Here is a 566,066-nt window from a genome sequence, read left to right on the forward strand (position 1 = left end):
TTTGTGAGTGTTTGGAATCCAGCATGAACTACCCAGTACCTGACATGCACTGGGCTCAACTGACAGTCATTGGATGGACATATGGATGGATGGATGGATGGATGGATGGATGGATGGATGGATCGATGGGAGGATGAATGGATGAGAGGACAGATGGATGGATGGGAGGATGGATGGATGGATGGATGAATGGATGATCTGAAAACCTAGTGAGGAAAACAGGGACAAGATATGTGCTAGAGCAGTGGTGGCAAACCTATGGCACGTGTGCGCAGAGGGCTGTTTGTTACCATTGAAAGCTCTAAAAGGTTCACCATCACTGTATCAGAGGAAGAACAGGTTGGAGGGAGAGCAGAAGGCATATAAAAATAACAGTCAATAACCTTACTGGAACTTCTGGGAGTTCTAAAGAAGAGGCAGGGCCTACAATGAGGGAATTTCATCGCTGTTTATCTGTCAATGAGAAAATCCACTTGCCAGCTGCTGGCTGACTTAGTTTCAGGGTTCATTTCCAACTTGTCATCTATTTTACAAACTGACTTGAGGAGAAACACAGCATAGCCCACAGCTGCTGGGAACTGCAAAAGCAGGGTGGGGTTTTGTGCCAAGAGGACTCCTTCCACATGGCAGGTAACAGCTAGAGAGGGAGTCCAGCCCAGGTTCATGCCACATCACAGAGTGCTTCAGTAGGCACCATTTTGGAAAGGGGTTAAATCTGGAATTCAGAACAATTAAAAAGCAATGTCATTTCAGGGCTCCCAGAGATGTCCTCCCCGCAGAGAGAGCCAGCCACAGGAGACAGCATGGAGAGGGGGTGTGGTAGAAAGAGATCCCCTAAGAAGTTTAAGCTCAGGCCAGGAAAAACCTGTGTCCTTCCCCATGTGGTGAGAAGCCAGGCCTGGCTTGAGCTGCACTCAGAAATAGCTGGGTCTGAAAGTACCTGCTGGCATTAAGTACTTGAACCTTTTGCCTCCATCTAGGACAGACCCGAGGTCAGGCTGTCATCTTCCCTGTCCACTAACTTGAGCCAGAACACGTCTTGGTGTGAACATTGTGTCCAGGGCACACAGAGAGGCCTCTGGAAAAAGAGCTCCCCTCAAAAACCCACCGGCCAAAAGGCCAGGCAGAAAAAACCATGACTTGCTGGACTCTTAAAACTGCAGATCCTGGAAGGAGATTACTCATTCAAAAACATACAGAATTTTTTTTTTTGCTTTGAACTTGTTTTTTTTTAATTTCTCTTTTTTTCTCTCTCTCTTTCCTCTTTCTTCTCTGGTTTATTGGGGCTTGGGGAATCTTCCTTTGTTCTTTTTTTTTTTTCTTACTCCTTTTCCTTTCTTCCCCCCTCTTAATTTTTCTATTTTTATTCTCCATATTATTTTTGCATTTTTCTTCTATATCTCATTGGCTTTTTCTGTTACTTTTATCTAATTCTATAAACACCCTTCTATTCTTAATAGGATCCTGTCTCACTTTTCTCAATTCATCTCTCATTGTTTAATTTTTCAAATTTTTCTTCTGACATTCTCCCATTCCCAACCCGATATCTTTGAACCACCAGAGGTATATGCGTGACTGCCCCTTCAGGGGACTTGTACTACTGGTGGTATAAACAGATCTGATCACTTTTATTGGTCTTTTTACCAATAAAATTAATAAAAAGCTGCCCAATGGGACAGTCATGCATGTACCACCAGTGGTTCAAGCCACCCAGCATGAATAACCATTAAGGTTTATTAATCTTTAGATAGTTAAATCTGTGTTACTATTATTGACACACAAGCTTACATATCACATGGTTTCTCTTACATGAGAAGCCCAAAATATAAATAAAGAGCAAAATAAAAGATAAATAGGGCATGGAGATAGATCTTTTGTATATGGGAAATAGACCAATAGGTAGAATGGGGTGAGGAGACAGGAAATAGATTTTTTAAAAGGAATTAAGATGCATTATGTACATGGGCCAACTCACCATGAGGAATGTGGTCATTGCTATTACAAACATGTACTAAAAACAAAAAAAGACTTGAGTTTAGCCTCCAGCTACCTACAATCCATCTCTCCTAATGCCTCAAATTCTCTCTTGAGCTCTTCTTTACAATTCAACCCCTGAAATACTCCCAATTCCAAATACTCTGACCTGCTGCCTCTATAAGTCATCAAAAAACCTCAGAGGTTTTCTCTGATCACATCTGAAAATGGAACAAAAATCCCACATAATGCATCAGCCAAAGAACTTGAGTCAGGATCTAGAAAATGTGCCCTTGGCCATTTCCTATACTTACTTGCTGCTTTATCTGTAATAAAATCTAATTTAAGCTTATAAAATTATGTACTTATGGATAAGGATTAAGTAAAATATTAATTTAAAAATGTGTCGGGAATGTGGAGGGGCCAGGGATTTAGCTCAGTGGTGCTGCGCCTGCCTTGCAAGCACAAGGTCCTGAGTTGGATCAGCTGTACCGAAAAAAAAAAATGTGGAGCTGGGGAGGGAAGAAAAGAGGACTTAAGAAGAATTAAGATATGTTACATATATGTACAAACTCCCTGTGATGAATGTAACCATTATGTATGGCACCACATGTACCAACAAAAATAAATTTTTTAAAAAATAATGTGGAGATATGGTGTCCTGCTTTCCCTGAAGAATATGCATTTCTCTTATGGACAATGTAAATCATAATGTGTGTTGTCCTTTTTTTAGTGGGAAAAATAAAAAATCAAAATCATGGCTCAAACAGACTAAAATAATACTACAGATATTTTTCAAACATTAGATTACAAACAGTAATATCTAGTGACAAATAAATAAATACAACGAAGTGTAGAGGTACAATAGATGTTCACCCAATTTACCATTTAGGACAAAAATAAATGCGGATAAGAGATTCCACCTGAGTCTTGCTAGATGTATATTTGAAAGGCAGAAGGACCACGCATGGTGGCACACACCTGGAATCCCAGTACTCAGGAGGCTGAGGCAGGAGGAGCACTGTGAGTTTGAGGCCAGCCTGGGCTACTTAGAGAGATCCTGTTTCAAAAACCAGTAACAAAGGAAAAAGTAAGAAAGAGGAAAAAGAAAGACAAAAAGCAAGAAGGATAAACAGGAACAGGAGATAAAAACAGCTTGGCTTATGTCAGGAGATTACAAGTAGCTCAAGAGCTGTGGAACGAACATAGAGATGTCAGAAAGCTAGAGATGGAAAAAGGCCAAAAGAATGGGACTTTCTACCAAGCTGAAAAGCTCGGCCATCCCCAAGGCAAAATGCAGAGATGCAGGTCACAAAGCCCGCAGGTGGTCACTTCATTCTGTGCAGCTAGAAAGGATTACCAGAAGCACAGATGCACCTTCCATCCACACTCCCACCACGCAGCAAGGTAAATGCCTGTTGGCTCAGAGAAAATTTTAGACTAGTAATTCCCCAGTTCATTGAATATTTGAAGATTTCAACTTGTCCACTCATCTCTCGAATTATACCCAAATATATCCTGTGGCTCCACGGCAAGATGCCAAGTCACAGTGCATGCTGGCTCCCTCTAAAGCAGGGCTGAGCCACACCCGGGCCATCTGAGCAACTGCCCACGGAACCACGTGACGCTCCGGCTACGGCTGCAACCTCCTTGAGAACTAGCTTGTCACAGGTCGTAAGAAGCAGAGAGCCTTATTCTAACCCCTAATTCTCACTGAGAAGGAAAAGTTTTTTAAAAACAGGCACTAGGGCTGGGGATTTAGCTCAGTGGCGCCGCCACCTGCCTAGCAAGTGCAAGGTCCTGAGTTTGATCCACGGTACCAAAGAAAAAAAACAAAAACAAAAAACATGCACTCGGTAACGTGTCGGTAGAACTGGGAATTCATGTTTGCAGCACATGATTATATCCATCGTGTGAAGTTGGTACATGTACTTAACACATCTCATTTTTACGTCCCCTTCCCCTCCCTTGCTCCATCTGGTCTACTTCAGAACTGGGAATTCTTTGCTCCTGGTAGAATGTAATAGTGATCTAGAGGTTTTAACAAAGTATAGTTAAAATTTTAAACTCTGCTCCCATCCTTCTGTCTGTAATTTTTTTTTGGTCTCTCTGTAGCCTTGAACTTGCGGTGATCCTCCTGCCTCAGCCTTCTCAGCACTGAGATTACAGGTGTGCACCACCACACCCGACAGTTCCTTTAAATCTCAACACTCCTGCAAGCCATTTGCAAAATAAGCACATATGCGGCTCAGTGTCCATTTCTGAAACAAGCAATGACTTAGCTGAGCTAAAAGACAAGATGACAGTAAAAGGCTAGTCTCACATCACAACCCAATGCTGCCCTCTAGTAGCTCGAGAGAAACAGCACTCATCCAGCTGGTTTCAGGGCTTCTGCTTTAGCATAAATAGGATTTTCTGTGGACAATGCTACCAGAAAGGAGGGAGCACAAGAACTCACCATGGATAGACTGCAACAGTTCATGTGAATGGAGAATGTTACGATGCTAGGGCAAGTAAGCCCAACCATTACCTACTGGGCTCCTAGCTCCTTTAGCAACAGACCTGGAAGGGCCTGAAGATCAGGACGACCCTCTTCCCACCTCTGTCCAATACACACAGGTGGGACCTATGAGCTCACAGAGTTAAGCCATTTCTGTCACTGGAAAAACTCCCTCCTCCAGCCACTTCTCTCTTCCGGTTTTTGTAGGAAGTGGGTTGAAGGCTGTTAGATCTATTTAATATTTACAGCCCTCCAACCCTTTTAATACTTAAGTACATAACAGTGTCCATTCTTCCTAGGAAATATAGGAACTAGTCTATAGCAAATTATTTTATGGTTAAACAATTATGGAACCAATTGTCAATCTCAGAATTCAAATTAAATAGAACATTTAATGTATAACTGATATTGTGTAACAGGAAAAGGTCTAAAAGAGCAGGGGAATTGGGAGGGGTAGGGGAAGGGAAAAAAGGGAAAGGAAAATATATGAGAAGATGAAAAAAATGTAAACAAGGTCTTTGCAAACAGGGAAGGGTGGAGGGGGTGAAGGGAGGGGAAGGGAAGGGGAAAAAAAGTAAGAACCAGGAGACACGTAATGGTACAAGATCCCAATGATGAATTTAACTGTATTTTATACCTAAAATGTACCAATAAAGTTAACGGGGAAAAAATAAATAATAAAAAAATAATGCATTAAGAAGATAGAAAAAAAAAAAATAGAACATTTAAGTTGGCTTAATGAACATTTCCAAGAAGGGAATGGTTAATAGTAGGACAAGAATGCCAGGTTTTTTATATCCGTCTTTCTCAAGTAACAACGAAAATGATCTGAATAATCACGAGTCTTCATTTTTTTTCCATTGTTTATTGGTACATTTTAGGTATAAAATAGTTACATTTGTCTTTGGGATCTTGTACCTTTACATGATGTATCTTAGTTCTTATTTTTTCCCCATTCCCCTGCCCACCCTTCCCTATTTACAGACTTTGTTTCCATCTTTTCCTTTTCTCGTATTTTTCCTTTCCCTTCTTTCCTTTCCCCCACCCCTCCCACTTCCCCTGCCCCTGTAGATCTTTTCTTCCTATTTCACATTATCAATTACACCATTTGAACCTTATTTACACTTTTAGTTTTTCACACCAGAAAAACTATTCTGCATTTGCAGGGGAGTCTTTTCATTTGTGATCAACTTTCCAGACAACCTGAAATCTCAAACTCATTCAGTGAGGCCTCCCAGCTCTTACATGAAGCCTCAACCTTCACAGCACTTGAGTGTCAGCTGAGGCCTAAGGTAGAGATCTATGCCGGAAAGGGGGAAAAGTAATCAGCTACCTAGGAAGTGTAAGAATACCTGCCTACATCATTTTTGGCTATAGGCAAACGTTTCCAATTTCTCACCTTTAGTCTTAAGCATCCAAAAGAGAAACATATCTGTAATCCCAGCTACTCAATGGGGCTGAGGCATGAGGATCTCAAGTTTGAGGTCAGCCTGGACAACTTAGCAAGACTTTGTCTCAAAAAATTAAAATTGGGGCTGAGTGGTAAGAGCACCCCTTCAGTGCCATAAAAAAAGAAAACAAAGAAAAGCATTCAGATTGGAGTGTGAGTGCGTGTGTGCACGCGTGTGCATGTGTGTGTGTGCGCACGTGTGTAGGCAGTGGGGAAAGAATCACATACACTTATTTTTCAAACAAAAGCTACCATGTGTTTATTGACAGTGCTATTAACTTAAGCACAGCTGGCTCCACAAATCGTTATCCACACATCATCACACACTCCAGAGAGTTTCGGAGAAGAAATACTAGGAGGACAGTCTTCCTCTGTAGTTCAACTGGATCTGAGGAAAAACCAGAAGAAATTATGCATCTGATTTATTTATGGCCCCTGGTGATCAAGCATACATGCTGGTATTGTAGTTTTGAGAGCTGCACTGTTTTCCCCTCCAGGCTATAGCACTGCTCACAATTTCTCTATTTTGAAAAATTCTTTTCCCTAATTAAATCTATCAGCACTCCTTAACATTCACGAATCTAAGAGAAGACCAAACAGTCAACTCTGATGAACAGACCAACTGCCAAGGTCAGCCTCAGAACCACCACCACATAAGGGCAAAGACTGAGCCAGAGAAGGGAAGCGCACCCTACAGTTCAAATACTGAGCAGCAAAACTAATAACCAGCCATTAACTAGCTCTGTGATACAGGGCAAACCACTTCATAATCTCCCAGGAAACACATACACAGTAAGAGGGTTTAAATTCATACAAGCTATGGCTCTATCTAGGGACACCTATCTCTCTGTTAAGCCTATTCTCTTTTGTGAATTAAACATGTTCAGCAATTACAATTTGGTTCACAATCACTGACTGCAATATCAGAGATCTGACCTCAGGAGGAGAAAATCAGATCGCTATGATCTGGAGTAAGAAATCTTCAGGGAAGGCTCAAGCCCAGCTATAGAGCTCCTGATCTACTTTCATCCCACTTCCCGAAATGAAGCAGCAGCAATCTAGGAGCAGAAAAACCAATGACAAGGGTATGACCTTAAAGCCTGTAGAATTTATAAAAAAGGATTTTCTTACTTTACATAATCCCTTTAGAAGTCTGAGTAATGGTGCAACCTAAAAAGCAAAAAACAGCTTTGTAATCACCCACAGTATAGTCAATCAGATCACGAAATGGCACTCAGAAGACTGGGGTGGGGGAGTGCGATCACAATCATTCTCAGCAGACAGATTCAGATTCCCCAGTCTGACATTCTGGAGGACCCTAAGCCTCAGATTGCAGATAAAAATCATTAAGCTTGCGCCAAAGCATCAAATTGGAGGCTATGAAATACCTGATCAGCCACACACACCCCCATAGATGTGCTGTTAACCCAATTCACTAATATACCTACAAACAGTCTCATTCTAGAGAGCTACGCTCCAGTGAAAAATCTAATGGCTTCTGGGGCTTACTTGAAGAAAAGAAATTTCAGTTCTTAAAAGCCTGGAAGAGAATTTCTAAGTGCAGTAAGAATCTGCATCTTTTTAGACTCTCCGCTGAAATAGAATGTTCACTTCAAAACTGATCTGAAACAAGATCATGGAATTATCCTGCTAGAACTCATCTTCTTTTCAAAGTAAATCCAACTTTAATCCCCACTGTTTGCTCTACTCTCTTCTCACTACATTCTCAAAACCAATTTACACTTCTCCTTTTTTCACCCTGTAGGCTTTCCCTAAAATATTCAAACATAAACACAGGTCCTATGTAGCACCCACAACCAATACAAGGAGCAAGGAAAGGGGATTGTGACAAGGTTCTTCAGTTCTCCCTGAAGATCACCCTGTCACCTCTATCCTCTAACAATGAAGCAATTAAGGTTAGTTTGCTCCTGTTTTATAGCCAAGAATGTTGGGTGCAGAAAAGAAACTTGAACAGGGCACATAACTTCTGGATACCTTTGTGAGTAACATCCTTATTTATAGCTTACACCTACAGAGAAAGAACATCTAACTTTTTAAAATCACTAAATCTAGTGGAGTCAACAGTAAATTGCCAAATCAGCAAAGGTTAATCTAAACATATAGCACCAAGAAAATGGCAATATTACTAAAGTGGCTACTTTCCCTCAATTTGACATTCTCCAACTGCAGTTTACTGGGAAAAAATAATATTTACATAAACGATACACACACATTTTCATTCTTCAGGTGAACTTCTCTGCGACATTTTATAGCAGGAAAGATGCATAAAATTAATAATGAGGATGAGCCAGGCTGAACATTCTACAACTACAGAATCAATAAGTGGTATATATAACTGCAGAGTTGGGAATATACAGTACCTCTTCACATTTTCAAAAAAAGTATATTAGGTAACTCTGACTTTTAAACATAAATAATACCCACCTATACATCAGGGCCTTGCCCTTCTCATTACCCAAAGCAAAGTAGCCACCTCTGGGAGAAAAATCCATGGAATGGACATGAGAAATATTCTTCTTTTTCACAACTGGAAAGTTAGAAAATACTGTACAGGATGGAAGATGAACCTGCAGGAGATAATAAAAAGCCTTACATTATAAAAACTTGGAATTCATCTTCCTTAAATTTTAATTTTCATTCTAGCCTTTGCTGGTACAAAAAAAATCATTTTGATTATAGTGTACAGTAAAGTACTGTTCTCTTAATACAGCAAAGCTGCCCAGAATTAAAATTTTATCTTCATGTGCTATTAACTGAGCAGGTAAGGAAGGGGGACAAGTAAGTGTTAATGAGGCGTCTAGGTTGGTACCTGGAGATTCTGATACTTGCTGACCAAACAAAGGAACAAATAAACCAAACTGAAAAGTCAGTGGTGGGAGCCATCACTGCTCCGGCTCACTGACCACAGCAAAGAGTATGAAAATCTACCTGGTATCTTCAACATGAGGACGAGTCTTCTTGTTTGTTTTTTTTCAGACAGGGTCTTGCTAACTTGCCTCGGGTGGCCTCAAATTTAGGATCCTCCTGCCTGAAGACTAATTTTATGTAACTGAAGCCTAAGTAAAATAGTACATCTTCCGATATCATAAAATTTCCTCTTTATACATTCATTTTCAACTATGTGATTAAAAACTTTGTCTTCTGCCATTTCTCTTCAAAGAAGCCTTAACCATGAAAACTTGACTGATCAAGTAAAACTTGATTTAGGGCCAAACGCTCACCTAAGCACAAGGAACAGCATGGTCCCTTCCTCAGCCTGCTTCTGGGGAAAATGGACCCAGGTCCAAGACAGGTAAGGTAAGTCCTTACCTACTTACTGTGTGGACGGGGGCTGGGGTGCAGCTCAGTGCTACGGCACTCGCCTAGCATGTACAAGGGCCTGGGTTCGGTCCCCGATACTGGGAGGAAAGAAAAGTGTGAGTAAAACCCAGGTGTGGAAGCAGTCACCATAGCTAGGCTGAGAAGGTAAAAACTCTTTCCAGCATTCTCTGGCTCTTAAAATACACATAGCACCTTCTCATTCAAATGTTTCATTACCTTTCAGCTACTTATCATGGCAGTCTGCCATTCTCCACCCTTTCAGATGCAACTTTACAGCATGCAATGGAGGTGGTTTACAAAGACAGGTAATGGGTAAAACCCACTGATACACACATCTGTCTATTCAGCAGACTTTAGTCAGTCACGTACTAGACTCAACTCCCCCTGACACAGATCTACTGGTCACACTGTCAAGAAAGTAGTTTACGTGGGGCCAGGGATTTAGCTCAGTGATTTCGCCGCCTGCTGCGAAAGTGCAAGGACCCCAGAGTTTGATCCCTGGTACCCCCCCGCAAAAAAAAGAAAGGGGTTTACAGAGAATCTCTCAGCCATGCTGAATTATTCTCAACTTTGCCAGAGGCAGGTTCTGTCTGCAACGGCAAGGCAGAGAAATGGTCCTAACCCAGTCCATCTGAGGAGGCAGCAGTGCCACAACATGATCTTAACTTTTTCCCAATACTGGGGATTGAACCCAGAGGCTTCTGTACTGAAATATATCTCCAACCCGTTGTTACTTTTTTATTCTAAGACAGGCTCTCACCACATGTGAATGACTTCTTAGACATAATTCACACTAAACCACCATTTTAATTCCCAACCTAAAAAGGGAAAAACAGCCTCCTAATTTAGATTCATATAACTTTATAATCTCATCAACTGCTTTTTACAAATAAAGTACAAAAATTAAGAGCACAATATACACAGAAATTTTTAAGTCTTTCTGTCAAAAGTAGCTGTATATTTTTGGTAGCTAAATAAACAAATCAGGGCACCAGAAACACTGTGGTAAACACATAACTTATAAAGTCATTGATGTATATAAGTGGTGTCCCCTTAGATGAGGTGGCCTTGTGCAACAAATAACCTATACAACCACACACAGCAGCCATGCACTCACAGGTCAGACGAGTGTGTCCCTTCTAACAGGATTAGCACCAAGTGACCAACTACTCGATTTTCAATGTTACTGCCTTTATTGACTTGGAGTATGGGGTCCGGTATTTCATAATGTACTCCCAAGAGACCCCATAGTATCTACTTGCAAAGCTCCCCAGGGAACGCTCTCTCTGCTTTAGTGCCTCTGCCCTCAGACTGATGAGCACTTGGTCGGAACTCTTGTAGGTCAGAACTTCTTTTCTGAACTCTTTACAGCCTTTGTATTAAAAGTTAAATTGAACTATTAAGAAAGAGTCCCATAAGGACTCAAATTCATTAACTCAGAAAGTTCCCTCTATTTCTAACAACATTTCCGTCATGACAGTAAAGGATCCATATATCAAAATCCAACAAGTAAAAGCTCATTCATCTTTAATTTATTGGATAAGATGTTCCACAACTGTCTACCATTTCCAAGATTGTAGATGTGATAATAATTTGACTTCTGGGTGTCCTACTGGTGCAGTGGCTTGGATTTATAGTCACTCCCTTGTGCTGGGGTAACAAAACTGTTTGGATCCTTATAAGCAATTGTATTTAATGATACCAACACTGTTTTACTGAGACATTCTGAAGCTGCTATGCTTGGCTTCTTTCCATTAGATATTATGCTTGACTACCATTTTAAAAATGTGATTTGGCTGTTACTAATGAATTCCTTGTGTGATTTTGCCACAATAAAAAAACATAAAGGGTATCATGATTACTGAAGCAAACTAGGCAGAACCGCTATGCATCTTGCAGAATATATTATGTCAACAGGAGATGGATTCCATGGTTTTCTAAAGCAATTTACTACCATTAAAGTGATACAAGGTTAATATATACTAGCACACCACCACTCCCATTTGAGAAGCAGAGATTTTAAAGCTGCCCTGAATTAGAACCTTTTCATTTATCAAATGATTCATTGAACAGAAAGGCAACAAAATGTAAACGCTGTAGTTTTCAAACTTTTTCCAGAATGACCCTTTCTCTATAAAATCATATAGAGAATCCCAATATGTGCCACAAGTAACAGTGACATGGCTTCACATAACCCAGGCAGGAGCTCAGCCTCCTCTGTGCCCGACCTGCCACATAAAGCCCTATGCAGCAATGCCAGGAAGATAACAGAGTCTAGAATCACAATTATGCCTTTTACTAACTGGTGACTTTGGGCAAGTTAATCTTCTGAAGGTCTTATCTGAATCAAAATTTTTTGAAGAATTCTTTAGAAATCTGTGTAGACTACACACTACAAGTTCATCCTAGATGAAGTAAACAAGGCTTTCTGTTGAGTTTTTGTGAATCAATGTGGCAGTATACACATAATAACAGAATAATACAATACTGTTGTTCAAAGTTCTACACCATCTATATACCTGGCACCTACAGAAAATAATTGTTAAATGAAGAAACTGGTTCTGACTGAGGACACTTCAGAGAGCTGGGGTGACATTTAAGCTGCACTCTGAGGTTGGGCAGAAGAGAGTTCACGCAGGCCTGAGGCCTTGCTTGCAAGGGTAGCCTCTGGATGGCATCTGGGAACTGAGCCAGTAAGCCATCCTCTACATAGCTATGAGAGGGCCCCTAAAGGAGAGGGTGGCTCACCGGGGCTGAACCATCTGTACAAGCAACAGGACACGTGCTGAACACCTGTCTACTTCCGGGAGTCTAGAATTCTGGTAGATGGTAGGTAGAGAGTACCTAATGAACAACCAATGAAAATCTTGGGCACTGAGTCTCTAAATGAGCTTCCTTGGTAGAAAACACTTGATGTTGCTATCACACTTCATTGCTGGATGAATTAAATGTATCCTATGAGACTCTGCTAGGAGAAGAACCCTGGAAGGTCATGTCTGCACTCCTCAAGATGTTATTCCATGCGCCTTTCCCTTTGCTGGTTTTGCTTTACATCCTTTTGCTACAAATCTTAGCCATGAACATGACCATAAACCTTGTGTATTTCTAGCAAATCACCAAATGAGGGAGTTCCTGAGGACTCCTGACACACGTATTCACAGTACTATCTAGCTATTTTAACTGCAATATTTTTACATAACTTACTTTCAAAACCTAAGAATTGCCTCTACTCCATGAAAACAACAAGTCCTTAAAAAGTAAGGAAAGAAATCTGGGAATTGAGTCTTCGACTTAAATATGTCCCTTACCAAAAAACAAACAAACAAACAAACAAACAAACAAACATTGTTCCACCACATCCAAAAGCTATAATACTAATAATTTCTACAAGAGAAAACTGAGTAAGTCACTCTTTTCCCATTATCATTTCATGCTGTTAAAATTTAAAATTCTCAATGATAAAAGCAAAGAGTAAAAAAAGTATTACCAATCTGACTGCTTCTTTCATTGTTTCTGAAGCAATTGCCAATATTTCTGTAGTAGGATTGAAGGCCAGAGATGTAACACCAGTAACCAAGTTCATTATAGCTTTTATTGGCTTTGGGTTTGTTTCTTGGAGACAAGAATCTTGATTGTATATATTTACCACTCCACAACCAGAACTGCAATGAGAAAAGGGTATAAAATGACTTTAAAACCAGTAAAAGGGCTTTCAGAATCTAAGTAAATATAGATTTCATCCCACAAACTGGTATTTGCAGAACTCACATGTTACAAAGAGCCCAGGCTCACAGTGTTCACAGCAAGACAAAAGTTAGACCAGTCTATCAGTTCCACTTCAGTCTCGCTGAGCTCTGTCTAGCTAGAAAATCCAAGAAAGCACAGAAGCTCCATTACTCATTCCTTTAAACAATGCCTACCAAATGTCCACTCTCCTGAGTGCTTGGCGCGCAAAGGTGAACAAGACCAGGACCACTACTCAGTGCTCACGAACTAATATGCTACTGTGCAGAAGATAACTACCCTTCCCCCATGGGTAACTCCTTTCTTTCTGCATTCGATACCACTGTGAGAACCTGCCAAACAGTGTGACCAACAGCAGGAGAGACAGGCGCCTTACTTCACTTTCACTAGAATATTAAAGACAAGGGTATAGAAGTGACCATCCGTGTTAAGTTTACTTGAACGTTCACCAGCAATAAATATTTTTTAAAAGTAAATCTTGGGGTGGGGGATTTACCTCAGTGGTTCCAGCATCTGCCTCGCAAGTGCAAGGTCCCGAGTTCAATCCCTGGTATCAAAAAAAAAGTAAATTCCTTTTTTTGGGTACCAGGGATCGAACTCAGGTCCTCAGCTTGCGAGGCAGGCGCCAGAACCACTGAGCTAAATCCCCGGCCAAAAAGAAGTAAATTCTAATGACCAACTGTGAGCGTATCATTAACAGAATCATCCTAGGCAAGAATGCAAAAGGAATGTTTTTGGACTCAATGATCAGCCCTTCTAATGTTACAGGTATTAAGAACAAGGTACTTATAATTCACAGATTCTTTGGGAGGGGGGTGTTTAGTGGGGACTGAATCCAGGGCCTTCACAATGAACTACATTTCCAGCCTTTTAAAAAAATATATCTATTTAGAGCCGGGGATTTAGCTCAGTGGTTCCGCCGCCTGCCTCGCAAGAGCAAGGTCCTGAGTTTGATCCCTGGTACCAAAAAAATATTTATTTAATTTTGAGAAGAAGTACTGCTAAGTCCCTAAATTTCCCAAGCTGGGGTTGAACTTGTGATCCTCCTGCCTCAGCCTCTGAGAGTATCAGATTACACATGTGTGCCCCGCCCCCCGCCCCCACCATGTATGGCTCACAGATTCTTAATTCAAATGGGTCTTAGTCCATTCCTGGTGCTGTAACAAAATATCTGAGACTGGGTATTTATACATAATAGAAATTTCTTTCTCACAGCCTTGGAGACAGGAAAGCCCCAGATCAAGGCGCAGGCAGGTTCAGGCGTGGTGAGGATGGTTCTGTTCCCAAGATGGCACCTTAGGGCTGCGTCCTCCTTTGGCAGGAGGAACTGAACCCACTTCCCCTCAAACCTTTTACAGGGGACCTAATTCCATCCGTGAGGGTTCTGCCCTCATAAATGAATCACTTCTCAAAGAGGCAGAAAGGCACGTAGGACACAAACTGGCACAGTAGCAAGCTCCTGTAGTCCCAGCTATTCCAGTGGCTGAGACAGGAGAATCGCCTAAAGCCAGGAGTCTGAGGAACGGCCTGGGCAACACAGCAAAACCCTCTGTTGCTGACCAGAGATCCGTGTGTGCAGCAGTGCCCACAACTAGCGCATGGCCTGAGAGACGGCTGTGCAGGTGGTGTCCTAGCCTACAATTCCTAGCTCAATGGTCAACGTTTTAAGAATGAGCAAACCAAGGTAAAAACATATCATCGAATAAAACAGGTTTTGCTTGCATTATAAAACTTATGGCCAAAAAAACAAAACAAAACAAAACACAACTTATGCCCAGAAAGATTCTCTAGATGAAGTAAAACGAAACCCAATCAGAGCACTAAAATTAAAGGACTATTAATTTCAGAATCTAAATCACAGGGAACTTCATACTTCTCTATAGCCCTGAATTACTCAGTATGCTTTTAAAATAAAATAAAAATTTGTGGAGGGTAGTAGTGAGGAAAGAACACAGAACTGGGAAGCAGATGGCCAGAGTTCCAGATCCAGCTCTGCCAACTACCAGCTTCATAACTAACAGCCAATAAGCAAAACCTTAAATAACCTAACTCTTAGACCTGGGTTTCCAAAGACAGTACATCTATCCAACACAAACCTCTACGGTGACAAAAATGCCCTCCATCTGTACTGTCCAATATGGAGCCATTAGACACACGTGCCTATCAAGCACTTAAAACATGGGCAGTGTCACTAAGAAACTAAATTTTTTAGCTTAATTTAAGTACACATGTGTGGCTAGTAACTGCTGTGATGGTAGACTCACTAAAACACCATCCAGAAATTAAAAAGATATACAACAAATGTATCCCTACCAGGAAAAGAACATCACGATGAGAATAAACTAATACTGAAAATATCCTACATACAGGGCAAAGATGAAAAAGAAACTTGTTTATTCACTTCAGGTTACAGAAAACTAGCTGCTACATTCTCCAACTCCAAAGAAGCTGCTGAAACCACAAAATTCAAGCAAAGTTTTAAGCTAAGAACTTAAAAGCCAGATTTAAGTGGGAAAAAATAGCAATGGAAGGTACATCTAGAGATTTTAAAAGATAAAAGGTAAAGCTCTATAAAAGCTGAAGCACGAATGGCTGAAGCTGCCTTCCCAATGGGCTTATACCAACAGCACAAAACGATTTATAACAAGATAACCTAGACTATAAACTTGTTCCACTTCTAAGACTTGCCTTAATTTACAAACTCTTAGTAACTGCATCATTTATAAATTTAAAAACAAACACACAGAAGCATGCCTTAAAGGGCTCTAAGGACAGCAGTTAAGAGCTCAGGCTTTAGAACCAGATTATCTGGGTTGGAATCTTGGCTCTGCTTCCTCACCTATAAATTGGAGAGAATAATACCTAGATCATAGACTATGAAATGAGAAGTTTAAAAGCAATTAAAACAGTCCATGGCCCAGGTGTGGTGCCACACTCCATAATTCCAGCACTTGGGAAGCTGAGGCAGGAGGATTGGCATGAGTTCTGGGCTACATAACAAGAACTTGTCTCAAAAAGATAAAAAAATTGGCCTGGGGATTTAGCCCAGTGGTTCTGCTGTCTGCCTTGCAGCCTCAAGGTCCCAAATTCGATCCCCAATACAATAAATAAAAAAAATTTAAAAATAAATACATAAATAAATTTAAACAGTGCTTGATACACAGTAAGTGATGAGTAAGGTATTTGCTACTGGTATTATAAATCCTTTCTACTAAAGATGCTCAGAGCAGTTTGAAACTATATGGATTCCATAGTAAAAGACAACCTGTGTATTTTTTTTTTTTGTACCAGGGATCAAACTCGGGTCCTTGCGCTTGCGCAGCAGGCGGTGAAACCACTGAGCTAAATCCCCGGCCCAACCTATGTATTTTTAAAATCTACTGAAGACTAGTCAACAAATTTCTAACCACTTGAAAAATTTTCATGAGGAAATAAGCAGGGACCAGGATTTAGCTCAGCGGTTCTGCCGCCTGCCCCAAAAGTGCAAGGTGCCGAGTTTGATCCCCAGTACCAAAAAAAAAATGACGATGCAAACTAACAGAATTCTCTAAAATGTGCTTAGTTTCCTGATTTTCCTATAAATAGAAAAAACATCTATAAATAGATGTAAATAGAAAACTATAAAACTATAAATAGAAAAACATCCACTCTACAGCAGAGCACAGAATGAGGAGAGTTGACAGACACTGACAGGTTTGGAGATCAAGGAGCTCAACGCAGGCAGCAGAGGCCAGGATGGAGGTTTCCACACCAGCACTGGGAGCACAGAACGTCAGGCGCCACTGGTGCAGCCTCCCTGCTCTCCACCCTGGCTGCTCCAGCTCCAGCAACTCTCCCCACCTACCTGCAAGCATCCCAATCTCCTCTGACAAGGGTCCAGCCTTTCTGTATAGGTTTAACAACAAAACTCTAACCACGGTCTTAGGGTAGGCACATCAGAATTCAATTATGCTGAAGGGCAATTAAAACTGAATGAGTTTAAACTGCTAATATTAAGTTTCTTTCCTGTTTGGGCCCTTCAAATGGGATTGATAAAACACAAGAGCAGGCAAGGACCAGAGAAGACACCAGGTGCGCGGACTTCACAAATGTGAAAGGTAATTATGTGCAGTTGTCCTTGCTCCACACAGAGGCAGGAGCAGTCTGTGACACTAAACAACAGTCTTCACTTTAACATGTTCTGTCCGATCATGATACAAACGGGTCTAATCACTTTTATCGGTCTTTACACCAATAAAATAAATAAAGAGCCACCTGATGGGACAGTTAGTTATGCACGTACCACAGTGGTCCAAGCCGTCCGGCAGTGAGACGTACCACGAGTTACAGCCCCGTCAGGAATGTGTTAAAGGAGCTTTATTCCCAGATCTGCTAACCATGAATTGCTGCTACAGCACACACTTCTCTGGCCAAGTGCTCGTCTTGTGCTGAGACACACTGCCCTGCAGTTTAGGCAAAAGGCGACCACGGGTAACAAGGCCAGGGAAGGGCCCTTCATCAGGGCTCTTGGACACCAAGTTATCTGTAACTATCCTACTGCCTGAGGTGCAGCCACATGATGCTGACCTGGTCTCTAAGTTCCATAGCCTCATTTTACTTGCCTTTCCTCTCAGGACCCAAAGCAGTTGCTAACCAATTTCCAAATGATGGCGAGGATATTTACGAGCACCTTCCTCCATTTTAACTTTGAAGGAATGAACACAGAGTAGAGAATGTGCAATGTCTCTGGACAGTAAGACCAACTTGACTTCCCACCCTAAGGAAGAGTCTACTGAAATCTCTACAGCTCAATCGGTCTAAGAAACTCATTTAAAAAAAAAAAAACTTCAAGTTATGGAATTATACATGCTAACGAGTGGCTTGGTAAATTAATTTGGAACTACTGCTAAGTATCCAGGGCTTCCTTCTCCCTCCCTGCATTTTTGAATCAAGCAGGAGAATAAAGCCATCCTTTCCCCAGTGTAAAAACCATTTTTTCTAGTAATAAATACAAGAACATGGGCCTTAGGTAAAATTTTTTAAGTTCCTACAATATCACAAATGGTACTGACAAAAAAAATTTTGGTTTATACCACCTCGCCAGACAAAAAACTACCATAAGTATCTTTTAAGACTTAAAACCAAAGTTGACTTATTCTCTTCTTCTACCTCCTCATTAATGGAAAGAAGCTGAAAGTAGGAAAACTTGATGTGATCAAATGGACATTTCAAATATAGGAAAATATGCAATGATTTAAAGTAGTGCGATATTAAGCACTGCATCAAGAAAATATAAAGCAGAGGCTGGGGATTTAGCTCAGTGGTTCCGCCACCTGCCTCACAAGCGCAAGGTCCCGAGGTTCAATCCCCAGCACCAAAAATAAAATAAAATAAAATATAAAGCACAAGGCTCTCCTGATTTATTGATTTCATACTACCAAGTAATCTGTAAACAACAACTCTTGCACCATCTGGAATATTCAATTCCTGGACATGTTTGTGATTCAGGCTTCACAAACCTCTCTTTACTCACCCACACGCCACATACTGTCCATTCCTTGATGTAGCAATGCTTAATCCACGTAAACTGCCTTCATCAACAAATCTATTAAGGCACTTCCTAGAGTTCACGTCCCAAACATAAACTTCCCCATCCCCTGAATGAAAGAGCCAAAGGAGGGTTAGGTTAGTTTTGCTTTAAACATGAAATGCAAGTGAAATGACCATTCTTAGTCCCCCTTTAATAGCATAAATAGTTACTATAATCTTTCTGGTTCTAGAACACTGGATAAAATGTCTTGTACAGACTCATGTACATAGAAGGTGCATCTGTCAGTCATCATCAGGTTTAGACTGAAAGAAATCAGAAAGCCTTAGTCTGAGTTGAGCTTTTAGAAAAAGCTTCTATAGTCTACTCATAAATGACCAAAGTAAAAATGCGAAAGGAAAAAAGCCATCTATCAACAGCCCTAAGAGTACCTAATACGTAAGGCCAGGTGACTCCGACACCAAGTTTTTGATAATAAAGAATGAACTGATCCAAATCACAAAGAATTTATAATTTAATTAACACACATACAGTTTCTACTGCTGAGCCATTTCAATAATAACAAATGCTAAACATGACCAAGAAATAATTTAGAGGTAGAATTATGTGGACAAGAGAAAAGAAGATATTAAATATGAGGAGACAACATTTATTTCCCCGACAGACTGGCCATCTGATCACCAAAGTCACTCCTTACTCCTTCCTCTCTCCTACAGCACTCAGCACCGACGATCACCATTCCCCACACTACTGCCCAAGTCCAGAATGACCCTATGTCACCCCTTCCTTTCCTGCGGACTGTTCCACGGACCACCCTTCCCCATGTAGTCCCATTCTCCCAGTGAGAACTCAATGAATTTCACTGTTTCAACCATTTCCTTGAAAAAAACTTCCTAGGCTAGAGTGAGAGTGCAAGTCGTGTTAGTCAGCCTTTCACTATTACTAGTCAGGAAATGAGAAAGCAAATGGCAACAAAATGAATCAAAGGCTACATCTGGTACGTCACAATGTGTTCAGCCACCTCCTCTTGAGGAACATCTGGACTGTTTCCAGTTTTTTGCTATTACTAATAAAAGTGCTATAAACACTCAAAAATACGTAATTAACTTTAAAAATAAAACCAAACCTGATATTCTTAATAATATAAGAGAAGTGACAGGCCATTTTTGGTTAAATCTGAAACACACCCACACATCCAAAGTGTCTCTCATATAATTCACTTACCAGAATAGGTGTATATTTTCTTGCTATCCGAAGTGAATGTGGATGCTGAAACCCTTCCATTAATCTTCATGCTTCCAATCAGCTCTTTGGTCTAGAAGAGTCAATGATTAGGTGGCATGGGAAGAACCACACTGTGTAGAATCAAAACAATCTGGTGCTTTACAGTCCACCACCTACTTGACTCTATTGCTCTCTGCTCCAAAGTCTCCCACACCTGCCCACAACTTCTCCCCAAGTCCCAGTAAGCGCCTCTCCTTGAGATGCAGGACTAAGGACAACTCAGTTAAGGGTCAGGATTGTCCCACACTTGGTCTAACTGGAGAAGGACAAAGAACAACTAATAAGTCACCTTCATTGACAGCAAATGAGAATAGCCAGCAATGCCGTTGATAAGCAAGAAGGACCCATCTGGGGAGAGTTCAAAGCTCCTCACTATTCTTTCTTTCAAACCTAGGAAAGGACATGAATCAATTAAAAAGGCTTCATATGGTTTTCAATAGAGCTACATTCTAACAACTGAGCCACTCACCTTCTAAATGTTTGAATACCGCAATTTAAAGGCCCAGCCTGAGACTCAGCAAACCTGATCTCAGGCACCAAACATAAGGCCAGCGGCGTAGTCAGTGTGCAGGCCCTGGATCCAACTCCCAGGACCAGAAACAAAGGGAGGGAGGGAGGGAGTGAGCACAGCAACTCTTTATCCCTTGCTGGTCAGCATTCACCATGGTCACTGCAGGCCAGAGATCCAGCACTCCAAACAGTAAACACATCAACAAATTTCCCAAATTGCATGCCACTGATCAACTAAAGGGTAAGTTATACAAGTTCAGGGCTGGGGATTTAGCTCAATGGTTCTGCCGCCTGCCTCGCAAGCACAAGGTCCAGAGTTCGATCCCTGGTACCAAAAAAAAAAAAAAAAGTTATACAAATTCATTACCAGAAGGGAAATGCACTGCCACTTGAGACAGCCATTAAAAAAAAAAAAGTAAGCTGTTGGTTTGCCATTTACTTCTATTATATAGAAATATAATGTTTAGGGCCGGGGATTTAGCTCAGTGGTTTTGCTGCTTGCTGTGCAAGCGCAAGGACCCGAGTTCGATCCCCAGTACTAAACAAAAGAAATATAATATTTAACTTTGTGTGTCAAAAAAATTCAACATGTGCTCATCTCAATGTACTCAAGAACTGACTAGTAGCTAGGCGTGGTGGCATATGCCTGTAATCCCAGAACTTGGGAGGCTAAGGAAAGAGGACCGCTGTGAGTTTGAGGCCAGCCTGGGCTATACAGTGAGCTCAAGGCTGGCCCAAACTACATAGCAAAACCCTGTCTCAAAAAACAAAAACAAACAAAAATCAAAGAACTGATTAGTTTCCAAAGATGGTATTCACATAACCAAGTCACACACAGGGATATGTCTCTTTTTCCATGCCTGAAAGGTTCACACTGATTATATCGGAACACTCAGAGAGCTAAGTTACTCACTAAAAAGTTGCCTAATGGAAAGGAGACATAAGAATGGGTAGAACTTTTTTTTTGGTACCAAGGATCAAACTTGGGACCTTGAACTTGCGGGGCAGGGGGCAGCACCACTGAGGTAAATCCCCAGCCCAAGAATGGGGAGAAATTAAACCAGCCACATCCCTGGAATTCCAGCACTCAGGAGGCTGAGGCAGGAAGATTGCCACAAGTTTGAGGCCAGCCAGCCCGGGCTACACAGTGAGCTAATGGCCAGCCTGAATTATATAGCAACAGCCCGTTTTTTAAAAAAGAATGGATACAACTGGCTGTCTCTAGGAAAAGGGTGAAGGTGGCCAGTCAGATGGAGCAGATCAGCCTTTTCACTACCCACCATTTGTACATAAGGCATTTTTGTACAGTGTAAATGTACTGCCTCGTCAAAAAAAATTTTTTAATTTAGGTTGCTAAGTGAAAATATTGACTAGACAAAAAGGTTTTAGAAAAATGTAACTGCCTTGTCCCCACCAGGAAAACGCTGGTTAAGGCTTCTATAGACCATCTCTAATCCCAGATTGTGGAAACCTGACCGGTTAGTAGAATACACCATTTGCACCAGTTCTGCACTCTTCACACACTGTTTACATCAGTTCAGCATTTCTTCATTTTTCCATTTATGACAACCAAGAGTTTACATACATATCAGGCTTGCATGTCCTAACTAGCCAGCAATTTCCCCCTTAGTCTAATGTCCTCAATTAACATCTATTATTAACATTATCACCAAGCTGTGCACCAAAGAAACAGAAGGGAAACATCAGGAAGGAAAGATGAATGCCAAGTCTCAACATCAACTGGTGACCTGATCACGATGCCTGCCACCAGGCTGACCCAGGGTAAAGACAACCAACTATCTTAGCCAACGCCTCAGGTACTTCCTCTCCAGAAGGGACGCAAGACAAAGAAAGACCAAAGTTCATTCCCTTTTTGCTTCTGAGACAGGGTCTAGCTGTATAGTTCAGGCTGGCTTTGAACTCCCAGCGATCCTCCCACTTCAGCTTCCCTCCTACCTCAGCATCCTGAGTGCTGGGATTACAGGTATGTGCCACCACACTCGGCCAAATCCATTCCTTTTGATTAGTCAAAAATGTAAAAATACTAACTACTACATACTGTTGTGTATTTCAACATGAGATGGTTTACAGCCTTGCAATAAAATGTGGTCCACAGAGCAGCAGCATGTCGTAGGAGCCGGTGGATGCGCAAAGTCAGACATGCTTCTGACCTACAGGATGTTAATTAGCACCAGGGACACCCCACTCCCCTGACAGCTAATTCATAAGCACATTAACTTCTGGGAAGCCCTGGCTTGAACCACAGTTAGATAAACCAAGAACTTACTTGGAAAAGATCATGAGAGATGTCAGAGAACACAGGAAAGGGAAGACTGAAAATGCTGCAGATAAATACCATAAATGCTTCTCAAGCTGGCCTCCGTCACACTCACGCACTAGCAGGAATATGGCTAGAGCCTGCTACAGTACTCTTGTCCTTTTACAGTCACACACCTGCAGTTTAACAAGGAGCCCACCAGTGAGCTGTGGCCTGCGCCAAGATTCACATTAACCCAGCCAGCCTCATTCCAATGGCTTTGGTCCCCCAAAGAACCATAAAGTGTCACTGTATTTTGTGTAACATGGGTAGGGAAACACAGGGAAGGGATAGAAAAGGTAGAGGATAAATAAATCTTCACCTGATAGAAAAGAGACCTTTCTTTAAAATATATTAAATTCCTCCAAAAGTAGTGCTTTATTTCTTTCAAGTATAAGTTAAAGTTTATTATAAGAACACCAGAATTAAAAAGTATCTATTAGAGAGGAGAAACAATCAATCCAAGCAGGTGGAACTCAGGTCTTCTAGCTCCCTGACTCATCCCCTTTCTGCTGCCTCAACTGCTAGTGTTATAGCTAAGTATCTGCATAACTGTTTCTTGGAACTAAGAGAGTATGTGCAAATATATGATCTTTCCATAAGCACGCAATAAGAAAATTCACTGCTTCATTCAAACATATTTCATTTGCCGGGGATTTAGCTCAGTGGTGCTGTACCTGCCTTGCAACCACAAGGTCCTGCATTTGATCCCCAGTACATAAAAAAAAACAACACATTTCATTCAACACAATCACATCTTCTGAATGCTGTAACTAAGAATCCTCAGTGGGGGGGGATCCTCTGGGGTGAAAAAAGTGCTTATAAGCATGGTTACATGAACCAGTGGTGGCAAACCTATGGCACGTGTGCCACACAGGGCGCTGTCTGTTATCAATGAAAGCTCTAAAAGGTTCAGTGTTACTGACATGAACTCAGGCTGGGGGGGGACAGGGAATGACGGACATGTGTTCAATGGAAATCTTACCTCTCACTTGATGCACAGGAATTAACTTCCCAGCTAGCATATCATAGACGTAAAGAACCTTGCTGTGAGTGCTCGTAGCTAAAACCTGTTCTCCATTAACACTAAAACAAGCCTTAAAGATTGGAAACCTTTCCAAATAGATGCTCTGGATTTTAGGATTTGTTTTGCCATCAACCTATAAGAAGTACAAATGGTTTCTTTCAGTCATTTCCATGAGCCCTTATTCTGGCAGTAAACATGTTTCACTCCAAGTGTTTATCTAAAAATGCATACCTGAAACAGTGAAAAGGCATTATCTAAGCCAGCAACCATCACAACCTGGGCACAGGGATGGAACTGGACTGATGAGATCTGAGCAGTGGTCGGTCGCTCAGCATTGGCATGCTGGCAGTTCTTCATCTATGGAAAACAGAGTTGGAAGCCGATCAGTTTAAATGGATCCACATCATTCAGAGCATTAAGAAAAACTATGTAAAAACATACAGACACACAAAAAAATTATGGACGCTAACAGAAGAACTGGAATGGTAACTACCCAAGAGTATAGCTCTGGCAGCAGCTAGCAAGTCCCTTTACAACACTAGAATCCATCTTTAAGATCTTGCAAATGAAGGGACTAAAGCATTAAGGTCCTTTCTAGGTCTACAAGGCTAAATTTACTAAGCATTCTTAGGGCACCAGAATACTTATTTCCCTAAGTGCCATCCAGGTGGGTTAGGAGACTCACATCTGGGAGAATCCTACTCCTCCTCTAGGGTCTCTTCATTGACAGCCAAGTACAAGAGGCACTGTGTAGCTGTCCCCACACCTGTAAGGATGGCACAAGTTGCTTACAGTCTCCCAGGCACATCGCTGCTAGTTTAAAGTGATGACGACATCATGTATACTTGGAATATTTTCAGTTATTTCTTTTGTTTTTATAGGTTTTCCACCTACATTAAACTAGCAAATAAGCATTATATGTATGTTTTCTTTGAAACTATTGAAATTAAATTTTTATGTGGACCACATTTTCAATGCAGGTGAATTTACCCTACGAGGCACTGAAAGAAATGTCCTCAGGAGAGGGCAGGAAGGACGGAGACAATCACTGTCTCCTAATAATTTACCATAATAGTTCTCCTGCCCCATCAAAATACACATGCCATTTTATAGCAGAGGAAGAGATCTGTTACCTTGATAAGTATTTAAGGGAAGCAGTGTGCTGGGCAGGCACTTGGTTACCACAATGAACCAGCTAGACACAGTGATGAGTTAGAAAGCAGACAGTACAGCTCACTTTAGATAAAGTCCTTTCTAAGGTGCCTTTTGAACAAGAAATAATGAGCTAGCCACTACCAGTGCTTGAAGGACAGACACGCAGAAGAGCAAGGGCAGTGGTTCAGAGGCAAGCAAGGACCCAGCATGTTCAAGAAAAAGAAAGCCTGCATAGCCTGAGCAGGGAAGAGAAAAGAAGTCTGAGATGAAGCAGAGGATGTGGGTAGAAGGCAGCTCATCAAAAACACTGCAGACTACGATACAAATTCAAAAGATTTTAAAAAGTAATGAAAAGTGACCTGGCCAGGGGTGGTAGAGCACAACTGTAATCCCACACTCGGGAGGCTGAGGCAGGAGGATTGCTGTGAGTTCAAGGCCAGCCTGGGCTACATAGTGAGACCCTGTCTCAAAAAGAAAGAAAAGAAAGAAAGAAAAGAAAGGAAGGAAGGAAGGAAGGAAGGAAGGAAGGAAGGAAGGAAAGAAAGAAAGAAAGAAAGAAAGAAAGAAAGAAAGAAAGAAAGAAAGAAAGAAAGAAAGAAAGAGAAAAGTGACCTGACCTGCTATTTTATTTCTAAAATCTCTCTTTGGCCACTGATCACAGAGCCACTACCACAGGCCAGGGAGAAATGACGAGCGCACCGGCAAGGCTGCTGCCAATGGCAGTGAAACCCAGTGATAGTCCTGGAATGAACACCTCTCCGTTATTTTCCCAAAAGGTAAGAGAAACACAGGCACTTAACTAAGGCAAAATAATAGCGAGCACATTTAACCCCACACAAATCAGGAAATCTATGTATCTGTAACTGGGAAGCAGACTGGACTCAAGGTAAGTAACTGGATAGATCTCAACCCCACTGATTCTCACCTTCAAGATTCCTCGTGGAAGAGAAGCTGATGTGGACAGGAAATTCCCAGTCCTTTGCAACAAATCATCTTCATCCTCTTCACTTTCATCTAAGTCAAACAAACCCACAGGCTGATCTTTAGAATCAAGGAAATAGGCCTTTACCTACCCCAAACTTCCAAAATTTCAATGTCAAATCTCCTCCCAGCCACCCAACCTTTGGTGAAAGCAAAACAACAAAATATATTTTAAATATATTTAAAAGGAAGATGACATGGCAATTGCGTAAAGTTAAAAATCAAAGCTTAACTCTGGAAAGAAAGACGAACACACACACACGGTTGGTGACTAATGATGAAGTAAAATAAAATTCAAATAAAGCCAGCCATTTCATTTAAAAAGAACTAATTCTGGGGCTGGGGATTTAGCTCAGCGGTGCCACCACCTGCCTCGCAATTGAAAGGTCCCAAGTTCGATCCCCAGTACCAAAAAAATAAAAAATAAAAAGCCAATTCATAATTATTGCAAAATTACCAATAGGGTGGACAAAGATATCTAGCTTAACACACATGACAAAGAACTAGAACTTCAGCTGACTGAAAGAGCAGTGTCGGCAAACTATATATCAAGACTTCAAAGAGCTGAAAGGGCTGCTTTTCCCCTGGACATGACAGATGATTCCCGTAGGAGCAGCTCAGAAGCTGAGCAGCCTTTGTAGGACACTTGTGGGACTATGAAGGCAAGATCCAGCACTATAAAGCTACCTAGGTTTCTCAAGGGGTCAGGTTAAGCCACCAGGCTTTGGACTGAGACTCCAAAATGCTACAGGTAGGATTAAAGATAAAATAAATTATAAGATAATCTTCCAAAAACTGAAACCCAGCTCTGAATTTCACAATTTCTCATTGGGATAAGACACTCTGGAATTTCTAGTTCCCCTGCCCAGCACCCTACCCGAACAAACAAACCATCACCCTAGATACAATTAATCCATATTACTTTTCATATACAATGTCCAGCACTGCATGAAACAGAAAAAGACAAATACTGATGAAATAAATTAACTGAAACCCAAAAGGAAAAACAAACAATCCCTACAGGAGTAGTGGAATTATATCAGATACAGACTTTAAGAACACCATTTATTATGTGAAAGAATAATTAAACACAAGATTCAGAACTGAGCCAAAGAAGCAGAATACTAAAAGGAGAACCAAATGTACACTCTAAAAACTGAAAAAATATAGTAATTAAAATGTAGCCCCCAGTGCATGATTTTAACAATATATCAAAATTAGGTGGAGAATCGGTGATCTAGAAAATGGAACAGAAAAAAAATATCTAAAGTATAGAAAAAAAAGAACAGAAAACACAAAATACAGTGAAAACATTTAACAAACATGTAAATTGGTATGCTAGAAAGAAAGGAAGACTAAAACAGAAACAATATTTAACAAGATAAAAGCAAAAATTAACAAAGATGCCAAGTCACACTGAAAAGCACCACCAATCTTAAGAATGCAAAGCAAGCCAGAGACTAGAGGGGTGAGGCCAGGGGATCAATTAAAACAACATTAACAACAAAAGAATCCACACTGCTCATCTGTGGAGGTGTACCATGCCAGTTCTGTGGTTCTGTTTAAAAGAGAACACTCCCCTCTACAAGAAACACAATGAAGAATTAACGGATAGAAACTCATTGAAGACCACTGTGAGGCTGGGTTCTCATCCTCATTCTGCCAATCAGTGTACTCTGGGCAAGTCACTTCATCTCTCTAAAGCACTCTCATCTGTAAATTTGAAGATATAGCTGGGCATGGTGGCACACACCTATAATCCCAGCAACGGGAGGGAGGCTGAGACAGGAGGATCATTCCAAGTTCGAGGCCAGCCTGAACTACACGTTGAGTTCAAGGCCAGCCTTAACTCCGTAACGAGACCCCGTCCCAAACTCTCATACACAGACAAAAAATGAAGCTACAGACTAGCATATCCCAGGTGGTAGCAGACTCATGAACTGTTGACTTAGCCATTTCCTTTTTCTTCTGGGCACAAAGCCAGCCTACACTTCCCAGCATCACCTGTAGTTAATGTGGGCTCATGATTGAGCTCTTTCCAATAAGATGGAGGCCAAAGTATCATAAACCACTTGCAGGTGAGGCCAATAGCAACCTCCTGTGGGTAAGGCCCTCTTCTCCTATCATCCAACTGATGCCAACATCTTGGGCAACTTTGGAAGACAACCCAAGGATCCCTGAAGTAAAGCATCACCTTCCCACCAGCCCAGCTTACATGAATAAGAAAATAGCCAGGGGCCTGGGATTTAGCTCAGTGGTTCCAGGGCGCCTGACTCACAACCGCAAGGTCCCGAGTTTGATCCCCAGTACCAAAAAACTAATTAATAATAATAATGAAAATAAAATAACTTCTACATGATTAAGCCCCTGGAGCTAGGGCAGTTTTCTGTGTCAACAGGACCTTAACTGTAATTACATGGATCTAAAATGTGGGGTTCTGGGCCGGGGATTTAGCTCAGTGGTGCTGCTGCCTGCTTCACAAGCACAAGGTCCTGAGTTCGATCCCCAGTACCAAAAATAAATAAATAAATAAATGAAATGTAGGGTTCTATAAACACAGCATTCTAAAATGAGTAACTTATACTTCACACAAGACGGCAGACTGGTGACTTAAGCTCTAAAAGCTACTCGAGGGCTGAGGTAAGAGGACAGAAAGTTTGAGGCCATGTCAAAAAAACCATTTTTAACAACAGAAATAATAAAAAAAAATTTAATTTAGAAAAAAAGGAATAAAAATGATATAATTTTGTGCATGAAATAAGAGTTCACGAAGTACAACTTTTCACTTCAAGTGTAATGTTGGTGCTCAAAAAATTTCAGAATCTGGAGCATTTCACATGTTGGATTGATTAGGTACGCTCAATTGGTATTAAATAAGCCATTCATTATTTAAAAGCTTCCCTCAGAGAAATGGTAAACTGAAAAACATTTTTTAAAAATTTGAAACACTAAGTCGTCAGGAGCCTAAGAAAACAAAGAACAAGCAAAGGGACGTATTTACTAACTTAAACATTCGCACCACCGACACTCACCATCTGAAGATGTTTTCCGCTTACTCGTCTCTGCCCAGGCAGGCACTCCCCCCATGGCATGCTGGAATCTGAGCAAAAACATTTTAAGAAGTTGTGATAAGCACTGTATGTTCACAGAGCTTGATACATTTAAAAACAGGTTAGAGCACTCTTCAGAGTATGAACAGAAATGTCTTCCAGAGAAGTTAGTACCGTTCCAAACAGAAGCTGCCTTGACTCACATGGACTAATGCCAAACAGCCCATACTAGAAACTTCCATGCACCTCTGCCACCTGCCCTAGCCTCAGACCAGGACACCTGGGTACATGTCTGTTAGTTTACACCTAGGACCATGGCTGTCTTATTTGCGCACATTAACGCATCTGAGAAGTTAGGACTAAATAAAGTCTCTATGGTTATAATCCAATGCCATAATACACACAATACATAATAGAACACCTATGGAAAAAAAACAACCAGGTTGGTAAGAATATACAGAACTTCATTCACCATGTATCATGTGAATAAAATGGGAGCATTTTACTCTGGAAAAAGTAAATTTTAAAACAAACACCATAGGTGAGTACAGTGGTGCTGGTAATCCCAACTACTTGGGAGGCTAAGGCAGGAGGAGTACAAGTTCAAAGCCAGACTGAGCAACTCAGCAAGACCTTCTTTCAAAACAAAGAGGGCCGAGGATGTAGCTCAGTGATAAGAGCACTTGCCTAGGGCCAGGGATTTAGCTCAGTGGTTGCTCAGCCTGCTGCACAAGCACTAGGACCCAGTTTGATAAACGGTAGCAAAAAAAAGAGCACTTGCTTAGCAGGCACAAGGCCTAGGTTTGAGCCTCAGTACCACCAAGAGGGAGGGGGTGGAGCATATGTGTTCTAAAGGACTGGTAGCTGGAAGAGGACAAAGAGCTATTGTAAATTTTTAACATAGAAGTGCAAACTGGCCTACCAAACTAAGCCATTAGCCATACACAACCAGAAAACTGGACAAAATATGTGAAACAATTATTCTCAAAAATTAGACAACGGCCAGCACAGGACTATAATCCTTGAGACAAAAGAAATGAACATGCACCCTATCACCATCAGGAACTTTCCCTGACAGCATTTCTAAAGCCCTGACACAAAACCAAGAAAAAGAACAGACATACAAGAAGGTACACTGTAGAGAAGGGAGAGAAAGAGCTCCAGAAACCTGCAGAAAAACAGATGACAAATCTGCTGAACGTTTAGCTAGACATCCTGGGATGAGACTCCATGAGGTCAGGAAAAGAACTATGAGAGGAACTGTGAGACTCACAGTGCCAAAGCCCCAACATTTGAGTTCCAACCAGTAGAAAGGAAAAGTCCTTACTGAACAGTCAGGGCAACCAGCTGAGGCCCCAGAACGCTCAAAACTTAGCAGAGGAGCTAAATCAACCTAAAGTACTACACTACAGACCTGCTATTAGTCTTTAAAGGATCAAACTGATTCAAGTCAACTGACTGCCAAGACAAAACACCAGGAGCAGTACTGCCCAGAATTAGATCAAATTACTAGACATGCATAAAAGCAGAAAAACATGAACTTGTAACAGAAAAAAAAGTCAGTAATAGCAGAAATTACAAACATGACAGACAGATTAGCACAAAAGAACTTTATGTAACTAACAAGTCGATCTAAGTACTTAAAGATAGTGTGGACATAATAAATGGGGAAACAAACTAAAACAAAAAGGTTTCAAGGTGAAAAGATCCTCTAAAGCTGAAAATTACACCTGAAATAAAAAATTCACCAAATAGTTTTAACTGATATACCAACTTTATATTTTATGATTTCATTTATATAACATTTTGTAAAAGGCAAACCTCCAAGGACAGGACATAGATTATTGGTTGTTAGAGACTAAAAGGGGTAGAAAGAGGAAAGGTGACTACAGAAGGGGTATACTACACTTTTAGAAGTACAGTAACAGCAATGCTCTATATCTTGTCTCCCTATCTTGATTATGGTGCTGACGATATATATGTAACATTAACAGTATGACACTTAAAAGGTGGATTTCACTGTGTATAAATTATCCTTCAGTAAACCCACTTAAAATAAAATGTAGAATCCATGAGGCCCTGAATTCAATTCTCAACACAAAAAAAAAAAAAAAAGGAAAAAAGGATAGTGATATGAATCTCTACAAACGTAGAAAATGTAAAAATGTACAAAAACTCGAGCCAGGATTTGGCTCAGTGGTGCCACCGCCTGCCACACAACCCCAAGGCCCTGAGCTCGATTCCCGGTACCAAAAAAAGAAAAAAGAAAAACTTAAACATTTTAAAATTTTTTTTTTAGTTTAAATTGGAAATGTAAACATAAAAATCATTCTTTTAAAGCAGGCATATGTTTTCTCAATCTATTCAAATTTTAAAGAGGTCAAAAGGCCAGCCTGGGTATATATACATAGTGAGTTCAAGGCCAGCCTGAACTACACAGGGAGACCCTGTCTCAAAAAACAAACAAAACGGGCTGGGGATTTAGCTCAGTGGTTCTGCTGCCTGCCTCGAAAGCCCAAGAACCCAAGTTCCATCTCCATACCAAAAACAAACAAACAAAGAAAACAAAATAATGTAAAAGTAATCAGATTGGAGATGGAGAAAATGGGAAGTGAATGATTAATGCATTAGGACCTTCTTTTGGGGTGATGAAAATGTTTTGGAAAAATTGAAGAGGTCACTGCACAACACTGTGAATGTACTAAATGCTCCTAAATTGTAACACTTTAAAATTGTTAAAATTTTCTGGGCACGGTGGCCTACCCCTATAATCCCAGCACTCAGGAGTTCAAGGCCAGCCTGGGCTACATAGTGAGCTCAAGGTCACCCTGAACCCCACAGTGAGACCCTGACTCAAAAACCAGAAAAAAAATAAATGAAATTGTTAAGTTTACATGAATTCCATCTCAAAAAGTCAAAATTTTAGCATATGGGACATTCTTTAAGACCATAGGCCTAAACACCACTGCTGAGGGAAAAAAACTAGAAGATGGGTATACTCGACTAAATGAGATTTAAGAGATACAATGTCCAAATACCAGAAATGACCCTTATGAGAACTAGTGAAAGTAATACTGACTAGCCACTAGCTATTAACTTACTCAGATGATGACACTGTGAGTGTGAAAGAAAAACCTTACTAATCTTAAGCGATGCACACTGAGAAACCCAGGGGCACAGGGTCACATTCCCCGCGCCTTATTTCAATAGACTGGAAAACACACAGAACCCAAATGCAGAAACAAAGTATGGCAGAATGTTTAAAAAACAACAAAAATACTGAACCCAAGTGTGGCAGGTATTTTAATTGAAAACACTCATGTTATAAAATTGTATTAAAAAATGACATACTAGGGCCCAGGGATTTAGCTCAGTGGTTCCGCTGCCTGCCTTGCAAGCACAAGGGCCCGAGTTCGATCCCCAGTACCAAAAATAATGACACACTATATATAATATTGTTACTTTACACAATCACAATATTACTATCTTTGGGTATATTATTAATTATATTTGAGTGGCATCTCAAGGATTTTTTTCAAATTTTCTTTGCATTTGCTATATCCCTGCTCCCCAGCCACTGTAGCCATGTAGTCACTGTGTCGAATAGCAATGTGCCTGCTACTGGGTTAGAAATGGGACCACCCAAGAAGCTGCCACAGACAAATATGGGGCAAACCCAGGTCCACTGCTGGGAATGCACCTACCAGCCACTCACGGGAACAAGGACACTTACTCTTCTTTAAGTCTCTCCTGAAGCTTCTCTTTTGAAAGCTTACTTTCGCTGGCATTTTTCATCAGATCTTTCCGAAACCGGTTGTTTTTCATGTCAACCCTGTAAATTACAAAACAACATATACTGATTTTTTTTTTTTTAAATACTGAACGATCTTTAGGGTCATCATAAATCGGTGCTGCCTTTAGTATTCTGACAAAGCATTACCGTAATAATATAGGTCAAGACTTGTAAGACATGGTACATCACAACTGCATAATCTCCATCCTTCCTGCTGTGGAGTTTATGCTTTGGAGAGCTAATATGTCAGAAAACTCACCATGACTTACCCAGACGTGTACACTTTATGCCATTCTTCAAAATAAATCCCAGGTAATTCAAAGAATTAAATATAAAAAGAGCAAACCTGAAAATGCTATTTAAGAAAAATAAAGGTAAACACTTATGTTTCAGATAAAGGACATTTTACTGTTAACATTAAAAATGAAGGGGAGGGCTGGGGATTTAGCTCAGTGGTTCCACCGCCTGCCTCACAAGCACAAGGTCTCAAGTTTGATCCCCAGTACCAAGAAACAACAACAAAAAAACAAAAACAAAAAAAATGACATACGAGGGCCGGGAATTTAGCTCAGTGGTTCTACCACCTGCCTCACAAGCACCAGTTTGTGAGTTTGATCCCCGGTACCAAAATAAAAAAGGAGAGCCGGGGATTTAGTTCAGTGGCACTGTGGTTGCCTGGCAAGTGCAAGGTCCTGAGTTCGATCCCCAGTACCAAAAATAAAAAGCAAGAAAAGTCACAGTTTTAACTAAAATTTAAAACTATGCACAGAAAGCTGGGGAAATTTTGTATTAAATATGACATACATGGGCTGGGGATTTAGCTCAGTGGTTCCGGTGCCTGCCTCACAAGCGCAAGGTCCCAAGTTCAATCCCCGGTACCAAAAAAAAAAAAATATATATATATGACATACAACAGTCTGAAATTTTTAACATGCAAAAAACTTGACATACTAAGAAACGGTCTCCAATAAACAGAGACTTAACAGAGAAGACTTATAAGAAATACCAAGTACTAATAATATTTTCTCATTTCCCACCATTAAACTCACATAAACAAATGAATGAATGTATCTAAGAACAGACCACATCACCTCTCAAGGGCACAGGAAATTGGTAGATGCAGTCTGGCAATATTTATCAAGAGCCTCACAATTAGCGGTGCTCTAAATAATTCTCTCAAAGGATTAATTTGAAAAGCAAAACAAAAAAACTTATTCAGAAAGATGTTCATCTCAATATTAATTTATTATAAAAAATGAATCTTATAATAGCTACATAAATTACGGTTGATTCATACAACAGGCTACAACAGCTATTTAAAACTTTTGGTTTTTTTCAAGTGAGAAGAAATGGTTGCAATATAACTTTACATAAAATGGTCAAACCATTAAGTATGAAGAACATTCTCGTCTATGAAAGAACATTATACATGCTGGCTTTCTTTGTAAAGACTACTCAGTTTCAGACACTGTACGGAAAATTCCCAGCCTTCTGGTACATTTGCTACCATAGTTTTTGCTCCCTCTTCAAAAAAAAAAACAACCAGGTACATGCCAAACATGTCCAGGGTCACTCTGACAGTGGCCAACTAAGGAAGCAAGCTGGGGTCACCGCTCAGCTGGCCACACAGCCCACACTGCAGACAGGGAGCACAGCATGCCAAGGCCAAATAGAGGTCTCCCTTGGCGGAGCGATTATGAATAACCTTCCCTTTTCCATACTTCCAGAAATCCTGATCATCACATGATTACATATTTGTAGCGAGAATAATTTTAAAACCTGCAAAATTATTTTTAAAATATCCACAAGAATTCTGAAAGTTAGGCAACTTACATTTCCTCATCCTCATCTTCCTCATCCACCCAAACCGGCTTCTTTTGAGGGGAAAAATTATCTTTTGCTTCATTTTCCACTTCTGAGTCATCTGAGTCTTCATGTAACTGAACCTACAGAAAACAAACTACCTTCGAACCCTTGAGTTTTTCCCGATATCCCGGTGGCAGACTCCCTGTCTTGCAGCTAGAGGATGCTTATAGGATGATTATTTTTCTTTTTTTGCCCTCTGATGAAATAATGGGATGGAATGCTACCACAGCAAAATGCTGGAAGCAGGGGCAGCAAATGAGAGCAGAGAGCCATACTGCCAGGCGGACAGGAGAGGGAAGAGCAGTCAAGAAGAGAAAGTCAATGCCCGGAAAGGAAAAGACCGTAATGAAAGCTAAGCTGAGCGATGACGAGAGGGGCAGGAGAAATGCCGAGCTACTGGATCCAGGTACACTAGAGTCCAAGAGAACACTTGAAAATCATGTAATTCCTGTCTCAGATACCTCTTCTCCATTTTCAACCGTTCTTGCCCCCGATCTAAATTTTACACTAGCAAACCTAATTCAGACCGCAAAAATCTCCTCCAGGGCCGGGGATTTAGCTGTGGTTCCAGCGCCTGCCTCGCAAGCGCAAGGTCCCAAGTTCGATCCCCGGTACCAAAAAAAAAAAAAAATCTCCTCCAAATGATCCTGCCCATTTCTCATCCCACAAGACAGCAATGGCCCAAGATTCCTACTTGCACTACTACTGAGAAAGATCCAAAGCTCAAGCCCAGCCTGGACAACTTAGTTTCAAAATAAGGAAAATAAGAAACAAGGCTGGGGATGTAGCTCAGTGCGAGGCCCTGGGACCATTCCCCAATAGAGCAAACAAGAGGGTTTGGCAATCACCAGATTCTCGATAAATAAGCGCTGATTTAGCTAACACTGGCAGTCATTCTCAGGGAAGCTTTCCTTGGCCACCCTATCTAAACTTCACAGGCCTCCTCTACACACATTTAATTTCCCTTTCCCAAATGGTTTCTCCTTTCTTTTCAGCCCTTTTCATCAACACATTTAATTTTAGTTATCTCCTTTGCTTTCTGTCACTAATAGTGTGTTGCTTCAAGAGGACAGTTTCGTCTGCTGCTACGTCCCTTCCAGTGCCTAAAACAATGCCTAGGCATTCCTATCCTGGACGAAAACCAGTCCCAGAAAGGAGTAAGAGCACAAAACTTATAATCACGCAGGGTTTGCAGTTGCCAGGAAGTGTCTGGCTTGCAAACACCTGCAAACTGTTACACAGAGGCATTCATGATCATTCTCAAAAGCTGGCTTGCGTCGCGATCACGCGGGGAGATTGTTAAAACGCAGACTCCACAGCATTAAAGAAAGGGAGCCCTGGAATTACGAGACGGTATTGCGCAGGTGATCCAACGACCTGGCCGACACCGGGCAGAGAGAGCATAGAAGAGCCAAGGGCCTGCAGAGCTCAAGACCTGAGTTTGTGGAGCAAAGTGAGCTGAGCGCCCACTGGATCCGCTGCCCCTCTGGGGCGGAGAAAGCTCGGTCTCCGCCCTCGCAGCGAACTCGGGTCGGGCGCTGAGGTGGGTGCGCGCGGCCCCTCGACGCCCGCGCGTTCGGGGCTCCCGCCCACCTGGGCGCTCGCCGCCGCAGGTCGCCCAGGCTCCGCCCCCGCAGCCTCGCCGCCCACCGCGGGCCCCGCCCGAGCGCGCCCGGCCCGCGCCGAGGCCTCCCTCACCCGCGCGACCCGCAGCCGCTGCAGCAGCGCGTCCTCGTCGGCCTCGACGTCGCCGAAGACCAGCTCCTCCAGACACCGCTCCACGGCCGGTTTGTCCTCCTCCAGCGTCAGGCGGTGCCGCTGCCGGAGCCGTGTCTCCTCCTCTGCCGTCGCCGCCGCCACTGCGAGCGCAGCGGCCACCGCGTTCGGCCGGGCCGGTGGTATCCGCTGGGATGAAGGGGCAGCTTCTCGGGGCGGCCTGCCCGTCCCCGCTCTGGACCTCCGGTCCGGCTTCATTTGGGTCTTCAAGCCCGGTCTCGCACCAGCTCTCCGGTCCGGTTTCGTTCGGCTCCTCCGTTTGGGCGGCATCGTTGGGCTTGAGAAGAAACGCAGGCGCTCACGTGGAGCCCCACTACGCATGCGCCTGGGTGTCTCCCTCCCAGCCGCCGCCGTAGCCGAGGCCTCGAGGGGCCGGAAGGAGCCTGCGCAGCTTCTGGCCACGTGACCAATACTCACGCCCTACGTCACTCCCACTCCCCCGCCGGCCCCTCCCCGTGTGGGAGTTCCTTTGGGAGGGCCAATCTTCCGGGTGTAGGGGGCTGAGGCGTGACTGGAGTGGAAAATTTTCCCAACACAACCTCGCAGCCGCAACACATCCAAAAAGAGCGCAAGAAAGCCAGACTACGGACAGGGGTGACTGAAGGGAGACTTACACTCTTTCTTCCGACTTTTTACCCACTCAGCTTACCTCGAGCCCCAGTTATTTTTTTCCTCCCTTCGTCTTGGTACGGTCCGTAGCGTACGAGCTGCAGAGGGTCCCACGCTGGAAGACAGAGAGGAGGGTAAGTAGGGAAGTGGGCCAATCGGGGCGCGGGTCACGGCGCAGGCGCGCTGGGGAGGGAGGGCTATGCTAATGTTGTTGATATCCTGGGGCCACCTGAGTTAAAGGGGGGAAATCCGGGGGCTGCCGCAGCTGCCACCGGTCTGAGCCCAGCCGGGGGCGCCTATAGTCGCCGCAGTCCCGGGGAGAGGCGCCTGCCCCCCTCTCAGGGAGGGGGCGCTGCGGGCTCGGGTAGCACGGACATCCCCTACCCATGAGGCCCTGATGGAAAACACAAAGGATCTGGTGAGACCCGAGCGCGGCAGCCGCTTTGTGTGCCAGGCGTTGGGGGGGAATTCCTGCAGCTCCCTAACCCCGCTCCTGGGCCTGCTTCTCCATCCCACGCCCCCTCCACCTCCGGAACCCCCTCCCCCTATCGGCCGTTTAACGATTCAGGGGTTCCCCTCCCCCCACTCCTCAGCCCCGAACTCGTTAGGGTCTCTCACAACCCCCCTTCCACTCTGTGAGGGGAGGGGAAAAAAACGGAGCAGAAAGTTTTTCTCGGTGTCCCCCCACCCCAGCTCTGGCTAAGGAGAAAGGCTGGATCCCAGACTTTTTTTTAGCCGCCCAGGGTGGGAAAGTGGAGTCACTTCCTTGGGGGTGGGGATAGGGAGTGGGTAGAATTGGGGTGCTTTGCAGGGCAAGCTGCCCGTCGGTCGAGGGGCCAGCGCCGCGAGGTATTTTGCACGTGGAGGTGGAAATATTGAAAGGGGGCGGGGTGGGCACGTGTGGGAGGGAGGGTGGGAGTGGTGTTTGGGAAGCAGCCTCCTCGGCGCTGCTTGCAAAGGGCTTCCACGACCACTGCCTTCTTTGTTGTAAAATAAAAATCCTAACGTTTCAGAGTCGGAAGAAACATTAGAGGTCACCCACCCCACGCAGCCGTCCCCTCTGCAGCCTCTGACAAGTGGTAGGTAGTTTGGCCTTCTTAAAACCCCTCGGAACCCTGATCGCTCCCCACTGCTCAGGAAAGCCCCTTCGGTTTTTCAGTAGTTTGGGTGGTTGCTTGCTTTCCCTTATTAGACCCGCAGTCTCATTCACGTCCTGGTTAGTTGCTCCTTTTTTACTTCTCAAATTTTTCTCTCACATCCTCCTCACCCACCCACTGCTCATTGGCCTATATTTTGTGTGCCAGGAAAGAGCAGCAGGAAAGGGGCGGGGGGGGGGGGTTGAAAGATCGTGAAGGCCTGCCAAAACCTTTGCTGGGTCAGTTTTAGATGTGCCGGAGACCTGTCTAAAGATGCTTGGGACATCCTACTGGAAACTAGGGAATTGCAAACTGAGGTTTTCGTGGCTGTCTTCTATTAGTGCACCTCTTTGCAATTAGAAATTTCAGCAGCATCCCTGTAGTTCTATCACCAAAGCATGTTTGCTTGTTGCCTAAATCAGTGTCCCTAAGGATGCTTAAAATTGCCTCCTGGGGCTGTACTGAAGCTGTTAGAAGCCTCACCTGGTAGAGGGACAGTCAAAACTCCTACTCCCCATCATTTCAACTTGTGTTCCTCCAAGATTCCTCTTCCCTTCAAGGGCCTTTTTTCATTAAAGCTTTTATTTTTTTAACACTTTTTTTGAGAGTTGAAATTTACGCAACACTTTAATATCTGCTTAGGGTTTGCAATATTTTTAGTGCTTCCTTTTGGGGGGGTGGTACCGGGGATCCAACTCTGGACCTTGCACTTGCAAGGCAGACGCTGGAACCACTAAGCTACATCCCTGGCCCAATGCTTCCTGTTTTAATATGCACCAGTATTTATTGCTTGGTAATTCAGTTTCAAGTTCGAACTGTTACTCAATGTTTTTCCAACGTGCTCCTTCATTTAGTGAGCTGTGCTGCCTGCGATAGTTTCCTTGGCACAAGAATCTTGGGGGCACAGATTCTCCTCTTCCTAATATGGTGAAGTGGGAGTACAGACATAATGTAGAAGTAACGCAGCTGGTCCGAAAGCCAGTGAATAAATTGTACCTTAAACTCTCAACCTCCTGTTTAGAATGTTGGACCACAGACCTTTTTTTCTCCTCCCTCCTATGACTTAGAGACTGTTGCTTTGCTCATGTGTGCTTAGGCTGTTATTTTTCATTTGTTTACCTCAACACCAGAGAGTGTTTACAAAGAATAACTGTCTTTTTCTGTACCACCTCCTTTGAATAACAAGTAGCGTCTATTTATGTAGAACCCCATATTCCAGGCTTGTGGATACCTTGCAAATTATGGCAAAATCTGTCTTGAATAAGTATCTGTTCATAGTGTCCTATATTGGAGTCTGTTTTTATTTATGTAAATTTTGACGTGTAATATTTTCCCCAAATCTAGTCACTAGAATTGAACATGGAATTGAATACTAGATTGTGAAAAAATTAAGTTATATAATTGTGTATTTAAAGGTTTAATTATATTTGAGTTCCAAGTTTTCCTGCTTGCTTTAAGCATGAATTGTCATGATATAAGTTGACTGACTTTGGAAAGATCCAAATTATAAACATACTAGACAGGAACAACTGGTTTTATTATTAAAGAAGACACTTCTTTATTTTTTATGGCCGGTAACGAGTTGACCTTATTACCTAATTCTTCCTTGATGTTTGGATGCTGCCTCTAGTCTCTTCATTATTTTGGAAATTAAAATGAAACAATATTTTAAATTGTTTCAAAACATATTAGTCAAGCAGAGGTAAGATCATAGTTTCTTAGTGAAAACAACATATTAAAGCCATAAACATTAAACTATTGAAAGCCAGGAGTGCTCAGCGATCTGAGTGGCCACATTCAACAGTTGGAAGAGTCACTCTTCTTTGGGCTCATACTTCTCACTTCATCTTGAAATGTTTGTTAGATAAGATTTTTAACCTTTCACACTTGTTCAGAGTAAGACCATATATGTCGTAAGCCTCACTATTTCAAAGCTGAGGGAGAGAAAAATCAAACGTAGAGTACAAGAGAAAGGACTTCAGGATATTCTTAACTGTCCAGGACAGTATTGGATTTTATATAAAAATTAGATTGTTTTTAAAGGATTTTTTTCCCCTATGAACTTAGAATTTCTGTCCTTGGTGTGCTGGGATCTTCAAGAAAAGATGAAAAGGCAGTAATTGCATGTGAACAGAGCCTGCCTGTGGGGTAGACGGAAGCGACACAATAACAATGGCATTGGCGGACAAGGTTGGATGGGCAATTCTGCCACTGACTACACCGTAGCATTTCGAGACAGGATCCCGTCCCTTGGTTTTCTCATCATAATTGAAGGGTTGATCTCAAATTAATCAGTGTTGTCCAATATAACATCTGCAATGGTAGAAATATCCTGTATTTGTGCTATCCACTGTGGTAGCCCCTAGCCACACATGGCTGTTGAACACTTAAAATATAGTGGACTAGAAAAGTAAAATTTTTTATTGTCTTTTTGTTTTGTATTTTTTTGGTACCAGGGAATGAACTTGGGACCTTGCACTTGCAAGGCAGGCGGTGGAACTGCTGAGCTAAATCCCCAGCCCTTATTGTTGTGTTTTAATCAGTGTCAATTTAAATGTCACATGTCTGTCTAATGGACATGCAAGTATAGAACAGTGTTTTCCAAACTTAGCTTATCCCTGGGCCCACCTTTCAGGGCTCCTGTTAAAAGAGTGCACCCCTCTCCTGGATTTGGTCATTCACTAGTAAAAGTCTGGGAGTCTCTTTAATGTGTGCCCCAGAAAATAACACGTTGGTTAGGGTAGCCCTACTTGAGGAAGTTTCTAAGCTCCCTTCTAGATCTCTCATTAGTGTCTATAAGTTAAAATTTAGTGTAGTAGAAGTGAGCATTGGAAAAGTTGGCAAACTAGTTAGGCTCTGGCTCTGCCACTTCCTGACCTATGATCTTAGACAAGTTGCCTAATCTCTCAGCTTCATTTTCCTTACCCGAAATACAGGGTGAGAACCAGCCCTGCCTCCTCCTGAGGTATCTATCGGTAAACCTGCACTCAGATGGAAGCTGTTGAATAAATGATAATTACAATGTTAAGACATCTTTCCAGAATCCCTTTTTCTCATTTTTCACTGTAATATCTAATAACTACTCCTAATAAAACTGGTCTTATGTAGTACTATTTGTTCAGTTATTTGACCACAGTTTGCAGTCAAGTTGCAGGGTGAGCCTATTAAGTCTTAATACTTTTTGTGTTTCTATTGCTTAGCATGATGATTTGTATATATTGCTTAATAAATATTGGTTAAATCTTCCCTTACTTTTAGACTTCAGAGCTTTCATTTGCTAGTTGCAGATTATTTTGTGTACCAGAGAAATACCCATCCCTCGTGTGTATGATTGCAATTGAATTGTAAACATATATGTACTATAAGTGATCGTGGAACAAATTCTACAACCAGAATCATGGAAAGAATTAATTTCATGAGTCAGGCACTACTCTTCGTGTTTAACTCAGTTTTAATCAATATTCTAGTTATTATTATTCAATGAATATGTATTGTTAGAGCATCCAGCTCCAAATATAAATGTGTGTGTGTGTGTGTGTGTGTGTGTTTGTGTGTTTGTGTTTGCTGGCAATACTGAAGATAGAACTCAGAGGCTCGCTCATGGTAGACAAGCACTCTAAAACTAAACTATATCCCCAGTGTGTTCATCTTTTTAAAAATACTTGGAGGATACTAGGGATGTAGTTCACTGGTAGCACATTTGTCTAGTGCCTGTGAGGTCCTGAGTTCAAATCCCAGTAGTGAAAAAAGAATCCCAAGAGCATGTCATCATTTTATATCAATGTATTTAGAGAATGTAGCAAGTCAGAATGACACAATAGTGTATTCAACTTACATTCTGTATATTAATGTTAATAAGTGATCTTATTTGATTTTTCAAACCATAATTGTATGACACCCCCAATTTGTGTATGATTTCTATAATTTGGGTCTGAAAACTGACTCAGGCTAAGGGCTTACCTCAGTAGTAGAGCATGTGCTTAGCATGCACGAGGACCTGGGTTCAATCTCCAGCAGCAAAAAAAAAAAAAACGAGTAAAAGGTCATTATTATCAACTTTTTTTGTTTAATCTGGCTCCCGTAATAGTGATCTTAAAGACTCTAGGCCACTGTGTGTTTCATAATTTTGACATGATCATCTTATTTTTAATTAGCTTTTCAGGTTCATATTAAAGGAGTCCTAACTTTCTTCTGAAGAACTGAAAGTCCATTCATGTGAACTATTTTATTTTATCATACATCCTTCCTGTGTGGTAAGTGGTGTTTTCTTTATTTAGAAGAAAAGGATACTGAGACTCAGGTAATTGTTGCATCCAGAGTCATAACAGGGGTGGAAGCAGAAGTTAGTCCCCAATATGTTGACATTTGGATTTATCACTAGCCCAGCTGTGCTTTTCATCCTGGAAGTGGAGTGAGAAGCCAGAGAGAGCTGAATAGCGTCCTACCTCCTTATTCCAGGTGTCAGAGAGAATCTGTTAATTCTTACTTTGCACTTTGATCACATGCACATAAGATTCAGATACATGGTTTGAGAAGACACATTAGTTTGCAGCGTCTTGCTCTGTCCTGCCTAGGACCCGACTCACTTGTCCAGCTTATCCACGCGTTGTGCCCGTTGTTCCTTACCAGCCCTCTGGGTTGGCAGATTGACTCTCAGGCATCGAGGTACTTGTGTTCAAACACCCTTACATAGCCTTAAGACTGCATCAGTCACCTCACTTCGTCGCAACAGAGAGGCCTTGTAGCATCACAGAAGGGTGAGTACAGTAGGATAAGAGTCTGTGAGAGATAGCTTTTTGTACAGTATATTAAAATTCTATCGGTGTTAATCCCTTACTGTTTATCATAGGTATGGGTAATAGAAAAAAACAGCTTCACGTATATTCTTTGATTTCAGGCATCCACAGGGAGATTTGGAACATCTCCCTTACAAAAAAGCAAGACACTATATGTATTCACAGAAAACTATGTGTAAGAATATTCATGGCAGTTAAAACTGAATGGAGTAAGAATTAGGTGGTACATTGAAGTGGTATATTCAGCAGTAAAAGGCCGTGAACTGTTTATACATGCTATGATACCGTGAATGAATCTCAAATACAGTATGCAAAGTGAAAGAAATCAAACACGAAAATTTTCATACATCTTTTTCCATGTGTATATGATCTTAAAGACAAGTTGAGCATCTCTAATCTGAAATTCCAAGATCTGAAATGCTCCACCATTTAAAACTCTTTGAGCACAAACCTGAGGCCCCCAAGTGGAAAATTCCACACCTGACGCCATGTGATGAGCCAGTAAAAATACAAGTGCACTAAAAATATTCTATAAAGTGACTTTCATGACTAAGGTAGAAGTGAAACCTAGATGTGTTTTGTGCTTAGACTTTGGGTCCCATCTCCAAGAAATGTCAAAATATATATATGTTAGATATATATGTGTAAATACTCCAAAATCTGAAACACAGTTCCACGCCTTACACAAGAGGCGTGCTCACCTGTATCCCATGATCCAGCAGTTGCAGTTTTGGGAATACATTCAGAAGAACTGAGGCGTAATCTTCTGGTGTAAAGCATCGGAGATGAGAGAAACGCACCCTAGACGCACAAAAACTGGTGGGTGAGGCACTGGGAGAAGGGGAAGGAGTGAGCAGGAAGTACGTGAAGGAACTTTTCAGTGTCGAGAAGTCCTGTCTCTTGATAAACACTAAAGAGTGTGCCTCAGTTTTAAGCAGCTTAACTGGTGTAAAAGGGAAATGGCAGCAGATTGCAGAGTTCCTGAGAAGAATGACAATGAAAATCTAGGGCCAAGGATTTAGCTCAGTGGTACTGCGCCTGCTTCATAAGCGCAAGGTCCTGAGTTCGATCCCCAGTACCAAAAAAGAAAGAAAATCTACATCACACTGTATGGAATACATTTAAAGCAGTAAGCAGAGGAAAACTCACAGCCCTAAACACCTGTATCAGTGAAAATAAATTCCTACACTTGATCTTAGCCAAAAGGCCAAGAAGCAATGAAAATAAATTCTTACCTCAGAAATGAAAATAAAGCCAAGGGCTGGGGATTTAGCTCAGTGGTTTTGCCGCCTGCTGCGAAAGCACAAGGACCAGAATTCGATCCCCAGTACCAAAAAAAAAAGCCAAAAATGAACACTGAAAAAGAAATAAAGGTAAAAGTAGAACTGGGCATAATGGCACACACCTGTAATCCCAACGCCTGGGAATCTGAGGCAGGAAGATTGCTGTGAGTTCGAGCCCAGCCTGGACAGTGAGACTCTGTCTCAAAAAAAAAAAAAAAAAATTTCAAAAACAAGAAAAAAAAAGGCCGGGGATTTAGCTCAGTGGTCCTGCCGCCTGCCTCACAAGCTCAAGTCCTGAGTTTGATCCCTGGTACCAAAAAAAAAATTGTAAAAGTAGAAATTAATAACAAAAACTATATACCTGATTGATGAATCAATCCTGGATCTTTGGGAGAAAATTCACAAGATAAACTACTAGTTAATTTAACCAAGCCGGGAAAAAAAAAACAATATAAGACCAAGGGGAATTCTGCTTGAAAGAGTAGATATTCCCACACTGCATAAATAGTAACATGAAAAAAAATTGTAGTTATTTTTGTAAAACAGGAATAATGATTTCTAAACCTGACAGAGCTCAAAGAAATGAAAATTACAGTTAAACAGAACTTAATGTCATTGCAAAACCCTAAATATTGTGCAATCTCATGCCATGTTAAGGAAATGCGCCTTAATAAAGTGAGGTTTATACTAAGGATGCAAGGGTGATTCCGTATTTGGAAATTTATATAATTTATCATATTAATAGATAAAGAAAGATTATAGGTCCTTAAAAAATGAGACAAAATTAAAACTGAGAAAACAGGAGTAGATGGTTATATTGACATCATTTTACTTTAGCGAGTGCCCTAACCCTAAGCCATCATCTGTCTCCGCCCCTGAGCTCCCTATCCAGCCCAAGCTAGCATCCTCTCAATAGAAACAACAGGCACAAAGTGGGATCCCTTTGAGCCCATACAGATAGAAAAGCAAAAACAATTACAGGCATAGTGGAAAAAGAAATAAAATTTGCTTTGTTGGTAACGTGATTATCTGAAAAGTTTAATCCCAAAACTATCTCAAAATGAGTGAGGCCAGGTGTGGTGCACTAATCCTAGTTCTGAGAGGCTGAGACAGGATCGCCATGAGTTCAAGGTCAGCCTGAGTTAGTGAACTAAGTTTCCAGAAACAGTAGTTGAGATAGGACATAAAATGATTTGTATGTACATTTTAAAAAGCCAGTTGATACAACAGAAGAGGAAATCACAGTTACAATAGGAACAACAACAACAAAGTAATTTTCATGGCTAAGGTTTCCCTTTTAACAAGAACTGCTTAAAAACCCGCCAGCATTCTGGGAGGCTGAGGCAGGGGGATCTAAAGTTCCAGCTCAGGCATATGAGTGAGATCTTGTCTCAGAATTTTAAAAGACTAGAGCTGTAGCTTGATGTGGAGGTTCTTGATTCAATCCCCAGTACAGGAAAAAAAAATGTAAAAACCTAGGAGAGGGCTGGGAATTTAGCTCAGTGGCGCCACATCTGCCTCGAAAGTGCAAGGTCCTGAGTTCTATCCCCAGTACCTGGGAAAAAAAAACCCTAAGAGAAGCGAATGTAAATATTCTTGAAAGACACAGGTAAAGGGAACAGATGGAAAGACAGCGGTTGTTCTTGATTGACATTTCAACATCAAATTGTCATTTCTTTATAAATTTAATGAAATCTCAGTTTTAAAAAATAGAGCTGATTTTTTTAATATAAAACTGAACTAATTGCTGGGCGTGGTGGCACAAGCCTGTAATTCCAGCACTTGGGAGGATGAGGCAGGAGGATTGCCATGAGATGCAGGCCAGCCTGGTCTACATAGTGAGTTCAAGGCCAGCCTGAACTACGTGAGACCCTGTCTCAAAAAACCAAAAATTTAATTTTAGAGTATGAGAGAAGAAATTAAATGACTCTTCTTATACCGGTATTACAGTGGCATTTAATTTATAGTTAATGGCATTAAAAATACAGTCTTGTAGTAACTAAAAAAAAAAAATTTTTTTTTTTGTCTTTTGAGACAGGGTCTAGCTATGTAGTTTAGGCTGGCCTCAAACTCACAGCAATCCTCCTGCCTTACCCTCCTGAGTGCTGGGATTACAGGCATGGGCCACCACACTCAGCTAAAATTTCTAATTTGTTATTTTTTTAAAACTAATGAAAATTTACTTGGAAAAATAAGCAGAAACATCAAAGCATTAAAAGATCTTTGAAGTGACTCTAAGCTTAGCAGATATCAAAATACACTCAAAAGCCTCTATAATTGTAAAAAGGAATTGACATGACTAAACAAAGCAGTAAAATACAGCCGTGCATCTCATAGCAAGGTGAGGCTTTTTCTTTAGATTTGCTTTGGTTCTTTGCTTGTGTAGAGCTAGGAATTGAACCCAGAGCTTCACACATGCTAGGCATCCACTCTACCACTGAGCTACACCCCAGTCGTGTGGCAGTGTTTTAATCAGGTGGACCACATATACAGCAGTGGTACCAGATTATAATGGTGCTGAAAAATTCATGCTGTCTGCTGACAGTTGTAGCCATCAGTGTGGCAGCACAACATATTGCATATCTACCACTTGACAATAAATGACTGTGATTGCCTTGTATGTTTACCTTTGAGCTGGGGATGTAGCTCAGTGGTAGAGGACTTGCACAGCATATGTGAGGCCCTGAGTTCAATCCCCAGTACAATATGTTTACTTTTATTCATTGTTTTAGTGTGCACCCTGGCAGCTTACTGTGAAGTAGTATGCTATGTTGCTGCTACTGCAGCAGCAGCCTCGAACATCTTGTGTTCACTGTGTCTCAATCATACTATATTCTTGTGTACTTGATTTAGTCTCATATTGTTTTGCTCATCATGGCCCCTACCATCCACTGCTAATAAGAGTGAATGACCTGGAAATTAAAGCTCATTAAAGACTACAAAGGTGGAAAATGAGTGATGGTTACTGCTCACCAGTCGAACATGTCCCATTCCACCATAGCCAGAGCTTGAAGAATGAAAACAAAGCTGTTAAAGGATCTGCTTCATTGACGGCAACAAGACTGAACTTTGAGAAGGGCCATTACCAGGTGTGGAGAAACTTGGAGTGACCTGGATTAAAGCCCAGCCCCAGAAGCATAGCCCCTCTTCACATACCACAGTCACAGCCAAAGCCGTGTTTGTGCTGTTGAAAGAAAACACTTGATCTGACCACACTGTTGAATTGACTGCCACTTCTGAGTGGTTTAAACAATTGAAGAATGATTATGCACTGCATAATATGAGAGAATAGTGAGTCTCTAAGTGCTGGTGTGAAGGCAGCTGAAGAACTTTTGGAAACTCTACATAAGCTGATGGTGGAGAAAATTTACTTCCAAAAGGGAATCTGGCAGAACGGTGGGCAATACCATATAGCCTGGGTGTGTGGTAAGCTGTGCCATCTGGGTTAGTATAAGTACACTGTACTATTTAACCTATGGCAAGACCATCTTAATGTGGTAGTTCTCAGGATGTGTCTGTCATTGAGACATGAGTGTGGTCTAAAGTTCATACTTAAACTGGTATTCCAAATCAGAGGTTAAAACAAACATTTTAATAAAGGATAGTGCAACAACAACTAGGTAGCCATTGGGGAGAAAAGTACTATTCAATCCACTCCCCTTTTTTTGGTACCGGGGATCAAAGTCGGAACTCGGGACCTTTTGCTTGTGAGGCAGGCGGCAGAACCACTGAGCTAAATCCCCAGCCCTATGTTCAGTCAATCCATTCTTAATGCCATTCATAGGAAAATATTCCAAGTGGGTCAGGATAATAAAACCAAACTCCCAAGTACCAGAAGAAAATGTGGGTGAAATTTTCTCTACCATGATTTAGGGGAAATTTTCCTGACTCGCAGTTGAAATACAATAGAAGAAAGTACTCGCAGCTTATGAATAAACTTTAGTGATAAAGTGTGCTTAGAGTATAAAAAGCCCTGGGTTAGCTCCCCACCACCAAAACAAAATAACTTTTGCTACATAAAAAATTTGAATTGCATCCCCAAAACTTAAATGAACAAAATCAAAAGTTACCACATACACATAAGGGGTAAATTTAGGATAAATTCCTAAATACAAAGATCAATGGTGGGAGGGGTGATATAAACTAAAAAACCCTAAAGAAAAGGGGTCAGGGATAATTACACACCAAAAAAATTTTTTAAGCTGAAAATAAAACTGCATTCCATTGCACACCCAGATCTTGGGCTTTTAATACCAGCTCCCAACTAAAAAAAGATAGAGTGCCTTGGGGAAATTAATTTCAGGGCTAAAACAGTATAAAATGAGCCTGAAATATATTAATATGCCCGAATGTCAGGTAGTACCCCAAAATGGATGAGAACCTGTGAAGAGGACAGGGGAACCAGTCTAGGGAAAAATGGGGCCATGTGAGATAACTTGAACCTCAAAATAATTGAAGGACAGTGATGAATTAAATCAGTGGGGAGGGGATTCTTCTCACAGAAAATGAATATAATATGGGTAGATAAAGGAGTGATGGGAGGTTTTCTTGCTGACAAGGAAAATGCTGGAGTTAGGAAAGTGTGTGGTACCCATGTCCTGTTCAACTTGGTGAGAGGTATTACATGCTAAATTAGGGTAGGGGGATATCAGTGGGAACATTAACAAGACTGAGTTACAAGGGGAAAAAATGGTAAGTATACAGTGGGCACTACTAGCCCTTGACAATGATTGAAACTAACATCACCCGTGAGGTGTAGGTGGGCACCCCGTGCCCCTGGATACAGGAAGCTGAGGACACTTAAGCATCACTTAGGCAGCTTTGTGGGATACATAACCTGAAAAGAGTCTTCCAAATTGCAGAAAACTAAAAATACCATATAGAATCATGGGCTGGAAAGATGAAATGCCCTGCAGGTGTGTTTGGGTCAGTGGCAATGTGGATGGTTGGTAAACTAGAAAAGAGTATATTAATGTTAAATTCCCCAAAAATAGTAACTACACTGTAGTTATAATAATGTTTTGGGGGGGACTTGTTTTGTCTTTTTGTACTGGGGGTCAAACTCAGGACCCAGTGCCAGGATGGTGCAGCAACACTGAGCTAAATACCCAGCCCTTTTGACAGTGTTTTGATTCTTAGGAAATCCATGCAGCTTACACTCAGATGGTTCAGAAAAACTGTAGATTTACAGAGAATAAAGTTAATGGGGCAAAATGTCAATAATTCATGAATCTGAATACACACTTTATTGTACTGCTCATCCAACATTCCTGAAAGCTTGGCATTGTTTCCAAATACAAAACTTAAAAAGAGTACACACACACAAAAAAAGACTGCACAAAAATTCAAGCATTGGAGAATACACATACTCTTGCTAGATTCTGGAGAAAAAAGCCCTGTCAATATTACTGGTGCAAATGGAGCTGGTCTTCGGAAGTGAATCTGGTAATATCTAGCAAAAATACATACCCACATTTCCTTTTATCCAGCAGTCCTCCCAATAATGCATCCTGGAGGGATATTTCTCACAGGTGTAAAAGTGCTAAGCATAAGTTTACTGCAACAGATTTATAATTGCAAGGCCTTGGAAACTAGATGTCCTCATGGCAATGGAGTGACTTCATTCTAAAAGGACAGAGGACTATAGTATGTGACATTTTGTATAAGAAAAGAGGGCCGAGGGCCAGGAATTTAGCTCAGTGGTTCTAGCACCTGCCTCGCAAGCTTAAGGTCCCAAGTTGGATCCCAGTACCAAAAAAAATTTTTTTAAAAAGGCCCAAGTGTGGTGACAACTTAGGACTCTGTCATAATAAAAAGGGCTAGGAATGAACTTCAGTGCTCCCTGGACTTCAATCCCCAGGACTAAAGAAAATGAAAAATGAGAAAGAAAGGAAAATAAAACATATATACATATTTCCAAGTGAACACACACCAACCAATAAAATTATTTGTCCAGCTACAGGGTAGATGGTAAGGCAGAGAAGGAAATTACTCCCGTTAGACCTATATATTTTTGGGAGCATGATAATCTTGCAGATAGTCCAAAGAATGAAATTAATGCAGTAAGAATGGTGGAGGTGACTTAAAAACTGAAACCAAAACCCAGCTGATTTTAAATACCAATAATGTGACATTAGAGGAGGCAGAAATAACCCAGATAGTGCCTGAACTCTGACACACAATCTGGGCGATCCAGAACAGATTGCTCTTAACAGTATGCGTAATGTGTAAACAGATTGTATCCAGGCTTGGTGGCACATAGCACTGTGGGAGGCTGAGGCAAGGAGATTACCAGTTTGAGCTCAGCCTGAGGAACCATTGAGAAACCCTGTCTCAAAATTTTTTATTTGGGAGTGCAGGAGGGTGTGTGCTAAGGACATAGCTCAGTGCAAAAGCCGCAAGTTCAATCCCCAGTACAGGAAAAAATATTTTAAGAATTGAGCAAATGAATATGTTGATTTTTGTTGAGGGACAGCATACTTCCTTTGGAAAAAGGTGAATATGGGGTGTGGAGAGTCAATAAAATCAGTGGAAGGGCAGGGGATTTAGCTCAGTGGCACCACACATTCCTCTCAAGTACAAGGTCCTGAGTTCGATCCCCAGTACCCAAAATAAATCAATGGAAATGGATTGGACATACAAGTGAGAATCCATGGTTTTCTAAAATGTATGTGTATACATTCTTCTGTCCACTGAGGGGTCCACAAAGAGACTCCAGTGGCAATGAACAGACAGCTCTGATGCTTTCATTTCTAATATTCCCCGATAAAAGAATCCTAGGCTGGGCCGGAGATTTAGCTCAGTGGTTCCATCGAAAGCACAAGGTCCTGAGTTCGAAACCTGATAGCCAAAAAAAAAAACCTAGGCTATTGGGGAAATTATTTGATTCCAGGGCCAAGACAGATGATTTTAGAATAAATCTGGAATGTCTTTTTATGCCAGAAAGTAATGGAACTGCTAAAAATAAATTGAGGGGGTGCACACCCGTAATCCAGCACTGGGGAGGTTGCGACAGAAGGGTTCCTGTGAGTTTGAGGCCAGCCTGTACTGCAGGGCAAGACCCTGCTCAAAAACACTAAAATAGTAATTTTTAAAAGGGAGATGTCTTTACACCTGAGCTGGCTTACAAGGGCTTCCACTCCCCCATCCTGGGACAGTTTGGGCCCCCCATGAGCAAATAGCCACAGTGGGCAGGCAAAAAGGAGAAAAGGCTCGCAGGAGAATGCTGAGGTTAGAAAAAGACGCAGTTAAAGATTGTGCAAGAATCGTCCTGGATCCTGAATCTGGAGTGAACTTTTGATGGTTAGAATATTTGCGTGTTTTTTTAAGTTTTTCCTCATAGCGCATTAACAGAAAGAAAGTACTGTATGTGCCGTGGAGAAAGCGGACCGAACCTTACCAAGCCATGGGCAACAGATGGACAGATGGCCCTTGCGCCTCTGAGTCTGCTAACATCAGTTACAGAAAGGATGTGCAGCCTCGATCCAGTGAGGAAACTGCAGATAAATTCACTACAAAAAAATTTTCATTTTTGAAAGAAGTAGAAATCTGTGGAAGAGGATTTTCTTAGGGCAAGGAGGGAGGAGCATGGCTTTCATTACTGAAGCGTGGGCTACATAGAGTCACTTTGAGGAATGCCTCGTGGGAAAGGCCACCTGAACCCTACCATCCAGCTAACAGCGGCAGCCCGTCACTCACAGAAGGCGTCCTCAGTGACACAGCTGCCAGTGGATACCTGTGGTTTCTCCCAGAGACAAGCCCAGCCCATCATGAGAAGCCAGGAGAGGTGCTCAGCAAGAGACTCATCTGCTGAGAGATGGTCACCACCGAGGGAGCTTGTGGCAGCTTACATGATGACACCGTGTGACTACTAACGTGGGGTCTTGGAACATTCAGTAAAAATGAAGGAAATTTGAATAATGTGCAAACTTTAGCTAACAGCAATGTTTATTGCTCCATTGTAGCAAATGCACTGTTCGTGATACAGTAGATGAAACAAGTTTAAGTCCCCTTTTTTCTGTTGTTAAGGGAAGGGACTGCATTCTTGTTTTGTTTTGTTTTTGGTACCGGTGATCAGTGATCAAACTGGGGTCCTTGCGCTTCCAAGGCAGGAGGCGGAACCACTGAGCTAAATCCCTGGCCCTTGCATTCTTTTTTTTTTTCTTCCTTCCATTCTTAAAAGATGTCAAACATTAAGGAAGACAAAGTTGCCAGGTGTGGTGGTACATCCCTATAATCCCCTGTAAATCCAACTGAGGCAGGACTGAAAGTTCAAGCCCAGCCTGAGCAATTTAGCGAGATCCTGGCTCAGGACTCATGATGCAGCTCAGTGCAGAGGCCCTGGATTCAATCCCAAGGACCATAAAAGAAATACAAAGGTGGGGAGAGAAAGGCAGGCGCAACATTTCCTTCCAGATTAAAACTGAGAGACATGATAAATATGTGATCCTGGACTGGAGAAAAATTCATAAAAGATAATAGTCATTTGACAGAAGTAGAGTGTGAGTAGTAGGTTACATGAAAGTGTTAGGTTTATGTTAAATTTCTTTGTGATAGCTGAGCTGTGATTATGCAAGAGGATGTCATTGGGAAAGGCACACTGAAGTATGAAGCAATATTTCCCAGCTGGGGTAGTTCTGTCTCCAGAGGACATTTGGCACTGCCTGGAGATACATTTGGTTGTCACTTCTTGAAGATGGGGGAGTATTACCTCTTGTTTTTTGAGACAAAGTCTCACTGTAGCCCAGGCTGGCCTTGAACCCGCTATGTAGTCCAAGTGACTGTGATCCTCCTGCCTCGGCCTTCTGTGTGCTGGGATAACAGGCATGTGCCACCACACCTCGGGGAGTATTATCTTGGAATCCAACCACGAGTCCTCTGCATCAAAACATTTCAGTATTGCCAAGTTTGAAAATCTCTGTGCTGGGCTTTTAATGCTAAATTAGAGGCAAAAGAACTGGAAGCATGTAGCTATTCTATTTGCCATTTTTATCTCCAAATGTTATATTCAAATTGATCAAAAGCCTTGCTTTTTTTTTTTTTTTTGGTACCGGGCATCAAACTCGGGTCCTTGGCTTGCACAGCAGGCAGAGAAACCACTTGAGCTAAATCCCCAGCCTTGCCTTGCTGTTTTTTAATCTCATTGGAAAACAAGGAATCCTCATTTCACACTTAACATTCTGTTGTCTTATATTTGTGTGGTGTAAGTGTCTTGTGCTCACACACAACAGATAGTGTGTGTTATAAAGCAGAATGTGTGTTCCTGCTCCTCAGCCAATGTTTACTGTTTCCTCTGGGACAGCTCTTCCAGGAGCTAACAATTGCCACTTATTTTGGTGTGGCCAGTACTGGAAGTGTCTTTTACCGTGTCTTCAAATGCTCCAGCAAAACATCCAACACGAGCATGCTCATGTCTCCAGAGCCGACATCCAGGCATCCTCCTGCAGGATCCTTTCCTTTGGAGCCCTGCTCTCCAGGTGTAATCCTGGGTCAGCCCTTTCTCACTGACTTAGAAATTCCCTTTACCCCATCCTTTGTGGGATCATTTCATTCCCAATCAACCATCTTCCCCTTTCTGGTTACAACAAACATGAGGACTCAGTTTTTTGAGTCTTGGCATGTCTGAAAATATTCTGCCATTACAGTTGGCTGATCATTTAACCAGGTATTTTTTGAAACAAGCTTAGTGAACCCAAGCACGGTGGTGCACGCCTGTAATCTCAGCTACTCAGGAGGCCAAGGCAGAAGGATTGATCGCAAGTTCAGTTAGTTTGAGCAGTTCAGTGAGACTTTGTCTCAAAACTAAAAGGCCTAGCAGGGGATTTAGCTCAGTGGTTTCGCCACCTGCTGTGCAAGCACAAGGACCTGAGTTCAATCCTAGGTACCAAAAAACAAAACAAAACAAATAAAAGGCCTAGGATGTTGCTCTGTGCTCCCAGGGTTTAGTGACCAGTACTCTGTGTGTGTGCGTGCGTGCGTGCGTGTGTGTGTGTGTGTGTAGAAAACTGACAAATTTATTTAAAATGTATTTAATTATTTAAAATGTACAATTTGATGATTTGATTGGGGGTTACTTTTTGAGACAGGGTCTCACTTTATAGTAGAACAAAAAATAAGCTTGGGGGCCAGCTGTGGTCGCGCATGCCTGTAATCCCAGCACTCCAGAGGCTGAGGCAGGAGGATCACTGTGAGTTTGAGGCCAGCCTGGGCTACATAGGGATACTCTTGTCTCAGTCTCAAAAAAAGTCACTGAACATTTATTAATCTTTACATTCTGCCTTTTATTATCTGTTTTCCTGTTTTTCTTTCTTGTGTTTTAGATGTTCTTTTTTTTTTTTTTTAAATTCATTAAGTTTATTGGTACATTTTAGGTATACAATATGACATCATTGGGAATTTGTGCCTTTACATGATATATCTTGGTTCTTATTTTTTGAGTGTTCTTTTAACATTTATTTTCCACTTCTCTAATTATTTCTAGCCACGCAGAATATATTGACCTTTATTTTTGGTACCAGGAAGGGAATTGAAATATTGACCTTTTTTACTACTGTTGGCGTTTTTGTTGGTTTTTTTGGTACCAGGGATCGAATTCAGGACCTTGTGCTTGCAAAGCAGGCGCCAGAACCACTGAGCTAAATCCCCGGCCCCTTTGGCCTTATTTTGACAGTACTAAGTATTTACCACAAGACCTCCTCCCCAGACCTTTTTTTTTTTTCGAGACCCATCATCCTACCTCAGCCTCCCAGATGACAAGTATGCTCCACCACTCCCAGTTTCATTTGTAAACTTCATGTCATGTATGGTAATTTGATATTGTTTCTGGTAGTTCTAGTCCTGAAGTACTTAGCATTCCTGATTTGTGCTAACACTTGCTCAACATGGATTGCTTGTGCGATTTGTGGTTGATAGTGAACTTACTGATAAACTCTGTGGGAATGCTGAAAGGTTTGCATTGATTGTTTCTAGGATTTCCAGTTTCTCCTCTTGGTGTCAAGGGGCACTAGTAGCCTGCAGCCACTTTAACCCCTTGCCTTGGAGGTTCCTGACCATAGCAGGGAGAGTAAATTGCAACCTCAGACTTACTCTTTGGGGTAGGCCTATGATTACAGAATCCCAGTGAAGCCTCTCCGTCCTGACTGAGCACAGAAAAGACATCATCAGGGGCTGGCAGTGTAGCTCAGTGGTAGAGCACTTACACAGCATGCATGAGGCCCTGGGTTCATCCCCAGCACCAGACAAAAGTTAAGTTGTGGCCCCAAATGGTGGCACAGACCTGTAATCCCTTCACTTAGGCTGAGGCAGGAGGATCTCCCTAAGTTCAAGACCACCCTGGACTACACAGGGAGACACTGTCTCAAAACAAACACATAAGGAAAGACTCCTCTGTTGGCGCTCTTTGCATGCAGTCAGGGTTTTTCTCAGCACCCTCTCATTGGAGTCACAGCCTCCCTCAGGGTTAGGTCTGCTGACAGACTTCCCAACTAAGTTCCTCCATAGCAAATAAATAGTAAGTTTTACATAGGATAGATCATTTCATACAGCTCACTGTTACTCTGTCCTAATGTGAGAAAGGGTGTTTGAGAAGAGCATACCCTATGTGGAATACAGCTTCCTAACAAGTGTGGCATGGACAGTGATGAGTGAATCGGGATACTTCTCTCTGTGCTACTTGTGACAGGGCTCAGCAGGGGTGCACCCGAGGGGCTTCTTCCCCTTGTGAAATACAGATGAGCTCCTCCATGTGTGTTTATATCTAGATGTCCCCCAGAGCCTCGTACCCTCAAAGGTGGGGCTTTTGGAAGGTCATTGGATCATGGAGGCTTATAGCTGACTTGCTGTTAGGAGATGGGAATCTGGTCAGAAGAGGCGGGTAGTTGAGTATGTTCCCTGGAAGGGTTTATCTCCCTCCCCAGCTCCCCGCTTCTCTCTCTGCTTCCTGTCCACCCTGCTGAGCAGCTCTCCTCTGTCATGCCCCTGTGCCTTGGACCAACTGTGGACCAAAGCAGCCAAAATAAAACCTCTCCTCATTTAAGTTGCAGAAATTGGATATTTTGCCCCTGCAACAAGAAAAGTGATGAAGACAAGAGTTTAGAACCAGAGAAAGAAGTGGGTTGTTCCCAGGACTGTGTCTGACCATGTGATACAGAAGACTTTGGAACTGGTTTCTGGGAGACATTTGAAAAGGTTTAAAGATGCCAGCCCGAGAAGCAGTCCAAGAATGCTGTGAGCAGAGCTTGATGGGAGAGCCTGGTCAGAGTTTAGAAAACCAGAATGCTGATAAAAAGGCAGACAGTAAAGAATAAGCTCAGGAAGTTTCATTTGGGAGGATTCCTTGGCAGTTGGACTTCAGACCATGTGTATTATACTGGTAGAAAATTTGTCTGCATTTTGCTCATGTCTTAAGACTTTGAGGGAGACCAAGGTATTAAGGGCAGCAGACTAATCTGTGGAAGAAATTTCAAGGCACTCCAACATTCAGCCTGTGGCATGGTTACTGTTGGGGGCTTTTATTTAGCAAGCTTTATACTAAAAAGCAAAAACAAACACCACAGCTAATTTAAAAAGTTTTGAGTTTGCCCAGAAAGGAAGCTCTAGTAAAGTTGGGGCCTGCAAATACGGAACAAAGGAGAGCTTGGTTGTTGGAAAGATCAGCTTTAAAACAAAGCAAAAAAATGACTTGAGGGTATCACAGGAACCAGCAAAACCCCACTCTTCCACAGGCTCAAGAGTTGCAAGCAAAAGTGAAAGACTTTGCTTTGAGAAGAGAGACGCTGGGCACCCTGCTGTAGAAGGGCCACCTAGGGAATTCCTCAGGATTTAGTTCACAGTGGGCAGGCACTGAGAGGCCTGTGCAGCCCCAACTCAAGGGGACCTGGCTACTGTTCCAGCTGGCAGCAGCCCTTGGCATCATCCACATGGTACTGGTTTTACTGGCATGAAGAATGCAAGGGTTGTGGGGTCAGGGAGGCATCCACCCGAATTTCAGAAGAGGGCCTGGGAGGCCAGGCAGTGAGTGTGCCCCTCAGAGGGCAGTGTGTGAAGCTGTGAGTGTGAAGCCCAAAAGTACAATGGAGACTCCAGGAAGCTGAAGAAGCCAGGAGTGTGGACCAGCTGGGGAAGGCCCAGGGAAGTGAGCAGAGCCGGGCCAAGACAGGCCATGCCGTGGGGGCAGGGCCACCAAAGCCTTGTGGAGTTCACACGTGGTCACCACAGCTTGCCCCAGGACCTGGACATGGAGCTACAGGATCTAACGTTTGCCCTGCTGGGTTTTGGTCTTGCTTTGGTCCCATTCCTTTCTATTCTCTTCTTCCTTCCTCCCTTTTAGGATGGGAATTCGTACCCTGTGCCATGTGTGTCAGCAGTGTTTTCCGTTCCTTTTGTTTTTTTTTTATAGGAGTTTGCCTGAAGTCTCAGAGGAGACTTTGGACTTGGACTTTTCAGCAGTGTTGGAACTGTTAGGACTTTGGCGAGTCTTAGAGACGGACTAAATCCATTTTGCATAAAGAGATAGGTACAAGTCTTTGGGGGCCAGGGACAGAATGTTACAATTTATATCTAGATGTCCCCCCAAAGCCTCATGTACTCCAAAGGGGGCCTTTTAGAAGAAGGCGATTGGACTAAGGGACGGGTAGCTGCCCTGCTATTAGGAGGTCGGGCCTGGTCTCAAGAGGTGGCGGCTGGGTGTGTGGCCTGGCGGGGTTTATGTCCTCCCCAACTCCCTGACTTGGAGCAGCCAGCTGAAGCCTCTACAAACTGGGAGCCAAAATAAACCCCTCCTTTAAGTTGTGGGTGTGAGTATTTGTGTCTCAGCCCCCAGAAAATGACTTGAGAGGTGTAGGAAAGGCCAGAGAGCTTTTCTCTAGAACATTAGACCTTCAAGATAATTTGGAAAAGATTGCATACCCTGTACTCTTCCTTAATAATCACAATATTCATAAACATATTTAAGATCCCAAAAGACCTTAAAGAAGGAAAATTTCCTGACTCTATTTGACCAGATTTTTTTTTTTTTTTTTTAACATTAGCAGTCTATAATTATCAAAACCAACAGCTGGGTGTGGTGGCCCAGGCCTGTAATCTCAAGAGGCAGAGGCAGGAGGATTGTCACAAGTTCGAGGCCAGCCTGGGCTACTAGTGAGTTCAGGGCCAGCCTGAGCACAAAGCGAGACCTTGTCTCAAAAAAACAAAACAAAACAAAAAATGTTTGATTATTGATCCCCTGAACTCTGAAGATTCTTCTCTCTTAAAGTACACACTTAAGGGTCAGTAAACCTGCAGTAACTGCTACCTGAGCTGACTGTGTAATAAACAGTTTAGCCTATATGAAAACTATGCTTCTGTTGTAAAAGTTGCCTCTGCGTGGAGGTGTGCTTTTTTGATTCATTTTGTTTTAAGAATCTAAAAGTGCCTAGCTAGGGTTTATGAAGTATGTAGACCAGGCTCTGTGAGGAAGAATTCAAAATATCCCCCCAGTGCCCCAGGCAACAAATTCTTTCCTGAACTGTCCTTCGGGGCTCCTGCCCATCTGACCTCAGCCTCTGGTGCCGCCTCTCTCTCCTCTTTCCCTTGTCTCCGGCACTCTCCACACTGGCCTCTCCATAGCCAAGTTCATGCCACCCTGGAAGCCTGTGTCTTGCTCTTCTGTCTCCAGTATTCCAGCCCCAGATAGTCCCACAGCGGCCTTTCGCCCTCAGGGTCTCACTGAGGCAGTTCCTTAGCGAGAGTCTCAGCTGACAGTCCAGCTTACTCTGCTGTCACCTGGCCTTGTTGGTGTCCTCCTGCTTGTCCCCCACAACCTCTGTCTTCCCCTTGGTTCCTGTGAGACGCACAAGTACCGGATAAATTGTTGAATAATGAGTAAAAGAAGAAACTCATAACTTGCTCAGGTCACACATAATTAGTGGCAGAGCACACTTGGCCTTACTTGTGAAGAATGGCGGCTCTGTCGGAATTCTTTTGATGGCACTGTGCCCTTGTCCAGCTGAGGGTTATACCATTCTCGTCAGTGCAGGATGGTAGAGCTTTTTCTTTGCCATTGTCTTCAGAGTCTTCTTTATTCTTTTTAAATCTGATGGTAGCAACTTCTGATGCTTGGAAGATACATTTCATTTAGGGAAATTATCCAGAACCCAAGTCTGGGGCTGGGGATGTACCTGAGTGGTAGAGCCCTTGCCTAGCGGGTACAAGGTCCTGAGTTCCTCACCACCAGAAAAAAGACCATATCTGCTAAATTGATCTGGGTGATCAAGCAAGGGAAGTCTATTGGGGGAAAGGGAAGTCATTCTTTTTTTTTTGGTACCGGGGATTGAACTCGGGTCCTTGTGCTTCCGAGGCAAACAAACGGCGGAACCACTGAGCTAAATCCCCATCCCTAGGGAAGTAATTCTAAAGTGACCCCAAACAATAGGCTTTTCTCTTTAAAATTGGGCCTAGAGGCAGGTGTGGTGCTTCTGAGGCTGGAGGATTGAAGTGAGTTCAAGGCCAGCCTGAACTACACATAGTGAGACCCTGTCTCCAAAAAAAACTGGGTCCGAAAGCATGTTCTAAAAGAAGAGTATTAAAAACAGGTTGGAGCCAAGCGTGCTAGTGCACACCTGTAGTCCCGGCATTTGGGAGGCTGAGGCAGGAGGATCACTGCAAGTTTGTGGCCAGCCTGAGCAATATAACGAGATCCTGTCTCCCAAAAAAAAAAAAGTGAGATTTTGGGTTAGGGGGTACTGGGGATTGAAGCACCCCTCACTCATTCTAGGCAACTGTGCTCCCACTGAGATACAGCCCCAATCCTTTGTGTTTGAGACAGGGTCTTGCTAAACTGCCTGGCTTGGCTTTGAACTTTGGATCTTCCTGCCTCAGCCTTCTGAGTAGTTGAGATTACAGGCGTGCACCACTTGTGTCCAGCCTGAGATCCTTTTTATAGAGCAGAGATGCAGTCAGAGATAAAATTTGAGTTGTGTGATGGTCTTGTGACACATCCAGCAGTCTTCCCATTCTCAATGTTACTAGCCTTACTAGCTAACGTCATCCCTAATGGATCTGTGTCTCCTCTCTTAGCAGTCATGTTCATGTTTAGCTTTTGATACAAAGTAATATTATCCTTTCTCAGGGCTAGACTTTGATTTGTCAGAACCAGTGCTGCGGTCTTTGCGGGGCGTGCTGAGCACTGTGTCATGCCTCACCGTTTCCTTCCCTGTTTTAAGACAGAACATTCTTCACGATCTGAGAGGAGGAGAAGAGACGTGTTCGGGATGTTCGACGGCTATGATAGCTGCAGTGAGGACACGAGTAGCAGCTCCAGCTCTGAAGAGAGTGAAGAAGAAGTTGCCCCTTTACCCTCCAGCCTCCCGATCATCAAGAACAATGGACAGGTGTACACATACCCAGATGGCAAGTCTGGCATGGGTGAGTTGCCCACTTGGCCTGGGGATGGCTTTCCCTTTGAAGGAGGGCTTTCCTTCATTTCTTCCATCGTTTCCCTGCCTTGGAATTGGCAAAGGCTGTCTGACAAGACAGAGCCTGCAACTTCCCAGGTCCAGATAAGATCACTGTGGCTTCAATTTGCCTACTTCCTCCTAGTGGGAGTAAGTAGGACAAAATAAAAAGCAAAGGCCATTGAGAAACGTAAGGCAGGCATAAATTCAGTAGGTTAACTCCTCATAGAGGGCTGGGGATTTAGCTCAGTGGCACCGCACCTGCCTCACAAGCACAAGGTCCTGAATTCGATCCCTGGTATCCAAAAAAATCTCATAGAGCTGAAATGTTCAGCACGTGTCTTTTTCTTCTGTGATACTTCCTTAGAGGAAGTTTCCTATTTAATACTTGCAGTGATAAGGTATCTCTAGGTCAGAAATCACTTCCTTTTTTTAGTATCTTTAATTGCTAGAATATCCTTTATATTAAAGCAGTCAATATCCTGTCTCTCTCTCTCTCCCCCTCTCCCTCCCCCTCCTTCCTGGGGATCTAATTCAGGACCTTGGGCTTGGCGCCACTGAGCTAAATCCTCCAGCCCTCTTGCTTCTCTAACTTTTGGGCTGAGAATCTGATTTTCATTAGTGTCAGGTGCAACTATGTAGGAAAAGTATTTTGTGGTTTGTTTTGGTAGTGCTGAGGCTCACACCTAAGGCCTCAGGCAGGTTAGGCAGGTTCTCTACCCCTCAGCTCAGGTCCTTTTTTTACTTTATTTTGAGACAGGGCCTCGCTAAGTTGTCCAGCCTGTCCTTGAATTTTCGATCCTACTGCCCCAGCCTCCTGAAAAGCTGAAATTACAGATGCACACCACCGTACCCCAGCTTTTCTTTTGGTCTCAGTGTTGCTTTGAGGGGAGAGGAGTGCCCTAGAGGTGGAGCACCTTTTTTTAGGTATATGTTTATAGTACTTAGTGTTGTTTTTAGAGCTATTCTGGGGACTGACAGTAGGGCCAAGTGGTAGAGCAATTGCCTAGTGTGTGTGGGCCCAGAGTTTGATCCTGGGCTCTACAAAAATAGATAAATAATAGTGTGTTCAGAATTGGCTTTGTCAAGGTGACTTTTTTTTTCTTTTTAGTTTTTTGAGACAGGGTCTCACTATGTAGTTCAGACTACCTTGAACTCATGGCAGTCCTCCTGCCTCAGCCTCCTGAGTGCTGGGACTACAGGCATGTGCCACCATGCCCTGCTGACAATTTTTTTTAAAAAGTAAAGCTATAGAGAATAATTCTTTTTGTTTTCCTTCTGGGTACCAGGGATCGAACTCAGGACCTTGCCCTTGCCAGGCAGTTGTGGCACCACTGAGCTATGTAGATCCAATAGAGAATAATAATTCTAATCTTGTAATGGTGACCTCTCTCCATGCCTGGTGTAGCCGTAGTGTCAGGATTTAGTTCCTTGGTATCCCAGCTGTTCTCTTCTGGGAGTATCCAATTCTATTGGGAGTAGGGTGACACCTCCCCCTGATTGCCTGCACTGTCCTGGTTCTATCACGGAAAGTCCCACACCCCAAAACATCTCAGGCACAGAGCTGCTCAGCTAATGTGTGAGGGCGAAGAGAGTTCAGTCTTTGCTGCCTTTATTCAGGCCACCAAAATTACATTAGCTTTTTTGAAAGTAATGCTGAATTTCAAGCAACTGATTGTTTTAAAAATTCTTAACACATAAGCTAAGCCAGTTTATTCTAGTCTTTTGCTTTTGCAGTTGCTTTCTTAAACCCAAAGATAGAGGATATTTTTTTTTTGGTACTGGGGATCGAACTTGGGCCCTTGTCCTTGCGCAGCAGGTGGCAAAAGCACTGAGCTAAATCCCCGGCCCTAAAGATAGAGGATTTTAAATCTCTCTTTGAAACCTTTTCCTTACTAACTTTTGGTCAGATTTTTTATTGTAAATTCTGTCATCTGATGTTTCTGCTGTCATCTAGTCTTCCAGTTGCATCTACTCTGTTGATGCATATTCTTGCCGCAGTTTAATGATACCAGTTTGGCAACCTAATCAGAAGAGGAAAAAAGGTTTGTTCATTTATTTTTTTTGGTACCAGGGATCAAACTCGGGACCTTCCGCTTTCAAGGCAGGCAGCAGCACCACTGAGCTAAATCCCCAGCCCAAAAGAAGGTTTATTGATGCTTGTGTGTGCTGCCATCTGCTTAGGTGCTGGACGTTCAGAGAATGAACGGCACTCAGGAAGGTCCCCTGATGCAACCGGCAACCTCGTTAAGAGGATTCCTGACAAGATTCCTTGTCCCTCTGGGTTCACAGCTTCTATAGCTGCATAATCATGACCCTTTTTTTTTTTTGGAATACCTCTTCAAGGATAAGATCCTGTTTTTAGGGGGCAGAGAAATGGAAAAAGTATTTTTTCTTTTTTTGTGATTAAACATACAGCGAGGATATATTTCCAGGTTTAAAGTTCTTGAGCATAGAAAATATAATTAGGTCCTGTCACTTAAGCCTGGTTCTGAGTTTCTAGGTCTGGTTCTGGGGTGCAGACAGCTCAAGCAGAAGTGTGTCCTGCTACAGAGCAGATGGGTACAGGCGCTGCTTTCCCACAGAGTCACGTCCTGGGTGCATGCTGCCTGGAGAAGGCCTCATTGAGGCTACGGGCCCAAGGTCATCCTGTGCTAGCCTTACACCTTCAGGCTAGTGAGGGGCTTCCTGCTGCCCTGTGGCTGGAGCTCCTGTTGGACCCGGGAAGATGGAGCCAGGGCGTGTGGTACTTCCCACTGGGGTTGGGTCTGCTTCCAGGGTTTGGGACCCCCATCCACCTGGTGGAGGCATGGCTTGTGAGCCTGGACTCTGCCGGTGAGCAGGCGGAGTATCTTCGCCATGGCAGTGGGCTAGGCCGCAGAGGAGGACTGTGGGGGCTCTGGGAGCCACAGGGCACGGTAGGTGGGGAAGCTGAGGAAGCAAGGGTAGGAGTCCTGGTGCACGAGTGTAGATGTACAGCTGTGCATCATCAGACGTGTGTGCAGTTGGCTCCTGCATATTCCTGCTGATGCCCTTCCATACTCGGGAGTCCAGGCTCACCTCTTTGGGGAGAGAGTGGACACATAGTCCTCATAGATGAGTCGTGCCTTCTCATCCACCACGTGCCGGTTGGCTTCTGCCTTCAGCTCCTCCCAGGCCAGCCAGCAGAGCATGTTCTCCTTGCTGTACTCCGTGCACAGGAATGCCCGGAACACGCTGTGGCCCGCAGGGCTGTGCATCACCTTGTGGAAGGACTACACCCAGCTCTGTGCCTCCTCAGGGCTTGGTGGGGCACTCTTGGTACTGGGACAAGGGTGTCCCATCTGGCTTTACCCCATTCTCCAACATGTGAGCACGCTGAGGCCAGACTCTCCAAGCTTCCCAGCTGGAGGGGCTGCGGCTTGCTCTCAAAGGAGGCCCGCCAGGCTCATTGCCACTCTTGGTTCCAGGAGCAGCTGCAACAGCACAGACAGCAAGGGCTGTGGTTGGGGGCTGCCGGGAGGCTGTGTCATGGCTGGTCATTGAGGGGGCCCTGTGTGCTGCCTCTCAGCCTCATCGGGGTGGGTATGGGTGGGTGGCAGGGGCTGCCCAGGCTCTGTGGTGCCAGCCCCGGGACACTCACCACGGCTTGGGAGGCCTTTATTGGGGGGCTCCTCTCACTCCCCAGCCCCGCATGATCCTCAGGCTGGGAGAGGCCTGACAGAGGCCAGATAGGCAGCAAGTGTGATCTCTGGGGACAGAGACTCCCTGGAGAGTGGCTGCTGTTCTCCTTCACAGAAGAAAAAGAACGTCCTGGAGTCCGGGCTCCGCGCAGTGTGCAAGTGCCTCTGCAGCACTTCCACAAAGCCAGGGCGTCACGACCCTTTAACAGTCTGTTCTAGAATCACTATAAGGACCCCTTCAGTCATTTCTCACGTTAGTAATGTAGCCAGCATTCATCTCTCATCCTCTGGCGTTTTTACCTTCTTTCCATGACTTCCGGTGGATGCCTAAGTGCTGATTATACTGCCGGTCCCTCCCATTTTACTTTTTATGAGGAGGCGTTGGCCCAGTTGTCTGCTGTGTTTGACTTTCTACTTCCCTTTCCCTAGCGGCAGTCACTTGAGGCCTTGGGAACTGAAGTCTGTCTAACTCCGCCTCTCAGGTTATCCCTTATATCATGGTCGTCAGGAGTCCTACGGTCTCCTCCCTTCACCGGTTAACAGCAGAGCACTTACCTCAGACGTGGAATCTGTCCTGTCCTTCAGGTCAGGTCCCTGGAACAGGACTTGAATTTTTCAAATTCAAATTTCCTTAGAATTTTTCCAAGTGTTGGCTCTTTATAAGTTTCAATCAGTGGGGATTTTGCCCAGTGGCATCTCGCCTGCCTGGCAAGTGCAAGGTCCTGAGTTGGATCTCCGGTACCAAAAAAAAAACAATTACCTTAAAAAAAAATTTGAATCTCTGCAGTATTTTACAGGCTTTCACTGCAGTTTGTATTAATCTTCAGTTGTGTTGTACTTCTCATCTTATTTATTATCTTTTTAGTTTTAGGAGACGATCATTTTGGTTTTTTTAAATTAATTTCATTGGTACATTTTAGATATTTGTTTACTATCTCTTGAGAATCTGTAATTTGTAATGTGTGTGGAGATGCCTCACACATGTGTAAGCGCTAAGAACATTAGCTGGATCTGACTGACATCCGTGTGTCCCCTGACCCTTTCTAATGCCTTTCAGGCCTCAGGCCGTGTCACCAGGGTATAACACTGGCCTTCTAACTTTGTGTAGGCTTCTGTGTCGTTTGTGTAAGAGACAGAAGAAATTTTCAAGGCAAAGTTTTAAATAAAAACCTCTAGAGACTTAAAAAAGTTATTAAAATGTTAGCTAAAATTTGATTTTATTATATGACCATAATTCCAAAATGTCTTTATTTTGTCAATTAGCCACCTGCGAGATGTGTGGGATGGTCGGTGTGCGAGATGCCTTTTACTCTAAAACAAAACGTTTCTGCAGTGTCTCGTGTTCACGAAGTTACTCGTCTAACTCCAAGAAGGCAAGCATTTTGGCCAGACTTCAGGTAACGGTACAGAAACCTTCTTGTTGTTTATATCTGTCATTTCGAGGCTGTCACCACTTATCTGTCATCTGATTGTGATTCGCTGCACTCCACCCCTGCCCAACTGGCCCATTACCTTTTTGTGTCTCACATTTTTAGGAACTGTGTGAGCTCCAAAGTTTTACAAAATTGAGTAACTCTTTTAAATGGACAAAGCGTGCTATCCAAAGTAAACTATGAGTTTTGTAAGTGAAATAAAAATACTACCATTTCTAAATAAGTAGAAACAAATTTTTGTTTCTTTTGAGTTAGTATCAAGGTAGAGTCTTCCAGCATTTGAGGGGAAATGATTTCTTTCTGGTTTTATTTTCCCATTACCTTTACTTGATGCTTTTTCTTTTTCCTTTTTTCATGGTGCTGGTGGTGGTGGTGGTGGTAGTGTTGGGGACTGACTGACCCGGGGCCTTGTGAATGCTAGATTTGCACAGCTTTGGACTTTTGAGGACGACCCACTTGATACCTTGACCAAATGTCCTTGATTAATCCACATAACCTTTTTGAAAACATTCATGGAATAAGAAGAAAAATCACTTTTTTTTTTTTGGATACAGTCTCGCTATGTAGTTCAGGCTGACTTCAGATTCACTATGTAGCCAGGGCTGGCCTTAAACTCGCAGTGATCCTCCTGCCTCGCCTCCCCAGTACTGGGATTACAGGCATACGCCACCACGCCTGGCTGAAAATCACCTTTTTTTTTTTTTTTTTAACATGTACGTCAGTGCCTAGAAAATGATTGGAGTCTTGACTGTTTGACTAAGTTGTTGTTATACCATATAAACAACTTTTTAAAGGCATTACATAACTGAATTTTGTAATCTCTTTTATTGGATGGTCACGTTTTTCTTTTTTAACTTGTGATCGTCTCAAAGCATTGAAAGGGTTGTTTAAATCCCCCACATGAAGGAAATACATCACTTAGATGTATTTCTATATTTCAGATAGACAGTACCTAAAGATCCTGAGCAGTGGTCTGTACCCAAATGGATGGCAGTTTGTCACACTGAGTTTGGCCATGGTCATTTTGTCATTGATCTTTTGCATTAGCACTAAAGGTATAAACCTCAGTCACTTGCTCTTTGAACATAAATTATCTTCTCTTACCATATAAATAGCAATGCTTGGCAACCTGCATGAGTGAATAACCACTGGTTCTATCCACTGTAAGAAGAAATTGAGTATCCACCAAGCCTATGTTTTAACATTTTATGGGATAATTTTTATTAACATATTAATTTGCATTTTGCTGTTTTAGTCTGTGCCAGCTCTGCTACCCGTATTAGATATCTGTGTTGTAGCAGAACGCCAGAAAAATTTTCTCATGTTAAAATTCCTTGTATGTTTCCTCTGCTTCAATAATTTTCTAAACCCTCAATGTTTACTTAAGCAGAATGAGTAGTATGCAGTCATGTTAAAGTGCTGTGATGGGGGGATGAAAAAGAATCCTATTTACTTAACTCTTCTTGTTTCAGGGTAAGCCTCCAACAAAGAAAGCGAAAGTTCTTCAGAAACAACCTTTAGTTGCTAAACTAGCTGCCTACGCTCAGTATCAAGCTACCTTACAAAATCAAGCAAAGACGAAAGCAGGTAATATTGATGAATGGAACAGAAGTGAAATATTTAATATTCCTTTTTTTGGCGGGGGGTACTGGGATTGAACTCAGGACCTTGTTCTTTCGAGGCAGGCACCCAAACCACTGAGCTGAATCCCTGACCCTGTGAAATATTTAATACTGATTGATCTAGTTTCAAGTAAAGACATTTGAAATTGGCTGTTTCTATGCCCCATTAGCACATGATAGGCTTCCTGGTGGTGCTTAGTAAATTGTTCCAGAGGAGAGAGGGCCACTGCGTAGTAATTTTTTCAATTTTTTTTTTGTTTGGTACTGGGGATCGAACTCAGACCTTGTGCTTGCGAGGCAGGCAGTGGCACCACCAAGCTAAATCCCGGCCCAATTTAATTTTTTTAATATACTGGTTCTCTGTGCAGTGCAGTCCAGAGAGCTTTGTGGGCAAAGAAATAGGACATTGAGCAGACTTTAAAGGGACTGGGAAGAAGAAAAAGGGATTGCAGGCCAGGGATTTAGCTCAGTGGTTTCGCCGCCTGCTGTGAAACTGCAAGGACCCAAGTTCGATCCCCGGTACCAAAAAAAAAGCGGGGTGGGGATTGCTTCTAATAGAAGATTCTTTTAGATCCTTTTTTTTCCTTCCAGTACTAGAGATTGAACCAGGGACCTTCTACTCCTGAGCTACATCCCCAGCTTACTTGTTTCTTTTCCTTTTCCTTTTTTTTTTTGGAGGGGCCGGGGATAGAGTCTCACAGTGTAGTTCAGGCTGGCCTTGAACTCACTATGTAGCCCAGGCTGGCCTCAAACTTCCAGCAATCCTCCTGCCTCAGCCCTCCCAGTGCTGGGATTATAGGCGTGTGCCACCATACCCGGCATGTTTGTCTGTTTGTTTCAATACAGGGTCTTGCGAGCCTCAAACTTGGGGCCTCCTGTGTCAGCTTCCTGTATGGCAATGTCACATCCAGCTAGAAGTTTCTTAATAGAAGAATAAAGGCAAGGAAATAAATAGAATGTAAGGCAATGATGCAGGAAGATTGCTTGAGACCACCAGGAGTTTGAGACCAGCCTGGGAAAAATAGTGAGACCCCATCTCAAAAACAAGAGCCAAGGATTTAGTTCAGTGTCACCGTGCCTGCCTCACAGGCACAAGGTCCTGAGATCGATCCCTGGTACCAAAAAAAAAAACCAAACAAAACCAAAACTGTAGTAAAGGCACCAAGTGGTAGATTTTGGGTAGGTAACTGCTGAGGGGCACAGTAAGAGCTGAGTGGGTTTTAAAACACAAAACAGCCAAGCCGTGTTAGTTGCCCTGGGTGTGTCTCTGAACGGCTTCCTGCGGCTGGAGAGCATGCACCTCACCTCCCAGAGTGTGATGCATATGGAAGACTCCAGAGACGGCAGTTTGCAGACACAGCTTGAGCAGCCCTAGTCAGAAAATGTAAAATCCAAAATACTCTGAAACTTGTGGAGCACCAGTAAGCTCTAAGCAGTGTCTCAAAATCCAGCCAGCTACAGCCCAGCTATGGCATTCTGAGACATAACTCCATTTTGGCCTTTGGTCACAACTGAGACCTCAAGGATCTGGTGATGCTGTGATGCTCCAGGACAAGAAACATCCTGGGAGGAACAAACATCTACTCAGTTCCTCCTTGTTCTTGGGTTGTTACATCTTTTTTACGCAGGATGTACTGAACTCTCTGCATGTCATTTGTTATATTTGTTTCTCCCGATGTACTGAATACTGAATAAAAGGTTTGGTAAGATGAGGGCTTTCGTCTTTGCTGCCCAGAGCAGCACTGAGCAGACCACCCCCCCCAAAAAAAAAAAAATCCAGCCAGCTGTGGTGTTGCCCACTTGTATATCCCTGTCTTGGAAAAAAAACAAACAGAAAAATCCAAAAAATTCTGAAATCTGAAACACTTGTGGTCTCAGGTATTTCAGAAAAGAGATTCTTGACCTGTATGGTATCAGCTAAAAGCTCAAGTTATTTAGTGAAATTCTTCTGTCTTTAAAGCAAAAAGGAAAACTTTAAAAAGGTGTAGATTAGGGACTGGTGATTTAGCTCGGTGGTTCTGCCACCTGCCTCAAAAGCGCAAGGTCCCGAGTTCGATCCCCAGCACCAAAAAAAAAAAAAAAGAGTAGATTAATTCCATTTTCTTTCATATTTTAATAATAGCAGCCTTCTTATAAAAACATTTGAAAATTATATCTGAATTTATTTTGTTTCAGCAGTCTCCATGGAAGGGTTCAGCTGGGGTAACTACATCAATAGCAATAGCTTTCTAGCAGCTCCAGTTACCTGTTTTAAACATGTGAGTATGGAATTCCTTACCTGATTTTGAAATGTTCAGTCATTGTTTAAATCTGAAGGTACCATAACACCTAAGTATCTTATCCTTAAAATGAAAATGCTCCTTTTATTAACTATTATATCTATTAAGAACTAAAAATAACTTCTGTAAATTTTATAAGTACAGTCTTCCTATAAAGGAATCATGATTTGAGGGCTGGGGAGTAGCTTGGGGTAGAGATCTTTGGGCTCATTTCTAACACTGAAAGGGTTGGGGGAGCTGCTATTTGAAATTACTTTCAAACAGGGCAAAGTACTAGTCTCGTCCAGTGTTCATATTAAGTCAAAGCGTATGATCAGTGGGTTCTGTGTACATCCAAAATAGTTGCATATGGACAATTGCATCTGGCTCAGCCTAATGGTAGAAACTATCTGCTGTGTAAGTTGCCTAAATCTTTGTGATTTGACCAGGTGATTCAGAAAAGGCGGGATTTTTGAGTTTGGTTTTTGTCTCCAAATGTAAAAACCTCAAAAACAAGAAGGAACTATCAGTCATGTAGTATTGTGAGCTGAATAAAAACTCTTCAGAATGTTTTCTTTTCAGAGGCTCTGACGTAGTTGAGAATTATGTCAGAGTACCCTGTGACAAGTTCTTTCCTTTTGGTTATCCGTAATTCATTCTGCTCAGTATTTGTAATTTGATTAGAAGTTTAATTTATATTTAAGATTTTCTCTGCTACTTTCCATGGCTAAAAAGATGAGAATTTAGCAAATGATGAAATTTTGTTTACCCTTAACTTCTTGTTGATTTAGGACTTACCTTATATACTATGGAGTGAACAGAGCGGCTTGGTTTCCTGCTGTGGAAATCCTGATAGAATTTACACACACTCAGAGCCAGGAAAGGGTCTTGATCAAAATCAAGTAGACTCATTCAGTGGCAGAATCATAAATTCAAGCCTAGCTCATTTACATGCTGGCTTTTTTCTTGAAAGTACAAACATTAAGCCCTGAGTCAGTGACATGTTGACTATCTAAAACAGTTTTAAGCAGAATCTTAAGACTAATCTCAATGTAAAGTAGGTGATTTATGTTGCTCTAGTATTGATAATGATGTCACATTTATGAAATACATTACTTATATGTCACCAGCAGCTTTTTTTTTTCTTCCATCGGTACTGTGGATCAAACTCAGGACCTTGCACTTGCAAGGCAGGCACAGTGCCGCTGAGCTAAATCCCCATCCCAACCAGCAGCTTTAAAGACAACTACAAAGCAAATCTTTAACTCTTCTTTTGAGGGCTGGGCATGGTGGAGCACACCTGTAATCCCAGCACTCAGTAGGCTCGGGCAGAAGGATTAGCACAGGTTTTGAGACCAACCTGGACTACATAGCAAGAACCTGTCTCCAAAAACAAAAAAGAAACACTTTTTTTGGAATATTGCCTTGTAGTACTAAGAATCTGAGAATTAGAGTGAGTTCTCAGTTATAACTATTTATCTCAGATTCCTGCAACATTGTCTGTTATCTCCTTTTGAATGGCCGTCATCTCTCTTTAGATCATCTTTTCATGTTTTAATACCATGAACCAGATCAGGCCATTTTTATATAAGTAATCGGGATATTTTTTAAATAGCATTTCAAAGTCCCAGAAGCATATTTTGTTTCCTGTCCATGCCTTTGAGCATATTAAAGTTATATTAAAGTTCTGCAATGTAGAGTTTCTAAAAACCTATTAGAATAAAGTTCATTGTTTTTCACATTGCTTTTTAAGATTAGAACGTGCTATGGCAGAGCAGGGAATTCCGTCCCCAGAAACAGGAAGGCTTGGCATGGAGCTGGGTCCTGGCAGGAGTCCTGGCTCCTCCCAGCACAGTGAGGGGCAGGAAGAGAGCGCACACTCAGCTCTGTCCTTTACTGTTTCCACAGTTAGAAGAGCAGGTTCCACTGGCAAAGGACCGGAAGGATAATTACTAAACTGAGAGCTATGGTTATTTTTTAGAGGGGAATGAGGGAGTGGGGCTGGAGGTGGCAGTCATAGAAACACGTAATGTTTTGCTTTTTTACAAACAAGATTCATGTACTTTGTACTTAAAAATTAAGTTTCAAATTTCAAAAAGCTGAGTACCTTCTCATCCAGAAGACAGCAGCTGACCTTACTCATAATGATGGCATGGTGCTGGCCCCTTCTCAAAAGCCAGGCACCTGTCTGGCAGTGCATGGACCCCGTGCATTCCTATTCCCCCACCTTCTTATCAAATAGGAAAAAGTGCGTATTTGTAACTCCACAGGAGAGCGTAGTACAAAGAGTTTGTTCTGCTCGCTTCATTGGCGCCTTCACTGAAGCCATGCAGACCACATGCTAAGTCAGTGTTGACCTCCGGAGCCAACTCTTCCTCATTGCCCATCAGTGGCACTGGCTCAGGAAACCCGCGAGCCGGTGGGAGCTGGAGCCCCTGCCTTACAGCCACATTGTCTTCTATGACCTGCGCTGCGAACACTGCACGGCCAGTAGGGCCCCCTTGCTGTGGACTCTGTGCCTGCCTTGTCAACTGCATGAGCCCAGGTTAGAGCCTCGCCCTGCTCTTAGGACATTTTTTTTTTTTTTTTGGTACCAGGGATCAAACTCAGGACCTTGTGCTTGCATGGCAGGCGCCAGAACCACTGAGCTAAATCCCCGGCCCCTAGGAGATTCTTTTTAAATGTGATTTTTTTTAAAAAAAAAGGGGGGCCCAGGGATCTAGCTCAGTGGTTTCACCACCTGCTGCACGAGCTCAAGGATCCAAGTTCAATCTCCGGCACCAAAAAATAAATAAATAAAATAAAAATTAAGAACCAGTCATGGTGGCACATGCCTGTGATCCTAGCACTCAGGAGGCTGAGGCAGGAGAATCACTGTGAGTTTGAGGCCAGCCTGAACTATATAGTGAGACCTTGCCTCAAAAACAAATGTAACATAGAAGCAGAGCTGTCTGAAGAAATGGAAATTGATGTGAGGGCAGAATCAGAGTCCTGCCTGCCTGGTGGTTAAGCCAGCCTCTCCTAGAGTAGGGTCCCAAATAAATAGTTTCTTTTCCAACACTTGGATATTATTACAGTCAGTACTAAAATTATAAAGTGTAGAACTCTACTGTCATGTGTGTTTAAACTTCTGGGGATAGAGATTGTGTACAGTTGATCATAAGACTCATCTCAGATAATTGCTGTAACTGTACTGTGATTACTAAGTGCAGCAGTGATTTTTTTATAATAAACAATGGAAATCGAATTCCTGTTGCTTAATGTGTCACTTTGAAGTCTGTGTATTAGGACTGCCATGTACAGCAATGCTTCAGTTCAGAACGCTTCAGGTTTCAAACAATTGGGCTCGCAAACAGAAGCATTTGGCAAACTTGTGCTTTCATTCTCGAACTCTGAATCCGGTAACAAATACGACAACGGCCATCTTCCCCACACAGACACGAACACAGCCATCTTCCCCAGAATCATGGAACGAATTAAGTTTGTGAACCAAAGTATCACTGTATCTCATTCATTTTCATCTAGGGGTAGTTTTTCAGACCTTTTATTTAAGCCTCAGAATTCCCTTTTCCCTAATAAAATCTGACTCAGACCTCAGAACATAGCCAGGGTAAAAGGTCAAGAGGAAACGCAGCAACTGGCCTGGCAGGGAGTGGAGTGCCGCCAGAAGTTTGTCCCTGAGCCTGGCCACCTCAGTGGGAAACCACTGAATGCAGTAATGCCACTTCTAATTAATCCTGGAGTATGTGGTTACAGAGCTGAGAGACATCTTTAAAATCATCTAGTTTACCCAGTCCATCTCTTTTAAATGAAAACATTCTTGTTATTTTTTTGAGTAGCACGTTTATAATCTTCAACTTTGGGCTTTAACTTGCTTTTGTCTTTTTTCCAAATTAAGCTTTCTATGAAGTCCCTAATAGCAGTATCCATATCCATAAGCTATGGAGAGAAATATCCAAAATATTATACAGTACAATCTGCCATTTAGGGGCACGATGTATGTTCATGAAATTCAGATTATCAGATTATTATTTTCTGTTATTAGTTTATTACAAGAGAACTTCCAGGGCTGGGGATTTAGCTCAGTGGTTTTGTCGCCTGCTGCACAAGTGCAAGGACTCGAGTTTGATCCCCGGTACCCAAAAAAAAAAAAAAAGAAAAGAAAACTTCTGGTTGATTAATGTGAATTAAGAATATTTAGCTTTAAAGCATCTTAATTTTTTCAACTTTATAAGACTGCAGTCTTTAAATTGGAGCATCCCTACTTCCCATTGTTCACCTTACAAAAGTAAGTAAAAATAGTTTTTTCCTAGGTAGGAAGCGTGGCCCAGAATGTGCTAATATCAGATGTACATGAAGCCATAGAAAAGCTAAAATTAAAAAAAAAAAAAGAAAAGCTAAAATTATATTCCTCCAGTTATATATTTACAAAGTTAGGATTTCTTCTCTTTGGTACCTCAACTATATACTTTCATGGTTTATTGATACTGTCATTGCTAATCAAAATGTAAATCACTTTATACTCTCCTTTGAAAGTAGTTGTAGTTTTGTGCAAAAGAAAGCCCTTTGTACATGTGGATACTATGGATTTCAAGCTCAGTCGTACTTTTCCAGTTTGTTTCCGCAGATACACCTGGTATCACGTTGCATTCTAATTTTCTCTCTTGTACAGAACCTAAATGTCAACTTTTTGAAGGAATAAAGTTATCATATTTGTAACATGTCATAAAATTGTAGGTTTAAGGACAGAAAAATAAAAGCTCTTTCACTTGTATGTATGCAGTAGCTTTATAGTAAAACTCAGGCCACGCATGATGGTACAGACCCTATAACCCTTGCACTAGGGAGGCTGAGACAGGAGCAATGCAGAATGCAGGTTTGAGGTCAGCCTGTGCTGTATAGCATGGTGGAGCCCAGTCTGGACTACATAGTAAGACTCTGTTTTAAAATACATATTTTTTAAGGACTGGGGATTTAGCTCAGTGGTTCCGCCGCCTGCCTCACAAGCTCAAGGTCCCAAGTTTGATCCCCAATACCAAAAAACCTTCCAAAATACATATTTTTTATGCTTATATATGCATTTTTTTAAGTTCATGTCCCTTTTCTCAGCTACATATTAGTAAAGTTACTTTCTGGGTTTGGTTTGGTTTGGGTTTTTTTTTCCTAAACTTGCACACACAGGACTCTATTGACAATTGAAAATTAATACTTTATCTCTTATAACTAAAGGTAGAATCTTTGGTGTATCATCCTAGATCACATTACTTCTTTCTCATCTCCATTCAAAAGCTGAATTTGCTTCTGGCACCTGTCAGGGCTCTATCCGAAATTACCGGTTGGTGCCATGAAGGAGAATCTGTGGCAGAGTATTGGGCCTGCGTGTGATGTAAATCACATTTTAAAGAGAGCCTAATAAATTTTTTTTTTTTTTTTGGCAAGAAGAAAGCAAGGCTAAATGTGAATTACTGTCATAATTTTGGTCTATTTCCCACAGTGTTTTTTTTTCCTTTGGGGATCTCCTAATGCATAAATAATATTGCTTTAACACAGTTTTTCTTTTTTTTTTTTTTAACACGGTTTTTCTTAATTTTGGATTATTTTAAGCCTTCAAGTTAGTGGTCTCTGGTTCCTGTGTAATGTATGCCTGTCATTTCCTCAATCCTTAATCTTCCACCCTGAACATTCCGTTTTCCTTCTCTACTCCCCTTGCACTGCCCATCTCCATACCACCACCCTAAAATAAAGGCTCTGGTATCAGATCAGAAGGTGAGTGGACTTTCTGGAGAGGGTGGGAGAAGTTTTTTCTTCATGTTTCTGTTTTGGGCCAAATGCAGTAAGTAGTATGTAGGAATTCTCTTTTTTTTTTTTTTTTTTTTTTTTTTTTGGCCAAATACTAATTCTTCGTTCTCTGCTAGATGCACTTCAGTAACCACATGTCTGTTCATTTTAAGTTATTTTAAAGGTGGCTTTTGTACATTTGCCATACTGTGGAAGTGGATTCCTTCTTGATGACCTGTTGCGCTACTTCAGGTCTGACCTCTTGTAGTCTCTTAACATGAAAGATTGTGTGTGGCTACCAAAAGATCTAGGCCAGCATCTCTGTGGAGGCAAGTTTTCGTTTCTGCCCTAAAGATCATGTGTGTCCTCTGAGAGCCTGAACCCTGTACTGGCCATCAGGGCTGTTGGACTGTCTGGGGGTGTCCTGAAGTGCAGAAGAATGAGACTTCCTGCCCAGTTCTTTTCTGAGACATGGAGTGGAGGTTGTCATACTTTGTGTTGGGGACCCCGCAGCATTTGGATTTGGCTGTGTCCTGCAGGACCTGATGACAGCTTACCTTGCAGGGAAGGAGCGTCGCTCCCAGATAGCTCTCACGAGAGGCCCTGGAGCAGGAAGTGGTGGAGCAGATCTTCCTTGTTTGGGAGGAGCCTGAGGTGGACCTCGCGTCCTGAGTCTGGAAGGTAAATTTGTTGTTACCTGTAAATGCTGGTTCTGCTAGTTCATGCTGTGCCAATCCAGACTTGCAGAGGTGTCCCTCCTGCCAGCACGAGAAGACAGATGACTTGGATGAAGATGGCTGTCAAGCCCTGGGTCATTTAGTCTTCCACACTTACGAGTTTTCGTTTGAAACAAAAGGGCAGATATACCTATGACATCACCTAATTTCAACACGTTGAGCACATACTATGCCATGACTGTGGTGCTCTTTCTTGTTGATGTTTGTGTTTCATTTTTTTTGTAGAGTGAACCATATGGATTGGTTTAAGAGGGCCTAGCAGAACCACAACCTTACAGGCAAGAACAAATGTCACTTTCTGCTACTTTCTCCTATACCAATCCAGACTGTAGGGACCAAAACATAAGATCTCCCACCCACTAGAGTGAACATTACCTTTATTTTTTGAGTATATTGACACTTTGTTTTCTTTAATAAAATGTGGCTGAAAGTTATTTTCTCCAAACAAATGTTACAGTTTTAATAATTTTAAAAAAGTTAATACAACAGATTGTCATACCCAGCTCAAAAGGGAATCTTGTCTACCACATTCAGGTAGCCATGTGCCAACCTAACCTGCAGCTGATCAGCATAACCATGACTCTTTCTTTTTGGATGAAAAAGAAACCCAGTTCACATATTTGGCAGTCAAGCAAAGAGGAGTGAATATCCTACCTCAATTTGATGCATGCATTTAACTGCATCTGTCTGTTCTAATTGCTTCCCCTCACAGGAGCGAATAGTCTCGGTGTTAATGCGTGGTAGCTTAGTCTGTGTCACCTGTCTTCCTTCCAGCCTTTCCTTTTCTGATCATATCTGCTGGCAATAGGGATGGCCCTACAGTCTAGAATGATGTAGGGGGAGAGAGCAGAACCTGAAGGGTCCAGTACTTTAATTTGAAAGGAAAAGCAATCACAATGAATTTTTTCCCCCAGCTCAAGGTGATAGCACAGGTTCCTTCCCAGAATCTCAAATAGCTGGGCCAGGGCGTGTCTCCCAGTACTTGCGGTGTGTTCACTGTTGTCCACTCAAAGCAGCAGTCGTTAATTGACTCTGTCTCTGGTTTTTAGGCTTGTCCTAGTTCAGTATTATTTGACAGTCTCTTCCTTTCCTTCAGAAACTATAAACCATTGAAAGGAGAAGTGTTGAATGTTATTTGAGGCCAGTCCTCCTGTGGGTTAGCATCTGTGAAGTATGAGGGGCCTTCAGTGGGAAACCCAGAGTCCAAATTGATTAGTTCTTTGCTTGTCTTAGAGCTTTGAGGCTATTTTATTTTTTTCCGATTTACTCATATGATCAGGTCTTTTGCAACCTCACTTAATCCTTTTATGTCCAAGGTTCTAAATTATTTTTGAGAAGAGCTAATTATCCAGGGCCATAAAGAGCTTTACAGAATTTATGTAAATTCCTGAGTTCACTCATTTGATTTCATTTACCATTGTATAAACTCTCATGACTTGCCTTGCGGTTTAAGGACTAAAATGCGATAGAAATGGTAATTTGGAAATGTATATTTTGGGAAAATCCCTTCACAATGCTCATTTAGTTGGTTTCTGAGTCTCCATCTTAATCATTTGTTGTAGAAGCCTGTGATCACCAATTCTAACATTGTAAGTTTTCTCTTAGAAGGATTCCTGCACAGGAAATTTTTTAAATGATCAATAATTTAACAATTTACTATCGTGCTCATCTCCAAAAGACTGTTAGCTACACTTTTTTAATTATTCAGTGCTTTTCCCTCATGTATATCCTAATAGACTATATTCTATGAATTCCACTTAAACTGAAAACATGGATGGCCAGGGCCAGGGATGTGGCTCAGTGACACCGCGCCTCCCTGGCAAGCGTGAGGTCCTGAGTTCGATCCCCGGTACCAAAAAAATAAAATATAGATGGCCCAGTTTTATTTCTCCTGTTCATATTGTTGGAAACTACTCTGCTGATTAGAATTATTTTTCTTTCTGCTCTTTGGCCAGATCTTTTAAAATGAAGAGTTAGGTTAAATGAATTCATTCAGTACACACTAAAAATAAATTTCTCAAGGCAGCTTGATCTTGTGAAGTCTGTCAGGTTTGTAATTCAGCTTTTAGAAAGATTGCTCAAGTGTTGTATCAGAACTGTTGGATTTTGATGTCAAAATAGACCTGTTTAATATATGTGAATTCTTTTTTCAGCTTGAGTTTGATCCTAACATTTCTTTTTTTAAATAAAATATTGTGCAATGGGGAAAATAAGTTTCCTACTTTCATTGATAATGATAATGCTTAATTTTAAATGACGTGTTTTAGGCTATATGTTAATAAGACAGTAATTCAGTCATTTTTATATGACAGGCACCAATGGGGACCTGCTGGGGTGACATCTCAGAGCATGTGAGAGTGGAAGTTCCCAACACAGACTGCAGCCTGCCTACCAAGGTCTTCTGGATTGCTGGGATTATAAAGTTAGCAGGTGAGGCATGCACTGTAATGTACTAGAAAATGCCAGTGATACATAAAAACTTTTGTGAAAAGGTATGTTTGTAAATTTTGCAAGTATTAGCAAATAAATGAAATGATACAGAGTAGGAGTTGGAAATTTTTTCCTGTAAAAAAGAAATATTTTCAGTTGTGTAGGGTGTATGGTACACCGTTCGTATCTTTCCCATGGTAACATGCAAGCAGCCCATAGCAGTGCGTAAGTAAATGGGCATGAATATGTTCCAGGTGAATTGTATTTATGGGCACTGAAACATGAATTTCATGTAATTTTTGTATCTTCTGGAGGATTCTTCCTTGTATTTTTTTCAACCATTTATAAATGTAGAAACTATTTTTAGATCCTGGGCTGTTAAAAAAGAAAGAAAATCGGGCAGTGGGCCATAAGTGGTTTGCCAAGCACTGTTATATAGAGAAATACTTCAAAGAAAAACTGAATTACTAAAAAAAGAAATGAAGAACTGGGGATTTAGCTCAGCAGCTCTGTGCTTGCCTCGAAAGCCCGAGGTCCTGAGTCTGAGCCCCAGTATGGGGGCGGGGGGTGAAGTCAACGATACAAAATTAAAGAAATACCGATGATTTAATATATCTTGGGTTCCTTCTCTTCATTTCCATGACCTCCACTATTCCCAGCCCTTGTGACTTTTCTTGCTCACGAAGTAAAAGAATTAGGGCCCTCCTGTGTTACACACTGTGGGCAAGCGTAGAGGTGTAAGACTTGCCGTGAAAGCAGGGTACCGAGCACAAGCACAGCATCCCTGCCTGTTGAGCAGCGCACGTGCACTGCGGTGCTGTGCTACCTAGCAGAGGGGCAGCCCCTCGAGGACAGAGGCCTACTGTGTAGTGCAGGGGTCTCGCTCGTTCTGCTGCCTAATCTCCAGCCTCTGCTGCATAATGCTCTACTGTAGATTGTTATTAGACTTACCTAAAGATAGCCTTTGCCTTTTCTTTTTGTGTTTTTATATTGGGCAGTGCTGGTGATGCTAAGCAGGTGCTCTACCACTGAGCTGCATCTTCAGCCCCTAAAAATAGTAATTCCACTTTTCTGCTCAAGCTGCAGCGTGTCCCTAGCCTATGGCTAATACTGTTCATTGCTCCCCCACGTAAGTGGTCTGTTCTAATGAAACTAGTGTGTGCTTCTCTCTCCCTCTCCTTCCCCTTCCGTCATGCAGTGTTTTTTGTCACCTCAGTGGCTTCCATCAAGAGTGTTCCAAGCTCCACTCTTCGTCATATTACCCAGTCGTATTAACCAGTGTAATCCAACCTTTCGCTGGAAACATTTCCCTGTCTATATGAGTGTACTTTAAATGGTTCTATTATTTTCTACACTGTAATCTAAACAATGTTTTTGTTTCTGTCACAGATGTTGAGTCAGTGCATTTAGATCAGTTAGCCCAATTTAATATCCAAGAATGATTTCTGACTTAACCTCTCTGACCTTACATTTCCGTTTTGTCTAATTTGACCTTATGTGGTCTTTAAGTCCTTGTGCCTTAAAGGAGGTGAGCCTTAAATGTGTTAATCATAAACTAGAGTTCCAGCCTGTAATCCCCCCCGATACTGTCCTCAGGAGGCTGAGGAGGAGGAGTGTAAATCTGAGTCCAGCCTGGGCAGCTTAGTGGGACCCTGTCTCAAGAAGGGCTGGGGTTGTAGCTCAGTGCTAGAGCGCTTGCCTCCTGTATATGAGCTCCTGGATGAATCCCCGGAGTTTAAAATAAGTAAATAAGTAAAAGTTCACCTAGTACTTTACAATCTTAAACATTAGTTCTGTGAATTACTAAATTTTGTCACTTAAGTTTAATGTTATAAATTTTCGTCACAGGTACTGGTGCATAAAAATGCTAGCTGAACTTGCCAGAAATATAAGTGTATTGGGGGCCGGGGATTTAGTGCAGTGGTTCCACTGCCTTCCTCGCAAACCCGAGGACCTGGGTTCGATTCCCGGTACCACAAAAAAAATAAAAAATTAAAAAAAATAAGTGTATTGGTCCTTTCTTATTCATAAAGGCCTTAAAGCCCTGACCTGTTTAGTACAAAGTTTATAATTAAAATCAGAGAGTATACTTAGCATTTTTTTTTCCAGACCACAAGGCTTCCTGTTTGCCCATGATGTAGTTTTTGAGTGACTACACAAACTTTTGTTTTTATTGAACTTTCAACTTAAATTTTCAAATCATATTTCCAAATAAAAGAAAAACTTAGACTTTTTTTTTTAACAGTACTTGAACTTGAATCCAGACCTCATGCCTGAGGCTTGCACTCTACCATGGGCCACATGCCTGGCACTTCTTACTTTTTATTCTTTTTTTTTTTTTTTCTTACTTTTTATTCTGAGACAGGGTCTCACTAAGTTAGGCTGACCTCAAACTTGAAATCCTCCTGCTCTAGCCTTCTGAGTAGGTGGGTTACAGGCACTCATCACATGCTGACTAAATTGGAATTGGGGGTGGAGGCTGTGTCTTGAGACAAGATATAGTCCGGTATAGTCCAGGCTGACGTCAAATTTAAGATCATCCTGCCTCAGCCTCCTGAGTGCTGAGATTAGAGGCATGCACCACCATTCCTGACTTTAAATTAGATTCTGGAAGTAGCCACATCCAGACTATCCAAAGTAACTGCCTATCTAATCAGCTGGATGAGGCAATTTCTTTGAAATATACTTCAACTGGATTTTTGTGACATGACAGGGTTTTATAATTTATTAAAAGCTGTTGTATTTTTTAGAATTATTTGTCGCTACTGGGGATCGAACCCAGGGCCTTTGCACTGAACTACATCCCAGCCATTTTTTGGTGTGCTTTCTTTTTTAATTTTGAGTCAGGTTATCCCTCAATTGCCCAAGCTGGGCTTGAACTTGAAACAATCCTTCCTTGGCTCCCTGGAGTGCAGGGATTATTGGTTTTCATCACCACACCCAGCCGGAGCTGTCTTCTAATAAAGCTATCCCACCTGTTTTCACTGAGGGGGCTTTTTTTCCTGAAACCTGAAGAAGTATGGGTAAAATTGAAATGCATTCAGAGGAGGAAGCCTCGAAAACAGTTGAACTAATTGCGTGGAGCAAGTGGGTCCCAAAGCTTGGTCCAGACGGTAGGGACAGCATCACCCCAGGACTCTTGTCTGTGCACACGGCGCTGGCTTCCATCCCCAGCACTGCAAGCAAAGGGAAACTCGCCAGGTAGCTGCCAAATCTGAGTCTCTGGAATTGGCCCAGCTCTCTTTCTGTTAACAAAGCCAACAACTGCTTCTGTTGCAGATGTGCGCTAAAGCTTGATAACTATTACTAGATGCAGATGCTGTGCTGTTTTTGGAGTTTTCTTACTATGTAGTGATCGCTTTGTTGGTTCCAGGTTACAACGCTCTCTTAAGATATGAAGGATTTGAAAATGACTCTGGTCTGGACTTCTGGTGCAATATATGTGGTTCGGATATCCATCCAGTTGGGTGGTGTGCAGCCAGTGGGAAACCTCTTGTTCCTCCTAGAAGTAAGTGCTTGGTTTATCCTGTGATTGCCAATGTACCTGTTGTAATGCTATTTCACACATAGTCACCTTAAAGTAATAGAGAAATTAAAAGTACCTTTTGTGCCCGCAGGCCATATACTTTTTTTTTTTTTAAAAACAACGGAAGCAGTTCTTCATTCTTCTAAAATGTAACTGATTATTTCTTTTGTTTTAGCTATTCAGCATAAATATACAAACTGGAAAGCTTTTCTAGTAAAAAGACTTACTGGTGCCAAAACACTTCCTCCTGACTTCTCACAAAAGGTAAAAAGGGGATCTTAACACGGGACTGAAAGAGTAACTTAGAAGATACTTAGAGTTATTTCAATTTCATGAACTGGATGATCTATGTTAAATATTAAGTGTCATTGGTATCTTTAGCACTCAGTATTAAAATTGCTTATCATACCGCTTTGGTCGTGTGTTCTGAATAGGTTTTGTCTGCTTCTGTTTCAGGTTTCAGAGAGTATGCAGTATCCTTTCAAGCCTTGCATGAGAGTAGAAGTGGTTGACAAGAGACATCTGTGTCGAACACGAGTAGCAGTGGTGGAAAGTGTCATCGGAGGGAGATTGAGACTGGTGTATGAAGAGAGCGAAGACAGGACAGACGACTTCTGGTGCCATATGCATAGCCCCTTAATCCACCACATTGGCTGGTCTCGAAGCATAGGCCATCGATTCAAAAGATCTGGTAAGTACCTGTCAAAAGAACTCCTGGGCGAAGGAGCACAGAGGCCGAATTACACTACTTGTTTATTTTTCTTTGCAAGACAGCATGGACCAAATACAGCATCCTAGGACTAGGAATGTAGCTCACTGTAGACCATTTGCCTAGCACGTGCAAGACCCTGGTTTTGACCCCCTACTCCGAGCACTTTGGGGCAAAAACAGCATCCTAGTTGTTTGGGCTGCTTATTCTACCTTAATTAATGAAGGGTTCACACCATCTTAGTGTCCTAGCTAATTGCTTTGTATTCCTTCCACTTACTCTCAATTAAAAAATAATACACTTTGCTCCACAGAGCCTTGGGTTCAGTCCCCAGTGCCACAAAAATAATACATGTGTAATGATTATTATATCGTACTTTTTTTGTTGTTGTTGGTACCAGGGATCGAACTCGGGTCCTTGCGCTTGTGAGGCAGGCGCTGGAACCACTGAGCTAAATCTCTGGCCCTATTATAACATACTTTTGATCACAATTATTTTCTTCCTCTTTCTTATCCAGCCCATTTGAAAGATGTCAAGATAGTCTTTCTCTTTCAATTCAGTTTTAATCAAAGTGGCAAGATTAATTGTGGGTTCCAGACACATCTAAACACGTGTCTGAAGTTGTAATTCCCTGGTTACATGAGTATCAGCATTCTGCTTGGCTGAACTGTGTCTAGCATATGCATGTGTATCCCAAGGAAAGAAATGACTGTTAAAGCACACGATTCACCAGGGCTGGAAGGCATGTCCTTGGCCATAGAGTGTTGCATGCCTCTGCCTCGTGAGTGTGTAACCTTCAACGAGACGTGGTTTTTGGTCTTCTCACAAATGCTGACAGATTAGTATGTAACTTTTCCTTGTAGATATTACAAAGAAACAGGATGGACATTTTGATACACCACCACATTTATTTGCTAAGGTAAGAAGTTTTTATAAGAACCTTCATTTGTAAGTTAGGTTTGAAAGAAGGTTGTGGGTTGTTTTCTAAAATTACAGAAATGGCAGTTACATATGTACTTTTACTAGGCCTTATAATTTATAGGTGTCACAGATCTCTGTTATAATTATTTGTAAATTCTGTTTGTCTGGACTCTCTTTATTTCCTAATGGAAATTTGAGTTATAGTATTAGGTAGGAGAAGGCATCTGATAAACCATTTCAAATTGGTGATATTTTCATTATTAAGATGACAATGCTTATAACAGCATATGTGCTTTCATATAATTTTCTAGGTAAAAGAAGTAGACCAGAGTGGAGAATGGTTCAAGGAAAGAATGAAATTGGAGGCTATAGACCCATTAAATCTTTCCACAATATGTGTCGCGACCATTAGAAAGGTAAGATGATAGGTTTTTTGTTTTTTTTTTTAAGATACTACGTTTTAAGCTGGGCATGGTGGTGCAGCCCTGTAATCACAGCATTCAGGAGGCTGAGGCAGAAGGACTCCTGTCTCAAAAACCAAAACAAAAAATAGATTTTAAAATACAGAAATAGGGCCGGGGATTTAGCTAGGTGGTTCTGCCGGCTGCCTCGCAAGCGCGGCTGCCTCGCAAGCGCAAGGTCCCTAGTTCGATCCCCGGTACCAAAAACAAACCATGACAAAAGAAATAAAATACAGAAATAACAATTATAGGAACTGGTTTCAAGCTGATAGAAGAAAGAGGTCCCATCATATTCCATTTGAAATTTCAAAATGAATTTGAATTCTATTGTCAGATCTTTGTGTGCGTGCTTGTCTTTGTTGAGACAGGGTCTTGCTAGGTAGTTTAGGCTGGCCTTGAACTCACTGTGTAGCCCAGTTTGACCTTGAACTCCCAAATACTCTTGCCTCAGCCTCCCAAGTGCTGGGATTACAGGCAGAAACTACCACACCCACCTTCAGATCTTGTTTTTTTATTGCTTGTTGTCAGAATAGTCATCTTGAGTCTATTCCCCGTACTTACAGAAGTATATCCTAAATTAGAGAAAGAATGTTGATTTAAGTTCCTTACTGGTCTGAACAATACCACAGAATTGTAACAAGACCAAGTTTATCCTCACTTTTCTGTGTTTGCTTTTTATGAATTTTCTTCTTCTTGGTAGTACTTTGTCTTCTCTCTTTTCCCTCTCATATAACTGTTCTTATGAAAGCATCTAGAAGAGGACTTCTCAATTCCCTGTAAGAATCAAGATCTCCTGGCTAACTTAAAAACATAGAGGTGAAGCCACGCATGGTGGCACACTCCTGTAATCCCAGCAGTTGGGAGGCTGAGGCAGGAGGGTCTCCCAGAGTGGGAAGCCAGCCTGGGCTACACAGTGAGTTCAAGGCCACCCTGAACTACATATCGAGATCCTGTCTCAAAAAAACAACAAGAAAGGGAAGAAGGGAAAGGAAAAATTATGAGAAAAGAAAAAAATGGAAACAAAATCTATGTAAATAGGGAAGGGTGGAGGGGGTAAAGGGTGCATGGGGAATGGGGGAAAAAATAAGAACCGAGATACATCACGTACAGGTACAAGCACCCAAGGATAAATGTAAACGTATTGTATACCTAAAATGTACCAATAAAAGAATAAATTTAAAAAACAACAATAACAAAAAGAAAAAATTTAAAAGATCACAAGGTCAGATGAAGGCTCCCAAGAGGGTTGGAGCCGGGGTGAGGGACGGAGCTGAGCAGGAGAGGAGAGCACTTGCCAGCATGCATAGGCCCCGGGCTGTGTGACCCGGCACAGAAAGTACAGGGAATAATAGGGGCGCGGATGTGAGGAAGGTCCGGGAGAGAATGTGAGAGAGTAGAGTTGTTAACAGTCATCAGATCCCGCAAGGAGGGGAAGTTTGGGGGCTCTGTGTACAGGAAGGCCCACTGGGTCAGGACACTGGTGAGTATGGCGGGCTGGGTAGGCACAGAAGCGGCTGGCAAGGAGTCCCGTGGTCCCTGGGCGCGGCACATGCAGAGTTCATTGAGCGGTACTTGTGCCTTCTCTGTACGTTTGGATCTTTCTTTGTGCTTTTCCTGTGCTGAGGATAAAATATGTTTAATGTTAATGGAGATTGGGGACCAGAGAGTGACTTCTTTGGAACAAGGTCTTGGTGGTAATAGAGAAGATGGAGAAGTTTGTCTTGTTAAAAATGCGGGGGGGGGGGGGGCAGGGATTTAGCTCAGTGGTTTTGCCCCCTGCTGCGCAAGCGCAAGGACCCAAGTTCGATCCCTGGTACCAAAAAAAAAAAATGCAGAGGGGAGGTAGCCGGGCATGATGCCACCTACCTGCAGTCTCAGCACTGGGAAACTAGGGGGGCTGAGGCAAGAGGATCTCAGTGAGTTTGAGGCCAGCCCGGACTACAAAGTAAAACTCTGTCTGAAAAAAACAAGACAGGTGAGGCAAGCTACTTGTTACAACATGAGTCATGCATAGAAAAATGGAGTACAGGGTCCCTTCTGTGGGCTAGAGCATAAGAAAGCTCAAGCTGGAGCTTGAAGAAAGTGGAGAATGTTTGGAAAATTCCTGTATGTGATAAATGAAGAGAAAGGAAGAAGCTGGACCCGGTGGCTCAGACCTGTGTAATACCAGTACCCCAGAAGGCTGAGGCAGGAGGATTGAAGTTTGGCCCAGCCTGGGCAACTTAGCAAGACCCTGTCTCAAAACAAAAAATGAGCTGGGCTTGGAGCTCAGTGCTAAGGCCCTGCTTTCGGTCCTCAGCACCACCGGGGGGGAAACCCTTGATAGTAGCCTGTTAACCTATAAAAGAACAGCAGCTTCAGGGTGGGGGATTTAGCTCAGCAGTTCCGCCTCCTGCCTTGCAAGCGGAAGGACCAGAGTTTGATCCCCAGTACCAAAAAAAAAAAGAATATCAGCTTCATAATACAAGGATACACTGTAGTTCACATAGATTTTTTATTGTAACTTCTATTACTTAACATGACTGAGTAAAAAGCTTTTTTATTCTGAGGAGATCTTTGGCAATGGTGTCTAATCCTCGCACTCGGGATTCTCTTCCTTTCAAAGGTGCTGGCTGATGGATACCTGATGATCGGGATCGATGGCTCGGAAGCAGCAGACGGATCTGACTGGTTCTGTTACCACGCAACCTCCCCTTCCATTTTCCCCGTTGGTTTCTGTGAAATTAACATGATCGAACTTACCCCGCCCAGAGGTAGCGCATCCAGTGACCAACGCAAACCTTTGCTTTGCACGCGCTGGCTGCTTGCTTTGGGCACGGTGCTCGGTTTCCTTGCCATGTAGGTGGACTGTGGCAGGCGTGAGTGAGTGAGTGTGTGTGTGGGGGGGGGTAAACACATGGGTTCACACAGAGCTGAGGTTTGCACTAAAGCATTAGTTTAGTTCTGATACATTAGGTGAGCTTTCCTTTGAGCATCTGCACACATTACAGTGTGGATCCCTGTTCTGGAGATCTCCACATGCTGAGGCACATGGGAGCATTTTTTAAATGGATACTTAGCCTTTGAAGAAATGAGGTTTTCCTCTGTACCACGCGGTGGTTTAAAAAGATGAATGTCTTTAAGAACTCACGATTTATCCGGGCATGGTGGTGCATGCCTGAAATCCCAGCACTTTGGAACCTGAGCCAGGAAGATTCCCCTCTAGTTTGAGGCCACCCTGGGCTATATAGTGAGTTCAAGGACAGAATGAACTACACAGTGACACCCAGTAAAAAAAAAAACAAAATAGAGGGCTGGGGATTTAGTTCAGTGGTTCCGCCGCCTGCCTCGCAAGCCAAGTGCAGTGTCCCGAGTTTGATCCCTGGTACCAAAACACAACAACAAAAAAACCTTGGGTCAGGATGTAGCTCAGCGCCGTGACGCCTGCCTGGCAAGCGTGAGGCCCTGAGATCGATTCCCAGTACCAGAAAAAAGAATTCTCATGACTTAACTAGTGATTTTTTTGGTTTTGTTTTGTTTTTTTGGTACCAGGGATCGAACTCAGGACCTTGCACTTGCGAGGCAGGCAGTGGAACCACTGAGCTAAATCTCCGGCCCTAACTAGTGATTTTTTTAATTTCAGTATCTGACCCTTGAGGGGTTTTTTTTGTAAGATGAGGAGGAAAGTAAAAACAAAGGTTAATAAAAATATTTGCTCAGCTACTTTTCTTTCTTTGAAAAAAAGGAAAATATCTCTATAGAGTACCAGACTATTCCAAAGCTTAGGACTGAAAGAACAAAAATCTGAGGTTTCTGTGTAGCTCATGATAGTGCAGCCCCTGCCCCGCAAAAAAAAAAAACAAAGCAGGAGTCTCTCCTTCCTGTGGCTCTTGCACTAGGTAAGTAGGACACTCTCGTGTCCTAAAGGGAGGACGCCTGCACTGCAGGGAGGGCTGGCTCACTGCGCACCCAGCGTTAGGGCGTGACTTAGAGGTCCGTCCTAGCACCTGAGGCCCAAGATCTCGTGTGTTGAGTTTCTTTACCTGCATGTTAATACTGGCCAATTTTGAATGAACTGCTCCTTAAACCAGTTGTGTTTTTCAGGTTACACAAAACTTCCTTTTAAATGGTTTGACTACCTCAGGGAATCTGGCTCCATTGCAGCACCAGTAAAACTGTTTAATAAGGTAAATTTACCTGGCAGCCTCGTAATGACAACAGTCAGTCCTTGTCGATGAAGATGCCTTTGCTGTATTAGAATTTCTTAGTGAAGATGAGTATGAATGCTTCCTTAGGATGATAAACTATGAATATCTACTTGGGGAAAGAAGCTTCTTTCTAAAGTGTTTCATTTTTAATCTGAGTGAAGTAGAAATGAATACCCTTCCTAACTAGCTCTTAAAGACTTCACCCCCATGATTTGTGCACATAAAGAATTCCTGTAGTTTTGGTGTCTGTAGTCTTGCCTGTCCTCTGTTCTGCACACTACTGATCCTTCCCTGTTTTGTGTCAGGATGTTCCAAATCACGGATTTCGTGTAGGAATGAAATTAGAAGCAGTAGACCTCATGGAGCCACGTTTAATATGTGTAGCCACGGTAACGCGAATTATTCATCGTCTCTTGAGGATCCATTTTGATGGATGGGAAGAAGAGTATGATCAGTGGGTAGACTGTGAGTCCCCTGACCTCTATCCTGTCGGGTGGTGTCAGTTAACTGGATACCAGCTGCAGCCTCCAGCATCACAGTGTAAGTTGGTGCACAGAAAAGGTGTCCTTTTGTAAAAATCTGCAATTCTAGCTGGCTGTGGTGGTGCACACTTGTAATCCTAGCACTTAGGAGGCTGAGGCAGGAGGATCACTGTGAGCTTAAGGCCAGCCTGGGCTACGTAGTGAGTTCAGGGCCAGCCTGAACTACGTAGCAAGACCCGGTCTTAGAAAACAAATCAGCAGTTCTCCAGAGGCCTGATCTCACACAAATCATCTTATGAGCTCACCAGACAAGAAGATACCTGTGTCTGGTTCCAGGTAAGATGTAAGGAATCAGGATCAGACCGTGTGTACCATGGCTATGTGAACTCACTGGTCAGTTACAGAGTGACTTGTAGAAATAAGTCACCCCAAATTCCGCTGTTCTAGTGAGTTTAAAAGTATAGTTTATAAGCCCCCCCGCCAAAAAAAAGTACCAAATACTCATTTTGTGTGCATAAGGCCCTGGGTTCAGTCCTGAGCACCACAAAGATAAAAGTTACAGATTAAAGTTGTATCGGTGTACTGTATAGTGAGTGCCATTGAACAGTAGAATTTGTGTGATGTAATGGTCGTAGTTTTGCAAGAACAAATAGGCCCTTATTTTCAGAGTATCACATACTTTCATGAGCATAGTGGCCTTCACAAAGATAGTTCATCTGAGTTATAGCTAGAATTCTAAGGAATTGCCTGGTGCCAATTTTTCCCTTTTGTTTTTTCAGCATCAAGAGAAAGCCAATCAGCTTCATCAAAGCAGAAGAAAAAGGCTAAGTCCCAGCAATACAAAGGACATAAGAAAAGTGGGTCACCATGTGGTGTTTACATACATTTTCTCATTGTTAACCAGCTGGGGCCATGCTTTTCTTGTACAGAAAGTTACGGCCCTCGTGAGAACTGATGATTGTGCAGTATGTATTATGCTTAAAGGTGCAGTATGCTGTAAAAGGCAAAGCTTCCCAGTAGCAAGAAACACTTACCTGACCAGAGAAATGAATACCATGGTATTCAAAGCATACGTGGTCAAGAAGACAGCCTAAGAATGATTCTTCAAATAATCCGTAAACCTGTTAAAAGCTAACCTTTTTAAACTTTTTTTTAAAAGACATTTGATGATTATAATAGACCTGGATCCTAATAAATCCATCTTTCTTCCAAAGTACAACTTTTCTATAACAATGGTTGGAAGAAATCCAAGTTGATGGCTAACAAAGCAGATTTTTCTAAATGTGCTTTCTATGACATACTTTACCTTACCCTAAATTTTTTTTTTTTTGGTACCAGGGATCAAACTGCGCTTGTGCAGCAGGCAGCGAAACCACTGAGCTAAATCCCCGGCCCCAACTTATCCTAAATTCTTGTTGGCATTAATAGCCACAGTGTTATATGAAAAACACTGATAATTACATTTATTTTTAAATCTTTTTTTTTTTTTCTGATACCATAGCAAGCCACAGATTTTTCTCTCTGTCATAGAATATTTCACTTTAAGATGTTTATTTTTATTCAAAGATTTTTTTTTTTTTATAAGTGAAAAGTACCTGAGGATTAATACTGACAGACTTTTCTAGCCAATTTGCCATGGGGTTGCTTTGTTTTTTGTTTTTTGAGACAAGGTCCCGCTATGTAGCCCAGGCTGGCTTCTAACTCGAAGTGACCCTCCTGCCTCAGCCTCCTGAGTGCTGGGATCTCAGGCCTGCGCCACTACGCCCTGCAGTTTGCTGTGTTTTTAAATAAGTGCTGATCTGTCTTGTTAACCAAGAGACTAAAACAGCATGAAGAATCTGGCATACTCTGCGCTTGCCCTTCTGGCTACAGTCAATTGAAATTTTTTAAGTGAGAAACTGAAACATTTCTAGCACTGGCTGCAGCATGCATCACAAACAGAAGCCTCCCATGTGAGCCTCACTCACCCTATAGCAGGGCTTAGGCCCTTGCTGGCTCCCCAGGCTGAGCCTCCCACATGCAGAGAGCGCTTTGCCCACAGGTACTGCTCAGGGCTCAGGTACTCAGGGAAGAGAACTGGTGGGAGCACTGCAGCACAGGCACCTCAGGGGCTTCCCACCACACCTAGATAATTAGGAAGAAGTTACCCAGGAATTCAGTGGCTGAGGGTTAACCACAGCAGGTGTGCTGGCAGGCTGAGTTAGCCTGTCTCGTGGAGCACACCTGGAATCCCAGCACTCAGGAGGCTGAGGTAGGAGGATCATCATGAGTTCGAGGCCAGTCTGAACTGCTGAGCAAGACCCTGTCTACAAAAAAAAAAAAAAGACTTGCGATTTCCGAATTTTATTCAGACACAAAATTAAGAATGGTTTTCATTTACTTGGTGGTTTATAAAGAGTACTTCTTCCTAATTTATGGGCATTGTTTTCCCAATTCACATGTTTTCCTTTGTGTAACTTTTGAGGGGTTTGTTTCTGGCTTATGGGGTTTAAATTTTTTGAATTATGGGTTAGGAACAGGGAAGAAATGTGTAATTAATGAAGTAATAATACAAGTACCTCAATTTTTCGTGATATTTATCATTACCAGATTTGTGGATTTTTCCAGGAAAATTAATTTAACTATACAAGGAACACATTCTGAGCTGTGACATTTGGATAGCTCTTCATATTATGACATCTCTAGCACTTTTGGATGGTTCTTCAAACAAAAAAAGGAAAAAAAATACAGGCCCACAATCTCATATTAGAAACCCTTGGGGCCAGATATATGTGGGAATTTACAGTTTTTTGGATGTTTTGGTTTGGTTTTGTTTTTGGTACCGAGGATCAAACTCGGGACCTTGCGCTTCCGAGGCAGGCACCAGAACCACTGAGCTAAATCCCTGGCCCTGGTTTGGTTTTTTGAAACAGGGTCTTGTTATGTAGCCCAGCCTGGCCTTGAACTTGTGATCCTCCTGCCTCAGCCTCCCAAGTGCTGGGACAATAGGCATGCACCACTACACCTAGCTTGGATTTACTGCACAACACCTTGCAGACTGGAGCATTTTCTTGTGCATAACTATATTATAAATACTTGCGTGGGCCAAGTGCCACTCGTCTCTGTAATCCCAGTTGTTCAGGAGGCTGAGGCAGGAAGGAATGCAAGTTCAAGCCCAGCTTAGCTAACATATCAAGACCCTGTCCAAAAATAGGGGCAAGGCCTGCGGTTGTAGTGAGTGGTAAACCCAGGCCTACCAGGCACAGAGCTCTGGATTCAACCTCCAGCACTGCAAAAAAGAAAAAAGGGGACGTAGTAAAGATTATAGTGTATTGCCAAATGAACATGGTTTTGTTGCCAAAATCTTAACACTTACTGATGTTGGAATTAAAGGTAAGAAATTACACTGCTAGAGCCAGCCGTGCAGGTGCACACCTGTGATCCCAGCATTCTGGGAGGCTGAGGCAGAATGACTACAAGGTCCAGCCCAGCCTGGGCAGTTTAGCAGTCAGAGACCTTGTCTCAAAAGCTGGGGATGTAACTCAATGGGAAGGCCCTGGGCTCAATTCCAGGTACCACAAAAGAAAAAAGAATGAAAGGAAAAGAAATGGTGTTGTTGTATTAAGAAGCAATTTTCACTGTAAAAGAACTATATGCTCCTTAATCTTTTTTTTATATTACCCAACAGTTTATTAGAAACTTCTCCCACAAGAGAAAAAACTTGGGGTTTAGAAACGTAAGACGTCCATTGCAGGCAAGCATTTATTGGTAGCAGTTGGGCTACAAAATCTTGTTTGTCTTTGGAGTTTGCTGGTGGATGATCGTGTCCTGGCTCTGTTGTTTCCTCTTAGAGCTCTTTGGTGTTTTGGTACTTAAAATCTTTCCCCAGTTCTTCACTAGTGCTTGCTTGTTAGAGACAGAGCTGATGGGCTTTATGGTTCTAGCTTATGGATAACAAGCCGTGCTTTAAAAGGATAAATGTTGAAAATAAGAGTAATTTCCTGCCTAGAGGATTGAGTAGCCCATCCAGTTTCAAAACCTCTTTTCCTCACAGTGTATGTAGTAATTCCAGAGCAGGAAAAGCAGCATTAATTTCTGTCTTGAATTTCCCCGTTTTCAGGGCTCCTGTGAGATTTCTCCTTGCCCTTTGACCTCCAAGTATGTAGCGCACTAGAAAATGTCTTGGCCTCCAGGTCACATTTCTGTCCACTGTCTAGCTTAGCTGTACCCTTCAGTGACACTTTTGTGAAGCATAATTCTGATGGCTCTGACCTGGGTCATTGTATCCTGTGAAGGAAAACAGGCCTGATTTACAGTCAGACAGAGATGGAAATGTCCTCCCGCTTTCTGCCTGACCCATGCACTTTACTTGGCGGCTCAGTGTCTGCAAACTTCTGGGTGTATTTTTGGTTGGTGAAGTCATTTGAGTCCTGGAAGGCTTATGTTTGCTTATGAAACTAACCAAAGGGTATAATAAGTTTGTTTCAGAAGAAATGAAGAATTGGCAGACAGAAAGCCATAAAGTTTGAATTTTAGACATGCTTTTCAGAATAAGTATACCATTCACTAACAGCGAGCACACTGCATATTACTCAGCTTTACAGTGTTTTTCTACTGCCTGCCTCCCAGGTAATACAAGGCCCGGGTGGGGCTGCTGAGGTCAGGCAGTGAGGTGCCACCCCCCACACACACACCCGGCCTGCTGTGGAGTGGGGCACAGCCTGGCATGCGTGAGGCCCTGCCCGGCCCCAGCTCCACAAACAAAAAAATCCTCTCTCTCTCTCCCTCCCTCCCTTTGGTTTTGCTTTGGTTTTGGTTTTTCACCCTTAAGCTAATATTTTCTTGAAAGAAATTGGCCAGATGTTCTCTACCCTGGTGCTTTCTTGTTCATTTCGCCTTATTTTGTGTAAGATGCATTTGGGAGTCAGGACCAGGATTATGAGGCACTGAGGAAGTAGAACCTCCCGCCACTCTCCCTCCACACACACAGACACATGCACACCCACCCCAGTTCCCAGCAGCACGACCTTGTGTAGTGGGTTCTCTCTGCGGGGCCCTGTGCACCCCTGCTTCCTTATTATGCAATGCACTTTTCCTGCCACCACGCGAGTCAAAGCTTACTTCAGTCTGACTTGATGTTTAGAGAGGAAGATGCCAGTTGGGAAGAAGCCTGTCAGTTTGTCGAGCCTGCCCATGACAGGTGGGGTGCGGAGGAGCTTCTCTGGGGACGAAGAGTTGACTCCTCCATACCGAGCCCTGCCGGCACAGACAGCCCCAGAGGCCTTCCCGCCTCCCAGCACTAGCCGAGAGTTCAGGCCCAGCCTCAAAACAGGTAACGAGTCGCCCGGCACCGCAGGTACTGCACAGGGTCCATGCTGGGCAGGGTGGCGGGCACAGGGCGCACTCTGCTGTGACAGATGCCGACTCATTCTATTTCTCCTCCTTCTCTTCCTAAATTCATTCTCACTGGGCCTCGGTAGTCATTTCACTGAGACAGGTCATCAGGGGAGCAGTTGATGGAGTTGCACGGGGCAGCTTGCAGTATTTCATGATTCATTCAAATTCCTGACCATTGTGCATCGCAGTTTGGCGCAGCCTTACAGGGACAGCTGTGTGGAGGCCTTGGTCCCCGGATCAGACCCTGACCAGAGGCTTGGTTCCTGACATTGCTCAGTGTCCCACACGCAGCCAGGGTGTGGTGTCAGCTCTGTGTTCATATAGGTTTTGGTGGTAACATTTACCATGATTGTAGCTGAATAATCCAGGTGGAGAAGGACAATATCTGGATAATCTTGGTGTTGAATTTAGGTGACTTATTTCTATATTTTGCACACTTTCGTGTTTGTATATATATAGTGATGCATGATATAAACGACATTTAATTGGTTAGGCCAGGGCAGAAGGTTTTTACCCTTTGTGTGTGGCGTTACCTTTTTCTGAGGGGTCAGAAAAGCTTCCCATCCCTATGCCGACCATTGGGCCTGGGTCCAGATCACAGAGCTGCAAAGCCAAAGTTGTATCTGCCGGGCATGTCTGCTTCCTTGTCCCAGCTGCTGATTTTAAACTACATTGTGTCATCTGGCCAGCATTCTTTAAAATGTCTTCTGTATGTTGAAAATCTAGAGGGAACTTCGTGCCTAGCTGTTTCCTTCTCTGCTGTTTGCTAATATTTTGTCACCTGAAGTTACTGACCTCTTTTTTGGGGGGGCGGCGTTTTCAGAGGACATATTCTTTAGCTTTTGACATCTGTCACAGTGTGTTAGGGCCATCTGGCTCCTTCCCGCTCTGTTTTTCTGATGTCCTTATATCCAGAGGAAATCACAGTGTTTGTTTTACATGACAAACTGCTTGGGACTGGGATTACCAAGTTACCTGCCTTTTAGTGGAAAACCCTCAAAGTCTAACTGAAGAGCATTCTAGCTTCTGGTTTCTGTTTAATTTTTTTCATCCGGGTATTTATGAAGCAGTCATCTTTCACCTTTTTAAGTATGGATACTATGAGTTCTGAATGTTTGAACTTTTGTTGGATTTTGGAAGTGCATTTTTGTTAAACATTAATTTCGGAGGCGTGTATCGTGCTTTGTGAGAGGTTCTGATTCATGTGAAGCAGAACTTGATTTCAGAGGTTGGCAGAACCCCCGAGAACCCACAGCGCCTCCTTGCGGGACTTGCTTCTCTCAGGTCCTGTCGCGTCCCCTGCTGGATGGAATGAGGTGGGATTTCACGCTGGTGAAACCACCCAGGGACCGCTTTGCCACCTGAAGGATCTGAAAGCTACAGTGCTGGGGTTTAGCTGTTCTTCATTATTAATGGACTGTGTAGTTGGGAAAATGTCGTTTCGGTTAGTTTATCTCCTGAAGTGTTAGTGCTTAGTGTCATTAAGTGACTTCCTTTTTAGGACAGAGCTCAGAAAATGCCTTTGTGTAGAGAGGGAGCTGCAGCCAGAGGCTCTGTTGTGTTTCATCCATCATTCACAGAGGATGAGGCCTGGGGAGAAAGGGTTGGTGGGAACATCCTGGACAAGCCTTATCTCAGAGTCCATGGGAACACTGAAACTGCATGAAAACATTGCACATCTGAGTGAATGTTTCACCTGTATCTTGAGCGATCTTTCAAGCACATCATTTCCATATTTTAACATGGTTAGAAGCCTAGTCCAGAAGTGTGTCGTCAGCGATAAATGCACAAAGCTTCAGGGTGTGCCTTAGAAACTCGGCCTCTCTCTCTGCTAAGACCCCGTTTGAATGGCACATGCTTGACTGGAAGCAGAGTGATTCCCATTCATTGAGCCATCTGATCATCCTAACGGGACACGGTTCAACCAACCTTTTATTGTGGGTACTGCACCTTTAATGAAACAGGGGCTTTGTTTCCATGTGTTTATTGTAGTGCTGGCGTTAAAATGATCTTAATGCTTAATGCATGTTGTCTAGATTAGAAGGATAACTTATACATTTGATACTGTTCACTGTAACAGCATTGTTAACTATATTAATTTTTTTTGTTTTCGTTTTTGGTACTGGGGATCGAACTCGGGTCCTTGCACTTGTAAGGCAGGTGGCAGAACCACTGAGCTAAATCCCCTATGTTAATTTTTTTTTTTAAACTGCACAATTTTGCTTTACCTTTCAACAGTCTGATTAGTTTTTTGTTTTACTGTTTTTATATATGGAGTATATTTGCTTTTCTGTCTTTGCACTGTTAAATTTTCCTCTGCCAATGCCCAAACTGGTAGCACAATAAGATGAAATTGTCCTTTCTCAAGAGATTATCATAATATGAGAGAAGACAGACGATGTTTTTTTTAAAGTAATCTGTTGGGCTAGGGAATAGCTTAGTGGTAGAGCTCTTGCCTGACATAGCCAAGACCCCGGATTTGATCCCTAGCACCACCAAGAAAGAAAAAGCGAGAAATGAGGCATTTTTCTGTGACTACTGTTGGGTTTTAAAAGTTGTAATCACTAATTATTGTTCCACATAGTGCTATTACTTTTTGAAAAACTTAAATACCTACTACCCAGGTACAATTTGAGTCCTAATTCACCTCGGAAATAATTTTTTTTTTTTCAGTGTGGACAGATCCCAATTTATGTCCCACATGGTCTTCTTAGCCCGTTCCAGGTCCCCTGACAGATGCCAGAAAGCCCAGAGAGTACCGAACTGTACACACAGATACCACTTTCCTCCTCCACATATATACCCACGTTCAAATTTGATTTATACATTGAGCGCATTAAGAGATTTTTTTAAAAAATAAAAGAGAGGGCCGGGGATTTAGCTCAGTGGTGCCGCTGCCTGCCTTGCAAGCGCAAGGTCCCGAGTTCAATCCCCGGTACCAAAAATAAAAATAAAAGAGATGAGCAAAAAAAAGCCAGGCATGGGGGTGTATACTTGGGCTTGGGGGTAGGAGGACACCAAGAGTTCAAGGAAATCCTGAACTACGTCATGAGTTCAAGGCCAGCCTGGAGTACACAGCCAGACCCTGTCTCAAAAAAAAAAAGAGATTAATGACAAAAAATACTTCCAATTTCGATCCCTGGTACCAAAAAAAAAAAAAAAAATACTTTCAACTACAATTGATCGCAGAAAACTGAAAGTGGAGCCAGTAACCAGGGAGGACTAGAGTTTTTGTTGTTGTGGTTCGTTGGTTTGTGTGTTTGTTTTTGGTACCAGGGGTCGAACTCAGGTCCTTGCGCTTGTGAGGCAGGCAAGGACTAGAGTTTTTAATGGAAAATACATAATAAAAACAAAAAAGTTTACCTTTTGTTTGGAGCCAGATGCCCGCAGGGAGGCAGGCTGCGCTCCTTCAGGAGTGCTTTTCAGATTTGTGTCAGATCTCTCCTTTGAAATAGTCACTCAGACTTTAAAAGAAAACCAGACTGTAGCACTTCCCCCTCCCCTCCAACTCTGGACCTTGCACTTTCGAGGCAGGGGATGGAACCACTGAGCTAAATCCTGGGCCCTGTAGCTCAGTGTAGAGCGCTTTTCTGCCAGGCAGAAGTCCTGGTTCCTGTCTCCAGCACACAGATCCTTGAAGCAGCGGAGGCCGGAGGCCGGAGGCCGGAGGCCGAAGCGCAGTTCAGCAAGCTGTGTAAAGCTCGGGGGAGGCTTGGCTCTGCTCCCTGGGGCTAGGTGGCCCTGGGTGCAGGAACACAGAAGGTCACCTCTCTTGCTCTGTATAGATCTGAAGCTTCACCAGCTCAGCTGTGGTTGGACACTGACTTTAAGAAATCTGAACACACGTTGGTGGCTGTTGACATTAGGCCAATACCTGGGTGAGATCATTTTCATTAAAAGAAGAGAATAGGGAGTACCTTTTGAGGGAGAAGCCCTATGCTCAGGCCTGGAGCAGGGCCGGCTGAGGGCGCTGAGGAGTCAGGCTGTGGGGAACCCCAAGTTGAAAGGGGATAAAAATCTCAGGCATGGCCTAAGATCACTTTGGGGCCTGGCAAAATGAAACTTTTTTTAAAAAAAATTTTTCAGATAGGGTCTCACTGTATAGTTCAGGCTGGCCCCTGCCTACACCTCCTAAACAGCTGGGCTGATCTTTGCTCCCAGAGTCCTGGCCAGCACGACCCCTGTTCCCAGGATGCAGCCCTTCGGAAGCAGTTCTACGCAGAACAGAGACGCTGAAGTGAAGGGCTGCTGGGCTGTGGGCTCGTGTAGGCAGTGAGCGCTGCTGTCAGCGATCTCACAGGGAAAGTGAGCAACTTTGGTTTTGTAGAGAGGTTTTGTGTTTTGGTTGTTTTCTGGTTTGGGGGTTTTTGTGTTTGCTGTGGTACTAGGAATTGAACCCAGGATCTTGCATATGCTGGTCAAGTGCTCTACCTACCACTAAGCTACATCTGCGGCCCTTGCACTGATGATTTTCACATTTCCATTGTCAGTACATTTTTATTTGAACTAGAGTAACTTCCCAAGTTCCCCATAATTTTAGTTCCACTATGGGACTTTATTTAATGTCAGGGGTTTTTTGTTGTTGTTGCTTTTTTGTTTTATTTTGTTTTTGAGACAAGGTCTCGCTAGGTAGTTCAGGCTGGTCTTGAACTCACTGTGTATTCCAGGCTGGCCTCAAACTCTTGGTAGTCCTCCCGCCTCAGCCTCCCAAATTCTGGGATTACAGGTGTGCACCACCGCACCCGGCTGTCAGTTTTATTTTTATAAATTTATATGTGTATAATTTATATTACCAATGCTGTTTTATATGATTTATAATGTTACACCTGATATGAGGCTCATATCCTTGTTTCTTCAGGGAGTCTTTACTGTCTGGGCTGGGGTGTGGTTCAGTGGTCCTAGGGTATTTTCCTTCCTTGAGTGAGACCCTGGGTTCACTCCCTACCTGTGTAAAATCAATGAAGGTGTTCTTTGGGAATAAAGTTATATTATTAAAGTCATATTTACTGTTGTTACTTATTAAGCACTGTACTTTGGAAGCATGCAGGAATATGTCATTCTTTCTATAGACATTGACATAAAAGTGAATGCTTAATCATAAGAAAAATTGTAATGAATATAGTCGAGTTAGTGAGCACCATTATGAGAAGATTCTGTTGAAGGCATCCACTGTGCAGTGTCCCATATGTCATGTTGTTCCTTTGCAGAGCCTTCCTTCATGGTCAGTGTATTTGAAAATTAAAGTGAGCTCTGGAGTTACAGCGCAGGGGCAGAGCACTTGCCCAGCTTGCATGAGGCCCTGGGTTCAGTCTTCAGCACCACAAAAAGAAAAAAATTGAGCGCTTATACTTCTGGAGTTTTTTTGTTTTGTTTTTTGCAGTCAAACCCCAGGCCTCGGCGCATTTGCAGAAGCCACCCCTGAGCTTCCTCCCAGCTTCCCAGGGTTAATTTTAAGAGTGAGAGAGAACTTGGAGAGGTCTTACTAACTGTGAGGCCGTGTGGGTGTGCAGAGGCTTGGTAACCGCGGTGCATCTCTCTCTTTCTCTCTCTCTCTCTCTCTCTCTCTCTCTCACAGTGACCACGTTGCAGCTGAAGGAGGAGCTGCTGGATGGGGAGGATTATAACTTCCTCCAGGGAGCGTCTGATCAGGAAAGCAATGGCTCTGCCAACTTCTACATCAAACAAGAGCCCTGAGCCGGCTCAGAAACTGAGGGCGGGAGGGGAAGAATTTTACACAGAACTGATTTATAATCGATCCAGCTGTACAGCGGGCTATTCTACTGGGACATTTTGCTAAACAGAAAATTTCAGTTCCGGATTTTTCAGGTGGGTGGGGAAACTATTTTAGTCGGGGGGGTAGGGGAAATTTTTCAATTTATAAAGATGGACAATTTTTGTGTTGTATTTGAAGCTTTTGAAAGAATTTTGTAATATTTTCCAAGTTTGGATTTATGTGCATTGTTAACAAGAACTGAAATTCTAACTTTTTGGTAAGATTAAAGTTTAGGTAGCAGGATTGAAGGAAATGATTTAAGGAGGATGTAATTGTAAATGCAAATGAACTGTCATACAAATGAACCTTTTTGGTACCTGTTGGGAGACTTTTGGATTTTAGAAGTTAGGCCAGTCACATCTCCGGCTTCCTCTGCTGCAGAAATATGCAACTGAGGCCCTTGCGGAGGGCCCGGCTCCACACAGACCACGGAAGGGCATTCGCTCTGCTCGCTGGCGTTTCACTGCAGCCCATTTTAAATGTTTGTACAGAAATGTTTTTCATTCTGTGAAAATTTATTTGGAGTTCTGTATGAAACTGGAAGAACTCTGGATACTTTATATGTTCTCTTTTCAGTCAGAAATGATCCTAACACTAAAGTGTTAAACTGGAATGGTTGGCAAGATATACAGGATCTCAATCTCCATGTTGCGGGGTTGGGAACATGCAATATTGTCCTAAGTTTATTTTATTTTCCTTGCTAAAATACAATAGCCCCCGGAAGGGATTCTGATCAGTTCTCAGCCATTTCGTCCCATCCCATGAGATAGAAACTGGGTACAACCACACCCCAAAACAGATGTTTTGTGTCACCAAGAGAATCAAAGTCAGTTACTCAGAGCCAAACAACTTCAGATTACAAAATCATTCCAGCTCCACTTCTAGCTGTCCTGGATTTGTTAGAAAACTAAATTGAAAGAGGACTTAATTTTCTGAAAAATTCCACATACAGAGTATGAATTGTCTTTAACTGTCACCAGAATCTCTTTTTAACAGTAATAATTGATTTGGACCATTCCAAACATTCCCTATTTTAAAATTCACATGGCTTCCTTCAAAAATAGGATCCAAGGGTAAATTGGTGAAAGGTTTGCTCTCTGTCTTCTAGCTGTCTACCGCGCTGTGACTGAGAGCTCTAGCGTTTACCAGTGAGGTTCATAACTAAACTCTCAGGAATTCACTCATCTGTTGTAGAAGTGCTTCTGGGTCTTAGCCTGGCCTCCTCCGTTTGCTAACTGTGGCCATCTCTGGAATATAGGCAGGGCAGACTAGGAATTAATCAAAATGATTAACCTTGACAGTCCTTCCGCCTATGGAATGCTTTAAACACTAGAAAGCCCCAGGAGAACATTTTAGGTAAGATTTTTGTTTGAATTTTAAAATGCATAGAACGTTAAAAACCAGCAATTTATTTTCTAAAATACTGCTCTACTTTTGGGAATAATAGCATTGGTAATACGCACAGGTTTACCTCATTCTATGCAAGAGGGGTTCATAACATAAGGTTTTGTAGCAGCTACTGGAAGTAAATCGTGTTACTTTATAGTGTAAGAATGTATGGAATCGCATGTCACCATTTCTTAACACTGACTCTTTTCGAGGGCAGAAATGCAGATCCCATCAACGCAAGTTGATTCTCTGTCAAATATATGTGACTTCAGCTGTAAAATTACTGGATATTTATCTTCAACAACATTGCTGAGAGGGACCTACTGTAAATGTGACGTCCTCGCGCTTCCCAGATCTTTAGGCCGAGAAGGTTCCAGGCAGAGGGGCAGCGGTCTTTCTTAGGCTCCACGGATCACACCTAGCTCCCCGCTCCCCCGCTTCTGGGCGCAGCCGGCCAGTGAGCACTGTGTTCTACCTGCACCTTGGGGATCGGGGCTCTCAGGGGAACCCCATAAGCCAGGAGGGCTGGGATTTGGAGCCAGCCAGCCCTGGTAATTAGCTCTGTGAAATGCTCATTTGTAGCCGTGTTTCATAAGCTTCCAGTTCCACAGCAAAGCCAGGCTCCGAGCGAGCAAGTGAGAGTGATCCGACCCACCTGCTCCAGCAAGTTCGCTTGCTCGGCCCCTGACCCTGGCTGGCAGGCTGCTGAGGAGGACCCTGCCGGCCCCTCTGCCCACAACCTCGAGCGGAAGTGAAGGCGGCCCTGCCCAGGGCTCTGTCTTAGCCATAACTCCGACCTACAGCTCTGTAGCCCCTTCCTCTCTTACGGTTCAAAACGTACTGCTGACCTTGGGTTTGTTTTTTGTTATTTGTTTTCCTGTTAGGATTACTTGGGGACTTTGGTAGTTTAAACTCTCTAACCTTTTCCTTGCTGTGTATGAGGATAAAGCTAAAGCTGTTATCAACTTCTTATTCTACGGATACTAACACGGGTTTTCAGTGTTTGTTTTATTAATTTTGCGTGATGTGAATACCCTTTCCCATCAATATTTGTATTATGGTGCTATATATTTGGTAATGATCCTTTAATATTGGGAAGGGATTTTAAAAATACTGTGATTAAACTGGGTTTCTTCCTTTGATTTTCATATTTTAAATAAAGCCACAGTCATTTATACAAAGGATTAGTATCTGTCCCTGGGCATATCTTTTGAGGACAGAGGTCAAAGTAAACTGCATAAGGTTTTTACATCATTTCTGTATGTATTTGATATATAGATAATATCTGTACAAATTTAATCTTTTATTTTCTGGTAACGTGATCATTGAGAAAGTGTTTGAAACTTTCTCATGAAGTGTATATAATGGCGTGAAAAATTCCTTCAGAGAAATTTATGTTCCTTTCATTTTTACCAAATTGCAAATTTTCAGCATGGATGTGAAAAGCATTAAAATTATAACTTTGTGTACAAGATGAAAATAATTCACTAAATTTGCCCTTTTTTACACAAAATAAAATGAAAGTTAAGCCGTATGTGAGCAGTTCTCTGATGTTGGGCAGGAGGGTTCAGTGTGAGGTGGAGGTGCAGCTCCCTGCTGGCTGGGGAGGCTCAGACTCATGGATGTGTAGCGTCGCAGCATGCCTCATACTGTGTGTACATGAAAACAATTAACCTGGTCAGGCCCGGTGGCTCATGCCTGTAATTCCAGCACTCTGGAGGCTGAGGCACGAGGATCACCTTGAGTTTGACCAGCCGGGGCTGCATAGCGAGACCCTGTCCAAAAAAAAAAACCATCCGTTTGTCACTGTTTTCAAAAGGCAGACTCCAAAAGATAATGCTACAAAAGCATTTTTACAACTGCCAGTAAAGCAAAATTAACTTCAAAAACTGAGTATTTCCTTTGTATTAGTGATTGAACCCAGGGTCTTCAAACTGAGCCATCCCCAGCCCTTTTGCTTTTGAGACAGGTCTTGATAAATTGCCCAGTCTGGGCAATTTGGGATTCTCTTGGCCTCCTAGAGAAATTACAGAAACACACCACCACACCCAACTTAGAATGTGAATCTTCCCCTTCTCGCCTCAAGCCCAGGCAACAAGCTTAGTAAATCACCCCAGGGTCTGACCAGGATGTAGGGTTGCAGAAACACTTTTGGAACAACCTGGCCTGGGGAACTGGGTCAGTTGCTTTCATCTTGAGTCACAGTTGGGCGCTACCCTGGCTCCAGGGGTCCTCCATGTTGGCTCAGGGAGCCCACCCAGACTGCACAGCACAGGTGCAAATCCGGACGGGCCTCCCCCCGGGTTTCCAGACCTTCCTCACAGAAGGAAACAGTAACCATGCCGCTGGCCAGGGCCATGTTCTCCCACAGCCGGGCTCTGAGGGATCCAGGCCAAGAGGCCAGGGGCACCAGCTGCTCGGCATCAAGGAACCACAGGATGCCGCCGGTCCCAAGGCTTTATTGGGAAACGGGCTTCAGAAAAGAAGGGTCCCTGTGACCCTCCCCAGTCAGCTGAGCGAAACTCAGAGCTCTTCCCACTGCTACTCATAGATCCAGTTGTGAGCACAGGACTTGTAGTCGACCAGCTCTTCCGGCTTAAACCACAGGCTGATCTCCTTCTCAGCGCTTTTTACTGAATCACTGCCATGAATGATGTTCCTAAGAAAGAGAACAGTTACTGGTTACTGTGTTTCACAGTGCAAAAGTCACTGCAGAGGCTGAGATGGGAGATCCCAAGTTCAGGGCTGGCCTGGCCTACATAGAGATCCTGTCTCCAAAACAAGTATATTTCATGGGCACAACACAGAACAGCCGCTCCGGATGTTTCCAGCTAAATTACCACCTGAAGCAGCAGACTAATTACATTCCCCAAAGTTTGTTTTGGTTTTTGTTTTTTGAGACAGGGTCTCATTATACAGTTCGGGCTGGCCTTGAACTCATTATGTATTCCAGACTGGCCTCGATCTCTCCTTGATCCTCCATACTCCTGCCTCAGCCTCCCCAGTGCTAGGATCACAGGCATGCACCACCACACCCAGCTGGTTTTGGTTTTTTGAGACAAGATCTGAGTGTAGCTCAGGCTGGCCTTGAACTCAGTGATCCTCCTGCCTCAGCCTCCCTAGTGGTAGGATTATAGGAATGTGCCAACATGCCCAGCATTATTTTATTTTAAAACCAACTGTAACACTATAAATACGCTAGGCCCAATGGTATACAAGTGTAGTCCCAGCTACTCTGTAGTCCGAGCTATTCAGGAGCTTGAGGCAGGATGACTGCTGGCAGCCAGGTGCTTGACACCAGTCAAAAAAGAAAAACAAACTGTTAAAAAGATCCCCTGGGGCTGAGGATGCAGAACTTTTCCCAGGCCCTGAATTCAATCCCCAACACCCAAGAAAAATAGAAGGAATAAAGGTCCCTTGGTTCAACTATATTATGCTTCTAAGTTTCCCCCTCAAAACGTGCTTATATCCCAAGGTGTCCAAATCTCAAATCTTGAAAAATGAGCAGAGTGAGCAAAACCCTAAGTAGCATTGCTATTACTTCATTTCTTATAACACTGATTTGCTGAACCCAACCATGACATAACATGCTTGTATTTTTTTTTTTTTTTGAGGCAAGATCTCAAGAAGTTGCCCAGGCTGGCCTTCAACTTGGGATGCTCCTGCCTCGGCCTCCCAAGTAGCTGGGAATACAAGTATGCACTGCCATGCCAGGCTTGGAATTTTAACCTAGGGAAGTAGCTATTATGATAGCATTTATCTAATGATAATTACCACTTTATTCTGCTGCCTGCCTCGAAAGTGCAAGGACCTAAATTCAATCCCTGATACAAAAAAAAAAACACTTAGATTTTTCTAAAACTGAGATATGCCCCCAAATGTTTGCTTTCTGCTCCTTCTAAGTGGAGGTGCAGTCGTTAGTGTCTCTGGACCCACCTGCCGACTTGGATGCAGAAGTCCCCTCGGATGGTGCCCGGCTTGGAGTCGGCGGGGTTGGTCTCGCCCAGCATCACTCGGCCGGTCTTCACCACATTCAGCCCCTCCCAGACCTGAACAGCAGGGGACAGGAAGCGCTGCAGATATGTGGCTTGGGATCATTAGGGACCACACTGATCCCAACAGCACTCATCACTCAGTGACAGCCCAGTCAAGTGACCCAGGCAGAATGGTGGGGCCAACAAGAAAAATTCCATTTCTGACACAGTGGTGCACCCCTGTGATCCCAGCATTCATGAGGCTGACGCAGGAGGACCACCATGAGTTCAAGGCCACCCTGAAATCCATTCCAAATGCGGCATACAGAGAAGCCTGGGGGGCGGGGGCGGGGGCGGGGGCGGGGGCGGGGACGACTTTGCATCTAGCTCAGGCAGATAAGACTGCAACAGGCCATGGGATACAGAAGGGAGAAGGGCCGGGGATTTAGCTCAGTGGTTCCGCTGCCTGCCTTGCAAGCACAAGGTCGAGAGTTCAATCCCCGGTACCAAAAAAAAAAAAAACCAAGGAAGGGAGAAGAGTTCCCTCTATTACACACTCTACACCCCTTCACTCCCAACGGGACATTGACACCATCCAAAGATGCAGGATTACAGGGCTTTGGCTTCATTTATTAGCCTAAAAAAGGTTTTTTTCATTTGTTTTTTTTGAGGAAAGGTCTCACTTTTTGTAGTGCAGGCTGGCCTCGAGCTAGCTCACTGTGTAGCTCAGGCTGGCCTCAGCCTCCCAAGTGCTGTGATTATGGGTGTGTGCCACCACGCCCAGCTTTTTCTTTACTTTTCTGAGGGGCGGACAGTACTAGGGATGGAACGCAGGACCTTGGGCTTGTGAGACCCGGACATCCCACTGAGCTAAATCCCCGCGTTTTTTTGTTTTTTTTTTGAGACCTCCCTAGGCAGTTCAAACTGCCCTTGAACTCGCTATGTAACCGGCTGATCCTCCTGCCGCAGCCGCCTAAGTGCTGGGATTCCAGGAATGTGCCACCACACCTGGCATACCTAAACCAATTTTTATTGAGCAAAGTTTTAAAAAGTGTTTCTCTAAGTCTAGGAAAACGAGATCAAAACGCCTGTCGAACAGAATAAATTAAGCCTTTCCTGTAGGCGGTAAGACTAGTCTAGCAAGGTTTACCTTAACACGTCCTTGTTTTCTCAACTATGATTCCCACTCACCCACCCGGGCTCCCATTTAACTGAATAACTCACTCAGTAAGCCCCATTTGTAAACCAAAGAACTGAACAGCTGGGGGAAAGGGGGTAGTTAGACAAGACAGGGCGGGGCCGAGCCAATTCCGGGGACCCCGGCTCCCGACGGCGGCACTCACCATGGCGACCACGGGCCCCGAGTGCATGTACTGCACCAGGCCGGGGAAGAAGGGACGCTCCTTCAGGTCGGCGTAGTGCTGTTTTAGGTGCTCCTCGGAGGCCTGCGGGAGGATGCGTCAGGGCACCGCCGCGGGGAAGGTTCTCCGGAGACCAGGGTCCGTATTCTCGACCCACCTCCCCGAGGTGTGCCTCTAACCCTCCCATCCGAACCCTCAAAGTGTCGCCCTTGTGATGTCCCTGACGTTGGGCTCGTGAGCTACCAGGTGGCCTGAGGACGCGGGCCCGGGGAGCCGCATGGAACTAGGTGCGACTGGACAGGCAGCGCGATCGCAGCACCCTGCGGCCGCTCTTACTCCACGGAGAGCCTCGGATAATCCCGCGCGAACAATCCCGCCGCGAACGAGCCGGTTAAAGCTGCAGCACTTACTTATCCCTTAAGTGTCGGGATTCAGATCGGGGCCTCAAATTACAAGTGGGAGATACAGCTACTACCCTATGCCAGAGGAGGGACACGCTGCTAAACTTCGGGCACCCGGAAGTCCGGCTCCACGCCGCGGGTGCTGCACCCCGGCTCGGTCCCCGGGGGCCCGACCTCCCGGCCTCGGGGTCGCGCCCGCGCCCACGGGGACGACGACTCCTGAAGGAGACGCAGGGCGCGCGCCGTGTTACCCGCATGAACTTCATGGCCACCAGGCGGAAGCCCTTCTGCTCGAACCGCTTGATGATGTCGCCCACCAGGCCGCGCTGCACGCCGTCGGGCTTGATGGCGATGAAGGTGCGTTCGAGGTTGGCCATGGTCCTGCAGAGAGCCGCGGTCAGAGCGCGCGGCCGCCGGGACACAGACCCGCCGGGGTGGCCGGGCCTGGGGAGGCCACGTGGACCCCCGCCGCCGCCCTGCTGAGTCCCCCGGCCCGGAGGGGGCGCTGCAGGGGCCCAGTGATCGGGGACCGGGGAGTCGGTGACCCGAGGACCCCGGGTTCGAGGAGGGCACCCCGAGCCTTACCAGGAGGTGATGGCTGCTGAACAGAGCTACGCGGCGGAGACGACACAGAGCGACCACAGCACCCGGGCACCAGCGGAGGAGGAGGGGCGCGGGACGGCCACACCCCGGGGAGGGGACCCGCCTCCCAACCCAGGGCGACCAGCCCCGTCCCCGCCCAGCGGCCTGCGGCGCGCGCCTCGCGAATCTCAGGAAGTTGTCTGTGTCCCCACCCAGGCGTCCCTGCTCCGCCTGTGCCTCTCCCAACCTCCTGCGACCCCCCACGCCAGATCTTGCTGCGGTGCTTGAGGTCTTTGCCCCGGGTCGGCGCCCTGTGGCTTCCCCTCCGGCCCAGCACCTCTAGTCCTTGTCCCCACCCCTGGGACTCGGCCCCCACCTCCGCCGCTTGAGCGCCGGGCAAGTCCCAAACCGTCCCCGTCCACACTGGCGGCCTCGATCTCGTCCCCACTCCAGCACGTCTTCCGCCTGCCCCCTGTCCGTCCTCGGTCTCAGGATGGCCTGAAACTCCTTAGCGAGGCAAGCTGCTGGCTCCCGCCTGACCCCACCCAGGGACAGGGATCCCTACTGCCACCAGTTCCAGAGACACCCCAGGCAAGACCAGGCTCTCTGAGGTCGGGCCCGGCCGCTGGCAGGCTGTCCCTACCTCCTGTCAGCCTGGCTCCCCCTGCTTGTGTCCCTGTGTCCCGGGTGACCTGCCCGCTCTGTAACCCAGCCAGCGGCAGGCTCCAGCGCCGGCTGACCGTGAACGTCTCCGGCTTGGGTACTGCTGTAGAGGTTGCTGCCTGAACACTGGAAGAATCAGGCCGAGGCCAGCGTGGGGGGAGTCCTAGCATCCCAGCAATCTAGGAGGAACCCAGCCTGAGGTACTTAGCAACTTAGCAGACCTTGTCTCTAAATAAAAAGAGCTCAGGGCCCAGGGATTTAGTTCAGTGGTTCCAGCGCCTGCCTGGAAAGGGCAAGGTCCCAAGTTCAAGCCCCATTACCAAAAAATAATAATAATAATAAAAGCTCAGTATGAAGGCCCTACTACTTCACTTGAGCCAAAATTAAACCTTCCTGTAACCCAGGCCAGACCTGGGCGGGCCCTCTTTTCTCTTCTCTCCCTGCTCCTGTCTCCTTTCTAGGAGCTGCAACGCCCAGTAGCTCTCCAGGACAGCTCTCCAGGACCCCGGCAGGTCCTGCCTCCAGCAATGTGGTGCTGTGGTGGGAACCTCAGCCACCTCTCACCTAGGACAGTGCAGTGCCCCGCCTCTGTTCCCAGGACTCAGACATCCGGAATAGGTGGGACCACCAAGCAGACAGCACAGGCTCTGCAGCACCTGCTACATTCCAGAACCTCTAGTCCAGAGCATTGACCCAGGACACACTGCCAACGTCACCTGCCCCATCTGGGGACTGCAGCCTCTGACCTCACTCAGTCTGAAGCACGTGGGATTTGGTTTTTTTCTTTCAATACCAGGGATCGAACCCAGGGCCTTTGCACTGAGATACATCCTCAGCCATTTAAGACAGGGTCTTGTTAAGTGGCTAAATTAACCAGACTGGGCTGGAACCTCAATTCTGGGAGTTCAGGTGTGTGCCAGCATACGTAGCACACTTTTTCTTACTTTTTTTGCAGGGGAAGGGGTTGAGACACTCTCACTCTGCAGTTCAGACTGACCCTGAACTCACTATGTAGCCCAAGTTGGCCTCAAACTAGCAGCAATCCTCCTGCCTCAGCCTCCTGAGTGCTAGGATTACAGGCGTGCACCACCACACTGGGCCTCCCTCACTTTTTCTCCATGTACAACTCCTGGGCACAAGGTTTTCCCCAGGCCCAAGGTCTCCTAGATAGCATCGCCTTTTCCTGCTTCCCATTAGCTCAGTGCAGCCATGTGACTCCATCCTGGTTGGCGGGATGTGAGAGGAAGTGAAGGATGTCAATTCAGAGCTTTTGTGTTTGGTTTGGTTTTCTGAGTCAGGGTCTTGCTACGTGGACCAGGCTGGCCTTGAACCCACCCACCATGCCTGGCACCTACTGACCAGCTTGGGTTTTAAACAAAGAAGTAAACCTCTATCATGTCTCTCTTAAAGCAACTAAATCAAATCAATGTCCTAACAAATCAAAGCTAATGAGGGTTTCTCCCACTTCATTTGAGGCCATCAGAAGGGGCCAAGCCTACGGTCCACACGGCTTTTCTGATTTTTGGAGTAGTTCTTCTTTTTTTTGGTACCGGGGATCAAACTCGGGTCCTTGAGGTTGTGCAGCAGGCAGCGAAACCACTGAGCTAAATCCCTAGCCCTGGAGTAGTTACTTCTTATGCTCTCCCATCTCTTCCCAAGACCTTCTCAGGAAAAGGATGGAAGCTGCACAATGGAGCACACCTGTAATCCCAGCACTCAGGAGGCTGAGGCAGGAGGACTGCTGTGAGTTCCAGGCCAGCCTGGACTCCAAAATGAGTTCAAAGACAGCTTGAGCTGCATACCAAAACCCTGCATCAAAAAACAGAAAGAAAGAAAAAGAAAAGGATGAGTATCTTTCATTTCTGAGGAACCCTCTACACTGTGTAGAGTCCTGACAACCTAGCAGAGCCGCCATAGATGTTTGTCCCGGGCTCCGTGGCAGGAGGGTAAAATGCAGGGGTGGGGAGAGGGGCTGCGTGCCAGACTCGGCTGATCCTCGTGGAGATGACAGCTTGCCCTTCACTCCACTGGGGGACGTGACACTGGGGCAGGAGTGGCGCACACACAGCTCAGGCTGCCCTCTGGGTGGCAGGGACGCGCTGAGGCGGCTGGGTCTGCTGGTCTGGTCTTTGCCCGGCCCTCGGTCACTCGTAGATCCAGTCCTGGGCGCAGCTCCTGTAGTCCACCAGCTCCTCTGGCTGGAACCACAGGCCGATCTCCTTCTGTGCGCTCTCCACCGAGTCACTGCCGTGGATGATGTTCCTAGGTGGGGACAGAGAGAGGAGGCGTGTGGGGAGCTGCGTACCCAGGCGGGAAGAAAGACCAGCCCTCCGGCTACACTCGCACAGGGGCAGCCTCAGGGAAGACCCTGCCCGGGGCCTGTGCTCTCAAAAGCAGCACAGGACAGGGACGGTGGCCCCGCAGACACCGCCAGCCACAGAAGGAGGAAGATGGGAGCTCGGATCTCACACATCTGCACTTGCTGTCGGGTTCTCCAGCCCCGCACAAACCCAGATTCTGCAGCAGTGAATGGGCCTTGGGAAAGGGCAGCAGCACCCATGCCCACCTGCCGACTTGGATGCAGAAGTCCCCGCGGATGGTGCCCGGCTTGGAGTCGGCAGGGTTGGTCTCGCCCAGCATCACGCGGCCCGTCTTCACCACGTTCAGCCCCTCCCAGACCTCAGGGACAAGAGACATGTCAAGGGGAGAACCCCGGCGGACACCCAACCACTGTGCACTTAAGGACAGGAAGACAAAGAAGCGCCACGAGTCACACCCACGGAACCAATGCTCATGAGCATCCCTGTCCAGCCCAGGGTCTTGGGGCTCCAGGCTCAACCTGAGCCCTGACATCTTTCCCACCCCGAGCTTCGGCCACCTCCCCCTTCCTACACTTCACAAACCAAGCGCCTCCTGCCCCAGGTCTTTTGCACAGGCCGCTTTCTTGCTCAGGACTGCTCCTCGCTGTGATTTTTATACACGGCCGGCTTCCTGACATTCAGATCTAACCCGGAGAGTCACACCCGTGACCCTTGATCTAATGTGGCCCCCACACCACACTGGGTCACTAACCCTCAGCTGACAGATATAGCAGTTCTTCCACTGTCTGCCTGGCCTTGCCCTCTTCCAAGTGGTACGGGCAAGATCTGGGGCTGTAGCTCCGTGGGATAGATCTTGCCTAGCACATATAAAGCCCTGGGTTCAATCCCCAGGACTAAGAAAGAATTTTGGGCTGGGGATGCAGCTCAGTGTTGAAGCACTTGCCTAGCACCTGGGGTCCTGGGTTCCATCCCAGCATCAGAAAAATAAATTATTTTTCTGAGACATGACCTCGCTATGTAACCCAGGCTGGCCTCGAACCTGTGATTCTCCTGCCTCAGCATCCCTCAGAACAGCCATGACAGGCTCAAATGTACCCTTCCTTCGGAGGGTCAGAGAGCTGCCTCACCCTCCGACAGTCCAACCTGCCAACTTCTCTCCTCTGCTGAAATCAGCACCGGGCATGCGATGCAGGACCCCAGCCCTCTCTTCCCTGTTCCCGACGGCGGCACTCACCATGGCAACCATGGGCCCCGAGTGCATGTACTGCACCAGGCCGGGGAAGAAGGGACGCTCCTTCAGGTCGACGTAGTGCTCCTTGAGCAGGTCCTCTGAGGCCTGTCCACAGAATGAGAATGAAAACCAGCCAGCCATTTTTCCAGCCCATCCGGCCACTGATGTCTCTTCCGGTTCTGAGAGACAGGGTCTTGCTATGTAGCCCAGGCTGGCCTCAAACTCACACCGATCCTCCTGCCTCAGCCTCCTGAGTGCTGCGATCACAGGCGTGTGCCACCATGCCCAGCACACCCTGCTACTTCAGTGGTGAGCCCCCAGCTCCCTGGTGTGCTCTAACCAGCAGATCCCTGCCCCACACGGAGCGGGCAGGGAGAGGCACTCAAGTGCTTTTGCAGTTTTGAGCTAATTTCCTCCTCTTGGCCTTGAATGAGCAGAAAAACTCAACTACCTCTCTCATCTGGTAAGGATACTTCTGAGACTACTTCCACAAGTTTTCCATTTGATTTATTTTTGGAGGGTTTGGGGTTTTTTTTTGAGATAGGGTCCCAGTATGTAGCCCAGGATGGCTTGGAAATTGTGGCAATCCTCCTGCCTCAGCCTCCTCTGGAGGGCTGGGATCACAGGTTATCAGTTGGCAACAGTCTTCCCTTGTGAGTAGGAAGGGCCAGAGGGAGCTGTGCAATTTTACTCTGGCAAATGGTGCCCAACCAATGCAGCATTCAGTAGCAAAGTGCCCAGGGCCCTCACCCAGAGTTCTTCACATGAAGCCGTCAATCATGTGCTGAAGAATCGGTCGCACTGCAGGGCTGCTGCACACATGGAAGTTAGGCAGAGAGCACAGAATCTGCTTAGTCTTGGCTCCACCTGGCTCTCTTCTCTTTGCAGAGACAGCCATGGTTCCTGGGGTCTGGCAGGGCCCCGGAGTCCCCAGTCATCATGGCGACGATGCACCATGGAGCCGATCCATCCTCCGGGGACACAGGGACACAGGGACACGGAGATCAGCCGCCTCCAGCACAGCCAGGCGTTCTACCGTTCAGCTGCTGTTGGTCACCACTCGCCAAAGTGTCATCGCTCTGTGCTGGGAACCCAACCTCGCCCTGTCCCTGTCTACTACATGGAGGACTTGCTCAGTGAATCTCAGAACAACTTCAACTGGCCTTCCCTTTTTTTAGTTTTAATTTTTTATGAGTATATGATCGCCATACATAATATTACATTCATCTTAGGGAACTGGCACAAATGCATCACGTCTTTATCATTTTTTACTTCCCATCTCCATGAGGTCTACCTCCCAGTTTCCTATCATCTTTATTTTGCACTTTTTTTGAGGGGAGGGGTGGTTTTAAGACATTCTTTTCTGTGTAGTCCAGGCTGCCCTTGAATTCACTATGTAGCCCAGGCTGGCTTTGAACTCATGGCCGCCATCCTACCTCAGCCTCCCCAGTGCTGGGATCACAGCCATGTGCCATCACACCCAGCTTTTTCGCTCTTTAAGTTACTTATACGTTGATTTTCTTGTATAAAAGAAACCATTCTATATCTACCCTTCTGTGTCTGATTTATCTGGCTCACCATCACTGTCTCAAGATGCACCCTGACCTTCCCTACAAGAGATTCTTTCAATTCTGTTAATCGCTTCCATTATCTTCACAGTCTACAAAACAGACCGTGGAGGGTGCGGGCCTCACAATTTCCCTCGCTTGCCACCCCGCCGGCAACCTTTAGAGTCATGGCTGCCTCCCCACGGTCCGTTCTTGACCAAACCCACTTCCCTGACAGGAAAGTCAGTGTAAAGCAAAGGGATGCCTGCACTTTGGGGTCGAAGAGGCCAAAATCCCATGTGCCTTTCAGCCTGTGTGTGCTTTACTTCACCCCTCCAAGCCTCAGTTTCCCCACACTAACAAAGAACAGGAATGAGCTCCTCTCAGGGTTTCCGTGAGGGGTGGAGGAGAAAACGTGTGCCCAGCTTGCGGGAAATGCCTAAGCAACACCTGTTCCTCTCATTGCACCTCCAAAATCCAAGGAATATGTAAACCCACTGTTCGTCCAGCACCTGCCTGGCTTGTCGTTCCGCCAACTCTGCTCTCAGCATTAACCACTCTTTTTTTCTTCTGTTTTTTTGAGACAAGGGTCTTTTTTATGTACTGCAAACATGTAGTAGTAGAAATAAAAATGAAATCCCCAGTACCAAAAAAAAAAAAAAGAAATAAAAATGACAAAACAAAACAAAAAAAAAAAACACAAAGACAAAGGTTAACAAAAATTCAACTCCTTTAACATCACAGGAAATAAGTTGCAAATTAAACTAAATTGAAAGTGCAGTCCAGTGAATGTAATCATGATGTACTCCAAATATGTACTAATAAAAGTAAAAAAATGGAGCTGGAGGGCCAGGGATTTAGCTCAGTGGTTCCGCTGCCTGCCTCACAAGCCCAAGGTCGAGTTTGATCACCAGTACCAAAAAAAAAATTGTTTTTTAATAAATAAAGTGCAGTATAAGGGGCCAAAGTTGATCTCTTTAATGGGAAAAAAATATCACTCCCTCCCCAAGTTATCTGACTTGGAAATGTGAATAATCATCTCCTGGTTGTTGTTTTTTTTTTTAGGGTTTTTTTTTTTTTGGTACCAGGGATCGAACTCAGGTCATTGCGCTTGCGCAGCAGGCAGTGAAACCACTGAGCTAAATCCCCGGCCCCATCTCCTGGTTTTTTGCTGGGTTTTTTTTTCTTTCTTGGATTTGTCTGAAGAAGGCTCCTGGCCAATTCATCCTTTGCATTTATTGAAATGCTGCTGTGCAGGTGTCTTGCAGATTTGCCCAGAGAGCTGTCCCAAAAGCAAAACCAGTTTCCCCCACCAAAGTCCCAAGGAGGCCTGATCTATCCTGGACACTAAGCAGCAGTAACTGATAATGCAGATTTTCTTTCTGGAAAAAAAAACCTCCCTCAAGGGAAGGCCAGGGTTCTAAAATGATCTGCTCTGGAAGCTAAAGATCAGGATCTCTAATGCTTTCAGAGCTGAGTCGGAAACTGCAGTTGGAGTTCTACACTGCGGAGAGAAAAGACCATTTTCAAAGCCCCAAATAACTTGTTTGTTCCAGAATTAAGCTAAGACACTAGGCCACTGGGGGTCCAGGTTTCAAGACATTTGCCCTACTGTGGAAGAGTCTAAAAAGGGAAGAGAGGGGGCAAACACAGAAATTAATCTACAGTGATCCCCTATACCATGAAGGAATCACAATGGTAAGAGTCACTTACCTGCATAAGTTTCAAAGCAACAAGGCGGAATCCCTTCTGCTCAAAGCGCTTGATGATGTCTCCTACAAGTCCCCGCTGGACGCCATCAGGCTTGATGGCGATGAAGGTCCGCTCACTGTTGGCCATGGTCCTGGGGACAGGAAGGCAAGGGATGAAATAGCACTGGATTCCTGCCTACACCATTATCCTTCCCAAGCGGATTACTCCATAAAGCTGGTTTCAAGCTATCACACCTAACCCAAGTCTCTTTCATAATACACAGTTCCTTCCAGTCATCTCATATGGCAACTAATACCCCAGGTGAGGAAGGATCCAAAAGCAGAGACTATTCCTATCCCAATTGATGTAATGAGCTTCTATTAAGCACCCACTGTATACCCTATACTGTCACAAAAGGAAGTTTAGAATAAGGAACCATCTCTGGGGGCTGGGGATTTAGCTCAGTGGTTCTGGCGCCTGCCTCGCAAGCGTAAGGTCCCAAGTTCGATCCCCAGTACCAAAAAAAGAAAAAGAAAAAAAAAAAATAGGAACCATCTTTCTCAGTAATAACTCAGGCTGGTGAATACTGCACCGATGTGCTTTTAGTAACATGGAAGTGACATCTGGCACAAGATGGCATGAAACACAGCTTGCCCTACTGTCACAGCCATGACAGCAGAACAGGAAGGGGTTTTAGAGACTGTGTCACCATAACCTCTTTCATTCTGCAAAGGACCCAGGACCAGAGCACCAGAACGGAAGCCAAAATCCAGATTTCCAAACCATATGCTATTCAGGCTACACCTTAAGATGTACATAGGGCCGGGGATTTAGCACAGTGGTTCCACCGCCTGCCTTGCAAGCAGAAGGACCCAAGTTCAATCCCGGTACCCAAAAAAAAAAAAAAAAAAAAAAGATGTACTGAATATCGTGAAAAGCCTATTAACAGTGGGCCGTGACAGCTGCAGCCTCTATCAGTAAGGGCGGATCTCACTGGGTAAAAGCACCCCGGGAAGCCCCCACTGGGCATTCCTTTCACTAAGAGAACTTGCCCACCACAGTCTCAACTGAGAAGAGGCCGCCTCACCTTGAAAGATAATCCCTAAAGAGATAGCAGCAGCACCTCCGGGCTCTTCCTTCCTGACCTCTTAAAACAGCACCTGAGTTAACACCGCAGTGCAATTTTCTGTCCGTGCAGGGTCCATGACCCCTGTACCTGTCGCGGGCACCGGGCCACAGGGCCTGGCCTCCAACCAGAGAAAAAGGCTACGTGATCGTTACTCCACTCTTGCAAGAAAAAGAGACAAAGCCCAAGACAACCTGAGAGAACTTCAGAAGGAGCTGGGGCCAAGCATGGATTCCCCAGAATCAAATGGGGCTGAAGTGACAGACATTGTCCCTATAAATGCCCTCCACCCAGACCCCTGCCACCTGCACCCATCATTCATTCACCGAACACCCCCGGAGCATCAGCGCTCGGCCCAGCGGCGCCCTGGAAGGAGAAGCAGGCGCAGCCCCCGCCGATGGGGAACCGCGGCCGGAACAAAGGCGAGCACGCGGCGCGCGTGACAGGTCGGGGTCCACAGACGGCCCCCGGCCACCTCTCAGAGCGGAACGCACCTCCTCACCTTCCCTCTCCCACTTCCCGAACCCCTCTCTTTTTCTTTTCTTCTCAGGACCCCGAAGCCTTCTGACCCCTCCAGCTGCTTGGGCTTTAAACTCCAGCTGCACCGGAAACGCGATGCACCCCACGTGGTTTCCAGCGTCTGCACACTCGGAACGCTTCTGCACAGCTCCGCTGTAGGAGAGCCCTTTTTACAGAACACCGCTCGGCCAAGCGTCCTCCTGTGAGTGGGACCCCATTCTGGAAAGCAACTTCCGGTGTTTAACTTCCGGGAGCTAGTTTTTACCTGCTCGCGTCTGGCAGCCATCTCTTCTTTTTCCCCTGTCCTTAAGGGCCCTGACTCATTTCCGGAACTGGCTTCCCAAGAGATGGCGCTCACACTTTGCATAAACTTGAAACAAGCGCCTGACCTAGAAATAAAACTGGCTCTGGGTTCACGTTTATTCATTCTATTCTGCCAATCAAGCAATAAATAATTTACTGGGGACCTCTTATGTATGTGCCAGGCGCTACTGCAGGCCCTGGGGACGAGGCAGCATGCTCGCTAGGAGCTGCTGGCTGGGTAGAGGGTGAGGACGAGCAGGAGGCGAGGATGCAAATTAACACGGAATTGGCGCTGTTATGTCAGCGCTAGGAGAGGAGATGTGGGGAATGAGGTGGGTATGGGACTCTCAGAGGATTTGATAGTGGAATAGACCTGCAGGAAGTGAGGGGAAAACGTGGTGATTATCTGAAAGCCGAGAATACACTGCGGGAGGAAACACGTTTGGAGCCAGGCATGGTTGTGCCCACCTGTAATCCCAGTTTGGGAGGCTGAGGCAGGAGGATCTCAAATTTCAGTACATGGCCAGCCTGGGCTAAGTAGGGAGACATTGTCCTTCCTAAAAAAGAGACAGAGAAGGGCTGGGGATTTAGCTCAGTGGCGATGTGCCTGCCTCACAAACACAAGGTCCTGAGTTCGATCCTCGGTACAAAAACAGAGACAGAGAACATACAGATGACAAACACATGTAGATGTGCTCAACATCATTAACTGTTAGGGAAATGCAAATTGAAATCACAATAACATAGCACTACATACCTATCAGAATGCTAAATTAAAGCATGCCTGTAGTCCCAGCATTCAGGAGGCTGAGGCAGGAGAATCACCTAGTTTGAGGCCAGCTTGGACTACATAGCGAGACCCTGTCTCAAAAAAGAAACAGAAGGGAGGACCGGGCATTTAGCTCAGTGGCACCGTGCCTGCCTGGCAAGCACAAGATCCTGAGTTCAATCCCCGGTACCAAAAAAAACAAAACCAGAAAATAGTAATAATACCAAATGCTGTCATAAGATAAACTGGATCCACATTACTGTGGGAATGTAAAATTATACACCCATTCTGAAAAAGTTTGACAATTTCTTACAGAACAAAACATGTGCTTACCATATGACCCAGCAGTAGTACTCTTGGACATTTATTCCAAAGCAATAAGAACTTCTGTTCACACACACAAAAAAACCTCTGCATAAACGTTCATGGCACCTTTATGTGCAATAGCCAAAGCCTAGGGACAACACAAATGCCTCAGCATGGAACACTCTGCCGTAGAACATTACTCAACAAGAAAAGAACAACCGACCAACCGACACATGCAACGCCTTGGATAGATTTCAAAGGAATTATACTGATTGAAAAAAAGCTACGACTTGTCCCTGTGGTCCCAGCTACTCAGGAGGCTGAGGCAGGAGGACCGCCTGAGAAAGGAGTTCAAGGCCAACTTGAGCCACATAGGGAGACCCTGTCCTAAAAAACTTGCAAAACACTTAATATTATTTCACTTATATAACATGTGTGTTGCTAGGGATCAATCCCAGGGCTTCACCCATGCTAAGTGTGTACTCCACCCCTGAGCTACACCTCCTAGATAACATTCTTTTTTTTTTTTTTTTGAATAGGGTCTCACCTTATAGCCCATGTGGCCTTGAACTCACAGGGATCCTCCTGCCTCAGCCTCCTCAGGGCTGGGATCACCGGCATGCACCACCATGCCTGGCTAGATAACATTCCTGAAATAACAAAATGGTTTGTTTGGGTTTTTTTTGTTACCAGGCATAAAACTCGGGTCCTTGCGCTTGCGCAGCAGGTGGCGAAACCATTGAGCTAAATCCCCGGCCCTGAAATAACAAAATCTTATAGCTAGAGAATAGATTAATCCTTTCCAGGAGTTATAGGCAGGGGAGGGGACCTATATGCACCCACAGAGGGGTGTCACAAGGAAGTCTCATGGTGATGGTTCTATATCTTGATTGAAGTAGCAATTACATGAAGGTACATATAGATAAATTTGTAGTGGCACACCCCTGTATCCCAGCTACTCAGGAGGCTGAGGCAGGAGGATCTAAAGTTCCAAACCATCCAGGTGTGGTAGCTCAAACCTGTAATTCCAGTATAGTATGACAGAGTTATTTACTTGGGAAGCTGAGGCAGGAGGATCACTATAAATTCAAGGCCAACCTGGTCTACACAGTGAATTCAAGACCAGCCTCAACTACATAGTGAGATCCTGTCTCAAAAAACAAAAAGAAAAGAAAAAGAAAATTCAAAGCTAGGCAATTTAGTGAAATCTTGTCTCAAAATACATTTTTTTGGGCCAGGGATTTAGCTCAGTGGTTCTGCTGCCTGCCTCACAAGCAAAAGGTCCCAAGTTTGATCCCTGGTACCAAAAAAAAAAGGGGGGAGCTGGGGGCATAATGGTATAGTGCTTGCCTAGCATAAGCCATGGGTTCAACCCCCAGCAACTCCCCAAAACTGCATGAAACTATAAATACACAATACGAGTCAGAGAATGTAAGACTGTGACGTCGGACCACCACGCCTGGCCAGCAGAGGTGTCTTCAGAGCTTGTTTAGTGGTTCCAGTCCTCTGTACCAGTGCTTCTCACACCACCACGAAAACTAGCTGGAGATCTGTTAGAGGCAGGTTTTCTTTCGCTGGCCACCAGGAAACAGGAAGGCCCCTCTCTTCCTAGAAGCCGTCCTGATTATAGGGTCCCAGCCTCACCTTGCTTTCCCATCCCTACACTCCAGTCCAGGCTTCCACGGGCAAGTGTTTCTCCAATGCAAATCAGAACGCTGTAAGAGCCAGCCGTGGTGGCCCATGCCTGCTGTCCTAGCACTTAGGAGGCTGAGACAGGAGGATTGCTGTGAGTTCAAGGCCACCCTCAACCACAAAGCAAGACCCTGTCTCAGAAGAAAAAAAGAAAGGGGGCCAGGGATTTAGCTCAGTGGTTTTGCCTCCTGCTGCACAAGTGCAAGGACCCAAGTTCAATCCCCTGTACCAAAAAAAGAAAAAGAAAAAAGAAAAATAACTCCAGCCTGCTGGGTGTCAGATGCCCCGAGTTCCTGTCCCCCAATATCAAAGAATGAATTCCAAGGGACAAAGAAGGTCAAGAGGAGGAAAGCTCCGGAGAGACTGGTGGGGTCTGGAGTGAGTGGCCGGGAGGTTTCCACTATATCCCTAGAACTTTTATTTTTTTATTTTTTTATTATTATTATTATTTTCCTGTGGGAGCCAGGGAGGCAGAAAGCTCTGGGGGACCTGCATTATCTCCTGACCAGGGAAAGGGACTGCTGAGGGACTCAGTCTGATGTGACAGCACATGAGCTGGGTACTACTTAATCTTTTTTCACACACGGAGCAACTGAGGCATAGGGAGCTTTAAAAATTGCACCCCCAGGCTGGGGATTTAGCTTGGTGTTTCCGCCGCCTGCCTCGCAAGCGCAAGGTCCCGAGTTCGATCCCTGATACCAAAAATAATAATAATAATAATTGCACCCCTTGTTTTGTTTGTTTCTTCTTTTGAGACACCGGTCTCCCTATGTCACCCAGGCTGGCCCAGAATATCCAGTCCTCCTGGCTCAGCCTCCTGAGTAGCTGGGATCATAGATGTGTGCCACTGCGCCGGGCTTCAGAGCTCAGCCACCACATTGTACCACAGGCGGCGAGGTCGTCAGAAATCATACTTTCCTGGCAGAATGAGACCTTGACAGTCATGACACAACTCAAACAACAGCAATCATCTTTTCTCTTTCTACTCAACTGTATTGCATTCCTTGGGCGCCCTGTGTTTTCTGCTCTTATTTATGAATGATGATTCTAATACTATCGATGATTTCTCCATAAGGGCCTTGACCATCTCTCCCGCTTCCTGAGCCGGGAGGATCACCATGAGTTCCAGGCCAGCCTGAACAACATCACTTCCCCCCCACTGTGCCCCTGGGAGCCTGGTTCTTCCAGACACTTGGTTGTGCCGCCTCGGCACAAAGTCTAAGCCACCAGCACAGGGCAGAGAGGGCTGCAGGCATCACGCAGTTGTTCTCAAATGGTCCACTCGGCCTGGAGGTGACAATCACTTCTCCTCCCAGCCCAAAGACCAAAAGTAGTGGGACGGCCCTGCCTCAGTCCTTGGGAGTCAGGTCTAGAGGGAGCACGTGAGCTCTTCAAGCTGGAAATGTCTTTGCCTCTTTCTCTCTCTCTTTTTTTTAAGAACATGATAATTTTTATTTGCTTTGGTAGCTGTTAGACTTCAGAACATCATGATAAGACAGCATTCGGTTGAATTATGGGGAAGGTCCTTCTCTAAGAGAGCTGAATTATTTACAGTAGTTGCTTTTTTCAGTAAATGGAATAAATGAGCATTTAGTGAGTGAGCACCCAGAGGGACTCCCTGCCCCTTCTGTCATCTTTGGTAGGACTTGTTCACTCACTGTCCCTTCTATTTTAATTGTGCATTTGCTTCCCTTACTTTTTTCTTTGCAAATCTTAAGAGAAAGTGGCAGTGATTATAATTCGTTCTATGTTCCTGAGATGAGTGTTGTAAAAATTGTCATCTCTCTAAAGGACCTTTTAAAATGAAGGTTACAGGAATATACTGCAGATCAAGGGTCTAGATACGGCCTCTTAGCAGGTCAGGTGTGTCTGTTCCTGTCTTTTTTCAAATATATGTATATTTTTTCATTAAGTTTATTGGTACATTTTAGGTATAAAATAGTTACATTCCTCTTTGGGATCTTGTACCTTTACATGATGCATCTTAGTTCTTAATTTTTCCCCGTTCCCCTGCCCTCCCTTCACCCCCTCCACCCTTCTCTATTTACAGAGACTTTGTTTCCATTTTTTCCTTTTCTCATATTTTTTCTTTTCCCTTCTTTCCCTGCCCCTACCCTTCCCACTTCCCCAACTCCTTTAGACCTTTTCTTCCTATTTCACATTGTCAATTATACCATTTGAACCTTATTTACACTTTCAGTTTCTCACACCTAGAGAAACTACTCAGGATTTACATGTGTGTCCTATTTATTTCACTTAAAGAGTATGGCCTCAATGTGCATCCATTTAGCTATAAATGTCTCTAGTTTCTCATTCTTTATGGCTGAGTAGTACTCCATTTTATTAAAAAAAAAACCATCCTTTTTATCCAGTCTCCAGTTGATGGGCAATTGGGCTGTTTCCAAGTTTCACCTATTAGAAACTGTGCCGCTATAAACATGGGTGCACATATATCGCTGTGGTATGATTCTTTTAATTCTTTGGGGAAGATCCCCAGCAGGGGAATAGCTGGGTCAAATGGGACCTCTAGTCCTAGTTCTTTGAGGTATCTCCATACTGATTTCCACAGTGGTTGCACCAGTCTGCACTCCCACCAACAATGGAGAAGGGTTCCTTTCTCCCCACATCCCTGCCAGAATTTGTTATTGGTTGATTTCTTGATAGCAGTCGTTCTTTCTGGGGTGAGGTGGAATCACAGTGTTGTTTTCATCTGCATCCCTCGAATGACCAGTGATGTTGAACATTTTTTCACATGTTTATTTGCTGCTTTTACTTCTTTGTGTGAGAAATGTCTGTTCATTTCAGATGGCCATTTTTGAACTGGGTCTTTCTATTTGGGGGGGTCTGATTTTTTTGAGTTCTTTATATATTCTAGACAGTAGACCTTTGAGGAACAGCTGATAAAAATTTTTTCCCACATTGTAGGTTGTCTCCTAGCTCTTTTGGTGGTTTCTCTTGCAGTTCAGAAGCTTCTTAATAAGATGAGATCCCAGTTGTTGATTCTTTGTGCTAGTTCCTGTGCTACTGAAGATTTGTTCATAAAATCTTTTCCTATGCCAATGTCTTCAAGAGGTCTACGTAAGTTTTCTTCCACCAAGTTTAGTGTTTCTGTTTTAATACTTAGATCTTTAATTCATTTCAATTTTAGTTTAGTGCTTGGTGAAAGATAGGGGTCTAGTTTTAATTTTTGGCAAGTTGAAATCCAGTTTTTCCAACACCATTTATTAAATAGGCTATCTTTCCTCCAGTGAGGATGGTTGGCTCCTTTCTCAAAGATGAGGTAGCTGAGTATGTCTGGAGTTGTTTCTGTATCTTCTAATCTATTCCACTGATCCTCAGGTCTGTTTCTTTGCCAGTGCCATGCTGGGTTTCGGGTTTTTTTTTTTAAATTTAAAACATTTTTTCTCAACTTTTTAATATGAAAACTTTTAAATCTGTATAAAATTTGCATGAATAGGAAAATAAATGTCCACATATACTTCATCTAGATTCATCAGTTACTAACACTTTACACAGTGGTTCTCTCTCTCCCCATATATAATCTTTATATATGTATGTATATACACACATATACTCTGTTCATTAAAAATGTATATATACAGGGCTAGGGATTTAGCTCAGTGGTTCTGCCACCTGCCTCGCAAGCGCAAGGACCCGAGTTTGATCCCTGGTACCAAAAAAAAAAAAATGTAAATATACACTTAGGTTTTGTTGAACAATTTAAAAATTGGTTGTAGGTATCACTACATTTTACCTCAGGAGCAGTTCTCCCATACAAACACAGCATGATTATCACAGCCTTACAGTATTGCTAGCCAATATACAGCCATATTTATATTTCTTCCATCATCTCAGTCATATCCTCTATAGCTCTTTGTTTTTTGCAGTAGTGGGGATTGAACTGGCGGCCTTCACACTGAGCTATATCCCTAGCCCCTTATTTTTATTTTTAAATTTTAAGACAAAGTCTTGCTAAGTTGCCCAAGCTAGGCTCAAACTTGGCCATTTGCCTGTCTCAGCCTCCCAAAGTGCTGGGATTTCAGGCATACACACTGCACCAGGCCTACGGTTGGTGTTGTTTTTAAAATCCAGGATCCAACCAGGAACTGTGAATTGCATCTGATTGCCACTCCTTAGTCCTTTTCATCTAAAATTTCCAAACTATATCTTTGAAGAGTCCAGGCTAGTTGTTTAGCAGAATTGCCTAATGTGAATTTGTGTTTGTCTATATTCCTCATGACTAGATTCAGACTGAACTTTTACTTTGGAGGGGAGGTGGCAAGATGCCATTTGGACAATGCTGTGGGTGGCCCTTCCTTTCAATGCGCCTATTTCAGATTTGAGGAAGTGCTGGGCCTTCAGGATGCCTCAAGCCTGGGTGTGGTGGGGGCAGGGAGGGGGGGCAGGTGTTCATCTCTGTACCGGAGCCTTAGCTCCCCAAATCTGGGCAGTGCGGAAGGCCCAGGGAGCAGGAAGCTTCGGTCTGTGCACAGTTCACTGCCGGGGGCGGCTGCAGCCTTCGGGGACTCTTGCTGGGCATGAGGGGCAGAGTAAGAACTTCTCCTTCATCCCAGGTGGCCAGCCAGCTCCTCAGCCAAAGGTCACTGTTGCTGCGCCCACTTTCTGTGGGTGCCCCGGGGAGGTGGAGGGGCGTCAAGGGGCGGGAAAGGTCATCCTGCAAACTCTCCAGCCATTCCCGCTGCTCCTTCTCGCCGGGGCAGGTGAGGCCGAATCTCCGATGCGGGGCCACGATGGTGAGGCTGGCTTTCCAGCGACTTCCTCGGATGCGCTTGGGCAGCTCTCCAAGTACTTCGCATCCTTAGCTCCTTGCTCCCAGGAAAAACCTGGCCCTGCTCGAAGGCATCCAGGGGGTTCTTATAATAGAGCAGCCTCTGGTCCTGGGGATCAAGGCAAACCACCTTTTCTTGAAAGCGTCTCTCTGCTTTGAACCAGTCTTCTCCAAGAAGCCTTGTTTGAGGTAGTTCCTGGTGATGAGGGCCACGAGCTCTGCCTCTGGGAGGTCAGGAAAGGCCATTTTTAGGTATTGCAGACGGGCTGCTCGGAGGGCGTTGAACCAGTCCAGGATCTCATCCCGCTCTCCTGGTACAGGAACAGGTTCCGAGGGTGGCTCTCTCTCCCGTAGGAGATCTGCACCCCATGGGGTACACTATCGTCTCCGTCTTGAAAGCGGCATTCAAGTCCTTGATACTGATGACAGCTTTGGGCTTTTACCTTGCTCTTTGGTGTAGTACCTAAGGAGCCCTTCTTTCACCAGCAGACGAACCTCCTCCTCAGGTACTGTGCCGTTGTCCCTGCCCCAGTTCCACCGGATTCCTTCTCGGTTACCTGGCCGGGAGAGCGGTTTCCCATCAGCCATAAACTCCTGTCTCTCATACTTAGCTGGAATCCATTGCTGCTTTAAGACCGAGCAGTCACTGGCCTGGAGGATGTAGTAGAAGGCTGGGACTCTGGCTTTGAACTTGGCCTTCACACGGAGGTTTCCATTGTGAATCATAAACTCCACAATGCTGTCTTCCCAGATGTCAAGCCGCATGGATTTGACTTTGCTGATCTCGGGGAAGTTGCCGTGGACGCCGGAGCAGCGCAGACAGATGAAGATTCCCAGGTTGTAAGAGGCCCAGTCAGGATCCTGCGCCTGCAGTCGGCGCAGCGTGCGTTGCCGGCGTGCAGCGGCTCCAGCAGCTGCTTCTTGGTGTGCTCTCCATCGCCCGTGGCCAGCCCTCTGCCTCCCCGCCTTGGCTGCCCAGGACCAGCTCTGCCCCCACAGCCCTCACCATGCTGTTTTTATCACAGTAGCTTTGTAGTATAGTTTCAAGTTGAGGATTGTGATACCTCTTGTCATTTCTCTGTTGCCTAGAATTGCTTTTGCTATTCTAGGTCTCTTCTGGTTCCAAATGAATTTTTGGATTGTTTTCTCTAGTTCTGTGAAATATTCTGTTGGGATTTCAATCGGGATTGCATTGAATCTGTTCACAATTTTTTTGTTGTTGTTGTTACTGGTGATTGAACTCGGGTCCTTCCACTTGCACAGCAGGCAACGAAACCACTGAGCTAAATCCCCAGCCCTGCATTGAATCTGTATAGTAGTTTTGGAAGTATGGCCATTTTCACTATGTTGGTTCTTCATACCCAGGTGCAAGGGATGTCTTTCCATTTTCTTATATCCTCTTCCACCTCTTTTTTTCAGAGTGCTATAGTTTTCAGTGTAGAGGTCTTTTGTCTTCTTGGTTAAATTGATCCCTAGATATTTCTTTTTTTTGGATGATATTGTGAAAGGAATTGTTTCCTTAATTTCTCGCTCAGTGAGTCTGTTATTTGTGTATGAGAAGGCTAAGGATTTTTGAGTGTTGACCTTGTATCCAGCTACTCTACTGAATCTGTCAATTAAGTCTAGAAGTCTTTTGGCAGAATTTTTTGGGTCTTCTATGTAGAGTATCATATCGTCAGCAAATAGTGACAGTTTAACTTCTTCCTTTCTTATCTTTATTCCTTTTATTTCTTTCTCTTTTCTAATTGCTGTGACTGACGTTTCCAGAACTATGTTGAACAGGAGTGGTGATAGTGGACATCCTTGTCTTGTTCCTGATTTTAGTGTGAAGGTTTTCAGTTTTTGACCATTTAGTATGATGTTGGCTGTTGGTTTTTCTTGGTTTTTTTGGTACCAGGGATCGAACTCGGGTCCTTGCATTTGTGAGGCAGGCAGCGAAACCACTGAGCTAAATTCCCCACCCAGTTGTTGGTTTTTCATAGCTAGCCTTTATTAGCTTGAGATAAAGACCTTCTATTCCAATTTTCTGTAGCGTTTTTATCATGAATGGGTGTTAGATTTTGTTGAATGCTTTTTCTGCACCTATTGACATGATTATATGGTTTTTGTCCTTGACTCTGTTAATATAGTGTATTACATTTACTGATTTATGGATGTTGAACCATCCTTGCACCCCTGGGATGAATCCCACTTGGTCAGGGTGCCTCTTTCTCTTAATACTTCACACACTCACTGCAGCCCTTTCTTTTCCAGGACTGGTCACAAGCCATCCTCTTGTACCTTGGACTTCAGCCTCCCACCTCTAAAAGCACTCACAAGAGCTTACCAAGTTCTGTTCTTTGGTGTTTCCCCTCCCACCACAGGGCAGACTGCTTCTCTAACCTGCCAACCTCACCAAGGCACTTGCTAACCTCTCCCCCACCTAAACATGCAACAGGCGCTCCCCGGGAAGACCCTCTGCACCTTCTGTAACTGGGGTTAAAAGGAGGAGCCTCTTTCTCTGGAAAGGGGTGATGAAAGGAGAAGACAGAGGAAGCACTGAAGGGGTAAAGGCAGGTTGAACAAAGCCTCTGGAAGCCAGGCACAGCAGCCCTTCCTGCTCCACTCTCTTCCCCAGCATGGAGTGACACAAGGCAGGTGCAAAGACCTCTGGGAAAGGCACTGAGGGATCCCTGGGAGAAAGAGGTCTTCCTCCCACAGCTTGTGATTGAACCAACATTAATGTCATGCTTTTCTTTTTAATTAAACACACTGTAAAATCAGCCTCATCAAAGACAAAATTGCCAGGTTTAATGGTCCATGCCTGTAATGCCAGCACTCAGAAGGCTGAGGCAGAAAGACCATGAGTAAGAGGACAGCCTGCACTACCTAGGGAGACCGTGTCTCAAAATAAAAAGGGTTGAAGATGTAGCTCAGTACAAGGTCCTGGGCTCAATCACAGTTACACACACACACACACACACACACACACACAATTTTTTTTCTTTTTGAGACAGGGTTTCATTATGTAGTTCCAGCTGGCCTGGAACTCACTATATAGCCCAGGCTGGCCTCGAACTCATGGCGATCCTCCTGCCTCAGCCTCCTGAGCACTAAGATTACAGGTGTGCAGCACCACACCTAGCAAAAAAATTCTTATTTTGAGATCAATATACTTCTTCATAGCTTTGATTATAATCTCTTCAGCAGCTTCTCTTCCATGGGGTAATCATGTCCAGTTACTTTAGACTTTCAGACTTTCTCCTCATGTCAAAGCTTTTAGTCGCCTCTTCAGCCAGGCCACTTTCCTCAGAACATGGCCTTGCAAGGTTAATGGGACAAAAGTCCACTGCATCAGCTTTAAGAAGAAAATGCTTTTCCTACTCTTAAAAAAAAAAAAGAAGAAAATGCTGAGGGCCGGGGAATCAACTCGGTGGCACTGTGCCTGCCTCACAAGAGCAAGATCCTGAGTTCAATCCCTGGTACGGCAAAAATAAATAAATAAATAAATAAATAAGTAAGTAAAATAAATAGAAAATGCTGAGGCAGGAAGATCAAAAGTTCAAGTTCAGCCTTGGCAACTTAGGGAGATCTTGTTAAAGATGAAAAACAGAGAGCTGGGGATTTAGCTCAGTGATGCTGCCCCTGCCTCGAAAGCTCAAGGTTCTGAGTTCGATACCTGGTACCAAAAAAAAAAAAGATGAAAGAAAGAAAAGCTGAGGATGTAGCTCAGTGCAAGGTCCTGCATTAATCTGCGGTACTGCAAAAAAGAAGGAGGGGAGAAGGAGGAGAGGGAGAGCAGGAGGGCAAGAAGGTAGAGGAAGGAGAAAGAGAAAGAGGAGGACGACAAGAGGAAGAAGAAGAAAAAGGAGGGGGAGAAGAAGGGGAAGAATAAGTACAGGAAGAAGAAGGAGGAGAGCAGGAAGAAGAGGAGCAGGAGGAGAAGGAGGAGGAGAAAGAGGAGAAGGGAGAGGAAGAATGATCCTTCTGAGAAACTGGAGACCCTGCCTCAGATGTGCTGGGTGTGGCTTTGAGACAATGACTTGGGATAAGAAGGATGCTCATAGGACCCAGGCCTGGTGGTGGTGCACACATGTAATCCCAGCCCTCAGGAGGCTGAGGCAGGAGGATGCAGAATTCCAGGCCAGCCAGGGCTACAGAGCAAGTTTTCACCGAGCAGCAGAGAATACATCCCTTTGGGTCTAGGTTTCTGCTAATTTGATAATGAACAACGAAATAGTCTCCCTTCTGTGTCATCTTTCCATGGCTGTGACAAAGCACTTGAGGAAATCAGCGAGGGGGAGGGAAGCTTTATTTTGGCTCCTGGCTCAGAGGCCTTGTCCGTGTGTCACAGGCCCGTTGTGGTGGGCCTGCAGTGAGGCAGAGTGTCACGATGGGGAGGAAGTTGTGCAGGGAGGGATGAGGAAGCGAAGTAAAGCGAGGACAGGCCTGGGCCAGAAGGTGCCCTGTCAGGGCCACCACACTCCTGGGCCTGCTTCCTCCTCTAGGTGCTGTGAGCACATGGAGGCACAAGGTCCTGATGAGGCAGAGCTGACGGTGCCAGTCACTTCCCACAAATCCCACTCAGAGCACCGGTGTGAATGCTGGGACTGCACTTCTACACCTGAGCCTTAGGTGGCTATTCTGGGCCCAACATCTTATGTGCAAAATGAACACCACACTGGACTGGAATGTCAGCTGGGACCAACGCTGCCTATTGATCAGATGTGATTATTTAACTACTTCTTCTTCTCCTTCTCCTTCTTTTTTTGAGGCTGTCCTCAGACTCTCAGCAATCCTCCTGCCTCAGCCTCCCGAGGCCTGGGATTACAGGTGAGCACCAACACGCCAGGCTTGTTATTTGGCTTGTGATTTAGGAATGTGAAGCAGTGAGTCGGACTGGGGCACTGTGAGCTCACAGGTGACCTCAGCTGTACAGTGAGGGCCTGGGGTTCCCCTCCTCGCTGGCTAAAGGGCTTCCCGATGTGGACGTCGCTGGTCCCCAGGAAGGGACAAGGACAAAGCCAATACAGAGCTTGAAGCAGGCAGCCTCCCCACTGCCGCTTGGAGCACACATGCTAAACTGAAATAATAAACGAGAATTCGTCCCTCGGGTCTGATGTGTGAGGCTTCTGGCTGGTAACATAACGGGTCCTATGCTTAGGTTTTCAACTGGCTCTGTCACCCCTGCTAAAAATAAGCCGCTGGAGGAGAGGAGCTGAGTCATTTTCATACATGGTTACATGGGGACCACAGTGAGGAAAGCCTGGCCTTGTTTTAAAGTAGCCTTTCTGCCAGGCGTGGCGGCGCGGGCCTGTCATCCCAGCAAGTGGGAGGCTGAGGCACAGGATCACCACGAGTTCCAGGCCACCCTGGGCGGCCATGTAGCGAGACTGTCTCAAACAAACAACAACAAAAAGGCAGTCTCTGTAATGCTTTTGGGGATTCTTTCTTACTTCCTGGACTCTCTGTTTTCTACTCCCCACCCTTGGGGCTATCATCCTCATTCCGTTTCCATTTCACAGCCTCTCCCTCTTTAGACCTGCCTCCTTGTAATGGAAGAACAGTTGGGGGAAGAAAACACTTAAATTCTTTTTTTTTTTTTTTTGTACCGGAGATCGAACTCGAGTCCTTGCACTTGGCAGCAAGCAGCGAAACCACTGAGCTAAATCCCCGGCCTTAAATTCTTTTTTTGAGGGGGAGGGGAATTTTTTTTTCCCGTTGTTCCAGTACCAGGGATCGAACTCAGGACCCTGTGCTTTCGAGGCAGGCACAGCATCACTGAGCTAAATCCCCGGCACCGTTTTGTGTTTTTGAGATGCAGTCTCCCTATATCACCCAGCCTGGCCTCAAACTCCTGGTCTCTGAGATCGTCCCACATCAGCCTCCCAAGTGGCGGGGACTACAGGCACAGCTGCCACACCGGGACGCCTACGTTCTTTCTGACCCTAGCCCCTCCCCATCTGCCTTCCTGAGAAAGTGACCGAAATTCTATTATTAGCTCAGGTTTCTGTTCCTTACCCAATAAAATTCCTATCCCTTTAGGGAGACTGATTTCAAATAGCTATTTGTAGAAAACAGTGGGCTAAACAAAATACAAAGGTAAATAGTGGGTCACGTGTTTCATAATTTTTCCTAGGAGTATTATAAACCAGCAATACTGACTACATTCGTACATTAGTGACTTTGAATGGCTTGTCCAGCCACTGTCTTTCTTTTGAGAGCCAGTTCAGAAGTATCTCAAATCAAGTGTCCAAGAAGCTGGGTGTGGGGTGCACACCTATAATCCCAACACATGGGAGGCTGAGGCAGGAGGATCGCCTTGAGTTCAAGGCCGGCCTAAAGACATAAAGAGACCCTGTCTCGAAAAGCCAAAGAATAAACAAACAATCCTCCTCCAAAGAAAACTGGTCCAAGAGAAATTCATTATTTTATATAAAAGAGCTGCTTTCCTTCCTGAATTAGCTACGTTAAGTAGTGGTTCCACCATTTACTCATTGACCGAAGCCAGGAATTTGTGAGTTCCTCTCAGTCAACTTCTAAAAATAGCAAATGGGAAAGCCCTGGGCCCAATTCCAGTGCAGCAAAAAGAAAAGAAAAAAAATTAACTGGGATATTGACGTTCGGATGGAGGAAGAACGTTGGGATGGAGGAAGAATGTATGGGATTTCGGCCTTATTTTTCTGGCTAGAAGATCGGTAGCATGAGGTGGGTGTGGCAAGGAGAACAGGAATGAGGAAAATAAAACTGTTACAGATATGTAACAATCACAGGCTTTGTCCAACCGAGAGAGAGGAAGCATGCTGGACAACGAAAATAATGCTGAGGGCTGGGGATTTAGCTCAATGGTTCCACCACCTGCTTCCAAAGTGCAAGGTCCTGAGTTCGATCCCCGGTACAAAAAAAAAAAAAAAAAAAGAAAGAAAGAGAGAAAGCAAGCAAGCAGAGAGCCAGGTGTGGTGGCACATACCAGTAATTCCCATACTCTAGAGGGGCTGGGGCAGAAGAACTGCGAATTCCAGCCCAGCAATTCAGCAAGAATTTGCCTCACAATAAAAAATACAATATTAGCTACAGATGGTGGCAGATACCTATAATCCCAGCACCCAGGAGGCAGAGGCAGGAGTATCGCCTTGAGTTTGAGGCCAAACCGAACTACATAGTGACTCACTGTCTCAAAAAACAAAAACCAAACAAAACCAAATTGAGAACCCTACCATCTTATTGAGGCCTCCACCCCACACAAACTCAGAAAACATGCACCTTCTTGCCCGGAGGTGGGGTGTGGCTTTCCGGGTGTGGAATGGGAACCCAGAGGTGGGTGGGCAGTGGTGGCTTGGGCAGGGAAGGCCACCTGGAGGAACCCCTCACACCCACACCCCAGCTGCCTCTCACGCAGTGGCAGAGGGAGCCTTGCTGGGAGAAGGATTCTCACTTCCCGTAGCCCAAGACTTCAACTTTTTTTAAATTTCCCTTTTTAGGGCCGGGGATTTAGCTCAGCGGTTCCACCCCCTGCCTCCCAAGCGCAGAGTCCTGAGTTTGAGCCCTGGTACCAAAATAAAAAATAAATTTCCCTTTTTTATTTTGGTGTTGGGGGTGCAATACAGGGCCCCATGGCTGTTGCAAACTTCAACTTTGTGGGCCAGCTGGACATTCAGAGACCAGGAGAGCAAGGAAATAGAGACAGAAGCATGCTGGTCAGGACTTGGAGCTAAAGGCCTCACGCATCCTATCCACTGTGATCAGGTGGTGGAAGCCATGCTGCTCCCCATATTCTCGAGGAGGAAGAGCACCAGAGGGGCTTGGAAAGGCTCGGGCTTATTATTGTGCGTTGTTGGGATCAAATCCAGGGCCTCACTTATACTTAGCAGATTTTTTTGTTGGTTTGTTTTTCCAGACGGGGGTCTCACTATGTAGTTCAGGCTAGCCTTGAACTATGTAGCCCAGGCTGGTTTTGAATTTGCTGAGATCCTCCTGGTTCAGCCTCTTGAGTGCTGGGATTAGAGGTGTGGGCCACCACACCTGGCTCTCAGCATTATCTAAAAGAGGCTCCTCATGATCTAAAGGGGGTGTTTCAATCATCACTTTGCACCCAGTTTTCCTTTGAACTATGTGTATTTGCTCAGAAATTAGGTTACCTTTATTTATTTTTTGGAGACAGGGTCTCACTATGTACTTCAGGCTGGCCTTGAACCCACAGTTATCCTCCTGCCTCAGCTTCCTACCACCTTAGGTTTAGACTAAAGAAATCAATTATATTTTATCTGCTTAGCTGAATCATGACGTGGTTTAACCTGCAAATCTAGCCTAGATGATGTTCCTCTTGGCAGATCCTCCAGGAGGCCTTCATCTCAAGCCCTCCTGACAGAGCAGGCTGTTGGTTTTCTTCACCACCTCTGATCTTTGCAGGTGCACTTTCGCTCTGCAGACCCACTTATACTCTGCAACCCTTCCTAGACTGCTTGCCTGGTGGGCGAGCACAGTGCTTGATTCATCTTGACCTTGGTTCTAGCATATGACTTGTTCTTAACAGGGCATCAAGCAGCTGGGTGTGGTGGCACATGCCTGTCATCTCAGCACTTGGGAGGCCGAGGCAGGAGGATCAAAAGTTTAAAACCATGGCATGGCAAGACTCATAAAAAAATAAAAACAAAAGGCATCAAATGTTGGCTGAATTGCACCAAATTCTTAAAGAACTGAGGAGTGATGTTTTGGGTCACTGCTATCTTTCCCCCAAATCACATACACAAACTAACTGGCATTTAGAAAAATTACATGTTTTCTTCTCCCCTCCATTCCTTTTCAAGTATGACTGTTAATAAGTGTGGGAAAGGGCTGGGGATTTAGCTCAGTGGTGCCGCTGCCTGCCTCACAAGTGCAAGGTCCTGAGTTCAATCCCCAGTACCAAAAAAAAAAGTGTGGCAAAATTAATTTGCTAACTAGAATGGACTTGCAATGTCGTCGCCAATGAAGTCTATTTAAAGACTGTTTGGGGGGCTAGGGAAGCTCAATGGTACTGCGATTGTTTAGCAGGTGCAAGGCCTGGGCTGGCTCCCCAGCACTGAAAAGAAAACAGCAGCACCAAAAAGGCTTTCAAAGGAAAAAATCAAGGACTCAGAATAACCCTCTGGCACCCTTCAGGATCCTGGAATCGAGGGGTATACAGGAATACTATACAACAAGACAGGCCCTTGCCTTGGCTCCATGGGTTTTTTTCCCCCACCCAAAATGTTTTGTTCCAGAAATGTAACAGTTTGTGCAACTGGGCAAGTGCTCCTGCTCAATGTATCAAAATGTTTTGTGACTGAACTGTGTGACCTTTCAGGAATGTTAAGCTCCGCCCCCTCACAGGAATGTTCTTTAACCCCACCCCACCCCCGCCTTTAGTGAGCATGCTCACCTACCCTGTAGATCCTTACATAAGGAGGCTCTCATTTCTGGTAGGGAGCTCAGACTATTCAGTATGAACTCTTTTGAGCTTGCTGGCTTACTAAAGTTTTTTCTCCACCTTTTCAAGTGACCATCGGATTCTCGAGTCTTCAGATTTTGATAGCCGTGACCCAGAGCTGTAACACTTAGCTGTAACACTCAGCTGTGCCTCAGAGATGTAACGCTGGGCAGTACCACTTGGCTATGGCACTGAGCTGCTCTACTTTGCCCAACAGTGGGACTCTACGATGGAGACACGAACCACTTGTCTTCACAGGACCTATCATCTTCTCTTCTGTCTCTCTCCCTTCCTTCCTTCATTTTGAAACAGTCTCACTACGTAGCCCAGACTGGCCTTGAACTTCCAGTGGTCCTCCTGCCTTAGGCTCCCAGTTCCTCTGTTCTTTTCGTCTTTCAGCGATTCTCTCTCCCCAGGTTAAGGAAGCCTTCCTGTGTGAAACCAGAAAACAGATACAACTATAATGGTTCCAGAAGGCTGAGGAACAACAGGACCAATCATTTCGGCCTCTCAGTGATTACAGTTATTGTGTTTAGGAAGAGGGTCCGCCCTTCCTGCCCTGGACGCCTCCTGCCTGCTGCACCATCACTGCCTTCCCTATTTCTGCAAGGCCAAGGGATCTCTTGAAATGGAATTTCCTTCCCCTTAGGAATAAAAAATAAACACTTGGAAGTCCACAGTGTGACCTGTTTTTCCACAACTCTTAGTCTGTCAGGATAACCTCAGTCCTGGTGGCTCAGAGACGGGAACTGGGTACCTATCTGGCCAGATGAGTAGAGGAGGTGTCTCACCATCTACTTAACTAGGAACTGACCAGCCGGATCAGTCTTTGGGCCCCATCTGCTCTGTAATACTCCCACCTGCAGATGAGAATCAGGATTGAGTGCCAGGAAGCCTTTACAGACTCTGACAACCTCCCTCTGTATGTAGACAAGGGAACTAAGGCTCATGGTCCTTTTTTGCAGTGGTTGCACCTGGTAGGTAAATGTAACCACTTACAATTTTTGTTTCTGGCCTAAATTGTTCAAAATGACCAGTTCAACCTAGAATACAAGCTTCTCAATTTTTTTTTTTTGAGACAAGGTCTTGCTATGTAGTCCTTGAACTCACTCTGATCCTCCTGCCTCAGCCTCCCATCTGCTGGGATCACCAGTGTGGGTCATCACGCCCGGCTACAAACTTCTCGATTTAAAGATCATTTTCTTTCTACTCTATCACATGGAGTTATGTGCTTCCCTTTAAAGTTATTATACCCATAAGCTTTATTTTTAATAGCTCTATTGCTATGTAACTCACATACCACACAATTCATGAATACAAAGTGTAACATATAGTAACTTTCAGTGTATTGACTGAGTCATGTATTTACTTCCATCAGTTTAGAACATTTTCATTAGCCCCCCAAACAACCCCAAACCCAGTAGCAACCACTTTGTTTTTGTTGTACTGAGGATTGAGCCCAGGGCCTCCCATTGAGCTGCCTTCCAGCCCTTTTCTATTATTTTGAGATAGGGTCTCCGTACATCACTTAACTTGTCCAGGCTGGGCTCAAATTTGTAATCCTCCTGCCTCAGACTACCAGATGCTGGGATTACAGGTGTGCAGCACCATGTCTGGGAAAAATCACTTCTGAAATAGGACAGGGACCTCATGCAGACAAAAGACAGGGATTTGTGGGCCTTAATCCATACCTGTTACCTATTAAAAGGGTCAAAGTTTTTCCTTTCTTGTACCGGGGATCGAAGTCAGGACCTTGCACTTGTGAAGCAGGTATTGTGCCACTGTTACCTATTAAAAGGGAAACCGTGTCTTTCCCCCATCCTTCCCTGGTAAGAGTATGGAATGTACCCCCCTTTATTCTCCTACTCTTACTGCAAGGACTAAGTGTGCTCTAACAGTTGGGTGGCTGCCATGGCTTCTCCAAAGGTGCAAACTGCTGCCACTAATACATATCCTGCCCAGGAAGGAAAGCCCCTACAACACAAGGAAGAAGTCTTGCAACAAAAAAATCCTACTTATGAGTCAATGGAAAATTACGACTCTAGCAGGCTCTGGTGGCACAGGCTTGTAATCCTAGTGCTCTGGAGGCTAAGGCAGGAGGATCTCCATGAGTTTTAGGCCAGCCTGGGCTACGCAGTGAGTTAAAGTCTGAATTACATAAGGGAGACTTTGTCTCAAATCACCCCCCCCCCCCAATTCTGGTGATCCTTTTAAAAGCTAGCCTCATTCTTCTGATTCTTTTTTTTTTTTTTTTTTTTTGGTGCTGGGGATTGAACTTGGGACCTTGCCCTTGTGAGGCAGGCAGGGGCACTGAGCGAAATCCCCCGCCCCCAATTCTTCTGATGGGCCAGCCAGTCTGATCTGTCAGACCCGTTCCCCCTTCAGCATTTCTTGTCAGGCGAAGCCCCTTCCTGTTTTCTCTTTTGTCGCAAAGCTTTTGCCTATAATTTGTGCTGTTGCTTCAGTTTTAATTTCCATCATCACTAAAGCAAGTTCTCACATGCTTCCTGTATCATTTCCATTTCCCCTTGTGCCTCCTAAACCCAGGCAACCACCAATTCACTTAGCGTCTTGATAGATCTGGCTCTTCTGCACATTTCATGTCCAGGGTCCTTCAAGACTCTTTCACTGAGCATAGTATTTCCAAGGCTCATTCACATGGTAGCACGTACTTTTTCGGCTGAATAATTTCTTTGTATGCACATACCACATTCTGTTTATCCCTTCAGTGGTTCATGGATATTTAGCTTAATTTAATTATTATTACTATTTTTTGCAGTGCTGGGGACTGAACCCAGGGTCTCATGCACGCTAACCAAGTGCTCTACCACTGAGATATACCCCAGCCTGAGTTTTAAACTGTGACCTCTGATAGCTACCAGAGGCTTAAAGTCAAGACATAAATATATTTTTTACACTTTTCAATGTTGAATTATACCTAAACAAGCATACTTATTATGAAGACTTAATCTGGGCCAGGGATTTAGCTCGGTGGTTTCGTCGCCTGCTGCGCAAGCACAAGGACCCGAGTTTGATCCCTGGTACCAAAAAAAAAAAAAAAAAAAGACTTAATTGTAACCTCATACTTGAAAATCAACTTTTGTTCCCTCTAAATTTCCTGATGTGTATGAAAATATTGTGCAAATACAAAGTAAAGCACTGCCTTAAGTTTTCTTGCTTTTGTGACTGCCAAGAAAGTAGGAGCCTGAGTGACAGCACTCAGAAAAAGAAGATATTCAGAGCCAGGATCCCCCTGGACCACTGGGACTTGAACCTAGGGCCTTGTGTGCTAGGTAAGCACCCTATCACTGAGCTATGTTCCCAGTCCTTTTTAATTTTTATTCTGAAGCAGAGTCTTACTACGTTGCTAAATTGCCCAGGCTGGGCTTGAACTTCCGATGCTCCTGCAAAAGCCTCCCAGAGTATGTGATTACAGACAGGCACGCGCATGTGCCATTACAAGGAAGATAAGAATTTTTCCATCTTTCAAATGTGTTTATGAAGACATTTGAGGCTCCCACCCAACCAGCTGGCTGGCATTCCTGTAACCCAGACACACAAAGCAGCGGTGATTCGAGGTGAGGGTGACACAGGTGCAGTCCTTTCCACTCTCTGACTTATTTTCATCCTAGTCTTTCTGAGTTTATAGGCTGGCTCTCGCCCGACCTCCATACTCCTTTTGTTGGTTTCCACGTGGGCCAAGGGTGGGAAACTCTGGGGGACTGGTTCAACCCACAAACCCACCTGGACTGGGAACTGAACCCAGAGAGCGCTGAAGTACATCCCTAGCCCCTTTTATTTTGAGACAGGGTCTTGCTAAATTGCCCAGGCTGGGTTCAAACCTGCCTTTATTCTGGCTCAGGCTTGGGGTAGCTGGAATTATAGGAGTATGTCTTCACCCTGGCCCAGTTCCCGCTTTTGTTTTTGAAACAGGGTCTGGCTAGCTATGGAGCCCAAGCTTCATACTCCAACTCCTGGAGATACCCCGCCTCTGCCTCCCAAGTGCTGGAATGACAGGTGTGCCACTTCTGGCTCCCAGTTCATGCTTGAAAAGACAGAACCTGAACTTGTAAACACCCAGTTGAGCGTATTTATGATCCCAAGGGTGACCAATTCACTAGCTCCTTGTTTATTTAAAATCCTGCCTTCTAAGATGAGTCGGGGCCAGCTAACTCCTGAGTCACCTGTGGCAGAGCAAAGGGGCTTCTGGGAGTGTCCTCAGCCCCATTTTCGGATTCTACAGGAGAGCTCTGGGAAGTGATCCTTGACTCAGCTCATCTTGGGCTTGGGTGTTGTGTCATTCCACACACGTGACGCTCTGCCTGGCAGCGGCGACCTCACAAATCATGGGATTTATTCACCCGACTGACTCCACCCCCTTCCTCTACTATTCAACCTCCTACTTACCCGCTCCACCTTCCTCAAGATCAAGGGAGAGGGTGGTGGCTGGAGACTGGGAATTCCTCTCCCAAGCTGGCCGGGAGCAGGAAAAACTCAGCGTTTGAGGAAATTCAAGATATGGCGTTACAGATCTTCCCTTCTCCAGAATGCTTTGCACTTCCGGCTTTAGGCAATCCTTAGTCCTCCTAACCCAGAATGGTACCATTCTACTTGAGACCACCTTTCACTCGGGCAGACCCTCTCCCCGTTATGGGTGTTTCCCCTCCCTTGCTGTTTTCCATCTTTCTGTAAGGCCCGAATCAGTCTTTTTCCAGTGCTAACTGCGTGACCTTCAGTCAACCACAACTTTTCTGGGCCTGGTTTCTTTGTCCGAGAATCAAGGGCCTACTACACCACGCCTACTGTGACGATTAAACAAGAAAGAGCTTTGCGAGCTGTAAAAAAAAAAAAAAAAAAATTAAGATTGGCTACGTTAGTCCTGGACAGCTAGTCCCTCTTCCAGAACCACTCCCTCTCCTTCCGGGATCGTCCACCAAACCCAGCGTCGGGGTGACACTTCTCTCCACCCTCAGCGCGAAGCTTTTCCCCTTTGCGTCGCGCGAGTCGCGCGGCGCCGGATGTCGACGTCACAGCCTCCCCCCGCCGGCGCTGGCTGGCGCATAGCCTTGCCCCCGGCCGCGCCCGGCCTCCCGCGGGGCCCCGCCCCCCGGGCCTAGGCGGTGCTCGCCCCGCCCCGCGGGTGACGCGTAGCGCGCGCGGCCCGGCCGCCCCGGCAGTTGGTGCAGCGGCGCTTGGGGTGAGTGCGCTCACCCCACCCCTCCCCTCCTTCAGTCCCGGCCCCCGCCCCGCCGGGCCCAGCCCCAGCCCCAGCCCCAGTCCCAGTCTCCGCCGCGGCCCCGGCCGGTCCCGAGCGGCCCGTGCCACCCCTCCGCCGGCGACGCCCCGGGCCGCCCGCCACCATGGAGCTGGAGGATGGTGTGGTGTACCAGGAGGAGCCCGGCGGCTCCGGGGCCGTGATGTCAGAGCGGGTGTCCGGCCTGGCCGGCTCCATCTACCGCGAGTTCGAGCGGCTCATTGGGCGCTACGACGAGGAGGTGGTCAAGGAACTGATGCCACTCGTGGTGGCTGTGCTGGAGAACCTGGACTCGGTGTTCGCGCAGGACCAGGAGCACCAGGTGGAGCTTGAGCTGCTGCGGGACGACAACGAGCAGCTCATCACCCAGTACGAACGGGAGAAGGCGCTGCGCAAGCACGCCGAGGAGGTGAGGCCGGCGGCGACGCGGGGTCGCGGCCCGGTCGGGCCTCGGGGAGCGCGGGCCCAGGCTGGGTTACCCCCACCCGGCCTGAGCCCAGAGACACGGGGAGCCCGGCCTGGAGCAAGGGCGAGGTGGGAGGCGAGGCCCGGGCAGGAGGCGACAGCCTGGCAGGAGGGCACCTGGGGCCTGCCGAGGGCGGGGACTCGGGGTGTCTGGTTGCTCCTTGTTGTTGAGGGAAGTTTCCGACCGCGGGAGGATAGGCGGGCGGCTGCTCAAACTTTTACCGCTGGGGAGGGGGCACTTGGTCCTGGACGTAGAACTTCTGCCGGTCCCAGTACTGTACCTTCGCAGGGGGTTGCTGCCGCTTTGGGAAGTTAGACATCTCCCTCTTTCGGTCAGTTTCTTCTTGACGTTGGCATCCCGTCGAGGAGGTCTTAAATGTCCTGTGTGCCTTGCTTAGCTCTTCAACGCTCAGCGGGTGTACATCGAGGCTCCGTAGACAGACTGGGCATGCTGTTATTTTATTGGCACCCCACACCGAGGCATAACTCCAAGTCAGGTGGTAACCTTGGACAGTTCCCTTCCCAAACCCTCGGTTTGGCAAGAGGACTGGGGGCGGGGTTGAGGAGGTGTGGGTGACAGTCTCCACATTTCTCCCGTCCCAGTCTGCGTCTCAGAGTGCAGCTCGGAGGTGCACTGGGCCGGCTGTTTACTCCAACACCCGAGCAGTGACCTCGGCGCTCTCACCTGCAATCTGTGAACCTTTCAGAGCCCCGAGGTGTGAGTGATAGGTCCTTGGTTTCTCCAGAGAGTCCGAGACTTTAGTTTTCAGGCTGAGATGGCATTGATGGTGTACAACTGATCTAAGGCAGGCGAAGAAGTGTCCCGTTTGTCTTTGATTCCTGGGGTCTAGCACACCTGGCTAGGTTTGAAGGAGGCTGAATACTTTCGAAGCAATCGCGTTTTAGTTTTCAAAAAATACTTAAAAAGTTTTCAGGATGCGAGCTCTCTTTAGCAGCTCATTTCCTAACATTAAATGATAACACCATTTAAACTTCTTGTTTTGTCACATGTAGTATTCCTTTGCACCCAGTTAAAGTGTTCTTTTTAAGCTTGATTATAGAAACGATTTTTAGTTCTGACTTTGGGATCCAGTGGTATCAAAGGAATGCCCTTGAATTTGCCAAACAAAATTGACTATTTCAAGAATATTTCCAAATATATAGGGCCGGAAGGGTCGAAAAAACAAATGAAGCCTGGAACACAATTTCCATTAGTTTATTAGCGCTGTTTATAGAACAGGGCGAGAGCTATTTCTGAGATGGCTGCTTGTTCTCCCGGGTACAGGCCCTTGTGTGGATGGACACGGGAGAGAGCAGACCCAGTGGAGACTGTCGCCTCTGGCAAAAGAAAGCCTCCCTCCACCTTTAAACTCCTGTCAGCCGTGTAAACATGGGCAGAATGCCAGGGTCACACGTGCCAAAGAAACCATCTGCCACAGGTTGCAGAATCAGAAAGCAAAACTAACTGCTGGACTCTGAGTTTTGTATACTTTCTTTTTTTTCAAAATTAATTTCTTAGGGCCGGGGATTTAGCTCAGTGGCACTGCGCCTGTCTTGCAAGTTCAGGATCCTGAGTTTGATTCCTGGTAGTGGAAAAAAATTAAAAAGTAAATGCTTTTGGGGTCGAGATTTAGCCCAGTGGTTCTGTCCTCAAAAGGGCAAGGTTTGATCCCTGGTACCTAAATAAATAAATAAATAAATAAATGCTTTTTTAAAAAAGCAGATTATCCAGTGACTTTCTTTGTAGTTGTTGATTTTTCAGCCACATCTGTGAAACCTTTGGGCGGGGGTCATGACATGAGAATTGGGAACATTGATGAGATGCTAGAGGAACTAACTCTCAGATCCCAACCATAAAACCGCTTCATTCTCAGTCTTCATGCGAGATCATGAACCAAGTTTAGCCTGCACCCAGCAATTCAGTCTTTTAATTCAATATGCAGAGTGAGTTCTGTTTAATTTTCTGTGTTTTGTGCCTTTAACATAGAGACTGGAAGTCTGCTATTATAGCCAAAATGCCTCAGGGTGCTTATAGCAGAAGTAATTGAAGGCATGGGAATCACAAGTACAGAGTAAACTGAGCACCTTTGTGGAAATCCAGGGGGTATATAAATGGTGAGGATGTCACAGAAGTCTGTTAGGCACTATAATCTCTTGTGCACAGGAACTGTCAGTAAGGAGTCAGAAGTATAATCTTTATTATAATGATAGGACTTAATTTGAATACACTGTTTTTCTTTTATTTTGAGTTTTCATATGGAGTTAGTGTGCTGGTTTTCTTTCTTTTTCTTTTTTTTTTGTTACCAGCAATCAAACTCAGGACCTCCCCAGGTGAGTGCTGTGGCGCTGAGCTACATCCGTGGCCCTAGTGTGCTGTTTTGGTGATACTTAAAAATATTCTTGGAGGGGCCGGGGATTTAGCTCAGTGGCACCGCACCTGCCTCACAAGCGGAAGGTCCTGAGTTTGATTCCCACTACCAAAAAAAAAAAATTCTTGGGGCTGGGCATGGTGCCACATACCTGTAATCCTAGCACTCAGGAGGCTGTGGCAGGAGGATTCCCTGAATTCAAGGCCAGTTTGAACTTCATAGCAAGACCTTGTTTTTATTTTTTAAATTTTATTTTCTTTTTTTTCTGAAGCAAGGTCTCACTGTAGTTCAGGCTGGCCTTGAACTTACGACAATCCTCTGGCCTCAGCCTCCTGAGCGCTGGGACTACAGGCATGTGCTACCATGCCAGGCCAAGATTTTTTTTTTTAAAAAAAGGTCTTTCTGGGCATGGTAGCGCACGCCTGTAGTACTGTGGTCAGGAGGCTGAGGCCAGAGGATTGCTTCGAGTTTGAGGCCAGCCTGAACTACATAGTGGGCATGTAGCTCAGTGGTAAAGTGCTAGTCTGGCCTTTGAGAAAGAAGCTCTGGGTTTCATCCTCAGTACCTAAAACAAAACAGTGGCAAACCACCTAAAGGAAGGCTGATTTTTAGACAGATTTGGACGGTTTCAAATGCTGATCAAGAAGCTCGTCAAAAAAAAAAAAAAATGGTCATCTCTCCACCGCTCCCCTCTCAGGGCTCCCTGCCACCTGCCTTTGCCTGGGCTGTTCCCTCACTCCAGATTTTTTTTCCTCAGGTTCACCTGGCCAGCCCTATCTTCACTTTCTGCTCAGTTCAAACTGCTCTTTTTCAGCAAGGCCTTTGGTTTCTTCTATATACAGTAAGCCCTGTGAATCTACTGAGTAATTTGTTTTCAAATTCGTGATTTTTTAAAAAAATAAAAATTTGTATACAAAAGGATCTGAAGAAGGCAGGTATGGTAATGTACATCTGTGATCCCAGGAGATGGAGGCAGGAGGATTCCAACTTTGAAGTTAGCCTCAGCAACTTAGCAAGACTCTGTCTCAAAATAAAAATTTTACAAAGGGGGCCGGGGATTTACTTCAGTGGTTCCCCCGCCTGCCTCAAAAGTGCAAGGTCCTGAGTTTGTTACCACAACTTTTTAATTTTATTTTATTTTTGGGGGGGTACCAGGGATTGAACTCGGGTCCTTGTGGTTGCACAGTAGGCGGTGAAACCACTGAGCTAAATCCCCGGCCCCTGAGGTCCCATGTTTGATCCCCAGTACCAAAAAATTTTTTCTTTTACAAAGGGCTCTAGGGCTGGGCATAGTGGCACACGTATGTAAACTCAAGATTTGGGAGGCTGAGGCAGGAGGATTGCTGTGAGTTTGAGGTCAGCCTGCACTACACAGTGAGATCTTATCTCAAAAAACCATAAATAAATAAAGAAACACAAAGCGCTCTGGTGATGCAGCTTACTGACATAGCGCTTGTCTAGCATGTTCAAGAGCCTGGTTCAATTCCCAGTGTCCCCCAAAATAAAAATGATCTAGAGAGAGGTGCTATTCTTTTTTTTTTTTTTTTGGTACTGGGGATCGAACTCAGGACCTTTTGCTTGCAAGGCAGGCGCTGGGACAACTGAGCTAAATCTCTGGCCCAGAGAGGTGCTATTCTTGTCTTTTTCTTTTTTTTGGTACCAGGGATGGAACTTGGGTCCTTGTGCTTGCACAGCAGGTGGTGAAACCACTGAGCTAAATCCCCGGCCCCAACCCGCTATTCTTGAGTATGTTAGTTTTTCTTAATTTTTTTTGTGCTAGTTCTGATTCTTTTAAAATAGGCATGATTTGCTTTAATTAAAAAAAAAAAGAGAATTACTGCCTCACAAGTGCAAGGTCCTGAGTTTGATTCCTGGTATCAAAAAAAAAAACAACAAGGAATTGATCCCCTAGCATTGAAAAAAAAAAAAAAAAAGAAAGAAAAGAAGCTGTGAAAAGTTGGGCCCCTGAGTTTAAGAACCTTTCCTGTAGGAATTTAGCTGCAGGAGATCCTGGGGGTCCTTGCAGGTGTGCAGTTCTTTTCTGTGACTTGCTTTAAAAATACAGAGGTGAGAGAAACTACTGAGAATTTTCCAATTCATTTTTCTCTTAACGATCAACACTTAAATCAGTAACAATTGTTTTATATGAAGCCATTAATGCACTTGTTTTTGGAAGTGTCCGATTAGGAGTTTATTTTGTAGGTTAGCACAATTACCTGTTACTTAAATTAGGAATGGTGACTGTTCTTCAGATGTTGAGCCATGATTCTGTCAGCCCAGGCCCCAAGGAATGAGACTTTGCTGTTCTGCAGACTAGGTGTCGCCCAAGTGGAGCAGCGTGAAGGGTGGTTCAGGGCCTGGCATGGGTGACCTGGCGTCGCCAAAGAATGCGTTGCTGCTCCCAGGTATGTTGACATTTGGCATCTTGTGAGTGTTTTGCTTTTTGTTGAGACAGGATCTTGCTGTGTCTATAGTCCAGGCTGGTATTGGACTCTAGCTCCAGCTGGTTTCAAACTGGCGATATCCTCCTCCCTCAGCCTCCTGAGCGCTGGCGTTGTAGGTGTGCAGCATCTTGCCCAGTGACATTTTATGTGTTTGAGTATACATGTTGCTCCTAAAGATTTCAGACTGGTTTATAATGAAGCCCCTGTCTAGTGCTGGTTCAGTGGCAATGAAATCAGTATCTTTTTTTTTTTGATATCAGGGATCGAACTCAGGACCTTGTGCTTTCAAGGCAGGCAGTGGCAACACTGAGCTAAATCCCCGGCCCAGAAACCAGTATCTTTTGATATCTTCAGCTGGCCACAGGTCTTGGTCCCAGAGTGACTCAGGTTCTGATTTGGCTCCTCTAGTTACTCTGGTAGAGAAAGGGTCAGCTGTGTTTTGGAATGTTACTAGATCTTAATTACTCATTTAAAGCTAAGTTTTATTTTTATTTATCTATCTATCTATCTATCTATCTATCTGTCTATCTATTTATTTATTTTTTGGTACTGGGGATTGAACCGGGACCTTGTGCTTGTGAAGCAGACAGCGGGACCACTGAGCTAAATCCCTGGCCCCTTATTTTTGGTTTTTTGAGACAGGGTCTTGCTATGTAGTTGAGGCTGTCCTTGAACCCTACTGTGTAGCCCAGGCTGGCCTCAAACTTGTAGCAATCCTCCTGCCTCAGCCTCCCGAGTGCTAGGATTACAGACATGTGTTACCACCCCCAGGAAAGCTAAGTTTTAGAATGCTCAGGATACTTTCTAATGCTTCATTAATCTGTATATTACCTAAGTTATTTTGTGGATTAAACCAGTACATTTAAAGACATGCTTCAAAGCTAGACATGGTGGTGCACACCTGTAATTCCAGCATTTGGGAGGTTGAGGCAGAAGGATGGTGAGTTCAAGGCCAGCCTGGGGTACATTTTTACTGTACTTAGTTAAAACCACAGCACAATACCAAATTGGGCATGATACCTAATTGGATCAGGTGCCTCTAATCAGAGGGTAAAATAATAGAGTGGGGACACATTTCACTATATTGTTGGAATGTAGCTGTTGGGTGGCGAAGCTTTTCGAGCTTTGAGTGATACAAATAGCCTGCTGCGGCCCACGTGCCATAGGTTCGCCACCGCTACTGTAGGGTCAGTCTTCATTTCTGTGCTTGACACTAGGAGATTCCCACCTCCTGGCACCCTCAATTTACCTTTGACTGCAGGCTAAATACTTAGTCATAAGGTTCAAAGGAGAACTGGTTTAGAGCCTCACCAAATGTGTTCTTTCGTTCTGCTGACTAATAGCTGAGTTATTTTCAAAACACCTCTTTTTTTGCTGTGCTCAGCACTCATAATGAATACAGTTGTCACCTAAATGATTAGATTGAGATCAGAAGTATGCAACATAAACCCAGTTTAATAATATATCTAATATGTGTATCTAAGGAGCTGATATTTAGGAATGTGTGTATACATTCTATTTTACACTAAAAGATTTTTGGGTTTTTTTTGTTTAAATTATTTTATTGGTACATATTAGGTATACAATACATTTACATTTATCATTGGGTGCTTGTACCTGTACATGATGTATCTTGGTTCTTATTTTTTTCTCCATTCCCTGTGCTCCCTTCACCCCCTCCGCCCTTCCCTATTTACAAAGACTTTGACTCCATTTTTCCCTTTTCTCATATTTTTTCTTTACCTTCTCTCCTTTCCTCTACCCCTCACTTTGCCTACTCCTTTAGACCTTTTCTTCCTATTTCAAATTATCAATTATTTGTTTTAATCATTTTAATCCTTATTTACACTTTCAGTTTCTCACACTAGAGAAAGTATTCGGGATTTACACATGTGTGTCTTATTTATTTCACTTAAGAGTATGGCCTCAATATGCATCCATTTAGCTATAAATGTCTCTAGTTTCTTGTTCTTTATGGCTGAGGAGTACTCCATTTTATAAAAAAACCAGATCTTCTCTATCCAGTCTCTAGTTGCTGGGCATTTGGGCTGCTTCCAAGATTTAGCTATTACAAACTGTACCGCTATAAACATGGGTGCACATATATCTCTGTGGTATGATTCTTTTAATTCTTTGGGGAAGATACCCAGCAGGGTAACAGCTGGGTCAAATGACCTCTAGTCCTAGTTCTTTGAGGTATCTCCATACTGATTTCCACAGTGGTTGCACCAGTCTGCACTCCCACCAACAATGGAGAAGGGTTCCTTTCTCTCCACACCTCCATCAACATTTGTTATTGGTTGATTTCTTGATAGCAGTCGTTCTTTCTGGGGTGAGGTGGAATCTCAGTGTTGTTTTCATCTACATCTCTCGAATGACCAGTGAAGTTGAATATTTTTTCATATGTTTATTTGCTGCTTTTACTTCTTTGTGTGAGAAATTCTGTTCATTTCGGATGCCCATTTTTGAACTGGGTCTTTGAATTTGGGAGGTCTGATTTTTTTCAGTTCTTTATATATTCTAGATAGTAGTCCTTTGTCTGAGGTACAGCTGCTAAATTTTTTTCCCACATTGTAGGTTGTCTGTTAGCTGTGTTGGTGGTTTCTCTTGCATTGCAGAAGCTTTTTAATAAGATGAGATCTCAGTTTTTGATTCTTTGTGCTAGTTCCTGTGCTACTGAGGTTTCGTTCATAAAGTCTTTTCCTATGCCAATATCTTCAGGAGTTCTACCTAACTTATCTTCCAGAAAGTTTAGTGTTTCTGTCTTAATATTTAGATCTTTTATTCACTTCGATCTTAGTTTAGTGCCTGGTGATAGATATGGGTCTAGTTTTAATCTTTGGACTAAAAGGTTTTTGGCAGTGATATTTATCTATTGGTTCGAATGCAGCAGTTTTTTTCCTTAGGGATTTCATTGCTTAGTAGTTTGACATAATAGGCACGCCCAAAATGTTTGAATTGAACTGAGGAGTTTACCTATTAGTCCGTTTGTGTGGAGGATTGGATTTTTTTTGAATTTTTTTTTAATTTTTTGGTACCAGGATCAAACTTGGGTCCTTGTGCTTGTGCAGCAGGTGGCGAAACCACCAAGCTAAATCCCCGGCCCAAGTTTTTTGAATTTTTGCATGAAATTCATACATGTTACCTAGAAAAATTCAAGGAACAGGAATTTGAAGAGAAAAAAATTCTATTATGTTCCGTTGTTATGGGATTTCCAAAAGTGGAACACTAGGCGTGAAGAGTTAATATGGTAGAGAAGTTTTTTTGTTTTTTGTTTGTTTTTCTTTTCTGGTACCAGGGACCAAACTCAGGATCTTGTGCTCCCAAGGCAGGCATGGCACCACTGAGCTAAATCCCTGGCCCTTGGTAGGGAAGTTTTTAAGTTGAGGCTATGGCATGATTATTATCAGGAATTTGAAAATACCTATTTTTGCCAGGTGTGGTGGCACAGACCTGTAATCGCATTACTTGAGAGGTTGAAGCAGAAGGATCAGTCTGAGTTGGAGGGTAGTTTGGGGTGCATACTGAGTTCAAGGCCACCCTGAACTACATAGCAAGACCCTGTCTCATAAAATTAAGTAAACAAACAAAAAACTAGGGGTTTTTTTTGTGGGTTTTGTTTTTCTTTGTTTGGTTTTTGGTGTTTTGGAGACAAAGTCTCACTATATAGTTCAGGCTGGCCTTAAACTCACTATGCAGCCCAGGTTGCCCTTGAACTCACAGTGATCCTCCTGCCTCAGCCTCCTGAGTAATGGGATTATAGGTGTGCACCACACCAGCTTGTTATTTTGCTTTGAGACAGGATTTCACTGAGTTGCCCAGGCTGGTTTTGAACTTGTGATCCTCCTGCCTCAGCCTTTCAGAGAGCTGGGATTACAAACGCAAGTGTGTGCCACCGTGCCCAGCTTCCTGCTTGCTTGCTTGCTTCCCTCCTTCCCTCCCTCCCTCCCTCCCTCCCTTCTTTCTTTTCTTTTCTTTTCTTTTCTTTTCTTTTCTTTTCTTTTCTTTTCTTTCTCTCTCTCTCTCTCTTTCTTTCTTTCTTTCTTTCTTATTTTTTCCTGCTTTTGATTAGGAAAATTTCCAAACATATAGAGCAATTAAAAGCATATCATCTCTTTAGCTAGTGCCTGGATTTAGTGGGGTTTTATTTCTGTCTGTGTATGCGGTGTGTGGGTGTGGATGTGCACACACACTTACGCACTGTTCTAGGCTCTGGGGAAGTGGCCTCGAGCAAAACAGTGAGGGTAGTTTGGGCTTGCCTGGAGTTCATCTCGTAAATAAAGCATGGACAGAACAGCAACAGCAGATTGTGAGGGGCACTGTGTGGAGAACAAGTGGTGTTGGGATGAAGAGCACAGAATCGCTTCAGGAGGAGCAGACAGGTTTATAAAAGTAAGCTGCCCTTCCAGCAAATAAGAATAACTACTTAGATCCCAAACCCCTCTTTACTGTAGAAAATTTAGAAAAGTACATATCTCTCATAAGTGCATTTCTTCTATCCTCAGGATTTAAAAATTTTTCTCCCGGAGACAGAAGCAAGGGCCTGCACAGGCTGGGCAGGTGCCCTCCTGCTGAGTCATACCCTCACATTCTGAGCCCAGCCTGTGGAGCCCTGGCCGCCCTCCCTCTGTACAGGGTCCTGCAGTCTGTGTCACCACGCCTGGTTCCTCCTGCTGCCTGACTTCTCAGCTGTGTTGAACTCTTGGTCTACTCCTCCCATTGAGAAACAGGGTTGCTATTTGTTTATTTGGTTTTAGGGGCTTTTTGCAGTGCTGAGGACCAAACCTAGGGCCTCCCACCCCACGTTCCATTGAGAAACAGTCTGCTGGGCGATGTGACTATGAAATGGGCCTTCCTTTTGCCTGTCTGACCGCTGTGGGACTCCCCTCCTGCAGGTTAATGCTGGCTTCCTCGGCGCTCTGACTGAGCAGGTAGGTGGGATGGAGTCCCTCGCTGTGCCGGGACTGGGCCCTCTCCCTCCTGGAGCCCCTGTGCTCTCTCAGGAACTTGGGATTCTCATTACATTGCCTGTTGGGCAACAGTGTCACGAGCTCTCCAAAACTGAGCTTAGCTCCCAAGTTGGCTTCCCTGTCCCCGTGAAGGAACTGCCATCTCCCTGGCCGGAAACTGTACCATCCCCTTCACTGCCATTGCTTCTCTTTTTTCCTTTCTTTCTTCTTCCCTCCCTCCTCCTGTTGTCCAGGCTGGTCTTGGGGTCCTGAGCTCAAGCGGGGCCTCCAAAGTAGTTGGGTGTGCACCATCACACCCTGCTGGTCCACTTCCATCTGGGAAGCAGCTCCCGAATCTCTTCCTTTCTTTCCAGATCTGTCTCTGCCACTTGGTGCAGACCACTGAAGCTGTCACCCTGAATGCCAACTCCACGAAGCTGGAACCTGTGTCATTCACCGCTGTAGCCCGGTGCCTGTCACACAGGAAGTGAGAGTGACTTTAGGGATACATAACTGATTTTTGTTTCTAATATCACCAACCTCTAAGCTGCCTATTTCTCCCAAATGGAAATCTGATCAGATAATTTCCATACCTGAAAACTCTGTGGTTCTGTCTAAAATTCTTATTTTTTTGGTTTGTTTTTTGAAACAGGGTCTCCCTGTGTAGTTCAGGCTGGGTTTAAACTCAATGGGATCCTCCTGCCTCAGCCTCTCAAGTACTGGGATCAAAGGTGTGTACTGCCACACCTGGCTGTCTAAAGTTCTTGAAGTGACCTAAGGCCTTGGGATCTAGCTTTCCCCTGTCACTCTCCTGTTTCTTTGTTTTGGTGCCGGGATCGAACTGAGGTCCTTGTGCTTGCAAGGGAGGCACTGGAACCACTGAGCTAAATCCCCGGCCCTACTCTCCTGTTTCTTTGTGAGCCACACTGAATACTTTCAGTTTGTTTTGCCAAAGAGGTTCTCTCTGGGCCTTCATAAAAGCTGTCTCTTTGCTTAGCACTCTCTTTCTCACTGACTGCCTAATTGTATTCATCTTTTAAGTTTCAATTCTGGGATGCCTTTTATGAACACCCAAGTTTGGATCCTCCCACAGCACGCTGCCATTTCCCTTTCCTGTTTTTTTTCCCCCTGTGCCAGAGCTCGAACCTGGGGCCTTGCATGTTAGGCAAGAAGCCTGCCGCAGTGCTACTTCCCCAGACTTTTTTATTTTGTATTTTGAGACTGGGTCTCATTAAGTCGCCCAGGCTGATCCACCTTCCTTGGCCCCCTAAGAAACCTGCATATATTGCTTGTTCTTAGCATTTTCTATATTGTATCAAGTTAACCTATTGCTATTATTCCCCCACCAAAATGCTAGGATGCAGTTGGTACTTGCTAGATATCTGTTGGTTGGATGGATAAATACCCTAAAGGTCAAATTTCTAAGCCTAACCATTTAAAAAGTTCTCTTTGTGCATTCAGTTAGTGCCCTTACTCTTGCTGCCAAGTTATGCTAAAACCTCCAAAAAGTTCTTCAGTCAGGGCTTTGACCTTTTTTATTTTTTAATTTTTGCTTTAATGGGAATTGAACCAGCTCCTTCTCACTGAGCTACATCCCCAACCTTTTATTTATTTATTTTTGAGACAGAGTCTTGCTTTATAGTGCAGGCTGACCTTGAACTCACCATGTGACCCAGCCTGGCCTTGAACTCACGTGATCCTCCTGCCTCAGCTTCCCGAGTTCTGGGATCAGAGGTGTGCGCCACCACACTTGGCTCCCAGCCTTTTTTGAGACAGGTTCTCAGCAAGTTGCTAAGTTGCCCAGGCTGGACTTGAATTTGCAATCCTCCTGCCTCAGTTTACCAGAGTACTGGGATTACAGACACGCACCACCACACTTTTGACTTTGGAACATGCAGAAAAATTAAGACCTCTCCCGAGTATAGTTATTTCAGACACTTTACCTACATTGTCCTATGTATAGTAATACTGTAGAAATATTTCTTTCTTTCTTTCTTTCTTTTTGGTACCGAGATCCAACTTGGGACCTTGTGGTTGCAAGGCAGGCAGAGGAACCACTGAGCTAAATCCCTGGCCCATTTATATACATTTTAAAAATTGCAATATTTAGGTCATTAAAACTACTGTCAGAAGTATTTTTGAAGTCCAGGTGTGATGGCACATGCCTATATTTGGAAAGGTTGGCCTAGGTAATTCTTAAAATCCTGGTTCTGTTCATTTCTAGCTATGTATGTTTGGTTTGTTTGTTTGCTTGTTTACAGAGTTTGGCTATGAAGACCTTGAACTGACAGTGTAGCCCAGTGTATTCTTGAACTCGTGGCAAACTTCCTGCCTCAGCCTTCTGAGGGCTGGGATCACAGGTGTGTGCCACCATTCCCGGCTCATTTCTAGCTATGTAGTCATGGGCAAGCACAGTGATTCTGATTATCTTAAACTTAATAGTGGCTCTGTTCTTTTTTTTTTTTTTGGTGCTGGGGATGAAACTCGGGTCCTTGTGCTTGCGCGGCAGGTGGTGAAACCACTGAGCTAAATCCCCGGTGCTTTTTTTTTTTTTAGCCACAAATACTTGTGTCTGAGTTACTGATTGAGAAGTAAATAAGTTGAGTGTGGGTAGATTTCCCACACAAATAAAGATTAAGTTCTAAAACATAATTTTAACCAGTTGTTTAATATCTTCAGACTTTTTAGTTTTTTTGAGATGGGATCTTACTATGTTACCCAGCCTAGTCTCAAATTGCTGGGCACAAATGACCCTGCAGCCTGTTCCTCTTGAGCTGGGATTATAGACATGTGCCACCACCTTTGGCTTGGGGATGTTTCTGATTAGGATTCAGCAGTTACCCTACAGGAGTGATGGCGAACCTTTTAGAGTTTTCAGTTCCACTTGATTTTAGCCAAAAGGCCGAGAAGCGATGAGAGTTTTCAGTTGATACAGACAGCTCACTGAGGCACACATGCCATGGGTTCACCACCACTGCCCTATAGTAACATATAAGATTGTTAAACTTTTATTTCTGTTGATTTTTTTTTTTTTGGTACCAGGGATTGAACTCGGGTCCTTGCACTTGCGCAGCAGGTGGCGAAACCACTGAGCTAAATCTCTGGCTCAAACTTTTATTTCTGAAGAAAACATTTATTCTGAAGGAAAGTGTGCATTAAAATCTATATTGGCTAAATGCCTCTGTTAGACTGTTATGTATAAGGCAGACTTCTTTTGTTTTTTCCCTTCGGTACTATGGATTACACCCAGGGCCTTGTGCGCAAAGGGCCAGGGCTCCACTAGTGAGCTATATCCCAACCCCAAATTTCTAATTTTAATAATGAAATCCTTGCTGGGCATGGTGGCACACACCTGTAATTTCAGCACTCTGGAGGCTGAGGCAGGAGAATCATAGTTCCAGGCCAGACTGAACTACCTAGTGAGATCTTGTCTCAAAAAACCAGAAACCACCTCCTGCCAAATGAAATCTTTAATTTGAATTTTCTTTCAGTTACCTGTTAATACTCATTAAAAAATATTTATTGTTATGGCTACCTATTCAAAATCACTTACCTTAAAAATTAAATAGGTTGCACAAAGGTAGAATCAGGCTGGACTTTTGTAAAATCAGCAGTGTAAGTTTTTGAGAAGACGATCGTATGTATGCTACACTTGGAGAACAGACTCCTGGCCCCTGTGTGATGCAATCTGGGAAGCTTCGGACAGCAGCGACCAGTCATTAGTGGCTTTGGCTTTAACCCCAACAGATACTTTTATGTTGGGATGGGAATTCAGTCAGTAATCTGCTCAGATTTAATGATCCCTGGCCTAAGCAGAGAGCCAGGAATTAAAATTTCTGAACAGGTAAAATTAATGCCTCAAACTCTGCCCATCACAGTTTGTAATCTTGGCTCATTGAAGAAACATTTAAAGACCCAGTATTTCTTTAACCTCATTTACAATAAAATAGTTCCTTAGCTCATAACAGGTTTTGTTTTGAGACAGGATCTTGCTGTATAATTCAGGCTGGGGTTGAACTCACTGTGTAGCCCAGGCTGGCCTCAAACTCAAGGCGATCCTGCCTCAGCCTCCCAAGTGCTGGGATAATAGGCCTGTGCCATTGTGCCCAGCTCTCAGCGGGTCATAAATGGTAAACTAAGGAGGGCATCCATTAAAGGACTTGTACATAATGGGTGCAAATGTCTCCGAAGCAGGATACAGAAAACTATAAAATGTAATATAGTGCGGTGGCTACAAATGCGTGGTCAGATTGCCTTAGTTATATTCTGGTTCTCTTCTAGGGGCGAGTTTCTTATTGCTCTCTGTCAGTGGGGGTAGGAACAGTAATGACCTCATAGGGTTGACTCAGTTACATTCCTAGACTTTTTTGTATATTATTTTGAGGCAGACCCTTGCTAAGTTGTCCAAGCTGGTCCTGAACTTCTGATCCCCTGCCGTGGCCTCCTGAGTAACTGAACTTACAAGCATGAGCCACTGTGGTTGGTTTAACATTTTCTGATTTTTTTGAATAATAGGAGAATATTTCCATAACCACAGAATATTGAAATAAAACCATAGTGCTAGGCTTTTGTTGTTTGTTTTATGAGACAAAGTCTCACTATGTAGTCCAGGCTGGGTTGGAACTCACGGCCATCCTGCCTCAGCCTCCAGACTGCTGGGTTTACAGGCGTGCATGCTGCACCCAGCCACGATGCCAAGCTTTAAGATGTGAAAATGTAAGATATTGGTCAGATATTTACTGAGGCACAAAACTAACAACATCAGGTACAACATTGCTTGACAACATAGCAAACTTCACAGCACTACAGCTTTTCAGGCTTTGTCCATATTGTTTTGGGAGCTTAACATTTTTTTTTTCTTAAGTGCTGTGCTATTTGCAAATACTTTTGTATTTTCTGTATTTACATTTTGGACCTGTCTATGTTGATACATACTTATACATCTAGGGTTTTTTGGTAGTGCTGGGGCTCAAACCCTGGGCTGTGTTCATGCTAGACAAATGCTCTACCACTGAGCTCCATCTAGTTCTTTGCTTTTGATTGCTCTATGTTGCATTATTTTAAAACACCACTATTCATCGATCCGTTTGAGTAATGCAGTATCACACGTTTACTACAAACATTGCTGCAGAATCATCTGGTGCACGTGTAAGAGCCCCTCAGAAGTTCATGCTTTAGAAACAGGGATCCATCTTGCAGAATATATATTTGTACACTTCACTAGATGTGGCCCCTTTGCTTGTTAAAGAAGTATGGTGATTTATAGCCCATCAGTAGCATATTACTGTTCTTATTTCCCCATATCTTTGCCAAGACATGGCACTATCAGATGTTTTAATTTCTGTTGCCAATCTGATGTGCATGAAACCACTTCTTGTTTTAATTGTCTTTTCACAGATGTTTAATGTGGTTGAGCATGTGTTCTTACATTTACAGATAATTTTACTTTTCTGTGAAATTTTTTTTTCAATACTGGGCTTTTGCACTGGGGTACATAGCTGCCCCTTAAAAAGAATTTATTTTTCCCCAGCCCCCCCCAAATTTTTTTTTGAGACAGGATCTCACTAAATTGCTTAGGCTGGAATGGAATTTGTGATCCTCCTCCCTCTACTAACATTGCAGAGTGTTGGGATTACAGGCATGTGCCACCATCCCCAGCTGCCTATTCAATTTTATATACCAATAACTGATAATAATCTATGGCTATAAGATAGATCTGAATTATACTTTAGATGGCTGTATTGTATTCCATTATAAGATCATCTGTTTGGTGGCAAGTACTGGAGAATGATAAAAGAGAGTCTAGAGATTTACCATCCAAGTGCAATGGACAGACCTTCTTATATCCTGATTGTAAAAGTATTTATGAGACAGTCAGCAAAATCTGAATAGTGATGGAATATTCCCTATGAGTTCATTACTGGTTGGGAAATGGCACATCCTAATTCAGTTACTCAGCATTTATTAGCTAAGTTTTCTTGTAAAGGAGAACTTCCCTGATCAGCTAGCTGTCCAGTTACCCTGGGGTATAGTTAATATCAGAAAGAGGAGGGGTGGGGACTTAGCTCAGTGGTGCTGCCACCTGCCTCGCAAGCACAAGGTCCTGAGTTTGATCCCCAGTACCAAAAAAAAAAAAAAAAAGAGGAGTACTTCTTCACACTTTAGTCATTTCCAAGAGCTCATCCTTGCGCTTACCTCTCTCCCCTCTCTTTAGAAATAAGGCACTCTTCTGGTTTCATGGAGCAGTGACTTTTCTTTGGTCTCTGGATACATTAATTACAGTTTTCATTTGTTTCTAGCTTTCTCTGTTCCTTGGAGGCCCGTATCTCCCCGGACAGTTTTGGTCTCTGTCATGTTGTAGCTTCACGTATCTGTCACCCAGTAATTAATTATCCCCGAGTGTTTTAGAAGGGAGGCAGCAGAGAAGGGAGGACCCCACAGGCTCCAGTGCCTGCCCATTCACTGACTTGAGGACCCAGGTCCCGATGGCCGTGGTGCTGTCCACATCTTGGGGTGCCACCATCTGGGGGCTGCCCCACCCTGGGGTGGTGGGGACTCCTGGCTGTCACTGGCTCTGATCCCACACCAGCTCCCCTGCCACCCACTCTGAGTCCCCTTGTCCGAGTGTCCCTCAGACGGCCACCATGATTTGCTTGTCCGCTGTCTGCGCTGGACATTGGTCTTCCTGTTTTGAATTGTACAGATAACTTGTCACTGAGTAACCTGTGTGTGCTCCTTTGTTTACTTGCTTTTTAATAACAGGAGATTACAGAGTTTTCCTATGGTAACTTAAATGCCACTAACAATCTATTCTAACTTCTCTTTTGATTTACAGAGCCATCTAAATATTAAAGATTAAGTTAGCTTAACAAACTTCCATATACTCAACTGCAAAAGCTTTGTTTTCTTTTTTTCCTATAGTGCTGGGGCTTGAAGCCAGGGCCCCATGTATGCTAGGCAAATGCTATACCACTCAGCGGCATCCCCAGCTCCTTTTATGTTTTAAATTTTATTTATTTATTTATCTATTTGGTACTGGAGATCGAACTCAGGACCTTGAGCTTGCGAGGCAGGTGTGGTGCCACAGAGCTAAATCCCCGGCAGCTCTTTTTATTTCTATTTATTTATTTATTTATTCATTTTTGGTACTGGGTATCAAACTCGGGAACTTGTGCTTGTGAGGCAGGCGGCGGAACCACTGAGCTAAATCCCCAGCCCAGCTCTTTTTATTTTGAGACAGTTTCCTGTGAAATTGCCCAGGCGGGCTTCAATCTTGTGGCCCTCCTGCCTCATCCTCCTGAGTAGCTGGGATGACAGATGTGTGCCGCCACATCCAGCAGTCTGAACAGTTTCATTTTGTTTCTTGAGACAGGATCTCATTATGTCGCTCAGGCTTGCCTTGAACTTGCAATCTCCTTGCCGAAGCGCCTGAGTGTTGGGATTGCAGGTGTGCTCACCACACTGGCCTTCAACAGTCTTCACGTCAAGCTAACATTGTCTCTTGGGCACCTCTCTCTTACCCTCACTATGTCCAGTCCTCTTTTTTCTCTCCTCTGCTCTCCTCCCCCCTCCTCATTCCATTCCCCTTTCTTCCTTCCGGTACTGGGGGTTGAACCCAGGGCCTTCTCACTGAGCTCCATCCCCAGAGAATTTTGTAGTTTTTATTTTGAGACAGGGTTTCACTTAGTCTCTAATTTGCCCAGCCTGAGCTGGAAAGGAACCTCCTGCCTCAGCCTCCCCAAGTGCAGGGATTGTATGCTGCACCACCACACCTGGCTTCTACCACACTTGTAAAGTGGACTGGTCAGTTTGGATGCCCTAGAGGCTGTGTGCTGAAGTCCCGGCCCGACCGATATCACTGTCTGGAGGTGTTTGTAACTGAGGCAATGGGGCCTGGCTGGAGGAGGTAGACTGTGGGGGTGAGCCTGTGAAGGGAACACTGGGGTCCTTTCTTTCTCTCTCTGCCTCCTGTTGGCAGAGCCGCTGTGCTGCACCATGTTCTTGTCTCACTGTGGGCCCAGAAACAACAGGGAGGCCTCAGAACTGTGAGCCAAAGCAGAGCTTTCCTCTTTGAGGTGGTTTTTCCAGATATTTTGTTACAGCAGTGGAAAGCTGACTACCATGAGACTATAGATGATATATCCACCTATCTCTTGGATTGTTTTGGTTTTTTTTTTATTGATTTTTTTTTTTGGTACTGGGGATCGAACTCGGGAACTTGTGCTTGTGAGGGCAGGCACCAGAACCACTGAGCTAAATCTCCAGCCCAGCTATATCCCCAGCCCAGAACTATTTTAGCTGGATTTTTTTTTTTGGTGGGGGTGCCGGGGATTGAACTCGGATCCTTCCGCTTGCGCAGCAGGCGGCGGAACCACTGAGCCAAATCCTCAGCCTTTTTTTTTTTTTTTTTTTGAGACAGAGTCTCAACATGTAGTTCAGGCCAGCCTTGAACACACTGTGTATCCCAGGCTGGTGATCCTCCTGCCTCAGCCTCCCAAGTGCTGGGATTATAGGCATGTGCCACTATGCCCAGCTATCTCTGGAATTTTTTTTTTTTTTTTTTTTGGTACCAGGGATCGAACTCCTGTCCTTGTGCTTGCAGGGCAGGCAGCGGAACCACTGAGCTAAATCCCCGGCCTTATCTCTGGAATTTAAAAAAAATAACTGCCACACCGTTATCACACCTGGAACTCGTAAATAATCATTCCATATCATGTTTACTATGTATTTGATCACATTTTCTACTTGTCTCATAAATGTAGTTTTTTGATTTTTGGTTTTTGGGGGGTTTTTTTTTGGTATCGGGGATTGAACTCGGGTCCTTGTGCTTGCACAGCAGGCGGTGAAACCACTGAGCTAAATCCCCGGCCTTCATAAATGTAGTTTTATAGGTGGTTGTTTCAGTCAGGATCCAAACAAGATGGTCCACACTTATACATGTGATTTAGCATGGCTTTTATGTTTCCTTAGTGTGTAATCTTTCTCCTTTCCTTTTCCCCCTTTGACATTAATTTTTGAAGAAAGTCATTTTCTTCATTTTTTTTTTTTTTTTTTTTTTGGTACTGGGGATCGAACTCGGGACCTTGCACTTGTGAGGCAGGCGGCAGAAGCCCTGAGCTAAATCCCGAGCCTGAAAGTCAATCATTTATGATAGAAAATTTTCTACATTTTGGATTAGGTGGAATATCCTTTGTGTGTTTAATATGGTCTTCAGTCCTCTCATTTCATAAAAGAGACTATGTAGAAAACAATTAGGTTTAACTAAGTTTAACATAATTATGCAGTACAATGGAACTATTTCTTTTTTTTTTTTTGGTACCGGGGATCGAACTTGGGTCCTTGCACTTGCGCAGCAGGCAGCGAAAGCACTGAGCTAAATCCCTGGCCCCAGTGAAACTATTTCATTTCCCCACACCCTGCCAAATGAATGGGGCATATCTTGGCAGATGCTAGGCAGTAAATCAGCCTTTTATTTGGTGAGACTGTTTTTGACAAGTGCTGTATTCACAGTACCATGTGTGTTTATTCTAAAGAGCCAGTGTCTAATTTTCCTAACCTTTGGGAGCTTGCCTTTTCAAAGTACTCGTTGGTTTTTCTCCAGAACATCAGGGCAAAACAGTCCCTATAAGCCATCTGTGGACTTGCAAGTATTTTTGCTTCATGACAAAGCTTGTGTTTTGTTTTTTTTTGGTACTGGGGATCAAACTTGGGACCTTGTGCTTGCGAGGCAGGCAGCGGAACCACTGAGCTAAATCCCCGGCCCAAAGCTTGTGTTTTTGATACTAACATAGTTTTGTATTGTCCACTGGAGTTGATTTTTTTTTTCTTTGAGCAGTTTCTAGTTACTCCCAAGAGAGCTCTTTCTGAAGTTACGTCAGTGTCATTGCTGGCCTATTAGCGATTGAGGATGGAAGAGGTGTGCAGTAGAGATGTATTTATCGTACATGCTGAAAAACCCATTCACAGGCTTGTCCTCCCTGACCCCCTTTAAAAAGAGTGCGCGTGCATGCTTGCTTGTGTGTATGTACAAGACAGACAGAGACAGAGAGAAAGGGAAGGGGATGGAGGTGTGCTGTGTACCGGTGTGCCTGAGGGATCTGGCACACTCTTAATGCTGGGCCAGTCCAGAATTGCAGTGGGTAAGATGGGTTTGTAATTGGAAACACTGTTGCCCTGCTGCTGTGCTTTGGTTATTCTAGAAACCCTGTCCCAGTTGTTGTACTGTTTGCTAAGGGTAGTAGAGGGGGACTAACTTCCTAGTCCTGCTGCTGGAAAGAAATTAAGTCACATTAGATAGTTACGAATGTCCATGCACATCTTATGATCATTCATGTCTTTATTTTTTCCTTTTTCTTCAAAATGTCCTGGCTGAGGTAGTTTCCAAACCCCGATACACTTTGCATAAAAATACTGTTTTATCCAAATTATAGCAATAAAAGGAAACCATCAAGTTATCCTGGGAGCTCTTTGTTGTAAAAACCCTTAAAATACCTTTCCTCTCTGGAGCTCACCGCACATGTCTGCCCATCCCAGCTGTTGTTTGTAGCTGTTGGTTCCCCGCAGTCGCCTTCGATCTTGGTGCAGACTCTCCAGTTCCCGTCCCTCCACCCCAGCAGTTCCCTGTATCCTCATTGCATGGAACTTTTCAAGGTGTGCGGCATTCAGTGTCCTTAGTGCAACCCAGCATCTTGAGGTCCTGTGCGATTCCATCCTTGCCTACATTCCAGCTGTGTCTCAGGCGACCCCTTCCCTGGCCTCTGAGCATGGCCGTTCTGGACTTGGCATTTTCTTTTTCTTTCGGTACTGGGGATCAAACTCAGGACCTTGCGATTTTGAGCCAGGCGCAGTGCCACTGAGCTAAATCCCCAGTCCTGGACTTGGCGTTTTCTTGTTTGCTTGATGTGCTGTGCATCTTTCAGTCTCACTTTACATATCTTAGGGAGTCTTTCACATCATTAATCCCCATCATATTCTCTTTGCAATCTTGTATTATTTCATTTCAGCACATTCACATTTATAGTTTGGGTATTTTGTTTGACTTGAATGATGAGACTTTAAAAAGCTACATCTCATATTCAGAGTTTGAAATGTTAACCTCTCAGAAAGTATTGGAGAATCACGTCACATGTAAATCCGAGACTGAGCTGTACACCAGCTTTATGCTGTTATCCCATGTTTGTGTCACTTAGATAGTGACAAATACAGACCATTCCTTCTTAGCATTAACGTCAAAATAGGTGACTGTTGAATTACATAAGATCTTTGGAAAGTCATCTTTTGTTTTTGGTTTTTTTCCTCTTTTCGGTACTGAGAGTTAAATCTAAGGTCACCTTGCTGAGCTACCTCCTCAGCCCTTTCTTTTCTTTTCTTTTCTTTTTTGGTACCAGCAATCAAACTCAGAACCTTGCACTTTTGAGGCAGGTGCAGTGCCACTGAGCTAAATCCCCAGCCCTCGAATCCATTTTTTTTTGGTACTGGGGATTGAACTCGGGTCCTTGCGCTTGTGCAGCAGGTGGTGAAACCACTGAGCTAAATCCCCGGCCCCTCGAATCCATTTTTTAGTTTAGTTTTTTTTTTTTTTGAGACAGGGTCTTGCTGTGTAGGGTCTTGAATTCACTATGTAGCCCAGGCTGGCCTCCAACTCATGGTGATCCTCCTGCCTCAGGCTCCTGAGTGCTGGGATTATAGTCATGTGCCATCAGGTCTGGCTAAATCAATTTTTAAAATAACACACAAACAGCTGGGTGTGGTGGTACATGCCTCTGATACCAACACTCTGGGAAGCTGAGGCAGGAAGATTGTGAGTTTGAGTCCAGTCTGGGGAATTTAGTGAAACTCTTTGAACCCCTTCCTCCCAAACCAAAAAAAAAAAAAAAATAGAAAGGGCTGGGGATGTAGCCCAGTACAAAGGCCCTGGGTACAATGCCTAGTATCACAATGCAAACAAAAACAACCATGCAGCTACCCATATTTAATATTTGTTCTCTTCTGCTATGGCTGGAACATAGGAACTTGTAACTTCTACAGTCCCAGCACGTTAAAATATTTAAAACAATAAGGACTCAAGTTGTGTATTGAAAGGGTAGATAGAGGAATGAAATCTCACTTCCTCTTTATTCCCTCTCTAAATCAGAGGAGAGTCACATTTTTCTTTGCTTATGGTTTACCCTTCTCAAACTTTCAAACCACATTGTAGTTCCTTGGGCATACCATGGTATTTGTTCCCTCTTGTGTGCTGTTACCTCTTCTTAAAGTGTCTTCACCCTACTTCAAGTAAACTTTTTCTTTTAGAGTCAACCGAAGTAGCTTTTCTTTTTCAAAGCAGGTTTAGTCCCTTGTTCTATGGTTCTACTATAGCATTTAACACGTTGTATTAACAATATAGAACATACTGTATTGTTAACACTGTTTAACTGCCTATTCTGTACCATCAGTATCTGGTAAATGACCTGTGCTCCTATTTTTTTGCTATCTCAGTTTGTGTGTTAAGTTGAAATCATAGATGTTAAAGCCGTCTTAGTTACTTTTCTCATTGCTGAGACAAAATACCCAACACCCAGAGTTTAAAGGAGGAAAGATGTATTTCAGCTCACAGTTTGTAGAGGTTTCAGTCCATAGTCGCTGGGTCCAAGACAGGGCAGCCCGGCAGAGTGGCATGGCAGAGGAGAAATAGTCCATGCCAAGGAGGCAAGGAGGCAGGAGGCAGCAAAGCAGCAAGCAGCAGCAGCAGCAGCAAACCTGCCCTCTTCCTGTTCCTTTATATTCCATCTAGGCTATAAGCCTATTGATTGGTGCCACCCACACCCAAGGTGGGGCTTCCATTATCCATATTCAGAACTATGCTAAACTTACTTAATTATCATACAGCCTTAATCCCAGCGTCACACACTCTGAGTCCAGCCACCTCCAAAAAGCTCCACCTCTGAGTGCACAAGGCTTTGGGGGATATCTAGATACAAGCCATAACAAAAACCAACATGTTTCTTCAAAGTGAGTTAAGAAAACTTTAGGCCCAGGGTTGAAGCTCATGGTAGAGCACTTGGCTGGCATGCTCAAGGCCTTGGCTTAATCCCCAGTGCCGCAACAAAACAGGGGCAACTGTGTTTGCCGGCAGCAAAGCTCATGACGAAGTTTGGCAGTACTCACATGTACTCCTAGCATGCTCAGGATCTTGGAGCACAGAAGAGAAGCAGAAAGTCCTGTTGGGGAGCTTTCTTTTTAGTGTAACCAGAGCCACCAATTGCTTATTTTGTTGGTACTGTCAAGGGATTAGGTCAGTGGTCCCCAACCTTTTTGGCACCAGGTACTGGCCTCGAACTCACAGTGATCCTCCTGCCTCTTGAGTGCTGGGATTACAGATATGCCACCATGCCCAGCATAAAAACAAGCATTGTTGTTTTGTTGTCAATATCAGGACGACTCAGCCCGGATTGTATACACAGTGACGCACTAATCCTCGAACTAATCCTCTCTAACCGTGTGGGCTGTTATTTCGTCATTTCGTCCAGGTATGGCGCTGGCTCAAAGAGGAACACATGTCCCAGCCTTTGAACTGCAGCTTCTTTTACAAGTTCACAACAAATGTCCTTAGCAGCAGGCCGGATCAACTGTTCACCAAAAGTAAATGGCACTTCTTAGCTTTAGCAGTGAGGTTAGCTGCTAAGAATACCGCTGTCAGTGCAGACACATTTGATAGCGTGGTGGTCTTCAGTGATTGCTTTACTTTTTTTCTTTTAAAATCTTCAACAGGCTTGTCTTTTAATGCTGGGTACTTAGTTTCCATGTGGCGAAATAATTTTGGTTTCATGAGTGTTGGTTAGCCAGTTGCCCCATATTAAACAAAGCAGTCTCTGAGAATGTGAATTACCTGTTGCAGCGAACCCATAATTTAGGAAGGACTCTTGATATTTTCTTTTTAAACGCAGCTTTCTTTTTGTTGGCAGTCTTAGACTCTTGTGCTACCTCCTCATTTGGTCTTCCTCACTTTTCAGAGAAGCCCTGCAGTGACGTTTGTTTTTACTCATTTTGGCTAGGATTAGCTGGTGAGCTAACCAAAGCTGTGACGGACAAACATGGGGTGAGGGAAGGAGGTGCAGACAGAAGTGGTAAATAAAGTAATAGGCCACGTGTGGACTAAACTAAATGTTGGATTGTGACCTACAGCCTGCCTCCAGCTGCACTGGTCCAGTCAGAGTGCATCGGCTCCCATGCCTCTGCTGGGCAGGGTCCTGCTGTACATCTGCAAGCGCGTGATGTTTTATGGTCCCTGTGCAGTCGACCTCTGAATCTGTCTGCAGCCGCTCCCATCTCTCGAGTCTCCCCTCACTGCACCACTGCATGTGTAGGTTAAGTTGTCCTCAGGGGCCAGGGATTTAGCTCAGTGGTTTCGCCTCCTGCTGCGCAAACGCAAGGACCCGAGTTCGAGCCCCAGCACCAAAAAAAAAAAAAAAGTTCTCAGGCATGCAGCCTGGACCCCTTGCACATGCAGCTCACAGCAGGGTCGGTGAGAATCTGATGCCCGCTGATCTGGCACCAGGTGGAGCTCGGGGTGAAGCCAGCGATGGGAGCAGCTGGAGAGATGGAGGAAGCTTCACTTGCTCGGCTGCCCACGGCTCCCGCCTGCTGTGCCACCCAGTTCCTACCAGGCCCAGGAACGCCTAGGCTAGAGAGTGAAAAAAGAAATAGTTCTCATCGCCCCCTTATCCCCCACCTCCAGCTCCCGTCTGGGGAAGACAGGGATCCTTTCATCAGGGATGGAAAGCACCTTCTGCCAAGAGCTGTTTTGGCATCCAGTTGCATTTCATTACGTCTCCTCTATTTCTAGTCCATGTTCCTTTTCTTAATTTTGTATATCAGTGTTTCTTACTTTCACATTGCCATAGAGAGCGCACCGTTTTTGAATTTTTTTCTTACAGTTGTCCCTAAGCACCTATGGGGAAATTGGATCCCGGCCCCTTACAGTGAGCAGAATGGGAGGGTGTTTGGGTCCCTGCTATGCAGTGGTATAGTACTGATATTCCCAGTCACTATCCTCCCCAATCCACGAAATAATCTCTAGATTCCCTGCATTAACTAATACTTACAGTGCTATGTAAAGAGTTGTGCTAGGACAGAAAGCAGTTGCAACAGAGCAACAAGCTTGAGCAATAGAAAAGCAAACAATAGGAAGCAAATGCACATGAAGTGGGTAGAAGGAAAGAACAGAGAATGAATGAAAAGAAGTCCCCCAAATAAAAACAATCACATTAAATACAAAAAAAGAGTTGTGCTGTATTGTTTAGGAAATAATGACAAAGAAAAAGTCTGCCCATGTTTAGTGCAGGCAGTTTATTTTCTTCCTAACTACTTTCAACTTGCAGTGCCTGACTCCATGAATGTTGAGCCCCTGGATACAGGCGCTGACTGTACTTACCAGTGCTTTTGGAGTTTTTTAGTGCTGAGGTTTGAATCCGGAGCCTTTCACCCAGTTTTTTGTTTTTTTTTGGTACAGACCATGCGCTTGCAATTTTGAGACAAGGTATCATGAAGTTGCTCTGGTTGGGCTTAAACTTGGGATCTTCCTGCTTCACTGTGGCAGGGCACTGGGTGGGATTCCAAGTGTGCGCCACCATGATCTGTTTTTATTTTTTTTAAATACATGTTTGCAGTACATAATATTTACATTTTTTGTGGGGACTTGGTACATGTACATAATACCTGAGGAGTTCAACCCTCAAAACTGGAAAAATAATTTCTATATATGAGAAAAAGCATTTTTTTTTCTTTTAAGAGCTTAAAGATGCACTGAAATTGAATATATAGTTTTGTGTTTTATATATTTCTTTTCCTGGGAAAAGGATCAGTTGTCTTAATAGTCTCAGAGAAATTCATGATTCCAAAAAGTTTAAAATCTACTTGGAACAAGGAAGGAGAAAAAAATTCACCCTGCTGAGAGATGGCATTCCTTTGTAGTCTCTAAGTTTATCTGTTTTAATTTGCTTGAAGAAATGCCAGAGAGTATGTATTTACCTTGGGATATTTTCATTATTGCTGATCTTTTCCTGTGCAGGGAAACTGTAGAAACAAGAGATTTCTGTTTGGAAATATATAGTTCAGGTGATCCAAGACCTATGGCGTCATGTTTGTGGTTATTGTTGTGTCCCCTCTCGCCCCATGTTTAAAGTGATATCATTAGTTGTTATAATATGTGAAAAATTCAGCAGCTTGAATTGTCACCGCAGGTCTGAGTGGGCATGTAGGCACTTGTGGGTTATTCGCGCTCTTCTGAAGCTAGACAGGATTGCTATGAAGCACAGCGACGTGCAGCTGTGTCCATTCTGCTATTTCCTCTATCAGCCAGGAAGGGGTTCTGAATGAGCAAAGTGGTGGGAACGTTTGTTTAGAGCTTTTGTTTGTTTTTGTGGTGCTGGGGCTACAAGCCCTGAACCACTGAGCTGCGTCCTCAGCCCCAGATGTTTTTAAAGAGTGGCTTGAGCATCTGCTACCCAGTCTTTAAAACAGCGTTGTATCCATGGCACAAAAGGGACTTAAAACAGTGAAAATTTCCCAGACACAGCGCTTAGTTTGCCAAGGGAGCATCCCTTTCAAAGCAGGCCAAAAAAACAATTACATTTTCTTATTTATTCTTAGTTTTTGTTTATAGACTCAGACAGAAATGTTGAAATAACTTAGACCTCCTAGTCGCTGCTCTTCTGCTGAATGAATCCCACGCCATCTGCCTGGTTTGGTTGTAGCCAGTGAACACTGGGAGGCGCAGTGGGTCCTGGTGCCTGGCAGATACTAAGTAGTTAGTAGATGTTTTCTGAATGAATGATTTATCAGTTTTTGACTTACTTTCACTATAGCCTGTACTCCTACGTAAAGTCATCTGTAGACTAAGGTTCTGGAACAAGAAAGTTCCCTAGAAGCCTCAAAAGATGGAATGTCCTGACAGGAAAGTCTAGGGCAGTGGTGCTAAGCCTGGAGTTTGGGGAAGGATTTAAGGGGTCATTGAACCTATTGAAGAAAATAGATAGTCTGGGGTAGGCAGAAGAATTTTTTACGGAGAAAACGTACTTTATAGATCCATCAGCTTTTTTGTTGTTTTGAGACAGGGTCTGGCTTTGTATTCCAGGCTGGCCTTAAACTCACTATGTAGCCCAGGCTGGTCTCCAAATCACAGCAATCCTCCTGCCTCAGCCTCCCGAGTGCTGGGATTGCAGGCGTGCACACCCGGCAAGATTCATCAACTTTCCAAATGGATCTGTGGACCCCCAGATGACGAAGAACCATGGCTTCAGTGGTTACAGATTTGAAGCTTCAACAATCAAGAAAACAGTGGATCAAATGGCTCTGGAGGGAAAGTAGTTGACTTTATTAGGATGCTTTTACCTGTGATAGAAACAAGTTCAAACAAGCTTATGTTAAAAAGGAAATTATTGGTTTAGGTAATTGGAAAAAATTAGATAGATTTTTCTTTCTCTTGCTCTTTGTTTCCCTCTAGGTTGTCTATTCTCAGGCCTATTCTTTATCTTGGAAAAAAGATACCAGTCTGCAGCATAAGGCTGTCAGTGTCCATGTTAGTGTCGGAGTGTGCATTCTGCTGCTGTTACAGAGTATCTGAGGCTGGCGTTCTGAGGGTTGGGAAGCCCAGATAGAGCACCTCCCCTCCAGCTTCAGCTCGGAGAGGAAGGGAGAGTGGTTTTGTAGGAGAGAACACTAGGGGCTGCCCTACTTGTTAACAGCCTGTATTTGCATTAACTAATTCAGCCCTGCAGGAGGGAGAGAACCCACCTGTACAGGAAGGCTTTAATCTGTTAAAACAGCCTAATCACTTCCTAAAAGCCCCCCACCTTCAGCACCATTACCTTGGGAATCGAGTTTCTGCATGAATTTGGGCAGAGACCGACCACATCCGAGCTGTCACAGGTAGCACAATGTTTTCTTAGTAACTGGCAGATGTCCCAGAAAGGCTCTGACCAGTTTTGTCTCCCCCAGGGAGAGTCAGCAGCAGTCAGGTTACATGGACTGCATAGAATTAGCATGCAATCGGGAGAGGAATTTTCCCAAAGGAAGGCAATGTGTGCAGACCAAAACCATGTCCTCCGCAGTGACTGAAAAGCGAGGACAGATAAAGTAGGTAATGGACAGAAAATTACACATTAAAACCAGGGTTCTCGGGAGGCTGAGACAGGAGGATAGCTGTGAGTTCAAGGCTAGCCTGGACTACATAGCAAGATCCTGTCTCAAAAGAAATAAAAGGAATCTTGAAAGTTGCCTAGAACGTTCCCATTTTACTGGGTATTGGCTTTGTATTGGGCTAATGTAAACCTTTTACTGGTATCAGTCGTAACCTTTCTGTGACCCAGGATTAGCATGTAAGATGTACAGAAGCCCAAGACAGAGACTGACGAGAACGTGGGGTGTGTACTGGTTGTGAGCAGCGGCGAGGCTGACGGCCCCAGTGGGACTGTGTGTGAGAGCCTGCTGTGTGCTGTCTGGGTGCTTTCCTCTGGGAACTCAGCAGAGTGGGATAGAAACTCCTGCCCTCATGGAGCCCACATTCTAGTGAGAACACCGTACTGAGACATTACTCCACCACGTGGGTGCTGGCTGGGGTGCACGTCTTGAAGAAAAGCGGGGAGGGAGATAGGGAAGGGCTCACTGAGAAGGAGCTGAGGAGGGAGCGGGATGTGGGGGGTCGGAGGAGGAGGAGTCCAAGTGCAGTAGCAGGAGCCAGCAGAGAGGCTTGCAGTACTGACAGAAACAAGGTCAGCTCAGAGCCAGGGAGGAGGGCAGAGGAGGTAAAGGGGAAGGCAGGGAAGATGCAGGGGTCGTGGGAGCAGACAGCGTGGGCCTGGGAGGCCTGGGGAGAGGGCTGTGGAAGCAGTGAGGCTGGCCAAGGGTCTTTAGCAGAGCAGGAAGCAGTCTTGGTTAAGTGCATGATACAGGAGCTACAGCAATAATCTAGGCAACACAGATGAAGGAGTGGCTGAGCTGAGAAAGGTGTGCTGGGGGACTGGGTATGAGGCATTCCTGAAGGCTCAAAGCTGATTCAGGAGTCCTAGGCCTGAACAGCCAACCGCAGTAATCAAGCGAGCCAGAGAGGTCCGGGGAGGAGGTTTCCACGCGCTCAGCGTAAGGGGCAGACGGAGTGGCCTGGTGGGCTGGTGGACATGCAGATGTGAATTCAGGTCTGGGCTACTGACAGGAATTTTGGAAGTTACCAGCATAGAGTTAGTATTTAAAGCCATGAGAATGGATGAGATCCTCAAGGAATAAGAGTAAACAAGGAAGAAAAGATTTGTCTAAGGACTGAGCACACCAGCGGGCAGTTGGAAAGAGGAGGCACCAGGAAAGAGGGTCAAGGAGGGCAGCTGGTGACAAGGAAAACAAGGGGAAATCCTGGGAGAGAAGAGGTGCTGGGGGAGGTGATCCTGTCCTGTCTGGTGCAGCCGATCTGCTGGGACAGGGACTTCTGTGTGAGGATTGCCTTTAGCCGTGGTCTCTGTGGTGACGAGAGTTTGAGAAGCTTAGACTTGGCTGGTGATGTTCCTAGGCCGTTCCCTTTTCTTAGGCATTTAAACCCCATGGTTCAAGTCCATCTCCAAGACTGCTTAGTGCCAATTTTAATTTTTAAAAAAATTTTTTGAGCCAGGGTCTCCGTTTGTAGCTCAGGCTGGCCCTGAGCTCACTATGTAGCCCAGGCTGGCCTGCATCAGCCTCCTGAATGCTGGGATTACAGGCATGCACCACCACTCCTGGCTCTGCTTATTGCCAATTTAACTTATTTACTTAATTGTGCTAGGGATCAAACCTGGGGCCTCACACATGCTACAACAAGTGCTCTGCCACTGAGCTACAGCCCCCTCCCCCAGACTGCTTAGTAGTCAAATAATTATTTAGAGTATATTGAAATATTCTACCCTTGATCTTAGCCAAAAGGCCGAGAAGCAATGTTGATTATTCTATCACTCTTTTCTTTGCTGTTGTACATGTTACAAATTAAAAATTATGTTTTGAAGTCAAGATGAATATGGAGGTATAATAAAGGATTACGTATATGTACTAGGATATATGTATTTCCTTTGGAGTACCTGTTTCGTGAAGGAAAAGCATCTTACTAAACAAATTATTTTTGAAGTATTTTTGCTTCTGTATTTGGAGTGTTTAAAACAATTTTTAAAAGAAACTAAAAATCAGCCTAACTTGGTGTGGTGTTGCATGCCTGTAATCCCAGCACTCAGAAGGCTGAGGCAGGAGGATCAAGGAGAGTTCAAGGCCAGCCTGAACTACAGAGCAAGACCCTGTCTCAAATAAATGCATAAATAAATAAAAATTTAAAAAATAAAGTAAAAATTGGAAAACTCTTAATTAAAAAACCCTACATTCATGTATTTGATATGTCTCTTAAGTCATTACTGCCAAGATGTTATTGTTGATGAACACATGACTTGAAAATACAAAGAATGATTTCATAGCTGAGCCTGGTGGCGGTGCAGGTCTGTAATCCCAGCACTCCTTGGGTGCAGTGTTGGGAAGGGATCCAGATGTACGCTGAGCTACATCCTCACCCAAAAGGTTTCACTTCTCTGATGAAAATGTATATTGTGCTTCTTTATTAGAAATTCATTGAATTTGAAGACTCTCAAGAACAGGAAAAAAAGGATTTACAGACCCGAGTGGAATCTCTAGAATCTCAAACAAGACAACTTGAACTCAAAGCAAAAAACTATGCTGACCAGAGTAAGTAAGATTTCCTCCCCTCGTACGTCCTGGCAAAGAGCGGGAGTGCAGTGGCCCGGCCTGACTGATAGGGCTGCACATGCACGGTTGGAATTGTTGTCCCAGACTGGAGTGGGAGACCTAGGTACTGGGCGTTTCACCCCACAAGTACTCGGGGGTGCGAAGTGGCTGAGTCACAGATGCTCACGTCTTCAGTTCACCCCCACAGCTGATTAGGTGCAGTAGCTGCCGTGCAGGTGTGTGCGTGTGGATTGCTTCAAATTTGGATCAAGTACACAAAGTTCCATTGTTTCTGCCTTGCTTTGAAATTTAAAAATGTTGAAGGAATTCGAGCTTTGAAGTATGTATACGAAATGACTGAAGTCCCTTTTTTGTTCCCTTCTAATGGAAAAGTAAGAGCATTTAGAGGAACAGAAGTTTACTTTTCAGTTTTGTTTCATTTTTAATATAATTTCATGTTATTCTTTTTTTTTTTTTTTTTTGGTACCGGGCATCAAACTCAGGACCTTGTGCTTTCAAGTCAGGCAACAGAACCACTGAGCTAAATCTCTGGCCCTATTCTTGACTTTCAAAATAATTGTTTCAAACCTCAAAGATGATTTCCCCCTTTTGGCTAATGAAGATGGACCAGATAAAGTCACAATTAGAAAAACAGTGAGACACTTGATGACTTGTTTTCACATCTGACACAGGAAGGCAGAGCATCCTCCACTCTTCCTTCCTAGCTGTGAACTTTTGCAGTGCAGGGGAGCAAGAGGTGGCCAGCGGGGACTCCCCAGTCCTCTGCCAAGGCTGCACAGCGATCCCTGCTGTTAAGGGGCTGCCGTTCACCACAGGCTTGGGCTGTGTGGGTGCTCAGTGCACCCCCAGAACCGGAGAGGCTTAGCAGAGCTAACGGGAATCCACAGGAGCCTCGAGCTTTGGCATCCTAGCACCCTAAGAGCTCCTGCAGTTGTTACACAGTGCTGAAGAGCAGATGATGTTTGGTGACAGAGAAACCAAATAAGCCATGTGTCATGTCTTCGTGTTTTTAGTCTTGGAGTTACCTAGAGTCCTTTCCCTTTTCTTGGTTAGCACTGAATACGCCAAGTGACTTTATGACCCTGTTGCAGGCTCTACTCTGGAAATTGGAGGGCTGGGAAGTTCGTGCCAGGCTCCACAGTGCACACATGTTGTAGCCCTGGAGTCACATTATTCCGGGTGCCCTCATCTAGAGAAGAAGTTTGGTGGTAATTACAAGGTTTTAATATTTTAAGATTTGAGCATTTCTCTATTTAAGGAAGAAAATTTAAGGCTGGGCATGGTGGCATGCACCTATAATCCTAGGGCTTGAGAGGCTGAGGCAAGAGGATTTCTGGGAGTTCAAGGCCAGCCTGGGCTCCATAGGTAGACCCTGTCTCAAAAAACCAAAAAAGGGCCCGGGATTTAGCTCAGTGCTTCTGCCTCCTGCCTCAGGACAGGGTCCTGAGTTTGATCTCTGGTACCAAAAAAACAGAAAGAAAGAAAAAATGTAGCTATTGAAGATAATGTTTTGATCCAGATTTGATTGTGCTTTCATATCATGATTCTTTGGTATTTTAGAACCAAGCACTAAAGGCACGGTTGGCAGAACTAACCTTCTTTTCATTATTTTAACATGTTAGAGTTTTTTCCTTGATTTCTAAGATATCAAGATTTTAGTAGAAAATTTTAACTTGGAATGGAATGGCTAGAGTAAAATGAGTAAAATTACATTAAGTAATCTGCTTCTGTGATAGGAAAGATATTGGAGGAAGAATTATCTCATGCTTGAAATTACATTTTTGAAGTCAATATAATAAAATTAGTTTTTATATTTAAAGGAGATACTGCTGCTTTTTTTTCCCCACAAAAGTAACTAAATGGAGTAAACTGCTAATTTTTTCTTAAGCGCATTAGCCATTTTATAACCAGAATTTAAAAATCTGCTTCTGTGCTAGTGAATGGTAGAGCACTTCCCTAGCCCTGGATTCAATCCCCAGCACTGGAGGGCAAAGAAACAAAAACAAGTGTAAACAAAACAGAGTAATTTCTTTTTTCTTTTTCTTTTTTCTTTTTTTTTGTGGTACCAGGGATTGAAATAATTTCTTAATAAAGTCATGACTTCAGAAGAATATTGAGTGTCTCAAAATTTGTCTTCTTAGTGTTCTAGATTTGTTTTTCAGTCCAGTGGATCAGATCCAGCATTTTTGGAATTCTCATGTTCAGTGGTATCATTCTCTCATTTCCCTCTCTGAAAGTATTGGTCATTATATCTTCATTTTAATTCAAAGACTTTTCTCCCCCAGTACTGAGGATCAAACCCAGGGAGCACTGAGCTACATACCTGACCTTTTAAAATTATACTTTGAGACAGGGTCTTGTATTGTTGCCCAGGCTGACCTGGATCCCGTGGTGTCTCCCTGCCTCAGTCTCCCAAGGAGCTGGGATTACAGGCATGTGCCACTGTGCCCAGCTCCATTTGCCTTTGATTAGAAAAATTTCCAAACATATAAAAAACGAGAAGTACATTTATCATCTGTGTGCCCACCGTCTAGATTTAGCATTTCTCTGTCTGTATGAGGGTGTGTGGGCGTGGATGCACTGTTCTTGGCTCTGGAGTTGCAGCCATGGGCAGATGGATGAGGGCAGTTGTGACTGATGTGCTTAGGACACACATCCTTTTTCTGTTTTCTCTCTCTCTCTTTTTTTTTTTTTTTGGTACCGGGGATCAAACTCAGGACCTCGTGCTGTGGTGCCACAGAGCTAAATTCCTGGTGCACATCCTTTTTAAAACATAGCCACGGGCCAGGGATTTAACTCAGTGGTTTCACCACCTGCTGCGCAAGCGCAAGGACCAGAGTTCGATTCCCGATACCAAAAGAATTTTAAAAAATAAATAAATAAAACATAGCCACGATCGGAGTCCAAGTTCTGCTCCAAAGACCACTTCCTATGTCAAAAGGGGAAATTTGGGTTTGTAATTATTTACTGTCTGAGGAGCAAGAAAAAGTAAAGAAATGGGAACTAATTAAAGGACACACTTCAGGTTTTTGATTGTGTAGAATTTATCAGGTTGTGGTATGATTTAACAAATTGAAAAACTGAGTCTATAAAAATTACATTACAATTTTGTGGTAATGTTTGATTTTTGAGATTTCTGGTGGCTCTATTTTAAAAAATTGAACTAACATGAAAATTGGGGGCAGCTTTTTGGCACCAGGGATCCAACTGGGGACCTTGAGCTTGCAAGGCAGGTGGCGGCACCACTGAGCTAAATCCCTGGCCCGAAATAGTTTTTATTTTTCCAACATGAATAAAGCTTTTTAAAGCATGCTGTATAGTGTTTCCTATCATGGAGTAACAGTAACCCTCTTGATAATTAAGATCTTGTGAACCTTAAAGATATGATGTGAAAAATGAAATAAGGTTTGATTTGAGAAAGTTTAGTTTGGTACTTTTCTTTTTTGGGGGGGGTTACTGGGGATTGAACTCGGGGACCTTCCGCTTGCGAGGCAGGCAGTGGAACCACTGAGCTAAATCCCCAGCCCCCTGTTTGGTACTTTTCAGGTAATCAATTCTGCCATTCATAATATGACAGTGACGTCAGGAAATATTTTTGTATTCATTGTTTCTATCATATATTCACTATTTTTCTATTGCAAGCCAAATGTTTTTTGTGGGGGTTTTTTTGTACAGGGGTGGGGATCAAACTCAGGACCTTATACTTGTGAGGCAGGCACAGCGCCACTGAGCTAAATCCCCAGCCCCAAGCCAAATGTTATCTTAAGTGAGTTGGTAAATGTAGTCATTATAATATAGTTAAAAATATCAAGAGAAAGGGAAGGTTAGGGAGGAGGGAAAGGGGATTGAAAATGTTAATGTACTAACTCCCCAAAATGATTGTAAATGTCACATGTTGCAAATATGTACCAGTAAAAGAAAAAGGCAGATCCATTGAGAGGAAAAAAATATCCACTGTGCCTGGCCCAGTGGTGCACATCCATAGACCCCAGCCACTCAGAAGACTGAGGAGGAAGAATTATGAGTTGAAGGCCAGCCTGAGCAATCTAGGAAGACCCTACCTCAAGATATAAAATAAAAAGGGCTGGGGACATAGCTTAGTGGTGGCGCACCTCTGGGTTTGATCCCCAGCACTAAGAAACAAAACCAAACCTTCCTGGGGCCAGGGATTTAGCTCAGTGGTTTTTGACACCTGCCTGGCGAGCACAAGGTCCCGAGTTCAATACCCGGTACCAAAAAAAAAAAAGCTAACCAAACCTTCCTGCTGTAAGATGTCTGGCATTTCCCAGTGGTTGTGGTACAGAGAAGTAGGCTGTGGACTTTTGGTCAAAGAAATCATAGTTTTGTTGGGGAGAAGGAAAGGAGGAAGTTATGTGGGTTTTTTTCTCTCATATGTGTCATGTTTTTACATCATTGCAGTTAGAGTATATTTTTTTTGGTACTGGGGATCGAACTCGGGACCTTGTGCTTGCGAAGCAGGCGCCGGAACCACTGAGCTAAATCCCCGGCCCCAGTTAGAGTATATTTATAATTTTGTGCTTACCCTTAAATGCATCATGAGGCTTTTCCTGATTGCATAATCATTATTGTCTTTTTAATGTTTGCATATATTGAGCATCTGAAGTTATCCCATCTATTAGCAATTCCTGTTTTTCTTGGGGAACTGTGCTTTCTTCTTTTCTCTGAAGAGAATTATGTATTGACCATTTAATTTTTATTTTGGGTACCCAGAAACAGGCCAAACTTTGGAACAGCTTGTTTGGATCTTACCTGGTTATGCATAATTAAATTCTTCTCCTCCTAGATCCAAGCATGTATAATGGTCTTAAAAGTTGCCTCAAATCCTTACGGGATGAAAGGAATCAGGATAAAAATGAATGTTTAAAAAAAAAAGGGGAGGGCCGGGGATTTAGCTCAGTGGTTCTACCGCCTGCCTCACAAGCACAAGGTCCCAAGTTCGATCCCTGGTACCAAAAAAAGGGGGGGAGGATTTATGCTCCCCACCTCACAAACATAAGGTCCCGAGTTCGATCCTAGGTACCAAAAAAAAAAAAAAAAATCCCAGAAACTTTCCCTTTTGGTTGGTTGGACATTTTTCTCTAGTGTAGTGAATCATATTGCAATAAATATTTTTTTTTCTATAGGTTTTCCCCTGTTGATAATTTTCTTAGAATACATTTAAGGAAGTTGATGAAGGAATAGGAACATTTTAATGGTTCTTGTTATAATGTTAGGCCATTTCTACCTTTAACTGAATAAAATTCCATTTTATTTACCATATTTTAAGACTTTGAATCATGATTGATAACTTATTAGGACCCAGAGCAGACACAAACATTTATTATTCTCTTCTCTCTTAGGAAACTGTGATTGGCATCCTGCTCCTTGAGTTTATAGATCACTTTTCCCATAAGTACACATCCTGGAGAGGAAGATGGGATGAGTTAGAGGGCAGTGATTTTAAGCTAAAACTCTTCTGTGATTCTGCCTTTCTTTCCTTTGAATGAGAATCCATTTTTTTTTTTAACTGAATGGAAGAAGATTGACAGCGGCAGACAGATATCTCTGAAATCTCTCCCCTGCTTCCCCATGTAAACTCATTTGCCTTTTTAGTTTGATATAAAGGTCTTAGTCTAGTAAAATACCTTGACGCTGTCACCTTAAATGTTATTGTTAGAAAGAAAACTCTTCTTGTTTCTTGGTTAGAAGAATAATAAACACTCCACTAGCAAGAAAGTGTAGGCAGGTAGATGTAAATAATCATTACCGTCATTTTGTATTTTAGCAGAATACATGTCTCCAAACGGACCTTAAAATTTGATAAATCATAAATTTTTACAACACCAAAGAAAAATAAGCCATTTGAAAGTTACTAAATATAGTTTTATACCACAGTCAGTATTTGAGAAGATCTAAGTACTTTGCCATTGTTTTTCAACCACTTAAAAGAATACCTTCAGGTCCATAGAAGCTTTTATCAGTCCCTTGATTGTAATTTGCAGTGTTAATGTTCTAGATCTGTAATAGGTTGTCTTTCCATTTTAATTTTCTCAATAGTCAATCCCTTCTACATAATTCTTTCTGTGGTAAAAACCGATTACTGATGATTTGTGGTTTTGTTGAAAGCAATTTTTTAATAAGTCAACTCTAGAAGCTTCAGATTTATATGTTCTGGTTTTAAAAAAATGACAGGTGGAATTATGTAAAAGGTTATGTTTAGTCCATTAGTTCTTTGCAGTGTTAGGAATATCTGTGTAGTTAATAACTTCGTATAAGGGCTGTTGGGTTTTTTTAGAGCCTGTGTTTGAGAAGAAAATCAGGCATAACAGTTTATACAAACAATAGCATTTCATTACATGTGCTTTATTAGGCTGTTTTATGTGGTCTGCTCTGTTTTGTTTTCTTATCTCTAGGCTCTTCCACTGTTTTAGTCTAGGGCCATCTTTTGAGAACCTTAAAGTTGTAATTTATAAGTAATATCTAGAATTACTTGTACCATAGAAAATTAATTCTATGAGTAAGGGTTAAAAGATTTCTGGTGGTTTAGATTAGAGAATGGGGGGGTTGATGAATTTATTGATTTCTCCTTCACACACATAAAAGGCTGGATAAGGAAAATGCCAAGCTATTTTTCTATAATCTGGGTAGACTGAATTAGAGGAAATGAATTTGTTGGTCTTGTTGGCTATGAGGAAGTACTTCTTGGCCAGGCGGAGTACTGCTGGGGTGGAGCATGGCCTCTCTCCGCCTAGGGACTTTAGGTGGAGTAGTCCGCTCTCTGTTGTGGACAGATGGCTTCAGTGACATCTTCAAGACGCTGACCATGTCAGATTGCTGAAAGTCCCTGCCACTAGGGTTCTTTGAAGTTGTCCTGCACTGTTTTAAGGACATGATCATTGATTTATGAGAGGTTTAAAATATTTATAATTTCACATTGTGTTATTGATGAGAAACATGTAATATCTGTCTGAAAATCTTTTGAAGTTCAGAGATACAGTAAAGGACTTAGTGGGCAGAAGTGAGATTTTTATTTTTGTCTTGATGTGGTTGTCTGAGCCCTTGTTTGCTCTGAAGCCAGCATTTGCTTCTTGCTTAGCTTTGGGGACTTTTGTTCGAGATTTCTTTTTTTTTTGGTATCGGGGATCGAACTTGGGTCCTTGTGCTTGTGCAGCAAGCAGCGAAACCACTGAGCTAAATCCCTGGCCATTCGAGATTTCTGAAAGACCAAGGTCAGTCTTCTAGGGTCCAGTCACTGGATACCTGCCTTCCATGTACAGTACCAAGTATCATTCCTTTCGAGAAGGCAATGCTAAGTTGGACATGGCGTTCTAGCAGGTCTGTTTCTCTTTCTTCCCCCCGTAGGCCTATCAGCAGTCTGATGGGGCAGAAGACAACAGAGCTGGAAGGTGTTCCAAACTTGGCAAAGCCCATCAGGCTGAGGAGGTAAGCTCTGATTGTGAGCCGGCAGAGCAGGTGGCTCTTCCTGCCTTAATCACATCCGCTTGCTCTTTGGAAAGATGGATAGAAAGAGCATTCAAAAGAAGGCTAAATTGTCTCCATTAGCTAATTTAAGGGGGAAATTTTGAACCCCCCCCCCCTTTTTTTGGTACCAGGGATCGAACTTGGGTCCTTGCGCTTGCGAGGTGGGCAGCGGAACTCTTTTTTACTTTGAGATGCTATGATTTGGTTTCTTTTTTCTTTTCTTTTTTCTCCTCAGAAAACCAGCAGATTGGTTAGCCATTGTTTTGGGCTTGGTAGGCTAAGCAGAATCTTGTTTATTTCCAGTCAGTGTCAGGTGGCGGCTGGTTCTCATGAGTAAAATGACAAGATTTGGGGATCCCCAGTCACTTTGACATTTGGGGTTACATGGGAAATATCAAATGAGAGAGGACTTAGTATGTTTCGGGTGGAATGGAGGCCTCAGCTGACAGTGGGACTTGCGGCTCTAGGGGATGTCTGCAGTCTGGCCCGGGTGGGCTGCTGTCTCCAGCTGCCCCGTCCCTTCTTTCCTTTGCTGGTTCCTTAGTGACTCTCAGAACTCTCCAGGTGGCTCTTCCCATGCTAAAGGTACTTGTCCGAGTGTTTATATCATCCCATGTGACTTAGGCCTTGAGTAAACTGAGTTTATTAGATACTGGATCTTGGTGTACTGTGTTACTATATTTTCAGAGGAAGAATAACTTTCTGAATTTGTTGTATATCATCTTGGTGATATACAACAATGCTAAATATTACCTCATTTAGAATGTGTATATATAATACATGACTTATGTGTTATGTGATCAGTTATAGGATCATATTAGATGACTTTACATGATTTGTACCTAAAAGGGCAGTAGTAATATTTAGATCACAGTACAAGTAAAGAAAACATCAACTACAGAAAGTCATTAAGTTTCTGTATAGATACTTAGGGGTTTTGGGGGGAGAGAATAATTACCAGAATAGTATTCAGAAATTCATTCAGAATAACAAAGATGAAAATTGTCCTTTTTGGTTTTCTTTTTCTTTTTTATTATGTGTTTTACTTTGTGGTCCTGGGGATTGAACCCAGAGAGTGCTGATCTGGGCTACATCCCCATCCGTTTTGCTTTTTTGTTCTTTCTTTTGAGACAGGGTCTTGCCAAGTTGTTTAGTTGCCCGGGCTGGGCTTGAATTTACCATCCTCCTGCCTCAGCTTCCCTCAGTTCTGGGGTCACAAGTGTGTGCCACTACGCCTGGCTCCCCTGCCTTATTTATTTATTGGTACTGGGGATTGAACCAGTACCTTCTCACTGAGCTATGACCCTAGCTTTTTTTTTTTTTTTTGTACAGGGGATCGAACTCAGGACCTTGCACTTGCGAGGCTGGCAGCGGCACCACTGAGCTAAATCCCTGGCCTAACCCTAGCCTTTTTTATTGTTAAATTTTGAGACAGGGTCTCACTAAATTGCTAAGTGGCCCAGGCTGACCTCAAACTCATAGTCTTCCTGCCTCAGCCTCCTAAGTATCTGGGATGGTAGGCATGTGTCACTATGCTTGGCCACATAAACTTTTGTTTTTTGGTACCGGGGATTGAACTCTGGACCTTGAGCTTGCGAGGCAGGCGCCAGAACCACTGAGCCAAACCCCTGGCCCCCTATATAAACTTCTTAAAGCATATTGGGGTGACAAAACTTTGGTGACTTGGAGTGCTTTTTATGCTGTGGGACTTTTAATGTGTGTTTATAAGCTAACTCCGGTTGCTACAGCTGAATCACAGAAATTGTGTATAGTCATGCTCTGGCTAACTGTGTCTCAGTACAGACGGCCTGCATAGCTGCCAGCACACTCGTGGGATTATATCACGGTGACATCTAGGTGACATCCTAGCTGTCCTAGTTTGTGTAAGTGCAGTTCGTGGCGTCCAGACAATGATGAAATCGGGTGTCAGGGTTTTCTGACAATGTTCCCCATCGTTATGCTACATGGGGACTCACACTGTCCTTTGCTTGTGTGGTTTTAGAAGTGGGTGTTCCTGACAAGTGGTAGAGTCTTCAGCAACAGCACTTTCCATTGATAGTTCCGGGTTCATCGGACTCATTTGCATGAGGCTGGAGGAATAGGAGAGGGAAGGGGGGGACTGCGCAGTGGACATCATCTTTATACTTCATAACCACAGGGACAGGAGTTGATGGAGTCGCCTTGTGTCCCAGATCGGGGAGGCCGCTTTGGGTAGCAGCTGGCCGGCCTTTGCCTCAGCTGACAGCCTTAGTAGGCGGTAGTTTGCTCAAGTATCGAGGTAAGGGAGCAAATGTACTTAGAGCTTCGCAGCCATCTGTGTATATGCTTTCTACTGTGAACTGCGTAAGAAGGGGAAGAAGAAATTGTAATTCAAATACAGCATATATCATTTGTGCTCATGTAATCTGATTTTTAAATCATTTCCTCTGACTTGATTTTATCATTACTTTAAAAACTCTTCACTGCATATTCATGAATTTATTCAACATTTACTAAATGTTGGGGTTCTCTTATATTTGACTTTCTTATTTTGTGTTTGTTTTTGTTTTGGGGGTTTTTTGAGCCTAGGGTCTTGCTCTGAGGCTGAGCCACATCCCCAGTCCAGAAAGCCTTGGCTCAGTAGAGGTGAATGGAATAATGACTGCTGGGGGGAGATATTCCTTGGGCTTCCCCTTGGTATCCTGGCCTCTTAGTTCCTAGTTTATAAATGGGTATGTAGGTAACTTAATGTTTGAACCATCTCTACAAGGCTGTGTTTCCCTGCTAGTAGATCATGTTTTATTAATGTTTTTTGGGTTTTTTGGTACTGGGGATTGAACTCGGGACCTTGGGCTTGCAAGGCAGGCACTGGAACCACTGAGCCAAATCCCCAGCCCCATACATAGACTTTTAAGCAAGAGAGAATTAGCCTGCTTTTAGTTATTTTACACTGAGCTACATAATCAGCCTTCCCTTCTCCCTGCCTTTTTTTGGCTGTACCAAGAATTGAATTCAGGGCTTTCTCACTGAGCTACATACCCAGCTTTCTTTTATTCTTAAGTTTTTAAAAATTTCGACAGGGTCTCGCTAAGATGCCCAGGCTGAGCTTGAACTTGGAATCCTCCTGCTTCATCCTCCGAGAATGCTGGATTACAGATGGATACTATCATATGCAGATTGCTTTTATTTTAGATGATAAAAATTTGAATATTTTAGAGCTAGGGATGTAGGTCAGTGGTAGAGCACTTGGCCTAGCACGTATGAAGCCCTGGGTTCAATCCCCGGTACCTCAGGAGAAAAAAGTATTTTGTAGGTCATTATAGTGTAACATACAAATATATTTACAAGGACTGGGGTTGTAGGTCAGTGGTTCCATGCCTGTCTGGCAAGCGCAAGGTTTTGAGTTTGATCCCCAGTATGTGTGTGGGGGTGCTCTACCTACAAAGAACTTTGGATAGCATGGAGGACATTGAGTAAAACAAAATATATTTACGTAAAAAGCCGAGACAGGGATCGTTTAAGTGGACATCTGATTTATTTTGCATCAAAAACAGTGAAAAATAGACATCACCTGTTAGCAGACACATTTCCATTATACTGCAGAACTAGTTGAAAATGTCTTAAAATACAGCTTTTTGGGGTTAAGAAAATTAGCTTTTGTGCTTAGAAGAAATGTTGAGTGTTTAAGGGCTATAAAATTTCAAGACTTATGAAAATAACAGGGGAGCCGGGGATTTACCTCAGTGGTTTTGCTGCCTACTGCACAAGCTCAAGGACCCAAGTTTGATCCCTGGTACATAAAAAAAGGAAAATAACAGGGGTAAACAGTGATAATACATACAAGGAAATATTATTCAGTGCTAAAAAGAAATTATCAGAAGACATAGAGTAACTTCAAATGCTTATGACAAGTGAAAGAAGCCAGTCCGAAAAGTCTGCACTATATGATTCTAGCATTATGACATTCTGGAAAAAGCAAAACTATGAAGACTATTAAAAAAAAGTGAGTGATTCCCAGGGGTTGGCATAGGTAAGAAGGGATGAATAGGCAGAGCACAGAATTTGAGTGGGCGAGTTTGAGACAGGGTCTCGCTAGGTAGCCCAGGCTGGCCTCAAATTCATGGTGATCCTCCTGCCTCAGCCTTACAAGTGCTGGAATTCCAGTCACTTGGCACCACACCTGGCATCACATAGCATTTTTGAGGCAGTGAACCTGCTTGGTATAATACTCTGACCATGGATGTGTGTGCATTGTACACATGTCAAAACCTGGAGCGTGTCCATGTTCAGAGTGAACATTCATGTCAGCATATGTGTGGGTCACGGCGTGCCGAGCAGATTCATTGATGGCAGCAGATGCCCCCCTCACTGCGGATGTCAGTAGTGGGGAGAGTGTGCTGGGGGTGGTGCATGAGGATTCTCTTCTTTTGCTCCATTTCCCTGTGAGCCTAAAACTGTTCCAGATATAAGGTTATCTAAAAAATACACAGACAGCGTGAGGCACATGTTGTCTGTGACCCCATTGAGTTTGCACGGAGCAAACTACTATGGTGTGAGCTGCCTCACAGGCAAACGTGGCAAGAATGGAGGTGCATGCAGGTGACAGCCAGCGAGGAACCAGGTCTGCCCATTCAGCAGGCCACAGGGACTGCGTCTTCAGTCACCTCACACAGCGGGGCATTCCCTTCCCGGACTGCACCAGCACATGAGCGCTCCATCTTAGTCAACACCTGGGTGCTTGCGCCCTCACAAGAGCCTGAATTTGGGGACCTAAGTGAGGGCTGCAGACCCCTCACTCATAGGACCGGAGAGAGCAGATGTGTGTTGTTCTTAGTCACTGATGCGGTAGCTTGTTAAGCCGGGATAGGTGCTGGTACAGTCCTTACTTGGAACTTAGAACAAACATTAATGGAAAAGCTGATGAAATCCAAACACACCCTGAAGTTCAGTTACTAGCACTTTGCAAAACAACAACAGCAAAAAAGAGCACATGAGACATCTTTAATGAATGTACTTTATTTGAAAGACATGTGTCCATGTGTGCTCTCCCAGGTTCTTCACAGATATTAACTCAGTCTTCATATCAACTCCAATACACTGTTTTTACTCAGATAAGGAAACCAAGGCCCACAAAGGTTAATTAACTCAAGGTCATGTGACAAGGAAGCAGCAAAGCCACTGCCCTGGATTCCATCCTAAGACTTTCAAAATTCACTTAACCTCCTAATGACAGATCTTGGGGTAGTTCCAGTTTGGGGACTATTATGAGATGTGTATAAGATCTATTTTCTTTTCTTTTTAATTTTTTGATACAGGGTCTTGCTGTGTAGTTCAGACTGGCCTTAAACTCACTATGTAGCCCAGGCTGGCCTCAAACTCATGGGGATCCTCTCGTCTCAGCCTTCTGAGTACTAGGATTGCAGGCATGCACCACCACACCCAGCAAGATGTATTTTCAGGCCTGGGTTGTAGCTCAGTGTGCTGCGCCTGCCTCACAGTGCAAGTTCCTGAGTTTGATTCCCAGTACTGGAAAAAAGAAAGTCCATTTTCATAACTGGGCAAGTGTCTGTGTGATAAATAAGAAGAGTAATATTGCAGAAAGGAAATACATGTTGCTGATTTAGTAGAAACCACCAACATTACTTCCCAAAGAGGACCTATGTATTCTCCCATGCCTACTTTTTTTTCTTCTTGTTTATATTTCATCCGTTTGGTAACTTGCTATTTCCCTATGGATTCTCAAGTCAAAACAGAACAACTTGTTGGAAGTGGCTCCGGTTAGCCTGCTTAAACCCTATGCTGATACTGAGCTCCTGGCCGTTGTTGGGGAGCATGTCTAGTGATAGGTGTTGAAGCCACCTGCCGGTCTCAGTGGATGAACAAACACTGTGTTTGGACTGGGGGTGGGGGTGGGGGCGCAGATAAGTGAAAGTTCATCAGCCACTAACTCCAGGGGCTAACCACTGTCCCAGCTACCATTGCTTGAGTTTTTGGTATCTTTGGATTTTGTATCCTTTTGTTTCTGCTTTTTTCTCACAACATGCTTGTGATACTCGTCCATGACGTGTGAGGAAATAGCTTCCTCACTCTGGTGTAGTATTGCAGTACCTGAACATTCATCCATTCTTCTCTTGGACAACTGGAGTTTTCCCCTAGGTTTTGGTAGTTAGGGATAGTGCTTCTTTGAACATTGTTTTAAAGGCCTTTAGGTGGATTCATAAATGTATTTCCTAGAGGTCAAATTACTTTGTCATAGGGCTGGCAAACATTCAGCTTTATTGTCTTGCCAAACAGTTTTTAAACTGAGCGTAGCAATTCATACTCCCACTCACAGTATGTGGAAGTTCCACTTGTTTCTTGTCATTTTTTTGTTTGTTTGTTTTTGTTTCTCATCAGTACTCAGTATTTTGTACAGTGGATCCTCCAGTTATGACCGGCCTGACATATGAACAACTTGGGTTGTGACTGGAATTTTAGTTTTAACTTATGACCAAAGTTTTTAGTTATGACCCGAATGCCAGCTACTTGTGCTTCCAGATGGTCTCAAATACAGATTTAACCCTTAAAGAGTTCTGGAAGGAACATTACAACATCCTTTCCTGTGTGGGGTTATTTGAGAAATCCTGGGCCAGTGTCTCTCTAAGGACACACTGAGATCTGCCTGTGTACGGGAGAGAGACTTTGAAGGCTGTGTAGAGGAGCCTGAGCCTTCAGTTGACCAACGTGAGTAACAACCAGCCCTCGGGAACGAGTTGAGTTCATAAGTCAGGGTCCATTGTAGTTCTTATTGTAGTCAGTCTGATAGGTATGTACTTATGTTCTATTTTGGTTTTAATGTTTTACTCTGTTTTTCATTTCTTTAACAAAATACCAGAGGCAGGCTAACTTTATAAAGAAACAAGGTTTATTTAGGTCACAGTTCTGGAATTCCCAGTCCAAGACTGGGCCGAGTGTGGGGAGTTGGTTGGCTCTCTGGTGAAGGTCTAATGACAGAAGGCATCATTACAATGGCGGGGCGCACGTGGGAGGAGGAGAGCCCACCTCAAAGCAGAGCCAGAGAGGTGTCTGGGGTTCGAGTTGTCTTACGACAGCTTTGTCTCACAGGCCCACCTTGCTCCCTTCCCAGGGCAGCGCCTCTGTGATCCATGGACTGCTCGCTGATCCCCACCTCCCAGGGTTCCGCACACCCTCCCACACCAGCATCCTGGGGACTGAGGCTTCCAGCACAGGGACCTGGGGGACAGACTGCACTTAACCCAGGGCCATCTGCATCTCCCATGGTTCGGAGTTGAGATGTATTTTTGTTTGGCAGTCTGATGTCTTCCTTTCCAAGGTCTGTGTCCTATTATTTCTATATGAGCAGAGGAGTTTGTGTTTGAAGCTTACCTCCTCCCCTCAGTGAAATCTTAAGGTAAATGTCAATATACAAAAAAGATTAAAGGGACCATTCATTCTTTCTTCTTTTTTCTTTTTATGGTACTGGAGATTGCACCCAGGGCTTTTACACTGAGCTACATCCCTAGTCCCTTTTATTTTTTACTTTGAGATAGAGTCTTGCTAACACCAAGTTGTCCAGGCTGGGCTCGAGCTAGGTGATCCTCCTGCCTCAGCTTCCCAGACACTGTATGGCTGAAAGGAGTCTCTTGAGAGGCACTTTGGCGTGATAATTAAGAACACCAGTTCTGGAGCCAGACTCCTCCGTTAGGAAGGAGTCACCTTCTTGACTTGGGAAGAATGAACCTTGGTTTGCCTGTACCCTCCCTGTCTCTGAAATGAGAGTAACAACGCCGTTCTCATCATGCCATCATCAGCAGGTGTGATGCACAGTGCGTGCGGCTGCTGTGAGCTGCGGGATGTCAGCGTGAGTCTGAAATTGAGGTTTATGCATGACAGTTGGATATCATTTTAGCTTCAGCATCCAATTTTTTTATCTCATTGGTACATTATCAAGAAAATGCTGATTCACAAGGATGAGTAATTGAAAATCAATGGCTGTCCAGTAATCTCAGGATGACCTTATACTTCTAGATAAGTTTCACTGACAAGAAGTAGTAGAACATGTTTGTTTAATTTGCGTGGCTCTCTTCTTTTTCTTGAAGTAGCCCCCCACGTCACTGCGGTGTGTTAGCTCCTTACTTCAGCCTCAGGGTGACAGGGCAGGATGTGCTGGTCCTCTACTGTGCCTTTATTCACTGGTGCAAATTTAACGAGCCAAGGCTCCTGGGCTTGAATTAGAAACGAATTAAAACAAAAGCAGTTACAATTTTCCTGATCAACGTCGCATTTCCGAGCTATTCAGACAGACTGTGTCGGGTGAAGGCGCACAAACCCTGAGTTTAGCGGGCCGCCTGTGTGCGGCCGGCGCGTGGACAGCACAGGGACGTGTCTGTTACGCGGTGGCCCTGACACACTCACAGGCAGCCTGGCGTGCTGGCCGCTCCCGGCCCTGACCTGCTCCAGTGTCCCCACGGCCTGCAGCAGGACCTCCCCGGGCCGCGCAGGCTTTGTGCTCCGCCAGCGGTGGCACTGCCTGGAACACGCTGCTCACCGTGCGCCTTGCCTGGCATTGGTTCGCGGCCCCGCTTGGACGCCCCCTCCTCTCTGAGTCATCCTTTGCTCTCAGCCACCGTCTCCTGTGAAAGCTGTGCTGCCCCGCAGTGTCTCAGGCGGAAGCCAGCCCTGTGTTTGAGTATCAGACAGTTGTTGTATTCTATAAGCGCTGCTCCACAAGCAGCCAGCAGAGAGAGCTAAAGAGAAGAAGATGAGTCCTGCAGTCCAGCAGCTGAGATGCAGGAAAGGGCGCACAGTTGCACCTGCAGCCTGCCGGTCCAGAAAAGAGCTCAACCGGAGCTAGAAGGGCTTGGGTCAGACCCAGGTTAATATTCATGAGAAGTGATTTGCGTGTTTGAAGCGGGTAATTCTTCATTATGTTAAAAACCTTTTAGAAGGATGACGTGGTAAATGTAAACGTTAGAAAACCAATCTGATGGTCAGGTTTTTGTTTTTTGTTTTGTTTTTCTCCTGTTTCCCCTCCTTCGAAAGACTTAAGGATGATGAAATGAGGTCACCACTTTGTGCAGAGTTTCATTTGGAGCACGGAGTCTTAAAGTTGCTAAGGGTGATGGATAATCCATTTTAAGTTTTAAAGACAGACATTTTCAAGCAAGTTTCTCATATTTGGTTTTGATTAAGTGTATGTATCTTAATTTCAGTTAGCAGACTTGAAGAAAGAGAAGCAGAACTGAAGAAGGAATATAATGCATTACATCAAAGACACACCGAGGTGGGTTTCTGGGTTGTTCTTACCGTGCTGATACCGAGACAGAAATGGACCTTGGAAAGTATGTCTTAATTTTTCTTTGAAAATTAGAATAATTTTGGGCAATTATTTCCAGAAGACATTAAATGACACATGGTATTTACCTAGTTACCAAATGTTAACTTTTTAAATTATGGAATTAACTTTTTCATATATTGAATTGGTATGCCACAGAATAATTTAGTTACTTAAGGTATTTCCAGTGCTTATTTCCTTAGCTGGCTATGTGTGCACGTAGTAAAAAGATTACATGATGTTGAGCTGGGGATTTAGTTCAGTGGTTCCGCCGCCTGCCTAGAAAGCACAAGGTCCTGAGTTCGATTCCTGGTACAAAAAAAAAAAGGATTACATGATGCTGAGGTGAGAGAATTGATTTGTTTTGTGCTGCCGAAGCAAGCACTGTTTTGTTACCAATTTGGAAATGATGCATTGGTAAATTATTGGTAGGGATCTCTCCAGTTAGAATCCACTATAAAGAACTTGTTTACATTAAATTTGTAACAACATAAACGTTATAATGTATTAAATGACAGTGATTCTAAAATGCATTTTGTGCATGAGGTTACAGTATTCTAAAGGAGTAGTTTCATCACATAATCTCTCCAGAGCAATCAGAAAATGTACTTGAGGGTCTTCTAACCTTCTTTTCGTCCCTTTCATATGTTGTGTCTGTTTCTTTTACTCCCCCACCCCCTGTACTGGAATTGAACTCAGGACCTTGCACTTGCCAGGCAGGAGCGGCCGCTGAGCTACATCCCCAGCCCATTGCATTTGTTTCTGTCTTGTTAGTATGCAGATTGTTTTTGTGTGTCATGATCAGTCTGAGGTTCACATACCTAAATAAATAGAATTTTCATAGACTCATACAGTATTTGTTACATGAAAAATTTCTCTCTCTACTACTGTCTTTGTGTGGCTCTAGGTGGCACTACTCTTTGTCTGCCTCTTATTGGTGCTGGGGATTGAGCCCAGGGCCTTACACATGCTAAGCACAAGTTCTACCACTGAGCCACACCCTCAGCCCTGGTTCCAGCTGTTTGTTCACATTTTCCCTTCATAAGTTTGTGATCTCTTGTCTTCCTCCAGTAGAGACCTGTGCTGTTGCTCTTTCGGAGATAAATCCCCACTGTGCTTGGTTTCATTTGCCTTGGAGTTGTGTTGTTAGCACTTTCTTGGGAGGGGCTGGAGTCTCTTCCTGTTAGCCCTACAGGTAAAGTTTGATTCTTACTATCTTGGCTTTATAGCCACACCTGAAATGGGAAATGTCACAGAACTGATATCCAGTAATAAATAGAAGGAAAAGATCACCCACAAGGGCTGGGACCATAGAGCTCTGGGAAGACAGGAGCAAGTTATACTGCACATGTGACCTCCGTGTATAAAACCTCCACATTTTAATAATATGATATTTTCTAGATATTAAGACTAGTTTTTAAAAATTAGGGGTTTTTTTTGAGACAAGGTCTCACTTTGTACCCCAGGCTGGCCTAGAACTCGTGAAGATCCTCCTGCCTCAGCCTACTGAATGCTAAGCTTATAGGCATGCACTACCATGCCTGGCTAAAAATTAGTTATTAAAAGCCTATTGTTAATTCCTCTTAATGCTGTTTATTTCAGGGCCCTATACATAGTGTTTGCTTGTAGTGCTCACTAATGATGATAATTATATTTGGAGGAATCCTATAAAGTCCTAAGTAGCTGATAGTGATGAGTAATGCTTTTGATTTTTTAATGAAGTTCTAACCTTTGTAATGATTCAAGATTATTAAATTATGATGTTAAATTGTATGTTTTTAAAAAATTGTAGTATGTTTAAAGTACATGCTTTCTTGAATGATCAAGTATGAAGTGAAATTTCATATTTTCCCCATATCTGTTTCTTAAATGTGAAGACATATTCCTATGAAAAAAAATGAAATTAACTTCAAACGAAAAGGTAGAATAATTTTTATATTTCTTTTTTCTTTTTTTGGTACTCGGTATCAACTCGGGACCTTGCACTTACGAGGCAGGTGATGGAACCACTGAGCTACATCCCCGGCCCTAATTTTTGTATATATATTTTTGGTACCGGGGATCAAACTCAGGTCCTTCCGCTTGTGAGGCAGGCGGTGGAACCACTGAGCTAAATCCCTGGCCCTAATTTTTGTATTTCTATACCATCAGGAAAGAGCAGTCCAGAAGACAGAAAGATCTCTGGTAAGGCCTCATACCTGAGTCCGAGTGGGGCTGTCGGTCGCCAGGGCGGCCTCACCCGCTGCCCAGCTCTTCCCAGACCACCCGGACCGACCCCCTGTGGCTGCCCAGGGCTCCTTCCATTTTTCCCCTCGGAAGAGGCTCTGTCACTTAGGTCCGGCCTTGCGGAGGTGTTGGGGTGTGTCTCGCAGGGGCCTCTGGTCGGGATGAGAATGTCTCCTTGTGCCCTGGAAGTAAGTGCCTTTGAGGGCGCTTTAGAGGCGGTACCTCCAGAGACGGTGTCGTCCCAGGCACAGATAGTTATTCCAATAGTACTTTTGCCAAATATGTTATCAGTTGCTCCAGGGAAACCTACTGTGGCCCTTTTTGTACCGTGAATAATTTTCCTCTGCTCAGAGTTCCATGCACATTGCTGAATTTACTTAAGAGAAGCCTCGTCTTACAGAGGCCACAGAGGAGAACAAAGGGCACAGCTTGCGAAACCGTGGGGCTACATGTGCAGTCCTCAGTCACCTCGAGGTGACACCGTGCTGTCCTGCGGGGCTTAGTGCGGAGCCTTCAGTGCATCCGCATTTTGCCTTCTGACCTAAGTGTCACCCTGGCCCCATTTCTCTGATGAAGTGTTCAGGACTGGTGTGATCTGCCCCGAGCCCCACGCTAGTCAGGAACTGCACTCAAAGCCAGCTCTGACTGCTGCACTGCCTGAGCTTCCAGTGCAGCGTTTAGGTCTCCGGGGCTAAATGCATAGACATTTTACTGTGCCTCTGCTTTACGGCATCGCAGTGACTCTTAAGATGAGTGGCTTTAGGGGCCGGGGATTTAGCTCAGTGGTTCTGCTGCCTGTCTCACAAGCACAAGGTCCCGAGTTCGATCCCTAGTACCTAAAATAAAATAAAATAAAAAAAAAAAAAAAAAAAAAAAGATGAGTGGCTTTATGGATGTGTACATTGAATTTTGCCTGAGACTCCAAGTTAACATGATTAAGGGCATGTACCACTTGTCTCCAAGCTTTACCGCTGCCATGCTCTGCGCTCTTAGCCAGTGCTGAGTCAGCCCCTGCCGTGACACAGATGTCTTCAGAAGGGGACTTAGGGTCTGGATTTTCCAGACTGTGTGCTTGGGATTTTCCCCCTCCCTGTGCCCCCATACTCAGGCCCTAGGCGAGTGCATGCTGGCGAGTGCTCTGCTGCTGAGCTACTGCCCCTATCCCTTTTTATTTTGAGATTGGATCTTGCTCAGGTGCCCAGGCTCCCTTGAACTCATGACTCTCCTGCCTCAGCTTCCTTGGGAATCTTCTTCGTGACTGTAACTGTTAGTTGCCGGCTCACTCCTGAATATATGTGAATTAATTTGCATGCCGGAGAAAACTGAGAATTGGAGTTCTGAGGCCAAGAAGGATGACACTGGCGGCCCCAAGTGGGTAGCTTCTGCCCACTTACCCTCTCCTGCCTGGTACGAGCAGGCCTGCCCCAGCCCCTCTCTAATGCTAGGCCTGAGCCTAGCATTTCAATGTTTTGTACAGTTTACACTTTTTCTACTTTTCTTGAGCATTCGTGGACTATAGTGTGGATTATTGTGTTTCAGACGTTGGGAAATGCTTTCAGGCGTGGGCTTTTCTGGTGGGTGGAGGCAGAGACAATGAGCGCATTGCTGGCCGCAGATGGCCCGAAAGGGCAGAGGCAGTGCGGGCTGTGGTGCTCGGTGCTCAGCCCCTAAAGCCGGCTCCTCTGCACCTGAGGTGGAGTTGAGCTGTGACTCTGACATCGTGAGGGGTAAATGAGCGCAGCTGGTGCTCCAACGTGGTAGCTGCCTTCTGTTGCTACTCCTCTGCCATGTGCTGCTGTAGTTGGGTGTGCAGTTCCGTTTTTGGGATCCTCTTGGAACCTCAGAGTAAACATACCTGCCTTACTTGATCAGTCATTTTTTTGTTTTTGTTTTTCTTTTTTTTGGTTTTTGAGACAGGATTTTGCTATGTAGTTCAGGCTGACCTTGAACTAGCAGCGATCCTCCTGCTTCAGCCTCTCACCACCATGCCTGCCTTGATCAGTCATTATTTGAAGGTGGTTTACAATTCAACATTTTCTAAATTTTAAATCTTTATCAAGCATTTAAGATAATAGAGAACCTAGAATGAGCTATTTGGAAGAGAACTGATTCTGTGTTTTGCATTTTGTTTTTCTTTATTAAATAAATTAATTCCTAGAAAATCAATCTGGGAAAGGTTCAGTTCATTCCCATGAAATGTTTAAAGAAACAGATTCTTCATTTAAACAAATCAGTTTTATATGATACTGTCCAGTACGTAAGAAGTTTTATTTACTATTTCTAAAATCTTTTGAAAGTTTAAATTGACATCCGTTAGACCCAATGATAACTTTGTTATATTAGGCTGTTTAATGTTTTTCCGCTAAAATTTCTTCCTGATACAAGAAGAATATAATTCACTATTGCTGACACAAAGACCAAAATTGTGATTTTTTTTTCTGAAAATGGTAGTAAAGAGAAAAATCTATAAATTTACAATAAAAAGTTAAAGGTTAAAAAATGTGAGCCAGGCACGGTGGCACACACTTTAATCCCAACACTCTAGAGGCTGAAGCAGGAGGATCCCCTTCAGTGGGAGGCCACCATGGGCTACATAATAAATTCAAGACCAGCCTGGACTGCATATGAGAGGCTGTCTCAAAACAAAACAAAACTTGCATCTGCCTGGCAAGTGCAAAGTCCTGAGTTTGATCCCTGGTACTGCAAAAAAGAGAGAGAAAGAAAAAAACCCAAAACATTTAAAAATGCTTTCACATACTATATTTATATGATTTTATGTCCTTTTTTCTTTGCTGATAACATTTCTTGTGTAGACTAGTCTTAATTGGGTAATATTCTAATTGATTTGATTTGACAGATTACTTGTTTTATTTCACGCATGAGAGTTAATTAGTTTAATAATAACACTTTAAAATTAACTTACATTTCTTAATTTTTGTACATGCCAGTAGGATTTTCACAACAAAAGCATGCTGTTTAAAGTAAAATTTAAAAATTTGTTTACAATTTTGTCTCTTTGAATAGTTTTTTAGTATGCTACATTGCATTTTTAGTTATATTGAGATATAAATACATCTTAATAGAGCTAATGCTAGATAGCTTCCAGAGCTGTTCTGTGCTGCAGTGTTAAGATTCAAGTAGTATTTCCAAGGAAAACATCAGCTTTTCTTGCCTTTTACTATTTCCTCACTGTAAAATACTAACATACCATTTCTTATTTTTTAAAATTCGTTTTTTTGTTATAGCATGTTAGCATCCCTACTGAAGGCTTTTTGATTTTGGTTGAAATTTCTTTGTGTGTGTTAATTCCAGATTTAGCATCCTCAAAAATGAAAATTTAGATGATCAAGAATAGGGCCTAAGAATTTTTTTTTTTTTTTTTTTGGTACTGGGGATCGAACTCTGATCCTTGTGCTTTGCGAGGCAGGCAGTGGAAACACTGAGCTAAATCCCTGGCCCAGGCCTTAGAATTTATTTTATTTTTTTTTTTATTCTCTCAGTTTGTATTTTTATTGGTACATTTTAGGTATACAATGCATTTACATTTCTCATTGGGAATTTGTACCTTTACATGATGCATCTTGGTTCTTATTTTTTTTTCCCCCATTAGGCCTTAGAATTTCTTAACTGTTTATCTATTTGATAGTCTTAAAGTTTTCACTTCTATGCTCAATGTCTCTGTCATTGTTCCTAATCTAAGATTCAAACAGTATTTTTAAAATTTGTATTAGTTTGTTACTATTGTTCTTATAAATGATTACACTGTGATACCAGTAAATTCATAAAGAAAAAATATTTTAACATTCCTTCAATTAAATCTGCAGAAACAATTAGTCAACATCTTGGTGTTAATTAAATTAACAGTGATCTTTGTTAATCTCTTAAAATGGAAAAGACCAACACATAAGAAAGGATATGGTTTCTTCTCAAGTTTCACATTAATTTTGTTTCCCATTTTAATGAATAGATTTCTCAGGTAGCATCTATTATTTCTAATTAGTGGTCTTTTATTACCTCTTCCCAACGTCAATATGCTAACTTCAGTGTCAATATTATTTCATTTAGCAGTATTACATATTATTAAAAAAGCTTTTGCCACGCTAAACAAGCTATTGGCTACTCTTACGGACAGTAGCATATGAAACGTAAGCATTTCTGTATTCCTTTGCCATTCAGATTTTTTATTCATTAATCTTTTACATGGAATTGGGTAAGCTGATAAATAAGAAAATAATACAGAAGTGTCTCCTGTGCAATAATATTGTGTTTTGTTCCAGGTATTAGTCTTAATTTTTTTTTCTGTCTTAAAATAGATGATCCATAATTATATGGAACACTTAGAGAGAACGAAACTTCACCAGCTGTCAGGGAATGACCAACTAGAGTCCACGGCTCACAGTAGGATTAGGTAAGCTTTGTTATACGTTTTGCCTTGAGAAAAAACGAGATAATCTGTTTTGTTGCTGTTTTTCTGTTCTTTAATCCTGGAATAATAGCCTGATTCTAAAAGCTCTCCACTGTGGTTGGAATGCTATAGGAGGAAATAGCATGGAAAAATAGAAGCAGCCTTCACTGTTGAAAAGCTAAATCCTGAGAGCTATGCTGTATAAGCAGAATCTTCAGGTATTTCGACCTTTAAAAAAAGAACTGATGGAGATTAGACTGGGTTTGGAATTTTCTAATTTGTGAGAATGCTGAGAATTTGTCATAGCTCCTGTATAATTGGACCTTTCTGAAAGGGTTGGCCAGCCACCCGTTTGATGTAGGAGTGTGAATAAATTATGCAGCTCCGGCCGCAGCCAATGGACTGGGCCGGGACCTGGGGCGGCGCGGGAGGCTGTTCAGAGGCCGGCGGCGCTGGCAGAACCGCGAGGAGCAGGAGCAGCGCGGTGCGGGTGGTTGGCGGAGCGGGGTGACGTCACCACCGAGCCGCTGCGGGATGGAGTGGAAAGCTGCTGCCGATGGCATTGTTTTTGGGCAGCCGCTGAATGATAGCTCCTCACTACAAAGATCCCCCCTTGGCCCCGGTGTAGGCCTCCTGGAACGGGCGTTTCATCATGCCAGCGCAGCGCCATGAGTCCTGGATGCATGCTGCTGTTTGTGTTTGGCTTTGTTGGCGGGGCGGTGGTCATTAATTCTGCCATCCTAGTATCTCTCTCTGTTTTGCTGCTTGTGCACTTTTCTATTTCTACCGGGGTGCCGGCTCTGACGCAGAACCTACCGAGGATACTCAGGTACTCCGGTCATTCTTGGAAGCCCGTGCTTGCTGGTTTTTCTTACAGTTTTAGCTTCCTCGGTCTGCTTTGTAACCATTTCTGTTGCAGCTTGAAACAATGGAAAATGGCCTGAAGCTAGGATGTCTATTTGTATTTACCCTAATTTATAGGCCACCACTTAGGAATCCTGCTTTGTGTTTGGAAACTACCCATCAAGGAGAAGGACTTTTCTTAGCATAGTTACCCCCAGGTACAAGGTCAGTGTGGTCTTGTTCTAAGCCGGAGGTTGAAGGAGTAAAGGGAGAGCAGGAGGAGAGGCTGGGGCCAAGTTCATACAGCCCGGGTTTAGCTTCCGAGCGCTTTGGAGCTCTAGAAAGCTGTGGTGCCGGGTCTTGCAAACGAGCAGTCCCAGGCCATAGGTTTCTTTTGTTCCAGTTTTCCTTGACTGGTGGAAGAAGTTTATCATTTTTATAATTTTTTTCATTTTTATAATTTTTAATAACAGCTCATGGGAATTGACAATTTTTTAAGTATTTTCCTCCTTAAAGTTATTTTAAAGTAAAAGGATTTAAACTTTTTAGGGCTAGGACTGTGTTACCCCAGTATTTACACTTGGAAGTTGTGAAAGCTTTACAAAGCCTATTCACTATTGTTGTGTCAGATGTCGCCCATTCTTTGCTTTGTAGTCCTGGGTGACAGATGTCCATGCCTGCTTGTGGGGGTGGTCACTGACCGCCAGCCTTCCTACTGCCCCTCTGCTGCAGCCCCAAGAGCATCCTCTACTCGCAGAGGCTGGAGGTTTGAGGTCTTTTGTTTTCTAATCATCAAAATAGCTGAGTTGAATTCTAACTGTGGACTTAGACAAGTTAAGAATTAGAGTACTTCCCTCAGTGTATTCTTTTTTATTCATAGGCCAGTTTAGATTCAATTTTAATATAAGGCCCAGAAATTAAATTTCATCTGTGGTCTAAAAATTAATGCTTGGTCATGTATTTTCTTTGCTGATTTCTAAAAAACAGAACAATCTGGTAACTGATTTATATGGATGCCTGTACGTGTCTCGGAGTATCTAGGTTTTGAGGAGATTACAAACACCTGGACTCAAGAATCCGTCAAACATCAAAATCCGACAATGCGAGGGACTGGCCTGGGCTCCGGTGCATCCAAGAAGGCTGTGTGGAGTGGGGAGAGGCTTGGGGCTACACGGCCTGGGTGCAAGGGCTCTGTCCCACACTTTTACCTTTGGCACCTCACTTTTCCTTCTCTGAGGCTCCTTCCCTCATGGTTGGCTTTAAAAATTGAGAGAGATAGGGCAAGGACCCGAGTTTGATCCCCGGTACCAAAAAAAAAAATTGAGAGAGATTATTATTTTGTGTTAAATAACAGCCACAAGATGGGTGGGACATTAATTTCACAGTCACTAATAATATGTGTTGCATTTTTAGCAGAACTGTTAAAACTGCATTTATTTTATTGTTAAAATACCTTATGCTTAAACTTTAAAAATTGCATGACACGAAAGTTTCTTAGTTTGATTGAATAAACATAGTAGTCTTCACTGTTAAGATTAAATTGTTGAAACGTTGATAGTTCCAAGGGAAGCAGCAGGGTCTTTGGAATTGATGGACCCGGGTTCTATCTTTGGCTCTACCAGTCACTGTCACCAAGTCTCTGGGCATCACTTTGCTGCTCTAAAGCTGGAAAAGTCACCCCATTTCCTGTGGAGGGTTAGATGAGATAGGTCAGTGAGTTGTGTGGCTCAGAACCTGTCACATGGTGAATGTTCAACAAATGCAATCTTTTTATTGTCCTTTATCTTAGTTGTATTAAATGTGAGTATAGCCAAAAAGCTCCTTTTTTTTTTTTTTTGCGGTACCAGGGATCGAACTCAGGACCTTGCACTTACAAGGCAGGCGGCGGAACCACTGAGCTAAATCTCTGGCCCCAAAAAGCTCTTTTAAAAACGTGTTTGGAAAATTATTTAATCATATAAACTAACATTTAAATAATGAAGTAAAAAACATATGTGGAACTAAAGGAATTTAACAAAGGTGTACCTAGGATTCTGCTGATGATAGCTTTGTTTCTGTTGGATAGTGATGTTACTAAGCAATGATAGCAAGTGTTTCAATCTAGGCGTTAAAGTACCACTTGATGTTTTTCCATAGGTGTCCCTCCTTTGCTCCCTTTCCTCCAGATCCTGCAGGAGCATTTGATAGAGTACTAAGCATGGGAACCCACAGAGCCAGGGTTTCTTCTCAAAAGTACAATTCTAGTGAACTTGCATACTCACGTGTCTCCCAACTCTTACATAATTTATCAGTAAGAGCAGAGTAGAATACTACTCTGTCCAGAGTCAGAGCAGTGTAGCCCCGGGTAGCCTTGAGCCTCCTGACAGAGCTGCTGGTCTGTGAGAGCCGCTTTTCTAGAGAGCGATTTCTGAATGACTGAAAGAAGCAAAGGGAAGAGGTGGGGATTCTATTTGTCAGCTGGGTTGTAGATTTAGAAGGACAGTAAAAGTTGGAGTTGAAGACTCTTTCCCCCAGCAGTTTTAAACTTTTTCCGTATTTGATATGTGTGAATATGAATGTGTTGGGATTAGAATAGGAAGAGGATTCTGACGGCTGGCTTGGGTTTTGATTTCTTGCAGCAGTCAGTGTGACAGATTCATAGGAGTCTGTTCTCTTCTCCCCTCACTGCACTTCAGGGTAGTGAGCTTTTCAGTAGACTGAGTCTGATTCAACTCCCAGTCACTTTTTACTTAAGGCAGTTAAGGTATGTTAAAGAAATAAAGGTGATCTTATAGTAGCTCTTAAGCTGTAGCATTTTCTGTTCCCAAAATATGTTCCCCCAAATTGGGTGTTAAACTTTATCAGATTGATGTAATCAACAGCTTTTTGTACTGGCAATTATAGATATAAGAAAAAAATTGAAGCTGGGAGTAGTAGCACACCCATGTGATCCCAGCACACTGGGAGGCTGAAGCAGAAGGATCACACGTTTGAGCCTGGCCTGGGCAACTCAGCAGTTTAGCAAAAACCCTGGATGAAAATAAAAAAAAAAAAAATAAGGATACAGCTCTGTGTGAAGGCCCTGGGGTCGAGCCCTAGTATAGGGGTGGAGTGTCTAGCTACCAACAACTGTACGATTATTTAATGAAAGACATACTTTAACATACGGGTCAGTTATTCTCAAAAAAGAACTTTTTAAAAAAAAGGGCAAGTTCTCTGTCACAGGGAAATGTGCACGTGGACAGCATGCACTGTGTTAGTCACAAAGGAAACAGTAGATGCCCCTTGGTCCTTGACTCAAGGAAAAGTTGTTGCTGACTGCTGATTGGGAAGAAGAGATGTAAATGGAACAGCTCATTGTTTTGGGGGGGTTTTTTTTTTTTTGGTACCAGGGATCGAACTCGGGTCCTTGTGCTTGCAAGCCAGGCAGCGGAACCACTGAGCTAAATCCCCAGGCCGGAACAGTTCATTGTTGTCATTTGTTGTTCTGGCAGCTTTTAGTTGCAAGCTTAGTTTTTCTATTAAAATTTAATCTCTTACTGTGCTGGCTGCCTGTGTTTGACTTTTTCTCCTAAATCAAACAGGAAAAAGTATTACAAATGTGAAGAAGTGGTAGGGGGAATTCCTATTTTAAAGGTTTATTTTCTTGTGCATACAACTTTGATAAAATGCATTTTCTCAGCTCCCTTGTGTCCCTTACTCTAAGAAGACATTCTGACAGTTTTACTCCTCCTTTTTGATAGGAATGGAAGGCACATAAAAGGATAGGTTTCAACAGTGACTTAAGTTTCTTGGTCTAAAAATGTACTTACAGAATAAGACTCATTTAGCACACTTTTTTCCTTGCTTTTATCTATAACCCCATTGTTTCTGCTCTAACTTTCTCTTTCTCAGTAGAGGTAGGAATTCAGGGGCCGCTAAACCTATAGTGTCTTGTTTCTTTCCCAGTTTCCACATTTTTTAGTTAATGACCCATGATGACCTGTTAGTAGGCTTGTTCCCACTTTCTAAAGTGCTTTCATTTGGAATCTTCTGTTCATCAACAAAAGATGTGGTTTTTTTGGTTTGTTTTTTGGGTTTTTTTGGTACCGGGGATCAAACTCGGGTCCTTGCGCTTGCACAGCAGGCGGCAAAACCAAAAAAATGTGTTTTTTGTTGAAATTCTATCATTAAAAGTATAACTCTTGTTCTTTGAAATTTCCCACAGAACATTGGAAAATCAGCAGTTTTTTAATGGAGTCTCTTGGGCCCCTTGTTTGGGAAAAATACTAACAATGGCTTTCTCATGTGTACAGTGCCTGAAAGGAATTCATGTAGTGGTCTGTAGAAAAATAGAATTATTCTACTTTAGGATAAAAATCTTTTGGGTAGCATTTAATCAGTAGCCTTGATTCAGATAATGTATTGGTTTTTTTCTAGGCAGAAAAGGTGTACCCTCAGAGGCACCAGGAAACATCCGGGGATTAACGAGAGGGCCTGGGAAGCGGGAGGGGGGCTTGGACTCACTGACCCAATCACGGGCCACTGGGCAGCGCTGCTCTGAGAGCAGACTACACCACTGGCTGCTGCCTGGCACAAAACTTAGCAGTAACTTGTACGGTTTCCCAAACAGTTTGGACACTTTGGTTAATCTCCTAGAGATGACTTAAACTTCAGAGATTCTATCCTCTTTTCTGGTTTGTCTGCATGTTCAGATGGGCAGTGTCATTGAAAGTGATGACCCCAAAGCAGTGATAGCCCAGGCTTATCACTCGAGGTCAGGACAAATAAAAATAAATGCTTGTTTACTGTTTTCTCCCCTCTTCTAATAGAAAAGAGCGCCCTATAACATTAGGGATTTTCCCATTGCCTGCTGGAGATGGGCTGCTCACTCCGGACACTCAGAAGGGTGGCGAGACCCCAGGCTCCGAGCAGTGGAAATTCCAGGATCTGAGCCAGCCTCGCTCGCACACTAGCCTGAAGGTGAGCCGCCCTGCCGCCCTGCCGGTGCTGTCACATCCTGGACAGGCTTCTCATCTCTGCAGAAGTCCCTCACCGCAGAGTGCAGTGAGATGTAATCATTCCTAAACGTGGTGTCTTAAAATTAAATAAGCTCTTCCCCGAATGACAAAGCTAGTTTCTGTTTGATTTAGCTGTATAAGATGAACTTAGGCTGGAGTGACTAGTAAACTTAATTATGATTTTTAGAATTGAAAATCTCTGTCACCTGAACTCCCTGGTTAACTGTTGGAAACTTCACACTTCACAATTTAGGGTTTCACGTCAAAAACAAAACAAAGCACTGTTTTTTATGTCAAAACTACTTTATGAAGCAATACACAAAAGTGCATTGTGGGGGCTGGGGATTTAGCTTGGTGGTTCCGGTGCCTGCCTTGGAAGCGCAAGGTCCTGAGTTTGATCCCGGGTACCAAAAAAAAAAAAAACGTGCATTGTGTTTAATCAAAAAGGCCTGGTGTTAATTTATTATGGATTATGTCCAGAACTTGTCATCAAATAAACGATATATGTATTGGACTACATAGCCTACCTAGGCTTGGTGGCCAGGCCTGTGGTCCCAGCTGCCTGGGAGGCAAAGTCTAGGAGGATTTCGTGAGCCCACAAACTCCAGACCAGCCTGGCAACGCAGCAAGACTCCATCTCAGGAGAAAGTGGAGGCTAATAGTGGAGATATACTAATAATTAACTTAAAATTGTTTTTTTGTACCTGGGATTAAACTCTGGACCTTGCACTTGTGAGGCAGGCAGCAGTAAAATTTTGTCTTTAAAGTTAGCCAAGTGTACTGACATGTGCCTGTAGTCCCAAGTAGTAGGGAGGCTGAGACAGGAGGATCACTTGAGCCCAGCCTAGACAACATAGTGAGACAACTTCTCAAAAAACACACAAAAATACGGCCGGGGATTTAGCTCAGTGGTTTCGGTGCCTGCTGTGCAAGCGCAAGGACCCAAGTTCAATCCCCGGTACCAAAAAAAGGAAAAAACACACAAAAATGTATAATTATGTTCTCCGTCTTATAGAATACTTATAAAGGAAGTATTGGTTATTTTAAAAGCTTTGTTATAAAGTCTACTGTATCATAAACAGGCTATTTGTATATAAAGGAATTATTTGTATCTTATCTCCTTTTCATGCCTTATTTTTCTCCACAATCCTTACGGTACTCTAAGTGCTTAAAGATAGCTTTATTGTCTTCTAAAATATGAAGTCATTTACATATTTACTTGTTTGTTTCTCTGCACTAAGAACATAAATTCTCTGCTGTATCCCTAGCACTTAGGAGAGTGTATAGCAATTTACAGGTGCTCAGAACATATTTGTTTGTTTTTGCAGTAATGGGGCTTAAGCCGTGGAGCCCTGAGCTACATCCCGAGTCCTTTTTATTTTTATTTATTTATTTATTTTTTTGGTACCTTGCTCTTGTGCAGCAGGTGGCGAAACCATTGAGCTAAATCCCCGGCCCCTCCTTTTTATGTTTTTTGAGACAGATTCTCACTAAATTGCCCGCAGTGGACTTGAACTTGGTTTTTTTTGCTTTTTTTTTTTTTTTTGGTACGGGGGATCGAACTCCAGTCCTTGCACTTGTGGGGCAGGCGGCAGCACCACTGAGCTAAATCCCTGGCCTGGACTTGAACTTGTGAGTGATCGCCTGCCTCAGCCTCCTGAGTAGCTAGCTGGGATTACAGGCATGCACCACCTCGGCTTACTAAAAACATGCTTTTAAATGAATTATTTCCTTTAGATGTTAGACTCTTTTGAGATAATATGAATGGTCTTTCAGTTCCAGACGCTAGAGATTTTCAGAATCATTCTATTGACCTTTGAAATATGCTCAAAACAATAAGCCCTCATTAAATATTCGATGGCTTTTCTCTCACTGAAAAATGTTTTTGTTTCTTGTTTTCCGGCCCTGGGGATTGAACCCAGGGCATTTTGTGTGCTAGGCAAGTGCTCTTCACTGAGCTCAACCCCAGCCTCAGAGCCTCCCTGCTTCTCTTCCCTTTGAACTTGACTTGTTTGAAGTCAGGCTCGCTCCTCAGTGAAGGCTCTAGGAGACACCCACATTCTTCACGCCTACAGCCACACCAGCTTTTTTAGCCTGCCTGTAGGTTTAATAGATTTCCCAAAATATCCACCTCTGTTGGCCTATGTGCTGTGTCCCCTTTCTCGAAACAAAATTAAGTAGGAGGGATACTTTCAGTACATCAAAAATGAATTACCATATGGCAGCTATAGTTTGTATTACCCAAAAGTGCACTTTCATAGATGATTATTATACTACTTTTGTTATTTAATCCAGTGACATGCTCTGACAGAAATTTACCGGCAAGCTATATCTTTAAGAGGTGATTAGTATGGACTTAGCATAGTAGCTTTTCGTGTCCTCCGTGGAGATGGTAAGGCCAGTGTTCCCCAGGAAGATTCTAAACCAATCCCATCTTGCTTTTCAAGGTCTGGACGCAGAGCCACTTTCTGAGATAAAGCCCCAACAGACAACGATTTTCAGGAACCAGGTGGTACATTGCAAAATGGCACAAGTCTGATGTGTAAAATGTGCCTCTCCTTAGGACCTATTTTATTATTCACCTAAGGCCTTCTAATTAACCAGACGCCCTTCTCTAACTTTCCCAAGGGCTGGAAGTCAAGGGTTGGGTTAATTCATGGGCCATGTCGCAGGCGTATCACACACCCTCTCATCTTGTCTCACAAGTCACAGAGTGGACTACATTATCTCTTTTTAAAATCTCCTACATGGGCGGGGGATTTAGCTCAGTGGTTTTGCTGCCTGCCCTGGAAGTGCAAGGACCCGAGTTCGATCCTTGAACTCCTCGGTACCAAAAAAAAAAATCTCCTACAGCTCAGATGATCCTAGTAGTCTGGGAGCCTGAGGCAGGAGGGTGGCAAGTTTGAGCCCACCCTGGGCATTTGAATGATGTGGCAAAAAAGGAGGTTTAAAAAGGTGGTTGAGAGGGGCTGGGGATTTAGCTCAGTGGTTCTGCCACTTGGTTCTTGCAAGCCCAAGGACCCGAGTTTGATCCCTGGTACCAAAAAAAAATAAAATTAAATTAAAATTTTTAAAAAAAAAAAAAAAAAAAAAGGAGGTTGAGGGAAGCCTGGGCACAAAGCCAGTGCAAAGGCTCTGGATTCCAGTCCCAGCACTGCAGCCAAAAAAAAAGAGAGAAAGACAAAAATTGGAAAAGAATTATAATTAACATTAATTTTATGAGCACTGTTTTCTTGTAGTGTAAAGTTAAGGTAAAAAATACCCTGTCAGAAAAACCATATGATGCATTATAACCAGGGAACAGAGAACAATAGAAATTTTTTGGCGAAAAAAAAAAGCAGTAAAGGGAGATTTGCCAGGTTATTGGCCTTCTTTGTTTCTTTTCTTTTTTTTTTTTTTTTTTGTACCAAGGATCGAACTCGGGACCTTGTGCTTGTGAGGCAGGCAGCTGCACCACTGAGCTAAATCCCTGACCCAAGCCTTCTTTGTTTCTGTATTGAAATCTTCCCACTGTGAGAAACTGTAGTGAGTAGGGTTATAAATAACTGGATTTTCTAGGAACGATGGGCCTAGACAACTGTGCAGTTCTTAAAGAGCAGTTTGTACAGATTTCCTTTTTTCCCTAGTGTATGTGTGCGATGTGCAGTGACTGCATTCACCTTGGGGAGCTGGTACACGTGCATACGTTGTGGTCTTTTGTACTCCCCTCCCCCAGCCTGCACGCTGTATTTCTTGATTTATCGCATTGTTGTGAGGTGGATCAACAAGTAAACAAATGAAATAATGGAATTGCAAGTATTTATAAGCGCTATTAAGAAAGAGAGGTAAGGGCCGGGGATTTAGCTCAGTGGTTATGCCGCCTGCCTTGCAAGTGCAAGGACCCGAGTTCGATCCCTGGTACCAAAAAAAAAAAAAAAAAGAAAATGAGGTAAGCTGGAGGTGCTTAGTAGGGAAAGGTGCTTCCCTCAGGGAAGTGGGAATGTGCAGGTGACCCATGGTCTGCAGGAGGACGGAGACAAAGGCCAGGGGACAGCTGCAGGGCCCCGAGGTGGTGGCCAGTCACTGCATGATTGGGAAGCTGTCGCTTCTCTCCATCTTGCGCCTCTCAGACTTGTCATTCGTGTCTATTGCACCAACATACCTTTAGTCAAAATCGACAAATACATTTTCTTTCTAACACTGGTGAAAAATCCTCAGTTCTTGCTGTGTCTTTCAGTAGCATTTGACACATTTGAATAGATGCCGATTCTCTTTTTTTTTTTGTACCAGGGATCGAACTGTAGTCCTTGAGCTTCCGGGGCAGGGGGCGGCACCACTGAGCTAACCCTAGATTCCAATTCTTAAAGTGTTTCCTTCACACCCTACCTGTCATGCTCTATGTGATTTTTCCCTGCCTCTTTCCCTTGCTGGTTTCTCTTCTACTTTGGGTCCTCTAAACATTGGAGTGAGCCAGGGCTTCACTCTCAGCCCTTCTCTACATCCAGGTCTGTAAATGGCACCTACACATTAATGGTCACAGGTCCCAGTCTCCAGCCTGACCCTTGCCCTGAACGCTATAGCTCTGCATCCTGTCGCTTTTCTTGAACGCATACAGGTTTTACCCTGTGCTGGGTTACTAAGGCCAGGCTGAACAGCACAGCTTAGTTGAAGCCTCACCTGGCACTTGATTGATGATCCTCAAATTCTTTTTCTTTGGTACGGGGGATTGAACTCAGGACTTTGTGCTTGTGAGGCAGGCGGCGGCACCACCGAGCTAAATCCCCGGCCCTGATCCTCAAATTCTTTAGAGATCAATCCAAGGCAGAAAGAAGAAGCATTTTATTTTGCATCATTAACAGAATTTTTTTTAAGCTGGAGGTTTTTCTAGTAAAGTTGGTAAAAGAAACCAAATGACCAAAGTTGTTCTGCTAAAAAATGTGCCATAAACACATAGGGGCGTGGGACTGAGCAATAATAGTAAGGGAAGCTTTTTATCTCACTGAATTTTATTCATGAACAAGCTGCAAATCAAGAAGGAATTAGAGTACAAAAGACCAAGTTTAATGAAGACAATTCTAAAGGAGTAGTACAGGAACTTGTCCTACCAGATAGTAAAAATTCAGTACAAAACGCAGTGGTACAGTACGCATTATCTTCCTGTCCTCTTTGCTTTCTGCACAGTTCACCTACTTGGGAACATTTTAAAGAGTTCTGTAACAACGCCACGTTTCGAAGCTCTGTAGCAGGACTGCCATGCTGCCTTGTTGGCAGTTGGGTGTGTGGAGCCAGCGGTGTGCGCTGCACTCTTCCGGGGATGTGCTCAGCATGCTGAGGCCTGAGGCCCACAGAGCACCTTCCTGTGGGAAGGACTTTCCGTCGTCTTCCTGTGGGCTTCTGTTCTCAGATTCTTCCTGTGGCTCTAGTTTTCACTGGCTTGAATCTCTTAGAGTATTTGAGTCCTATTCCTCTTTACTGTCTGTTATCAAAGATTCCTATTATAGAATGGTGAATTTTACAACGGTTTTTTATTTTTTTAAAAAAGCCTTTTGTTTTCAAGTAATTTTAAACTTAGAGAAAAGTTGCAAGAAGAGCACAAAGTTCTCATATACCTTTCTTCCAGCTTCCCCAAATGCTAACTGCAGAGCAGTTCTCACAACTGAGGGATTAACATTGGCATTGCACTGTTAGTTAATGTACAGGCTTGAGTTTGGATCTCACCAGTTTCCAGTAGGGTCCTTTTTCTGTTCCAGGATCCTTGTGGGCTCTTATGTTACATTTACCCATCTTGACCTCTCCTCTCAGTCCCCTCCAATATGTGACTGTTCTGTCCTGCCATCTTTCATGACCTTGAAGAGTACTAGTTAATTATTTTGTACAGTATCTCTTCAGTTAACCTCTGATGATTTCTCACAATTAGATTGGGGCTGTATTTTCTTCCTAGTACTGAGGATTGAACCCAGGGCCCTCACATTGAGCTACATCTCCAGCTCTTTTTTTATTTTTTATTTTAAGATGGAGTCTCACTAGGTTACTAAATTGCCCAGGCTGGGCTCAGACTTGCAGTCTTTGTGTCTCAGCCTTGAAGAGTGCTGATATTACAGCTGTGCACCCTGTCCAGCTGAGGTCCTGGGGTTTTTTTGTTGTTGTTGTTTTTCTTTTGGCAAGAATACCACAGAAAGGGCTGCAGATTTAGCTCAGTGGCACCTCAAACTTTCATCTGCTGATCTTAGCATCCTTCAGTGAATCTTCCCTACCACAATTATTACTATAATTTTGCTAGTGGATATTTTCTATTTTCTTCATCCATCTACATTTGTTAAGAACAGTTCTATGAGGAATAACTCCTTTTCCTTTTTTCCCTCCCCTCCTCTTCTTCCAGTTTGGAGTCAGTGGATCTGTATTTTATTCTGGGGGCTCTCCAGTTCTGTCGTTTGGTTTTTCAAATCATTGCAGCTGTGAACATCGGGGCTCTATTAGATTGGCTCCTGTATGCTTTCTTCGCATCTGGTCCTCTGCTTTCCCACAGCCCAGTGAGCTGCTCCATGCCCTGGTGTCCTCCCCGCCCCACCTGTGCAAAATCAGCTGCTGCCCAGGGTTCCTGTGCTTTCCCTGGAGGGCTGGGCTCTGTTTGGGAGCCAGGTCCGGGCACTCTGTGCTTATTTATTCTTGGAATGTGATCGCTTCAGGCCCCTTCTTTATATCGCTGATGTTGTTTATGCTCATATTACCTCCTTTTGGGCTTTCTTTAATCTTTCTTTTGTTTTTGAGACACAGCCTTGCTCTGTAGCATAGCTGGCCTTCAACCTGCAGCAGTCTTCCTAACCTTAGCCTCCTGAGTAGGTTTTTGTGTTAATATTTAAAGAAGGCAAAATAAAAATAGAATCTTAAGAAAAAATGGATTATGTATTATAATATTTTATGTTATGTTTGTGACAGTGATAACAGGTTATATAATTCTACAATCTCAATTTTTGTTTATAAACTTTTTTCTTATATAAATTCTCCTTTGATAATTTCAAGGACCACCTATAGATGATCCTTACAGTTTGAAGAGGAAAAAAAATAAAGACCTAGTCCTTTCAATCCTTTTCCATTTTCTCCCTTTTTAAACTTTTGCTTGGGAAAGGAAAATGGAATTGGTTATTTGTTAGTGCATGTTTATAAGTGAGATTTTTCCTGCGTATTTATTGTATTTATATTAACCAAGATACTTGCATATGTTGAGAACTTGTAAAAATCTAGACAACACTGTTCAAAAATAGTAATGTTTATGTCTTGTATTTTGAGTGGTGCCTTCTTTTGAGGTAATGCACATGGACATTTATTAAATGCTTAGAGTTGATTTTTAGATAAGCTTTTTTTTTTTTGGTACCGGGGATCGAACTCAGGGCCTTGTGCTTTACGAGGCAGGCGGCAGAACCACTGAGCTAAATCCCCGGCCAAGATGAGCTTTTAACATAAAATCTTGTCTTAAGTATTTACTGTTGGAGAAAAATTATCTTGCTTTTTAATAGTCAAAAATACTGGGCTGGCTGGGCATGGTGGCTCATGCCTATAATCCCAGGACTTGGGAGGCTGAGGCAGGAGGATCTCCTGAGCCCAGACTCAGGAATTTGAGTTTGAGTGTGAGTTTGAGGCCAGCCTGAGCTACATAGTGAGTTCAAAGCCATCCTGGACTACATAGTGAGACCCTATCTCAAAAAAAAAAGGGAAGACTTGGGCTGTGAGTGTAGCTAGCTGAGTGGTGGGTGCAGTGCTTGCCAGGCCTGTATGGGCCTCAGTGTGGCCTCCAGCATCACAGAGAGAAAACTGATTGATCCTTTGACCCAGTGCCCTGGACCAGAAATGTTGCAGTGCTCAGGGCCCAAGTATTTTACAAAACAGAGTTAAAAGTTTCTTCTAAACAGTTTTATTAATTCAACTGCACAGTTTTAAATAATACTGAAAAAGATAGTGAAAATAGTTAAAAATGATGAGAATCCAGAATAAAAGCTCAGCTACACACACAGTAATTGCTCTCAGGCCTGGCACACGTGCCGTCACCAGGTAACTGAGGGGTGGATGTGCTAACTGGCTTGATGTGGTTGTCATTTCCACAGCGCACACATTTGTGTGAACATCGAATTGCGTACCTTAGCTGTACGCCACTCTCATTTCTCCATACATGTAGAGAAATGTCTAATAAGGGAGAGGTAAGGCTATTGTGTCTTGCCGGTCTGTGGGGTTTTCTTGAGGGGATTGACTGAGCTATGAGCTGTATTTTGAAAAGATTTTGATGAATTTCCAGACCAAGAGTATTTAAAACCAGCCAGGTGTGCTGGTGCACACCTGTAATCCCAGCACCCTGGAGGCTGAGGCAGGAGGATCACCACACGTTCAAGGCCAGCCTGGACTACATAGTAAGACCTTGTCTCAAAAACCAAATGAAAACAAAAACTAAATAAGGAAAAAAATCAGTATTTGAAAGTTAGGGTCACTTTGTGATAAAAATCTTTTTGTCTCATAGAGGCAAAGTATACAGATAGAAATAAAGACTATAAACAAATAGATTGGGCCAGGGATTTAGCTCAGTGGTTCCAGCGCCTGCCTCGAAAGCGCAAGGTCCCGAGTTCGATCTCCAGTACCAAAACAAACAAACAAATAGATCTTTCTGTGGAAAAAGACTTGAATCTCAGCTACCCTTGGATCATTGTTACCTGTTTCAGAAATGATGAAGGGAGAACAGAAAGTGTGGGGAACATTTTCCAGTGCGCTCCAACGTTTACTATGTTAAATATCCAAAGTGAGCTGCATGAATCTCTGGAAGATTTTGTAGCGTTGTAGGAGTAGCAGAAAGGGCCTTACATGAGCTGCTGTGTGAAAATGTGAGGTGGGACACTGGTCCAGGCGGTGGCTTCTAGTATAGAACGTTGCCTTGCAGTGTGGCTTAACTGGAGCCCTAGCAGAGGAAGCCTTTAAATCAGAGCCAAACCAGACACACGAAGCCTCGTGGTGAGCACAGTACACAGCAGACAGATCTTGTAGCCTGAGGGACAAGGCACAGGCCAGAGACAAGTACGTGAGCACCAGGTAAATGCGTCATTTCTCTCCCCAGGTCAGCAGTAGCCCCGAACCTCTGAAGGCTATAAAACAGGAGGTGAGAAATGGTATTTCAAAACATTGTGCAAAGGTAAACCAAAAGTTGCTCTTCTCACGACTTCTCGTGGGTGGTCAGTTTGGACGACAGTTTGGACTGAAATACAAGGGAAAACCTTGCCTGTGATTGGTGCCAGGATTTACTGTACTCTGTGATGTAGCTCTCCTTCAAGTAAGCATTTCCATATAAACGAGAGAAACAAGTAAATCCTGTAGAACCCAGCCTCATTTTATTTGTCCAGCTCTAGATAAGAAAATTGGTGTGGGGCTTGGGATTTAGCTCAGTGCTTTCGCCGCCTGCTGCGCAAGCACAAGGACCAGAGTTCAATCCCCGGTACCCAAAACAAAAAAAAAAAGAAAGAAAACTGGTGTGTTGTATGGCGATTCTTTCCTGGGGTAGAATGTATCTAAATTGTGTGTATCCTGGACAGGGCTCAGTGTGTCCTTTCACCTTGGGCTGTTTCCACAGGTGGTGGTGGTGGTGCTTGTTATTTATTTATTTTTGAGGCAAGGTCTTGCTGTGTAATCCAGGCTGGCCTTGAACTCCCTTTGTAGCCCAAGCTGGCCCAGAACTCATGGCGATCCTCCTGCCTCAGCCTCCTGAGTGCTGGGATGACGGGCGTGTGCCATGCCCGCCTTGTTTGAAGTCTGGTAGATTTCTTCATCTCTAGTCTTGAGCACCATTTTGTTTCATTCAGCAAGCAGCTGCTAGAGCCTGCTCCACGACAGACTTGATGTGCATGTACTGGTGGCAGGGATAAGACTTCCTCCTACCCAGGGTTCTGTGGCCTTCAGCACTGAGAGGGACACAGTGTCCTCTTTTTCCAGGAATAGCCTCAGGGTTGGGACACCCGCACCTTTCTTAATAATCTTGAATTCTTTTGAACCTGCAGCCCTGTTGCCATCTAGATTCATCTTATTCCCCGAGGGTGTCTAGAGTTGTGGCTCGAAGTGTTTCTTTCTGTACGTGCCTGGTCTGGAGTCCTGTGCTGTGGAAACTCCTTGGGGAGAGAGTGCGTTGGCCCCAGAGCTTGGGACTCGTAGGCCAGAGTTGTGAATCAAGAGGTTAAGAAGCACTGACTCAGAGATTTTTAGGGGAGAAAGCAATGTGGACATGAAATGTTAAGGTGATGTGTGTTACAGCACTAGCTCCTGCATAGAGCTGCTTGCTTGTAATTTTGTCTTTACCTTCATACACCGTACACAGTTTTCAAATCTAAAGGCAAGCAAACTTAGCAGAGTCCCTTACTGCCCTATTTAGCTTACTGCACGTGAAATCTGGATTAGGAAAACACTGCATGGGAACATATACTGTTAGTTGTCCCTAACAGAATACTTTATTTTATTTATTTATTTTTTTTGGTGCTGGGGATCGAACTTGGGTCCTTGAACTTGCGAGGCAGGCGGCGGAACCACTGAGCTAAATTCCCAGCCCCTAGAATACTTTATTTTTTATAACAGTGAACATCTGTTTAGAAAAATCTCATCTTTGTCTGGAAAAATAATCTTCTTAAATATTCTCAATTATTTACAAATAATCTAAAGAGATTATTTATTGGTAATCAGTGAGTATTGTGTGTTTTTTTATTTTTTTGGTACCAAGGATCAAACTTGGGTCCTTGTGCTTGTGCAGCAGGCAGTGAAACCACTAAGCTAAATCCCCGACTTGTGTGTTTTTTTAAATAGCATTTTCTCCAGGCAAGTTTCTTTTTCTTTTTTTTTTTTTTCCGGTACTAGGAATTGAACCCCAGGCCTTGCACATGCTAAACATGCACTCTACCACTGACGTACACTACACTCACACCCCCTAACTCAGTTTGGAAGTGGTTTAGAATAGATTGCTCAGTTCAAATGCTCCCTTTAATTTTTATTTGCAGGATGAACTTTCTGATGTTAGCCAAGGTGGATCGAAAGCTACTACTCCCGCATCAACAGCGAATTCCGACGTGGCAGCAATTCCCCCCGATACTCCCCTAAAGGAAGAGAGTGATGGGTTGGCAAAGGGCACAGACTCCCCAGCTAAGTTAGAGCTGAGCAAGCACATTGAAGTGCAGGTCGCCCAGGAGACTAGGAATGTGTCCACAGGTGAGTGCTAGCGCTCACTTACTAGCTCCGGACTCATAAACCCAGTGTCATGGGTGTGAGAAATAAGTCTGAGGTGTATCGCCTGCCTTAGATGCATAAAATAGGTACATAATGCGTTGTGTTCAGTGATGAGCAAGCTTAAAAGTATAATGATTTAACCTATTTGAAAAATTTGTGGGGCTGGAAGGTTAGAGAATTTATAAGGCAGGAAGACGATCCTTCTCTGTCCCCCACTTTAGTGTTTGTTAGTCTGTATTTATTTTCTCTATATTCTGCCCCGGAAGTAGGAATGAAAGAGTACCATGGATAGACTGCCGTGTGTGTCTGAGAAATACAAATGAAGACTTTTTCTAAGTTACTAGAAACTTACCTAGTTTTTGATATTGACTGTTAACTGGGCATACTACACTGTCTAACCCTGTTTCCTAGAACATACTCTGACATCTTTTAAATACTCATATAGCCCTAAAAGCAGCAGGATTTTCCTATTAGGGTACTGTAATAGGTGTATTATTTAGCTCACCATGTCCTCCTTTCAGGCTCTGCTGAAAATGAAGACAAGTCAGAAGTTCAAGCAATCATCGAATCCACTCCTGAACTGGATATGGACAAAGACCTCAGTGGATTCAAAGGTTCAAGGTATTGGAATGTTCGGGTGTGACATCTTCTCTTTCCTTTTCCCACTCCCATAAGTGTTCTGTTTTCTGGTCTTTGATTAGCCAAGATCCATTCATTCATTTTGCTGAGGAAATATCAGTATAATATTCCAATTTCTGTTCTTGAACCTGGACGTTATGCATGGTTTCAGCTGTTTGTGAAATGTTACCCTGGTGGTGTTGGGGGACTGTGGAAAGATGGTGTTTTAGTCCTTGGCGCTGCTCTAACAATACCCAGACTGGGTAATTCATGAAGAGCGAGGGAGACGGGAGTGTGGCGCCCTCGAGTGGCAGAGGCCGGGCTCACCCTGCGCCCCGCGCCCTGTGCCCCATGCCCTTCATCCTGCACTGTGGAGGCCGCTTTGTCCAGGGCTTGTCCCACTCAGCGGGGAGGGCACTCGTGGCATCTCGTGGTGCTGATGCCTTGGCAACCCCCAGGGTTGGAGGGGACACATTGGAGCCATAGGAGATGTGGGAAGGACAGCCAAGGGGTATCCCCTGCTTCCTGGAACTTGAGGAATCAAGAGGATTGAGAGAAGTAACAAGTCTGAACAGCTTGATTCCTTCCCCACGAGGACCAAGAGAATATACAGTGCTTCTCCCTCAGAGCTGTAAGGGTCTCGTTATTAAGAGGAGTCTCATTTCAGTACCGTTTTCCATGGCAAGGCTGTTTAGTGAGAGGAGGGGAGTGGTCAGGTAGTGTCTTTTTTATTTTTGGTCCCAGGGATCGAACTCGGGTCCTTCCACTTGCGAGGCAGGCGGCGAAACCACTGAGCTAAGTTCCCAGCCCCTGGTCAGGTAGCATCTTAATCAAGGTTATGTGAAATACGGTGATGTTCAGAAAGGTCTGATACTTTACTTTCCAAAAGTAAGAAGGGAGAAAAGCTATTATTTTCTTCAAATTTCTTCCACAAATTTTATCTTTTAACTTGTTCATAACAGCCGTAAGAATACATGCCATTTAATAACCTGGGCTAAACATTGTGCAGTATGTCATAGTTGTTGAAAACATGGGCCCTAGTAAGGGCCTGGTGGCACACGCCTATAATCCCAGTTACCTGGGTGGCTGTGGCAGGAGCATCACAAGTTTGAGGCCATTCTAGGTAACTGAGTTGAGACTCTGTCTCAAAAAAAATGTTCTGTTTTGTTTTTTTAAGAGGACTAGGGGTGTAGCTCAGTGGTAGAGCACTTGCTCCACAGTAAGAGTTCGTGGGTGTGAGTTTTGCCTGGATTTCTTACGATACCTTAGGCAATTGTGAGGATTAAATGAGTCAGTGTGCTTGTAACCATTGGCAACGTGCCTTGTTCAATAAACGTTAACAAACATGGTATTCATCATCGCTATGTTATAGAACTTGATTATAACAGCAACCCATGAGGTGGGTGTCTTCATCCTCTCTTTACAGATAAGAGGTTCCGAAAAGTATAGTAAGGTCATCATCCAGCTGGCAAAGGGAGGAGCTTGTAAAAAGTGGAATTTGCTCATTACTCATCCTGTCCTAAGCCCAGGAGATAAAGCTGCTTGTTAATGGTTTGTGTGGACTTTGGTCATTTTGAACCTCTTTTTAAAAACAAATACATTCTTACTAAGCTGTCTGCAGCTGTAGTCAAGTGATAATGAAAATCAGAAGGTGAAAGTATTGCCTTGGTCCTCCGGCCCTGGCTCCCAGTCCCAGGCGTGGCCGTCACTTCTTCCTCCCTCTGGTGCCTCTGCTGTGCCTGCTGCTTTCCCTCCTTTGCTCCGCTGAGATTTGAGAAAGTGAAACCCCAGCACTCAGGCTCTCCTGTGTGCGGAGTCGGCCTCATCCCCCCCCGCCCCCCCCCGTGGGGGTGTGGGGAGCTGCTCGGCCTCCTGCTTCCTGAGGGCAACGGAGGAGCCCGGCGGGACACGGCTGTGGGGTTGGCGTCGCCTTCTTTCATCCTCACAGTCTAATTAGACTGCAGTTCGTGTTAAACTGGCTTCCACTGGATGTTTTTCTGACTGTGTAATAGTAACCACAAGTTAGCCACAGAACACAATACAGTGACATTTCCTTTCATGACTTGCTTAATGAAGTCTGGGGTGGCTGGATGGTTTCCTTTCCTGGTTCTGTGTGAACCTGTTGCTAATGAAGCGGAAGGGTGCTCCCCACTTGCTGAGCGTCCACGTCCTCAGCACCCCAGACCAAGCCCCGTTGTTTCCAGAGCTGGTCCCCCAGCTTCTGTCTCATCTGCATCTCTAGTGGAGCCCTGGGCACTCTCTGCCTCTGGCCTCTGGTTTCCTGGATCCCACGTCACCCGCTTGCTGATTGTGCCCCCCTCCCTTGCCAGCACCAGTGACTTTGAGGAGGGAAACTTGGTATGAGGGCCTTATTTGTGGACGTGCTCACCACTTTGGCCAGGTGCAGCATCCTCTGCTGCAAACCTTTCCTCTCAGACTTGTGAAGAGACTGCCCTGCAGTCCTATGGAGCTGGGGCAGCATTTGGGTTCTTGCTTCTTGGTATACATTCTCTGGGGGTTTTCAGGCTCTTTTCGGATCCTTGTTTGTTTAATTCGTGCAGTCAGCTTGTGTAGGGTCTTCAGTATCTTCTTATAGGAAGTATTTTCATTTGAAAATCTGTCTCCTTCCTCTTAGAAATTCTCTTTCTCCTTTTATTTTTGTTCCTTGCTCTTGTTGTGGGACATCTTTTAGATAGATATCAATACATTGGACCGACCCGCATTCGTTCCCCTCCTTTTCAGTCTCTTCTATTTTTGTTCTGATTAAGTAGGGGTGTGTATATGTGGTACCAGGGATTGAACCCAGGGCCTTTGTACTGAACTTACATCTCCAGCCCTTTTCTTATTTTTTATTTTGAGACAATTGCTAAATTGCCCAGGCTGCATTTAAACTCATAGTCCTGGGCCATGGATGTCACTCAGGGGTTACAGCACTGATTTCCGGTACCAAAAAAAAATTAGTCATAAACTCAGTCCTCCTGCCTCGGCCTCCCAGAGTGCTGGGGATTGTAAGTCTGCACCACCAGTCCTGGCTATAGGTTCTTTTATCCTTTTCTTGGATGTTCTTATATTTATTCTTTGTTTTGTTTTTTTTTTTTGAGACAGGGTCTCATTGTGTAGCCCAGACTGGGTTTGAACTCAGAGCAATCCTCCTGCTTCAGCTTCCCAAGTGCTGGGATTACAGGTGTGAGCTGCCATGCCCTTCGAGTGCTGCTTTTTGTATCATTTTGCTTCGCTTCTGTGGGTGCAGCATTTATTCCTTAAAAAGTTGGTTTGATTCTATGCTGCTGCTGCCTACATTTCTTTTGTCTTAGTGCCTCCCTCACATTCTTTTGGTTTGGGTATTTCTTTTTTCACTCAAGCTTTTAAACGTCTGGTGCTCTGTGACTGCTTCGCATATCCTTAGGTGAGTCTCGCTGGGTCTCCAGCTTCCCGCCTGTAGCATTAAGTGTAGCCTCTCAGGGCCGGGTTAGCTCAGTGGTAGAACATTTCCCAGCAGCCCTGGGTTCATCCGCATCTGGGCCTGGTGAGCATGGCTTCCACCCTGAGGACCATGCTGGAGCAGCAGGGCTCAGGGTCTTGGCGGGTCACATCACAGCCTCTCTACAGTTGCTGACGCCTTCACGCCCTTTGTCTTTCATGAGTTCTGGCAGTGTATCAACCTCCTTAAGCCTTAGGTTTCAGCTTTCTTTGGTTTGTTAACTCAGTTTCTACTGTTTGTCCATGTTTCCCACCTTACAGAATTTTGTCCACATTTTATTTGCTTTTTAAATTTTTTATTTATTTATTATTTTTGAGAGGGGCTCACTAAGTCACTAAGTTGTTCAGGCTGGACTCAAGCTTGTTGTCCTCCTGACTCAGCCTCCCAGAGTGCTGGGATTTCAGGTGTACACCACCACACCTGGCTCCCTTTTAATTTCTTAACTATAATCTCAGGTTTCTGAATTATTACGTATAAATGACAATGTTCAGTCCACCATGTTTAACTGGAAATCCTGTAGAGGTTTTATGTTGTTGTTTTGGTTTAGTTTTCTGAGACAAGGTCTCACTCTACAGTTCAGGCTGGCCTTGAACTCTGCTGTGGCGATTCTGCTGCCTCAGCCTCCCAAATGCTGGAATTGCAGGTGTATGCCGCCACACCAGGCCTTCTACTTGGCTATTTTAACCATAAAGTTGAAATTTTGATTTTATGTGTATATGCATAACTTATTTCATTGGTCCTATATTACTAATCACTTAAGTCATTTCAACTTTTTGCCACTATAAAAATGCTTCCTGGCCATCTTTGCACAAGTAGTTGTCTTCTTACGACACAGTTTCTGTGGGATAGTTTTGGTCATAGAGTTTTGGGTCAGTTTTAATAGATAATGTCAAATTACTCTTAAGAGAAAAAAAGCCTTGCTAGTTTATTCTGGACAACATGTAACATGGCAACTAAGATCACGAATTCGGAAGCCAGAGTGCCTGGGTCTGAATCCTACCTCTTTCACTCAGTTGCTGAACCATCTTGGCAAGTTCCTTAGCCTCCCGGTTTCATTACTGATGGAACTGGGGCAGCAGCATGTGGAGCAGACGTGAGATGGAGCAAGTGATCTGTGGGAAGCACTCGGACAGTGCTGGCTCGGAGCGGAGGCACCGCTGTCCCGCCTGTGTGCTGGGCTCTGGACGGCTCTCAGAGAAAGCACCTGTCTTTGCTTTATCACCTGTCTCTGGGATTTCATGGGAATTTCTTAAGAAACCTTTTGAATTCTTTTTCATTTTGTACAGTAAATGTAAATGATAGGTAAGAAATCTATATGTTGCTTAGCCCATTATATTAAACACACTGTCAAAAACGACTTTGTCGGGGCTGGGGATTTAGCTCAATGGTTCCACTCCTGCCTCGCAAGTGGAAGGACCCGAGTTCGATCCCTGGTACCAAAAAAACTTGACTGTCTCACAACTCATTTCTAATAATACTAATACCTTTCTTTCTGTATGATGTATTTTAATTATTAACAAAGCACTTACGCTCAGTGTAATTTTGAATAATTTCTCCCTATTTCACAATATCTGTTACACATTTTGGTCCTTATAGGTTGGCAGTTGAAAATATATTCTTTTAAGATCGTGATATACAGGCCAGAGATTTAGCTCAGTGGTACTCCACCTGGCTCACAAGTGCAAGGTCCTGAGTTCGATCCCCAGTACCAAAACAAAAAGATCATGATATACAGTGTATTTATCATTGAGATTCTCTTTTTTTTTGGTACCAGGGATTGAACTCGGGACCTTGTACTTGCGAGGCAGGTGGCAGAATCACTGGGCTAAATCCCTGGCCCTCATTGAGATTCTTTTTGTTATGAAAAATTACTTTTTCATAGAACTGTTTGTATATTTTCTTTATTAATATCTACTTGTATTACATTAAAATAAAAATTTTAAAAGAGTCTTTGTAACTGGTTGACTTGCTTTTGTTGTTTTTGTGTATAGCACTCCCACCAAAGGCATAGAGAACAAAGCTTTCGATCGCAACACGGAGTCTCTCTTTGAAGAGCTGTCTTCCGCCGGCTCTGGCCTTATTGGAGACGTGGATGAAGGTGCAGATTTACTAGGTATGGTGGCCCATCTGGAGAAGGATCACACCGTTTAAAACCAGATTTCTCTAATGATCTATTTGGAGGTGCCTTTACAGTGTCTCCGTGCCTAGCGGTACAGGAGTTTTTCACTTTTTGGAAATTACTGAGAACATGTTCTTTGAGAATACAGAAGGTTTAGGTGAGAGCATCCTCTCGTGGATAGGCCTAAAACTGAATGGCATTTAAATTTGTGTTTTGAATTCATATAACACAGTTCACTGAGCTGCTGTATTCCGGGAACGTATATTACACAGAAGGGGCAAAGTGATGTGCGTGTGCATGTGTGTGTGCAGGTATGTGAGTATAGAGAGCTAGTTCCTGGCTTCACTAAATCTCAGTGAATTTCTGCAGACCTTAAAAGCACTTGTAGCACTTGATTCTTCTGAGCTTTCGCAGTGTTGTATCTCAGCCCATGCAGTCATTTTAGAGTGGGGCTGGGAGTGACGGCGAGCCCCTGCTTCAGTCCTCAGTTGCTCCCTCCTCCATGTGTGTTGGTGAGCAGGTAGCTTGAAAACTACATGACTGCATTTGGTTCTTCCTGATTTAGCTGGTGACTTTTGCCAGACAGCTTACCCTCCCGGCCATAGTCTCTGAGTGTAAATGAAAGACTGTGGATTGTGGGCCAAGTCCCGCTGACCTTTGTGTGCTGGAAAGTACAGGCAGGGCCCCCCCGCGTGCGCCCCCCCCCCCCCCCCCCCCCGCTTTTGCCCGACAGCTTTCCGGGCTGAGTAGTTTGCAGTAGTGGTCACATGGCCCACAAAGCCGCAGATATTTACTGGGTGGCCTTTCCGGGAAAGGTCCCTGCCCCTGCTCCAGGTGACCCCTAGGGCCCCGTGAATTTGCTTTGGTGGGCCTTCTTCATAGTTTAAGGCTTTATAAAAAGTGAAAACTGTACACAATTTAAACATTTGTTCCTTTGGAATTAATATTGAGCTACAAAAAATGCTGTGTCTGTAATTATAACAGAGCACACTGTTCTCAGAGTACTGTTGTCAGTTCTTGTAAATACAGAATGTAGTGATGTTGCCTGCATTGATTTGCATAAATTTATTGACTGTGATTTATGTTCTTGACATTGTGAAGTATTTCTTTAAAAAACCACAAATTGGAGTTTGATCCCTGGTACCAAAAAAAAACCACCTCAACTTGGCTCAGTGGCACCACACCTGCCTCACAAGCACAAGGCCCTAATTTCAATCCCCAGTACCAAAAAAACAAAAACCCCCACAAATCTGGCCAGACGTGGTGTCACAAACCTGTGATCCCAGCACTCAGGAGGCTGAGGCAGGAGGATTGCTATAAGTTCCAGGCCAGAGTGGGCCACATAGTGAGGGCAAGGCCAGCCTGCACTGCATAGTGAGACCCTGTCTCAAAAAACCAAAGAAAAGGAGAAGCTAACTCAGACTCATCAGCCATGGTGGTGCATACCTGTAATCCTCACACTGTGAGAGGCTGAGGCGGGAAGATTCCAAGTTCCAGCCCAGCCTAGGCAACTGTCAACTTAGTGAGACCCACCCCCCATCTCAAAAGGGCTTGGGGAGCCGGAAGTGGTGGCACACGCCTGTGATCCCAGCACTTGGGAGGCAGAAACAGGAGGATTGCCATGAGTTCGAGGCCAGCTTGGGCTACAAAGTGAGTTCAGGGCCAGCCTGAACACAAAGTGAGACCTTGTCTCAAAAAAAAAAAGGCTTGGGGATACAGCTCAGTTAGGAGGTACTGTGTTCAGTCTCCAGTACAAAAAAGACTCAATGACAGAATTGAAGGGCAGATACAAAAAATGTTAGAATAATTTAAATTTTTAAAAATTCATATTCAGATTTATATGCAATGAAATGTACTGGTTTGGTTTTTTTTTTTTTTGGTACCACTTTTTGAGTTTTGAGAAATGCAGAGTTGTGCAGCTACCCCTGGAATCAATGTACTTCACCCTCCAAAATTCCTTCCTGGTACCTCTTTGTATTAACTAAGATGAAGTACTTTTAGGCTGGTGGTACCCCAGTATTTTTTTCTGTAAAGAATTAAGCAAAGTAAAAATACTTGTGATCTTTTAGTAAGATTTAGTATTGGTATTTTAAAAGTCAGAAAATCAAACATAATACATGGATTAAATTCAAAATCCTGATTCTTTGGCTTCCTTCACACGATGGAGGTAAGAGGCAGACTGTGGGCTCCTGTCTCTCACTTTGCAGACATTAATACTGTATGCATCTCAGCAACACTCCAGGTTAGGCTTTTTAAAAACGGGCACACAGTCCACTTCTGTAACTCAGCATTCATTTCCTGCTTACTCTACTCTGTCACTATAAAACTCTCGCTCCAGGGTTAAATGTTTTAATCGTTGTTCACCAGCTCAGTACCTAGAGGACTCTTTCCTGGCTTTAATAATTTAATCGAGGTGACCCCAGCAGTTAGTCCTTTATCTTGATCAGGTCCCACCTGGTGACTTCCTTATTCTCCCCAGCCTCTTCTCCGGTTTCAGCCAGTTGCTGCCAGGCTGGAACCTAGAACCTGTACATTTTACATCTGTACATCAGCTCTTGAGATTTTTTTTTCCCTCAATCCACTTATGTATTTTTGCTTCATTATCTCTACTAACTTCTTCTCCTTATCACTTAACATATTTAGGTCTCTGCTATATAAAATAAAATAACACCGGACTTCTGTGGCCCTGTAACCTCTCTGCGTCCGTCCCCTGTTGCTGCAGTCCGGGGTGGTTTCCGTCCTGTGGTGGGCACTGGTTCATGTGCTTGTGATTCTTGGGAAGGCAGAGCGCCCAGCCTCACCTAAAGTGCCCAGTGACCCAGCGGGGCTGCAGGTCCCCTTGGGCTCACGCTGCTGCGGTGTGGCGGCCTCCTCAGTCCTCACCTTACCCGAAACAGCCTCTTGCTTGCCATGTCGTGGTCGTCTCTTGGGACTTCTCAAAAGCAGTTGTCTTCCAAACTGCCCTTGTTGGCTTCCTTTGTCGCCTCTGCAGATGGCACTTCCTCCGCCGAGTACCCCTGCCAGGCCTGCTTCTTCGCTTGGGAAATTGTATTTGCTCTGTTTCTTGATTTTTATGCTTAATTTTAGTTCTTACCTCTATTGTGGCTCTTTTTCTAGAGTCCCAGACTATTATTTCCAAACTTCTCACTAACCCCCCTTCCCAGATGGTTTTTGTAAGGCTCTGCTTCTGAAGCCCACGAGCTGGCCCCAGGCTTGTTTGTGCTCTCCTTGGCTTGTGTTTGTGTTTGTATTCACCCTTCTCTCCTTTGCCTCTGTGATAGGTCCTGAGGGTATGCTGCCTGGTCCCCTAGCACAGCTTAAGGTGTCCCCTGAGATTACGCCGCTCTTCAGACTTTCTGTAACTCTGTGACGCGTCATGCACCTCATTCAGTGTGGTGGCTCAGTGAAGGGGGTTGTGAAGTGGTTCTTACAGTTTGGCTTCATCTCTGTGACTCTTCACCTTTCAAGATTAAAAATCATCCACAGGGGAATTGTTAAGAAAGCAGTATAGCCTTGGAGAAATGTATACAGCTCCACAAATCAGTGTGGCTTTTCTCCGGGGTTGGCCAGTGCTCTGAATCCAGCATGGACCTAGCTCGAGAAACAATACTAAAATCCAAATGGGATTCTACGGTTTAAAAACCTGCCAGGCAGGGTTTTTTTCCCTTGATTTTAGTAGGTAAAGTTTCCAAACATATTAGACCTTTTTTTAGACTGGCCTTGAACTCACTATGTAGCCCAGGCTGGCCCCAGACTCATGGTGATCCTCCTGCCTCAGCCTCCTGAGTGCAGGGATTATAGGCATGCGCCACCACTCCCAGCATATGCTTAAGTCTTGACTAGAGATGACACCGCTTCAAATTATATTTTTCTCATAGTTACAATGATTTACTTTTTACTGATGCATTTCAAAATGAAAATTTTGGATAATCCTCTTATATCTTAAGTTACAATCTCTTAAGCAATCTTCATTGACAGTATGTAAATTTAATGTAAACTTTAGAAACTGTTATAGGATGTGTTCTCACTAGTACATAGTTCAGTTTTTTCTTGTTTATACAGTGTTATTCACACTTTATTGTGTTTAGTTAATGGTTTCTCTACATTGTTTTGATTTCTTTGTCTCCTTACTCTCTCATTTTAAAATAAATGAGTTTAGCTCTTGCTTTCTGAAAACTATCTAATTGAGATTCTCATTCATTTTTCTCTTGGGCTGCTTCCCCAGGGGAATATTCTGGTGTGTATGCTTTTAAGTACATTCGTGTTACTGCCTTACGCTAGGTGTTCTTGGCTGCTATTCTCATTTTATGCTTTCTCGTCATTTTTTTCTGCTACATGATTTTTTGCCCTGCATACATTTTTCAGCTTTTATGCTTACCTAAATGCTTGAGAGTTTATAGTAATCCCGCCTATTATGTGAACTTTTTTCAACCAGGCTGAACTTTCTTCCATCTCTATAGCTTCATTGCAGCATTGACAGTAGTGTTTAAAGCAAATGTCTTGGCAAAAATCATTTTAGAGTTGGAATTTGGAAACTTGTTTAGTTTTTTCCTCCCAATTTGTAGTGAATACATAGATAGTTAAATAAGCTACTACTTCTGATATTTGAGACATTTGTTATATATACAAAATATCAATCCATATGTTAGCATTGAATTTTTAGCATTCCTAGCTTGGTTGTCTTTGTCTTAGTAATTTAAAAATCATTTAGAATATTACCTTTTTAAAATAAAGGATGTTAACTCCTTTGCCTTAAGTAGTTTTCTTTAGAAATATTTTCCTGAATTACAAGTATTACTTTTTCCCTTTCTATGTCATTTTCCAACATTAGTTCATAATTTCTTGGGATGAGTGAGGGCCGTTTTGTTTTTGTTTTTGCTTTTTAAAAAAATATTCTCTAGGGCTGGAGATTTAGCTCAGTGGTTTCGCCGCCTGCTGCGCAAGCACAAGGACCCGAGTTCAATCCCCAGTACAAAAAATAAAAAATCTCTAATATGTTACTTCATTTTTTATGAGAAGCAAATTAAACAACTTTATTCTCCCAAAAGATGACTATCTCGGATCTTGCATTGAGTGGTCTATATGCCTTAGAGCATGCATTAAAATACTAAACACAGCTGGCATGGTGGTATACATCTGTAATCCCAGCACTCTGGGAGGATGAGGCAGGAGAATCCCAAATTCATTCCTAGCCCAGGCAGTTTAGTGACTTAGCAACACCCTGTCTCAAAATAAAAAATAACAAGGGCTGGGGATATAACTCAGTGCCAAGGCTTTGGGTTCAATCTCCAGTACAGTACTGCCTAATAATAACAATAATAATGTCTATGAAGTGACAACTGAATGTTATCATTTCATAGGTAGTACTTGTAGGAAACTTTGTATTACTGATTTGGGGTTTTCAATCTGATTATATTCAATTGTCTTACGAGAATGAATTGATAAAGTATTTTTTAGCCATATCTGAGAATATCCTCATGAATGAAGGAAATCATCTTTATTTCTGTCTTTTGTACATCATTATGCATTAAGTCATAACATTGTGATTCCAGATGTTTTTCATATCATGCGTAGAACTTTATAGATTAATGATCTATTTTCATGCTGTTTCTTACATAAAACATTTCTTGTTCTTTGTTTCTGCTTTACATGGAATGCATGGGCTTTAAGACCATAATTTCTTTGGTAAGGTTTCATCTGCCTTGGGGTTCTGTCTTTCTTTAGCTTTGTCTCTGCCTGTTCTTTATGAATGAGATCTAATATTTGAGCAGAAGCTACAGTGTCAGATGTAATTTGGAAACAATTTCTGATCCTTACTAATGCAATGTTTTCCTCCCTAGATAATGGTACTTGTTAGGATATTTGACAGAAAAGTTTTCATCCTTTTGAAGTTTTATGTGTGGAAACAAATAAAGACTGACAGGTGTAATGAATTGGTTTTTAAAAAAGAGAGCTAGGTGTGGTAATGCACACTTGCAGACTCAGCTAGTTGGGAGGCTGAGGCAGGAGGATTGCAAGTTCAAGTCTAACTTGGTCAACTTAGCAAGACCCTGTCTCAAAATAAAAAGGGGGCCAGGATGTAGTGAGTGTGCACCCCACCCTGCCTGGGAAGCCCAAGGTCCTGAGTTCAATCACCAGTACCGGGAAAAATAATTAATTAATTAATTAATTAAAAAAAATAAAAAAGAGCTGAGGACATAGCTCAGTGAGAGGCCCTGGGATTATCACCACTACTGAGAAGAAGAAAAAAGTTGGCCAATAAAATCTTTAGTTTTGTTTTATGATGAATAATTATAATTTTATATTCTATACAAGTAGATATGTCAAATGAAGTTAGAGACAAAATAAGATTACTGAGAGGACAGAAAATAATAAAAATATGACTATAGCTTGGATATAATTTTTGATAAATTATTTTCATATTTATCATTTTTCTTTTGATAGGAATGGGTCGTGAAGTTGAGAATCTTATACTAGAAAACACACAACTTTTGGAAACCAAGTAAGTATAAAATAATAACAAGGAACAAATGATTTTTGTCAACCAAGTCCACAGCACTTCATCAGCGTACTGTTCTCAGTACAGATTGTGCAACCGTAGGCCTTCCTGTGTGTCGGGGTGTAGTCAGATAGAACAGGGCCTTTGTCATGTGGAAGAGTGCTCATCCCTATGTCAGATGAGTGTGGAAGGAGTGTGTCCACACAGAACATCAGTCACCACGCCTCATGCCCACCGGGGCCAGAGGAACTGCGTTTCAGCTTTTTCTTCAGTTTCTTTCTAGTTTAGATGATTTCCACATTGATTATTAAATATAACTTCAGACTTTCTTGATTAGGTAATATCTCTTCAGAACTGACAACAATAGTAGCCCTAGAAAGGTCTTTTCCTTTCTTGCATGAAGAACTCTGACCCCTCAGATAGTTCCTCCCAGAGCACATATCCTGTCTCCCCCACCAGCCCCAGCAGTTCACCTTCCCAGGCTCCGGGGTTTGGACAGGAGGAAGACGTGTAAATGTCTCTTCACTGGGAAAGATTGCTTGTTTTTAAGTGCACTCTGACTTATTCTGACTTATGTCTGTTGGTGGTCTGTCTTGTTTTATCCATTCTCCCTAAGTGGGAAGAGTGCAAACTTAGATGACCGATTTGTGTCCTTCCCACCTTTATCTACAAAGGTCACAGGTAGAATGTCTTGAAGTAGCCAGTTCTTCAGCTTTGTAATCAAGCAGTTACTTTAGCCTACAAAGGAATGAGCCGAAGGAGGGAAAGAATGTTTGTAAGATGCACTTGGCTATGTGTTTCTCAGAAACGCTTTGAATGTAGTGAAGAATGACCTGATAGCCAAAGTGGATGAGCTGACGTGTGAGAAGGATGTGCTGCAAGGGGAGCTGGAGGCCGTGAAACAAGCCAAGCAGAAGCTGGAGGAGAAGAACAGAGAATTGGAAGAGGAACTCAGGAAGTAAGTTTGGCTGTATGGCTCTAACCAGGCTGACTTTGCCAGGGTGCCGCAAAGGGTTCGGGATGTGACCTTGAGACAGGCCTTCGGGAAAGGCCGGGGCTGCTGGGAAGGAACAGATGCCTGGCCGTGTCCAGTCTGCCACACAAATGTCACCATTGTTTGTGTCTCCTTGATGTAAAAAGAGAACTGTTTGTATTCTTTTCCTTAAGACCTGTCTTTTTGTTTTTGTAAGGACTGCTGTGATAATGTTTTTCCAAACTGGGGGCAGCTTTGTACACTTTTGACAAAAAGAAAGACGCTTCTTTAGTGGTAGTTAAATTGTTCGCCTACCCTTTCATTATTTGAAACGTTGAGCTCAATTCAAGTAACATGTTTTGTTTTATTTCCCACTAGAGCTCGTGCCGAAGCTGAAGATGCAAGGCAAAAAGCAAAAGATGATGATGATGTAGGTTTGCAGTTTTAATGTTTGTTCTTACCGTGTCTTGCTATCTCAGGAAAACCTTACTAATTAAACTTTGGATATACGAGTAGTGCTGTGGAGATTTAGCAGTTAGAAGACAGGGCTGTGGGTGTTCACAGGGCAGATGCCCACGTGTTTTCCTCTGCAGCTCTATGTCCAAGTTCAAGGACCAACAAGACACTTGGGGATGGTTTTTTGGGGTTTTTTTCCCCCATTAAGTTTATTGGTACATTTTCGGTATAAAATACAGTTACATTCATCACTGGGATCTTGTACCATTACATGAGCATCTTGGTTCTTATTTTTTCCCCTTCCCCTGCCCTCCCTTCACCCCCTCCACCCTTCCCTATTTGCAAAGACTTTGTTTCCATTTTTTTCCTTTTCTCATATTTTTCCTTTCCCTTTTTTCCTTTCCCCTACCCCTCCCACTTCCCCTGCACCTTTAGACCTTTTCTTCCTGTTACACGCTATCAATTATGCCTTTTTTAAATTACAATACCAAGATCTAGGAGACATTACCACAGATTTTACAGAATTTAAAAGGATATAGAAAGCATATTTCAAAAATCTGTTTTGAAATAAATTTGACAACTTCTAAGAAGTACCTTGGAAGACAAATTAATGAAACTAACTCTGGAGGAAATATAAAATTTGAATAGCACCTATTAAAGAAAGTATACTCCTAGCTTGAAAACCTACCTATATGACAACAGCAGGCTGATAAATTATATCAAACAATTCAAGCAGAAAAAAGAAGGAACACTTCTGCCCTCATTTTAGGAACTCAACATTGTGCTAATCCTAAAACTGGATAAAGATAATAGAAGAAAAAAGTATGAACATAGATAGAAATTTGTTTAACAAAACAAACTATTAGAAGTCAAATCTGGCAGTATGTAGAAAGTGGTTTTGTTATAGGGATGGCAGTGTTAGTTCAACATTGGAAGATCCATGGGGATGGTTGTTGATAATGGTTATTTTGTCTTAAATCTTGAGTTAGGAATATGAAAGCTGAATAATTAAAATTGTTCAGTAGTATTTAACATAGGAGGATGAAATCCCGAACTTTAGTTCTAGCAAGTTAGCCCCTCTTGCCTTTGTACATAAATGTGAAGAATAAACGTCAGTGCCCCTGTAATTTTCTTTATAGCTAGAGTATGTTCTTACCATTCTTATAGCCAGTGCATTCACATCAGAGGTCAGACTCATGATATGTGGATGTCTTGGACAGAATGGTCATTTGGTGCCCTTTCAGGTGCTTTGAGATTTTAATACATGATTTGATACATACAGAAGATATGTGTAACGTGTAAGAGCTATGAACCATGATGAGTTCATACTGTAAATCTACCACCTGGTTTTAGGGGTTGGGAAGGCTCTCTGGGATCGAACCCAGGGCCTCTACCATTGAGCTGCGTTTGAGACAGGGTCTCCCTGAGTCATCTAGGCCAGGCTCAGACTTGCAGTGCTCCTGACACGCATGCACACCCATGCACACACACTCCCTCTGAAGAGCACTTGGCTTGTTTTTGTGTTCCCTGCTCTATGTAGTCTTGCAGATTGCTCTTTTTACTCAGCAGCATGATTTTCGGGTTCCCCAGTAGCATAGTACAGTGCAGTGGTTCATCCCTAGTGCCCCATTATAGGAATAGTCTCCACTTTGTCCATTGCCTCTTACTGATGGTTGAGGTGACTCGCAGCTTTTTTACTGCCACAATACTGTTGCTGAGATTTTAGTATAAATGCAGCCGTAGAAGCAAGTTTTTCCAGGGTACGAATCTAGTAGTGGGGCTGGTGTGCTGCAGAATTCAGGTCTTCTGTTATTTGTTAACTTCTATACTTTTATTTAAAGTAAAGGCCAGGTTCTGTTGGAGGAGCAGAAAGGAGGAGGGCTGCTCCGGACAAAGCAGGTCCTTTCTCACTGTCCATCCTTCTTGCCAGCCTTTTTTTTTTTCTTTTAAGGCAGGGTCTCTCAGGCTGGGGATTTAGCTCAGTGGTTCCGCCGCCTGGCTCACAAGCGCAAAGGCCCGAGTTCAATCCCCGGTACGGGAGGGGGGGGGACTGGGAGGGGGGATAGGGTCTCTCTTAAGCTGCTGAATTGCCCAGGCTGAGCTCAACCTTGGAATCTTCCTGTCTCAGCCTCCTAGAGTGCTGGGATTAGAGGAATGTGCCACCACACCCGATTAAGGCCATTTTTCTTTAAGCTGTCTTTTAGGTTAGAAATTAAGGCCTGTTTAAAAATGTAAAGGCTTGCCTTGAGTCTGAGATTAACTCCAAAACAGACCTAAGCCCCTGTTTGATCTGTCCTCTTGCTATAGAGTGATATCCCCACAGCCCAGAGGAAGCGGTTCACGCGAGTGGAGATGGCCCGTGTTCTCATGGAGAGGAACCAGTACAAAGAGAGATTGATGGAGCTCCAGGAAGCTGTTCGATGGACAGAGATGATTCGGTTCGTATGAGGAGTCACTGGTGCTTTCCTGCTGCCGTTTCACGGGTTTATATGTACAGTTCCCTGGTTCAGAAAGGCGCCTGTGCCATTCCTGTGTTTACTGGGAAGACTGTAAAGTAACAGTTGAGAGGGGCCTCTTCAGTGCTCCACTGAGGAAGGCTAGGAAAGAATGATTAAGAGCCTGGGTTAGAAACAGCATCTTTCAGACCTCTGTGCAGTCTTGGACGATGCTCCCACAGCCTGTAAAGGCAGTTGTCCTTACTTGGGAGTGGTGATTATTTTTCAAAAGAATATAGAAATTAATGCCATTCTCAGTGTCAGGAAATGATGGAAATTTCCTATGCAACACAGGGAGAAAAATCATTTTTACTTAGATCTTCCTGTGCGGTATGCTTGATTTTCTGCCTCCTTCTACTCAATGCAAAACACACCTTCCACAGGCATCTTTCAGTCAGCTGGATCTTTCTCATGGTACTGGGGATTGATCCAAGGGCATTGTGCCACTGAGCCAGATCCATAGCCTTTTCATTCTTTCTTTTCTTTAGTTTTGAGACAGGATTATCACTGAGCTGCCCAGATAGGATTTGAACTTGCAGTTCTCCTGCCTCAGTCTCCTTCAGTGCTGGGATTGTAGGTGTGTCCAACCATGCCCAGCTGTTTTTTATTTTTTAATTAATATACAGTAATCGTACATATTAATGGGGTTTGGTGTGATTTTTTTTTTCAATACACGCATACGACATGCCCTGGCTGAATCAGCCTCCCTTTATTACCCCCTTCCCAGGAAACTGATGATCTCTATATAATTTTCATATTTCTGTAGGAAAGAGAGAGAACATGTGTGTTTGTCTGTCCTCAGATCTTTTGGGTGGGGGGGCCCCCGGGATCAAACTCTCAACCTTGTGTTTGCAAGGCAGGCGCAGTGCCACTGAGCTAAATCCCCCACCCTGTCCTTGGATCTTAAACCATACCTAATCCTGCCATCTGGTCACATTCTCAGTCACAGTGTTCCTTCCTTTAAATTTCAAAAGAGCTCATGAAAAGTTTGTAAATTCATGGTCCACCAATTGACTATATTTTTGAGTTTGGATTGTCAAATCAGATTTACTAAAATAGCATATATTGATAAATTTTTTGAGGCTTATCAGATATTTTCTATTTTTTTGGTACTGGGGATCGAACTTGGGACCTTGCGCTTTCAAGGCAGGCAGTGGAACTGCTGAGCTAAATCCCTGGCCCATTATCAAATATTCTCTAACCTCCACCTTTTACTTCCTTATAATTACATCATTCAATTTGTATACATCCTTTACTAATGTATGAGAATGAAGTATTTTATAATTTGCCAGCACCCTAATTGCTATAGTTACTGAAGATGAAAGAGAAGAGTTCTGATCTTTATTTATTTGACAAAGATACTAACTCAAGAAGTGTGTTCTTAACTGCTGCTTTGAGGATATTAAATAATTACTTTAGGATATTAAATAATGAATAAGTACTTTATATACCGAAGGCAGATAGCGGGGCTCCACCTCTCATTGCTGTTTTTAACTCTTAACAGCAACTTTTAACTTGTTCATTGAATTAAAAGATGTTTCAAATTCAGTCTTTAAACACAGAAAAGACATGAACAGTGAGCTGTGAGGGCATGGCAGAATCCTTAGTGCCTTACTGAACCCATTCTTGTGTTTTGGGCCAGGGATTTAGCTCAGTGGTTCCGGCACCTGCCTCGCAAGCGCAAGGTCCCGAGTTTGATCCCTGGTACCAAAAAAAAACCAACACACACATTCTCGTGTTTTATTTTCTGAAGTTCAGTTGAAGTCCCAGTCAGTCCAGTTTATCCTCTGCCCTTGGCCATCTTTGGTCTTTTACTTGTTATACTCCTGCTTCAGCCTCCCAAGTAGCTGGGATTACCAGCACACACGCATCCACCACCATTCCTGGAGCACTAAAAATTTTTTTAATATTGTTGGGTGTGGTGGCCCATGACTATAATCTCAGCTGGGCATGGGATGCCAGGCGTGGTGGCGCAGGCTTGTAATACCAGCACTTGGGAGGCTGTCACAGGAGGATCGCTGCAAGTTTGAGGCTAGCCTGAGCTACATAGTGAGTTCAAGGACAGCCTGAACTACACAAGGAGACCCTGTCTCAAAAAAACCCCCAAAAAATAAAAAAAAACCACCCTGGGCGGGCAAGGGATTTAGCTCAGTGGTTGCCTGCCTTGCAAGTGCAAGGTCCTGAGCTTGATCCCTGGTACCGAAAAATAAAAAACAACAACCACCCTGGGAAACCTAGCAAGGATCTCTTCTCTTTTAAAAAAATGAAATGGAAAATTTTTAGATATTAACATGGAGTCATGCTGACTTTCTGTCCAACAGGGATGCTGATCTTCCATGAGTAAACTGAGCTCTTTGAGGGAAGGGTGGTATTTTATTTATCTTAGCGGTATTGGCTGTAGCAGACCAGCTGACCTACATTCATGAAGGTAGCTACTTGCTGAATTTATTAGCACCTCCCTGCATCCCGTGAACTCTGGGTCCTTTGTTCTTCAGACAGAAAGCTGAACACCGAGCTGATAGCTCTGTTCTTTCCTCAATGCAGGGCATCACGAGAAAACCCAGCCATGCAGGAAAAAAAAAGGTCAAGCATCTGGCAATTGTAAGTACTTGGAGGACCTTAACACTTTGAGGCAAGACACAGTCAGTTTTTAAAAACTGAGAGTAAATAGCTAAACTGAAATTTTTCTTTGTCATATATAGTATGCCAGCTCGGTAAGCCTGTTCTTGAAGCATAAAAAATGTCCTGTCGTAAGCTGCATCGTGTTGGCTATGCGTTTGGAATCCTCTCCTAAATTAAAATAAGGGGGATTACTTAGAACGTTGGTCGTTACCTGGATCCCCATTAAATAAGTTACTGACTCATCGGTTGGGTGTTGGTAAAGAACTTGACGAAGTACAGATGAGAAATCTAGCATGTATGAGGTTGGATTAGTATGTGTACACAGTGAAGAATTATGCTTGTGCCGGAAGTTCTGTATATTTACAGTGCTGAGAACTTACCTTTTTCAGGTGCACCTGCTATTTAATGAAAGCAACAATTTTTGTTAAAAAACATGGACAGGAAAGTAACTTCACTTGCGCTTGCCGAGAAAGTGTGGAGGACGTCCGTGGGCTCTGCCACCCCAGTGTACTCAGCACCGGGCTGGGGCAGCCCTGGCCTGCTGCTTGCACTTGCTCTCTTTCTTGCATGGCACCAGCGGAAGCTGCTAAGGGGCCGACTGGTTTGGGCTGTTCAGTAGGAGTTGTTTCCGGTACTCATCACCACAATTGCTAAGTAAAGGACAGGCACCCAGCTTCCAGCCTTTCCTTTCCTGATGTCAGTGTCAGAGTGTGGCTGGGAGTTGCTGCTCAGGCTCCAGTGTGTAATACAAAGCTGTTTCTGCCAGGTTCTGACTGACTGCTTGCAAAAGCATGTGGAATTTTCACGGGAAATAATGGGTTGTTTTCACAGTGCATGTGATAGACGCACACACTTTTTTCTTTTTAGTTTCAGCAGACTTTTCAGCTCTTCGAGCAGCACGACAAAGAAGCCCGAGCCGCCTGTTAATCTGAAGTACAATGCACCCACCTCTCATGTGACCCCATCTGTCAAGAAAAGAAGCAGCACCTTATCACAGCTCCCTGGGGACAAGTCCAAAGCCTTCGATTTCCTCAGTGAAGAGTGAGTATGTGCAGACAATGGTCAGGATACGCACACGTGGACAGACTAACTGTGTGTAGGGTCCCAGTTTCTCTGCCTGAGAAATGAGTGTAACCCATCTCAAAGGTGTTGGGTCGCACCATGTCTGTGAAGTGCCTGATGCGTGGGTAGGTTTAACTGCTGGTCTACACAGCAAGTCACCTCACAAAAATTTAAATGGCCAAAAGAAAAAGAAAATATTTTCAGAATTACTTCAGTATGCTAAGTCAATTTGCATTTTTATCTTTTGCAACAAGTTAGTGGAATTTAAACTTGAACCTGTATTATCTTCCTAAGCAGATACTGATTTACTGACCTTTTAGTCACTTCTAGCACATTCCTGGCATTAGCAAATTCTCAGTAAATATTTGTTGAATGAACAAAAAGTGGAGAGCCAACATGGGAGACATTTTGCCTTTCATACTTATAAACCTGGTAGGCGTTGGATGGAGAGTTCAGCATACTACGACATGGTGGTTACTAACCTGTTAGTGCTTCACTGCACAAACACAGACCAGCTTAACACCTGTGTGTGTGTGTGTGTGTGTGTGTGTGTGTGCGCGTGCGCGTGCGTGCGTGCCTGTCTGTGTTTGCTGCTGGTGGTGCTGGGATTGAACCCTGGGCCTCTAGGGTGCACACCAGGAAGTATAACAATTTTTATAGAGCAGTTGTAGTCTGAATAAACAAATTTGGAATCAAGTATTTTTTGTGGCTTTTCTTTGTTATTTTAGCAAGAGAAGGGAGATGCAGCTTTTGTTATATTCACTTAACTGAAAAAGGAAATCTCTTTTCCCATTAGAACTGAAGCTAGTTTAGCCTCACGCAGAGAGCAGAAGAGAGAGCAGTACCGGCAGGTAAAGGCGCATGTGCAGAAGGAGGATGGTCGAGTGCAGGCGTTTGGCTGGAGTCTGCCCCAGAAGTACAAACAGGTAACAACGTGCAAATGTGCCGAGTGAGAGGGATGTGCGTGGGTGTGAAGAATTTGAAATACATACCCCAACCTGCTTGTTCAAGCTGCATGCATGTGGCCCACATGTGGGAAGCACTGAGGCCGGTGGCTTCCACGCCGTTCCTAGAGTGCATGTGAAACGCTTCAGGGATCTGGGACCCAAGGGAGGGAGGGGCCTCTGGGGCACCCGAGCTTGTGAGACTTGACATTCCCTGTTCTGCCTTAATCAGAAGATCTCTGCTTTAATGTTTGCAGGTTTTATTTTTTAAAAAACAAACAGTACAAAAAGCCATTGGCATAGAGCATTTGAAACAGTTCACTAAAGCTTAGTTCAGGTCTTCAGGAACTTACCCATCTCCTCCATATCCCACATCTCTAAATATGCAGCACATTTGTGTACAAACCTGCACACACGTGTGTGAGTCCGTGCCTCTCTTCTGAGCCCCGCTCCTATCCTGTTTATTTGCTCTAATAGCTACTTGATTGTTTACTTTCAAATAAAAATAACAAAATCAAACAATTTGATTTCATGGAGCAAACATACAAGAGTAGTGCTTGGCTGTGTCTCAGTGGTTCTGAAGGAAGTTCGCTTTCAGTGAGTATTTCCAATTTTGTGTGTCTCCTTCATTATTAGGTGACCAATGGCCAAGGGGAAAATAAGATGAAAAATTTACCTGTGCCAGTATATCTCCGACCTCTTGATGAAAAGGATGCATCCATGAAGGTGAGCTCCTTGTGAAGCTAAGGAGACAGATAGGCCTCAAACTCTGGGGAGATTTTTTTTTTCTTCCCTAAAACCAAAAAGGTTTAAGAAAAGATGAAAAATTCTAAACATTTTTAGCGAGAAAGTGAAATAACAATGCCTTTTCTCCCCTACCTGAGAAGCTGTGGTGTGCAGTTGGAGTTAATTTATCCGGTGGGAAGACCAGGGACGGCGGGTCTGTTGTTGGAGCAAGTGTGTTTTACAAGGATGTTGCCGGTTTGGATATGGAAGGCAGTAAACAGAGGAGTGCATCTCAGAGCAGCTTAGATAAGTTAGACCAGGAACTTAAGGTAAGCACGCACACTAACACTGGATCTCTTCCTTTCTCAGCATTTACTTCTGGGCCCAAGTTCTAATGGAAGTCACTAGGCCCTTGCTTATTCTCCCCAACTACCCTTTTAAAATCAGTGTTATTGAGGTATAATTGACCTGCAATCAAGTATACACTTGAAATGGCTGTAGTTCAGAGAATCTTGCCATGTGTGCACTCCCAGGTAACAGCTGGGATGTAGCACGTCATCACTGGTGTGCTGTAACCACTACTTTTTAATCTAGCAGTCAGTACTGAGGAGTCATATTTTTAGTTCTCCAAATAATCTAAATTTGAAATAGTGTTGCTGTGGATATTTGTACACACACGTGATTTCAACCACTCTTTTTCCTCCCTTTGCCTATGCAGGAACAGCAGAAGGAGTTAAAAACTCATGAAGAATTATCCAGTCAGGTGTGGATCTGCACCAGCACTCACTCGGCAACAAAAGTGATCATCATCGATGCCATCCAGCCGGGCAACATCCTAGACAGCTTCACCGTGTGCAACTCGCACGTCCTGTGCATCGCCAGTGTCCCAGGTAAGAGGGAGCCAGGGTGCCAGCCCTCCGCCTGCCCCGCCGAGCAGGGAGGGTTTGGCGCTGGAGATGCACTTCGCACCTTGTTCTCATGCGGAGTGTATGTTCTAATTGAGAAAGAGTGGAGATAAAGTATTCTCACATAGTGAAAAACAGTATGAAGAAAATAAAATGTTAATTTGAGAAGATAACTGGGAGGCAGAACAGAGCTGCTTAGATTGATTAATAAAACAAGGTCTTCAAAAGTGCTGAGTCAAATAGCTGATATTTAAAACCTAGTTTAAAAATCAAAGGGGATTGTGGTATCTGCATGTAATGGGATATTATTCAGCCATTAAAAGGGATGAAGTTTGTCACGGGGTGTGTGCGCATGTGCGTGGTGAGAACACTCCATATGAGATCTGTACTATTTGATGTGTGTAACACACCATTGTTGACTGGAGGTAAAAGTTGTGGTGCCTACTGTAACATGGATGAGCCTTCCAAACGTTACACTCAGTAGAAGAAAAACAGACAAAAAGGGATAAGGAGATGTCTAGACTGGACAGCTTCATAGAGAAGGAGGTCAGAGGTCAGCAGGGTTGCGGTAAGAGGGAGGAGAAGTTAGTGTTCAGTGGATGCTGATTTCTATGTGGGGGTGGAAAAGTTTAGGGACAGAGGTGATGGCCGCGCACTGAGAATGTAATGCCACTGATTTACACACTTCAGAGTGGTACATTTTATGTTATATATAAAAATTTTAATACATATATATATGGGGTTCTTTTAGAGGGGGTACTGGGGATCAAACTCAGGACCTTGTGCTGGCGCTGCAGAGCTAAATCCCCAGCCTTTTAATAGAAATTTTAATGTGACATGAATAAAATTTTTTTCTACACTGAAGTTTATATTATATAGGCTTAGTTTTAAAATGCTTTACTAATATATGTATCTTAGGGCATTGTATGTATTTTAAATGATTAACTTTTTTTCTTTTTCTTTCCAGTTTTGTTTCTTTTTTGTGGTACTTAGGGTGTTTGCACTGAGTGACAGCACCTTTTAAAAGTGTTTATTTTGAGACGATGTCTTGCTAAGTCACTAAGTTGCCTATAGCTGGGCTCAAACTTTGATCTTCCTGCCTCAGCCTCCCAGAGTGCTGGAGTTACAGGTGCTCGCCACCCTGCCCAGCTTAGGCTAGTTAGCTTAACAGTAGTGGGTAAAAGGCCATATTTCAAGAATAATTTTTTTTTTTTGGACCGGGAATCAAACTCTCAGGACTTCAAGCTTGCCAGGCAGGGGCTGTACCGCTGAGCTATATCCCCAGCTCAAGTAGTAATCTTGTTAATTAAAAAAATATTTTCTGGGCTGGAGATTTAGTTCAGTGGTTCCGGCGCCTGCCTCACAAGCAGAAGGTCCTGAGTTCAATCTCCAGTACCAAAAAAAAAAAAAAGATTAAAAAAATTTTCTTCTGACTTGATATCAGATATAGTTATTAGACTATTTTTTAAATTTTATTAAATGCATACTTAAATTGACGCTTGGGCTGGGCTTCAGAGTAGTCCTAAGGAGCCTCATTTCATTCATGCTCATTTCATTCATACACTGCTCATCATCTACTCTTAGACTGTTTTTAACTTCATGCGGCTATGGAGGAACTTGTTAAAGACAGAGGTGCCCTCTGACATTTTTGGTTTTTTGTTTGCAATTCCATTAATATTATTTTTCCTTTTAAGTTACTGTCCCATTTTGTAGAGATTTGCTTAAGTACCTCCTCTAGCTGCTTTAATTATAATAACAAAGCTACATGTAGAAAGTTACTTCACTTTTTCTTCCTCCCCCTCCTCCCCCTCCCCCCCCCTCCTCCTTTTTTTTTTTTGTGGTACTAGGATTGATCCTAGGGGTTCTCTATTACTGAGCTACACCCCTAGCCCATTTGCTTTTGTTTGGAGACAGGGTCTTGCTAAGTTGTCTGGGGTGCCCTTGAACTTGTGATCCTCCTGCCTCAGCCTCCCAAGTTGCTGGGACTGCAAGCCTCCACCATCGTACCTGGCTCTTAATCTTGAAAGAAAATTTATCTCATTTTTCAGGAGCCCGGGAAACAGACTACCCTGCAGGAGAGGAACTTTCAGAATCTGGTCAGGTGGACAAGGCATCCTTGTGCGGAAGCGTGACGAGCAACAGCTCAGCAGAGACAGACAGCCTGCTGGGAGGCATCACAGTGGTTGGCTGCTCCACAGAGGGTGCGACAGGCGCTGCTGCTTCCCCTAGTACCAACGGTGCTTCCCCAGTGACAGACAGGCCCCCAGGTACCTGCACCCTTGCCTGCTCTCTGTGTGGAGTGCCAGCCCCGGGCGCCTCGGTGTGGACTTGCTGATCTCCAGTAGCAAGGAGGAGAGCACTGGGTGGAAGACGCTGTAGTGACCGATCAGGAAGTTGAGCTCGCGGGGTCACGACGCAGCGGGAAGAGGGGTCGCCGGGTATGCGCCACAACTGGGGTTTGTGTGGGGAAAGTATTCACACTCTGGTTATTTTATGTATCTTACAGAAATAGAAGCGGAAAATAGTGAGGTTGACGAAAATGTCCCAACCGCTGAGGAAGCAACAGAAGCCACCGAAGGCAATGCAGGGTCTGCAGAAGATGCCGTGGACGTCTCCCAGCCTGGCGTGTACACCGAGCACGTCTTCACTGACCCTTTGGGGGTTCAGATTCCCGAAGACCTGTCCCCGGTCTGTCAGTCGAGGTATATGTCCTAGGGTGCTGACTCGGGAGGGTAAGCCAAGGGCACCAATAGAGCCAGAATTAGCTCAAGGAGCCAGAATGTGCCCACTAACTGTTGTCACTGTTGAGGGCTGAGATGTGTCACTGCCTGTCCTTGCTGTGTCTTCATCTCTCCCCTCCTGCTCCTTCGCTCTGATGCTTTTCTTCCTCCCTTCTTCTAGCAATAAAAAATAATAATAAAATAGACCATCTGTCTGGTCATTTTCTTCTCGTACAGTTTTTTTAAAAAATAATGCTGTTTGGGCCGGGGATTTAGCTCAGTGGTTCTGGCGCCTGCTGTGCTAGTGCAAGGTCCTGAGTTCAATCCCTGGTACCCAGTAAATAAATAAATAAATAAATAAATAAATATTTAAGCATTTAACATTGGCTTTTCTGGGATTTTAGTATTAGATTTTTTGTGTGTTTCAGGTTTTTTTGGTAGTTATAAACTTATGTAGAAATATTCAGTCCCTGAAAACCATTCTGATTGATATCCTCTGAAGTTTCTTCCTGTGCCCACCTTTGCAGTAGTGACTCAGATGTGTATAAAGATCCCATATCATCAGTGCTGCCGAATGAACAAGACCTGGTGAGAGAGGAAGCCCAGAAGATGAGCAGTCTGCTGCCGACCATGTGGCTGGGTGCTCAGAATGGCTGGTAGGTGCCACACTCATCATCTGACAGCATCTGCAGCCCCTGTGTGCACGTGTGCATGTGTATGCAAGAGCAGGGGGTAGGTACAAGTGAGAAACACAAAAATGTGTATTATACAAAGAAATGTAGATGCGCACAAAATTTGAAGTTTTGTTGCAACACTTCATAAACTGAACTTGTATTGTTCTCAGCAGTAAACTGTATTTCTTTTTGGTCATAGAAAGTTCTCTTTCTATGGTATTCTTAGAAGGGATGAATAAGATTTTAAAATCTGCCGGAGTTTTAGCTCGGTGGTTCCGCCGCCTGCCTCACAAGTGCAAGGTCCCGAGTTCGATCCCCGGTACCAAAAAAGAAAAAAGAGAGAAAGATTTTAAAATCTGAGTGATTTAGAGACAGGGGATCCTGAACAGCACCAAGACAGAACATTGGTGTGTAGAAGGTTAATGTAGACTGGGATGCTGGCAGGAAGAACCCAGGATTAAGCCAAAGTGTTCGGCTGCAAGAAGGCCGGATCCAGGGCATAGCTTTTCAGGAGAGTGGTGGGGAGAGGAGAGAGTGACAGGAGCTGCAGGGCTATGTGCACGGCGCATGTTCCTCTGCCTGACTGGCCTTGGCTTCATCCCCAGCCTGTATGTGCACTCATCCGTGGCCCAGTGGAGGAAGTGTCTCCATTCCATCAAACTCAAAGACTCCATCCTCAGCATTGTGTAAGTGCTCTCTCTTCAGTTCTTTATTCCGAAACTGTGGATTGTGATATATATTAGATTTTAAGACTTTAGGTTTAGATTTTAAACCCAATGTGTATCTCATGACTAAATCAGTACCCAGGTTTGGTGTGTTTTTTCAACCCTTTCTTTTGAGAAGTTGAGTGAGAATGAAATTTTGTAATAGTAAAATAGAAAAGTAGAAGAGGAGATTTGCCAGCGTGATGCCTCACCGTACTGTGAGTTCTTCAGTACTTCAGGGAGTGAGCCGATACCTGTTAATTTATATCTGTTTTAGAATATTCTCTAGTGGCCAGGGTGTCTGCCGGGGACTCAGGTGCTAGTCCTGCTCTACATGCAGATGGGCAAAGACCTGACTGGGGCTCCGGGTCCACAGAGCTACACTGGGTGCACTCAGGGTGTCTGTGCTGGGAGGGGCGTCTGCCGCCTGTGGGGAGAGGAGGGCTTGGCGGGGGCACAGCTGAGACCCCTCGCACACGCTTCGCTTGGGTCGCCTGACATTTCTCAGCGATCCCATCCCAGTCAGAAGGCGCTTGTCCCGCCATTTGGTGTGAGCTCCTCCTCCAACCACTGGCCCCGAGGGGCTCTCTGGATGCCTCTGTCCCCGCACGTGGGTCCTGAAATCCCTCTCCGGTCTGCAGGCATGTGAAGGGGATCGTGTTAGTGGCCCTGGCTGACGGCACACTCGCCATCTTTCACAGAGGAGTTGGTGAGTGACTAAACAGGTGACACCTGCACCTGCACCTGCACCTGCACGAGTGCTCACTTGATGAGGCGTTTCTACAGGTTGGCTTGTTATGTCTTAAAGAAATGGTGCTTAGCAGGAGAAAGAAAACAGATTTGAACTGAATATTGGCAGCGTATGACATAGTAAATGTGAGAGTGGAGAGGTAACAGTATTGTGTACCATGGGAAGTGTGTTTACCACAGTGACCAAGTAGTTAACGTTCTCTGGTACTTTATATACTGTCTTTTTATTTGGTACCGGGAATCGGACCTAGGACCTCGCACTTGCCAGGCAGGTACCATGCCACTGAGCTGCATCCATCCCCGGCCCCTACAGTGTCTTATGGAGCCATTTGTTTTGCATTCATATATTTAATCAATTAGAAAAAAGTGATGAGGATATTTTTTTCCTAGTCTCCTGTGTCTTAAAAATAATTTACATCTATTTATATTTATAAAGGTTTCTTTGTGTTTGGTTTGGTTTTTTGAGGCAGGTGTCCCTGTATAGTTCATTCAAGCTGACCTTGAACTCATTATGTAGCCCAGGCTGGCCTTGAACTCTCAGCCTCCCGAGTGTTGGGGCTACAGCCGTGCGCCACCACATCCAGCTACATCTCGTTTTTAAATTCCCCTTTAAAACCATTGTTTCTTGCCTGAGGCAGGAGGATCATGAATTCCACTCCAGCCTGGGCTACATGTTGAGTTCAAGGGCAGACTGAGCTAGATAGAGAGACCCTGTCTCAAAAAACTAAACAAAATAAAAATATTTGTTTCTACCATCGAAGGTGGAGGGATGGTGGTATCAGAAAACCTGCCTTAACTGGATTAAATTAAGGAAATTGAGTACATATCACTGTATAACTTCCTACTACATGTATCAGCCAAAAATGATAGTTCATTTCCTACCCACTAGTTCCGTAGATGAGGGAAATATTGGGAAGACATAGTAAACTGAATTTGGATTTTAGCAAGGCATTTCCGAAACTCTTATCCTTCTGGGCTTACAGATAGGATGTGGATGAATCTTAGATGCCATTTGTATCGATAGATGCTAGAGGTTGCTGGTTAATGATGCTGCATCATTAAAGAGAGAAAAGACTGTTTTATTTTGTTCAGGCCTTTACAGGGTTTCCTGTATTTAATCTTTCCCGTAACTTACAAGGAATGCTCCACATTTTATAGATGGGAAACTGAAGCACAGGGCATTTTAGTCACCTATTTAGGGCCCCTCAGCTACTAAAGAGCTAGAAAAAATAAACTGTTTAGATAAACCAAATTCAAAATTTTATTAACGGAACAGGACAGAATACATTCTTTGACTGAGGATCAGTGTGAAGCCCTGGATTTGGGTTCAGGAGAGCGGGCGGGGAGACAAGTCTAGAAACAACTCCCTAGGGTGGAGGAACTTGAATACAACGAGTTCCTTAGCGTTTGGCCTCAGGAATAAAGCGCCCAGAGCAGACAGTGAGGATCCTGCGCCACGCAGCCAAGTGTGGTGTGGCGGAGTCAGGGTGAGCACCTGCAGGCTGCAGGCCCGGAACTCACGCCGAGGCCACTGGTGTTGAGAGGAAAAGCCAGAGCTGTGACAGAGACTTCAGGACTATTTATTCTTCTTTGCACTGTGATTCTACTTGAGCATCATGTCAGAGCTCAAAATAGTTTGGACTTCAGATTAAGGACTCTCAAACCATATGCCCCATTCCTAAAGGGTTAGCAGAGTCCCTCAGCTTCTGCCCAAGAAAAAGACCCAAACCGTGAGATGTTGCTGCCAGAGTAGTTTTACGTCCTTTTTCTGGGAAGCTGTGCAGTGCTAGGGTGGATCCCAGCACCTCCCGCCTTCTAGGCAAGTACTCAGCCCTGAGCTCTAGCCCTGGCCTAAGTCCATTCTAGTTCTAAAACTGTCACTGAACAGGTAGCTTGTTGTGATTTGTCACACCTCTGAGTGGGGAGCACGTTTTAAGGAGGCCCAGGGTCCTGGGTGGCGGGTTGGCCCAGATGAGCTTCGAGATGGCTTCCAGCCGTGCGCTGGTGGCATTTCTCCATCTCTGCAGATGGAGGTGGCTGGTCCTGCCTGTGAGGGCCTCAGCAGGCACTAACCGAGACCTCTTTCCGGTACAGATGGGCAGTGGGACCTGTCCAACTATCACCTCCTAGACCTGGGGCGGCCCCACCACTCCATCCGATGCATGACCGTGGTGCACGACAAAGTCTGGTGTGGCTACCGGAACAAGATCTATGTGGTTCAGCCCAAGGCCATGAAAATAGAGGCAAGTCGGCCGGCAATTCTTGTACTTACAGAGACTAAGACGACTCCAAGTGCCTTCTGTTTCTTTAGAAATTATTTTCTGGATCTGTGTTGTAGGGCACTTCCGAGATTTTTTCAGATGTCGTGGCTTTCTGTGTTATTCCAGCTCCCTGCTACTTTTACTATGAGGGTGGGAAGTTTTTGTTTTTTCTTTCTGTTTTGAAGGAAGGAGGATTCACACATGAATGTACATATGTATCTATACTGTAGATGTATATGTGTTTTATTTGAATACTTGTTTTTGTTTTCTTTTTCCTGAGGTACTGAGGATTGAACCCAGGGCCTTATGCATGCCAAGCAAACACCCAACCACTGAGCTGCATTGCCAGCCCTTTTTAAAACTTTCAGCCAGTTGTGGTGGCACACCCTGTAGTCCCAGTACTTGCGAGGCTGACACAGGAGAATCACAGCAAGCTTGAGGCCAGCCTGAGCTACATAGTGACTAAAAGACCACAAAATAGAATAGAAAAATAAAATTTTAAGATAAAGTCTCACTAAGTTGCCCCAGCTGGCCTCAAACTTGTGATCCTCCAGCCTCAACCTCTCAAATAGCTGAGATTACAGGCGTGCACAACATGCCTGGTGAATCCATCCTCGCTGTGCTTAGTTAGATCAGGATTGCTTGGGAGGAATGTTCTCGAGTCTCCCGCCCCACTTCGTGCCCATCTAGGCAGACCCACATGTCTGTCACAAACTGGGAAGTAACCTTGCAGTGGGAATTTGTTTAAAAACAAAACCACAGTATTGCTTTCTTAAAGTCTTGCTGCACTATATATATTTATTGTAATTGTGTAAGTAAATAATTTGCAGCAGGAGATTTTAAGGTAGAATTTCTCCTCTCCAGCCCCAAATCCCATTTCCTTCTTTGGAGGTCCCAAGTTAGCCATGTCTGTTTCTTGTACAGTAGCAAGGGCTCCTTTCTGTGTAGCTGGAAGCAGACTTTGTTTCTGGCTTTGCAGGGACCCAGAGTCCAAGTGCGGGTGTCCGGGGAAGCACTGTTCACGGGGTGACGCTGCTGTCCCAGGTGATGTCCGCACAGAGCCCAGGCCTGCAAACCAGGCTCCTTGTTCTTCATTTCACTTCCTAGGATGAAGCACATTGTATCTAAAAGAGGAGTCAGATTAAGTACATAATGTTTGGGCTTCTTTTAGTGAATAGTCTGTTAGATTGTGCAGATTAACAGCTTGTTTTGGTTTGTTTTGAGACAGGGTCTTGCCATGTGGTTCAGGCTGGCCTTGAGCTCACGGTGATCCAGTGCTGGGGTCACAGGCATGCCCCACCACACCCTGCTGAATTGGCAATTTTTTTTTTTTTTTGGTACTGCGGTTTGAACTCAGGACCTTGTGCCTGCACGGCAGGCACCGGAACCACTGAACTAAATCCCCGGCCCTGAATTAGCAATTTTTAAAAAGTTCTTTCCTGTGTAACAAAAGTGCCTTTGGGATGGGATGGTCTCCCCTAGAAATCCTTTGATGCGCACCCCCGGAAGGAGAGCCAGGTGCGGCAGCTGGCCTGGGTGGGCGACGGTGTGTGGGTCTCCATCCGCCTGGACTCCACGCTGCGTCTCTATCACGCGCACACTTACCAGCATCTGCAAGATGTGGACATCGAGCCTTATGTCAGCAAAATGTTAGGTGAGCTCCGCACCGCTTTCTCTGGCAGCCAAGGAGAACTTGTATTTTTAATGACTTTGTGTATGTGGGGGGCGGTGCTGGGCAAGAACGGTCCCGCGGCCCCTCTGCATTCGTAGGTGCTTGGAGTGGCCCAGGTAAGGCCGCCTCAGGAGTGGGAGCTTCCCATGAGTATCCAGCAGGTGCTGCAGTCTACCTTGCAGTCCTGGACCAACACTTGGGTGGGAATACTTTTGACCTCTCTCATTCATATCTTGCCCATTGCCAGGAACTCTGTCAAGTCCACAATCACCTTAAACCAGTGACTTATTTATTTCCCCCCGCCATCCCCAAGGCCAGTTCACTGCCCCTCCAACCATGCACTTCCTAACTGCTCCCCCTATTTGCACCTCAGCTTGCTCTGCAGGGTGACCCATGTACGGAAGTCCACTTCCCCTCTAGCCTTTCGGTGAGGTGACATCTGTCCCATGACTGGGGACCTCAGGTGTGGGGACCACTCTCCTCTACCACTGACCCATGGCTCAGTCAGTCCCTCCCAGGCCAGGACCGCATGTGCTGTCCTCCACCTAGCAGGTCTTGGGTCTTTGCCGTAGCTTCCAGGACCTGGGCATGTGCCCTATCAAGGAGAGGCCTGCGTTTGGGCTTTTCCCTCCCTGCATTTGGGCTGCACTGGTATGATGAGATTCTTGCTGACTGCCCTGCGGAGGGCAGGGGCCGCCTCTCTCTTGTTTACTGCTATACTTTTAGCATCTAATCCAGGGCTGTTGTACTGTTAGGGCTATTGTAAGGGTTTCTTTCATGAAGAAAAGTTGAACCAGATCATTGGGGGGGTTTTTTTGTGGTACTGGGACTTGGACCCAAGGATTACTGAGTTACATCCCCAGCCCTTTTTATTTTTTTATTTTGGGACAAGGTCTTACCAAATTTCTAGGTTGGCCTCCTCACACTGCTGAGGAGCTGCGTTTACAGATGTGTGTCGCCATGTCAGGCCCTACCAGTGCTTTTTAACCTTTTAGGGTCATTGCCCTGGTGAACCTGACCATAGCTGTGAACCTCTCCCAGGCTCAGGCGGGAGGAAGCTGAGCTGAGCTGTGTGGGAGGCTGAGAGTCCCAGTGTAGACCAGCGGGGAGTTAAGGCTCCTCCTATGCTGATTTTGGGTTCAGCCTACAGTTCTCATAAGCAGAACCGTAAGGGACTGGTGCTGTTTGTCTAACATGTATTGTCTGTTTAATCATTTTTTCCTCTTAGATCTCTAAAAATAAGATCAATTATAAAAATTCTCTTGAGATACAGAAATATATTAATTCTCCCTATTTTTATTTGATATCCAAATATTTCTAAACAGCCTTAGAGCCTAAATATATAAACAAGGACAAAAGCTTAAGTTTTGTTAGCAAGGCTTCTTTTATCCATGTAAAGAAATTTAAGACAAATCAGAAGTTTTTCAGCTTATACAGCCAGAGGACATTTGATTTTCCAATCTAATAAACTTTTATTATCGGGTATTTTTTGTTTTGGTTGTTTTTACAGACCCTTAATTAAACCATGTGTTGTATTTCCTGAGGTACTTTATTTTCTGTGAGCTTTCCTTCTGGCTGGTAATGTAATGCTGGCCACTTTCCGAACTAGTTTTCTGTTAACCCTGACTTGTCAGATAGATGCTAATAAAGCCAAGTAAGAGTTTGCCTGGTTGTGCACCTTCAGCAAACATCTGTGCGTCTCCAGTCGCAGTTTAATCTTGTATTAATGCAGCTACTCTGAGGGGTTTGACGTTGAAAACACTGTCTGCTCTAGTTTCTCAATGAATCGTCCTCTTCTCCCCCCTTACAGGCACTGGGAAACTGGGCTTCTCTTTCGTGAGGATCACAGCTCTTATGGTGTCCTGCAATCGGTTATGGGTGGGGACAGGAAATGGTGTCATTATCTCCATCCCACTGACAGAAAGTAAGTATACTTTCCGATCACTGTCACAGGACAGACAGGATCGCAGGAAGTAGTCATGTCCAGGATTCAGGGAGAAGCAGTTGTTTAGATGTTGGCAAATCTGCGGTAACTCAAAAAATCAGCTGATCTTTCATTCTTCATGAAATTTATAAACCAAAGAATAAGTTAGCCTGTGTTAGGTCCAATGTTCATAATTAAGTTTTTCATTGTAAGGGACTCTTTTTCTCAATTTAGGAATCATAGTCCTGATTCATCATTAAAATACAGGTCGAAATACATTTTTCTTTAACTTTATTATTATACCAATATCTGTAAATACTACTTGCCATTCACCATAGTTTCTTTGGTTTTTGTTTGTTTTTTGTGGTACCAGGGATCAAACTCAGGACCTTGCTCTTGTGAGGCAGGCAAGGTGCCACTGAGCTAAATCCCCACTTTTGCTTTTGTAGTACTGGAGGTTTGAACCCAGGGCCTCGCACTGAGCTACACCAGCATTCCCAAGCCCCTTTTTGAGACAGGGTCTTTTTAAGTTGCCCAGGCAGGCCTAGAAGCGGTGCTCTTCCTGCCCCGGCCTCCCAGGTAGCTGGGATGACGTGTGTGTCACCATGCTGGGGCCTATCGTAGATTTTTATATTCCCCTGGAATGTAGTTTAAGATATCCCATTTGTCCTGTTGTGGAGGTTTAAAAAGAACACATGGGAGAAGTTTCTCAGGAGGTCAGCAAACTTTTCCTTGTCCTGGAGATAAGCTGCCTAATTTGTGTTTAAAAATGTGATTTTTTAGTTTTGTGAACAGAATGTTCCTTGTATGTTTCTCCATTACATTGATCACTCATTAAGTAAATGTTTTTGTGTTGCAAAATTCATGGGCAGGGAATGGTTTGAAAAAAAGGTACCCTACGTCCATAATATATAAAACACAGACCTCAGAATCGCTCTACCTTTTTTCAGAGAAAGGGGTCTAGAAGATGTATCTGGAGCCTTAAGAACCCACATTCCTAATTCCAGCTATCTTTTCTGCAATTTCCTACAAGCCTCTGCGTTTAGCCAGGTGTGGTGGTGCCTGCCTGTGATCCCAGCACTTGGGAGGCAGAGGCAGGAGGGTCACGGCAAGTTCAAGGCCAGCCGGGGGTACATAGTGAGACCCTGGCTCACAAAACCAAAAAAAGAGTCTACATGTGTAGACTTCTTAACTCCTAGGAGATTCCAGGGTCCCTGGATTTCATTACAATTCTTTATCATAGAACTGCATTTTGGCCTAGATATGTAAACAGGATTTCTTTTGAAAATATACACTCATATATAAAGAAAAAGCAAAGGGAAAAATGTAAGCAGATAGGAAATGCTTCAGTCAAGTTCTTAAGATTTTGATTCAGATTCATGAAAATGGCTTTAAAATTAAACCCAAAGGGCCTGAGATTTAGCTCAGCAGTTCCAAAGCCTGCCTCACAGGTGCAAGGACCCAAGTTCGATCCCTGGTACCAAAAAATAAAAAAAATTAAGTCCAAATCGCCTTAAACCAAACAGTCCTCTGGAGCCAGGCTGTCTGGAGGCTTAGCAGGGACTTCGGGGACTCAGGCTGAGGCCGCTGTGGGTGCGCATCTCTCCAGGGCCAGGCAGGGGCCAGGTGGAGACACTGGTGTGCACGCCCAGTCACGTCTCCTTCCTCCTCTCTCACTTCAGCTGTAATCCTCCACCAGGGACGTTTACTGGGGCTGAGGGGTAAGTGCAGATCCTGGCCACGTAAGGCTATCCCCTCTAGAACCCCCCCGAATGTTCCTCGGTGTCACCCACTCGCAATCACTGCATCGCAGCCGGTTGTTTTGTTTTTAACGTTTGTTCCACGGCCACCAGCCGCTCAGCAGCTTAGTCTATTTATCATCTTCTGTTGCAGCTGAACTCACTTTCAGACCTGTTTTCCTGCCAATAAAAAACCTGACGCGTCTCTTACACTGTCATTAATCTACATCATGTCCTCGCGTCACAGTCTGTTCCTCTCCCTCACTTCCCATGGAACGGGGATGTTTGTGAGTCTGGCCACCCTCCGTCACAGCAGACATCAGCCCGGGTGACGAGGGCCACTCCATCCTGCACGCCTCTCCGCCCCCTTCAGGGGGAGACAAAGTCAGAAGATCAGCTACAAAGAAAATAGACCTGTGGTTAACTCAAATGATTTCTAAAAAGTAATAGTTATGCTAGACTGGCAAAACCCCCTGCTCCATTTCCTAAGGTCCTTAAAATAACGAGCATGCTGTCTCTCCAGCTTTGCCTTGAACTGGCGTCGCTGCCCTTGTTTGACCTCAACTGGCTGTAGCTTTTAGATAACATCATAAGGATTAACCAGTCACCTCCTGCATCGTGACCATCTTCTAGGGGAAAACATTCGGTCTTTGATTTTTCTGTTGCAGCAAATAAAACCTCAGGAGCACCAGGAAATCGCCCTGGAAGTGTGATCCGCGTCTATGGTGATGAGAACAGCGATAAAGTGACCCCAGGGACGTTTATTCCCTACTGCTCGATGGCGCACGCACAGCTCTGCTTCCATGGGCACCGCGATGCTGTGAAGTTCTTCGTGGCAGTCCCGGGTGGGTGCGAGCACTGTCGGGACGGCCCGGTCACGGAGCCTCTGGAGCTCCTTCTGCCTCCGCGGCTTCTGGCCCTGCTCTCAATGTGCAGTCCTGGGAGTGAGATGACTTCCGGAGGCTTAGGAGGCGTGGCGGGGTGTTGCGGCCACCTCGGTGAAGGCAGTTTGCAATGTGTCCCCCACTCCCAGAAGCGAGTGCTTAGATTTTTGGGTAACACTTGGAGGCACAGCAGCCAGCGTGCTCACGCAGAAAATCCCTGCCGAAGACCCCGTGTCATCCAGACAGACGGGGGGGGGGGGGGGGGGGCAGGGAGGAGAGCAGTGTGCGCTTGCGCGCTGCCGGGCTCGGGGCCCTCTGTCCCCGCCACGCACCCAGAGCAGCCTCTTAGCCTCTGGGCTGACCCCTCACTGCCTGAGGGCACCATTCGTGACTGCTCTGCCCGCCTCCTGGGGTTGTAATGACTTCCAGTGAAAATTTATGGGCCGGGGATTTAGCTCAGTAGTTCCAGCGCCTGCCTCGCAAGCACAAGGTCCCGAGTTTGGTCCCTGGTACCAAAAACAAAACTTTCTATCCACCAAGGATACCAAAGCGATGGCGCAGACCGTCTGTAAGCAGGACCTGTTCTTTGAAAAAAAAATTTTTTCCCCTCAAGAGGCAAGTTTAAGTTAGACGAAGGTCAACTCTGTCTTGCACAGTAACCGTGTGACATAGAAACGAGTGTTTAACCGTCGCGTTCTTCTTCCCAAGGCTGCACCACGGTCAGTGACTAAATGTGCGCAGGATGGGGCAGCTGTGTGGACCCCTAGCAATTGCTCAGCTGTTCTTCACTTGGTCTTCACTTGACCGAGACAGCGTGTACCCAGTTACTCACTGACCTACCTGGCTCCGGAAATCCCACTTGCACATTGTGGGTACTGGGACAGTCATTTCCTTAGGGCTTTTCTGATAAGTTTCTCTTGCACAGTATATTTATACATGCAAATCGATTTATTTAGCTGTGGTATTCTCGTGTCTGGGTAAATACACTATGTTTTGTTCATTCTTCTGTTGATGGACCTCTAGGTTTCTACCCCCTTTTTTTCACTGTTAAACCCAGCACTCAGGGGCCTGAGGCAGGAAGATCACAGATTTGAGCCTGTCTAAGAAAAACCCCAAAACAACCCCACCATGATGGATGGTGGACTTCCTGTGTGCGTACACACACGTGGTAGTCATTGAACCCAGGGCCTTTGCACTGAGCTACACCCGTAGCCCTTTATTTATTTTCAGACAGGGCCTCACTAAGTTGCCTGGGCTGGCCTCAAACTTGCCACATCCCAGCCTCGGCCTCCCAGAGTGCTGAGATTACAACCATGCACCACTGTGCCCTGCAGAGATGGGCCTTCTTAGGCATATGTTTGACTTTTCTGTTGAGTATTAAACTATAGTAGAATTGGCAACATTGTTAAGCTTGGTATATCGCACCATAGTACTCTGTCCTGCTAGCTCCTGGAGGCCTGGTCTGTGTGATGGACCAAGGAATAGAAGTTTCTGGCAAAAGTCCTACAGTCTGAACTTTCTAGGAGGGCGCCTTGCAATTTATTCATTTGTTCATGTGTGATTATTTAAATTTTCTCTTTACCGTTTAATGCTCAAGGATTTGATCTTGGAACTGAACTTTGAGAAAAAAAAAAAGAACTCAACTTTGGAAAAAAAATGGTACATTTAGCAGTAATTTTATTTTCATGCCCTAAAAAAAAAGATGTACTTTCTTAAACTATCTAAGAGGAAAGCCATGGAGCCTCACATGGTATAATCTATGTACTTGGGAGACTGAAGCAGGAGGACGAGTTCTAGGCCAGCCTGGGCAACTTAGAAAGACCCTGTTTTACAGTAAAAGTTTAAAAAGGACTTGGGGGGCAAAAAAAAAAAAAAAGGACTTGGGGGGGGTGGTTAGCTCAGTGGCTCTGCCGCCTGATCGCAAGCACAAGGCCCCGAGTTGGATCCCTGGTACCAAAAAAAGGGCTGGGGATGCAGCTCAGTGGTAGAGTGCTTGCCTTGGCATGCTCAAGGCCCCGGGTTGGATCCCTAGTACTCAGACACAGGCGCGCGCGCGCGGGCACAGGTAGGGAGAGCCACAAGAAGACCGTGCATTTGAAGTCATTTTAAATATTGATTACAAATATGTAGACTTAGGGCTGAAGGTGAAGGCTGTCTCACTTCCTCTCAGGAGAGAGCTCTCCACTGCCCCCACAGTGGGAGGCAAGGCAGGCGCTGAGACCCACCCTGCCATGCACGTGTCTCACACTGGACTTTGGATTTATTCCTGCTCAGTGAGTACAGGAATAAATTGTTTAAGATTTCCAGATTGGGCTCTTACAACCTTCGTGTCATTTTTTTCTTATACAGAGCATCTCCAGTACTTTGGTGATACTTCTGAATGTATTAACCTTTTTAACTCCTCTAGAATATATTAACCTTTTTAAGTCTCTGGAAAAAAAAATGCAGAAAAAAAGTCTCCCCCAGCCCCCATCAGTAATAATATTCACTTCTGTTCCCTATAAAACAGGTCAAGTCATTAGCCCACAGAGTGGCAGTGGTAGTACAGATCTAACCAGTGACAAAGCAGGGCCCTCTGCCCAGGAGCCCGGCAACCAGGCACCCTTGAAGTCTATGTTGGTCATCAGCGGAGGAGAGGGCTACATCGACTTCCGGATGGGTAAGTCGTCCTTCCGGAGCTGGGTGAACAAGAAACCACTCTGATAAAGCCTTCTACGTTCTCTTTACTTGGGAAAGCGTCTGTATGTCTGTGTACACATTTCTCTCCACACAAACTATATTTGTTTGAAGTAGCATTAGAAATAGCAGGGAGTAGGGCCAGGGATTTAGCTCTGTGGTTCCGCCGCCTGCTTTGCAATCGCAAGGACCTGAGTTCCATCCCTGGTACCCCCAAAAAAGAAAGAAATAGCAGGAAATGGTCATTTGTTGAGATTTGAAAAGCTTAAAATTTGGAGTCAGAGGCTTTAGCAAACCAACTCCCCAGAACCTCAGTTTTCTGGCCTGCAAAATGAAATACAAATACTTCATAAAGTATAATTTGTATCAAAATTGATTTCCTGTGTTCATTTTCTCACCTTACAAACATTATAGTCTGCTTTGTGCCTGTCAGCCTTAAATTTGAGATTCGGAAGCAAATCCCAGGAAGCCTCCCCAGCAGATCACACAGCTTACAGAGCTAGGGCGAGGGCAGTCCGCTCTTCCCAGGCGGGCATCAGGAGGGAAGGCCGGGGAGGCCGGGGAGCGGCGGCCGAGGTGTTGCTGCAGCACTGAGTGTGGTCAGTGCAGGACTGGAGCGTGGCCAGGAATTGGTTTTCCACAAAACCACCCTGAAGTGGTGTGGGGGTGCAGTGGAGTGTGGGTTTCTAGTCTAGGGAGGGAGGAACAGCCTGTGACTAGAGAGAGGGAGGTGAGTTAGGCGGCCCTGGACAAGAAGAGCAGCCTTGGGAAGTGGTAACTGATTAATGGGAAAGAGCAGTTGTTTGCCTGGGGGTAAGGGACAGACACAGGTGGTCTGGAGGGAGGGAGGGAACTCTGAACTGTAAAGTGCTCTGCAAATATAAATCTATTTGCTATAAACATATGCATTAGCCTGAAAATCTCTGTGGCACACGCCTGTGATCCCAGCACTTGGGAGGCTGAGGCAGGAGGATCACTGGGTGTGAGGCCAGCCTGAATGACATAGTGAGACCCTGTCTCAAAAACAAAAAAATGAAAAAGTTCCCATGCATAAGTATTAAATGGCATTAGAGAGTATAATGCTGTACATTGAGACACATTCAGGTTTGAGATGTGACTTGTGGAAGAATAGAGGGTAGAGGGGCCGGGGATGTAGCTCAGTGGTGCCACTGCCTGCCCTACAAGTGCAAGGTCCTGAATTCGATCCCCAGTACCAAATAAAAAAAAAGAATAGAGGGTAAGCAGGGTGTGGCAGTGCACACCTGTAATCCCAGCACCCAGGTAGACCAAGGCAGGAAGATGCCATGAGTTCGAAGTCAGCCTGAACTACACAGTGAGACCCTGTCTCAAAAAAAACAGAGTAGAGGGTAAAATTCGGGGTCTGTGAGTAGTGGTACACATTCCCCAGCGTGGAGTCCAAGAGGTCCCGACACAGTCCTGGGAGTGGGAGACATCAGGAATTGCTTCTAATGGTGTCCGAAGGAAAGGAGTAATTTCAGAGCTTCAGTTAAGTCCTCATTGCTGCCGAATTCTTTGTAGAAAGGAACTGCAGTGGGTGATTCTGGCTTGTAGGGTGGCCCCAGAACCATTCTGAGGAATTTGTTAGTTAAATCTGTGTGGTTTTTCCACTTCCACTGAATTCCTTCCATTGCAGGTCCTGGAAATAGCATAAAAATTGCTTAACTAGATTTGGCAATATCTCTAGTTATCCAGGCTGAAAAATAAACTTGTCTTTAAACATAGGGTAATTTTTATAGTAAATATGCTTTTTTAAAAAATTAAATTTGATCTTGTTTTATTTCATTTCCTTTTTCATTTCCTCTTAATATTTTAACAAAGAGATTGATCCCTACAATTCCATATTTTTAATGGTTTAATTTAAATTCTAGAATGTAGAGACCCCAGAAAACAATTTTTTTTTATATAAATAGAATCTTCAAAGCAACTCAAAAAGCAAAGGTCATCAACCTCTTGTCTCGGCCAGTCAGTCGTTACCGTCGGAATCTTGTTTCTTTTTTTTTTTTTGTGGTACCGGGTATTGAACTCGGGTCCTTGCACTTGCGCAGCAGGCAGCGAAACCACTGAGCTAAATCCCCGGCCCTGGTCGGAATCTTAAAATTCGAGAGCCAGCCCAGGCCTGGTGCCCTGTGCTGCACAGCCTAAGCAAAGCCTGGGCTTGGTCCCAGCACTGCCTGAAAAAGGGAAAACATTAAAGAGCAAAACTTTTTATTTTTTTACATTCCAGCCACACAGTTATGTTGCAGGTTTAGGTCAGAAACTGACTTTGTCCTGAGTGCGCTTCTCTGTGGTTTGGTGCTGTATGAAAGCATCAGCGCCTTTTTTTGGTCCAGCTAAAGTTCAGGTGAAGCACGTTACAGAATTGCAGTGGGTCGCTAGGGTATCTTTGTTCCTTGCTGTTCATGGCTGTAAGCTTCTGCTGAAGACGTCACCAGCCGAGCGGGACTGACCTGCACTCATCACAGCTCCTGCCATCCTCCCTGGCCTCTTCCGACTGGGGCTCCCCCATCACTTGCCCTGCACTGAGGCTCCTGGGGAGGATGCCGGGTAGCAGGTGAGGAGACTGGTCCCTCAGGGAGACAGAACCGTTGCTGCATCAGTTGAGGAGAACCCAGCTCTGTTGCTGCTGACCTTGAGCTCTGGGTGTGAGCCACATGCGCCTGCCTGGGTCTTCGCTCCCGGGCCTAAGCATGACGGGAGCAAGAGCAGGGGTCTGTTCTGGATGAGCACAGAATGGGATCGCGTTGCCTTCTTAGCTTCCCGTTTTCTGTTACCATCAAATCCAGATGCACCACAGTGACTCCCACCACAGTGACTCCCGGTGCATACAGTAAGCTGGCTTTTATAGATGTAGAGAAAAATGCATTGGCCTTGGAGAAGCCAGGCAGCGACCCGGGTGGAAGCGGGTAAGGGCTTCAGCCAGTGTCCTCCTCCTGGGCTCTGTCATCTGTCAGCTTGCTCAAGTGTCATTCACAGACGTCTGGGCCCTGGCTCTCTATCTCTGTCCTCAGCCTCACTCGAGTCTCCTTGTTCCTCGCTAGGTGATGAAGGTGGAGAATCAGAACTTCTCGGAGAGGACCTTCCACTGGAGCCTTCTGTCACCAAAGCGGAAAGGAGCCACTTGATCGTGTGGCAAGTGATGTATGGCAGCGAGTGAGCCTGGAAACAGCTGGAATGGACACCGTCTCTTCTGCATGGTTTCTTTTACCTTTCTCTCTTTATTTAATGCTCTTTTTGTGACATAAGTTTCACCACATAAGGTGTGAGCATTTTTTCCTGTTAACTTTATATTACAAAACCTGTCCTGCCATTCAGTATGGAGGAGCTAGCTGTCCTGCCACACCAGTGTTATAGGCAATGTCAGTATATTACGAACAAACCAGAGAACGTTGATTTTCTGCAAACTGGTGGGTTACAGGAAAGCAACCCGATGTGCTTGCCCGGCCACAGTCTCGTGTCACTCACTCACTGGATGGGTCACTTTTTAGCTGTCACTAATAATGGAATTGATGGGAAACATTGATAAATGAAACTGTGCCATTCAGTACAATAGCAAGAGTTTTCCCCAGTGTATTATAAAATTGACACACACTAATAGCAGATGGGTCATCAGGATTTATCTAACTGTCCCAAGAGGGCTAAAAACTAACTGTAAATTAACTTCACTTTCAAATCTGACAAATCTTGTTTATATGGTATATAAAACTTTGTTTTCATCAGATTTTAGGGGGGTTTTATATTAAAGAAATTAAGACTACACTATTTAAATAAAAATTTCCTGTTTCTGTTTTATTAGAGCTGTAAAGTTTATAAGGCCTGCTTCTCTGAATATTATTCTTTTTTTTTATAACTAGTTGCACTCATTTCCATACTGACATGTTTGAGAGGCTTATTATTTATAAAGCTTAGAAGAGATCTGGAGAGACTTAGAAGACGCTTCGGCATTGGGAAGAGTTTTATAAAGGAATCGTGTTTTGTATACCGTGTACCAGAGGACGGTGGTGGTTGGTTCATTTTTGGCTTTCTTTCATGTAAAAATGCACCTGTTTGCCAAATGTTCCTGGGCCGCGCATGGCTGCCAGTGATAGCAACAGCGACACCATGGTGGGGATGAAGTCGGAGTCCAGCCTGACTGAGGAGCGGGGACAGGAAGTTCTCTTCTGTACAAAACTAACACACAGCTCACACTTGGTCCTCCAGATGTAAATAACTCACTTCACATTCACTCCCTTTTAGGCTTAAAATGCCACCAAATGGACAAACTGAAGGAGAAGGTGACGGCCAAGATGCTGCAAATAAGCCAAGGCTGGCATTGCGTCTCTTCACGCACAATGTCCTCTTCACACAGATTTGAGTCTGGGTTTAACTGATTCTCCTGTTCAGTAAGTTTTTGGGGTTTTTTTTTGGTACCGGGGATCGAACTCGGGACCTTGTGCTTGCAAGGCAGGCGGCAGAACCACTGAGCTAAATCCCCGGCCCTTGTTCAGTAAGTTTTAAAAAATCATGATGCTGTAGTTTTAACCCTCTCATACTTCCTGAAATGTGTGCTGTACCATTTCTTATCCGATACTCAAAGCAAAGCTAAGTATAACTTTGTGTGCTATTTTAAAAATATAAACCTGTAGGAAAAAGGTCCTCCTAGTCATTGGAAGGGGTGTCCAAGAAAAGATCACAAACACAGGTCTCTGCTGTCTAAGCATTCGTAAATGCCAGGGATTTCATTTTTTCTGAACTATTCTATAAAAACATCTGTAAAGTGGATACTGTGACTTTTACGCGTATACGTACTAAGGCTGGAGTATAAACTACATGGATTTAATAAGCCAGGGAGGCCTCAGATCCATTTGGCCACATGCGTCTATAAGCACATTAGGTACACAGCAAAATTGTGGCTGCTGTATATTTTAGAAGAAAACCTTTCACAAAAGCTATGTTTGGAAGATAATGTTTTCCTTAAACCTAGTCACTTTTCTTCACGGCACAAAACTTAGGCCACTTTTCCATAGCTTAATTGCTATGATTTTATTTAAAGTTAGAGCCCTTTTTGGCAATACTTTAAAAAAGCATTATTAAACATTTGTTGGAAATGTATCCATTCATAAGGAGACGCCAAAGTGTTTATTTATTTTTTTTTTTGGTACCAGGGATCAAACTCTGGTCCTTGCGTTGGCGCAGCAGGTGCCAAAACCATTGAGCTAAATCCCCAGCCGTGTTTGGAAATTTTAATCCCAAGAAGTCAGCATCCCTGAGCCATGCCCTGGCCGCCGTGGCCCAAGCCCTTTGCACGCTCATGTGCCCGTGTGGAACTTAGGGAGCCAGCGCTTGAGGATGCAGTGTGGACACCTTACGGTGGTTGTGCTTGCTCCCTGTGCCCGCGCCGGCCCTGCCTGGGGGAGTAAGGTGTGTGTCCTACCTAAACAGGCCAGACTACCTGCAGTCCTGTTCATCTGGCACCCAAGTGGACAGCCTGCCTGTATAGTCTGTCTGGAAGCTTTGCACTTAGGTTAAGTTTTTTTCCAGCCGCTTCCCTCCCTCTTTCCCCTGGTAACAGGCTCGTGTCCCTGCAGCGTTCACTTTGGTCAAGGTGGTGACCTTTGGGAAAGATGGCACAGTGTCAGCTCCTCACAAGCAGCTGGTCTAAACTGCCCGTAGCCACCGTGTCGGGCCAGAGAGAGGCTTGCACATCTCAGCTTGCTCTCCCCGTGAAGGCCCTGTTGGAAAAAACCAGGATGCTGACCTTTAGCCTTGCTCCAGGCTGTGAAGTTAGCTGTGTCCTGCCTTTGCTGATCTACACAAATGGTGTCTGTGCCACAGCCTGATAGTTACTGGCAGATGTGGGTTAGTGTCTGCGTGCAGCAAAGGGAGAGTGTTGTTTAGGAACTCAGTTGAGGGTTTTTTCTCTAACCCATGTGGAGCTAAATTGCTAAAATAGGAATGAATATCTTAAAAGCTGCAGCTTTTTGAGAGTGTAAAACATTTTTAGCACAAAACATGCAACACGACGTTTAAGAAAGATGGAATGTGTTCACATAGACAAGGTTAAAATACATTCTCTGGGTTGCATCAGTGTTCATCTCCTGTAAGGTCTCCACATGTGGGAAGGGACTGACACAGGCTGCTGCAGTAACCAAACAGCAAAACAAGCATCTCACTGTGGCGCTGGCCTCAAGAGTGAGGGTCTTGGTGGCCCCCAGGACCTGAGTTACGACTGCTACCAAAGCACCGAACCGGGCTTCGGTCTTCTTAATGGATCATGTTGGAAAAGGGACACATACGGGTCCCACTTTGCTCACGTGGGAAGAGGGGGAGAGAAAAAAATGTGGAAATCATACATGCTTTTCTAACAGGGTTATGCTATTCTGTAACACTAAATGTCTTTTTCTTTCTCTTCAAAGTTTAGTAATTTGTCCTACATTTCTCAATATTCAAACATATTTTAACCGTTACGTTCTAAATGTGTTTTTGTGCTAGGCATCTTACCCAGACTGTACTCGCCTCTGCAGTTGGGCTCTAGAGTGCCCCACTTGCTGTCTCCCAGAGGCTGAGACTTCATTTCTGTGAGCAGAAAGCTCATTTAGCAATGTAGTTATTTCAGTATTTATTTCTATTATGGAATCCATGGGGTTCGGAATGTAACTTTGTACATGAAATATATATAAATATGTATATGAAACATGCACGAGGTTCTGTGTGTTTTGTTTTTACCTCTCCCAGTCTTCCCTGTGCACCCCAAGTCATCCTCATTCCGAGGGGCGCTGCCCAGCGGCACCTGCTGTGGGATGTGGTGGGGAATGAGGACCTGGGTGTGCAGCTTTTGGGGGGGACTGGGGAGAATCCGCAGCTGAGTCACTCAGGGCAGGGAACTAAGTGTGCTCGTAAGACAGATCACCGGGCAGACAGAGCCCCTCCTCGGCTTCTGGAGACCCTACCCTGCCTGGCCCTGGTGCCCTGGGGCCTAATCAGCCACTGCTTTGGAAACCAGCTGACATCTCAGCACCCCGCTTCCTCCACTCCTGCCCCGTTATAATTTGCGTGGGGACAGGCAGCAGGCGCAGCCTTAATCTCCTTTTTGATTCACGGATCTAAGTTGACGTTTGGGATACTTTCAATGTGCTGCTCCAGTAAAAGCTTAAAAGGAGTATTTCATCTCCCTCAGCTGTATTCATTTGCCAAGGTTGTTGTCTCGCGGCTTTTCATGGCAAAGAGCTATAACCTTTTCATCGTTTCATGTCATTTTCAAGTCAGTCATCTAAGGGTTTTCCCAAGTCCTTTGCCCATAAATCCGCCAGGTGATCTGCAGAGACCCTTTGGAGAGTGTCGCTGCCCTTGGGTGATCCAGAGGCCTGGATGAGAAAGCGCCCCTGGGGTCTGCACTCAGGAGCTGTGTTCGAGTCTTGGGACAGCTATTCCCTCCCTTATGACCCTTAGGAGTTACTGAACTCTTCCGATTTCTTCCTGAGGGGCGAGGACACCCCAGGCGTCCAGGTGCTGGCCTGTGAGGTCACAGGTGAGGCACCACCTGCCTTCGAGGCCTCAGAGGCTCAAGAGGTGAGGATGAGTCAGACTCTTGGGGAGGGGAGGCTCTCAGCACAGCCTTGGACGGCAAAGGGGATGGGGCCTGTACTTGTGGGGCTCAGTGACAACTCAGTGGGGTGCAGTGTCCTTACTTCCTGTCTGGCCTTGAGTCTGTCACACCTCTATTGCCCAGCCTCTCTAGTGCCACAGGAAGGGGTGAAAATTCAACCCAGGAAGCCACATCTAAGTGTTAATTTCATTCCCACGCCTGCACACGGAGGGGCACACAGAAGCATGAAAGTAGTGGTAAATTTGAAATGTTTATATGTTTTTAAATTTAATATTCTTAGATGCCATCAAAATATTTTATATCTGCTGATAATGCTTTATGACGAACTCAGTCACTGCATATATATAAGTAGAAACAAAGAACTAAATATCTTAACATCAGATGAGTAACAGGGCATGGAGTGGTCATTGCTTTCTACATTATATAATAGTTTAGCATGCCAGGCGAGTGCCATATGCCCGTAATCCCAGTACTCAGAAGGCTGAGGCAGGAGGATCTTGCATTCAAGGCCAGTTGGGCTGCATAACAAGAGCCTGTCTCAAAACAAAACAAAGCTTAGCGTTACTCTTCAGAAGCAAGAATGCGAAATTCATATTGGGATTTTTGCAGGACATGGCAGGTGCAGAGGCACCCAGAAAGAATGGAGTCATCTGGGCCAGGGATTAGCTCAATGGTTCTGCTTCCTGCCTCACAAGTGCAAGGACCCGAGTTTGATCCCTGGTACCAAAAAAAACAAGAATGGAGTCATCTTTCAAAAACTTGAATTTCTTACCGAGCAGTATTATAACAAAGATCTCCTATTCACAGGGCTGTTAGAAAGAGCAAATGACATCATAAAAAGCTTTACTCAACAGTTAACAAATATTCACACCTTTCCCCACTGATATTTCCCAATACCCTTACTGCTCCTTGCCCTCTGACTTGGTTTTGGTTTTTTTTTGGTACCGGGGATCGAACTCAGGACCTTGGCGTGCTTGGAAGGCGCAGCGCCACTGAGCGACATCCCCAGCCCTCCCTCTGACTTTGGCTGGTCCTGGGTTCGTCTTTTCTTTTTTTTTTTGGTAGCAGGGATCGAACTCGGGACCTTGCACTTGCGAGGCAGGCGACGGAACCACTGAGCTAAATCCTCAGCCCTGGCTCGTGTTTTCTGAGTTCCAAATCCAGGAGTGAGTTCTCAGCGGCTGCCTTGGGCTGCATTTGGCCCGCTCTGCCCCAGTGGAAGGAAGCAGGTTTCCTGCAGGAAGCCGCCTGCACTTCCGTGCCGCAGCGCTGACCGGGTGTGCCTGAGGACGCAGGGCAGTGCAGTGCTGCACCTCCCGCCTCCCGGGGCGTCGCAGCCCTGTCCTCCTGGAGGGGCCTGGACAGGAGCGGAAACCCAGGGACCGGCTCGGTGGGCGCCCGGCGAGGCCTATGTCCGCAGGCTCACCCGGCCCTTTCTGCGCGTCGCCTGTACCGCTGGCACCAACGCACTGCTTTGATCCGAAGGACTCAGTGCGCGGGAGGCGCAGTCGGGAAGAGACACTGTCAGGCGCTCTGGGTCCCGGTCCTCCTCGGCCTTTTCCTTCCTGAACCAGGGAAGGGGTCTCCGAAAGCCCACTTTGGGGTGGCATCAGGACCTAGGACCGCTGGGGTCGCCGAGGTGAAGGGCTGAGGGACGCGGCGAGGCTCCCGTCTCCCCGGTGCCGCCCCCTCCCGGGTGCCAGGGGAACCGCGGCCGGCGCAGCCCCTGCGCTGCGCCTTTAGGACGCAAGGTGGCGCCATGCGAGTGTTCGCCTTCCGAGCGCCGCTGCCCAGGCGCTGCGGGCCCCCTTCCCGCCCCTGGTGCCCGCGGGGCCATCAACCCCGGCACGGGCGTCCTGGCCAGCCGAGGAGGGTGTCGCCTGGGAGGTCAGCTGTGCAAATGGTGAATTATTCCCTCTACCGACAAGCGTGGCCGGCGGCGGGGCTGGACCAGAAGCAGTGAGCTCCGGCCCCAGTGGCCTCCAGCCCCGCCCTCCTCGCCCCTCCCCTCCCTGCCCCCCAGGCTCCCGGGGCCGGGAACGCCGAGGCCGAAGCCCAGGTGCGGGGCCGAGGTGAGCAGGCCAGAGAAGCCCGGGCCGGGGAGAGAGCGGGTTGTGCGGCGCGGCCGGGTGCCCTCCGGGCGCCGGCTGCAGAAGGCGCTGCCGGCCGGGCCGAGGAAACGGCGGGGTCGCTCAGCGCTGCTGGGACCCAGGCCGCGGGGAGGGAGTTACATAACTCGCAGGGCCGTCAGCGGTTATTTGCTGGGTTTTATGACCGCGGTTGGGAGGCCAGAGGATTAGGGCGGGAGCCGGGCCTGGGAGCGACCCCGAGGCCCTGTCCCCGCCCCGATGGCCGTGGCCCCGCCCCAGAGGAGAAGGCAGCGACTTTTGGGGAACAGTTTTTTGGAGAGCAGACACCTGACCCCCACAGCTGCAGAGGCGCTCCCGGCACCCCCAGGGCCCGCCTGCCACCCCTGGGAAGAAATCCTCTCCTGCCCCGCGGTCTGGAAGGCTTGGGGCCGGCATGTTTGCTCACACCTGTAATCCCAGCACTTTGGGAGGCTGAAGCAGGAGAATCACAAGTTCCAGGCCAGCCCGGGGAATTTACCAAGACTCTCTCTCAAAAGAAAAAAAGGCCTGGGGTTGTAGCTTAGTACAGAGGACCTGGGTCTAATCCCCAGTGCCAAAATGAATAAATCAAAATAACACAAGTGAGGGGCAGGGGTGAGAGCCCCAGGCTGCGGAGGAGAGGTGTTGTGTGCCTGCTCTCAGCTGGGAGGGTTGAGAAGTTGGGCTGGGGCTAGGGCCAAAAACTTTGAGATCCTTTCAGAAAATCCTCGCGTGGCTGTCGGAACTGGTGCCCGCTCCCCTCTGCCGGTGGCCTTGCAGAAGGGAGGTCCCAGGGTGCCCGCCCAGGTGACAGGAGAGTCCCGGGCCCGCCTCTCAGCCTGGGCCCTGCTGTCCTCCCTCCGGGCTGGCGGCGCCTTTGCCGCGTGCTCTGTGCCGCGCATTGGGCTCGCCCCACCTGCCGCCTTCCGTGAAGACGGAAGCTGCTTCTGGACATTGCTAAACGACCCCCGGGGGCGAACGTGTCCCTGTTTGAGAAACCTCCATGAACACTCCCAGAACGTTTGGCCATGACCGAGATCGTGGGAGGTGACAGCCCTGCTGAGAGCCGTGCAAACGCTGCGTCTGAACGACCCCCTCGCCCGCAGTGACCCTGGGGCCCGGGAAGAGCCCCAGACCTCGTACACTGCCCACCGATGAGACCCGGCAGCAGACAGGCCCCGAAGACTCGCAGCGCACCCTGATGCAGCTGCCCTTTCCAAACAGAAGGGGGAGATGCAGGCGACTCTCATACTGATTATGCCCAAGGCAGGCTGTGAAGAGTCAACCCCACAACTGGCTTGTTTAGAGAACCAAGTCCGGCTGAAGCCTACGTCCTGGGGTCAGGGTAACTCACACCCAAACTCCGTTCCCACAACTAAAACCTGACTAGAAGGACAGTGCTCTAATTGCAACCATATATTTTGTCTCTTCTGTTCCTAATTCAAGAATGCTTTGTCTTGTCCTTTCCGAGCCTTGTTTACATTAATTTCCATAGAAACTGCACATAGCTTGCCTTTACCCCAATTGATGGCCAATAAAAGTCAGCGCCTGGGACTGGCCAGAACCTCTGTCAGCTGCACCCGTATTGGTGGTCCTGGCTCCCCGCTTTCTCTCTCTCAGTTCTGTCTCTCAGTGCATTTATTTCTCGGGCCTGTGCCGTATACTGGGTAGGGTACTGGAACCTAACTGCAGGGGTCTCCAGTACCTGTGTGAGGAACCTTGGCTTAGATGACAGGTGCCCGAGGACTCGGGAATGGACCGGTGTTGGAGCCTGGACCATCCGATTCCAGAGCCTGTCACCAGCTGTTTCTGAGGCTGGCTCTTCGGGGAGCAGTCTGCTATGAGAGCCCAATGATGGCGCACTGACTGTCTTTCCAGAGAGGCCCCAGCGTTTTTTGTTTTGTTTTGTTTTGAGATGGAGTCTCACTGTGTACCCCAGGCTGGCCTGGAATTCCCTGAGATCCTCCTGCCACAGCCTCCCAGGTGCTGGGATGACAGGAGTGTGCCCTGCCTGGGCCATGGCTGAGCGACCCTGACTGGCCCGGGGACCTGGCCCAGGAATGCAGAGGGGCTCTTGGTCTGGGTCTGGACCGTGATGGCAGTGGCCGGACCACCGAGACCCCAGCGATCTCCCGGAACTGGCTCTGCAGCTCACTGTGAACACACCTGGCACTCAACAGCGCCTCTGAGCTCTCAGGCAGGCTCTCGGGGCCTCAGTTTCCCTGTTGTAAAATAGAGGGGTTGGACTGGATGATCGCTAATGAGTCAGCCACTGAGCACTTCCTGTGTCATAATGTCTTTTGTTGTTTATTTTTGGTTTTTGAGACAGGGTCTTGCTGTGTAGGTCAGGCTGGTTCAAACTCAGTGATCCTCCTTCCTCAGCCTCCCAAGTACTGGAATTACAGGCATGCAACGATGCCCGGCTGTGATAAGGTCTTTCTGTACGCCCTAATATTTAATTGTATCGTCACTCGGAGGTTATTATCCTCATTTTACAGCGGAGGCAGCTGAGACCCAGGGCGCTGAATCACTTGCCCAAAGCCACACGGCCAGTAGGTGGCGCGGGCGGGTCACACGCCCAGGCCTGGCCCTGCCAAAGATTCCAGTAGCCCGGCAGGAGGCGCAGGGCGGGGCGGGACGGTGGGCGCCCCGGAGAGGCGGGAATGGTGGCAGCTGGCCCGGTGGGGAGGGCTCAGAGATGACACGGAGCTTTGCAGCCCGGGGCCCGGCGGGTGGCGGCGCTATGAATAGACACAGGCGTCTGCAGCAGGGGTTCGGAGACCAGGTCACCCTCAGACGCGCTGCCCTGGGCAGGCCAACCGGGAGACACCGGGCCGAGGCCTCGCCGAGTTCCTCGAGGAAGATCAAGATTTAAAATGCGTCGGTGTCTCTACCAAAGCCCCAAGCCGGTGGCTGCTGACATCTCGGGGCTGCAACTTCAAGTCTCACACTGACCGCTAGGGTCTCTGTCCCTGGGGTGCACCTGGAAGGGCCAGTGGGGGTACAGTGAGCCTGGGGACCGGGCTGCCCCCCGGAGAGACAGGTGTCGTCGTCGTCCTCCCTCTCCCTCTCCCCCCCCCCCCGCCTCCTCCTGGACGCGGTATCCACGGCACCTGGCCCTCGACCTGGCGGCAGAGGCGGGGGAGCCCAGTTTCCCGGCCGCGTCTCCGTGACATTTGCGTCAGCAGCTCTGCCCTTTGACCCCTGGTTCCCAGGAGGGGAGGCAGAGGCCGGGGGACTCGTCATTTGCAGTTCCCTGCGAACGGCAGTTTATTGGGGTTTGGCCTGGCTTCTGCCTCCCACACCTGGCTTTATGGCCGGGAGTGGCCCTGCAGTCGGCCGGGGGAAGTCACGCTTATAAAAGTGTCGGGCTCCCGGGGAGCTGTCCCTGCCCGGGCCCTGCGCCAGCGCCAGCGCCAGCAATGCTCTGGCTGCTCGGGCTTGTCGGGACATGTCTCCAGCCGCCAGGCCAGGCCAGGGCGGCGCGGGGTCCCCAGGAGCCCCTGTCCCCGCGTGCGAGGCCACCGGCCAGCCCCGCCCACCGTGTACGGCCGGGACCCTGGGGCTGCGTTGGAGGGAACATTTCCTCCCGGCCCTGTCAGAGGGAGCTCCCCAAGCATTTCTGGGAATCCCCAGCGCAGTGTTCTTTTCCTGGGGAGGCTTCTCTCTGGGGCCCAAGTCTGGGCCTCTCAGACACCCGCCCTCAGTTAAATACCACTGCCCACTCCCCAGCCGCACCCTGCTGGGAGACTTTCCAATCACCAGTGTTTCCAAAATCAGTTTAGGTGACACAGTCACTAGCTTTTTATTTTGCTGAATTAAGGACATTAAAGGAAAATGTTAACTGGGTGGGGTGGTGCACATCTGGGATCCCAGCACTCTGGAGGCTGAGGCACGAGGATCTCCTCAAGTTCAAGGCCGGCCTGGACAACATTTTGAGACCCTTCTTAAAAGGAGCTGTTAGGGCTAGGGATTTAGCTCAGTGGTTTCCCCACCTGCTGTGCAAGCGCAAGGAACAGAGTTCGATCCCCGGTACCAAAAAGAAAAAGGAGCTGTCAGAGGAAAGGGGCGAGCCTGGTGGTCTCTCAGATTGAGCACAGCTGGCTTTGGGAAAACCTCCCTCTATGTCCCTTATTTTTCTAATTTTGCCTCAAGCAGAGGAGAGGAGGTGGGAGCCAGCATGGGTGCCCAGTTCTTGGTGAGATTCCTGTTCTTCAAACTGCTGGTCGGGACCCAGTGCCCAGGGCTTTGCTCTGGGGACCCATCCCCCTTCCTGTCCCGTCTCCCGGCTCCGGCTCCTGTGCTGGCACCTGCCCTGGCCCTGTGCCAGCCTCCAGGGAAGCCACACGGCGGGAGGCGGCTGTCCCGGCTGGGGGATCTCAGCCTCCCCCCTCCGAGAGCTTCAGTTTCGTGCTCCATAAAATGGGTATATGAGCTGCTCATCACAGGGCTGGGTGGGGATCAGACAGAGGCGAGGCGACTGTGAACGTCCGCTTGTGAACTCCGAGGCCCAGGCAGGGCCGCCTATTGTCATCATTATGGGAAACTAGTAAACAGGCCAGCCTCAGTGCTGAGCTCAGCTTCTGGGTACAACACCCAGTCTGCCACCTGGGGGCCCCCAACCCCACAGAGGAGCAGCTGGCTGATCTCAGGGCTCAGGGAGGGCTGGTGGGGCCCAGGCTTGAGCTGTAGCTGTACAGGAGGCAGAGTTGCACACTGAACAAAAGGCATCCATTTATTGTGGTGGCCTGCTACATGGTTTTTGATGCTGATTGCCCCCCAAATTGTATAGCAGTGTGTGAAGGGCTCCCCAAGGAGGAGCCCGTTTGGGGTGGGATTCAGGGAAGGCCCAGTGCCTGGGCATCAAGGGGTTCACAGAGCAGCCTTTTTAGGGACTACCTGGTTTCTGCCGTGTTGCTGTGGAACGGAATGAGGGACATGTTGGCCCGAACCCCATCCAGCTCCACCACTCCAGTGTGCCTCAGTTTCCGAATCTGTAAACAGGAACAGGGTCCTGCCTTCCCAGGGCTTCAAGGAATTGGGAGGGTACAAGGGGCCTCAAGGGGTACATCCCCACCTGAGCCGAGCTGGCCAGCCCTGAGCAGCGGCCCATGAGGGGCAGAGCCCGCACCCTCCCGACCCCTGCTGACACCCGCTTGGCAGGGAGGTTGGCTTTTCCTTCCAGAGGCCAGGTTCATTCACTGGTCAGGCAGGGACAGCCGGTGACACGGGGAGGGACCCTGCGCACACCCTAGACACACACGGGTGCACACACAGGCCCGCGCGCTCCCTACACACACACACAAGTGTGCGTGTGGCCTCACACAGCAGAGCCAGCCCTGGGTGGAGAGCTCCCTGGGCCACAGTGCCTTCCCTGCTGCTCATTTGTGGAAACTGATCCCCAAGCAGCTCCACCCCCGCCACACACTGCGCCCGGATCCCGGCCCACACAGCACCTAGCCTGGCCCTGCCTGCCTCAGTCTCCCTCCTGGGTCTCATATCCAACCTTCTGTCAAACACCCCAACTCGGGGGGAGGGCGCCCCACCACTGCAGACGGTGCCTGGCACTCAGTCAGTGCCAACAAAGCGTGCTGCAGGGGGCTGGTACCCCAGCGCGGACACCTCCACAAGCCCACCCCAGATCAGCGTCGGAGTCCAGCAGGGCCTGGTGGAGGATGCCCGTCATCCAGGCACCCAGGAGGCTGAGGCAGGAGGATCACCAGAGTTCAAGGCCAGCCAGGGCTATTTAGCAAGACCTTGTCTCAAAACACAAAGAGAAGTTCGGGGTCCACTGGGAAAGGGCACCCATGGGGGCTCCAGTCACTCTCTTGGGAGAAATGAGGTGGCTGCCGGAGAACACAGGGCCTGTGGTGTGTCAGGGATCGCCTACCTGTGTCCAGCCACCACTGCCACCCCCATCCCCTGGGGAGCACAACCCCTGCGGGCCAGGGATCCCTGGGTCATAACCTGCCACCCAGAACCGACCAGAACCTGGGCAACCCGGGCAGGAGGGGCCAAGGGTGGAGGGAGAGAAGGGACCGGGCACTGAAGGTCAGGAGGTAACGGGACCCGCGGTTAGGTTATAAATAAGTCCCGGCAGCGGGTGATGCTGGACCTGCGCCCTGCGGGCCTGGGAGCCCAGGGGCAGCGCCAAGGCCTCTGGGGCAGTGCAAGGTCAGAGCAGCCAGGTTTCCTGGCTCTCGGCTGTGGGGGTGGGGGGTGGCCGGACCCAGGCCCCCAGCCTCATCCCGAGCTGTCCCCAACACCAGTGGGACACAGCTGACGGCAGGAAGACACCTCTCTCCACCTGCTGAAAGAGGGGCGGCCTTAGTCAGCTCCGGAGCACACTTATTTTTAAAACTTGTTGCTGTGAGTGGGCACGCCTGTCATCCCAGCACTCGGGAGGCTGAGGCAGGGCGGTCACAGTAGTTCCAGTCAGCCTGGGCTACAAAGTGAGACCCTTTCTCAAACCAACAAAAGACAAACGTACAAAGACCTCTCAGTGGTTGGAGTTCCGCCCACGGGCTGAGCCCGCAGTGTAGGGATCAGGCACTCGGTGAGCACCCTGCGTGGTCACCCCAGCCCACAGGCCCGGCCCCTGCCCTGCGCACAGCTCAGTCCTGGCTTCCAGCCTGTGCACCCGGCCTGGCCCGTCGCAGCCTGGGAAGTGCTGCTTTTTACTCAACATTTTACCGAGAATGATTTTTCTTTCCCTTTTAGGGGCGGGACGTGTTTTGACTCAGGGTCTGGCTAATGTAGTCCAGGCTGGCCTTGAACTTTTCCGATCCTCCCGCTTTAGCCTCCCAAGTCCTGGGACTACAGGTGTGCACTACCATGGGTGATTAAAGAATGATTTTTCAAAGTTAGTTTTTGTTCTAAAAAATGATAAACATACATTTTTTTAAAATATAGAAATATAGGGGCCGGGGATTTAGCTCAGTGGTTCCAGAGCCTGCCTTGCAAGCGCAAGGTCCCGAGTTTGATCCCTGGTACCAAAAAAAAAAAAAATATATATATATATATATATATATATATATATATATATGGAGAGAGAGAGAGAGAGAGAGAGAGAGAAATATAAAAAAGGAAGAAAAACCACCCACTATTATTGTTTAGCATTAACCTTTCAAGCAATCAGCAATGTTTCCTAAGAGGCTCAGACCCGGAGCCCCACAGAGGAGAGATGGTCCTCACTTATTGTTGGGCCAAGTGCTAACTAACTCTGTATCCCCAGCAGGGGTGGCACCAGGGGCTGGCGACACCGAGTGAGCATACAAAGGCCTGGTCTTTGACTTTTGGCTGGGGAAAGCTGTGCTGGAGGCTGGCACAGTGAGTACAAAAGCCCTGGAGCAGCCGTGCCAAGGGTCTAGGCACAATGGGGAAGCCAGCGCAGGAGGGCTGTGATCTGGGGTTTGTCTGTGATCATGCTGGCTGCTCGGGGACTGACAGAGGAGGCTCCTGTCTCCTCCTGTCCCTGCCCCTCCCCTCCTCCTCCATCCCGTCTAGCGACTGACTTCAGGGCAGACCCATGCTGGGCCCCAGGGCCCCGGGCTTCTCAGAGTGTCTGTGTCCTGGTCCCGGATGTGCTGACACCACAGCGAGTGGCGCCAAGACAGCTGTGGAGCGGTCACCGCACCAGGCCGCCCGGTCCCGACAGCCTCCTCCCGGCCTGCTGCTGAGGTCTGCCCTGGCCAGGCAGGGCCCCTCCCCTCCTTGGCCACTTCCGGCTCTGCCCTTCTGACTGCCCCTGGGGGGGCGGTGGGTGTCCCCAGCTTCCGGGGTGCACACTGCGAGCCCCGGAAGCTCCAAACCTGCCACTCGGCCCAGCCAGGCCAACCGCGGCCTCCTGCAGTGAGTGGGCATCGCACCTTTAGCACCGCTCAGCTCTGCCTTGACCACGCCCTCCCCAGCCCTCCCACCCCTGCTCTGCGACAGGCAGCTGCCCTTGCCCTTCTTTCTATTCCCAGCATGGCAGCCGGAGGTGTCACCCTCTGCTTCGCCTGTCAATCTAAGGAAGAGTCGCCACCTGCCCCTCCCCACCTCTCTGCTGCTCAGTTGCTCCTCCTTCCTTGGTTTCTGCCTCAGGGCCTTTGCACCACTCTTCCTGCTTCCTGAATCCCCTCCCCCAACACTTCCATGGTGGGCTCCTCTTCCTCTCATACATTTCACTAACCACACCGAGGAGCACTCCTTAGGCACCGCATTAAAGATGAAAGATCACACCTGGCACCCAGCTGGTGGCTTCTAATCCACTCTCCAATAAAAGGACACCGCTCCAGGAGGAAAAGGCTGATTGTAGGATGGGGCAGGAAATGCAGACAAGAGCCCTGAGAGAGCCACACTGACGGGAACAGGTTAAGGGGACCCAGGAGCCAACAGGAAGAGCTGCCAGTGGCCAGAAGCCGGGACTACTGAGCAACAGAATAAATATTATGGGATTATAACTCAAATGCAAAACAAATATGCACAAGACCATTATAAATATAGGAGCAAATGAACTAACACATGGAAGAGACAGGGCTCCCACTCAGAAGAATCCCAAATGATGGATACAATTCTTTGTTGTTGTTGTTTTGTTTCACACAGGGTCTCCCTACGTAGCCCAGGCGGGCCCTGAACTCCACACTGATCCTCCTGCTTCAGCCTCCCGAGTGCTGGGATCACAGGTGTGCACCACTAGACTCGGAAGTTGGTGCAGATTTTAAAGAGGGGGAGCATAGTGACTTCCCTCCAAACCCTGCAGTTGGGGAAGGGGGCAGAGAGGGGCCACTCCACATCAGCCAGGCAGTCAAGGTCAACGTCAAGGTCAGCACCAGTCACACTGCTGGTGTGGACCCCAAGAGTGCTCAAAATGCCACTTCAGCCAGACGTGATGGCCTATCCTGTAATCCCAGCACTCGGGAGGCTGAGACAGGAGGATCCCAAGTTAATGTCTTAGCAAAACCCTATCTCAAAGTAAAAGAAAAAGGTCAGGGAATGGAGCTCAGTGTGAAGGCTCTGAGCTCAATCCTCAATCCCACAAAAAACTTTTTTTTTTTTAATTTAAAAATGCCATCCTTCCCCACCTGCCCTATCCCTGTCCTGACTTACCCTATTCTCTGGTCCCCATTTGGCGACCTCCTGTTTTGTTTTTTACCTGTTAAAGCTCTAGACTCTAAGGTTCCTAAAGTGTCTCTTTCATGCGTGTCCCCAGGGCCTCGAACAATCTGACACAGCGCTCAATACATATTTGTTGAATGATAAATTTCCAGATAGTCACTGTTAGTTTTTCCACTTTTTTTTTTCCCCCTCTGCCTAAATACATTTACTCCTGTTTAAAAATAAACACAAGATTAGAAGGTCCGGCCTGTCTGTCCTCACTCAATAGCTCCTGGTCGCTTGTCCTCCTCCGGCCCTGACACCCGTTTCTGGACCCCGCGGGTGCCTGCGGGCCTCGCGAGTGGGTGCAAAGGGAGAGCCCCGGCTGCCCCGATCTTCCACGCTGACGTCTGGCAGAGGGGTGGCTCTGTGCCCGGGCCAGGCCGAGCCCATCTGTCCTCTGACACCAGGGCTGTGGGCACCGGATCCCGCCCGGGCAGAGGCGGCTGCGCCAGAACCCAGGGATTAAGCAGCTTTCACAATCCCCGCGCGCAGGCGCAGTAGGGACACAGCGCCTGCGTCCTGGCACACGGTGCTCCGGGGAGCTGGGCTCTGTCCGGGTGCCGAAGCGCTGGCCTGGGGGTACCCAGGGTGCCGGGGGGGGGGGGGACACTGTGGAGGGCGAGGCGGGAGCAAGGGTGACCCTGCTGGCCCTCCGAGGCCATCTGCTTCCGGATCCCGCCACCGGCGCTCCTTCGGGACCCTGGAAGACGCCTGCCCCGCAAGGCCTCACTTCTCTGGGGCGCGCTGGGGTGTCTGGGTCCGTGCGCTGAGGAGCTATGCGCATGCTCACTCGGCACCTGCGTGCTTGCCCCGAGAGCACAGGCTGGGGTGTGAGCGCGTTGCGTGTGCACGCGGGCACGTGTGCCCCGGGTCAGGCTGTGAGGACAGAGACTGACCTTGGCGCACACCTGTTGCCCACCCGCCCCCGCCCCACGCTGCCGGCGCAGGTGAGCGGCCTCCCACACCTACACTTCCTCCTCCTGGTCTCGTTTTCCAGATGGTGCTTGTGGCTTCCCTTCCCCCTCCGTGCTTGGGTCCTGGTGGTCCCCAACCCCCCGTCCCCTGAGATGCCCTGACAAGTGCCTTTTTCCCCAACGCCCCCTCCCCCTTTTTTTGGTACCGGGGATCGAACTCGGGACCTTCCGCTTGCGAGGCCGGCGGCAGAAACACTGAGCTAAATCCCCGCCCCCACCCCATATTTTGATACACGGTCTTGCTAGATAGTCCAGGCTGGCCTTGAACTCACTATGTAGTCTCCAATGCTCCACAATCCTCCTGCTTCAGCCTTCCCAGTGCTAGGCTTACAGGGACGGACCGCCACGCCAGGCTTTCCACTTTATAGATTTTTTTAATAGATTTTTTTAAAAAGCAAACACAAATGGAACCATCTCTATTTCTGAGCTTTTCTAGAGAAATTTAGCAGTGGGATCCACATCAACACATCTTGATCTCCCCCGTGTTTAAAATCGTCTACATGGCCCGTCACGGTGCTGAAGTCCCCCATCTAATCCCTCCCCTGTCCCAGACCTGCTGTTTCCAACTTTTTCTACCCCTGAATGCAGGAAGCTACAATGAACATCTCTCAGCAGATCTCTGGGGAGGTGGTGGGGACGCGGGCATCGGGGCCAAGAGGGAGGCTGGGGACCAAGGGGAGCCCCAGGTGGCGCCCCATCCCCACGGCTACTGAGCGGGGAGGCACCAAGAAAAGTCGGTGTATGGTACGCTCAAGCAGGGCCGAAGCCCAGGATTCGGACTCCGTCGCCCCCGGAGACACGGCCTGCGTATTTTTGGTTGCGTAAGCAACGGAATTAGAAATCAGGACAGCGGCCAAGACCTCGAGATCTATGGTGGGTGGGTGGGCGGGGCCAGCGGAACAGATGGGGACCAGGCAAGTTTTGGGGTTCTTCCGGCGGGCAGCGAGGAGAGCAGCTCAGCGGCCCCCAGGTAACCAGTTAGCCAAGTGTAGAGCCTAGGCCCACTGCACAAGGCAGAGGCAGGATTTGAACTTGGATGGGCCACCGAGGATTCTCCACTTCATTTCATGGGAATAAAGTGTCCCACCCACAGTTCGTGGAGAGGAGGATCACGTCCTAAAGAAGCCCCTTGCAAGAGCGCAGGCAGTAATAGCCACATGTGGAGGCACACACCTGTGATCCCAGCACTTGGGAGGCTGAGGCAGGAGGACTGCAAGTACCCACCCAGCCTGGGCAATTTATCAGGACCTGTTCCAAAAGAAAATGAAAGGGGGCTGGGGCTGTAGCTCAGTGAGAAAGGCCTGGGTTCAATCCCCAGGAGCACAGATAAATAAGTAAATAAATATAAAAAGGAAAATTAAAACTCCCAAGTCCACCTCCCCAGTGAGTTCGCTCCCTCTGTGTCTGGGATGGCCAGGGAAGGGGATTGGAAGACGGGTTGCTGGGGCCCCTGAGCTGGGACAGGGGTCGCCTTTGGGGGGGCAGCAGGAGGGAGGGAAGGTGACGGGGTGTCCTGCTGTGCCCCCCACACTCCAGTAGGTACACTTGAACTCCTGTCCTCAGCACGTGGCACTTGTGCCTGAGTGGGGAAAAGCCCCAAAGATATGGAGCCTGGGGATCCAGGCTTGTGGGCAGGGCTGGACTTCACTTCTGGCTCCTTTCAGGTTTTTTGTTTTGTTTTGTTTTGTTTTTTGGTACCGAGGACTGAACTCGGAACCTTGTGCCTGCGAGGCAGACGATGGAACCACTGAGCTAAATCCCCGGCCCCACTTGTTTGTTTTTGAGACAGGGTCTCTCTATGTAGCCCAGGCTGGCCTTGAACTTGCACAGTGATCCTCCTGCCTCAGCCTCCCAAGAGCTGGGATCACAGGTGTGGGCACCAAGCCCGGCATGGCTCCTTTCAGAAAGCCAGCGGGAGCTGCAGAGGAGCCTGGAGATAGAGTGGCAGGGGCAATTGGAAGGTTCCTGTGTGTTTCTAGGTGCTCGGGGACGAGTGGAGGGGTGATTCCATGTCTGTCCATCGTGTTTTAGCAGATGCTGACAGAATCCTTGGTGCTCTTACTGAAAGGTGGGTCCCTGTCACCTCCCCTGGAGTCTGGGCTGGCCTCAGTGACTCACTTGTCACTGTGGGATGTAGCCGGAGTGACTGCTGGGAGGCTGGGGACCTCCCTTGGTGCCCCCATTTGGCCCACATCAGACCCCAAGAGAGAATAGCCAGCCTGAGACCTTCACAAACCGCAGGTCCCCAGAGCCTCGAGCAAAATAAAATGGTACTTCTAAGCCAATAAACGATGGGATGATTGGTCACATAGTCATAGAATCTGAAAAGGGGCTTAAGGAGCCAGGTTTGGCGGTGCACGCCTGGAGCCCCAGCACTCTAGGAGGCTGAGGCAGGAGGATGGAAAGTTCGAGGCCAGCCTGGACAACTTAGCAGCATAGTAAAACCCTGTCTCAAAATAAAAAATGTTAAAAGGGCGGGGGGGGCGCTGGGTGGCCAGGGATGTAGCTCAGTGGTTCCGCCACCGGCTTCACAAGCACAAGGTCCTGAGTTCGATCCTCGGTACCAAAAAAAAAAGGGCTGGGCATGGATGTAGCTCAATGTGAAGGCCCCAGATTCAATCCCCAGCACCTCAAAAAAAAGGGGTGACTGTATTCCAGGGCACGCAGGATATGGTAATGAACATATCAGCATGGTGTCCATCCCCATTAACTAGGGGTGTCACAGAGAACCCGGACACAAGGCAGGTAATTAGGTAACAGGGAGGGTGCAGTGAGGGAGTCATGTGTGGGAATGTGGGGCTCAGCAGGGCAGGGCGGGGTCAGGACAGGTCTCATGGGGCAGGTGACACTGGACCGGCTCTGAAAGATAAAGGGATGACAGGTACAGGGGTCAGGGAGGAAGGACTGAGATTCCGGGCAGGAGGACAGGGGACAGCAGGGGTCGAGGCCAGATCCGGGTCCTGGGTTTCTTTTTTTTTTTTTTTTTTTTAACCACACTGTAGCAAATCTTTTATTACAATAATGCAACCTCTTTGGAACGTCCCAAACAGACCAGACTCCATCCCTGCCATACTACAGGGCAGCGCAGGGTTCACTAAGGAACCCAGGAAGGAGAGGGTTCAGTATCAGGCTGCAGGGATGGCATCACGTGATCAAATCACATGGTGGCTGGGCAGAGCAGAGACGTCATTTCCCATGTCATCCAATGTGCGCCTCACATCTCGGCGTCTCAATGGAGAACAGTTTCTATTCCATATGTTAAGTGCAAGAAGTTGACAGAGGTAAAATCCAGTGAAAATACATCAACTTCAATTCAACTCAGTGAAAAAAAAGGAAAATTAAATTAGTTGTTTTTCAGGGAGAGAAGGAAAGGAAGGCATGGGGATGAGTCAAAACTAGGCCAGGGCTGGTGGCTAGAGTGCCAGCTGTCACACCACACCTTAAAATAAAGCCGCTTTTGTGGATTTTGCCTCTTTTGGTATTGTAAACACGTGCTGTTTACTATCACCCAAATTTGAAACTTTTTTTTTTTTTTTTTGCAAACAAAACAAAACTTAGGGCCGGGGATTTAGCTCAGTGCTGCTGTCACCTGCCTCACAAGTGCAAGGTCCCAAGTTTGATCCCCGAAACCAAAAAAAGACCCCAAAAACCAAAAAATGAAAACTTGAAGTCTTTCAGGCAAATATTCCTAAGGAAAGAAGTCATTTGTTGTAAAATTGCGAGGAAACCCAGGCAAGACCCCACTTCAGATTGGTCAGCATGAACCTGAGCGCTCTTGTCCACTGCTCCTCGGAGTTGAACTGGGTTTTGATGGAATAGGAGCCCGTGCTGCCGCCGGGGTCCTCGATCTTGCCTTTCTCCACGTCCATCCTGTATGGAAGGCAAAACCGCGTCTCGCCCTTCTCCACCTCCTCTTTGAGCTGCTGCACACAGTCCAGGAAAGCCACTATGGCATGGTCGAATTTGTTGTCCCAGAAAAACCGCAGCCCCCCAGAACAGTACAAAGGCAGCTCCTTGGATTTGTCTGCCAGGGACTCCAGGTATGAATGGTTTCCATAGGGAACAAGTCGATACCTCTGAAACTTCAGACCCATCTTATTGGCCAGGACGCGCAGCGGCAGCACTGTCTGGCCCCACGTGGCATTGATCTCGTTCCACTCCACAGGGACGCTGGGCAGGCGCCCCAGCCTGAAGTTGTTGATGGTGCCAAACTGCCCGCTGTGCCAGATGTGGAAGGTGGCATTGAAGACGTTGGTCTTCTTCAGCTTGTCCAGCTGCATCTGCACATAGCACATCTGGTTCTCTACAATCTTCAGCTCATCGTCCAGCTCCAGCTGCTGCCGTTTGAATTCACTATATTCCCTCTGGTACTGGGCTTCCTCCTGGTCCAGCCACTCAGCCTTGGCCTGCACCGTCTCCAGGTTCTCGGCCACCACATGTCGGTTCTTTTCCACCTCCTCCAGCTCCTGGATCAGCCACTCCTCCTCCAGGGCGAGCTCCCTCAGCTCCCTCTGCAGCAGCTCGCCGTCATCCTCATTCATTTGCTCCAGGATCTCCAAACAGCGCTTGTAGTTCTGACACTCGTTCTCGGTGACATTGAGCTGCTTGTCCAGCTGGTCCAGGAGTGTATCTGTGCACTCCTCACACAGTGGGCGGTCCACATCTGTCTGCCCCGACCTGATGTCGAAAAGGTCCCCAGTGACCTTCAGTCTGCGGCTGAGGTTCTCCATGGTGCCGCCGTCAGACGCCTCCCCGAGGAGTGTGAAGCTGTTGGCGCTCTCTGTGGACAGCATCCTGCCTGGGAGGATGAACTGGCGGGAGACGCCATCCTGGCGGGTTTCCCACAAATGGCTCCTCCCCTGAGTTAGCCTCTTCTTCCTGGGTCTCTCCTGGTTTAGCCTGGGCTGTGGTAAGTAATGGAGCTGTGAGCTCCTGGATGGTGACATGCTCCAGGATCTTGAAGCTGGTGTCCAGTTTCACAGGCTGGCTGCAGCGCTGGCACACGAAGCTCACCTGCATGGTGCTGCTGGACACCTTGGACCCTTCCATCCCTCAGGACCCAGGTCCAATCTATCGTGGGGGCGCTGCGGCCTCGGGTCCACCCCGGAGTGAGGCGTCCAGGTCAGCCATCGCCCAAGGCTGGGTTTCTTTCTTGGGTGACTGGCCCAGTGCTTGCTTCTGCAGCTTAGAGGAGAGCATTGGGATTGAACCCAGGACTTTGCCCGAGCCCCAGCCCCAGCCTTTAGTTATTTTAATTTTGAGATAAATTCTCACTAAGTTGCTTAGTTGTCCAGCCTGGACTCGAACTGGGGACCTTCCTGCCCCAGCCTCCCAGAATGCTGGCATCACGGGCGAGCACCGCCACGCCCAGCTCGGCTGGGTGTTTTGCAGCGTGGTGGCAGGAGACACGCAGCAGACACGCCCAATGTGGTCACTGAATGTCGCACGGGTGTTGGCTGAGTTCATCCGGACAGATGAGGTGGCCATGTGCGTGGGACAGGCAGGGGCGGGTTTGCTGCTGAAATTGGCCAGAGAGGCAGAGGCAGAAGCCAGCTGTGATACCAAGGACCTGGTGATCCCGGCCTAGAGTCCCAGGGGTACGTCCCTGCAGAGAGGCCACGGGGAGACACTGGAGGAAAACCCAGAAATCCGGAGCCTGTCGGAGCTGGAAGGAGAAACACTCATTCAGGGGTTACGGCGAGCCCAGCAGTGTGCATGCGTGTCATTCAGCTTCACCCTTAGGCCAGGGACTCGGAATTATTCACTCAGCACCTTCCATGTGCCGGGTACTGAGTGGGTGCTGGGTATGAGCTGGTAGACAAAACAAACACTACCCTTGCTTTGGTGGAGTTTAGGGTCTGTGGATTGATTCTCATTTTCCAAAGGCTCAGAGAGGTTAAGTAACTGGCCCTAGGTCACACAGCAGGGAGGATTTCCAGGGCTCGGGAGCATGGCCAGTGGCCGAGGACAGCAGGGTGGCTGGCCCAGGCTTGAGGGCAGAGGCTCCCTGGTCCAAGGGCCCAGGGCCGGAGAGCTTGGCCGCCATTGGACAGAAGAGCGCATCTCAAAGATGCATCTTGAGCCTAGGGCTGAGGTGTTGGGGGATGAGCAGGGCTGGGGACCAGCTTGAGTGCCTCCTCTTCATAGCAATAATTTTTTCTCGCTCTCATCTGGGACCCATGGACACTGTACTAAGTTCTCACTAAGTTGCTTAGTTGTCCAGACTGGGCTACTTGGGATTCTCCTGCCTCAGCCTCCTGTTTCTAGTGCATCCTCCAGGTGAGGAGACTGGAACTGAGCATCTTGGACCTGCGTTTGTGGCTCCAGCCGAGTGCAGATTCGCGTCCCCTGGGAGCTTCAAGCCCTGGCTGCGTGCAGACAACGACAGGGACTCCTGGGGCAGAGCCTGGCAGCCTTTCCCAAGACCCCTCGGGTGACCCCAGGTCGCAGGGTCCCGCCGGTGTCTCGCGCAGCTGTCGGAAATGTGGGATCTCGGACCACCCTAGCCTGTGAGTCAGGGTCTCCGGGCCCTGCGGGGGACCCTGGTTTGCAAACATTGGGTGCCACCCGGAAGTAGAGGCCCAGCTGGTCCCCGCCAGGATCTCTAGGTGGCTGGAAATAACCAGAGCAACAAGACATCCATTTAGGGACACTTTTTGAAAAAAAATTAATAAAAGTCCTACTCTGATTTATTAATTACCAAAGTTAGATACTGCAAGTTGGGTTATTCTTCCTTTTCTGGTATGAAATTTCCTCACCTGGATTTCGGAGATGTCAGATGTCCTCTCGCCTCCCTTGCTCTCTTTGTGGTTTTTTTAGACAGGGTCTGGCTATGTAGTCCAGGCTGGCCTCAAACTCATGGAGCTCCTCCTGCCTCAGCCTCCGGAGTGCTGGCATTGCAGACATGAGCTACCGAGCCCGGCCCTGCTGCTGTTCTCACTGGTGTTAAATTTAGCCACGTTGCCCGACTGCTCCCCGCGGGGTGGCCAGCTGGCCGGGGATTATGGGTTATTAAGTCTCATCCAGCCGAGGCTGGTTGTCCTCACTTAAAAACCTCACAGACGCCTGGCGACACACAGGGAAGTAAGTGGACGAGGCGCAGCACGGCGATCCTTTTATTACAGCTCTGTTCTGCTCCCTTGATTGCCTTATCCACCCTTGATTTACCGAGAGATTTTTATTTTTTAGCGGAAGGAAAAAAAAATGCAGGCACCTTCTGTGTATCCATCCGCCAGAAGATGGCTTCCTGGTGTAGGAATGTGCGTCTCAGAGCCGTGTTCCTCTCCCGAAAGCAGAGAGGGTTTCCTGGGAATGACTCTGGACGAAGCTTGGGGAATTCCGTGTCGCTCCGTCCTTGGGCCTTGCTGACCTTTCGGGCTCTCGGGTTCTTTTCCTGGGTGCTGACGTCCCGGGTCATGATCGAAAATAAACTGAGTTTGCCATGGAGCTGCCTGATCATTGTTTAGGTTCTCTTTTTCTCTTCAATCTGTACACTATCTTCTTTTGGTTTTTAAAAAAATGTGTATACACACACACACACACACACACACGCACGCTCTTTGTTTTAGAAACACCTTTTTCATAATCTAGTATTTCTTTTGACAAAAGTAAATAAATAAAGTTTACAAGGGGAACCGAATCCCACTGTCCACAATAAAACCTTCTAGGTTTCAGATGTTCATCAAAGATGTGACCTTTGGAGTCTGCCATAAAGTAGTCCGCCATAAAGTAGTCCGCCATAAAGTAGTCCGCCATAAAGTAGTCCCCGTTCTTTTATTTTGTATTTATTTATTTGGTTATTTATTTTGATGTGGTACCGGAGATTGAACCCAGTGCCTCTGCACTGACAGGGTCTTGCTAAGTTGCCCAGGCTGGGCTTGAATTCCCAACCCTCCTGCCTCAGCCTCCTGAAGTGCTGGGTTTACAGGCAGGTGCCACTGTCTCCAGCTTCAGCAGTGTTGACTGGGTCCCACCTATGCCCCCGGGGGGCCACCCTGGGGACTTGAGGTAGATATGTTTTCCCTAGAGGCTCCAGCAAGTGCTCAGCCAGGCGCTTATGTCCGTAGTCCCAGCACAGGGAGGCTGAGGCAGGAGGATCACCGTGAGTTCAAGACCAGCCTGGGCTACGTAGTGAGCTCCTGTCTCAAAAAAACAAAGACAAACAAGAAAAGAAGGGTTCGGGCCTCCAAAATGAGTGGGAAGTTTGGAAACCAAAGCCAAGCTATTTAAGTCACCCACAGTGCCACCCCGTAGAGGTGATGGTTGTTAGTCAAGCATAGTGGCCCACTCCTGTGAGCTCCTCCTGTGAGAAGCTGAGGCAGGAGGATCACAAGTTTGAGGCCACTGTGGATACGTTCTCAGAATGAAAAAAGGGGCTGGCCCATGCCAACCAGGTACAAGACCCTGAGTTCCATGCCATCGTTCTATCGACTGAGTTCTTTTATTGAGTTCAATCCCAAAGTCAACATGACCTCCTTCTAGGTCGTACCCTTTGCTGGGCGAGGAGGTCAGGGTATTTATTGTCTGATTTCTGTAAATTCTTCTTCTCTATCATCTTCGGCCGTTTGGGGCCTCTGCTTTTCCTTCCTAGTACACAGCACAGACATCAGGAAACCCTTGAGCCCCACAGGCAGAGGTGGGCAATGCTTGGGCAGAGCTGGCTGGTGTTCAGTGCCCAGGGCCACTCACCGAGCCGCTGTTCCCGGCATCCCTGGCCCTCACCTGCGTCACTGTTCCCCAACCTCCCCGAGGGCCCCACGGATGGGGAGGAGGGGCCAGCGCGGGGCTGCCTGTCTGTCCTTGGCCAGGGTCCTGCTCCCCTGGAACGAGCCCGACCGGCAGGCAGAACTGACCCGGGCCAAGGCCAGTGTTTCTCTTCCAAGACGGAAGTGGGGGTTGTGCCCTGTGCTGGGGCCACCTTCCCACCTCGGGAGGGACTGGGGACGCTGTCCTCCACTCAGGGACAGAGGAGGGCATGGCTGGAGGGCAGCAAGGCTGGGCCAGGCCCCAGTGCTTCTCAGTCCCCTCCTAGGCCTGGGAGCTCCAGGGGGGCTCCACACAGAGCTGGCCCGGTCCAAAGGTTCTTCAGGGTTCTTCCTGAAAACCAGTGGCAGGAGGAGGAAGTTCACGATGCCAGGGTGTGGGCCTCAGTTCGGGCCTCGGGCTCTGGGCTGAATCCAGGCTGTGCCTGTCCCAGTGGGTGCACCGTGGCCAGCAGGGGCTTCAGCCCTCCGAGTGTGGGCATCTCCCACAGTTACGGGGGCATGAAACAGACGGCAGAGCCCCACTGTTTTCTGATCCCATCCTCACTCAGGCAAACGGGCCGGACCCTCCAGGCGTACAGACATCCCCGTCCCTGACTGCACACTGATGACCCAAGACCCAGGCCCAGGCGCCTCAGGCTGCACCGAGGTTGGCAAGGGGCTGTGCCACCCAGAGGTCCTGAGCGGGGGTCTCCTCTGCCCCTCACAGCCCTGGCCGGCAGCCCCGGGGGCCCGCCTGGCCCATGTTGAGGCTGCCGGTTGCCAGGATTCGATGTGGGTTTGTCTGCCTTCCCCAGCCCATGCCAACCCGCCCAGCAGGCCCCACTGCCTTGGCGACGCATCACAGAGTCCACACAAAGGGAGGCTGCACTGCCTGCTGGGAGGCTGGTGCTGCCTGGTGTCTCCATGGCAACGCTGACATCACGGGGCCGGCTGCAGTAGGGCCCCAGGGGAGGCTCCCAGTGTTCTGGGGAGGAGGCCGGGTGGGTGGGCCTGCCTGCCCTGGGTCTGGGGGGGTCCTGACCCTGCCTGTCCCCACCTTGCCCGGGGCCCGTCTGAGACGCTGTCTCCTGACCCATAACAGAGAGGGCAGTCTTCACCCGGGACTGACTGTGATCATGGATAAGATACAGGGAGGGCTGTCGTGAAGACCATTCTGGTGACTTCCAGGGAAAGGCAGGGGCGGCCTGCACCCCTGGACTGCCTGGGCCCGTGATGTGAGCTCTAGCAGGGGGCTTGGGATTTGGGGAGGGGAAGGCACAGTTACGGGGAGGAGTGGGGAGACTTTAGGGGCTGTAAGTGGCTCAGAGCTTTTTGGCTCCCTGGGGAGCGTCCCTCCTGGGATGGCTGCCTCCCTCTCCTCATTGCAGGGAGGTGGGTGACCCATCTGCCCCTGACCTGGGTCACCTCCCTCATCTCAGGAGGCTTTGCATCCCTACTGTCCCCGGCCTCTGGGAAGACCAGGGTGCCTCGGGGCCCCTTGCCAGGCTGGGAGAGGCTGATTGCCCGGCGCCTGGGCCTTTGCCCCTCTTGGCCACAAAACCACTGCTCCCATAGCCTCCTGCTCTGCTGGCCCACGCCGCACCATTGTTTGGCTTCAAACCGGTTCTGGAAGGGTGGTTCGTCCAGTGTCCTAGGGTGGCAGAGTCACCCATCAGGTGTCCCAGAGGAGGCGGGCACCTGGGGACAGGAGGGCCAGAAGGCACAGTGGGGAAGAAGTCCCTTCTGAGACGGAGTCAGGCAGAGCTGGTGTCCCCAGAGACGCTCGAGGAGCCGCGGGCACCTCCCAAGGCCGCTGACCTGCTAGAGGACTGCAGCCTGGGCATGGGGACCGGCCACACCCTTCCCCTTTGCCCCCATCCCACTCCTCAGGAGACAGAGGCGTCCTTCCACCCCTGCCCTCACGAGGGCCCCGGGGTCTGAGGCCCGGCAGTGCTCACCCATTAGGTCACTGTCCCTTTGAAAGACCGATGCAGAGAGTACCAATCAGCGACATGAGGCACAAGGGCTTCTGTCCCTGCCCCTCTCTGGCCAGGTGCCTCTGCTCTGACCAGAAGCCCTACCCACCCCGGGCAACTCAGGGAGACCATGAAAACATTTTATAAAGCCCTCAGAGTGGTGGCCCTCACCTGTCATCCTAGCACTCTGGAGGCTGAGGCGGGAGGATCACTGGGAGTTGGAGGCCAGCCTGAATTGCATACTGAGACCCTGAATCCAAAAAATTAAAAAATAAAATTAAAAAAGCGTTGGGGATGTAGCTCAGGATGAATACATAGTACTGAAAAAGAAAGGAAGGAAGGAAGGAGGGAAGGAAGGAAGGAAGAAAGGAAGGAAGGAAGGAAGGAAAGAAAGAAGGAAGGAAGAAGCCTTACTCTCAAAGTGGCTGTTGCCACTTCCAGAAAAGCCCTTCCACATAAGTCCTTAGCCCCCAAAAGCCCACCACTGGCACTGAACTGTGGGACCCAGGGGCCGTTTCCCCAGAGGACAGGTCAGTCCTGGGGTGAAAGCCTGGGAGCCCCCGTTCAATGTCCTGGACACCCTGGCCAGTGACCCGGGACCAGGCCTGGTGTCTGTGTACCCAGAGGCTGGGGTGGGGCAGGCGCGAGCCCGTGGGACCACAAAACAGAGGAGCAGTCCGGGGGTCCTGGGGCCCTAGGAGCCCAGCTGAGGCCCCCCCATGCCCACCCACTGTTCCTCTTTCCTGGACTCAGTGACTTGGGGTGGCCTCACCCTCTGCCTCAGTTGTTCCCTCCGTAAAATGGGCACAGAGCTCTCCGGTAAGAAACCTCCCACTGAAAGGCCTGGGTGGCTGGGACCTCTGGCAGTAGCCCTGCCTCTCGCCCTGCTCTGACTCCTAGGGAGGGGAAGGACGTGGAATAAAGCAAAGTGGATCCCGGCCTTCGAGCCTGGGACTGAGAGTCTCCCTCTCTCCTCTGGCATGGCTGGCCCTTGGCTCCCCGTGGCTTTGGTACAAACAGCAAGGACAAGTTACCATTTAACTAGAGCTGGAGCCTGGCCAAGCTCTCCAGCCAGTGGCAAACCTGCAGGACCAGTTCGCAGGGATGAAAGGGCTCCTGGAGAGGTGGGGAGGGAGGGGAGGGCCAGGGCTGGGGCTCAGGGGAGAACACAGATGGTCAAGGGGTGAGCGGCAGGGTCCCCCCACCGCAACTGAGCCAGATGAGCCCCAGAAACCCAGGGGCACTGGGGCGCCAGGCTGGGAGGTCAGATTCGGCACCCAGACCCCTGGACTGAGCGCTGGAAGTGCAGGAGGGGCCTTGGGGATTGACGAGTGTGGGGAGAAGGGGAAGTTACAGTTTACCACTCTTTGAAAAAAAATTCTGTGCCTAAAGTGAGATCAGATTATATTCATTTGTCCTTCTTTTCTTTTTCTTTTTTGAGACAAAATCTCACTACGAAGCCCAGGCTGGTCTGGAACTCTCAGTGATTCTCCCACCTCAGCCTCCTGAATGCTAAGATGACAGGTGAGTACCACCACACCCAGGAGTGTTCCTTTCTTCTTGTCCAATAACAGTCTCCCTTCCTGTCATCCCTTTAGATGCCACATATTAGGGAGAACACACCACCCCTGTCCTGTGTCTGCCTTATTTTGCTCACTGTGATCTCCAGATTCATCCATTTGTCTGCAAATGACAAATTTCATTCTTTTTTATGGCTGAGTAATACTCCATTGTGTATATATACTTTTTTTTTTTTTTTTTTTTTTTGGTACCAGGGATTGAACTCGGGTCCTTGCGCTTGCGCAGCAGGCAGCAAAACCACTGAGCTAAATCCCCGGCCCAATATACCATTTTTTATTTATTTATTTATTTATTTATTTTGGTACCGGGGATCAAACTCAGGTCCTTGTGCTTGCGAGGCAGGCGGCGGAACCACTGAGCTAAATCCCCGGCCCAGTATACCATTTTTTATCCATTCATTGGTTGATGGGCACCGGCTGGTTCCACATCTTGGCTCTTGTGAACTGTGCTGAGTAAATGGCATATAGGTGGCCCTCTGTTGCTGACTTTATATACCAGGGAGTGGCACAACTGCATCAAATGTGGCTCTGTTTTCAGCTTTCTCAGGAACCTCCACACTGATTCCACAGTCCTTGTCCTACCTTACATTCCCACCAGCAATGTCGAAGGGCTCCTTTTCCCCTGAACCCTCACTAGCACTTGGTTTTTGTGTTCTGGATGACAGTCATTTTAACGGGTACGACAGATTCTCAATGTTGTGGTTTTTTGGGTTTTGGAGACAGGGTCTCCCACGTAACCCAGGCCGGCCTTGAACTCACGGTGATCCTCCTGCCTCAGTCTCGAAAGTGCTGGGGTTCCAGGTGTGTCACACCGAGCCTTATTGAAAAACAAATATAAAAATATCTCATTAATCTTTGTGTAGATTCTATGTTGAAACTGTTCTAGATATATTAGGTTAAGCAAAATCTGTTTCTTTTCTTTCTTTTTTTTTTTTTGAGACAGAGTCTTGCTGTGTAGTTCAGGCTGGCCTTGAACTTACTATGTAGCCCAGGTTAGCTTTGAATTTATGATGATCCTCCTGCCTCAGTCTCCTGAGTCCTGGGATTACAGGTGTGTGCCGCTACACCTGGCTTAGCAAAAAGCAAAATCTATTTCTAAAATTAATTTTACTTGTTTGTTTTTTTACTTCTAAAAAAATGTAGCTGCTAGAAATGTCTCCACTCTCTATGCGGCTTGTTGTAGATTTCTGTTGGACATGGGCTCTGCGTAGATCTGCACTGGACAGCCAAAGTTGAAGCAGGTACACCACACCACAGAGGCCGGACGGGCACAGGCCCCAGGAGCCCTGGGCTGGCCGTGGGGGCCTCGTTTTGCTCAGGAGGCCAATGTGCTTTCCCACCTCCGGTCAGGGGTCCACTCTCTGGTCCTCCAGACACACCTGGACCCCTTCTCTGTGCCAGGAGAGGGGTCATAACATGGGGGTGCGTACGGGAGCTGGGCTCTTCCAACCACTTACTACCTGCCCAGGGCTGGGAGGGTGACATTTGCTCACTGGAAACCTCCGCTATCTCCCTGCACAGCTGGGAGTTGTCAGCCTGCAGCTGGGGAGGGGACCACCCCGCTTATCTGAGAGGGAGAAAATGCCAAGCGCTTCAGTGTAGGCGGCAGGTAGCGACCCTTCCTCCCCCCACGCAGAACACAGAATCCAGGGTGTGACTATTTCCGAGCTTGCAATGTATGGGGGCCAAAAATGAAAACAATAAAACAGCGTCCCCTACAACCAGGCGTGTGTATGAGCACGGAGGTGGCACCAAACTGATACGATTGCACGTAGTAACACGCTTAACTGATGCGAAAACCCCCAAATTGTTGGAAGATCAGTACCTAATTCATCTTTCGACATTGGCTTTTGCAAATCCAGAGGTGGAGGGGGCGGGAAGCTCCCAGTCCCTCTGAAATCTGGCCTCGGGCGATAACTGCATTGCACAAAACACTTCCCCACCTCTGCCTCCTAACTGAGAAAAAGTGGTCAACAGTGAAAGACTCCAGAAACCCACAGATTTCGAAGTACGAGCGCCCGCGCTGAGAGTTCGCTGTTTTAATCAAATAAAACCCACAACAAAGTTAATCTGACACATAGTTAATGAGATAATCATTGTTGCACTTCATGGGAATTAGGCATTAATGGGAAGCAGTTTTTATAAATGGTGGTAATTATATTGTTGCCTTTCCTCTGCCAAAATGGAGAAGTTTTTTCTTCTCCTCACGTGACTTCCCTTGAGCGTGCCGTGCCGTCCGTCTCCAGGACGAAATTTCTTGTGGTTTTTGAGTCATTTCTTCACGGTCGCAGCCCCACCCGCCCCTGCCCAGACCACAGACAATGAGCACCTAGGATGTGGCAGGGTGTGAACAAAACCCGGCTGCAGCCTCGCCCTGTGCCCGCTGGGCTCTGTGCTGGACCTGCTACTCTCTCTGCTCTCTGGGGACCCCCATGGGGGGCAGTGGGGACATCAGGCCCTGGGCTTGTCCAGGGTGACCTTGGCTGTGTGGCTAGGAAGGGGGATCCCGGCAGCATAGACCTGAAGCTGCAGGGACCAGAGTCTGAGCTGCAGAGTCCCTCTCTGCTGGTGTCACCCAGACGGCCACTGAGCCCTCCGAGCCCCACCAACCTCATGCAGGCAGTGGGGAAGACCCCAGTGTTCCTTGAGGCTGGAGCCAGCAGTGTTTGTGCAGGCCAGGGGCGGGGCACAGGTGCTGTGGCAGGAGGGGGAGCGCAGCCCTGGGGTGGTCCAGCTCCCGGACTGGTCCAGGTTTCCAGGGCAGAGAGAACCTCAAAGCCTGAGAGCCCCCCCGGGCCTCTCGGGTCACAAGGGTCACCCCGAGGCCCAGCCATGGCTGCCCAGCCGTGGGGAGTCGGCCAGCAGGAACCCCTCGAAACGCAGAGGGGGTTGCTCAGAGGCTGCAAATGTGTCCAAGACAAACTCCTGCCAACTGTAGCCCAGTGCCCCAGGTCTGGCCTCTCCGCCGTCAACAGCCAGGCACAGGGAGGCTGCGTGCAAAGGAACTGTGTGTCCCTGTGGCCGGGTGCCAGCAGGGAGCTCTCTGGAGGCTCAGGACAGACTTCGAACTCCCATGACAGCCTCTGACATGGCAGGCGCTGTCCAAGAGCCACCTGGGAGCCTGCTTAGGACCAGAGCGGGTTTGTGCTCAGCCTCTGTGTCAGACAGGGAGCCCTGGGCCCAAGCAGCTTCTCAGAGGCCTCTAGGTGCGCCACCATTGTGGCTGCAGACAGCGCTGAGATCCAGAGTCCCAGGTTGTAAGCTGGGCGTGGTGGGGCACACCTATGGTCCCAGCACACTGGGAGGCTGAGGCAGGAGGAGCTCGAGTATGAGGACATCTTGGGCAACTGTCTCAAAAACTAAAGAGTTGAGGACAGTGTCCATTACAAAGGCCCTGGGTTCAATCCCCATTACTGAGAAAAAAAGAGTCACAGGCCTAATCAGCTACCTTTGGGGTTGAGCTCCCAGTCTGCCTCTTTCCAGCGGCGAGGCAGCCAGGGTGAGCTACTCATGTTCTGGGAGCCCAGTTTGCTCATCTGTGAAATGGGGCCACTGCTGGGCCTGCTGCGAAGCCAGGGGCGCCTGCTGAACAACACAGTGACTCAGACACCAGCCTGTCAATGCCAGCCATCCTCAGCCACAGTATAAAGATAGTGCTGATTCCGTCCAGAAATACCTGCTGGCCATCGGAGGCAGGCTGTGCTGGGGCAGGGAGCCCCGGGGGAGAGAGGTGACTCAGGCAAGCCCCGCCCTGCCGGAGCCCATGCACAGGAGCAGCCCTGAGCCGGGACTGCAGAGAGCCGGGCCAGGAGGTGGCCAGGTGCTGGGGAAGGCTACCAGGAGGAGGCAGCATTGGAGCTAGCCTGGGCGGAGGCCAAGAGGGGATCGGGTACAGCGGCAGAGGTGACAAGTGTGCGAGCTTGGGGCACACGGAAGCCCCATGTGGCTGCAGGGCAGTATCCCACGGGACAGCAAGGAGGAGACACCTGCCAGGTCTGCCTCGCTGTGTGACCTTGAGCCAAGCACCCTGGTCTTTGAGTCTGTTTTCTCTTCTCCACCCTGAAGAGCTTCTGTTACCCGCTCTCTTCCCTCTCCCATCATCCCTCCCTCAACATTCCACGCCTTTGCCTGAAAAATTCATAGAAAGATTTTGTTTATTTGTTTATTTTTGAGACAGGGTCTCAGCTATGTAGCCCGAGCTGGCCTCGAACTCATGGTGATCCTCCTGCCTCAGCCTTACAGGCGCACACCACCACTCTCTCGCAGAAGGTTTTGCCCAAGGCTTTGAACCAGTGCAGGGGACGAGAAAAAAAGCCCCTCTGGCTCCAATGCAGTAGGCTGCTGGGCCCAGGATGGCTGTGAGACCTGGCTGAAGGTGGAGGGGGGACCCCAGAGCCCTGGTGAACAGGTGTCCCAGGGGCTGAGGGGACGGAGGAGCGGGTGATCGATTCCCTGGCCCAGACACACAGCCTGGGTATCAGTGGCAGGAGCAAGGCTGGGAGCCCAGACACGGGCACCCCTCCCTAGGGTCGGTCTGAACAGGTGGTGGTGCCAGGGGGTCGAGGGGACCAGATCTCCTCTGAACCTTTAGTTTGCGCTCATGCGCCCTCGCCCAGGCACCTGCTGTCTTCACCAGCCTCTGCTTCCTCTGCGGTCCTACCTCTGAATTCCGGTGTTCACCAAGGGCTGGGCAGGCAGCGGCGGGCAATGGGAAGTGGGGACGGGTCTTCCGGCCAGGCCCAGGGAGGCGGGGACTGATGATTGAGCGATGTGTTAGCCAATGGAACACGGGCAGGCCTACTAACCCAGAAACACAAGAGTCCGCCCTTTCTTGGCCCTGCCCCTACAAGGGGTCTTTTTTTTTTTTAACAATACATTTATTGGTACATTTTAGATATATATAATGGCTTGGGGTTTTGGGTGGGGGGTTGTGTTTTTTTTTTTTTGGTACTGGGGATCAAACTCGGGACCTTGCGCTTTCGACGCAGGCGGTGGAACCACTGAGCTAAGTCCTCGGCTCTTCTCTCTTTTTCTTTCCCACTCCTCCCTCCCTTGTTCCTCTCCTCGTTTGAACATTTTTCCATGACTGTTGTACATTTTAGCCCTCATTTCCATTTTCGGTTTCTCACACCAGAGAAACAATGCGGTAAGTAAACGTGTTTGATTTATTTCACTTGAGTATGGTCTCAAGGTCCATCCATTTAGCCATAAATGTCTCAGCTCATCCTTCTTTATGGCAGAGTAGTACAGTACTGTATTTTTAAAAACACCCACATCTTTATCCATTCGTAGGTTGATGGGCTATTGGGCTGTTTCCAAGATTTAGCTATTGCAAATTGTGCCGCTATAAACATGGGTGTGCATATATCACTGTGGTATGATTCTTTTATTCTTTCCGGAAGATACCAAGAAGAGGTATAGCTGGGTCAAATGGAACCTCTTGTTTTAGTTCTTTGAAGAATCTCCACATTGATTTCCACAGTGGTTGCACCAGTCTGCACTCCCACCAACAACGGTGAAGGTTTCCTTTCTGCCCACAGCCCCACCACCATTTATTATTGGTTGATTTCTTGATAGCGGCCATTCTTTCTGGAGTGAGGTTGGAATCTCAGCGTTATTTTCATCTGCATCTCTCGAATGACCAGTGATGTTGAACATTTTTCATATATTTATTTCCTGTTTCTAATTCATCTGAGAAGTGTCTTTTCATTTCAGATGCCCATTTTTGGATTGGGTCTTTAAATTTGAGGGGTCTGATTTTTTAAGTTCTTTATATATTCTAGATAGTAGTGGGCCGGGGATTTAGCTTAGTGGTTCTGCCACCTGCCTTGCAAGCGCAAGGACCCGAGTTCGATCCCCAGTACTAAAAAAAAAAAAGAAAGAAAATAGATAGTAGTCCTTTGAGGAACAGCTGGCAAAACAGCTGGGTTGTCTCTTCACTCTGTTGATGATTTCTCTCTCTGTGCAAAAGCTTTTTAATAAGATGAGATCCCAGTTGTTGATTCTTTGTGACATTTCCTGTGCAATTGAGATTTTGTCATAAACTCTTTGCCTACACCAATGTCTTCGAGAGTTCTGCCTATTCCATCTTCCAGCAGATTTAGTGTTTCTGTTTTAATATTTAGATCTTTGATTCATTTCAGTTTTTTTTGTTTTTAAACCGGGGATCAAACTTGGAACCTTGTGCTTGTGAGGCAGGAGGCAGAACCACTGAGCTAAATCTCCAGCTTTCAATTTTAATTTAGTGTATGGTAAGAGATATGGGTCTAGTTTTAATCTTCGGCAAGTGGAAACTCAGATATTCCAGCACCATTTTTAAAGAGGCTACCTTTCTTCCAGTGAGGGTGTTTGGCTTCTTTGTCAAAGATGAGGTGGCTGAGTATGTCTGGAGTTGTTTCTGCATCTTCTAGACTGTTCCATTGATCCTCAGATCTGTTTCTTTGACAGTACCATGTTGTTTTTATCACAGTAGCTTTGTAGCATAGTTTCAAGTTGGGGATTGTGATACCCCCCTGCCTTGTCTTTATTGCCTAGAATTGCCTTTGCTATTCTAGGTCTCTTCTCGTTCCAAGTGAATTTTAGGATTGTTTTTTCTAATTCCCACAGCTTCCTGGTCCTTGATGCAGACCAGAAAAAAGGAAGAGGAGGAAGAGAAGGAGGAGGAAGAGGAAGAAGAGAAGGAAGAAGAGGAAGAAGAGATGGAAGAAGGGGAAAGGAGATCTGGAGCTGTCTCTTTAAATCTTTCTAGAAGTCCAACAGAAATAGAACATTTATCTGTGTGAAGGCTACACAGGCTTAACTAAAAATGTCAAGTTTCTTTGCTGGAATTTTAACAGGGAACATGATAAGTGTACATTTATTCAGTAATGATCAATTCCGGGTTCTCTTTTGTATGAGATGAAATGGTGACATGCTGCTCAGAAGCTCTGCTTGGTTTTGTTTCATACAAAATCACCTCTTGAAGTTATAATTGCTGGATGAATGTTATCTGATTGTCCTAAACTCTTGCTCTTCTCTCTGTGTTGTGTGCCCTGGGGAGAGGCTACAAAGATGGGATAATAAAAAAGTAAAATGTTTGCTTTAAAAAAAATTTTTTTTTTAATTTTTTTTTTTAGATAGGGTCATGGTGGCTCATGCCTGTAATCCCAACACTCAGGAGCCTGAGGCAGGAGGATTGCTGTGACTTCAAGGCTAGGCTGGGCTACATAGCAAAACCCTGTCCCCAAACAAAACAGGCCAAGGATTTAACTCAGTGGCACCACACCTGCCTTGCAAGTGCAAGGTCCTGAGTTTGATGCCTGGTACCAAAACAAAACAAAACAAAAAAAGGAAGGATTAGAGGTGTGGGCCACCACACCTGTATCTGTATTTTACAGATGAGAAAACTGAGATCAAGGGGTCTGATCAGCTCAAGGTCATGCAGTGAGGTCAAGGTCATCTGGCGGCAGGGACCGGACCCCAGGCTTCTTGGTGTCCTGGGTGTGGAGCAGGTAGGGAGGAGAAAGAGGTGACTCTTTAACTCACTCTGTCTCTGCAGGTCGGGGCCACCGGCTGCCCGGGAGACAGGAGAGGGGACCCCTGGGAACGGACAGCTGTGTGTGGGAGAGAGCAGGTGGCAGAGCAGGTGCAGGTGACAGCAGGGACCAGGAGGATGGGATGGCACAGAGAGGAGCTGGCGCCCCTGCGGCCCTGAGATTCTGTAGGGCCCTAGACCCTGGCCAGGCTGGGTGCCTGGGAACCGGACTCCAAAGGGCCCTGAGTGGCAGAAACAGGAGGGTCTGAAGGGGACACGGGGACCAAATTCCTGGCGCCCAGGCCCTTGAAGAAGAGCCCTGGACTGAGTTCAAATCCTATGCTCAGGTCTGCTCCTGGCCGCTCTGAGGCTGCGGAGCAGAGCTCTCCGGACTGGGGCAGGGCTGGGGCAGGGCCCTCACTGTGTCCACCCTGGGGTCACAGTGCAGGCCGGTGCCTCCCACCCCGGCTGCTGGCTGGACTCGACTTGGGCACTGGCTGGCCCCTCTGGTCCTGCCCCAGGGATGGGCCCAGGCCTTCTGGTTCAGCCAGAAATTCCAGCCCTGGTGGGAGCCAGCTTGGTGGTGACTGGGTGTCTCGCTCCCCTGGCCCCTCCTGTGACCTCTGGAAGGGCGGGGCCTACAGTCACCACCGAGGAGATGAGCTAGGCAACCCACGCAGGCCTTGGGATGGGATTGTGTTTTAAACCAGCTTCACTGAGGTCTAATTTATGCCTAATAAAATGTCCTTGTTTTAGGTGCTGCTGTTCAGTGCATTGATCTTGCATATGCTGCGTGCCCACCTGGCCATACATCGGGAGAACATTTCCCTGAGAGTCCCTTGTGCCTGCCCAGCCCCTCACTTCCTCCCTGGCTCCAGGCCGGTCAGATTTGCCTGCTTCATGAGTTTCACAGCGGAGTTTATTCTCTTGCACCTGAGGGGTTTTTTGCTTGTTTGTTTGTTTGTTTGTTTGCTGTACTGAGGATTGAATTTAGGGCCTTCACACTGAGCTGCATCCCCATCCTTTTTTTATACTTGTACATTTTGAGAACAGGTCTTACTAAATTGCTAAGTTGCCAGGCTCAAACTTGGCTCAAACTAAAGCTAGGCTCAAACTTGCAATCCCCCTGCCTCAGCCTCCCAGAGTGCTGGGGTCACAGGTGTGCACCAACGCACCTGGTTTGACTTTTTACTCAGCATAAGGATTTTGAGATTTATCCCTGTCATTGGATCTATCATGGATCTATCCTTTTCACTGCAGAGTAATATTCCACAGTGTAGACTCACATTGCCACGATCTCTGTATCTCATAGTTTGTTTATCCATTCATTTGCCTTTGGAATGTTTGGCCCCTTCCAGATTATGGCTGCCATGAGCAATTCACCCTTGAACATGGGTATAGGAATCCTTGTGTGGACATGTGCTTTCACCTCTCTTGTGTTAGTAACTGGAAGGAGTGTGGGGGATGCTGGCCATATGGTAAGTGTATGTTCACTCCTCAAGAAACTGCCAGCCTGAATGGTGGGGCACACCTGTCGTCCCAGCATTTGGGAGGCTGAGGCAGGAGGATCACCACAAGTCTGAGACCTGCCTGGGCTCCATCGTGAGGACATTAGTGACAGTCAGCCTTGCTCCTGCAGTCACAGCACAGCAGGTGCCCGGGAAGCAGGCGGAGGGGTCTCTGGGCCTCCTGAGAAACACCCCGCCCCCCACTGCCACCCCCTAATGCTCTGACCTTTGCCAGCCCCAGACCCCACATCCCAGGCACATGGCCCCTCAGGGTGAGCAGCAAGTTCCTCTGGGGTCTGGGGTGATTGTCCCATGTCCTGGCTGGTCCTTGTCAGTTATCCGGCTCTAAACTCCAGGCTCTGCCACCCGGGCCTGGCCCTGTGGCATAGGGTCCCGTCCAGCCCGGCAGGTCTCTAGTTCCGGGATGGGCACCCCAGGGCTGTGCCTGGGACCCCGGCGTGGGTGTGGCCTCCAAAGGGGCAGTGCCTGGTCCATGCCAACATCTATGTGCACCCAGCCGAGGAGCCTGCGAGGGGTGACAGGATGACCGAAGGAAGCAGGGCCTCCAAGGCCGGTGAGGTATGGGGTCCATGGGCCTGGCCCCTGCATGGCGGATCGGCCTGTTTCCTCCTCCACTTCGGTGCAGTCCACCCTGGTGATGTCCCCCCATTCACACCGGTCCTTGTGGGTCATGGGGCCTTGCACATTCTTCTTTATGTCTTTTTTCTTTTCTTTTTTTCTCTGTCTTAGAACAAGGTCTCACTATGTACCCCAGGCTGGCCTCAAGTCACAGCGATCCTCCCAACTCAGCCTCCCGAGCGCTGGCATGACAGGTGTGTGCCGCTACGCCCCGGCTTCAATTCTACTTCCTTAGGGGCGGGGATTTAGCTCAGTGGTTCCGGCGCCTGTCTTGCAAGCACAAGGTCCCAAGTTCAATCCCCGGTACCAAAAAACAAAACAAAACAATTCTACTTCCTTAAAACACTTCTCCATCCAGTGCCTTCTTGGGGGCTGTGTATTTCTGGCCTGACTTCCTGTCCTTACTCTCCCCTGCCTGTCCCTCACCCCCATTACTGAATAATAAAACACGAATCTCTGCTCCTCTTCCATTTCTCACCAAAACAAAACTTAGTTCTGAAGTTTAGCCCCCTGGGATTTGCCCATCTGCCGCCCCCTTTCCTGCTGCATCCCCCACGGGCTCTGAGAGCTGCCACTCAGAATGTAATGCTGCCCCTCTGCGCCCGTTTCCACCTCTGAGTCCTGCGTGTCCTGTCTCTACTGCAGAGACCATTGTCCCAACAAAGCCCAGGAGCTCCTACCTGGCCTGTAGGCCCCAGCTAAACTGTCCCCTCCTCTGTGACTCCTGTGAGCTTGGCTAGCCATGGAACACCCCTCTCTAGCTGGACATTTTGTGCACCTCTACCATCCCAATGCTCAGGAAGGCTGGCTGAGGCAGGCGGATCCCACATCTGAGCCCAGACTGGGCAACTTTGCAAGACCCTGTCTCAATATTAAAAATAAAAAGGGCTGAGGATGTAGCTCAGTGCTAAGGTCCTGGGTTCAATCTGTAGTACTGGAAAAAAAAATCTCCTCTTAGATTTCTGTTTTCCTTTCCTTTCTGCTGTTGCCACTGAATGCCTGAGTCAGGGTCATTTACGTAGAGAGAAGGTCATTTTTCCACTGGAGCCTGGGAAGTCCAAGGTTGGCAGCTGTGCCTTGAGAGACCCTGGCTCCTGCTTCAACCCATGGCAGGGAGCAGAGGGGTGAGTGGGTGCTGCCAGAGAGATCTGAGGGGGCTCTGTCCCTGAGCACCGACCCACACCTGGCTAAAACCTGGGCACAGTGACCATGACAGCTGTGGAGCCTCAGGCGGGTTACTCACCCTCTCTGTTTGCTCATCTGTGAAGGTGCCATGAGCACAGTTCCTGCCTGAGGGTTGTGGGCCAGAAGCCTCGCATCGAAGGTAAAGCAGGCTGGCACGTGTTAAGCCCATGGTAAATATCAGCTGCTGTCACTGAGGTGACCAGTCCACCCTCTGTGAATGTTTCATGGATGAATGAGAACTACAGACCTGAACAAGGTCGTTTTCCACCCGTACCATCTGCCTGGTCTCCAAGATCAGTAGAAGATATTTGACTGATCCCAGGCAGGTGTCACAAGCCTGTCATTCCAGCACTTAGGAGGCTGAGGCAGGAGGGTCACTGTACATTCGAGGACAGCCTGGGCTACATAGTAAGACCCTGTCTCCAAAATCCAAAGCAAACAAGATAAAATAAAGATGTTTGGCTGAGGAAAGATGATCCGGGAACGTTTATCACACTTGCGAGATGAAGGAAGGAAAAAGATTTATTGTTAGTCCCCTTTGAGAAGAAATGAATGTGTGATTACTTCATTACTAATTTATGAAGAGAAATCAGTTCCTGTATCCAGAAACTTAAAGACAGTGGAATCTCAATCATTTCTTCAGCGAATGATCTTGCTTTTCACCAGAGTTCAAATTGTGTTGTTTGCTCTTGTGGGCTGCTGTAATTCCTGAGTCTTGCCGAGCTGTAACAGGGAAATGATTCCCAACTCACGCTGCTGTTGTGAGGCTGAGCATCTGTACCCTGGAAAGCATTGTGGTAACTGGTGTGCACAAACTTAGCATCTGAATTTGAAATTAATATAGGAGTAACATTGAGCAGCTACATTTCTCCCTGCTACATTCCAGACAGCAAAAAATCAAACCAGTTCTTTCAACTGAGTATGTATTATGAGCCAAACATTTTGTGAATGGCTGAGGAAAAAAAAGTTAAAAGCACAACCACTTGTCAGCTTTTGCCAGGGCTGTAATCTGAGATACTCAGGAGGCTGAAGCAAGAGGATCCTGAGTTTGATGTCAGCCTGGATTAGCAAGATCCTATCTCCAAATAAAAAAATTAAAAAGTCTGGGGCTGGGCTGGGGATTTAGCTCAGTGGTTTCGCTGCCTGCTGTGCAAGCACAAGGACCAGAATTCGATCCTCGGTACCAAAAAAAAAAACCAAAAAAAAAAGAGGCTGGGGCTGTAGCCCAGTGTAGAGGCCCTGACTTCCATCCCCAGTATAATCAAACAAACAACAACAACAACAACAAAAACTCAAAACAATCAAACAAAAATCTGGGAAATAAAAGAAGCAGAAAAAGATTTTGTTTAAAGAATCAACTCAAGAACTTTGGATGAAGAATTGGAAATGCCAAGGTGAGGGTGAGATTTTGGGGTGCAGTTAAGAGCACTCCATGGAGTTCAGGTAGGAGAAAGGACCTCTTATTTAGGGGGAGCCAGGATATGCTAAGTGAATGTAACCCTCAATGATGAGGGGTGAGCTAGTTATGGGGGTGCATATGCCTGTAATCCCAGCACTTTGGGGAGGCTGAGGCAGGAGGATCATAAATTCAAGCCCAGCCTGGGCAATTTGACAACTAAGCAAGATTCTATCTCACAATAAAAAATAAAATTAAATTAAAAGGGCTGGGGATGTGACTCAGTGCGAAGGCTCTGGGTTCAATTCCCAGTTCCCCCAAAGAGAAGGGAGGTGCTTTGTAGAGGACGCAGAGCCCACGATCAATCTCAATCGGGCGCAGACTTTCAGTAGGGGAAAGGCGGCAGGGAAGAGGGTGTAACCGAGCCTGGGGAGGGAGAATCGTGGCCTATTGTTAGAAACTTGATAAACAAATGGAAAGCGTTCATCTTGGGGGTGTGGGCCTGAAATAAACTCCAGGACAGCCTAATGACCCGTCAGGGGCCTCTGGGAGTGAGTCACCGCGCGCTGCGAGGACCGGAGGACCCGGCACAGCTTCCTGGCCGCGCCTCAGCAGGAGGCGCTGCCAGCCGGGCTGTGCTGCGCAGATAACCGGCCCGCGCCTCATCCGTCACGCGGGGTCCCCTCCGCTGTGCCTCAGGCTTGCATAATGAGGCACCGGAGGAGGTGACGTCCTCCCCGCCTCCTGCAGGGCTCCATGTGGGCGGAGCCACCAGCCTCTGCAGCCTTGGTTTCCTTGACTTCAGAGAGGTGGTGACTAGCGGGCGTGGTGGCACATGTCTGTCATCCCAGCACTCTGGGAGGCTGAGGCAGGAGGACTGCAAGTTGCACCCCAACCTGGACCATGTAGAGACTTGGAGAGACACTGTCTCAAAAGGAAAAATAAAAAGGGCTGGAGATGTAGCTCGGCGCAGAGGCCCTGGGTTCAACCGTAGGACTGGAAAAAAGACTGGCAACCCAGCGGAGGGTGTGCTCCAGACACTGTATGAAGGCCACCGGGTGGAGATATTGGGTGGATTGAACCAAGAAGGGGAGGTACTGTCACCCCCAACCCAGGAGGAGAGGGGGGAGGCGGGGGGAGCTCAAAGCCCCACACTCCACTGTGCGTCTGGACTTGAACCCCAGAGGTTGGCTCCAGGGTCTGCTGGGCTTTTGTTCATGGGAATCACACCCAGGACCCCCTGAGCAATCCCCAGCCCAGAGCACGGGCCTCCAGCCACTGCCCTGTGCCTGCTACACTGGTGACTGCTTTACAAACAGGACCAGGCCATTGCTCTGTGGTGACCAAGTTTCCAGGGCATCCGTTGCTGCTTCTGAGCCACAGCTGTGACTGTCAGGGCATAGCTCAGGAGCAGGCGGTGGTGAGCGCATCACTGTGAGCTGCCTCCCGTGTCACTTGTCACCACCCGTGCATTTGAGGAGCACAGACTTCAGCAGTAAGTGATCCCTCGATCACAGGCTCAAAAGCTTGAACCTGGGATTTGAACTTGAGATTCATCTGCTTCCCAAAGCTCCAGCCCAGGGCTTCTCAGACTTCAAGGAGAGCCCCAGGATTGTGGGAGATCTGAGCGAGCTCTAGAGCCTGGGTTCAAAGCCTGTTTGGTCCCTTGCTGGCTGGGTGATCTCGGGCTAGAAATCACCTCTTTGGGCTTTGGTTTACTCATTTGTAAAATGGAGATGACAGTCAGGCGTACGGGCACAGGACTATAATCCCAGCACTTGGGAGGCTAAGGCAGGAGGATCGCTGACAGTTTGAGGCACCAACCAATACACTTGTAGCCTGGATGGAATAAAAAGGGAAAGATGCTGGTCATAGTGCTGCATGCCTGTCATCCTAGCACTGCCGAGAGTTCGAGGCCAGCCTGGGCTACATAGTGAGTTCAAGGCCAGCCTGGACTACATAGTGAGACCCTGTCTCAAAAAAAAAAAAGACAGAAAGAAAGGAAGGAAGGAAGAAAGAAGAGGGAAAGCAGAAGGAAAGCCTTTGCCTCCTGCCTACCCTGCCATGGACTGTTTCTCCTCTGTGATGCCCCTCTGCCATGCCATCCTGCCTTGGAACCAGCAACTATGGACTGAAACCTCTACAAACTGTGAGCTGAAATAAATCTTTCCTCCTTTAACTTGCCAGTGTTCAGTATTTTGTCTCAGAAACAAGAAAGTAATTAAGACAGAGACCCTGTCTCAACATAAAAGGAGCTGGCAGTGATGTTTGCCTCGGTGGGGACACACAGTTGACACAAATGGCTCCCAGGGGCCATAAAACAACAACTCCTGCCTTGAGGCAGAGCACGGGTTCAATTCAAGGTTTTGCAGGTTTGCCTGGTGCAGGGAAGGCAGCAGGGCACCTCACTGGCACAGGGACTGGCATGGGGGCTGGAAATGGCTGGCCAGGGCTGCCCCTCCTGGTCACACACAGGATCAGAGGGTCCCGTGCCATCACAAGCTGACCAGGCCATCCACAGAGGACCCAGAAGGGGTGTGGCAGCGGAAAGGAGACATAGCCATGGCCAGGTGTTTGGATGCAGGGCTCTGCTTTCTGGGGACCAGAGGGAGATCATGGGGCCTAGGGCACTGGCATTAGGGAGCCACTCAAGGACGGGGTTGGGGGCCAATTATAAGCCTCCGAGACATGAAATGGGGCTAGGATTATGGGGAAAGAATGAGGCCCTTCCCTCAGAATTTAACCAAGGGCCCCAAGATTCAATAATCAGAATAAATAAACTGGATGTGATAATGCACGCCTATGATCCTGGCACTCTGAAAGGCTGAGGCAGGAGGATCGCAAGTTCAAGCCCATCGTGGACAACTGAGCAATTTAATGAGATCCTGTCTCAACAAAACAAAACCAAAAGCAGCTGAAAAACAAACCAAAAAAAGCATTAAAAGGCAATTTTTAATGCAACATTTTAACATCAAAGTTAGTGCAAAAAACCCATGATAAACAAAATGGCAAAATTTCAATAAAGAAGTATTATAATTTTTCTTCTCATCCAAGGCTGTAATAGGCTTAGCTGGTCACTGGAGCCAATACCCAGGACACATTTCAGTGGCGCTAATTGTGGGCTTGCTAGCTATTTATTTATTTATTTATTTATGTATGTATTTTTGGTACCAGAGATCGAACTCAGGTCCTTGAGCTTGCGAGGCAAGCAGCGGAACCATTGAGCTAAATACCCGGCCCAAGCTATTTATTTATTTATTTATTTATTTATTTATTTATGGTACCAGGGATTGAACTCAGGTCCTTGTGCTTGCGTAGCAGGCGGTGAAACCACTGAGCTAAATCCCCGGCCCTATGCTATTTATTTATTGAGCCAGGGTTGGGCTATGTAGCCCAGGCTGGCCTGTAACTCATGGCTGTCTTCCTGGTTCAGCCTCCAGAGTGCTGAGATTCCAGGTGTGGAATCTGGGTGGCTCGGGAAATGCATTTTTGTCAAAGGTTATCAGAAGTCATACTGTCAGTGGCAGGTGGCACCAGGGACATTAAGCCGCAATGGCCATGTGAGAGCTACTCATCTCAGGATATGACCCGTGGACAGCCTGGGACAGGTGGAGCAGGGTCAGCTGCCCACAGCAGGCAGAGTGGAGTGGGTGGGAGGTCTGTCCGGAGGAGGTGATGAGAGAAAGGCTCAGGGCAGAGCTGGGTGTAGCTCACGAGCTGGCAGACCAGGGTGGGGGATTTCGAAGCTGGGGTTAGGGGCCCAGAGGCTGGACTTCAGTTGCTGGCAGAAGTAAAGAGACTGAGATTTGATGCTTTATTAATATTTCCCCCAGAAATCTGGATATTGCCAACCTTTTAATTTAGCCGAGAGAGGCAATTCAAACAGCACAAACCCACCAGGCATGGCAATGCACCCCTATAATCCCAGCACTCGGGAGGCTGAGGCATGAGGATCCCTGAGAGTTTGTAGCCAGCCTGGGCTACATAATGAGTTCAAGGACAGCCCGAACTACATAGTCTCAAAAAACACAAACAGAGAGAATGCTATAAAGACTGGGCCGAGCCGGGGATTTAGCTCTGTGGTTCGGCTGCCTGCCCCAGTACAAAAAAAACAAAAAAAGACTGGGCCGAACTGGTTCTCCTCCTCTTTGGTGGTTTGGCCCTTCTGGGTCATCCAGCTTGGGAAGAGAAAAGTACCCCCCTGGGCATGCTGTGAGGCCCACTTGGTCAGACCAGACTCAGGAGGGAAGGTCAGCCCCTCAGCCTCCTTGTTTTCAGAGGTGCCCCCTTACCCCTGTACTGGGGATTGAACCCAGGCCCTTTGCACTGAGCTATCCCAGCCCTTTTTATGTTTTAATTTTAGAGAGGGTCTTGCTAGTTGTTCCGTTGTCCAGGCTGGGCTCAAACTTGTAATCCTACTGCCTCAGCCTTCCAGAGTGCTGGGATTACAGGTTGTCATTAGAGGTGTAACTCTTTGGTCTCCCTCGATCTGCTGGGGTTCTGTCCCCCATGCTGCTCCCACATCTGCTCCCAAACCAGTGAGTTCTCCTCCCTGGTGACACAAGGCTGCCCTGTGTGTGTGGCCATCCTTCCTTTACTGATCTTTGTTTTGCTACTGCAAGAAACTGGCCTTGAACTTACTGGGCTGAAGCCTAAGGTTGCTTAAGCGAAAGGGAACAAGAAAGGGAAAAACAAAGAATCACAAAACTCTCTCCAAAAAATCATTTTTAATGAATTGATTTAGAGCCCGTGATGAAATTTCCCCTAATCAGAGTGCAGACACAGATGGTGGGAGAGCTCTCAGGCCCGTGGTCGGCTCAGAGGTCTGAAAACCCTGTGGGTCAGCTGGGCTTGGAGACCATGCCTGGAATCCCAGCTCTCTGAGAGGAGAGGCAGGATGACCTCAAGTTAGAGCCCAGCCTGGGCAACCTGAGCCCTTAACAAGACCCTGTCTCAAAATTAAAAGTAAAAATGGTCTGGGGATGTAGCTCAGTGCAAAAGCCCTACGTTCAGTCCCCAGTACTTCAGAAAAAAAAAAGAAACAAAGAAAGGAGGGCTGGGGATGTAGCTCAGTGGTACCTCGACTGCCTGGCAAGTGCAAGATCCCGAGTTTGATTCCCAGTATAAAAAAAAAGAAAGAAAAAGAAAACTTGGGCTACTAAATGCCCTCAGTGCAGCATTCCTTGGGTGGCCACTAAGCCTATGGGCATCAGGACTGCGCCCGGTCCCCAGGGTGAGGCTTTCAAACTTGCTGCTTTCAGTGGCAGAATTGTTTCTGCCTTTCTGGTCAAGGTGAGAGGAGGTGGGACGAATTCTGACTCCGGAGTCCAGAGGTCTGAGCATAGTCTTGGCTGCACCTCTGATGGGGCAAATTCCCTAATTTATCTGAGTAAGATTTTCCTGAGTCAGTCTGTAAGGTTCAATGAGTCTACATACGTTTATTTAGTTGTAATTATAAATCTAGAACCAGGCATGGTGGCGCATGCCTGTAGTCCAAGCACTCTGGGAGGCTGAGGCAGGGAGGATTGATTCCAAGTTGGACCCCAGCCTTGGCAACTTAGTGACTTAGCAAAACTCTGCCTCAAAATAAAAAATAAAAAGGGGCCATGGGTGTAGCTCAGTGTGAAGGCCCTGGATTTAATCCCCAGTGCCTCAAAAGCAAATAGTTGAATGCATATTCACTGTGAAAAAGAGAAGACGGTGGAGAAATACAAAATCTTCCTCACGGCCACTGTCCCCTCTGGATATCACCAGTCAGGCGAGTGGCTGTGTGACAGGAACCTGTCGCCAGGTACGCAGGGTCCCCAGCTCCCAGGTACATTCCATCTGGCTATCTGGCTATTTGTCTATCTATCATCTAGTTTTAGATGTACTCACCTTTTCCTCAGAGATAAAGAAAAAGCAGGGCCGGGGATTTAGCTCAGTGGTTCCAGCGCCTGTCTTGCAAGCACAAGGTCCTGAGTTCGATCCCCAGCACCAAAAAAAAAAAAAAAGAAAAAGCATGGAGCTGGCTCCATTAGACCTGAGAACCAATTCTACAAAACTGCACTAAGCTCTGCCAACGTGCTGGTAGATTCAATTATGCTGGGGTGGGAGAAACTGGCAAATCCTCTGGGCCTAGTGGCACACGCCTGTCATCCCTGCACTCGGGAAGCTGAGGCAGGAGGATCCCTGGGAGTTCAAGGCCAGCCTGGACTATGTAATGAGACCCTGTCTCAAAACAAACAAACGACACAAAACAACAACAAAAATCATCAACATCCCCCCTAAAAAAACCCAGGAGGAGGACAGCGGGCCCTGTGACTCACTCCCAGGGAGCCCGGAACAACTGTGCAGTCTGGGGTACAGTAGGGCCCCTCCCTGCACCTTCCCCAACTCCTGGTCCCCAGTGCTGGGGACAGATAGCAACTAGAGTTAGTGACCAGTCAGGATTCGAGGTCTTTTTCCTCCCTAGATGAGGAAGGGATGGGACAGATCAGATTCAGGTGAGGCTGAGCAGATTGATAACGCAGAGACTTTGAGGAGACTCTGAAGCACATCTAATTTTCTTAGCCAAACAAAATAATCCCAAACCCCAAAATATGACTGGAGGAAAACAAGAAAATAAGCAAAGGTTACCAACAGGATAAAATGTTGGTTCATGCCTGAGAGTTAGGCGTTAGATATGGCAGGTACGTAAATGTGAAAGGTCAGATGGATTCAGCTGGAATTGGACTCTCCTGAAGTCATCACATTGCTCTGAATGTTTCTGTTTTCTTCGCTAGACTATAAGGGGCCATAAATGACTCATCTTTGGGTGCCAGGCGCCTTCCCTGGGGTTTACACAGGGCCAGTACTCAGGGGAAGCTGAGTTCAGAATCCCAAATCTGATCCCAAAGAGTGGGATGGGAAATAGGAACCAATAAGTACCATTGTTTTTGTTTCTGTTTTTGCTTTTTTGAAGTACTGGGAATGAACCCAGGGCCTTCACACTAAGCTATATCCTTAGCCCCTTTTTTTTCACTTTTTGTTTGTTTTTGGAGACAGGGTCTTGCCATGTAATCCAGGCTGGCCTTGAACTCACTATGCACTACAGGCTGGCCTCAAATTCATGGAGATCATCCTGCCTCAGCCTCCCAAATGCTGGGATTACAGTTATGCACCATCACATCAGGCAAAGGTATTGGATTTTATGAGATACTTTTTTTCTGTGCATCAGTTGGATTGATCCCCCTAACCCCTTTGCTTTATTAATATAGTGAATTGCATTAGCAGAAATCTTCTGTTAAATCCTCCGGGCCTGGTGGCACACACCTGGAATCCTAGCACCCCAGAGGCTGGGGTAGGAGGATCACTGGGAGTTCAAGGGCAGCCTGGGCTACATAGTGAGACTTTGTCTCAAAATACAAACACACAAGAAAGATGTTTTTAAGGAACAAATATTCCTCTGATTATTGTCTCATCTGCATTCCAGAGTATTTAGTAATTACTGCCCACATTGGCATTGCCCTGAACCAATGTTTAGTTTTGACATCCTGCTTAACTACATATGATATGTAATTTCACTTTCACTTTCCTCTTCAGCATAAGAGCTTTTTTTTGGTACTGGGGATCAAACTCAGGACCTTGTGTGTGCAAGGCAGGCACCGGAACCACTGAGCTAAATCCCCGGCCCCTATATTAGCTAAATCTTTAATTTTTTTTTTTTTTTTTTGGTACTGAGGACAAATCTTTACTTTTAGTCAAATAAATCAGTGCTCCATCCCCACTCCTTCAGTTAATTCTTTCCTGTTCTTGCCATTCTTAAATCTTGTTAACTCTTGCAATTCCTGTGTTGATCAACATCCGAGTTTCTTGCAGCTATTCTAGGTCATTTAATTCTTTCATTTTTTTCTGTGTGTGCTAATGGGATTGAGCCAAGGGTATTTGGACATTCTTCTCAACTGGCCCTGGAATGGCATTTAAATCACCTATGTAGTGCCCTGTAGTCCCAGCACTCAGGATGCAGAGGCAGGAGGATCCCTGTGAGTTCAAGGCCAGCTTGGACTACAAAGTGGGTTCAAGGTCAAGCTTTTAAAATTTCTTTTTGAATTTGTTTCTCCATTTTGAGACAGGGTCTCACTAATTTCCCTGGCTCTCAACATCTTCCCATAGGTCAGAGGCAAAATTCCAAATTCCCTAGCACGAGGCCTTTGGTCACCCGGCTCCCAGCCCCTGCCCACGTCCTCCGCTCTGAACCCCACCTGCCAGCCTGGCCTGCTCACCCAATCACAGAGGCTGGGCTCTGTGTGGCCGTGGCTGGGCTGGAGGTGTCACTCAGCAGCAGAGCTCTTACCTTTCATGCATAAGGCCCTGGATTCAATACCCAGAGCCACAAAGAAAGTAGAAGACTCTCTGGATGAGATGGAGAAGCAGTTTGCAGGTAGAAATGACAGCTAGGGACACCGTGCCAGACAGAAGAGAGCTGTACTGATACTTCCAGGGTTTTCTTGGTTGAACCGGAACTTGAATGTCTGCTGTTGCTAAGAAGGAAGAGGGTAATCATTGCTTCTATTTATTACTCCAGGGACCATCCTGGCTAACATCTGCAGAGCAGGACTGCAGTACAGATGCTCCCATTCCAAGTTCTTATGCTGCCCTGGAGCTGAGTGAGTGAGGGTAGTCCCTGCTGGAAGAGCTCAGGTTGACACAATGCCACGCAATCTTAGAAGTCACAGGGGACAGCTGAAGTAGTCACCAGTAAACACCCTGAAATGTGCTAGAAAGGTGGAGGATCATTAGTGCTGTTTTGTTTTGGCCTTTGTAAGAAACACAATTCATTGGCAGGCCTGGTGGTGCACACCTGTGATCCCAGCACACGGGAGGCTGAGGCAGGAGGATCGCATGTCTGAGTAATTTAGTGACTCATCGAGTGGGGAAAAGGGGGGATGTAGCTCACTGGAAAGGTCTTGGCTTTGACTCTCCACCCCAAAAGAAAAGACAAATGTTTTATGTCAGGGGAAATCAGGAATAATGTAATGTTAAGTGAACCGCAGGAGACAGAATCAGCTATGTGATGGAAACTCATTCAGAAAGAAATGGAGTGGGACACTTACCATGGATATCACTGTGTGATGACATCAAAGATGATTGCTATTTCCTTCTTTATTCCTATGTGTTCCAAATTTTCTATAATGAGTATATCTAGGTTCTATCATCAGAAAGAAGCCCCAATATTTTATACTAGAAGAAACGTATTTTCTTCTAGTATAAAAATCAACTTCAGGTTTCCTGAAAACCTGTTAATTGGTGCTTTTGCTGGGAAGAGTGTCTGGTGTGAGCCACAGAATGAGGAAAGCGGTTTAAAAAGTGAGCCAGATCTAGGCAGCTGCTACCATTGGTCAAAGCACCTATCTTTGATTAGTTGCATTTTTCATGGTTAGAAAAAGGCTGCTGAAGCTCTTGCCATCCCAGCATTTGTGCCCTCCCATCCCGGGTGCCAGACACCAGCACCAAGGAGCCTGAGGACCTGCCCTGCCCAACCCAGGACTGCCCGGGCACAGGTGGCTGTTTAAGGCTAAACTGGAACGAAGAGCATCACTTGGCCGCACCGGCTGCATTTCAAGTGCTTGGTTATCACGAGGTGCTGCGGGATTGGCAGCACGCCCAGGCACGTTTCCATCTTTGGGACAGGTTCTGGTACACAGGTCTGTTCCAGAGGATTCTGTGCTTGTTCTTGTTGTTTGAGACGGAGTCTCGCTATGAAGCCCAGGCTGGCCTCAAACTTGAGGCCATCCTCCTGCCTCAGCCTCCTGAGTGCTGAGATCACAGGTGTGCGCCACCATGGGCAGCCTCCTCATAGCCTCCTTGATCAGGAACACAAGACAAAGTGGACAGGGCTTGGGAAATGCGTGAGCTTGCTGCAGCGTCTGCCGCAATCAGTGTGTGTATATATAAGTACATTCTATTTTAGTAGGCTGAGCTGCATAATAACATATGTAGCCCATGCTTTAAATGTATTTAAAGTACTCTAATAACATTTGCTCACACGGAACTTTAAATAAATGTTCTTTGTGCTTAGAATGTCGTGAACAGTGTACTGGCTCCTAGAATCTAGGCTAGAATCCCCTGCTGAAATCAAATTCCTCATCTTTTGGCAAATGCAAAACAATTTCAAGATATGGTTTGGCTGGGTGCGGTGGTGCACACCACTCAGGAGGCTGAGGCAGGAGGACCAATGTGAGTTGCAGGCCAGCTTGGGCTACATAATGAGTTCTAAGGTCAGCCTGAACTACATAGTGAGACTCTGTCTCAAAAAAGAAAATAATCAAAGATTCGCTTTGGACTTTGGTTCTTTATGGGGTTTTTTTTTTGGTACTGGGGATTGAACTCGGGACCTTGCACTTGCGAGGCTGGCAGCAGAACCACTGAGCTAAATCCCCAGCCCTGGTTCTTCATGTTAACAGGGAGCAAGTGAGTTACAGGTAGCCCTTTTCCTTCTGGCCCAAGCTGTGTCTTTGAACGACTTGCTGAAAGGTAAATGGGTTTGTTCAACACTATCTGGTTATCTTTTCATTACCAAAGTCTGCCTGGTGGTCTGTCCTGGGGAGTCAGGCCTCCCCTATACCCTTGGGTAGAAGCCCTAGGAAACTGCACTGAGGTTCCTTGGTCACTCGTGCAGGCCTTCCCTTGAGAAATGCTAGGAAAGAATGGTTTCCTGGGCTTTTAATAGCTTGGTGATTAGTTTATACTTCTTAAAATCAAAGATGCATATGCTATAGTTTGTGTAGCATGGCTGTCTAAAAAGAAATGCACAGCGATAACATATTTGCATGTTGCTGCCTTCTTTTTTGGGGGGGGGTCGGTCAGGGTTTCACTGTGTAGCCCAGGCTGGTCTTGAACTCACTATGGACCCTAGGCTGGCCTCTTCTAACTTGCAGTGATCCTCCTGCCTCAGCCTCCCGAGTGCTGGGACCACAAGTGTGAGCCACCACGCTTTGCCTGTTGCCTTATTTTCAAATAAAGGTAAAAGGTCAATTCTCTAGAAATGAAATGAACCTTAGTAAAGTACACAGCATGTGACATTCTCCTGTAATCCCAGCTTAGTTTACAAGGAAATAGAATAAGAATTAGAAGATTTAGGACTAATCTCGCTCTGAACTCAAAATTGTGCAAGTGTGAGGTAATAATTCAGCACACTTTTAGGAATCCTACTTTACAATGACACTGGAAGTTGTTCGTTACCAATAACCCTTATCTTCCTGTCCGGCCCCCTCTAGTGTTGCTGTGAGAGGCAAGGCTATCTCCTGCTGCCTCCTGAGTGCTGGGATGATAGGCTGCCACACCAGATGTCATCAAATTTTATTTTATTTATTTATTTACTTATTTATTTTGAGACTAGGTCTTGCTCTGTTCTGTAATTCAGGCTGGCCTTGAACTCACTATGGAGCCCAGGCTGGCCTTGAACACCGGGCAATCCTCCTGCTTCAGCCTCTTGAGTGCTGGGCTCCCAGGCCTGCGCCACCACACCCAGCATGTCATCAAATTTTACATGTGGATTTTTTTTTAAATGAAAGGGATATTACAGCTAGGCATGGTGGCGCATGCCTGTAATCCCAACACTTAGGAGGCTGAGGCAGAAGGATCACTGTGAATTCGAGGCCAGCCTGGGTTACATGTTGAGTTCAAGGCCAGGTGGAATTACAAAGCATGACCCTGTCTCAAAAAAAAGGGGGGGGATATATTACAGATGATCTAACTCATTTTTTTTTTTATAAAAAGAAAACTAAAAGTTGCTAGAAACTGAGATGAAACTCAGATCTCCTGACACACACACTTCGGTACTTTTTCCGGCCTGTCCCAGGGCCGCAGTGTGAGCATGTGCACCCCTGCGCTCGCTCGTGCATGTGGATATGCGTGGGCGCGCATGTGTGTTTATATTGGGCTCAGCACCCTCTTAAGTCCCTCAGCTGAGTAGCAAAAACTCATACATTTTTGACATCTAGATTTCTGACTTAGAAATTCAATGTACTGTTACGGATATTTAATTAGCATCTACCACATAAACTGTGCCATATTTTATTCCTGGGATTACAGATCGGAGAACATTCAGAAAAGCCAATTCGTGCCTTTCTTTAGAGAATTCTTTAAAAGTACAGATAAGGTTGACAGAATTATGATTCATCTATTTTTAGTTAAGACATTTTCATCTCAGTCAAGTCTAATATGCTCCCCTAATTATAGTGATATATTTTCTAAATTACAAATCCAGACACATGGATCAACACATGGCCCTGTAAGTCTGTGTGTTTGGTACAGAAACATTATTTGGCTAATGGAAAGAAATTATGCTTCGGGGCACACGAAAAATGTAGCGTTTCTCTTGCTAAGCCATTCCCAAAATATCGTACCTAGTTTCTTGCCATTTCTGCGCTTAATTAATTATAAAATTTAAAATAATTCATGTTTATTACAAATAGAATGTTCATTATAGAACACCAAAACCTCAGTACAAATAATTTATAAAATATTTCGATGCAAATGAAGGGATCTTTTCATTTAAAATGCTCATATTTTCACAATTCAATCCTACTTTCTGTCTGCAACTAAAAAAAAAAAAAGAGAAACCCAAGTACTAAAAATAAACCGGAATTTAAAGTCACTGAGTAAAACTCCTATGTTCTTTAAAAAAAAAAAGACTGCCCGAGCATTACGAATCTGTACAATAAACACGAAATCGGTCACTTGACCATGCCCACCCTCAGCCCCTCCACGGATCCATGCCCCCTACCCTCTCCCACACTTTTTTAGAAATATCCTTTCTGAATGTAGTTTTCTTTAGCAGGGAAGGCGACAGGGCCCGGGTCTCAGGACTCGAGACTCGGTCGGGGCAAGGAGGCGACCTCCTGATTTTGCGTCCTCGGGGCTGAGGCGAGATCTACAAGGCCTGCCCTGACCCCGACCCCCACCGCGCGCTGAGCTGCAGTCGAAGCAGCTCGGGGCAGGTTAAGTACCAGGCCTCCGCGTCAGGAGGGGAGGCGGCGCCCAGCCGGTGTTTTTCCAGGAAGCGCTCCTGGAGAGCCGAGGACCGGGACGGGGAAGGGGAGGCCTGCGACGGCCACTCCATTCATCGCCCCGCCCCGGACTTCTCCCCTGTTGCCAGCCCAAAGTTTGACGTCCGTCTCCAGGATACCAGGCAACCAATCCCGTGGCCGCCAGGGGACTGGCGCGACCAATCAGACGCCGTTGCTACCTGTGAGTAATATTTTTAGCCGTAACCGACGCCCGATTCCACTCCCACTGTAGCTCCGGGTGTTTGCGTCGCAGGTTGGGGGAAAGGCACAGAGTTACCCGTCCCCTCGGAGTCCCTCCTTTCCCCACTCCCCAGGTACCCGCACGTCGCGCAGCCCCGAATTCTCTTACACCCGCACCCCAGGAAGGCTCTGTGTCACAGAGAGCCCTGAAATGCAAGCACGCAGGCCTCTGGAGACGCGCGCGCGCATGTGCCATCGCGTCATCGAGGCCCGAGCTGCGACTTGTGAATACAATGTGATGCTTCGGTCTCCGAGCTGCCGTCGGTGGCGGGGAGGCAGTTAAACTGTCACCTGGCGGGAGGTGGGCGAGGCGGCCTCCCTTCCCCGCCGGGCCCGCAGCTGCCCCCGGCTGGCGGCGGTTGACCTCGGCCCTGCGGGGAGTCACATTCGGTGAGCCGGGCGCACGAGTCCGGGTCACAGTCCGCCCTTCACTGCACTTCCCCGGGGCGGGCCAGAGACCGGCTTGGTAGCTCGTCCACGAGTGGGCTTTTCCTGGGCCACGTCTCGGGTCGGGCATGTTTTGTCGCCTTTCCCGTCCCGCTCGGGGCCTTGGCCTCTCCGCCCAGTTCCCCCCCGCCCCCGCCGCCGCTCTGCCACCCGCTCTGCTCCCCTCCCCCTGTCTCCCCGGCGCTCTCCACCCAGAAGGGTCAGGTTCCGCCTCTCCCCTCCGTCCCACTGTCACGTCTGTCCTCCAACCCCTTTCCAAATCTTCTAATCCCGCCCACAGTCCCTCCAAACCGTGGAATTATTGGCCATCTCGGAGCACTGGGGTGTGATCTGTTCCATCCAGCTCGGCACCGCCTGGCAAGACGTGGGCAGGCGGGACTTGGCCAATGGCGTCGAGGGGCGGGCCGGCGCAGGCCCTGGGTGTGGAGCTGGGAGGGCGGGGAAAGGTTTCGCAGTCCCGAGCTGTGTGACGCGAGCGGGAGCGCGCACCCCCACGGAGAGGGAGGGGGGAAACAGGGAGGAGACTATAAAAGGAGAGGCGGGGCGCGCGCCGCAGCAGAAGGAGTGAAGCTCTGGCCCGGCGCAGTAGCACGCGGTACGGGGACGCTGGGCCGGGCACCCGGCTGTGTGAAGAAGTGAGCGCGCTCGCCTGACCCCGTCCCCGCCGCCCGAGCCAGCGCTCCCGAGGCCCGCCCAGGCCCCGTTCGCGTTCGCGTCCCCGTCCCCGTCCCCGTCCGCTGCGGCGGCGGCGTCACGCACTCGGCCACCCGGCCGCCCTAACCCTCCACGCCCTCGCCCCCGCCCCCGCCGGCCGCGGCCCAGAAGCAGCCCGTAAGTACCGCGGGGCGGCGGGCACGGAGCGGGCGCGGGCTCCCAGGACCAGGAGGGCAGGCGGGAGGGGCTGCAGTGTCGTCGAGCACGGGGCCTCAGGCACTCGGGCGTCGCGGCACCCGGGACCCGAGGGCTGGATCGATCGTCCCGGGCCGCGGCGAGTGCCAGGAGCTGGGGGTTGGGGCGCCGGGGCGGAGCGGCGGGCTCCCGCAGGGCGCTGGAGTCCGAGCGCCCGATGGCCGCCGGGCCCGAAAATGGTGGCGGGGGACCGGTTCCCGGGGCTCTGGCTGGGTCCCAGGAGGGGGCGGGGAGCGGCAGGTCGGGTTACAGGGGTGGGGTGGGGGGTGACCGGGCTGCGGCCAGCGCCAGACCTGCACGGTGCCCGGTGCCCTCGTTCCCGTGCCGGCTCCGCGGGGGAGCGAGCTCGCACTCCTCCTCCTCCTCCACCACCTCCTCCTCCTCCTCCTCCTCCTCCTCCTCCTCCTCCTCCACCACCTCCTCCTCCTCCTCCACCTCCTCCTCTTCCTCCTCTTCCTCTTCCTCCTCCTCCTCCACCTCCTCCTCCTCCTCCTCCTCCTCCTCCTCCTCCTCCTCCTCCTCCTCCTCCTCCTCCTCCTCCTCCTCCTCCTCCTCCTCTCATTGCCGCCGTAGCTCTCGGGCTCCCAGCACTGTGAGCAGAAATCTAATGAGAGCCAACTGGCTGTTTATGTAATTCCTCACTCCCCTGTCTTAAGGCGTTGCTTGCAAACCACCTTCCCCCCCAGCCTACAACCCGCTCGGCTGCACCTTCAGCAACCTCGCTCCTTCGGCCGCCTTGTCCGGCCCTTGGGCTTTCGGCTTTGGAAAGTGTTTGTAGTTTTGGGAGCAGCCAGGGTTCTTTCCCTTTGTCACCGCCAATATGGAAAATGGAACGGACGGATTTGCACCAACTTTTTTTTTTTTTTAAATGCCCTTTTCAATCAACCTCAGTGTACAGATCTCCTTAGTAAATGCCTTCTGTTCGCCCTTGGTCTTTTCGTATCCCCGCCCAGTGCTGATCTAGCAAACGTTTAAAGGTCGACCTTACCCTGTGTGCCTCTGCCCCTCCACTGTTCTCTTATCTGGAGAGGGAGGGAGGTGACTTTTAAAATCCGACTAAAACTGAGCAGTCCTGCCCTTTACACAGAGAAATCAATAAGTGTTGCTTTTGTGACAAGAGGTATTTAAGATTTGGAAAAACACTCTGAGAGAAAGAGAAGCCCAGGACCACATTGTGTGTCCTTAGTTTGATAGGGTAGAGTATAGAATAATTGGTTCCTAATTTCAGTCCCTCTTTTTTTTTTTTTTTTTCTGATACTGGGGATCGAACCCGGGATCTTGAGCTTTGGAGGCAGGCGGCAGAACCACGGAGTTAAATCCCCTGCCCAGGTTCCTAATTTCATTCACTGCACCGATGGTTTGTTTAGAATTTAGTACCTATAATTTTTAGCATCATGGAGTTTGGAAATTAAAATTATTTTCCTAACTTGTCAAGTTTCTGAATCTTTAATGTATGTCTATCTTGTAAACAAGATAGATCCAGAAGGAACTAAAATACAGGACTTGCTTCTACATTGATGACTAGCAATAAAAATCATGCTGAACTTCCAAAAATGGGGTATATAGCCGTGGGCTTGCCCAGTAGTTTCCAGTAAATATTCTTTTTTTTTTTTCTTTTTTGGTACCGGGGATCGAACTCTCCAGTAAATATTCTTGTGAAAGTTAAGGGAGGAGGGCCGGGGATTTAGCTCAGTGGTTTCGCGGCCTGCTACGCGAGCGCAAGGACCCGAGTTGGATCCCCGGTACCAAAAAAAGAATAATTTAAAAAAAGAAAGTTGAGGGAGGAAAATAATCCATATTCCAGAGATGCACAGAATTCTGCACAGAAACACAGTACATAATGAGGATTAAACAATAGTTTTACCTGTAATGTATATTTTCCCATGAAATTTTGAACTTTAATAAATAAGTTTTTGATTGTATATGTCTGTATTTTGTACTGATTTTATTTATAGGCTCTCTGCCCTACTAGACATTTTCAAAAGTGCAATTAAGGGGAAAAAAAAGGTTATGGGATTTACATTACATTTGTCTTATTTGGACATCTTTGCTTTTGTTTTGTTTTCTTAAAGGAGCAAGACCTCTCAAAGTGAAGGATTATCTACTCATACCAGCACTTTGGATGAAAATCTGTTTCTTTGCCACAGACTGAACATTTCTTACTGTTTTTTGTTTTTGTGTGTGTGTGTGTGTGTGGAGGAGTTGAAACAAACCTAACTTTGTGGCATAGCAGCTATGCAGCTTGAAATCCAAGTAGCACTAAATTTTATTATTTCCTATTTGTATAATAAGCTTCCTAGGAGACGTGTCAACATTTTTGGTGAAGAGCTTGAAAGACTTCTTAAGAAGAAATATGAAGGGCACTGGTACCCCGAAAAGCCATACAAAGGATCAGGGTTTCGATGCATCCATGTAGGGGAGAAGGTGGACCCGGTCATCGAGCAGGCATCCAAGGAGAGTGGCTTGGACATCGACGATGTGCGTGGCAATCTGCCCCAGGACCTGAGCATCTGGATCGACCCGTTTGAGGTTTCCTACCAGATCGGCGAGAAGGGACCGGTGAAAGTGCTGTATGTGGACGACAGTAATGAAACCGGATGTGAGCTGGATAAGGAGATCAAAAACAGCTTCAACCCGGAGGCGCAGGTTTTCATGCCCATAAGTGATCCAGCCTCCTCCGGGTCCAGCTCCCCGTCGCCGCCCTTCGGTCACTCTGCTGCCGTGAGCCCCACCTTCATGCCCCGCTCCACCCAGCCTTTAACCTTCACTACTGCCACTTTCGCTGCCACCAAGTTCGGCTCCACCAAAATGAAGAACAGCGGCCGGAGCAACAAGGTGGCCCGTACTTCTCCCATCAACCTGGGCCTGACCGTGAGCGACCTCCTGAAGCAGAAAGCCATCTCGTCCTCCATGCACTCTGTGTACGGGCTGAGCCTGGGGACCCCGCAGCAGCCCCAATCCCAGCACCAGCAGCAGCAGCAGCAGCCGCCACCGTCCCAGGCACCGCCACCGCCACCGCCCCCGCAGCAGCAGCAGCAGAAAACCTCTGCGCTCTCTCCCAATGCCAAGGAATTTATCTTCCCCACTATGCAGGGTCAAGGTAGCAGTGCCAGTGGGATGTTCCCAGGTGACAGCCCCTGTAACCTCAGTCCTCTCCAGTACAGCAATGCCTTTGACGTGTTTGCGGCCTATGGAGGCCTCAACGAGAAGTCTTTTGTAGATGGCTTGAATTTTAGCTTAAATAACATGCAGTATTCTAACCAGCAATTCCAGCCGGTCATGGCGAACTAAAAAGAAAACGAGAATCGTATCATCTGAGTTGAGTTGCACAGGCCCAAGGGGGATTTTTTTTTTTTTTGAAACCTCCTTGAGATTTTTTCTTTTAAGCTTATAGTAAGGATACGTTCAGGCTTGGTTACAAAAATAAAACATGCGTCATTTTTCATTTGCCAACCAAGCACAAAGTTATTTTATACTGACTGTATATTTTAAAGTATCCGCTCAGATATGGCCTCTTACAGTATTTAAGATATAGCGAGGACATGGCTGATTTTTTTTTTTATGAAAAATTGGCACTAATAAGTGGGTTTATGGTCTTTTCTAATTGTATAATTTAATTTAGTACAAAGTTTGTAAAATATCAGAGGATATATATATTGTTTCTACGACATGGATTGCATTTATATCTTTTTACTACAGTGATCTGTGACAGCAGCAGCTTCATGTTGTATTTTTTTTACTGAAATTGTAAAATATCCATCTTAAAGACATCAACTATTCTCAAAATTGTGTACAGGATATTCCTTTAGTGGTGGAATTAAAAATGTACGAATATTTGCTTTTTCAAAAAAAATGTATTTTCTGTTAAAGGTTTAAAGATTTTTGCTATATATTATGGAAGAAAATGTAATCGTAAATATTAATTTTGTACCTATATTGTGCAATACTTGAAAAAAACGGTATGAAAGTATTTTGAGTCAGTGTCTTACATGTTAAGAGGGACTGAAATAGTTTATATTAAGTTTGTATTAAAATTCTTTAAAATTCAAAATGCCTGTTGCATGGTCTTTGATGTTAAGAAAGTTGTAAGGCTGGAAATGTGTTGTGAAGCTAACGAAGAAAGATCTTACTCGTTGAGTCACAAGGGAATGGTGGAAAGGCCTCTGAGTACATTAGGTAGTGGTTTGCTGCAAAAAAAGTGCCACCAAAACCATGCTGCTGGCCAACCCTTGGAACAACTTTGGGTTTTGGTTTTTTGAGACAGGTTCTCGAACTCTCAGTGATCTTCCTGCCTCAGCCTCCTGAGTGCTGGGGTTACAGGCAGTTCCACTACTCCTAGCCTGTTCATTGTGGCAATGAGAATTGAACTCAGGCTTCATAGCCAGGACAGGTTTATTTTTAATAACCCTCATCAGCCAGGGTGTCTGCCTTTCCATGACAGAGATGGTATGCTGAGCCTATTATTATATAGCAGATTTATTTTGTTTGTTTTTTTGGTTTTGTACCGGGGATCAAACTTGGGACCTTGCACTTTCGAGGCAGGCAGCGGAACCAGTGAGCTAAATCCCTGGCCCCCCAAAGTTTTAAATGTCATGCTGATGTCTAGAGTGCCAAGGAATACGAAATTCGCTTGTAGTCAGGATTTTCTTGAAATGTACACGGAGAGACCATGGGATCACTTTTCTTTCATGTGAGATGAATAGCTCAAAACTTGGTCAGACAAATCAGCAGACTTACCTTAAAAGAAAAGATTTGGATCTGTTTACTACCTTCACACAGTTCAGTTCACACCTAGAGAATTTGTGGCCAGAATCTGTTCACATTTGGACAGGTTGCTAAATGTTACTATTTGTGCTCATTTTTTCAGCAAAACGTTTTTTTGCAAGTGGTATCCAACCCTGCTGGGTGAGGGTTCTTTTTTTTTGTTTTTGTTTTTGTACTGGGTCTTGCTATGTAACCTAGGCTGGCCTTGAATTTGAGGCAATCCACCTGCCTCAGCCTCCCGAGTGTGCGCCTGGCTGGTTTGAGGTCTCAATGATTAGTTTCTGGCTTTGTGTCATATTGTAGGGTCTTGCTGAGGATGGTGTTTTATAAAACTATAATGAATTAAAAGAACACCTTTAAATCATTTTACTGTTCAAACGTCCACAGAGACAGACTTAACGCTGCATTGGTGAGAAAACTATCTTAAACTGGAAATGAGAAACAACTCTACTTTCATTGTAAGAATCCAGTGCTCTGTGGATTTCCAGTGAAATAAATCTGGTGTCCAATGTGTGGATACCAGTCTACAAAAGCCTTTTGTCCCTTAGCCATGCAGCGTAGAGCAATGAGAAGTTTGAAGGAAATAAGCCCTGGGAATAACAGAGCCAGGCTGTTCAGTCGGCTCCATGGTGAGGCTTTGTCCCTCAGCGGACAGAATGAGGCTAGGAAGAAGCATGGGGACGCCGAGGGGACAGCAGGCCGGCTCACCAGTCTGGGCAGCTCTTAGGGCAACCAGGAAGAGCTCAGCCCCACACTCGGCAAAGTCATTGTAGGAAAACAAGGTGGAGAAAGGCTGGCGGGGCCAGCGTCCTTTTTGTGAGAACCAGAGAAAGGCAACCGGACAGTCCTCAGCAGAACCTGTAACAGGCGAACGCTGACCCACATTCTGACTTTAGATACAGACCTCTCCGTGCAGGTTCGAGGTCGGGAAGTCGCAGGGTCACCATGGTGCACGCATGTTATGTTAGCGTGGCTCAAGAGAAGCACTAACACACACTCTATCTTGATTGTTTTCATGAAAACTGTTAGTCAGAGCTTGATGTCCTTGAGGACTTTTTTTTTTTTACTAGAGAATGAACAAAGGCCCTGTTTTCTATGAGCCTTTCTGCTCATTAGAAATGGAAAAAATTTTTAAAGTGCCTTTGTCTGTCACATGGTAGAAGAGCTCACATCTGAATCCCAAGTCTTTCTCCCCATGGGCCGTCGCTTGTGGCCTCTTCTTGAAGCCTGCTTGGTGACAGTTTGAGGAGCCTTGAAGACACCTGAGACCCTGTCCTCATGTCCAACACATGCCCCACGGGTTCCATAGCTCCCAAACTGCAGCCATCAGTGGAACATATTTTACTGATAACAAATCACTGTGATTAGTTAACATAGCTTTGGAAGGGGAAACTAAAGGAGCTTAAAATGCTTTTCAAATATGTGTTGTTATTTAATCCCATTCACATATAGATATCTTAAGTATTAGCATCTTAGTTGAGAGATGTAACAAGAGTTCAGGACTTACGTTATTTTAAAATAAGTCACTGGCCCAGCATGGTGGCGTACACCTGAAATCCTAGGACTCAAGAGGCTGAGCCAGGAAAAACAGCAAGAGTTCAAGGCCAGCCTGGGCTACATAGTGAGTTCAAGGCCAGCCTGGGCTACATAGTGAAACCCTGTCTCAAAAAAAACAGGGCCGGGAATGTAGCTCAGCAGCACAGCGCCTACCTGGCAAGCGAGAGGCCCTCGGTTCAATTCACAGTACCAAAAAACAAAAACAAAAGTCACTGAAACATAAGGAAAGTAAAGTGTGTCTTCTTTTTTTTTTTTGGTACTGGGGATCGAACTCGGGTCCTTGTGCTTTTGCAGCAGGCGGCGAAACCACTGAGCTAAATCCCTGGCCCATGTCTTTTTTTTATTAGCATTAAGCTAATGAAGTAAAATGATCGGAGAGCTTCCTCCACACTCTTTCCCTACACAGACAAGGAGGGCCTGCAGGCATGGTCCACCCAATGTACAGTTCAGGACCTGCTGCAGATACTAAAAGCTAGGGATGCTCAAGTCCCTAACATTAAAAAGGCCTAGTATTTGCCTGCATTCAACCTATGTGCATCCTCTCCTGAACTTAAATTAATTTCTAGATTATTTATAATACCTAACAACGTAAATGACATGTAAATAGCTCTTAGACTATAATTTTTTAGGGAATAATGGCAAAAACCTTTTTTTCAAATATTTTCTACCCGTGGTGATTTGAATTCATGGGTGCAGAATTGGCAGATAGAAGGGCGGCTGTCCATCCTGGTCTGGCAGGATGTGTTCAGCTCCAGTGCGTGAACAGTTGAGAGGGAAACAGCCTTATTAAAGGCAAGTATGTGAAAGTGTCCTTGCTGAATAAAATCCAGTACAATGGTTAGTAAGCCAACTAGTAGAAGTTTAATCAGTCTAGCCCAGGAGCTCACTTGGGATCAGAGTTCTTGAGGGTTTTTTGAGACCAGATCTTGCCATGCAGTTCAGGCTGGCCTTGAACTCACTATGTAGCCCAGGCTGGCTAGGATCCCAGGTGTGCTCCACCAAGCCCAGCCAAGTCCTTTGGTTTTCTGTAGTATACTAGGAAGGTACTACTTTCTTGTCTGGAAGATCTAGGCTCAATATCTTTGTGCACGCAATTGGAAAATTAGGACACACATGTTTGTTGAAGCCATTTTTTATCTTGTAAATGATTTATTTAACAAATACTCATATACCATTATGTGGCAAGCACTGTTCTAAGCAAATTTATGGACCAGAGAGGGATGGAGGTTGGAGGAGTGGAGAGGGGACTGAGGTACAAAAGGCTTAATACACCCAAGACCTCATGGCTAATAAGTGGCAGATATGGGATTCCAACTCACATAGCTGCTTCAGCATTCCCTGTCCTAAGCCCTATACTTTGTTCCCCTCTGATCTGTTAGTATTCTGATTTGAAGCTGGGGAATAAATCCATTTTTGATCTATTAGCCACATCCCTTGTACAATTCTACAGAAGCGTAATGAGAAGGGTCTAGTGGAAGGCTGTTATATTACCCACATGTATTGGTCAGTTTTGCACTACTGTAACAAAATGCCCGGGGCAATTAACTTATAAGAAAAAAAGGTCTATTAACCTCCCATTGCTTAGGCCTCTGGTGTGGGCACCAGCTGGCCATCGTGGGGATGCCTGTTGGTGAAACTGCTCAAACCATGAACCAGGGAGAAAAGAGAGACAGGACCCGGGAATCTCATAATCCCCTAGGCCCCTCCCACAGGCCCACCTCTTAAAGGCGCACAGACCTCCCAACAGGGCTGCCTGCACATGAACTCAGGGGGAGTTCCAAGTCACAGCACCATGCACAGGAGTCAGGGTATTTGGAGAGAGATACTTTATATTTCCATTGGCCATAAACTATAATCATAGGCTATCTAGAAATGTTTTTAGAAATCATTAAGTTATATCAATGCTCTAATTTTGTTGATTCTCTTAATTCAGTCTCATAATTACTTTTCTTATTTTAGAAGTACTGGGTGATTCCTGGGCCTAAATATTGTAGATGTAGTGCTAAGGATACAGCTCAGCATGCATGAAGGCCTGGGTTAGATCTCCAGTACTGAAAAAAAAATAACACTTCATTTTAGAAGCATAACCTATGCTGGATGTCCTTTTCTTGTTTTGGTAGCAGCATTGGGGATTGAACCCAGGACCTGAGCTACATCTCCAGCTTTATTATTATTATTATTATTATTTTATTTTATTTTATTTTTTTTTGAGACAGATTCTTGGTAAATCTCTTAGTTGCCCAGGCTGGGGTGAAATTTGCAATCTTCCTGCCTCAGCCTTCCTGCCCAGAGTGCTAGGATTACAGGTGTGTACCACCAGGCTCAGCTAATTTATATTTAAACTGCACAATAAACAAAGAAGCCCACTTTGAAAAATGCCCCAAGCGGGGATTTAGCTCAGTGGTTTTGCCGCCTGCCTCACAAGCACAAGGTCCTGAGTTTGATCCCTGGTACCAAAAAAAAAGCCCCAAAACAATTTCTATAGTTTATGTATGAATTAATATGTGACATTGCCTAGGATTTATATTTTTATATTTACATTTTTAGGTTAGTCAGACTTTGATTGGATTAAATACTATTGAACCCTTAGGTGGGCTTTTGGAAGTTTAGACTGTACCATCAGTCTTGTTATTAATGAAACTTGACTTGTAAATAGTAAATATCTATCCATTTCTCAATATTTGAGATATATAAGATTTTATATTTTAGAAGACTTGCTATACATGTTAGAATTTTGAGACTATCTCACAGTTCCTCAAGTTTAGAAGAAAACATGAAAACAGGAGGCAGACCATGCCTGGAAGCTATTTGTTTGTTCTTTTGAGACAGGGTCTTGCTATATAGCCCAGGCTGGCTTCAAACTCAAGGTGATCCTCCTGCTTCAGCCTCCCAAGTGCTAAGATTATAGGATTATATCTGGAGGCTATTTGAAATTTTATGTCTAATTCCTTGATTAATCAACCACATTAAGCTGCTTGGCACGGATGGACCCGTTTACTCACCCATTTACCCAGTGGGTACTGTGAAGTCAATATAATTCCTGAGGAGGATGAGAACCAGTCTCTCCCAGTTAGAGTGGTCGGTGATAGAACACAGGTCCTGAGAGGATTATAGAATTTAAAGCAATGAAGTCCAGAATTTTGGCCATGTTTGCTGCCCTATGAAATCAGAAAAGTGAAGAACAGCCAGGCCTTGTGGCGCATTCCTGTGCCCCAAGCACTGGAGAGGCTGAGACAGGAGGATCACTGTGAGTTGGAGGCCAGCCCGGACTACATAGTGAGACTGTCTCAAAAAAACAAAAATTAAAATTGAAAATAAAATAAAAGAAAGTGCCGTGCTGTTGGGAAAAGCAGCGCAGACACTGTTTCTACCAGGCTGGCCCAGGAATGGGAGGAGTTAGTGTCGCTCAAGCAGACAGCGGTGCAGGGCTCCCACATTTTCATGCAGGTAGAAAAGAGGGGGAGGGGCCAGGGATTTACCTGAGTGGTTCCATCGCCCGCCTCTCAAGGATCCAAGTTTGATCCCCAGTCCAGAAGAAAGAAAGAGAGAGACAGAGAGAGAGAGAAGAAGAAAAGAGGAGGAGGTTTACGCTGCAGAAGGGAAAAACATTGAGCACTGGGAAGAAAAAACACATTCTGCCTGGCGTCGTGAGTACTTACTTCACTGACAAAATATGACCAGTGTGCGGAACACAGAACAGGTGTCAAATATTTTTAGACAAGCCCTGGCATATCCTGCAGGTTGCATCCCTTCTGTCTGCATGCCTCCAGCGTTGCAGAAATAATAGTGGAAAAACCACATTGACAAAACGAGCTAGGCGGTGCTGTTGTGTTTTGGTGATGCTGAATGTTCAAGTCAGCAGCAGCTCCCTCTGCAGCCGCTGGGTCGCGGCTATTTTTAAACCCTGACTCTCCCCACGCCCTTCAGCGGCTCTGGATGACTCCTCTCCCTGCCTCAGCACGGTTGAGAAAACTGGAAAATGTGGTGCCATCGACCCTTTTGGACGGTGAAGCTGGGTGGTGGGTTCTCCACAGCCAGACTGGCTTCGAGTAGTGTCACACTTCCTGTGGGTCAGAAAGAAAGTGTGTGGCTTCAGGCTAGCCAGGTTTCTAGCAAATGGGGACACAGGGATGATTCTGGATGCTGACACAGGGAATACTGCCAGTGTCACAGCAATATGGCTTAAGAAATGGAATCACAGTAGTGTACACTATCAGGAGGCTGAGGCAGGAGGATCACCAAGAGTTCGAAGCCACCCTAGGCTACATAGTGAATTCAAGGTCAGTCTGAACAACAGAGCAAGATCCTGTCTCAAAAAAAAACCAAAGGAATCATAGGACCATACAACTATCCTTTGTTTGTTTATTTACTTATTTGAGACAAGGTCTTGTTAGGTAGTTCAGGCTGGCCTCAAACTCATGGCAATCCTCCTGCCTCAGCTTCCCTAGTGCTGGGATTACAGGCATAACTTGGGGTAACTTAGAAACAAAGGTATTTTGAAAGGAGGCCCTTTTTTATATTTTGGTACCGGGGATTGAACTCAGGACCTTGCACTTTCGAGGTGGGCGAAGCGCCACTGAGCTACATCCCTGGCCTTAGGAAAGAGATTTATTATCTGAACCACAAAAGTCCAAAGTTCCTTTGTAAAAGGAATAGAGAGGTAGAGGTAAAAATTGGTCTCCTAGGAGTACCTGCCAGGCAAAAGGGGTTGGGACCTGGGTGTGGTGGCACACACCTGTGTTCTCAGCTCTAGGGTGGCTGAGGCAGGAGGATCGCCATGGTTTTGGAATCAGCTTCTGCATCCACTGCCCTACCACTCACCGGGGAGATCAGTTTCCCTTGGAGGAGGCTTTGAGATCCAGGACAAGTATCCGGCCCAGGCTTACTGTAATTTCCTGTTTGCTTCTACTTGAAGGATGGTGATTCTGACACTGGAGGGAGTGTCCCAGACACTCAGAACAATAACAGACTCAGAACAATAATAATGGAAACACCTGTGTCACATTTGCACGTGCTAGATATTACTCTAAATACTTACGCTTTTTTGTTGTTGGTTTTTTGAGACGGGGTTTACTATGTAGCCCAGGCTGGCCTCGAACTCGAGACGATTCTCCTGCCTCAGCCTCCCAAGACCTGGGATGACAGCCGTGCGTCACCACGCCCGGCTTCAGTTTCCATTCTCGTCCCTAAATTTCTTCTCAAAACACGGAGAGATGGGGTTAAACACCCACGGGGTCGTCCACTCAGCACTGCGAGTGCCTCCTGGGTTGGCACCCACCGGTGAGGTATCTACACGCTCGGGAGCTCTCAAGGAGCTAGGGCCTGGCACAAGATGGCACACCAGCCCAGAGCCGATGCACGGAAAGACCCAGAAGCCGGGAGCAAAGCCGGAAGAGACGTCGGTCCCGGAGCAGCTGCCTTCAACCTGGATGCGTTAGCTCCTTCCCGCTGGGCAGCGATCGCCGTGGAGGGCAGGCGGGCTAGACCTTCCGTGTTTACGGAGCGAGGTGGCCGGCCGAGCGCAGGTGAGGAGGAGGGAGGTTGGGTAAGAGGGGTGGATCTGCGCGCTCTCTCGGCTCGAAGCGCCCCCTAGGGGCCAGCGCCTTGGCTCTCCCACCTTCGGTGACAAAGGCAAGGTCGGCCCTGCGGAGAAGGCAGGCGCACTGGTGTGAACTGCGGCCGCCCGGGTCCCCCAGCCCGCCCCGGCGCGGGCCACGCACGCGTCTTCGCGGAGCTCAACGCTTTGCCCCCCACTTTGGCGGCCCGGGCCTGGAAGGGGTTCCCGGGTGAGCGTGGGTCTGAGGACGAGGCTGGCTGAGGGTGGGGGGGTCCGGAAAGCAGGCACACCGGAAATTCCCCCCCAAGCCGGCCGGCGCGCCCACGCTACCCGGGGCCTGCAGAGCCCAGAGCGCCGACCCAGCCTCGCTAGCGGCTGAGAGCTGAGGCCGAGAGTGTACACCGGCGAGGGAGGCCTCGGAGAGCCCCGGTCACCTCACTCCTCCGACGCTGCACCAGATCAAGGGCGGCTCAGGGCCAGACCCTGACTCGACTCCCAAAAGCCCTCCCAGCTACCCTTGAGTAGCCGTCCCTTGGTACTTAACCGATTTGGACTTGGGTTTCCTATGTGTAAAGGAGGACTGAGAAATTCTACTCTTTGGTTTGTGTTTTTTTGTTTTTGTTTTTTTTGAGACAGGGTCTTGGTATGTAGGGCCGGCTGGCCTCAAACTCAAGCGAACCTCCTGCCTCAGCCTCTTTGAGTGCTGAGACTACAGTTATGCACCACTGCGCCCTGAGAAAAATACAACCTATTTGGGTTGGTGTGATAAGTATAAGAGACATGCAAAGTATGAAGCATAATCCCTTTCCCCACACAGAATGAGGAGGAGGTCGGCTGGCTTTGAATATGCCTTTTTAAGCGAGTCCTAGGAATTCAGACTTCCTGGTTGATTATCAGGAAGAACAGAGGAAGCAAAAATGAAAGAAGAAGCTTTTTTTTTTTTTTTTGAGACAGGGTCTCCCTATGTAGCCCAGGCTGGCCTCGAATTCAACCCTTCTGCCTCAGCCTCCTAGGGTTACTAGCATTTCCATCCACTTCTGGCTTCCATTCTCAACTACTCTTAAATCTATGGGGGAGGGGGTGTCGGGAATGGTGGCGCACTTGTGTAATCCCAGCATTAGGGGAGCTGAGGCAGGAGGATTGCTGCAAGTTTGAAGCTAGCCTGGCCTACACAGTAAGTTCAAATCCAGCCTGGACTGCATAGTGAAACCCTGTGTCACAAAACCAAAAACAAAAAAAAAATTGTGGTGGTAGATATTCTCCCCGTGGTTAAGAGCCCCACCTAGGTTTGTTTCCGGCTCGGCTGGGACCTCGGGCAAATTATCCCACCCCTCCCCCCAAGCCTGTTTCCTCTTGTCTGAAATGAGGAAAATATTAAACACACTTCACAGGCTTGTAAATATTTAATGAGACAATGCATGTCAAGCGTGTATTAAGTGCTGTTAGCTCTTAAAATGGAGATTATCAGCAGAGCATGGTGGGACACAACTGAAATCCCAGAACTCTGGGAGGCTGAGGCAGGAAGAACCCAAGTTTGAGGCCAGCCTGGGCAACTTTAATAATTTTGGAAGACTCTGTCTCAAAATTGTAAAAAAAGTAAAAATGGCTGGGGATGTAGCTCAGTGTGGAGCCGTGAGTCCAATCCTTAGTACCATACGTACTCACACATGAAGGGAAATTACCAGCTCTACCACCTGGTAGCTAATTGGTGACAGGTGCTCGAGTCCTAGGGCTGCCGTCTGTGTCTCATTTCTATATACTGCCTTCTCCTCCTGTTAGGTCACAGCACGAAATTACCGGTTGTAATGAGCATGGGATCATCCTCTCCGTTGTCAGCAACCCTAGGGCCAAGGAGGAGGTCCCCCCTTATTCTGCCACCCCCTTGGTGTATGGGGGGGGGCCCTTGGTCCAAGGAGGCTCAGACCTGGGGCTGGGAATGAAGGGAGGAGGAAGCTCTTCGAGCCACCAGGAGGTCCCCACAGTCCCCATCTGTAGCCAACACTGTTCTCTGCTTGCTGGGCCACCAGCCCCGGTGCGTGTGTGCATGTGTGCACGTGTATGTGGGCACGGATTCATTTGTCTATCTTTTCAGGAACTCTGGGAAGCTGAGGAAGACCATCAAGAGCTCTCCTTGAAGGCCTGTGTAGCCTCTGGGAGAAAAGATGGGGGATTTTGAGACTGGGATCGGGGCTGGCGACAATGGCTGTAGTGAAAGAGCCCACAGTTCTGGTGGCAATAGGGCCACAGGAGAGACGCCAGCAAGTCACTAAAAACAGGAAGTCCCTGGAGTCCTTGGCAGGGCAGGAGCTGAGGTGAAGGCCACTAGAGATGGTCCCTGACCTGGCACGAGCCCTCTGCCAAAGAGAACAAGAATACTGTGCAGGGCCGGGGATTTAGCATAGTGCCACCGAGCCTGCCTTGCAAGCATAAGGTCCTGAGTTCGATCCCTGGTACCACAAAAAAAATATTTTTTTTAAGTAAAATAAATAAAGAATACTTGGTAACATGACTGTATGACAGATGTTTCTGTGATGATGGAAGGATTTATTTATTTATGTACTGAGTCAGGGTCTTGCTGTATAGCCCAGGCTGGCCTGGAACTCACAGCGATCCTCCTGCCTCAGTGAGTACTCCTCCTGAGTACTGGGATGACAGTTCTCAACAAAAGTGGAGGTCATCTGCCTTGCAAGTGGAAGGTCCTGAGTTTGACCCCCGGTGGCAGAAAAAAAAGGGGGGGCTATGGTGGATAATACTGAAGATGGGATTTCTTCCTCCACGAAATGTGTATGGCTTGCATCGTTCATTCATTCAACAAATACCTTTTTTTTTTCCTCTATTGGGGATCGAACTCAGGACCTTTAGCTTGTGAAGGAGGTGGCGGAACCACTGAGCTAAACCCCTGGCCCTTCCACAAATACTTCTTGAACACCCTGGATGGCCATATCTCACACTAGTGCACAAAGCACCTATTGTCTTGGCTTACCTGAAGGCTGTAATTTAGGGCGGGATCTACTCAATGGTGAAATGGCAGAATAGTATCCAGTTTACAAGGGCCCTGGGTCAGAGATTGGCACCTGCCTTGCAAGGCAAGGTCCTGAGTTCCATTCCCAGCACCAAAAAAAAAAAGGGGGGGGCCCCTTGGGCCAGGGGCTGTAGCTCAGGGGCAGTGTCTGCCTGAGGCACGAGGTCCTGAGTTTGATTCCTGGTACTAAAAAAAAGTCATGAAAGCTGAGTGTGGTGGCACACACCTGTAATCCCAGCTACTCTGGAGGCTGAGACAGGAGAATTGCAAATTCAAGGCCAAACTGATCCTGCTTCAAAATAAAATTTAAAAAGATCTGGGGCTGTAGCTTAGTGGTACAACACTGGGCTAGCATGTGTGAGCCCTGGGTTCCAGCCCCTGTACTGCAAAGAAAAAGAAAGCCATGAGGATTAGACTGGAGAACATCCTGGAGGTGCCCCGCGCGCAATCAGACAGCAATCAGATGGGTCTGTCACCATCTCAGCAGGGCCCTGGCAGTCCTCGAACACCTGGAAAGGGCAGACGACACCCAAGTGCCCACCTCCTCCTTTCTGAGACTCCAGGAACGCCTGGGCTGGGCCCTGCCCCTGCCGCCGTGTGGGCCTAGCATGGCCAATGTCCTGGAGCCAGGGTTGTAGGTCCCGGGTGAATCTGGGACCTGAACACAGAGACTCCCGCCTGACCTCGACCGGAGAAGTGTGAATGTCCCCGGGGGAGGCAGGCAGGAGGGCGGGCAGGAGCCCTGTCCACCCGGCTGCCCTCCCCTCCGCTCTGTGCCAGCTTTGGGCTTGCCCTTCCTTCCCTTGACACAGCCCAGATGCGAGTGACCTCAGGGCGCATTCCAGAATGAGGGCACAGCCCAGAATAGGGCCTGAGCCAGAGCCCTGCCACCGTCAAAGCCGCATTAATCACACGCTCCCCTGGGCAGGGGAGGCAGAGGAGGAGGAGCCAGGAGGTGGGGCTGGAAAGGCAGTGGAGCCCCGGAGAACCCCGCCGGGCCCGCTGTCCACCCACGCGGTCCAACCTCCCACAGCCCGCAAACCCCTCCTCGGCAACTGTTGGGATCTGGATCACAGCGAGCTCGAGGGGAGATGTGGAAAAGAGGCCCCAAGGCCTGGGCCGCGGAGGTTTCCCCAAGGAGCCGAAGCTCAGAGATGAGCATGCAGCAGCCTGATATCTCGCTCAGGAATCTAGGCTGAGGCTGTGCGCGCATGCGCCTGACAGAAATATGGGTCACGTGGCCAGGAGTAAACAGCCCCGGGGTTGGGGTGCACTGTCAGCTGACTGCGGGTATCTAGGTCCCCGCCTGATGCGGCTCCATGCTGCCCAGCCTGGAGCAGGTGTGGATGCATGTGTGTGTGTGTCACACTGAGCCAAACAGCACAGCAGGGGCATTAGGAGTCTTTGCTCTGCTCCTTAGAAGCTGTGGCCCTGGCCTGTCCCTTGCCCCTAGCCTTAGGTGTCCCACCTACAAAGTAGCTTTGTGCCTCCTGCAGTTGCCACAGGGATGGCATCCAGTGTCTGTCACGCAGCACCTGGGATGTACTGTAAGGGGACAGGCGGACGGAGGACACTGCCACAGGCTGTGAATTGCTGTCCTTTCCCTGGCCAGGTCCCTCTGGTTCCTGCTGTCTGGCCCCACTGTCTAGGGGGTGATATCAGACTCTGAAACAGCTGGCCGGACGATGGAGCCAAGTGTCCCAGGAGGCTGGGGACCAGGGGAGGGCGAGGGTGGAGAGGTCCAGCCGCCCAGCCCAGAGGCCTTGACTGGCTGGAGACAGTGAGGCTGGAATAGGCCGGGTGGGGAGAGGTGAGCCCAGGAGAAGGACCGGAGGGGCGGCAGGACCCAGGGGACACAAGAAGAGGAGGGACCTCGTGTCACGGGTGGACAGGGAGGCTGTGGGCCTTGGCCTTGGTGAAGAGGCCTTGGGCTTGCTGTGTCCTGGGCCAGGCTGGAGCCGGATGCCCCAGACTGAGGGAGGCTCCTGCTGCCAGCCCCTGAAGTGGCACCTGTTCAGCCTAGGGTGACACAGGAAAGACTAAGCGTGGGTTCAAGAAAGGAAAACTAAATGCCAGAAATGATGATTGGTTCTCAGCCACTTGTACCCTAGGTGCCCATATTTTCTGAGCCCCAAATCAACCCGAGGCCAGGAGGACAGGGAGGCATCAGGCATTGGGGCTGCTACAGGCAGCCACTCAGGGCCAAGCTGTGTTTCCCGGGGTTCCTAAGTCTCTGTAAAGTGCTTTACAGGTGAGACCTAGACCCACAGAGACGCTTCTCAAAAAACGAAACAAAACAAACAAAAATCTTGCAGTGGGCCTCCTGCTTCAGCCTCCCGAGTGCTGGGATGACAGGCACAGGCCACCACGCCCAGCTCCTTGCCTGCTCCTTTGGGCAGTGCCCCAGGGGACCTAGGCAGAGGTGTCCCTTGTGAGGGACACAGGAGGTGTGAGTGTGGCAGACACCATTCCAGGGCTGGGCACCGAATGACCCCGAGAGGCCAAAGGCACTGCTGCCACACTCTGGACGGCTGTCTCCATGCCCTGCAAGTCACAGCTGGGCCGGGCGCACCCTGGAGTCACAGCTGCCAGGTGCTCTGCCTGCCCACTCCGTCTCCCTTCTCATGCCTCTGAACAGGGCACAGGACGCTATCAGTGGCTGCGGGGACAGGGTCCTCATGCAGAGGGACCCTGAGGTGACCTGGATTTCAGCCTCACCCTCCCTGGCTCAATGGCTCAGGGGGTGGGACATCCGCAGGATGAGGGGGGCGGGGGGGGCATATTCAGTCCCATTGGCCAGACTTTCCTGAAAGGTCACCTGAGCGAATGACACCAACACTACTCCTCCCTCGCCCCACTTCAGCCCCAATGAATCACCGGAGGAGCAGTTGATGCTATGAGCTTTTAATTAGCAGCTTCCTCCCTACACTGAGGAAGCCTGGGGACATGGGGACGCCCCGCCACGGCCTTCCTGAGCTCTGGGGGGCTGGACTGGGAACGGGCAGAGGAGGGAGCTGGGGGGCAGATACAGAGCTGACAGCGGGGTTCCCAGGTCCTCTGTCGAGGGGTAGGGCAGCGGGGCCCACGCAGGGGTCCGGAAACGCACAAAAGGAGGCACCGGGGGCTGTTCGCCCCTTCCCAGCCCGCGGGGCTCCTCCTACTCTCCAGCCAGGTCCCTGCGGGCGCCTCGGCGGCCACCAGAGGGGGACAGCGAGCAGCATTCCTCTCCTTCCCAGCCACCTCGCCGCTGACTCCTCCATTACCTCCTCCTGGCCGGCCCTTCCTCCCTTCGCCCCTCTGGCACCGATTCGGATCCTGGGCCTCTGTCGGCCTCGGCCTTACTACGCAAGCCCATGCCCCACCAGGCGGAAACGCTTGGCAGCAGGCAGTGCCAGCACGGGTCTGCGGGGGCCCGGGGGTCAGGGCTGTGCGGGTGGGCGTGAGGCACCGGGCCGTGACAGCTTTCTGGTGTCCTCCCGGGCACCCAGCGAGCGTTCACAGACGTCCGCCGCCTCCGCTCGTGTGCCAGGTTGATGGTGCCTCTAGCTTCCCACTGCCCACGACCCTCCACACGGTGGGCCCTGCTCGTGGTGGCTGGGAGGTTTGTGGGGCACGTGTAACCCCTGTGTCCCCTCTGCAAGCCAAGTCTCTCAACTAGCTACCTGCCAGCCGCTCTTGAGCCCAGGCTGGGGAGCCGGGGAATTGATGGCCTGGTCATCAGGAATAACCCTCAGGTGTCTAGTGACTTCTCCTTTGTCCCCCTCAGCTAAGAAAGAAACACGGACCCCTTACTGACCCCAAAGACTAGAGATGGCTCTCAGCACCCCCTTCGGTGGCTTTCCCCTGCCCCGTGGACTGGCGGGCCCGTGGCCTGTGACTGTCTCCTCTGATCTTGCCCGGTTTGTGGCCTGAGGGGCCAGGCCAAGGGGTGGGAAGCTGAGGAGGGCTGGGCGGGTGGTGGCTTCAGTGCAGGCCTGGGAACTCCTTGAGGACGTCACAGGTCTTCTTGTGCAAGACCTCACGGAGCTTCCTGACCCGCCGGGCGCTCGACACGCCCACGAAGCTGTCAGGCCGCAGCATGGCCATGCCACCCTCCACCTGCCCCATGATGATGAGCGGTGCCTCGCCCACCGTCACGTTGGGGCACGGGCAGGCCCAGTCGACCTGCAGCATGGTGACCTCCAGTGGCTCCCGGCCAAGGAACTTGAGGCCCATCTTCTCGTCCTTGAGGACCTCGTCCACGGTCACCAGGGCGCGGCCTGTGTCGGCCTCCTCCGTCAGCTCGGAGACCCGGCCCAGGATGACGAAGTCACTGCGGCAGAAGCTGGTCACGAGCTTCTGCCTCGGCTTGCAGGCTGGACAGTGCTGGTTGCCCCGGGGGAAGGGGCAGGACTCCTCGCAGGCCTCGCGGGTCTCGAAGTTGTTGCCATTGCCCTCACAGCCCCCGTACACGAAGGACTGGCACTGGGCCGTCTGGCTGTTGTAGGCCCAGCGTGGCGAGTAGGCCTTGCAGGGCCCCTGCAGGGCTGGGAGGCTGCACACGGCCAGAGGCCCTCGCATGCAGGCCAGCACGCACGCCTCGTAGGTCTCGAAGTGGTTCAGGTTGCGGTGGCAGTGGCCAAAGGTGAAGGTGAGGCAGTTGTTGGCCTGGGCATCGAAGTGCCAGCGGGTCTGCTCCTCGCCGCAGTCCTCGCTGTCGGGGGGCTTCAGGCACTCAGCCGCCGGGAACGCTGTGCCGTTGGGGCTGCTCTGGGAGGGGGTCTCTGCCAGGCCCCCCCTGACCACCGACAGCGGGAAGTCAGCACGCAGGACCCCGGCGGCATTGCGGGCCGTGCAGGTGTAGATGCCGGAGTCCTGGGGCCGCGCGTTGTAGATGACCAGCTGCGCGATGTTAGTGACCACCACGTTGCCGCGCACGTGGTTGGGCCGCATGATCACGTTCTCCCGGTCCTCCAGCTGCTTCTCCCAGGTGATCTCAGGCCGTGGCCGGCCTGCCACGTCGCACAGGAAGCTCACCGTCTCACCCACAGTCACCGACTGGTGTGCCGGGTGGTGGATCAGGGCGGGCGCTGCCAGGTCCTGCCCGGGGGTCTCTGGGGAGGCCGTGGTGGGGTGCACTGTGGTCTCGGGGGGCGGCGGGCTGGTATTGGGCCAGGTGAAGTGGTAGCGACAGGTGACGACGGCCAGCGTGATGCCTTTGGAGCAGGCCTCGGCGTCCATGTAGCAGCGGTTGTAGTATGTGAGGCCGTCGGAGGCGCAGGTGAAGCTGGGCTCCTTCTCACAGCGCTCTTTGCACTTGCACACGGGCTGCCCATCCCAGATGTCGCACTCCGAGCCCTGCTGCAGGCACATGAAGTGGTCGCATGTGGCCTCCTTGGGCATGCCCACCGGGCCCTTCTTGCCCCGCACATCCATGTAGCGAGCCGCCACGCAGCTCCGGGTCCCGCACACGTTGGGGCAGCACTTCTCGTAGGACTCACACTCCTGAAAGAGCCGTGGGGAGAGAGAGGGCTCTGAACATGGGGAGCGAGGAAGGAACAGCAACCCGCCCCGCCCCTGGGCTGGCAGGGAGGGGACCTGAATATCAAGCAGAGAAGACCCTTTTCTACGAACCCTGACACCTGTCCACTACTGTGTCATCACTTAAAGTGGGACAAGCATTTTACAGGTGGTGATATTGAGCCACAGAGAGGTTGAGTAACTTGCTTAGGTCGTATGGCTACACAGACCTCTAAGAGGGAATTTTTGCTTTTGTTTTTTGAGAAAGGGTCTTGCTATGTAGCCCAGGCTGGCCTCAAACTCACAGCGATCCTCCTGCCTCAGCTTCCAGAGTGCTAGGGTTACAGGCATGCGCCACCACGCCTGGCTCTAAGAGGGGATGTTTTCTTAGCACCAGTGTACAGACTAGAATATGGAGCAACAGAGGGGTGACACCCGTACCACAGAGGCAGGGTGTGGCAGAAAAGGACATCAGGTTCCCAGAAGGGGTTCTGAAACCCTATGGTGTGCTTGGCCCAGTGAGATCCAGGCTTGCAGAGAGAGGCTGCCCCTGTGTCTTTTCTCCATCACCTGAAGAGGTCACCTCTGGGACAGTTGTCACCCACACCTCTCCTCCCCTCAGGGAAACCGGTGACAACAGGACCCATCAGGCCGGACACGCTGGAACTCCTGTCCCCCACCAAACCCCGGTGCCCAGCTCTGTGAGGGACATTTCAGGGAGAAAGCAACAAGCAAAACATCCCCTTGTGTGGCAAAGGTCAGCAAGTTCTCCCTCCGGGCCTCGCCAGGCCATAATCCCCTCTGATTTCTGTGGAGCCCCGTAAGGCATTAGCTTAATTCTTCAAAATTAGCAGTATGCTCCTGGGGCCGACACAAACACGGATTTCACGTGGTGTTTTCGACAATAACACGCCGTGCCCGCTGGGGAGGCGGGTAGCTCATAATCCTCTACCAGGTAGTAACTCTGCGAATTGCTCACCGCACCGTGGGGCCGGCCTCTTGTCCTTCCGACTTTTATTTAGCCTCTTTGACATTCCACATCAGCTAAGGGGAAAATCGCCCCGCCCGGGCGTGCGGAGCTGCCTGCCTCACTTGTTTACTGTTCTCCCCCTTTGGGCTCAGAATGGGGACTTTGTTTTGCAGCTTTTGGTTGGCATCAGCTTTGAGGCCACCCCAGGGGAGGCTTTGAGACGGGTATGGGCCCTGCTCCGAGCTGGGGACTAAGGCAGGGGACCCATGGGGTTGAGGAGGGCAGCCTGAGGCTCACCCTACTCCCTCACTGCTGTGGCCAGGATGCTCCCTGGGGATCCTTAGAGGATTCTGCTTACAGGACCTTGATGTGCCCACAGGCGACGTGTGTGCCCTTGGCCCACACAGCTGCCTTCTCCCCAAGAGACATGGCACCAGCCAGAGTCCAATTTTCCTCAAGTCTGCCCTCATCTTTCAGGCCAGTCTGTGTCAGTGAAACAGGCTTCCCACAAACAGACCCACAGCCCACGGGGGCAGCCACTGGCCTTCCCGCTCCAATTCCCTGGCACCAGTGCTGCCCACCGGCAGCATCTGTCCTTCAAGACCTGAGAATTGTCCTCAAGGCACTGGAGGCAGAGCCGAACTCTCTGCAGCAGCCCTGTGCTGTCCTGTGGATGACCTGAGGGTCTCTTGTGTCCCCTGTGATGGCTGGGACACTGTGCCATCCTCGGAGCGGGCCACACCCAGAACAGAGTGAACAGGGATGGCCTTGGGTCACCTTAGCAGCAGGGACATGGTGCCGTGGAGCCAGCCCTGCCTGCTTCAGCATCCTGCTGAGGACTGGTGCTGGCATGCCAGCCTTCCCTCCCAAGGACACCTGCACTGTCTGGTCAGAGCAGCTCCGCCCGCCCTGCTCCTCAGCCTGGTCGCTCTCTGGGTCAGGGGCCAAACCCCAAGGAGGTGGCCGCCGGATGAAACCTTGGCATCGTCGGCAGACAGATCCAGGTCCCTGGCCCTCCTGTCCCTCATTGGCTGTGGCACGGGTCTGAGCGTCCATTCTCTCACCTGTGAGCAGGTGGCCCATGCCAGTCCATGCGATGTGCCTGGCATGAGGCTGGCTCAGAGCCACCCTGTGCCAACAGGAAGCTGGGGTCCTGCACTTCTAGTCTTGGATAAACTCGGCCACCACACGCTCTTTTTCCTGTCAGCTCTAGTGCACAGCACAGGCCTTGCTCATCTCAGGTGCACAGGGCCTGTGTCCACCACGTCGAGGAGGGCACCGGCACAGCGTCTCACCCCAGCTCCGGCCCCAGTCACACAGCTGGGGCGCTGGGGCCTCACTCACCTGGTCCGCCTCGCACTCCCGCTTGCAGGTGCTCTGCGCATCCACCCAGAGGTTGGGGTTCATGTCGTTGGGGCAGATGCCCGCGTGGGAATATCGGATGGGTGGCAGTGCCAGGCCTGTCAGGGCCACCCCAAGCAGCAGCAGCAGGAGCAGCAGCCCCCTGTGGGACCAGGATGGGTGGATCCCCAGGGCCCACATGGTCAGGTCAGTGGTGGCCGGAGACCTCCCCTGAGAGGACGCCAGGGGCTGTGACCCACTGGCACCTTCTCCTCCTCAGGCCCGACACCTGCCCTCCCAACCCACAGGTCTCCCCTCGAAGGCTGCTGCAGCGGCCAAGGCTCCTCCAAGCGCAGCCTGCTGGGCAGAGCGGCTCCAGAGGAAAGAAAGGCCTGGAGAAGGCAGCCCGGCCTCCTCGGGGTGAGGGGACCGAGCCACCGCAGGGCCCCGAGCCTGGATTTATATCCTGGGCGCGCCACCCGAGTGGGAGCCAGCTACCCTGACGCCTGTCACTGGCGGGCCGCGGCGCCTCTGTCCTGTGGCTGAGCCCAGACTTATTGCAGAAGGGGGGAAGCTGGAAGCAGTTTAGGCAGCGTATCTGGCACGGTGGGACACCTGCTTGTTTTTGACTCCGGGAGGCCTTTAACCCCTTCAAGGGCCAGAAATGGCATGTGCGTTGGGGGGGCCTGGCTGCAGGACACGCACGCTCACTTAAAGAAGGGTTTGTTTGCCTTTCCCCACCTCCTCGGGCCCAGGCCCCCTCCTCCCCGTGGCCACCTCGAAAGAACACACAATCGCTTGTTACAAGGAAGGACCTGAGCCGCCGGGGAACGTCGCCCAGCTCCATAGTACATTTGAGAGCAAATGACGTGGAAAAACAAGTTCACGGCCATTCCAGGGCGGGCCTGGGAGCTCAGGGTGTGTAAGCCGACTCCGTCTGCACCAGGTCCTCCCTCGGGGGTGTGCGCACGGCTGCGCCCTGTCTCCTCGCCCTGGACAGTCCGGATCTTCACTTCCAGCTTCCATGCATTTTCGTGATCATTCCAGAGACACACGCCAGACGTGCTCTGCTCTCCCAGCGCAGCAGCACTTGTCACATTCCTGCTCCTCCATCCAGCCCCTGAGGCTCCGGAAAGCTGCCTTGCTCAAGGCCCCCAGGCCACTGCTCAGTGAGCGCACTCTTGTTTGTATTCTTTTATATTTTCGCTGGGATTGGATACAGGAAATGGGAAGCTACATCCGCAGTACTTTTTTTTTTCCTTGAAACAAGGTTTCCAAACATTGTCCAGGCTGGCCTGGAACTTGCAGTCCTCCTGCCTCATCCTCCCCAGTAGCTGGGACTACAAGCATGCACCATGTGGCTCCAGTGAGGTCCCTCTAGGTGACAGGCACTGTGCTGGTCTTGTGTTGCTTCCTCCAGCGCGGGGAGGAAGTTCGTAGCAGAAGAGCACAAGCAACTGAGCCAGGGGCGCAGCAAGCGATGATGGTGGCACAGTCGCTAACAGAATAGTGCCGGCTTCATGTCATCCTCACGGCGATACTGCCTCCACTTTAGATTTGAGCCCCTGTCCTGTGTCACATAGCTCTGTGACCCTACCGTGAACGCAGGAAGCGGGGATACCCGTTGCTGGGGGCGGCAGGCTCCTTTGAAAACCACCCTTCTCCAGACATCTGCCAGAACCGCCGAGGTGCAGCCCCAAGTCTGGTTTTTATAGAACAGACCAGACGTTTTTGAAAATCGGGGGGTGTTTCTGTGGAGGGGCTGGGAAGAGAGCCAGATGCTGCCAGGGGCCGGAGGACGATTTCCCTCCCATTTGGCAGGAAAGGGCCTCTCTCCAGGAAAGGCTGAGGAGCAGCCAGCGGGCTGTGTTTGTGTTGGCCACTCCGTGTTGGGACTGTGGTGGGACAGAGGCCTGGGAGACAGACCCCCTCCCCGAGCTTTTCTGGTTTTTTGAGACAGGGTCTTGCTATTCGGCCCAGGCTGCCCTCGAACTCGCAGCGATCCTCCTGGCTCAGCCTTCTGAGCGCTGGGATTCCAGGTGTGTGCCACCACGCCTGGCTGAGGCCCCTTTACAAGAACAAGTCACAAGGATTTGAGGAGCAGTGACCAAGTGCAGTGTCCGGGGATAGCAGATGGGTGGGTACCGGAGCGCAGCAGAGCCCGAAGGGGTCTCAGAATTCACAGGTGGGGAAAGTGAGGCCCTCTCTCAGTTCCACAGCTCTCCGTGTACTTGGACACGTGCTCCTTCCCCACAGCCCTTCCGCTTCCTGGCTGGGTGGGTGTCACCTTCTCTCCCCCGCCATCCCTTCCCATGTGGCTCGCTCTGCAGGCTCTGTCTTTTTTTTTTCTTTTTGCAAGCTCTGTCTTTTCTGCCTGTGTCAGATCGCTAATGAAGGGTGTCAGCTCCTAATCCTCTAAACGGCTGGAATAAACCTCCCTTCGAGGCTGCTCCCAGTAATGAAGCCAGACAGCGGGCGACGCCGGCTGCTTTGAATTCCCTATAATTTCATAAAGCGAGTTCCAGCTGCTCAGCCTGGGCCCGCTGTGCACAGCCGCAGTCGGCACGGCCTCCTCTGCCGGCACAAAGGGAAGGACGGTGACACATTTCCAAGCAGCACTTAGGGGAGCTGTCACTGCATGGCCCAGCAGGCAGGCTGGTTTCAGGGTGTCTGCGGCCACCGAGAGGTGGAAGGCCTCCCTGGACAGTGCCAGGAGGAGCCCATGACAGAGGAGACAGACAGGAGAGCCCCTCTGCCCCTCACTGAGGATGCTCACACCCCTGGGGCAGCTCAGGACCTGCTCTGAGGTGCAGCCAGCGGGAAGTTACCCCTGAGAGTGAACTCTGCGCAACCCTTGACCTCATGCTCACCCTAAGGGGCACCATGCAGAGCCCGAGGGCCTGCACAAGACAGCAGCTGATGCTGTTTCGGGATCAGCCACTCCCTCCCCTGCTGCTTTCTTCCCACACTTCCACTTATTTCCTCTTCTCTTTCTTTTTTTTTTTTTTTTTGAGATAGGGTCTCGTTATGCAGTCCAGGCTGGCCTCCAACTCCCCAAAACCTTCCTGCCTCAGCCTCCCAAGTCCTCTGGGCCCACACTTGTTTTTAAAGCACCTACTGTGTGCCCCCATGCTGGGCAGATGGAGATCCACAACTGTTTGTCCACAGGGAGGCCCGAGCGTGGGCCAGCAAACAAGCACACAAAAATGATCATGGAGGGCTGGGGATTTAGCTCAGTGGTTCCACTTCCTGCCTCGCAAGCACAAGGTCCCAAGTTCGATCCCTGGTGCCAAAAAAAAAAAAAAAAATGATCATGGTACACCGGTGCAGGGGTGCACGCCTGTAGTCTCAGCACTCAGGAGGCTGGGGCAGGAAATCACTGGGACTTTGAGGCCAGGCTGGGCTACATAGTGAAACCCTGTCTTCAAAACAAACAAACAAACATTAAGGCAGTGAGTGCTGAGTTGGAGGTTCCTGTGCCGGGGGCAGAGAGGAGAGCAGGCCGGGGTGGCTGTCGCACACTGGCAGCACTGGGCAGGCTGGAGAGGAGCAGCAGCCTGCGAGGGGAGGGAGGAGGCAGTCTGCACATCTCTCCACAGAAGGCCCGGCCGCAACTCGTGTTCCTGGTGAAGGGCCGAGGCCCAGGCTGTCCATACCTTCTTGGGGCCAGACCCAACAGGGGAGACAAGGGGAGCCAGCGGATTTGGGGGCGAGGCACGGGAGCGAGGCCCCTCAGTCACAGTGGCCCACCTGGTCCTCCCTGCCAGGGCCCAGGCCCCAGTGGGAAGCAGCACCCCTGGAGCCTCGACGCCTTGATCTGGGCCTTCTAAACAGGACGGGGGAGCAGGAATCGGGGCCCAGAGACATGCAGGCCCTGGAAGTCAGTACGGCTGAGGCTTCCTGCTCAGCCCTGAGCCCCGCCTGAGCCCCAGCCTGGGTGGTGTGACGGGTGAACGCTGGCCTCGGCGTCAGTCCGCACGGGTGACCCCCAGCATCTGTGCCCAACAGGACGTGGGAGGTCCACAGCACGCCTCGGGGGCTCCGGATCGAGGGCCAGCAGGGCGGTTGCCCCGAGACCCCTGCCAACTTGGCCTGGATGGAATCGGCTTCACGCGGCACGAGGGGCCCTCGGCCAAGACAAACACAAGGGCTGCGGGCTGCTGTGGGCTCCTGCTCTGCTCTGCAGGCGACAGCGGGGACCACAAGAAATGCCTGGTCTCCCTCCAGCTCTGCCTCCCCTCCGAGAGCTCAAGGCCAGCCTGAACTGCATCTCAAGACCCTATCTCGAAAAATAAACAAAGATGAGGGCCAAAGCGCTCAGCCTAGACCCCCATAAACTTCTGCCTCAGTTTACTTCTCTACTGTTAGCATTTACATCTCCTTCCCCTGTAACTTACATGGAAAGAGGACAGAGGCACGGGTGATGCAGTCACAAGCCCAGGAACCCCCAAGCCCCCAGCGTCAAAGACAGAGCTTCAGAGAGACAAGGACTGGTCCCCCCTCCAAAACAAAAGTCCCGTTTTTCCAGATGACGTTGCTCATACCATTTGCTCGTGACAGGTCCGGTCCTGGGTCCTCAGCCCCCACGCCTGGCCGTCCCCTCCCCCTCGGAGGCCCCGTCTTCCTGAGCGCACGGGAAGCTTCCCCTTGGACCTGGACTTTCTCGGCTGCTGCCGACTGCGCTTGCTAAGCCTTCCACCGTGGTTTTGGGTGACCAAGGGGACGTCCGCAGGTTTCGGGGCAGTGGCTCTAGTACCCCTGTAGCCTGTCGAGGACGGGTTTGGATGCGGCCTTCTGCCCGCCTGTGCTCCAGCCCGATCTCGCTGGACGTCATCGACGTCCATTGTAGTGCGCCGGCCCGAGCAAACTTGCTCCGCTCCGTACTGTCGGCCGCACAGCGAGAGCTGTTTTCCTAAAGCAGCGCACTCTGAAGTTATCTGCAAAGCCTCGTCCCTGGGGCCCCATCCAGCCCCTCGGCCTGCATCCTGCTCCTCTCTGCAGCCTCCTCCCAAACGTGACAGCTATGTTCTTACTTCAGGGTCTTTGTACTGTACCTGTGTTCTTTCTGCCCAAAGAGCTCTTCCCACCATTGTCTCTTCCATTCATTCAGTCTCAGCGACTTTCACCAGTTTTGCTTCCTAGCCACCGTATCAGTGAGGTTCTTCTCGCTGTAAAATCAGAGTGAGTTCAAGGCCAGCTGGGACTACACAAAAATCTCAAAAATACGAAAAAAGAGAGAGAGAGAACCACAGATGAACTGATCTTCTTGGCTCCCACCCACCAAAACCAGCCCCTGCCCACACCTGGCACCGAGGGCAGCTCCTGTCTGAAGTCCCTGCTGCCCACAAAGCGGAAGATCTGACCTTTCCCGTCCACATCCTTAGAACTTTAAATCATCGTGTTTACCTCTCTCTCCAAGTACTCAGCCCCTACCTTTCTTTTGAGATAGGGTCTCACTATGCAGCCCACGCTGGCCTCAAACTCTCGGTAAGCCTCCTGCCTCAGCCTCCTGAGTGCTAAGCACCTCCTCTTGACTGGCTGGCCTCCGGGAGTGTTTGGATAGAAGTCTCACTCCTTAACAGATAAATCCTTAACCCTCATCTCCTCCCACAGCCAAACCCCCACTCCTCGTCCAGAGACAGCCTGCATCTACATCCTCGGCCACTCCAAGTCCGGAGCCACCTTCTAACCCAGCATCCCACGTGACGCTCCTGCCCACAAACCTGCTTTGGACTCCTCAGTGACCACAGTGGCCCTTGATGACACCTCTGGTCACCAGTTTCTTGATCTCCTGTGGCTGTAACTCCCTCCTGGTTTCCATCCACTTCTTTTCTAGAAGCTTCCCTGCCACCTGGAGACTGCACAGGAGGAAAATCTAGGCTGGGTCCTCAGTCACGCACACACACACACACACACACACACACACACACACACACACACACACACCCGGTCCCGCCTGAGGCCCACTGGGCCGCATTTTGTGTCACCTGGAGCAGCTATAAAAAGTACTGCACCTGGGGCCCTGCCTCCGGCAATAATGAGGGTCCCTGAGTACTGGGCAGATGTCGTAGAGTAAAAAGACCCCAGATGTGCAGCCACCACCTTCAAAGTCCCAGGTGCATATCCGGAGGCCTCCCCAGAGGCGTCCCATGTGGCACTCAGGTCTCCCCGGCCTCACAGAGCCGTGGCAGGGCCTCCGCCTTTCATCTGCGTGGGAGCCGCATTCCTCCGCCATCCTGGACAACTAGGGCAGCAGGCGCCCCCCACCACCACCACCTTAGCAGCATCACAGAACAAGTCTGATATTTTTTAAAACATTTATTTATTTGTTGGGTGCTGGGGATTGAACCCAGGGCCTTCACACTGAGCTCTATCCCCAGCCTTTTTTATTTTTCATTTTGAATCAGGGTTTCGCTGAGTCACTAAGTTGCCCGTGCTGGCCTTGAACCTGCAGTCCTCCTGCCTCAGCCTGGCACCTTTTATTTCTCAAATCATGAATTTAACTCTACAATGCTAAGCTCCCCTCCCCAGTGGAGTCTCCCTGCAGGAGGAAGCACCCGACACCCCCCAGCTCTGAGAGAGCCCTGCAGCTGCAGAAAGGCAGATGCCCTATGACTCATGGCTCCCTCAAGCCCTCACAGGACCGGGAAGCCGCAGGCAGCGCCCACAGTGTTTCTGGGGTTTTCAGGGCCTCCCCGGAGAAGTGGTGTTTCTTGGGCCCCAGTTGTATTTTTGCATCCCCAGTGTAAATCTTCCTGCAAGACCCTTCACAAACAGGCAAGGAATATTACTGAGCTATAGAAAGGAACAGTCCCGGGGCTGGGGATTTAGCTCAGTGGTTTCGGCACCTGCCTCGAAAGCACAAGGTCCCAAGTTCGATCCCTGGTACCAAAAAAAAAAAAAAGGAACAGTCCCAACCCCTGCTACGACACACCGAGTGGAAGACGCCAGACAAGAAAGCCTGCAGTATCTGACCCCAGGTACCTGTGTGAAGAACGCGCAAATCAGCAGGGACAGAAAGCAGACTAGAGGCTGCCGGAGCTAAGGGTCGAGGGGTCAGGAGTGACTGTGAGTGGGGAGCAGGTTTCCTTCCAAGGTGATGAAAATGTCCTGGCCCCAGAGAGGTGACCGCTGCACTACAGCCAGCACCTCCCACTCCACACCCACCCTAGGGCCTCTCAAGCTCTCTCTCCCGGGATCTGCCCGAGGGTTACGGCAGGATGGGCCCTTTGCTGTCACACTCCTTGCCATGTCGCCTTCTCTCCTGGTGTCTCTGTTGCAACTGGCTTCGCAGCTACAGCATGGCACAGAAATCCGAGCATGGATCTTCCTGGGAGAGGAAGCCTTGCTGGGGGGCCACCCCGGCTGCATCCCCTCCTGTGCTGTCCTCAAGCCCATCACCCCCTGTGCAGTGAGACCCCAACACCCCCTGCGCTGAGCCGGGAGGTGACTGCAAAGCCCAGGACTATGGGACCAGAACAAATCCTGGTTCTATCCACTGGACCCTGGGCATGGGTTTTGTCCAGCAGGACTAATGAGACCAACAGGACTCATTGGTTTCCCCACAAATTCTGCATCTTTCTCACAAATACACATTCCTTCTTCCAAATGAATCGATCCTTTTAAAAATGATTCTGTTGGCTGACAAATGCATGTGAAGCCACCCTACCCACGGGCTGTCTCCCTTGCCTCTCCCCTGGGGGGCTCTGTGCAGGCCCCAGCCTTGTCCTGCAGCCACCAAGGCCCAGCCCTAACCAGGCTAGGACCCCCGTCCTGAATACCATGTGCTCCCCTTCCAGAGAGTGAGTCACCAGGGGTGCTTCCCGACTCCTCTGTCCAGCGCCCCCTCAGCCACATCCTGCCATGAGTTAGGAGGGACAGAGCCACGGGGTGCTTCTTGGCCTCCTTCTAGTGACTTCTGTGATCCAAGTGCAGTTTGACACGCCTCATGTTAATCCTTGACAAACCCCGGTACTGGGGATTGAACTTAGGACAAGGCAGGCAATGGCACCACTGAGCTAAATCCCCGGCAGAATGGTGCTTTCCTTACCGTAGCTTCAGGACTGGCTGGGAAGAAATGGTCAGAGAGCCTAAAGAAGGTGCAGAATGGGTCTTTAGTCTGAGTTTGTGTCACCACTTGTCACCACTACAATGGTGCAAATGTTTAACCATGTGTTCTCATCCATCCATCCCTCCGTCCCTCCATCCATCTATCCATCATCTGTCCATCCATCCATCCATCCATTCATCCATCTATCCATCTATAGTGAATTTTACTCAAGTAATAAATGCTCAAGACCCATCACTTCCCAATTATTCTACTACATGGCTGGGAACGGGAAGGAATCCTTTCCCACAAGGAAAATCCAGGGACTGTCCTCAGAAAGAACGGCTAACAGACAGTAGCGTCATTCAAGGCCTCTGTCAGGCTCCTCCTACTTTGTTGTTGTTGTTGTTGTTGTTTTGCTTTTTTGTACCGGGAATCAACTCAGGACCTTACGGTTGCCAAGCAGGCACAGCGCCACTGAGCTAAGTCCCCGGCGGGCTCCTGCTACTTGCTAAGCCTCCTGTCGTGGTCACTTTCTTGTCGGTGGGACACAGTACCCAACACCCACAACTTAAAGGAGGAGAGGGTTTTTTTTTTTGGCTCACGTTTTCAGTCCATCGTTGGCTTGACATAGGAGGTAGGGCGTGGCAAAATTGGCTGGGAAAATGAGCGGGACCTATCAATCACACGATCCCAGGACATTGCAAGGAACCCGTATGTAGAACTTCCTGCGAGCTCCCGAGAACGGTCATCATGGAAAGCCACTATTGTGGGTAAGTTTGCACGATTGCCCCTGCTGGGTTACTTAGATGCTGTGTGTACTATTTATTTATTGTTTTTTTGAGACAGGGTCTCACTATGTAGCCCAGGCTGGCCTCGAACTCACGGTGATCCTCCTTCCTCAGCCTCCCAAAGTGCTGGGATTACAGGTGAGCACCACTACGCCTGGCTTGCAGCGTGTACTTTTTTTTTTTTTGTTACTGGAGATAGAACTCAGGACCTTGCGCTTGCAAGGCAGCCGCGGTGCCACTGAGCTAAATCCTTGGCTTTTATTTTTGCTTTTTTTTTTTTTTTGGTACCGGGGATCGAACTCCGGTCCTTGCGCTTGCGCAGCAGGCGGCGAAACCGCTGAGCTAAATCCCCGGCCCCTTATTTTTGCTTTCACCCTCTTTTTCTCTTTGTGTGGCCCAAGTTAACTCTGCAGAGCTGATTTATTCCACACCTATTCACCCCAAGCTTTTCAAATAAACTTTTGTCTCGTCTCGTCCAATTCTTTGTTCGACGCAAGGACTGGGATACTTTTGATTGGCGAGCCATTTCTAAAGAAACTGCCTGATAACAGGCTGGCTCCAATACAGGCCCACATGGCGGAAGGGCGTGGCGGCCGGGAAGCGGACAGAGAAGGGAGGAGCCAGAAAGGGAGAGAAACCCTTCCAGGCCCCGCCCCCAGGGACCGCCTCTTCCGATCAGACATCACCTCCAATTGGTACATTTAGCTCTAGCGACCCATGCATGGCTCAATCATCATAACTAGAGCCCTGCCTATGAGCTCCTCCTGCCGCCCTTGGGGGACACTGGACAATAACCACAGCACATCTTTCCTTAACCCTCACTCTTGCCAGAGACCTAAGTCATGCTGGACCGCATTAATCCCTGGACCTGCCCGGATGCTGCTCTTCTGTGAGGTCTAATGCCACATCCCTGAGTCTCCATCAGAGCCATGTGGAGACCCATGTACACCCATATTTGCTTCTGTTTTATGTAACAAACATTTCCCACTAGGTCGCTAAAGGGGCTGGCATTGTGTGTCTCTTCCTCATCAAAAACTCTGTGACATGGGCTGGGGATTTAGCTCAGTGGTTCTGCCGCCTGGCTCACAAGCGCAAGGTCCCAAGTTCAATCCCCAGTACCAAAAAACCCCCAAACAACAAACAAACAAAAAAACACCTCTGTGACATTTAACTGTAGGGGAAGCGTGGCCCACACTCCATGAATTTTTGAGGGGGATGGGGTGGAGGAAGAAGTAATTTTTAGTTGTTATTTTGTCTTTTTTTTTTTTGGTACCGGGGATCAAACTCAGGTCCTTGCACTTGCACAGCAGGCGGCGAAACCACTGAGCTAAATCCCCGGCACAGTTATTTTGTCTTTTTGAGACAAGGTCTTGCTAGACCAGGGATTTAGCTCAGTGGTTCTGGCGCCAGCCTCATAAGCAGAAGGACCCAAGTTGGATCCCCGGTACCAAAAAAAACCCAACAACAACAAAATTTGAGACAAGGTCTTGCTTTGTAGTTCAGGCTGGCTGTGAACTCATTATGTAGCCCAGGCTTGTCCTGGAACTCAAGGCAATCCTCCTGTCTCAGCCTCCTCAATGTTGGGGTTACATGTGTGCACCACCACATCTGGCTCAGAATTTTTATGACGTTTTTGTGGTTTCTTTTGCCATTGATTTCCAATTTCTTTGCTGTATGGTCTGATAATATACATGGGACAATTTCAACTCCTTTGCATTTACTTAAGCATGTTCTATTAGCTAGTATGTGGTCTGTTTTGGAGAATGTCCTGCGTACAGCTGAGAAGAATGTGCATTCTGATGTGAAGTAGAACACTCCGTAGACATCTACTAGGTCCATTTGTTCAAAAGTTTGATTCAGTTCTGATATTTCTTTGTTGACTTTTTGTCTAGTTGATCTGTCTATTTGTAACAGTGTGGTATTGAGGTCCTCCATTACAATTATATTAGTGCTGGGCCGGGGATTTAGCTCAGTGGTTCCACCGCCTGCCTCGCAAGCACAAGGTCTCGAGTTTGATCCCTGGTACCAAAAAAACAATTATAGTAGTGCTTATTTGATTTTTCATGTCCTTTAATATTTGTTTTATATAATTGGATGTTCCGGTATTTGGTGCATACATATTTATGATTGTTATCTCTTCCTCTTGGATTGTTCCCTCCACAAGGATGTAGTGACCCTCTTTGTCTCTCTTGATCAGTTTTGGCTTGAAATCCACTTTGTCTGCAAATAGAATAGCTACTTCTGCTTTTATCCAGGTTCCTGCTGATATTGGGGGAAGAGATGGAACTCCCAAACCTGCTAGGTATCCAAAACACAAAGTCGTGTTCTCTAAAATTGAAGAATGAATTCCAGGAACAACAGAGGTTAAGAGTAGGAAAATTTATTGGGAGAAAGAGAGCTTCTGTCTAAGAGAGACAGAAGGGGAACCGCCAAGTGGGTTGCCCCCCACCCCAATTTTCAAAGGGGTTTTATACAGCAAAGCCATGTGGTGAGGCAGGTACAAAGTGGGGCAAAACTATAAGACCCAATGGAAATTTATAAGGTGGGCATGAAGTGGGACAAAACCATGACCAGTGAAAAAAATTACAAGTAGGGGCTGGGGATTTAGCTCAGTGGTTCCGCCGCCTGCCTCGCAAGTGCAAGGTCTGGAGTTCAATCCCTGGTACCAAAAAAAAAAGATGACAAGTATAGTCACCCAGGTAATATTGATTAAACGGGGATCAAATGGGAAAACAAGTCACATACAATGAATTTCTGGAAAGGAAATGGGCTAGGGAGATTGCTGTCTATTTCGAATATTAAGCACTGCTATTCATCTCTAGGTAAGTGCAGTACCTCTTCTCTTTTTTCCTCTTCTCTTTTTATAATGCTAGCCAGTGAATGTGCAACAGTTTTTTATGCTGAGGGCCCCCAGCTTTGTCTAACTGCCTTATAATAATTTCTAACTAAGCTATCTGCAATAGCGGAGCACTTTCTTAGCATGCACAAGGCCCTGGATTATATTCCCAGTACTAAAAAAAATTCAGGGTCTTTTCTCAGAGCCTTCTGATGCAATCTGCTTGGAGAGATGAGCCTTGAGCACATCTGTGGGTGAGAGGGCTGTGGCAGGAGGGTGCAGCCCGGAGGAGGCAGAGGACTCCACTCATTGAGATCTATCTCCATGGGCCAGGCCTCCCGGCCCCTCTAGGACTAGTGAGTGAGCTTGGCTCCCAACAGCCCCCTGGGGGAAGCTGTGCTCTGCGTGAGGAGGGTGTCCCCCAGCACCAGTCCCAGCTAAAATGCAAGGCACCCCTTCTAGAGCCTCTAGCCTCTCCATACTTAGGTCTGGGCACTGCAGAATGGTTGGCCAGGCATGGCTGGGTTTCCTCTGTAGCAGGTCAAAGGCGAGGACGCTGTCCATGGCCTCCAGCCCACTGTCTGCCACCTGTATGGTAGATAGGGAAGTTAATTCGATATCTTTTAGGCAGTTAGACAGGGCCTCCCTTAAGAAGCCAGCCCTCCAGAAGCCAACACAGCAAAGAGCCAACTTGGAGAACAATTGAGACACATTCACTGGTTAGCATTATAAAAAGAAGAGGCACTACTTCCCCTAGAGATAGAGAGCAGTGATTGGTATTCTAAATGGGAAATTCCTTGTATGTGACTTGCTCCCCCATTTGATCCCCATTTAATCAATATTACCTGGGTGACTGTACTTGTGATCTTATTGGTTGGTCATGGTTTTGCCCCGCCTCATGTCCACCTTGTAAATTTCCACTGGGTCTTATAGTTTTGCCCCACTTTGTACCCGCCTCGCCACATGGCTTTGCTGTATAAAACACCTTTGAAAAGTGGGGTGGGCGGGCAACCCACTTTCCGGTCCCCCTTCCTTCTCTCTTAGAAGCTCTCTTTCTCCCAATAAATTTTCCTACTTTTAACCTCCGTTGTTCCTAGAATTCATTCTTTGATTTTAGAGAACATGACCTCGCGTTTCGGATACCTAGCAGGTTTGGGAGTTACATCCCTTCCCCCTATACCACTTGGACAGCAGGACCTGACTCGAGTCCCGGGAACCAGCCAGGGGCCGGGCTGCAGGCAGAGGGGACAAGGATGCACCGGAACCACTGCCTGGCCCCTCCAGGCCTCCCCGGTTTTCCTGCCCGGTGTCTCGGCCGCTCTGGTGCCCCACGGTGGCCCTCCGGCCCTCTGCCGCCTCTGCGCGTCCTGCAGCTGCTGTTCCGCACGCGTCACTGGGGGTGGGTGGGGGTGGGCGAGGGAAGGGATTAACTCCTCCGGGACTCCGTGCACAGTGGGGACACCTGCTTAGTTGTCACTCAACCGGAAAGCTGTTCTCTTCCTGCCGTAGCCGCGTGGCTCCCGGTGCGGGGTCCAGGTAGGTGCAGAGACAGCCGGAGAAAAGCAGTCTTTGCCCCGGAGACCTGGGGAAGGGAGGACCTGAGTGGGGACCAGGAGGGGCAGTGTCACGCGGAGCGCTGCGCGATGGGGCCTGAGGAGCGTCTGCTGCGCTCCAGCCCTTGTGGGGCAGCTGGGGACAGGGAGGAGAGCCAGGGATGATGGGGGGAGGGCGGTGCAAAGGGCCCCCGGGCCGGGCGCATGGAGGCGCTTTCCTCAGCTCTGGTGCCGAGGCAGGGGTGGGCCTTTCCCCGAGGACTGTGCAGGGGAGACCCACACTGCCTGCCTCACCAGTGCACGACTGCAGGGTGTCCTCCAGAATCCTCTAAAGTCCCCGCTGGGTGTGGTGGCACATGGCTGTGATCTCAGCCCTGAGGAGGCTGAAGCAGGAGGGTCACCATGAGTTCAAAGCCAGTGTGGACTGCATAGTGAGACCCTGTCTCAAAATATAAATAAATAAATAAATAAAATCTTACACAGTCCCAAGCCTGCAGGCAAGACCAGCAGTTAGCTTTCACCCTATCCAGCCTCCAACCACTCACCAGCGCCTCTCAAGTTTGCCTACATAGAACACACACACATACACAAAAATACACAAATGCATATGCACACACATGTGTGTGCATGTGGACACATGCACATACACACATGTATAGACAGAAGAACACATGTACACACATACACATGTGCAGAAATATGTGTATACACAAGTGCGTACCTATAGATGCACACATGTGTATACATACACAAGTACACAGACAGTACACGTGTGCATGCACACTTGTTAGGTACGCTAGGGTTACCTAGGTGCTAGTTAGAAATGAAGATCCTGCTGGCATGGTGGCACACACCTCTAGTCGTTGCACTCAGGAGGCTGAGGCAGGAGGACCTCCTCCAAGTGAGGCCAGCCTGGACTACATAGTGAGGGTCTAAAACAGAAGAAAAAGAGAGAGAAGAAGAAGGAAGTAGGGGAAGGAGGAGAGAAATAAAAAATAAAGAAAGAAGGGAAACATCTCCACCTTAGCCTGGCTAGCCTGGAGGATCGGGAAGCTGGGGGGGGGGGTTGGGAGATCTAGCTCTTTATGTGTCACTGTTGCTATAACAAAAACCACAGGCTGGCTAATATATGAAGAACAGAAGTCTACTTCTCATCCTTCTGAAGGCTGGGAAGTCCGGTGTCAAGGCACTGGCAGGACTGGAAAAAGTTGTCTTTACCCTAGAAGTGGCACCATGACAAGCCCAGTGGCAAAGGTTTGTGATCCTAGCTACTCAACAGGCTGCGGCAGGAGGACCACAAGTTGCAGGGCAGCCTGGGAGGTAACTTAGCAAGATCCCATGTAAAAAAAAAAAAAAAAAAATATATATATATATATATATATACACACACACACACACACACACACACACACACACACACACACACATATATATACACATATAATATATATATATATGGCAGGGAGCTGGGCAGAGCAGCCCGTGCCTGCAATCCCAGTAGTCTGGCAGGCTGAGGCATGAGGATTGCAAGTTTAAACCCAGCCTTGGCAACTCAGTGACTTAGCAAAACCCTGTCTCAAAATAAAAAAGAAGAAAGCGACAAGAAAAAAGTGAAAATAGAAGGGAAAAAAAGGAAACCAAGCTTTTGAACATAGGGAAGGGAAGGGGACTAAGGAGGAAAATGGGATAAATAAAATAAAATTTTTATTAAAAAAAATAAAGGGACTTGAGGGGGGAAATGGGATAAAATAAAATGTATAAAAATAAAATAAAAAGGAAAAAATGGCTAGGGCTATAGCACAGTGCAAAGGCCCTGGATTCAATCCCTAGTTACACACACAGACACACACACACACACACACACACACACGGTGGCATTTCGCTGCTGGCTCCTTTGGGGGGACACTGTGCCCTTGCACAGCAGAAGGGTCAGAAGGGCGACAGAGGCTCCCTTCCATGTGGAGCCCTTTCATGAAGTGTCACCCTCCTTCCCGGCTGCAAGCCCTCAATGCTCGGTCGCCTCCCTAAGGCCTCACCTCTGAACACTTTCCCACTGGCGGCTGAGTCAAGGCTTCCGATTCAGAGGGGACAGTGCCAGTGGAGCCACAGCAAACCTTCCATGACCAAGGCTGCCCCTGCCCTGAACAGCAAGGGTGGCCGGGCATTTCCAGTCTCTGATCCTAGCCTCTCGCCTGGACAGGCTTCCTGGTTTAGGACTAATAAAAAACTAGCCAGGTGTGGTGGGTGTAATGCCAGCACTTGGGAGGCTGAGGCAGGCGGATGGCTAAGAGTTTGAGGCCAGCCTGGGGCACACAGTGAGACCTTGTGACAAAAAAAAAAAGTCAGCCAAAAAATATCAAAGCAGACTTTCTAAAACTATGACATATTTTAAATAGTATATTTATTAGATTCGTGTTTTTGAGGAAAGTCTTATGAGCAATGTGGTTTTGAGTGATGCCAAACTCAGCACATGATTAACTTAGTATTTTCAGTGAGTCAGGATAGCAGTGTAATCGGGTGTAATTTGTCGCTGCGCATCAGTGTCCTGTGGGTGCTGTGTTGCATTTCGGTGCACGGGTGGCTTGTGGCTCTAGCCAGGTTGTCTCATACTTCTGCGGGCCGGAAGTGTGGGCCTGGTGCTCCTGGAGTCACCAGGATCTCAGCCACATGGCCACAATGCTACTCCTCCCTGTGACCCATCAGGGACATTTGCAATGGCATTTAGGGTCCAACCAGGCAACTCGAGATCCATCTCCTCCTCCAAAAACCCTCCACTGATCCTATCACTTGCCACATGAAGGACATTCACAGGTGCTAGGCATCAGAATGTGGTTCCTTTGGGGCCATTATTCAGCTTACTACATACTGTCAACTTCTTCGGGGCATTTACACACAATGGAGTACTATTCTGCCATAAAGAAGGACAAACGAGTCATTTGTAGGAAAATGGATGCACCTTGAGACCCTAATGTTAAGTGAAATAAATCAGATACACAGTTTAAAGGTATGGTTTGTCTTATATGAGAGACCTAAAGTATAAATAAGGAACAAAATAAAATACAAATAATAGGAAGTAGGGAGATGGATCTTTCTCAGATGGAGACCAAGAGCTGAGGGAGGGGGAGGGGAAGGGGATGAAAAAGAAGTAAGCTGAGGATGGGGATTTAGCTCAGTGGTTCAGGCGCCTGCTGTGCAAGCCCAAGGTCCCGAGTTCGATCCCCGGTACCAAAAAATAAAAGAGTAAACTGAGTGATGTGCATGCACCAACTCCACACGGAGTAGAAATATTGTGTACCTCAAACAAGGGCTAATGAAAAAGAAAACAGTGACGCATGCTATGCACGGCTTATTACAGGGTTTGTGTCAATACAAATGCACCTGGGATGCCGAGGTCCAGACACGTGTCTCATGTTCCAGACCACGTGGGACACTCCTTCCGGGGGCGCCAGTGCCTCTCTGGTTGCAGAAGGAGCTTCGTCTCCCCAGTCTGGTCCCTGAGGCCTCGGCCACGGTGCTACGGACCTGGAAGCCCATACATCCTGGCCCTGCACTCTCCCGGGCAGGGGTCACCTGCAGTCCCGCTGTCTTCAGCCGGTGTGCCTGCACCCCGGTGTGTCTGAGGGAGACCGATTCTCCTTACGGGCGCTGCGGCGAAACGAGCGTCACCTAAATCTCACCGTGTTTAATTGACGCTTAAAGTGCCCGGCTCGGTGACCTAAGTCACATTCACATCCTACCAGCCACCCCAAGGACCTCTGACCATCCTAGGAGGAAATCCTGGCCCCATGAGCAGCCACTCCCAGGCGCTCGCCTGTCTCCAGCCCCTGGCAGCCTCAAACCTGCTGTCTGCCTCCGGATTTGCCTGTTCTGGTCAGCGCATGGCGCATAAATGGAAGCACCAGGCGCTGGCCCTGCATCCAGCTTCTCTCAGCACAGCAACCGAGGCTTCAGTTCCAGGCCTGAGTGGCCACGTCCGGGCTCTCACTGGCTGGATGCCGCCCTGCATCGTCCATCCGTTCACTGTGGGCGGCACTGGGTCATCTTCTGGTCCCTCCGGAGCCCGCAGCCCCACCTCCCTGCCCCTCGCCCGTCACTCGGCTGGCACAGCCCCACCTCGAAGGCCCCCGGGCGGCGGCACCAAAGCAAATAGGCCTTGACCTTGATCCAACAGTGAGAAAATTTCGCCAGGAGAAGCCAGCTTCCTGGGCAAGGGCCATGCCATCCTTCTCCCCGGGCTGCTTCTCCCCATCCCCGCCCCCAGTCCTAGGGGGCTGCCGTGCCATCCTACAAGCATGGAGGGGCAGGGCTGGCCAGGGAGGAGCCGTGTGTGTGGACACGGAGCTGGTCAGCGGGTCGTGCGGGACCCAGAACAAGACTTTCCTGGCCCTTGCTGGCTGATCCCACAGTTCCTACGGGGTTTCTGTCCCCACAGGTCCCAGGTATTCTCCACCTCAGCCACACTGCCACCGTCCCTGGGGTGCTCCATGGCCCTTGGTGTTTCCCTGGCACTGGACTCCAGGACGGGCCATATGGAGCTCAATCTTAACCCCAGATGTCGGGCACCCTCAGGCTCGTGGGGACCCAGAGGTCAATGGTTGGAGCACATTGCCAGCTGCTCCCTGGACAGCAAGGCACCTGGGGACTAAGCTCGTGCCCCCTCCTATGCCAGCTCAAGGCTGCAGTGGCTCCTGCAGGCCCTGGCCACCCCCCCAGGCAGCACAACATCCATGGGTGCTGCACAGTGTGGCCATTAAGAGGTCATCTCTGACCCAACGGACCTGAGGACTACAGTTCCGGGGCGGAGCTCTGAGCCCGGCCCTGTGCAGGCTGCACTGCCATGTGTGAGGTGACACTGCTGAGGGACAGCACCCAGCCAGTGTCTCTGTCATCAGCCTCAGTCTCCACCTGCTTCTCCTGAGCAATCATGGACTCAGAAGGCCCAGAGCAGTGCAGAAGGACAATCATAGAACTCGCTTGTCTGGTCTTTAAATGGAGCAATGGGCTGCGCAATTTCCCCAAAAAAGAAGGGTTACGGTTGTTAAAATAGTGTTTATTTTGTGCTCCCTAGAAGAGCTGAGGACATGAATGAGCTCAAGGACTCCACAGAGGCCTGACGTGTGTGCCTGATCCAAAGAAGTTCCACCTGGCCTCCGCTGTAAGTGACTCTGTGTCCAGCGTCTCCTTTCTTTGGTGGTGGTGGGGTACTTGGGGTACCCAGGGCCTTTGCGCTGAGCTACATCTCCAGCCCCTTTTCATTTTTTATTTTGAGTCAAGGTCTCGCTAAGTCACTAAGGCTGGGCTTGAACTTGCCACCCTCCTGCCTCAGCTTCCCAGAGTGCTGGGATTATAGGCCTGCGCCACCACACCTGGCTTCAGCCACTCCTTATGAAAGATGGGGGGGGTGTCATTTTTTCATTCATTCAATTATTTATTGGGGGGGGTTGGTACTGGGGATCAAACTCAGAACATTGCATTTGCCAGGGAGGCGCCGGAACCTCTGAGCTAAATTCCCGGCCCTTATTTATTGGTTTTTTTGAGACAGTGTCTCCCTATATATTCCAGGCTGGCCTTGAACTTGAGGTCTTCCTGCTTCAGCTTCCAGCATAGTTGGGACTACAGGCATGCATCACCATGCCTGCCACAAGAATTTTTTTGTTGTCTTTCATTCTAGAGCCTTTCTCACATAAAACATATAATTTTTTTGAGTCAGGGTCTTGCTATGTAGTTCAGGCTGCCCTTGAACCCACTATGTAGCCCAGGCTGTCCTTGAACTTGAGGGAACTTGAAGGAATGCCTCAGCCTCCTGAGTGCTGGGATTACAGCTGTGGGCCACCATGCCTAGCTCGAATATAAATAATATCTCTGTATCTCAGTTTCATCTGTAAGATGGGATAAGAACAGTACTCACTCCACAGGGCTATTCTGAGGATTTAGGAAATACATATCACTTCTGAATTGTGCCCAAGTTGGGTTTGGTGGTGCAGCCCTCAGAAGGCTGGGGCAGGAGGATGAGTTGAGCCCAGGAGATTTCGAGCATCCTGGACAACATAGTGAGACCCTTTCTCTTAAAAAGAAGAAGAGGGCTGGGGATTTAGCTCAGTGGTTTCGCCGCTTGCTGCGCAAACGCAAGGACCTGAGTTCGATCCCCGGTACCAAAAAAAGAAGAAGAAGAGAAGGGTTGTGCTTGGATATCAGAAGCAGTCACCTGTATTGTCATCATCACCACCATCACCATGGCAACAGGCAAAGTTGGAAAGCGTAGGCTGGATAACAAAGTGCCGGGCCATTTGGGACACACCCCTGCTGTCAATCCCTTCAGCCATAAATAAACCCGCAGACCCCAGATTCTTCTCCTGCCCTGTTTTTGCTTCTGTCTCCCCAGCCTCAGCCCCAACTACACCGGCTGGTCCACGCCGCATACTGGGGGTGACCAGGAGGGAGTCCTTCAGTCTGCAGCTCTGCAGCTTTGGAGCGAAGTGCTTCTCACTGTTCCTGACTCGGCCTCCAGGCTGTCAGAGCCGTGTGCCCACAGCTGCTTCGTGAGCTGTGCTCATCACAGTCCTCCCTCTGAGCGTCCTGAGCCGAGCCGGCCACCCATCCTAGGGGCTCCTCCTGGCCACGGTTTCAACAGAGCCCCCCCAAAGCCTCACTCAGTGGGGCACATGCCATGGAAGCCATGTTGGCGGCCCTGGATTTGCTGGGACAAAGGCACTAACGAAGGAGGCTGGGGGCCTGCTCAGCGGGGAGGACTTTCTTGGATTCTTGGAAAATCAAAGGGATCCTCTGGCTGGGGAGAAAATAATGCAGGCACTGGAGCGGCGCCAGGTGGCAAAGTGGGCTTCCCAGCTGCTGTTTGCCAACTGCCTGCCATGACTTTTGCAGGACAGAAAGGAAAGAAGCAGAGCGGGAAGAACAACTGGGCTGCACTGATAGGTGTTCTCCCGAAGGGCTGTGGAAGGAACTTGCCCCAAACTACCCCCTTGTAAGATTTCATAGCCAGGCCTGGTCACACAAGCCTGTAATCCCAGTACTTGGGCGGCTGAGGCAGGAAGATTGCCATGAATTCAAGGGCTACATAGTGAGTTCAAGGCCAACCTAGACAACATAGCAAGACTGTCTCAAAAAGTCAAATCAAATCCTAGGCAGAGCAGGACCCATAAAAAATGAACAAATAAAATCCAAAGCCTATCTGACCAGCAGAGGAAACTATACAGGTTTTAAGTGAACAGCCTTTTCCTAGTCCCCTCTCTGCCTCCCACAACCCTTTCCTTGCAGAAGTTCCTCTGCTGCTGCCCTGACACCCCCGGGTGAAGGGTAGGTGCTCGCAGGAAGCAAGTAGATGAGGTACCTTTTCAGGTTCTGAGGGAACAATTTTGTCAACAAGCCGTAAGCTGGAACTAAAAAAGAAAAATCGATTTGCCCCCCTGGGCCTCAAAACCACTTCAGGCCTCAAAGTCTCTCCCAGCAGAAGCTGTGGAGAGCAGAGGAGGAGCACATGGCAGGGCACTCGCCTGGCCCACGTCACCTTGGCCTCGGAGCAAAATGGCTCAGGGCTGTGGAGGAGGAGCCAGACAGGACCCAGGGCCCAACCTGTGCTACCAGCCAGCCGGATGGCAGCATCGCCTGACCGGAGCCTGCTTCTGGCTGCCATTCCCTCCTGAAGTCGAGGGTGGACCCACCCTGACGCTGGAAGTGTGTGTGTGTTGGGCACAGGGAGGGAACTGAACCTGAAAAGATGCCTCATCTATTCGCTTCCAGTCTCTTCTAGATGCCAGCATCCACACACAAAATCCATTTTTATTTTATTTTTAAATTAAAAAAAATTTTTTCTTTTTGGTACCGGGGATAGAACTTGGGACCTTGTGCTTAATGAGGCAGGTGCTGGAACAACTGAGCTAAATTCCTGGCCCAATTAAAAAAGTTTTTTGAGACAAGGTCTCATTCTGTAGTCCAGGCTGGCTTTTGAACTCATTCTGTAGCCCAGGCTGGCCTCAAACTCACAGCAATCCTCCTGCCTCAGCCTCCTCAGTGCTGGAATCACGGGCATGTGCCACCACTTCAGACACAAAATTCCTTTTTAGGTACCACTGTCAGGCTGAGTTCTTTGCTCCCTGCCCCCAGGCTCCTTCCTCTTGAGGTTCCCAGGCTCAGCCCTCAAGGAAGCTTCCAGACTGACCTTGCATGGGCCTGAGGCTTAACGGCCCTGTGTTGCTTCAGGCTTTTAAGTATTTGTTTTCAAAATTTTTTCAGTACTGAGATCCAACCCAAGACATGCTAAGCACAGTCCCACTGAGCTACACTCCCAGCTTCCTGATTTAAGGCTTTTAAAATATGATTTCATTTTAGTTTTGCTTGAGCCTGCTTTATTCTTCTACGACTGTCTGTGGCCCCCGTAACAGCCCAACCCGTGCCCACAGCCTCTTCCCTGGGTTCAGGCTATGGGCTCAGGGGACAGCAGCCTCAGCCCAAGCACAGTCGGGCCTCCGTCCTCCCAGGCTCAGCCCTGGCCACAAATGAACGCCACAGCCCCTCGTAGTGCCGACTTCCACCTGAGCTGAAGTGACAGGCACTTTTGGACACGTATTGTGTTCTTGGATGCAGTGTAAGCTATTTCTCACTCTCTAGGAGAAGGAGAAGGGGAGATGAGAGACTGGAGCCTCTGCCCCTTCCTGCCGTCCAGTGATCGAGGCTTCCAAGGGACATCAGGACATCAGAGTCCAGGCAGCCGGCGGAGGAGAGTCGGGAAGGTTTCATCGCTCAGGCTGTTCTTGTGCTAGCCCAGCCAAGGTGGCTGGTTGCTATGGTGACTGCCCGGCTCCCAAAGCCTAAGACCCTCGCCTTCCCTGCCACAAACAGCATCCGGGGCCTGATGACGCCTGACTCAGCGTGTATGGGTCACGTGCCTTGGACTTCCGGTCCCTAAGCGAACTCGATCCCCTTCCCTGCACATCTGCACTTCCTGTGGTCTGCCAGGATGGCGAGTTCCGGCCCAGTCTGGGCACCTTAGCGGCTTAGCAAGACCCGGTCTCAAAATGAAAAGCTCCAGGAACAGTTCACTCAAGCATCCAAACCGGAAATCCCAGGAATGCCTGTGACTTCCCAAGCTGCCCCCCAACGCGTGTCTCCCACATCCTGGCCCTCGGTCCTGCTCAGGCTTTTACATCACCCCCTGGTTTGTCCCAGTCCCCCGCCGTCCCCGAGTGGCCCACAGTGGTCTTCAGCACCTCGGGGACTGACCGGCTTCCCTGTATGGACGTGGCCATCCGGGGGACAAACAGCCGCCGTCCATGCCACGGGAGAACCGAGACGGGGACTGTGGTTTCCGAGCCTCCCCAGCGCGGCGGCTCCGCTCCCCATTCCTTGCAGGATAAAGTGCCACGAAGCACAAAGGACATTCTTCGCATAGCAGAAGCCCCTTCGCACGCTGGGAATCCTGCCCGCCCCGCGGTGAGCGGCTTTGCTCTGCGGGAACACGGCGTGCCACTCACGGGTTCGGGGCGCCCCGGCTCCGCGTCTGCCCGCTCGGCCTTCAGACTCCTAATCCCCGGAGCCTGGTAACCAGGCATTTGCATGCAGGCGGCCTTGCCTCAAGAGTTTCTTCCTGCAGGACATCGAGGCCCCCGAAGACCATGAAGGGCCCCCTCCTAATGGCAGCAGCCTCTTGGGAAACAAAGAGAAGACGACTGGGCCAGGTCCTCCCAGGACAGGGACAGGTGCTAGGGCCGCCTGGGGGTAGAGCCTCCTTCCTAACCTTCACCACTCCCCTCTTCCTTCTCTAAAAGATCCCTTTCCCCTGTGTTCGCTTAGTCACTCACCTGTCTCCCAGGCTGGAAAGTAAGGGTACAAATGGGGACAGCAACGTTGTGTCTCTTGAGCCAGGCCTGGAGGCCCACGCTTGTAATCCCAACACTAAGGAGGCCGAGGCAGGAGGATGGCAAGTTCCAGCCCAGTCTGGGCAATTTAGCAATTTAGCAGGACCCTGTCTCAGAATAAAAAATAAATTTTAAAAGGGGTGGAGGTGTAGCTCAGTGCAGAAACCCTAGGTTCAATCCCCTGTGCTGACAAATAAATAAATAACTACCACAGAGCCCCCAGCTGTGTAAACAGCAAGTCCACTTGCCACCTGTTCAGGTCTGAAATGTTGGCCATCCTCACCTCCTGCCTCCCTTTCCTCCAATGCTGTAAGAGGCCAGAGGCTTCAGCTACCTAGTGCTTGGTGGATAAGAACCCAGCATTGACGTGCATCTGGTCTGGAGCTTGGGTGAGGGTCTTGATGAGGCACAGGGCCGTGGTTCTCCAGTCCACTGGGCAGAATAGGTGTCCTACTATGAGTCACCCCAGCCGTGTGGGACAGTGGCTTCCGGGCTGTGCCTTGCCCCGAGCGACTCCATCTTACAAAGCAGCGGTTGGCTCCACTTGAGCTCAAAGGCAGAGGCAGAATGACCTGCAACTTGTCCGTGCCAACAGATGAGTGCCAGATGTTGGCCTCACCAAACTTATCAAAAAGAACAGCCCCAGCTGCACAGCACAATCGTGAGGCACCCAGGGGTAAATAACTTCACTGGGCTAATCAGAAATCACCACCTGTACGCGGATCAGATTTCAGGCAGGGGCACACAGACCCTCGAAGGAACAGTTATACCAGAGAAAACCAGGCCTGCGGGCTCCTGAACACGCTGGGCCGGCACAGGATGTGGCCCCTCACCTGGACCATGGGCAGGCACGGGGACGTGTGCACACTGACTGTCACCTCATCAGACCACCTGGAGCCTGTCGTGAGGTCACAGGCAGTGACCTCAGGCTCTGTCCCCTGGCTTCGCTCCAGTCCCACGCTGGCGACCACCCCCTCGAGCCTCCGACAAGCTCGGCCAGGTGTGTGATGGTCTGTGGCACCCGTGGGGACTTCATGTCTCTGGGGGCCCTCTGCTTCCGTTTCAGTTTTGCCTCCACAGATCCGTGACCTCTTTGACCCTGCAGGTTATTGCCGGAGATGTGTTGATGTGATGCATGGCTTGAGTGTGATTGGTAGTTAAGACTGGAATAATAGGACCCAGGAGTGCCTGGCTCATCGGCCAGTGAGCAAACTCTTCAGTACTCAGAGAGAGGAGGCTGCTGATGCTGGCGTAGCTCGTGACTTCCTTGTTACCCAGTAAACCCCAGCACTGAAAAGACACTAGCGCCATCTCCATCCATGGTCCCACTAGACACAACGCTGCGCTGTCTGCTGTCCCGCTGCCTCCTGCTCAGACTCTGGCCTCAGGCGGGGCTCACTTAGGCTGTGGGGTACGGGATGCTGGAGGATGGAGGGAAGCAGAGTCGGGGTGTCCCGACGCCCGGCCTCTGTGCCAGGAAGCCCACTGGATGCGGAGAGACTGTGGGTCTGGGAGGAGAGGATGGCCGTGGGCAGGATGGAGAGCAGAGGGCCAGGTGAGGCAGGGACAGTGTAGGAGCCAGTATCTGGGAGGCCCAGGGCCATATCATGGAGGGCTGGGCAGACCACTGGGGGACTTCTGGCTCTCCTCTGAGCCCAGGAGAGACGGAGGCAGGGTGGGTCTGACTTTGGTGAAAGAGGAAACTAACTAATCCGGGGCAGGGTGGAAGTAGGAGACCCGTGGAGGTCAGGCAGGGCAGGCTTCTGACTGGCCCAGGCTTAGGGCTCAGGACGCACCGAGAGGGGCTGGTGTTCCAAGCTGACTTCCGGGGTCCTGCCAGAGCCCTCAGCTCTCCGCCTCCTGCACAGGCCTTTTTCCCTCATTCAACTCTTCCCTGCCTCGGGCACTGGCCGTTTGGTGCCACCTCACCTCTTCCTTTTTGCCCAGCTGAATCCGTGTTATTCAAGCCACACTTTTCGAGAACTTCCTGAAGCCGGGCATGGTGATGCATTCTGGAAAGCCGAGGCCGGAGGATCAAAAGTTCAAAGCCAGGGCGGGGGATTTAGCTCAGTGGTCCCACCACCTGCCTCAAAAAAAGGGCTTCCTAAGAGCCCCCCACCCTTGGGTCTCCCAGCCAGGGGTCTCCTGCCGCTCTCCCCAGGGCTCCTGGCAACGATGTGCATAATCCTGTCTGTCACTTTACTGTCCATCTCCATCGGGTCCCAGGAGAGCAGGGCTGGACTGGAGCCATGGTCCCTGCTCTTCCCACTTAGGCCAGCGTGAATGCGGCCTCCTGTGCTCAGCATGTTCTCCCCCAGCCCAGTGCCCGGCACGCAGTTCCATAAATGTTGGCAGCCACAGGAAGAAGACTGGTGTCAGAATCAGCTAGAAGCAGGGAGCCGGTGCGGGTGATGTCCCCAGCTGCACTCTGGGTAGCAGAGGCGGGGTTGAAACTGCCTCTTGGCAGCTGCAGATTGAGGGAAATTGAGAAAGGAGCGTGTCTGTTGTTTTTGGTTGCTTAGCACAGCCCAAGATGGTGCACCAAGGACTCTACCCCTGGGTCCCTGCAGAGAATTCATCCTCAAGGGGATCTGACACTGATTGAGGGTCACAGAGGAGCTGGCACCACTGCGATGTCATTCTGCTAGTGTTGGGGACCCTGCGGCCAGCAGGACTGTCCCACTCGTCCCTCCCTGTGGCTCTGCCTCTGCCTCCTGGCTTCCTGTCCAACTTATAAGGCTGTTTCTCCAGCTCAGCCTGTGATTCTGGGGGCTGCGCATTGTTCTTCCAGAAAGTTCTCTTTGGGCAGGAGTCAGCCAGTTGTTCTTGAGCTGTGACTTTGGACCCTCGAAGAGTGGCTCAGCACCATCCCCCTGCTCCACCCGACCTTTCCCTGCAGGAAATCGTCCTGGGGATGCCTCGGGGTTGAGTCGGTCTGGCACAGAGCACCCATTAACAGGCACAAGGTGTGACAGGCTGCTGTCCAAAAACCCGAACTGGGGTTGAGACCACTGTGCCCCACACAGATATGGCAGGGTGTCTGCACGCAGGAGGGTTCCAGAAGGGATAAGGAGAGAAGCGAAGGACCTGGGTTTTGTGTCCCGAGTGTCAAAGCTCAAATACTGAACATGGAAGTCATTCTCTTGCCTCCACCCAGGCCCGCCTGAGCTTCCTGGGTAGTGGCGAGGAAGTGCCAACCCCTTCCACCCCCCGATTCCCCATGTGTCCACACGGGAAGCCATGAGTGTCGGAGGCCTGAGGCTGCCCTCTCCCCAAGTTCCCAGAGAAGAGGTGCAGGGAGTCGGGGCCCAGAGAGGCTGAGGGTCAGGATGCGACAATGATGCAGGAGGCCAGGTGGGCCATGGCTCCCTGGGTGGATGCTGGTGAGTGTGGAACACTGCTGGAGGCTGATGCTGGCAGCAGTGAACCCGACAGGAGAGGCGTCCCCAAGTGACGCGCCACGGAGTCTGGGGCCATCTGCATGATGCCCACTGAGCAGGTGGTGCCCAAGGCCAAGGCACTTCTCCCCACCAGCTGGACCCCAGGAGAAGGAAGAGGGGAAAACTTAGAATTTACTGTTTCCTGAATTCTTCAAGTAAATGTTCCCATGCCATGAAATGTGAGAAATTGAGATCACAGAAAATAAAAATGTTCACACACCCACTAGAGGAATCCCGCCCTAAGGGGCCCTGCCACTGCCAGGGCCCAAGAAAACAAAGAAAGCTTTAGGGGGAGTGTGGTGAGAGCCGGAGGCCTGCTGGTCTCTGAGCTTTGGTAAACGCACTTGCTTTTATCAGACTTGGCTGTACGCTGGGCACAACGAGGGACCACATTCGGTGCTCAGTGTGGTGGGAATTGCCATTCCCAGTCTATAGATGAGGAAACTGTAGTACAGAGCACCGAATGAGGCCAGGATGTACGGGATGACTTCCCACAGGACCGCTTTGTGTTACGGCGGAAGCGCAGATGGGCTTCTTGGACAGCCACTGCCCTGGAGCTCTGATCCCAGAGGTGGTGTTGGAAGAGATGGGAGGTCAGAGAGGAGCGTTTTAATTCAACGCAGGCTCCTGGGGGAGAACTCAGACAGGAGCAGGGCGGCCCCTGGTGGACATGAGGAGAATGGCAGCTGGGTCTCGGGGACCTGACCAGCCAGTAGAAAAGGAGCCTGTGGGGCGCACAGGGACGGAGAGACAGACGTGTAGGCTCGGGGACCCAGAGCTGCGACAGTAATGACAACTCCCGGGGGCCCAGACTGGGGAGGAGCAGTCAAGGACGACTGAGGAAGGAAAGGGAACTTCACCAAGTCCTGAGTATACACTTAGAACAGACATGTGGAAAAGCCATATATACAAGGGCGGGTCAAAATATACAATGAATGTTTACATTTTAAAAACTTATTACAGTAAAAGGCACATTGCCATTAACTCAAAATCCTCCCCTTCTCTTCAAACACACTTGTCCCATCATTCTTGCCACTTTCTGAAGCAGTTCTGGAAGTCCTCTTTCATGAGTGTCTTCATGAGATGTCATCAAAAAATACAGTGAATGCTGCCACCGAGCGCCACCCAACAGAAAGGCGGGCTGGTAGAAACATCACAGTGTGTCCTCAGCCACCTTATTCACCCGATCTGGCACCATGTGACTTCTGGCTCTTCATCAGTCAAAATCACCAGGAAAGGTCAATGTTTTGAGTGGATTCAGGACTTTGAGGCAGCAACTGAAGGCACCCACGAAAGAGGACTTTCAGAATTGCTTCAGAAAGTGATGAGAACCATGGGGTGAGTGTGTTCGAAGCAAGGGGAGGGGGGCGTTTGAGGGGTATTCATGGCGATGTGTGTTTTACTGCAAGAAATTCTTTGAAATTTAGACAACTGCTGTATCTGTCCATCACACCACCTATGTTGAAAATGAGCAAAGGAAAACCAAAAGAAAATCAAGTTCATGGAGTGAAGATCAAAACTGGGTTCAACTCAGGAAGGGTTAATGGGAAAAGCAGATCCTTCAACAATTGCTAAGGAGGCGAGACTCAAAGATAAACTATGTGCCAGACCACACAGCCTAAAAGCCATGTACACCGAGAAAGTGAAAAGACAACCACAGAATGGGAGAAAATGTCTGCAAATTATATCTGACATGGAACATATCTAGAATATGTTAGAAATAAAAGCTCTCAGGCTGGGGATTTAGCTCAGTGGTGCCACCACCTGCCTCACAAGTGGAAGGTCCCAAATTGGATCCCCGGTACCAAAAATAAATAAAAAAATAAATAAAATAAATAAAAGCTTTTACAACTCAAAAACTCAGAAAAAAAAAGAAAGAAAACTCAATTTTAAAATGGGCAAAGGAGGCTGGTGTGTTTAAGGTGCATGCCTTAAATCCAACTACTTGGGAGGCTGAGACAGGAGGCTCACTAGAGCACAGGCATCTGAGGCCAGCTTGGGCAACATAGTGAGACCCTGTCTCAAATGTGACCTATGATATGATATAATATAATCTGGGTGTGCTGGTGTACATTTGCCAGCCTGAGGTACATAGTGAGAACTATGAGGCAATGGATTTGAGTAGACATTTCTCCAAAGGAGAAAGTGGTCGTTAAACACACGAAAAGATGTTCAACGTCTTTAGTTACCAAACCGAGATACCACTTCACACTCATTTGGATGGCTAAGATTAAAGACAGATAATAACAAGTACTGGTGAGATTGTGGATAATGAGAATGCTCTTATATTGTTAGCAATATTGTTTTTTGTCTTTTTTTTGGTACAGGGGATCAAACTTGGGTCCTTGCGCTTGTACAGCAGGCAGCAAAAGCAATATTGTATTTTAAAAATTATTTATTTATTTTGATCTTTTTATTATTTATTTGTACTAGTAAATGTTCACAGTACATAATCACATTCATCGTGGAAAGTTGGTGCATGCATATAACACATCTTCATCTTTTTCATCCACTTCTCCATCTTTCTCCCCCCATCCCCTCCCCTCCCTGAATCCACTGGGCCCCTTTGTATATAGTTACAGTATGTCTGTAATACATGATGAGCACGTTCTCGATAGGGACTTGGTGCGTGTACACAGCACTTCACAATTTGTCACTCTCTTCTGATCTCATTTCCCTCCCTTCCTTCCTCCTCTCAGTTCACTTCCCACATGCCAAACATTCATTTTGATTTTTCCTACTGCGTATCTTTTATTTTACACTTCAGTTATATATTGTGGTTCTCATTTACGAGAAACCAGGTATTATTTAAGCTTGTGTGTCTTATTTACTTCACTTAAGATTATGGTCTCAAGGTGCTTCCATTTTCCTACAAATGCTATTATAACTGGACTCTAGAAAATCATGTTTTCTTTAATTTGTTCTGAGACTCATTAATAGAAGATAATATTCTCGAGTTCCCATAGTTTGTATACATTTTTGACATTTCTAGTGTCATTGCCCTATGATCTGATAATATGCATGCAATCATTTTGATTCTATTGTATTTACGTAGGAATGCTTTATGGGCTAGTATATGGTAGACTTATTGACATTGTTGTCTTCAGTGTCTCTAAGATCCATAAAATCATTAGTTATGAGCAGCATATTTGAACTTCATGTCTGTGACGTGGGAAGTACCGATGCCAACATGTGCCCCTCACCATGGGAGAAACAATCACTATGAGGTTTACAGCTTTGGTGAAGATCAGTGTTCTCTGTGCTTAAATTTTCTTTGTAAGAATGGAGGAAAATCTTAGGCTTTTCCTGAAAGTTTTGTACTCATCTTCAATTTGCTGGTCACCTGAGTTTCTTCCTATGGCAGCGAGGCTCCTAAAGGTTTCCCACATCACATCTCTGTAGAGCTTCGTTTGGGATGGATCCAGCAAAGCCCACTCCTCCTTGGTGACGTTCACAGCCACAGGCTCAAAGGTCACTGCCTCCATCGCGTGGCTCCCGGTCTCCCAGAGTCCTTCCCATGCAGCCTGCAGCCAGCAGAAGTCACATGAGGCGGTCTAGGCCGCCGGGGGTTCTCAGCGTCACACTCAGGACACTCGCTTGGGCGCCATGACACCGGAAGTCGACAGCAGCAAATCTTTATCAAAAATATATCTCCATGAGACTTGTTCCACAAGAAATGCTAATGGAAGTTCTTCAAACATCAACTTATGCTCCTTTTACTTTAAGTCTTAACCCCGGTTGAAGAACTTTTTCCCTTGTCCTTGAAATCGCAATCTGCGCCCTCAGAGCTGACGAGATTCCACACACGCTGCTCTGTCTAGGCTGCGAGGCCGCTGAGCCTCCCGCGCACGCGCACGCCTAAAATTATTTATTTATTTATTTTGGTGGGGTACTGGGGATCGAACTCGGGACCTAATTTTTTATTTATTTTGAGACAGGGTCTCGCTATGTAGTTCAGACTGGCCTTGAACTCACTGTGTAGCCCAGGCTGGCCTAGAACTCATGGGCGATCCTCCTGTCTCAGCCTATTAGTGCTGGGATTACAGGCTTGCTAGACCACATATGGCTTGCAAAATGGATTTTTAATAATTTATGCTGAGACACCTGGATAACCTTTTGGAAAAAAGGATAAAATTAGAATCACCTCTTACACATATAAGAAAAAACTCCTCCAAATGGATTAGATTAAAATGTATAAAATGAAAATTATACAGATACTAGGGAAAAACATAATTGAATTCTTCTATAAGCTCAATGTAGAGGATTTCTTTTTTTTTTTTGGTCCCAGGGATCGAACTCAGGCCCTTGCACTTGCGAGGCAGGCGATGGAACCCCTGGGCTAAATCCCCGGCCCAGCTCAATGTAGAGGATTTCTAAGAATCAAATTACAGATGTAATAAAAGGAATGATTTCTGGGTGTGGTGGTGCTCATCTGTCATCCCAGTACTCAGGAGGCTGAGGCAGGAGGCTCACCTTGAGTCCCAGGCCAGCCTGGGCTACCCAGTGAGTTCAAGGCCAGCCTGGACTACATAGCAAGACTCTCTCTTAAAAAAAAAAAAAGAGGAATGATTGATAAATTTCCTATATAAAAATAATAAACTTTTATGCCAAAAAACATAAAGTCAAAGTACAAATGACAAACTAGGAAGACATACTTCGTTGTTTTGAGAACATATCTGTAATGCAATATATCCATCCATACCTATATTTATCTCTCTTGAAAATTAAAGGAAGAAATGAAAATCCAATGGAATGGGCAAAAAAAATTAACCCAAAAAAAGTCCTTAACATATGAAAAGATGTCCAACTTCCATGAGAAGTAAATACAAACTAAACCGAGATACTATTTGTATGAAGCCTGTTTTGCCATCTAGAGCCTTCCCAGCCCTCAGAGGAGTAGCACATTCCTGGAGACAATAAATGACCCCTCCGTGAGCATGGCTGTCCCGTGTCGACTCACCAGCCCATGGCACATGGCTCTTGTCCCTGGGTACCAACCAGCTAGGGGCATCCCACACACCTGGAGGCCTGCAGAAACTACTGAAACCAAGCTCAACCCGCTTTGCCGGGCTTCCTGGCCTCGCCCACCCCTGCTGTGAAATAAAGGCTCTTGCCCACATTTCCTGTCCCTCTCCCTCCTCTGACCAGGCCGGGTGCTTCCCTAGGAGGCCCTGTGCGGCATGGTGGCCTCCTCCTAGGGAACTCTGAATGACAAACTCTTCAGTGGCAGTCATCTCTTGATCTGTCAGCTTCACCAAACTTGAATAATAATAAAACCCACATTTTAGATCATGTGTCCTATCACCTGATTGGCAAACAATGCATGGTGGTAACATACTGGTGACAAGACTGTGGGGAAATGGATGCTCATATATGGTTGGTGGGAATGGAAAGTGGTTAAGCTTTATGGAGGGAAATTTGTTAATATCTAGCAAAAAATATGTGTGCAATGTTATGCTTATGTTATGATATAAAAATACATAGGCACAGGATTATTAATTAGAACACTGTTTGTGATTGCAAAATATTGGAAATATACCAAATGCCTGTGCACAGGGCATTTGTTGAATAAAGTGAGAAAGATTTCTGTGAACTGTACTACTGGGAATGATGTCCAGGATATATTGGTTAGTGAAAAAAAAAAAGTAGAAAAACATATATGTGTTTATCTTTTGTGTAAGGAAGGAATAATTTTAAAAATACATCTATTTCATTTTGAAAAAAAGAAACATAAGAAAGGTAAATCAGAAACTAGCAAGATTAATTTTTTATGGGGTTAAATGGGAATGAAACGTCTTCCAAGGGATGGGAGGGTTGAATGACACTTTAAATATAATATTTGTGCAGTTTTGACTCTTAGAACTGTGTCAATAGCTTATATGCCCAATCAACAAGGATTGAGAAGAATCCTAAAATACAAACATGGAGCCTCACTGCATTTCAAATGAGCGATTTTGAAACTCTTTTCTGTGTATAATAGGATTAAGCAAGAGTAACTACATTAAAGATGTCAGGAGTCAGATTTCGCACAGTTGCACCTGAGGGTTAGGAATTACAACATAGAGCCAAGCATGGTGGTGCATGCCTGTCATCCTAGCACTCAGGAGGCTGAGGCAGGAGGATCACTGTGAGTATGAGGCCAGGCTGGGCTACATAGTGAGCTCGGAACCAGCCTGAATTACAAAGTAAGACTCTGTCTTCAAAAACCAAAGCAAAGCAAAGCAAAATAAAACAGAAAAAGGAATTATAACATAGAAATGAAGAAAGCTAGGACAAGGAATATATATGATGGACACCCCCCCCCCCTTAAATAGGAGAGAGGCCTGATACTTCCACTCAGAGCCTCCAGAAGGGACCAATCCTGCCTACCCTTGAGTTCGGATTTCTTTTTTTCTGGTACTGGATATTGAATCCAGGGGCACTCTGTACTGAATCTTTGCTTATTTTGAAACAGGGTCTCATCAAGTTGCTCAGGCTGGCCTTAAACTCCCAAACCTCCTTCCTCAGTGTCCTGAGCAGCGGGGATTACAGGTGTGTGTAACCTCTTCTTTGATTGGTTGGATTTTCTGCCCTTATAGAACTGTGAGAGAATAAATTTATGTTAATCAAAGGAAGAGAGGAAGGAAGGGAGGGAGGGAGGGAAAGAAGGTGGGTGGGAAGGTGAAGAGGAAGAAAAGAAGGAGGGAGGAAAACAGGTCTTCAAGCTAGGGAGAATTCTGGCACTGGAATGGAATTGGAAGCATGAATTTATAATCTTACAGAGAGAAATGGATTGATTTAAATCTATATACACGAACTGTATGTATCTGGGTGTCCCTAGCTCTATGCACCAAAAGAGCCTTGAAGAAATGACATCTCCATAAGAATGGTCACTCTTACTCCACACTGGAAAGAGCCTGGCTGCCTGGAGAAATGTCTGATTCTGGGGCTGGACCAGAGAAGGTCCAATTGGAACCCAAAACATCTTGATGTGCTATAAACTAAGAAAGTGCTCATAAAAGGACAGAGCTATGTCAAAGGTACAAAATAAAGCTGTAAGGGGGTGGGGGTGGGGTTCTACTGGATAAAGTTGGATAGTTTATGTACTGAACTGAAAAATAACAGTGTTGACTCATGGAATATGACAAAGATTCATGAGGCCATACTGATAAGGGATGAGGGAAAAAGCTGTCTCTTTTTTTGTTTTGTATTGTTTCTTTTGGAAAGCTTTTTCTCTCAAATAATTAATGTAGAAAGAATAATGGAGTGAGGCATGGTGTCATATGCCTGTAATCCCAGCACTCTGGGAAGCTGAGGCAGAAGAACTGCAAGTTCAAGCCCAGCCCGGGCTCAGCAACTTAGTGGGATCTTCTCTCAAAAAAGGGGGTAGAGGTTTAGGTGGGGACGTAGATCACTATGAAGGCTTTGGGTCCAATCTCCAGTACTGCTGAAAAACGAAAACAAAAGGTAGTGGGCCGGGGATTTAGCTCAGCGGTTCCACCACCTGCCACGCAAGCACAAGGTCCTGAGTTTGATCCCTGATACCAAAAAAAAAAAAAAAAAAAACGTAAAATGATGGAATTAGAGAATCATCATTTTGGCAATGTGATAATAACATTTGATTCTGATCAAAATCATCAATGGTTGAAGAATCAATATAGTGAAAATGGCCATATTTCCAAATCTATTATATAGGTTTAATGCAATGCCAATTGAAATTCCAACAATATATTTCACAGAACTAGAGAAAACAATCCAAAAATTCATTTGGAACCAGAAGAGACCTAGAATAGCAAAAGAAATTTTAGGCAACAGAGATATGGCTGGGGGTATTACAATCCCCAACTTGAAACTATACTACAAAGCTACTGTGATTAAAAACAGCATGGTACTGGCAAAGAAACAGACCCAAGGAGCAGTGGAATAGATTAGAAGATGCAGAAACCACTACAGATATGCTCAGCCACCTCATCTTTGACAAAGGAGCCAACCATCCTCACTGGAGGAAAGATAGCCTATATAATAAATGGTGTTGGAAAAACTGGATTTCAACCTGCCAAAGATTAAAACTAGACCCACACCTATCAGCATGCACTAAATTAAGATCAAAGTGGATTAAAGATTTAAATATTAGGACAGAAACACTAAACTTGCTGGAATATAAGTTAGGTAGAACTCTTGAAGACACTGGCATAGGAAAAGACTTTATGAACAAAACCTCAGTAGCACAGGAACTAGCACAAAGAATCAACAACTGGGACCTCATCTTATTAAAAAGCTTCTGCACTGCAAGAGAAACCACCAACACAGCTAACAGACAACCTACAATATGGGAAAAAATTTTCAGCAGCTGTGCCTTAGACAAAGGACTACTATCTAGAATATATAAAGAACTGAAAAAAATCAGACCCCCCAAATTCAAAGACCCAATTAAAAAATGGGCATCTGAAGTGAACAGACATTTCTCAAAGAAGTAAGAGCAGCAAATAAATATACAAAAAAATGTTCAATATCACTGGTCATTCTACAGATGCAGATGAAAACAACACTGAGATTCCACCTCACCCCACAAAGAACAGCTGTTATTAAGAAATCAACCAATAGGGGCCGGGGATTTAGCTCAGTGGTTCTGGCGCCTGCCTCGCAAGTGCAAGGTCCCGAGTTCGATCCCTGGTACCAAAAAAAAAAAAAAAAAAATCAACCAATAACAAATGCTGGCAGGGCTGTGGGGAGAAAGGAACCCTTCTCCATTGTTGGTGGGAGTGCAGACTGGTGCAACCACTGTGGAAATCAGTATGAAGATACCTCAAAGAACTAGACTTAGAGGTCCCATTTGACCCAGCTATTCCCCTACTGGGTATCTTCCCAAAAGAATTAAAAGAATCTGCGCAAGTGCAAATGACCCGAGTTCGATCCCCAGTACCAAAAAAAAAAAAAAAAAAAAAAAAAAGAATTAAAAGAATCTTACCACAGTGATATATGTGCACCTATGTTTATAGCGGCACAGTTCCTAATAGCTAAAGCTTGGAAACAGCCCAAGTGCCCATCAACTGGAAACTGGATAAAGATGTAGTTTTTTAATAAAATGGAGTACTACTCAGCCATAAAGAATGAGAAACTAGAGACATTTATAGCTAAGTGGATGCATATTGAGGCCATACTCTTAAGTGAAATAAATAGGACACGCATGTGTAAATACCGGTTTCTCTAGTGTGAGAAACTGAAAGTGTAAATAAGGATACACATGGATGAAATGGCCTAATAACATATTTCTCGGATTGTGTTTCCATTGCGTGTCATATGACTGTATTGAAATTTAAATTAGGGAGAAGTTTGGTTTATGTGGAGTCTGCTAGCTAACTGTAGTTTTTTTCCAGATCATTATTTGTTCAATGTTGGTTTGGGGGATCTTTCTGAAACAAATCACATCCTCTGGTGTCTTGTTGGTGCTTGAGATGCTTTTTTAAGTTATATGGAAAATGTTTAAGTGCTTTAAGTTTTGTTTTGGTTGAGTTCTACTGTATTTGAATATTATTGTAGGTTTTTTCCCCTTGCATTGTTCTTCTTTGAGTGGTTTTAATTTTTTGTATGTGTGATAATAGTTACTTTAAAAATTAAAAAAAATCATCAATGGTTGCTAAAAAGTAAAGGGAAGGCCAGGTGTGGTGATACATGCCTGTAATCCCAGCACTTGGGAGGCTGAGGCAGGAGGATTGCTGCAAGCTGGAGACCAGCCTGGGCTACATAGCAAGACCTTGTCTCAAAAAATCAAAATAAAGAAATAAATAAAAACTAAAGGGAGAAGGAAAGGAGAACAGGATAGGTACATGGTCTCACAGTATCTCTCCATAAGTTACATATGAATTCCAAAAGGAAAAGTCCACACATATTCACAGCGAGAAAGGCTGGAAGATATCTCCTTCCACAAGAAACTAAAGTTAACATTGCAGAAAGAAAGGAAGGAAGGAAGGAAGGAAAAGAAAGAAAGAAAGTAAGTTAACATCTCAAATGGACAAGCCCACCTGTGCCTCCCGATATGATGCACTAAGAAACACACAAGATCAGGACTGGGTGTAGTTCAGAGATAGAGAGCTTGTCTAGCATGCATGAGGCCCTGGGTTCAATCCCCAGTACCACTGAAGAAAGAAAATGAAGGGAGAAAACCAAACAAGATATGCTCCTAGGATTATTCCTGCCCAAAATACATAATCTAAACTCTAATCATGAGAAAATATCAGACAAACCCAAATAACTAGTCAGAATTACTGGATCAGACTCTTCCAAAATGGCACGGTGATGAGAAAGACAAACTGAAGAACTGCTTGGGATTAAAGAAACTAAACAGCCAGAGATTTAGCTCAGTGGTTCCACCGCCCACCTCGCAAGTACAAGGACCCAAGTTCGAGCACCAGTCCAGTACCAAAAAAAAAAAAAAAAAATTAAACAGACAAGAAAATGAAGTGCAAAGCATGATCCTGGAATGGGTCCTGGATCAGGACCCAAAGTGCTGAGAGGGCATCGGTGGGTTATTGAGGAAATTTGAGCAGGGCCTGTGGTTAAATTCATGGTATGTAGTGGACATCCTGATTTTGATCCCTGTGTCATGGAAATACAATCTGAAATCTTTAGGGGAAAAGGAATATAATGTCACATTACAATCAGCTGAAGACTTTTTAAAAATTCTAGGGCCAGGCATGGTGGCAACCCACCTGTCATCCCAGTACTCAGGAGGCTGAGGCAGGAGGATTGCAATGAATTTGAGGCCAGCGTGAAGTACAAAGTGAGACTGTCTCAAAAACCCCCAAAATAAAATAAATCAATGTCCTCAAATGTCTCAGGAGGTTAAATGAAATGTGAGTCACTCCAGCATCTGGGGGCTCCCCTCCTTGACCCTCCTCCTGTCTTCAGCAGTGGTGACCTTTGAGACAGCAGCATACAGGCCTGCCCCACACTGAACCTCATCTTCCAGTCCCTCTTCCGTCTTGAGGCGCAGAGTCCAGTGACTCAAGAGTCATCATCAAGCCAGGGCTTCCTGCTTCTTCCTGTCATGCAGAGCTGCTGAGGAAGGGGCTGGAGAAACTGGGGAGGGAGGTCTGTTCAATCCCAGAACGTACTTTTTATTACCCTAATGTGGTGGTGGCAAATCTACTTTTTATTTTTATTTATTTTATTTTATTTTTTGGAACCGGAGATCTAACTCCAGTCCTTGCACTTGCAAGGCAGGTGGCGGCACCACTGAGCTAAATCCCCAGCCCCTGAATCTGTGCTTTTAAAGTGGAATCAAGGTAATAGGAAGTAGGGAGATGGATCTTTTCAAATGGGAGGGGACCAGGAAAAGGGAGAAGAAGGGATGAGAAAAGAATTGAGATTTATTAATGCACAGGTACCAATCCCCATAAGGAATGTAACTGTCACACACTGCGAACATGTACTAGTAAAAAGGAAAATCAGAGAAAAAAAGTATTTAATTTTTGATTGATTGGGTTTTTTGTTTTGTTTTCCCCTGGTACTGGGGATTGAACTCAGGACCTTGTGTTTGCAAGGCAGGTGTGGCACCACTAGGTTAAATCCCGGCTGGGGTTTCTTTTTCTTTCCTTTTTTTTTTGACAGTGTCTTTCTGTGTAGCTCAGGCTGGCCTTGAACTCATGGCAATCCTCTTGCCTCCACCTCCCAAATCCTAGGATTACAGGCATGTATCACCAAGCCCAGCAAAGATAAAACTTATTTCCAATTGGGTTAAAAAAACAGAAGAAGTGGGCTGGGGATTTAGCTCAGTGGTTCTAGCACCTGCCTCGAAAGTGCAAGGACCCAAGTTCATCCCCGGTAGCAAAACAAACAAACAAACAAACAAACAAAAAAAGAAGTGAAATCAGATGAGACAGTGGGACACAGGTTGGGGATGTGGAGTTGAAGCCTCTGCTCCCCAGAGATCAGCTTCGCCCTCCTTTTCCTTTTGCACCTGGCCCCACAGCCCAGGTCACAGCTAGGTCCGGCCACTTATTAACTGTTTATTCACTTTTTGTCTGAAAGTGGAAATAACAGCTTCATCTCACAGGATTCTGTGTAGCCCAGGCTGCTGTGATAAAATCCTCTTGCCTCAGCCTCCTGAGTAGTTAGGGTCACAGGTGTGTAGAACAGAACCAGGCTCTCAGGGTGGTTTTTGTTTTTGGTACCGGGAATCAAACTCAGGACCTTGCCCTTGCAAGGCAGGCACAGTGCCACAGAGCTAAATCCCTGGTTCGCAGGGTGTTTTTAATCATTTCCCCAGGACCTGGTGCTGAGCAAGCTTTCAAAGTCCAATGGGTATGGCAAGTATGTAAAAGGCCTGAGTGCAAAGCCCTCTGTAAATACTCCTTCATCTTCTCTCTGGGTGGGAAGTTTCTCCTTAAAAGGAGCCTTCCAGCTGTGTAACTCTGCTAGAGACCTAGAGACACAAAGCACTCAGTGCCAAAAATATTTGAATAGAAACTTAAGTATCCAGACTATAAATATTTCTTCTCCAGATTACACTACTCAAAAACACTATCTCAGCTCCTTTTTGTGATTTGGGCAGAGATTAAGGAAAATTACTCTTCAAAACTGAGAGTCATTACTGCCCTGTTCCTGACCTACATTTCCCTGTGAGACAGGGAGGACGGGCCACAGGGAGTGGAGGTGGCATCAGTGTCCGTGGTCTGACCCTCAAGCCTGGCAGCCAGCCAAAAGAGGAGGTGCTGCTGTTTCCAAACTCTTCCCTTTCTCAATCCTCCCAGGTGAATGTAAAACGAAGGCACAAACGTGCACTTGCCAACTAAGCCAGGTGACAACACCAAACCCAACGACACCTGTCTAGGTGACTCAGTTCCTCTACCACGTTGGAAAACCAAACTCATGGTGCAGCTTACAATGTACTTACTCCCTTAGACCACGCTGCTCCTTCTTGGGACAGTAAATGAAGACTCACACTCAATGCCACTGTCCTGAGATACACGGTGGGATCACTGTGCTTCTCAGAGGACATCATGGGGCACACAGTGACCTGCACCCTGTCCAGCGATGGTGTTTCCGGGAAGCTTTCCCATAGGCATAAACAACTGCCCAAATGGCCCACTGCATCTAAACACCCACTGCATAAATCCTCAGCTAGGGGCTTCCCCAGGGCTCAGTGGTGGCACCCTTGCCCTAGCAACATGAAGCCCCTTGAAGGAGGGGGAAAAAACCCCAAAAGGCCTGGCACTTGTCTGTAATCCTAGTACCTGGGAGGCTGAGGCAGCAGGATCATGAGTTCAGGCCAGCCCGGCTACACAGTGTCTTAAAACAAAAATTGTAACTTGTTGACTGGCGGGGGGGCCATGAGGGAGGATGGCACATGTCTGTAATCACAGCACTTGGAAGGCTGAGCCAGGAGGATCAGAGTTGGAGGCCAGCCTGGACTACATAGTGAGACCCTGTCTCAAAAAACCAAAAAATGAAAATAAATTGTTGGCTGGCTTCCATCTATAAGCTTTCTGTTTCCAATAGCTATCATGTGGCTATAAATCCTAAAGTCAGCCCAGCATTCCAAGAAAAAAATGCCTCAATTGATGAACTGTCTACCAAAGTTCCACGTCTACTCAGTAATCAATTTTTTAGGATCTATGCTGTAATAAGTGATGTCAAAAATCCTTAGAATTGGTATTGTGTTTCTTTTACAAATTACATTTGAATTCATGGGTGATTTACATGCGGTGCTTAAAGTAAGAATTCAGAGTCTCCAAGAAAATGACTTCATTAAGGGACAGGGATGTAGCTCAGTGGCACCACAAGCACAAGGTCCTGAGTTTGATTTCTGGTACCAGACAAAAAAATGACTTCATTGAAACTGCACTGCATGCAGACAAAAGCTGAGTAATCAAAACCTCCAAGTGAGTTGTTGTGAACTGGGGGTTAACCCAGACCAAGTGGAGATGAGAAGCTATCACACACTGCTCAGAAAAGCAGAGTTCACAAGTTCCCAACTGCAGAATTCCAATGGGTAAGACTATGTTCTGAGCCAATTGTTCAGCTTTTGCATTGCTACTATGAAAACAAAACTCAAGGCACTGGAAAGTTTGAACACAGGGGGACCAAATATAGTTGAATTTCAAACTGCTGCTTTCACTGATTCCTACACCTAGTTCCTAAGCCCTTTAAACACCTCTGAATGACATGACTCCTCAATTTGGGACTGCAGTTCAGCATTTTGGGCTCTCCCAATCTGCACAACAGGTTAACAGCAGACAGCAATAGTCCTCAGGACAGAAAACACACGCCCAGCCTTACCTGCTTGGCACAGGTCTGCCTTTGCACTCTCAGGAAACAATATTTTATGTATTTTCCATGTTGAAAATATAAATCTCGATGTTTAATTTCGGAAGGAATGATCTTACTTCCTTGAATGTAATTTTTTTTGGTATGGGGGGACAAAATCGGGACCTTGTGTTTGTGAGGCTGGCTCCGGAACCACTGAGCCCTGGCCCATGTGATTTTTTTTCAGTCCTTTGGCAATTCCTATTACTCTGTCTTCCTGAGTATCATCACCCAGGATCTGTTCCCCTTAGAAACCTGCCAGCAAGAACTGGGCGTAGGGCCGGGGATTTAGCTCAGTGGTTTCGCCGCCTGCTGCACAAGCCCAAAGACCCAAGTTCAATCCCCGGTACCAAAACAACCCCAAAAAACAAAAAAACAAACTGGGCCCAGGGAACAGGCCTGTAATCCTAGTGACTCAGGAGGCTGACGCAGGAGAATCACAAGCTCAAGGCCAGTCCAGGCAACTTAGCAAGATCTTGTTTCAATAAAAGAAATGGGGGGAGGGAGCACAAGAAGAAATCTGCAACAGTGATTGACCAAAAAACCCCTTCTCAGCTACTAACATAGTTTACCAAGGATAGATAAAAGAGAAATCAGAAATACGAGTTTAGGCAAGAACCCAAGATGCTGGCCAATATTAAGCCTTAATGGCTTCATATGTACTTATAAACCACTACATAATCTATTTTCCTTATTTAGAACAAGGACATTCAACGACTAGAGGACTTTCAGGAAACAGCTAGTGCAGTATGGAAGCTCTGAACGGATACAAGACAGACCAGCTATAAAGGACAGCTCTTGCCACCAAGAGCAAAGCTCCAAAAAGGAATTATTAACTCCACAAAAGGAAAAACTGTTTTTCGGGTTTTTTGGGGGGTTTGTTCAAACAGGGTCTCGCTCCAGAGTTCAGGCTGGCCTCAAACTCAAAGCGAGCCTCTTGCTCAACCTCTAGAGGGCTGGGATAACAGGCGTGCACCACCATGCCCGGCCCTTGGAATCATTTTGCAAGTAATAAAAGTCCGGATACATGTAAGAGTTTGGCTAACTTCATGTCTGAACTCTGAAAAATTATTCCCTCATCTCCACCTTCTCCGAGCTCAGATCAAGTGAGTCCCCAGCGCTGGTGAGCACAGCTATCGCACCCACATTTACCCTGCAGTGCTCACCCAGCCTCCACCAGGCTCAGGGCGCCACCAGGGAAGATCAGCGCTTCCCATTCCTAAGGGAGTGTCATGCTATTTCCGGTCTGCATGCTTCCTCCCCCCACCACACTGCTGGGGAACCAAGGTGCAGTTAAGCAAGCGTTGTCGCTGAGCTACACCCCGCATCTCTAGCTGCGTACTTTTAAACTTATCTACAAAATGCCACTTTATGCCTTACATGACCAAAGTACCTTCAAGGCTTTTAAAAAACAGATGTCTTGCAGAATTAAATAAGGAAAGGGCTGCCCATCCCTCACAAGCATCATAATTCCGAGGCCAACTGCCATCACATCCTAGACTCTTCCACCATCTAGTCTGCGCTACCTCTTCTGCTAACTTCCGATGACTGCTCACACTGTACATTCCTCAGCTCACGGCGTACTTTCATCAACACTACATGGCCACTTCTTTTTTTTTTTTTGGTACTGGGGATCGAACTTGGGACCTTGCGCTTGCGAGGCAGGCGCCAGAACCACTGAGCTAAATCCCCGACATGGCCACTTCTTCACACATCCCTAGACAAGTGAGTGCACCTTTTTTTTTTTTCCGGTACCAGGGATCGAACTCAGAACCTTGCGCTTGTGAGGCAGATGCATCACCACTGAGCTAAATCCCTGGCCAAGAGCACCTTTTAAAGCTTTCAATGCTAACAAGCATCCTGCTGTGGCATGCATGTCATGCTGTAGGTTCACTACCACTGCTCTACGAAGTCTCTCTAACCTAGTCAAGACAAGGAATAAACAAGAATACCCAACCTCCTATGGGAAAACCCAAGGCCTTGTCTTTTTTTTGGTACAAGGATTGAAATCAGGACCTTGCGCTTGTGAGGAAGGCACGGTGCCACTGAGCTAAATCCCTGGTCCTAACAAGGCCTATTTGTAACCCCAACACTTTAAATGTCACCGTTTCCTCTCTCTCGACTTCTCAATAGCTGAGCTTTGATGAAGCGTGGGGAAGAGACACATAGGAATTAGAGCAACACTTTGTGGCCAACTCTCTGAGAGAAAAATGGTTTAAATACTTCATTAAATGTAATGGGTGACACTGGAACTCGCAATTTGGTATCTACGGGCTCTACTGAAAGGAGTATCACTCAATGAATGCACCTTGGCATCCACGTCACACATTTTTTAACACGCCCCACAATGAGCCAATTCCACTGAGTTCCCAGTGTTCCAATGCCAGGAGACTGTGGTGGTGACATGGTCGATCCCCAAGTGACACCTGAGCAGTGGCTGATGCTGGTTATGTCAATAGCTTGAAATCATCATCTGTGGAAAAATGAGGCTTTAGGTTGGCTTTAAATGAACCTTGTAGAATAAATTTTACTTGGGAAAAAAAAAATTGCCAGGAGGAAAGCTTACACTATCTAGTAGCAGAACTGACTCAGGTGCTCTCTAGGGGTTGGTTACAGTAATTCAACATGAAGGTTGATAAAATCTACATCTACTCTATTATATCACAGCCCACACCCCAAAATCTACGGAGAAGCTTAGTTTCCTGTAATGAACAGTCTGAAGGTTGCAGATGAGGCAAAATGTGAAGCCCTTTGAGTGAGGCTTGACTGCAGTTTTCACATGTACTCACCGTAAAAACCAATTCCTGCAAAAGGTTTAATCACTGAATGATTTCAATTTTTTTTCTTTTTTTTAAAAAGACAGGGTCTGTGTATTCCAGGCTGGCCTTGAACTCACTAGGGTAACCCAGGCTGGCCTCAAACCAGTGATAATCTTCCTGCCTCAGCCTCCTAAGTGCTGGGATAACAGGCGTGCCCCATTACACCTGGCTTCAAAATTGCTTTAAGTGAGATAACTAGGAAGAGTGCTATCCTAAAAGTCCCAGAACATATTCTGGAAAAAATAAAATACGGAGTGATCTCAGACTCCTAATTACTCACCATTAATGGGGCAAGTGGCACCTTAGAGCATACCCCCGGTGCATCTCTCCTGTCAGCACAGGGAGAAGTCCTGGGCCTGCTGCTGCAGGGATGGACCCCACTAGGGAAGGGCGCAGCACTGTTCCCATCGTGGATGCACACGAAGTCAGTGGAACAGCACCTGGCACCACCCAAACTCAGGTGAACTCATACTCAAGCCTCAGCTCACAGGATGAGCCAAATCTGGCATGGGAGGTGGGACTAGGTATAAGAGGGACACTGAGAACTGGTGCTGTGGGCCTTGGCTATGTGAGCTTTATGCCCTGCAGGCACCGTTCAAGTTTCAGTGAATGAGACTCCACGGTGCTCCTAAAATGAGAGGAAGGCTACAAGCTCTCTGAGGGGACGGTATGACTCGAGCAAGGGGACCATCAGGACACTGTGCCAGCTTCCCTTCCTGGAATGGCATGAATCTGAAATATGCCTCCTTGCAGTTGGAGACAGAACATGCTCCCTTGGCTGGCACCTAAGTGGAAATTGTGTCAAGCTAAAGATCTCACAAAGAAAATATTTAGTTCTTGTTTCTAGCTTTTAGAACTATGATCAAATCTGCTACACATTGAGAGTTAATTTCAAGAGGTATACTGGTTATATATATCTGTTATTGGTCACTATCTACATCAAGACCTTTTCTCACTTTTTAAAATTTCAATTTTATTAGGAAATATCATACATACAAAACCACAAGGATATACAGTTTAAAGAAAATGCCCAGCCAGCTTCAGAAATAGAGCAACCCAATTCCTTTGCAGACACCTTGCCCCCACGATCACATTTCCCTCCAAGCTTCCAGAGCACCAGCTAACACTGAATTGTGCATTAATCATTTCCTTATTTTTCTTTCATCACCATGCACTTAACAGCCTGCTTTGGCTTCCACTTAAGAATGGTAGTGGGCACACATCCTTCTGCGACTTGCTTTTCTCTGACATACTGTCAGGTCATCCATGTCCACATGAGTTGTTTCACTCTGGAATCTGACATTTCACACTATCCGACAGACTTGGAGTCTTCTCAGGGCTTGTTTTTTTGTGTTTCCTTTTTTCTTCCTGTTACAATGTCCTTATGACAATTTTACATCCATCTCCTGACATGCAATTCAGTTTCTCAAAGCTACGCACCTAGAGGCACGTTATGGCAAACCCAGTTATGCCAAATTGTTTCTCAGGCTGTCGTTCCTAAACATTCTTAGATCTGTGATGACTCATCTACTTAGGATGGCCAAGGGGAAGAAGCAGATCAACTATGAAACTCCTGAAATGCATTTTTAACATAGAAACTAAAAATTCTGACACAATAGTGAAAAATACATTTACTTCTCCACTTTGGCTTACTTGCAATGTACTCTTGAAAGACAAATGTTCAAATTACAAGTGCTGTCTAGGTCTCAAATGTTTCTAAATATACTAAGTGAAAATGGCAAGATTCTGAACATATGGGTATACTATATATAGAGACATCTATATATATGTGCTTATATCCCTACCCCCTTTCCCTACCAAAAACAGAACTTCCCCCTCCCCCCAAAAAGAAAGGACAGACCGACCCTTGGGAGAATAACTGCTAATGGCAAGGACTCCTGGAGAGGAAGAACAGATCACTAAACACTTTTATTGTTTCTAAATCACCTTGCATTTACTGTTGTTTTAAAACCATGTGCAATCATTACACTTTTAATACAAAATTTCAAAAGAAGAAGTCACCTGGGGTCCTTTCACAAATAACTAAAAATCAGTCAGAAACTTAAACTTGAAAACCAACCCTCATCTACAGTGCAATTTTAAGAACAGAGTGGAAATGAGCTCAAAAAAATTCCAGCATTAATGTTTGTTTTTACATCTGTAGAAACTTGAGTGGCTGAGCTCAATCCAAGTATTCTCAGAGCTTAGAAAGAAGGTTGGTGACCCTCTTTGACACTGACCATTATTTAAGAAATCAGACAGACTGCCTGCAGGTGAGTAACACTCAAAGGAGAGGAGGTAAATATCTAAGTTGAGTAACATGACTAGGTTAACAGGTAAAGATAAAGAAAGCAAGGAAAAAACGTTTCCAACAAAACTCAAAAATAAACTTTGATTTTTTTAAAAAGAAAAAAACATCTTTTAACAGAATGTGACCCTTTGCACAGTCTGCCTCTCTGTTTCTGACAGGAAGATGCCCTGAGCAGCAGGCTCCATTATCTGAGAAATTATGCCACTGGAGCTGTGCTACAGTTAGCTACAGCCAGTAAAAGCTCATCTGATTTTATAGTAATTAAATGTTATCTAAGGAGTCTTTGTCTTTTAGAGATACACTGAATTATTTACAGATTAAATGATATAATTGAGACTTGCTTGAAAATTATAAAGCACACACACATGAAGATGGCCATAAACCTTATTGGCGCTGAGCTGGTAAAGGACAATTATGCTGTTCTTGTTCTGTTTGTTAAAATTCCCAAAATAGGAGGGGGGACGGATTGAAAATAATCAAGATGCACTATATCCATATGCCAATCCCCCCAAAGAATGTAACAAACATATTAAGCAATTCACTACTTTTTGGTTTGCATAGGAAAAACATGTATCTTATCTAAATAAGCACCTGGTCTCTACATTAGATTCTTGTGATGTTGGTATAGCAACAATCAGTTTCTCTTGATCCAAACCACTTTGGAGTATAAAATAGTGCAAAACCTGACTTTTCTACCTCCACAATTAATGTTAATTCTTGGCCATGGACATCCTAAGGGGTCAGGGCTTTTCATGGGAGCCCAGTGGTACTTAGTCTAAGGTAGCTGTTAATCCTAGATGAGGAAGAAGAGAACAAATCTGGCATTTTAATATCTCAGTAGTATGTCTTCTTAGTTTGTATGCCTTCTCACAGTGAAGTGTGTCTTTAATACCACAATTGTGCCAAAGGATACAAAGCAGTGCTTAACAGCTAGCTCACTGTGTTTTAAGATTTACATGAATCAATCTCACAATTTCAGAGACAAGCTCCACATCTATTGCTGCATTTCCAGGATCAGCTACAAAAGACAGAAGAGTTGTCCCCATGGCATTTTCTCATACACACTCTGAAAGTGATTCTTGTTCATTTTTAAAGTCTGGTGGAGAACAATGTATTTAGTAAAGTCTGCAGGTATTCACTGTGCCTAGCAGAATGAACACAGTGGCCCAATGGTGGGGCAGTGGGCAAGGGACAGAGACTTCAACTTTGTGCCCTAACACTCCATCAACACAAAGCCACGGGACATTGGATGAGGCCTTTCACCCACTTCCTCAGTTTCTTTTCCCATACACTGATGGTAATATTTGAAAACTCTAAGTTAAGAGGGGTTGCTACGATATATATATATTGCCAGAGAGAATACTTTTCTACAGTTGATGAAGCTAGCTATAGATAGAAACATGCTGCTAATTCTCCTGTGACACAAAATTACCTGCTCTGTTAAACATCTTTATATATACTACACACCCCACATACAGAAAAAAAAAATACATTCATAAACTGACAGGTTAAGAGAACTCTTGGTACAAGATAAAACAAGGCCAAATCAAGTTATAAGTTCTCAAATGCTCTTCTACATCATTTCATGGCTAGATAGAGGAAAATGGTTGTCAGGATAGCCAGCAACTTCTACTACTAAAGAAATCTGTCAGGGATGTAAAAATATATTCTAGTTCACTATACATCTTTGCTATTAAAAGCAAAATTCAGATTTATTCATAACCACCCCCAAATTGAAGCACCATTATTTAAAACATTAGACTTGAAATTCTATAAAAGTGAGTCTTAAACAGAAGAAATTAGATAAAACTATACACCAACACCTCTAGTAATAGTGCATCTCAATAGGTAAAACAAGGGACTAGTTCAGAGTCAATAACTTTATTAGAAAAAGATTAATACTAAATCTTTTAATGACACAATCAACTCTGTAACAGAAAGTCAGAGATACTTTATTTTCACTTCTAAATCCAAAGGCTAAGTTTAGCAGAGTTGTAAAAATGGAATCCCACTTAGTCTGATTCACAAGGATACTAACGTTTAATCCTGTTTGTAAAGTCCAAGAATGAAAACTTGCAATTAAACACTGAGCAAGCCACATGTTTAGGTAATATTTCTTAAAAAGTCTTAAAAGAAAAAATATGATACAAGACCTAAGTTTTTCAGTGGCATATATGCTATTAACACATGTTCTGAGATCTGGCAGGTCACATCAGTTCTGAATTAATTTTTAATTAAAAAACAAAAACAAAAAAACAACTAACTGAGCTTTATACTTTTTCCACTATAGCTTTCTTTCACCTCATTTTAATGTCGATCTTCACTTTATTCCGTTTTCAGTATTCTTCAAGAAATCTTCGAACAGTAGTCCTATAATGCAAAATTTGGGGAAAAATGATAATTAGACAGCACATAAAAGGCAAATTATTATGACTAAATGTTGGCCCAGTCACTAACTGCTAATTATAATTAACGTGTATGTGAAATGTCTGTATTTTTTTTAAACAGTCAAGGCATCAGTGTAGTAAGCCATGTGCCTGTGTATGTTTGTCTATGCATGAATGGCTCACACCGAAAGACTACTGTTTTCCAAGAAAAGCAAAGCCATCAACAAATCAACTAATTGGCACTTCCTTTTATTAGGCATATTTCATCCCACGCCACTAGCCCAAAGAATGAACCATTTAGAGATTTAAGAACATTTATAAAATCTAACTTTTAATAGTTCTTAAAAAACTCAAAACTTATTCTATACAGTTCATCAGTTCTGTGCATGTCACAGATTGAAGGAGTCTACCCTTGCCATTCACTGCTGCTTTAAATGTATCAGCCAGTGACTTCCTATACACCTATGGCTGGCTGCAAATTCTCCTACACGGTAGGAAATATTAAACACATACCTCTTAAAGACTTGAGAATTGCATTGAATGTAACAAGGCGAATAATATGAGGTGTTTATTGTATTTAAAATTCTTTAAAGATATCTAATTCTGGGCACCACTGCATCCCTACACACAGTTGAAAAAAAATTCCATTCTGTTAACATTTGATTAAGTTGTCACGCAATACACAAAAAACCCCTCTGCGCTTCTTATAAAGAACAAAAAAGATACACAACAGTTAAGCGTAAAGATCACAGGCAATAGCATTCAAACATGGATGTGGGTAGAGAAAGGAGTACCTGGCATGAGTACCTGCTTAGTTTGACTGAATCCTTGATTTTTAATTTGGCTTTTCATGGGCCGCTCACAACACCAACGCTGTGTGAGGTATGGTAGTCAGCTGCAATAATTCATAAACCCTACACTTCCATCAATCCAATGCTACTGGCTCTCGAGTTACAGAACAAACTGCATTAGAATGCAAGGCAATAAAGCAAAAAACTAGAAACATCCTTGACAAAGAAATACTAGCAGTTTAATTAAAACAAAGTAGTCCAACATGTGCCTCAGAAATATTTAAGTTTTTAAAGCATTACGCCTCTGCCAATGTACCAACACAAGATGGACTTAATACCAAAAAGAAAAAAAATAAAAAAACAGTTCAACCTATTTAAAAAAAAAAAAAAAAAGAAATGACAGCAAAATCCCTAAAAAAAGGATCATTAACTTTTCAATGGCGACTACATTACAAACGTGGGCAATAATTTCCAAAGAGGCACACTAATGGGGGCACGAGTCTGCTACAAAATAGCTGAGACAAAACAATGTACCTCAAAATGTTTTGCAGGACTACACTGTCTTTTCCTTCAGAAGATGCTTTTGTATGTCTTCTTACTCGGCTTAGTTCCATCTTCATCTGTGCATACTTACGCTGCACTGTCAAACAGTAACAAAAAGCCCTAATCAAAGTGAGAAACAATACACTTACCTCTGTCTGATCTGAGGTCTTATCAGATCAGTTTTAATTGGACTGAGTGTCACCTTCAGATTTAATGTCTTCACTGGTCCCATTGACCTCATTCTTAGTATCACTTTCCTTCGATTCAGGGTTTGTTTCTTCACTCTGTTTCTCTCGACTACTGGACTTCACATTACTTTTTTTATCATCAGATCCCCTCTTTTCTGCTATAAAAGAAGACATGGATCATGGATTTTTAAAATACAATAAATACATTATTCTTTGAAATAATGGAAAGAGCAAAGACAATCATCAAGTAATAGTTTGCTGATTTAATAGACTTAAGAATAAAGAAATTTACTTTGCACTTGAAAATTTTTTTAAAAGTTTGCTGATTTTACTCAAGGGAAACAATTTATAACTAACAGAGGAGAGAGAAAGCAAGAAGGGGAAGTAAAAGGTAGAACATGAATTCTTTCCAACAGGTCAGAAGGTATTAAGTACATTGCAGAATCGAAAACATTTAACAATTGTTAAATTAGAAGGGTAAAAACTATAATCACAAAAGTTGAAGAAAACTGTTTCCTAAGATGCTCAATCACACATTTTTAAATGCAAAAGATTTTTACACACACACAAATATCCGAGAGGGATAAAGAAAACAGATGGTAAATCCCAATCCAAGCAACTAAACTTCAGTGCTTTGCTGGGGTTGGGGGTGGTGGGGTGGGGGGCTACCTGTGATATCACAGTTAACTGCTGTGTCAACCTGAGATAAGAAATGCCCAACTCGGGCTGGGGATGTTGTAGCTCAGTGGTTCCGCCACCTGCCTCGCAAGCGAAAAGTCCTGAGTTCAATCCCCGGTACAAAAAAAAGAAACGCCCAACTCTGCTGGGTGTGGTGGCCCATATCTGTAATCCCAGCACTTGGGAGGCTAAGGCAGGAAGAGCACCACGAGTCCAAGGATAGCCTGGGCTACCTAGTGAGTTCAAGAGCAGCCTCAACTATATAATGAGACCTTATCTCAAAGAAAAAAAAGCCCAACTCACTGGATGAGTGCAGTTCTGGGTATGAATGGCAGCAAGCAACAGGCTTGTATCTTGAATGGAATTAAAAGGGGAATGAAGAAGGAAGTCTTACTTCTGTCATCGCCAGTCAATGTCCATCTCCTGGCTCTCAGCATACCCTTCAGCATTCTAACAAGTACCCTTCGGCTTCTGATACAGACTCCAATGGGACTCTGCCTGCACTGTTCGGCTCTCTAGTGCACATGGCCCTTTTGCATCTTTCCACACCTGACTGGAGGCAGTCACTGGGAGCCTACTTCGTAAATCCTATTTTGTATTATATTTGTTTGTTGGGTTGGTTTTGGTACTGGGGATCGAACTCGGGACCTTGTGCTTTTGAGGCAGGCACTGGAACCACTGAGCTAAATCCCCGGCCCTATTTTGTATTATATTAAATCTGTTACTCTAGTGAGTTACTGGCTGATAAACCATCCAAGAGTTGTTTTTCCAAAAGGGAAATTAAAACTCAATTCAGCCACAAACAGAAAGAAAAAATAAATTTTAACCTTTTCCTCAACCATTTTCTTGGGAGATGATATTCTAGCCTTTTCAGTTCTAAGCAATCACCTAACAAAAGATATCCACATAAAATGTCAAAGCAAAAGCAAACTAATAACTTGCTAGAAGTTATTTTCACCTGAAAACTAAGAATAGCTGGTCTTGTACTCTTAGTCACAAGGGAGATGTCTGAAGAGACTGAACTCTACATAGATTCTGCACAAAGTCATTAAACATAACATACCAAGTAACTTGGAGAATGGAAATATAACAAAATATGGGGCATCCATTCAAAGAATACATCCTAAGTATCGAGATGAAGGAGCATATCCAGTCCAACACTTGCAAAACACACGAAGTAGGGCCAGGGATTTAGCTCAGTGGTTTCGTCGCCTACTGCGCAAGCTCAAGGACCCAAGTTCGATCCCTGGTACCAAAAAAACCCCCCCAAAACAAAAAAACACACACAAAGTAGCAAGGCATGGTGGCGCACACCTGTAATGCCAGCACTCAGGATCACTGTGAGTTCAAAGCCAACCTGGGCTACCATGTTGAGTTCAAGGCCAGCCCAAACTATGTAGAGACCCTGTCTCAAAACAAAACAAAAAAACCCCACAAAGAAGTGTCCAAGCAGTTAATTGCGAGACTCACTTCATGTCTGTCTGACCATCTGTAGGAACTGTGCTCTAAATGACCTTGACGGAATGCCCTCCCTTTGTGCCTTATGGGCTTCTCCAGTACACAGGTAGTTTCAATGAGGAAGAGTTGTCCCACAGAGCACTAGTAGTCACTCCAATAATCTGGTTTTTCTGCCCTGTGTAAATATGGTACATTTAATAGTTCTAAGGACATCCACAATGTGTAGTGGATTTTAGAACTATGGATTAAATGGAAATGCTTTTTTACATTTTTAAAATGTAAGAAATAAGCAAGGTAATAAATTCTTCAGCCTAATAACCCTACAAGATAGTGTAACACTTGGAAGAAACTAGATGAAACCTTCAGATTACCCACTGAAGGAGAGGGTTAACATGATTTAAGAATATCAGTTAGCTGTCTGCACAAACCAGAGCAGGACAGGGGCACAGGATGCTTGTCTAATGAACGGTACTCCTTAAGAGTAAAAATGAATACAGCTTCAAACAGCACTCTGCCCACTTCTGGAGAAAAGTGAATGGGACAGTAGGGGTGTGAAAACAGCCTCACAAGAAACTGATTTCTCATATAAACTAACCTTTCTCCTTGGATTTTCTATCTTGTTCTCTGTCCCGACTTTTGCTCCTGTGCTTATAGGACTTTCGATCCCGGCTTTTTGACCTTCTTCTATCCCGACTGCGAGATCTATGTTTTCTTTCTGATCTGTCATGGCTTCTGCTTCTCCGTCGATCTCTACTTCTGGGGAATTAAAAACATGAAATCAATTTCAGCTGGTATTACAATGAGAAAAGACCTTGAGGTAGTACATACAAGAGTAAGCAAAACTCTCCCTTAAAACGCAAATGAACAGAATCCTCTACTAAAACATTTCACATTAGTAATAGCAAGTAGTGAAAATTACTGAAAATCTAAATTCAATTTTTCTCAAACAGTGCTAAGATGGTTATCATTGTGCTCTTTAGACTCAACTATAATTCTAATCATCAGAACAGCAAAGTTGGTTTCTTATTCTGTCATCCTTAAAACTAGTGAGAAAGGGCCAGGGATTTAGCTCAGTGGTTCTGGCACCTGCCTCGCAAGTGCAAGGTCCCAAGTTCAATCCCCAGTTCCAAACAGCACCCCCCGCCAAAACAAAAACTTCCTAAAATTAGTGAGAAGAGCAGAACTTAAGATCAGCTGGGTGTGGTGGTATGCACCTATAGTCCCAGCACTCAGGAGCTGAGGCAGGAGTTAACACTGAGTGTGAGGCCAGCCTGGACTACATAGTAGGACTCTCCAAAACAAGAAAAAATAAGGGGGGGGGGAGGCAGGCAGGCAGAGAAACCACCTGCTATACTAAAAAAAAGTTGCCCTTGGGGCTGAGATATAGCTCAGTGGTGCCACCACCTGCCTTGGAGGTCGTAAGTTCAAGCCTCAGTACCAAAAATATAAAAAATAAAAAAAAGTTGCCCTCAAGATAGAACCATTCACTGACTCGACTCTCATCATCTATCCTAACATTTGATATAACCAATCCTTGAGGAGCATGGTTCAACTTACAATTTTTTTACTTTACAGTGGTGTACGGGTAATATGCAAATTTACAAGTTTACAATTTTGATTCTTCCCAAGCTAGCAATACATTGTGCAACACTATCCTAGTGCTGTGCAGTGGCAGCAAACTGCAGCTCTCAACCACCACAGATGTTGCACAACCTACCGCGACACTGCCATGACATTCCATATAGGCATGAAAGGCACTTCACTTAATATTTTCAATTTATGACAGGTTTCTCTGTAACCTCATCAGAAGCTAAGGTGCATTCATACTTAGAGCACCATTCCAAGGAGTAACACTAGTAATGACTACTGTTAACTGCGGGCTCAAGAACCAGACACTGTGTAACGTGTTCTGTACCTGCTCCGCCTTCTTTCCCTACTTCGTGATCTTTTGTGGTCCCGAGACCGGCTGCATCTACGGTCAGAAGTTCGGCTTGAGTGTCTACTTCGTGAACGACTTCTCTTTCTTCTTTCTCTATCTCGAGCTCTTTCTTTCTCTCTTTCCTCCTCTTCTCTTCGTCTTTTTCTTTCCCTTTCTTCCCTTTCTCTCTCCCGTTCTTTTTCTCTTTCTTCTCTTTCTTGTTTCTCTTTTTTTAGACGTTCATCCCGATCAGGTTCTTCGGTTCTTTTTCTTAACTTTTCCTGAGGAAATCAAGTTGGGTTTTTGTTTGTTTGCTGTGGTGCTGGGATAGACCTGAAGGTAGCTACACCCTCAGTTACTCAAGTTGGATTTTTTTTTTTTTGGTGCCGGGGATCGTACTCAGGACTTGTGCTTGCGGGGCAGGTGGCAGCACCACTGAGCTAAATCCCTGGCCCGAATTAAATATATTTCAAGTTGGATTTTAATATAACTATTACTTTAAAGACACTGTCAAACAATGTTCACCTAATGTGAAGCAATTTGTAGAGAAACTTGTGGAATTTGGTGCCCTCAAAGAAAAGACAGAGGGGAGTCGGGATTTAGCTCAGCAGTGCCATGCCTGCCTTGCAAGCGCAAGGTCCTGAGTTTGATCCCCAGCATCAAAATGAATGAATGAGTAAATAAGTAAGAGAAATTCCAACACCATGTATGTACACGAGATATCATTACATGACTAATTCTTTAGTCATATTTTCTCAAATTTCTGGTACTTTAAAGTGAAGATAAGAGTTTAATAAAGAGCAAAATTTCACATGGATTATCATAGCTTTAAATAAATATAAATATTAGCAAAACATTAATGACAGGTTTATATTTCTATATGACCAATTTTTAGCTATACTAAAAAATATTTTTGGTGGGCCAGGGATTTAGCTCAGTGGTTCCGCCGCCTGCCACCTGCCCGACAAGGACGACAAGCACAACGACCCAAGTTCGATCCCCCGTACAAAAAAAAAAAAAAAATTGGGGGGTGGGGTGGGGTGAAAGCACATTATAGTTAGTTTTAGCTGAAGCTAAAATACATGCTTACAAGAAACTTACTTTTAATTCTTCTACAGTAGCTTTAATTTTGGCATAGCCCATGTGTTGTTTTCCCATCAAATGATCATCTACTCTGGACTGAGCATCTCCTACTATCAAAAAGGCTCCACACACTTCACAAACTTCCATTTGTTTTTCTTGGGCAGCAAAACTTTCAATAGTCTGAAAGGATAAATCAGTTGTAAAAATGCCTGAGGAGGAAAGAACAAGCAAAATCCCAAAAAGAATGCTTTACATTTACCACAGATGTCTAGTGAACATAAACTGCTATTTTTCCACGAACCCAGAGCCATACTTCTTCTCCCCCGCCCCCCTTTTGGTACTAGGGATTGAACTCAGAACCTGGTGTTTGTGAGGCAGGCAGCAGAACCACTGAGCCAAATCCCTGGCCCTAGAGCCATACTTCTAAACACCAACTGCTCAATTTTTAGAGAGGGAACCATGGCAAGAGCAACCAACTTGCATATCCACCAGGTACAGTGCTGAGACCATTGCTCAACTTTCACTGTAGAACACTTAAGTCACCTTGAAAAACTTAACGTATCTGTCAGAAAAAAACAAAAGGACAAACAAACAAACAACAACAACAACAAAGTAGGGGCTGGGGATTTAGCTCAGTGGTGTGGCCGCCTGCCTCATAAGCGCAAGATCCTAAGTTCGATCCCCAGTACAAAACAAAAAAACAAAAAAACTAACTTATCTGTCAGAAAGCTAAAGCCATCTATTTCAGTCTGAATTCATTTCTTACACAGGTGCAATAGGTATGGTGTACACCCTTAAAAAAGTGAGGAAATGAGCTCACTGAACATACTTTGAACATATGAATTCCATACACTGCTCAGTATGAGGAAGCCAATAACCAACTATATTTATCACAGTAATGTCTAAAACATGTATACTAAATCCCCCAATTTAAAAAGTTAAGAACATAGGAGATACTTTAAGAGTGTGCCAATTTTTAACTAATATATGTACTGAACAGTGTAATGTAGCAAAAATGAAAATAAGTGAAGTGTGGTGTCACAGGCCTGTAACTGTAGCATTCTGGGAAGTTGAGATAGGAGGATCACAAATTTAAGACCAGCCTGGGCAATTTATCAACTTAGTGGAAACTCTCATCTCAAATTTTTTTTTTTTTGGTACCAGGGATTGAACTCAGGTCCTTCCGCTTGCGAGGCAGGCAGTGGCACCACTGAGCTAATCCCTGGCCCTCATCTCAAAATTTTAAAAGGTCCTAAATTCAATCCTCCAGTTAAACCCCCAACACACACACACACACACACACCCCTCTAATTTAAGATAGGAGTTGGCAAGCCAGCAGCCAAAGGACTGTTTTTGTAAATAAAATCTTACTGGAACAAGCCACACCCATGTGCTTATGTACTGTCTGTGATGAGACATACATTTTCATTTGTTTTCATCAGTGGTTCCTGGCTCATAACTCTCCCTGTAGCAGCAATTCATAGAAAACCAGAATTTCTCTTTCCCAAGCCAGGTCATATAAACTCTAATCTTCCCCCACCTTCTGGGAGCTGGCCATAAAGAAATTCTCTAACCTGCTAGGCATGGTGGCGCACGCCTGTTATCCCAACACTCTAGAAGGCTGAGGCAAGAGGACCATAAGTTAGAGTCCAGCCTGGGCAACTTAGCGAGGCCCTGTCTCAAAATAAAAAAGGGCTGGGGATGTAGCTCAGTGCAAAGGCCCTAGGCTCAATCCCCATTTCTGTAAGAAAAAAAATAAAATATAAATAAATGAATAAATAAATAACAAAAACCACATACAACAAGAACCTCTCTGGCCTGGTAGATACTAAGAACCCTATTCCAGAAAGGATCCTGTCCCACACCTGGGAGGAAGGAAAGATGCAGAGAGAGGCCAGGAAAAATCTCAACAGCCAGGGTTTACATTCTTGCCTTACATCATATTTTTTGTCTAGTCACACTGTTCATGTTTCTCTTTTTTCTTTTTCTTGATGTGGCTACTGGGGATGAAATCCAGACACTCTACCACTGAGCTACATTTCAGTCCCCTTTTTAAATTTTTGAGACAGGGTCTTGTTAAGTTGCCCAGGCAGAATTTGAACTTGTAACTGTCCTGCTTACATGCTGGGATTATAGGCATGTGCCACCATGCCCAGCTTGTCCAGGTTTTCATCACTGTTATGCAACAAAGTCTCCATAAACACTCCAAATAAAAGGATTTGGGGAGCTTCCAGGCAGCTGAACGCATGGAGGTCCGTGGAAGGTGGTACACTGAGGAGAGCAGGCAGCCAGCCTCCACACTCTCCCCACAACCCACCTGTGTATCTCTTGTCTCTATCCTCTGTAATATCCTTGATAATAAACCAGTAAGCATAAATGCTTCTGTTCTGTGAGCTATAAAAGCAAATTAACTGAACCAGAGGCAAGGGTCTGTGGGAACAAGTTTGAAGCTCAGGTAAAACAACCTGGGGCATCTGAATGCCAAGTGAGAGGAGAGGGCAGTTGAGGACTGAGCCCTAAACCTGTAGGTTCTGAGTCTGACAGTATCAGAACTGAACCACATTTTATTAGGAGACAACTAGATGGTGACTGCTACTGTAGAATTGATTTCTTTTTTGCTGGGGGTGAAACCCCCACAAATTTTGGAATTAAAAGAAATTACCTGTGCACTTGGGATGTAGCTCAGTGGTAGTGTGCTTGCCTGGCATGTGTGAGGCCGGGGGGGTAGGGTGGGGGTGAGGAAGACAAAGAAATGATCTGCACTGAGTACACAGTAGGAGAACCTGAGTTTGAGGATTTCTTTCTACATCTTCATGTTGTCTAAGGTTGTTTTCATGACACAAGGCAAGGCTAGGTAGCTGCCAAGGACCTTGTGACTTCCAAACCTAAAACATTATGTGGCCCTTAGGCTGAGGAATCTCAGGCAGAGCAACTTAGTGAAACCCTGTTTCAAAACAAAGAATAAAGGGCTGGAGATGTAGCTCAGTGTGAAGGCTCTGGGTCTTCATAGGTGGTGAGCCTATGGCATACAGGCCCTAACAGGCAACACAGAGCCTTCTGTCGGCACATGTGCCAAGTCACCCCAGCAGCCAAGCATTGGGTAACAGTTTTTGGTTTTTTTTCTTTTTCTAAATTAAAACCTCAGCATTCAGGTTTAATTGCAGCGTTGGCATTTTGTGATACATAAATGGGTTTTGGGTTGCAGTTCGGGCACTTGGGTCTCTAAAGATTTGCCATCACTGCTCTAGGTTCAATCCTTTATACTATGGAGAGAAGTAGGAATGGAAGGAAAAAGGAAATGTTTGATGATTCTTTAACTTGAGACATTAGAAAAATGTTTTCTAAAGTTCTCAAACAGGAATAGATAGCAGGTAAGTCATAATGAACAAATTTGGTAATTTAAAAATTACTTACTGAAGTTGTGGATCTAAGCAATTCTCTTTCTTCTTTTAGCTGTTCAACTAATTTCATCATTCCCTGGGCTTCTTCTACCTTTCCTTCAGATCCTAATTCTTCAATCTAAAAAGGATAGAAAAAAGTCAAAACTCCAAACTAAGCATTTTCTTTTTTCCCTATCCTTTGTTAACATTTACTGTTTTGCCTTTTTTGGCTGGGCTTGTTTACTAAAGCCTCTCTGGGTTTAATTTACCCTTATAATTTTTTTATAAGTTTAATGACATGCAACAAAATGAAAATTTTTAAGGAGTACAATTCAGTAACTGTGAACATACATGCACACACTCATGAAATTATCACCTCCATCTAGACAATGAACACATCCATCACTCCAAGATTTCCTCCTACTCTTTCTAGTACCTCCTCCAACCTCTACCTATGCACATGTGAAGGCAATATGGTTTGCCTATCACTATATATTAGTTTTTGTTTTCTAAATTTTATATAAATGGAGCAACACAAGCCAGGCATGGTGGCACAGGCCTATAAACCTAGCACTCAGGAGGCTGGGGAAAGAGAATCATCTCAAATTTGAGGCTAGCATGGGCTACACAGTGAGTTCAAGACCAGCTTGAACTACATAGAATTCGTCTCAAAACACAACAGGGCTGGGGATTTAGCTCAGTGGTTTTGCCGCCTGCTGCGCAAGCGCAAGGACCCAAGTTCAATCCCTGGTACAAAAAACCAAAACAAAACAAAAATAAATAAATAGAAGAGTTTGTACTCCTTTTGCATATGGGTTTTTTTTACTCAGCCTAGATTATTTTAAGATTTATTCATACTACTGCACGTAGTCAGTTCTTTCCTATTACTGAGCAGTAGTCCATTATCGGGTTACACCCAAAGTTAGTTATTGGGCCGGGGATGTAGCTCAGTGGTGCTGATTCTCGTTACCAAAAAAAGTTAATTATCCATTCACCTATTGATGGATATTTGAACTGCCATTAGTTTCAGGTATTTCTTTGGCTCATTATGAACAAATATCCTAAGAATACTGGTGCCCAAGTCATTATACAGTCGTATGTTTTTACTTCTCTTGGGTACTTAGAATAATGGCTTATAATATATGTTTAACTTTTTAAGAAATAAACTCTTTTTCAAAGTGTCTGCACTACTATAATTACACCCCCCACCAGCAGTGTCAGATGTGTCTAGCTGGCCCAAATCCTTACCAATACTTGGCATAGTAATATTTTAATTTGGGCCATTCAAATGGGTGTTAAGCCACTGTCAGTGTGGTTTTAATTTATATTTCCCTAAATGACAAATAAGGCTGAATATATCCTTTATGTTCATTTGCTATCCTTATCTCATTTAAATGTCTGTCTTGGTATTTTCTGACATTAATGTGCAGAAGTCTTACCTGCTGTAGGAGGACATCAATTTTATCTGTTAGAACCTGAATTTTTTCCTCGTTTTTGCCTGTTGGGCCAGCTGCCTGTTGAAGACAATAAAATGTGTTATCAACAAACATAAACACTCAAAACTCTCACATATTGTACATAATATTTGTTTTTTGAGATAGGGTGTCACTATGTAGTTCAGTCTGTCCTTGAACTTACTATGTAGCCGGGGCTCACCTTGAACACACGGCAATCCTCCTGCCTCAGCCTCCGGAGTCCTGGGATTACTATGCACCATCACACCGACCTTAATATTTCTATTTATAACTATCATGCTGAATCTCAAGGACAATAATTCAATTATTTTCCATTTGTTACTCAGTTACTAATAAGAGAAATACCTTATGACTAGCAAAATCAGTATTTACTAAAAAAAAAAAGAAAGACTTAAAATGCCTTTAAGTACTAAGTAATGAATAGAAGACAAGCTGGAAAAATATCAGAAGGTCCCTGGATTGTCAGAGAACAAAGAACCCTTACAAAGACTGTAAATTTCACTTCATACTTACCCCAGAGGACTGTTGGTTTTGAGATAATGCCAAACGAGCATGGCCTCGTCTGATTCTACGTTCTACTTCTGCAAGTAAGCTTTGTAAGTATCGCAAAAAGTCTCTCTCATAGCCAACTTTCATGAAACGGGAACTCTTTTCATACCTGGTAAAATAAAAAACAAGTCTTTATCCATTACAACTTATACACATTCAGGGCCAGGGATTCAGCCCAGTGGCACCAAGCCTGCCTTGCAAGCACAAGGTCCTGAGTTTGATCCCCAGAACTGCAAAAAAACAAAAACAACAACAAAAAAACTTATATACGTTCTGTCTTAAGTAGTCTCAAGGCCACTGCATTTAGGCTAAAAAGGAAAGCAGGTACATAGGAAGTGAATTTCTGGTTGTTCCTCATTCTGGAAAATGAAAGCAGGACACTGGATTGGGTTTAGTTAAAAGCACAGTTTACGGCCGGGAATTTAGCTCAGTGGTTCTGCCGCCTGCCCTGCAAGTGCAAGGACCCGCGTTTGAGCCTCGGTACCACCAAAAAAAAAAAAAAAAAAAGCACAGTTTATAAAAGGCTCTGACCACCAGCTCTATCATTACATTGGATCTATTTGTTACTTGACCCAGGATGAGTCTCACATGTAAAACTGGGTCCACTGAAAAGCAAATGTAGCCAGGAATGGTATTCCATGCCTGTAGTCCAGTACTCTAGGAGACTGAAGCAAGAGGATCCCACATTTGAGATTAGCAAGGGCAATTTAGATGCTAAAGTCAAAATAAAAAATAAAAAGGGGTAGGAAATGTAGCTCAGTGGGAAAGCCCTAGGTTCAAACCACAGTGAGAGAGAGAGAATATGAATATGAATGTGCACAAGAACAAGAAAGAGAAGCAAATGTGCCTTCATGCTCAGCATATGCCTGTAATCACAAAAAGATCATGAGCTTGAGCTAAGGCTGAGCTTCAGAGACCATATCTCACAACTTTCCTGCAAAAGCAAAACATGATAAAATGTGATGCAGAAAAGCTTGATATATAACATGCACTCATGTATGGTAATATCCAAGAATCAATAAATGGTATTATCAAATTAAAAAGCTTCTGGCCTGGGGTTTTGGTTCAGTGGTTCCGCCACCTGTTTTGCAAGCGCAGGGTCCTGAGTTCAATCCCCAGTACCTTCCCCCACAAAACAAACAAACAAAAAAAGCTTCTGCACAGCCAATGAAACCAACAGAGTGGAGACAACCTACAGAACGGGGAAAAAAATTTTGCCAACTACTCCTCAGAACAAAAGACTAATATCTAGAATATGTAAAGCACTAAAAAAAATTAGACCCCCCCAAATTTAAAACCCAATTAAAAAATGAGCATTTGAAATGAACAGACACTTCTCAAATGAAGCCATACAAGGGGTCAATAAATACATTAACATCACTGGCCATTAGAGAAATGCAAATTAAAACACTGAGATTTCATCTCACTCCAAAAATAGCTATCATCAAGAAATCAACCACTAACAAATGCTGGCAAGGCTGTGGGGAGAAAGGAATCCTTCTCAATTGTTGTGGGACTGTAAACTGATAAAACCACTATGGAAATCACTATGGAGATCCCTCAATAAACTAAAAATAGAAATTCCATTTGATCCAACTATTCTAGGTATCCTTCTAGGTATCTTCCCAAAAGAGTTAGACATACCACAATGATGTATGCATGCATACCCATGTTTACAGCAGCACAATTCATAATAGCTAAATCTTGGAAGCAGCCCATTTGTCCATCAACATGTGAATGGATACAGAAAATGTGGTATTTATACACAGTGGAATACTACTCTGCCATAAAGAAGGATGAACTTGAGTCATCAGTAGAAAAATGGATGCACCCTGAGACCATAATGTTGTATGAAAACTCAGTATATATAAAGTATGAAATAAAAATAAGAAAGGGGGAGGTGGTATTATAATCCAGCATAGACAATCTAAAAGTGTGCCTCGGTTCATAAACAGTTCTGTTTGCAAATAATTTGGTTTGGGGCTGGGGATTTAGCTCAATGGTGCCGTGCCTGCCTCGCAGGTGCAAGGTCCTGAGTTTGATCCCCGGTGCCACCATAAGTACATACATACATACATAAAGTCAGTTTGTTTACAAACAAAAGCGTTTGACAAAATTTTGCTTCCATTCGCAAACTCTGCATCTGGTGACAACACAACCACGGCCATCTTCCCCACACAATCACAAACAGCCAGCTTCCCCAAAATTGTGAAAGAAATTAGGCTCATTAACCAAGGTACCACTGTACAATTGTCTTACATGTTTTGTATGTTCTTTGACCTATTAATCTGATTCCCATAAGAACGTATGATAATTAACTTTATACAGTCTTACAAATAAATGAAGCTAATGCTGGAAAAATAAAAAGGGGATGGAAGTAGAAAAAAAGAAAATATGTATATATACCAGCTCCCTACAATATGTACTGAAATATACTAAGAAAAAAAAAAAAAACCCATATGGCAGCTACCAGTATCATTATGGAAACTTTTTTATCATCCTAGTGACTGAAGCTCTATCACATTTACTTTATATTAACTCCAATTTCAATGCCTGGCCCTTTAAATCAAATAATGACTAGGAGGGCCAGGGATTTAGCTCAGTGGTTCTGCCACCTGCCTCCCAAGCACAAGGTCCCAAGTTCAATCCCCGGTAATAAAAAATGAATAAATAAAGACTAGGAGAAAAAAAAAGTAGGCTTACTCCTATACACCAACATTGAACCCACCAAGAAGGAAATCAGAACAACTCATTCAGGGCTGGGGATTTAGCTCAGTGGTTCTGCCGCCTGCCTCGCAAGCGCAAGGACCTGAGTTCGATCCCCGGTACCAAAAAAAAAAAAAAACACAACAAAAAACAGAACAACTCATTCACACTAGCTTGAAAAAAAAAATTAAATACCTAGGAATTAACCTAACCATGGAAGTGAAAGTCCTCTATAATGAAAATTACAATGCTATGAAAAAAAAAAGAAGTGGAAACTTTAGAAAATGGAAAGACATCCCCTGTTCCTGAATAGGCAATATGACCATATCACCAAAAAATGCAGGAAGCACCACAATCCTAATCCTGGATCAAGTTATATTACAAAGTTACATTAATAAAAACAACACGGTACTGACACAAAAACAGACAAGATGAATGAAGCAGAACTCAGGATGTAGAAACAACCCTAGGCACTTTCAGCTGTCTCACCTTTGACAAAGGGGCCAAAAACTTATGCTGGAGAAAAAACAGCCTCTTTAACAAATGATGTTGGGAAAACTGGTTATCTATATGCAGAAGAATGAATCTAAAGCCATATCTCTTACCTTATATTAAAAAGACATATTAAAACAAACACTGAATCTGTTGAAAGATAAAATAGGCAAGGCTCTTGAAGACATAGGTATAGGCAAGGACTTTCTGAACAGAATCCCAATTACACAAGGGGTAATACCAAGAATCAACAAATGGAATCATATCAAATCAAAAGGCTTCTACACAGCAAAAGAAAACCAACCAACAGAGTAAAGAGACAACTACAGAACAAGAAAAAATTTACCAACTACTCCTCAGTGGACTAGTATCTAGAATAATATGAAGAACTAAAAAACAACCAGATCCCTTAAAAGACTCAATCAAAAGAAAAAGAGAAGCTGAAATGAATAGATACTTCTAAAAGGAAGTAGGATAAATAGCTAAGTACATGAAAAACTGTTCAGCATCTTTGGCCAGAAGAGAAATGCAAATCTAACAACACTGAGATTCCTTCTTACTCCCGAAACAATAGCCAGCTATCACCAAGAACTCAAAAAATCCCAATAAGCTCTAGGGAGGCTGAGAGGAAAAAAGAAACCCTTCTATATTATCAGTGGGAATGTAAATTATTACAACTACTATAGAAACCAGGGTGAAGAGTTCTCAAAAAATTAAAAACAGAAAATCCACTTGACCCAGCTATACCTCTTCCGGGTATATTCCCAGAACAGTTAAAGACATAATACAGCACCATCTGCATATCCATATTTATATGCAGCACAATTCATAACAGCTAAATTCTGGAAGCAGCCTATAGGCCTATCAACAGATGAATAGATAAAAGAAAACGTGTTATATACACTATGAAGTACTATCAACAATAAAGGAGTCATTTGTAGAAAAATGGACGCATCTTGACATCATAATGCTAAGTGAAGTAAATCAGACAAAGAAGGTCACATATAGCATGGCTTTCTCTTATATGAGAAACCAAAAATATAAATAATTTTTTTGGTTTTTTTTTTGGGAGACAGGGTCCAGGCTGGCCTTGAACTGCAGTGTTTCTCCTGGCTCAGCCTCCTGAGTACTGGGATTACAGACATGAGCGACCATGCCTGGAAGATGTAAATAATTTAAAAAGCTATTAGATGATAAGAAATAGGGAGGCAAACTTTGTGGAGATGAGAAGGGGATCTGGGAAGGGAGTAAAAAAGAGTGGGGAGGAGAAGGGGGAATATATATCATGTACCAATTCCCCAAGATTAATGTAATTATTATGTATTACAAACATATACTAATAAAAGAAAAAGGAAACTAAAAAGGAGGAGGAAGAAGAAGAGCCATTATCAAAAACTGCACTCATTATCAGGGCCTCTTTTCTACCCCAGTAAACTATAACAAATGAGAACAAATAAGAACCCAGAAGCAGGACATAGCCCCAAACCACAACATATACTCAATTTCCATGTCTCCAGAATAAGACTCCAAGTGTTTCCCTTACTGTATCATACAACCGGTGTGAAAGAATCCCTTTGATGGGTCAACCAGGCATTATCCCTAGAGGAAATCATTTCCACATCACCTGGCTGGTTAAGAGACATATTTCAGCTATGAAAAAAGAGTCATTTTGCCGTTTATATAATAATATATTTCAAAATAAGGAAATTATTCTTGAGAGGTCTTTTATTTTTTCTTCAACTCTTTTTTTTCCTGTACTGGGACTGAACTTAGGACCTTGCATTTGCCAGGCAGGCACAGCACCACTGAGCTAAATGCCCGGCTCTAGCAGTCTCCTATTTTTAATCATGGTATAGTTTCAAAGGGAAATAATGACAAGTAAAAGAAATCTGACTTAAATTCCATGAAAAAAGGTTCAAACAAAAATAGTACAACTTACTGTTTTCGTAAATTTTCATCATGAATTTTTTCACATGGACCTGTGAGAAAAGGGAAATATGAATGTACAAATTATTTAGTGAAATTTAACAACCATTTCTCTTGATTTAAAAAGTTTAAAAGAAAAAGAAACAAGATCTAGTGACACCCAAATTGATCCCAGTGAACCATGGAGCATCATGTGCAAACAGCAGTAAGTGTAAGTCTCAAGGTCCACAGAATGGAAAGCAACTCCATGGAAAGAAAAAAGGGGAGAGAAAGGAAGGAAATTTTTCCTTACTGCCACCAAAGAACACTTGGATAAGTGTGGACCACTGGTCTGAACCACCCTTGACACTATCATCTTGAATCACCTGCACACAGAGTTAAGTAGCACAAAACTAGCCCCCAAGTCCTACTCCTTTCCCATCTCCAAAAAAATTAAGCAATTTAACCTTTGTATTTATTTTTTCTGGCACTTACCTAGGTTAGTTCTAATTTTTATGCTGATTTATCTTAGACATCAAATTTTTAAGTTAAAGAAGCCTATTTTCTTCTCCCCCTCCTGCTTCCCACTCCCTCTTTCTCCTTGGCTTGAACCCTGGGCTCACCCACTGAACTTCATCTCCATTTCTTTTAAATTTTTTATTTTGGGATGTCTTGCTTAGTTGCTCAGGCTGAGCCAGAACTTGCAATACTCCTGCCTCAGCCTCTCAGAACACTCGGATTACAGAGTGTGCCACAATCCTCAGCTTAGTGTTTATATTTTGACCATGCAAATAGTATTCTGTTGACCCAAACAAAAGATGAATTATGACATTTGATACTTTTCTTAAAATATTTCATTTGTTTTCCACACCTCTCTTCCCAAATCCTTCTCAAGCACTGCAAATCAGCTACAGAAACCATCTCAATATTATTTTTCCTTAAGACTCAAAATATATCAGATAACCAGTTTTGGTTTTTTCCATAAGTCTTGTCTTCAGTTTGAGATGCTTGTTTTCTCTTCTTTTTTTTTTGGTACCGGGGATCGAACTCGGGACCTTGTGCTTACGAGGCAGATGGTGGAACCACTGAGCTAAATCCCTGGCGAGTTGCTTGTTTTCTAAGCTCAGAATAGAGAAGTCATCTGAGAATTCCTTCTTGCTCTGTATTGGCTGTTTACTGGATCTCATTTTTTCCTTGGTTTATGCACATTACGGTGCCATTTTCTGAGGAAAGGTCCATAGGAGAGCTATTGGCTGAGACCATTACAATTCTGAAAACTTTATTCTTCATTCTCTTTTGGGTACATTACTGACCTTAGCAAAAATATGTTCACTCAAAATCCTTAAGGTGTTTCCCTGATGTCTTCAAGCTTCCTGCGTTGTTACTGAAATGTCTTAGGCTATTCTGATTCACAATTCTGTAACACACACTGCCATTCTTAATGTTTGAAACTTACTGGTGATGTGCGTCAGTGTAGAGCTTTCTCAGCCATCAACCCACTAACATCCCTCATTATTGAAATGTTTTGCTTACATATTTCTTTGATAATTTCCTCCCTCTTCTATATTCTCTGGCTAGAACAATTAATCAAGTATCAGAGTTCTTGAACGATCAATTTTTTTTTTTTTGGTACCGGGGATCGAACTCGGGTCCTTGCGCTTGCATAGCAGGTGGTGAAACCACTGAGCTAAATCCCCAGCCCACGATCAAATTTTTTATCCCCCAGTACTGGGGATCGAACTCAGGACCTTGCTCTTGCCAGGCAAACAGCAGTGCCACTAAGCTACATCCCCAGCCCCTTGGACAACTGAATTTTAATCTTTTCTGTCCTATTCCCCAACATTCCAAGCAAATTCCCTTGATTTTATTTGCAAATTATTATTTCAGATTATCTCTAGTTCTAATTTCTAAGAGCTTTTTATTTCTCATTTTTGTACTGGGGATCGCTCAGGACCTCACGCTTACCAGGCAGGTGCTTTGCCACTAAGCTATATCCCTGGCCCTCTTTTTTATTTCTCAAGAGCTCTCTTTTACAGTATCCTTTTATTCTTGTTGACAGATGTATATCTTATTTCTCCAAAGATACTAAATATTTTTAAATAAGTTTTTTCTGCTTTTCCAGTTATCTAATTCTATTACCTCCCCACCCTGTTCATTCACGTTGAAGGTTTTGTTTCATGTTGTAGATTTTCTTCAAATGTCTGGCTGTGGTTTCCTTAATAGGCAATTGATCTTGAAAAGATACTCCCAAAATCTGACTGGTTAGGAGATTCCCTGTGGGTCATTACGGAAGACACTACGTCTCTGAAACTTCTCACTTTCTCTAGAGAAAAAGCCTTTTTTCATCTGCCAGGGGAAAAACATCTAGCTATATCCTTCAAGAAACAGAGCAGTAGGGCTGGGGATTTAGCTCAGTGGTTCTAACACCTGCTCTGCGAGCGCAAGGACCCAAGTCGATCCCTGGTACCAAAAAAGAAAGTACCAGAACAGAAAAGAACCCCAGTATTAAGACTAAAACCCGGGGCCGGGGATTTAGCTCAGTGGTTTCCGGCACCTGCTGCATAAGCGCAAGGTTCCAAGTTTGATCACCAGTACAAAAAAAAAAAAGACTAAAACTCATTTAATCTCCCCTTTCCTCGCATTTGTATTTTTTTATTAGTACGTTTTGCAGTATACAAACATGTCCATTCCTTGTATGGAGCTGCCACATGTATGTAACACATCTCAATTGCTTTTCCATCCCCTTCCCTCCTGTTCCCCTCTTCCTTCCCCCATCTTTTTTTTCCCCTAGTGCCAGGAACTGAAATCAGGACCTTCTGGTTGCCACCAAGCTACATCCCTGTTCCCCCCACTCTTTATTTTTGGTGCCGGGGATCGAACTTGGGTTCTTGTACTTGCTGGGCAGGCAGCAGAACCACTGAGCTAAATCCTTGTGCCCCGCCCCCCCTTCCTTTTTTGGTACCGGGGATTGAACTTGGGACCTTGGCCTTGCGAGGCAGGCACTGCAACCACTGAGCTAAATCCCCAGCACCCCCCTCACTCTTTGCCCCATTCCCCAGAAAGATCTATCACCCTACTTCCCATGATTTTTTTATTTTGTATTTTTTTATACTTTGGTTTCTTATATAAAAGAAATCATGCAATATTTAATCTTCTATGTCCTATTTCACTTAATATTATGGTCTCAAGGTGAATTCCATTTTCCTATAAATGACTCAAGTTTATCTTTATTTATTTTGGTACTGGGGATCAAACTCAGGACCTTGTGCTTTCGAGGCAGGCATAGGCGCCACTGAGGTAAATCCACAGCCCTAGTTTATCTTTCTTTATGGCATGGATTGTTGATGTTCTTTAGTCCTCATCAGCAACACAAATTTTGTCATTAGATGGCCTAGAAACACTTTGAGACCTTCACTCACTTCATCAGATTTCAGTGCACTTAGCCCCTTTCTCTCTCTCAACTTTCTAGCATTCTTACAGGCACTGAAAATGACTTCCCTTTTCGGTAGTGATTATTTTTAGGGATTCTACTATAGTACTTCATTTCTCAACTTAGATTCTTCAATATCTGTATTATCATCATTGTCATCATCAGATCCCAGTTCCAGCAGTTTCTCATCTACTTTAATGTGAGAAGCCATTTCTACCTTCCCTGCCTCCTCTTCTTTAGGAAGCTATTGCTTTAATGTTCCTACAGGTTCTCTTTCACTGGCAGAAAAGGAGCTACTCATTAGATGTGCTGCTGCCAAGTTCCTGGCACTTCATGCTGCCACTGTGGCCTGCTTTCTGGGAACACCTTCGATCACGATAACTTGGCCATCATCAGGACCAGTGGGACAGGTGGAGGTGATGTCGGCTGCTGCCATCATCTGCAGGACAGTCTGAAGCCTTCTGGCATTCCACTGCCTCCTATTTTCTGCAGCAGCAGCATCCTGAATGAAAAGCTCTGCTTCTGGGCCACAGAATTTTCAAAGGTATTGTCTAGGTCACCTTCGTGCTTCTTTCGACATTTATTCACATCCCTTAAACTTGATGCTATCCTCAAAGGTCAAAGGTTCATTTAACACGTCCACTGTCTCTTCCCCTAAGAGGGTGTTTTCAGACATACATTCACCTAATTTCAAACTTTCTCTCTTAAGCTTTATATTTTCTTCTAGAATTTTACTTCTTGTGCTCAAGCCTAATGTTTTCAAGATTCTTCAATGTCAGTATGGAGAGGTTTCATTCCATAAGCAGCTGACTTCATTTATAGTTTCATTTTTACTACTGTCCTGTGCTGTATCTGAAATCTCATGATCTAGACTATTCCAACTCTCAAGTGTTTCTAATACTCTTAAGGCAAACATTTTAAGTAATGAATTAACTTCTTTTTTATAATCTAGAATATTAGTTATAGATCATCCTGAGAGAACTGACAAAGTTTTTTGTTTTTTTGCATTTCGTGGTTCAGATGGACTAGTCTGTTCCTCCAGAAAATAACCCTCTATCCTCCTGGGTCATCAAAGTAGGAGAAGTGGGATCAACAGATACACAAAACTACCCGAACCACTGGCTCTCCACTGGGAACAATTATGACTCCCAGGGAACATCTGGTAATGTCCGAAGACATTTTTTGGCTGCCACAACTGGGGAGTGCTATTGGCACGTAATGGGGATAGGCTAGGGACGCTGCTAGAACAGGTGGGGAAAACTGGCTCACTATGTCAACAGTTTCAAGTCTGAAAAACTGAACATGGATTAATCACTCTTATTTTCAAACCCATTGATTCAGCTTTGCTGTCTGAGGTACCTGGGGTCTCCAAATCCAGAGCCTATCCAAGGTTCTGCTGATTAATAACACTTGCTTCTATTAGGTATTCCTTTCAGCAGGCTTTTAGTATCCTCTGATGATACATGTTTTGGGGACTGAATGCAGGGCTTCACAAAAGCCAGGCAGGTACTCTAGTGCTAGGTTACACTTATATTGCCCCCCACCCCCTTTTTAAGAACTCTGAGACAAGATCTTGTTGAACTGTCCAGGCTGGCCTCAAATTTTCGATCTTCCTACTTCAGCTTCTCAAGTCATGGGATTACAGCCATGTATCACCATGCCTGGCTATACTCGTCATCTAAAAATGTGACAACTGGGGATTTAGCTCAGTGGCACCACACCTGCCTTGCAAGCACAAGGTCCTGAGTTCCATCCCCCCGCACCAAATAAATAAATAAATAAATAAATAAAGTAAGTGACATCTCAGCCAGGGATTTAGCTCAGTGGTTCCAGCACCTGCCTCAAAAGCCCAAGGTCTCAAGTTTGATCCCTGTACCAAAAAAAAAAAAAAAAAAAGTGACATCTCTAATTTATCTCCTCTTCCACTGAAATCTCTTAAAATCTTTTTTCATTTTAGTGAAGGTCTGGGAGAAAGTAGAAATAAATATATGTTTAATCAAGCCACAATGTTTACACATTCAATAATTAGAAAATATTCCCCCCAAAACCCTTCAAATTATATATATATTTTTTAAATCATAAATTTGAAGCCAGGTGTGGCAGCCCACATCTGTAATCCCAGGATTCTGGAAAGCTGAGGCAAAAGGATTATGCAAGTTCTAACCCCATCTAGGCAATTTGGGCTCTATCTCAAATTTTAAAAACATTTTAAAGGTGGGGATTGTAGCTCAGTGCAAAAATCCTGGGTTTAACTCTCAGGGCCAGATACATAGGCAGAGAGAGAGAGAGAGATAGAGATGGGGGGGGGGAAGAGGAGACAGAAAATTCACTTACCAAGATCAGAACGAGTATTTGTGAATAATTCCGCAGGACAAAAACCACAGAGATAATATTTACAGACCTAGTGAAAAAAAAAAACACACAAAAAACCTTAATTTTTAAATTGTTGTTTTAAAACCATATTTAAGAGGAGTGCCAGATAATATTTTCCTATTTTTTTTTTTTTGGTACCAGGGATCGAACTCGGGTCCCTGTGCTTGCGCAGCAGGCAGCGAAACCACTGAGCTAAATTCCCCAGCCTATTTTCCTATTTCTTAAGACGTTCATATTGTGAAAGCCAGGGCTTTCACACTGAGCTACACCCCTAGCCCTTTCGATTTTTCATTTAGAGACAGAGTCTCACTAAATTGTTAAATTGTCCAGACTGGGTCCAAACTTGCAAATCCTCCTGCCTCAGCCTGCCAGAATGCTGGGATTAGAGGCATGCACCACCACACCCAATGATAGTCATCTTTCGATCAAATATAAGAACAACTTCACTTGCTGAACTGCATTAAATCAGTGACTTTCACAGTCCTAAATTTCAGTAGAAGATGTGCAGGGTTGGCAGAAGTGTCAGTATTTTTTATGTCCTGTTCTCTCTTGCTTCCTAGTCACCCTCCCCAAATCAACAAAAAATATATTTTTCATAACCCATACTGTTATTCTAACTTTCTTGGTAACTGCACGTTTACTAGGTACAGTGTGAGATTCCAAGATGTACACAATGTGTAATGATTCTCATTTTAATTCTTTAATAAACTAGGCCCTATTTGCAGATTAGGACTAAAGAATCATTGTCTAAAAGATAAAATTCATTTAAAGCAATTTGGTTCCATGTTTTCTGCTTAAAAGAGCCTGTCTATAAATGTGTACTTTCATATATACCAATCCTTCACCAAATGATTTTTGGTAGGGAGTGTTATAGGGAAAACACCATTAACATGAAACCAACTGTTGTTTTTGGTACTGGAGATTGAACTCAGGACCTTACACTTGCAAGGCAAGGGCAGTACCACTGTGCTAAATCCCTGGGCCGAAACCAACTTTTAATTCTCTCCTATTGGTACTTTTTAAACTTTCAGACACATCCCAAAACTGCTCTATCCCATATTTAACTCTGTAACATTGCAAACCAAACCACACTAATCAGAATTCCAAAATAAACCCTCTTCCTTCACATAAAACATCACTGTTACTAAGTGGGTTATCAATGCACAACCTGACTTATGAAAGAAAAGGTAGTGTTAAATTTAAAAGTGAGGTGAGCTGCAGCAGTCATGGCCAGACAGACACAGGGAATCCAGCAGCTGCTACAGGCCAAGAAGCAGGCCTCGGAGGTGTCCGAGGCCCCCAAGCAAAAGAACCAGAGGCTGAAGCAGGCCAAAGAAGCAGCTCAGGCTGAAATTGAAACAGTACCGCCTGCAGAGGGAGAAAGTTCAAGGCCAAGGAAGCTGCGGCCTTAGGATCCCACAGCAGCTACAGCAGTGAAGTGGAGGAGGAGACCCAGGAGAAGATGGCCATCCTGCAGACCTACTTCCAGCAGAATGGGGAAGAAGTCCTGGATAACCTCTTGGACTTTGGCTGCAACATCCAGCCAGAAATCCATGAAAACTACCGCATCAATGGATAGAAGAAAGAAGCGCCTGTTCTGTGGATTAGCATTGTAGGGCTCTCATGGAATATGAAGCTTTAGCAAAGTTGATTTCTGTTCTTATGAAATGCATTAAATTATTTCTTATGTTGTATAATAGTTCTCCCTTCACTTTTTGGAGTAGCATATCTAGCTTCTTTGGACAAACTTAGTACTTTCTCCAAAGATTTCATCTCATATTTCTTAGAAATTTAATGAGTATATGTCTGGTTTCCTATGCCTTTTAGCTCTAGCAATAACTATATCAATGTTGACTTTTTCATTCTTAGATTTAGTAAGAAAAAGAAAAAACAGTTCTTTAAAGAAAGGAAGGGATTAAATAACTTCTTCCCCCTTACACTTTCTTGAAGGTCAGGGGCTTTATCTATGAAAAAGCAGTAAATAATTATTTGTAACTTGCATGATGCAGCAGCCAGCCTTAAAGCAGTATACTTTGAGGAAGGATTAGAACAGCGAATACTAGTATATTTGCTTGTGGTACACTTAGTTTATCTTAACTAAAATTACTAGATGAGCCGGGTGTGGTGGTGCACCCCTGTAATCCTAGCAATCGGGAGAGACTGAGGCAGGAGGATCACGAGTTTGAGATCAGCTTGGGCTACATAGTAAGATCCGGGCCTGCCTGGACTACATAGTGAGACCTTGTTTCAAATCAAAACAAAACAAAACAAAAAAATTTACTAGGTGATAGGACTCAAGAACTTGTTACTTATTAGTTGGTGTGCTGATAATCATTTACAAGTAAAAGTAAAGACTTGTCATGCAAAATAAAAAAATTTAAAAAAGTGAAACCAAGTACAGTGGCTCACACCTGCTATGACTGGAGGCTGAGGCAGGAGGAATTCAAGTTTAAGGCCAGCCAAGGCAACTTAGCAAGACATGGCTCAAAGTAAAAAAATAAAAAGGGGCTAGGAGTGTGGCTCAATAGCACAAGTGCTTTCCTGCCATGCATGAGCCTCTGGTTCAGTCACTAGTGCCAAAATGGGGGTGGGGTGGGTTAAAAAAGATTATGTATTTTGGATAGTCAATACTTTTAATTTTTTTTCTGAAATTCCAAACTTCATGAGATGTTTTTAAATCCTACATACTTTTCTCTAATTACTAAACTGTCTTTTAACCTCACACTTTAGCCTGTCACAATACAGCACCAAAACCAATACTCAAAATATTTTTAAATTAAAATTTAAAAGCTGGATGTGGTAGTCCATCTGTAATTCTAGCTACCTGAAAGGCAGGAGCAAAAGATCACTGGAGTCTAAGAGGTGGAGACTAACTTGGGTAGCATCCCAAAACCTCATCTCAAAACAAAACAAAAAATTATTTGGGCTGGGGATTTAGCTCAGTGGCACCATGCCTGCCTCACAAGCGCAAGGTCCTGAGTTCGATCCCTGGTACCAAAAAACAAAAACCTACAAAAAACAAAAAAATTTTAAGAATTCCTTGGGGCAAAAAAAAGAAAAGAAAATACAAGTAAAAAATAGAAATATAGCTTTTGCAAATAAGGAGGGGAAGAGGGGTTAAACGGAAGGGAATGGTAAAAAGATATATCATATGCAGGTAAAAATTGCCTACGATGAATATGATCATTATGTATATCTAAAATGTACCAATAACATTTCTTAAATAGAAAGGAAAAGAAAAATTCCTTAGAGTCAGGCACAGTGGCACATACCTGTAATCCCGACATTCTGAGTGCTAGGATTACAGTCGTGGGCCACCAAGCCCAGCAAATCTCAAGAATTTCTAGGAAGTCATATAATTCTTTTTGGTAATGAACTTTCAGTATAATACTGAAACATGTGAAAAAGAAGTACAGGGTATGAAATAGCTGAGCAAGTGAAACAGGTCTGTGCTTAGTAAGGCAACATGGGGTAGTTTCAGTTTTGTTCATCACCTAGGAACTACAGAACCATAAACAATTCTGCCTTGGTTTCCTTTTATTTTTATTTTTTTGGTTTTTTAGACAGGGTGTCACTATGTAGCCTAGGCTGGCCTCGAACTCATAGTGACCCTCTTGCCTCAGCCTCACAAGTGCTGGGATTGAGCATACCTGTGTATGCTCACACCTGGCTGGTTTCCTCATATTAATAAAAGAATCAATAAATATCACATAGTGGGTTTGTGTAAATTAAACTTTTTTATGTTTGTTACACTGGGAGAAAAGTATGAATTAGTCTGATTTTTAAAATACTACCAGGCTAGGGATTTAGCTCAGTGACGCCCCACCTGCCTCCCAAGCACAAAGTCCTGAGTTCATCCCTGGTACCAGAAAATCAAAACAAAGAAAAACTACCAGTTAGCTGGGTGTGGTAGTTCAAGGCCAGCCTGGACTACATAATGAGTTCAAGGTCAGCCTGAACTACATAAGTGAGACTCTATCTCAAAAAATAAACAAATAAGTAAAATAAAATAAAATACTACTAGCTAATTTTTAAAGTATTTTTAAGTGCTACACTGACAAAGTAAGAGGACTACATGTTAACCAAGAACTAATTCAGTTCAATCATCAGTCTAATCATCCCATTTAAGAGGAGGAAGTAAGATCAACTACATGACCTGTCCTGAGGGCATCCAGCTATTCAGAAAATTCTCACTAGAATCCATTTTCCCAGTCTGGTTCCATGTGCTCTTTTTACTCTTCAATTCTCCTTAAGATACTGCTTTCCGTTTAATGGCACATCAAAATTATTTCTCTATCCAATAAATTCTAGCCACGCAGACTGCTTCTTTAAAGTCTCCCAAGGGACTGGTGAGTTTTTAACTAAAAATATTAAAAGGGCCAGACATCGTGGCCCATGCCTATAACCCTCACTATTCAGGAGGTCGAGGCAGGAGGACCAAGAGCTAGCCTAGATAACTGAGCCAGACTGTCTCAAAATAAAAAATAAAAAGAGCTGGGGCTGGGGATTTAGCTCAGTGGTTCCGCCACCTGCCTCGCAAGCACAAGGACCAGAGTTCGATCCCCGGTACCCAAAAAAAATTTAAAAAATAAAAACAGCTGGATTATAGCTCAGTGGCAACTGTTTAACATGAGCAAGGCCCTGGGCTCAATTCTTACTACCTCAAAAAATAAAAGGATATAGAAAAACTGGTAGTACATAAGTGCTCCAAAATAAGTTATTAGCATTGATAATAAAAATAAATCCACAAAACTAGTATCTTTCCTTGGGATATAATTATGGCAACCACTTGTATTTTAAGATGAGACTGAGTGTGTTCAGGGTGGTATGGCCATAGACACTCACATTTTAAGATACTAGCCATTTGCATTTAATAGTAATCCCTAAGAGACATAAACCTTTAATATAAATTAATACTTAAGTCTTTTACTCAATGATTCTTTATTAAATGTCCACTAGACCTAGCAACCAGATAACCAAAGACTACGAGAAACAAAGGGACAGAGGATAGATGGGGGCAGGGGGTGTCTGACAACAAAAATGTCCTTAACACAAGTATGACGTATCCTCTTAATATATTTAAAGCAACACCAGGGACCAGAAGAGTTCAATCTCATCAACAGATTTTTTTTTTTTTTTTTGAGACAGGGTCTCACTATAGTTCAGGCTGGCTTCAAATTCAGTGATCTTCCTGCCTCACCATCTGAGTGCTGGGATTACAGGTGCACACCACTACACCCAGCCTCACCAACAGTTTAAACTAGCTGTTAAGAAATGCAGAAATACATGTGAGTAGAAAATTTTAATGGCAAGTTTCCATCCTCTTAAACTATCAAAAAATTAAAATATTTGGATGTGGTGGGCCACACCTGTAATCTCAAGTACCTGAGAGACTAATGTAGGAAGATTCCAAGTTCAGGGACAACCTGTGTGACTTAGCCAGAGCCTCTCTCAAAATTAAAAAATAAAAAGGGCTGGAAGATGCAGCTCAGTGTTCCCTGGGTTCAAGCCCCAGCACTGTAAAATAAATAATTTTTAAAAGTTACCTGGCATTATAATGATGAGAAAAGAACACTCCCAACAATACTAGAAGGCTGAGGGACAATTTGGTAGCACCCACCAAAATGTAAAATGTGCATTTTTTTAAACCAGGTGTGTTGGCACATGCCTGTAATCCCAACACTCTGGGATGCTGAGGCAAGAGAGTGCAAGTTCTATCCCCGTCTGGGCAATTTAGCAAGACACCATCTCAAAAATAAAAATGATAAATGCAATGCCAATTGAAATTCCAACGATATACTTCACAGAACTAGAGACAACAATCCAGAAATTCATTTGGAACCAGAAGAGACCTAGAACAGCAAAAGCAATTCTAAGCAACAGAGATATGGCAAGGGGTATCACAATCCCCAACTTGAAACTATACTACAAAGCTACTGTGATAAAAACAGCATGGTACTGGCAAAGAAACAGACCCGAGGGTCAGTGGAATAGATTAGAAGATGCAGAAACAACTCCAGACATACTCAGCCACCTCATCTTTGACAAAGGAGCCAAGCACCATCATTGGAGGAAAGATAGCCTATTTAATAAATGGTGTTGGAGGGCCAGGGATTTAGCTCAGTGGTTCCACCACCTGCCTCAAAGTGCAAGGTCCCAAGTTCAATCCCCAGTACCACCAAAAAAACCCCCAACCAAATAAATGGTGTTGGAAAAACTGGATTTCAACCTGCCAAAGATTAAAACTAGACCCATAACTATCAGCATTCACTAAATTAAGATCAAAGTGGATTAAAGGTCTAAATATTAAGACAGAAACACTAAACTTGATGTAAGTCAAGTTAGGTAGAACTCTTGAAGACGTTGGCATAGGAAAAGACTTTATGAACAAAACCTCAGTAGCACAGGAACTAGCACAAAGAATCAACAACTGAAACACATGGGAACGATGACTTCCCTGGCAGGGCGGAGTCAGCCGTGACTTTTAAAGCATGTAAGCCACTTGTACAACAACTTACCAAACGCTCAATAGGAGCAATTATTCTGAAATGTGGAAATGAGTGAAACAAAACCATGAGTCAAAAAAAAAAAAAAAAAAAAAGAATCAACAACTGGGATCTATCTCATCTTATTAAAAAGCTTCTGCACTGCAAGAGAAACCACCAACAGAGCTAATAGATAACCTACAATGTGGGAAAAAATTTTTACCAGCTGTACCTCAAAGGACTACTATCTAGAAAATAAAAAGAACTGAGAAAAATCAGACCCCCCAAATTCAAAGACTCAATTCAAAAATGGGCATCTGAAATGAACAGACATTTCTCCAAGAAGTAAAAGCAGCAAATAAATATATGAAAAAATGTTCAATATCACTGGTCATTCTACAGATGCAGATGAAAACAAAACTGAGATTCCTCCTCACCCCAGAAAGAATGGCTGCTATCAAGAAATCAACCAATAACAAAAATGCTGGTGGGGGTGTGGGAAGAAAGGAACCCTTCGCCATTGTTGGTGGGAGTGCAGGCTGGTGTAACCATTGTGGAAATCAGCATGGAGATAAGTCAAAGAACTAGGACTAGAGGTCCCAGCTATTCCCCTGCTGGATATCTTCCCAAAAGAATTAAAAGAATAGGGCCGGGGATTTAGCTCAGTGCTTCCGCCACCTGCCCCGCCAGTTCAAGGACCTGAGTTCGATCCCTGGTTCCAAAAAAAAAAAAAAGAATTAAAAGAATCATACCACAGTGATATATGTACACCCATGTTTATAGCGGCACAGTTCATAATAGCTAAAGCTTGGAAACAGCCCAAATGCCCATCCACTGGAAACTGGATAAAGAAGACATGGTTTTTTAATACAATGGAGTACTACTCAGCCATAAAGAATGATAAACTAGAGACATTTATAGCTAAATGGATGCATACTGAGGCAATCCTCTTAAGTGAAATAAATATGACACACTGAATAGTAAATACCGAATAGTTTCTCTAGTGCGAGAAACTGAAAGTGTAACTAAGGGTTAAAATGATTAAAACGAATAACTGAAAATTTGAAATAGGTAGAAAAGGTCCAAAGGGGTAGGGGTGATGGGAGGGGAACGGGAAAGGAAAGAAGGGAAAGGAAAAATTATGAGAAAAGAAAAAAAAATGGAAATGAAATCTATGTAAATAGGGAAGGGGGGGGTGAAGGTTGCACAGGTAATGGGGAAAAAATAAGAACCAAGATATATCATGTATAGGTACAAGCACCCAATGATAAATGTAAATGTATTGTATACCTAAAATATACCAATAAAAGAATTTAAGAAAAATAAAAAATAAAAATGAGACTGGAGATGTAGGCCAGTGCAAAGGCCCTGGATTCAACCTCCACTACTTGGTGGGTGAAATGCATTTCTCTAACTTAGTCATTATCTAGCTGGGAACCTATTCTAAAAGTGCTGTGCACACACATACACATCTATAACATACACATACGTGTATGCACACACACAAGAAAATTCAGTTTTAAAAAGGTGTGGGGGGCTGGGGATTTAGCTCAGTGGTTTTGTTGCCTGCTGTGCAAGGGCAAGGACCCGAGTTCGATCCCCAGTACCAAAAAAAAAAAAAAAAAAAGTGAGGGAATAGATTTAGCTCAGTGGCACCACGCCTGCCTTGCAAGCACAAGGTCCCGAGTTTGATCCCCAGTATCTCCCTTACCAAAAAAAAAAACAACAAAAAAAACCCCCAACAACAAGAACATTCATTGCAGCTTGCCTGGCAATGGCAACAGCATTAGACAGTTAACATACTCAACAGGAAACAGTTAAATAAATAAAATAGATTCATATGTGCCAACAAGTTGGCTAAATTATTAGGAATTGTCTGGAAACATATATACCAACTTTTAAATTGTTTTAAGGAGAAATCTGGCAGCTGAAAAGAAGCAGGTCTGAACTTTTAGTGGGTGGGTACTGGGGATCAAACTTGGGACCTTGCACTTGCAAGGCAGGCGTGGCACCACTGAACTAAATCCCAGGCCCTAGTGTGAATCTTTTATAGCAAGCCCACTTACTTTTATAATCATGCGTCTAAACTCAGAGGAAAAAACACAAAAATAGTGCAAGCAACTGCCTAATACATTCATAGACTCAAATCCCTCAAACAGAGAACATCATTCAATGTAAGGAAGACATGTTTTTGAGGACTTAAGCTAAATATTCAACTGGGAAAATGCTGGCCAGGCACATCTTTACAAAAAAGTCCTTTCCTTCCACACTTATCATTCACAAACATAGGTATCATTACAGTATTCCTGGTCATCAATTTCTTCCAATCACAAAAGTACACTACGAGCCTCTTAATGATTTCTATCTTTTTATACCTACTTGAATCCAACAGTAAGCAATATAAGCCTCCCTAGAGCTTATAAAGTATTTAACTCTGAGTCAGGTCTGGGAGGACTACTAGGCAATTTAGCAACTTAGTGAGACCTTGTCTCAAAATAATAAAAATCAGGCTGGAGATGTAGCTTAATGTGAAGGCACTGGGTTTAGTTCCCAATACTGCAGATAGATGAAAAATGAATAACTGAATGAAAGATAAACAAACAAACATCTTTAACAGTTTCTATTATTGTCAAATTGCTTTCCCAAAAATCACCTTGGGGGAGGGGGGTCAGTTGAATGCATACTGTTTCTCACCCAACTGGTCAGCTAAATTCTGTACCAATAACAAAGACTTCAGGGGCCAGGGATTTACCTGCCCGGAAAGCAGATGGTCCTGAGTTTGATCTCCATACCAAAAAAAAAAAAAGGTTCTGCATAACAAAGACTTCAAGGGTATAAATCATACAAAAATGTCTTTACAGGCACCTATGAATATAGATTCCTAGCTAAAATACTGCTGGGTGCTTTATATAACAATTTTAAGTACTCTAAAGTTACTATTAACATTAGACAGGTATTTGGCTCCATCAAATACCAAGTTTCACATTTTTTTCCATTGCTGGGAACAAGTCCAGGGACTCGTGCATAAGCTCACACACTATCTCGGAGCTTACACTCAGCCTCTCAGGTTCCATTTTATTAAGCAAGTCATAAAGATAGTGAATTTATTCAATATCCATATCTAATCATCTGAATACTGACAAAATAACTCATGTTGGCAACAATCAATCTGCTATCTCATGACAGGAACTTAATAAAAGAATTCTAAATACCAACACCAATTACTACTATACATTTTAAGTCAGTGAAAAAATATTATAGCAATATCTCAATTGTCACACGGGGCTGCCAGATGTACCTCAGTGGTAGAGCACTTCCCTAGGATGCACAAAAGCCTGGGTTCAATCCCCTGAATAAATAACCAACCAAAAATACCAAGAAATTTTACTAATGAAAAAAAGAAAAGAAAGCTAAGCGTGGTTACATACATCTGCAATCTGAAAAGGCTGAAGTAGGAAGATCGTGAGTTCAAGGCCAACCTGAGTAACACAGAGACCCTGTCTCAAAAACAGAACAAGCCAGGGCCGGGGAATTAGCTCAGTGGTTCTGCTCCCTGCCTCAAAAGTTCAAGGTCCCGAGTTCAATCCCCAGTACCAAAAAAAAAAAAAAAAAAAAAAAGGAAGCCAGGCAAGGTGGTGCACACCTGTAATTCCATCACTTGGAAGGCTGAGGCAGAAAGATCACCCAAAGTTCAAGGCCAGCCTGGGCTACATAGTAATTTCAAAACCAGCCTGAACTACACAGTGAGACCCTGTCTCAAAAAACAAAACAAATCACAAAAACCAAAGTATTTTAAAAGGATAGGGGCTGCAGCTCAGCGGTAGATGTATGAGACCTTAGGTTTTATCCCTAGTAAGATGTAGAGGGGTAGGGTGTCGATTCTCTCTAGAAGCAAATGTTTTCCTTTTGGCTAAAAGCTGAAAATGTTTTTTTTAAAGACACCCCAAAGAGAACACTTTTAATAAAACAATTTATGTTCAGCCCCTGAAAGCATAATTTTGTTTCAGCTATACCATGATCATGCTTCGTAGTCATTTATTTTCACATCTTCATTACATATGCCTTTGCATCACTCTTGTCTATTTATCACCTACACAAACTTTTTGGTAAAATATCGGTTTTCCACAGCAGCCACACAGTAAGCACCTCTCTGCCTCTTAGAATCCTTCCTTCAACTGTTCTGGAATGAAGTCCAAACTTTTAACAAGGCTTATTCTTATTTTTTTAAAGTGCTCAAAATCAGATTCCTGCCTATCTCTTTACTCTCCTCCACCCAACAAAAACAAGAGATCCAGCTGTAACATCTACAATTTCCCAAATTCACTGCTCATTTTCAGCCCTTTCTTGCTGTCTTTTGGGCTAATTCTTCCCAATCCTTTAGTTTCCAGTACATAAGGGCCACTTTATTAGAGATGCTCCTTGTGAATATGTACTGACCCAGTCTGGGTTAGGTGCTCCTATTCAGTGGGCTCTCTGTACCACCTTATATACTTTTCCTCACTGTGGTAGTTGTTACTATTTTGCTACTAGCACTACTACCACTATTATTATTTCACAATGCACCACTGACTACACCCCTATCCCTACTGTGGTACTTACACTGTACTATGAAAGTATATTTACTCCACACACACATTTTCTAAAGCAGCCAAACAAATACTTAGGAAATATCTTAGTATTTTCACTGTAATAATATCATGGTTATGTTTTATAAAGTCCTCCCTCATATTTTAGAAGCATATAATGTTTTTACTGAAGAGGTTGAAATGACAAAATTGCTTCAATAATGGAGGGGCTAAGGGACACAGAAGAAATAATTTAGCCATGTGTAGGCACTGTTGAATTGCTTGGAGTACATGGTGAGTTCATTATACTAGTCACTAATTATGTATGCTTTTAAAAAGAGTGAACGGCAATTATATAACAGAGGAACTGCTGGTAACTCAGAGAAGCCAACACTTACCATGTATCATAGACTAAGGCAGAAAATACTGTATTTACTTATTTTTGGTTTTTTGAGACAGTCTCACTATGTAGTTCAGGCTGGCCTCCAACTCACGGTGATCCTCCTGCCTGACTCCCAAGTACTGGGATTACAGGCCTGTGCCACCACACCCAGCAAATATCATATTTCTGGGGGGTTTTTTGGAGGGGGATGGTGGTACCAGGGATCGAACTCGGGTCCTTGAGCTTGCACAGCAGGCGGCGAAACCACTGAGCTAAATCCCTGGCCCAATACCATATTTCTGAAAGAACATTTTGGCGACTCTAAATTAAAATTATTTAGTAGCCGGATGTGGTGGTGTAGGTCTGTAATCCAGGCACTCTGGGAGGCTGAGGCAGGGAAATTGCATGTTTTGAGCCCAATCTGAGCAATTTAGTGACTTAAAATAAGTCTCAAAAAATTAGGGCCGGGGATTTCAGATTATTATTAGAATTAGTTTAGTCAACAAGTTCCTTTCAGGTTGAAATTCAGAATGTAAAAACCTCAATGTGAGCTACAAAATTCCTGTTATATTAAAGCTACTAAAAGCTCCAGACTAGACTTTGCAATTCTGTCCTCTACTAATATGGCTTCTAATGCTTTCTGTGGCACTGAAATCATCCCATGTGAACCCTAACTACGAAAAGGCTTTTCTCCTTACTGTTCATTTAAAACACCAACCAAAAGCAGCTGAGAACTGTTTAAGGCCAAAATAACAATAAGCTCAAACAAATGCAAAATACAGCCAAAGAAGGTAAAGTGTGTCAACCTTGAAATAGTATTAAAGCTGGTTTGACTTTAGCTGACAGAAACTTTGCACTAACCCCAAGATTTTCTAGAATTCAATCTTCATGGTAGATAAGGTTAATGATTTGCAGCACAGATGCATCCTTCACTTAAAACAGAGCTGCTGCTAGGTGTGGTGGCACACACCTGTAGTCCCAGCACTCGGGAGGCTGAGACAGGAGGATAGTCGTGAGTTTGAGGCCAGCCTGAGCTATAGAATGAGACCTTGACTCAAAACAAACAGGGGCTGGGGATTTAGCTCAGTGCTTCCACCGCCTGCCTCGCAAGCAGAAGAACTCGAGTTCGATCCCTGGTACCCCCCCAAAAGTAACTTCAAAACAAACAAATACTGAACTGCAAAGAACCCCACGTGTTCACACATCATTGTGAAGGGTGTAAAAAGAATAGTTTTAGAACTATTACCACCCAACTAATACCAATTAATTATGCACAATCCTCCCCCTAAACTTTAGAATCAGACTCTGGGGCCTGAAGTACAGAAATCTACATTTAATACAAATTACACAGGTCAAATAAAACTATGCAGGGGCCACTTTTAACAGTAAAGTTCCCACTGTGACTATTAAGTATCTATAGGTGCTATGGAAACTGAAATTTTAATAATACCCAGTTGCTTCCTTCTTTTGGTATTTACTCAACCCCACTTCAAAGGAATCAAAACAAAAGGATTCCACCATCTGAAGCACCACCCATCTGTTGTTAAGTGTAGCAGAGAAAAATTTCCAGATAGAACAGGAATGCAAAAATATTTTGAAACATTAGGCTACAATGATGGTGAATCCTTCACAACACTGGCTGGGTTTGTCCATCCCTCCAGAATTAATGCCAACAGTCAACAGCATGAGAACATGCAAATGACCTGGAAATAGTAGCAAGTGTTTCCCTAGCTTTATTATACCGACAGTGATTCCACTACAGTATTTATAAAGGCCACCTGCTTTGTTCCTCCACCACACTCCCAAACCACCCTTCTACCTGCAGACAGGAATCTGAAACATCAGTAACTGATTTGAAATCTGGGAATCTACAATAAAATGCAATCTGCCATTAAAGCTATGAGATATTTTGGTGACAAACACTAGAAATTAAAATCACTAAAAACATTAAAACTGAAAGGCCCTGTCCTGACAAGGTGGCCAGGCTTGTAATCCCAGCACTTGGGAGGATGAGTCAGGATTGCTTCGAGTTTCAAGCCAACCAGGGCTATGCAGTGAGTTTAAGGCCAGCATGAACTACGTAGCAAGACCCTGTCTCAAAAAACACAACAAAAAACTGAAAGGGATCAGATTAGTACTGAGATGACATGAAATTTAAATTACTCTTCTTGGAACCTCACCATTTGCAAAGTCATAAATACATCACATATACTGCAATGTATCAATAAACCACCACTTGAGTTTCTTCACATGTTCGAAATTGGTGGCATGAAGACAGAACACTGGTCCAGTTAAAGAACCACTAAATTAAAAAACTACTTCTTTGACAAGTATCCTATTTGCACATCAGCTGAATGCTCTTCTATCTTGCAAAGGCTAGATTAAAGTGGTTAAATAAAAAAAAAAGTTGGGCCAGGCATAAACCTGCAATCCCAGCACTCTCAAGGCTGATGCAGGAGGATTGCCACGAGTTTGAGGTCAGCTTGGGCTACATAGTAAATTCAAGGACAGCTTGAACTATATAGGGAGACCCTGTCTCCAAAAAATAAATAGTTTGATAAAAGTTATTTCACTGTTGCAAAGCCTAGAAACGAAACCAGCAAGATAAACAACAAAGTTACTTTTAGACCTATACAGTGACAGATGTGGGGGAGACTATTCCCCCCTAAAAATAAAATAACCCACTGTGCAACTCTCTTAAAAGGTTCACACCTGGAAATCAATGACAAATGCGTGAATGAGTTATCAAATACCCCACATAATAAATCCTACCGGGCTGGGGATTTAGCTCAGTGGTTCCGGCGCCTGCCTCGAAAGCACAAGGTCCCGAGTTTGATCCCCGGTACCAAAAACAAAACAAAACAAAACAATAAATCCTACCAAAAGAAGACTTTGAAATCAGGGGCCACACAACTTCAACCTAACACTTTTCTTTTTTTTGGTACCGGGGATGGAACTCAGGACCTTGCGCTCGCAAGGCAGGCGGCAGAAGCACTGAGCTAAATCCCCCGGCAACACTTATTTTTTTAAGATAATGGACTCACCAACAAGTTGATAGCACCAACTTGTTTTCCAGCACTGCAAAGGAGAAATTTTCCCCTATCCAAAGCCTATGTTTAAAAAGAGTAGCTGGGTGTGGTGGCCGATGCCTGTAATCCCAGCACTCGGGAGGCTGAGGCAGGAGGATCGCTGTGAGTTCGAGGCCAGCCTGGGCTACATAGTGAGTTCAGGGCCAGCCTGAACTACAAAGGGAGACCCTGCCTCAAAAAAAAAAAAGAAAAGAAAAAAGAGTAAGCAACTCCCATTTTTAAAAAGCCTATCAGCTGAGCTACTAGTAGCCTCACAATTTAACAATTGGCTTAAAATCACGTTTAATTACAAACGCAAAGTAACTAAGTTCTGTATCTATTCTTCAGGTTAAGATTCAAAATAAACTTTACAATGCATGCTCTAAACGATATCAAAATACTTGAATGACAATAGCTGCAGGTAGCCAGGGTCATAGAATGGTGGAAAGTGAACAGGACTACAAAGATGAGGTTTAGTTTCGCCGACTGCTTGTAAGAGACGTGGGGCGAACCCCTCAAGTCTTCCCTACGAATCCGAGTTACATTCACCCTGTCTCATACATAGGAGTAAGAGGATCGAAGGAGTTTTATGTGTAAGAAAAAGCCCTGATAACTGCCTACCTGAGGGACTTATTGGATCTGCCAAGAAATATTTGGACATCATCACAGTAAACCCCACCGAGTTACTACCCCCGTTGCATTTCTACTTTTCCCAAGAAGCGTCGAAATTGGATCACTGCTAAGCTATCACGCTTTTTAAACCACTACTCCTGTTTAGAAATCTGTCTCCGATGAGCCCAAGCCAAATAACGGAAGAATGTGCCCTTCTCCCTCGTTCACGAGGTGAAAACGCGGAGCCGCTAGATGCAATCAAAGGCACCCATCGCTCCTTTCCCGCCTCGTCGAGGTGCATTTCAACCTTACCGAGGGCTCTCCTGAGCTTCCTCCATCGTGGAACGACAAACCGCCCGCACCCCGGGCGCAGGCGCGACCCTCCCTCCGGGGCCACCCGGTCACACGTTCGACCTGGTGAGCCCCAGCCCAGCCCAGTCCGGCCCGGCCCAGGCCGCGCTGTTCCGCCCGACCCCCCCCCCCACCTCGGGCGCCCGGGCTCCCGGGCTCAGGCCCAAGGCCCGCGGGACTTACGCTCTCGTGGTCCCACCGCACGTTGCTGCGCTTCTCATCCGGAGCTAGGTTTCGGTCCCGGCCCATTAATTCATCTAACAATTGAGCGGCCGAAATCATGGTGCTGACTTCGGGCGGCTGTTCCCACCAGCCCTGACACCCGCCAACGAAAACCCCGGCGACACAGTCGCCAACCCCTTCGGCCCTCTCTCAGGCCGAAGAGCCTTCACCACAGAGGAGCCGACGAGACAAAATGGCCGCCGCACGGGCGCCTTCCCAGCATGCCGTGCTGCCGCGGGGACACGCCCAGGCCCGGGAGGCGCGGGCTGCCCCCCTTCGGCAGCGCGGGGGGCGGGGCCTCCAGGTCTGGCCCGGACTCCGCCCCTGTCCCGGGCCGCGCCTCTGGGCTGGTTGCTGGGGCGCCGGGTCTTCCTGGGCTTTTTCCACAGGCACCTGAGCCTTGGAGCGCGACACTGCCCGGAAGTGGGGAAAAGACCTTCACGTGGTGCCTACGGGGCGTTTTCCCGGGGCGGAAATGGGGTCAGCCCGCTGATTCCTTGTGCCGACTCCATTTTCCTGGTCCCTCTGCCTGGCTTTGTCCATAGCCCATGGATCCCGGGGTGGGAAATCAAGGGACAAGCCCACGTGGGGTGTGGGGCTTCGGTCCTAAGGCCTCCCAGGCTGGAGGTTTTCAAAAATTGTTCTTTTTTTTCTTCCACAAATATCCGAGTACTTAGCATGTACTGAGTACTGTGCTTGAAGCTAAACTCAGAACTTTGAGACGGGGCCCTTGCTCCCTGGATCTTTCGTTTTAGCGACGGAGACAATCGCTAAAGAAATAAAGCCGCAAACTGGTGCAACCACTGTGGAAATCAGTGTAGAGATTGCTAAAAAAACTAGGATTAGAGGTTCCAGCTGACCCTGGTATTCCCCTGCTGGGTATGTTCCCGAAAGAATTAAAAACATCATACCACATCGACATATGCGCACCCATGTTTATAGCAGTACAGTTTGTAATAGCTAAATTTTGGAAACAGCCCAAAAGCCCCTCAACTGGCGAGTGGATAAAGATTTTTTTAAAAATAAAATGGAGTATTACTCAGCCATAAAGAAAAATAAACGAGACATTTATAGCTAAATGGATGCACCTTGAGGCCATACTCATAAGTGAAATAAATAGGACACACATGTGTAAATACCAAATCATTCCTCTGGTGTGAGAAACAGTGTAAATGAGGACCAAAATGTATAATAGATATTGTGAAATAGGAAAAAAATGGTCAAAGGGGAAGGGGAACTGGAGGGGGTGGGGGACAGGGGAAAGGAAAGAAGGGCAAAAAATACTTGAAAGTAAGGAGGAAAAAAGTGGAAACAGCTTACATACATAGGAGAGGGAGGGGTTGAAGGGAGGGCAGGGGAATGAGAAAAAATAAGAATCAAGATATATCATGTAAAAAAACAAAAGATGTATCATGTGCAGGTACAAATTCTCAATGATGAATGTAATCATAAGGTACACCTAAATGTACTGATAAACTCAATTAAAAAATAAAAGCCACAAAAATGTGAGTACAGCCACGGATTTAGCTCAGTGGCACTGCGCCTGCCTGGAAAGTACAAGGTCCTGAGTTCAATCGCCAATACCAAAAAAAAAATCAGTACAACCCAGGCTTGGTGACACACCCCTGTAATCCCACCATTGGGGAGGCTGAGGCAAGGGGATCACCATGAGTTCAAGGCCAGCTTGGACCTCATAAGGAAACTCTGTCTTTAAAAAAAGAAGGGGGCTGGAGATTTAGCTCAGTGGTTCCGCTATCTGCCTTGCAAGCACAAGGTCCTGAGTTTGATCCCCAGTACCAAAAAAATAAATAAAAGAAGAAAAAGGTGAATGTTTAAATTTTTAAAATGGATCACAGGAAAAGACATTTTAAAATGTATCACCATGAATCCCGATCAGAGTACTCCCTTTTACTTCAAACACTTAGCCCGTGGTTTATGCCATTTTCTGGAGAAATTCTGAAAGCCCTCATTCCTAAGTGTGCCTAGTTGTTCTGCTGTGGCTGCCTTGATGTCCCGATGGTGTTTACCTTTCATGTTCATTTTGAATTTCGGGAAAAGCCAGAAGTCACACAGTGCCAGATCAGGTGAATAAGGTGGATGAGGACGCACTGTAATTGTTTTAGGAGCCTGCTTGTCTGTTGGATGGCACTCTCCGCAGCATTCACTATATTTTTCATCACACCTGGTAAAGACACGAAAGAGGACTTCCAGAACTGCTTAAGAAAGTGGCAAGAGCCATAGGATGACTGTGTTCAAAGTGAGGGGAAGTATAGTAAGGGGGTTCATGGCAGTGTATCTTTTTTAAAAATTGAAACATTCACTGTATATTTCAGTCATTCCTTGCAGTAGAGATAGTAGGGTCTGGAAATGTAGCTCTGTAGTTAGACCATTTACCTAGCATGTGCAAGGCCTTAGGTTTGATCTGAGCACTGCCAAGGGGGGAAAAAAACTATAACAGCACAGCAAAGGGTACAAACTCTAAAGTCACATTACCCAGGTCTGCAATCCCAGTTCCAAATCACTGTGCCTTTGATTCCTTATCTGTAAAATGGACTTTATGATTGTATCCCCTACACACAGTGTTATTGTGAAGATTAAATGAATTGATATAATCCAGGACACTCCACATTGTTATAACAGGCCTAACATGTTTTAAATTCCTGTATTGACTACTATGATGATGAGGTGGGAAAAGCATGTTGGTGTCAGAGTAACAGAGGCCACCTGTGCAAATGACAAATGACTTAGGACCTGAAGGAGGATGCTAAGGATCTAGCCTAGCAAAATGGACATCCACAGTAGCCATCGCTCTGTGGAACAATGTTCATCATTGTTTTGATTTAAATATACTAAAACCAATGTCCTGGTGTGGAAGCCAGAACAGAATGGGTTGGAGAGTGAGGGGAAATCAAAAAGGAAAACTTTGTTGCAAACTCTTTTTAAGAAGGGAAGCAGGGCCAGAGATTTAGCTCAGTGGTTTTGCCTCCTGCTGCGTAAGCGTGCAAGGACCAGAGTTCAATCCCCAGTACCCAAAAAAAAAAAAGAAGGGAAGCAGAAGTCAGGTGTGGTGCATGTCTACAATCCCACCACGGGGGGGCACACGACACTGACTGAGGCAGGAAAGCCAGCCTGGGCTACATAGCAAGACCCTGCCCCCCCCCCCCAAGATGGTTACAGATATATAAACACACATAAACCCAGGGGTGCGCCAACACTGAGCCATCTCCCCAGCCTCTTTTTAAACCTTTTATTCTGACACAAGGTCCAAATTGTCTAGGTGGAACTTGAACTTTGCAATCCTTCGGCCTCAGCCTCCCAATGTTGTTTTGTGTATTTTGTTGTTTTGTCTTTTGTTTGGGGGGGGGGGCTACTGGGGATAAAACCCATGAACTACATCCCTAGAGCTTGTTTTTTAAAAATTAATTTTATCAGTACATTTTAGGTATACAATATAATGACATTCATCATTGGAAATCTGTGCCTTTACATGATCTATCTTGGTTCCCTAGAGTTTTTTGACACCTGGCCTACAGGTAATTTTGATGGCCTGTATGAGTTGTCCCCTAATAATGGTATGAGAAACTTAATCCCCTCCCTGCAACTAATGGGGGTTGAAGCCAGGGCCTTTGCGCTAACCTACATCTCTATTCCCACACGCACGTTGTAGGTAGGGTCTTTGGAGATAGGGTCTTGCTGAATTGCCTGAATTTCAGGCTGGGCTGCAACTCACCATCTTTCTGCCTCAGCCTCCTGGAGTGCAGGAATTTCAGACATGCACCAGCATGCCTGCCTGGGAAGTTTAGTCTCACCAAGCGGTGGTCTCTCAAGGAGACAGCAGGAGTGAAGGATAAGAAAGAAGCTCTAATGAGCTTGGTCATACTAGGAAGCTTGGGCCGGGGATTTAGCTCAGTGGTTCCAGCACTTGCCTTGCAAGCACAAGGTCCCAAGTTCCATTCCCAGTACCAAAAAAAAGTGTCACACTGGGAAGCTCAGAGCCTTCCAAATCAGTTTTTCAGGGGCTGACAGAAACTTTGGGGTTTTATAGAAACGGGAAACAAAGCAGGGTTGGGGGTTGCACAGCCAGCAGGGAGCTAATCCTGGGCAAGCTGTGGTCTGGTTGATCATTACCTGGGGACTGGTTCTGTGAGTGCCATCATCGATGGAGGAGACAACTGTGTTTCCATTGTGAGAGGAGGCTCTGCTCTGGGAGGCAGCCACGCTGGCATCACAGGGTAATTGCTCCCCTTGGAGGGCAGCCTCATCGTGGGGTGGCAAGACTGTGCTTTCCCTGCAACCTGAGGTGGCTCCAGGTGCAGGACAATGACTTGGAGACTTCTAGCATTGCTCCAGGAGGTCTGGAACCAGATCTTTTGAAAGCTGGCCTTTGGGTGTCCCTGCAAATCCTGAAAACTGCTGTAGTCACTCCTATCCTGATCTCCTCAATCTTGCAGGGGGATGAGATAGGCCAAATAAATTTAGGATAGGTAAGCCTTGTTTTGTTTTTTGTTTTTTGTTTTTGTTTTTGTTTTTGGTACCAGGGATCGAATTTAGGACCTTGCACTTGCGAGGCAGGCGCTGGAACCACTGAGTTAAAGCCGCGGCCCTTGTTTTGTTTTTTAACAATACTGGGGATTGAACCCAAGGCCTTTGCACTGAGGTACATCCCGAGCTCTTTGTTTTATTTTATTTATTTTTGGTGCCGGGAATCAAACACAGGACCTTGCACTTGTGAGGCAGGCACAGTGCCACTGAGCTAAATCCCTGACTTGTTTTGTTATTTTGAGACAAGTCTTGACAAGTTGCTAAATTGCCCAGGCTGGGTTTGAATTTGCCATCCTCCTGCCTCTGCTTCCCAGGGTGCTGGGATTATAGGTGTGTGCTGCCAAGCCTAGCAGCTAATAAACTTTATAAGATAGGTACTCTCTGAGAGATTAGCATGCCAACTTGCAGACCTGACCAAGGATTTGTCCACAACTTTTTTTGATTTTTTTGTTTGTTTTGTTTTGTGGTACCGGGGATCGAACTTGGGACCTTGCGCTTTCGAGGCAGGCGGTGGCACCACTGAGCTAAATCCCCGGCCCTTGTCCACAACTTTTAAAATAATAAGGGAGACATGAAATGAAGGCAGAGCCGGGTATGGTGGCGAGTACCTGTAATCTCAGCACTTGGGAGGCTGAGACAGGAGGATCACTGTGAGTTCAGGGCCAGCCTGGGATATATAGTGAGTTCAAGGCCACCCTGAACTAGCAAGACCCTGTCTCAAAAAAAAAAGAAAAAGACCAACTAAAAACCCAGAGATGCCAGGCTTTGTCCTGCTTGCATGTATGCATGTACCCACTCGGCATCTACCTGCAGGCCCAGCCTCTAAGTCCTTGTTACATAACTAACTGAAAACTCCAGGGGCCGAGTCGTCTCTTCCATATCTCCCAGTTCCTATGTTGGAGCCCCAGGATCTCAGAATGTAGCTATATTTGGAGGTGGGGCTTTTGAAGAGGTGAGTATGTTAAATTCGACCATTGCAGTGAGCTGTCATCCAATCTGATTAGTGTCCTTAGAAGGTGAGGAAATTCGGGTACAGAAAGACACCTCAGGGATGGGCTTACTCAAAAGAAAGGCCATTTGAGGGCACAGAAGCCGGCCTCCAAACTGGGGGAGTAGGTATCAGCACAGCTGCCTGTGCTGTTTTGTAGTAGGGCTAAGCACTGCAGGCCTATAATAGAGGTGGAACCAGGGCCCTGTGCACGCTAGGTGAGCGCTCAGATCTGAGCTGCATGCCCAGGCACTGTGAACTAGTACAGAAAGGAAACCACTGCTGCTGCAGGCCTTCAGGCTGCTTCCTGGCCTGCAGCCTGGCCTCTGCCATCTTTCTAAATGTCAGTCTCTCAGTGTCTCCTCCCTGCTCCAAGGTTCAAACACCACAGCAGGGCCAGGATCTGACTGGCTTCTCAGCGTCATCTGCCCACCTGACACTTGCTTCCCACCTGACGCCATTTATGCAGCTCCCTCCAGGCACTGAATGCTCGTCCCCCAGTCCAGCACCTCCTGCACATCTCTCTGCCCAGCTTCGCCAGGCCCAGGAAGCCAACCGGGAGCCTTGGTCTCCACCCACCACATCCAGTGATTCCCTATATTCTTAGTGTCACCATTTTGAGGCAGGACAGAAGAGATAAAGGTAGGTGAAAATAAAAATCATAATTTAAAAAATTGTGCTTTCCAACCAGGTATGGTGGGCCAGGCCTGTAATCCCAGCACTCAGGAGGCTGAGGCAGAAGGATTACAGGAAATTTGAGGCCAGCCTGGGCTACATAGCAAGACCCTGTCTCAAAACAACAACAACAACAACAACAACAACAACATCAACAACAACAAATTGTACTTTTAAGAAAGCTGGGGCTGGGGAGTTAGCTCAGTGGCACCACACCTGCCTTGCAAGCTCAAGGTCCTGAGTTCGATCACCTGTACCAAAAAAGGAAAAAATGAAAGAAAGAAAAAAGAAAACTGGAACTTGGGCCAGGCGTGGTGGCACATACCTGTAGTCCCAGCACTCAGGAGAGTTCGAGGCCAGCCTGGACTACATAGTAAATTCAAGGCCAGCCTGAACTATATAGCAAGACCCTGTCTCAAATAGGGTTCCCTAGGTTAATTTACACTTCTTTCCATCCAGAGCCAGCACACCCAAAATTCCTTAAGGATACTGTAACTGTAAGTCCATCAACTAGTTTAGAGAAAGTAAAGAGCAAGAACCTGATTTTTTTTTTTTTTTCAGTACTGGAGATTGAACTCGGGACCTTGAGCTTTTGAGGCAGGTGCCAGAACCACTGAGCTAAACCCCTGGCCCTAAAAGATGTTGGATGTAGCCTTTTTTTTTTTTTTTTGGTACGGGGGACTGAACTTGGGATGTTGCGCTTGGGAGGCAGGTGCCGCACCACTGAGCTATATCCCCGGCCCTAAGAATCTGATCTTAAAATAAAGGAACAGAGTGAGACAATGCAAAGAATGCTTGAATTTTCCATCTTAAAAAAACAAACAAACAGCCAGGCATGGTGGCCCACAAATCCCAGCAGTCAGGTGGCTGAGATGTGTCTCTGGCCACAGCTGTGGTATGTTTCACCTTTGTCCTGATTCTCTCGAGGACCTAGGCCTATCTGACTGCTGTAATGTTTTTACCTAACCCAGCTGTCTATAATACTAGTTGCAGGAGGTGCACCTTAGGGACATGATTAGGTCTTGAGGGGAGAGCCCTCAAGATGGGATAAGGGTCCATGTAAGAGAACTGAGAGCCCCTTGAAGCTGTGCCATGTGCAGAGACAGTCAGGGGCTGGCGGCAGACTCCTGCCTCCGGGACTGTGAGACGTCAGTTTCTGTTGTGTGGAAGTCTATGGCATTTTGTTGTCACAGTCAGGATGGCATGCCCACCATGGCAACCCTCCTCTCCAAGGTTGCCAGCTGTCTTCTTGGGTGGTTAAACACATTTCACACATTTCGGCCCTCTCCTCCTTGCTCTTTCTGCATCTCTGACTCTTGGAGCCACCGCATCATCTCTGATCCCTCCTACTCCTTCACTTATCCTTCTACCTTTTCAGTTATTCCTCTTCAGGCTCCTTGGAGGATTTCTCTTCTGTCCATTATGAATGTGGTGAGTGTTCTTCAGGATGCTGCCTGCTGTCTTCTCTCAGAGCTCACATCCTCTCTTGGGGCTCTCCCTCCTGTTTTCACGGCTTCTGCTAGCACCTTTTGCTGATGAGTGCCAAAGCCAAACCACCACCCAGCTCTCTCTGAATGCAGCACCCACACACACTGCTTACTGGACTTCTCCACTTAAGTGGAAATCAGAAAAGAAAACAGCTCTGGACTGGGGATGTAGCTAAGTGGTAGTATTATACACAGCTAAGTCAGATAAAAATATTGCAGGCACTCAGATAGAGTTAAGCCTTGAGAGAGTCAGGTCAAAGGTAAAACACATCACCGCCACGGTGCCACTGCGGCCAGAGACACATCTGCTGGAGATCAAGCCTCAAGATAAAGACAAGATGATGGCCTGGGGATTTAGCTCAGTGGTTCCACCACCTGCCTCGAAAGCACAAGGACCCGAGTTCAATCCCCGGTACCAAAAAAAAAAAAAAAAAAAAAAGACAAGATGACCAGGCTTATGTACTTCCTCAAAGGATAACACTGGGTCTAATAAAGTTCACATAGACATCAGTCACCTCAGTGGGTGACCAGGACCTCTGGACCCACCATTTCCTAGAAGAAGTCTTTGTTCTTTCCATCCACGCTTGTTAGGTGAGTTGTTTCCCAATTGGATCACTGTTACCTAAGTGACTATACTTGTAACCTTATTGGTTGATCATAGCTTTGGCCCATGTTGTACCCACATGAGTTTAACTCCATAAAACTCTCCTATACAGTGGGGTCCCCAGCTACCCATTCAAGACCCCTCCTATCTCCCAGGAGCTATCCTATCAAGAAATATCTTCCTGTGGCTGGGGATTAGGCTTAGCGGTTCTGCCGCCTGCCTTGCAAGCACAAGGACCCAAGTTTGATCCCTGGTACCTAAATAAATAAATAAATAAATAAATAAATAAATAAATAAATAAATATTTTCCTGCTCTTAACATCTGTTGCTCCTAGAATTTATTCTTCGATTTTTAGAGAACACAAGCTCAGTGTATCAGACAGCCAACATATTGTGAGATATAATATTTTCATATTTCATCTCTGGTATCATTTCCTGTATTAGTAGAGGGCTTAGCTGGGTATGTATGGGGCCCTGGCTTCAATCCTCAGCACTAGAATAGGAAAATCCAAACCAAAACAAACAAACAAAAAGGGCTCTGGAGTCAAAATCTCATTCAAGCCCTTTTCATCACTAAACTGTATGGCAGTGGGCATCTTACCTCTCTGCTAATAACGATGGTCTTACTTTACAAGACGTTTGTGATGGGTAAAGAGAATAATTTAATATGCAACACTCAGTTCAGAACCTAGCAATGACTTGATAGAAGCAGATAGTAGTAGTAATTAACAGCTCAGGGGCTAAAAGTGTAGCTCCGTGGTAGAACCATGTTAAGCAGCTCAAGATAGCTCGAGACAGTTTAATGCAACAGATTTGAAGTGAATTCATGCTCAAATCTCAAACCCTCTCTTCATCCTTTGTCCCAAATCTCAGTAAATGGCACCACCACCTAATCAGCCAAAAGCCTAGCTATTATCTTTGTTTCCTGACCATCAGCTTGCTGTAACAAACCTACGATCTATTCACTCATTTCATACAACAATCCTGCAAGGTAGATGTATTATCACCCGTTTCACAGATACAGGATGTAGGCACAGGAAGGTGGAGTAACTCATCCAAGATTATGTGAGTGGCAAAGCTGGCATAGAAACCCAGGCAGCCTGGCTTCTATCTCCACCCACAACCACTGAGCTCTCTGCCATATACTTCCACTGTAATACCTTCTTGTTTCCCTTGTGCCCCAGAGAGATTGCATGCTTCTAAAATCAAGAACTCTAATTGTTCATAGCAGCATTCTCAGTGACTCAACAGTGCCGAACCACCAGTCCAGGCTGACACAGCCAGAAAGTTAAGAGATTCCTTAGAGACAAGACGAAGTAGAGAAAAATGAAGTAATAGGTACCATGTTACACTCAGATAGAGCAAGGATTATAGGGCTTTTTTTTAGGGTGCTCGGTTTTTGATTTTGTTTTTCTACTAGGGATTGAACCCAGGTCCTCGTGCATACTAAGCATGGCTTTACCACTGAGCTACACCTCCAATGCTGAACTTCGTTTTGTTTTTTTGTTTTTTTAAATTTGAGGATTAACAAATAGAAGGTTGGAGTCAGAGATTGTAGAGGTAGTTTTTTTTTTTTTTTTGTACCGGAGATCGAACTCGGGACCTTGAGCTTTTGAGGCAGGCAGTGGAAACACTGAGTTAAATCCCTGGACCTAGACGTAGGATTTAAGAAGACATTAATGAGGATGTAGCTCAGTGGCACAGTGGCTGCCTGGCAAGCACAAGGTCCTGAATTCGATCCCTGGTACTGGAAAAAAAAAAAGAAGACATTAATGGATTGGGGGTGTTGCTTAGTGATAGAGTCCTAGCTTAACATGTATGAAGCCCTGGACCCAATTCCCATCTCAGAAAAGAAAAACATATTGCTGGGCGTGGTGGTGCATGCCTGTAGTCTCAGCACTCAGGAAGTTGAAGCAGGAGGATTGTCGAGAGTTCCAGGCCAGCCTGGGCTACATAGTGAGTTTAAGGCCAGCCTGAATTACACAGCAAGACTCGTCTCAAAAAAAAAAAAAAAAAAAAAAAATTTAAAAAAAGTAAGCTCAAGCAGAGTTCTAATTTGCCGCGGTGGTCAATTTAAGAGTTTAGTCATTTTATATTCATTGCCACCTGGTGTGCCATGTGAGCTGTGTGAGCTACTGAATCATAATGCACAGATATTGTTTTTTGCTGTGCACACCCTGACAGTCCTGAGACGGAAATGAAGACTTAATGCCTAAATTCGTCCCGTTGGATTTCATCTCCTCTCTGCTCCAGACCTTCCTCACTGGCTCTCCAGGGCTATTTCCTTAATCCTCTCTTGCCATCTACTGAGTTCCAACCTGTGCCACCTTGGGGGAATCTCTCCAGGCACCTGGGCCCAGCAAAACAGTATTTTCTTTTTCTTCCACTGGGTAGTAAAACAGCACCAAGAAGGGTCCTCAACCTCATTAGATAGATTAGGCCAGGATCCAGCAAACTGCTGTACAGAGGTCTATCCTGATGCTTGAAATCAGGCCCACGACTCCAAACCCTCTTTGGTATTTTCTTTCTTTTTTCCTTCCATGACCTTTATGAAGTGTAATGGTTTATAATCAGTGATAAATTAAAGCTTATAAACGGTAAAAAAGACAGTATCAATATTCCTGAAAGCCAATGTAGAAAAAAAATGCTCACTTAAAATAAATTGCAATAAATAATCTAACAGAATGGTTCCAAGCACGGACCAAAAAGAAAGAACAGTGTAATCTATATGTGCAATAATGGCGCATTACAGTCGGATCATGTTCAGCCCATTTCCCAGTCCTGCTGGGCAGGAAAATGAGCCAGCCCAAATTGGAAAAAAACAACCCACCAATTATCTTTGATGCCTGGTAAACAGCCTGCGCCAGAGGATAAGGCTTTTCTGGCTCTCTAATATACTTTCTTTCTCTTTCCAAGTGTCTGTCTTCCTCCCTGGAAGCTGCGGGATGGGGAGGTCTAAAAATAGCCAATGAATCACGGTGGCTAATACTGTGTTGTGGTTACATAACCACCCCTCCCCACCCCCAGCCAGCTCAGGGCAGCGGCGCCGTGGGTCGGAACGCGAGAAATCTGGGTCAGGGTTGTCACACTGAATAGGGTCCCCCGCAGTCGGCCTTAGGAGGCGCGGCCGGGGAGGAGGCCTGGGCCTGCGGGTTGCGAGCCGGAGCCGGGTAGCCACGGGCAGAGGGCGGGCGACAGCGCAGGCCTCGGGCCAGGCTCGAGCAGGGCGGGGAGCCCCGCGCTCTCTCCCCATGGCCCGGAGCCGGCCGCGGAGAAGGCGGAGGCGCTGACAGGCCCGGGGCAGGGCGGGGCGGCCGGGGCCCAAGGCCGGGGAAAGATGAGCGCGCTCCTGGAGCAGAGGGAGCAGCAGGAGCGGCTGCGCGAGGCCGCGGCCCTGGGGGACATCCGGGAGGTGCAGAAGCTGGTGGAGAGCGGGGTGGATGTCAACTCCCAAAATGAGGTCAACGGCTGGTAAGTGGGGATCGGGGGTGGCCCAAGTTCAAGGCCGTGGTCCCTGGGCGCCAGACAGCCTCAGAGTGGGTGGGGCCCAGCGCTGTCCCGGACCTCCCGGCTAACGTGAGGCCGCCTCAAGCCTGCGGGGCGCATCCTACACAAACCCTGGCCGCGGGGCTACGCCGAGCAGCGCCCCCCAGTTCCCACTGTCCCCTGTTTCCGGCCCCGCTAGCTGCCTGGGCCGGAACCGTGCTGAACACTGATTTCTGGCGACTCTGCGTTGGTGCTCACCCTAGTTATTTTGCCATAGGTGCTTCTTCGTGCAGAGCTACAAGCATAAGCAACCGAGGAAGCAGGAATTTTCGAAACTCCCATTTTTTTAATTTTTTTTTTGAGACAGGGTGTGCTTTGTAGTTCAGGCTGGTCTTGAAATTACTATGTCGTCCAGGCTGGCCTCGAACTCAAGGAGATCCTCCTGCCTCAGCTTCCCCAGCCCTGGGATCACAGGCCTGCGCCACCACACCCGGCCCTCCCACGATTTCTTTAGCCAAAGCTAGGAGTAGAAACAACAAACCTACCACTTGCATCATTCTTCTGCCTGTTTTCTTTTTCTTTTTCTTTTTTATTTTTGGTACCAGGTATCCAACTCGGGTCCTTGTGCTTGCAGGGCAGAGAGTGGAACCACTGAGCTAAATCCCTGGCCCCCTGCCTGTTTTCTTACTACATCTGTGATTTGCTGCTGCCTACCACTGCATGTTGAGAGAAGACTAATTTGTTTATCTTGTAGAGTTGCTTTGTGTGCTTATTACAATTTTAAATAGGGAATTTCATCTGAGGTTTTAGATGTCTGTCTGGCCACATATTGGTTCCTTCCCAACTAAATAAGGAGTGTCTCTCTCCCTCTTTTTGAGACAGGGTCTTGGCTTTGTAGTTCAGGCTAGCTTTGAACTCATGTGCTCCAGGCTGGCCTTGAATTCACAGTGATCCTCCTGCCTCAGCCTCCTGAGTGCTAGGATTACACCATGGCAGCCCCAACAAATTGATTTACAACCTTTTCCCTAAATAAAAAAATCCTGGATAGCTGTTCAGAAAGCAGGGGAACTAAAGATACAGTCCTCCTGTTGTGTTTTGTTTACAAGTGTTTGGAAACTTGCAGCTATGTGCCTTTTCAGAACATTGCTCTGAACATTGTTCAAAGCTGTAGTTACTGTCTTGGCACTGGATGGCAGTGTTGTACCGATGCGTAAGCCTGTACTTCACCTCGGGCTCTTCTCCCTGCCTGCCTACATGTGCGACCTTACCTGAGTCGCTTCGTACTTCATTTCAGAAGGATGTTGTGAGCATTTATGAGATGAGGGATAATAAACAACTAGCATCTATTGACCATGCTCTGTAGCACAGATGCAATTCCGAGCCATTTACATATACTGTCTCCTTCCCAACTACTTGGGGTGTAGCTGTTGTTCTTTTCTCCATTTTACAGATGAAGGATTCCGAACTTTCCTCAGTTTGTAAAATGCACCTAAATTAATAAATTTAAAATTTAGTAGGGCCGGGGATTTAGCTCAGTGATTCCGCCACCTGCCTCACAAGTGTAAGGACCCAAGTTCAATCCCTGGTACCAAAAAAAAACAATTTAGTAATTCTACATCACTGTTAGAATTTAAGGGGCCCGGGATTTAGCTCAGTGGTTCCATTGCCTGCCTCGCAAGTGCAAGGTCCAGAGATCTATCCCGGGTACCAAAAGAAAAAAAAGAATTTAAATAATTAGCTAGGTGTGGTGGTACACACCTGTAATCCCATCACTCCAGAGGCTGAGACAGGAGGATCACTGGGAGTTCAAGGCCAGCCTGGGCTACTTAGTGAGTCCAAGGCCAGCCTGAACTACATAGTGACACTCTATCTTGAAAAACTAAAAAATAAAAGTTAAAAAAATAACCAATTCATCAGCTTTGTGATAATTAAATGAAGTTATGTACAGAAATGCACAGCACTTGATGTACTTTAAATACTCTGCCTAAAGTGCTTTATCCCTGGATTCCACCTGGTTTGCTCTCTGTACTCCTTCAGATCTGAGATATCCCCTTCATGATAAGCCCTTTCCTCGGCCTTCAGTTTAAAATTGCGTAAAGTGCCTCCTCAATCTTTGTTATTATGTAATCTCTGACCCTGCTTTATTGTCCGTTACATTAATCTATACCTAGCATACCCCACTCATGCTTTGCTTATTTATGTGCTGACTGCCTCAGTTTCCTCATCTTGTAAAAGGGGGAGAATGTTGATAATAGTACTTACCTCATGGGATTTTCATTTTCTTTTTATTTTGTGGGGTTTTTTTTTTTTTTTTTTTTTGGTGTTGGGGATCAAACTCAGGTCCTTGTGCTTGCACAGCAGGTGGCAAAATCACTGAGCTAAATCCCCGGCCCTTCATTTTCTTTTTGATATGAGAGTATCCCTATGTTGCCCAGGCTGGCCTTGAACTCCTGGGCTCAAGTGGCTCTCCTGCCTCAGCCTCCCAAGTAGCTGGACTTGGAGAGGGCCCTCACATACCTGACTCTTCATGGGACATTTTGAAGATCCAATGAGTTAATTATAGAGAGAGCTTTTATAGCAACATCTGACACGTTAAGCATTATATCTGTGTTAACTGTTGCTACTGTTCTCTCCTTATTAAGCAATATGGCGGAAGTGGCAAATACTTCTTTAGCACAGAAAAGCAGGATGGCGGCTGCTTTCAGTTCTTGGCTGCCCCAGAACCACAATTTTAGCAGTGATGAGTGATGCCCCGATGGTGAGTGATGCCAGGGCCCCCGGACTGGAATGCTTCCCAGTACTGATCACATGTTCGGACTGTGAACGCCCAGGCTGAGGCGCTGACTTCGAGACAGAGCGCCCTCATAGGTGGCCCTTCCAGTGTCGCATGTCCCCCCAGCTCTCAGGAACAAGTGTGAGGGCTTGTGAAGAGACTGAAAATCCTGCCTGGCTGCTGTGCTGAGTTAGGGCTCCTGAGCCACACAGGGCAATAAACGATGACCGAGGCAGTGCTGTGTGGATGTGTCCTGGAGTCGCTGTGATCCACGTGCAGTAAAGCCCTCCCTTGCTTTCCAGCTTGTCACAGATAAGTGATTTACTGGGAGCACGTGAGCATGTTCCGACCAAAAGGGACTGTATTTTTCTCATCACGCCCCATTCATTTTTTTTTTTTTTTTTTTTTTTTTGGTACCAGGGATCGAACTCAGGTCCTTGCGCTTGTGCAGCAGGCGGCGAAACCACTGAGCTAAATCCCCAGCTCCCCATTCATTTTTGAGTGCTCACTTAAAATGATTCGCTTTTCAAGCCTATGCCACAGACATCCACACACAAACACTCTAGGCGGCAATTTTCCAGAATCGAGGATATTTTGGATCTCCTACTCTAAGCAATGTCTGTCTTCTCCTTGGTTCATTCACCCACTAAAAAGAATGAAGCACCTGTAGATGCCAAGCAGACACTTTCCTGTCTTTGTGGAGCATGTAGTTTAGTGCTTGGGTGAGCCCTGGCTCCATCCTCATCACTGCCCCAAAAATCAGTGGCAATAACAGCAGCAACACAAGACTCATTCTCTTCACATGGGTTGTAATTTCATCACAGAGGATGCCGCGGAGGCTCCTAGATAATGTCATTCTGATGATGGTAGTGTGGAGTGTCGCTAAACATCAGTGGAGTTGCTCCTGGCCAGCCAGACAGTCCAGCTTTCTGTAAGTCACTAATGTGGAGGTGCCCAGGGCAAATCAGCCTCCTCCAGGAACCAGGTAGCTGTACTTCTGGGTTAGTGACCTGACCCTCACTCTGGAACACACGTTCTGTTCTTCATCATGCCCGTGCTTAGTGACAGACCCCTGAAGACACTGATGTCAGTTCAGGGAGGGAGGTGGTAAAAGAGGGCATTTCAAACCAGAGGGAAAAAGTCTTTTCTTTCCGAAATATGCATTCAGCCTTGGCACCTGGGGGTGAATTCAGTAGCTCTGAATCCTATAACTTCTAGTAAGATGGAGTTTTTGCCAGAATGCTAATTATATTTCTGTATAGTATTAATATAATAGCCCCTTGGAGCATACAGAATCACCTCCTATGTGTGCAATATTTAATAATTAGGGGCCGGGGATTTAGCTCAGTGGCACCTCGCCTGCCTTGCAGCGCAAGGACCTGAGTTCGATCCCCAGTACCAAAAAAACAAAAACAAATTCAAAATTCAATAATTAGTTTTACTGGGGCCGGGGATTTAGCTCAGTGGTTTCGCCGCCTGCTGCGCAAGTGCAAGGACCCGAGTTTGATCCCCAGTACCAAAAAAAAAATTATTAGTTTTTCTTAAATGAGCCTGATCGTTCAAAGTCTGATCTTGAATATTTGGGGTTGTTGGTGTATGCATTTTAAGTGCTTTGGGAATGAAACTATGTGTGCTTTTATCCGAGCAGATGAGGAGGATAGGTTTGGAGCCTTCTGGAGAGAAATAGGAAAGCCAAGTTTTTAAAAATGGAAATTTAGCCAGCTGGGGTAGCACGCACCTGTAATCTCAGCACTTGGGAGGCTAAGGCAGGAGGATCATGGTGAGTTCAAGGCCAGACTGAAGTGCATAGCAAGACCCTGTCTCATAAAAAAGGAAATTTGGAAATCCTCTGCGTGTGTGTGTGTGTGTGTGTGTGTGTGTGTAGGAAAGAGGAGGGAGGGCCGGGGATTTAGCTCAGTGGTTCTGGCACCTGGCACCTGCCGCACAAGGACAAGGTCCTGAGTTCAATCCCCAGTACCAAAAAAAAAAAAAAAAGAGGAGGGAGCAACTGAGGTTCAGACAGGAATATCTGCTGTAGTAATACTAATCGACATGACAGAGCAGGCTGCAGATAGGTGGCTATTTGCCTGATATTTCATCTTCCAGTGACACTGGATGCATATGAAGTGAATTTTTGTTGTCCCTGAAAAGGAAGGAGGCAATACAGAAATATGTTTTGAGGAGACTGAGAGAATCTAATGACCTGAAGTGTCACTGGAATCAGCCACTCTTCTGGAAACAATTGAAATGAAAACTCCTAGGATAATTTAATTCCCCCCAGGGATTAGGAATTTTTTTAAGTGCTGGAGATCAAATTCAGGACCTGGCATGCTAGGCAAGGGCTCCACCACTGAGCTACATCCCCAGATGCAGAAATGAAACTTAAAAATAAGTTGTAAGTATTTTGACCATCTGCTTTGCGAAATAAAAAGTTGGTGTCTAGCTGAACTCTAGTAAGCTTCCAGATATTTATGTACCGATGTGTAGAATTTGAAATCTCAACCCGCCTGTCCTTGTCTCCTTCCCATGGGACAGGACCTGTTTACACTGGGCATGCAAACGCAACCATGGTCAGGTGGTCTCTTACCTGCTAAAATCAGGAGCCGACAAAGAGATCTTGACCACCAAAGGGGAGATGCCAGTACAGCTGACATCGCGAAGAGAGATCAGAAAGATCATGGGAGGTGAGTCTATGTTTGGGGGGAACATTTGATTTTGCCAGACTAATTTGAGACTCGTGGTGTAATCGGCCACATTCTTTTTTTTTTTTTTTTTTTGTACCGGGGATCAAACTCGGGACCTTGCGCTTTCGAGGCAGGCACCGGAACCACTGAGCTAAATTCCCCCGGCCTCAGCCGCATTCTTGATGCCAGGCAAGCAGCTGGTGTATTCTTCAAAGTTCACCATCGTGCCAAGACAGTAATTCCATATTGTTTCTGGGGAGGTCAAAGTCGTAAGGTTCCTGTTTGGTTTTGGTCTTGGTAAAATTCAAAATAATGATAAAAGTAGTAAATATAAACCTAACAAAATATTCTTTTGCTTTCTGACCTGAAGAGCCAATAAACACCGACCAAAGTACTTGTCACATTCTGAAGGACACAGCTGCTCAAAGATGCTGTTTTGGGGTCATTTTTAAAGAGCTGTAAACGTTCTGTGTTTGTTCTCTTTTAAGTGGATGAGGAGGAGGCTGACGATGACGACCTCCCCCAGCAGAAGGAGTTGGAGCTGCCCTTTGTTCCCAACTACTTGGCCAACCCACCCTTCCCCTTCATCTACTCCCCGGAGGCCGAAGATTCAGCCCTGCTGCAGAACGGAGGCCCCTCCACCCCTCTAGCCTCACCCCCCGCAGACGGCTCCCCTCCACTGCTGCCCCCGGGGGAGCCCCCCTTGCTAGGGGCTTTTTCAAGGGACCACACTTCTTTAGCACTGGTGCAGAATGGCGACATGGCTGCCCCTTCTGCCATCCTCAGAACACCAGAAAGCACAAAACCGGGGCCTGTTTGTCAGCCACCAGTGAGTCAGAGCCGCTCCCTGTTCTCTTCTGTCCCATCCAAGTCACCTGTGTCTCTGGAGCCTCAAAATGGGACATTCACAGGACAGGCACCAGCCTTCCAGCCATTTTTCTTCACTGGAACATTTCCATTTAATATGCAAGGTACAGCTTGGGCAGCGAACAACCTCTGTAGCAGGGGAGTTGGGCCCAGGGCACTGAGATCTGCTTATATGTTGGATGTATAGTTACAAACTTAGAGAAAAGTTGCAGGGCCTGTAGAAGGAACTCCTTTTACTCAGATTTAGCAAGTGTTTATCTTTTGCCCTTCTACCCTGAAACACTGAAGTATTGTTCCTTTGTGGCCTTTCTAGAAACAAGGATATTCTTTTATATAACTTCAGGATAATTATCAAATTTAGGAAATAGATCAGATATGGTGGTGCATACCCATAGTCCCAGCTACTCAGGAGGCTGAGGCAGGAGAATGCTTAGCCTGGACAATTTAGAGAGAGCCTGTTAGCTCTCAAAATAGAGAAAATTTTTAAAAAGAATTGAAGATGTAGCTCAGTGTGAGGCCCTGGTTTCAGTCCCCAGTAAACACACATACATTCCTGTAACTTTGATGTAGAGCCCAGTGTGAACATTGAGGCAGGAAGATCGAATTTGAGGATACCCTGGGCTAGATAGCAGAAGCCTCCTGCCTCAGCCTTCTTAGTGCTGGGATTACAGGCCTGTACCACCGTACCTGGCCTATATTTAAGTTTTGTCAGCTTTCTCAACCGTGCCCTTTGTGTCTGTGCGCCCCTCCCTTTCTGGCCCAGGATCACCCATTGCATTTAGTTATCAAGCCATCTGTCTCCTTTATTCTGGAATAATCTCCATCCTTTCTCTATCCTTACCACCTTGATATTTTTATGACTCCAGGCCAGTTATTTTGTAGAATCTGATCTATCATTCCCTATTTATTAATTGGTATTTCATTGTATAGAGATGCTTTCCCAGGCCGGGGATTTAGCTCAGTGGCACTGCGCCTACCTCGCAAGCGCAAGGTCCTGAGTTCAATACCCACTACCAAAAAAAAGAAAGAAATGCTTTCCCTTCCCCATTTATATCAATATGGACTCATGGATTCTTATATTCACTGGGCTTAATCTGCTCCTATTGTTATTTTGATATTCAGATCATTCCTGATTTGGCCAGTGGGAGCCCTTTCAAGCTAGTTCTTCCATCCCTTGAACATGTCTTCATCCTTCCTAGAATACTTACTCACTTTCTAGCTTAACAAGATGTTCCAGCCACATAGTGTAACTTCCCCTACCCCTGGCCTGGAATCAACTCTTTCTCTAAGCAGCCCTGGTTCTTTTTGGTAGAGAATAATATTTAGAAACCAGGATTGGGCACAAGGTGTCCTTATTCCTACAGGTATGTCATTTCTTCCAGGCTTACACAGAGGACAGCTAGGAAAGAAAGAAAGAAGCAAGGTAGGTATGGTGGCACACGTGTAGTCCCAGCACTCAGAAGCTGAGGCAGGAGAATTGCAAGTTGGAGGCCAGCCCGGGCAACGCAGCAGCTTAGTGAGGCCCTGTCTCAAAATAAAACATTTGAAAAAGGTCTGTTGGTGCAGCTCAATGCAAAGGCCCTGTGTTCAGTCCTCAGTAGTACAAAAAACAAAGCAGACAGAGAAACATAATTCATATATACAGGTGTACAGTATTCCTGTATCTGCTTACCTGCATCACTGGAAGAACATTAGAAACCACAGTTCATCCTGATGGCTCCAATTCCAAACAGCACAGGGTACAGTGTGGTCTTTCCCTTCTCCCGCAGACCACTTCTGATGTCTTCAGCCCTCAGTTCCAAAGGCAGATATGAACGACCCTTCACACATGGATGGTTGCCCCTGCCCACTTCGATTTGGGGAGCCGCAGCCTTAGATGCAGGGAAGACAGCTCAGAAACTGCTGCTGCAGAGCCAGGACTGGGTCTCAGCAGACCTCACTGATCTTTGGCCCCAGTGTGATTAAGGGCAACTATCTCCTGGAAAACATCTTAAGTTATGGGCTGTGCCATGGCAGACTATTCATTACCATTTCTCCTTTCCCAGAGCTGGTACTTAAGGTGAGGATTCAGAACCCATCCCTGCGAGAAAACGATTTCATTGAAATTGAACTGGACCGACAGGAGCTCACTTACCAAGAGCTGCTCAGAGTGAGCTGCTGTGAGCTGGGTGTCAGCCCAGACCAAGTGGAAAAGATCAGAAAGCTCCCCAACACTCTGCTGAGAAAGGTAAGGTCAGTGCTGAGCTCTAGTGGCTGCTTTTGCTCTGAGAAAACAGTTAACCACCTCCTTGGTTAAGTGTGAGTCATAGGTAAGAAATGAAAAAAGAATAGAAAAGGAGCACGGTGGTTTTCCAAGAGTAATCAGAAAGTATTCTTTCCCTCCACTGAGTCATAGAGACACCGGCAGTTTTGAAAATTGTAAAGTACCAGACAGAATGTTCTGAATTTCTGCTCACGTGTACCTATTTTCACTCACTTCCTTAGTGATTTGCAGGGATTGCTTTGTGCACCATTAATGTGCTTGGTGTTTTATGAGATAAAATTGAAGTTACCTTCTAGAGCAGACCCACATGGGTGCATGTGTGGTTCTTCCATCTGGAACATCAGGCTTTGGTTCCTTGGGGCCCCTGACGAAAATCAACCCATTCATTTCCTGTTCCTTCAAGGCCTCTGCTCCTCATGCAGCAGTGGCTGTTAAGGCTTCCACCATCTCAGCCCAGCTCCCCCCTGGGGATTTAACAACTTTGGCCACAAGGATTTTATTTTCCCTTGAGATTCTGAAGCGAGCCAAGATACTGGTCTCGATACAGCCTATCAAGTGTCTGCAGACACGCAGCTCTTAACCTGTTAACCTGTTTTGTTTTAGGACAAAGACGTTGCTCGACTCCAGGATTTCCAGGAGCTGGAACTGGTTCTAATGATAAGTGAAAATAATTTTCTGTTCAGAAATGCTGCCTCTACCCTGACTGAAAGGCCTTGCTACAACAAGAGAGCTTCCAAGCTGACGTACTGACGTTAGCAACAGGGACTTCTATCACTGAGTATTGTGACAGTGCGTGTCATCTCTGGGCCAAGGACAAGCCATTGATCCAAAAGCCTCAGATGCCCTGGAGGGCCCCTGGTGCCACTGCGTAGTATAGACTAACACCGTTCTGCCAAGGCAGGAAGCCCTAACCTCACCCCAGCAGTGGTGCCACGCTTCCAAGCCTCTTGGTGCACAACAAACCTATCGCTTGAAACTGAACAGCTGGGAAGTGGTCTGGAGAGCCGAAGTGAGCTCCAGCCAGTGCGCTTGCTGTGCGGAAGGGAAGAAAGTGTCTGCGAGGATGCCGGGAGTGGAGCGTTTCCAGCCACTCCTGTGCACGGTGCCCTGAGGGCTGGGTTTGCTGCCTTCCTGTGTCCGAGTCACAGGCTCACGACTCTTAGAACTGTGAACCGCACAACCGTGAACTGACCGGCAGGAAGGTTGGGGAAAACAGGCACCGGCCAAAGGGATGAGTGTGATTGTGGTTGTGAGATTTCCTATAACGTACTTATAAATGTTACTCAGGTTAAAGTATTTAAGAATACAGTTACCTAATTGTGAATAGGCTGCTAACCAAAAGGGCCTCCCCTCCCCCACTTCCCTTTGTGCCCCTCAGCCTGCTTCTGTCCCCACAGTCATCTCTGTCTCGTCACTAGAGGGCTCTGCCGCTTTCCACGGGAACCTCTGCTGTCCCCTCTGAGGCGCTTCCTGTCACTGATGTGTTAACTGCACCGTCCGTCCGAGATCCTCACTCTCATCTTCCACTAGAAATGAAAAGCAGTTTTTGCACCTGAATCTGTTGCTATTTTAGAGGTTATTGTGGGAAACTGAGCTAAAGGAGTTAGCATCTTTATTTTTGTATCAAAGATAAAGGTTATTTTGAAATTATCAGGATTTTTACACAACTCTGAAATCTGTTGCTTTTGTAAACCAATTGTTTGATCTTAGGGACTCCTCCAACTTCCACCACCAATCCACTCAACAAAGCGAGTTGGGAGACTACTGGACCTAAACAAAGGCAGGAACAAGCACCAGGTCAAACTCTTAAGCGTGGCATCAGAACTTTTTTCAAGAATGCATTCACGGATTCTTTTCCCTTTCCTCAGAGTCAGCCATGGTACCAGAGAAGCCAGCGTCTTGTTGAAACCAACAGCTTAGCCTTCGAGCTAGGAGCCCAGACAGGTGCCCGGGACAGCGGGGCTGAAGCCAGCCGAGGAGGAGCAGCCCTGCTGTCTTAGGACCTCTCTCCCCATAGTGCCTATAGTTTCCCAAGAAACTGAACTTCCTGTTAATTTTATTAGAGCACTGCAGTTAGCGGGAACATGCAGAAGATGTCACGGAGGAGACCGCTGTGCTGCCCGAGTGCTGCCGTGAGGCTGAGGTATTCTTCTGGGCCAGTTGCTCGAGTCACTCTGTTCAGTGACTTGGCTCCTACCGGTTCCTGCCAGCGACTGCCTCACCCTCTCCAGGTGTCTGCATCGCAGGGTAAAGGTCGATTGTCACCCCCTCAAGTGCTTTGAAGAAGACCCCTTTCTTGTGTTCCATCCAATCAGAAACTACTTTAGACGTACTGACTTTTTTTTTTTTTTCCCCTTCGCTTTGAAAAAAGTCACAATTTACTAATACAATTAAGTGTGGTTCTATCCTGGAAGAAATAAATTCAGTATTCATGTCTAAATTACTGAGGTTCTACTCTTTGAACCACCTGGATTCATTAGTAGCCGAAGAGCAGTGGAGGCCCCTGGCTGGGAGGTAGCCTGCAGAGGGGTCCCCTGGCTCAGCACATGGAGAGAGGCCGGGGGTCCCAGGTGAGAGACGGGTCCTTGGCGGTGCCCCACCCCAGCCTTGCTCCTGCCTCAGAGCCTCTGTGTCAGAGACTGGCAGTGGGATGAGACTGCACAGCTGCTGGGAGGTAAGTTGAAAGTCTTAATCTATGCATTCAGAGAAATATTTTTATATGCTTTGTGTAATTTCTAACAAGGATCTTTTGTTAACTGTGAGCTCACCCCTCTCCACCTCGTAGAGCATGTGTTCACACCGTGTGTAAACATTCCCGGGAGATTCTTTTCTTTGTGCATTGCTAACTCTTCAAACGTAACAGATATCATTAAAGTTAAATATTAACCGACCCAGCCCATTTTCTTTCATCTTGGCCTCCTAAAAAGCTTTATCCTTCTAATAATAGGAGTTCAGATTGCTGCATGGTCCAGGGACCTGGCACTTCTGAGGAGGAACTGCAGGGCCATCCCCACCGACCCTTCTTTCCACAGCTGTGGTGGTGCTCATGCCCTGTCAGTGGCACCTGGGGACACTTAGATATTTGTGTGGCATTTTTCCTCCCAGTTCCTGGTGGTGGCCTTTATTTCCTGGAGTAGCTGAGCTGGCACCATGGAGGTCATGCCCTGTTAACCACTTTTTCTGATCATCCTATTTCCTTGACAACCGAGCCTCTTCCGCTGGGTTGTCAGCACCTGTCAGTGCTTCATTGAGCTCCGAGGCAAACCTGCAGACAGGAGAGGAGATGCAATCTCACGCTGCAGACTCTGAGCGGATCGCGGGGCCAGTGATCTGCTGTCTTTTAGTTCAGGCCTGCTCATGCCTCACAGGGCAGACATCACGCCAGAATGGCCTAATAAATCAGAGCGGAGCAGAGACCTTTTCTTAGCACCAAGGAGAGGCAGAATAATTTGGGCATTTGTGCTTTCAGACTTGCTTTATCACAAGGATGGAAGTCGCCTTCCATATACCCATAAACATCCTGGGCAGAAACAGCCTGCCAAAAAAAATGTGATTAACCTTTAACAAATGGCCCTGTAGCCACAGGCCGACCCAGAGCACAGAGAAAAAGGGGCCAGCTCTACATCTACTGCAAACTGCTTAGAGTGGAGGGAGAAAAAAAACCACTGTCACCCACCGCAACCGGGCACAGCAGACCAGGGGCAAAGGTGCAGGAGATGGGAGTGAGATCAGGAGAGTGTTGGGCACGGGGACAAAGAAACTTCCAGATAGAAGGCCTGCTGCCAGCTGGACCCTGACCTGCAAAGGCAGAATAAACTGTTGGCTTGCTGGAAAATTGAATTTAAGCCAGGTGTGGTAGTGCACGCCTATAATTCCAGCCCTCTGAGAGGCTGAAGCAGGAGGATTGCAAGTTTGAGCCCAGCCCAAGGAACTCAGGACACCCTGTTTCTAAATAAAAAAAATAAAAAGGGCTGGGGCTGTAGCCCAGTGCAAAGGCCCTGGATTCAGTTCCTAGTACTGAAAGAAAAAAAAGAATAGCCACTCCCCCATCTCCTTTGCTAGCCTGGGATGGGAGGGGGACAGCTCTGGGCTTCTCTGCAGGACTGAAGACTGAGCGACTTGGAGGGCTCTGGTTATGGGACCTGTCAGGACCTGTCCATAAAGGAGCAAAGAAGGAAGCAAGGAAGGAAACCGCCCTCCTCAGCCCTTGGAGAAACAGCCCAAGGCTGAGGGACAGGGGAGCAGGGAGTTGTTCTGAGCTGCTTTCCCAAGAGGCCGCGGGTCAGATTTCAGGGCCTTTCTTTCTCAGCTTTTCACGGTATCTGCACAGCAGAGCCAAACAGCTGGCAATTACCCACTGAATTTTGGCCGTGAAGACTGTATTTCCAGCCGAAAGCTTCAGGTCCAAACCATTAAGGTGACTACAGCCACACAGCTCCTCCGCTGAAGCCCTCCTTTGCTTTTCCCTGTTCCTCCCAGGCTCCTCTGAAGGTCACAGTCCCTAAACCCCATGAACAGGCAGAAAAAGGCGACGCCGGGGTGTGTCTGCTGCTGACCACACAGCTTTATTCCCTCAGCACCGTGTTCAGTCGCAGGCAGGCAGCACCCGGAGCTCAGGACTCGGTTCCCAGGCCAGCCTGACCTGGCAGTCTTCCGTTCCAGGAGGGAAAAGCTTCATTAAAAAATACTTTAGAAAATATGAACAATTCAAGGCAGGAGAGAGGTCTCTCCATGGAATGATTGTTCAAAAATAGTGAAGTGCAGAAATAAGGCTAGATTGGGAATCAGGAGACCGAGGTACTAGCCTGGGCCCCGCCTACTGCGCTGTGACTGCGGATGTCTCTTCCTCCTCCTCCTCCTCTTGGGCCTCGCTTCCTTGCTTACTTTGTGAGGCTCCTTCCAGAGGCACAGTCCGTTCTGTGGACACATGGTGTCATTTCCCTTCCAGGAAAGGCTGGGAGGAAATCCCGGGAACATATTTTAGGCAAGTCCCGCATCCCTGGCCATCCCGTAGAAGATGCCTCTAGCTGCGATGAGATTGGTTGGAGTATCAAATTCAGCTAATGCACCTCTGTCCAGGACCAGGACCCTAGGCAGAAAAGACAAAGAAATGGTCAGGTCTTCACCAGCCCAGGGTTCCTCCTGCCCCCGGGCGCTGACGTGCCAGTCCATCCACTCCACCAACCCACTCGACACCACAGAGTGTCTCGTAGGTTCGCTTGCAGGCCTGGTTATTTTAGCCCTGCTTTAGCTCTCCCAGCAAATGAAGCCGTTTCTGGGATCAAACACAAGGTCCTATTCATCTCTGGTAGTCTGGGCTCCAAAAACCTTCCCTAATGAGCCCTTCCCTCTCCGGGGTCACCAGACGGCAGCAGGCTGTGTGTAGGGAGCCACGGGCCTGCGCACCGGGCCCTGCGCGTGCACCTGCTTTGTGCCAGTGACAAAGGCACACGGCAGGAAACCGGCTGCAGCGAGGCCAGCGCTGGAATCTGGGGCTTGGGCTGCAGATCTGGCTGCGACTGTGGGCGGATATCCCGCCCACACGCACAGTCCGGCCTGAGCCTGGCATTAACCTCCCACACCACTCAAGGGTTCGCCTGGTGCAGAGCCGACAGCTAGGACTGCCCCGGGGCAAGGTGGGAGGGCCAGGGCCTTCTCCAGCCGGCAGAGCGGCTGCTGTCTGGCTCCCACTGCTGGGCTGCCAGAAACTGTCCTGGGAAGAGGTCTGTGCATAGTGCTGCCTGGCCACTGCCAAACGGGAGCCCAGGAGACCGCCCCTGGAAATCAGTCTCGTGGCTTCCCCTGGCTCTTGGGCATGCCAGGTCCCCCAGGTCTGGACCAGTGGGGCCTATTCCTCTCCCCTGCCCTGGCCTGTGCGTCTCCAGATTCATGGCATGTACTCCATCCTCTGTCCGGAAGTTTTCAGCACCATCCCTTCCTCACTGCCCCACTCGACCCCTTGCACGTCTGCTGGCTGGTGCTGCCCTTCCTCAGGGAAGAAGGTGTCCTGGCTGCCCCGTGTGGCCCAGACTCTTGGACCCCCGCTTCCTTCCTACAAGCTGGAAGTGCAGGTTTGCAGCATGTCTATTTGATCAATTTCTGGCTGCTCTACCAAGGTGAGGCCCAGTCTCCTACCCTAGGGCTGCTGGGAAGGAGCCATCTTTGGTTAGTGGGAAGGGGTCCACTCAGGCCAGTCCCATCCCTGGTCCGGGCCCAGGGCCCAGCACTCCCCTGTTCTCCCGCTCTTCTCTACCCTGTGGGGTCCTGGGTGGGAGTGGGATGGGGCTGCAATGGACACAGGGCAGCACTAGGCACTCTTGCTGGCCTCCAAGACCCTGCAGGCTGGGGGGGACCCCATGAGAGAGCCAGAAGGAAGTCAGAAGTTGTCCAGCGCAAGGCCCCTTGCTCTTTATCTGGGGGACCAGTGGAATAAGGGCACCTAAAGGGGCGTGGAAGCAGTGACATTTCCCAACGTCACCGAAGTTCAAACACATCCTTTCACTGAGATCCCGATGATCATCCTGAGCGACATTATCATTTCCATTTGAAACATGCTCAGAGAGGCTTTGCAACTTGCTTAAGGTCACACGGCAGTGAGCAGCCACATGGGGCCCAGGACTCAGTCCTCTGGCTCAGACTCAGCGCTGTCCCCACCACAAGGCCTCAGCTCCTGATGCTGTAGTCTGGATCCAGCCCCCAACATAGGGACTAGGCGTCCCTTGCATCCTGAGCCACCTTCTCACCCGTGACCTGGCGTGGTCACTGTCAGTGTGCAGTAGTGAGGTGCAAGGGGGCTTGCAAGGGATGTGGTTGGGACAGGGACCCCTTCCCTTCACCTCACCCATTAACGGGTGACCTGCCCCAAGTCCCAATGCTGAGAGCCCCACTGAGCCCTTTTCTCACATGTGGGTCACTCCCAAGGGTCCCTTGTGTCTTAGAACACTTCACTGTGTCCCCTCCCCTGTGCCCAGGTAGCCCTGCTCTGTGCTGCCCCTCCTCACATCTCAGGAAGCCTGCCCTGCCCCCAGGGCTCTCCCTTGCCAGACCCCCCTGGCCTGCCCTATCCTTCCTGCTGCCCTGGTCCCACCTGGTGTAGTCCATGATCGTGTTGAGCCGGTGGGCGATGGTCAGCACAGTGCAGGTCTCGAACTGAGTGCGGATGGTGGCCTGGATGAGGTTGTCAGTCTCCAGGTCGATGGCGGCCGTGGCTTCGTCCAGAACCAGGATGCGGCTCTTGCGGAGCAGGGCTCGGGCCAAGCATACCAGCTGCCTCTGGCCTACACTGGGAGAGAAGCAGGCAGCTCTGTCTGGGCACCCCACCTTGTCCTCACCTTGCTCCCAGACCCCTCTTCTGTCACCACTGTTTCTTGTCAGCCCTGGACTGGCTTTCCGGCTAAGCTCTTCCATTTCCGCCATAGCCCAGCCCTCCTGGGACCCAGAGTTGAGGCCTGGACCCCTCAGGAATAACGAGGGGTTTTGGGGGGCAGTACATAGAGCCAGTGCTAAACACCATTGTGAAACCTTTCATCTGTTTCTGGCACCCCCACCTCCACTTTCTGTGCTTTCTTCCCTACCCTCACTCCTTATCCAGTGCTGTTTCCTCACTTTACTCCATCAGTCACTCACACCTTAGTGAGAATATGCGTGTATTGTTCTATCTGGGTATTTGCATATAAGCTACAATATGCCAACTTGCTGAGCCTATAGTGACACCATTCAGGCAACAGCTCCCATCCCCATGGCAAGTACAGGCCAGGGCTCTATTTGGAAGACAAGGAAGGCACAGGGAAGGGGAGGGCCAGAAGACTCCCCATGTTTGTTTACAGGGAACCAGGAGGGGCAGACACATAGCTTAAACCTCCTGCCTTGGACCTCAGAGACAGTAGACAAAGCAAGGCTGTGTTCCCAACCACAGAGGCCACAGCACCCCTACACCCAAGGACAAATCCCTCAGCCCTTCCCAGAGGGGTGAGTCACCACAGCCACAGTGAAGGCCAGCCTCCCTCCCTGGCCCTGGCCCACAACTAATGAAGGTTTTGGCAGCAGAACGAGCCGCCAGCTAGGACTCAGAGCTGATTTATGGGGGGACTGGCACGAGCTGGAGGTTGCACTTGGAGCGGCCACGGGCTCAGAGGGGGAGGAGAGGAGCCGACTCCTGCCTCCCATTTTGAGGTGTAGGGGCTGCAGGGATGCGCTGGGAAGGGCTGGCAGCACAAAGGACAGGAGAGAGGACCAGGAGACAGCCGGGTCCTGGGTCCTTCGCTCCCTGTGAAATCCAGTGAAGATCTGAGTGGTTGCAGGGCTGCTGGGGGCAGCAGTGCTGTAATGCAGCTAGGAAAGGCTGGGACAAAACCAGGTTCCCTGAGGCCCTGCCCTGCCCCTGGCTTCCAGTGCAGCTTTGGGCACATAATTTCATACCATGGAGCCTTATTTCCGCGCCACAGGACGGGGTGGCCAAAGTATTCTGAACACTGTTAAATACATAGCAAATGTGCAGTTCTTTGTTTTGATTTTGGAGGTGGGGGGTGTCTGTGAGTTGGGACTGAATATAAAAATGAAAAAGGGCTGGGGATGTAGCTCAGTGGTAGAGTGCTGGCCTAGCATGTGTGAGGGCCTCTATCCCGGTACTGCAGAGACAATACACACACACACACACACACACACACACACACACACACATACACATGCACGTGCGCGCGGATGGAAAGAAAGAAAACGAGAAGCAGGGAAGGCAGAGGAACAGCTGGCGTTTCATAGGCATGCATCCAAGCGCATCCAAGCGCCTTTCGCTTCCCCACAAGGACCCGAAGCCTTCCATGGTGGCCACACGTGGGCCCTGGACGTGGCTCGCCAGGACGGAGGGTGGTGTGAGGAGGACGTGTAAGGTACCTGCAGGATTTCGTGCCCCCACGAAAATGAGCAAAATGTCCCTAATGACTTTGACACCATGACGTGCTAAAATGGTATTATTTTAGATATACAGGGTTAAATAAAATATAATTTAAAAATTCATTGTACCTGTCTATTTTCTGTTTTCCTTCCTCCCTCCCTTCCTTCCTGCTGCTCTTCCTTTTCTTTCTCCTTCCCTCCTCCCCTCTCGTCATTCTTTCCTTCCTTCCCTTTTTTTTTTTGGTACCAGGGATCGAACTCGGGTCCTTGTGCTTGCGCAGCAGGCGGCGAAACCACTGAGCTAAATCCCCAGCCCTCTTCCTTCCCTTTTTTTAAGAGACAGGGTCACCCAATGTAGCCTGGGCCAGTCTTGAAGCAATGGTCCTACCTCTGCCTCCCAAGTCGCTGGGATACAGGCATGAGCCACTTCACCCAGCCCTCACTCCCTCATCCTCTCTCTCTCTTTCTCTAAATGTGGCTATTAGAATAAATTGTAATTACACCTATTTGGCTCCCATTGTGCTTTTATTGGGCAGTGCAGTGTGAAGAGGTATGGACTATGATTATCCCTATTTTAGAGTGAAGGAAGAGCTTAAGCAACCTGCCCCGAATCACGCAAAATCACACAGCCAGAGATGTAGCTCAGCAGTAGCATGTGTCGGCCAAGCTTGCATGATGCCGAGGTCCTCTCCCCAGCACAAGGGAAAGAAAAGGTCATACAGCTAACACAGGCCTAAGGATCTCAATCTTTAGGCTTTGTAAGAGTGGCTCCTAGCCAGGCGTGGTGGCCCACACCTGTGATCCCAGCACTCAAGGGGCTGAGGCAGGAGGATTGGTGTGAGTTGGAGGCCAGCCTAGGCCACATAGTGAGTTCAAGGCCAGCCTGAACTACATAGGAGAGCCTGTCTCAAAAAAAAATCAAACTAAGAGGGGATGGGGTTTCGGCGGGGGGGTGGGGGTGGGGTGGAATAAAATAAAATAAAATAAATTTATTTAAAAACTAAAAACCATTTAAAAATAAAACATAAAGGCCCCTATGCAACCCTGGAACCCTGGCTGAGATGGGGTGTAGAGGGGAGGAGAGGAGGTGCCCCGGACTCGGTGTCATTCTGAAACCAGGCCTTCTAGCGCCCACAGGATCCCTAGGAGGGCCTCGGGCCTGACCTGTCTCCTCCACGCTGTTACCTGAGATTGTCCCCACCCTCTGTGCACTGGAAGTCCAGGCCTGCAGGCTGGGACCTCAGAAAGGCGTGCAGGTGGGACAGCTCCAGGGCTCTCCAGATGTCCTCCTCTGAGTACTGGCCGAAGGGGTCCAGGTTCATGCGCAGGGTCCCTGAGAACAGGACGGGGTCCTGGACATACAACAGGGCCTGAGAGAGGCAGCTCAGGGCCCACAAGGAACCCTGGGCCCCAGGCGCAAGGAAAACAATGAGATGAGGGTGGCAACATCCTCACTGGGTCCCCAGCCCTCCAGGAGGAAGACCAGGTTGGAGGAGAGAGCAAATTGCCTGCAGGGGAGTGATAAACCCCAGCTTTGGCAATCACTAAGTCCTTCACTAAAGCAGGAGCCAGAGCTACAAATCTCACTCCGGAAGTGTCCAGTCAGCAGAAAAAATACCCCGGGGGAGCCAGAAAAGATGCCGTGCAATCCTGAGCCTCAAAAGCAAGAGACCAGGAGAGAAGGTCTCAGGGACGGGTGGGGGCTGGGGAGGCCCTTGCTCCTTCCCCTTCGCTGGCCCAGCACTGGGTCGCTCCTGGGTGGCCCTGCTCTCTGCTATGGGGTTCTGTCCCCCACACCCCTCCCAAGGCCAGGCACTTGGCTTGGTCCTCAAGCTACAGAACAGGGGTGCCTCCTCCCCCATGGACACCACACCTGGCTGGGCCGGGGCAGGCTTATACCTGTGGGATGATGGTCAGCTGAGAACGCAGGTCCTGGAGGCCAATGTCTGCCACGTTGAGACCGTCGATGAAGATGTCACCCTCTGCTGCCTCCAGGATCCGGAACAGGCAGAGGGTCATGGATGATTTGCCAGCCCCAGTGCGGCCCACGATGCCCACCTGTGGGGGTGGGGGAGGGACTGTCAGGGGAAGCTGGAAGGGCACAGCGGTCTCCCCTAAGGCCACAGTGGCCTCCCCAAGCATGGGTACCTTCTCACCACCATGCACACAAAGACTCAGGTTCTTCAGCACCAGCTCCAGGCCTGGCCGGTACCGCACGGAATAGTTCCGGAATTCCACCTCCCCTCGCTGGGGCCAGCCTTCAGGAGGGCGGCTGCCCTCCACCACCCAGGGGGCCTGGCAGAGGGGGAGCGGGTCTCAGCAGGGTGGCACCTTCCCCACCTCTCTGTCCAGGCCCCCTCAGTCCCCATCACTGTGGTGGCCAGAGTCCTTTCTCTTCCTTGCAGCGCTGAGGATTAAAGCCAGGGCCTTGCACATGCTAGGCAAGTGCTCCACCACTGAGCTGCATCCCCAGACTTAAGGCTCTGACTTTTTCTCTGTGCTATGGATTGATCCCAGGACCTTTGCCCTGAGCTATATCCCTAGTCCCTTTTCTTTTTTACTTTTTTGAGACAGGGTCTTCTGGCTAAGTGGCTACACTGCCTAGGTTGGGCTTGAACTTGTGTCCTTCTGCCTCAGCCTCCCAGAATGCTGGTTATAAATGCTTTTGCCACCATTTCTTTGACTTTATTTCTGCTGAGCTGTTCCAAAACTTCCCATCCTGTTCCCTCCCACTCCTTCCTCATGCCCCACACTCCTGAGGAGGCTGCCCTGCCTTCCCTAGCACCTCCTTCCCTCACTTTGTCCATCTAGTTGCTAAGTAGGACTTGCCGCCAGGCAGTGTCCCCAAGGAGACAATGTTTTTGCCCCAGGAGGTTACATTCTAGCCCAGGTGCTAGAACACACAAGCACAATGCTGTGCTGGGCTGCCCCAGGCTGGTCAGGAGCTTCCTGGAGGAGGTGCTATTTAGTAAGGGCTGCAGGGAGGGACAAGGCTGGGGTACCAGGTACCTGAACACAAGGACAAGTGCAAAGGCCCCCAGGTGTGTTCTTTTTTTTTTGGGTTTTTTGAGGCAGGGTCTCCCTTTGTAGTTCAGGCTGTTCCTGAACTCATGATCCTCCTGCCTCAGCCTCCTGAGTGCTGGAATTACAGGCGTACACCACCAGACCCAGTCTCCAGGTGTGTGTGTTCTGAAGTACAGAGACTAGGGTAGGAAGCAGCAGGCTGAGACAGGGTGGGGGGTGGCGCACAGTGAAGGGACTCACAGGCCACTTCCAGGACTATGGCTTTGCCCTGAGCAAGATCATCAGGGCCACACACAGAGGCACAACAAGATCTGGTGTGTTTTGAAAGGAGGAATAATAGGACCAGAAAGCAGGCTGCAGGTAGCGGGTGAGATCCAGGGTAATGAGACAGTCGGGAGAGCATGTGTAGAAGATGATTTAAAACAAGTTCGCGACTGGAGGAGAGTAGAGAACTGGGGCAGCAGGATGCAGGGGGCAGGGAGGGCTTGTGTGTCTAGAATGGAACATGGAGGAACATTTTTGCACATGGATGGGAATCATCCAACAGAGGGAGCAAGACTGACAGAATCAGGCATGGGTGAGGAACTGAGTCCTGGAGCTGCAGCCGCAGGAAGAGGCAGAGGGCTGGAGTAATGTGTGTTCAGAGAGAAGGGAAGATGGGGTGCAGGGAGAGGAGCAGGGCAAGGGCTCTGGGGGCAGGAAGGCTGAGGGAGCACATGTCTTCTAACCCAGTTTCTCCTGGGTGGGAGTGTCAGGCAGGGTCACCAGCTGAGCACAGGGAGATGTGGCTGAGGACAGAGGATGTTGCAAAGAGGTTGCTCTGAAATTGGGAACATGAGCTTCCTAGGGAAGCAAACAGGAACCCGGCAGTGGTTGCACACATGAAGTACGGTCACTGATTCCCTCCAGGCAGCTGTTCTGTGCAAGGATGAAGAAGGTGGACAGGAGGGATGTAGGGGAGAGGGTGGGAGAAAGGAGGGGGAAGGAAGTTGTGAGCATTCATGTTGGTAGGGCAGAGAATCTAGGCCAGCTGGGAGGGAGTTGAAGCCAGGGGAGACAATGGAGAGACAAAGGTGCATCACAGTCATCCCAGCAAGGATTGAGTCCTGTGGCAACACAGGACTTGGAGCACATGAGCCAGGAGAGATGGGAGGTGGTCTATGAAATTGACACTGAGAGCTTAGAGATGGTGTAGCTGCAGGGCATGGCAAGGTTGGGGGTGTGACCATGGCAGGGGCAGTGGAGAAAGTCTGGACTCCCCAGGTGAGGGCTCATAACAAAGGGCATGAGGCCCCACCTGGACTCCTTGGACCAGCCTGGTCCCTTTTGCGGCAATGCTCACCTTCCCCTGCTCTGTGCCACCATCTTTCCTAGTTGGTCAAAACCCAACCATCTTTCTAATCTCAGCTTGCTCCCTGCTCATCCCAGCTGCACGATCTCCCCTATCTGTCCTCTTGCGGTGCACCACCCCACAGCTCCTGTCCACTGCAGAGCCTGCCAAAGGTCTCACCTTCCGTCAGAATGAATCTGCTGAGGGCACTGTCTTGCTAAGTCTGAGCCCTTCTACACCTCCCATCATTAACCTCTGGCTGACGCTCTGAGGGTTGAATCGTAGGATGAATGGATGGATAGATGGATGGTTGGATGGGTGGATGGTTGGTTGGATGGATGGATGGATGGATGGTTGGTTGGATGGATGAGTGGATGGATGGATGGATGGATGGATGGATACATGCATGGATGGTTGGTTGGATGGATGGATGGATGGATGGATGGATGGATAGATGGATGGTGTGCTAACTAAACAGTTGGCCTCAGTGTGAGGGCTGGTGAGTTACCAAGCATATGTCCTCAGCCATTCCAGATTACCCCTGACCTGTACTCATCCCGGGACTTACCTCAGTCTCTGTCTTCGAATACACCTTGACTCTCTCCACAGCTACAATATTAGACTCCAAGTCTGACATCACTCGTATCAGCCAGTTCAGAGACATTGTCACCTGGCCAAAGGGACTGGGTTATGGCAGGGCTCCACTCAGCAACAGTTTCGAGAAGAGTTCCATCCTTGATCAGGCTCCCACCAATGAGATGTTATCCTATCTGTGACCCACAAGTGTGCGGACTGAGGCTGTCATCACAACTGTGCCTCAGGCAGTGACAAAGCAGACTTGACCAAGGACTGCCTCACTCTTCCTTTCTCAAATTTGAATATATTTCAGTCTCCCCAGAGATTCTTGTTAAGATGCAGCTTTTGATCCAGTGGGTCTGAGGTGGGACCGGAAAGTCTTCATTCCTAACAATCTCCCAGAAGACAGCAATATGGCCAGCCCAGGGACCACACTTTGGGTGCCAGAGAGTCTTGGGAGAAATGCAGAATCCTGAGCTGCATCCTGGACCCAGTAAATCAGAATGTATGTTTTAACAAGCTCTCCAGGTGGCCCGCACACATTTGTGTTTGAGACGCCAGGCCTGCCTGGTTTGCCTTTTGTTCAGCAAAGCATTCAAGATTTGAGCCACCTGAGGCATTAACAATTCACTCTGCTTTACAAGAATTCTATTTGCAGTTATGTAAGTCTTTGCCAATACAGGCTGGTGTCAGAATGACCCAGCTCACCTGCAGCTCAGGCTCCCATCACCTGATCTATCTGTTGTCCCTTGGTAACCAGGGCCTCCCAAAGATTTTTAAACCATAGATCTTCAAGTCTCTTATATAAAATGGTGTAGTATTTGCATGTAACCTCTGCACGCCCTCCTGTGTGCTTTACATCATGTCTAGATGACTTAGAATACCTAATACAATGCCTACACATCCATCCATTTGCATGGATTCAGTGTAGTACTTGCCACTGCAAATTTAAGTCTTCCTTTTGTGAAAGATTTTGAATTTTTTTTCTCAACTATTTCCCATCTGCAGCCAGTTGAATCTTTGATGTAGATCCCACAGCCCCAGAGGGCTGACTATACTTTCTCTGGGGGATATGTGCACACATCCAGTATACCTCAGCCCCACACTCTCCTGCACTCAGACCTCTGTCAGGCTGACCTACATCTTGCCCAGACACAACAAGTTCTGTTTGTCCTTTGGGGCTGACCTCCAAGATTGTTTCTGCAACAACCCAAGAGCCCAGACACTCCTCTGGGCTCTTCAGTATTTTGCTCCTTCCACCAAAAGGCCTTTGCCTCCCCTGCTGATGGGAGAGTTTCCCCACATCTGACTGTGAGCTCACATCTGACTGTGTGCCAGTTGGGACCCTGCCCAGGGACCCAGCCCTCCATACCTGTAGGGCGTAGGATACAGAAAGGCCCACCAGCCCTGGACTCAGGCTGCTCCTCCCAATCACTGCAAACATGGCAGCGAAGAACACCATGCAGTTCCCCACAAACTCCACACGCATGCTCAGCCACCTGCAGGGGGCAGACAAGGAGGAGATAAAGTGTTGTGGAAAGAGTCGGCTTTCCCTTTAGGCAGAGAGCTGCTGGAAGTTCTGGAAAAGGAGGCTTCTGACCGGTTAGAGATGATGTAGCTGTAGCAGCTCTTCTGATTGGTGTCCACCTTAATATCACTGAGAACCCTGAAGTCCTCAGTGCGGCCATAGGCCCGGATGACACTGGTGCCAGTCACCGTCTCCGAAAAGTGGGAGAAGATGGGTGAGCGACTGGCTGATTCCAGTCGCTTGAGCTGCCGGGATGTGGCCACATAGAAACGCTGGTGGGGAAGAAGAAAGGGTCCGGGTCAGAACCTTGGAACCCCCAACTCGGTCGTCCTGCTCCTCCAAGCCATCCTTGTGCCCCTGGGCCTCCTCCCAGCCAGCCTCACTCCTCCCATGAGGCTTGGCTGCCTTCTCCTTCCTTCCCTTGGGACGTGGGGTCTTGATGTACATTCTACCCTTTCCCTCTGATCAGCTTCCTGTCTGTCAAGCTACTTCCTCCACGAAGCCCTCCCCGAGTACTCCCCAGGGGGAAGGTGTGCCTGGATCACAGCACTGACCTCACTTAGCCTCATAAGTAGTGAAATTCCCAGCTCCACGTAGGGACTCTGGCAATGTAGTCAGTCAAATAATTTTGTAAAACTTCCAAAAAATAGATAATTTTGTATTATCCCTTTTCTGGAAAAGCCCTTCTATCTCTGTTATTTCAGCTTCAGTCCCTCAAAAACATGATTCTTTTTTTAGTTTCCATCTTCTACCTTGTGGGCCCCCAGGGTAGCTGGGGCTGTCTGCACAGGAGGGGGCACTGCCGGGTCATGATCTCCGCCCCCGAGACCCCACCCGCACTGCTCGTCGGTGGAGGAGCAGGAGCCCAGGGCCTGCCTAGCCTGGATGTTAACAATTCATGTACATTACAGACACATGCATGTTTAGAGATGTATAAAAAGAAGGGGAGGATACTGACTGTGTCCCAAGCTGTTAACATTGTTTTTCTAAAAAACAGCTAACAGGAAAGAAACCCGGGCCAATCGCAATTTATAAGTATGCATTTTATCCTCACATCGACAAGATGAGGTAGGTTGTAAGAATCTATCTTTACAGGGGAACTGAAGGAATTTCAATTAAGTAAAGTAACTGACTACTGTTCCTAACACACTCCATCCCAACCTACCACTTGTTCAGCAGCCTAGAGAAGTGCCCCGCCCACAACAGGCCCCGCCCACAAGGAGGCCCCGCCCACACTAACACCTGGTTCACACCAGAGCCCGCCCCCACCCAGGCACCTGCACAAAGATGTAGAGCACAGCCAGCGGCACAATGACCACGGTGAAGAGCGGTGTGCTGGCCATGATGACCACGAGGATGGAGAACGTGTTGTGGAAGACATTGAACAGCGAGAGAATGGTGGGGGCCAGAACCTCATCGATGACATAGATGTCCTTGGAGAAGCAGTTGAGGATGCGGCCGGAGGGTGTCGTGTCGTAGAAGGACTGTGGGGATCTGATCTTGTTTTGCAGGAGTTTGTGGTGCAGCAGGCGCGCAGCCTGGACAGCACCCACTGCCATTGTGAAAGCTGCAACCATCACCAGGATCCCTGTGGAGGAGGCAGAGGATGCTGAGGGTCTGGAGGGACAGTGATGTGGGTGGGGGCGGCACAGAGCAGAAAGAGAGGAAGGGACAGGGGCGCCGGGTGAGGGAATTCACCTTGCAGAATGCCCAGGGTGGCATAGACACCCAGCCTCAGGGAGGTGTTGTTCTGCCTGCTACCCATTGCGGCCTCGTTGGCCCAGTCACTGAGCCACACACTGGCGCCGATGGCGGCTGCACTTTGGGCCGCATACAGGAGACAGATGGCCAGCGTGGTACAGAGCCCCACGGCCTTGGCATAGTCCCAGAACACGCTCAGCTTCACCTGCAGGGAGTGGCGTGGCAGTTGGGCTCAGAGGACTCCATGAGCAGCTGGGGGCCTGCTCATCGGCCTCTGCAGTCCGTGTCCACCTACTCACCCTGCCAGTCTCCACCTTCTCCTCCTGGACGAGCACGCCGGCCTCCATTGCCTTCACCTGCGCAGCCTTCTCTGACACACTCAAGTGTCGCCGCAGCCGAACCTGGCCCTCCCCATCTGAGGACATGCTGCTGAGCTGTCTGTGGAAGTAGCATGTCAGACCCAGGCAGGTGGCCTCTGACAGTGGCATCCCAGGCTGTGAGGATTGGGGGATGCCTACCTGCACCCCACTGCCAGGGCCCTGGAGCCCTGCTGCAGCCTTGTGGGGGCTGGGGTGCAGGGGCTCTCAGGGGCTCACCTCATGAACTGCTCCTGGACCTCGTACAGGGGTGGCTCGGTGTCTGTCAAGTCTGTGTGGGTGCTAAGCGTGTCCTCAATCAGCAGCACCTCCTCATCTTCCACTTCTAAGGCTGTGGAGGGGAGAGGCAGATGCACAGTTCTGTCTGTTACCCTGCACCTCAACCCTCACTCCAGTGAGGGGATCTGACACACGAGCATGAGAAAGGACGAAAGAGTTTGGAAGGACACCCAGAAAGACGTCCTCCAGGGACCACGGAGGAGGGGACTCGAGCCTCAGGGCTGGGACTTGGGCTCTGGAGTCAGACAGGCTGAGCTGAGGTCGCACTTCCTGGATGCGTGACCTTCAGCAGATGCAGGAAAGGAATCATCATTGTACCTGGCTCATGGCATCTCTGTGAGAAGGCTGTGGGTCAAGGGCCCTGCATGGGGCATGGCACTTGGCGAATGTCCAAGGTGGTGGGCAAGGAGCTCAGGAAAAGTCCTATGAGCCAACCCAGAGTTTAGGATTTGGATCCCTGAGGACAGGGAGATTACATTCGCTCACCACTCTATCTCTCGGTGTCTGGAACAGTGCCTAGACAGTCATTGTTCAATAAATCTTGGTGAATAAGTAAATGTTTTTGCTAAACAACTTATCCATAAAGCAGCTTTGCCATACCCTTGTGGACTGAGCCCATGGACCCTTTCGACAGAGGGAAGGCAGGCTCTTGAGGCCTGACCTGCCAATCCAAGGTCTCGCTGGAAAGAGGAGGAAGTGGGACTTATCTGCATCCAGTTCAGTTTCTTTCTGGCGACATCTGCTCTGACTGTCGCACAGATGGCCTGGGTTTCCCAGAAGGCCTCAGGTCAGGGAGAGGCTGGCAGGGCATGGGATTCAGGAGGGCCAGGGTGGCTCGTACCCATCCTGTGGTCCTTATGGGGCTCCTGATCCTCATCAGGCGAGTAGTTGCGGAGGAAGTTGGCAAAGCTGCCATTGTGCTCCAGCAGGGCTGAGTAGGGGCCCATTTCGGACACCTGCCCGTTGGCCAGCACTATGATGAAGTCTGTCTGGGACAGGAAGCTGATGCCATGTGTCACCAGCACCCGAGTCTGTGGAGAAGGCAGCAGGCCCTGGTCTCACCATCCTCAGGGTGTGCCAGGGGGGACAGATGGGGACATCCATGACTCACCCTGTGCTTGCCCCAGCCTACTCAGTGCCTCTGGAGTGTGTGTCCCCACTGGTTTCCCTGCCATCCAGGCCATGCTCCGGGCTGTCAGGGTCCCCCAGGTCTCACCTGAACCCCTCAGGCTCCTACCATTTTCCTCCCAGGGTGTGGGCTCATGAACTGCCCTTGGCCCCTGCCCTGTGGCCTTACCTTGCCCGCCAGCATACCCTCTGGCCCAATCACGTGGTCGAAGATGTGTTTGGCCACATGGGTGTCCACGGCTGACAGTGGGTCATCCAGCAAAAAAATGTCAGCTTCACTATAAACAGCTCGGGCCAGACTGACCCGCTGCCGCTGGCCCCCAGACAGGTTAATGCCCTGGAAGGAGGAGGAGGTGGAGGTGGGTGCTGGATGGTGGGGGCAGACAGGCCCAGAGGGATAAGGAACTGTGCAGTCACACAGCAAGGCAGGCCTCTGGATCCACATTTTATAGGGTGCCTACTGTCTGAGAAGCTGGGGGCCACCAAAGAAGGCGTGGTGGCTCTCAGAGTCCTCCTGGACAGAGGAAGCCTCCTTTCTTGCTTTGCCACCCTGCCAGCTGGTGGCCCTGGCCAACCCGGTGTCCATGGACAGAAGAACAGAAAGTCAACAATGGTACATCATACACTGGACATCACTCAGCCTGAGAAGCATGAACCACTAACATATGGCTCATGGATACACCTCGGGGACACTGCGCTATGTGGAATAAGCCAGTCACAAAAAGACAAGGGGATTTAGCTCAGTGGTTCTGCTGCCTGCCTTGCAAGCGCAAGGTTCCAAGTTTGATCCCTGGTACCAAAAAAAAAAAAAAAAAAAGTTAAGCAGGGCATGGCACTGCATGCCTATAATCCTAGCTACTCAGGGAGCTGAGGGAGGAAGATTTTGAGTTTGAGGCCAGCCTGGGCTACATAATAAATTCAAAGCCAGTCTGGACTACATAGTGAGATCCTGTTTCAAAAAACAAAACAAAACAACTAAGTAAATAAATAAAGCCAGATGAGGTGGTATATGCCTGTTATCTCAGCTACTTGGGAGGCTGAGGTAGGAAAATTGCAATTTGAGCTCCACCTGGGCAAATTAGTGAGACCCTGTTTGGAAATTAAAAAAAAAAAAAGGCTGAGGTGTAGCTCAACAGGAGAGCACTTACCTAGCGTGCTTGAGGCCCCGGGTTAACTCCCACACCATAAACACAACAACAAAATTACTTAATGAACACAAAGTTAATTAATTAAATAAATAATTTTTAAAATCCCAAAATGTCCCATGTTTTTTAGAATAAAGGCCAAAATCTCAACCAAAAGTCTTGGTTTGTTGGTTTGGTTTTTTTGGTACCAGGGATCAAACTCGGGACCTTGTGCTTTCGAGGCAGGCGGCAGAAGCACTGAGCTAAATCTCTGGCCCTCAACCCAAAGTCTTTATGACCCTGCCTCGCCTCGTACCCTCTTCCATTTTCTCACCTCCAGGCAGGCAGAGAGCATGGAATGCCCATCCAGTCCAGGTCTTCCAATGCTTCCTGCCACTCTCCCCTACAGCTTCAAGTGGCAGGCAAGGTCCCAAATAACCTGGCCACCTGGTTACCCTTCTGGCCTCATTTTCTCTTCCTGACTCCTTGCTCACTTTGCTCCAGCCATCCTGGCCTCCGTGCTGGTCAAATGTCCTTCAGGAGCCTCTCCTACCTGAGACTTTGAACTTCCTTCTCTGTCTTGCCTTTCTTTTTTTTTGGTACCAGGGATCAAACTCAGGAACTTGCACTTTGGAGGCAGGTGGCGGCGCCACTGAGCTAAATCCCCGCCCTCCTCTGTTTTGGATGCTCCTAGATATACTTCCAAGGCACCAGCCAGGGCTCTGTCACTCCACACAGGGCTCCATGGCCCCTACAGGACTTGATCCTTCTTTTTGTTCAGGTCTCCATTTCTCAGTGTTGCTTTCCCAAGCTACTCTAACAACCCAGCCTGCACATATTCCTGTGTTCCTGTTTTGCTTTATTTTCCCCCCTTAGCGTTACCTCATGTATTATGTGTTTTACTTATCATGTTTATTGTTTCTCTTTCCCAGTAGAATGTAAGGTAGAGATTTTAGACTCTTGAATTCACTACCATGCAATATTGTCTGGTGTATAGCAGATGCTTAATAAAAATCTAACGGATGGATGGATGGACGGCTGATGAGCTTCTCTTCCTCAGTTGTTAAGATTCACACATAATGCCTTTCTTCACATGGATTCCCCCTCAGAGCCCTCCCTGTATCCTGCCCAGACCTTCAGGGAATTCTACGGCCCCTGCCTCTTGCTGAGTTGGCCTCCCCTGGTCAGAGACCTCCTTCCCCGGGGCCTGGCACAGAGCTGGGCATGATGTTACGTGAATGAGTAGATGAATATATGCACCTGGGCAAGGCTGAGGTGGGCAGTTACATGTGCTGGCTCCTCGGGGATGGGCAGAGACCCTGTACCTTCTCTCCGATCTCCGTCTGGTCTCCACCAGGCAGCATCTCCAGGTCAGCTAGCAGGGCACAGCCCTCCAGAGCCTGCTGGTAGCGCTTAGGGTTCATGGCTCGGCCGAACAGCACGTTCTCCTGAAGTGTGCAGTTCTGGATCCACGCCTGCTGGGGCACGTAGGCCACGGAGCCCTGGCCACAGGAGAAGGTCACCTTGGGGTTTGCCCATCCCTGACCCAGCCTCACCAGGAGCCCCCGCCCGCTCACCTTCACAGACACCGTGCCTTCTAGCTTCTCCATCTCTCCCAGCAGAGCAGACACCAGGGAGGACTTCCCACAGCCCACGGGCCCCACCACGGCCACCAGAGCCCCTTTGAGGACCTGGATGTCTAGGCTGGGAGCAAGGAGGCCCCATCAGAGGCCAGGATTCCATTTGGTCCTCAGGCTAGGACAGGCAGACCCAACCCTTCCTCCCTTCCAGGTATCCCCCTGGCAAGAGGAGGCCCTTCCCTTCCTACATTCCTGGTGGAGGATGCAAGAAGACAGGGTGCCGCTGTTGACCCAGCCTCCCACCCACTGTGGGTACCTGTGTAGGGTGGGGGGCAGGTCCTGTGCCCAAGTGAAGGTGCCATTGTGAATGGTGATGGCGCTACCTGGGAGGATAAAGGTGCACAGGGTCAGGGAGCCCAGGGGTGGGGAAGCAGGCAGGGCACAAGGGAAGGAGGACAGGGGCAGGACTCCAGGAGGAAGGCAGAGGGGAGGGGCAGCTGAGGAGGAGGCAGGGGCAGGGAGAAGGGGACCCGGGAGCAGGAGAATGAGAAAGCTCGGGGGGGGGCTGCTCTGGAGTGAGGGCTGGGATGAGGGCAGCCCCGGCAGAGGTTTCCGGACCTGGGGAGATGGTCTTTCTCTCCACACACTGGGGGTTCAGTTCATCCTGGCTCAGGAAACGCTGAATCCGTTGTAGAGACACTTTGGCCTGTGGGAGGGTGTGAGTCAGTGCTAGAGGCTGCTTCTCCCATCCTCAACCCCTGCTACCCTTGCTTGGTCCCCAGCTCCCTGAGCTAGGCAGGTCCCTCCCAGTCAAGGGCCCACTCACTGGTGCTGGGGCCCCTTTCGTGACTGAGTCTTCCATGGCTCCCACTTCCCAATGATAAGGTCCAGGTTGGGACTCAGAAGCTGTCTCCAAATGACCCTCTTAGCCTTCCCCAAGCCCGGGAGCTCTCACTGACCATCCCCGGCTCTAAGAGACCTTTTCTTGACCCTCATCCCCTGCCCTAAGGCTCGCAGAAGCCAAGCCCTGCGAGTTACCTGGGTCATGCCAGTGATTAATATGGGGAGTGTGTTGAGGGGTCCCTTTAAGATATCGAACAAGGACACGGACACAAAGGCCTTCTCAGCATCCAGCACATTGTTCTGGTCCACACACACGTACACCCCAAGGGTGATCAGGGTCACCTGGGGAGCGTGGGAGTGAGTGTCATGTGGGGCCTGGGTTGGCCAAGCAGGAGGCAGGAGCCCAGCCCTGGTGGCAGGCTCACCAGGAAGGGGGTGCAGAGCCAGATGAAGGTGGAGATGGCTTGGAGGTAGGTGCCCTTTCGAAGCACCCGGAGTTCACTCTGCCTGATGCTCTCCACTTGCTCCAGGAAGCTGGGCTCCCAGGCATACAGCTTCAGCACTTTGATGCCTGCCAAGATCTCACTCATCAGTTTGATGCGAGAGTCCTTGAACTTCATTTGCTGCACCTGTGCAGTGCAGAGAGCGGAGTGACACATCCGGTCCCCTCTCCTGACCTCATACCCAAGGCTTACACCGGCCGCGTCTTCATCCTCAAGCATTGCCGCCATCTTTGCCTGCTGGTCTCTTTTTTTTTTGGTACTGGGGATCGAACTGAGTCCTTGCGCTTGCGAGGCAGGCACCGGAACCACTGAGCTACATCCCTGGCCCTACATGCTGCTCCCTTGATGCCTCCACCTCCCTGGCAGGCCTGCGGTGCCCACCATCTCTTCCTCCCCACATGCTCTGCCTGGGAAATCCAGCTCCACTCTCAATGCCACCGTTGCTGACTGTCCAGGGCAGCTTCCTCTGTCCCCTCACCTGGGTGCCTAAAGCACATTGCGCTTCCCTTGGTTCCCATCACTGTCCCTTTCTGTATCCCCAGTTAGACCTCAAGCTTCCTAAGGGTCTGCACTGCTCATTTCTGCATTCCCTCAGACCCTAATCCAGTGTGCAGGGCCTCAGATTAATTTATCCACTCAACCCCTACAGACTGAGTGCCTGCTCTGCATCACACAGCTGATAGTCTGATGAGGGAGGCAGGTAATGAGAACTAATGACCCGAATAATGCTTAATCACAAGTCATGAGGCGTCCTCTAAAGGGAAATAAGAGGGTGCTGTGCAGGAACAATGGGGCGGGCGTCTGGAGGAAGCCAGCTCATGCCAAGGTGAGAAAGAAAGGAGTTAGGCATGCAGGGCTGAAGAGTGTTGGACAGAGGCCCAGAGCCACTCAGAACTGTGGTGACACACTCCTGTAATCCCAGTACTTGGGAGGCTGAGGCAGGAAGATTGCCATAAGTTTGAGGCTAGCCTAAGCTACATGGTGAGTTCAGGGGACAGACTGACCTACACAGCAAGACCCTGTCTCACAAAACAAAACAAAACACACAGAGGTACACAGGACTTAGTTCTTGGAGAAAAGAGAACAGGCCAGCTTGGCTGAAACTTGGCCATACCAAGGGGATGACTTACAAGGGGAGAGGGAGCCCGGTGAGTGGTCTTAAGGCATTGGTCTTTTATTCTACATGCAGTGGGAGGCTGCCCAGGACTTCTGTAAATGTTTGTAAATGCTCTCTATGCCAATCTATGCTCAGCATGGTAGAAAAAGTCCTCATTAGGCCCTGGTTCAAATCCCAGCACTGCCGCACTCTGGACTGCTGTAATCTCCCCAGACCTTGGTTTGTGCAAGTGGCTTGTGGGCACCCATACCCAGAAGCAAGGATGTTCAGTGGCCCCCAGGAGCCTGGCTTGGTGCCCCCAGCAGGAGAGCTCGCCTCAGACAGCACTCACTTGGTAAGCTCGCATCTTCATGGCTACGGCACTATTGAGTGGGATCAGCAAGACCATGAGTGCCACACCAGCCAGGACAGAGGGACCCAGGATCTGAGGAGGCACAGGAGGTCAGTCAGACAGACTGACAGAAACCAGAATGACCGCGACACTGGAGGGGGCAGCCAGCCATCAGATAATGACGACAGACAGCAGACCTAGAGTGCTGTCAGGGCACACTGGAAGGCCAATGCAAACAGACAGGTGACGCCACCCGGCCCTGCCACACCCGCACTGCCTCCAAGTCCCCGCCCCCAGCTTTCGGAGGAGGGGTCCCAGCAGGGCAGGAAAGGCTCAGTTGCGATGCCAGCAGCCAGAACCCCAGCACCCAGGGAAGCGCTCGTGTGTGACCCATACTGACCCCTTCACGTCCCTTCTGCAACAGAGTCAAAAGGAAGGTGGGGATGGGGGAGGAGAACAAGGTCCAGGCTGAAGGGTCACCTGCCAGAGGAAGTAGATGGCCAGGGAGACCTGCAGTGGGGCTGACCACAGCAGGAAGAGGAAGGGGAAGACGTCCATGAAGCGCTGAGCGTCCACCGACATGAGGTTGACTATTTCTCCCACTGTGGACTCACGTTTGACTGAGTTGGTAATGAGCAGCGCCTGCAGGGGACAGCAGAGGATGGACCAGGCCCTCGAGCCCGTCCTGAACTGACCAGGCCACCCCTCCCCAAGCCCTGCTCCCACTAACCTTCTTGTAGATGACACCGATGATCCCCGTGCGGATCCTCAGGGCCGCCACGAAGACACATTGGTAACACAGGTTCAAGACCAGGGTCTGCGTCATGCTGCTGACAAACATCAGCCCGGCCAGCAGGAAGCCCCACCAGGATGGGGCCTCAGGGTTGGGAATAAACCGGATCAGCATGCTGCAGAGGTGGGTGGGGGCAGTGTGAGGACGGGCGCTGCTGGGCCGTCCCTGCCCCAACCTGGGCCAGGGCACTGGATCTCAAGGGCCATCCCTGAACCTCTTGGCTCGCACTCTGTCACTCTCTCACTACCAGCCCCACCCCCTGCCTCTCACCAGTTTTCTTCTTCTTCTTTTTTTTTTGCAGTACTGGGGATCGAAACCAGGGCCTTCACACTGAGCTACATCCCCAGGCTTTTAAAAACATTTTTGACTGTGAGACAGAATCTTGCTAAGTTGCCCGGCTGGGACTGGGACTTTTGATCTTCCTGCTTCAACCTCCCCGAATGCTAGGACCCTAGCACCTGTCACCTCCTTGCACCACATGGCAGGAAGCAATGCCACATTGCTGCTGAGTAGGGCTTCCTGCTCTTTCTCCTGGGCTGCAGAAGGTTCTGGAGAGCATCACAGGGCCACACAGAATCTCGGCCCTCGAATCCATCCTTCCAACACCACCTGGGCCCTCATCTACCTCCTCTTCCAGGGCTTCTTCCTCCCTCTTCTCCTACCTTGCCCCTCTCGGCAGCTCCCTGTCTTCCCATTTAATCACTCCTTGTCACCCACAAACTTCTCTCCATACACCTGCCCACACCCTTTGCTCCTGCCTTGGAAGGGAAGGTGTCCCTCCAACTCCTCAAGCCTGATCCTGCCTCCCTGAGCCCTGGATCCCAACCACCTCTGCAGGAACAGGCCTGGGATCGTATGATCCTCAATGACTTCCCCTCCCCAGGCAGCCCTGGGCCTTCCCTCATCGACATGACCAGGTCTCTCCATGGTGGGGCGAACTTTCTTTTTTTTTTTTGGTACCAGGGATTGAACTCGGGTACCAGGGATTGAACCCCGGCCCTGGAGCGAACTTTCTTTCCCTTGAGCACATGGAGCCGTCAGCCATCCCAGAGCCAGGCCTCCTCTTCTCCAGGGGTTGAGTTGTGCCCCTAATCAGGACCTGACCCCGCTACCTACAAATGTGGCCTCGTTTGGACCCAGGGCCTGGCAGTTGTAACTAAGTAAAGATGAGGTCATATGGGAATGGGTGTCTATAAGAGGAGAGGCTCGGGCTGGGGATTTAGCTCAGTGGTTCTGGTGCCTGCCTCGCCAGCGCAAGGACCCGAGTTCGATCCCCAGTACCAAAAAAAAAAAAAGAGGAGAGGCGGTTTACACACACAGACACGAATAGAGACGGCCACGTGATGACAGTTACAACATAGGAACACCAGGACTGCTGGCAACAGCAGACGCCAGGGGAGGGGCATGCAACAGATCCTCATTCACAACCTCCAGAAAGACCCAGCTCTGCCCACACTTGGTTCTGGATCTCTGGCCTCCGGAATTTGGGGAATGCATTTCTGCTGTTCCGAGCCACTGGTTGGTGCCCAAGTATTGGGGTAGCCCTGCAAACCACACAGCCCTCTTTACATCAGCTTTCTGGATTTCCATACCACTGGCTGCATGGCAGGCCGTCCCCTCCCGCTCTGACTCAGCCTTTGTCCTTGGCAGTCACTAACCAACTCCTTGTTGCCTTCTGCAGGGTCCAGCTCGCAGGCCAGCTTTCTGCACTGAAAGCTGAGCTTGCTCTGCCCCGTGCCCCAGCTTCTGCGCCCAGGTCTGGCCCAAGAGCCCATCCCTGGGGCTCTGCTGGGGCCCTTCTGCCTTCTCCTCCCATGCGATCTTCAGGAGAGGTGAGCCCCAGCCTTGGGGTTAGGGCTCCGCTGATGCAATCTCCAGCTAGCTGGGAATCTGGGCCCACCAACACCTCTGGCCCTACATGGCCAGGACTCAGCACACTCCCTTGCCCCATGCCCAGCCTCTTCCTCCTCCTCCTGTGCTCATCATTCAGTGAAAGTGTCCAGAGTCCTAGGACGTACCCAGCCTGCCGGTAACTTCCCCCATCCCAGCACACACCCATCCTCCTATTAGCTTCTGAATTCCCTTCCCACCCATACACTTATCTGACCTGCTTGGCCTGCTTTCCACCCAGCCGCCCTGCCCTACACTCCCCACTCTGCTGGCAGCGCCATCCTTCTGAAATCCAAACCAGATACCCCTTGCTGGCTTCGCTTCCTGCCCCTCTCTCCTTCCCCTTTGCTCTGCAGTAAGTGACAGCCACCTGGAGTCCTGAGTCATACTGCATCAGCCCTTTGTCACTGCCAGGCTGCACTTTCCCCTCCTTCTACACCTACCTGTGTCTCCAAACCTGCCAAGCTCCTGAGCTGGCAAGGGTCCCTGGAGTCCCAGGCTGCCTTCCTGGCCCTACCTGGGATTTTCCAGACACCTGGTGCACCTCTCCCCGCTGCATTCTAATTGAATTCTGTGTGGTTTCTCCCACAAGGCCTGAAGACCATGTCTTATTATCTCTGCATCCCTGGTGCCTAGCAGCACTCTGGCCCCTGGGAGCTTATTAAGTGTTTGCCAAATGAATGAATGTGCACGGGGAGGGTGAGAAGCTGGGGCTCAGCTGCTAGGCAGTTTTTCACACCACTCTGTTCTTGGAGAGCCCCTTCTAGTCCAAGCTCTCAAGCGACAAATAACAGCCTGGTGGTGGTGGAAAGAACAGTGTGGCTGGAATTCAGACCCCTGCGATCTGACTCTTGTTTGCCAGCTGTGTGCCCTTGGCCAAGTTGCTTCACCTGTCTGTGTTGAAGGTCTGCTCTGGCACTTGTAGAACAGGAATGAGTTACGGAGAGAAGGCCTGGAAGGAACCCAAGCTTGCTCCATAGTGCGCACCCCAAATAGAAGTGGAATGCCCATAGGGAAACAGAGATGCAGAGGCAATGCCACTTGCTAAGGGTCACACAGGAAGTAGGGACAGGGCTGAGGTTCCTTTTCCTGTCTCTTGTTCCCCACCCTGGGTCCCAGCCCTAAGGGCAGCACTAGGGAGGCAGTGTGGCGAGACCTGAGCAGCTGCGGGTTGACAAAGCTGAGTAGGTCCTGGATCAGCTTGAAGAAGCTGCCAGTGAGGAAGCTGGAGGCGAAAGTGATCCCCAGGGCCCACAGGAAGGAGGGCTTCCGGGCCCGGGGCTGGCTCCCCAGCAGCACCTCATCCTCAGCGGAGACTTTCTTCCCAAGAGCTTCTGCAGCCTTGGCTCTGCTTGGGGAGGAAGGAACAGGGGAGGAATGAGTGAGTTCAAGGGCTGGGCTGGCTGGCTAGCACTAAGGAGGGGAGCAAGAGGACGTGGGGAGCTGTCCCCTCGGCTCTCAGAACTGGGAAGGGGACAGACAGCATGAGGATTCCCAGGTGACTCTGTCTGCAGCTACTGGAGGAGGGTTTCAGACTATCAGCCCTGCTCCTCCCAGCCTCTGGCCCTCCCCACCTCCCCAGGGGCGGCTCCAGGGAGGATTTGAGGAGGGGGAGGCCAGTAGCCTAGTCTCCAGGCAGTGGGACAGGGAGAGGACGTGGACGGCATGGAGGGACAGAGAGGGGGTGCACTGGGCAGCCGGGGCTGGGGTGGGGCATAGGCCTTCCCAGTGGCCCCCGTCCTGGAAGCTAAGATGCTGCTACCCAGCCCAGGTCCTTGGCTTCTCTAACCACCAGTGACCAGAAGGGGGCGCTGGGCTGCATAAGCCATGACCTCTCAGACGCTTGCTCGGAGGCTGGTGGGAGGCAGGCCTGGGGTCTTGGATGTGAGGACACCAGACCAAGGCTCCTCAGCTGTAGAGGCCTCCAGATAGGCGGGACAGGATGGAGGGGACTGGCCCTTCTCTTCCTGCAGGAAGCCTGTGAATCCGCCATTGAGCTCAGGCAGGGGAGAACAGCGGTAGGAGCAGGAGCTCTGGGCCAGGGAGCAAGACATGGATTCCAGGTCTGCCACCACCAGCTGGGGACACCATTAACCCTCTGGTGTCTCAGTGTCCCCTTGTGGATCATGGGCCCAAGAGAAGTGCACTCTGGGGCTGGTGAAAGATTAAATGTGTTAATCTAAGTGCCAAGGACCATGACTTGGATGGAGTGAGTGTCAGCCACTGGCAGAGCCTGGGACAGCAGGCCCTGCCCAGTCCTATGCTCCAGGACAGACGTGCCCTGAGGGGAAGGCCTCACCCTGCTGTTTGCCTTTCCTGCTTCTGCCATGCCTCCAGCAGCTGCTGCACCACTTGGCGGGAACAGTCCTCCTCGTTCAGGGACCAGAGGTCCTGATCTTTCAGGGGACGCCGGTAGCCGAGGATGGCTAGACTGTGCAGGGGCAGGGGACAGAAAGCCCCACACAGGCTCAGAATTTAGCAACTGTAACTGGTGCGCCCCATCTGTCCCCAGGCCCTGGTGATGAATTCCGTGCTGGTGCTGGGTGAGCTTGGGTAAGGATGGGTTCAGCCCGGCCTCAGGTGCTTCCCGGTTAATGAGCTGTCAGTCACCCGGGTCACAGACACAATTATCCTGCTCAAGCCACTCTCAGGGACAGCCGGGGAGATGACAAGCTGCAAGCTTCTCCCAGACAGAAGCACTCAGAACACATTATGGTCCCTTCCTGCCCCTGGGCCTGTCCCTGCGGCCGCCAGATGCCGGGTTGGCTTCCAGCCCAGGAGCACAGTTGGGCCAGGCCCGGTCTCTGTACTCAGCTCCCGGGCCTGACATCCCCACCTTGCCCACCTGTGACCCTGGAGTACGGACACGAGCAAGGCCACCTCCTCAGGTCCCCAGGCTCTGCTTCGTCCTCCCTCTCCTGCATCTCTCCCTCCCTGTGGTCCAAGCTGGAGCAAGAGGCAGCTCACCTTGTGAACCACCAGAAAGTCAGGCGAGACAGGAAGCCAGCGCTGGCCTCTGGACAGCGGTTCTAGAGGTGAGAGAAGGGGGTCGGGGATCGGGGATGTCTCCCAGCCCCTCGCAGCACAGCGGGGGGAAGGGAAGCCCTCACTGCTTCCTGCTCCAGGCCTCAGTCTACAGACTGCAGCACAGCATCTCCCTCCTTCGGGAGGGGTTGAGGAGCAGGCTATGGCGCCCCACGCCCTCCCCGGAGCCCCACGCCCTCCAGGACAAACTCACAGGGTCATTCTTCAGGGAGAAAAGTGGCGGCTTCTCTCTGAAGCAGGACAGGATTAGAGCAGAGAGCACCAGGGCAAAGTAGATGTAGAAGGTGGAGAACCGAAAGGGGTCTGCGATGGTCCCCTAGGGGGAAAGGAGAAGACCACAGGAGGCTCGGAGGCCCAGCCTGCAGTGCCTGCCCTGGGGAGCCCCTTGGGGTGTGGGACTTCTCTGGGGCAGGAGGCAGCCCTGGGGGGCCTCGGCGGCTTCATCTAGGGGATTCTGCAAGGCAGGGAACGAGCACCAGGGCTGGGGCCTGGTAAGGACTCGCCCAGTACCAGGGATGTGCTGGCCCTTGCCTCGCATTACCTGTGTGCCAGGCCTTAGCCTACTGCCAGGGAAGCTGATTCCCTGGCAATTCTGCAATGAGGGCGTGAGGCTCTGAAGGGTTAAACACCGTGCCAAGATCCCTCGGGGGCTCAGGGGGTGGTTTGGAGCCTGGGGCCCTGGCTCCTCCCCTTGCTGGCTCCCACCAAGAGGGAGAATGGGGGGTCACAGCCCCCCACCATTAAGAGCAGAAGGAAGGCCAGGAGATGAGGAAGGGGAAAACACAGCAGCAGGACCCTGGGGGAAGCTCGGGCTCTTTATGCACATGCAAGACATGGGCACTGTCGACGGGCACTGCAGGCAGACATCACACTGGGGTGCCAGCTGGGGGCGGGGTGGCTTCTGTATCCCAAGAGCAGCCACCAGTGCAGCATCTTTGACCCATTTCCTGGCTGCCTCCCCGCTCCGATGCAGCCACTGAGAAGTAGCAGAAGCAGCACAACTGCTGACTGCGGAACAGAGCGGGTCCTGGCACTGGGGAGGGGAAGGCGGGGCTGGAACCCAGCAGTGACCTCAGCCCAACACCTACCTCCGCCATGGCCGAGAGGATCTTAGAGCGGAAGGGGACGATGGCACAGACCACACACAGGAACCAGAAGATGATGAGGACCCCGGAGGACTGCACCCCGCGCAGCCGCTCATACTGGATCAGCAGGGTGGCCAGCACCTGAGTGGGGAGGGCAGGGAGGCTGGGCTGGAGCATGCACACCTGGACCCACACATCTGGACTTGCCTCTGTGCCTCTCCGCCCCGCGGGGCTTCTGGAGTTACCCCCGTCCTCTTCTGGGGGCGCCCAGCCTTCTCCTCAGAGCCCACAGGACTCCCATCACAATCCACAGCCCATGGCAGCCAATCCACCCCACTTCTGGGGCCCCACACTGACCATGGTGATCCCCACCACCAGGGGGGTGACGAAGAAGATGGGGGCGGGGGCTCCGCCGTGGATCAGGCTGTGGAAGGAGTAGAAGAGGTCCAGCCACGAGACGCACCACAGCGAGACGCTCAGGGCCTGAGAACAGGGCACAGGTTGGAGACCCCATGCCCAGAGGGGGGACAGTCTCTGCCGGGGAGGGGACTTTGCTCCTGAAGCCATTGGAAGCCACCAGAGATGCCTGGACTCAGACCAGGGGCTGGGAGGGGCTCTGGGCAGAAGTTCCCCGGGGTGGGGTGGGAAGCTCTGCTGGGGCTGAACAGGAAGTAATTTCCCCAGGCGGGGAACTCATGTTGGCTGGCTGCAGACACAGCTGGCGGGCAGCCAAGGCCCAGGGCCACAGGGCAGGAGAGGGTGGGGAACCCAGTCCAGCCACTGGGCAGAGGTTGGGAAGGGTCCCACCCCCACCAGGAGGAGAGCCTGGAGCCCTGACCGTCTTGACCCTCGACAGGTGGGAAAGGATGATGTAGCCATGATGGTGGTGCCTCAGGTAGAGCAGGTAGCAGGGCAGGGCAGCCCACAGGTAGATGCAGGGGACCCAGGCCAGCAGTGAGTTCTGGAAGCATGAAGTGAGGTCTGGATTGTCTGTGTACACAGTGAGATTGGAGTCCTGGGGACAGAAAGGACAAATCAGGGAGGCAGCATCCTGCTGGGGAGTTGGGTTGACCTTCAGGGGGTTGGCTGGACTTTGGGGAAGAGCCGGAAGTCACACAGTGGTAGATCCCATGAGTAAGGCAGGTAAGAACACACCACAATATTTTTACAAGCCTGCTTTCTCGCTTGTTGGATGGCACTCAGCAGGAGCATTCTCTGTTTGTTTCGTTTTGGTTTTTTGGTACCGGGGATCGAACTCGGGTCCTTGCGCTTGCACAGCAGGTGGCGAAACCATTGAGCTAAATCCTGGGCCCCATTCTCTGTATTTTTGATCCCACCTTGTAAAGACCCCAGGAAAGAGAACTTCCAGAACTGCTTCAGAGAGTGACAAGAACCATGGGATAAGAGTGTTTTAAGCGAGGGGGAGGATTTTGAGGGGAATTAATATAATGTGCCTTTTACTGTAATAAACGTTTTAATTTAAACACACACTGTCTATTCTGATCACACCATGTACAAGAGCAGGTGATCAGGTATGGACCAGCTGTGAATCCCCTGGGAGTGGTGCTGGGCCTCATTTTCTCATATGCTTTCTCTCCCTCTATTTGAGGTGTCGTTTAAGTGCAACGAGCCACACCCCTTTAAAGTGCACAATTCAATGGGTTTGGCAATTGTACACCCCCACAATACCATGAGCCCCACCCCTCCTGAGCTCACTTGGTTCCTGTCATGTTAGATTTCCAATCTCTTTTTTAAAAAAGAATTAAATGTTATCAATGTGACACACACATAGTTTCAGAGTCTCCCGTCTCTGTGTAGGTCTCTCCACTGTCCATGCAGGGTGGCTTGAGACTCACAGGAACAAGGGATGTGGAGTCTAGGGCCACTGGTCACCCAAGTGGCACAGGACTGTCCTGGAAACTGGTCTGTCCTAGGCAAAGGGTGTTTGGTCACACTACTGACCTGTCCCTTGCCTCGTTCTATATCTGCATCTTTTTTGGAAAGAGATGGGAGAATAAATTGATTCACAAACATGTTTTCCTGAGATTGCTTCCTCCAAAGCTGCCGATGTATTAATCTTTTTCTTTCCCTCTTCTTGCAAAGCATTAGCTGTTCTTTACAGAAAACTCAAAAAATTACAAACAAATACCAAGAAAACCACCCACAGTCCCACCACCTAAAGACAACTGCTGCCTGAGGATATAACAACTTACGTTCTAACCACCAATTTAAATTATTCTCATTTTAATTTTTATCCGAGGTGTATGTGCACAGAAACCTGCTTTTCCTTTTTTGTTTCTCTGATGATTTGGTTTGGTTTCTCTCATTCAAATTGGAAGTTTTCCTCAAATGTGTGATGGCTATGGGGGCTTGGTTGTCTCTTTTTTTCTCCCTCAGTACTGGAGATTAAACCCAGGGCTTTGCACATGCTAAACAAGCACTCTACCTTTAAGCTATGTCCCCAGCCCTTTTAATTTTTTATTTATTTGTTGTTGCAGTGGCGGGGGTGGGGGTGGGGTGGGGATGAAGTCCAGGGCATTGTGTGTGCTCGGCAGGCACGGTACCATTATTTTTTATTTTGAAACAAGGTCTTGCTAAGTTGCCCAGGCTGGCTTTGACATTGTGATCCTCCTGCCTCAGCCTCCCAAGCATCTGACTTTATAGGCATGCATCAGTATTTTTTTTTTTTTTGGTATTGGGGATCAAATTCTGGTCTTTGCACTTGCTCAGCAGGCAGAGAAACCACTGAGCTAAATCCCCGGCCCACATCAGTATTTTTGATCGAGTCACCGAAGAGCTGAACGACACCCTGTATGCTGGGGAGGGGCTTGATAGGTAGGGCTTCATTGTAGAGGGATCCAGTAGGAGACTGGCCACTCAGAAACTCACCCCAGGGCCAGGGATTTAGCTCAGTGGTTTCGCCACCTGCTGCGCAAGAGCAAGCACCGAGTTTGATCCCCAGTACCAAAAAAAAAAAAAAAAATCAAGAGATGAGTAATATGAGTAGTCTATGTTCTTTGGGCTGGGGATTTAGCTCAGTGGCACCGCTCCTGCCTCCGCAAGCACAAGGTCATGAGTTAGATCCCCGGTATCAAAAAAAAAAAAAAGAAAAGAAACTCACCCCAGCTCGCAGACTCCAGGGGACCCCTCCCTGGGCTCAATCTGTCAGTGTGGCCTTGTCCCACCCCTCAGAATCCACTCTCTCCTGGGCATCCCCATTCCTTGGCAAGCGTCCATTGCTGTCTCCTTCCCTCTTCCTCCTAGCTGATGCTGTGCCACCTGCCCCAGCCCAGGGTTCTGACCTCGGCTCTTTGCCCTCTCTGCCACCACTGCTTACAGATGGTACTGAAGAGTCCCAAAGCCACACCAGCACCTCAGGCCCCTCCTGAGCCTCGGCCCCCACTTCCTGCTGTCTCTCAGGTGGCTCCATCTGTCCTCAGCCATCTTGTGCTCAACACCTCCACGCCCTGCCATGACCAGCCTGCTTCTGCCAACCTCCTGGCCACCTGGACACCATGGGGACATGAGGTCCTGGTGGCTCTTGGGGAGGAACGACAGCTGGACAGATGACATTTAGAATTCTGTTTTTTCTTCCTTGGGCTGTGTGACCTTGGCAAGGTCCCTAACCTCTGGCCTCCCTGGGCCTCGATTTCTGTAGGGCTTACACGGGTCAAGTCAGCAGCACCCCGCTGGCCTGCACATCACACCAGTCCTGCCCTCATGCCTTCGTGAGCAGTGGCCATGGTGGGCTGGCCTGTTCCATTCCAACGCCCCGACCCTGGATCCTGGCCTTGCCCTTCCTCCGGGTTCCCTCCTGGGTGTGAGAGTGCCCAGGGCTCGGTCTTCCCTCTTCCCCCTCTTTCTCTAGCTGCACTCCTCACCTTGGTGCACTCTCCCAGCCTACAGGACACCTCCGTCCATCTGCTAACCACTTCCCAGTTTCTCTCGCCAGCCTTCCACCCCTCAGATCCCCAGTGCTACGTCCAGCTGCCGGGGGGACAGCTCCACTCCACACACCCTGTCTTAGCCTACGAGGACTTGCACAGTGATCCTTCCACTGTCCTTTCCCCTCACCCATGACCTCTCTCTCTCTCTGCCTCTCTGGCCTCTCTGCAGCCACTGGCCTTGTTGCTGTTCCTGAGCATACTCCAGGCACACTTCTGCCTCAGGGCCTTTGGATGTGCTGTTCTTGTCCTGGACCACTCTTTCCACACATACTCAAGTCTGTCTTTCTGTCCTCTTTAATGTTTGTTGGTACCGGGGATCGAACTCGGGTCCTTGTGCTTGCACAGCAGGCAGCGAAACCACTGAGCTAAATCCCCGGCTGACACCTCTTTAATCTTGCCAGCTGCATCTCATCCCCAGCCCTGCAGTCCCCCAACCTTCTCTGCTCTTTTTCCTCCAAGCGCCCATCACCTAACATGCTGTATAATTTACTTACTTATTATGTTTTCTTTCATCTTTTCCTGGTGATATGGATTGTCCTTGAAAGAAGGAGCCTTTATTTTATTTATTGATATGCCCTAATTACCTAGAATGATACCCAGTGCCATTGGAATAGTTAATTAAATAAATTAAATGAAATATTTATTGAAAAAAATGAACAAGTTAATAACAGGATAATAACATGCTCTCCCTCTAAATCTTTAGTGGCTCCTGACTGCCTAGAAGGCAAAATCCAAGCATCTTAGTATGGCATTCAAAGCCTCTGTCTGGCCTCGAATGATCTTTGTGAACCATGGAACTCTCTGGGTTTGAGTTCTGCATTTTTTGTTTGTTTGTTTGTTTGGGGGTTTTTGGTACCGGGGATCGAACTCGGGTCCTTGTGCTTGCATAGCAGGCGGCGAAACCACTGAGCTAAATCCCTGGGCCCTGAGTTCTTCATTTTAACAAAATCTCTCACAGTAGGGAAGTGGCCTCCTGCATGCCCTGGTCCTTTTTTTATTTTTTAAATATTACTGGGGATTGAACCCAGGGCCTTCACATTGAGCTACAACCCCAGGGCTTTTATATTTTTACATTTTGAGACAGGATCTCACTAACTCGCCCAGGCTGCGCTTCAACTTGTGGTCCTCCTGTCTCAGCCTCCTAGAGTTCTGGGATTGTAGGCCTGTGCCACCAGGCCCTGCTGGGGATGACTCTTTCTGAAATGCGGCTTTGTGTCCCTTGCCACATACCCACAAAGCCACAGTGGCTTCTCCTGCTCATGGAGCCGAGAGCCAGTGCCTGCCCTGAACTTGGAGGCCTCCCGGCTTCTCCTGCCACCTCCCTCCCCGCGGCTCCCTTCCCACAGCCAGCTCCTTCTACCCTCCGCCAGCTCTGCAGGCCCCTCCACTACTTCTGCCCAAACCCTCCCAACCCAGGGCGGTGGTGGGCACTGCTCTGGACCTACTTCCTCCACCCTGACGCCCTTCCTCCTCTGGAGTCAGCACCTACCTGAGCCCTCGTTCCTGAGTGACAGGGTCCAGCAGGGGGCTGGTGCCACTCTGCCACCTTGGAGAGCTAACCTCAGCCCCTTCGGGCAGAGGTTGAGCCATGCACATCTTATAGTCCAGGGCCCTGATCAGGATCCAGCCATTGCTCAACTATGGGAGACGGAGCCTGTGACAGGTAGGTCACAGAGCTGAGTCCACCACTGGGCCTGGGTAGGAACTAAAGAGGGCATGAAGCAGAGGGCATGGCTTATCAGGCCTGGCTGACTCTTTGTCTTTTCCATTTTAAAACTATTTGTATTGAAGTGTAATCTACTTATAGAAAAGCACACACATCTGAAGCATACGCCTCACTGAATTGTCCCACACAGCAGAATCTGAATCAAGAGACAGAGCACCACTGACTCCGAGAGGCCCCCTTCCCCTCCAAGTCGGTACCCACCCTATCGGGGACCCCTGTCCTGACTTCTAGCAATGTGGATTTGCTTCGACATTTTGGACCTTCCTATAAGGTAAATTGTACGGGACATGTCTTTCCTTCTGGCTTCTTTCCCTGGACATCGGGTTCAGGGTATGACCCTGGAGGGTGTGCGAGTATAGACCCTCCATCTGTCTCATTCCGTGTGGGGTTTCACTGTTATGGTTTGGATTTGAAATGTCTCCCAAAATTCATATGCTTAAAGGCTTTTTCTTTCCGTCTTTTCTTTTTTTTTTTTTTTCTCTTTTGGTACTGGGGATCGAACTCCGGACCTTGCTCTTTTGAGGCAGGCGCTGGAACCACTGTGCTAAATCCCCGGCCCACTTAAAGGCTTTTTGCCATGGGCCGGGGATTTAGCTCAGTGATTTCGCCGCCTGCTGCGAAAGTGCAAGGGCCCGAGTTCGATCCCCGGTACCAAAAAAAAAAAAAAAAAAAAAAAGCTTTTTGCCAGCTGATGGGCTTTCAGAGAAGCGATTGGCTGATGAGGGCTCTAACTTCATCAAGTGGATTAACCCACTGAAGAGATCGTAATTTGATGGCACTATCAGAGGAGATGGAACTGGAGATAGGGCCCAGTTTAAGTGGGTCAGTCATGAAAGTATGACCTTGGGAATTATATTTGGCCCCTGACCCCTGCCTCTCTGTCTCCTTCCCTTTCTCTGCTTCCTGGCTGCCACAAGGTGAGCAATTCTCCCCCACCGAGCCCTTCTAACGTGATGTTCCTGCCTCACCACGGGCTGAGACAATGGATCCAACTGACTGTGGACTGAATCCTCTGAAGCCATGAGCCAGAATACATCTTCCTCCTTTAAGTTGTGATTTCTTCATGTGTTTCATCACAGTGACACACAGCTCGGTAACAGAGGCCTAACCTGCTTTTCAACTTGGCGAGTCCATCTGGCCCACCCAGGTAGCCCATCCCCAGGACACCTCCAATGCAACCTCCCCTCCTACAGGAAGCCTCTTGAAGAACCTAGCTCTGAGAGATGCTCCCTTGCTTTGTCCTGTGTGGCCTAGGCAGCCACGTGAGTAAGGATGACAAAGTCTTCGGGTATTTTCCTAGACTTTTGTTCCTGGATTTGCACAGTCATTATCCGGTGATTGTTGAAGAACAGCTTCCAGAGATATAAAAGGTGGTGTTATGGGCTGGGGATTTAGCTCAGTGGTTCCGGCGCCTGCCTCATAAGTGCAAGGACCCGAGTTTGATCTCTGGTACCAAAAAAAAAAAGGTGGCATTGTTTACAAAAGAAAAAGTAAATTTCTCTAGCTTTGGCAGCAGGTTCAAAGACACCTATCAGTGTGGAGCTTGGCCAGGGAGATGGGCTGCATGATGCCACCTGCACATCCTTTCTCCTACACCAATCAGACCCCTGAGGGAGGCCTCCATGCCCAGCACCCTCCAACTCCTGACACAGGGCCAGCTCCGGGGCGGGCTCAGTAACTGGGACCAATGATAAGTCACTGTGTGCAAGGGCAGAAGCCCAAGGGCATGCTGGGGTCACTGCGTGGCTTTTTTTTTTTTTGGTACTAGCAATCGTACTCAGGACCTTGTGCTTTTGAGGCAGGCGAGGTGCCAGTGAGCTAAATCCCTGGCCTGCTGCATGTTTTTTTAAGGCCACCAGGAAATGGCTACAAGAAAAGCCAACTTTGATGCAGCTGACCCAATAGGGCCCTGTGACTTTTGAGTTAGGTAACTGTGGGCCAGTTCCTTCAATCTACTGAACCCCTGTTTCCACATGTGAGCCTACCCTCGTGGGAGAGAATGAACCAAAGCACCCAGACTTAACCAGGCCACGCTTGGGGAAGCCAGTGATAGGGCATCAAGCTCTTGGGACCTTGTTTCACTTTACAGGCACCTCCAGAGTGGCCACAGCTAAGTGGCCTTGGGGCTTTTGCCTCAGGGACTTTCATCCTGGCACTTTTCCTTTAACAAGTGTGTCCCTACTGCAAACATGTAAAAATAAAAATAATAAAAAAGAAAGATTTTTGTGTTTAAAGTGTGTCCCAACTGGGCAGGGCCTCCCAGGTGGCAGTGGGTACCAACCTACACTTCTGTCCCTAGATTGTTTACCCTGGATTCCTTGCTAGGACAGCTATGAGACATGCACAACAGGTCCAGGATGGGACGGTCCCCTCCTCTTCAGCCTGCCCATACTGGTGATTGGCAACTTCTTCTTTCTTCTTTCCTTAGGACAGAATCTTTGGGGTCACCTCTGACTTGTCTCTCCCTGCAAATCACACCCAACCCTCTACAACCCCTGTGCACTCTACCTTTGGACGATCAGGGTGGGCTTTACTGTCGTGTTATATTGGATTTTTTTCTTCTTTTTTGAGACAGAGTTTTACTGTGTAGTTTAGGCTAGGCTTGAACTCAGTAGGTAGCTCAAGCTGTCCTCCAACTCATGGTGATCCTTCTGCCTCAGCCTCCTAAGTGTTGGGATAACAGATGTGCACCACCATGCCCAGTTTATTGGATTGTTCTTATCTATAAAAAGGCAACCTCCCCTGATTCACCCCAATCTCTCCAAAATCCAGCCGCTTCTTCCTGTCCATACCCCAGCTGGATTCCTTTTCCAGCTTCCTCTGGTCTCCCTGCATCTGCCCTGCCACTTGCCCTGCCACTGTTTTCTAACCCAGCAGCTAGTGAGAGACACTTTTGAAGCCTAAACCAGGCCACACTACTTCATTATCCTTGGCCTAGAAGAGTGAATTTCCCTCCCCGGCCCCTCCCTTATCCCCCAGCTTTCTGGTTACCAAGACATAAGGAGCCTTCGGCTTCCACCCTTCACCGCACCCTGCACCACACCCTGCCTTGGAGCCAGCTGTCCAAGAACTGAACCCACTGAAACTGTGAGCCAAAGTAAACTTTAAACTGTGCGTGTCAGGTATTGTGTCTCAGTGATTGAGACAGCCCTCCACCTAGCTAACAGCATCTACCTAACTCTCCTTGCTCAGTCTGCTCCAGCCCTAGCCTCTGTGCCAATCTTCAGACCCTCTATGCATGTACCACCACTGGCAGCTGTCCCTTGATACCCACATACCTCACCCTTATCTCCCACAAGTGTTTTTCCAAACCCCACACTCTCCTGGAGGTCCACCCTGACCTTTCAAATTAAAGCTGTCAGCCCATCCCGTCCCTCTTAGCCTAGCATTGGCAGCTGCAAGCCTAAGAACACAGCACGCTTTCTCCCTGTACCAAGGCCACAGCTGGTCCTGGCAGTGCAAAGGACCCTGTGCCCCATGGAAAGTTAAGCATCAGGTCAGGGGAGATCATTCCTTGGACCCCACAATCAGCCTGGTTCCCTGGCAGGGTACGGTGGAGGATGGCTCCTCTTCCACTGTCTGAAGAGCTGGGATCGAGACACTGGCCCACAGCCCCCCCCCCGTCTCCACAGCAACCACAGCTTCCTTAATACCGGCTGGGATTAGACAGCTGGATGCAGCTGATAAGGCAGAGGGTTCAGTGCCCAGAAGGGACCCGTGGCAGGCGACCCTCAGGGGGCACAGCAGCTGAGACCCCTGGGGACACAAGCCCACAGCAGGCAGCAGTGGGGACTCCCAGCCCGTGGCCCTAACTCTGCCAGGGACTTCCCAGTCCCAGGCCCAGCCTGTGGCCGCCTCTGTTGCGAGAATAGTCATTACTTCCTTAATCCTGTGTGGGAGGGGAGGGGCTGCCCATAACTTGCAGCTCCCAAGTTTACAGATTGTCACTTGGAAAGGACCGACTGACAAGGTCATTTATCTCAGCAGAAATGTGGGTGCAGGAGGGAAAGGGCACACTCTGACTTCCCTCACCTTGCTGATCTGCCTGGGCCGGAAGAGGAAGTCTTTGGAAGAGCCAGAGCTCTGGTAATGGAGCTCCACAGAGTGCCAGGATTATCATGTCCTGTTTGTGACACCTGAGACCCTGGCTGATGCAGGATTTGAACTCAGGCAGAAGAGCCGGAGTTTCAGCCCCCAACCCATTATGTGGTGCTTCCTGCCACTCTATAGGGCTCGGCACGACCCCAACCCCCTTGCCTTAGCTGAAATATTAAGTCTTTTTGTATCTGTGCAGCCCAGCCTGGCCCACCTCATTTCTGCACTGCTTCCCACAGAGCCAGGGAAGGAAGGGGCTGCCAGCACCGGGGAGAGAACCAGCTGGGGTTTGGGGAGCCACTGGACTAGAAACCTGAATATCTAGTCAGGAGGAGAAAGCAAATCCAGGCTTTAGCCTGGTTTCCCACGACCTCTGAGCCCTGTGGCACTGCCCCAGGGACCCAGCCTCAAACACAGCAGCTCCAGCTGGGGGAGGGGACAGGCCAGCCACCCTTGCAAGGGCTCGCTCAGGTCTTGTCCTGCCCACCACGCCCAGGGATCAGGCCCTGGGGCAGCCCCATGGTGTGGTGTGCTAGTGGAGTAGGGGGTGAAATGATGGTGAGAGATTAAGAAACTTAAAGAATAAGGCAAAGAAGACTATATAGCTGAGGCCAGGCGGAAACTCTTTGTCTTGATGAGAGAAATGGGAGGCTTGTACCCTCTGCGCCTTTATTTATAGTGTAGATAAGGAAACCGAAAGGGCATGCCTGATTGGAACAGGGAGAATGGCTAGGGTCTGTAGGAGATAATGTCTGATTGTTTTTGCCGGATGGGTGGGAAGGAAGACAGTCCTCTTTATTGCCAGGCCTTGCTCCACCACAACCTCCACGGCAGGGAGGAGGTGAGTTAGGCCTGGCCATAGCGATCTATAGCGCATCGCTCCCAACAGAGGGGCGCACAGCCCAGGCCCTCTGTCCCTGCCTCCTGGGTGGGTCAGCTGTAGCTCCTGCTGGGGACTGACCACCTCCCTAAAGACCAGCAGGTAATCCAAGGTTCAAGGTTGGTTAAGGTGTGGGCCAGAAGGCAGGCTTGGCAAAGCTCCCTTCCCAAGGCCACCTCCCTGACTCTCTTTCTGTCCTAAGTCTTGGCCCTCAACCCAGGCCCAAGGGATGTGAGAAGCCAGCCTCAGGTCACAAGGGAACAAATCTCAATAAAAGCCAAGAGCTTAGAGGTCACAGTGGTGCAGCACCCCGGTCAAGTACCCTTGCTGGAATGGAATGGAGGGAGGGGACCACACTGGGCCTTGACCTGGCAGGGTTCCTGGGAGGACAGGATGTGCTCGGGCTCGGTAAGCTAAGAGGTGCCCACCTCCTGCCCTCTGCCACTTCCGGCTTCTCCGGAGGTCTGCATGTCACCATCTCCATTTGAGAGCCCAAGTACATGGACAGTTGAGCTTTGCCCATCACCGACACTCTCATGGCTCCTCACTCTCCTGCTAGGCAAAGTGGCCCAAGAGGAAGCATGGGAGACTCCCATACTCTGGGACCCTGAATCAAGGCTTTGGCCCCCAAACCCAAGACTGGGCAACTCCAGATTTGAAGGGGGCTCCAGAGCTTCCCTAAACGCTGCTCCAGACTGGAGAGGGTGAGTGACTAGCTCCAGGTCACACAGCTTGTGGGTGACTGAATTTGGGGCTGGGTAGAACCCAGAAGGAGACGTGGAGCTGGAACTCCAAGGGATCACAGCTTGGCAAGGGACCAGGACATGCCCAGCAAAGGGAGCATAGGCCTGACCAATGGGGGGCCCACGGACCTAGACAGAGAATTGTTGCTAAGTACCTTACATCTGGAGCACAGAGAGAGCCAGAGAAAAAGGAGTCTGGAAACCTCCTCAGAGGAGCCAGCGAATCCCCACCTGCCCCATCTTCATCTTCCCAGCTGGTCAAACAGCCTTGGGACAGGATCTCACCAACTTCCCCATCAAGTGCTCACCACCCATGCGTTTACACATCCCCAGTGTACACATGCCTGGTGTCACCTTCAGACAGGTTCATGGTCAGGATCATTGGATTTCTGAACTTTCTGGGGCTCGGTCATCAGATAAGGTTAACTGTGAGAACAGGCCGCCATCTCCTAAACAAAGCAGTCCAGGCCCCTACTCCTTGTATTCGTTCGCCTCACTGGGTGCCGTGCAGCCTGTATTGCTCAGAACAGAGTAATGCATGAGGCAGGGGCAGCAGTCCAGGGTAAATGTTTTTTGGTTTTTTTGTTTTGTTTTGTTTTGTTTTTGGTACCAGAGATCGAACTCAAGACCTTGTGCTTTCAAGGCTGGCGCCAGAACCACAAGTCCAGGGCAAATGTACACCAAGCCTCCTTTGTCCCCAAGGCCTTTCTGGCCTCCCGAGTAGTCACACCATTTGCTCTTTTGGAGTTTATTTCCACACAAACTCCCAAGATGCCATCAGGGATGTCAGTAACATGCTCAGAAAGAGAGACAGAGAGAGAGAGAAGTTGATATTGAAAGAGAGAGAGAAATCATATGTCCAGCACGTGGTGTGTGTGTGTGTCCAGAGGGTCTTGGGGGCCCCCCGGCCTCCCACCCTTAGAGTGGGTTGGGACCAAAGCTGAAAGCTTTTTTTTTTTTTTTTTTTTTGGTGTCACTAAGTCCAAAGCTGAAAGATTTACCCGAGCCTGTCCCAGATTCCCAGGAAATAGCCCTGCCACCCCTTGTTATTATAGGACCTCCTATCTAACCTCCTCCTCTTCCCAGGAATACCAGCACCTGCCAACCACACAGGGTTTCCTAGTTCTCAAAATCATTCCACATATTCTGTCTCTTTTGATCTCCATGAAAATCTCTGTTTATTTCTATTTATTTATTTATTTTGGTTCCGGGGATCGGACTCGGGACCTTGTGCTTTCCAGGCAGGGGCAGAACCACTGAGCTAAATCCCTGGCCCTCTATTTGTTTGAGACAGGGTCTAGCTATGTAGTCCAGGCTAGCCTTGAACTCACTGTGTAGCCCAGGTTGGCCTCCAACTCGTGGAAGCCCTCCTGCCTCTGCCTGCCAGGTTCTGGAATTTCATGTCCACTCCCCATAAAAGTCTTGGAAGGTGAGTAGAAAGTGGGTTATTTCTCCATTTCACAGATGAAGAAAGTGAAGCTCTGAGGATAAACTAAGGAAAAACTTCCAAGTAGCCCAGAGAGGCGAGAACACCGCCCCCCGCCTTCTGCTTTCCCTCTCCTGATTCAGGGACTTTCTGGTGCCCTGAACCACTTCCCACAGTCTTGGTCACCAGGGCCCCTACCTTTCAGGAGTCACCTTAACGATGTGCAATGCAAATGAGATGCAAAATAGCCCAGAACACTAAGGCTTCCTGGAAACTGAGCTATAGCTTAGACTCCACCCTCCCAAGACCCTCCTCACCCCAGCTCTGCAAACCCTAGAGGATGAGCTAGGGCAGCTTTCCTGCTTTCTCGGCACCCCACTTTGGTCACCAACCACACTGGGTACAGCCAGGAATGGCTTTCAGGAGCCAAGGAGGTCATGTGGAAGAGAGGCTGTTTCAAGATTGAGGGGCAGGGGAGTAGCCAGTTTCCTGACACTAAAGATACCCAAGGTGAGATCCTTTGAGGGAGCCCTAATGTAGATGGCTCAGTCCCACTGGGCTGAGTTCTCAGAAGAGGCACTTACAACTCATGGGCCGCACAGGGCCAGGGCTCTGAGACTCAGAGGTGCACAGCAAGGGGATGGATGTTTGGCACACATCCGAGGAGTCCTGCTCTCTGGTGCAGAGCACACTGGGCTCTGGTCCAGTAACACAATCCTGTGACCTTTCCTCCCTAGCCTCCACAAAGAAGAGGTGACAGTGGTGAGACTGGTGGTCTCCTCGATCCATTGCATGAAAGTGTGAGCCAAAAGGTCTCTGAACTTGGCACAGGGTGGGGTATCTGTTTTTCAGTTCCAGGTTCCTGGGACTTCTATGCACTCAAAGTTTTACTGTCATCCAGGAACAAGGGACCTTTGCATCCCCCAGGCTTGGGCACAATTGCCCTCTTGATTTTCAAATCCTCTGCCTGGTTGGTCACCTCCATCACCGAGACCACACCGTGGTCACATCGGCGAGGTACAGCTGAGCAGCTGGAGGAAGTACACTGATAAGCAGAAGGTACAACCTCTGGGCCTTTGTGACAGATGTTGGGTCAGGGATGGAGGACAGACGGGGTTCCGGGGGGGCTCAGGCAGAGGGGTCATGGCCGAGAAGTTGCATCATTCCTGATTAATCCGTTAGTGGTATGGAGAAAATGAGACATCCCCAAAGAGACTTTCACAGGTATTCCATTGCCCCAAGTTTCAAAAAATCCATGTAATGGCTTCAGCCTATCCCAAATCATAAACACCAGCCCAAGAGACCTGAAGTGACAGCCCATGTTGTGGCCCCTGACTTACACACACACACACACACACACACACACACACACACACACACAGGTCATGTGTGTATAGATCCTCAAAATGCAGAAAAGACATAGAGAAAGGGATTTAAGTCTGGATTTGATATTTCTTTTTTGGGGGGTACCAGGGATCGAACTCGGGACTTTGCGCTTGTGAGACAAGTGGTGGCATCACTGAGCTAAATCCCCGGCCCTAAGTCTGGATTTGAGACCAGCCCGTGCTGGGTAGCCCCTGGACAGTCAGGGACAGAGTGTCTCTGAAAGAGAGCACCTGGCCACTTGCCTCTGCTGGGAGGAGAGGTTTCAGGCTACATACACTGACTACACCCTGGGGCGCGGGGCTGGGGCCTGCAGAAGAATTGGGACCTGCCTCAGAGTAGCTGCTTAACAGGGGCTCCGGATGCCCTGGGGGTCCCAGGGTAGGGGTGCAGGTTAGGCAGTTGAGCCTCAGTTGGGGGGTCATGTGCTGGAGGGTCCACCAGGAAACACCCCCTCCCAGTGGCAAAGTACTCCATCCACATGCTAGGGGTGACCCCAAGAGGGGCTGGAGCCAACAGTGGGGGCCACTTCTGCATTCCCAGGATGCCAGCCATAGCACCTACAGGAGCCTCCTGCCTCACTCACTGAGCTCCACGCAGCCAGGAATGGCAAGACAAGTAAGTCCCAGACACCAAGATATCCCGGGGGACCTGGCTTGGGCCAGTGTGGCCAGCAGGGGTCTCATTACACACTTCCACACACCCGGCTATCCCGGGACTGGCCGAGCATACCCTCTGTCCCAGGATCTCAGCTGCCCCAGTGGGAAGGCAGGGAAGGAGGACCGGGTAGCCCTAGATGACCCTACTCCCACCACAGAAGCCCCCGAGCCCCAAGCCTTACCCAGAACTTGGAGCCACACAGGGAGTCCATGGGGCCAAGGGGCAGCACTGGCGAGGAAGCAGTAATGATGGCCGGGCCAGCTGCCTGAAAAGCTGATGCAGGAAGCCTGTGACCCACGCCCCGCCCCTGGCCCCTGCCTATCCCTCCAAGCCCTGCCTCCGGGCACTCTGCCAGGTTCAACAATGCCTCCCACAGGGAAGGACTTTGGGGCAGGGGCTGGGGATCCTTGACAGTGATAGCCCCTTCTCATGGCTCCTGGGCTGCAAGAGAGGCCCCTCTAGATCCTGAGGCCAGTGACCTTGGCTCTGAATGTTTCTGATGTGGGGCGCTGGGAGGGTGCTGAGCTCAGACTCTGAACACGTGGGGCTGATGAGTCAGGGAGGCAGGGAGAGGGATTTAGCAATCCTCCCTCTAGAAAAAAAAAATCTTCATAGGTTCACATTCATCTCTGGGCCTCACTTCCTTCATCTGTAAAATGGGAGGAGCTTGTGGGCACCTACACACTGTGCTCTGGTGTGTGCACATGTGCACCCTGGGGAGTGCAGGTGGCCTTCCGTGGTCCTCCTGATCTGCTGCTTCCTGGAGCTCTGGGGCTCCCCAGTCTAGCCCAGTGCCTCTCATTTGCATCTGTAAAATATGGGCAATGTAGCCAAATCTTTCTCCTTGGGTTCTCAAGGAGACAGAGACCCCAGCACACTTAGGTGCCCACTGTGCATTCAGTTTTTCTACTTCAGCCTGGCCAGGGTGGAGAGGGACAGGGGAAGCCCCAGGCAGAGCCCCTACATTAGCACGTCCTTCCTACTGCTGAGACTCAGCCCTCCCCATCTGTGGAGTGGGCTTTCTGTGCTGGGGCCCCCTTTCTCTCCCCCATCCCACTATCTTCTCTGACAGGGTCCCTGAAGCCACCCGCGCCCCTCCTTGGGGTTGAGAGGGAATTTCCGGGGTAAATCTCTCCGTGGTCCATCTCTCCCTGCCCCTGCTTACACACTATATCCGGTTGCCCTGGCTGCTGCCTCCCCTGATCCTTCCTCTCTCCATACAGGAAGAGGTGTTCCCTTCCTTGGCTGTTCAGGGACAAGTGTGAGAGGGGCCAGCAAGATAGTGCAGAAGAGGCCAGTGCCTCCTGTGCCTCTGCAGGCAGGAGGGACGTCTCAGGCTGCAGGCTGGTACAGTGGAGATGGGTGGACTCAGAGTGAGGTGGGTGGGGACAGAATGAGACCCCTCTTTCCCTGGCAGCTGGATGGGGGACCTCTACTCCTGCAAGTCCTCTAAGCCCTCTCGGTCTCCCTCTTCCCTTCCAGTCCTGTCCTCCACCCCCATCTCTGGGCAAAAGAGTTCCCCATCTTATCACAAAGTCCCTTGGGTTATATTTGGTTGTGAAGTCTGTCTGTCTTTCCGCCAGTCTGAGAGGTCCCCAAGGGCAGGGACTGACTGGGTCACCTCCAACCCCCTCCATGCCTCAGGCAGTAGCTGTGCGACCTTTTGTAGCTGTGCGACCTCAACAAACTCCTTGATATCTCTGGAACCTGGTGGCTTGAGCAATTTGGAAAAGGTGCCTTTGAAGCTCTCTCCTGGCCCTGGTGGTCCTGGCTTCCACAGCACCCTCTTTCCCCTGTCTTTATCTTGGTCTCCTTGCCAATGTCTTCTGTCGCTCCTCCTCTCCTGTTCCTTCTAGACTTACAGAGTCCTAGGCACCAAGTACACCAGGAAGGCTGGCTCTGGGCTTGGAAGACTTGAAGATCTTCCTTTGTGGCCCTTCAGGGGTGAGCGCCCGAAGAAGCTCTCCTTCCTAAAATGGGGATCCCAGACTCAGCTTGATTCCACTGGGGACCTTTCAGCCCCAGGACTGGCCAGTGCAATGGTTAGAGCACCTGTTTGGGGTCAGGACCCTTGGGTTCTGGCTTCAGCTTTGGGCCTACCGCACCATCCCCTTTGACCGAAGCCTTTTCCTCTCATTCTGGCCTTGGCTGGACTCAGCACTGGGCTGGAGACTCCAGTATGAAATTGGGGGCTCTGGAAACCCTGGCCTTCCCCATGCCTCTTGAAGCACTGGGTGTCACCCCTCCCGGCCACTCATGGGACGTGGCCCCTTCATATGGCCCTTGAATGAGAAGCACTTCTAGTGTAAGACTGAACAACAGTTACTCCATCTTTGTAATAGGGCCCCAACTTGTCTGCTTCTGTTACGGATCACCAGGTAGACATCGAGTTCCAGGGATGTGCTTGTTGTTGTGCCAGGAAGGTCTGTTGTGTGCGTAGTGTTCCGTCATGCTTGCCCAACTCCATATCTGAATATGTTATCTTAAGGACAATCTGTAAAAGGTCTGTTTTATTTCTCTCCTCCGCTTTTGTATTTCTGCTTGTCAACTTCCCCTGAGACCCCCTATAAAAACAGCTTCGGAGTCTGAGCCAGTTGCCTCTCTAAGCTACTTTGCTTTGGGAATGCCGTCTGGCCAGACTAATAAAGGTCTGTTTTACTTTCCAACTTGTCCGGTGTGTTCCTTCCCGTGTGTTCTTCGCTGCAGTCAGCTCCTCGGAGCATTTGGTAAGGCCCTCGGTCTTACATTCTGGAGGCCCCAGCAAGATCCCTGGGTAGGAACCCCTGGTTCAGCTGAGACTCCGTGACGGGATCCAGCAGGAGACTCTCAGGCACAGACCTCAGAAAACCTGCGGAGGTAAGCTTTTGGCTGGTTGCAACCATTTGTTAAGTCAGAAGTGAGGTGGCTGACGAGCCGGGAAGCCTCCCCTGACCCCGAGGTTCCTGACGAGGAACAAGGGAAGATTTAGTTTCAGTTTGTCAGGGCGCCCATTTGTCTTGTCTTTTGTATGTTAATGTTGTGTCTGTTGTGTGTTTGATTTTACATTTTTTTCTTTCCAATCTTCATCAGGAGCAGAGTAATGGGAGGAACCTGTTCTACCGGGTCCACTCCGCTTGACTGCTTTCTCACTAATTTTAAATTGGCTTTTTCTCCAGAACAAGAAGATGAATACAGGGTGAAATTTTCTCACGGAAAACTCCACTCCCTGTGCCAACTGGAATGGCCAGCCTTCAGGGTGGGATGGCCAGCCGAAGGGACTTTTGACCCCAGTGTTTGCTGGGCAGTTTGGGGCAAAGTCACCTGTTGCCCTGGCCACCCAGACCAATTTCTCTACATAGACATCTGGGTTGAGGCTTGTGAGAAACCTCCAGCTTGGCTGCAGTGTTGTTCCCTTTGAGCAGACACTCGCGTTTTAGTGACTGCCCCAAAAGGGCCCTGGGAACTTAAGCCCCCGGCTCCTAAGCCGGTTCTCTCTCAGGAACCTGACCCCCTGGATCCCTTAGGAGGGCCTCTGCCCTATGTGGACTCCTCCACCTCCTCAGATGGCTCCCACTCTAGACCCTGAAATCCTACCCTTCCTCCGTCTGTTCAACCTTCGGCTCCTACTCCTCTCTATTCTCCTCTCCCTGAGGGGCCCCAGTCCCCAGACTCTGTGACTTCTCCCCCACACACACGAGCTGGGGCTGCATATGGGCCTTGCGAGGTCCCCATTGGGGCAATTAGTTCAGCCCCTCTCTTGCCCCTTCAGGAGACAGAACAAGGTCACTATGTTTATATCCCTTTCACTACCAGTGACTTATATAATTGGAAACATCAAAATCCTCCCTTCTCAGAGAAGCCCCAAGCCCTAATATCTCTCCTAGAGTCTATCTTCCATACCCATGATCCTATTTGGGATGATTGCCAACAACTCCTCCAGGCCCTTTTTACCTCAGAGAAGAGGGAAAGGATCCAGGGACAAGCTGTGAGGTCGGTACTAGGTGGACCGGAAGGCCCCCTAGATGACCAACAGAGAGCCCATCTTGAAGCACAACTTCCATCCACCCGACCCCACTGGCAAACTAACACCTCGGGCAGGAGATAAGCTCTCCAGAACTATCGTCAGCATCTCCTGGCCAGCCCGAGGGGAGCTGCTTGGAAGCCTACCAATTTGAGCAAGGTAAGCAAGGTCCTTCAAGGACCAGAGGAATCCCCTTCTGCCTTTTTGGAGCGTCTGTTGGAAGCACACAGTACATATACTCCAATTGATCCAGACGCCCCTGCAAATCGGCAGGCAATAAATTTGGCATTTGTTACCCAGTCGGCCCCAGACATTAGAAAGAAGCTGCAAAGGCTAGAGGGATTTGAGGGAGAGAATAGAGAAAAGTTGAGCCATGAAAGGGAGGGAGCAAGGGAAGGATTAGACCCCTATTAGAGAAAGATCAATGTGCCTATTGTAAGGAAAAGGGCCATTTTAAGAAGGACTGTGAAAAGCTAAAAAGAAAAAGAAAAAAGGAGGCCCAAAAGGAAAAAGGTGGAATCCTCTTAGTAGATGAAGAAGATTGACGGGGCCAAGGCTCATGGCCACTCAACCCTAGTGAGCCTATGGTGACTTCGGAGATGGGGGAACAGATGGTCAGTTCCTTGTGGACACTGGTGCAGCCCACTCTGTCTTGAAGACCCCCCTTGGACCCCTCACTTCCACAAAAACCTCCATTATTGGAGCCACTGGGAAAGTGGCCTCCTACCCTTGGACCACTAGATGGACTGTGAATCTAGGAAAAGGCACCATCTCCCATTCCTTCTTAGTTATCCCTGAGTGCCCGTACCTGTTGTTGGGAAGAGACTTGCTATGAAAGTTGGGGGCTATTATTTCCTTTGAGCCTGAAAGAGGGACCTTCGAGCTTAAGCCACCCTCCGCCATTATGGTGACAGTTCCCCTAGAAGATGAATTTAGATTGCTAAAGGAGGGTGCAGAGCCCCCCAAACAAAAATGGGACTACCTTCAGAAAAAGTTTCCCAGGGTATGGGCTGAAACCAATCCATCTGGGCTGGCCAACCACCATGCCCCAGTGATGGTCCAGTTGCTGGCCTCTGCTGCCCCCATCCGTGTGCGACAATACCCCCTCCAGCTGGAGGCCAAGGTGGGAATCTCTAAGCACATTCACCGACTCCAAGAGGCCGGCATCTTGGTCCCTTGCCAGTCAGCCTGGAATACTCCCCTGCTTCCTGTGAAGAAGCCTGGCACCTCAGACTTCAGACCAGTACAAGATTTGCAGGAGGTGAACAGCCGGGTGGAGACCATCCACCCAACAGTACCAAACCCCTATACTCTGCTGAGTCTCATCCCTCGTGCCCATGTGTGGTATTCAGACCTTAAAGATGCATTTTTCAGCATACCTCTGGCACCAGTGAGCCAACCCCTCTTTGCCTTCGAGTGGACTGACCCAGACACTGGGACTACCAGACAGCTGACATGGACCCGGCTGCCACAGGGATTCAAGAACTCTTCCACTCTGTTTGGGGAAGCTCTCAGCAAAGATTTACGAGAGGTAAGGAGAGTTTTTCCCCAAGCAACTATTCTTCAATATGTAGATGACCTCCTAGTGGCAACTTCAACCAGTGAAGAATGTCTTGTGGCCACCGAGGGCCTCCTGGAAGTTCTCCAAGACCTGGTATATCGGGTGTCCTGGAAAAAAGCTCAGCTTTTCCAGACCAAGGTAACCTGCTTGGGCTATATTCTTGAGGAAGGGAAGAGGAGGCTGGCAGAATCATAGGTATCAGCAATTCTCCAGATTCCAGAACCAAGCTCAAAGAAACAGGTGCATGAATTCCTAGGGGCAATCGGGTATTGCAGAATTTGGATCCCAGGTTTTGCTGAAATTGCCAAACCCCTGCACGAAGCCACTGTGGGGGGAGACACACCCCTTGAATGGACTGAGGCTTGCCAGCAGGCATTCCAACTGCTTAAAACTACGCTTGCTTCAGCACCAACCCTGGCATTGCCAACCATAACTGAGCCCTTCACTCTGTATATAGCAGAGAAGAATGGGGTAGCTAAGGGAGTCATAACTCAGCCTTTGGGACCATGGAAGCAGCTGATGGCATACCTCTCGAAAAGCCTAGACCCAGTGGCTCGCGGGTGGCCCACCTGTCTGAGGATTGTAGCAGCAGCAGCTGCTCTAACCGGAGAGGCTGACAAACTGACATTCGGACAGGATTTGACTTTAGTCACTCCCCGTGCCATTGAGCCCTTATTAAACAGCTCCCCTAGCAAGTGGCTATCTAATGCCAGATTGTTGCAATACCAAGGACTCCTACTGGAGCAGCTGTGCATCAAGTTTGCCACCACTGCTAGCCTCAACCCTGCTACCTTACTCCCAGAGTCCGACGAACAGATGCCCATCCATGATTGCCTTGAGACTCTTGAAAATTTATGGGGAGGGCATCCGGATTTAACGGACCAGGCCCTCCCCCAGGTGGAGGTCACATTCTATACTGATGTGTGCAGCTTCGTGCGTAATGGAGTACGATATGCCGAGGTGGTGGTGGTCAACCAGGACCAACAAGTGGAATGGGAGCAAGGGCTGCCCCAAGGGATGTCAGTACAAAAGGCTGAGTTGATTGCTCTGACCAAGGCTCTAGAACTAGGTAAAGGTAAAAGAATAAATATTTTCACGGACAGCTGTTATCCCTTTGCCACTGCCCATGTGCATGGGGAAATTTATCAAAACCGAGGGCTACTGACCTCTGAAGGAAAGACAATTAAAAATAAAACTGAGATATTGACATTGTTACAAGCTATTTGGCTACCACGAGAAGTTGCTATCATCCATGTCCATGGGCATCAAAAGGGAGCTAGCCCTGAGGTGATTGGTAATAATGCAGCTTATCTGGCAGCAAAACAGGCTGCCCAAAAGTCAGTGGGGAAACAGATGGTTCTCCTCCCCACATTGGTGCTGCCAGAGAAACCAGAGTACACAGATGAAGAAATGGTGGAAATGACCAAAAAGCGGTGGATCCAAGGTAAACATGAATGGCGGATGACCAAGGATGGAAAAGTGGTGCTCCCAGCTGCTGTAGCAGACACACTGCTACAAGAACTGCATGGGTCCACCCACCTTGGTGAGAAAAGAATGATGGCCGCTCTGCGACCCCATTTCATCAGCAAGGGAATGGCACAAAAGGCCAAAGACCTAGCGAGACGATGCCCCACCTGTATCAAGATAAACACAAACTGGATGACCGGACCCCCAGGGGTCCAATATAGAGGATTAACTCCAGGAGAACATTGGGAATTGGATTTTACTGAAATGAAACCCGGCATGTATGGGTACAAGTACTTATTAGTCTTTGTAGATACTTTTTCAGGATGGATAGAAGCCTTTCCTACTAAGAGAGAGACAGCCAAGGTAACCATCAAAAGGCTCTTGACAGAAATAATTCCTCGTTTTGGCTTGCCCTTAGCTCTGGGGTCTGACAATGCCCCAGCCTTTACAGCTAAATTATCTCAATTCATCAGTAAAGCTTTAGGGATAAAATGGAATTTGCATTGTGCTTATAGGCCTCAGAGTTCAGGACAAGTAGAAAGAGCAAATCGAACCTTAAAAGAGGTTCTAACTAAATTATGCCTGGAGACTGAACAAGGTTGGGTAGAACTTCTCCCCTTTCCCCTCCTTCGTACCCAGTGTATCCCTAAGCCGCCTCTAAATCTGTCACCCTTCCAGATCATTTATGGGTGATCTCCCCTGATCATCCCTCTGGTTGATTTGGAGTTAAAGGAAAGACTTTCCCACCTCCAACTCCTTAAGTCCCTAAAAGCAGTCCATCAGCTTCAATCAGAGCTACATGATAAGCTGAGAAAAACTATGCCTGGTCCCAGTGAAAAACCTTTGCAACCCTTACCCTATAAGCCAGGGGATTTGGTTTTCATTTGCAGGTTTGACTCCATGACCCTTGAACCCCACTGGAAGGGACCATTTCCCATTGTCCTGGTTACTCCCTCAGCAGTGAAGGTAGCTGGACACTCTGCCTGGATCCACCACAGCCATTTAAAGGCAGCACCCCCAGAGGAAGCGACGTCAACATGGCAGATCGATCACAAAGGAACACAAAGGACCCCCCCCCAAGATAAGATTTGATCAAAGACTAGTTTGGACAATATGGGGGTTCTTGGGGGTACTGTTCTTACCAGCCCCAATGGAAGGGGGATCTAGACGCCAGCTGGTGTTGTCCAGCCACACTCCCCAGAACTGGACTTGGTCCTTGAAAAATGCCTTAACAGGAGCTCTCATTGCCACCATTACTACTGATAGACAGCCCCATTTTATTATAGACCTGTGTTCTCTGGGGCTTCCAATCGTTAGTGGGGGGGGGTGGATCAAAGGGTAAAGTTTCATCCGGAAAGATGGGTAAAGGGGGCTGCGGAGGGAGGTGTGGAATAGATGATAAGTTGGAGAAAAACCTCCAAGACACAGATATTTATGCCTGCCCCATAGGGAAAAATAAAAGGTGCAATGGGGGACCAGGAAACCACTGTCATCATTGAGGTTGCGAATCTATTGCCCCGTGGAAAAATGATGATGCGTATTTGGCCTTGGAACGACAAACACCAAGTGGTTCATGTTCCACAGGAAAATGTAATCCCATCAATCTAACCTTAAAACAATGGCAAAATCCATATAAAGATTGGGAAAAAGGAAAATCCTGGACAGTGGGACTCTATGTGGGTGGAAAGGACCCTATGACTGACCTCCTCATCCAGCGAAGCCCAGTAATAGTACCGCCTAAACAGGTAGGCAACATTTATAGGGTCCCTGGCCCCCAAGAAAAAGAAAAGGCAAAAGGAACCTATAATGTGTCATTAGTTGCTCCTGAATCTCCAATCCAACCATACCTAAAACCCCTGGATGCCATGTACACCCTGTTAAATGAGTCTAGCTTCAATCTTACCCAAGGGTGTTGGCTGTGTTTGAGTCCACATCCCCCGTATTATGTAGGGTTGGCAGTAAACGGCACCTTCTCAGAAGCTGACCAGAATGAGTGTGATTGGAAACAACCGAGGTTGTCAATTGGGGATATAAAAGGAAAAGGGTTATGTGTTAAAAATCCAAGTGTTATATCATCTTATCTGGACAGTATATGTTCTTATCAGACACCAACTGTCAGTAATGAAAAATATTTAAAAGCTGGAAACAATGCATGGTGGGCAGGTACAAATGGTATAACTCCCTGTTTATCCATGACAGTCCTCAATCAGGAACTTGAGGTATGTGTAATGGTCCACATCTTACCCCAAGTCCCTATATATGGAGAAGACCAGGGTTGGGAATACCTAGCTAAGAGAGCACACACCCGAGAGAAGCGCCACCCAGCATTGATTCCTGTGTTAACTGCAGCAGGCATTGCGGGATCAGCGGCTCTGGGTGTGACCGCAATAGGACTGCGAGACTTTAATTTCAAAACCCTCGCCCAACAGGTAACAATAGACTTAGGCCTACTTACTGAGTCAGTGTCTCATTTGGAAAAACAAGTTGATTCTCTGGCTGAGATGGTCCTTCAAAACCGCCGAGGACTTGACCTCGGATTTATGAAAGAGGGAGGGCTATGTGCAGCCCTAGGAGGGCAATGTTGCTATTATGCTAACAAATCTGGAATAATAAGAGAAACTCTGGCCACTGTAAATAAACATCTACAAGAAAATTATAATAGATTGATAAAACAGGAGGGATGGTTCCAGTCAATGTTTAACTGGTCTCCCTGGATGACTACCCTTGTTTCTGCCCTTGCTGGACCCCTGTTAATCTTGTTACTAGCTTTGACTTTTGGCCCATGCATTATTAATAAACTTATGGCCTATGTAAAGGCCCAGATAGGATCTGTTCGCCTAATGATTTTGAATCAACAGGCCAAATATCATCCTTTAATTGAGCTAGATGAAGAAGAACAAAGATGGAGGCAAGAATACCAAGATAACGCTGTATAAGATTACACAGCTACGGGAAAAATCAGTGGGGAATGTAAGACTGAACAACAGTTACTCCATCTTTGTAATAGGGCCCCAACTTTCTGCTTCTGTTACGGATCACCAGGTAGACATCGATGTGCTTGTTGTTGTGCCAGGAAGGTCTGTTGTGTGCGTAGTGTTCCGTCATGCTTGCCCAACTCCATATCTGAATATGTTATCTTAAGGACAATCTGTAAAAGGTCTGTTTTATCTCTCTCCTCCACTTTTGTATTTCTGCTTGTCAACTTCCCCTGAGACCCCCTATAAAAACAGCTTCGGACTCTGAGCCAGCTGCCTCTCTAAGCTACTTTGCTTTGGGAATGCCGTCTGGCCAGACTAATAAAGGTCTGTTTTACTTTCCAACTTGTCCGGTGTGTTCCTTCCCGTGTGTTCTTCGCTGCAGTCAGCTCCTCGGAGCATTTGGTAAGGCCCTCGGTCTTACATCTAGGATGTTCATTGTCTGGTTCTCCCCTGCACCCAGAGCAAGAAACTGAGGCCTTGAGACACCTAAAGCTGCCCACAGCCACAGAGCTCACCTGACGTAGTGCCCAAGCCTGTCCTGCACCCTCAGCTGCTGCAGCCTGTCCAGCCCATGTCAAGATTCCCTGCACCCCACTTCCCTCTTGCACTAGTGAACTACTCACCCTTCAAGATCTTGCTCAAGACTCCCACCCCAACCCTAGGCCAGGACCCTTCCTCTGCATACCCCCTTCTTCTACTATAACCACTGTTAGTCTATATGAAATGTTTGTTGACTGACTAAATGAGTATCCTGTTTCCTAAGAAGAGGTCATGATTAGCAAGGCCACTATGTGGGCACTGGCCATTCTGCTTTTGATTTTTTAAAACCAAGATGGAGGGCTGGGGATTTAGCTCAGAGGTTTCGCTGCCTGCTGCACAAGCGCAAGGACTGGAGTTCAATCCCCAGTACCAAAAAAATAAATAAATAAATAAAATAAAACCAAGATGGACCTAGCTGGAGGGATGCTGAGAGAGCAATAAAGCCCTTGTGGGTTAGGCTTCAGCAAAGAGATGGATCAAACTTCCCCTCCACCTTAGCGATCCATACCCCAAGCTCCCTTCCCACTTACTGCAGCTCCAGCCTGGATGCAGGAGCTTGCGCTGTGCCTCTCCCTGCAGTGAGCATTCCCCAGGGGCCCAGCACCAGGATTTCCTGACAGGAGATGGCGAGATAAGATTGCTGTAAGGTACGGCTCAAAGCGGGCACAAAGGCAGGGAGAAGAAAGCAGAGCTCGAGGATGGGGAGACCCAGGAACAAGGCTGTCACGCAGCAGTCAGGTTGGAGCTCACGGGACAGAGGTGTGGTGGGCTGAGGAAAGCAAAGTCATGCCTCACTCCTTTGAGCCACTATGGTCCTGGAAAGCTGGAAGCACTCCTTCTGTCCCCTGTCCTCCAGACCCCAGCCGGTGCAGCTGCCCTGGCTCCCCTCTGCCAGAGCCTGCTCCCCACCTGATGGGCAAGCAGGAGGGGGCTGGGCGGCTGCACCCTGTCCTGGAGTTTTCAAAGTGAACTTTAATGAGGTCCCACACCTGGCTAAGCGACACAGAATTCTCTCCTGGGGTTTCCTGAGCAGCTTCCTTGCCCTGTCCCGGAGTAGGATGCCAGTCCACAACCACACTATCCTGGACCTGTCCTGAGTCCATGGGCCCTAGGCAGGGATTGGGCGGCTGGGGTTCTGTCCAGGCATCCCAACTCGGCCCTGCAAGCCTGTCTTCTCCTTTTGGGGTTAGACAGAGCATCTCTGTCTCCTGGAGAAGGAATCCTCTCCCTGGCTTGGTCCCTTTGCTGGAGAAGCATAGGTGGCGCCAGGCAAGGGTGCCTTGTGCTGCCTCCTGGTGTCTGACACCCTTAACTGCATTGCTGTCATGGGCATGGCCCAGCAGGTTGGGCCGCTCAGGTGGCCCAGGAGAGTAGGAAAGAGGTCTCAGGGCACCAGGCTGGGGTGAGTGGGGACTAGGGGTGAAGATGGAGGTGAAAGCTGTTTGAACAGTGGGTGGGGACTGGGTGGGGTGGTGTTAGAGGACAGAAAGGGAGAAGGGAGTGACAGCGGGGGAAGGAGCAGGAGTCATGCTTCAAGGGCAAAGTGCACCTTGGCCTGCGCTTCAACATGCACCTGAGGTTGAGGGATACCTGGTGCTGAGGGACACCTTCTCCTCCATTCCCTGTCATCAAAGGCTGGTATCCCACTAGGCGGAGGCTGTGGGTCCCCCTGCGCCCCTGGGTGTGCCACACTGGGAATGTATGTAGGTTTCTACAAACAGGAATGTGACTCCTTTGGGGAAAGGTCCCCTCACTCTCTTGTAAGCCCTTTTCATTTTTTTTTTTTGGTACCAGGGATCGAACTTGGGACGTGCACTTGTGAGGCAGGCGGCGGAACCACTGAGCTAAATCCCCAGCCCCGGCCCTTTTCATTTTGTAAACACAATTGTCTTCCCAGCATGCCTCGTCCGTCCCCTCCACAGTAAGAACAGGCTGGGGTGGTGGAGACTGTAGGTTGTCCAGCACGAGGGTCAAAACTCAGCTCTGCCATCTCCTGGCTGTGTGACCTTGGGCAAGAAGTCCCCTAACCTCTAGAACCCACTGCTGCATAGGAAAATGCTAGCAGCGGCACTTGCCCTGCTAGGGTGTGTGAGCAGTGTGTGAGAGACCATGTATGAGCCTCAGGTTTGTTTTTAGCACCAGCTCACTCCTCTTCCCAGTCCCCCACCCCCAGATAGACCTTTTCCTGGAGCTTGGGGGTGGAGGAAGCAGAAGCCACCAAGCCTGAGATGGGGGCCTGATGCTGTTGACACAATTTCCTCTGGACCCCAAGGACAGGACTGAGGGAAAAGGCGACAGGGTAGTTGTTCATAGCTCCCAAGCCCCCCCCATCCCAGAAGCCCCCAGGCAGTTCCCAGCCTGGCCCGGAAGTCCTCATCCGAGACTGCTCCCCCTCACTCACTCCAGCCTTCTTCAGACACCCCCGCCCCATTTCCAATAACCAAGCATCATGAAGGTAGCATTAGCATTATGATTACTACTGTTCAAACCTTTCCCTGAGACCCAGCAGTGTCCATCACTGATAAAGACTGCATTGCTGGGGAGGTCATAGTTCTCTAAGTAGCCCAAAGAGCCACGCTGACTCTGCTATTAATATTTCCACATCACGGCCTGGATGCCCCCTCCGGGCACTGCCTCCTTCCAGAGATGCTCTGGTCCTCTGGTGAGGGTGGAGGAGGGAGCAGAAGCCTTTTCTTTCCCACCAGGTTTACATGGCCAGCACCCAGCAAGCTCCCTCAGCTCCTACTGGGAAAAGGGGACCAGGGGAAGGGGACCCCAGAGAGAAGAAGGCATGCTAAGAGTCACCCTAAATGACACAGGCAGGGATGGGAAATGAGGGGAGGGGGCAGCAGTCCAGTTCTGCTTCGTTTTGACCCAGAATCTTCTAAGGACTGGGAAAATAAAAGATCGCAGAGTCCCTCCCCAAATCCCTCACCCTCAGAGAATAGACAGCTACAGAATTCTATAAAGATATAAAAGCTTAATCTGCAGATCCAGGTGGCAAAACTCTAGGAATTTCATACAGCTTTGCTTAGAAAAAAAAAAAAAAGAAAGAAAGAAAGGAAAAAAGAAAAGAGGCAGCACATAAACACCTCCTGTCCCCACCTGAGCGGTCAGAGGGACTGGCTTCAAATTACTGCACACCCTGGGAAGATCAAACCAGGTGTTTTGTTCAAGGGCCCGTATTGTTGCCATGCAAAGGGCAACAAGCAAAGCTCTCCTTGGCATAGGAAACACTGGACAACAGATGCCTCCCTCGGGGTCTAGCTGCCTGGCAGCCTGGCATCTGGGCCCCCAGCTACCCATGGAGTTGAGGTTTCCAGAATCCAACCCAGCCTGGGGTTTGAAGGCCCCAGGGAGGAGCAGGCATGTTCAAGGGGTTGGGGGTGGGCAGAGTTGGGGGTTTCTGCCAGGCAGCAAGCTGGCTGAGCCTGTGGTCACTCTTGAAACAAGGGTTTCAGTGTCCATGGTGGCATCAGAAAGGTGGCTCTGGGCCACACACTCACCCCTGCCCTTGAAGCCCCTCCCACCCGAGGTGGCCCCTCCCTCCTCCCCCCGTTCCCACAGGGCAGGCAGCAGCTGACGTGTAAACACCCTGACATTCATTCATCACCCGGGGGAGGCCAGCTCCCCACTCCACAGCTGGGCCACAGCGACCTTGGCAGGGTCCACCGAGGGGCTCCCCCTGGACATGGCCTGCTCCCTGCATCCCTGGGAGACAGTAGCCCACTGTTTACACAGCTTCATCTCACTGTCTGCAGGCAGTGAGACCTAAGGCCAGAGGTGGAAGCCCAGGCCCCTGCTGTCACCCACCCTGCCAGGAGGAACGTGGCCAAAATCTAGCCCAAAACCTGGGGGAAGGAAAACCCAGATGCACACCCCCCCAACAGCTTCAGATCCCAGCAGCTGAGGCCGTCTCCCGCCTCAAGCGCCCCATTAACCAAAACAGCTTCATTATGCCAATTTCCAGCTTTCAACGCACGGCTGATCGCTGTCAGCAGAAATAAGAGTTGATCTGGAATTACATTCACTGGGCTGCCTGGCTAAGGCAATGTGATACAGCTTTGATAGAAGCGGGAGCCTCTGATCCCCAGCCTCACCAGGCTGGGGGTGCTTTCCCTCATGGTGGTGGAGGGGGATGAAGCGAGGCTGTAGCCCCCCAGGGACAGGCATTTGGTTTTGTAACACACACACACACACGCACGCACGCACCCACGCACACCCTGGACCTTCCCACCCCACCACCCACTCTACACCTCCAGGCCTTGCTGTGACCATCTGGACGTACCTAACTCTCCGTCCCCTTTGCTTTTTTATTCTGGACCGTGATTAACTTTTTATTTTGGAAAATTACTTTATTTTATATAGATATATAGATATGTATGTATGTATATATAAAAAGGCTCCATTTCATTTGTAAAATGTTTTTCTTTTTCTGTTTTTTTTTTTTTTTACCCCCTACAGAAAATGATGACGAGGTTAAAGGAGAGAAAATAAATTACATTACAGTTTCCAAAATGGTTCTTGCTCTGCGCCGAAGGTGGGTCACTGTTGGGCTGCAATGCACTCTCGGTCCCAGCTTGTGCTTTTTTGCAAGAAGAGGGGATATAACTAGACTGGTTGTTTTAGGTTAAAATAGCCAACAGACAGACGCCTTCGCCTCAAAAATATTCTGAGACACATACAAGTGGAAGGGAACAAGTGTCTTCAGTCACAAAATGTCGTACATCCCGCATATACTAGATTCAATTAATTTAATAAAATAGAATATACATAGAGATTCTGCACAAACGTATTGCTTTCTCCCAACAGCTTCTGGTGTTGGAAACTCGGCCGCTACTGGGCCGTTCTCTGTCTCTGTCTCTCTCTGCCTGGAGCCCGAGTCCCCGGGGCTGCGGCTTTGGATCCTCCGGAGGGCCCACCTTCAGGTGTCTAGGGCGGCGGAGGCAGGGAGGGCTGCCTCCTTGGTGTCTACGTGGGACTTTTTCAGGAATACGCACGGCCCAGGAGGAGGGCTAGGAATTGCACCCAGTGGAGAAGGTGAGCGGGACAGTGGGCGGAACTCAGGGGTCCAAGTCGGCCGGGTCGGAGGACAAACCAGAGAGACTCAGCACGTCTTTCTTTGGGGAAGGTGAGGCAGCCATGCTGTCAGGAGGACCAGAGGCTGAGGGATCCTTGGAGTCGCTGGACGGCGCCCTCCTCCGGAGGCAGACTCCCGGGCTGGGTGGGGGCCGAGGGCCTTGACTCTCTGGGGGGTCTATGGAGATACTGGGCGGGCTGAGTTTTTTCTTGGGGCGGCTCCCAGGCCCCCCAAGAGGCTGGCCCCCGAGGCTGGAGGGGTCTGGTCCCAGGCGGGGCTGGGAGCCGCTGTCCAGGGAGCTGACTGCGATAGAGTGTCTCCTCTGCTCATCCAGCCAGGACGCTGGCCGGCGCCGGCAGCTCTGGGCCTCCACGCTGTAGCACTTCTTCAGGTCACGCGGGGAAGCGGGCTCCTCCTGGCCATCGGTGGCCAGGAGGTCTCCTGAAACCCAGCTCAGTTCCGTGTCCAGCTCTAGGCTGCTTCTGGTCTCTGGAGGGCCCTTGCTCCAGTGGGGTTCTGGACCCAGGCAAGGGGCTGGTGGTGGGATGTGTTTGGACACCTTGCTCAGGCTGCGGAAGTGCTGCTGCGCCTGCACACTTGAGCGGCCCCAGAAGGACGAGGAGCGGGCCAGAGGCGGGGAGGGCCGGCTCACCTCAGACAGCAGGTCTTCCTGGCTGCCCAGGCCCTGCACGTCTAAGGAATCTGTCCGTACTGCTGCCTGTATGGGGCGGACGGCGAGCTTAGAGCAGGGGCTCCTCTCCAACACGAAGTCTCCCTCTCCTTAGGCTGGATACCCGACCCCATGCAGCTGCAGGAGACCCCCAAGCTGCTGTTCTTGGGAGATGAGGCATGTGCACCTGATCTCTAGGTCCACCATGCCTCAGGTTCTCTGGGACGTGGCACCTGGCAATCTCCACCCCACGTACAACCACCCCTTCCTCTTCTCTGCTCCTCGCTGCACCCCCCTCGTGAGCACGGACTACTGTGTGAGCACTGCGCTGCTGTGATAATCTGATGGCACGTGTGTCTCTACTCTCAGGGTGTGAGCTCTGAGGGCTGCAGCTATGTCCCCAAGCCTGGCCTTGCAGGCTGCTCGGTGAGGATGTGGGGAATGGCCGGGCGCTGTGCCTGCTCCCCAAGTGCACAGACTCAGCTGATCTGGTGCTGGCCATGACCACAGGTGCAGCAGACCAGCCTGACCTGCTCCATGAGTCTCTGTCCTCTGTCCCTCTGCAATGTGGGCTCTGGACAGTGGCCCGGGTTTGGGCCAAAGTGGAGACACTTAGGACCTGCCCAGTTCAAAGCGTGAAGAACAGAGCAGCAGCTCTGGGAAGGGATCCCTAAGCCCTCATCCTACCCTACCTGGATGTGTGTGGCCCTGGGCCATCACAGCCCCCCTCTGGCCTCCTCAATGGAACCAGGGGAGGGGGTCAAACTCCAGGAGCACACGGGCCGCTTTTGCTTGTCTCTGGTCCCTAGAATTGGGTCTAGCTCATCACAGCAGCACAGTGTTTGGGGGAGAATGAAAGTGTCACCCAGGGTGGTCACTGGCCAACAGTCCAGCCCTCCCCTGCGGCTCACCTGGCGTCTGAGGGGCCTCTGAGCCAAAGGGGAGCGGCCCGGGGGAGGCAGCTTCGGGATGGTGCTCCAGGTGGGGGCACTGTGGGGCGGGAGCATGTGGGGTGGATCTTTGGGAAGCTGTGGGTTGTAGCTGGTGTCTGCAGGCTGGGAGTGAACGGACAGGATGGAGCCTGGGGAGGGGACAGAAGGGAGAGGCGGAGAGAGGACACTTGAGCCCCTCCTTCCTACCGCATCAGGGCCCTGCCCTCACCTCCCCGGATGAAAAGCCACCCCACTCAGGCTTCGGGCTCCTTGGGACAGGGGCTAAGGGCTCTCCAGAGGTAGAAGAGATCTTTCCTGAGGCCTGGATGGCTGCCCTAGGTCAGGGCTGGACTCAGGCAAGGTTGAGGTCCCCCTTGTGTGAGCTGCCCTGCCGCTGCCCTGGTACCTGACTGGGCTTTGGGGAGCCCCCAGCTCCTGTGTCCCAGGGACCCCTCGCCCGTGCTCCCATTCCGGCACATGTAGCTGTCATTGGGCAGAGAGTGTGTCCGGCTGACCCCGGACTTCCTCACAGTCAGCAAGTTTGGTCCCAGCGCGCTGGGAGCCTCCTCAGGGTGGGGTTCCATCTGCAGAAGGAACAGGGCTGGGTGAGCAGGGAGGTGCTGGGTTGGTAAGGGAGGCAGAGCTGGATGAGGGAAAGTAGCCCCTGCCCTCCCGGGCCCAGGCCCCGCCCCCAGGACAAGGTGGTGGTGGGCATGCAATGAGGAGGAGGCAGACACACGATGATGAGCCCTCCTGCAGCGGGCGGAAGGGGGAGGCCCCGCCCCCAACCCACAGCCCTGGCATCGCCTCTGAGCCTCCCAGTGGGGTCAGGGTGGGAGTAAGGAGGCATCTGAGAAGGGAGAGCAGCCCCTACTCCCCAGCCCTAGGCATGGTCCCCCTGCACTTTCTAAAGGCCCCCCCAGAAATTCTCAAGGGAGCCCACCATCCACAGGGGACCAGGTGAGCTGGGTTCATGCAGGTGAGTGACAGATGAGCACTCCCCGCCCCCACTGGAGCCACACAGGGGCTCTAGAGGGTAGGGTGGGTGGCCAGGCCTGGGCACTACGGACTCTGTTCCTCCCCCTGTGGACACAAGGGCTGGAAATGGGTTTGGGGCATTTGCTTCAAAGAAAGGGGGTAATGAGCCTGCTGGAGGGAGCCCAGGTTTGCACTCCACCCCCCGCAACCCCTTCTCTTGAACTGTTCATTCCTAGTTCTCATGGACTGGTCCCCATAAGGGCCCAGTGGCTCATTCAGCCCCAGCAGGCCAGGGACGGCCATGCCGGAGGACAATCTGGGTCCTCTGCTTCCTTCTCAGTCCCAGACCCCATTCAGCCAGCCCCCGACCCTGCTCAGGACCCTCAGCCTGTGGTCAAGGCCCCACCCCACCTGGGCCCTGCTCTGACATCAGGCCGGGGGGAGGGGGCTGCTCACGGTCAGAAGGAGACAGGGACACAAGGACACACAGGGACAGTGACAAAGGAGACAGGAAGAGCCCTCAGGTGAAGGTGGGCATGGTGGCGGTAGCAGGTGTGGTTCTCACCACTTGGCAGTGGTGACGTCTCATGTGGGGGACAGGAGGAAGGAGGGGTGAGAGAGGGGAGGGCTGGCCTGCACAGGGCTCCAAACACAGAGGCTGGCTCTGAGGCCACTTCTGTTTTGGGGTGGGTCACTCCTGGAGTGACCCTTTTACGGTGGCTGCCCCTCTGGGCAAGGCTTCCATTTCATCTTCTCTAATGTCTTGGTCCCCCATGGGAGACCCGAAAGGCTCATGCCAGCGAAGGCTGGATCACTGACAGCCTGAGGTGGGTGCCTCTGGGCAGGGGCTGATGACAGGGGGAGCGAGGACCTGGAGCCTTGCAGCCAGCCCGGCCCAGCCGGCCAGGGGGGCATGAGGGGCATGTGCATGTACACTGCTCTCCAGGGCACTAAGTAAGAGTGTGTGAGGGTCATCAGGCAAAGAGTCATCCGTCAGAGCTAGAGAGCAGGACGGTTCAGACACAATCTCTGACGTCAGAGACAGAGCCTCCATCTCAGCTAGAGGGATCTAGACAGGAGAGAGATGACCAGACATGAGAAACCAGGACGGTGCAATTGCCCTTTCCGCAAAGCAGGGGTGGGGGAGGCATCCCTGCCCGCACCCCACCCCTTTCCCAAATAATCAGACCCCGCGCCTCCCCTCGCCCACTTCAGCCCCCTGCTCTGATCTGAAAGTCTGCAGCAGGCACCAAAGAGCAAACAGCGACAAAGCGGAGAGACACAGAGACTCGTTCTAAAGATACCCCAGGCACCTGAGCAGGCCCCTCCCACACGACCACTACCCAGGGGGAGCAGAGGAGCCAGGGCTTTGACGCTCGCTCGTAAAGATGATACCCAGCCAAAAAAAAAAGAAGAAGAAGAAGAAGAAGAAAAAGAAGAAAGGCCAGCGAAGCTGTTTTCTCTCCTCTCAGCGCAGACAGAGCGGCGTGGGGGGGCGCTGGCGGCTGTTTTCTGCCTATTCTCTCCCCTTCCAAAAGCGTGGCAGGACTTGGCCTGCCCCCAGATCCTCCGCCTGCCTGCAGCCTGCAGCCCGCCCGCTCTCTCCAGCTTGGGCCCTGGGAGGTGCTGTCCTCGCCAGCCTCCAGTGGGCAGCCAGGGCCGCCACACCATCTGGCTGGCTCACCTGTGGTCTGCAGGGGGTCGCAGGGTCTCCAGGACTCTGGGGGAGGCGGGAACGGGCTGGCAGCTGTCCTGATCCCCTTCCCATCACCCCTCTCCTCTCCTGTCACCCTTCCTGAGAACCTGGGAGGTGCAGGGAAGGGACTCGCCTTCCCACTGATGCTGCTAGGTCACTGCCAGGCCTAAGCCTGCATCCAGCCAAGGCACGGGCTCTCACACGTGCCAGTCACTGCCTGTGTCTCTGGATCGGGCTAAAGGCTCCCAAGGCACCCGCCTGCTGAGCCTTCAGAAACCGAGCTCCTCCATCTCCACATGATACCTGGCAGGTCCTGCCTGCTCCAGGTCTGCAGCCCCCGACTCCGGGGAGAGACAGAGGCCCTAGGCCAAGGGGAAGAGAGGAGGCACCCAGAAAGCAGAAGCTCTGGATGCGGCTGCAGTGGGCGCTGTGGGAAGGGGCCGGGCTGGGTAGTGGGGAGCCAAGTCTTGTTTCAGGCCATGGTCCCAGAATCCACGACAGTTCCCCCAGGACCCAAGTTGCTGGCTACGGACAGTGCTCATTATGCCCAGTGGCTTAAAAAGCCACCAGAGGACCAGGGGGTGGGTGCCGGACACAAGAGAAACGTAGACTGTAGGTCAAGACATGCCCCAGTGCGGTTCGCTGGTCACCTGCTGTCCCTGGAAACCCTGAAGTCTCACTGCCCTCCCCCTCTTCCCTTCCAGATTCTTACAAAGTCCCTCCCACCCCTTGTTAAACTCCCTCCTCCCTTCAGTCCCCCACCTCCCATTCCCGTTCCAGAGCAGCCTAGATGCCCCCCCAGCTGCCTCCCACCAACCTCCACCTAGGCCTTGTGGCTGCTCTTCCTCAACACTCCCAGCCTCCCCAAAAGCACAGCACAGCATGGCACAGCTTGGCACGGTCGGGGGGGGGCACAGCACACGGCACAGTAACCTGTGGGTCGGAGCCGCCCGGGCCGGGGGCGGAAGGGAAGGCAGAAGGCTGGCCCCCTGGGCCTGCCAGCTCGTCCATCAGCTTCAGCTCCCCGTCCAGGGAGCCCTGGATCAGCAGGGAGATGGTGTCAAACAGCTGTCTGTCCTGGGAGGACCAGCCCATAAGGGGAGTCGAGGGAGCGAGGAGCAGAGGGGCAGTGAAGGGAATTGTCATGGCCGGGTTTGACGAGGGCGGAGGGAGGAGGAGGTGGTGAGACCCACAGGACACACACGCGTGCACACGTGTACACGCAGTCACAGAGAGGCAAGAAAGAGAAGGGGTGGGGAAGAGGGGCAGTGTGGGCGGGCCGGGGACGTGGGAAGGGAAGGCGAGCAGGAGAGAGGGAGGGGAACCGGGGATTAGTAAAAGGATGGCGAGATGAAGGGAACCAGGCAGGTTAAAGGTGGGTGGGAAAGAGGTTTGGCAAGGGTAAGAAAGAAACAGGAAGGAAACAGAAAACTTAGCCTTGAACTTAAGAGCCAGAAAGGGAGGCCACACCAGGCTGAAGGAGCAGGGGACAGATGGGCCGCCACAGCTGCTGAGAGTGGCCCTGCCATCTCTGCTGCTGGTCCCTCAGCACCCAGAGAATCTAGGAGGAGCCCCAGGTTGCACTGGGCTCCCTGTCCACCACCCGCTGAGCTGCCCGCCACCCACCCCACGCTGCCAGCTGTTGCAGGGTTCTGCAGGCTCACCGTGGGGTGCTCAAGGGAGTGGGCCGCCTCATGTGGGGCCCTGGACTTGGGGCTGTCAGGGCTGTCGGGGCCCTGGACCCCAGGCCAGAGGAAGGGGCTCCCGAGTGGCGAATGGGCCTGCGGGCTGAGGGTCTTCATCTCCAGCTCCAGCTCCGCCTCCAGCTCGGCCTCTTCCTTGGCTTCCTTGTTGCTCTCTTCCAGGTGCTTCATGAGCACAGCGATCACCACGTTGACCAGCACAAACTGGGCCGTGAGCACGAAGGACACGAAGTAGATGGGCGAGATGACAGTGTTGTAGCAGGTGGACTCCTGGTCACAGTCCCGGAGGGTGTCCTGGGGGAGGCAGGACAGAGGTAGGAGGTCAGGAGGATGGTGGATGGAACTGTCATGGAAAACCAGGCCATTGGTGTCACAGCGCATTGAGGGAGGAAAAAGAAAAAGGGAGGAGGGAACTATGGTGTCCTGGGGACAGAAGAGTATCAGCTGTGGCCTGGGGAAGCGTGAGTCAGGGCATGTCCTGGGGGAGGGGACAGAAGGCCACACGCTTTCATCCGTGGCCAATTCATCTTCCCAAGAATCCTGGCTGAGAAAGTGGAGCTGCCTCCTTGCTGCCTGAGCCAGCCCCGGGCGGGCCAGGAATCGAGCAGTGCCTCACCTTCATGATGCCATTCCAGTTGTCGCCTGTGGAGACGCGGAAGAGGGTCAGAAAAGCCATGCCAAAGTTCCGGAAGGTGGCATGCCGGCCTAGGCCCTCGCAGGGGTGTGTCTCGTCACACTCTGGGGGAGGAGAGAGGGAGAAGCAAGGCTTTGGTGGGTCCAGGAGCCCCACGGCCTCCAGCCCCAGCCTCTCTGTCCTTCCCAGCCCCAACTCACCCAGATCTCCAAAGAGCTCCACGCCCAGAGCTGCAAAGATGAAAAACAACAGCATGAAGAGGAGTCCCAGGTTCCCCACCTGGAAAAGAGGGAAAGAAACGGAAACGGTGCCACTGGATCTTCTGGTCCCCGGCTTCCTGGAGCCCCCGGTCCCTGTCCAGGGTGCCGCCCCCTCGCCAAGAGGACCCCAGCCCACGGCACCTTCCAGCTACCTGGGGCAGGGCCTGCATCACCGTGTCAAGCAGCGCCCGCATGCCCACGGCCATCTTCAACAGCTTCAGCACTGCAGAACAGGACAAGGTCATGAGCTACCCCTCTGAGGCCTTGGTCACCCAAGGGGTGGAGCCAGGCGGCGCTGAGCTGGGGCTGGTGGGAGGCCCAGGATGCCAGGCAGTCTGTACCCGCACCAGCCCCCGACCTTCCCCTTTGGAGCTTGCTGTGTGCTCTGGGCTGGTGAGCCTGGGAAGGCAGGAAGTGGGTAGGGAGCCAGGACCCACCTCGGGCGATGCGCAGCACCCTCATGATGCGGATGATGGTGGGGTTGATGGGCAGTGAGGCGTTGACCTCAATCTCCTCCAGCGTGATGCCCATGATGGACAGCAGCACGATGGCCAGATCCAGCTGATTCCACCTGGAAAGCCCGGGACACAGCTCCCTGAGTGGGGGGAGGGGTGGTGGAGGAGGGGCAGTTGTGGTGCAGAAAGACCCGGCTGGGAAGGAGGGCAGAGGTCAGCTGGTGCAGCCTCCCATCCTGCAGAGAAGGGACGTGGCTTATCAAAGGCCATACAGCCAGCTAATGGCACGGGTAGGTAGAACTAGACCTTAGCTCCAGGGTCCTGCTTTTCACTGTCATTCATCTGCTCCTTTTATTTGGCACTTACATGGTGCCTATTCTGTGCCAAGCACTGTTTTAAGGACTTTACAAGTAGGAGTTCAGAATCACACAGCTGTGTCGTGGATACTACTATTATTTCTCATGTGATAGATGAGGAAAGTGAAGCACAGAGAAGTTAAGCTGCTTATCCAAAGTCACCAGCTACGAAAGGGTGGAAGAACTAGGATTTGAATCCAGTCCAGGCAGTGTGGCTCCAGGCTCTGTGCCCTTACACCCTAGGCTAAGCCACATAGATTTCTAGCTGCCAATGGCCTCTAAGTCCTGTCTTGTCAAATTCTTTCCATCCCTTCCCAGCTCCCAGGCCCTGGATGCTCCCCAAATCACCAATGTCAGCCCTAGGTTGGGGGCTAGATCCCAGGAGTTAAGGGTCTTCAGGCACTAAGTCCTTCTGGGTCCTTGCCAGGAGTCGCAGCCCACCCTCCCTTCCTCCCTCCTCCCCTCCTCTCTGTTACCTGTCCTGGAAGAACCTGCGGAAGCCAAAGGCCACCAGTTTGAAAACTGACTCCAAGACGAAGATGACGGTGAAGATGTAGTTGCAGATCTTCAGAGCCTCGTCCAGGATCTGGCAGGGATGAGGGCAAGAGGTAGGGTCTCCACAGGCCAGGGCCGACGCCTGCCTCAGCTCCTTCACCACCATACCTCCCGGGTGTGGGGACAGGATGGATCTAAAGGCACCCTCCCACCCCGAGACAGTAGGGGCCTCATTCATGGGAACAATTCAAGCCCATGCTAAAGGATCTCTCTCCTTGAGAGACAGCAAGACCACACAAGAAAGTACTGGAAGGCCCAGCATGATAGGGTTGCAAGGGGCTCTGTCCATTGCCAATTCCACCTCCCTATTGTACAGATGGGGAAACTGAGCCCTGCCAGGGATGACTGGAGAAGTGGCAAGATCACAGGTGACCTCACAAGCACAAGGACCCGAGTTCGATCCCCAGTACCAAAAAAAAAAGATCACAGGTGAGATTCGGAGCTAGCCATTCCCTAGACTCTAAGTTTAGAGGGCAGGCACCAGTCGGCTCTATGCTCAATAATCCAGAGGCCACCACATATTGGATGCTCAGTAAAAATTTGCTGGTAATGACACCAGGTCCTCATTTCCCAGCAGGGTGACCTTAGTCAAACCAACCAATGTCTTTGAGCCTCAGCATCCTTGCTTATGAAACAAGGAGATAACATCCATAAGGAACCCATGCTATGTGGTCAGCACTCGCCCAGCACAGAAATGCCTGGGCTCAGGTTATGGGGCCCCAGGCTGGATGTCAGGGGCTGGTGACTGGTCACTCACTCTTACCTGGGGCTGCTGGTAATGTTCCATGGCCATGGTGACCACATTCAGCCCAATGACACCCGTGATGAAGAGGTCCAGGTAGTGGCTGGTGCACATGTGGTGGACAAGGAGCCGGAAGCGGGAGTAGTCAGAGTAGTAGGGCTTGCACTGGGCTTCTGGGAGGGGAAGGGAAGACAGCGGGGTGGTGTTGGCCTCTGCCCCCTGCGCCCCTCCCCCCGCCAGCCTCTACGCCACAGCTAAACATTCCGCATCATCAGTGTCCTCTCCCTCCCCTTGCGGGGCAGCTCTCTTGGCAGGGCCCCTTCCAAGCGTCTGTTCTACTGGCTGCAGTCAGGGGGCAGGACATGCAGAGCTCCCCACCTCTATTAGACACCAGGTGAGCCCCCTCCCCTAGGCAGCCTCCGAAATCACCAGCCCCTCCCAACACCTCGGCTCAGAGGCTCAGAGTTTCGAAGGGAGGCCAGATCGGTAAGATGAAACAGACCCCACCTTACGGGGCTCAGAGGGAGCTCTGTCAACGCCTTCACCTAGCTCAGCCCCTGGGGGAGCAGAGGAGATTACCCGGAGCTGGGATTTGCAGATAGAGCCAGAGATTGGAAATTGCCATCTTCTTGCCTGGCTGCACTGAGCCACCGCGGTGCCTCTGGGGAGGGCCTGGGTCTCCGGCAGCCTTATGCCGAGGAGGGCCGCGGGGAGGGTGCAAGGTTCTGCTCCGTCCCAGATACAAGCTGGGAGGACCCCTGACAGACTCACCCAGCTTCTAACGAGGCTGTGCCCAGCCTGCCCCTGGGTGTCGGGATGGCATGGGAGCGCAGGCTGGGCTGGAAGCACTGTCTGAGATCTGTCACAGGCACAGCATTGCTCTTGTAATTAGCCAACCGCTTAGCTATAAAAATCAGTGCCAGGAGGTGAGCCTGCACTGGGAGCTGAGATTGTCGGGGCCCCCTCCTCCAGGTGCCGAGGAAGGGCCAGGCCAAGCAGGGGCACATGGCATCCGGAGTGTGTACATGGATTGGTCCCCCGGGCAGGCACAAAGAAGGCCGAGACTCCCCACAGGGAGGCATGGGGCAGCCTCAGGTCCCAGACAGCCCTTCCCGTCTCGGGTGGAAGCCAGCCAGTAAGGGCTGCAGCCTCCGAGGCCTGGGCCGGAGGCTGGCTGGCTCAGGGGTAGCAGGAAGCTTTGGGACCAGGTCAGCTCAGATATAACCATCCTTTCCCATGCAGAGGACCACTCAGCAGAGAGATAAACTGAGGCAGGGAGCAGCCTTGGGCGGGCCCCCACCAAAGGCTGAAGGAAGAAGAGTGCCCAGGAGCAGCATGGTCAGCCTTGCAGCTGCTCTGCTCCAAGCCTTCCTGGCCCTTCTCCACATCGGCCTTGAGCTGTGGATAACCAGGGGCACAGGGACCCCAATCAGGTCGAGTGTGCCTTCGGGGTACACGAGGCCATTCTTTCACGTTCAGAGATGGGCCAGCCAAGGGTGGCTGTGTAGGCGCAGGTAGCCCTCCTGACCCCCCGGAATGTGAGGGTGGAGAGGCCCAGAGAGCAGGGCAGCATGAGGCCACTGGTCATCTACACCCGATTGTGGAGAGTGGTCGGGCTGAGGGGCTTTTTCCTTCCTTCCTGCAGTACCACGAGAACCAGAGGGCGCTAGTCACCCTGCGTTGCCTTAGCAGCCGGAACTCTTTCTCTGCATTAATCTCCATAAATGCCGAGAGCACCCGATCCCATTATGCTAAAATATGAATGGAGAATTAACTAAAATGTTTAAATACAATTAGGTTAGAAAAAGCAGCTCCTCATTAGCCCCATTATTAGCTGCGACAATGCTGAGAGGAGGATGGAAGAGAGAGGCCCTCCTCTCCCCTGTGACCCCAGCCTGACTGTACAGGCAGCCCCAGATCAAAAAGAGCTGCCACCACCACGGCTCTGCCTTCCAGCCTTGCTCTGAGAGCTGGGTGGGCTTGGACCCAGCCAGGGGCCCCCTCCACCAGGCCAGGAGGGAGGTAGGCAGGACATTTGCTTGTGGCCCTCCCTTCCAGCAGCCCTAGCCCAGGCCTGCAGGTGCTGGGCTGATGGTGCCCCTCCACTACAGCACAGGTCCAAGGAGCACCAGGCCAGTCTCATGGGCCGCTTCCCAGCAGCCCCTGTGCTGTAACCCAGCAAAGCCAGCAGGACCTGAGCTTCCAGCCCAAAATCATGGCCACATCTCTCTGCCTCCCACCAGTACAAGATGCCTTAGGCGAGGAAGACACCAGAGTCAGACAGAGGGCAGAAGGACACCAGGCCCCTAGCCAGGCGGGGCGAGAGGGAGCTGTGAGTGACAGCAACAGGCGCAGTGAGTTAGTAGGGGGTCATTGGGAGCCCAAGGCACAGCCAGGGCAGGGGTTGGCAAAGGACAGTGACAGGGAGAGAATGGAAGGCAGGGTCACTCCCCAGGACATGGGTCCCCCAGCAGAGGCCTTGCCTTTGGCTGCTGTGGGTCCTACCCTGGGGAAGGATAGAGGGTGAGTGGAGGTGGCTGCCACAGGTGGCTAAGGAGGACCAGGCTGGCCTGGTCCCCCAACAGCCCCAAGTGTCTGGTCAGGCCTGTTCCCCGGGAAATCAGACTCTTCCCTTCTGCCTTGCCCTGGGTCTGGTGGCCCAGGATGCTGTGGTGCCCAGGTTTGATTCCCAGCAGCCCCAGGCTGGGACGTTGACTTTGTCCCCTGTCTCCCCGAGAACTGATTGGAAATGCAGACCACTAGGAGCACTTGGCTGGGGCCTAGGAATCCACATGTAAGCTCTCTGGCCATTCTGATGTATACTGCAGTCTGGAGAGCTCTGAGTTAGACCCTCCTGGGAAACCCAGATCCTGGGAAGAGGGTTATGGGATGTTCTTTACCCCTGTTCAAGATCCCTGGGTCCTTGCTAACAGCCAGGAAAACTAACACATGTCCAACAGCATCAGGGCAGAAGACTCAAAATCCGAGTGCGGGTTGAAAATACACAGTATTTGTGCAGTCAGTGTGTCATATCTTGGGGGCCGTGAGCCTGCACGTGTTGATTCAAGGGACAACCAGTATGACGGAGACCTTCGTGGGCCAGCCTGGGCCTAGGGTGGTGTTTTGAGGTGAGCATAAGGGTGAGCACACTTTAGCCCACAGCCCCAGTGACTCATAAGGGAAAAGCTGAAGATCACTTCCTCCCCTCTACCCCTCACCCCCTGACACTTCAAGGGTTCACAGAACAGCCTGACACAGAGATGTGGGGACCCCCACAACCCAGACACAAACCAACCAGAGCCTCCTGAGCCCCCAGAGAAATGGTCTCTCAATGCCGAATACATAGCTCAGCACCCTGGGGACAGGAGGTGTGGATCTGCCCAGGGCAACAGGAATGACTGACTGGATGAAGGCTCAGAGGCCCCCCTTGAACAGGCCCCTGTGCCCCCTAAGATCGGTGGCCCAACACCATCAGAGCGGTGCCTGGCCAGCTGGGACAATGGAAAGAGTAGAGAGTGAGACAGCAAATCGTTCCCATCGCAGTCCAAGCCCTGGGCAGCCTCAAGAGACAGCCATTCGAGGGTCCTTTGGTTCTTTGCAGTATTTCTAAAAGCTTAGAAGAACCAGACATTTGCCTGTGTTAAGACTCCACAGGCTAATTTAAAGGCAAAATGGTCTTTTTTTGCCATCTTTCAATGTGTAACCTTCTGCAGCTCAGAAACTCTGATTAGCAATTAGATGCGCCTTTGATTAGTAAAATCATTGAAACAGAGTCCTTATTGAAGTGCTGTTAACTTCAGAGGCAATCTTTCAAATTGTGGGGTCTGCAGGAGGAGGTGCTAAGGCGGATCTGGAGGACAGATAGCTTGGGAGCCACCAGTGGAGACACCAGGGGGTGTGACAAGGCCCCACAGCCCCGTCACAGACTCTGATCCTCCAAGCCTCCGCTGGGGACCTGTGTGGGGGGCCCGGGGGAGCCAGGGGAGGGCAGGTGGCACTGGGAGGCCTTCCCAGGGACACAGCTCTTGGAGATAAGGGCTTGACTCACTCCCAAGCATTTCGGGTTTTTGGAAGAAGTGTGTGGCCAACTCAGGCCTTCGGTTCCCAATTCCTCCTGTTTGTAGCAATGACTTGGCCACCACGGTTACTTGACTATTAATGAGCCGGTTCAATTATTCTTCATTACATTTTTAAGACAAATCCTTCTCTCTGCTCCTCTCATCCTGCTCCCTCCGATCAAAGTCTCCCCTTCAGACAAGAGGAGATGGAGACATTTGCGGAGCAGGGAAGGGGGGCAGGGAGGAGACAGCAGCAGGCCAGGGGCTCTGCCGGGAGGGAGCCTTCAGCAGAGGCTCCCCACTTAGCATAGGTCTGCACCATGACGGAAAGCCCAGTGCTTCAGCCCCTGCCCTCTTGGGGGCCCCAGGGACCTTTAGCTTTGCACCCCAGAGGACAGAACCAAGGAGCCATGGAGAGGGGCAAAGAGCACTTCCCCACACGCATGAACCCACGCCCCAGACGCAGTACCTGACGCAGCGCTGGCTGAGCTGCCGGAAGCAATTACATCGTCCAGCATTAGATCTAAAAGAACGAAACATGACATTGGTCATTGGCTGGCCCAGGTGCGCTGGGCAGGGCCCCTCACAGCTGGCTCCCCCTCAGCTCTGATCCTCATTTTGCCTACAAATGGGGTACGCTGAGCACGGGTGGCTGGCTCTCAATTACAGCCCCAAATTGGGAGACACGGGGCACTTGAGGATAACTAATGATTCAGCCAGCTCGCTGGGGTCACAGAGGGGAGGGAAGGCCCTGGGAGGGGCAGGCGGCCTGTCCCCAGAACAGATGCCTTCTCTTGCTGCACTACGGCCTCAGCTGCACCTGAGCAGCGCCAGACCCCAGAAGGAGGAGTCAGCTGCCCGGGCGGGGGCCATGGTACCTCCTGCCAAAAGAATCCCATCTGCAGATGCCCCTTGGAGGGAGGTAGCCCTCTTGGAGGGGTGCAGGGTACACGGAGAAGGGGTGGAATGGTGGGGACAATGCACTCACTAAGGTTTGGACTCAGTGGGGAAGCCAAGACTGGATCCCTAGCCTGGAGCCAGACTGGGGTCTTGGGGGCTGGTGGAGGGACACAAGCACAGAGAACCGAACTGCCCATGGCTGCCCGAGGCCCTCCTGGAGCAGCACCCTCCCCTGGAAGAGAGCACTGGGCCTGCCCCCCACCCCGTGTGACTCCCACACTCTCCCCTTTCCTCCGGGTGCCTGTCACAGGCCAAGGGCAGAGAGGTCCCCACAGCCCTGACTCGCCTAGTGGTACTCACTTTTCCACACACCACCAGGAAAACGCAGAGCCCTGCACGCGTCTTAGCGGCGGAGGGAAGACGGCTTGTGAGAGGGTGGACAGAGGAAGGGAAACCCACAGAGCAAACAGGGACAGACACAGAGATACAGAGGCTGGGAGGGATGTGGGCTGTGGCGGAGAGGGAGACTGGGTAACAGAGACAGGAGCCCGGACAGCCGGCTGGGAGCCAGGCGCTCCTGCACCTGCAGCCGAAGCACCACAAACAGTGGCTCCTGCCCGCCGCTCCACACACACCCTGCTTCCCAGGCCCAGGGTGTCTTTTCCCGCCACCCCAGCACCTCTGTGACATGGAGGCACAAGGAGGGATGGCACAGGGCTCACCCACCCCATGCACCAGATGCTGGGGCCACAGGAGAGGGACTGAGGGTCAACATAAGCCAGGGGGAGTTTTCTTTTTCTTTTTCTTTTTAAATTTTAGCAAAGGCCCTGGGCCCAGGGTCAGGGTAGTTTTGTTGGACCTAGGGAGGGAGAGCTGAGCTGCTGTCCCTTTTGCCGGTCCTGCTCAGATCTTGCTCAACAGCTACTGGACTAGGCAGCCACAGCGTCAAGACGCTTGCTGGGCAGCCCTGGGCTGGCACCTGTGCCCATCCCGAGTCACTGCACACTAGCACGGGCCAATGTGGCAGCAGGTTTCCAAGCCCTGAGGCTCCTCTGAGAGTCGAGATGAGAGGCCGTGCGCCAGCTCTCACCTGGGGAGCATGAGGCTGAGACCCGGGGAGCCCACTGGGGGGGCAGTGCCCTCACCCCTGGGGCTGACCGGGTCTGCTCCGTGCGGGCTCCAAAGGCGGACATGCTGCTGGGCAGAGGAGATGAGGAAGGAGGTGGGAGCAGCTTCTCCCCGCCCCCGGCCTCAGCCCCGCCCCAGCCCCCAGCCCCCTGCAGTCGCAGGCCAAGGTCAAGCGCGACCCAGAGAGATGTTGGAAGACTACCGACCGGCCATCTGCTTCTCCTTACTCCTTCTCTTTTTCTCCAGTCTCTTCAGCCGCTTCTCCTCTCGCCGCCGCGCCTCCTCCTCCTCCTGGTGCTGCCGGCACTTGTGGAAGTTCTCCACCACCACACCCACAAACATGTTCAGGACGAAGAAGGCCACAATGAGCAGGAACGAGATGAAGTAGAGCAGCATCCAGGGATTGTGGTTCATGATGGGCTGGCAGGAGCAGGAAGGGTAGGCGGAGGCATCAGCCCGAGGCTGAACCGTCTTGGGCGCTGCCTGTGTGCAGGGCCTGGGTGAGGCACGGACCCTGCGGGTTTGGTGTTAGGCAGTAGGGAGGGGTGGGGATGGGCAAAGGAGAGCTGATATTCTCCACCCGTCCACACGCTGCTGCCTGGAGGGGACACCAGCCCAGGGCCCCTAGGACTTAGGACTTTCCTGAGGAGCTGGATTTCCATGTCAAGTTCACCGATTTTTAAGTGTTCATCACTAATTCCAAAAAATGTAAATGTGCTGCAGGCCAATAAAACACAGGCAGATCTGGCTCCCAGGGCAACTAGTCACAGCCCTGCTGTGAGCGGTGAGCCTCTCTGATGGCACTCTTTGTGGCCAGTGCTTGCACTGCTGCCCTTGACATCCGCTCCTGCCCACCTCAGCCTCACCTGCTGGTCCACGCCCACAGCATCCAACCCGTCGTACATGATATCCACCCAGCCGTCCTTGGAGGCCAGCACGAACAGGGACATCAGGGCCTGCGGGGAGGGGGCCAAGGAAACAGGAGAAGGTGATAGGCCACCTGACATCTAGAATCTGTGGCTAGACCAGCCTCCACCTGGCACCAGAGCATCTCCTGGTAGCAGCTTTGGGGTGTCTAGCCCTTGGGAGGTCAGGCTGGGGTCATACTCCAGTCCCCAGGAAGACTCTCTGTCCCAGGGCTCCATGGCTGACCCAAACCCGTGAGAGATGACCACAATGTCTGACCTCAGCCAGGTAGGGAAAGGGACCCCAGAGCCCTGGGAATCCAGACACCGCCAAATTAAGTGAGCTACTTCACCTTTCACATTTCTATGTCTGCAGATGTAGAGTGAAAAGAAACTGTCTTGACAATATGCAGCCAACCATGTAAGCAAACACAAACACCCTTGCTTTGTACCCTTACCCTAAGGACAAGGAGATATTATTATGACCCCATTCACCAGCTGGTGAAACCGAGGCCCTGGCAGGCCAGCTGCCCAAGGTCACTGGGCTGACAGATGGTGCTCATTTGACAAATGATTCACATTCAGGCTGCCTGCACCTATTCTGATGTGTGCTTGCTTCTCTGCCGTGTGGCACGGTGGCCCTAGGTGAGTCCTCATGCTCTGGGAGCCCACAGGTCTCGGTCTTTGGTGGGGGTAAAGGCCCTGTGGGCTTACTGGCTGGAGCGCACAGGATGGACTGAGCCCGGTGACCAGCTGGTGGTTAGACAGCCAGGGGCAGATCTCTATGCTTGCCCATGTCTCCAACCGAGTGGGTATGTCTCATTCAGTGTGATGGACTTGTCCCCCCGCCCCAGGCTCCTTCCACCACCCACCGCCCCACCTCCAAGCCTGGGGCTCACCTGGCCAAGGTTGTCAAAGTTGTACTTGTGCCGGACCCACCGGTAACTGGCCTCAGCACAGTCCGACTTGTTGGTGATGTTCCTGGTGTCCTCGCCCTGGCACACAAAGAACTTCCCTTTGAAGAGCTGGAAGCACACATATGCCAGGGACAGAGAGAAGTGAGCTGTGATCTCAGAAAACCAGGACTCCCCAGCCCACCCACAGGGTCTGGGCACACCCTGGATGGGGGGCACTTAGGTCTGGGGTCAGTCAACCTCACTGCAGAGGTGCCCAGTAGGTGGCCGAAAAGGGGATGGAATCCAAGACTGTCTGGAAAGTTCACCCCATTCCAGTATAGACCAGGCCATGATGGCGGGGGGGTGGGGTGGGAAGTGACTGGGGGGAAAGGAGGGTCAAAGGCCTGAGTGAGCTGCTTGGGACAGACCTAAGCCCACTGGAAGAGCCCCAGGACTAGGCTCAACAATAGCTGCTCTCCCAGGAGGCTGGGAGGTGGGGAGGGGCGGGCTCCCTGAGGGCCCTGTGTGTGGCGGAGGGTCCAGCAGAGAGGCTCCACACAGCTTTGCCAGACGCAGTCTGGTCCCTGGAGCTGCTGAATTTCTAGGAAACCCTGGGACAGCCCTTCCCCAGGGCACAGTGGACATCCTGGGAACCATAGGAAGAAGGGAGGGGACGGGAGCGGTAGCCACCGGGAGCTCCCACGCTACCCCAACTGTCAGCAGTCTGCCCCGAAGCTGGAGCTGGGACACTGAAAGATGAAGACAGGGTGGAGGGGCTCCCCGGCCCCCTGAGGTGTCTGCTGAATCCTGCAGGCAGCTCTGGCTCTTTTTCCTCCAAAGCCAAGTTTCCTCCCTGGACCAGAAGCCAGGATTCCCCAGCAGCCCCCACTTCCTCCCTTGTCTGGGGTCTGCGCCCGGCCTGCCAGCACGCCGCTAACCTGGCCCAGCTGTCTGGGCTCTGGATCCCCAGGCCTGGCATGTAGCCCGCCCTGCTCGTGGGGAAGGAAGGGAGGAGATCCTGGAGTCGGGGCGCAGGCCAGCATCTGTGCTGGGAGTGTGCCGGGGGCAGGGACAGCAGCCTGCGGCTTCCATGGGCCTGGAGCTTCTCTGAGGCCAAGTCCCCTTTGGGTTCCCTGGAGGCTAAGAGATCTGAGGCCTAAGACCTAGGAGGAAGGGCTCCTGCTAATTCCTTTCTGGATGATGGCGGCAGCAGCTTGAACCTCGGAACCAAGAGGAGAGGAGTCCTAGTCCTCAGGCTTTCCAGGACAGACCCCCAGACCCCGACACACCTGCACCCCCAGGATGCCAAAAATGATGAAGAAGGCACAACAGATGACCACGATGTTGCCGATGGGCTTCAGGGAGGACATCAGCGTCTCCACCACTAGCTTCAGCCCCTGGGCCCGGCTGATTACCCTGGGGAGTGCAGCGAGGAGGGTGAGAGGGGTTCCCGCCCCGCTCCCAGCCCAACCTTGGCCATTTCCCTTTCGGGGTCCTCCTCTCGGCTCCCCAACCTTCACTGTGCAGAACAGAGTCCTCTCTTCAGGAGACCCCCGCCATGAAGCCCCTGAGCCCTGAGCCCTCCAGACAGGTTACAGAGATCCCCATTCCCAGGACAGCAAATGTATTCCCTGGTCAGGCTGGGAGCGGGGAGGACCCCTAAGAATCATGTGTGGCCCCTCATGGGGTGGGGACCCCCCAGGGAAGCCACGGGGACCCTGTCGGTGGCCTCTTATGGTGCCCCAAACAGGGCTGTGGTCACAACACATCCATCATCACACAAGGTGGCCCTGAGGCTGTGTCACTTGGGAGAGAAGGAGGGTCAACAAGATGTCTTGGAGGGAAATCACCACAGCCATGATTCGGGTGTCATCTGCGGTCCTGGGGGTGCTGGCTGTGGGAGGTGTCCCCGAGGTGGCCACCTTATGGGGAGGGGACTGCAGCAGCTGCTGGGCAGAGTGGGGGTCACCTGAGCGGGCGCAGGGTCCGCAGGAGCCGCAGCACCCTCAACATGCCCAGGATCTTGGTGCCGCTGTCAGAGACCATGGACACCAGGATGTCGATGACGGAGATGAGCACCAGCAGCCCATCCAGCACATTCCAGCTGCTTCGAAGGTATGCCTGCTCCCCGAAGCACCAGCCCAGCGCCACCACCTGGGGGCCACAGCCACCCGTCACCAGCCACCCTCCCTGCAGTCCCCAACCCTCCCTGCACTGCAGCTGGCCCTCCCACCCTCCCCCAGCTCCACGGTCTCCACGCCCACCGGGAAGCAGGGGGCCCAAACCAGTGCCGATGGCCTGCCGTCACCTTCACTGTCATTTCAGCCAGAAAGACTGCGGTGAAGATGTAGTTGGAGAGGGTCAGGAAGATGCGTTCCTGGAGGAGAGACGAAGGTGCTGCCCACCAAGACCCCTTGGCGTGGGCCATGTTTGCACATGGAAGCTAAAATCAGCTTCAAGCATTCGACACAGAGAGATGAGCTGCACCCTGCACGACAACATGGACAGTTCCCCCAGACTCTGTCTCCATCCCTGTCACACACACACAAGGTGCAGCCCGCGTGGACAGTCTTGTCCTTGTCCCAGAGCACAATCTCCCCTACCACATGGCCTGGAGGAGACACGCTCTGCACCACAGTGCTGTTGTCCAAGCCCCAAATCCCAGGCCCAATTCCCTGACTCCTCCTTGAAGCTGGAGCAGGATTTAATGTGCTCTCTGACCCCCCCTGCCATGCTACCTCCTTCCGTTTTCCTACCCTGTGCCCCAGAAACAAATCGAGGCAGGCACACTGGGGCCCTGGGTACAGATGATAGTGCCTCCTGGGGCACCATCGTTGTGCCAGGCATGGATGGTGCAGTGCCTGTGAGCTGAGGCCATCCCTGGTGGCCAAGAGGGGCCTGGAGGTGGCTGGAGGTGGCTGGCAACGTGAGTGTGAGTGTGCAGGCTGGAGAAAGGGCAGGAGAGAAGCAGGCGTGGTCGGAGCCCGAGGGGCGGAGTAGGAAGGTGGGGACAGTGACAGAGAGCTTGGCACAGGGCCTGGGAGCTGGCGAGGTCCAGCAGGGGGCCCCCAGTGCAGGCCCACACTCACCCACCTAGGTCCGGGCCGGCCCCTCCATTCCTGGGGCTCCCTGCAGCCCCACCCCGGCCTGGCTGGAGCCCACCCTAATGGAAAACAGAAGCCCCGGCAGCTCTGAAATCCAAACAATAATGTGGGAGGCAGCGAGGAGGGGTGAAGGGGGAACCTCAGGCCACCTCCAAGCTAGTGCTGCAAAATGCCATGGGGGGAAACAGGACCACTCCCACTCACCCTTCTAGGCCCAAATTGCTGCCAGTGGGAGGAGCCGAGACGCCAGGCTGGGAAGAGACAGCTCCCAGAACCAGATGGGCCCTTCCCACAGAGGTGAGGACTGGCCGGGACTTGGGCTTTCGGCCTCTTGTGCCCTTCTGGGAAGGACTGAGTTCAAAGCCAAGCAGAAGTGACCAATGTCCCCCTCCATGGCACCAGAAAACCTACTTGTTTGTGACCTGGCAGGGCCCCAAGGAGCAAAGAGCAGCTTCCTTGCCCTGCTGTGCAGCACTCCCAGGCGGCCTGGACGAGCTCCTCCCAGTAGCATCCCTGGCCTCGCTGTGGGCAGGACCTGTCTAGGCTGCACGGCCCAACACTACGGGACTCGTACACATGCCCGCCCCACAGGAGAACACACCTGGGGTGCAGCAGGGCACCCACTGAGGCTGGTGTGTCAACATAAGGTAAACCAAGGCAGGAAAGGACACAGGAGGCATCTTGGGGGGCCAGGAGGAAGGGCTGGAGTCCAAGAGACCTGAGGGTAGGCTGGCTACCCGGGCCTGCTCGCCTCCCTGGCTGGCTCTGAGCTGAGTGCTAACTCAGGAGGGGGCCTAGCATCGAGCAGGAGCCCACAGCTGTTTTTACAGTCCTGGTGACTCACAGCGCTGTGGGGGTCGATTTTGGGGCGCTCCATGGCAATGGTGATGCAGTTGAGGAAGATGATGACGAGGACCACATGGTCGAACATCTTGTGGGTGATGATCCGGTGACACAGAAGGCGGAACCTGCTCCGGGTGGGGGGGGAGGCGTCACCTGCAGTGCAGTCCCTGCAGGGCCCTCCCAGCCCGAGGCCTCAGCTCACACCCCGCTTCCAGCACCCCTGGGTAGCACCGCGGGGGCACAGGCCAGGGCCCCTTCCCCACTACCTTGACTGGGGAGGGAAGATGTAGGCTGACCAGGAGTCTCGCTCACGGCAGCAGGCGGGCAGCCGGGCGCGGATCCACGCCCGGATTCGTTCCCCTTTGCTCTGCAGAAGAAACCCTAGGGCATGAGCAGGACCAGGCTTCCAGACCCTGGCCTGGTCCAGCACCGCCCACAGCAGAGCCTTTATTCTCTTCCTTTAGTGCCAAACCCGCCTGGCTCCAAGCCACGCGGCGCCCCGTCCTGAGCAGCATCCCATCTGCCCCTCCTTCCCTGCACCCCCTGCCCAAGCCCTCTGCTCCTCCCACCCTGCTCCAGCCCAGCCCCTGCCGGTCCCCCGCTGAGCTTGGGAGCCACATCAGTTATTAAACATCATACTCATCACAGCTGTCTGTGCAGAGCACCTGGGCAGAGGAGACGCTGGTCCCTCTCCTCACGTGCTAACCCCGCATCCCAGGTCCCCGTGCCCATCCCCGGGGCAGAGCGGGTGGTGAGGGGCTGGGGGGGATAGGTGAGGACAGGCTGGAAGTTAAGGCTTGTGACAGGGTCCAGAAGAGAAGGGGGACGGGAGGGACGTCAGTTTAGAGAGATGAGTGATGGGTCTTTCTGAGTCACAGGGGCAGGGCCATGAAAGATTCATACACAGCTGCCCGAAACCGTTCGCATCCACCAAGGACGGCAGTGTCATAGCCCCAGGCATGACAAGGACCTGGGCTCAGCAGGGCAGTGGGCTGGGGGGAGAAAGGAGCTGCTTAGATGTCCCCCGGGCTCGGAACCCTAGCTCCCTTGTCTCTGCCAGATGCGCACAGCTGCCCTTTCTCAAGGTCGGTCAGCAGGGGTCACTGTGCCCACGCGGGCCTCACCAGGTTGCCCTCGTCATCGCCGTCATCGCCGTCCAGTGCGGGGTCATCAGGCCGCAGGGCACGGGCCAGGCGCCCGGAAGCTGACTTGCCGTTGCAGTCCTGGTGCTCGGAGGCAGAGCTCCGGCCGCTGGCTGTGAGGTGCAGCCCGGGCACCTGCAGCGTGTCTGGCAGGTCGAAGGAGCTCTTGGCCTCCCGCTCCAGGGAGCCCCTGGGACGACAGTCACTGCCTGCAGGGCTGGCCCGCTCCTCCTCCGAGCTCTCATCCTCGTCCTGGCTTTCCCGGCCCTCACCAGAAAGCAGAGACCTCCGCTCCCCGCTGGGGCTGCGGCGCTTCAGGCTCGGGGCTCGGCTCAGGCTGTTGCGGCTCGAGCGCCTGCTGGTCCAGCTGCTGGCTGCACTCCAGGGGCTGTGTGGGGAGCTGCGGGTGCTGGGCTGCGGAGTGAGCAGAGGAGGCGGGACCTCAGCAGGGATGCACGGCCCTGCACCCCTCAGTGTACCCCTGTCCTGTGGCCTCCCTGGCATGTGGCTGAGTGCAGAGGTGTGAGCAGGAGCCTCTGGCCTGGGTTCAGATCCTGGCTCTCACTCCATTCGGCTGTGACTCAAGGGAAGTTATTACACCTCTCCGCACCTCTGTTTCCTTGTGTGTAAAGTAGACATACAGTAGCACTTGCCCTTCATTTAGTTGGTGAGAGAAGTATCATCGCTGAGAGGCAGCATAAAATAACAGCAAGAAGAAACTCAACTCAATAGCAAGAAAACAATCCAATTGAGCAAAGGAGCTGAACAGATATTGCTCAAAAGACAGAAATGGCCAACAGGCATATATAGAAAAAAGTTTGACATCACTGATCATCTGGGAAATAAAAATTAAAACCACAATAAGAGGTCACTTCACACCTGTCAGGATGGCTGTTATCAAAAAGGATGCGGAGAAAACGGAACCCTGTACACTTTGGTGGCCGTGTAAATTAGTGCAGCCATTATGGAAAATAGTACGGGGGTCCCTCAAAAAACTAAAAATGGAACAATTATATGATACAGCAATCCCACAACTGGATATATGTATGTATATACAAAATATATATTATATATGTATATATCATATAATATACATTTGTACATATAAAATATATTTATAATAGTTATAATATATATAAGAACATCCATGTTCATTGCCATACTATTCACAATACAAGGTATGGAATATGGTGTGTACACAAGGTGCAAATAATGGAAGACTATTCAGCCTTTAAAAAGGAGATCCTGTCATCTGCATTAAGATGGGTAGACCTGGAGGATTATTATTATGCTGAGTGAAATAAGCCATGCAGTGGCAGATATTGCAGGACCTCACTTGCATGTGGAATCTGCAACACTTAGGGAAGCAAAGAGAAGAAGGGTGATTTGCAGGGGCCGAGGGGATGAAAATGGGGAGACGCTGGTCAAAGGGCACCAAGTTTCAGCAAGACAGGAAGAACACATTTCTGAGATTTACTGCTACCATGATGATGAGAAAATGATGAGGTGATGCATATGTTAGTTAGCTTGATTTAATCATGCCATAATGTATACATATATCAAAGCACCACATTTTATCCCATAATTAGATGGAATTATTTGTCAATTAAAAACGCACTCTTAAACATTTTTTAAAAATGCACAAAACGTGAGGGCGTGGGCTGTGACACCAGCCCCCTGGACTAACAGGCTGGCTCTGTCACTGGCCTCAGCCATCTGCAAAATGGGGCTGAGGATGGCCCTCACCCCACAGTGCAGTGAGAGTTAGATGCATCCAGAGCACTCACAAGCAATGTCTGCCAAAAATCAGGGACTAGATGAGGGCTGTTAGGCATGAAGGAAAGAGGGGCACCTGGCCCCATTTCACAGAAGAGGCTCTGAGAGGTTAAGAGGTTGAGCCTTGCTCACGGTCACACAGCGAGGGGACAGCAGAGACAGGATCAGCGCCCTGCTCTTTCTCCTCCATGGCTGGGGCCCTTCGCTCACCAGCACAGCCAGCCCTGACACCAGGCCCTGTCCAGCCCCTGGCCTGGGGCTGTGCCCTTGGACAGCCGTCCCTCTTCCTCCTGTCCTCCCAGTGTCTGCCACCGTGGGCACCCACAAGCACCCCCTACCGGTGACTTCATCTCGTGGGCGGCCCCAGGCTCGGCGGACCCGCTGCTGCTGGTGCGGCAGGACCCGGAGCCCAGCGCCTCGCCCAGGCCCGTGCTGGAGCTCTTGGGCAGCGACATGGGGGTGGCGGCCGTGTGGATGATGAGCGGCGGCAACAAGCTCTTATGCAGCTCCGGGTGCTGGCCCAGGGACACCACTGCACAGGGATGAGAGGATGAGAGCCTGAGTCCACTCAGGGCTGGCCGAGGGCCAGGACCGGGCCCCCAGGATAGGTACTCACGGGCCAAGCGCTTCTTCCCATCCCCGTCACCATCCACGCTGGGTGAGAAGAAATCGGGTTCGGACTCAGACTTGGTGGCATCTCCCTAGGGTTGGGAAGCAGCAGGCCGTCAGGCTCTTGGCCAGACAGGGGCCACTGAGATGGACTGAGGACTCCCTGTCCTCACACGCACACACCACATAGAGGCCACGGGATCAGCAACCACGGCACGAGGCATGCACCGGTGCGGGCCACACCACCCAGGCCCAGGGCCCCGGTGTCACACTTCAGAACAGGCCACACCTCACCCGATGCCACCGCACAGCACAGCCAGCCTGGCTAGAACGGCACCACAGCTGGCTTCGGGGAGAAGGGCTGAGTGGGCAGGCAGGTGGCACAGGCAGAGGAGCTGGGTCCTGGGTGAAGTGGTCATGAAAACTTCAATTCCAAAAGTCCACAGGAGGCCCCTGCCTTCCTTCTGTCCCACTCGTCCCAAGAGCCTCGGACTCAAAGATCCCAAAAGGAAACTGGAAGACCCCGGCCACTGCAGCTCAGCCACGGATGCCACTTGAGACCCTCTGCTTCTACTCCCACCTTCTCTGGCCCCGTTTTGACTTCTCTCCTTGTCTCTAGGATAGTTTTTTCTTCCTTCTTAGCAGGTCAGTAGGTTCCCCAGTAATTACACACTTCTCCTTAAGAAGTTATTAAAAAATACTTGATTGCTACTTTTGATAAGGACATAAATATTGGGTAATTGGCATCTCAGGGGATCATTTTTATTAACTCAGTTTACATCCCTAACGAGGCCTTTAATTATCAAGTGGGATCTCCAGGGGGCTGCTTGGGATGCGTGGCACCATGGGGTCCCATGGGGATCCTGGCATTGCCCTCAATTCCAGTGCCGGAGCAGGGAAGAGCAGGACACAGGCTTAGTGTAGGGGCTGAGGAGGGGATGCTTGAACGACCTGGGGCGACTCCAGAGATTCGGGAGTGGATTACAATTCTGGCCCACTTGATCCCCACCTCCTCCAGGGAATTGTCCTGAGCTGAGGCAGTCTGTGGGGTCTCCAATGGGGGCCCAGAGTGAGGGGTGAAAGAGAGAGGATGGGGTAGTGTTGTCCATGGCTGCAGTCTTGACCCCACTGAGCCTGGACATCTGGGGCTCTCTGGGACTCCAGAGTAGGTGCGCACAACCCTCCAGTGCACACACAGAGGAGTCTAAGTCCCTTCCTTCTCTGGCCTGGCAGGGACGGGAAGGTGCCCTTTGTGGGTTGATGGGGCCCAAGGCCAGGAGGCTCCTCCCTTCCATGTCCTCACCAGGGAAGGGACTTAAAATTGAAGCAAACCCCAAGACACCAATGGCCACCATGGCTATCACAGGTTGCACAGCAGCTGAGCACAAACGCGAGCACAGAGACACGGAGGCGGAGGAGTAGGGGACATGGGTGCGGGGGGCATGCAACTCAAGAGTGCGTACCTACCCCCTGGGAGTCGACAGGCAGCTGAATACAGCTTAACTGTCCACTCGCATCTTCCCGTTTGCTGATTTCCTACAGGGAGAGGGGGAGGCGGGGAGGGCCGCTGGTCACAAGCGCTCAGGCCTCTGAATATCAGCAGTGTCCAAAGAGCAAGGAGAGAAGAGGGGTACACACCCCACAGGGGAGAAATGAGAGACGCAGGGTGGGCAGGAAGTGGGACAAGACAGCCTTCCGGAATTCAACTCCAGGCCGCCAGACCAGAATGTATCTGAAGTGGGGACCCAGGCAAGGAAGGATCAAGCCCCCACTGTTCTTAATAACAACAGCTAACATGCATGGAGGGTGTGCGGGCAGCGTGCAACTGTTGTGGTCACACCAGCGTGCGTAGGAGGTGGGGCCGCTGGGACCATCTTAGGAAGAGGCACCTGAGGTCCGGAGAAGTTAGCAAAACTGCCTGAATTGTGCGTAGTAAGGGGTGGAGATGGGCCTTGAACCTGCATCCCCGGCTCAGGATACAGCTGCCCTCTCCCTGGCTCTGAGGCAGGGGTTGTGGGAACAGCAGGGAGGACCGGAAGGAGGAGCAGACAAAAGCCAAGATGAGGTCTCGACAAGGAGCGAAATCAGGCCTCATAATTTCTCACTCTCTCAGCCCAAGTGCCTTCAAGTCAGAACGGATCCAGCCACTCGGTGTGGAATGGGATGTGACAGGAACCCTGCCACGATGGCTGTGATGTTGTTTGGTATCAATTAATGGCCACACACAGGGCTCGCCGCCTGTTCATTTAATTAAGTGTGTGGATGATAAATATACAGGAATCCAGGGCACTGCCCCCTGTGAGTCAGGAAATCAACAGCCAGGCGGGATCTGTCTCCAGGGACCACCCCCTGCCCCTCTTGGCGTGGTGGCAGGGCCAGCAGGGGGCTACCCTTGAGGTTTCCTGCTGGCAGAGTCCACCAAGGTGGGAACAACCACCCCCTCCACCAAGGTGGATTGTCTTATCAGTGAAAACAAAACAAAACAAAATTCCAGGCCATCACCACAGCAAAGCCAGGCTCCCCTGCCAGACCACAGGGCCTCCTAGAACCCCAGAAAGGACAGGCAGGTGGTTCTGGAAGTGTCCAGGTCATGGAGATCGAATGACCCTGTCCCATCCATGCCACCACATGCAGAACAATGGAGCACAGGTCCAGCCCCCGACATGGGCATTTGGGGCTACCGTAGCTGCCCACCCCCACAGAAGGCTTGATCTCCAAAGGCTTCTCCATCCATAGCAATGAACATCCAGCCCAAGGCACCAGGTCCTGAGAGACACCCAAAAGGGCACCTCTGCTCCCAAGGTGGAGGAGGGTGTGGCCCCAGAGCCCTGGTCCACCCTCCACACTGGGACAGCTTGCAGGCTCCCAGTGGGGCCTGGGTGACCTGACCAGGCAGCTCCGTTCCCACACTCAGATGTCACTGCTGCCTAGCAACCAGCTGCACTCAATTTAACAAGGTGTTTTTGAAAGCCCAAGTGGTGAGGAGGGGCCCGTCTGTGCCGGGAATCCCCTGGACTACCGTGGTGGATGGGCAACAGCAAGGGAGAGAAACGGGCCCAGGGTGGTTTCCGTGTCCCCTACAGAGGCCCAGGAGGAATTTTTTGGAGGGGAGCTTAGCTTTTAGGAGCTACTATTTGGAGGGGGGCTAAAGGGACCCACCCCCACCTGGCTCCTCTTTCTGCAGGCAACTAGCAGGGCCCTGCAAGAGGCCATGGAGACCCCAGCTGTTGAGGGAGCCCTGTGACAGCTTTCAACTCTGCAGCCCCAGGGAAACCCCAAAGAAGTGTCCTGTTCCGGGGAAAGCTGGACGGCCCTCCTTCCCCGCAAGAGGCCTGGCAATCACCAAAGCCTCCCCAACCCCAGATGCCCTCACTGCCACCCAGCAGAGAGGAAATTTGATAATGGATAACTAGAGAATTAAAACGGAAGCGGGGAGAAAGGCTGGTGTGGGACTGATGCACCGCACCCCACCAGCCCAGCCTGGCCCACAGGGATGGCCCTCCCTCGTAAGGCCGAGAAGGAGCCGGAAAATAGATTTTTGTTTTTCCACCATGTGCCCAGTATTTATAGACCAGGCCGCAGCGGGAGTTTCCATCCGGGTCACCCAGAGAGAACTGGACCGAGCTTCTCCAGGCCTGACCTGGAGCATTTCTAGGTTGGGTCAGCACATCCTGTTTGAGGTACTGGGACACTGGCGTGGGTCTGGGGGCTCAGGCGGGAAGGAAGGCAGAGTTGGGGGAGAGGAAGAGGTGCGGCTTTTGGAGTGGAGGCTGGGCCCTGGCATGGCGGGGCAGGATCAATGTGAGTCAATATTAATTGATGACGCTGCTTGTGACGGAGGTGATGGAGCCTGGGCTGGAAATAGGACGCCTGTCTCTGCCATGCCTGCAGCTAATTGGGCTCATTTCTCACCCTGGGCAGCTCAGCCCTGCCTGGGTCCTGGCAGCATCTTCATCAGCTCAGCCTGCACTTGCATGACTTGCACACGAGTCTCCCACAGCCCCTGCCCAGAGGGTCCTCCTGTTGTCCCATAGGACACTTACACTCAGCATCCCACTGCCTGGTGGGCCTGACGCTTGGTTTGTCTGGCTTTCTGGGGAAGGGTTTAGTCGATGGAGAGAGAAGCCCACCAGCCACCAATCTGTAACCCAGGGACCCCACCCAATCATCCTGTCAGCCACGTGATAAGGACTCAGACCCAGGGATGCTACCCGGGGAACCTCCCAGACCCCCACAGGAGGCAGCAGAGGGAGGGAGGAAGGGGCCTACCCCTCCTGGAGGTCAGAAAGCACCGGGGTTACCTCTGCTTGGAAGCCCTCCACCAGAATGGCGACAAGCAGATTAAAGAGCACATAGTTGCCAAAGGTCATGAGGGCGATGAAGTAAAGGGCAGCCCAGGACGAGGTGGAGGCCATGCCGTTGTAGAGGACTTTGTTCCAGTCCTCCTGGGTCAGGATCTGAGGGCAGGAGACATGAGTCAGGGCCTGAAAGGAGCATCCGATGGCTCCTGCTCACCCCTTGCCCTGCAATCCTCGAACCTGAAAGACGGTGACAATGGCCCAGAGCAGGGAGTCAAAATTCTTCCGGTCTGGCAGTGTGTCCCCATCCCGCTCAGAGGCAAATTTGCAGCCAAACAGATGCATACCCAGGATGCTGAAGACACAGGGAGCAGGGGACAGGGTCAGATCTGGGCATGCCCCACGCCCGGCCTTCCCGACCAGCACCCAAGGCTACTCCCTGCCCACCTGAAGATGAAGATGAAGAGCATGAGCAGCATGCAGAAGGTGGCCACATTGTCCATGGTCTTCATGAGCACCACGAGCTGCCGCTGCAGCGCCGGCAGGAAGCGCACCAGCTTCAGCACCCGCATCAGGCGGAAGGTCCGCAGCACTGACAGGCCACCCCCTTGCTGGCCCACGATCTCCCACACGCTGTGGGGGGCAGGCAGCCTGAGCCCTCCACCCTCTGCCCTCCCCTTTGGAGTACCCAGCACCTGAGGACTAGGACCAGCCAACCTGGCTCAAGAGAAGGAGAGTGGATGGGCCCTGGGTTCCCCGAGGTGGTAGGGTTCCAGGGGGCAGCCCAGGCCCTGCCCTTGCCCTTTGGGACAGAACAGTCCCTGGCAGTGGGCAGCCCTCTCTCTAAATCTGGCCAATGCAACTGCATTGAGGTATGGAATATTTGCTTTGTTCTCTTCTAATGAAATCTAAAGCTAATTCCAAAAAGTAATAAAGCATTTCTCCTGGCCCCTGGCCTGGGGGTCTGCAATACTTTCTCAAGGTCTTGTAAAGCCCAAAGCAAGTTGCTAGCATCTGTGTTGGCTTCCAAGCCCTTCGTAAGTGAGGAGAGCTGGCCAGGCCTCCCTCTTCCTCCAACTCCTCTCCAAACCCGAGCCCCCAATTCTCACCCACTGGGCAGGGTTGAGAACAAGAGGTGGAGGTGGGGAGAGGAGAGTGGCCTGGCCAGAGGATCTATGGGTCCCAGTCCCACAAGAGCCAGCAGTGCTGAGGGGAGGAAGGGCTGGAGCGTGGGGGCTCCAGAGAGGCCCTCACCTCGGGAGAGGTGGCCTGTGGGTCCGTGGGGCCTGACCCCAGGCTCTTCCACCCCGAGGGACCAGGCTGCATGGCCCCTCTTCCAGCAAGAGCTGTCCGTGGGGGCCACCATACCTGATGACAACGATGACACCATCGAAGATGTTGTAGGGATTCTTGATGTAACCGAAGGGGCCATACACAAGCAGCTTCAGCAGCATCTCCAGGGCAAAGAGGCTGGTGAAGACGATGTTGCTGATTTCCAGGGCGTTGGTGAGCTCCTCGGGCTGGAGGGCAGGGGGGCGTGAAGCAGCAGGCTCCTCCCTGAGCCCTGCATCCCAGTTCCCCTCTAATTGTGGGCCCCAGGGAGAGGAGGAACAAGAACAGCGACCACCATGGGGAGTGGATCATGCACTCAGGGCAGCCCCCTCCAGCCATTCCCCATGGCTGGTGTAGGTCCTGGGGCCACAGGCTCACTGAAGGCCTATGTGTGGTTTCTTCTCTACTCCTGATGAGTAGCGCGTCCTGTCCTGCCAGCAAGGTGGCAGGGGCCAGCAGGCCCATGTTGCTGGCCGACATCAGAGGGCCATGGCCAAGGCTTCCCATGCACTCCCAGTTACGTGGCCCCCCACACAACCACACAGCTCCACACTACTCCCTGGACCTGGCAGGCTTGCGCTGGATGGATATCAGCTCTGCTTGCTTCCTAGACACACACAGGCAAACAGGAACACACACCGGCCTCACACACACACGTGTATAGGCAGAAGGAGACCCCAGGAGGAGGAGCCACCTGCAGCCTCAGCCTGAGCCCAGAATGCCTGGGATAAGTCTCAGACTCTCCTGCCACTCACTCTGTGTCCTTCAGCAAGATTCCCACCCTCTCTGTAAAACATGGGAGGTAATTCCTTTGATGCACCTACCCGGGGTCTGGGATTGGGACCAAGGACACATCCCAGAGAGAGCCTCAGAAGAACAAATGACAAACCCCATCTCATCTGCTATTCAGCTCACTGGTCCCCTCCTTTTCAGCAGGAATTGCCCCCTGGATGTGTAACATGCTAGACATTAGAGGAGCCATGAAAATGTGGCAGCCACATGCCTGCATCCCTGGAGCTCATGTCTAGCTAGAAACAAGTCGTACCTACTCTCAACAGCTGAATAACCACAAGGGGACTTAGACCCTGCCTCGGTGTCAAAACAAATGATCCAAGAAGTAAACCCAGGAATTCAGGGGAGAGAAGGCAAGTAGGGGTAAACATACCAGCAAAGGCTTAGCCAGAAGGCAGCACTTGAACCCTAAAGTGTGAGTGGGTCTCCCCAGTGGGTGAGAAAAATAGATGGGCAGCAGGAGCCCGGTTTTGGCTGGGGGAAGAGGGGGTGTGGCTGAGGACTGGGATACAGGTCCAGTGGAGCCCACTGACGAAGACGGATAGACCAAAGCCCAAAGTCCAGAGTAGCTGCTAAGAAGTCCGAGTTACAGAAATAGCCAAGTGAGGACCTGGTTCCATCCAACACCTCCTCCTGCTTACCCAGATGCCTTGCTTGGCTGCCCAAGCATGGTGCCAGGTCCTAGGTGTGGCCAAATGCATCCTAATGGCCCCATCGGTGTGGCCAGCCTGGGAGGGAGGTGAGCAGAGCAGAATGGAAGGGGGTTCTCACTAGCAGATGAGGGTCATTCCATGGGAGGAGACGGACTCGCAGGCCATGCGTGGGGTTCTTTCCCAAGGTAGGGGTAGAGCCAGGGGCAGCAGGGGCAGCAGATGGCCAGAAGGTGAGTGTATCAGGGAGTTGCTGGGGTCCAGAGCCCAGTGTTCTGACAGATCTTGAGCTAATCTTTGCTCCACAGACTGTGACCAGAGGCAGGAGGGGCCACTGCCACCTGACCTACTTAATGGAGTCCCACCGAGGCAGGACCTTTATCCTCCAGCATGCGTGTGGAGCCGGTGGTGGGGAAGTGGCCACTGTCGGTGTAGATGAAGCCCAGAGCTCAGGCCCTTCCTGGAAAAGTGGAGCCCACATTCTGTACCCCCAAGTCCGGTATGCCCAGCAATGGCCAGGGCTCCCACTTCCTGGTTACCTTCTACCTGCCCGGGCTTCACCTTGGACTGGACAAAGATGACAAGCATGGAGGACACAGGAGTGATGCTTCACATCGTGCCACCCACATAACAGCCCTCCTGGTGTTACAGGTGAGATGGCGGGTGACTGGGCAGGGAAGCCCAGGACAGGCCCACAACCCACTTCACCGGATGACCCCAATAACATGATTAGACTGTCAGGACTCAGACCCAAGGCACAGTCACCGCAAAGGACATGTGAATCCAGACAAATGGATGGCCTGAGTACATCACGCATCTTCTAACGTAGGTAAAACTGTATTTCAAATCAACTAAGATGCATCCACAAAGAACAGGTTGACATGAACACAGCGGAGGCCCGCTTAGAATAGGTGGATTTATGTCACATAAATGATACAAATTGAGCATGTCTAATCTGAAAATCCAAAGTCCAAAATGCTCCAAAATCCAAAACTGTTTTGAATGTCGATCTGACACCACAAGTGGAATATTCCATCTGATCCACGCTGGGTCACGGTCAAAATACAGCTGTACTTGGGCTGGGGATTTAGCTCAGCAGTTCGGCCACCTGCCTCACAAGCGCAAGGACCCAAGTTCGATCCCTGGCACACACACACACACAAAATACAGATGTACTAGAAATAGTCTGTAAATTACCTTCAGGAGATATATACAGGAAAGTAACAAATATAAATGAATTTTGTCTTTAGACCTAGATCCGACCCTCCACCATAACCTTTATGTGTATGTAAATATCCCCAAATCCAAAACATTTCTAGTACCAAGCATTCTGATTTTTGCTTTTGTTTTTTGCAGTGCAGGGGATCAAACCCAAGGCCTTGTGCCTGCTAAGCAAATGTTCTGCCACTAAGCTATATAACTCAAGCCATGGTACCAAGCATTCTGAAGGAGACAGACTCAATCTGTACTTCAAAAAGGCTACCAAACATAAAAAGTAATAAAACTTTCTAAAATGTAGCTGAAGGCACTGTAGCTCTGGCTGCATGGTTATTCAGTGAGTGAAATCCAAAAGGCCAAAGACTGCACATGTGGAGAGGGTGTTCTCATCCCACCCTGAGGTCATCGAGAGAGCGCCCTGCTCAGCACACATGCACACCTTGCTCACCTGCCCACCTACCAGAGGCTCACTGAGAAAGACGAAGCAGGGCCCCCCTTGAGGTCTGCACCATTGGTCCCTGTGGGGGGCGGGCAGCAAAGGCTGAAGCCCTCGCCCCAGCCTGCCCAGCCGACCTGGAGAAGCAGAGGTGCCTGACAGGCAGAAGGGGCCCTGGGCGCTGCGCCCAATCTCTCCTGCACACACACACTTGGGGACCTCTTCTTTCAGGGCCCAGGATTCCCCCACACCAGTGATCCAAGGAGAAAAAAAAATCTCCCTTCCCCCAGGCAGCCAGTTCTGCCCAAGTTACCAAGTCAGAGGCTGGGAATGTTTTGCCAACGCAGGACAGGACACAGAGACACAGTCTTAGCAACACAGTGGCCCCAGCAACTGCGGCCGTAATTACGGCCACTGCTCCCTGGAAGGGGCAGAAGTGGAGCAAGTGTCTGCTCACACCATCACAGCTCTGCTGGGCTCAAAGCACCCTAGGCAAGGATCTTTCTCCTGAGATTTCACTACCTCTGTGCTCACAACCACAGAGGAAAGGACCTGAGCCTCCTAAATGGCCTGGGGGGAAACTGAGGCTCCAGAGGTGTGGAACCTGACAGGTCACATGGCTTCCTAGAAAAGCTCACAGCTGGTCTCTTGCACTTTTCCTAGCATCTCTGCCCTTGAGACCCTCCCCAAAATGCCATCCCAGCAGAAAGAGAAAGCCCAGAGAAAGCCCCCGGAGAGCACACACAAGCCCATCGGGCAGCTCCAGCCTCCTGTCCCTGACTCCTGGATGCAGGCATCCTATACAGGGTCTCAGCTGCACCCATACTGCTGTCCACGATGTTGAGGCCCAGTGGAGAAGGGTGAGTGGAGGCTGGCACCCTGAGCTTCTGCACCACTAAATCTCATCCCAAGCTGTCACCTTGCAGCAGTTGGGACCCCAGGTAAGCAGCTTGGTCCTTCCAAGCTCCAGGATTCCCTGGAACCCACAGCATCGCCTTCAACTACCCTTTAAAGTGCCCTCTGCTTGCAGAACAGCTGTGATGCCAACGTGGGACAGGATTTGAAGGCAAGAGGCCTCCAGACCCTGGGACTTTCTACTTGTGTGACCTTGGGCAAGTCTCTCAGTGTCTCAGACCCCCAGGGGCCTCGTGTGTTACACAGGGGGACACCACCTTGAGATGCTGCTGTTCTGCAGAACAGAGGCACTAACACCTGCAAAAGCTGCCAGCCCTGGACCAAGTGCAGGTGGCCCTCATAGTGTGGCAGCACAGAGCACTGTCGAGCCAGGATTGCCCGGGAGCTCAGATCTTGCTGAGGGCATGGGGAAGGGGTGGAGGAGGCCAAGACAGGAGGCGCAGAGGAAGGAATGTGCAGGGCATCCCCAGGACCAAGAGCCACATGCCTGCCTGACCAGAGGGTAAAAAGGGCTGCACAGGAGAAGGCTGCAGGGTAGACAGGCCCGGCGGGCCAGCCTTGATACTGATTCAGGCTGGATCTGCCTCTGCCCACAGCACTGCCATTGAGGCTGGGGGGGCGGTGTATTAAGAAGATTAATCTGGCTGCAGTGGTGGCCGCACGCAGATGGCTTGGAGGGGAGAAACGAGATCAATTAGGGGTACTGCAGCAGTCCAGGCAGGAGGCTGGAGAGCTGGCCTGGCAGCCAGCAAGGTGCCTTTCCCAGGGAAGGTGAGAGGGTAACCAGCCCAGCCAGAGCTGATGAGGGGTTGGGGCAGGTCCTGTCCCAGCTACCGTCTCTCAGCTCCCACCTGCTCCCCAAGTGCAGCTCCTCAGCTCACCTGCCCTCCGCTTCTGATGGTCCTGCCTGCTGCTCCAGGGATGGGACAGGGGTCACTGAGTCAGGGGGACATGGTAAGGCAGCCATCTGGGTGGCAGAAGGGTCCCGGGGAACCCCATATCCCCTCCAGCACCACATGCCCACTGCACCCTGAGGGGTATCCCCGTGTCCCTACCACCCCTGGGGACCCCAAAGGCTCCCCGAGTAAACACACAGGCCAGGTAGGCACACAGCCCACCCAGGCCCCTGGCCCCTGCTCCCTAACTCTAGAGCTGTCGCCCTGCCTCTCAGCCACCCAGACAACCTCTGGTCTAGAGCCCTGGGTGGACCACGCAGCTGTCCCATGACGCAGACTTCATAGGTGCCTGGAATTGCAGAGCATGGCTGCAGAGTCCTGAACGAGGCCATGCTGACGGGACAGGGGCGCCTGCCGGGTGGGCCTGGGGCTGCTGTATGCCTCCCTTCACCCTTCGTGGTCTCCATCTCTATGCCCATCGAGCTGTGCCTGGCCATTCCGGCCTCAGCCCCCACCCCCATGCCCACCCCGGCCTCCTGCTCGGGGCTCTGGGCCTGCAGCCAGACTCGTCCTCCTTCCTCCCTGGAGGGGAGCACCCCTCACACCTTCGCTGGGAGCTGATCGCTGGCCCTAGGCTCCTGGCCTCATCCACACCACACCAACAGCTCACTCAGCCTCCTCTTGGAGGACGCCTGGCACCACCCAGCCTGTGCCAGCCCCTCCGGCCTCACGCCTGGCCTCCCCTGCTTTCCTGGCCCTGTGCAGCCACCCCCTGCCTCCCTGTCTCCATGTCCATGTCCATCTCCATCTCCCAGTCTCTGCCAACATTCCAAAGAGTTCGGTCTGGCCCACTCCCTGCCCTCCCTCCTCCATCGCCCCCCCTCCAACTCTCCAGCTGTCACTGGGGTGTAGACGACACTAAACAATCTCTCTCCGAGCCCCTGGCTCCTCATCCAGGGAGCCAAGGCCTGTTTGATCTCCCTCCCCACATGGCCCACAGCCATCTCAAACTCAGCAACTCCAAAACAAATCCTCTTACTCACTCCCGAACCTGCTCCCTCCCCCCATTCTGGGAACCTCGGGGTTGTCTAGGAGTCATGGCTGCCCTTCACTCCTCCTGACAGTGCCCGGGCCATAGACGGGCTAGTGGAACTGTTCCCTACCTCATCCTCCCAGCCCCAGCGCGGGGCCTCATTGCCTCTGATGGAACAGCAGAAATAGCCTCAAGGCCCCCCCTGCACCGACTGGAGGCTCTGGCTTCCTTCAGCACCACCGGCTGGACTCCAGTCACCCCTGCTCAAGCACCTCGATCCGCCCAGTGCCACCCTGTGTATTTCCCAGCCAGGCTGCTAATGTCCCCTCGACCATCCTCCTAGACCACTCTGCCCTTAACTCCAGCTGTCATGCCACCCATCCTTCCAGGCCCTCCCTAAAGCCACCTCCTCGCTGGGCATGGGGATACATCTTTGTCATCCCAGCTACTCAGGAGGCAGATGCAGGAAGATTGCAAGTTCAAGTCCAGCCTGGGCAACTTAGCAAGACCCTGTCTCAAAATAAATAAATTAATGATTTAAAAGAGCTGAGGATGTGGCTCAGTGGTAGAGTGCTTGCCTAGCATGTGCAAGGGCCTGGGTTCAATCCCCAGCACTGCAAAACAAAACAAAACAACAAAAAAGTAAAAAATAACTAAAGGTGCCTCCTTCACGAACCCTTTCAAGTCCCTTGCCTGGGTGTGAGCACCCCGCTTGTTTCCCAGAAGAGCTCCTTGCAGCACTGGGCATGAACTCTCCATGAGACAGAAGGGCTTTCCCACTACAGCCTACATTTCTGGGGTGCTCTGGCTTTGCTCCAGCCCCCTGACACCCCGTGTCATCTCCTAGCGTGTGTACCCCGGGCAAGTTCCCGTGTGGATCTCAGGGAGCCTGGGGCACCCCCCAGCCAGACATCTCCCAAATAGCACCCTTCCCGCCCCCACCCTCAAGATGCCTGGAAAGTGTGGGCAAGGCTGGCTGTCCAAGAATGGTCCCCCGAAAGCTTGCTTGTTCCTCAGCCCCAACTCCTCTTCCTGGAGGACAAGGGTCTGGTTTGCAGGGAGGTGTCCATAAACCCCTGCACCCAAAGGCCACAGTTGGGGTGTCTAGGATAGCTCCCCAGCTTTCAGGAGAATCATGGAGGAGTCTGACTCCTTTCAAATGTTGAGACCCATCACATGTGCCCCCGCTGAGCCCCAGCCCCAGCTTCCCGAACTGGGAACAGCCGACCTACTCACTTATAAATAGAAACCCTCTCTGGACACATATCTGGAGTCTGAGTGGCACTCACAGTTGTCCCCTGCCCTGTCCTCCCCTGGCCTGCAAGGCCATCTACCCAGCTTCTTCTGTCCCTCTCTCCCTCTGTCCCCCTGTCCCTACAGGCTGTCGTCATTCTTCTGCAGTGTGAGGTTAGCACCTGAACCCTGCTGTGACTCAGAGCCAGGAGGGAATGATTAGGAGGTGCCTTGTGTCCCGCCCTGCAGCTCCCTCCCCTCCCGACATGGGCCTGGCCCAGTGCAGCTCCAGGTGGGAGCCAGGATCCACAACTACCTCCTTCTTGGGCTCCCACATCCTGCTGGACATGGTGTCAGGATGGCTCCCGAATCTGCTCAAGCTCCTCGTTCCCACCCCAGGCAGAAGCCTGACAGTCATGCTTGCCCTGGCCGCCAAGAGCCAGCTGGTGCTGAGTCCTGCAGATTCAGCTGCCTGACAGCCCTCCCAGCCCCTCCTCTCCATCTCCAGGACAAAGACCAGCATGAACTGCCTAGACCCCTGCAGTAGCCTCCTTCTCAGCTCCTTGCTCCCCCATTTCCCTCCCTCATTCCCTCCCACCCCGACTTCCAGAAGCCCTTTGATAAAATAAACCTGGTCACACCAACCTGCCTAAATCTTTGCTGAGAGCCTATGATCTTCAGTATCAAACCCAAACTCCTTCCTATCTTCTTGGGACCTGGCCCTCAGTTTTTTCCTACTTCATCTCATCACCTGTCCATTCCAGCTGCACCCAGGGCCACACACATTGTGAATGCCTGCACTAAATCTGGGCCTCCTCCTTGATGCCCCCTGTTTCCCACCTCCCACCCCTCCCTGGCTTCCCCATGCCCACCCTTCAGACTCAGCTCAGAGTGCATCTTTTCCCAATTTCACATTCAGTGACATGTTGATAGCTTGCGCTAACATGAGAGCATATTTACTCCATATAAATTGGTGAACTCTAAAAGTGAGATTTGTTTGGGTTTTTGAGGCCTGGGTATTAAACATTCCTAAGCACACCACTGCTTAGGCCCATCTCTGATGCACAGGATATGCGGGATGGATAGATGGATGGATGGATGGGTGGATGGATGGATGATGAATGAATGATGATGGGCAGATGAATGCATGGGTGACTGGGTAGTAGATGGATGGGTAGGTAGGTGGATGGATGAATGGAAGGGTAGATGAGTGAATGGGTGGGTGGGTCGGTGGATGGATGGACGGAGAGGTAATTCACCAAGGTCAGAGCTCCATGTACTGCCCCCTGGAGACTGGTACAATGTTCTTGGTCTACATCAGCTCACAGACTTCCTAAGCCCAGTCACTTTTTTTGTGCTAAGCATCCTATGTCCTTGTGCCTCTGTGGACACCAATCCTGCCAGTTGTCTGCCGGCTGGTAGTTCTGTGAGAAGCAGGAGAGAATGGAGGGTATGGGACCTCAGGGAGGATGGAAGGTGACCATATGGTGCCCCCTGGGTCAAGAGTAGGGAGGAGAGGGCAGGGCAGGGGGTATCATCCCCGGCAAAAAAGCTGAAGGCAGAGGTGAGTGCAGAGGACAGGGCCTGGGAGGGAAAGAGGCAGCGGCCCCACCTCCAGGACGCTTGGCCATGCCCTCTCCAGGGCCACCAGTCTGATCAACAGTGAGATCAATGGACACAGTGGCCTCACTAAGAGCGCTGCAGGGAAAGTAGGAGCCCCAGCGCCTCTGGCAGCGTCTTAACCTCTCTGACCTCTCCCTCTCGGCTGGCTCAGTCTTCCTCCCCAGCTCACCCCCAACAGAGTGCCCCCCACTTCGCTGCATCCGGGTCTCTGTCCCCATCTTCGGCTCCCTGGTCTCCCCGGTGTCTCTGTGCCTCCATGCATCTCTGGCCCGCATCTCCATCTTTCCCTCTACCTCCTTGTTCCGTTTGTCTCTGTCTTCTCTGTCCCCCTCCCGTGGGGCTCCGTCATGCCCTCTGTCTCCCTATCTGCACCCTGTTGGTATCCCCATCTCAGCCCCATGACACTCCCTTCCCTGGCAGCCCCTCTAGCCTGCTCAAGGGCCTGGATGGCGAAATGTTCACGCTGCAGTGCCCCTTAGCACAGGGCCACAGCAGCTTCTGGGGTGTCTCATCTTCCCAGCCTGCTGAGGACTCCCCTTCACCCCGTGGGGCCCTCAGCAACCAACTGCCCTGTGGCAGGTTCTGAGCAAGGCCTCCCTGGCATGAGGGCTTGTGGGGAGCTTCAGGCCATCCCCCCTTTTCCTCAGGATCTTGGCAAGGAGATGCTACAGGCACCCCAACTGATAGCTTTTATTTCCTCTCCAAAGGGGCATCCTTCTTGATGTCTAACCGAAAGCCCTCTTGCTGTGGCTTCATCTATCCTAGGTCTGTGACTCAGCTTCTTCCCAGTGCCATCAAAGGCTCCACCAGCAGCACTGGGTGGGCAGGGACAGCTGGGTGCACCCCTGGGAAAGAGGGGAGGGCACTGAGGAGCTGGCCCTGTGGGGAGGGGAGCTGACCAAGGCTGGAAGGAAGTTACAGTTCAGATGGGGTAGGGCAGTCATGAGAGGTTAGGGGCTGCCACTACCTGGGTCCCAGCATGAGAAAATGCTGTCCCCCACCTTCCCCCACCCGCCTGGCAGAGGATAGCACCTCTCCCCGGGAGGCTGGTAGAGCTGGCAAGTGCCACACACCCACGCCCCACGCAGCCCAGACACAACACACCCACCGTGGTGTCACACAAGCCCACCTGCTGGCTCCGCAGCCACAGGGGAGGAGGGGTGCAGCTGCTGGGGGCTGGGCTGCAGAGACAAGAGGAACGGGTGCCGGTGTGATGGGGTGGCGATGGGGCAGGGGTGCCCCTGGCCGGAGAGGCCAGTTTGGGTAGGAGCTGAGCACTCGCTGCACCAGAGGCAGAGGTGGGGGGGTCGGGTAGAGGGCTTCAGGGCATCTCGCTGTGGGCTCCAGGCACCTCGCACTTGCCCCCTGCTCCCCCTGCCTCCTCCCCAATGTGCCTGCACCACACACCATCCTACCGCCCAGCCAGACCGCAGCTGGCCCAGATGCCCTTCCAGGCCTGCTGTGCTGGCGAGGACCCCTCAGGCCTCTGCCCGCAGTGGGGTGGGGAGTGCACAGCATCAGTGCCAGTCCAGGAGAGGAGGGTTCCGGCAGCCCAGCCCCTTCCCAATACCCCAGGGGTGGGAGCTTGGAGAAGAGAGCAGGGGAGGAGGGCATCGGTCACAGGCCAGTGTGTAGCACCTGCCTCCCTCCTTCCCCAGGCACCGGCGGGGAAGGGGGTAACCCACCAGGAGACACGATGAGGGAAGGGAGAAAAGCCCGGCTTGGGGCCCCACGGAGCAGTCCAGCGTGCACGCATGGGGTCCCCAGGGTCCCCAGGCCACGCTCTCTGTCCCTGCACAGTGCTGAGAGGAAGAACGGCCCTCCTCCCCTCGGCCCACATCCCATAGCTCTGCCTGCTCCCTCTTCCGCAGGATGACGGCCCTTCAAATATTTGAGGACAGCTGGCCCGCGGCCGCTGAGCCTCCTCTTCTCCTGACTAAACATCCTGCTGTGCAGAATGAGCCCTCGAAGCGCTGGCTTCAAGTCACCTCGCCATGCCTGGTGCTCTCATCTGCTCAGAGCCGCCCTGGTTCACATCGAGGTGACGACAGACAGCAGAGGATAGACCCCTCCCTCATCCGACCCTAGCTTGGCCCTCACTCCCACCTGCACTGTTCCAGCTGCTCCTGCCTCTGACCAGTCACCCCTCTCGCTGAGCCAGATGAGTGCTGGGGGACCCCTAGTCCCCCCGCCTTCTCCAAAGGCCCAAACTCTTCCTGTGACCCTTCTCTCCCCACAAGCCAAGCTCATTGCCTGCCCTCAGAAAGCCCACCTCCTCTGAGAAGCCCTCCAGGACATAATAGGCCCGCCCTGCCGGGCAACTGCACACTCTGAAACTTCAAGACGTCACTGCGGTGAGCCTCCGAGACCCCACACACTTCCTCCTGCTGTGCAGCCAGCAGCTCAGCTCAGAGAGGAAAGGAGCCCAGGAGAGAAGACGCCAGATCGCAGGCAGCACAGCCCGCCCCAGGGGACAGCAGCATCTGGGAGCTGGGCAGCCCTCAGCCCTACCTGCTCGTGGTACTCGATGCCCATGCTGAGGGTGTTGACCAGGATAGCGATCATGATCCCCCGGCCAAAGTACTTGCTGTCCACAATCTTTTGGAAGGTGTCACAGATTAGCCTCCAGAAGGCCAGCACAGAGCTGGGCTCTGCGTCTGTGCCCAGGCTCTGTCGCTGCCGGCTGTGGGGGTCCCGAAGGTCGCTGTGCTGGGCGTCTTGTGTGAACTCGTAAACGGCCTCGCTGTCAGAGTCAGGTATCTCATGCTCGCCGGGCTCCAGCTCTCCTGCCCTAGTCCGGGCACAGTAGGGGCAGCTGTCAGGACCGCAGGCTCCACTGTCCGCCTTTGAGCAAGGGCCGGAGAACTTGCAGGAGCTTTGGCAGGTGCCTGGGGTGGGAGATGGGCAGAGTGAGGGAGGCAGGGGTGGTTACAGTGGTGTGGTGCTCGGCACTTAGCCACCCAGGGTGAGGAATCCCCTAAATGCCACAGCACCCCATGATGGTCGCTGCAGAATGCCCTGGGGTCAGGCAGAGAGGTGGCCTCCCTGTCCTCTGGGGTCCTGGACAGCTCCTGTGTCGAAGGCAGAGAGGACCCTAAAGCACCTCTTTCCCAGGGAAGCCATGTCCGAATCTACACTGCTCTGAGTGGCATTTTCCAAGGGATCCTTAAGATTCACACTCACACATGTGCACTTGTGCCCACCCACATCAGGCACATGGGCATCATATGCACACACTCAGATACGCACATGTACAGAATGCATCCACTCCATGTATACCACAATGTATGCACACACATGCCCATGCACACGTGTACACAAACACGCTGCTCAGTATGCAGGTGTCAGACACACACATGAGTGTGCATACAGAGCAGGATGGAGGCAACACCCATGTGCATGTGCACACACCTGCACATACCAGACATGTGTGCACATATGAACACCAGGTGAGTGCAATCACATGCACACACTCTGCACCCCTTCACATGTGCAAAAACATCTATACACACCAGCTGGACTGTGCACACACACAGTGCACTACCTCAGACACTGATATCATCATGTATCTTTTTTTTTTTTTTTTGGTACCGGGGATTGAACTCAGGTCCTTGCACTTGTGCAGCAGGCGGTGAAACCACTGAGCTAAATCCCTGGCGACACCGGTATCATTTAAATCCAGCTCTGATCACAGAAAGGAGCCTCGAGACCACCCAGATAAAGGTGCACGTGGAGCCTCCTGGCTCAGAGCCACACCCCTACTGGGCACAAAGCGACATTTCCCTCTCCTGACGACGGCTATGCAACTCAGGGCTAGCAGCCTCCATAAGTGTGGCTGATGATAATGATGGCGCCAGCCCCACCTTTTACACAAGAGGACACGGATACCCTCGTCATGTGCGTGTGACCTTCCTGGGGGCCATGGAATAGGTGGCACAGGAACCTTCTGCTCAACACTCTGATAACACCTTCTGGCCCCAAGTACATCCCTACAAAATGTTCTCACGAATATCCCCCTGTTCCCTATAGCCACATCCTTCCTGAAACCCTGGCCCTGGGCTGTGGCTGCAGTGAGCATGATTTTTGGGGAGGCCACCTCTGTCTGGGGGACACCTCCTCAGACAGCAGCAAATATCTCACCCATGACACGGGTGTCCGGCTCGTGGGACCAGCAGCTTCCAGCACTTGGTGCTTCACCCCTCGTCTCTCTGAGGGGAGGGAATGAGACTCGGCTTTGTAAGTCTCCTGTGTGGGCACCATGCAGGGCACAGTGACACACTATTTCTCTTCTGAGCCTGGTGACAAGGACCGCAGCTTGTGGGATTCAGAGTCAGGTGGCCCTGAGGCCACCGTTCACCAAGGGCACAACCTTGGGCAGGTTCTGCAACCTCACCCAGGCTGCTTTTGCCATGTATACAATGGGGGCTCGGGGAAGGCTTATCCTTGAGCTGTCAGGAGGCTGCAACGGGCTCTTGCCTGCAAAGCATGTGACAGGCATACCTGGGGGCACCAGTAGGTGGATATTATCACAGCAGCACTTGGCTGGTGCATATTACGTGATACTGATCACTATGACAGTGTAGGAATTAGGGTTCCAGTTTTAACAGGTAAGAAATCAGAGTTCAAAGAAATGGGGGGACTGGTTAAAGGTGCCACGGCCATGAGAGGCAGAATAGGAATCTGAGCCCCGGCCCCTAGACAAGGGGACCCAGCACGCCCCCGCCCAGCGCTCTCACCTGTACTCTGTGTCTCTAGCAGTTTCTGCATGGAGCTGTAGGGCCCAGGTGGGATGTTGAGGCTGGCGAGGGTAGAGGGCCCAGAGCTGGACGCCACCTCCACAAGCGCCTTCTCCTTCAGCATCTCTGGTGGAGGGCTGGCGTGCACAGTGGGGTACACCTTCCCACTATCCACAGTCCTGCCCGATGCCTCAGAGGGGGACCTGGGAGGGGATGCCTGGCAGCGGACTGGCTCCAAGTGGCAATCGGCATGGTAGAAGCTGTGCACAGACTCCGCACCCACAGGAGGAGGCCCGGCGAGGGTGGGTGTTGAGGGTGGTGGCAGCACGAAGCGACGAGACCCGTTGGCACTCTTGTCCTGGATCTCCGGGCTGGCCCGGGGGGCCCTGAGTGCCCCGTTGCCCAGGTGATAGTGGTGGTGGTGGTGGTGGTGGTGGTGTACCAGGTGGTGCACGGACAGGCGGCGGTGAGCTCGAGAGCAGCTGCTGCTGGGCTGGGGCTCCTGCCCCCCGAGGGGCGCCGGGCTGCTTAGGAGCCCGGCCCGGACGCCCACGGCCCGAGAGAGCCGGGCCAGTCTGCGGGCTGCCTTGCGAAGGATGTACACCAGGTACTTGAGCAGCTCCTCATAGCAGCTTCCCGGCTCTGAGAAGCTGGCCAGGGTGCTGGCGTTGGACAGGAATCGCACGCGCTGCTCGCGCATCAGCTGGCTCTCTCGCTGCTTGGTCTCCGAGAACTGTGTGGCAATCACCACCAGGCACAGGTTGATCATGAAGAAGGAGCCCACCTGTAGGGGTGGGGACAGCAAGAGGAGATGTCCTGAAGAAAAGTGAATGGCCAGCCACATTCAGGGAGCTTCCTGCAGGCCAGGCGGGGCTCAAGGATTTTCCCAACATTATCTCATCTCTGTCTCATGACACCTCTTGTAATCCACTACCAGATGAAGAGGCTCAGGCTCAGAGAGGTCAAGGGATTGTCCAAGATCACTTGGCTAAGGCAGGGCAAGGCTAAGACTTGAACCAGGCCCCGTGAAATTCCGAGGTGCTGCTATCGGTTGAAATGGTGTCCTGTAAGGTCACCTCCACCAAATTCCCTGCCCCTAAACACGCCTACCTGGGGAGACTCTAAGTACCCCTCCCTGGTTCCTATAGGAGTGGGAACACTGGAAATGGATGCATATGAAGGACAGGGGCATTCGAGTTGGACTAAACCTTTGGGATTTGTTCACAGGATTCCCACCTCGCACCCCCAATTCTAGCTGTGTGGACTTTGGGTGAACCCATTAACCATGGGGCCTTATCTGAAAATGAGGATGACTGGCCTGTACCCCTTTCTTGGTGCCTCTCTCCTCCCCTAGTAGAGCAAAGAGCTTTAACCCTGGACGCCACAGACCAGCCAAACTGCCTCTCCAACTTGCCCATCCACACCCAGCCCCCATCTCATGCCTCAGTTTCCCCAGGGGCCCAGGCCAGCCACTGCATCCACAACAATCCTGAAGGATGCAAATGAGTATTTACGGTGACAAAGCAGATATTTTTTTTTTTTCTAGACCATGTCCTAGTAATTATGATAATTAGCTTCACTGGTGTGATTCCAGAGAGCTGTTTGAAAAGATTTTTCAAGGCTGTGTGGGAGGGAGGAAACTAGGCCCCTCACCTCCCTGTCTGTTCCCCATCCCCAAGGGATCCTGCTTCCCTGGAGCACCCACCTCGCCCCGAGGCGATGGGGAGAATAGGACAGGTTCCCTAGTCAGGCTTTACCCTAAGCCCAGCCTCTCTTCAGTACCAGGGAAAGTTACAGAAGCAGCAAGGGTGGCCAGGACCTGCTCTTTCTCAGGGTCTGTCCCTCTCTGCCCTGGAGCTGCCTCCTTTGTTTTCACCTATCTGGTGCCTGTCCTAGGTCCTGAGTAGATCTTAACCTCCTCCCATAAAGGGAGGGTGTCCCTCCGTTTGGGGGTATCATGGGCCTCTCGGTGACATGGACCAAAGGCTGGACTTGGAATTAGCAGCCTAGAGTTGAATTTTCAGCTGCATCCCTTATTTCCTATGTGGTCTTGGCCCAGTGAGCAAACCTTTGGAGCACAGCAGGTGCTCAATAAATATCAGCTATAAGTAGTAGCAATCAAATGATTAACCATGAACGGCAAGGAATTTTAAAACATTGCTGTTTTTGCCTGTCTTTTGCCTTCATAAAGATGTGGAATTTCTTTCTTTTTTCTTTTCTTTCAGTACCAGGGATCAAACTCAGGACCTTACACTTGCAAGGCAGGAGCAGCGCCACTGAGCTAAATCCCTGACCCAAGAGTTAGAATTTCTAAGCTGGAAGGAACTAGAGATTGCAGTGTTTCTCAGCACTGATTAGAATTTGGGATGGAACAATTCTTTGCTTGCAAACATTTCAGGATGTTTATAGCCCCTTTCCCCACCCCCCAGCAAATAGCCCATAGTGCACCGCTGGTCCTTATAAAAATCAGAACCACCTTCTGCATTTCTGAGCTTGCCTGGGGGAGGCGGTGTCCCTAGGGTGAGAGCCAGCTACTTCATCGGGGAAGACTCCGTGGAGTGGGTTCCCATAGGGAGTGACTTGGGAATGGTCCTAATAGTGTCAGTGATGGGGCCGACCTTAATCTTGGGTGCTTCCTGACTCCCCAGCTGGAGTTCTCCTGTGGGACTTGTCCTGAGAGCTATGCACTTCAGACCCTGGAAGCTCTCCAGATGCCACCCCCCACCCCGTTTCCCCAAGACCCCCTGCTCCCACGGGGCCCGGAGGAGTCACTCACGATGATGAGGAGGATGAAGTAGATGAAGTTGTAGAAGGAATGAGCGTCCATCACAAAGTACATGATGTCCACCCAGCCCTCCAGCGTGATGACCTGGGGAGGCCAAGAGGGACAAGCTGACTCTGCACCCCCTGAAGCCCCCTCCAGAGCCTGTGACCCCACTGTGGCCCCAAGAATGACCTCTCCCGGGCAGCGCTGTGCCCTGGCCATCCCACCTGAAAGATGGCGATCCAGGCATAGCCGATGTTGTCAAAGTTGATGGCGCCCTTGAAGGGGTTGTGCTCGCCCGCCGAGCAGTTGGTGTAGTACTGGTTCCAGTTGACGCAAGTGGTGTTGCTGGAGCTGTTGTACGCCTCGTAGTCCAGGCCGCAGGGTGGGCCGCCGCTGCCCTCCCCGCGAAGCGTGGGCACACTCCTGCAGGAGCGCATGCCGTTCTCTCGCGGCTGTGAGCAGATGAAGGGGCTCTCGTCCTCGTTCTCCGTCTGGTAGTAGGGCTCCAGGTCCACGCTCAGGGGCCTGCGAGGGGGGCAGGGTGACAGGGATGAGGCTGGGGAGCGGCCTGTGGAGAGAGGCCAGGAAGGAAGCACCGTGGTGCACAGGGAGGACAGGCCAGACCTGAGTGGGAGGCGACACTGGCCAGGGCGGGGGTTTGTGGCCACGGACAGGGGCGATGAGGGGGCCACATCTTAGAGCAGTGGTTTTCACACTTTGCTACACCTTTTGAGTTTCGTCTGTCTGGTTTTTTGTTTTGGTTTGGTTTGGTTTTTTGTTTTGTTTTTTGGTTGAACTGGGGATTGAACCCAAGACCTTCACACTGAGCTACATCCCCAGCCCTTTTTTAATTGTTTTAGTTTGAGATAGGCTCTTGGTAAGTTGCCCAGGCAGGATTGAAACTTGCCGTCCTCCTGCCTTGACCTCCCAGAATGCTGGGATTACAGGCATGCACCGCCACACCCAGTGCTATAGGAATTTTCAAACACCCAGTATCATGTCTGAGCCACAGACCAAGACACTTGCAGTCTCTGGATGAGGCACCCAGCCATCTGGAACTTTAAAGCTCCTCAAGTTATCCCAATGTGTACCCAGGTTTGAGAACCAGATGTGTCCCAGGCATGAGAACAGATTTGTCATTGGCAACAGGAAGCTAGGGCCCAGGGGAGGTCCCAGGTCGCCCACCCCCTGACCCCACCCACTACTCACAGGCTGAAATTCTCGGGAAGAAAGCAGCGGTTACGAAGCAGCCCTGCCCACAGCTGGACACCGACGATGCCGAAGATGAAGAAGACAAAGAAGCAGAGCAGCAGGACGTTGCCCAGCATGGGCAAGGTGTCCAGCAGAAGCGTGACAAGGATGCGCATGCCTGTGGAGGCAGAAGCCACACTGGGGATGCCAGGCTGTCCGGGCCTGGCCGAGCTCCCAGAGAGGACTGATGGGGAACTCTGAGCTGAGGCGGCCTGGCTCCAGCTGGGGGGAGATCGACAGACAGCTGCTGCACCCGCCGAGTCCCTCATTTAAGCTGTGCACAACACCACCCGCAATGGGCCAGAATAACTGTGGTTTCTGACCTCATCACACCGCCAAGTGGGAGACATCACCCCAATTTACAGATGGGAAGTCTGAGGCTCACAGCAGTGATGTAACTTGTTCAGTACGAGAGCTGCTAAATGTAGGCGCCGGGACTTAAATTTAGCTTCTGTGCTTCCAAATCCTGCTCCCCAACACACAAGCACACACACACACCTCCCACCGCCTTCTCTCACCACACAGTCACCTGATCTCTCTACACTGGGGGTATCCACACCGGGGTCACCGGGGAAACGGAGCCAGAGAGCCCCAGGATCCTCAGATCATGCCAGGAAGGGGCAACTCTGCCTTCTTAGGTGTCCACTAGTCAACAAGACCTCCATGGGGAGGGCAGCTGTGAACCCCAAACAACACGTCCCTTGGGATCCCACCCCCTTCCGCACTCCAGGTCTGGGACCCAACAGCCTTCAGGCCCCCGAGCCCTTGTGAGACACATAGATCTCAGGTGACAGCTTTGATCATCCCCAAAGTGTCCCCCTCTGGCCCCTGCCCCCTGCAGGACAGAGCCTCAGCCCAGCGAGCAGCTCCTGAACGCCTTGGTGACTGCAGTCTCCCTGCCCCCACCCGCCAGCCCAGGCTTCGCTCCCCTCCTCCCCTCTCATCCCCCTCAGCTGCTCCTGCTCCAACTGAGATCAATTCCTCCAGGTTTATTAGGGGAATTACACCAGTGGTTAGACGCTTAGATGAGGCCTATCAATCTGCCAGCCCGCACCTGGCACCTGGGGCGGCGTGGAGGCGGGGCACACCCCTCTTCGGGAGGCTCCTGTTAACACCCGTGCACCCTGTGGCCCCCAGGACCCCAGGACACACACACACACACACACACACACACACATGCAGACACACATGCGCGCCCGTGCGGAGTGAAGGGGGTGCTGTATGCCAGGCACACAGTCAGGCGCAGCGCCCGGAAACACGGTCCCTCTCCAGGGGCCACAGCGGGGACCATCTGCAGCTTGCGGAGGTTGGGGAGTAGCAAAGGGGGCCTGAACAAAGGTGGGGGCAGGGCATTGGGGGAGCCAGAGCTGCCAAACCTTTGCTGGCTCCAGGAACCAATGCGGTTTAATTTAGATAATGGTCCCAGCAGTCACTGCATTGAGTTGGAAGGGGATGCGGAGGGGGAAGGGGATGGAGCCACCACCACCGGGAGGGTGAGCGTGGAGTGGCCTTGTCTGGGGAGAAGTCCTGGTTTGCGTGGCCAGTGCGGCCTCACCAATGACAGCCAGGCTGCCTGAGAAGTTGTGCTGGCCAAAAGAGGCCATTAGCACTTCCTGTCCCCCTCCTGCTGGCCCCGAAGCCTGTCCATCCATCCCCACCCCCCCATATCCCCCTGGGAAGGGTCATCTGAGGCAATTCTGAGACTCTGACCCAAAGCCAGGCTGAAATGGGGGGGTCTTCCAAGTAACGCTCCCCTGTGCCCCAGCCAGGGGCTCTGTGTGGCTCTAGCGCCACAGCTTCCTGCTGATCCCTCTCTGCCCAAGCCTTGTGTGGGCAGTCAGAGGAGGACCCACTGGTAGGGGTGGGGCCTGAGATTCCCACAGTTCCTCTTGGAGCTCTCTGTCCAGGGGCCGAGGGGTCACTCACTGGGTACCCGGTTAATGGCCCTGAGCGGTCGCAGCACACGAACTGTTCTGACAGCTGAGAAGCTGACGTTCTGCAGGTCCAGCGAATACTCCAGCATCCTGCAGGGAGGGGCCCAGAGGGAGGCCCTTTGAGTCTGAGGCCACCAGGGCATCAAAAGAGGTCAATGAGGAATCCTGCCGTGAGGGCAAGGGGACAGCCTGACTCCTCCCTCTCCTACACCTGGGGTCCCAAGATCAGCTCTCAGGGTGGGGGTGGGGGAGGGGCACCTCCAAGCAAGGACAGAGCTCTCAGAGAAGGAAGAAGAACCAGGAGGAAAGCCGTGGATGTCAGAGAAGTGCAGGCCAGAGCACTGCAGGCAGGCAGCCTCAGCCCCCGAGTGGACAGCCGGAGAGGAAACAGAGCTGTCCTGGGGCCGGGGTGTGGGCAGGAAACCCCCAGGGAAGGCACTGATCTGGTGACCCATCGCTCTCCCACCCACAGCTCAGGCCCTCACCCTGCGATGACGATGAAAAAGTCAAGGCGGTTCCAAGTGTCTCCCAGGTAACACTTCTTCCCGAAGATCCCCAAGGCCACCATCTTCACCACCATTTCCACGGCGAAGAAGGCAAAGATGAAGTCATCAAAGGCCTGATGTGGGGGGCAAGAGGCTGCTGAAACTGAGAAGGGGGGACCATGCCCACCCCCAGCTGGAAATCAGAGGCATTGAGATCTGGAGCGGAGCCACCCTCTAGCACATACTCACACTCACCTGCAGGATCCGGCAGCGCTGGGAGTCACAGGCAATGTCCTCACATGGCCGAAACATGCCCAGGGTCACACAGTTGAGAAGGATGACCAGCATGCTGATCCGCTCGAACCAGGTATCAGGGGTCAAGGAAACAGCTGGCTAGAGCTGGATTGGACGCTGTTCCCCATATCCCAACCTAACCCCTGCTGCCTATCAGCTTCCTGGCCCCATCTGAGTCACAATGGGGTGGAATGAGAGGGTCTTGGATCACCTAAGTGGTCTCATCCCTCTGGTCCCAGCCTCCTCATCTGTAGAGGAAGAACAGCCATAAATACCCTATTTGCACGAGCCATTTGGGGAACAGAATTGATCGTGCTTGTGGAAATGCCAGGCACTGTGAGCTTGCTGCTGAGTTGGAGTGTGTTCTCCCTACCTCGCAGGGTAGATGTGAGAAGGAAGTGAGATAATGTATGTGAATGTGTTACACAAACCTAGTCGGATTATGGCTGCCTTACAGTTTACCAAGCGCTTTCACACAATGCCACGGTGAATGCTCACAACAGCCCCGTGAAGCACCCAGGCTGGATCACTTTGTTCCCCAGAACCCAGGGAAACTGAGGCAGACAGAGCTGAAGTCCCTCAAGATGCCAGGATGAGACAGAGGATTCCAAGCTCCCATCTACAACGCCATCTCCTGCACCCTGCAGCTGCCCAGGTGGCCACTGAAGGGGCTTCCAGGACCACCTTGGCACCTGGCAGACAGGGAGCCATGGCTGCAGCCCTGACCTCTCCAAGGGCTCGGCCAGCCTTGACACAGTCCTAGGCATGAGCCCCAGGTCAGTCGTGGACAGCACCCCACATGCGACATGTTGCCCTCACCCCTTCTTATGTCTTCCAGCACGGCTCAGAACAGCGGCAGGGGCTGAGATCTTCATAACCGAGTCTTCTCTTGCTGGGGCCTCAGTACATCCTGGCAGCAGGAGAATGGTAAGACCCCCGCAGGTTCCAGGCCCCAGACCGGCAGAAAAACCACCAAGAAGCCTGTGTTTCTCATGGAAAATACAACAGGGACAGGGAAGAGCAGAGATGGGGTGCAGAGGAGTGGGACTTCCTGGGAATTGACGTGGAGGGGGCCAGGGCAGCCCCCTGCCTGCCTCACCATGCCAGACTCAGAGGGGCCCAGTGCACACGGGGTCTCCTGCCCCTACCCTGCCTTGGGAACGAGCGGCTCTGGCCGGGCATGAAGAGACCAGCAGAATATGCAGGGCCAGGACCTTCTGCCAAGCAGGTCCCACCCACACCCCATCTTTCTCTTTCTACCCCTCCTCTGTCTCCTGGACCCTCTCCCCTCAGACGCACCCCCCGCTCTACCCTCTGAACCTGGCACCTCAGAAGTCCCCAAACACTGCAATTTCCCTAACCTCCACCCCCTTACAAGAATGAGTGTTAAAAAGAAGTTTAAGGTTTTGGGGGTAAGTAGATGGGAAAGGCAAATAGTGGTGTTGCCAAGGAGCTGTTTTCCTGAGTGGAGTCAGAGCCCAGTGGATCTCGCCCCAGAATGGGGGTCAGCCAGGGGTCACGCTGGAAAAGGGGGACAGGGAGGGAGGCATCACTTGGAAAGGAAAGGATACAATTATCCTCCAGAACTTGTGGGTTTCCTCAAGCTACCCCTCTGCTCTGCAAGGCAGAGGCGACGGCCCCATGTGGGGACGGGGTGGTTCTCCCAGGCAGAGGGGCTCCCGCACATCTGTGTGAACCCCTCTAAGGGCACTGACTGCGCCATATTATGTCATCCACGCACTCGACTCCCAACCTGAGCTGTGGGCCCCTGGCAGGGAGGGGCACTCTACTGCATCTTTCTATCCCCCGACAGAGCTCAATGCAGTGCCTGGCATGGAGCAGATGATCAACGAACGCATAGGGAGAATGAATGAATGAGTGAGTGAGTGAGTGAAAGAACCAATCGATCAATCAGTCAGCCTGTCTAGAAGCCACATGTCTTACCATTCACGTCCTCAGTAGTGATGAACTGATTGTAACAATGGGGGAGGGGCAGAGTTGACCCAGGGCACCTGCCCCTCCTCTTTCCCCATTTACACATGCTCAGACTGGGGCTTTTCCTAGCCAGAACCTGCCTCCAAATAACCCCACACAGAAGCTCTTCACCAGAGAAGCCCCTTCTCAAGGGCCCCGTTGGCATTCAGTCCACTGCCTGGTACATCCTGCTTGCTGTCTCCCTCTCCTCTTCACCCTATGTTGCCATCAAAGGACAGGAAAGAGATTGGGACACAGGCAAAATTTGGGACAATCTGAATAGAGGAATAATTCATGGGGGACGGATCTTTCACCCTTTTCAGGGTGGGACTCGTTTCCTTGGGAATGTGGCAGTCTGTCACTGTGTGATGTTCTTCTGTTGCTATGACAACAGGAGGATGTGTCACCAGGTGGTATGGATTTGTTGCTATGGTAATTAAAGAGACCACACACACACACACACACACACACAAGATTTCCCCTATCTAGGCTCCTGTCTTATCCTCATGCAGGGAAGGGGAATCAGGGAGACCCACAGGTTATCAGGTTGGGGGGAAACCATGTGACAGATCTCCATGGTAACCAAGGGAATGGAGACACTGGTTGCCATAGTGACTATGAGAGACCTGTGCAGTCACATGTCTACTGTTGCTATGGTGACTGTCCAGGCTGGAGTGGATCCCAAAGGGTGGAGGCAGGAGAGGGGAGGATCTTCCTTCTCCCCACAACCCACCATCAAAAGCAGAGAAAAAGGAAATGGCAGGAAAGAAATCCCACTTCCACCCCTCCTCCTCCTCCCTCTCCTGGGAGAGAGAAGTAGAGCACGTTTTCTCCACAAATGTGTCCTCTCTGTGGGACTTTATCTGGACAGAGCCCTTGCCCAGCCTGGCAGCTGTAGGGGTGAGGGTGGCAGGCTGGGGGCCTCCAGGGGCATGGGGCTCCCTTCCGGCATGAACAGAGAAGGGAACCAGGCCCCATGGCAGCTACCTCCTTCCCTCCTAGCAGTCTGCAAATCTGAGACAGAATTGTTGAGGAGGAAATGGGCCTGGACCCAGGAATCCTGGCCTTCTAGTAAGAGCTAGAGGTGGGGTGAGCAGGTCCTCACCTCACCCATCCCACAGAGAGGCTGGTGTCCCCCAAATTCAGTACTCCCCAGGGTGGACAGGGATACAGCCTGGTGGTTCACGCCACGCAGGCGGAAAGGGGGATTCCCCAGCCGTGCCCCCCTCCTGCAAGCCTGCTTTCCTGAGCCAGCCGTGTCCCCAGCTCCAGTGGGTGGCTGTGTGGGGAGAGAGGTTCCAGCTGAATGGAAACCTGAAGCCAGCAGAAAAGGCAGCAGCCGGCCCCACCCCAAGACAGAGACTGGAGACACAGAGACACCAGAGACACGCGGCTGCTGGAATCTTTGGGAGGGGAAATAGGCCAGAAATCTGATTCAAGCGTCTGACTCTGTGTGTGTGCGTGTGCGTGTGCGCATGTCTGCGTGTGTGAGCAGTGTGTCTGTCGCCATCCTGGCTGAGGCAGGCAGGGCGGGGTGAGAGCTGGGGCGGGGGCAGGCAAGGATGGGAGGGCGGGCTGGTGAGGGGGGAGTCCCAGGAATGACTCCAACTGGCACCAGGGGTGACGGGGAGTCCCCCAGCTGCGCGGTGGAGCACAGTGGGTGGGAAGGTGTGTGTGTGACCCACAGGGAAGGTGGACCTGGGACACAGACAGCGCCAAGGGGTACTCCTGCCCTCCCAGGTCTGCTCACCTCCTCTCCCTAGAATCTGGTCTGCAGAACCTGGGGACCGGAAATGGGCAGAGGGCATTGGTAGGGAGTCAGGAACAACCTCCCCCACACACCCCACTTCCTCTGAGGCCCACAGGGAGCCATCTCCCTAGGTAAGAGAAGGAGGCCGACGCGGGGCACTGGGACAGCGGCGAGGAAGACTCCAGAAATTCCTGGGCCCCCTCCTCCTGGAGGCGCACACTCAGACACACACAGTGACGCACAGTCACACTCACATCCACTTCTGGAAGCCATTAGGGCTCCTGCCATTCAGGCCTCCCCCCTCGTTCCCCAGCTCCTGGCAGGCTCCCCTCTCCCCTCGGCCCCTCCCACTCCCCCTCTCGGCATCCCAAATGCCAGCCTGTGATTTCCAAATGAGAAAAAGCTGTGCTGGGCTCCGAGCTTGGAGAAACTCCTACACAAACTTCCAGATGTGACACAACAGCCGGAGAGGGAGTGCTCAGGATCTCCTTCCCGGGAGGGGAAACGCACGCCCTCACACTTGGAGAAACACACGCTCCGCTCCAGAGGCCAACACACCCCTATAACCTGAGGGCCAGGGCCCTCGCTGGCCCCGAGCTGACTGAGCCTGTATCCTGCTCTCCCTGATACTGAAACAGGCACTTGTGTGACACTTCCTTCTGCTGCCTTTCTGCCTTCCCGCAACACACACATACACACACGCTCCCTCAGGCTCACACTCACGCACACACCATTTCCTACCCGCTAAGTCTAGATCTCCTCTCTAGGAAACCTGGTCTCCTAAGGAGGCTGAGACAGGAAGGGGCCAAAAGGAAGAATGGCCAGGAAAAGGCTAACTAGCTTCAGTTAGCTGGGGGAGGCATCGTTATGTCCCTCAGACTCCTAGGTGGAACCTCCTGGAGCCTGTGGAGGTTTTATGTGTGCCAGAAGGGTGAATGACGAAGGCCAAGGCCCAGAGGCAGCTCAGAGCCCCTCTGGCAGTGGACACACAGGTTCCCCTTGGCACTCGGATAGGTTGGGAGCACCAGAGGCATCGCTTGGGCAACCCCTTTGCCAAGAGCTTGTTCGCAACACATCCTCAGCCAGCCCAGGCTCAGCTGCTAGTCCTGCCCTAGTAATGCAAGTGCCCCATGCCCCACACTTCCACTCCCAGGATGAGCCTGCTCCCTACCCTCAAGATGGGGACTGGGCTCCCCCCGCCCCTGGTCACTTGTTCTCCTCCATGAGGACATCTGTCTCCACACCCTTCACTACACCTGGAGGCAGGGCAGGCAGAACAGACACCACCCAAGAGGTCTGCTTCTGGGGCTGCGGGGAGGCAGAAGGGTGAAATCTCATGGCCTCCCTGGGACCCCCAGAAGAAAGAGATAGGGGACTGGAGGCTTTTCCCATTCATAGAAGGGGCAGGTGGCCAGGGCCACAGAGGACAGACGCCCAAGCCCATCCTAGTCAGTGACATTCTTTTCCCGTCTCCACCTGGGCCCTACAGAAAGGGAACTGGGGTGGGGAACCCCAGGTCGGTGCCTATCCAGCAGGACCACAGACCTCTGAGGCCCCTGTTTCTCCTTCTGTACCTCCGAGAGAAGGGAGGAAGGGGCTGGGGTAGGAACAGGGTGTGACTGTAATGGGGGTCCCAAAGATCCCCGAGTGTAGACCATGCGGGCGGGGGGGCTGAGCTCACATCCTGCTTTGCGCACTAGAGGCAGCAGAACTGCAGAGAGGGCAACACCGAGATTCTCACTACCCCCTCCCCAAAGCAGAGTCCCAGACCAGGGGTCTCCCACCCCGAGCTGAGCTCTGTCCTGCAGCTGTCCTGCAGCTCGGAGAAGGTGTTGCGACCTGGGATGACAGCACAACCGACCCCCACCCTTCCCGGGGGCCTGGAGCCGTGCATTAGACAAGCAGCACTTTGTGCTATGGGTTGAGAGGGCTGGGGTCTCCCTGACCCCTCCAGGCGGGGCAGAGGCCAGGGTACGGTGCTGCACATATATTCCTGGAATGTGGGGCACGCGTCCCCAACCACAGAGCAGACCCACACAGGGGTGTTGGACCTGAGTCCTTGCTGAGCATGCGGGCTCCCCAGACTTTCACAGGGCTGCGGTCTCCCATACCTGCTCTGCCATCAGCCCAGCACTGTTTGTGAAAGGGGAGGGGGAACTTGGACCTGCTCCATCCCATCCCCCCCAGTTGCCAAAGCTTCTGCCACAGTCCGTCCCTTCACAAGAAAAGAAAATCCAGCACAAAACTCCCAGCCCAGTCCTAAACACTAGGCATCAAACGAGGAATTGGGGTGGAGGGCGGCACTCCCCGGGTTGGGATCCAGCTGAAGGGGCTCCCGTCCAGCTCCGGGGGCAGACGGCTCCCCCACCATCGCATCTTGTTTTCATTTTGCACCCCTGACATCAGCCGCCGCCCGGAATCTCCTTGTTGTGCCTCCAACCCGCGGGGTGGGGGGTTGGGGGGATCAGACCTGGTCCCCGCCCCCCAACATCTCCCTCTGGGTCAGTAAAGACCTCAGCCCACAGAGCCAGGTGGTGGGGATCGCACCCTAGAATCCGCCGCAAACTTTGGGGCGGGGGCAGGAGGAAAACCCAGGAGATTGCAGTCTCCCCTCCTCCGTCCCCGCGGCTTCCTCCCCACCCCAGCCCCCAAACTCGGAAACCAAACCCAGCTCGCTAACCCGCGGCGGATGGAGGACAGCGTCCAGGCTCGCGAAGCTGCCCACATCTGGAGGATGACGACCCTCGGTTGCCCACATCTGGAGAGCATCCAGCTGCAAACCCGCGGGGTACATCTCCTCTCTTTCCCCGGCCTGGGTCCCAACCCCCCCCACCCCCAAGGCGAACTGAGGTGTGTGTGGACGGAGGTGGGGCTCCCCGGGGGTCCCCGCCGGCCCTGCTGTCTCTTGCTCCCATCCCGGCGCCCCCTCCCCGCCCGAGCAGCCCCCCTCGCACCTGCCCACCCTCGAGGCTCGCTTCTCCGACTCCTCTGGCTCTGAGTCCCCCGTCCCCCCACCCGGACCCCCAGCCCGGCCCGGGGCACCCCGAAGGATATGGGTTACAGACCGTGCGGAGGCACCAGCTCCGCGGGCGGCTGTCCTGGCTCAAGTAGAAGAAAACCACGGGGGCCAGCGCGGGGTACGGCAGCCCCTCGGCCTCAGAGTCTGCACTGCCTGGGTCCTTCTCCGCCGACCCCGGCCCCGGCCGGCCCCCGGCCCCGGACAGGTCGTTGAGCTGCAGGGCGCTCCGGGGCTGTCCCGACTCCTCGGCGCCCGCGCCATCCTCCTCCTCATCCATCCTCGGCCGGCCGGGGCCCGGGGTTCAGAGAGGGGCAGGGGCGCCCCTCGGAGGAGGGGTCCTCACGCGGCCGGGGGACCCCGGCGGGAGGACACCGGGGGGGCCCTAGGGCGCAGGCTGAGCCCCCGGCAGGGCCAGTTCAGCCCCGCTCCCATGCTGCCCGCGGGGCGCTGGCTCCGGGGCAGCCCCTCGGCGCGCAACTCGTTTCCCGGGGTCCCCGGGCACCCCGGGCCAGCCGGCCGGCTCCCCCTCACTTTGTTCCGGCTTCTTCGCTCGGCGCCCGGGCTCCGGTGCCCGGATCCGCGCTCCCTTCGGCGAAGCGGCCCCGAGACAGGGAGGCGGAAAGGGGGCACCCGGCAGAAGGCGGCGGGGGTCCGCGGAGGGCGCCCCCTCTTCCCGCGGCGCAGCTGGAGCCGGATCTAAGGGGTCAGCATCGTCCCGGCCCCGGGCCAGAGGCGGCGGGGGAGGGGAGGAGCGGCTCCGGCGGGTGGGTTTGAGGGGGGCGGGGGGCGGCCCCTTCCTCCGCCCCGCGGCGGGCGCACGGCCCTGAGGGGTGGGCGGAGAGACCGTGGGGGGCCGTCCCGGGCGGGGGTGGAGGCAGAGATGCCGCCGCCGCAGCCGTCGCCGCCGCGGTGGCAGCCGATGCCGTAGCTGTCGCCGGCGCCACTGCCTCCTCCTCCGGCCGAGACGCGGAGAGAGCGAGCGAAAGCGGCGGCGAGGAGCCCGGCGCGCGCCACAGCTGGATCCCTCACTCCAACTTCAAGCCTCGGCCCCGCCCCTCCCCGGCCGAGCTCGCAGCCAATCGCCTTGCGCCGCCGGCCCCGAGTCGCCCGCCCATTGGTCGGCCGCCGCGGCAGTGTGGGCGGGGCTGCCGGGGGAGAGAACCACAGCTGGAATCCGGTTCCCACCCCAAATCCCGGGACCGCCCCTCTCCCCGCCCCTTGCCCCTGGGTCCGCTCCCCAAGGCTGGAGCCAATGAGACGGCTGCCCAGGCCGAACCCACTTTCCGATTGGCCGCTGGGGTCTTTGGGACTCCCCTGGAGGGAGCCCCGGGGAATCAGTGTTTGGCGCTGGGTCCTGGGGTAGCGCCACAAGCCCCGGGCATCCTTTGTTCAGGAGCCCCGAATTAGACCGCAGCCAGAGGGCGGAGCTCAGCTCTGGTCAAGCCTGGAGAAGATCGGAGGCGGTAGGCACGAGGGCGAGGGGTGCGACCTGGGTCCCAGAGCCGAATGCCGGGTGTCCACCAGACCCGTAGCCCACCGAGTGACGGCACCGGGGCGCGGGGCCGAGCAGGAGGGGAGCAGGGCAGGACGTCCCGGGGGCGGGGCCTCGGCTGGGGCGGAGCTCAGGGGAGGGGCGGGGCTAGGGAAAGGCCGAGGTAGGCCAGGTCTGGACGTGGCCTCGCCGTCCTCCTGGGTTTACTGGGTCCGGCGCGCGGCCGACGTCAAGACTGACTCCGACCTCCTAACAGCGTGCAGATTCTGAGGTCCAGCCTGGGCCCTAGGAAGGCCGAAGGGTGTAGTCGCCACTCCGGGGGGTTCGTGCTTGAACTTCTGGCCCAGGCAGATCACCCTGAACTGTTGAGCCCAAGTCCCTGCGGGGGACCTCGAGTGTGTGGGAGGAGGTAGCAGCGCCGGACTGGGCTTTAGGAACTCCTGCAGAGCTCCCATCGTCCCCTCACTCTGTGCCTCAGTTTCTCCTTCTGGAGTCCCTACGTGGCTTAAGGGGAGGTTGACCGCAGGGCAGTAGCTTTGCGCGGTTCCCTCCTCACTGCCCCGCGCGCGCACACCCACGCGCAGTCCCCGGCCTCGCCCCTCCTCGCCACCCCGAGTTCTGGGGCACAGGCGGCTCTAGCTCCCTCCTGCCGCCGGCGTCACCTCCAAAAGCTAGGTGCCGAAGAACCGGGGTCCACGAGGGTACTGGGCATGGGAGGAGGGGCAGGGCACCGAGGGTTAGAGGCCAACCTCTACGGGAGAGGCCGGAGCTGGGCCGGTGACCCTCGGCACCGCTCCCCCGGCTCCCAGGCCTCCTTCCCGCTGCCCCAGCCGCACCGCCCACGCAGCCCCGCCGGCCCCCCGCCGCGGCGTGGGTGGGGGCCGCCTCAACTCCCGCCCCGCCCGTGGCGCAGAGCGGCTGCTGCGCCCTCGCTTCTTCGGTTGCCCTTTCGCCGAATCCGGGCACCGAGTTGTGCAAATGAGGCCGAGTTCATTTGCATCTCATGCTAATGAGCAGCTCCCTTAAGTGCCTGCGTCTCAGGCTGGAGAGTGCGCAGTGCCCAGCCGCCTTGAACTCGGGGCCGTCTTTTGGGAAAGGAGGGCTGTTGTTTGCTCGTGCGTCTGACACCTTCCTGCCTCCCGCGGGTCCGCAGTCTGGCGGGCCGGCCTGCCCTTCTTTGCCCAGGGTCCAGAGCTGCTGGCAAACAGAAAGCCTTTGCAAAGGGGAAATGAGGCCAGGGATGCTTGCTGGGTCCGGAGGTCAGCAGGCCCCACACCCTCGAATCTCCCAGGTTAGAGAGAAAGAGGACAGGCGCAGGTGCCCTGAGTGCGGCTTCCCTGGGTTGGTACCTGGGCACCAAGGAGCTATGACACCCTGAGAAGGTACCCAGCTTTGGGGCGTGACGCCTGTGGGCAACCGGAATCCATCTTGAACCCCAGCCCTGGGCTCTCGGCGCTGAGTGCCCTCCTCAGCCTGGCTTTCCTTCCAGCCAGTATTCCCATGTCTCTGAAGCACCAGGCTGCTGAGGGTACAGCGCTGAGACAGAAGTCTCCATCCTGAGAAGGAGAGGTAAAGAGAATGAAGATGTGTTGTGTGCCTGTGCCAGCTCCCCACTATGAATGTAATCGTGTACTGTAAACATGTACCAATAGAAATTTTTTTAAAAAATTTTAAATCTACATCCTCCCAGGACTTAACCCACCATTTAGGCTTGTGGTAAAGAAATTTCTGTCTCCACCTCTAGGCCATTTGTACCCTGAGGCAGGGGCAGCACCTACTGGCTCATGAGGACCTAGTCTAGTGTTTGGCACATAGTAGGTGCTTAACAAATTTTTGTTGAGTGAATGAATAACCTCAGGTAGGGAGAAGGGAAGAGAGGAACAAGAAAGCCCCTTTCATTGGACCTGTTTCCCATGAAGAAGTCCGACTTATGCTGTCTGAGGTGTCCTCCGGGTTTGAAGGGGAACCCTTGTATGTGCTGCTTGCCGGCCCCCGCAGCCCCTGTGGCTCCCTGGGACCCGAATCTTCCCATGTGCGACACTCTTTGCTCAGGGATCATGCAAACACTATCTTCTTTGGTCACCTCAACAGCCCTGGGTAGGTGGGTGGCTCCCCAGTTTCTCAGATCATGAAGGTGAGGCTCAGAGAGATGAAATCACTTCAGTGATGCCCAAACCAGGAGGTCCTGTCTCCCAGAAACCAAGCTCACACTGCTCGGGACACTCCTGCAGGGGCCACCCACACTAGGGCACTTTCAGATCTCCCATCAGCAAGCTTTATGCTCAGCCTCACCCTCTTGGGAAAATGAAGTGCTCCTGGGTGAACAAACCCTCTAAGGGCCTAACTCGTTCTAGGGTGCGTGCTTGGTACCAGAGGGGAAAGAGACATGGAAAGGCGGCCAGGTGGAAGGAAGACATCAGTGTGTCCTCCTCCATGGTGGTGCTAAACCTCTTGGGGAAGGGGCCTTCTTTGTGATCTTTCCTGTACCCCGTGGACTGAAGAGAGCACCTGGGTTGCTAGAGGTCTCGGGTCAGACCCTTACCCTCTCTGGACCTCAACTCTTTGTAGAGGCTGAAGCTGTGTCGCCCCGAGCTCCCGCGGGTCAGTGGTGTGATGATGACAGAGGGCTGTGCATACTGCCAGCCTGTTCAGGGCCAGGGCCAGGCTGCCAGAAAGGCCACCTGTGCTTCCCCACACCACCCGTCTCTCCCCACCACCCCCAGGCCAGGCTCCACATGTCTGGCCTCTGACTTCCTGGCAAGGCCAAGTGGGCTCTAGTGAGAACGGGGCCAGCTGACCTCGCTGGCCGGAGTGCTAATCCCCTCCGGATGGGCTAGCAGCCTGGGCCAAGGGCTGGCTGCCCAGACAGAGCTGACACGGGTCCCGGTGACCATGTGTGGCTTCCTGTCACTGTGCTCAGGGAGCTACTGAGCAGTCTCCCGGCTCCTTCCTGCTCAGCTCCCATCCAGGCCCTTGTCCCTAGCAGCATCTATCAGCTGTCAGGCTTGCAGGGTTTGGGGGCCGGAAGAAGGCCCAGCCTCTGCAGACCCCTGAAGGACCGGGGGCAGCTCCCTGCCACAGCTGCCAGCCCCATCGGTCTGCACCTGCTCTTCCCAGTTGCCTCAATGGGGTTTCTGGAGTCTGAAAAGATGCATCCACCACAGACAGGAATGATCACCGCCTGCCTTACAAGCACAAGGACCCCAGTTCGATCCCTGGTACCAAAAAAAAAAAAAAATAGCCAAGGAAGGACTGAGATAGATTTGCAGAAAGCCTTGAGGCCCAACACATGCCCCAAACAAGAGCAAGCTCTCTCTAGAATCAGATAGGTTTCTGAGCAAGCAGAGGGTGAATAATGGAGCTTCCTGTGGAGTCCCTGCCTCCCTCCTGGTGAGGGCCAGTGCTGGACAGGGGGTTCCCCAAAAGAAACACTGTGTGTCCTGATGACACACGGTGCACTAGGGCACACGCACACGTGGCCAGTCTGTGAAATATGGGCACTTATTCCCAGGCCCTTCCCCAGCACCAGTGAGACGACGGGAGCTGGGCAGGGCGTGCAAGTCTGGCGTCTCAGCCCTCTAAGAGGCTGACGCAAGAGGATCGGAAGTTCCAGCCCGGCTTGAAGGGCCTGGGTCCTCAATACAGAAAACAAATAAACAAAAAACCCATGGGGAGGGGAGAACAGGTCCCCTTCTCAGGACAAGGACTCTGCTTGCCCTCCTGGCCCAGTACACACTGTCCCCAGCCTAGTCCCCTGCCCTTGGTTTTAGTCCTCTGACCCCGGTTTCATTCAGACTCGTGGCCATGGGTAGGGATAGAGGCAGCCTGGTGACCACTGTAAGCGCAGGAGGACATAGGAGAGGACAGGGCCAGCTGGGGGCTCTCAGAGGAAGGGGCTGCAGGTTCCCTCACAAATGAAGCCGAGAGCCCAAGTCACCACGGACACTGTTAGTTTTATTCCAGGCTGCGTGGGTGCCTGTGGGGAGCAGAGAGGAGGGGCGAGGTCACCTGGTGGTGGGGTGCCCAGGGATGGCCGCAGGTTCCACTTGGCCCTGCAGGGCCTGAGTTGGCCGGGAAGCCTGGGCTTCTGCTGCAGCCCTGGGGGTGGCAGTTCACTGCAGGAGCAGTTTCCGTAGCTCACAGGGCTCGGTGATGGGCATGGAGCAGGCCTGGTTCTCACACACATAAGCAGTGGCCCGGTCTTCCAGCCGTCGCAGCGTGCTCAGGAAGGGCAGCTGGCGGGACAGGAAGCTCGAGGGGCCCCCGTCAGCCAGAATCAGCACCTAGGGTGGGGCACAGCAGAGGAGGTCACCTGTGGGAGGGTGGTGGGAGACTGCAGAGGGACAATGCTGGGGAGATGCCGAGGGGTGGGGTGGGGCCTGGCGGGGGGCAGGCACCTTGTTGGGGATGTAGAGGGAGTGCACGCACTGCAGCAGAGCCTTGGTGTCCTTGGCCTGGGCATCTCCGCAGATCACAATCTGGCCAGAACAGAAAGGTCACTCAGGGTCACAGGAGGAGGGGACCTACTGGGCTTCCCCATCATCCCTGCACCCCACCCCGTACCCCTAAGAAGGAACAGCCACATCAGATGTAACCCGTGGCAAGCAGAAACATGCAAGCACACACAGGAGAACACGCATGTGCAATGTCATGCATCGTGTGCAGACATGACTGTGGGGGGCACACACCCGGGAGACCTGACACACCGCAAGACACAACACATCCACACACAAAGTAGTCACAGCAGCGCTGCACAGGTATCACACGTCCACACACACACACACAGAGGCAGACACACATGTAAGCAGGCAGACCTGAAGCCAGGCACATGTGTGATAGCCAGATGCACCGAACATGCCCAGAAAGGCAGGTTTCGCACACAGGACAGAAATAATCAGGTTGATACACAGAGCTGTGTGGAGGAGCCCCTGCCTCCTGCCCTCGTCTGTGACAGGCGGGGCACAGCGCTCGGGCGGGCACGTCCCTGCTCAGATGCCACCTCCCACGGACCCGCCTCCCGGGCAACCGCACGCCGTGGGCCTCAGTGGCTGTGCCCACGCCGCTGTCCCTGCTGTGGGCCAGCATCCCTCCACCCCTCCTACCTGCTTGAGGCCCTGCTGGTGGGTAGAGAGGGTGCGGACCATCTCGGGCAGAGCCACGGGGACGCGGCGCATGCGCTCGGAGAAGGCGGTGAGCAGGCACACGCACTTGTCCAGCCAGTCCTTGTGGCGCGTGAAGCCGTGCAGCCGCAGCAGGTTGTGGGCCGCCACCGAGTTGGCGCTGGGCTCCGCGCCATCCTGGTCTGCAGGGCAGGGGGAAGCAAGGGTCAGCGAGGGAGGGCCACCAGGTCTCAGGCGGGAAGACGGCTCCTCCCTGGCCAGGCGGCACCTTCCATCCATCTCTCATCCATACTCCCGATCCACCCAAGAGCCAGAACAGCAAATCCCACCCCTGCCCCCCCGCCCTGCTCCCTGGCCCAGCCTGGACAGTGCACCTGCACAAACGGCCTCCTCATGGGTCCCCCTGTCTCCCTGGCCTGTCCTTTCTCCACCACCGGTCAGAGTGACCCGAGACACTTGAACCAGGGCAGGTCGCAGCTGCTCAGTGCCAGCCTCAGCACCCTCCAGCACCCGCTCCGGGGCACAGGGCTGCCCCTGGGCCTCTGCTGTCTCCTCCCCAGCTGACCTGTGACCACACACCTCCTGTGGCCTGGGTTAAATGACACTTGTCACAGGCTTAACTGAGCTTCTCTCCCAGGACCCTTCCATCGTTCAGCTAACAGTCATTGAGCCCTACTGTGTGCCATGATTGTCCTAGACACGGAGGACACAGCGTGACAGAAGACCCTCCTTTGAAGTGCTAAGAAGTGAGTCCTCGGGCTGTGGATGTTGCTCAGTGGTACCTCGCCTGCCTCACAAGTGCAAGGTCCTGAGTTCGATCTCCGGTACCAAAAAGAAAAAAAGTGAGTACTGCTCTCTGAGGAGATATTAACAGACAAGAGATGGGTGATGAGGACCAGGGTCATGCTACAGGGCTTTTTCTTTTTCTTGAGGTACTGGGGATTGAACCTAGGGCCTTCACATTTAGCTACATCCCTAGCCCTGTTTTAGTTTTTATTTTGAGACAGGGTCTTGTTAATTCGCTAAGTTGCCCAGGCTAGACCCGAATTTGTGATCATCCTGCCTCAGCCTACTAGAGTACTAGGATTACAGGTGTACATCACCATGCCAGGCTTCCAACAGCCTTTAATTTTATTTTGTTCTTTCCCTTTGGTTTTTTGAAACAGGATCTTACTATGTATGTACTCCAGCCTGGCCTTGAACTCACTGTGTAGCCCAGGCAGTCCTTGAACTTGCCTGGATCCTCCTGCCTCAGCCTCTCACTGGGACTACAGCCACACACCAAAATGCCCGGCCCCTGGCTGAGGACTCCTACTTCCTCCAGGCCTCACCCCAAGGTAACCACGTGGGGCACGTGCATGTTCGCAGCATTACTGACCAAGTGAACCTCACACAGTGCCTAAACCTGGAGGCCGCTGGCTGTGCCGAGAACTAGATTCATCTTCCATCGCCCCCTCCACTAGCACCATTCTTAGTTCCCGTCTGCCTGGAAAGAAACTGAGGCTTGGCAACCTCAGGAGAACCCTAGAGCCACACAGGTACCCGATGTCCCCGCCAGGTAGCCCTCGCGCCCCCTCCGGAAGCCAAGCCCCGCCCAGCCCGGGACCCAGCGGCCCCGCCCACACCCACCGTCCTTCACCCGCAGGGGCAGGCCGGGCCCTAGCTCGGCCTCGCTGCAGAAGTAGCCTCCGCCCCGGGAGTCCCAGAAGAGCCTGTCCTGCGTGTCCTGCAGCCTCAGGGCCCACTCCAGCCACGCGCTCTCCTGCGAGGCCTCGTACAGGTCCAGCAGTCCGCGCACCACGAAGGCATAGTCCTCCAGGAAGCCCCAGCGGGGCGGGGTGCTGGGGGGGCAGGGGAAAGGAGACAGGCTGCAGCCTGGGAAACCACCTTTCCCGCCGTCCCCACAGGCCCAGTCCGCGGAGGTGTAAATGGGCCCAGCAGGGTTAAGCTCTCACGATGGACACGCAGCCCAGTGCATGCTGGGGGGGCTAGGATAAGAGGCCTCGGGGGGGCCCAGGCCCCGACCTGTGCTCCACGGAGGCCCCGGTGCCGGCGTAGCAGGTCCGCTTCAGGCGCCCGGTGGCCACGTCAAACATGTGCCTTTTGAGGAACTTGGCACTGTTGGTGGCGCGGTTGACCAGCCTCTCTATGCCCAGGACAGCCCCTGTCACGGCGTAGCCAGAAAC

At 48.3% G+C, this 566,066-nt stretch overlaps 11 protein-coding genes, 4 long non-coding RNA genes, 1 other non-coding gene and 5 pseudogenes across 94 annotated transcripts in view; 8 read left to right on the forward strand and 13 right to left on the reverse strand.

Moving 5' to 3' along the window:
* Positions 1–6,154: 6,154 nt before the first annotated feature.
* Positions 6,155–36,617, reverse strand: Utp18 (UTP18 small subunit processome component). 2 transcript variants are annotated; one of them, XM_004859756.3, is made up of 14 exons: positions 36,219–36,566; positions 34,488–34,600; positions 32,595–32,693; positions 28,844–28,911; positions 25,756–25,844; positions 23,907–24,032; positions 23,634–23,808; positions 20,111–20,211; positions 19,762–19,852; positions 18,523–18,646; positions 12,754–12,928; positions 8,370–8,512; positions 7,056–7,094; positions 6,155–6,312 (listed from the first exon to the last, which is right to left on the reverse strand). In XM_004859756.3, the coding sequence occupies exons 1-13, from the start codon at positions 36,564–36,566 to the stop codon at positions 7,070–7,072; spliced, it is 1,677 nt and encodes a 558-aa protein (XP_004859813.2). In that variant the 3' UTR covers positions 6,155–6,312; positions 7,056–7,069. The 2 variants fall into 2 exon arrangements, with proteins under 2 accessions (XP_004859813.2, XP_087058738.1); XM_087202612.1 differs by lacking the exon at positions 7,056–7,094 and having other exon boundaries at positions 36,219–36,617.
* A 231-nt stretch (positions 36,618–36,848) lies between these two features.
* Positions 36,849–102,828, forward strand: Mbtd1 (mbt domain containing 1). Of its 16 annotated transcripts, none has more exons than XM_013077659.3 (18): positions 36,849–37,039; positions 37,919–37,984; positions 42,196–42,294; positions 60,320–60,521; positions 65,476–65,615; positions 67,118–67,232; positions 69,443–69,525; positions 78,353–78,470; positions 81,844–81,978; positions 82,172–82,260; positions 82,453–82,687; positions 83,569–83,624; positions 83,938–84,042; positions 86,693–86,840; positions 88,171–88,253; positions 88,580–88,814; positions 89,536–89,613; positions 93,879–102,828. In XM_013077659.3, exons 4-18 carry the CDS (start codon positions 60,368–60,370, stop codon positions 94,250–94,252), a joined length of 2,148 nt encoding a protein of 715 aa, XP_012933113.1. In that variant the 5' UTR covers positions 36,849–37,039; positions 37,919–37,984; positions 42,196–42,294; positions 60,320–60,367; the 3' UTR covers positions 94,253–102,828. The 16 variants fall into 16 exon arrangements, with proteins under 16 accessions (XP_012933113.1, XP_021095774.1, XP_021095777.1 ...); XM_021240116.2 differs by lacking the exon at positions 36,849–37,039 and adding an exon at positions 37,065–37,323 and having other exon boundaries at positions 60,324–60,521; XM_013077658.3 differs by lacking the exon at positions 36,849–37,039 and adding an exon at positions 37,066–37,323.
* LOC106010616 (regulator of G protein signaling 19 pseudogene) lies at positions 63,421–64,487 on the reverse strand (annotated as a pseudogene).
* Positions 102,829–103,737: 909 nt separating the features above from the next.
* Positions 103,738–138,989, reverse strand: LOC101723532 (nucleoside diphosphate kinase B). 9 transcript variants are annotated; one of them, XM_087202615.1, is made up of 8 exons: positions 116,687–116,843; positions 115,088–115,217; positions 111,831–111,932; positions 110,842–110,954; positions 107,282–107,411; positions 106,612–106,713; positions 105,231–105,343; positions 103,738–103,953 (listed from the first exon to the last, which is right to left on the reverse strand). In XM_087202615.1, the coding sequence occupies exons 2-8, from the start codon at positions 115,211–115,213 to the stop codon at positions 103,836–103,838; spliced, it is 804 nt and encodes a 267-aa protein (XP_087058741.1). In that variant the 5' UTR covers positions 115,214–115,217; positions 116,687–116,843; the 3' UTR covers positions 103,738–103,835. The 9 variants fall into 9 exon arrangements, with proteins under 9 accessions (XP_087058741.1, XP_087058739.1, XP_004859812.1 ...); XM_021240128.2 differs by lacking the exons at positions 103,738–103,953; positions 105,231–105,343; positions 106,612–106,713; positions 107,282–107,411; positions 116,687–116,843 and adding exons at positions 110,116–110,537; positions 133,954–134,428; positions 138,405–138,989; XM_087202613.1 differs by lacking the exons at positions 110,842–110,954; positions 111,831–111,932; positions 115,088–115,217; positions 116,687–116,843 and adding an exon at positions 107,989–108,255.
* On the reverse strand, positions 117,075–137,780 carry LOC101709572 (arf-GAP with dual PH domain-containing protein 2 pseudogene; annotated as a pseudogene). The gene is made up of 2 exons (XR_015447709.1): positions 137,742–137,780; positions 117,075–125,580 (listed from the first exon to the last, which is right to left on the reverse strand). The product of XR_015447709.1 is annotated as an arf-GAP with dual PH domain-containing protein 2 pseudogene (transcript).
* A 214-nt stretch (positions 138,990–139,203) lies between the features above and the next one.
* Spag9 (sperm associated antigen 9) lies at positions 139,204–256,287 on the forward strand. Of its 11 annotated transcripts, none has more exons than XM_087202603.1 (31): positions 139,204–139,660; positions 170,082–170,202; positions 186,897–186,967; positions 193,558–193,652; positions 199,283–199,433; positions 208,545–208,619; positions 210,463–210,670; positions 211,210–211,309; positions 216,779–216,900; positions 223,351–223,408; positions 224,211–224,363; positions 224,757–224,808; positions 227,142–227,272; positions 229,874–229,930; positions 230,819–230,992; positions 231,810–231,939; positions 232,594–232,683; positions 232,845–233,012; positions 233,402–233,573; positions 235,637–235,855; positions 236,095–236,290; positions 236,836–236,964; positions 237,588–237,668; positions 238,328–238,395; positions 240,531–240,679; positions 242,180–242,351; positions 244,180–244,293; positions 245,976–246,014; positions 246,701–246,877; positions 249,426–249,575; positions 252,652–256,287. In XM_087202603.1, the coding sequence occupies exons 1-31, from the start codon at positions 139,358–139,360 to the stop codon at positions 252,765–252,767; spliced, it is 4,041 nt and encodes a 1,346-aa protein (XP_087058729.1). In that variant the 5' UTR covers positions 139,204–139,357; the 3' UTR covers positions 252,768–256,287. The 11 variants fall into 11 exon arrangements, with proteins under 11 accessions (XP_087058729.1, XP_087058730.1, XP_087058731.1 ...); XM_087202604.1 differs by having other exon boundaries at positions 208,545–208,586; XM_087202605.1 differs by lacking the exon at positions 245,976–246,014.
* On the reverse strand, positions 223,816–223,936 carry LOC147821019 (small nucleolar RNA SNORD22). Its single transcript, XR_015447838.1, has one exon. It is a non-coding gene; the product is annotated as a small nucleolar RNA SNORD22 (small nucleolar RNA).
* Positions 254,732–262,408, reverse strand: LOC147821020 (uncharacterized). The gene is made up of 2 exons (XR_015447832.1): positions 258,622–262,408; positions 254,732–257,728 (listed from the first exon to the last, which is right to left on the reverse strand). It is a non-coding gene; the product is annotated as an uncharacterized LOC147821020 (long non-coding RNA).
* A 7,895-nt stretch (positions 262,409–270,303) lies between these two features.
* On the reverse strand, positions 270,304–277,055 carry LOC147821021 (beclin-1 pseudogene; annotated as a pseudogene). The gene has a single exon (XR_015447835.1). The product of XR_015447835.1 is annotated as a beclin-1 pseudogene (transcript).
* A 4,194-nt stretch (positions 277,056–281,249) lies between these two features.
* Positions 281,250–288,585, forward strand: LOC101720724 (uncharacterized). Its single transcript, XR_015447836.1, has 3 exons — positions 281,250–281,321; positions 281,580–281,662; positions 288,325–288,585. It is a non-coding gene; the product is annotated as an uncharacterized LOC101720724 (long non-coding RNA).
* A 19,761-nt stretch (positions 288,586–308,346) lies between these two features.
* Tob1 (transducer of ERBB2, 1) lies at positions 308,347–312,637 on the forward strand. The gene is made up of 2 exons (XM_004859742.4): positions 308,347–308,508; positions 310,659–312,637. The coding sequence occupies exon 2, from the start codon at positions 310,822–310,824 to the stop codon at positions 311,875–311,877; it is 1,056 nt and encodes a 351-aa protein (XP_004859799.1). The 5' UTR covers positions 308,347–308,508; positions 310,659–310,821; the 3' UTR covers positions 311,878–312,637.
* Positions 310,835–320,131, reverse strand: LOC147821022 (uncharacterized). Its single transcript, XR_015447828.1, has 2 exons — positions 319,946–320,131; positions 310,835–318,971 (listed from the first exon to the last, which is right to left on the reverse strand). It is a non-coding gene; the product is annotated as an uncharacterized LOC147821022 (long non-coding RNA).
* Positions 320,132–326,374: 6,243 nt separating this feature from the next.
* Wfikkn2 (WAP, follistatin/kazal, immunoglobulin, kunitz and netrin domain containing 2) lies at positions 326,375–332,496 on the reverse strand. The gene is made up of 2 exons (XM_004859741.4): positions 331,300–332,496; positions 326,375–328,970 (listed from the first exon to the last, which is right to left on the reverse strand). Exons 1-2 carry the CDS (start codon positions 331,495–331,497, stop codon positions 327,450–327,452), a joined length of 1,719 nt encoding a protein of 572 aa, XP_004859798.1. The 5' UTR covers positions 331,498–332,496; the 3' UTR covers positions 326,375–327,449.
* Positions 332,497–379,269: 46,773 nt separating this feature from the next.
* Positions 379,270–418,717, reverse strand: Luc7l3 (LUC7 like 3 pre-mRNA splicing factor). Its single transcript, XM_087202545.1, is given in 13 exon segments — positions 379,270–379,610; positions 379,612–379,621; positions 380,964–381,069; positions 381,175–381,315; positions 383,892–384,052; positions 385,212–385,495; positions 386,316–386,477; positions 389,712–389,816; positions 391,117–391,191; positions 391,666–391,810; positions 396,839–396,878; positions 402,569–402,635; positions 418,254–418,717. Coding segments are annotated over 13 exon segments (1,434 nt in total). The 5' UTR covers positions 418,353–418,717; the 3' UTR covers positions 379,270–379,571.
* Positions 403,834–404,186, forward strand: LOC147821023 (V-type proton ATPase subunit G 1 pseudogene; annotated as a pseudogene).
* Positions 418,718–429,694: 10,977 nt separating the features above from the next.
* Ankrd40 (ankyrin repeat domain 40) lies at positions 429,695–441,551 on the forward strand. Of its 2 annotated transcripts, XM_004859739.4 has the most exons (5): positions 429,695–430,059; positions 435,383–435,531; positions 436,020–436,502; positions 438,444–438,625; positions 439,265–441,551. In XM_004859739.4, the coding sequence occupies exons 1-5, from the start codon at positions 429,926–429,928 to the stop codon at positions 439,409–439,411; spliced, it is 1,095 nt and encodes a 364-aa protein (XP_004859796.1). In that variant the 5' UTR covers positions 429,695–429,925; the 3' UTR covers positions 439,412–441,551. The 2 variants fall into 2 exon arrangements, with proteins under 2 accessions (XP_004859796.1, XP_087058642.1); XM_087202516.1 differs by lacking the exon at positions 435,383–435,531.
* Positions 441,552–443,200: 1,649 nt separating this feature from the next.
* Abcc3 (ATP binding cassette subfamily C member 3) lies at positions 443,201–485,140 on the reverse strand. Of its 4 annotated transcripts, none has more exons than XR_002387710.2 (31): positions 484,846–484,995; positions 470,643–470,819; positions 470,162–470,287; positions 469,808–469,945; positions 468,913–469,035; positions 468,642–468,703; positions 467,974–468,105; positions 466,831–467,025; positions 463,722–463,899; positions 463,472–463,633; positions 462,992–463,084; positions 461,466–461,669; positions 461,236–461,382; positions 460,816–460,903; positions 460,514–460,580; positions 460,195–460,321; positions 459,943–460,119; positions 457,663–457,830; positions 457,207–457,396; positions 456,306–456,417; positions 456,009–456,147; positions 455,707–455,914; positions 455,286–455,596; positions 454,081–454,280; positions 453,853–453,979; positions 452,473–452,574; positions 449,699–449,845; positions 449,450–449,608; positions 448,736–448,902; positions 445,749–445,938; positions 443,201–443,750 (listed from the first exon to the last, which is right to left on the reverse strand). XR_002387710.2 is itself a non-coding variant. In XM_004859735.3 (31 exons), the coding sequence occupies exons 1-31, from the start codon at positions 484,873–484,875 to the stop codon at positions 443,642–443,644; spliced, it is 4,560 nt and encodes a 1,519-aa protein (XP_004859792.1). In that variant the 5' UTR covers positions 484,876–485,140; the 3' UTR covers positions 443,201–443,641. The 4 variants fall into 4 exon arrangements, 2 of the variants coding, with proteins under 2 accessions (XP_004859792.1, XP_004859793.1); XM_004859735.3 differs by having other exon boundaries at positions 445,749–445,943; positions 484,846–485,140; XM_004859736.3 differs by having other exon boundaries at positions 445,749–445,943; positions 466,831–467,022; positions 484,846–484,994.
* Positions 485,141–486,974: 1,834 nt separating this feature from the next.
* Positions 486,975–495,012, forward strand: LOC147821024 (uncharacterized). Of its 3 annotated transcripts, none has more exons than XR_015447704.1 (3): positions 486,975–487,520; positions 487,820–488,823; positions 492,583–495,012. It is a non-coding gene; the product is annotated as an uncharacterized LOC147821024 (long non-coding RNA). The 3 variants fall into 3 exon arrangements; XR_015447705.1 differs by lacking the exon at positions 486,975–487,520 and adding an exon at positions 490,039–490,195 and having other exon boundaries at positions 487,529–488,823; XR_015447703.1 differs by lacking the exon at positions 486,975–487,520 and having other exon boundaries at positions 487,529–488,823.
* Positions 495,013–499,634: 4,622 nt separating this feature from the next.
* Positions 499,635–558,150, reverse strand: Cacna1g (calcium voltage-gated channel subunit alpha1 G). Of its 34 annotated transcripts, XM_004859702.3 has the most exons (38): positions 557,304–558,150; positions 550,487–550,598; positions 550,232–550,365; positions 549,739–549,836; positions 547,771–547,930; positions 546,786–547,086; positions 546,571–546,663; positions 543,795–544,578; positions 541,570–541,946; positions 530,299–530,450; positions 529,378–529,563; positions 529,171–529,285; positions 528,934–529,089; positions 526,100–526,168; positions 524,640–524,724; positions 524,362–524,555; positions 522,230–522,661; positions 521,372–521,472; positions 521,107–521,230; positions 519,467–519,535; positions 519,128–519,312; positions 518,448–518,574; positions 517,162–517,287; positions 516,224–516,313; positions 515,585–515,777; positions 513,799–513,852; positions 509,293–509,444; positions 508,451–508,560; positions 507,601–507,734; positions 507,316–507,386; positions 507,104–507,182; positions 506,886–507,007; positions 506,231–506,563; positions 505,500–505,643; positions 503,805–503,939; positions 502,299–502,476; positions 501,872–502,041; positions 499,635–501,008 (listed from the first exon to the last, which is right to left on the reverse strand). In XM_004859702.3, exons 1-38 carry the CDS (start codon positions 557,543–557,545, stop codon positions 500,274–500,276), a joined length of 7,122 nt encoding a protein of 2,373 aa, XP_004859759.2. In that variant the 5' UTR covers positions 557,546–558,150; the 3' UTR covers positions 499,635–500,273. The 34 variants fall into 34 exon arrangements, with proteins under 34 accessions (XP_004859759.2, XP_004859763.2, XP_004859760.2 ...); XM_004859706.3 differs by lacking the exon at positions 503,805–503,939; XM_004859703.3 differs by lacking the exon at positions 513,799–513,852 and having other exon boundaries at positions 515,564–515,777.
* Positions 556,839–566,066, forward strand: part of LOC110344814 (uncharacterized) — a 20,540-nt pseudogene continuing 11,312 nt past the window's right edge. Inside the window, exons 1-4 of the transcript XR_015447796.1 lie at positions 556,839–557,035; positions 557,828–558,731; positions 564,578–564,722; positions 565,047–565,217. The product of XR_015447796.1 is annotated as an uncharacterized LOC110344814 (transcript). The remainder of the gene's footprint in view (positions 557,036–557,827; positions 558,732–564,577; positions 564,723–565,046; positions 565,218–566,066) is intronic.
* Positions 562,694–566,066, reverse strand: part of Spata20 (spermatogenesis associated 20) — a 10,841-nt gene continuing 7,468 nt past the window's right edge. For all 3 annotated transcript variants that reach the window (XM_004859693.3, XM_021240136.2, XM_087202466.1), the window contains 5 exons: positions 565,906–566,066; positions 565,510–565,721; positions 563,863–564,062; positions 563,158–563,238; positions 562,694–563,043 (listed from right to left, as the gene is read on the reverse strand). The exon at positions 565,906–566,066 is cut by the window's right edge and continues 8 nt beyond it. In XM_004859693.3, the coding sequence (XP_004859750.2) occupies positions 562,873–563,043; positions 563,158–563,238; positions 563,863–564,062; positions 565,510–565,721; positions 565,906–566,066 (825 nt within the window). In that variant the 3' untranslated portion in view covers positions 562,694–562,872. The remainder of the gene's footprint in view (positions 563,044–563,157; positions 563,239–563,862; positions 564,063–565,509; positions 565,722–565,905) is intronic.

This window comes from Heterocephalus glaber, unplaced genomic scaffold (genome assembly GCF_053883595.1).
Source record: "Heterocephalus glaber isolate CG9 unplaced genomic scaffold, H.glaber_assembly_v1.0 deba00001773, whole genome shotgun sequence".
NCBI classification, from domain to species: Eukaryota; Metazoa; Chordata; class Mammalia; order Rodentia; family Bathyergidae; genus Heterocephalus; species Heterocephalus glaber.

Excerpts from the sequence above, each read along its gene's own strand:
- Utp18 (XM_087202612.1), bottom strand. The coding sequence starts at position 36,617 with ATGCGTAGTGGGGCTCCACGTGAGCGCCTGCGTTTCTTCTCAAGCCCA. Across the intron at positions 28,912-32,594 it reads CAGGAGAGACTTAAAGAAGA|ATTCCAGCATGCCATGGGGG; the intron begins GTAAGTGTCCTT and ends GTTTTTGCTCAG. Across the intron at positions 20,212-23,633 it reads TCCTGTGCATCAAGTGAGAG|GTTTGAAAGAAAGAATAGTG; the intron begins GTAAGATTTCCA and ends GTCCTTTCCTAG.
- Mbtd1 (XM_013077659.3), top strand. The coding sequence starts at position 60,368 with ATGTTCGACGGCTATGATAGCTGCAGTGAGGACACGAGTAGCAGCTCC. Across the intron at positions 81,979-82,171 it reads ACCTCTTGTTCCTCCTAGAA|CTATTCAGCATAAATATACA; the intron begins GTAAGTGCTTGG and ends CTTTTGTTTTAG. Across the intron at positions 84,043-86,692 it reads GTGTCGCGACCATTAGAAAG|GTGCTGGCTGATGGATACCT; the intron begins GTAAGATGATAG and ends TTCCTTTCAAAG.
- LOC101723532 (XM_087202615.1), bottom strand. The coding sequence starts at position 115,213 with ATGGCCAACAGTGAGCGGACCTTCATCGCCATCAAGCCTGATGGCGTC. Across the intron at positions 110,955-111,830 it reads CGGGGCCCATGGTTGCCATG|GTCTGGGAGGGGCTGAACGT; the intron begins GTGAGTGCCGCC and ends CTTGTCCCTGAG. Across the intron at positions 105,344-106,611 it reads CGGGGCCCGTGGTCGCCATG|GTCTGGGAGGGGCTGAATGT; the intron begins GTGAGTGCCGCC and ends CCTGCTGTTCAG.
- Spag9 (XM_087202603.1), top strand. The coding sequence starts at position 139,358 with ATGGAGCTGGAGGATGGTGTGGTGTACCAGGAGGAGCCCGGCGGCTCC. Across the intron at positions 236,291-236,835 it reads TCCCCGGTCTGTCAGTCGAG|TAGTGACTCAGATGTGTATA; the intron begins GTATATGTCCTA and ends CCACCTTTGCAG. Across the intron at positions 246,878-249,425 it reads GTTCTTCGTGGCAGTCCCGG|GTCAAGTCATTAGCCCACAG; the intron begins GTGGGTGCGAGC and ends CCTATAAAACAG.
- Tob1 (XM_004859742.4), top strand. The coding sequence starts at position 310,822 with ATGCAGCTTGAAATCCAAGTAGCACTAAATTTTATTATTTCCTATTTG.
- Wfikkn2 (XM_004859741.4), bottom strand. The coding sequence starts at position 331,497 with ATGTGGGCCCTGGGGATCCACCCATCCTGGTCCCACAGGGGGCTGCTG. Across the intron at positions 328,971-331,299 it reads GGGAGTGCGAGGCGGACCAG|GAGTGTGAGTCCTACGAGAA; the intron begins GTGAGTGAGGCC and ends CGGCTCTTTCAG.
- Ankrd40 (XM_004859739.4), top strand. The coding sequence starts at position 429,926 with ATGAGCGCGCTCCTGGAGCAGAGGGAGCAGCAGGAGCGGCTGCGCGAG. Across the intron at positions 430,060-435,382 it reads CAAAATGAGGTCAACGGCTG|GACCTGTTTACACTGGGCAT; the intron begins GTAAGTGGGGAT and ends CCCATGGGACAG. Across the intron at positions 438,626-439,264 it reads CCAACACTCTGCTGAGAAAG|GACAAAGACGTTGCTCGACT; the intron begins GTAAGGTCAGTG and ends GTTTTGTTTTAG.
- Abcc3 (XM_004859735.3), bottom strand. The coding sequence starts at position 484,875 with ATGGACTCCCTGTGTGGCTCCAAGTTCTGG. Across the intron at positions 467,026-467,973 it reads CAGGAAAGGCAAACAGCAGG|CAGAGCCAAGGCTGCAGAAG; the intron begins GTGAGGCCTTCC and ends TTCCTCCCCAAG. Across the intron at positions 456,148-456,305 it reads GTCCAGGAGCAGTTCATGAG|ACAGCTCAGCAGCATGTCCT; the intron begins GTGAGCCCCTGA and ends CTACTTCCACAG.
- Cacna1g (XM_004859702.3), bottom strand. The coding sequence starts at position 557,545 with ATGGATGAGGAGGAGGATGGCGCGGGCGCCGAGGAGTCGGGACAGCCC. Across the intron at positions 547,087-547,770 it reads CTTCCCGAGAATTTCAGCCT|GCCCCTGAGCGTGGACCTGG; the intron begins GTGAGTAGTGGG and ends CCCCCCTCGCAG. Across the intron at positions 521,231-521,371 it reads ATCTTCCCTCCCCAGTCAAG|GTTCCGCCTTCTGTGTCACC; the intron begins GTAGTGGGGAAG and ends CACCCGGAGCAG.